At 40.2% G+C, this 576,716-nt stretch overlaps 21 protein-coding genes, 2 long non-coding RNA genes and 2 other non-coding genes across 37 annotated transcripts in view; 14 read left to right on the forward strand and 11 right to left on the reverse strand.

Annotated features, from left to right (window-relative positions):
* Positions 1-1,599: 1,599 nt before the first annotated feature.
* Positions 1,600-10,935, reverse strand: aup1 (AUP1 lipid droplet regulating VLDL assembly factor). The gene is made up of 12 exons (XM_023268837.3): positions 10,646-10,935; positions 8,904-9,041; positions 8,153-8,303; positions 7,398-7,585; positions 6,483-6,555; positions 5,892-5,965; positions 5,425-5,491; positions 5,085-5,187; positions 4,844-4,981; positions 4,608-4,747; positions 4,254-4,342; positions 1,600-1,970 (listed from the first exon to the last, which is right to left on the reverse strand). The coding sequence occupies exons 1-12, from the start codon at positions 10,684-10,686 to the stop codon at positions 1,925-1,927; spliced, it is 1,248 nt and encodes a 415-aa protein (XP_023124605.1). The 5' UTR covers positions 10,687-10,935; the 3' UTR covers positions 1,600-1,924.
* A 4,608-nt stretch (positions 10,936-15,543) lies between these two features.
* On the forward strand, positions 15,544-25,286 carry ctsf (cathepsin F). Its single transcript, XM_023268827.3, has 14 exons — positions 15,544-15,932; positions 17,126-17,236; positions 17,778-17,859; positions 19,895-19,956; positions 20,128-20,200; positions 21,168-21,281; positions 21,427-21,575; positions 21,676-21,772; positions 21,888-21,968; positions 22,164-22,283; positions 22,541-22,605; positions 23,665-23,755; positions 23,921-23,979; positions 24,673-25,286. The coding sequence occupies exons 1-14, from the start codon at positions 15,702-15,704 to the stop codon at positions 24,745-24,747; spliced, it is 1,410 nt and encodes a 469-aa protein (XP_023124595.1). The 5' UTR covers positions 15,544-15,701; the 3' UTR covers positions 24,748-25,286.
* A 2,195-nt stretch (positions 25,287-27,481) lies between these two features.
* Positions 27,482-31,494, forward strand: eif1ad (eukaryotic translation initiation factor 1A domain containing). The gene is made up of 5 exons (XM_023268846.3): positions 27,482-27,653; positions 28,024-28,142; positions 29,305-29,413; positions 30,413-30,521; positions 30,616-31,494. The coding sequence occupies exons 2-5, from the start codon at positions 28,056-28,058 to the stop codon at positions 30,848-30,850; spliced, it is 540 nt and encodes a 179-aa protein (XP_023124614.1). The 5' UTR covers positions 27,482-27,653; positions 28,024-28,055; the 3' UTR covers positions 30,851-31,494.
* A 2,919-nt stretch (positions 31,495-34,413) lies between these two features.
* si:dkey-160o24.3 (N-acetyllactosaminide beta-1,3-N-acetylglucosaminyltransferase 2) lies at positions 34,414-39,263 on the reverse strand. Its single transcript, XM_023268848.3, has 2 exons — positions 39,022-39,263; positions 34,414-38,422 (listed from the first exon to the last, which is right to left on the reverse strand). The coding sequence occupies exon 2, from the start codon at positions 38,416-38,418 to the stop codon at positions 37,033-37,035; it is 1,386 nt and encodes a 461-aa protein (XP_023124616.1). The 5' UTR covers positions 38,419-38,422; positions 39,022-39,263; the 3' UTR covers positions 34,414-37,032.
* Positions 39,264-40,698: 1,435 nt separating this feature from the next.
* Positions 40,699-107,352, reverse strand: nrg2b (neuregulin 2b). Of its 4 annotated transcripts, none has more exons than XM_023268830.3 (12): positions 105,866-107,352; positions 78,333-78,498; positions 76,634-76,752; positions 76,106-76,229; positions 66,686-66,744; positions 62,632-62,655; positions 53,684-53,786; positions 51,275-51,404; positions 50,169-50,296; positions 48,079-48,294; positions 46,138-46,210; positions 40,699-43,969 (listed from the first exon to the last, which is right to left on the reverse strand). In XM_023268830.3, exons 1-12 carry the CDS (start codon positions 106,275-106,277, stop codon positions 43,493-43,495), a joined length of 2,031 nt encoding a protein of 676 aa, XP_023124598.2. In that variant the 5' UTR covers positions 106,278-107,352; the 3' UTR covers positions 40,699-43,492. The 4 variants fall into 4 exon arrangements, with proteins under 4 accessions (XP_023124598.2, XP_035803409.2, XP_023124596.2 ...); XM_035947516.2 differs by lacking the exon at positions 62,632-62,655 and adding an exon at positions 63,026-63,049 and having other exon boundaries at positions 46,027-46,210; positions 105,866-107,349; XM_023268828.3 differs by having other exon boundaries at positions 40,700-43,969; positions 46,027-46,210; positions 105,866-107,348.
* On the forward strand, positions 55,999-57,360 carry LOC129350380 (uncharacterized). Its single transcript, XR_008603763.1, has 2 exons — positions 55,999-57,032; positions 57,147-57,360. It is a non-coding gene; the product is annotated as an uncharacterized LOC129350380 (long non-coding RNA).
* Positions 107,353-112,467: 5,115 nt separating the features above from the next.
* purab (purine-rich element binding protein Ab) lies at positions 112,468-119,019 on the forward strand. The gene has a single exon (XM_023268832.3). The coding sequence runs from the start codon at positions 112,552-112,554 to the stop codon at positions 113,395-113,397; it is 846 nt and encodes a 281-aa protein (XP_023124600.1). The 5' UTR covers positions 112,468-112,551; the 3' UTR covers positions 113,398-119,019.
* Positions 119,020-128,778: 9,759 nt separating this feature from the next.
* psd2 (pleckstrin and Sec7 domain containing 2) lies at positions 128,779-165,718 on the reverse strand. Of its 2 annotated transcripts, none has more exons than XM_023268838.3 (15): positions 165,169-165,718; positions 157,890-158,434; positions 155,303-156,091; positions 140,446-140,643; positions 140,088-140,168; positions 138,321-138,457; positions 137,991-138,049; positions 136,432-136,521; positions 136,264-136,307; positions 135,959-136,149; positions 135,772-135,842; positions 134,681-134,838; positions 132,770-132,914; positions 132,335-132,478; positions 128,779-131,559 (listed from the first exon to the last, which is right to left on the reverse strand). In XM_023268838.3, exons 2-15 carry the CDS (start codon positions 158,345-158,347, stop codon positions 131,329-131,331), a joined length of 2,796 nt encoding a protein of 931 aa, XP_023124606.2. In that variant the 5' UTR covers positions 158,348-158,434; positions 165,169-165,718; the 3' UTR covers positions 128,779-131,328. The 2 variants fall into 2 exon arrangements, with proteins under 2 accessions (XP_023124606.2, XP_023124607.2); XM_023268839.3 differs by having other exon boundaries at positions 138,345-138,457; positions 165,169-165,717.
* A 13,057-nt stretch (positions 165,719-178,775) lies between these two features.
* Positions 178,776-189,097, forward strand: zgc:92242 (uncharacterized protein LOC436899 homolog). Of its 3 annotated transcripts, none has more exons than XM_023268841.3 (6): positions 178,776-178,931; positions 181,345-181,786; positions 184,411-184,528; positions 185,178-185,289; positions 185,382-185,610; positions 186,776-189,097. In XM_023268841.3, exons 2-6 carry the CDS (start codon positions 181,612-181,614, stop codon positions 186,931-186,933), a joined length of 792 nt encoding a protein of 263 aa, XP_023124609.2. In that variant the 5' UTR covers positions 178,776-178,931; positions 181,345-181,611; the 3' UTR covers positions 186,934-189,097. The 3 variants fall into 3 exon arrangements, with proteins under 3 accessions (XP_023124609.2, XP_035803411.2, XP_035803410.2); XM_035947518.2 differs by having other exon boundaries at positions 185,178-185,283; XM_035947517.2 differs by having other exon boundaries at positions 178,791-178,931; positions 181,348-181,786.
* A 7,132-nt stretch (positions 189,098-196,229) lies between these two features.
* Positions 196,230-198,826, reverse strand: cxxc5b (CXXC finger protein 5b). Its single transcript, XM_023268845.3, has 2 exons — positions 198,669-198,826; positions 196,230-197,836 (listed from the first exon to the last, which is right to left on the reverse strand). The coding sequence occupies exon 2, from the start codon at positions 197,647-197,649 to the stop codon at positions 196,756-196,758; it is 894 nt and encodes a 297-aa protein (XP_023124613.1). The 5' UTR covers positions 197,650-197,836; positions 198,669-198,826; the 3' UTR covers positions 196,230-196,755.
* A 3,567-nt stretch (positions 198,827-202,393) lies between these two features.
* Positions 202,394-205,646, reverse strand: zgc:110843 (uncharacterized protein LOC541492 homolog). The gene is made up of 3 exons (XM_023268836.3): positions 205,467-205,646; positions 203,949-204,151; positions 202,394-203,154 (listed from the first exon to the last, which is right to left on the reverse strand). The coding sequence occupies exons 1-3, from the start codon at positions 205,543-205,545 to the stop codon at positions 203,065-203,067; spliced, it is 372 nt and encodes a 123-aa protein (XP_023124604.1). The 5' UTR covers positions 205,546-205,646; the 3' UTR covers positions 202,394-203,064.
* A 945-nt stretch (positions 205,647-206,591) lies between these two features.
* ube2d2 (ubiquitin-conjugating enzyme E2D 2 (UBC4/5 homolog, yeast)) lies at positions 206,592-217,658 on the reverse strand. Its single transcript, XM_023268826.3, has 7 exons — positions 217,402-217,658; positions 215,692-215,755; positions 211,383-211,414; positions 210,966-211,043; positions 210,668-210,773; positions 210,178-210,271; positions 206,592-207,966 (listed from the first exon to the last, which is right to left on the reverse strand). The coding sequence occupies exons 1-7, from the start codon at positions 217,423-217,425 to the stop codon at positions 207,921-207,923; spliced, it is 444 nt and encodes a 147-aa protein (XP_023124594.1). The 5' UTR covers positions 217,426-217,658; the 3' UTR covers positions 206,592-207,920.
* A 13,425-nt stretch (positions 217,659-231,083) lies between these two features.
* On the forward strand, positions 231,084-269,904 carry ppp3cb (protein phosphatase 3, catalytic subunit, beta isozyme). Of its 3 annotated transcripts, none has more exons than XM_023268833.3 (14): positions 231,084-231,503; positions 245,165-245,365; positions 249,029-249,153; positions 252,032-252,143; positions 254,747-254,892; positions 258,057-258,196; positions 259,469-259,546; positions 261,167-261,261; positions 262,146-262,271; positions 263,222-263,299; positions 263,429-263,513; positions 263,797-263,894; positions 264,932-264,979; positions 267,450-269,904. In XM_023268833.3, the coding sequence occupies exons 1-14, from the start codon at positions 231,461-231,463 to the stop codon at positions 267,626-267,628; spliced, it is 1,554 nt and encodes a 517-aa protein (XP_023124601.1). In that variant the 5' UTR covers positions 231,084-231,460; the 3' UTR covers positions 267,629-269,904. The 3 variants fall into 3 exon arrangements, with proteins under 3 accessions (XP_023124601.1, XP_023124603.1, XP_023124602.1); XM_023268834.3 differs by lacking the exon at positions 231,084-231,503 and adding an exon at positions 231,902-232,101; XM_023268835.3 differs by lacking the exon at positions 264,932-264,979 and having other exon boundaries at positions 231,085-231,503.
* A 2,371-nt stretch (positions 269,905-272,275) lies between these two features.
* On the forward strand, positions 272,276-284,607 carry sting1 (stimulator of interferon response cGAMP interactor 1). Of its 2 annotated transcripts, XM_023268844.3 has the most exons (7): positions 272,276-272,402; positions 274,419-274,645; positions 276,064-276,256; positions 278,997-279,105; positions 279,219-279,463; positions 282,662-282,848; positions 283,291-284,607. In XM_023268844.3, the coding sequence occupies exons 2-7, from the start codon at positions 274,419-274,421 to the stop codon at positions 283,557-283,559; spliced, it is 1,230 nt and encodes a 409-aa protein (XP_023124612.2). In that variant the 5' UTR covers positions 272,276-272,402; the 3' UTR covers positions 283,560-284,607. The 2 variants fall into 2 exon arrangements, with proteins under 2 accessions (XP_023124612.2, XP_054872780.1); XM_055016805.1 differs by lacking the exon at positions 272,276-272,402 and having other exon boundaries at positions 274,420-274,478.
* Positions 284,608-289,027: 4,420 nt separating this feature from the next.
* Positions 289,028-297,897, forward strand: LOC129350293 (uncharacterized). The gene is made up of 2 exons (XR_008603641.1): positions 289,028-289,494; positions 297,401-297,897. It is a non-coding gene; the product is annotated as an uncharacterized LOC129350293 (long non-coding RNA).
* Positions 297,898-307,997: 10,100 nt separating this feature from the next.
* On the forward strand, positions 307,998-309,988 carry si:ch211-39i2.2 (DNA damage-inducible transcript 4-like protein-like). Its single transcript, XM_023283407.3, has 2 exons — positions 307,998-308,270; positions 309,215-309,988. The coding sequence occupies exons 1-2, from the start codon at positions 308,093-308,095 to the stop codon at positions 309,652-309,654; spliced, it is 618 nt and encodes a 205-aa protein (XP_023139175.1). The 5' UTR covers positions 307,998-308,092; the 3' UTR covers positions 309,655-309,988.
* Positions 309,989-311,631: 1,643 nt separating this feature from the next.
* On the reverse strand, positions 311,632-332,862 carry brd8b (bromodomain containing 8b). Of its 2 annotated transcripts, XM_023283408.3 has the most exons (19): positions 332,785-332,862; positions 330,623-330,719; positions 329,788-329,857; positions 329,618-329,667; positions 329,375-329,497; positions 329,213-329,293; positions 328,711-328,775; positions 328,064-328,230; positions 326,976-327,167; positions 326,510-326,603; positions 325,676-325,818; positions 323,734-324,172; positions 323,611-323,648; positions 323,297-323,496; positions 322,786-322,878; positions 320,802-320,870; positions 319,388-319,673; positions 315,177-315,221; positions 311,632-313,220 (listed from the first exon to the last, which is right to left on the reverse strand). In XM_023283408.3, the coding sequence occupies exons 1-19, from the start codon at positions 332,801-332,803 to the stop codon at positions 313,161-313,163; spliced, it is 2,331 nt and encodes a 776-aa protein (XP_023139176.1). In that variant the 5' UTR covers positions 332,804-332,862; the 3' UTR covers positions 311,632-313,160. The 2 variants fall into 2 exon arrangements, with proteins under 2 accessions (XP_023139176.1, XP_023139177.1); XM_023283409.3 differs by lacking the exon at positions 315,177-315,221 and having other exon boundaries at positions 332,785-332,860.
* Positions 332,863-336,109: 3,247 nt separating this feature from the next.
* gpc4 (glypican 4) lies at positions 336,110-368,016 on the reverse strand. Its single transcript, XM_023283406.3, has 9 exons — positions 367,313-368,016; positions 347,146-347,304; positions 342,138-342,535; positions 341,590-341,755; positions 340,624-340,754; positions 340,370-340,516; positions 339,524-339,648; positions 339,249-339,421; positions 336,110-339,165 (listed from the first exon to the last, which is right to left on the reverse strand). The coding sequence occupies exons 1-9, from the start codon at positions 367,467-367,469 to the stop codon at positions 338,948-338,950; spliced, it is 1,674 nt and encodes a 557-aa protein (XP_023139174.2). The 5' UTR covers positions 367,470-368,016; the 3' UTR covers positions 336,110-338,947.
* Positions 368,017-375,922: 7,906 nt separating this feature from the next.
* On the reverse strand, positions 375,923-526,273 carry gpc3 (glypican 3). The gene is made up of 8 exons (XM_023283393.3): positions 525,737-526,273; positions 509,617-509,778; positions 436,458-437,143; positions 421,939-422,081; positions 421,341-421,466; positions 414,274-414,385; positions 395,346-395,532; positions 375,923-378,867 (listed from the first exon to the last, which is right to left on the reverse strand). Exons 1-8 carry the CDS (start codon positions 525,891-525,893, stop codon positions 378,692-378,694), a joined length of 1,749 nt encoding a protein of 582 aa, XP_023139161.2. The 5' UTR covers positions 525,894-526,273; the 3' UTR covers positions 375,923-378,691.
* A 7,410-nt stretch (positions 526,274-533,683) lies between these two features.
* Positions 533,684-541,181, reverse strand: cab39l1 (calcium binding protein 39, like 1). 2 transcript variants are annotated; one of them, XM_023283395.3, is made up of 9 exons: positions 540,891-541,181; positions 540,206-540,353; positions 539,943-540,107; positions 539,646-539,764; positions 538,632-538,800; positions 538,485-538,544; positions 538,337-538,402; positions 538,094-538,237; positions 533,684-537,509 (listed from the first exon to the last, which is right to left on the reverse strand). In XM_023283395.3, exons 2-9 carry the CDS (start codon positions 540,320-540,322, stop codon positions 537,249-537,251), a joined length of 1,101 nt encoding a protein of 366 aa, XP_023139163.1. In that variant the 5' UTR covers positions 540,323-540,353; positions 540,891-541,181; the 3' UTR covers positions 533,684-537,248. The 2 variants fall into 2 exon arrangements, with proteins under 2 accessions (XP_023139163.1, XP_023139165.1); XM_023283397.3 differs by having other exon boundaries at positions 533,684-537,440; positions 540,891-541,179.
* Positions 541,182-544,909: 3,728 nt separating this feature from the next.
* phf6 (PHD finger protein 6) lies at positions 544,910-556,224 on the forward strand. Its single transcript, XM_023283403.3, has 11 exons — positions 544,910-545,071; positions 547,064-547,225; positions 547,562-547,663; positions 550,316-550,449; positions 550,570-550,616; positions 551,659-551,819; positions 551,901-552,044; positions 552,146-552,250; positions 552,341-552,474; positions 555,152-555,281; positions 555,369-556,224. Exons 2-10 carry the CDS (start codon positions 547,094-547,096, stop codon positions 555,279-555,281), a joined length of 1,089 nt encoding a protein of 362 aa, XP_023139171.1. The 5' UTR covers positions 544,910-545,071; positions 547,064-547,093; the 3' UTR covers positions 555,369-556,224.
* A 2,083-nt stretch (positions 556,225-558,307) lies between these two features.
* Positions 558,308-567,316, forward strand: hprt1 (hypoxanthine phosphoribosyltransferase 1). Its single transcript, XM_023283388.3, has 9 exons — positions 558,308-558,524; positions 560,814-560,920; positions 562,786-562,969; positions 564,923-564,988; positions 565,527-565,544; positions 565,633-565,715; positions 565,861-565,907; positions 566,096-566,172; positions 566,339-567,316. The coding sequence occupies exons 1-9, from the start codon at positions 558,498-558,500 to the stop codon at positions 566,384-566,386; spliced, it is 657 nt and encodes a 218-aa protein (XP_023139156.1). The 5' UTR covers positions 558,308-558,497; the 3' UTR covers positions 566,387-567,316.
* A 577-nt stretch (positions 567,317-567,893) lies between these two features.
* The window catches only part of pabir2 (PABIR family member 2), a 9,157-nt gene continuing 334 nt past the window's right edge, over positions 567,894-576,716 (forward strand). The window contains exons 1-10 of one of the 2 annotated variants that reach the window (XM_023283389.3): positions 567,894-569,934; positions 570,091-570,169; positions 570,259-570,312; positions 570,633-570,676; positions 570,776-570,830; positions 571,163-571,264; positions 572,605-572,690; positions 572,957-573,021; positions 573,643-573,739; positions 575,240-576,716. The exon at positions 575,240-576,716 is cut by the window's right edge and continues 334 nt beyond it. In XM_023283389.3, coding sequence (XP_023139157.2) covers positions 569,810-569,934; positions 570,091-570,169; positions 570,259-570,312; positions 570,633-570,676; positions 570,776-570,830; positions 571,163-571,264; positions 572,605-572,690; positions 572,957-573,021; positions 573,643-573,739; positions 575,240-575,378 — 846 coding nt within the window. In that variant the 5' untranslated portion in view covers positions 567,894-569,809 and the 3' untranslated portion in view covers positions 575,379-576,716. The remainder of the gene's footprint in view (positions 569,935-570,090; positions 570,170-570,258; positions 570,313-570,632; positions 570,677-570,775; positions 570,831-571,162; positions 571,265-572,604; positions 572,691-572,956; positions 573,022-573,642; positions 573,740-575,239) is intronic. The other variant, XM_055016562.1, reaches the window with a different exon arrangement.
* LOC111577250 (small nucleolar RNA U109) lies at positions 570,357-570,498 on the forward strand. Its single transcript, XR_002746910.1, has one exon. It is a non-coding gene; the product is annotated as a small nucleolar RNA U109 (small nucleolar RNA).
* LOC111577249 (small nucleolar RNA U109) lies at positions 570,925-571,079 on the forward strand. The gene has a single exon (XR_002746908.1). It is a non-coding gene; the product is annotated as a small nucleolar RNA U109 (small nucleolar RNA).

A 576,716-nucleotide genomic window follows, 5' to 3' on the forward strand; every position in this document is an offset into this window, starting at 1 on the left:
TTAAAGTATCGCAACTGAAAACTCCCTACAAACGTCCACTTCTAACACCACAAACATTGTCCAGAGGAAATGATATTAGCTGAACATAAAAACATACACATATGTAACTCATCAAGACACACAAAAATGTAATTGACACCCATGACCAAAATCCAACAGGAAGTCAGCCATTTTGAATTATATGTCATATGTTTTGACGATGTTGGGTCATTTTTAGACATTTTCAAAAGCTATAAACTCAAACAGGGTAACACCGAGAGAGATGAAATTCGGCCAGGATGTACTACACACATGGGTGATCAAAAGTTATCAAAATGCTCCGCAAAAGTCTGAGGGCGTGGCCATGGCGGCCTCCTGAACTTTGATGCTTTGCCATGAAACATCAACTGCTGTGTAACTACCCTAAACATGCTCCAATCTGCTTCAAACTTTACATGTATGATCAGAGTCTTGCCCTGATCACATCCATATGCTTACATACAGTCAGAGTTATAGCGCCACCTGGTGGATAGACAGGAAATGCTCTAAAACTAGCCTGTACATGGTCCGATCTGCCTGAAATTTTATATGTGTGATCAGAGTCCGACCCTGATCATATCTACAGGCCAATATACACTCTCGGTCGCAGCGCCACCTGGTGGATGGACAGTAAAAGCTCTATAAGTAGCCTGAACATGCTCCAATCTGCCTGAAATTTTACGTGTGTGATCAGAGTCCAGCCCTCATCACATCCATAGGCCGACATGCACTCTCGGTCGTAGCGCCACCTGGCGGACGTGCGTGGATTCGCCGACCGGCACGGATGCGAGGACCCGTCCAACGCTGCTTGCAGCTTTAATTTAATTTTGTTTTCTTTCAGCAGTATCTGGCAAGAATTTCCTTTGGGGCTAATAAAGCTTCATACTATCTCTTATGTTAAAACCCTTTGTTTTCCCTTGAGGAGGTTTTTAATATCCTCATAATCACAGCATAGACTTCATTTAGTCTAAACAACATATTAGGCTGGGACTCTGGCGACTGGACGTGGGTCATTTCTGAAGTCATACATTTCAACTCCTGCAATCTGGTGAATTTTTATGCACCAGTTCGTGCCTTTCTGCTTAAATTTTTGGTGGAAATTTTCCTCTTTAGGCTATGTAAAGGAAAAGACTAAATTCTAAAGGGAATATCAGAATATTCCTCTTTTGTTTGGGGCTGTAGCCTTAATAAATGTGCAGTAAAAGTGAATTAATTACACCGAATAAAACCCTGTACTTTAATGTTTCTTATATTTTGTAGTGAATGAGTACAGAAGAGGCTTTGGACTATGTTTCTTATGAGTTGTTGTGGATCACTGAGTTTCAGCTGCACAAGCACAGGCTTGCTTTCCGACTCCCTCCTATGTTAATATTAAGTTGTTTGGAGAAATGCTAGCTGACTCTATCAACTAAAAATAGTAACAAACAACTTGAACTACTAAAATACCAACTGGATTCCAAATTTAGGGCTGCTTGCCCCTGCCTGCCTTTGAGTCTACCAGATTGTTAAACTCAGGACATCTGAGTCACTCAATCTGTAAACAACACGAGTTCACATCCAACTGAAATAATTTCTTGAAAGCGAGGTCAAGCTGAACTTTATTTTCATCGACGACTCTGGACATTATAAAAATAAATACATGATTCACAGTCAGTGGATCGTAATACAAACTGTTATCAAAATTATGTATCAGCCAGAATGAAGAATTAAACACATGCATAATCACCATTCCATGAACTTATACATGTTCTGAATACTTGTCGCAATTATTTGCAAATAACAAAATCTGTTTTTCCAACAGAACTGGTTGAGAAAATATAAAATCACTGTTCGAATTAGACAGCTATGCAGGTTGAAGATGCTTCTTTCTGACAAGTTCTCAATAGTGGCTTGACCCAAAGTGTGTTCAGTGACTGTCCTCCTGATCCAATCCATGCTTTTCAATGTAGCGTCTGGAAGGGAAAGGAACAGATTAAATTTCACTTTAACGTGTCGAGATATTGACACAAACACACACTTGCATACAGTGAATGTGACACAAACACTTCATTACAGACAGGACAAATCATCACTTATCTAACTGCTTCTGGATCTGTTGTAAATGCAGAAATGTAATCTTAACAGTATCTTGGACAATATTTAACTGAATTAAGTGTCTTATTGTCAAACTCTGTCCCTGTTCAACTAATCTGCTACATTTTAAGGGTATCTTCATTTGGAATATAAAATAGAACAGCAAACATCCTAAAGCTATAGTTTAACCAGGAAGGATTTAAGCTGTCATGTTCTGTTTCTGGTCTACTTACTAAATACGCCAAACACTGCAATGTAAAATGTCAAATGAAAGTAATGCTCACTGGGGGGATTTTTTTCCATTCAATATTTTTCTGACATTTAGCTAAAACTACAATGATACATTCTGGGCCACTTCAGGGCAACACAACTTATGAACACAACATTGATCTGGTATCACATCATAAAGTGGATATGACTAATGTCTTTGTTATCAGCTCCTTAATAAACACATCCAGCATTTATCACGTCTGCCCTTTTGTTTTCCAAAAATTTGACATAAAAAAGACTCTTCAGCTGCTAAATGCTACACTATGTTTATTAGCTATTTGCTAGCTGTGTCTTTCTGCTCTTTGGTGCTCAGCAGGAGGCACAGAGTGAGTTCAGCCTTGATTATACTCCCTTGCGGATGCACACATGGACAGCCGCGAACACATAAGGATGCCTAATTGTTGCTATTAAACTACTTTTTATACTACTGTTGCATGAATGCACAGTAGGCTGTATCTACCTATTACACACATGCAAACTACTGCTGAGAACACACACTAATTGGCCTTGTAGCTGAGTCACTGCACAGACACTCGTTTTGGGCTGCATGTGGACTCTTACGGACTCGCAGACACAAAATTCGTAGCATTGGCCTTAGTCTGAGCTTTTATACTGACAACAGCCGCTGCATATGACTGAACACTCTGCTGATGAGGCAGGTGAAAGTGCATCGAAACAGAAAAATGCAGGCCATAAACCAAAACATTGCACCTATAGAACATAAAACACTAGCTTGCCACTAAAATAAACACCTTTCACATTACAGATCAGCAGAATATAAAAGACAAACATAACCACTGGGTCTGAAAGGTGAAGTCGAAGCAAAGTGTTTAAAACTTGCATCTTTCTAACAGCCAGAGGGGGGTGACTGCTCTGGTCACAAAAACAAATCTGTGTAGAAAATGAACCTAAATCTCACTTGATCTCTTACTTCATTAAACATTTTTCTAGTGAGTTTAAGGTCTCAGTCACTAGCTTCAAGTCTCCTTTATTACAGCTTTATGTTCACTTTGTGAACTATGGTTTCATTTATAGTAAAATAGATGATAAAGCAGTGTATGTTTTAGAGCAGGGCTACATTGTAATTGACAAGTTGCTACTGGACAGGAGAGCACTATCTTTGAACTCTCAGTCAGATGTATTCTTCCTGCTTCACATCCGGTTTCAAAAACCCAAGTTGTAGTCCACAATCCAATGGATGACACTCACTGACTTGACTGTGGCTATGTTTGTCTTTTATATACAGACTGTAATTAAACACAGTAATCTGATCCATTGTTGATATAAAATCATGGATTAATGTGCTTCAAAGTCACTCCCAATATCAGGGTGACCTACAATGTAGAGAGATATCTGATAAACTTGGATGGTCGCTACCCAGAATATTTGCAGATACTACTGGTTGACAAAGAGATGTCTGTTATTCAGCTTTTCTCTCAATCATTTGTTCTCTGACTGCGGTTTCAGAGAGTCTGGATTTCAGAACATTTCTGTCAGGTATACATTTGAAAAGATGTATTTTCTTTAAGATTAAGACTTTCACATGGTGCAGCTTTAACACCATGCTGAATCAGTACTGAGCAACAGACACAACCACAGGAATGCATTTAAACTAAGTCTCAAGTGAACTGTAATACGTGATGCATAATGAAGCAGCTGTAGCTGTTCTCTAAGGTGTCTTATTGATATGAACAGAACAGACATACAGTATTATAAATTAGTCCATAAGCACTTGATTAAAACAGGTAGTGGATAAATGAAGATAGTAATTCTACCATGTGTGGCAGATCTGTCTGCCATTTCTGTTGCAATGGTAAAAACAATCCTGCTCCTCTTTCAAATAATACAATAATTACCATCAGGTGACAGTTCTAATAGTGAGAGAATCTCACCTCCGTGCAAAATTATACAGCGCTTCTTTTCTTTCTTGGAGAGACAAATGTCTGTCAGCTGGTGATTTCCCAAAAGTTTTGGCAGCAGGCTGTGAATAAAAAAGAAAAATAATCAATTTAGCAAATAATAAAAAAGATGGATTGCATTTAAACAGGCACTGATGGGCTAAAAGAGAAAGAACCCTCAGAGATAAAGTGAATCAAGTTGATTATCTTGTGACTCTGTAAATCTGTCTTTCTAAGCAACTTCAACTTCTCTAGAAAAACTTTTGGAAACATGAACTTTATAATGGATCTTAAGATACAAGTTCCCCCATTAGAGGGCTCAGACAGCTACATTTAAAACCATCAAACCTTTATGGTAGGAGCTGATCCAGAAGAATAGGAGCTGATCTTAGAAGCCCCAAATGTCGACATCCCAGATGCTTCCATTGGAGCTTCCTCCTTGTTCTCCAGCAGATTGGTTATGGTGGTGTCAACACAATTGGTTTTTGCTGTACACAATCAAGAGAAGGATGTGTTACAAACTGACAAAAAATGATAGAACAGAGTAGATATTAATGTATGACGAGGTTCAAACTGTGTCCTACCTAAATCCTTTGCAATGACATTCAGAGGGACATGAGGCAGCACGTCCTTCACCTGTTGGGCCATCTTAGCAATCCTGTGATCATCTGTGCCCAAACTCTGGACCATGAATCCCAGCCCAATAGAGCCAGGTGTGACATCTACATTACAAAAAAGACAGCTGATGTCCTCCAAAATGCAATAAGCTGAATCTTTCACATGTACAGAATTAGGCTTGTTGTTTAAATCAGGTGATTTACTTACTTGTAGATGTCTGTGGAACAGTATGTCTTTTCCTTTTGATGTGCTCGGTTTTATCAGCTTTAGTGATCTTGGTGGAGACCAAGCCAAGTTCACCAGCCAGTAGCTGAAAGAGAAAACACAGAAAAGATTCACTTTATAAGGAGAAAGCGGAGGCAGTATTTATCTAGAAAATCAGGTGTAATAATGCTGTGCGCTTAGGGAACAGGAGTCCTTGGAGTATATTAAAGAGGACTGTGGATATACTGTGGGTCATCTGGTCAGGGGGTTGCATAAACTGTATTACTCTGTAACTTTTCCACATATTTATTTTTACTACTCAATTGGCAGACATTAGTTTTACCTCCTGGACTTTGTTGGCAAACTCCTGCGTGGACTCGCCATCTTGTCTGGACACTGGTGGCAGCCAACTGGGATGAAAACGAAAAATAAAAAAGCAATAAGTAAGAAGTAATTATGGCAGCAGAAATTCTGAAATCAACAGGAGACCATTTCAAAAGCTGAATTTAGAACTCGGAGCATGAGAAAAATTACTCACAAAAGCGATTTAATTTTAACCATTTGAAGTACAGGCTGATTAATCAGCATTACTGGCTTCAGTAGATGAGCCTGGGGTTACTTGTACCGAGGCCAAGTGTTTTCATCAGCTTTTGTTTTTCTTTTCGTACTCAGTAGATCTAATTTGCATAATTCACATGCCCACGAAACCAGTTCAGTTTACAAAAAAAAACAAAAATGTGGCAGCAGAATATTGTGATTCAACTTTGAAAAGCAACAGTGATAGAGATAATGACACAAATTACTTAGTACCTTACATGATACACTGTACATGGGGCAAAAAATGTCCATAAGAGCTCCATCAGCCAGCTGGACTCTGGTGTGCTCTGCGGACAGATAAAACACAACAAAGTCATTTATATTGTTATATGAAAGCTGTGTGTAGCTCAACTATACCACTGAGTTGAGGATAATACAGTAGATGCAGTGGTGTCCTGGTGACCCGAACTACGTACAAATATACTCATTTATTAGGAAAGTGCAGCATTAGCCACTGCAGCCCACAAGAGCAGAAGACAGAATTATTCTTAGTCCTGAGATGGGTGGATTAGATCAAAGCAACCCACACTAATCGGCTTCCTGCTGCTTGCAGGAAATTTTTCTCATTTTGTAACGATTTTTCACCGCTGGAACATGGAATATAAAATGCATAACACGCTGTTATCAAAGTGCAGTGCCTTTGTTACGTTACCGCCAAACACAAAAATCTCTCACAACTTACTTTCTACATAACAATAAAACACACAAAAACAAACAAACAAGCAGTAGATTCTTTCAGTATATTATTAATACTATGGGAATGGTATCTATCGCATCTCAAAATGCAAGTTCAAGTAACATTACCAGAGAAATCAATGGTCTGGTCACCCGTAAGGCCACAGGTTGAATGGATTCAGTCAGTGAGAAAGGCCAGGAACTGAAAGGGGAAAATATATATATATTTAGTATGTTATTGGTTAGTTTGTGCTATTTTATTTTCATTATTATATCTTGAAGATAACACAAAGACACATGAGGAAAACAGCCAGTGAACTGGTGGAGTGTTTTGCAGATGGCACAAAGGAGGTGCAGCCGAATCCAGTATCTGTTGGTGTCCAATGAAAAACGAATGTGAACTGAATTTCAGATCGCTCCAAACAAAAGCTTGGCAATATTCTCAGTCCTATTACAAGCTGCACATACCAGCATTTTTTTTTTATTTTCCACGTATCTTTAAATGAAGAAAACATAAATTTGGTTCTGAGTTACTCAAATTAACAATAGAAATGAATCAATTTTGCAGCTGTTTTCACTTCCCTACACTAATTTCCCTCCAACTCTAGGGGGAAATTAGCAGGGAGAATCAACCGCCAAAGTAATTCATCTCTATCTCAAAGTGCCATGAAAGACGGATGATAATTTGTGGCTGGCTTCGTTAAATCACTCTTTATTTTTTCACGCAAAGACCTGGGTGTGAGGCCATAAGTGTGTCATTGTGCAAATACTGATAAATCCCAGACAGCTGCTGCTCTGCTGCATGACTATTATTCTTTCTTTGATTACTGTGAGTGAATGTGTACAACAGAACCAGAGAGGGATTTCTGGCAGAGTGACTCTTAGTAGTCACCTCTTGTTTGCAGTGTGGATTTCAGTGGCTCAAACTTTCTGACAGACTATTTCCTCTCACAATAAATAAGTGAGCTGTCCTCAGTGAGATGATGCAAATATTCATTCTAACACTGAGCTGTTATATCCTCCAACATAAATATTTGCTCTAACCTGAACTTGAGCAGGGCAGCACGGCCATTTGTGGTGTCCTCTTCAGGAAATAGGAGCAAAGGTGGGGTGCCTTCAGTGGAGCAGTACCTCTGAAGAGAGTCTCCCATCACTCCCTGGCCAGCCGCTGAATGGATTTCCATGAAGCCTCTGGCCCAACACACAAAGCCTGTGGAGCCTTCTAACTGGGGCTAAGTGGTACAAAGAGGCAGAGGAACTTCACCAAACACTACATTCACTGTAGTTAACAGTCAAATACAAAAATAGCAAAGGTAACAGGCATACATGAAAACATATTTTGTCACTGAGGGGTAGCCATATTGTCTGGACAATGAGCAGGTAAGACTTTAACATGCTTTCATGCACCAGTGAACACAATGTCTCCTGAGCAAACTGTCATCTGCAGCCACTGAAGTTTTTATACAGAACATAATGTACTTTCATCTTTGCAGTTTCAGTAGGGCAGAATTCACAGTAGGTTCAGAAGAAATACTGACATGAAGATGAGTGTTCCACTTACTATCACAAAAACAAAGGGAAAACTAAAAATCTCGGCTTAGGGACAACTTAAAATCAATACTGTAGTTTACACAGGGTAAATGTAAACACTGTGCAGTTTTCTGAGTTTCACATCCACAGTTACGTCACTCTAGACTCGTAGGGTGCAAAGAGCATACTGCGATTTAAGGTGAAGCAATGCCCAATCGTTTAAAGACGCCGGTTTAGAGAGGAGAACTGTAAAAAAAATTAGCACTTACAGTACTGCAGGGGGCCAGGAGGTTGACTATGTTGTGGTCAAATTCTGTCACATGATTGCATATGTACAGCTTGGTGTTTCTGTCTCTGGAGCGAGGATTGTTCTGTCTCACGTGCATTCCCAGCACTGAGCACATAACCCTCACAATAAATCTAAAAGCAAACAAAGAAAAGCATGTGTAAACAGGATATAATAATTAACTACAAGGAAGTCCCCATAGTCACTGAAAAGCACAACATTGTGAGTATGTATGACTTATCCTCATGTGCAATACGTCATTCTCAGTAACAGTTTGCAGGTATGAGCTCCATAGGGGTTAATTCCTGCTGTTCTTATCGCAACATCCAGATCATTCACATGCATTACTCAATTATATGTTAAGGTTCTTCAATCATACGGTCATCAATTTTATTCAACACAGAACAGGGTTTTATTACATTATACTGACCACCCATTTACCTTAATGGTATTTAATGGGGTGGCTGAATTGAATGCAGTGATTTAAACTGTGACACCTACCCTGCAATCATTTTAATGAATACACACCATGCATTAAATAGTGTTTGTTACCATTAACTGCCACGGTTTCCTTATATTTTTACCCCTATTTGCACTTCAATAATTGGTGTTGTGCTCTCTGATTATTAATGAGACACATGTGATTACTATTGCAGTTACTGCTGCCACAACTACAATGTTGTTACTGCTGAGTAAATGGTATTAACAGAATACTGACAATTTAAAGTACCTACCTTCTAACAAAACTTTCTGGAAGTGCACAGCTGACCAGAAACACATGAACACCAATAAAAATCCGCATCAACATCAAACAAATGCCGACTGGAAAGTAAATCAGCAACAGCAGGAGAACAGCTGCATCTTTGGGAAACCTGCACAAAGAACAAATCACACTTGTAAACAACAAAGTAAATCGTGAATCTACAGAATAACTAAAGTGCTAAATTACCCATAACAAGCAGTTTACTACTGATGTATCAGTAGTGTATAAATAAAAAAGAAATTATAGTATATGCAAAACTAGGTTTGAGGTCAGCTGCAAATAGTGTCACCAGTACACTGTCTCCACTGAGAGCACGAGAGCCTGTTTTCCCTAGTATGCATCACTATTTAATATTAAACCAATACATAGGAATCTGCATTGCTCTATCTTGTGTGTTGATGTAAAAAGACACTTAAATTAGCAAAGAAATCATTATCAGTGTATACTGTACTTTTTAAAACCTGTACCAGATGTGGACTGCTTTCATTTTTTTTTAACTTGATACACTTCACGAAGTGAAACTAATTCAGACTGTGGTCAATCTTTTGTTGTGCATTAAGGCCATATTACCCAGAATTAACTGTTAAACCATTAAGTGCTTTGAGTATGAATAAAACTGATAAGATATTTAATTGGTTGGGCAATAATTTAAAATATACAGTCTGTCAGTGTTTCTTGGGACATTTTTTTAAATAATGTGCAATAGTGTCCCTCTAAATAAGAGGTGCAAAGCAATTTGTCAGGCAACGTGATGTTCTCAAAGTACACAATCTGACTGCTTTTACAGCAATTTTGACATCAATAGCATGGTTGTCTTGCTGTTTTATTTGTCTTAAAAAATAGAGTCAAATAAATCAGACTAGCTTTTGTTGATTAGGAAGACATAGCATTGACTATTTTGTTCCTGTTTGAACTTACATTGGTCCTATAACTATTTGTAAAGTGCTGAACACGGGTTTTGACGTTTTGCATGTCTCCGATCATGTAAAATAATATCTGCTGTATGCATCATTATTGGACCAGCCTTGTTGTGAGTTCCAGTCTCCTGTTTCACCACAGCTTTCATTTTCTACATGTTGTTACACGTGTCACTACTTGATTGACTTGGCAGTTGCTGGAGAACATCTTGGGCGTTCATTATTAGTCCTATTTTATCTTAAACCTGACACCATAAACAGTACTGCTGCTGCTAAGGGCCTTATGTCCTACCTGTATAAGATGCAAGGTGGGCTATTTATTCAATACATGATAAAGACCACTTTTTAAAATCTGAAACAAATAGCCAAGTTTTTCACACCACTATGCCCGGATAAAAGAGACTATATATTTAAGAAATCGTAATTCTTAGTAATGAGGGGAGACAACTGCAATTGTACGAGGTCAAACGCAAAAATCATCTCAGATTAGCTAGCTGAAGCATTTAACGTTACAGCTTCTTGAAATACGACGTGTACAACAAAATTAGCACTGCACAATAAATACCAACAGTAAAACGTTTACGTTAACGTCGCCATCACACTGCTAGCTTGCAGTTAGTTTTACACAACATTTGGTTTATCTTCGTTTAAAAGCCCTGCAATACACAGGTTAGCTAGCGAATCATAAATGTTACTAAAATGTCACGATATTTCTTCAACATAAGACCATTACTCCAGTTGTGGCTAATTAGCGTTAGCTTACGGTTAACTGGGTAGCTTACGTTAGCTGACTTACCGACGAAAGTCAAACATGTCCTCAATCCCCCGAGTCTCCATGTCTGCCAGTCGGACCTCGGTTTGGCAGAGGCTAATGCTAAGAATACAACCTGAGCCCTAAATATAAATTAGTCATAACGTTCGCGACGGCACTTATGTCATACGGCGGGGCAAACTGGCGGTTAGCTTTACTGTTCTTCTTTCGGGCTAGGTTGTACTAAAACACGTTCAGACAGCTCGTACCAGCGAATGTTAGCTTAGCAGCTATCAACAGATGTTTGTGCCAGCAGTGCTAACGGTGCTAACGATGCTAACGGCTGAGCTCACCACGAGCAGCGACAATAACACTTCCGGTTGAAACCCTCTACAATAAATGTCATGTCTCAACTACACTGTAAAGTGACTTATAACCGTGGTTAAATGCGGAAAAATGCACAGATTATATGTCTAAACTCTCATTATAGCCTGTGTCATATAATAATACTTTCACATATTTTGTAGCTGAATAAAATAATCTATTTACGTATATAAAGAAGAGGTCTCATATTTTGAAAATACAAGTCCCCTCAGAAGAAAAGCAGTGACAGTGTTTTGTCTCCCTCTAGTGTTTCATTTGATATATTTAAATTTACACGTCAGTTAACTTTCAATAGTGGGATATATTGTTTATAGAAATAATAGAGCTAATAAAAATGCTCACTGAGTCTTGAATAAAGTTTTTGGCAGTTGGTAATGGGGAAATAAGAAAAATAAAGGAAGATAACGTGCGAATTGTACTACTAGAAGGAATAAGCAGCAATGTCGCGCTGGTAGAAGACTAAGTTAAGTTGCAAGAAAAAGCAGATGGTGCTAGTATAATAAAAAATAAATAAAAGTCTAAATACTCTAGCAATAATAATAATTACAATACTAAGCATATAGAAGGGGAGTTATTATATACTATCAAAATGTTTTGACAGGCAAATTAAAAGTAGGTACCCATAAGGTAAAATAACAACAACAACAACAAAAAAAAAAACATACAGTAACCCCGAATAAAGCATGGTAAAATAAAGATGAGATTAGGATTAAGTTAAAACAAGAAGACAAAAGAGGCAAAATAACAAAATGTGCCAATATCAAGAAATAAATAAATAAAAAGATGGCATCACATCAAGTCGATAAAAATGGATTTTAAGAAGTGATTTTAATCGAAGGCAGAGATTCTGTGAGTCATGATAGCAAAAGTACACTCACCTCTGTAGGACTACTAGAGTAACATCAGGTAACTTGTTACCGGTCAAGTGTGGAATCAGTTTGAAAAACAAGAATGACACATACAGTCTTGTGAAAAAATTAGGACACCCTATGAAAGCCTGTATATTTTTTTTAACATATTTGGACATATGGATTTAACATCAATTTTAACAATACTGAAAGATTCAAGTAATATAACTGAACAATTAAAAACGAAGAAAAAACTTTTTAAAATTTTCTTCAAAATGTAATAAAAAAATGCAACTTCTGGTGAGGAATAAATTAGGACACCCCTACATTTATTCCCACTTAAAATGGCTAAAATCACACACAGTTGTATCACATCAGGTGCACATGATTAGAACATCATTAGTCAGCATTTGGAAAGAGGTCTGCCCTGTTTAAGCCTCAGACATTTAGTGTGGAGTGCTCCTGACTGTTGAAGTGAGAATGAACACCATGGTGAGATGGAAGGCGCTGTCTGAGGCCATCAGAAAGAAGATTGTAGCAGCTTATGAGTCTGGTAAGGAATTTAAAAAGATCTCAAAAGAATTTGAAATCAGGCATTCCACTGTCCGGAAAATAGTCTACAAGTAGAAGACTTTCAAAACAACTGCCAACTTGCCCAGGTCTGGCCATCCATGCAAGTTCACCCCGAGAGCAGACCGCAAGAAGCTGCAAGAAGGAAACTGTTGCTCTCTAAGAGAAACATGAAGGCCAAACTGAAGTTTGCCAGAGAGAACACAGACAAAGACCAGAACTTCTGGAGTAATGTTCTTTGCACAGATGAGTCTAAAATTGAATTATTTGCACACCAGAACAGAGGACATGTTCGGCGTAAACCAAATACAGCATTCCAGGAAAAAAACCTCATACCAACTGTGAAGCATGGAGGTGGAAGTGTCATGGTTTGGGGATGCTTTGCTGCAGCAGGACCTGGCCAGCTCACCGTCATAGAATCCACCATGAATTCTGCCATGTATCAGAGGGTGCTTGAGGATAATGTGAGACTGTCTGTGAAAAAATTAAAGCTGAAGCGGGACTGGACCCTGCAACATGACAATCACCCAAAACATACCAGTAAATCCAGCAAGGACTGGCTGAAAACTAAGAAATGGAGAGTCATGGAATGACTGAGTCAAAGCACAGATCTTAATTCCATTGAGATACTTTGGGGTGACTTGAAACCGGCTGTACATGCAAGAAACCCTTCAAACATCTCACAGCTGAAAGAATTTTGTATTGAGGAGTGAGGCAAACTTTCCTCAGGCCGATGTCAGAGACTGGTAGATGGCTGCAAAAAGCGTCTCACTGAAATTATTTCAGCCAAAGGGGGTAATGCCAGCTATTAATGGGTAGGGTGTCCTAATTTTTTTCTCATTTAGAATATGTATTTTTGTTGATATCTTTTGTTTTACGACAAAAACAAGGATATTTTTTGTTGTTTACCTGCAATTAAATCATTTTCTTTTCCAGAGATAAATAGATAATAAATAAATAAAAAAAATAAAGATTAGACATTGATATGTGAACATTTCTTTCTAAGGAACTGAATATTTCCTGGGGTGTCATAATTTTTTCACGACTGTACATGACACTTAATAGCGTACACACTACAACATAACCCTTTCAACTTTTTAGCCACAGAGCAGGCTATTGAAGACTGTTATTCTTCAGAGGTGATTCCTAGGGCGCCCCGGTAGCTCACCTGGTTGAGCGGGCAACCCATAAACAGGAGTTAGTCCCCGAGGCAGAGGCCATGTGATTGCTGCATGTCCTTCTCCCACTCTTCTCCCTATGTTTCCTGCCTCTCTCTACTTTCCTCTATAATAAAGGCTAAAAATGCCCAAAAAAAAGAACTTAAAAAAAGGTGATTACTAGGAGATTTGTCCAACACATCAACAACAGATGCAGTAAAACAATGTCCATAGCTCTAATAAATGGTAAGACAGCTATTCTCGTGAACTGGAAATCAAGGAACACGATATCCAGCTCTGAATAATCCTATTTACATATCATCCATCCATCCATTAGCTATACATCTATATACCTCATAAGGAGCACGGGGGAGCTGCAGTCTATCCCAGCTGACTGAGGGTGAAGACAGGGGACACCCTGGACAGGTCACCAGTCTATCACAGGGCTAGACATTGAGACAATCAAAATCACATTCACACTTACGGACAATTTAGAGTTACCAATTAACCCCAGCATGTTTTTGGAATGTGGGAGGAAGCTGAAGTACATGGAGAAAACCCACACAGGCACAGAGAGAACAAGGAAACTCCATGCAGAAAGATGCCGGTCCTGGGATCTGTGTGAATGTGAGTGTGATTATTTGTCTCTATATGTGTCCCTGTGATAGACTGGCAACCTGTCCAGACTCCAGGGTGTCTCCTGCCTTTGCCCTGAGTCAGCTGGGATAAACTCCAGCTCTCCGTGACCCTAATGAGGATTAAGCGGTGTATAGATAATGGATGGATGGATGGATCTTCATCCATTAAAGCACAAATTGCTGACTCTGAAACAATGTGTAATTCATTTATTTATAGCCTAAATTCTTTACATTCACATCAGTTTCACTCAACGTTTTAAAAAAATAATTTTTGTTTGTTGGCTTTCGGGTTTTTTGCCTGTTTTTCTTCTTCTGTCACTCTATTTTAGTATTTCATTCTATTTCATTTTGTCTTAAAATTAGATTTTACAAGTTTAATTGTGTTTTGTCGCTGTCTGTCTGATAACATGTACAGCACTGTGGTCTATTGGGGTTGTTTAAAAGTGATAAAAATAAATCTCATTTGAGTTTTTCAAACTCAAGTCATTTCAAATTACACTGAAATGAAGGGTACGGTAGGTGTTAATATTATAAAGTCACCTTGTGTGTTTTTTTTGGGGGGGGGGTTTCCCAGTTTTATACTCCTGTTAATTACGTTATGCTTTATTAGCGTGCTGTACCACTAGCTAACCAGCTAATTAGCCGCCATTAGGTTAAGTTAGTAATGTTATGCTATATTAGCTTGCTGTAGCACCAGATAACTGGCTATGTAGTTTGTTCTAGGTTAATGCTGTAGCATTTAACAAATTCTTTGTTACTGTTGGCTAAACATCCCTGTTGATTTTAAATTAATGCCATAATTTAAATATCAATGACCAACTGTTGTCCCACAGGCCCCTAAATAGTTAATGAATTGACAAAAATCATAGTTCTAAAAGAAAAAATTTCTAATTATTTCTGTTATCTAACATTCATGTTGCAGTTAGGAGTCAGAGGAACGTTAAAATTGAGAATATAGTGAATCTTTAACATATTTGTATTGCTCAAAGTGACTTGAGAGCTTCTTCCCCAGGAGGATTTCACATTTAGTTATATAATATCAAAGCTGTAGTCTGGTATGATTCATTACGTTCCAAAAAATAAAAAAGAATTGACATTGTTCTGAGAGAGTGGTCAACTCAGGTTTACCCAACTCGTCTGTGTGCTCTGTTTATAATGACTATAGATGTAATATATAAAGTTGTACATACAGATATAATTACCAGGAGGTTCTGTTGCATCCTATTTATAAACAGTGAGGTAACCTGTCATAAGAGATGTATAATGTGACTTTGTAATAAATGAGTAATGCAGTGTGTTGTGTTTTTGAACACGCCCCCACCGTTAATACCAACTGTCTCCTCCCTCAGCCTCAGATCTGTTTGGCAACAAGGCTGTGTCTATTGTACCACTGCTGCTGCTGACTTATCGATTTTTGTCTCACCAAAACAAACATTTCTCCGTTTTAACGGATCGCAGACCGGACATCGGTCTCTCTTCCGTCTGACAGCACACAGGAACCGACATGGAGCTGGGATTCCTCTGGCTGGCTCTGGCCGCGGTGCTGGGCTCGGTGCTCGGACTCGGCGAGGACCTCGACCGGCCTCTGTTCGGGCCTCCCGGCTCTCCGATCCGGCTGCAGGAATCGGATCCGGGCTTGAAAAAGGCGCTGCTCTTCGCAGAGGAGCGCTACAACCGGGGCTCCAACGCCATGCACCTCCGCAGAGTCAGCCGGTTCATCTCCGCCACTAAGCAGGTAGACAGCACAGAGCTCGGTTACATTAGCTTAGCCCGTCAGGTTTGGTTATTCAATACGTCGTCGACTCATATCGACATATTATGCGAGTATGATGGTAGAATATCAGTTATTTAACGGTTTATTACAGTGACAGAACAGTTGTTTGTGCTCAGTTCTTTGTCAACAACAGAGCTACCGGGAGCTAATTAAAGCTGCGTCAAGGTAGCGATAGTTAGCTTAAAAACACACACAGGAAACAACAAAATAATAGTATTAAGTTGCTGCAGCGCGAGTTTTCACGTTTGTACAATAAAAAGAATGAACGAGTTCAGTTAAGTCTTAATAAATTGTAACTTAGTGATTTGTTTCGATTTTAGATATTTCTGAAAAGCCTCAAAAAATAAAGTCATACGCAGTAGACCTCTGTCAACATGTTTTATTTTTTCATTCTGACCGGAAGTCATGTCATTGAGTTTAAAGTGCTAAACACAAACAGTTGTTTATCAGCGCATCCATCAGTGCAGTCAGGCCTGTAACAGTGTAGTGTCCATGCAGCTAAAGGAGGATCTAGAATCCACCTTAACAAATATACATTTACAGTAGGCTTAGTCTGAATAAAGACCGTTCGGACATTAGTAGGGTAAACCGAAGTTATGCACACCATCATCTCATAACATAACATTACAGTACCACATAACATTATTATCCGTCTAAAAGTCTAAGTAGCTATTTATGCAAAGCTAGCAATGTAATGCAATATTAACTTGCTGTAGCACCAAGTAGTGTGATATTATTTCTACGCCAATTAAATATCAGTTTTATTAAAGTTACTGTAAAGTTGTCATCTAATTATGACTTGTCCTGGGCCCACTGTTTCAAAATTAACTGTCAATAATTTAAGTGTTAGTAAAATACATTAATAAAGAATTTCTGTAAGTGTATCTAACATTTATCTTGGGAAAGTTGCCCCTTTTAAGATTTCATATATGTAACAAAGCCTTAGTCTGTTATAATTTAATTAAAACCGAAAAAATGTTTAATTAAACATACTTCTCGTGTCTTTGTGTGTGTTTATAGTAAAAGAAAATACACTTTGTTCTTAAGGAAAGTGCAGTTCTTTGGTTTATCCAAGTCACATCTGAAGAAATAGGGCAAAATATATTTGTAAATGAAAAGTTTCTGTTCTAAGTGTGTGTTTATCTGTCTTCCAGCTGGTTAAGGGTATTCGCTACACAGTAACAGTGGAACTGAGCAACACTCAGTGTAAGAAATCCGCCATGCTCAGGACATGTGACTTCTATCCTGAGTCACAGAAACTTAAGGTACGACTTGTGTGTGTGTGTGTGTGTGTGTGTGTGTGTGTGTGTGTGTGTGTGTGTGTGTGTGTGTGTGTGTGTGTGTGAGACATAAAGAGATTAAGCCATGGAGAGAAAATAGCTTGTTGGCATGGTTGTAGAATTTCACTAAGAAGTGGAAATCTGCTTGTGTGTGCATCTAGCTGTATTGATTTAATGTCGCAGCAAAGTATTTGTGTTTGCTCAGCCGAGGTGTCAGCAGGCATCTGATCTTGTGATTTGAATTTGACTTGGAGTAACCCCCAGCACACTCATGCCTCATGCCCACATGCATTCATGAGCACATAAGGGTAAACACATAAACCTATTTTTCTGTTTCTTTGTAGAATAAAAGTCAAGGAACCAAACATATGCTCTAAATGCAGCCATTTACAAGAAATAGAAATGTCTAGCTCTGTTTGATAAGCAGTAAACTCATGATTCTACATACTTTAAGAATGTATATATACTATATATGACATTAATTTCTGTTAATGCTGTCCTCTGTTTTAATTTTTGGTTGTTTCAGACTGAAGTATGCGTGTTTGAAGTTTGGGACATTCCCTGGCAGGGCACCTCAACCCTGCTCAAACAGAAGTGCCAGCCTAAAGGTCAGTCAGCAGCTTGGAAGCAGTCAAACAGATTGATCATTCAGCATGTGAGATTCATGACTTTAGGTTACAACAGTTCTGGGGGCAAAATAGAGCTGAACCACACAGATGCAGCTCACAGGGAAAGGTGGTTTTCCTTTGCAATGGTATTTTACCTCAGGAGGTCTCGGTTCAGTGGAATTATGCTGATCTGCTATTTTCAGTGTTATTGCAGCAGAATGACACCAGCCGAATTTAACTGGTTAAACTGAAGCACGTATAAAAATTAATCTTTAAAGTGTAACTTCAGGTCCAGTGCTAAGCTAACTCCACCCACTGCATATTTTTTAAAAAGGCTGATTAGTAGGCAATGTGCTTAGAAGGGAGAAAGAGTAGCTGAGTGACATTCCAAGACTAGGGAAATATAGAGAATGAAAAACTGTCACCCCACAGAGAATGTTTTCCCTTTAGAATCCCCTTAAAGTGATATTAGTGGATGACCACAGTGGTCCAGAGTTGTATTAATCCATAGCTTCAGCCCAAATCCACAGGTCTTGAAGCTGAGGCAATGCAAGTGCAAGAGAGGATGGTGGCAGTCGTTGAGTGGAAATATTACTTTAAAGAAGGGTAGGATGAGAGTGTAAAGGAATAGAACGTAGCCCCGTGGTGTTTCTACAGGCTTTAAAAGCACAGATCCGACCCACAGCAGCAGCAGTAAAAATACTAAGTAGACGGTTAGCAAAAACTCATGTAAACTTCTGTGAATGGTGAGTAGACTTCATTTAAAAGATGGACATATCTCTAGTTTTGAAGCCTCAAATTTGCATTTTGGCCCTTACTATATTGGTCTTTTTTTTTTTTTTCAAGTAATTTTTTGGCCGTTATTATGCATAGGACAATGGAGAGAGAGTCAGGAAATATGGGTAAAAGAGTGGGGGAATGACATGCAGCAAATGGCTATGGGCTGGATTCAAACCTATGACCGCTGCATTGGGGACTATAGCTCTAGTTTACGGGTCACCCGCTTTGCTGGCTGAGCTGTCTGGGCGCTTACTATATCGGTCATTTGAAACCAGACGTGATGAGTGAAGGGCGGAGCTCACTGAGAACGGTTAGAAACCTCACACATGTCCATATGGTAGTGACTTGTCTATCACAAGGTAGCTCTGTCCGAAAGCAAACTCTGCTCTGTCATTTATTTTACTCTAAATTGGGCCAAAATGTACTTAATGCATATCGTGCTGTACAAAAGGAAACTGAAAACTAACTATTGAACCCATAAACTCTGCTTAACAAATCAGCAAATCAAGTGAGAGGTGGGTCATTTTCTCTTAGACATCTATACAATCAGACGTCTTTTTGCAACCAGAGGAGTCGCCTCTTGTTGGACATTAGAAAAAAATACAGGTTTAAGTAAATTAAAATGGCTACATCCTGTCTTAATAAACACTCTAAAGCCCCGGACAGTTGAATCTGTCAGCGCTGGCCTTGCAAGGTTCAGAATAATTTCAAACAGTAGATCATAGTCATTTTAAATCCATAAAATTCAGATTTCTTTTTTAATGGTAGAAATGTTAAAGTTACCACCAGCATTTCATTTATTTAGAGCTCAAAAACCAGGTGTCAGTTGACAGTATCTCTTTAAAGCACCGCTTTACAGTATTTTTTTTGACCAACTAACCAGTTAGTGCATGAAATTTGTTTGAAAAATCTGACCTTCGTATTTTATAACATTAATGTTTACAAATGTGGTTAATAAGTTGTGCTGATCAGACAGATAAATGAGGGTAAAATAGTGACAAGTCCATGTCTAAATGTAAACAGAACAAAGTCTATGCAACAATACGACTTATGTAAGGCTCACTGTTGTCCCAGTTTGTGAGACTTACAAGATGATTAACCATGTCAAAAAGTGTTATTCAGTCTTTACTTATCATTTATTTGACTTAAAAAATAGTCAGCAATGGAGTCAGTGACAATTTAAATGCATGAAGCACACATATAGATGTTAGATGCATTAACACTTACATGTTTTTCTGGATGTTCCTGTCATCAGCTGAACTTGAAGTAGAAGAAACCAACAAGGTGGAGGATCCATCCACCAGTCAGCCCCTGGAGGTAAAAATAATCATATTCAGATCAATAACAGCACTGACCAAAAAATACTCATAAGTTTTGTCTTGTTATTGCTGCTGCAATCAATTGGTTGTGTAATCTGCTTTTTTCAGTTTGAACTTTGACGATAAGATTTGTGTTGTTGATTCTGTGTGATTGTTTTTTATCTGTTAGGAGTCTGTGGAGCTGCTGGGCCAGTTTAAAGAGTTCATGGTTAGATATAATAAAGACTACAGCAGCCAGGAGGGTGAGTGACTGACACATATTCATACCTTGTACATACCAGACAGTGGGGCAATAGTGTGTCACATTCCTGTCGACACACACAGTACTTTCTGTACCCACAGCCCATTGTGTATGAAAACACAAACATATTCTCAATAACCTCCATAGAGTCAGAACCTTTGCAATCACTGGGCATTTCCTGTTTATGAGTTGTTCATAATGATTTGAATAATATTACCACATAAATGTGACTACAGTTTTAGAAATCAAAATAGTAAGATGAACAGGTAAACCAGGATTAATGGCAAACTGTAACACAAATACAAAGAAAGGTTGTAATGCTTTTGTTTTATGTCTTAGGTCTTGAATAGTTTACATGTCAAACAGTCAGTACAGATCAGATTCTCAGTTTTGTAGAAATAGTTATAGCTACAGTGTTTTGATATAAACCACTTGGTTGCTTAAACCTGCAGTGCAGAACATTTGTCTCCCCCTTATGGAAGTGAGAGTAATTACATAAACACTGTCAGCACCATCAGTCTTTTTTATGCTGTAATTATATCCAGTTTCTGGTGGCCAAATTTCTGCCCATAGATTTACTCAGCATTGTATTTGCTAAGGGCTTGAATGTAATTTAATTTCTAACTTTTATATTTAAAAGTTCCTCATTCCGGTTTTAAGATTAGAAAATATTCCGGAGTGATGCTGACATTTTAGCTTGACAAATACTGTAGGTGGATTTGCTGAATACAAGATTAAAATGAATTTATTATGAAGGAGAACTGGAGTATCCAACACATTGTAAAATACATTGAAAAAAAACAACGTTAAGGGAATGAAAGTTTGTTTTACTTTCAGAATCAGCCCAGATGAAAACATCTACTCACTGACTGTAATATGCAAGTGTCACTTAATGTACAAGGCAGTAAAACAGTGTTTCATTGTCAAGTGTCAGATGATTCTTTAATTGTGTGTCTTTGACTTCGCAGAGGCCGACCATCGTCTGCGCATCTTCCACCAGAACCTGAAAACTGCTGAGAAGCTCCAGTCTTTGGATCAAGGTTCAGCTGAATATGGAGTCACCAAGTTCAGTGACCTAACTGGTGCGTGACTGCTTGTGCATTTATTTGCACAGTTTCTGAAGAGGAAATGCACCTTCTGCTTTTCATGTGTTGCTTCAGCTTTGCTTCAGAAACTTCTTCTTAAGTAACATGAAGATCTGTCTGCTCTCATTCTGCTTTTCTACAGAGGAGGAGTTTCGCTCTACTTACCTGAACCCGCTGCTCAGTCAGTGGACTCTCCATCGACCAATGAAACCAGCCGCTCCGGTCCAAGGCCCCGCCCCTGACAGCTGGGATTGGCGTGATCACGGAGGTGTTAGTCCCGTTAAGAACCAGGTGCCAACAACCACAGTTAATTATGAAGCAGTGACCCTAAATAGGGTTTTAATAAAGACTAAAGGATACCGTGGTGCTGACTGGGTTGTGTGTCTCGCAGGGCATGTGTGGGTCCTGCTGGGCTTTTTCTGTCATCGGCAACATTGAAGGCCAGTGGTTCCTGAAGAATGGAACACTGCTGTCACTTTCTGAACAAGGTAACGTACATATGTAGATCTGAACAAACACAGATGATACAGTTGTTCAATAACTTTCTCACGTGCCAAAAGAAAGAAAGTCATGGTTTGATTGGTGCGTTGATTTGTTCCTCAGAGCTGGTGGACTGTGATGGGCTTGACCAGGCGTGCAGAGGTGGCCTGCCATCAAACGCTTATGAAGCCATTGAGAAGCTGGGTAAGAAACCAATGTGCTCAACCAACCATTTTCAAACATCTGGTTTCTGTTTTGGCTATTTTTGACGATAGGTAAAAGAGGATTACACAGGCCTTCATAAAGCTGAGGTTCAAAGAAAAGGATTTCTGAAAATCAAAACGAAAGCTGAGCGCAAACATGAAATCTTTTGCTCTTTGTCTCTGGTGTGTGGTTAAGGTGGTGTGGAGACTGAAAGTGATTACTCCTACACCGGGCACAAGCAGACGTGTGACTTCACCACAGGGAAGGTGGTCGCCTACATCAACAGCTCTGTGGAGCTGTCCAAAGATGAGAAGGGTGAGTGGGCCAAAAAAATAGAGACATGACGAAGAAAGAGGAGAGAAATATGTCAGCAGAAACTCTGAATGAAATGCACAGCAAGAATGAGCACATGTGAGAGTGGTTAGACACTAATCAGTGTTAATGTGCAAAAACAATGACGTCACTAGATGGATGTGTCTTTTTCAGTCTGAAGGTAACTAGAACATGCAGCAGTGTGTTGCAGTGTGAAAAAAGGGCTGATAAATGATTCATTGAGATTTTTTCCTCCCCAGAAATTGCTGCTTGGTTGGCTGAAAATGGACCGATCTCTGTTGCCCTGAATGCTTTTGCTATGCAGGTAAGTTTGTTTGCAATGCGTCTGTATATCTTATGCATCTTATGCTAAGTATATTTACTCAAGCACTGTACTTAAGTACATTTCTGAGGTACTTATACCTTACTTGAGTATTTGCATTTTATGTTACTTTACACTTTAACTCAGCTACATGTCAGAGGGAAATATTGTAGCTTCTACTCCACTACATTTATCTGGCAGCCTTAGTTACTGTTAAGATGAGGATTTCACACAATAGATCATATATCATATATAATAAGCTTTAAAATACAGCAAATTGTTAAATGTTGAACCAGTAGTTTGTACTATATTTGGCTTGTCGTCAAGTTGGATTTCAGATATGTATGAGTTGTAAACAGTTCCACCAAATTGTGAATTTTTTCTCACATGGTTTCATCGCAATGAGCTAATTTCTCACAAGAAACCAAAGATTAAGAACAAGGTCCAAAAAATGAAAACAGATTTGTGTATCAGAATTTTTTTTCTTCTTTCCTCTAATAATAATTATGTGACGAGCTGCTGACACACTGATGCTTCACTATTAGTAATCTAATGTTATAATCAGTCAGAGGGACCAAACCAGGAAATTTACTGTAATACAACCACATTTTTGTGCTGATAGTTGTAGGATTTATACCTGTAATGGAGTATTTTACAGTGCTATATTGGTATGTTTACTTAAGAAAAGAATCTTAAAAATGTTCCCACCACTGATGCTGATAACAGTTTGACTGTTACATTCCTTTCTATATGTTTATTTTTTCTTGTGATTCTATAGATTTGGCATGTTTTACTGTTGACTCTGTTGTTAAGCACTTAGTCATTCTTTAGAAAAGTACTATATTATTATTACAAATATACTATTAATAATGTTACACCTACAACTACTATAATACATATTAATAACTACTACTATGATAATGTTATAATTAACTACCATCACCTCCAAGTAAACTACACATAAAGAGATTGTCAAGATGCATCTGATTTTCACTAGAATTGAATGATCAGCAGCACACAATCACATTTTACTCACTTTAGTTATCTTCTGAATTCCTGTAGTTCTACAGAAAGGGTGTGTCTCACCCTCTGAAGATCTTCTGCAACCCCTGGATGATCGACCACGCTGTGCTGATGGTGGGATACGGAGAACGTAAGTATTTAAATCCTGTTGTCATCCTCGCTTTTTTTCTTTTTACCCAGTGCTTAGTAATGACAATGGAAAGATGCATTTTTATGGCCATGAAGAATCAGAAGTTTGTAAAACAAGCTGCAGGATGAAGTTAGTTGACACGTATGGACGTTTTTGTGTTTTCAGGTAAAGGTATCCCCTTCTGGGCCATCAAAAACAGCTGGGGGGAGGATTATGGAGAGCAGGTAAGGAAGACTCCAGCACCTACTGGCAAAGGTTTTACTTAAAATACATCAAATAAAAACCCCATACTGACATTAAAATTAAAGTTGTTGCTTAAAGTTTGCACAGCATTACAGTGTACACTACTGTTCAAAAGTTTGGGGTCATTTAGAAATGTCTTTATTTTTGAAAGAAAAACTGTTTTTTTTCATCGAAGATAAATTAATCAGAAATACAGTGTAGACATTGTTAATGTGGTAAATGACTATTCTAGCTGGGAACGGCTGATTTTTAATGAAATATCTCCATAGAGGTACAGAGGAACATTTCCAGCAACCATCACTCCTGTGTTCTAATGCTACATTGTGTTAGTTAATGGTGATGAAAGGCTCATTGATGATTAGAAAACCCTTGTGCAGTTATGTTAGCACATGAATAAGTGTGAGTTTTCATGGAAAATATGAAATTCCCTGGATGACCCCAAACTTTTGAACGGCAGTGTACATCATTATTGTGAAAAAAATAATGATAATGATGATGATATGAGTTAGAAAGATGATGCTTCAACTCACTGGTTATGAGACTAAAGCCTAAAGGTGTTGCTCTGTCGAGTTGGAAGATGCTGAACAAAGTTAACAACTGTTTTGTATTGTGTTGTAACGTGAAAAATGAAAATAAAGTTTGTGTTTTTTACACCCTGTTTGCCTCTCATACAGGGTTACTACTACCTGTACAGGGGATCCAATGCATGTGGCATCAACAAGATGTGCTCATCTGCTGTAGTCAACTAAACCACCAGCACCACATTGAGCTCACGCATAAACAACAACTACCAGCCGACATCCTTGCTGCACCTCTCAGAATGCATGAAGATCATCATCAGAAGCACATGCAGCCCGACTGATGTTTCCTTTCCGTTAAACCAGCCGAGTATTTCAGCTTCTAGCCTCACACCTCATGTCAGTTTTACCAAACCACACCAGCTCAGTGAAGCTAGCTCTGATAAGAAATCTTATTGTAATTTTAAACTAGATTTTAAGTGCGCAGTTCATTCCGTTAGTCCTGCTGTGTTTTAGCATCATCTCTACTCCCAGTAACTGATCTGTGCTTGAAGTCTGGCTAGTTCTAGTAAGACTTCTCCTCAGTTTTCTTGGATGTTTTGTTAACAGTGTTCGTGATAATGTTATGTACTTGAAAGGATTTTTTCAAAGATAGGGTTTTGACTTTATTGTGATTTGATCCTTACAATAAAAACTGCAGTGCAATTCTACTAACTGCTGTAAAACAGTGAAGAATGAGTGAAGGTTGAATAAAAAAGTGTGAAATCCCATTGTTTGTCTGTTTCTTATGTACACTGGAACAATAAATCAGTAGATTAATATATAAAAATTATGGTCTAATCGACTATCAGTCTGGCCATTTATCAGATCTGATATTTAGCATTTTTCTGATTATTGGTATTGCTGTTCTTTTATTTTAAAAAAAAATGACTCTGGGTTTACAAAAAAAGAATGCTCTACTTTTCCTATAATGTAATCACCTCTCTCTGTCTGTAATCTCAGGCAATGTCCCACCAACAATATTTATAAATACCAAAGGATAAATGCTTAAAAGTTCTTTTTTAATTAAGATTTTGAAAGATAAAACATAAATAAAAGCATTTCAACCAACTTTAGGCCCATATCGGCCCTAAAAATCATCAACACCTAATACAAATGCAACTTTTATTGCGTATAAAATGAAATCAGTCATCAGCTACAATCAACTTCAAATGTCTAAATACCATATATGAAAGTGAAGGTAACAAGACTTTTTACACGTTTTGAAGTATTGTGAAGAAAAACACGAGTTGTGGCACACTTGACTCACAATAGAGGAACATAATTAAATGTTACTGAAATCCTAAACCACCACTGTTCATGGAAGGGAGTAATGATCAACGAGGGAAGAAAAATGACAATAATAATAATAATGAAAAAAACTGCTATGAAAAATCTTGGTTCATGTATTTCAGGTGGGTTTGAAAAGTAAAAGAGCCAGAAATCACCTTCCTGCTTTCCAGACTGAATGCATAATGCAAAGGGCAATGTTTCATAATTGTAATTACTGTAAGAATGTGGCGAAAAGTGACACTTTCAGAGATGTTTTTAGGACCAAAACACATCTTATCATCAGTCTCAGAAACTGTAATACCACCCATGTTATGTCCTGACTTGAATGTATTTGTGGCTGTTTCTATGTGGGGCTAACTGAAAGGACACTTAGGACAGACTGGCCAAACAGAGATATGATATCTGTCCTGAGAATTAGAACTATAGTCAAACACTACATGGAAGATTCAGCCCTAAGAGTTTCAGGTGCTGAAGCTTTGATTAGATGCTAGGAGTAGTGGTAAAATCAAATCAACAAAGAGAGGAATAAGATAAAATAAGATAAAACTTTACTTATCCTGAAGGAAATAGCATTAGGAAATGCTGTGCCTTGTAGAAAAGCAAGAGGATATAGGGATAATATATTACTGAAAATAAAATACAAAAGATAAAATAAGACTAGAATAGAATAGAAAGTAAGAAGTAATGCTGGCAATGATACTGAAGTAATAAAGTAATATCAGACATGTGAGTACGAGATATTGCACATAAAAGTGAGATATTGTACACGTAATTAAAATATTGCACCAGAAATTTAAATAATACATATGATAGCCGTTTTCTGATTACACATTTTAACTTTTGGGCTTCTTATAGTCATTACCCGGGTCACTTATTAGGGCCAATGTTTGTTTTTTTTTTTCTTTCACATATCACTTAAGTGCACTCAGCCCAGTTTCTTCATTAAGATACTACATATTGATTCTACATCTGCATTTGTGATTTTATCCTAATGAATAATCTAAATGTGTGTTTTATTGTAGGTTTTATTCTCCTTTATCTTCACCATCCTTGACTAGGAGCAGCCTGCGAGGCCTTGGATCAGTAAACAATGTGTTGTACTGGTAGTGTGATGCCTCTAGAGGGCAGAGACACAAAATAAGATGTGTTGCACACCTGTGGTGATTGTAACTATTATTATGCAGTTCAAACCGTTATTTGTTTGTGTGTTTGTTAATGTCTCTGCCCACCTTAAAATAAAGGCCTTTTATTTTTCAAACCCACCTTGAGTGCCTCAAACCTGGATTTTTTATACCTTTTTTTAAAAAAAAAAATGCAATTCTTCTGCCGTCCTTAGTGATCTTGAATGCTGCGCAGATTGAGCAAGAACTGCTTTTCCCACAATGCAAAGGGACCGCCACGGAAGTACTAGACATGTCTGGCAGAAGATTTTAGACTTAATAGTATTTTACACATGCTTTATACCGTCATAAGGCATAAATTCTGAAGTTAAAAATGTAAACTCTAATTCAGTGTTCTGTATATGAAATTTTAAGCAATTACTAGAAGGCCTTTTAGCCAATAAATGAAATCTAAATTTATATTAGCCTTTATGTTGAAAACGAGCCCCTCTGACACCGGCAGTGTTATGCTAACCTTTGATCCTGAGTGTTTTCAGAAAACACGAACGCATGTGGTTCTACTTTCAGTGACAGAAACTATTTCAGCGAGTTTCAGTTGTTTTTTTCCACCGTGACTTCTCGCTGCTGTTCAAACACATATTCTGCTTCAGAAATACGAAAACTTTCTCTCCTCTTTCTTTCAAGGTAGTAATAAAACCTGCTAACGTGGTTCAGCTAGCATAGCTAGTGGTAGCTTATTCGGCTAACTTATTAGTCATGCTAATGTTAATTTCAGAATGCAATTACTTCCTGATGTTTGAAGATAAGTCAGCAGTGAGGGAATGTGAATTGATAATGTCATTAGAATTACTAACACAGCCGTAAGTTTTGGTAAAAGTCACTAACGGCTAACTAACTCAGGTGAGTTTAGCTAGTTGTCAAGTTAAGCTAACTTGTCACTGTTGACTCTTGCTGGGTGATTTAACTCTTAAGTGTATGTTTAACTCACTGCAGCAAACCTTTACATGAAGTGCAGTTTACCGACACTTTGACTCACCTCTGTCCTCTTTCTCAGCTGGCGGAAGAAGCTGCAGTCCACCGTTTATAATGTCTCAGGCCACCAAACGCAAACACGTTGTGAAGGAGGTTCTTGGAGACTTTGTCACACCCACAGAAAACCAGCAGATTGTGAAGGTAAACTTTGTGAACTCTAGGGTCAAACCTCTGACCATTAGGTAGAGTTAGTTTTCATTTCAGGCCTTTTCTTCATAATTATTACTGAAGTAATCTTACAGGTCTGAGGATATAAATAGAAGTGGTTTTGAGGTGAGACTAGGGTGACCAGACGCCCTGTTTTCATGTCCTGTTCTGGTTGTTTTTTATTAAGTGAAGAAAATATCCTGATTTTCATTTCTTTCAATGTCCTACTAAATTAAACTAAAACTAAAGACACAGATATTTTTCGTTATTTTTTGTAAGTTTGTGAGAGCTATTTTTGTTTAAGTTGGATTGCTAATATAACAGTTTTTTTTTCTAATGCAGAAGAGACATTATTTCTATCATTATTTCATTCGTTATTTTTGAAACTTGTCATAATAAAACAGTAACCTCTGAGAAGCCTGACTGTACTTGTGTCTTTGGTTGTAGATAGTATTTGGTAAAAGAACAATTCTATGCATACAGAGGAGACATACTTTAAATGTACTGAAATTATAAGACATCTTTGAGTAAACTTTGAGTATCTCATTGCCGAGTGTCCTGGTTTTTAGTCATCAAAATATGGTCACTCTAGGAAAGATGATGTAATGCCCAGACAAAATAAACCTGTTTTAAAAATTAAAATATTTATATACAAACTTTTCTTTACTGTTAACATGAGAACCATGTGGAGGATTATCCCATAATTTGAAAAATAAAAATAACAAGGACTTTTTCCTGTAATATGTGACAACTTTAGGTTTAATCTCTCTAATAAGTAAATAAGATCACAGAATCACTTACTTAATTTAAATCACTTCTTAAACCCAGTTTTATAGACTTGCTTTTATTAGATGTATTTTTATTGCTTGGTAAGCTTTTCATTGTGTTTATTATTTTAAATGTAATTATTAAGATTGTATTTTTGCATCTTTTGTCTTGTCATTTCAGTTTTATCCTAATTTCCTCTTTATTTGTCCTTAGTGTCTGGCTTTTGTTTATTCTGCGTTTGCTTTGTCAAATCATGTTGTTGACCTTTGTAAATTAAATTATTATTTTTGATACTTTTTTTAACAATCTGAGACAAAACACACATTTCAGTAAACCACAAGACATTTCTCTAACTCCACCGTCATTCTTTATCTTTGCTCTTTAACAGGTAACTGGTAGTCGTGGCAACAACCTCCATGAAACTGTCACAGCTCAGGGCGACACCTTCCTGGTGAGCATGCCCACCAAGTTCCGCAAGAACATCTGGATCAAAAGAGGTACCTGATGGAGTCTGATTTACATTTAAGATTTCATTATATTCCAATGACACACAAACTGAAAGATGGCTGATGAAATTCCACTTTAGTTCTTGTGGCATAATGCCTGGATTTCACCGGCATTTATCAGACTGGAGGGAGGGAGGGAGAGAGAGTGTGCACTGTTGTTTGAGACAGTTTTTTCCATAACTTAAGTTGAAGTAGTTTTCTTATTTTGCACAGACAATGTTGACCTTTGGAAATCCTTGTTGCATTTGAGAATGCATCCAATGGGGCATCATAATAAAATTAGGCGTGATGTGTTAATTCCTCGACAGGAGATATGTGATGTTACCTAAAATTTGTTAAATAGCCCACATATATCGGTATCGGTTGATATCGGAATTGGAAAATTGAGAGTTGCACAATATCGGCATATTGGTTATTGGCAAAAAAGCCAATATCGGACATCCTTACTGAAAATTCAACTATTTGATTTTCTCCAACTCCTACTCAATCTTATTCATAAAGGAGACTAAAAAATATGGGACAGCAGTAATATGATATTCTTATATTTAGCAGATTAAGGGACATCATACGTTGCTGCTTGTCTTTTAGCATTGCAGCTTGAATAAAATGTTTTGCCATGAACGACACCAACTACAACAAAAGATTTCTGCTAATGATTTGTAAACGTAATATCTCAGGTAGTCAGAATGTAATAATCGCTGTTAAAACAATCTTATAAATATTAAACATCCAACTATTTATGTTTAATGTCAAATGTGGTTAAAAAAAATCCACACAGAATTCTGGAAATTTGAATCTGACAACGTTTGGAATTATGACATGAAAAATGTGAAGGAACCCTGGAGAATAGACATTAATATAAAACTAACATAGGAAACCAGAACAAGTCAGTAACGCGATTCATACTGGTCAGTCCTCACTCAAACCTCTCTTTGTTACAATGACCTTTGCATTCTGGTTTACATTTTTATTCCGTCTTGTGATTCTCAGGCGACTATGTGATTGTGGATCCTATAGAGGAAGGAGAGAAGGTGAAGGCAGAGATCAGCGTTATTCTCTACAAAGATCACATTCAATACTTGCAGAAGCAGCAGCTCTGGTAGGTCGAAACACGAGGAAACGCACCATCGAGAAATCCTAATGAGCGTCATTCTGTCCAGTGTAACTGAGTGTGTTACGTTTTTTCTGTCCAGGCCGGAGGGCTTCATGGAGGACCAGTCAGCACAGGACAAGTCAAACAAACAGCAGGAGAAGGAGGAAGAGATGGAGGAGAAAGACGAGGAGGACGAGGTCAGCGACTCTGAAGACGACGAGAGTGACCTCTTTGTAAACACCAACCGCTGTAACTACGAGTACAGCGAGAGCGAGGAGGAGGAGGAGGACAGTGAGGAAGAGGACGAGGAGAACAGGACAGGAAATGGTTCATAGCTGCAGCACTGAGCATGAGAACGGACGATTTAGATTTATGAAGATCAGTGGCTCTGCTCATCACGGACTGACAAGATGGTGATTTGAAAAGATCCTCATGCTGCAGCTTCTTCTGCAGCTCGACGGCTTGTCGGAGGCCTTCAATGGCCGAGCTCGTTCAACCGACTTAGTCATTCCTGCTTGTAAAATTTAATCTGGAATGTGAAAATGGAGCTGAAATTTGTCAACAATCCACACTGGATACATTCCTGCTGGCTTCAGTTTTCATTGTGACAACTTCTCACAAACTTATCCTCATATACAAACAGCAGTACGTTTACCAGAATATTATACAACCAGGATGCACACAACATTTATTTATCCTCCATAATACAAAATAAATCAGTTACAAACTCCCCCAAAAACGCATTTTAGTGACGTTTATCATAAGGCAGCAGCATTCATTCACTGCTTCATTCTGTCACTGAGTCATCCAGATTGTTCTGATTTTCAAATGAAGGCTTTGATGATTCCAAAGATCCTGCCTTAAAGTTCCAGTTTCAGCTGACTTTCTGTTAGTTATATTGTCACCATGGCTGCTGTTTTATTGACATTTCCTGCCAAGTTACAGATTTAGGTTCGATTAAAGTTTTGGAACAAATGAATTGTTTGACTCATCACTTTTAATTTAAAGGTGTATTAGACAGAGAGCAGAAGCAAAGATGGTCAAGTGATTTATAGTCTGGGAGCCCAGATGGCCTACCATGCACCCCCCCCACCCCTACAACAAAATGCCACTTGATTTTTTTACCTCTATGATGTCCTAAATGAGACTTTGAGTGGTAACAATGAAATACCTCATTTCCTGTACTTTTTTATGCTATTTTTACTTTACCCAGAAATGCAACATTTTCCACAATTTTTTCAGTTCCTTTTTACCTGAAAATTGACATAGCTATTGTAGCCATTTCACTCATGGCAATCACAACATGTTATACATCATATAAAAGTCTGGAATCTCTAGTTTACAAATATAATGTTCTTGTATTTTCATTACAATAGAAATGACATGATAAAACGACAGCGTGTCTCAGAGTTCACTTATTCATGGAAATTTTTAATATTAGCAAATCACATTCGATTATATATATATTTATGTCAACTTTTTTATTGATATATAGTATATTCCTGATAGAATATATTCTATATTGCATATCTGCACTATAATGTCATGTATTGCAATGTTTGGTTGCAAGTATTGACTTCCTGCATTATCTTTGGATTGATTTTTGATCACTTTTCATTCGTTTGTTGTTCTTGTTACTTTAAGCCTTTATGTTCTGGCTGAGTTAAGGATGTTTCAGAGCTTTTTAGTAAAGGATGAGGATCCATCCAGCAGATTTCCCTAATTTTCAGCTTTTACCCCAGGAGTGGCAGATACAATGTATATAGCAACGTAAAAAATCTTAGTTTGAGTTTTAACATTTTTTGACCTTATCAAATTTTTTGGTAAGTTATATTTCAACTTTAAATTTCAATTTCTGTTTTGTTTCTGTATTAGATTTTCTAAAGCCTGAAAACAGAGCCAAGGGGAAGCAGAGAAGTGTAGCTTCCTTTCAGACCACTTGAATTACAACATGCTGGAAGGTTCGTGTGGAATTTTTGCCCAAATGACACCAAAATAATGCCGCCAACATTCAGCAGCTTCAGGATCCTCTTTTCCATGTCTCCCACACAGTTTTGCAGACTTAAAACAAGTATTGGTATGAAAACAAACATATTTTCCTTGTTACAACATAGATTCCCAAGAGATAAGCTCACAAGATCTCACAACCATGAAGAATATTCCTCCTGTAGTGGAACCAGTTCTACAAGAACCTTCTACTGGCATTTCTCACCAGCATGTGACAGGAAACTTGGTAGTTAGACGACATAATTTAAAAGACAAGACACTGCTCAAGTTTTGTGTGTTTAGGAGGCTGATAATTCTGTGAAGTAACTTAGTAATTAAAACAGTGTTTCAACTTAAATGATTTTATGGAATCATGGATACTTAATTAAATATATACACTGTCAGTCAGAAATTTGGACACTCCTCATTCAGTGCTTTTTATTTAATTTCTACATTGTAGATTAATACTGAAGACATCAAAACTATAAAAGAAAACATGGAATTATGTTGTAAACAAAAAAGTGTTAATCTTCAGTATTAATCTACAATATAGAAAATAATACAAGTTAATAAAAAGAATTGAATGAGAAGGTGTGTCCAAACTTTTTACTGGTAGTGTAATTAGAAATAAATTACTTATATTTCCCAAATTCTTGTATTTGTAATATTTAACAATAATAAAACTGCCAAATAATACAAGTCTGATGAAGATGGAAATTAATCTTACAAAATAACAGTTGATGTAGTTTAATACTGTGTATAAAACACTCTGAATAAGGGAAATCTGAACTTAAAATGCATGAAGTTGACACAAACTAGAGGCTCGTGTCATCAGTTAAGTTGTCTTGTCGAATTAAATAGACATCAAGGAAATGGTGTTTGTTTTTTTGGGTTTTTTTGGCATCTGCTGACGGGAAAACCCTTCCCTGTTACACGTACAAACAAAACACAAACTCCACCCTTGGTACATGACTGTACACTGCTGGATTAACTTCCTCTGCATTTTTTCTCACATTTAGATAAAGGCTGGTTGTCTTTGTTAATTGTAAATCTGTAAGTTTTGCATAACAGGATACAAAGAAGAAAGCAGATTTGAACTCAGTTTCTAGAAAACAAGGGAACGTTAGCTAGACATTAGTCATCAAAGACACTTTTTAACCCTCATGTCATCCAGCGGGTCAAAATTGACCCGTTTTAAAGTTTGAAAATGTGGAGAAAAAAAATATTTTCACAGTGAAACTTCTGATGTCCACATTTTGAACATTTTTGGGAAATTTTTGAACATTTTTTGGTGGGAAAAAGAAATGTTAAAAATGTTTCTTAAGAGCATTGACCTAAAAAGCAACGAAAATCCAGCGAAATTCACTGGATTTTGGTTGATTTGTATGTCAATGTTCCTAAAGAAAATATTAGAAGTTTTACTGATATATATGTAATCACTTTAGATATTTTTAGGATTTTTTGGAAGATTTTTACTCATTTTTGAAAATATTTACAAGAATTTTCTTGCCACATTTGGGGGATTTTTTTAAAATAACTTGTAAGGAGAATTTTTATGGAATTGTTGAAATTTCTCCCTAAAGGTTTTGAAAATTTTCAGAAATTTTTTGCTGAATTTTTGGATTTTTTTCAGACAAGGAAACTATATTTTTTGGTGCTCATAAATGAGGACAACAGGAGGGTTATACGAGATATGAAAAATGCTTCTTACAAATAAAAAACTTAAATATAATTCATAAAAAATCGAACCAACTTTAAGCAACACACTCTGTTTCATGGCTGCAGCTGCTTTGTGTATTTGTAATACATTAATGGTTACACATTGTTGTTTAATGCAGAGTTAGTTCCTTTGTTGCATTTCTGCCGCTCAAGATTTACTTTTAGCAACATAATAAGATAAGATAAGATAAGATAAGATAAAGATAAAGTTCTTTATTTCTCCCCACTCCAGGGGAAATTTACATTGTTACAGCAGCTTATGTAACAGTGGACGTAGTGATAAGAATAAAATAATAATAGAACAATAGTAATAATATTTACAGTATATACAAGGGTGAGAATACTGTACTTGTACATGTACTTCACATCACAGTTTTCTGTTGCATTATGCAGTGTTAGATTAAAAAAAAAAATCCTCCTTCCAATCTTTAATTTTTTTCAGTCCTAGATGTAGATAAATTAGAGGATACGTTGCAGTGAACTTCATGTATAAAAAAAACCAGGTAATTTCATGATAATACAATTGTATGTATTCATTGACTTTAGGTTCAGGGACAGACATTGTCACTGTAATGGAGGAGAGTCTCAGGCCTCTACAGATGTTTTTAATAAAAAACAAACAATCTCAAAAACTGCTAGAAAGGTAGAAAAAAACGCATTTTAAACGAAAGTCAAAGATCTTACGGTAATACAAAAATTTAAAAATAGTCGTGCGATGTCTGTATGTCTGTAGCAGAAACTCATGTAATCCTGCACATTATTATTAAAGGTCCACTGTGTAGGATTTTGGGGCCTTTTTTGCAGAAATGGACTATAATATTCATAAATGTGTTTTCTTTAGTGTATAATCCCCTGAACAAAAGAATCTTTTTAGGAATGTTACGCTGCCATGTTTCTATGGTTACCCAGATGGACCATTGACTGGATATAAAAGATAAATGAAGCCTCCAGAGGGCGGTACTATGGAGCTACATTAGTGGGTTAGCAGGTATGTTGAGCCAGACGTCACAGATTTCAGTGGTCTCTTTTTATCTGGCTAGATCTCCATGGTAACTGATGCTGTGGAGCTAACCTGGTTTGGAGCAGGCTATGTTCAGAGTTTAGGTTTATTTAAATCAGCTGACAAAGATTCTCTCTTTAACCAAAGCATTTCCTGCTGATTATTTATGAGCGGTGCAGATTATCAGCTGAGATATATTTTATCTGTAAACATCTTGAGCTGTACGTTACTAAAACCACTGAATGAAACCGTGTAGTTACAGTATCACATACTGTATGCATCGCGTTGCCATGGGAACCCCACATGTATCTAGCTGGTGATGCAGAAATCGTATAAACATGTTTACATGTTTGATCCTGATTTGCTGTGAAGTCCATTTACTTTCCTGGTACTGCAGCTCGTAGAACACTGATTAGATATTTGATTAGTTTTTTAGTATTTATTACAAAGAATATTCAATCAGTAGCATTAATTTCACTTTTATTTGGCCAAAAATAACAGTTATATCCTGCACTATGGGACAGTGTCAGACCTAAATGCACTTCAGAACAATATCATGTTTGAATATCTGAAGTTTATAGTTTAACAGCTCTAAATCGCAGCTGTCTGGTAGAAATAAGCAGCTGGATTGATGGTAAAATAATTAAAGTAACGTGTTTTTACCAGCATTCCTGTCTTGCATCATTTGCAATAGCAGCACTTTTTACTTTTTACCGTCTAAATAACATGTGGATGGAAGAAGCTGCACACGATCAGTTCATTTTGTGTGGAAGAAGCGTCACATGACACATTAAACGCCTATTTTTATGTGATCGCACACAGAGTTTGAGGCCGAAAGCCTGAGCTACCAGACAAAGCTGATAACCCCCTTCATGACACCTGTTAACTCTGACTGAGGCTTTAGTTTTTAATGAGCCTTACACAAAGAAAGGCCGGGTATGTCTAACTTGCTTCATAGTACAGCCCTCAGGTCTGAAAAGTGAAGCTAAGTGCCTTAAACCTGCATTCTTCTTAAGAGCCAGCAGGGGGCGACTCCTCTGGTTGTAGAAAGAAGTCAGATTGCATATAAATGAATAGAAAAATAGTCCAACTTCTCACTTGACTTGTTACATCACTAAACATTTTCCCCTTGACTTCATGGCCTCAATTCCGCGTTTCTAGCTTCTTTCAACACAGCATGGTGTTAATTTTGTATTTCATGCAACTGTTTATAGTGAAACAGATGATAAACTAGGGCATGTTTTAGAGCAGGGCTACCTTGTGATTGAAAGTTGCTACCATATGAGTTCTCAGCTAAAACCACACTTCACACTTCAAGTCTGGTTTAAACAAAATCTAAATGAGATGGCAACGGCAAAATTCCAAACTTGAGATTTCAGCACTGTGGTCCATGGATCAATAGGTGGTGTCTCGGTGCATACGCCCATCTTCTATATACAGACTATGGAACAGACAAACCACCTACTACTGCTAGAGATGGCCTTTCATGTTTTTTAAAAAACGTTTTTAGCAGACTGTAGTCTCTTCTACACAAATGAAAAGGGAAGTCTCAGACAAGGGGTATTCGGTTGGCTGCAATCTGCAACCTCACTGCTAAACGCTGCTAAACTCTACACACTGGACCTTCACATATTGTTGCTGATAGATCACAACTTTTCACATTATTTGGTAAATATAAATACAACTACTGCATACAGACGCCAGAAGTCAATAAATACCAGTTGTCACCATCATAACTCTGACAGAAAGTTCAGACTGTAGGTTAGCAACACTTCAATAAACAAAACTTGCCATAAATGACCTGTAAGAGTCTTACGGGTTTGGTAGATTTTTGTCCTTTATCTTAACATCAACCCTCAGAGGTACGTCCTTACATTGTGTCTGTGTCTGTTTCAGGTCAGCCCACAGTCTAACTATCTGCTCGGGGCTTCGTTTGTGGACCAGCAGGATTTTGTGGTAGGAACATGGCTGTTTCTCTTCCTTTCCAGGAAAGTCAAATGTGAGGAAGGCAGGGTGGTGGACAGGGAAGGCATTCAGCCGGGTCATGCACATCCCGACATATACATCATCAATGGGGTAAAGGTGAACTCTTCTGGACATGAGGTTCAGGCGCTGGGCCAGCAGACCTGAGTATACAACTCCTCCTCCGCCTGGATACCTCGGATAGGAACCACTGTAGAAACTCTCTGGGATGAAGTACTTGGATTTGTCAGCTCGGTCGGGTGTGGCTGCTTCTATGACTTCTCCAACCATGAAGTCTTTTAAGGTCTTGTTTGCTTGTAGAGTCTCTAGTTGGTCCCAGAGGTAAGTTATCAGTCTTGGGGTGTTGACAAAGATGTCGTCATCTCCCTTAAAGACGAAAACAGACCGACAGTGCAAGTGTGAGAACCACCTCCAGAAGAGCACATCCTTCAAGGTGAGGTTAAAAAATGTGTCTTCAAAGTCCCACTGCAGAATGTCTCCATAGCGTTTACTCTCCATCTTCAGTAACTCTGATATATTCACACCGAAATCATTTGGGTTTTCTTTGCCGAGCAGGAACACCCTCCGGACGTAACCTCCAACTTCTTCTCCAACGCTGCTGTTTCTCTTCTGTCCTGCCACCCATCCTGCCTTCCCCCAGCTCTGTCGAATGGCCTGGCGGTTCTTAAAGTTTAACTCTGCTGTCTTGATTGCAAACAGAAGCAGTGGAGGTTTTTTCTCATTCTGTCCCTGTGCTCCACATTGTCTGTCCGGTTGGAGGATGATTGGGTAGCTCCTCCTTAGCATGTGGTTCACAAACCTCTGAATGTGATGTGGAAGATTGTGAAAGGTTTGCCTCATGTCTTCCTGTTTTTTAGCTTCAGAGAAGCTCCGTCTTACCATGGATTCAAACCTGCTGTTTCTTAATCCTCTCTTGGTCGCATTGGGGTGCAGGATGGGGTTGAAATGGCGGTCGACAGGCAGCTGGAGCTGGTTCCAAAAGGCTTCTTTGTGAAGGTCGTTCCTCCAGAAAACTCGAGCAAGTGGGGCGAAACCCTTATTTTTTAAAGTTCCCGGGGCCACAAACTGAGGATTTTCTGGGGTCCATGGTGCTTTTACACCAGTCATCCTCATGCACAGCACAATCCCAGCGTAGAAGAACAGCAGCAGCATGAGGAGACATGGTGTGCACACACAGATGAACACGTTACGCCAGCGACAGGTAAACTGCCCCATTCAACTGCAAAATTCACAAACAGTGTGTTAGTTTGGACAAATCTTAAATCTGTTGGAAGTAGCTGTTTTTGAGTATCAAAGTACAGAACAGACATTAAATGTACAAGTCAGGAGGAGTCCTGAGATAAAAGGGAGAAAGACAAGATAGAGGAAGACATGGAGGAAGAATGAGGCAACGCTTAATAGTAGACAAACCAGTCCCTCAAACATGTGCATGAAATACCTGCTGTGGAATTTTAAAACACGATTCTCATTAACAGACAAAGTTTGCTCTTTTATAATGCCATTATTAGTGCTCAATTACCATTGTTTTTCCCTGATAAATTAAATTACATTCACTATCAGGACTAAATCTAGGATTCTGTGACGCCTCGGGCACACTCCGCCTGCTTAGAAAGATTGTGTGATATGATTCAAATCTGTAGGACAGCTACTAACTGGAACTGGTAATAAGATACTTTTGTCAATTACTGTTCATAACATCAGCAATGAGTTCTCATGTTTGTTTAAAATGATGAAAAAAGTTTCAGGAGATGAATGAAGAAATGCCTACAGTTATTTGACAAGATTAGATCATCTCTGTAAGCGGTTTTCTTTGCTCACCTGTTTTAAACGAAGGCTCCCTTGTTCACTGAAAGCTCATCTGTTGGCTGGTGGGTCCTTCTGCTAATCTGACGGCTCCACTGTTTGCTTCAGTAGAATATCAAGAAAAAGTCCCTCTGTAACCAGGACTAAGGATGTAATCCAGAGAGTCAACAAAGGTTCTTTTCTGCAGCCTAAACTCAGCCAAAGTGTGATCTGCTGACGGGTGAGGCTGCTGTGGATCCTGAACACTGACTGAGCAGCGACTGTCAGGTTTGTGCACCAGGATACACCCACCGACAGAGCAAACAGAAATGCAATGTAATGTGATGAGTGACAGCGGGAACTGCTTTGTTTCACTGGCTCCTATAGTATGTTAATAATATACAAATGCTAATACTAAAACAAAATAAAATGTAGGACCAGTAACTATTTAATCTCACTCCAACACAGAAACAACATACAGTAGAGTTATGGTAGCAGAGTGAAAGATGGATTTGACTCATACCATTATTTTATTTTTCCCAAGTTTCTATAGATATTATAATATTGTTATTCATATATAAAGTATTAATAAAAATCTGATATTATGACAGCCATAGACATGAGATCAGTTCCAGAAATCAAAAACAATTACAAATACCAGATTTTATCTATCAGTGTTCTTGTTTGTTAGATAAAAAGCCTGTGTTCTCTGCTCCTACATACTCTATGTTTACTCAGTTCTGCAATTTCTGTAGGGAGATGACATCAGTAGGGTTGTGAAGCTTTGGTGTTGTTGTTCCACGTGTTTAAACAGGCGTGTTTGTAATGTCTGTGACACCGTTATTTTATTTTGATAGTTAAAGAGTTTGGGAACGTCTACCTTTTTAAATCATGTGAAATAACAAACTAAATACCAAAATGGAAAACTGGGTACGCTAACCCAGTGACAGCCGAGAAAAACGTGTGCAAACAGCAGTGGCAGGTGCGACTTAACATCTGCAGCATTCAGACACAGAAACTGAATTACCTGCTGATCGGGACACAAAGTATTGTCTTCACTGAGCCTCATCACCCCGAAGGCATGCACCCATCAGGTCAAACAAGAATTGCAAAGACACATGTGTGTTGGGGGAGTGTCTGGAATCCTGAAACTTTTGTGATGCAACGTTTCTGGTGACAAGGAAACCACGTGTGAGTTTGTTGATGGGAAAACTGGTGCATTTTAATGCTAATTTTTCTCTACAGCAGACACTGGTGGAGCTGCAGTGGCTGTGTGGTACAAAAAATATAAAATATCGATATAATTTAAGCAAATTTTAACAGTGTACCAGCAGATATTTTGATCTTTAGTTGCTAATATGTGAGCTTTGCCTCCTTAGAGAGGCCCAGTGAGGTACAACAGTGAAGCAGCAAACACTGTAGCACCACCTTAAACCTAAATGATATGCAGCCATAACCTTATCAGAACCACAATAAAGAACATGATTTCGCTAATTTGTAGGAGATACACACAAGATTCTGCTGATATTTCAGTATCTAACACAACATAATTCCGTTTGATACAGGTGAAAGTAAATGCTGCACCATAGTGTTCTTATTTGCAGGTGTGACTCACCCATTTTCACAATTCTTGTTTCTCTTTCATCTTTTTAAAAACCCATATAAATGCACCGATACCGAGTAAAAAACTTTTTTATGTTACAAAGATGACAGGACCGTTTCAAAATGGTAGGAATAAAGTTTTATTTTTCATATGAAGGGGTGGTTTTTGGAGTTTTTCTTCTTTTACAAGTAGTATGTTTTTGATAAAACTTGCAAAAAATCTTCTAGCATATTCCAAGAATGATGGACATGAAGAGAAAGGGGGATTTATTGCTGAATGTTAAAATGAAGACACATTTTTATTTTTTATTTCACCGAGTGGAAAAACGATTTGCTTGCTGCTTTTTCCATGCACCCAACTACCAGTACCACTAGGACATGCAGGGGGGAATCTTTTATTTTTTTTGAGCGGAGTGAGAGAGGAGGGGAGGTTTGGGGGAGGACAGAGAGAGAGAGAGGTTTGAAAGAGAGAAGGGGGAAGAAGGAGGAGAGTTGGGAGGTAAAAAAGACAAACTGCTTGACAAACAAACATGGAAAGGGCTGTGTGTCCGTGTAAGTGTGTTCTGTCTGTGTCTGTGTGTGTGTGTGTGTGTGTGTGTGTGTGTGTGTAGGGTGAGGAGGAAGAGGGTGGGTTTGTTAACAATTCAACTAGCTCTAGAAGCACACTATCCTCACTTGCAGTATTTCCACATTGCAAATCCCAGATTGATTACAGTGATAGTAAAGACAAAACTAGCCAGACCTCAGGGCCATGAACCCAAATAATATTTTTATATATTTCTAGTATGATTCCCCAAAATCTGAGGGGGGTTTGTTGACATTTTTAAGATACTTTCTATATCTGTGATCCATGCATCGCCTGTGTGAAAAACCAACAAAAAAACCCAACTAAATTAACTCTTACAGGGACACATATTCGTATCTAACACAGTTGAGCTTGAAGTGGGGTCTCTAAAGGGTCTCTAGTATATATCTGAAGTGGAAGAAGTTTCTGGACATGATCGGCCTACTGGTAAGTGTGCTGTTCGGTACACTCGTCTTGGAGATGTGGGGCTTAAATTCATCCGCTAGTTGCTTCTGAAGGTCAGTAGGAGGGTGGAGGAAGACGTGAAGGTGAGGGGTGATGCGAGGTGGAAAGAGACAGACACGTAACAGATCATTCAGCAAAAAAGAAGTTCAATCAATAAAAGGTATAGGAATGCAAATCAAGGATGCAGTAATCAGGATTATCATATGCCACCGTGTGGCTGTGAGCTTAAATAAAAACTCTCTAGCAGTGTGAACCCGCACGCAGTGACCTGCATTGTTTGTTTCCCCATCAGAGCAGTGCCATCGCTAGTGTGGTGAGACGTGGTGACGGTTTTCTAGCCTGCGGGAGGAGAGTTTCCAGTAGGATTATATTTGTAGAAAAAAAACAAGAAAAGAAAAAGGGGGGAACCCAGAGCGATATCCTCCTCTCGGGGGTGAGGTGGGCGGGAGTAGGGGCAGATTTCCTAGGTACGCCCCTGCATCAGAGCATGTGGTCACCGTTCCTTCGTCGTGAATCACACACATGCTCACTTACACACACACACAACCTTCAGAAGTTAAAAAATAAAAAAAAAAAGCAACCGAATCTCCCTTCTGGTTCCAAAGGTTTTCACCAGCACTCCCCTTTAATCGTGGCGACAAGTCAACGCAAGAAATCCCGACGGATGGAGAACGAAGGAGGGCGACGGGACGTGGATCTGGCCTGCGGACTGAACTGTGACTGAGATGACGAGCTCTCTCTGCTTTGAGTCTTTTGGCTGTGATGTGATGGGGAAGTCCTGAGACACAGTGCGGCTCTAAGCTGCTGGCATAGGAAACGGGCGGGCTGGGCAGTCCACGGGAGGCCAGAGTCAGGCTGGATTACAACTGGATTGGTTAGGTTTCGGTTTGGATCGGCAGCTCCCTGGCCAATGACTGCTCACGGAGGGAGGTTCTTACAGTGCAATGGAGCTTCTGGCAGCGTGAGGATTGGTGAGACGAGCGTGTCAGTCAAACGAGAGACCTCCAAGGTGAACAGAGGCGCCAAACGAATGAGGCTTCATGAGGACTCTATACAGGCGCGCACACACACGCACACACACACGCACACACACACACACTGCAACCACCACCTATATGTCATGGCAGCACCCTGAACACCTACACAGGAATCTGGAGTCACTTTCCCTCAACGGCTCCCTCTAACACTCTTATTTTCACAGAAATAACAACAAAATGACTGACAGGCAGCGAACGAGGACATAAATGGCTGACGTGTGTTCGTCCGAGAAAACTACCCTACACATCCGGTCGACTAAACGTCCCTGTGAAACGAGCGCATCGCGTGGATCATACTCATGTAAACAGACACCTTTTACACAGGAGGAATCAATATTGCATGATGACATAATCAGATCACAGTTCAAAAAGAGGAAGATCCCAAATCAGAGAAAAAAAACAAAGCAAAAGGAAGGAAGAGGGTTGGTCTCTATAAAAACGAGGAGTCTTTATAAGAAAGGCTACAAAAACTCAATGGGACCTCCGACTTCAGCATACAGCAAAAGGCACCACAATATTATTCTATTTATCTAACTTGTGAAAAAATTGGCACGTAATTTCTCTTATTTTTTCATCTCTCATAATGCTGTAAATCAAAAAACTTTACATATAAATATCCCCCCCATTATAAAAAAAGTCTTTGCTGTTAGCTAGTAGACAATTTTTGCTGAAATGAAAATAAATATTTCATTTGTTTAGAATATCTGTCTGTTATACAAAATAAAAATATTTCTCCTAGGTGCGGTCTCTAGTCCACTGGTTGTGTTTAGGAGGAAGGGGAGTGTGTGAGGTGTAGGGTGGGCGTGTCGGGGGTGTATGGGTGGGCGTCGGTTCAGTCTTAAAGGGGCATGTTGTCGGCCTTCGAGCGCTGCGACTGCGAGCCGCGACTCTGCCCGTTGCTGCGCGTCCCCGGCCGACTCAGCCCGCGGTGAGTCCGTGTGTCGGCGCCGGATGACGAACGGAAACCCGGGACGGACAGCGGCGGGTCCATGTTCATGTTCTGCATACTAAGGAAAGGCGTGCTCTCCCCGTGAGCGTCCTCTTCCTCCTCCTCCTCTTCCTCCTCCTCTGACTGGCTGAAGCTCTGAGAGCTGTAGTCCCGGAGGCCCGTCGAGCGCTGGGACACGTGTCCGTTGAGGCGGTTGCGTCGCGGGCGGCGCCGGCTCCGGATGGGTTCTCGGGAAGAGGCGTACTCCTGCGTCGTCTCGTAGGCCTCTTCGTCAGGGAGGTGGTAGGGGCTGGACGGTAGGCTTCCTGTGCTCTCCGTCAGGTAGGGTCGCCGCGGACGTCGAGGCTGCCGGTATAAACTTCCATCCTAAAACAAGAAACAGAGAGAACCCACATCACAACAACACATGTTACATACATACACCTTGTATGCAACTTTGTTTTTGTACTACTTTGATTCATTAGGGTCATTCCAGAAATGGAGGACATTTGGGCTTCAAAATTTTGGAAAAACAGACCTTCTCTTTTACATTTTCTGCTCCATATTCATCGATAATAGGTAATAAACTACCAAAGGCTTGATTGGCTCAGCTTACACATCAGTGGTACCATTTCTATTCAATGTTTATTTATTGTTTGCGAACCCTACTCTAATCACAGTAACAGGGCTGCTAGTCCATGCTAATGTTAGCTTTATCTCAGCAGTAGAAGCTAGATATTTAGCTAGCTGTTACTGCTGACCAAGAGGACAAACTGATTGATGGAAAACAGTCCAAAGAATTAGTCTGATCCTGATAATATGAGGTAGAGTGAGATGTTCAATCAAGGCTGACAATGTTATGAAAATGTGAAAAACATAAGAGAGGACATAGCTTTGCTCCACCCATTCTTTAGGAAAACTGTTTGACGATGTCAGTTCCAGCGTTTCATGCGATTCACTGTTTTCTTCTTCTTCTACCACCTAAAAAGGTTATGCTAACAGGGTTGTTGTGGGACACAGGTATAGTAATTGTTATTTTAAATATTACGTTGATTAAAAAAATTACAAGAGACATCATGGAAAAAAAACAATACCAAAAAAAGAAGATTTAAATTTCATTTGAACTGTTTTTTATGAGATTCAGTTTGGTCATCAGGGGGGCGGAGCAAGAGAAAAATGGCATTTTAGGGGGAACTCCAGACTTATTTGGTATTTTTAAAAATATCCTCAAACATTCTTTTCTCCTAGTTTTTTTTAGATTTGGTCTCAGGACAAGTACATTTACACAACAACTGCATGGATTATTTGAAATTTGATGGTAGAACATAAAATGTCCTTCAATTCTGGAATGACTCGATACTATTTCATAGTATTCATTTCATAGGTTATGCAATGTGTAATATCCACAAGTGTTTAATAGTAATTAATACACTTAAGAATAAGCTACACCTCTGTTTTCATACTTACAGTTGTACATAGGATTTTCTACGAGACTTTCATATTTTATATTTCCACATCTCATTCTGTGTTTTTGCATGCACTGACAGGAGCTAAGATCGTTGTACATTGTAAAATGACAATATAGGAATTCTGTTTGATTCTATTCTATTCTTGATTCTAAAATGTATACAGTGAATATATGCTGGCCAGAAGAGGAACGTCAGCAAGGAGGATGCCAACACAGGAACTTTAGGTTAAAGGATAGTTAAATGATATATTTTTCAAAGAAATCCAAAGAAAAATTCATTTGACCAACAACTACTGTCTGTTTAAACCAGATATACAAACGTGTAGCTGCTAGTCGGCACAAACAGCGACATCAGTGTTTTATAATTAACGCATTGCTTTTACATTTTCTGAAAAATGCTTCAGTTTTTATAAACAAATGGTTTTTCTTCTGTATCACTATATGACATCATGTTTCTTGGCAGCAGTCATTAGTCAGCTGCACTTGTGTTACAGTTTTAGAAATGGCAGCAAAGTCTGAGTCGGTTCAGTGTAAAAGCTTCCAAAGAATCAACGCTTTGAAAATATCACAGTACTTCAATGATTGTTAATGGAAAGCTTCCCTGTACTGCCACTTTTACTATCCACTAAGGCCCACATCTGAAAGCATTAATCTGCGCTGCCTCCTAATTTCGGCTGCTAGCTGTTAGCGTAGCCTTAGCCACCGTGAAAGCAGCTAATTTCTAATTTTTGTGGCGACGGCTTGTGTGTCCTGTTCAGTTTTTGCAGATTGGTTCTCTGATAGAAAGGCAATGCTGAGATTACAGAGTGACTACAGTTGTGCAAAATTATCATTCTTGCTGTTCTACTGTATGTAATGCTATCGATCTAAACAGAGAGAGGCAGCTGCATTTAATTTATCGATGATACTGATAATAGGAAAAGAGCCAAATATGGGGCCAGTGATTGGTCTATCCGTCCTACATCTGTCTACGTACATCAGGGCATCGTAGCAGCGGCTGGTCATCATCTCTGTGGTATGCGGCAGCAGCAGGGGGCAGGGAGAGAGCGTGGCTTGTGTTGGGCGAGGTGATCTGGAAGGTGGGTACCTGGGGTGGCAGCGGGGGGTAGTGGAACTCCACTGGAGACAGGCGGGCCGGCGTGGTCAGCGCAGACACATACCTGGACGAAATAAGAGGACGAAAAAGTGATTCACACGGTGTCTCAACCATAACGAAACACCAAAAAAACACCAAAAAGACGAAAAAAAACATTCAACTCTTACTACATTTTTAAATTTCAAAGGTATTTCAGGTATTTTTGGGACTAAGGCTCAGTAGCCTGCCTTAAAATACACTGAATTCTGGATAAGGTTAAATAAGTCAGTTGGGGACAAAAGATGGTGCTGCACTTCTCTGATGAAAACACACTTTCTCAAGCAGTTGGTAGTTGGTATCATCCCTCCTGTCCTTGTGTTTTCTAAACTACTCAACCACTTTGGGGCTGGAGCCTTCCCAGGATGCACTGGGCAAAAGGAGGGTTAAATCCTGCACAGGTCATCAGTCAATCACAGGGCGAATGCTGCATTCAGATCGAGTTGGAGCTCAGAAATTTAACCTCTTGACACCCAAATTTATTTACAATTGAATAAAAAAATGTTTTTTTGTGTTTTTGCTTTCCAGGTGATGCTAAAATAAGTGAAGATTAGTTTATCTATTACACATAGAACATAGATACATAGATATATAATAATAATAACAGATCTATAATACTTAGGTCCCACTCCGACCAGAAACCAGTGCTTGATTCTGAGGTACGTATTGAATCTGCACAAACCGGCATTGGGGTAATGGATACGCTATCTCACTGCAGTCTGAATGAAAGTGGTATGATGCGAATTCGCGACAATAGGTATCAAGGGGTTAAAAATTGTAAAAACTGGTCTTGTTACAGCACAGATGTACAGACGGCAACAATGCAGAGGAGGACGAATGATGCGTATAAGAGGCATCATTCAAAATAATCCAGTATTATACCAAGTAGAACTGATATGAAATGACACAGAAAAGCTTCTGTCGTTCACTGTTTTACCCTTGTAGCTTAATGTTCACTTTTTAATGAGTTTCCAAGTTGGAGCTCCATAATTGTTTTGAGAAGGAGGTCAGAGACACATATAGAAAAACAATTGTATTCAAACCTGCAGCCAATTTAGGGTTCCCAGCCCATCTGACCAGAAGTCTTTTGAATGCTGGTAGAAATATGCAAACTCCAAACAAAAACACTGCAGCAGGTTGGCTCAGGTTTGCATTCAGGACCTGGTTGTCATGAAAAATGGCAGCGTTAGCCACCGAGCCACCTCGAACACCCACTCAGTCAGTCACAGGAATATAAATAACATCACTGCACATGTGCGTTCGCAGCTACAAGACGTGTTTGACTGCTGCACCTCACAGAGTTCAGCTTAGGTAACGGTAACAGTTATACCACAACAGACAGCACAGATATGGAAACACAAATTCATTTCACATATTGTTGTGTTTGGAATAATAATAGAAGGACGATAGGGAGGTGTTTTTGTTCTTGTACAGACAAATCACTTTATAAATAAAACGTTTGACAATCAGGATTTTACCACATTCTTTTAGAAGATATTTCATGTCAAAAAATGTCAAATTTCTGTATTTCTGTAATGCACCAGGTGATACAGTCCTTGCTAAAGGTAAAGCATGTTTATACTGGAAGTCAGAGGGCATTGTTGGATATGTAGGAAACCACAACAGAGTCAAAACTAAATTATTCATTCACAAACAGAATCCAGGCAAAAAATCAGTGAACGTTCTGCTTTAAAAACGATGATTTCATCACATTCAGCTCCCAGGAAACACTGATTTCACATTTCAGTCAACGGTATCTGGGTAATGTAGTCCTTCTTTACAAAAAGCCCCAACAATTAGCTGCCACTTGGTGTCGCCAGAGAGTAAAAAGGGGTCTAAGTGTGACAAAAACGCAACAAAGCAAAACCAGCATCACGGCCGCTGCCACTTCTCTACCTGTCGCTGTGAGGTGAGTCTCTCAGAGAGTCGTAGGAGTCCCCATACTGCATCCCCGGTCCGGATACGTCCGCACAGCCCCAGTGGGCGGCCCTCCTCGCCATGCATGCCGGGCTGCTGCACTTACTGGTTCCCACAGAGCTGGAGAGCCCACCTGACTGGCAGTCTGAGTTCATACTCTCAGTTCGCTCCATGCTCCACGTCTGCTCCTCGTGTCTGCAGGTGAGGAGTCACAGATAAACGTTATGACAGCACTGAGGAGGCAGCAGGATGCTGACGGTGAAATGAAAGCTGACCTGGAATAAATCAGAGCAAATGTTGGCATGTCTTTGTCAAATAAAGCAGCATAAAGCACCATCAAGTGATAATTTTAACAGGATGTTTGACTCGGTCTGTGGGATCTGTATCGGCTCTCAGTTTTATAGACCTGAAGCAACCCATGACCTCATGTCACCTCACACATAAAAACTATTCCACTGAGTTCCACAAGGTGAGGACACAGATTTTAAAACTGGGACAAAGAAAGCACTGCTTTTTGATCGATACTCCATCAGCAGATACCCAAAGTTGAGGTACTGGAATTGAGAGAAAAGGTGGATGTTGATGAAAACAGTTCATCAAATCACTCTGTTGTGTGGCTGAACTGTTAGAACTGTTGTTCCCATTGATGATCAACTATCGCCTAGGAGGCTAATGTTACTGCTTAATGTAGCTCCTGCTGTAGCGGTCAAAAGCCTGGCTACGTGGGTTATGTGCTAAAACTAAAGCTAGCTGGATTCATAGGGGTTAGCACGTATCAGATTTAGCAGTCACTACCACAGAAATAACTAGTCGTAGTGCTCAGTGTGTCCAAACAGCAACCTCCAGAAAATAGAGCTGATAGCAAAGTGCCAGAACTGCAAATGACCACTAGAGGCTGGCTGCTGAAGTAAGTCAAGCCCCATAGACCTCCATGTTAAAATGTGTAACTTTACAGCAGAAGTAAACACATTTACAGCCTGGTACAGCAAACGGTTTTGGTCTCTATGGAAAATTTCTTCATTAATGACAACTGTATGGGGGTGAATCTTTATGTAAGTCACCAGTTTAAATTGCATTACGGCATAAAATTATGCATAATTTATTGTTTTCACTGATAGGACACCTGTTTGCTACTTTTTGGATTAACTTGGAGTTAGGAGGAGTCAGGCTACCACTCCGAGGGTCAAAACCACACTTCAGGAAACCTGTCACAGTTGGTTCATCCATCTTTCAGTTTTACAGTTATGCACAGTGGCTGTTGCTACAATTGGAGGTCAGCTCTCCAATGATCAAGTTAATGCTGGTGGTGACACTTCATACAACATCTTTAAAATGTTATCTTTTTTTTTTAAGTGACTGATCAATCTGCCATGACTTTACAGTGCAAATCTCCTGCGTGATTCTACACTTTGTCACTCAGTTAACATCATTTTGATAACTGTATTTATATTGCAACTTTTTAAAGCAGAGTTTACAAAGTGCTGTACAGACAGGCCAAAAAAAGGAAGGTCTGTCCGGCAGAACAGAAAGAAAAAAGACCAGACAAGTAAAAGGAAAAGGGTTAAACATTGGAGAAGATTTACAAAATAAATCAATACAACAAATACCAATGGATATAAATAAATAATAAAAGCACAAATTAAATTACAAAACAGGACAAGCAGAATAATAGAAAAAAGCGGGTAAACACATAAACACAAGGGTATCTTATCTTGTTGTCTTAATACTTGTGGAGTTACTGTAACCTTGTATCACATTTTCTAAACCGGTTGAATTCAATGCACTGACAGTAAGTCAGGTTACCTCACTTCAGTGCATGTAACCCTTTATTTTTGTTCACTCTTACTGCAAAAAATGTATTTTATCTACCTTCTAATGTCAAACCACACAGGTAGTTCTGATATCAAACACTCTCTGGGATCCTCAATACAGTGAAGGTGAATTCAGCAGCAACACAAACATTTCTCTCCCTACAAGATCTTGTGCGTAGATAGATAAATAGCGACTGTAGGACTTCTTATGTTCCATTTACGTGCACATTCTGATGTCCGTGTGTGTGTCAGGTTCACCTGGAAGCATGTGAGGCAGTGGTAGAGTGGTGGGAGCGTGTCGACATCCGACTGCCTGCATAGTTGCCTGCACCTTCAGCTCCGTGGCTGATCACGCACTCTGTCGTGGGGACGCTCTTAGAGATGTACTGCCCAAAAAAACCCCACAAAAAATGTTTTACTTCACAAGAAATATGATATACAGACAACAGATACAAAACAGAGATAAATGTGAATCTCCATCTGAACATAAAAGGATGCTTCTTTGCCAGTTCGCTGTTTGTCTCCACTGTTGCTGTTATGCTGACTCATACCTATTATCTCTCCAACAGGATGGTAGGTGTTTTCTGGCCTCTCTTTAACATCTGTCGGCTACGTGGCACCACATTTCCCTGTGATGTCAGCGGATCACAGTTTTATTTACACAGATACTCCTGTGGAGGCAGAACTGCTCTGAAATAACTTTACTGCAGGAGTTTAATCAAAGTCCCAAAGCTGAACAAACTCAGTCACCAACCCTGAAGGACACGAACCAGCCGAGGCTTCATGTGACGCTTCCTCAGGTGAAGCCAACATCCAGTTATTACAGTCTTTTTACTTCTTCTGTTCCTACTTTAGCACTATTGAATATCTGAGAACATTCTGAGCATTTTGACACCAAATTACTATTTATAGAATGGCTATATTTAATTAGAAGCACTGATGTGTGTGTTTTTATTTGGGCAGATGCTGTAGGCTTTGACAGAGAGGAAAAATGTACTTTTATCTGATTGCTAGCTAATAGATGCTTGAAAATGAATTGCTATTGATATATTGTATTGCGCTGTGGAAACTAAAACAATATCACAGATGCAAAAAGTGTCTTTGGCAACTGCACTGTCTTTGGCACCAACTTCATACTTAACCAGAATCTCTGATTAAAAAAAACAAAACTAAATATGGTGAAAAATAATCTTGACTATTGTCTCTGCTTGAAGAGCATCCCCTTAGTCTGTCTGCAGTGACTGTTCTGGGTTTCTTTCTCAGCACGACCTCCAAATGACTTTATTCCAGAGTTACTGAGTTTACATCTAACCTTGAGTTGTGTGTCCCTGCCTCTGCTGTGCGTTTCTGCTGTTTGGACTCACATCAACCATAGGGATCTCCTCTGGACCGGGTCCGGGGTGGTTTGGCCCGTTGGCCAACATGCGGTTTGGCTGCTCCACACACTGATTCTGGTTTTGGTGTAGGTGTGTCTGCATCTTCTTCCTCTGCTTCCTGGAGAGGCGGTGATGAAGAAGCAATGAGTGATCTGGACAAAGTGTTCAACTGGAAACTGATATCTGTCGTCTGTCTCCTGCTGACACTTCACTCATCACATCATCATTTTATGGTCACAGCAATATTATCAAAACTCTGCAGGAATACCTACAAATTAAACATCTGTTCTTTTGTTGTATTTATACAGTAAAATACTCTGGATTAGAGTGGCAAAAGGGCTGTAGTCTGCAGGTCGACTGGTTGGTCATTGTCCTCTCATTTTAGTTACATTCATAAAGAAAAAACGCTGCATCAGTATCGTCCAGAAGTAATCTATTATAATTGCAGCAGGTGGAAAAAAGTAATTGTGAGTATCCTTACATTTTCCCAACCTTGAGCTGGTTCAACCTAATGTCGACTGCTAACTGACTTATTTAATGTTTGCTTAGAGTCGGCTACAAACTAACTGACATCATGTCAAAGAAGTTGTCGTCGTGGCTGCATTTCTTTCAAACTGATGACTAAAAAGTCAAGCCTGAACTTTGCAAACAGCAGTTTGTATATCACAACTCGGCAACAAACAGCAGACTATCTAAAAGCTATGTGTGTTTTATGCTAATAGTTTTCGTACAGTGATGATAAGTTGATATGGTTCCATTCTGAGAAATCACATGAATATGGCAGGTACATGCTGCTCTGCTTGGAAATCATAAGTTTATGCTGGTTATGCTGTGAATACTACCTTTTTATGTTTATTTATACTTTCTTTAAGCTATTATGGTTAGCAGGAAGGGTAAGGTATTTCAGTCGACCCAGGTTTTCTGTGGTTGACTACAGCCCTAATAAACAGATTCACTGTGAGTTGGAATCAGCTTTATGTGACTGGAGAACACAGCAAACCAGCTAACCAAAGCAATCAAACAGAATAATTAGCATTTAGCCAGTAGAGTGTGACAGTGAATCACAGCCTCCACAGCAATGAGAGAAACAAACATTGTTCTTTAAAATGACTGTACTCAAGTTCAGTTTTTGTCCTTGAATATTTCAAATTATGGCTACATTATACTTCAGGAATCTATGGTTTACTAGCAGTTTCGTCAAAGAGTAATTTCTCCTCTAAACATCTCAAATCTTTTTATTTAAATAACACAGAGGTAAAATATTTCATAAAAAAGCAAAGCCCAACTACCTTTTTCTTTCTCCATTAATCATCTGACAACCTTTTAGATTTATACTATGATCCTTTAGGGTGGATCAGAATATTAGTGGGGAAACATTGCAGTTAACTAGCTTACTGTACGTATTATAATTCTGGTTAACGCTGCCTTAACCAGCTGCACCAGTAAAATGCTGCTGACACAATGATGCACCAGTAACAACAACTTAATAATGTCAAATATAATAACACACTCTTAGAAGAAAAAGAGCCTCGAGGAACCTTTTGGAGATTACCACTGTGGAGGAACTGTTGGAGTTCGAAATGGTTCCTCAGAAAACTTCTTCAAGGAACCAAGTTACTGGGGTTTGGGGTTCTAATTTGAATGCATTAATATTATCATTAGTGTAGTTCTTTTTTTTTTAAAAATGTCTTGAACAATATAGTCTATGTTGCTAAATAAATTGGAGAGACTCCTTTTTCCATATATAGACAATCGTGAATTTTGACTTAAAAAGAAAGTATGTTTTTAATTGCTACTGATGAAAAAGCAGCATGATAATACCATCAGACTTGTTATTCTTTTATCATTAAGTGAACTAAACTGATAAGTTTGAAATTTTGCATTTTACACAAATACAACAAAACAGTTTAAGGTTTGATGATAAAATAAATAAAACAAGCTGTAAATGTAGGTGTAAAGCGTGCACCACTCCACAAAATAATTCTCCAAAACACCCTTTTGCGATATTAAAGGTTCCTATAGCAGCCTGTTTTCTGAACTGAGCCAGTAAATGTTCCTTCAGGAATATAAAATATCCCCAGAGTTCCTCGACGCTCTCCCAATTCTAAAAGACTGTATAAGTCACAGGGGACAATTTCTGCAGAACAAGTACTTTTAGTTGGACTCTAAGTGCATTTTGCCATAAAAACTTTCATATGATTCTTATTAGCGTTTGAACGCAGGACTTTGTTGTAATAGTACTTTTACTTAAGACAAAGATCTGAGTACTTCTTCTCCTGCTGCATCACAAGCAGAAGGGGTCGCTAATTACTATTGTTCTCTTTAACAGGAGGTTAATTTGAAGGTTTAGAGTCTCTTATAAATGGGGAATCATTTATCTTTCCTTCAAAGACATACTTGGTTTTGCAGTAGGCCACCACACAAACGATGCCAACCACTAACAATGCCACACAGATGCCTGTGATGGTCAGCACCCGCCTCTGGTAGAGCTCCTCAGCCTCTGTGGACGCAAACACAAACACACAACACACACACATGTTCGCATCATGCACGCACACATTCATGCATTGCAGACAACACACAGACACACACACACACATACAGCATGAGTGCTACTCCATTGAAGGCAACTACAGAAGCAGTTTTCTCACTAATGTGCTGCCATCATGTCCCCTGTGCTGACTGTACAACAACTCCTGCTCTATCTTCACACATGTCTTATACTAGTACTGCAGTAATACTACAACACAGAGGACTAACCCTACAGTGTAATGAAATATCATGATGGAAAGCAGAGCTGTAAACCTACGTCCTGACTTCCTGCTGTCCCTACACCAGTGTATTTACATGGCCATGGGGATGTGGTGCTACAGATGGAGCTGGAGGGGATCTGACTGCATGCCTGAGTGGATGAACCCACGAGAAAGACAAGTCGTCCCGATGGAAAAAATACAGAAATAAATAAGAAACACTGTTTAAAGTGTTAACGCCACAGTGGCCTGGGAGCGGGTTGAAAGTTTGGTATTCACAGAGCTCACCTTAACTGTCGCACGGTTGGTTGATTTTAGACTTCATTATATTTTTGTATGTAGAATATTTTTGTCTGAAGGTTTTTAGCGTATGCACTCTGTGTTAGTAACCTGGCTCCAGCTTTTTAACAAAATTTACCTCCTACTATAGGTGAATTTCATTAATTTGTAGTCTGTATTTGTCCATAAATGAACTTAACACCAAGCTGAAAAAAGTGTTTTGCTGTCCTGTGATGAGCAGAGGTTGATAGGTTACTTTTAAAATTGTATTTTAGCAACTTTGTCCAACGTAAACTACTGTTCAGAAGTTTGGGGTCACTTAGAAATGTTCTTATTTTTGAAATAAAAGCAGTTTTTCCAACAAAGATATCATTAAATTAATCAGAAATACAGTCTAGACATTGTTAATGTGGTAAATGACTATTATTTTTAATGGAATATCTCCATAGAGGTACAGAGGAACATTTCCAGCAACCATCATTCCTGTGTTCTAATGCTACATTGTGTTAGCTAATGGTGTTGAAAGGCTAATTGATGATTAGAAAACTCTTGTGCAGTTATGTTAGCACATGAATAAAAGTGGGAGTTTTCATGGAAAACATGAAATTGCCTGGATGACCCCAAACTTTTGAACAGTAGCGTATGTTTCAATATTAACTAAATGGCATCCTGATTTATGCTTTGAAAAAAATGTAATTTTATTTCAAAGAAGCGTTTTTTTTTAACCGAAATTTAAGACTGTGACATGGTAGGAGAGACTTCTAGTTATAAAGAGCACAAAGCCTGCATGAGGTCATGGTGGATAAAGGTATAAACCTGCAACTGCATCCTTTTATTTCACTCACTGTTTAGTTTAGGCACCAAAACTATGTGGATAGTTTTTAGGATGACAACTTCAAGTGAGAAGCTGGTCTAAATTTAGGCACCAAAATATTATAGTTTGAGTTAAAATACGACTCTTTCAAAAGATATTAGAAGCTTCTCCTTCATTTTCTGGGTTACCATGGCAACGAGTTCCGCTCCATCTAATATATGATCGGTTGGCAGAAAACAAGCGACAGTAACTACAGCATGAAATAGCAAAGATAGGTTGATTTGAAGCAGACAGACAACACATTGCCCTCAAAATGTAACTAAGACTGCTGTTTTGTTGGATAGGAACGCAATATTATAAAACGTCATTTTAGTTAGTTTTGTTTTTCCGTTCCTGACCATCACGTTTTTGTCAAATAATTGCAGCAGCATTACTGATAGAAACACAACATGAATTATCTTTGCAATTTTGCAGTGAAGCTGCCAATAAATGTATTGTAATATTGTGTAATTATGCAGTGAGTTATGAGTTTTGGCTACAGATAGTCTACAGTGTCCAAAAATAGACTGTCATCAAAGACGATTAACTTCCTCCTTTGTTCCTTTATTATTTATTATACTGTTGCTTTCTAATTCTTCAGACAACACTCCTGAATTTGAGACAATGTTTTTCTGACAGATTTGAACCACGTCCTTGACTTCTAACAGTTTTTCTGTGACGCTGTGTGAATCCTGTTTTTCTTTTGGTTAATTCACATTTGGAAGGGCCTCGCTGTGGCGTAACACTGTGTCAGAACGGCAAGCGCAACGACACAATGACAGAGGGAGCAACAGACAGAACAGAACATGAGGGGAAGAGGGTATGGAGGACTAAAAGTGCCAAAATTAAATAAATAAATACATCATTAAATAATTAATTAAATATGTCATTAATTAATTAAAATTGGAATTAAATATTTCATTAATTAATTAAAATTGGAATTAAATATTTCATTAATTAATTAAAATTGGAATGAAATACTTAAATGTGTTATTAAATAAATATATCATTAAATAATTAAATATGTCATTAATTAATTAAAATTGGCATTAAATATGTCATTAATTAATTAAAATTGGCATTAAATATGTCATTAATTAATTAAAATTGGAATTAAATACATAAATGTGTTATTAAATATGTCATTAATTTATTAAAATAACAATTATTTTAAGTAAAAAACATATTTCATTATTTCACTATTTAATTAATTATTTCATGGTCCTTGCGTTGCAGTGGATCATGAATTTATTTTATCTGTCAACCTCGCCCGTCAAAGTCGGTGGGCGGATCCTAACACCTGATTGGTTACCCTGCACATCAAGTCAAGGCAAATCGATTCCAGATAATGGATTGACGCAGAGCTTGTGAACACATTCCGATACACTGGGTGGCGCTATTCACCTCTACGTTGGTTTGGATACTCAATAAAACAAAACTTTATTAGCAACCGCTAAAGACTCGGTCCTCTTTCCCAAATGTTGATACATGCGGTGCAAGACAAATTTTCCTTTAGCATTTCCTTTAGCATCTACTCGGCGCGCCACGGCTCGTCTCGGTTTAGTTGTTTTTCCATTACATTGAGTACCACCTCATCGTGGGTTGAGTCGTCATAGCACGGTGGCCCGAAAGTCCCTTACCGTCATTTTTGTGCGACACAAACGCAATGCAACAATGTACATGGAGGCGATAGTACACCTGCTGCTCGGTCTGTGGCTTTCTGTCAGATTCAGAGTAACAGAAGAGTCGGAGAAAGCTGAGAGCGGCGAGTCGAAACACTCAAGAGACACACAGGAGAGTTTGGGAGGCGATACAGCAGTATCAAGCTGAAGACAAGAGGATATGAACTAGACGACATATGAGGGTAAGCTAATGCTAGTTCGCTAGCTATCGTGTATCAGTCCTGTGAACGACCCTGTAATGGCTGCAGTTTATCGCTATTAGGTATTAAACTATGTATGCTGTGTATGTGTTTCAGATGCTCTCTGATGAGACTTCATTGGATTTACCTGAAGCAGCAGCACATGAGCCTGCAGTAGCACAAGGTGTAGAGGAGGAGGACAGAGATGTACAGGATGCACTGATGCACTACGTGTCATGCAAAGTTATTCTTGTTATACTTCTGTTTTTCTGTCCCCGGACCGCTATTGTTTTCTTTAATGCAATTCTGACAATAAACTTTTGTAGATGTGTCTATGCTATTGTTTGTTTGTGAAGGTTAGCAAGATTAAATAAAAAATTAAACGCCAAAACATTAAAACAGCTGTTTTAAGAAAATTCCAGTTTGATAAATCAGTATTGCTTTGGTGTAATTCAGTCACCAGAATTATGAACCATAAAGGAGTTTGTGTTAAAACATGTTAAATCCCATTAAACACAAATACATTATTAGGGAATATAGAATTGTTTGGTTCAGACTGTTGACTCTTTTCCTACCAGTGTCTTAACAGACAAAATGAAAAGTTATGATGCAATCACATAAGTCACAAAATAGTTTATTAGTCAGCAGCAAAATCAAAACTATTTACAATGTGCAAAGTACAAACTGTGGTGGGCCTCTCCTACAGTGGAGGGCTAAAAGTAAAACTATATACAACTACAGGTGCTGGTCATATAATTAGAATATCATGAAAAAAGTTGTTCATTATTTCAGTAATTCCATTCAAAAAGTGAAACTTGTATATTATACTCATTCATTACACAGAGACTGATATATTTCAAATGTTTATTTCTCTTAACTTTGATGATTATACCTGAATACTAACAAAAATCTCAAATTTGGTATCTCTGAAAATTAGAATATTGTAGAAAGGTTCAATATTGAAGACACCTCTAATCAGCTAATTAACTCAAAACACCTGCAAAGGCCTTTAAATGGTCTCTCAGCCTAGTTCTGTAGGCTACACAATCATGGGGAAGACTACTGACCTGACAGTTGTCCAAAAGACAAGCTTTTTCGTGATATTCTAATTATATGACCAGCACTTGTAAATCTCAAGTCTATGGGAGGTGGACTCGCTCACACTCGCCGGCTGCCCACTGCCTACCCAGCTACCCCAGCACACCCAGGAATGACTGGTTGAAGGCAGTATTCTGGGCCATCTCCTCCCGCTGCAAGGCCGCTTCATTCTCTCTTGCCTCGCTGAGGAGCAACCAGATGTTCTCATCATGCTGGGCATGACTCCACTCCTCCTCAGCCTGCATCTCCACAAGTACGCTAGGAAGGTCCAGTTTTCTGTGGCCCTCTTTCCTCTTGCCTAGACCAAAGACAGAAAAGTGATCAGAGTCAGCTTTAATGGCCAAGTAAGTACACAATATACACGGAATTTGGTTTCGGCTGTTGGTGTCATCCTAGGAATATGGAAGAGAATAATAAAAAATAAACTATAGAAAGAGGAACAGGGAGGAAAAAGAAATAGTAGTAAAATAGAACACAATATAAACAGAAATGTACAGCTAGACTGGAATGTATGAACACATTAGCAAAATGGTAATTGCTATAAACACAGTAGTGGTGATTTTTGTGTACAGGGCTCTGTAGTCCAAATGTCCAGGGTGAGTGGGGCCTCTGATAATGTTTTCTGCAGTCCATACTATAGGTTGTAGTCTGTTTCTGTCCTGCTGTGTGGCTGATCCAGAGGTGCACAGGACAGATTGGATGACTGCAGTGTAGAACTGGATCAACAGCTCATGTGGCAGGCCATGTCTCCTCAGCTGTTGTAGGAAATACATCCTCTGCTGAGCCTTTTTCAGGAGGTCCTGAGAGATTGTAGTCCCCAGGAGCTGGAAGGACTCCACAGCTATGATGTGATGTGTTTAGCCACCCGTCCATCCATTTTCAATCATGATCATGTCTTTGATACTTTAATAAACTTCTGGCACTCTTCGCTTTAACCAAAGCACAAGCAGTAACTCCTCCACCACAAACAAAAACGACGTGGTGTGAACTTCATTTCATCCTGTGCACATTTTGGAGTTGCTAAGAAGAGCTGTGTTTTCTCATTTTTATGTATATTTTCATTCAGTTTCACAGCTACCTAGTGACTATAAGAAGAATGGTTGCAATACTACACTGCACCAGAACGTAAATTAATTAGAGTGACTTACTTGTTAAGTCAATGGAAAATAAATGCAGCTGCATGTGTTCTGTTTATGTGTCACTGCAGCTACATGTAGCTTTCATCAGGCGTTCCTGAGCTGGCTGCTGCACAGTTTGCATTTACACCTGCCTGAATTCTTGGTCGTTGGTCTCACTGTTCTGATCATGCTTGCAGGCATTTACACCTGTAGTAATAATAATAATGCGAAAATCAACCATGCTCTCTGTTTACCGTGTCTTACCGGTGATAAGACGGTGCTGTTGACAGGGTCGGTGTCCGAGCTAGTGCTGGAGAGGAGCTGCTGCTGGTGGTGGAGAGGAGACAGGGCAGCCGGGGGCTCCGCGACGGAGGTGGAGTAGGCTTCGCATGTGGAAAGGGATTCTTGAACAGAAATAAACACTCACTCTAAGTACAAGAAAAACACGGCATGCTGACTGAAGTATTAGCTTCTGAGAGCTAAACGTTAGAAACAGCAGCACGAAATACAAGCAGAGCACGGAGTTAGCGCCGATGGCTAACTAGCTATCTTATTGTCTGCTCCAGGAGACAACGACGTTACTTTCTAAAAATACTTGTTTGCTTAAAAGAAGCTTGCCACCAATGGAATAAATGATGTATAAGTTTCTTGAAGTCACAAAACACTCACCGTTCTCGAACGTCTCCAACAATGCAGCGGCTGAGTCTCCCTCCTGTTGCTCGCCGGTGCGGTGCCAGTAAATAGCTTCCATGAAACCTCTTCCAACACCTCCTGGTTGACCCACGCCGGCCGTTGTGGTCCTGGGTGGACCGATAGTCACTTTTGAGCTTTTTCAGCTTCTCCCTACACTGCTTCTGTCCTCTTTATATACAGTCTACTGTATATGTGAGCGGCCATCCGCTCAGAGACCTCCTGATAAACTTTCTCCGTCCAGCTCTCTCTGTATTCTTTGGTCCACCACCAAAGACAAAGTCTCGACCTCTTCATTCACCCACGGTACAGGTCTGGCTGTCACATTAAAATTATGAAGAACAGAGAGTTTCGTGAAGAGCAATGCACACCGTCGCTGTTTACAGTCATTTTTTAATGCAGGATTTTGTTTTCGTGCTGAAGTTGCTCTGTGTCGTCACTCCCTGTCCAATCAGTGGCCTGCACTATGTAAACGCCACATTATCGGCTCATCTCAGCTCGCTGGGAACCTCAGCCGAGAAGGTGCTGAAAATTAGTCCGTATGGAAACGCTCGCTAACAAAGATGAGACGAGCCGTACCGTGCCGAGTAGATGCTTGTGGAATCGCGGCTAAACAAAGACGAGCGGAGCCGTGCCGCGCCGAGTAGGTCCTAAAGGAAAAGCGCTCGACACTCCGAGCATCGCTGCAATTTGACAGGCTGGTAATCCACAAAGAACGTGATGTTCCAGAACTTCCCTCGGTATGCCAAACGCCCTGGTCCCTGTGTGTGCTCCTGTTGCACCCTGGTACCAGAAAACCGGCGGAGTACTTCCTCTAAATTTGCAGTCACTCTACGGTCAACATCTTGGTCGGAAAGTGCGGAAATAACTTCAACAACTTCAATAAATTCCTCTGCTTTACACGCTACATGCTCGCGGTCAGCAGGTCCTGCTTCCACATACTCTGCAAGGTCTAAAAGATCTCTCACCAACTCTCTAGAAAGTTCACAGCGACTCTCCCTCTACACAGCCACCATGTTTAGAAAGACTTCTACTTCCGGTTTCAAGGCAGACAAAAGCAGTGGATTAGACTAGATTCACGTTAGTCCCGCCCACGGACTTTGACGGGCGAGGTTGACAGATAAAATTAATTCATGATCCACTGCAACACAAGGACCATGAAATAATTAATTAAATCATGAAATAATGAAATATGTTTTTTACTTAAAATAATTGTTATTTTAATAAATTAATGACATATTTAATAACACATTTATGTATTTAATTCCAATTTTAATTAATTAATGACATATTTAATTCCAATTTTAACTAATTAATGACATATTTAATTATTTAATGATATATTTATTTAATAACACATTTAAGTATTTAATTCCAATTTTAATTAATTAATGACATATTTAATTCCAATTTTAATTAATTAATGAAATATTTAATTCCAATTTTAATTAATTAATGACATATTTAATTAATTATTTAATGATGTATTTATTTATTTAATTTTGGCACTTTTAGTCCTCCATAAGAGGGAGGGGATAAAAACAGGAAAAAAAGCAAAGGGGGTGAGGAAAGGGGGAGCACTTAGACAGAGGGAGAGAAAAAGGGGAACAGGGGCGTGTCCAGGAGGAAGCCTCGGGAGGAACCAAAGCCTGATCTGACTTTGTCCCTTTATCAACTAAATGGATTACGGAGGTCATTAGATTGTTAGTCACGGCCAAATTAAAGCCCCTGCAGGCTGGAATTACCTTTTAATTGTCCTGAAACTTTTTATCAGACAAATATTTGCCGCTGCTTACTGCTATCTATGTATCTAAATATGCTGCTTATGGTGAAGAGTTGGTTGAAAAACGGTTACTTAGCAGTCAAACTATCACCTTTCCCCCTCTCTGAAAAGCTCTAGACACGCCACTGAAGGGGAGGGAAGAGGGGGTGAGGAAGGGGAGTCTTTAAATAAAGGGCCTCTGTAGGGATTGACAGGCCTACGAGAGCCTCGGCCCGGCATTGTGTGCGTGTCACAGGGTACTGATACAGAAAGGCAAAGGGAAATGGGAAGGCGAGCTCCGCTGGCACAGTGGGACCAGCAGCAATCGTGATTTAGGACAGGCGAGCTCTCCACTCTGACACCGAGTCAATCAAGGGCATAATAATAAGGACAGACTACGTGGTCAGGCCTTTTGCTCGCTTTTGGCAACGCTTAGCAAAAATACTCGCAGCTTGCATGTTTTTATTCGACAGGCTGCTGAAGCCAATATGCACATTGCCAAAGCCCAGAGGACAAGCCAGGTTCTTGTATTTATCAATGATGTGAAGCCTTCTCTGATTTATTCTGGTGAGAGAAGGCAGCTTTGTGCTCTGATTTGGCGTCCGGATAAACATGATTTGTATCGTTGGGCCGTTACATTGCGCTTTAATTCACCTCTGCACTTTCTTTCATTAACGCATCCCTTCCCTGGTTGATTTGTCTCTTTCTCTGATGTCTACGTTTTCCAAATTTGTCAGAGTAAAAGAAGAATGCATGCAAAGAAGGGAAGGTTAGGAGTCTTAAAACCAGGTTAGTGGACAGGAGAAAAAAGAGGGACAGGTTGAGAGAGACCCAGTTGTTGGTTTTAGGAAGAAGATGGCACAATAATGTGTGACTGTGAGAGGATCTTGGCAAACCCTTTAAGCACAGCAAAATGAATAATAATGTTCCATACCCATAAATTCAATTCTGAGAAGCTCTGCCAGCGCAGAAAGTTGTCGTGGTAAAAAGAAAGAGACAGACAGGGTCAGGTGTAATGTCCACTTTGGAGCAGATATATTATTTCCATGTCCTGTATACGGTGAACCAGGATATAAGTTAATTAGTGCCATCAGTTGTGGTGATTGACACGAGTACCGTCCAGTAACAGACAGACAACTCAGACAGCCTCAGCTCTGTGACCCCCAGAAATGACAGGAAAAGAAAAACAAAACAGAAATCAAAAAGCGAAGGGAGAAAAATGAAGCAAAAAGGCAGAAGGAAAGAGAAAAACCAGCAGGCAGGAGAAGGCATGCAGAGACAGGAGACAGACGGACAAAGACGGCAAGACAAGAAGCCACATCACTTACTGCTATATTTACTAGACCTCATTTCTGGAGTAAAACAACATCGGACAGAAATACAACACAAAATTATAATTAAATAAAAGACGAAAGTAAAACAACAACAACAAGAAAACAAAAGATAAAAAAGCAGTGAGTTACTCTCCAACATAAAAACACAGTACAGTGGATGAGGCTGGCACAGCAAATGGGGGTGGGTGCAGCAACTCGTTTGACTAATGGCAGTTGTGTGCCTTCGTATCGATTACAGCATACCTCTTTCTATAGCACTTTGTCCCGCTACCGCAGCTACTATAACCCCTCATATAATTTACAGAGAAATCATCTCAGCATTCCCAATTTTCCATGGCTTTTGCATGCATTACAGGCCATAAAGAGAGGAGAAGTCAGCCAATCTCCTGCCCACCCTGACCGTAGCGGAGGGTGTCCCTTCACAATGCAAAAAGAAAAGCACAGACAGATTCCAGCGTGTGACGAAGCTTGATGATGGGGTCAAAAATAACATTACACACAGTAAATGGACACAAATCCTGCTCTTAAATTCGACATTATTCAGCATGAATACAACAGACAAACAGCAAAGCAGGACAAATGAAGGGACAGTGTTTAAACTCCTGGAAACAAGAAGAAGAGGGTAATTTCCATCCCTCAGTTGTACCTCGATGTGATTGCTTGGACAACAACATGAGAAAGGCAGTTGATTTCTGTGCAAAAGCATAGAAGAGTCTGCTAATTCTTTACTTTCTGATTGTGTTGGTAGTGACTGTCGCTGCCCATGCAATCACACAGGAGAGCCACAAAACACACCCCATTTGCATCCCTGTGATTTAAAGGAAGCGTTCAACATTTTGGGAAATCCACATATTTGCCTTCTTGTCGGGAGTCTCAAGAGAGCTGGGTTGTGCTAAAACTGAACTAGTTTGGGTTTCAAAGTTGTTCAGAACAACCAACACGCCGGCCGTCAGAGAGATACAGCACCGTTACAGAGAGACTGAACATCGTTTTCGTTTTCCAGACGATCTCTCGGGGAAGACATTCACAGTTACGCACTTAGTTGTTTGCATTAACAGTGACAAAAAAATAAATAAATCAACTGTCTCCCAAAAACTACATTTCTATGCAAAGAAACTGCATTCTCATTTATGTTTTGAAAGAAATGTATTCTCTCCCCAACAGGTATGACGTAGCAAGAAATACTTCAAATACAGTAGCAGCATTGTCCTGTTTCAGTTATTCTTAGACTGTAGTTTCATTTCACTCAGTGTCTGATTAGGTTTACGACCCTTTTCCAAATGACTGGCGCACAGACTAAACTATGAGCAACAGTAAAGCAATAAAATAACTGGAAAAGACACATTGAATGTGGAAGAAAGCACATTTCCCTCAAAAAGTAACTGAGTACACAGTTTAGTTGTATACAGGCAGGGCTACACACAAATAGCTGTCACAAATCATAAATGAGAGCAGGTGAACAGAAGTTTCTGAAATTATTTATGAGTTATACATGAAGCTACGACTAACACCACTCACATCTGTACTTTAATCTGGAGCTACAAGACTGTTAGCTTACTGTAGTATAAAGACTGGAAACAGAGAGAAACAGCAAAATTTACGAAATATTTCCACATCCAGAAGAATTTGTACAATCTGAATATCCACATGTGGAAGAACCAGTACTTGCGTATGCATTTTTTTTGTTGTTTTTTTGTTCATTTTTCTACTGATGTTCTTTATTTATTTATTTATTGTGGGATGGATAATGGCTTATCTTTTCTTTAGACTCACAGAAATTATGTGGGTCAGTAAATAATTGCGGGACTTTTTGTAACATAGTTGACATTTTTGCTGTTTTCAGGCCTAAAATCAACATGGCCACCTATAACCAAACACCACATGATATTTTTACAGAAAGATTCTTCTAAATATTATATATACAATTGAGTAAAACTGAAATTGAAAGTTATTTATAAAGAATATATATAATATAAACACAACCACTGTGGTTGTGTGTAATCTGGCGGAAACTGAGATTTTTGGAAGCTAGACACCATGATTCAGCTTTGATTTGTCATGTTTTTTTTCCCTGATTCTTCTATCTTGTGACAGTTTTTCAGAATAACACAGAGACAGCAGCTTTGACTACTAGTGGTAAACAGAACATGAATTACAGCTGTTGTTAACCGTGCTGTCTTTACTAGAAGCTGCGCAGTTACGAAAAATCTCTGGTCTTACCGCTGCTGTTTTTCCTCCACTTCACATTTACATGCAATGCAATCATGCACAGATATTATTTCTGAAATGGTGCTAAAATGCACATCTAGATCTTTTGTTTTAAAAAATTTAATATGAAAAATAATTAATATGGAAGTAGCCTTAATACGCTCAAGTGTTTAGTGGACCTGGCTAGCTGTTCCCCTCCATTTCCAGTCATTGTGCTAAGCTAAGCTAACTGCCTCCTGCCTTGTATTCAATGCACAGACATGACAGTGGCATCAGGCTTCTCTTCTATTGCTCCAAAACAGCAAATAAAGAAATTTCCCAAAATGTCAGACTCTTCCTTTAATTCAGTACCACTGTGGTTAGCAGCAAAAAATGTGACAAATTCAGAAGATATTAGCAATCAACCCTAAAAGAAGTTCAAGCAGCATGTAGCCATAAAGAGAACTTATCAGATGATCCATGGATGCTCGAAGTGAAAATAAGACCAGTTTCTTTGACCTGACATCAAGAAACTCAACTTATATGTCGATCAGTCTCACATTGGGACGGGCCCTCAGTTGAATAAACATGAGTGAAGCTTTCAAATCTCATTTCGAGTCCAAAAACTTGAAATGTTAAATATATTCTGACCCTAAATCTCATTCTCATACACTTGCCAAATTGTTTGGATTTTGGATACGCTGTGGCTTTTTGTAATGGTTGGCCGCTGTTCAAAACAACGTCAGGAGGACTTGTACAGTCCATGTGAAGGCTCCAATTTTCAGTCCTCTTTCCACTTCCCAAAAAAGTAGAATCGACAAAAGACTTTTTCTTGTTTAAAACAGGGACACAGCATTGAGTAAGGATGTCCAGTCTTGTATTAATAACTTCTATCCACACAATTTTGCCTTGATCATTTCATTGTTTTTATTTTTTACTGCACCGATGGACCATCTACAAAGGAAAGTGATACAATGAAAGCAAATAATTTCAACCTCCTGTATCGTGTTAATTCTCTGTCTCCTCTGTTTCATTTTTTAGTGCAAGTCTCTGGATCAAGTCGCAAACAGAAGCATTTTGAGTGCAGTACATTTGTTGCTTACTGAGTTTTGGGAGCTGTTTTTTTATTTTTTTGTATCAGCTTTGTAGGTCAAGTAAATAATAAATGAGATTTCAAGCAGGTGAACTGGAGTGAAAAATATATGATAAGTAAATTACAACTTCTCTAGACTGTGGCTGTTTTCTGGTTACCAGAGGAGCAGCACAGAGGAAACCAGGGGAGACAGGGAAGAGGAAGGGTGGACAAAGAGGCATGCAATCACACAAACGCCACTGCACACACCTCATTCACTTACATTAAACAAACACACACACTCATACATTCACACAGCGCCCTCCATCCAACCCCTCCGATGTAGCATGCAGCATCTCAGTGGGAAGGAGACAGACAAGAGCAAATGGACATACTGTAGAAAGTGGCCATGACGGAGTTTTGACAGCGGTCCCCCGTATAGTCATTGGGACACCTGATGGAGGGAAAACGAGACACAGAGGGGCAGAAAAGGGGAAGGGATGGGAGGTTAAAAATACAGCGGGAAGAGAGAGGATCAAACAGGAGGAAAGAGAGGAGGAAGATATACAGATAAGGAGGGGAATAAGAGAGAGAGGAGGGGAAAGAGGGAGACATAAGAGAGCAAAGAGAGACGAAGGATTAGAAACAGCACAATCCACCAAATACAGAGAGAGAGAGAGAGAGAGAGAGAGATGACCTGCATACTGTGACATCACCGCCATCAATATGACATCACCACTACAGTTCAGACATCATCACAGTCATGGTGGGGGGAGGTCATGTGATGGTGGTGCAGGAAGTAGGAGGGGTTAAATGTACTGTAGTTAACCTCCAACCCCTTTCAAACACACAAACACACACTAAAAACTGTTTTATTGGCCAGTTGGTATCATTTCAGTAGTGGTGATGCTCGACCATCTACAATTTTGTTAACTTATTTGTTATTTAGGACTGTAGAATGTCTAATGTACCGTATGTAGTTTACCACAACTGTTGTAGTGCTGCCTGTCATAATCACTTTAAATCACGGTGCCTTGAAAGGTGTAAATACTGTATATTGACTTTTAATACAATCAGGATTTCTATAGATTTTAAAATTAGAAGTGTCATTTTATAGTATTGTACAACAAGGTTTTCAGAGTATATACTAACCGTTAATGTTTCTAACTTGCTTGTTTTGCCTTTCTGTTTTTGTCTATCTATCTATCTATCTGTGGTGACTGAATTTTCAGAAAATGTTTGCGCTTTCTTCTACTGGCAAATCAGTTTTAAAAACTGCCTGTTTGGATCTGCTCTGAAGCATTTTGTCTGTTTCCTCATTCCACAGCTGTGGGAGGTGTATTTGCATTGGATTTCTTATGTTCTTATGTTTCTTATGTCATGACTCCACCAAGGAACATGGCGGAGTCATCTGACAATCACATTTGTCCTTCTGTTAATCTGTCTGTCTTTCTGTCTGTTAGCAACATTGCTCAAACACAGACCAATGGATTTGGATGAAATTTTCATGGAAGGTCAGAAATGACACAAGGACCACCTGATTGGATTTTGGGGCTTCATTGCCAGATAACTATGACAACAAGTGAACGCTACATCAGCTGCCTGCTGACAATCACATGATTGCGATTCTACAAATCCATCGTTGTGGACTTATCGGGACTCATCCGTCGGAAATGATTCAGCGACTGAGTAGCCTTTCTGGAGTACTGCGCTCTCTGAGTGCTTTTCTTGTTTGGTTTTTTTCTGTGCAATACCTAACAAAAGAATACTGCTCCACTGTATTTACCAGCTAATTGCTAATTCTAGTTTTGCTGAACAGATAGGTCAGTTTGTCTGTACCTTTTCACTAAAAACATAATAATGTTGAAAATGGGTTGATGACAGAAAATCAAAACAAACCTAAATGTTGCACTAAAACTATGGGAAGCTGCATGGTAATCAGCCGTTACAAGTGTCCTGAAATGGCCTGTGTTGTAAATTGTCTTTATATAAACAAAACTGTACTGAACGGATCAATTCTCTTCAGGTTTGTCACTACAGCAGCTAAAAAAGGCAGCACACTCTGTGTCAGCAATGCAGGCGTTCAGCAGAGCGAAGCCATGCATCTTCCACTCAATGCAATGTCCTCGCTCTGTATAATACCATGTTTGCGTGAACTCCATCAATAAATAAATCCTTAAAGGATGAGCACCTGTAGAAACGGTAAAACTCTTAAAACTGAACCGTTTTTCAAAAATAAAAATAACAACAAACAGACACACATACACAGACAGAGAGAGAAGCAGCCCTCCACAGTGTGTGAGCATGAAAATGGTTGGAATAGGTTTTGGTATTTCTTGGGCATAAATAACAGCAACAGTTTACATGCAGCTGCAGAATGTGGTGTTGTGTTTCTGGATGGGTGGCGAGCTGTCAGTGATACCACGGGCTGAATATGATTCATATTCTGGCATCAGCCATCAAACTCACAACACTGAAACTAACAAGTAGGCTCCTCACCGCATCGCAGCAACTAGAAAATTGATACACACACACACACACACACAGTCCAGAATACTGCTGCTTCTGGTTTCATTAATGCTGGCTTTTTTCCCCCCTATTAATCCTCATTCTTTCATTGGAACACTACAGATCTCATTTCAAATGCATCTTTGAAAAAAATAGAAAAATCTTCTTAAGAGAGTGCTTCAAAATCTGAAATGTCTTGGACTGTGTGTTTTAATGGGTGTCACGGCTTTTACCCAGCCAGGAATAATTGATTTAATCTTTTTATTGCTGTAATTGATAGCAGATCAGCTTTTACTGCAGTCAAATGAAAAATAGGCATGTTATGGAAAATCTGATCCGACTGCGGCCCACATTATGCCGTAGATGAATCACAACAAGTGACCACAGTTTTATGATAATATGGGTGTGGCTCCATTACACTCATTATAGGAGAACAGAAGCTCCCCAGCAGCTTCACGCAGCCCCGGTAATAACGGCTCCGTATTTATTACAGTAATTTAGCACCAGGTCAACAAATTCATCCAGCTTAAAATGCAAGGACCTTCGTGTTGCCCTCGTGCACATACCGTCCATGTAACTGAATGTGTATCCTTTTCTCCTCTTTCTCACCACTAAAGAGACAACTTGCATTTTGAATCAATTACAGCAAAAACCCTCAGTAGAGCCCACTCAGCAATTTCCCAGAGAGATATAAATAGAGCAGAGATAGAGAGAGAGGTGGGAGACACTCGGTGCAGAAGCAGCCCGATGCCGGCGAAGCTTTTACTGTATATCATTTCTTTTCTCTTTCTTGTCTCTCTGTGCTTCTCATTTCACCCTCTCTCCTCACACTTTTCTTTATCCGCCTGTGCTTGCTCTCCCCTTTTTCTTCCCTGAACTGTGCTGTTCTTTCAGCCCCGAGAACGAAGAGAGAAAAAGCTCACACACCTTTTGTTCCAACCGTTTGATTGAAAGTAAAGCCTATGATTCATTTTGTTATATTCATTATACAAAGGCTCATCAAATTTAACATTTAAAAAACCACAGACAGCCATGAACATTATGTTGATGCATCAATACTGATCTAAGCTCATGGCATTTGTAGATTAGATTACATCAAATGAACTTTATTGATTCATGAAGGGGGGTATGGTATTTTCCACCTATAGCTGGGATGATGTTTTCTTCCAACAAAGTTCTGCTATCTGCAGCTCTACACTGACATCCCACTGTAGACTGAAAGGAACACTGAATAAGCAAAACACACTCAGCTTTAACCTGGCCACAACGTGCCAGAGGGAATGTTTGTATGTGCTCATCTCCACTTTAACCTCCACACTCTGCTTTATCCAGGACGCCTTTCTGTATGTGCCGTCCTCCACTTTAACCTACAGACTCCATTTTGCAGTACAGCATTACTTTCCCCTTCAGGGAAGAGGAGGTTACAGGTTTCCATGGTTGGCACAAAGGAGCTTGCAAATACCACCTCAAATTTCTCAGATATCTATGTTTTTTGCTGCCTTGCTAGTGCCATGCGCTGGACTGATTAGCAGAGGGAGAGAGTGGAGGTCTACATATCTCTAGTGAACAAGCATCGCAGACAGTCTACAGACAGCAGTCTTATTTACATCCTGTTATCCACTGGCCCTAACAGACAGGCCAACAAAGGATGACAAAGCTGAGAAACTACAGTAAATTTCTGGAAGCTGCTGGCCAGTCTGCTGCTAGCTTCCTGCATCTTCCTTAAATATGCAGTGTGCTGTAAGTAGCGCAACCATGCACACAATTGATTGTTGTACAATCCAGCACATTTTGCACCCCTAAACTGCTATACAAGCCACTCGTAACCCCCTCAAACAAAGTTTTCTGCTTGTCAGCACAATGGGGAAAAAAAGCCTGATTTATCCTTCAGCAATGACCGGAAGGTATATCAGATGAGAGGCAGAGAGAGAGAGAGAGAGTGGAGGGGAAACAAGGGATAGGAATACTGAAGAGAGAAATGTAAATGAAGAAACAAAGAGTGAAGATGTGAAACAGACACCTAAGGATCTAAAGATGGGTTTCCAGCAGATACATCCTATTGTACAGAAAGCAGAACAACAAAGCTTTTGATCATGCATGACTTTACACGCCATCTGTTATCTGCACTGTCAGGAAACGTGTTTGCTGCGCAGCTACAGAATGACCCAGTGTGTATGGCAAGTTGGAACTGAGAGATTAGAGCCTCCAGTTTAGAAAATGTACATTTCACTAAGTGGAAAACACAGAGCTCCATAGCTCAGCTTGGTACAAAGCTTTGGTTGCAAACACAGACTTTGGTGTACATGTGTACCACACCGAGGAAAGAAAATTGTTGCAGCAACTTAAATTATTTCCTTCAACTGGTAACATGCAACTGAACTGAGTTTATCCAAATTAAGTTAAGAAGAAATATGGATGTATTTCAATTATCTGATCCCTGTCAAATGTCAATAATTTTCAGTTTATTTCAAAGTACGTCTTTGCTTTACCCAAACATAAAATGTAAAACATGATTTTGTCACTACAGGAGGTCCTCAGTTTACAACGTCCTCAACCTGCGGCGTTACGTCAGAACTGGTTACGTATAAGACGGCTTTGTTTACATTCTCCGGTTGTACACCTTGGATTGTGCTACATTCACTAACTTTTTGCCCTTCATTATGGCTCCCAAGTGTAAGTCAGACTCTTCTGATGGCAGTGCTTCAAAGAAAAGGAAAGCCGTCTCCATGGAAGTGAAATTAGATAAAAATGAAACACTCGAAACAGGGTGAAACACCGACAAACATTGGTCAAGTTATAAAAACAGGTCAACATATTGTAGCAACCCTCTGTAATGAATGAGTGAGACTTTATCTGGTTCTCTGGTCGTTTATTGAACCTTCACACAGGTTGCTGTCGGCCGTAGCCAACGCCAACATAACTGCAAAAACAACTTAGCTCCAGAATTAGCCGCCGTTCCAGCTCTCTCTCGCTCAACTTTCAGCCAATCAGAGGTGAGCTACCTAAACATGACACATTCACTGACATCAGGTAAATCTGGAACTGAACAATAAACATTGAAACCTCAACATCAACAACAATATCAGTCCGTTATAATATTCTGTTATCTTCTAGCAAAATGATTCATACATGCATGAAAGTCGTTGGTATTCATGACTTTTCTGAGGAACTGATCGATATCGTGATGCACGTAACGGCTTTGTTTACATTTTAGTCGGAGTTCCGACTTACGGTGAAAATCAACTTGCATCGATCCATAGGAACGAAACTCCAACATAAATCGAGGACCCCCTGTATACGTTTCTTTATCCTGTAATCCTACTAAAAAACAACAAAAACGATGGTTAAATTGCAGAAGAAAAAATTAAAGACAAACAATGCTAAAGAAGTAATAAATCTATTTTTGGACTTCTGTTGAAATTCTAATTGAAAGGGACAGAGTGCAAATTTCAAGTTGATGGAATCCAAAAGTAAACTGCCATCCTCAAAGCAGAAACATAACTGAGACACAGCTCAAACACACTTTTAACAGTGCAGAAAAGGGCATAAAATAATTCCTAATGTGATGCCATTTACTACATCTACTGCATTAGCTCAAGGTGCTACAAGCTGCAAGTCGCCAGAGCTTTTGCTAAATTTGTCAATATGCAAAAAAATATTTTTACAAAAATCCCCAATTAATTATGATGAAACGATGCACTTTGGTTTCTTCTTTTAATTGCTAGACCTGCGACTTGGGACCTGTTCATATAAATAAATGTCTGTCTGTCTCTGTAATAAGTTGATATAACAGCAGTGATTCATCTAATATTCACTTCATGAAATTTTTTTGCACTTGCTGTCCTGAACACCTACCAGTCTGGTAGCTGTTTCGTAGGAAAAATCCTCCCACTCGCAGGAAGTGATGCACTTTTATGTTTACAGTAATAAACACAAAGAAGTCCTGGATCGTTAGCGTGAGCAGTTTGACACCCTTGGTCTGTGTCAGAGCAGAGAAAGTTACGACACGATGGCTACTAAATTTCTGATGCAGCTTGGATTAGCAGCTTGTCCTGTCTCTTACCTACAACACGAGACATGGTGACACAAACAGTCACAGGCAGATATATTTAAATGTTTGTCAGGTCCGAGCCATGTATATATAACTCACATCCTCCCTATAAAGAAGGTAAACACCTGCTAAACATGGCTTCTCTGCGTCTGTGTGAGCAGTTTATATCTTCCTATGAAATCCAAAACTTGAATGTTTGCCGCCAAAAAAAAAAAAAAACTAAACTGAAGCTTAAACATAAAGAAAATGGACATTGTTGGAGTGCTGTGTAGTTGGAAGCTTCATCCACTAAAATGTTCTCAAACCTTCATCTTAGAAGTTGTCACTAGTCATGAATGCAGAGACGGAAAACTACAAAACACATAAACAATGCAGTAAATCCTAAAGTATCATAACCTGTCCTGTTTGAGCATTAGTTTTAAAAGATCTGTTAATCTGACAACAGATTAGGCATTTAAAAGTTTTGACAAACGTCATTTTGGAGAACAAAACACTATATAATATACATTTTTAAAATTATTCTCCAGACATGTGGCATGCGGTTATGTAACGTTGGGACATCTGGCTGCTGTAGTATACTGCTGAAAAGTCTGGCTAAAGACTAAACCATGAATGGCAGGGAATGAAGTCTATTGTCTATTTTATGCAAACACTATTTTAGGCTCTTATTTTGGCCATATCTTGCAGAAAATGCTTGAAATAAACAACAATAAATAATGCAATATAAATATGTCTTATTGGATACCATCCATCGATCCATTAACTGTCTATCCTTTATCCTATAGAGCAGGGATGTCAAACATGTGGGACGACTTTGTAAAGTAAAAATTGCAGAGAAAGACACCAACTACAAATTGTAAATTTGTAAAACTATAAATTTAAAACAATTTTGAGACCATTACAAGTTGTTTTGATCATAAAGTAAAATACTATTGTTCATTGTTCTTTTGTCATGAATTTCGTTGTTTGTCTCATGTTTTTGTCATTTTGTTTCTCGTTTTTGTTGTTTTGCGTTTCCTTTTTGGCTCGCTTGTGTTGTCTGTTTTTTTTGTTGTTCTGTTTCTTGCTTTTGTCATTTTTTGTCTTGTGTAATTTATTGTCTCGTTTTTGTTATTCGTTCATATTTTTTTGGCTTTGTAATTTTTTGTCTAATATTTGGTGTCTTTTTTGTTTTCTTTCGTGTCATTTGTCTCACTTTTTGTTATTTTGTTTCTCACTTGTCGTTTTGTGTCTTGTTTTTGTAATTTTTGTCTTGTTTTTGTATTTTTTTTGTGTGACATGTCATTTTGATCATGAAGTAAAATACTATATAGATACCTGTGACTAAATGTTTCGTTCCTTTGTGGACATTCTGTGATCTGGAAGTTGTAATGTGGAAATGATAAACTGAGGCATAATGCTGTTGAAATTGAATTTATTGTCGTGAAGAAATTTAAAGTTATTCATAATGTTTTTTAAAAAAGATAATTCCTTAAATGTGAACATTTTTGCACTAAAACAAAGGAAAACTTGGGAGTTGTGGTCATTTATAGGTTATTGTGCTGTGATTTTACTGGTCCGGCCCACTTCAGATCAAACTGGGCTGAATGTGGCCCCTGAACTAAAATGAGTTTGACACCCCTGCTATAGAGGGGGCTGGAGTCACCTTTAATTCAGCGGAGCTTCTCTGTTCTACAAAAGCATTCTCTGTCTCTCTGTGTAAACAATGGCCTTTAATGATTAGCTGTCACTACCTTACAGACAGCGAGAGAGAGAGAGAGAGAGACTGAATGAGAGCCAAAGTAGCGCATTTACTTTATTTTGTGATAATCAAACAATAAAAATAATGGTAAAAATGGCAAATATTCTATTTATTTGTGTTGACTGGATGCAGTTATTAAAGTACAGTTAAAGTTTGTGGTTAGCATTGTGATTATAGCTACTCTGTAACTGGCATAGCTGCTAACAGTGGCTAACGATAGAGTCCAACTGCGATACCAAGCAAGTAAATACAACTTAGACTAATACAGAAACAATGGCTCCACTAATATCAGACAAGTTCACATCACTGGACATTTTTTAGGTATTGAAATCAGTCTCATCTCCTCTGTCCTTTTTGCTTCTGAGCACCCTCAGCTTGCAAAGTGTTTCATGGTTACATGCCAGCAGAGTGACCGACAACAGAGACAGCAGCTAATATACTCTGTCAACGGGACATCCTGTTCTACTTTTCATGCCAGTCTTGTTCCTCTTAGTAACCCTAAGCTCAGAAACATTTTTTAATGCAGACAAAACCAAAGAAGAATCAACTGTTGTGTTACCTGCTTGCTATTGGGTCATTTTGTTTCAAATTATTAGGGGTCTTCTGCTCGACAATCTCTGATTTGCTTGAAACTTTATTATCTTAAACTATGGGTATTTTAGATGGTATCTGTGAGATTTTAGCATGCGATCTCAAGTACTATAAAAGATACAATTAAAAAGTTTTTTGCACGTTGGCAGTTTGAATGACAAGATCTCAGGAATCTCTAAAGAAAAAAAAGCCTCAAGTTAGCACTGTTATTTCTCATCATGACATTAATTCAGAATCTGCAATATCAGGCAAGTAGACCGAATAATCTCTGATCATGGGTGAGCTGAAATATAGGGAAAAACATCAAAGCCATCCTGAAACCTCACATGCTATTACTGGCTGTTTAAAAACTACTGCAAAGACATATATGCATAAATTGTTGAACTAACATCTGTAAATGTCCATAACACACACTGTCTTCACTCTGCATATTGACTGGAAAAACAAAAAAGAACAGCAATATGTACTGGTTTTCCTTGTGACAAGATTTCTAAATGCTTGCAGTGGGTTTGGATTCAGTATTTTTATTGTCATTTTAAAAAATATACGCAAAGTTAAAGACATTTAGACTGTAGTTGAGATTCTTTTAAAGACTTTATGCATTTTTCCCCATCTCACAGTCAGACCTCACTCACTCTTAAATGAAGTGATCTTAAAGGAGCAGCAAACAAATTCTGAATGAACATCATGTGCAGGTGAAGATCTGTTAAAACCATCTGCTCTATGCTTCGGTGGAAAGCATGGTGGTCATGGTTGGGTGGGCTGCAGGTGTGGAGAACATACAACCAGGAAACAGAAGAGAACACTGAGATCACAGACTGACGGAGACAAGAGACAGAGAAGGACAGAGCAGTGGAGAAGACAGGGGGAGCGACTACACAGTGATGACTGAAGGGATGGACGCCGACTGAGAGACAAACTTACTTGCAGGACAGCTGGTTAATACCATGTATGAAGTAACAGTCTCCTCCGTTGACGCAGTAGGACTTCTCCGAGTCATTGCAGCGTCTCGCATGACTCACACCCGGAGACGGGGTTGTGGTGGTCACTGTGAGGAGGGCAGATTGACAGAAAGCAGACAAAAACATGCATTATGTTTTTCTTTTATATGACAAAAAGTTGATAGAAGGAGCAGCACTGCATACCGTGAGACAGTGCAGCAAATCTAACCACCTTTTGGGAAGCTTTTGATGAATCTGTTGTGCTCACCACAGGTTTTTTTTTTTTTGCCTCACAACTACTGGTTTACTTTTAAATTTTAATCCCAAAATTATAAACTGTTAAATGCATATTTTATATAATATACATTGCAAGTAATTGAAGTAATTATTCTGTTTCCACTGATTTCCACGGCCTGTAAAATAGTCCTAAACTGTGCAACAGTTTGACCACAGTTAAGTTTGTGATTATTACGTCACATAGAAAGACAGGTAGGAATGTGTTGTTGCTCACAGATCTGCACGCTGATTATACTCGTGACGTTTTCTTGTCCTAGACAGTTTTCAGCCACGCAAGTGTAGTTGCCAGAATCTTCCACACGGACACGACTGATCTGCACCTTTGAGTTTTTTCTTCAGTGAAAGGGATAAAGAGAGAGAGAGCCAGAGACAGAAGAGGGGAAGTGATGCAGAGCAGAAAAAAAAAAACAATGTCAGTTATTGTTTCGCAGAAGTGGCACACACGTCTTTGACTGGAATAGAAATTACATTTTTATTTCAAGCCCAGAAAAAGCAATAAAAGACTGACTGTGATACACGAAGGCTGATAATGATTGGCAGAGCTAATTAGCAGTAATTGCCGTAAGTTCAAATGAGGAACTGACTCTAAAGATACAGGAGACGACACTGTCCTTCTTTAACATGCAATAGCTCAGAAAAACAACAATATAAAAGACAGACTTAATGTTGACATACAAGAGTGAATAAGATAAAACTTTGATGTTCAGTAGAGTCAGTGGATGACTGCAGATTTCTAGTTCAGCTAGCAATGCAAGGTTCCAGCATGCATGAATAGATAAATGTAACTAAACTTACGCTGATGGACCAATTTGCAAATCCACAATCTTTCCATTACTTGATTATACCATACTTTGGAAAAGGTTTTTGTCACTTTAGATGTTTAAATTTGTAATCATTACATGAACCCATCTGATTGGTCCCAAATTCCTGCTGCAACATTACAAAAACCCCAAACACACAGCCAAAGTCACAAAAAACTATCCTCAATGCCAACAAGGAGTCCTGCAACAGCTGGTAGGGGCCCCAGCAGAGCCCCAGTCTCAACATCATGGAGGCAGTCTGGGATTACATGAAGACTGAGACAACAAAAGTCCTTAGATGAACTGTGGAGAGTTCTCCAAGATGTCTGGAACAACCTACCTGCAAAGGACCCTGAAAAACTGTGAGGAAAAAAGCTGCTTAGAGCAAAGACTGATTTCATGTAAAGCTTTTCTGTTTGCATAGCAACAAAAATACTTAGTTACAATGATTAGTGCTCAACGAATAATATGTGGCTTTCACACTAACCAAGTAACCAAATATTTTTTTTGAAGGGTTGGAGGAATATTGTGGATTCATCGACTAATGCGATAGTTCCACTATCGACTCTGTAACGTAAATGTCATGGGACTACATATAAATGGCATGCAAAACCAGAAACATGTCGCATTTCTCTTATCACACACAAAATGGTTACAGCTAAGGTCATATGTCATGACAACATGCTGTGCAACGACAAGATAATATCTGGCTCTTTAGCTGCTGAGTGCTGCACAGTGTTCAACAAATAACCACTAACTTTCTCTGTCTGGTGCTGGGCAGGTAGTTCACTGTGAAGTTTAAGAGCTTTTATATCTGCCTGTTGATGTGGGAATCGTCATGAGACTAAATCTGAACTGTGAGCCGTACACCAAAAACATAACAGCATAATTACCAGCAACACATTCTACGTCAACTTTTGAGGGAAAAGTCTTGCTAAAAACTTGCTTTTTCAAATGAAACCCATTGCTATGTAAAAACATTGAGTGCTGCAATTTTCAACCAACAGTTTGGGTGAAAGCTGAAGTTGCCCAGGAAAACTTCTTGTTCTGTGTGATTGTGGAGTATCATCTGCAAAAAAATAAATGAATAAAAATCCAGCCTGACAGACTCACTTGTTGGTTTTTATTTTTAGGTCTCTTCCTTTCTGCTGAAGCTCATGTCCATCTTTGTACCAGCGGAAGGAAGGGCTGGGATTCCCAGACGCCTCGCACTTCAAGTACAGCTTGTCCCCTTCCATCAGAGACTGGCCTCGCATCAGCCGCAGCTTCGGAGCAGAGGCTGGACATAGAAATACAGAGACAGACAGGAAAAGTAAAGATTGGCAGGGTAGCAGAGAGAGAAAATCAAAGCTTGTATTATTGAAATGAACGACAGACATTTAATTAATCTTCCCATTTAATTGTGTGAGTGTGTGTGTCTGTATATGTGTGTATGTGAGTCAGCAATGAAAATCTATTAGCAGGAGTTCAGATGTTGAGGTCAAATCCTGAGGCAACAGGTCAGAGTTCACATGAGATATGGCTGAAGGACAGAGGAAAATCAATTATATTTCACACAAACACATACACACAGACACACATACAGGCACATTTAAATTCCCTGGTCACACACCTCAACCTTAACCCGGACCTTATCCTAACATGAACCCTTTCATCAAGTCTGAACCCTCACACAACCTTTTTTGAAGATGCATCCCGAAGTGAAAATGTCCTCGCTTCACACAAATGTCCTCACAAAGATACAAAGTGCATGTACAAACACACACACTTACAAGGAAAGCACTTGGTTAAGGTCTGAATCCTGAAAAGCAAAGACAAACTGAAAGCTTATACAGAAAAAAAAAAAACTTGCCTCAGAAACTCTCTGCAGTAGATTTTCACTATGGAGCAAAGTGTGTGTGTGTGTGTGTGTGTGTGTGTGTGTGTGTGTGTGTGCGCGTGTGTGCCTGTGCGCATGTGAGTGTGCATGTGCTTCATCAGTCCCAGGAGACTTTCACTCTCTCTCTTCTCTCCTTAAAAACTACAACAGACTGCATCACTGACACCAGCGCAGGCAACACAAGCACACAGAAGCTAAAGCAAAGAGACAGCTCAGCACCATCTAGTACCATTTATATACATACACACACGCACACAGCCAACGAAGCGCACGACATACGCTTTTAACGTGGGCTGAACCCACACACAGACACACACACGGGGCAGTGATAGGACACGCTTGATCAAATGCAATACAACAGTTGTATAGGCCCACAGCCCCTCGATGCTGCATCTTCCATCACTCCTCACACACTGTAGGTGCAGCAGATATATGCCGGCTTCATACATTTATATAAGAAACTGTGAGTCGATAAGTTTGTGCGCATTTTGACATTACTGCAAACATACTGAATATCCTGTCCTGCTTTGTGTGGGCTTTTCTTTCTTCAGTAATCCTTTTTCTTCCATCATGCTAAACATACAAGATATAGTGGAGGACTTCAAACAGGAGATGGTTACAACAAATAGTGCAAATTCATAGCAGATTGTTTATTTTACAATGATGCATGTCTCATTGAAACAAGAGATGGTACCAAAGTCCACATTTACACTGTTCATCTTGGTCGACTGCACCACCCACCAGTTCAAGACTACATTCAAGTGTGTGTATTTTTTTTTTTTTTTTTTTTTTTTTTAATAGCTTAGAATTTATTGTCAGTGACTGTTTTCCTTCTTGGAATTGCAACTGACCAATCAGACAGGAGCTCAGACATGAAGCCAAGTGCCGAAACCTGCAGTTCCTAAAATAACCACTTGGGGCTGGTTCCAAAAGTGAATTAGTCACCATAGACCCCAATGTTATAATGTCCGACTTTACAGCAGAAATAAACATGTACTATCTGGTGCAATAAATATGATTTTAATGTCTTTAGTTAATTTCATTGTTCGTGACATTTATTTATGGGTGATTTTTTATATAACTCATCTGTCATAACTCATCTGACAGGTGAGTGCTATCCCAGGACAGTCCATGCTCCACCTCTTTACTCAGTTTTGGTTTAGCTGGGAGTAAAGAGGAGTCACCAAAGTGAGCTTGAAAGACATTATTTTGAAAACCAATGGTAGATTTCACGGTGGGGTCGTCCATATTTACATACATTAGATGAAACAGGAAAACAGTCATAGCCATGTGACAACTATAAGTTGACTTCTAAAGCTAGAGTGGAGGTCTTCAAAATATAAATGAACATCCGTTACAGCTGCACAACACCTATAAATACCAGGCAATTGTCTGTATGTTGCAGTAAACCATAGTTTTAAATCTGGTTTCTGAGGCAACATTTCCACATTAGTGCACTGGCAGGTATTCATTTTACATCAAACAGCAATAGCTAGTTTGCCAAAGCTAAAGAGGGGAAAAACTGTCGCAATGGAGTTAGACTAAGGTGAAGGAGGCATCCGAGAAAAGTTTCTGACATTACAGATAAAAAAGAAATGTCAAGTGTTTACATGATTCTCAGTGCCAGAAAGGAGAGACAAAAATCTCCAATTGACAAATGTCTTCAATCAACATAACAAATGTTGAATTAGCTGCACTAAAAACCTGTTACTGCTAGACCATCATCTTACTTCCTGTTGACAGATACAACAGTCACTACTGATCAGAAAGCTGCTGAAATTTTATCTTTTTCCATTTCTTTCCAACTAGTCCCATGAAAATACCAAAGCCACAATTCTGCTAAGAAATATTGTGTGTGCAACCAAAACCTGATATGCTTCATTCCTCTGAGTTCTATTGTTGTCCTAAAACTATTAAAAACATCAGTGAAGCCTGTTGTCGTGCTGCGTTCTTTCATTAGGATTCACACACACCGTACTTTATCCTGACTCAGTCCCATGTACACTGTAGTGGTGTCACAAATTCCAATGTGTTTTAATCCGCAACTAAAAATAACCTGCAACAAATGTACTTTCCTAAAACTACAGGGTCCATCTGTTTTGGGAAATTGTGTAAGTATGAAATAAATATTTCTGACCCATTTTTAAGTAGTAAAAAAGGGTTAGATGCCATAGACAGAGAAGGAAAGTCTGAAAACTACACAAGTAGAAGTCAATGAAGGAAAAAAATACTCAGTGGGGCTCAAATGTAGATCCTCCATGAAGTACCATCCAAACAGCTTGCAGTTATGTAAGTAGGATTCAAGTATGACTTTTAGACTCGCAACAGAACAAGCAGCACATCCTTAAATCCAGTTTTCACATTCAGTGAGATTTAGTCCTGTCACAGACTCCATTCGGCTGATGTATAATTCCACGTCACAGCAAAGTAAATCATCTCAGCATCACCAGATGTCGTCTCTCTCTGGCTCCTGACTTGTAATGAGTTATGCTGAAGAATTGCACTGAATGTCACAGTCATCATATATTTTTTCTTTGGAATAATTTGCCTGCTATTTTGGTATTTTCATGATCAAGACTCCAGACGCCACAGTGAGAATGACTGTTGGATCTTGACTCAGCTCAATGAAACTTGGTCTTGGCTTGTGCCGGTGTTTACTGATGAAACCAAACAAACAAGTCCTGATGCGGATGAATTCACAAGCATCACGTTGGAGTTAATGTTTCACTTCCACTGGTAGACTCATATCCAACATTATATTTGTGACTTTAAAACTGCAGGAATTAGTATTTTCGGATGCTAAATCGCATTTTTTAATCAACACTGCAGTATAAAAAAGCACAATAAATACATTGCAGAGGACTGTCAGAAATGTAACAAATTGGAAAGCTCATTTTAATCAACAGTTGCTATGTATTCCCATGCAAACATCTGACCAATAACATGAAGGTCCAGCTCACTATCAACTACTTTCAGATTAATTTATGACAGTCTGGTGAAGGCTGCCAGGTTAGTAGCAGAAGCATGAGGAAAATGTTATTTCATTTCTTGTAGATCTTATTTAAATCAATGTACTGTTTATCTATTTTGTATTCACGTGCAATTTGTTCCATGAAAGCATGTTTAAAATAATGTATTTCTTTATTCAGTGAAATTTTGGGGGGTGTGCCAGCAGTGCACCTATTAATGTAGAAATAATAGGAACTGCACAGCTGAAACACTATAATATTTGTCTATTTATCGCAAGGCAGAGTGTCATTGCAATATTTAACAAGAAAAGCACTTAGACAGCGCAGCACTCCGCCAAGGCTGCTCAGTCGTAACATTTCTGACAGCTGAAATCTTGAAAAAAATCGTGGCAGAAATCACCGCAACACATAGAACACGTCTATTTAATGTCGATGTACCCACAAACAAAATGACCTTGCACTGAGCACAGTGTTATTCATGTGTACATTATGTACGGACACCAAATCACGTGACCTAAATATGTAGCAGGTGGCAGGAATTGATGGGACTCAGAAACACCCCCACAATTTAATCAGTTGTTCCGTGTATCATTTCTGGTGGATAAGTCCTGATCAGTCCAGAGAGGTGGATTTGTAGTAGGATCACAATCATGTGATCATCAGCAGGCAGCTGATGTAGAGTTCACTTGTTGTCATGGTTACTGTATCTGGCAATCATATAGAAATCTTTAACAAATCCATGGATCCAGACTATAAGCTGCATCACTGCCAAAATCTAATCACCTGGTCCTTGTCTCATTTCTGACCTTCCCTGAAAATTTCATCACAATCCAATATTCCGTTTTTGAGTAATGCTGCTAACAGACAGACAGACAGAAGGACAAACGTACGCAGATCGTCACACAACTCCATGAGTTCCATGGTGGAGTAACAATAAAACAAAAGATTAACAAATACTTGATGAATGTAGTGGAGGAGTTAGCTAAAGAGCAAAACATTTTCCTCAGGAACTGGTGGAGACAAAGATATAACTAAAAGTAAATATTCCCATTAGTTTGTGTCACGTAGCATGACACAAACGCAACTTAAAATGAATGCTAACGTTGCCTCATGTCTGCTCAATTACAAATGATCTAACATGCTTTCTGTAACTTCCTGCCTTCATAATGTTAGTAATGCTTGTAGAGGTGGACAAAAAAATCCATTAATGCTGCTTTTGAAATTGAAAATTGAAAACTCGTTCTGACATCAGGCCATTTCTGTAACACTCCAACATTCGCACTTCATGTCATCATCAGTCAGTTGTGTGTAGATAAGAGAAAGACCAGAGCTTAATCTAGAGTTTTTAATTTCTCTCACAACTATGTCTATCATTTCTGTCTGCAGGATTCCTTTCAGGAGAGAGAGCGTGCACCATCACTCTGTATAGAAACCATACTGCACCCTTAGAACAACTACAAACACATTCACAACAAGTCACATATTTCATGTATCTTTAGCTCCTGAATGATCAACTGTATCCATATTAAATCCAGCATGGCATCGGGATGAGGCTTTTCTAGGCCCTGCTTCAGAAGGACAGCTAGAAGTCATTACAGGAAACATTCTGTGTGTATAAAATAAAGGATTAGTTACCAAGATGCTTTATTATTTTGGTAAAAACGCATGAAGTCAGACCTCCCCATTTTACTCTCTTTACTGTGCTCATGACAAATTGTTTTCTGTAGGACTCTGAGCAGCCTGCTTGCTGTTCTCATCCGGCATTTTGCTTTGGATATTTTGCAGGAGACAATGAGGAAATCATGGGAACTGTAATCTAATAACAATGTACCATATGTGGAAAAGAGATGAGATTTCATTGTGGGAGGGGCGACATTAGGCCAATTCCAGCGGTACGGATTTGACATTTAGTTTCACAAAGACAAAATACCTCTGAGAATAATAATCTTTGTTTGTACTGCACTTTTCAAAAGCAACTTACAAAGTGCTTCACAGTCAGTAAATACATTAGAAATAATCAAGAGTAAATTAACTAGAAACGCCACCAAACAAAAGAAAGAAAACGCAGCAGGAGGATGCAGATAATGCAGCAGAATCAAATACGTAAAGTCAAATGTACTGACTGTACTTTCTTCAGTATGGGTAAGAACACGTATCAAAGGCTGAAGGTGTTGCGCTACAGAGCTACTCTACACACACTACTGTTTTTAATATCCATCATCTCACTGTGGAAAGGCAGCACAGGAAAAACAGACAGAAACGATAGCTGTGACTTCTCAGAAACCAGGGAGTTCATTTAAAATATGTGTGGGAGAAAAGGGAGTGAGGTGTTAAAATGAAATTTAGGTCTCAGCAGATTGGAATATTTTTCTAAAGCTTGGCAACACGCACACACGAGTAGGAGGTTAAGACACACAAGAGGAGAAGGAGAGGACAGCCAGTTTGTCCATACATCCAGTGTTAAATAACAGTCAATCCTTCTGTCAGTCTGTTAATCAATCCCTCCAAACCAACACAAGCAGTTACCATAGTTCAATCACAAATTCTCAGGCCTGTTTCCATTGTGTGGTCAGATCTTCTCATGATGCCCACAGAAGAACATTTGGACATGTTGGGGAAATGTGCTTCTTATTCACCTTCTGATGAGAATTAGATGAAAGATAACTAGACAACCACAACCAAGGCTCAGTTAGTACTTGCAAATGGAAATAGGCTACCATTAGGTGGGCTAAGGGCTAGGCTATGAAAAGGTTCAGCTCTGGGAGCTGTGTGAAAACTAATGAAGGCAAAACACAGAAATTAGGTTACTGGTAATGGATTAAAATAATCAACAGAAAATACTTGAATGTATCAAGGCAAAACAATGATAAAAATAATAATACAAAAATACAAAACAATAACAGAAAATCTGAATCAGAAAATCAAACCTTCACCTGTCCTTCAATCAATCCAAATCAGAAAAAGCAGCTTCACTTTCAACAATATAACGTGACTATGTGCTTAGTTCAATATCAATAGTCCACTGACAATTCATGGTTGAAGTGAAAGATAAGCTGATTCACAAAACAATTCCAACAATTCCAAAATTTCCAACAAATCCTACCACACCATTCTGGAAGGGATGAAGCTGTGGGGCTTTAGACCTGCCAATGAGTGGGGTGGGTGAAGGGGTGAAACTTGTCAGACGGTTGTCCAGTTTGGTCCAGGGTAGCTCACCATCAGTTCAAACCTAACCTGTTCAGCAGACAGGCTTCATAATTATCATCATCATCAGTCATTCATCACATTTTCCATTAGTTGCTCACCAATATTCAATGTTCAGCACAATGTTGGTTCAGGTGGGTGGCATCTAGAAATCCAAAAGCAGTTGAAGGCCTGTTAGCATTAGCATGAGTATTATAATGAGCAGTGGCATGATATCAACCAACTTCCAACATGCGTAACAGGAGTTTGAACTCACATCCTCTTTGATGCTGTGGTTTCCAGGCTTGTGAAAAGTGAATTGTTTCCAGAGATGAGTGGTGTGGGGTGATCCTGTTGTTCAAGTGACTGTGTGTGACTGAATGAAGCTGATGGGCTTCAAACAAAGGAACAGGGGTGGATTCCAGGTGGGAGAGAGACTGCCGGTGATTGGCTCAGGTGTTGAGGGTGACTGATTGTGATTGATTGTGACTGGCAGGTGTCTGTTCATGTTGGGATTCCTGATGGCCAACAATGAACTATTCCAGAGTGAATGCTACACTAGCCTCAGCTAAAACTCAAAAGAGGCCTGAATCTGTTCAAAAGTAAAAATGTAAATAAAGTTATATCAAGAACTCTGCAGCGCATAATCCACCCAAGGGTTCCTTTAGGTGATAAAAATACCCAAAGTCCCTGTACTCACTGGAGGTAGAAGGCACGACAGCCACGTGTGAATTAAAGTCATAAAGTTTATAATTTTGTAATATATTTCATCCAGAATGACATTCAATGTGCTGCTTGTTTTGAGAGAAATATATCACTTAGATTATGCTCTCTTACAACATAACAAGGACACATTATTTATTAACAGAATTTCCAAATTCATGTTGTTTTCCCCTTTACTAAAACCAAACTGTAGCATGATTAACATTTTGATAGTTGAGTTAAAGCACTGAAATTGCAAAGTGATGATTGAGGAGTGAAAGAATCAACACTGACTTCAAGCACAAGACGAGACATTTTTGTACATTCAACCAGGAGCATGATCTTTCAGGAGCCTAAACTTGAAGACCCCTTTTAGGGAAACTAAACTTTTTAACCTTGTTTACGTGTCTACATGATGTGTTCTTAATTACACTTTCAAACTGCAGTGTACCGATGACAGGTCAAAAACATAAATTCATCTGTAACAAAGCTAAGGAATCAAAATCCTGTCAAAATAACAAATAGTTAGCTCAAAAGGGAATAAATAGTTAAAAGTAACAAATAGTGGACTAAAACGAATAAATATCTAGCTAAAGGTAAAAATAGGTAGCTAAAAGGAATAAATATTTAGCTAAAGGTAACAAATAGTTAGATAAAAGGAATAAATAGTTAAAAGTAATATTTAGTTAAAAGCAACAAATACTGGACTAAAAGGACTAAATAATTAGCTAAAGGGAAAAAATAGTGAGCTAAAAGGAATAAATAATTAGCTAAAGGTAACAAAGAGTGAGCTAAAAGGAATAAATAATTAGCTAAAGGGAATAAATAATTAGCTAAAGGTAACAAACAGTGGACTAAAAGGAATAAATAATTAGCTAGTAACAAATCGTTAGCTAAAGGAATAAATAGTTTGCTAAAGGTAACAAATAGTGAGCTAGAAGGAATAAATACTTAGCTAAAAGTAATATATAGTTAAAGGTATAAACAGTTAGCTAAAAGGAATAAACAATTAACTATAGGTAACAAACAGTTACTAGGAATAAATAGCTAAAAGTAACAGTAGTTAGCTGAAAATAACTAACAAATAGTTAGCAAACTATTTGAGCTAATCATTTTTATTTTATCTACATATATTGCTTTCAGCTAATACATTACCTGTACCTTTTTAGTAGATTTAGCTAACCATTTAATCCATCACTTTTTATTTTGTTGCAGTATTTATTAGCTTTCCTAATCATTTACTTTTAACAGTTGCACTTTTTGTTACTGTTAGACAAGTAGCTAAATATTTATGATAGTAGCAATATTAGTAGTAATGATAATAACAGAGATTAAAAATAAATTAACTTCTGCTGCATTGGTTTCTCAAGGAACCACTTTGGGCTTAAAAGGTTCCTCCACAGTAGTGGTGGTGAGGAACCCCAAAAGGTTCCTTAAGGCTCTTCTACTCATGAGGAGGACCTGCACACTGGAGCCACAGCTGCCTTTAATTTGATTAGTGACATGTCATCCTACTACTGGTCTTCTTCAGGAATATACCCTCAGGAAGGACATGAGGTTTATATATAGCAAAATGACCGCTGACATCATAATGATCTAATCACATTAAACTACATTAGACCTGCTGTAGATAACATGACAAGTTAGAACATCATCTACATTTTACCTCGTGGCGAATTAATATTTAATTATGGGTTTTCAAATGGAAGTGTCCATTAACTGGTCATTTAGGAACAACATTTTAAGGATGTAATTCTCAGAACAGCTTCAACATAAATTCAGTTTCTAGAAACCAGCTTGCTAAATAAGAAACACTCCTTCTGGTATTCAAAGAAATCCTTGAAGCAAAATGATTTGCAGTGAAATAAGTGACATTGTTTTCCCCCTCTGGCACCTTGTTTACTTGTGTTAGGAAAAATAAGACGTCTGTAGGTGGATACGACTGTAGCAGCTCCACCTAACAACCATCCAGATGAGCCTCGTCACCTGGTGAGTCTGAGGTGAGGCTTCCAGGCTTTTATGGAGCTCAGCGTGGAAATGAGTGGTGAAAGTTGGCCTGGAGCAGCTGTGGGAGGTGAACCTGGTTACCAATGAGCTCATCCCTCTCTGGGACGCTCTCCTCGGGCAACATGGAGGTTTTTGTCAGCCCGAGAATGTTAGCAGAAACCCAGAATGAAATTACCCTTCATGGATGTGGCATCCACATTGTGAGTGTGACGGTGTCAGATTGACTGAATCACCATAAATTCCCTCTACGATTTTAACTCATTTTAAGCGTTTGACATAATTCTTCAAGTCACTTTGGGTATTCAAACATACTTGAGTTTGTCCTTGATAAGAACTGATAAACTGAAACGGGGTCTAATGAAAACAAGTAAAGCCGTGGGAAATGAAGAAACTCTCATGTGTGTTTATTGTATAGTTCTATTAATGACACTAAATCACAAGGTTCAATATAAACCTTCACTTGCCTTCGTTTTTGGATGTGCTGATGAATTAATACATGACAGGTAGGTTCCTATATGGGATTTAATCTCTAATACCTGAATTACTTTAACTTCTAGGTTTAAAAAGCTGTAAAACATACAGACAACTTTGCTGCACACTCTACTTGCAGCTTCATGTTCCAAAACCAAATCGCAAATGCTGAGGAGGAGGAATTAACTGTGAAGGGTTCTCCATTAAATCTTAAAACCACTCTCTCTATGCCAGAAACACATTAGCACCTATAGAGTATATTTGGATGGCAGACAGATTATGCTTTAAATAAGTAATTCAATAGATATTTCCATCCTGCCTCATTGGGCAGACCTTCATTTCCACTGCATTAATTACCAAAAACACACAGAATACAGGAACATTAGGAGGAACATTAAACATATCTTATAAACACCTACTTATGAAAACTTTCTTACTTTAATACATAAGACGGGCTGGTGTGTTATTACAGATATCAGTTATTTACTAAAAGATGCTACAAACCACTGCATAAAATTGAGGGACAAGGATTGATGTGCAAATAGCTTTATGTGGACACTGGAGCAGATCTAGGTCTTTAACTAGAAACTATTTTCACGTATTAATTAAGTGATTAGTTGTTTAATATATGAAATGTCAGAAAATGGTGAAAAATGTTAATCTGTGTGAAAAATGTTAATCTGTGTCCAAAATGACATACTCAAATGTCTTGTTTTTACCACATTCCTAAGATATTCAGTTTATTGTGATAGAGGAGAAAAGAAAAACAAAAAATATTCACATTTAAGAAGGTATAATCAGAGAATTTTAATCTTTTCCTTTACAAACCAATTAATCAATTATCAAACAGGCTAACTTATCGATTAATCCTGATAGATCTGTGCAGAATGCTACATACTTGACATGAGGCACTGCAGATGTTATTTTACACAGCATCTACTCAAGTCCATATTACACCGAGATTATAATTTATGTGAACCACAAGCATTACTATTTACGATATCGACCTTTGAACAATTGTAAAATCTGAGAGAGAAAGTGCTTATTTTTGTAGTTGTGGGTTTCTACCTGTAAAATAATCAGTAAACAGATTGGAGAACATCCAAGTGAGCTAATAAATCCTGTGGGTCCCATCGAAACTCCTCTAAGATCTTGCAAAAAGGTCTATTTTTGGCAGCAACAGCTTTCCTAACAACCACAGAATAAAATATATATTGTGGATGAAACTGCAATAAATCCCCCATTAATTTAATTTGGTGATGTTAGGTCTGAGGGTTGAGATGCAGTTTGATAAGGAATTATTCTCATGACTGCAAACATCTTTAAAAAAAAAAAAAAAGAAAGCACACAGATTTTCAGCTATGCATAAAAAGAGAGTGAGAGAAATACATGAACACAATTACAGCAGATTCACACATCCCACACAGCACACACCAGGCAAGCCATAACAAGTCTAATTCTGCAGCTGCAATTTACACGCTGACACAAAGAGTGCATACACGGGAACATGTGTAACGCACAGATGCACACGTGTACATTTTATTGTCCGCACTGATGGATACATGTGATTGTCTGTGTGTAAATGTGTGCTGAATTTGTGTGTGTGTGCAGTATAAGTTGCTGATCCAAGCCTTCTGTATCACTGAGTGATGGGAGAATTCCTCAGCGAGAGGGGTGGAGGCGGCTGGTGGGCGGGAGGGGAGCCACAAATGGACAGCAGCGTCTGGCCAATAGCCTGAGACCGGCCCGCTCCACTATCCAATCACACGTGACCAGCGCTCCCATCAGCCGTCCATCAAGAGGTCCTTCTTTCAAGGTCAGCTGATGCTCCCTCCCTTCCTTCCCTCCTTCTCTCCTCCCTCTTTCCTGTCCAGCATCAACAGAAGTGATCTAATTTCTTGCTAAGCATGATCCAATAACAGAGCGATACGGAAGCCAAACCAATTAGGTGTGTTCGCAGACAGGTACAGAAGCCGGCAACATGCCTGCACACATGGGCTGGCTGTGCGAGTGTGTGTGGGTCACCTGATAGACTGAGAAGAGTACATTCATAAAATGTACAAAGAACATGTGCAGAGGATGTGTGTGTTCATGGAGAAAAGAGAGAGAGAGAGAGAGAGAGAGAGAAGCTCCTTCTATCTCATTCTCAGATCACTGTGATTTCTGCAGCGCACAGCTGTCACCATGGAAACCAGGGAGGGAGCAGAAGATAGAGAGAGAGCGAGAGGGGTGAGAGAGAGGATGTAAGGCAGGAAAGAAAGGGGGAAATAAGATTGAGAAAAGGGGAAGAGAGAGATGGTGGTTGAATGATAGCAGCTACAGCAGGCCTTCATGCAGCATCACCCAGCTAACCTCTGCAATAGCGAGCTCAGGGCAAGTCTGCTGCAAAACCCAGCGCGCTTCTGCCCGTCACATCCACACATGACGGAGAAAATATTTCTGTGTGCACGGTTGCAAAGAGTGATCAATAAATCATTCCCTTCCTCCCCTTTCTGCTTTTTTGTAGCCACACACTCACACTGACTTGACCTTGTCTACTATCTTGGTACTGTGCATTGTTCTATCGGCTGCAGTCAGATCTATTTAGGTTTAAATACACCCTTCAGATTCAACAGAAATATGTGTTGTTTTTTGGGGGTTTTTTTTGCACCGACACACAACTACGCACATGCACACAGAAAAAGAGGCTGTCTTCCGCTCTAGATGTACAGTCAAGCCTTTTGTAAGAGATAGAAAGAGAAGGGAGTGGGTGTGAGAAAGCCAGGGAGAAGGAGAGAAAGATTTGTTTAGAGAAATGAAGAAATCGAGGGAGGATAGATAGATAGATAGATAGATAGATAGATAGATAGATAGATAGATAGATAGATAGATAGATAGATAGATAGATAGATAGATAGATAGATAGATAGATAGATAGATAGGATGTGCAGAGTTAGTAATGAATAGTTAATGAAGGGCTTGCGGGCAGAACGGTGAGGAAAAGCTATTCTCTCCATCTCTCCTCTTTTTTTTCTTCTCAGGGCTGGGAGTCATGTGCAAGTCATTCTGTTCCCCACCTGTCCCCCATTTATCTCTTCTTCTCCTTGTTCTTCTTCAACACTTTCCATTCTTCCTCTCACCTCTCCCCTCCTTTCATCCATCCACCCCCTACCCACCTCTACCTCCTTTTCCTGTTTTCATCCATTCTGCTATCTTGCCTCCCTCCTCCATTTCTTATCCTCCACCCTTTACTCCTCCATTTCCCACCTCTCATCTCTCCCATCAACCTCCTTCCTCCCCCCTTCCCCACCTCACACACATCATTAACTGCAGGCTTGTAAAGCAGACTAACAGACACAATTCTCCTGATAAGGGGATTGAAGCATTGATCACATCCATCCTCCATAAGGAGCCTCAGATTCTATAGAAGAAAGATGTCCCACTGCCCCTTCGAGAGACCAGACAAAGACGTCGTAAGAAGAAGATGCCCTACTGCAGCTTTGAAAGACAAATGCAGATGGTGAGATTGAATTCTTGTGGTGTACCCCAAGGCTCTGTCCTTGGTCCCTTTTCTTTTTCTCCTGTTTGTATATGCTATCATTATGGTCATTTGTTGGTCTCCACTCTTAGGCAGATGCAACACAACTCTACATTTCTACTTTATCTGAGGATTAGATCCCTGTTCCATCTCTGATCAGTGAACAAATTGAACAATATATTTCACAATAGGAGCAAAACAGAGCTCATTATTTAGTATCTACTTGAGTCACTAAAATTCCAAGTTATGTAGACCACATAAATCACTATAACATTGACCTTTGAACAACTGTAAAACCTAGAAAAGAAAGCATTTATTTTTCTATTTGTGGGTCTCTACCTGTAAAATTGTCAGTAAACATCCAAGTGAGCTAATAAAACCTGTGGGTCCCCTCAAACCCTCCTCTAAGATCTTGCAAAAAGACCTACATTTGGCATCACAGCTTGCTGACAACCACAGAAAATAAATTTGTAGATGAAACTGAAATAAATCCAGTAACAATTCTCCTGATAAGGGGATTGAAGCATTGGTTACATCTGTCCTCCATAAGGAGCCACAGATTCTCAAGAAGATAGATGTCCCAATGCCCTTTTGAGAGACCACAGAAGAAGATGCCCTACTGCAGCTTTGAAAGACAAAATGCAGATGGTAAGATATAATTCTCATGGTGTGGCCAAAGTTGGTCCCTCTTTGTTCTCCTGCTCGTATATGCTGCCATTGTGTTCATTTGTTGGTCTCCATTGTTATGCAGATGACACACAACTCTACATTTGTACTTTATCTGAGGAGCCCTACTGAGCCTCTGATCTGTGAATAAATTGCATAAAATATTTCACCATTAAATAAGAACAAAGGTTGTTTTTTTTCAAGTGAAGCTCTAATGAGAACCTCAAAAATTTGATCTATAATGTGGCATGGAAATGTAGACTTTTGCAGATAGTGAATACAGGAAAAACATATCAGTTATAAACTGTCAGTAAGAAGCAGCATCTACTGTTCTACTGATCCAGTCTCTAAGATTACAATTAATGTGGATGACATAAATCCTATATCAACCTTTGAACAACTGTAGAGGCTAGAAGAGAAAGTGCTTACTTTTGTATTTGTGAGTTTTTATGCAGATGACAAACAACTCTACATGTCTATTCTATATTTATTTTTATTTTTATTTTTTCTGTTAAAAATTTTTTCACCCTTGTATATATTGTAAATAAAGCTGCTGTAACAATGTAAATTTCCCCTGGAGTGGGGAGAAATAAAGAACTTTATCTTATCTTATCTTATCTTATTTCATCTGAGGATTAGCTGAGACAGACTCTCATATTTCTTATATTTCACAGCTGAATAAGGACAAAACAGAGGTTAGTATTTATTGGCTGAAACTCCAATGAGAAGTTCAACCTAAGAACTTGACCTATAATTGGGTCAAAAGGCTACAGCAGAGATTTTTACATTACTAACTGAACTGAGCTCACATATGAGGCCAAAACTAACCCTCTGGCTGTGAGCTGCAGAACTGATTTCAACCCCTCGGTGAATCAAATTTGCGTGAAAGGAACTTAGTTTTTCCTGTCTGTAAACCTCTTCGGTACCTAATAAAGTCAGACATTTACAGTTTTTTTAGTTCTCTCGTGTTGTGATTGATGTAATCAGATCATTTCATAAAGTGCAACTTCCAGAAACAAATAGAACAGAACAGGTTCATCTCAAAGTAAATGCTTTACATACATTATATGTATACACAAAAGAGACAAACTGTATTTCTATATTTCTTGCTTGTTTACTTGGAAATGCCTCTTAAATGTTTTTACACATGGTGCCAAATGACATTACAACATAGATTTAATTTTTTTTAAATAGTGACTCACTGGTCTTTTGTTTGACTGGCACAACTGTGCATCCAAGTCCCACTGGCATTTTCATTCTCACTAAAATTAATGCACTGCTGTGAAGTGACAAACATTTATTAAGGATTAAATCTTCACTTGGCAACTTTGCGTGCTGGCAGGACCAAACAGCACTGAGAGGAAACCGGTTTGTGTGTTTGAAGCCAAATCCCCAAAAACCTTAAAATGTAACCTCAGTAAACTGATCACAGGCTGCTCTTTCATCAGTCGGTCAGCCTGTGATGATTCTACCAAAGAGAGAAGCGCAATGAGAGATTTATTGTGACTGAGTCCAACTTTGGCTGAACAGAACACACATTTAGTCCCTGCTGAAGAGACTGTTTGTGTCTCACTTTTAAAATGTGTTGTGTCACTTACAGTTGGTTAATTGGAGCCATGCATGTCTTTTGAGGAAATATAATACATCTGTGGAATAAACAACAAAGGGGGCTGAGATTTCAGGAATTTGCTTTTTAATTATCTCCCAGCTTTGGTCAGAAGACAGCGCATGTGTGTATGTGTGTGTGTTACAATAGCAGGATACTGTAAAATTAATTAAAACTATCAGTTTTTAGTAATAATTTATGAAGCCAGCACAGTGAAGGGAACAGATGATGTCCTCTCTGTCTCAGTCTTCCTATTTTAGTCCAACACGGTCTACCTTGGCCACCTCTCCGGTTTTACAACACGGTTATACAAGCATAAATACTGATGAGCCAACCGAAGCAGCAAAGCCGATGCACTCTTCTCCAGGTGACACATGGCAGAAAAATGTAGGACACTAATGAAGACAGGCAGTAGACCTCAGCAAATGAGGTTAATAAAGGTATTAACATGCCAAACTACCGAGAGGCAGGATAAGTTATTATTATTATATGCACCTTGAGCTATTTTTTCCACCCTTCCTTCTGTGATGAGGACAATTACTGGGGTTCAATTACACATCAAATCTGTTTACAAGGATGTTAACTTCATCAGGCAAAAATATTTCCTAACACAGATATGAATTAGGAAAGAAGCCCACTGATATTTTATAGATTAATTAGCAACATTCTATGAAAATCTCCCAACAATGAAGTGAACAAAGCACTACGGTCCAGAAAATGTTTTTCTTTTTTTGGCTTCGAAGCTTCATTGAGAATTATTGTGAATATTAAGAGGTGAGGTACCAAAAGAGACGACAGATACAAATAAAACAACGTGAAAATCAGCCATGGTTGCAACATGGCTGTTACGTAAAGTTTTCATGTCTTCTGAAAAACTTTTAGGGGGTTATCTGTGCAAATTTTACAAGACTTTTGTACTATTCGCGCAGGATTAGTATTACCTGTTGCTCTCTGGTAATTTATGAATTATCCCCCTGACATCTGTGTTTCTTGCAGTCTGTATTTTACTCATTTAAAAAATGAGGAAAGTTAAACTTTACTAATTTACTGACATTACAGCCCGGATATGATGTCAAATCTGTGCACGTCGCAACATCCGCTGTTGTCACGCTGTTAATGTGGAATGTAGTTGTCATGGCAACAGTAAATATGTCATATGACTTGAGAACAGTGGACAGCGTTGTCGGGATAACGGATTGTCAGGACGTTTGTATTAAACTTGTTGAAAGATAGGCCTAGAAAAATGTTTCTTACCGCATGCTGCTACGCATGTCATCCATCTCTATGTCCTCCCAAACTTCCCTCTTCTTGTTGATCTGATTTTGCCGTTTCTGCGAATGGTCCATAGGCCTGTTGTGTATCGGCCTACTCCTGCATTTGTACCTAAAATGCTGTCAGTAATTTCCACCACAGCCTCCAGAATTATACTGGGAAGTATGTAGAAAAAGACAGGCAATAAAAAAAAAAAAACAATAGCTACCCCCCAGTCACTGAGCTGCAGATTAGCACGGGACTAGTATTATCACAGGACGCCGGCCTTTGGCGAAATATGGCAGGTAATTTGTGGTGGAATTTTTACTTTACAAATTACAGACATGGTGCATTCACAAGGGATTAAGCTCACAGACATCCTCCGCAAATATTACAAATCACCATTGGTCCTGAGGTAATGCTAATCCTGTGTGAATAGGGCTTTAGCCGTGACCTGTCGGCCTGTTAGGTGCTAATGTCCCAGAGACTAAATGTTCTTGGCCGAGAGTAAGAGTAAATAATGTTGCTGCACACTGAATTATGTTTGATTACTATTTGCTGTTTTATGAGTTGACTGGGATTTTTCCGTGGCAATATAATAAACACAAATACATAAAAACAAACATGAAGCATCAAACTACTGATTTTTGGCATCAACTGCCACGACACTCTAAGCTTTAAGCTTCAAGTAATTCGGGTCAGTCCTACTTACCGATATATCAGCCAGTATATTTAAAATATATAGTTTTAAATCAGTTAACCACACCGCTGCATTGACGGATGTGCTGCTTCATTAGCAGGAAAGAGGAGTGTTGTTTCAAGTAATTAAAGTTACATATTTAGAAGTTTTTCCATGAAAATAGTCCCCTCCTGCCTTAAAATTACATGGATGTAGCTTTATACTGTTGCGTCCTTCAATGTAAAACCTATGAAGTTTCTTGCCCTTATCTCCAATCACTTCGCTGCAGCTCAAGCACACCGACTCACCTACAACTCTGTTCAATCACAGTAAAGCTACTCTTCCCTAGGCAATGGGAAGGAATAATTTAGCCATACATCTTTGACTAAAAACTGATTTTATAGAAGAATAATGATACAGAAAATGCCACGCTGCCAGTTGACAGATTTAGTTCTTTTGCTTTGCTACATACGAAACTCCGGAAGTCTAAATCCAGCTTATTTAAACTATCATCAGTAGATTACAGTTTGAAGATGTGACTAAAAAGAGAGATTTTCATTGTAGGAGGTCTTCAAGTCAATATATATATATATATATATATATATATATATATATATATATATATATATATATATATATATATATATACACATGCATGCTGCTAAAAATACTCCCTAGAATAACAAAAGTCTATTTATACACAGATAAAATAGCCCCTCAACAAATGCACTATTTATTCCTGCTTGAGTGATGTCTGCTAAAATCTACAGTGCTCAGCTATTTTTAGAAAATGACTGAACTCTTGTCTAAAAATGCTTCTATATATTTGTGTCTAGTGTTAAAAGATTTACGTCTTCGGTATGAACCACTGGGTTTAAGGCTGGGAGCAAAGAATTTATAGAAAAACACAAAGACTTTCTCTATGTTTTAAGGGATCTGTGTTTCTGTGTGTCACATTGCCTTAAAATGAAGCTTGTCTTTTTATTTTACTGCAAAATAAATACACAATATGTACAATGTAAGTATGATTACATTCATGTAGGGTAATGTACCATATTTGATTTTATTTTTCAGGTGCCGTGCTTCATTATCATGTATGGTATTACTTATGTCAGTGGAATTGCCATCATTAGTTTTTACTTTCTATTCTAGTCTCTGTTTTAGTGAACTTCTTTGATTTCAGTCATGTATTCTTCTTATTGCTTTTCTACTTTTTAGGCTCTGCATTTCTTAGATTGTGTCATTTAGTTTTTTTTCTGGGTAATATCTGGCACAAGAATTTCCTTTGGGATTAATAAAGTTTTATCTTATGACAATAAGAATTTGTCCTGGCTTAGACACCTCGCTCTAATTACATTATTTTTTGACTAATTGTGCAGCAAAAAGTCTTCAGTGTTTTATCTCGGTTCAGAAACAAATGAGGCACAATCGGTCTTGGGAGCTGCTGAAATTGTTGCATAATCGACCACATTACAAATAAAAAAAAGCTAAAATCTTGAAGCGAGCTGACAAGAGAAGCTGAAATATCATTTCATAAGTTGGAATTAGGTAACGTGTCGTCACCACCGTCTCAATTAATGTGTGGGAAGAAAATTCACTTCTCAATATGTACAACCTCTGTGTGTTCAAACACATAAAAGACGCCGAAATGAGCACATCATACGTACAGTTCTGTCTACTGCAAACCCATAATAGTTACAAGAGAACGTCTGGAGAGGCAGAGGAGGACATCTGGAAGACAGATGAAGATACTCTACTTGTCACCGTCAAAGATCGCCACAACAAAGAGAGATAAAGATAGCCAACCTTTCTGAGCCTCAGATAGCCTGATATAGAACCAAAGGAGTGTTTTAACTCTTTTCTTTCACTTTTGCGAAGCTTTACGTTGTCTTTACAGTGATTATAATTCTCACGCAGAGCAAAACAGACACAGAGCATCACCTCTGGAACAGATTTCATCAGTTGAATGCTTTGCTCAAAAGCACCTTGGATGTGACAGAGCAGAGTTCCACTCACGACCCAGAATAACAGCTGAAAATGTCATTTTACAACTTCCCCAGTATCAGGCGATGCTGACTGCATGCCAGCCCCGTACAGTCTGGCACAGCAGGGCCACTTATGGACAAGAATGCCAAAGATTAAAATGTCTTTCCAAGAAAAGAGTAAGACGTCTCAGATTTATCAAAACCACAAACTTGTAATTTTTCAGCGTTTTTATCTGCAACACCAACTGACAAGTTCTTGGCACAAACATTTGTAATTATTCAATTTTAAATTTGATGTCTAATCTAATTCTGTGGAAAATAATCTTAGCTGAGAAACACTGAGAGCATCGGCCAAATCCATTCTGTCTGAAACAGGCACTTTGCTGATGCAGTGAAGGAGGGTGTGTGCAGCGGCAGCAGCTGCATGAGTGTGTGTGTGTGGGTGGTGTGTGCAGTGTATCTGCATGTGTGTGCTTCCATGTGTGTTAGTGGGGTTACACAAAGACCTTGTCTCATTCACAAACTGAGCCATGTGGCACCGGGCTGGTCCCTTTAAGAGGCATGTGTCGGGAGTTTTCTACGAAGACTGACTGCTGGAAAAGATGAGTGCCGATACATTCTTCACAAACAAGGACGCACACAAACACATACACACACACACACACATGCACTAAATAACTGAAGGACATGTACAAGAGGTAGACGGCTGTGAGTGATCTGAGCCACAGAGAGGTGCACTAATACACACCTCGACGAGCAGAGTTGATCTCTATAATGTCGTTAGAACGTAAATGAACCTCGACATGGTCTATACATCGTCCCTCGACACACACACACACAGACACACACAGACACACACAGACACACACATGCATGCAGGCAACATAGGGGAGAAATCCTCAGCCTTCTGTTATTCAGTGTGCATAATTTATAGCAGCCCCAGATCTCTCTGCTAATGACAGCACACTGGGGCATCTGCAGCACAGCAGCAACAGCAAACTGGCATTGCTGTGTGTGTGTGTGTGTGTGTGTGTGTGTGTGTGTGTGTGTGTGTGTGTGTGTGTGTGTGTGTGTGTGTGTGTGTGTGTGTGTGTGTGTGCGTGCAGCGGTATAATGCTCTGTTGAGACAAGGACAGTGAGAGAGACAGAAGGAGAGAGAAACAAGAGAAAGCGACACAGAGGGTGTCTGAAATAGACACAGATAACGTAACAAAGAGGGGAAAAGGATGAGACAGACAAGTGAGAGGCCACACACACACACACACACACACACACACACACACACACACACACACACACACACACACACACACACACAAAGTCTCGTCACTCACCGATTCAACCTGTTAATTTCCCTGGATGCACATTCACATACAGCACATGCATGAGTTCCACCTTTACTCTGGCTTAAGGTGGAACGCCTCTTAATGAAGGAAACAGTGTTGAGCCCAGAACAGACAAACCAGCTTCTGCTACATCTATGTTAACAGAGACCTGAATCTGCGAGCATTAGGAAGAAAAAAACGTAATGAAATTCTAAATTCGCTGGGCTTGTTTTAAACCTCATTCGCTGCTGTGGCCTTGGATGTGTTTCCTGTTGCAAGGATTGTTTTGACATGCTGCCCCAGAGCAGAAATCTCCTAATTCTGGGATTTGGAGATCAATGCCACAGTGGTTCTGCCCTCCAGCTGCTGCACACACCGATGTGAACCTGAGCTGAGAGACAGCGGTGCATGTTAACCGAGAAAAATTCAACACATCCTCGTACCTGAACGACAGATTAAGTCGATCTGCGATGACTCGAAAACGGCACATACGAGCGTTTGCAAATGGAGCTTCATAAAGATGCACTAATTCTGCATTTAGGGTCTGACGTTTGTGACACTAATTCTTAGAGGTACTCGTCCTTTAGTCACGTTCAGGCATCAAAACTACTTGGTTACATTTCGATTATGGTTCGGGTTGCCTCAGTTTTCTTAGTTACCAACACTGACAAACACCAGTGTTGTGAAAAGTTCATACATTTTACATGCACTTATTCAAAAGATTTCAGGATGTCACAAATAAACATTGTTCATTTTTTTTCCCTTTAACTGAGCTGTGTTTTTGTTTACAAAAATCATACTGCTCTTTATGATTTGCTGACATTAAATGCACATGCAAACACGGTCTTATACGGACAAGTCATGCAGTCAAAATAGCATCATATGCATGTATGCCTTCCACAGCTATAGACAGTGTCCTTTATAGGTTCACTATAAATTTATTTTGCACACATTCACACATACATGCACTGGTTTGCAAGATCGGTTGTTATGCATCCCAGTAATGTTGCATCTCGTCTCCCCTAAATCATCCCATCTCAGATTTTTAGAACAATTTCTGTTCAACCATCTCTGAATGTCCATGATAATTTTAAAATCCTAAACTATGGATATTTTTAAAGGTACAGTATTTGTGAAATCTCAGCTCGACGTGTCAAATACTTTTCGAGACAAAATAGTTTTAATAATTGCCTGCTACCCACTTATTTACGCATTAAAATTTGAAGTTGCTTGAACAACAATATCTCAGGAACCATTAAAGATAAAATTATTACTGTTTTTCTTGTGACACATTTGATCCCAATCTGCAATATTGTCTAAAAGTAGATCAAACAATATCTGTATATGGGCGAGTTAAACAAGAAAAAAAAAACATTAAAAGTTATATTTAGACTCACATTAACAAAAAAACTGACAATGCAGAAGTTAACGAGATATTTTCTGAGCTATATGTAGCTTCATGTCACAATAATACAGAACAAAGCATATTGAGTACTATTTAATGTGAAATATTTGGTCACATAAACAGGAAACAAAGTCATTTTTGCAGAAAAACTAAAATATTGTGAGATGGTCTAATCCGAATGTTTTTGTTTTTGGACTCCACTTTATAGGCTGGAGAAACGGAGTGAACTGTTACGTCTTATAAGTACTGAATTAATTTACTTAATCATTATATTTATGTCACTTTAAAGACTTTTGAATCAATGGCATGATGAGAAATAAGGAAAATTTCAGGCTTTTATCTTTTTGATTGTGGTTCAAACAGACTCAAATTTCAACGAGCAAAAAAAAAGTGCAGAAAGTGGGTCGGCTGGCAACTATTAATCGCAAAGATACAGAAATTTTTAAGAAATACGTGGATCCAGACTATAAGCTGCATCACTGCCAAAATCTAATCGCTTGGTCCTTGTCTCATTTCTGACCTTCCCTGAAAATTTCATCCAAATCCGTTTTTGAGTAATGTTGCTAACAGACAGACAGATAGATGGACAAACGTACGCTGATTGTTACATAACTATGCCGCGTTTCTTTTCCTTCAAGCAAATCACAGATGGAAAGACCCTCCTTGTAATTTGTTTTTGTACTCTGCAGGTATTTCTGTGCAGGTCTGAAAACCTCCCTGCTTTTTATAGTTTTCTTCGGTATTACCAAGTAGTTTTAGTGGCGAAACCGAACGAAACAGCAACAGAAAGTGAAAATAATAATATCAAAACTGAATAATAAGTCAACAACATCTAAGGATTATCATCCCACAGGACACAAACCTCAGCTGCCTGATTTTAAGACCTGTGATGAACTTTTATTTCCTCAGATTCTCAAAATGTATTCCTTTATATAACCGAGGTAGACATCTGCCTCCCTGAACCTGGTTCTGCTAAAGATTTCCTGCTATTAAAAGTGAGTTTTTTCTGTCCACAATCGCCAAAGAGCTACTGAAAGCATTTCTCTCAATTTGTTGGGCTTCTCTGTATAATATAATATTGTAATATTGTTATGTTATGTGAAGCACCCTAGGATGGCTTTTGTTGTGTAAAATTTGATTGAACTGGTGAGCACAAGTTTTGATTGTGGACTGTATCAAACAGGAGTCCAAGAAACTTTTCATGATCTATCCTGTGGCACAAAACCTCTCCTAAAACCACCAACAGTCATTCTTTCAAATACCTAAACTAATATTTTAAACACAGGAGCTAGAAGACGACACACTAGTGTTTTACAGAATAGTAGTAAATGTATTTTTAGACATTCCTGGTAACATAAAATTGTCCCTGAGCTGAATGTTGTGTCGTCTCCGGGTAGTGTCAAAGCTAAATATGTCCCTGTCTGTTTCTGTGACTGACAGGAGGGCAGGAATAAGCTGAACCAGTCAGTGCAGCTGCAGCAGCAGGAGAGATTCAGAGGGTGGAGGGAGAGTTGTGCTCGAGGTATGCAGCATTAGATACAGCATCAGTGACAGGAGCATGTTTGGGCATCAGATAAAGCTATTTTAGGAAGAAACTGTCAATGCATCTTAAAAGGCACGCCAACAGCAATGATCAGAGAAGACCTACATTACGCTGCAGCCTGCCTGGGATGTCAGATAGGATTGGTTTTGTACTTTTTTTAAACAGGAGAGTGTGAGCAGTCCACATAGATCAGTGAAGCAGAGCTCAATGGAGACACTGGACAGATCAAAGATTTCCTATCCAACATCTGCAGCCTTGAAGGCTTAATGAAGACAGTGTAATGTAAAATACTGAACCTTAAAGTTGCACCTATTTATACTGAGACTGATTTGCAGATTGTGGGAAAGTTCCATGTAAATAATCCCCACGACAGCTGCATCAGAGGTGTGGGCAGAGCTGGAGTGGGGAAACAGCAGAGCTTATTGGAGTAGCAATGGCAGGCTCAATAACATATAAACAGTAAAAGAGAGGCTGGCTGCTCTCTCCATTTCATCAACATTGGCTGTGCTTTTGGAAGATGGCTCTTCTGTCTTTTATGGCGCAAAAAGATTTACTGTCTCATAATTTCTCTCACAGCGAGGGGTCTTCTAACTTCAAAATGTCAACATTCGCTGGTGCAAAGTCTGAATTAAACCTTCAGACTGTAACCCGATAACCACCTTTTACATCATTCTTTTGGTATTACAGCCAGCAATGATGTTATCTTGTAGGTTCAAGATATTCATGTAACCAAGAAATATCCAGAACATGTCTGTAAAATTCAGCGTATCGGTCCGACAGGTGTTGGTGGTCTGGAAAAATGGGGAAGCAAGACAACTAATAGAGCTAGAACTGCAGCTCCTTCTTTGTTTTCAGGTTGGTTTGTAGTTTTTCAGACAAATAAGTGATCTTTAAACAGAAAATGATCATTCTGGCACTCTGGTGATGTCATGCGATGTGGTGAATGCTCGCTTGTGTTCAAGTTTTCACACGTATTCCATAGTTTTCTTACACACAAAGGAAATTTAGAGCTGGATCTCTGTTCTTTCTCCAGAATTTTACAGTCATTCTTGCTATCAGTTTGCTGTGAACACTTTTAACTCAAAACTGTAGAAAAATTGTCTGGAAATGTATTTTTGTAACTGGTTTCAGGCCTGACACAGCTTTTTACACTGTGCTATTGTAACACTTGGTACCTGAGGCTAAAGCCACTGCGTTAATGTGAAGATGTTGATAGAAATTTGGTAGCAGAGTGAGTCCAGAGGTGGGTGTTGCAACAGTTTGGCTGTGATTGGCCGGCTGCCTGTTTGGACTTACTTTTGGATTGGTTCAGCTCAGGGTGTGTGTCTGCTGACACGCCCCTCACCGACCCATCTCAGAGCTGCAATGACTTCTATCTCAAATTAAAGCCTCCTGCAGCATCTTTCCGTGCAAATCTCTGGCCCGGGTTTTGGCACGGAGTCCTGCTGGGTCGTAGCTCATTCACCGGTTTACTCTGACGTTTCTGCATCCACCCGGAGAAAAGTGCCAGTGTGGCCAGAGAGCGAGATACAACTGAGGAGAAGTCCTGACCAATGAGCCCTTATAGACACCATGCAGAGGTGGACTAATTTGTAACACTTATTCACTGAAGGTTCGTGTGTTTGAGATGGACTGAGCATTCATGCTGCAAAGAAAGATTTTAAATGTTGACCTTTGCTTGCAGTTTTTAAACTAGGGCCACATTCAGCTTCACTGTAGCAGAGCTGGTTAAAGATATTTCACTTTTACAAGGGTTTTAACAAACAAGGGTTTGTTACTGTTTTGGAATTATTGCTCAGAAAAGATGCTAATTTAATCTCATGACCATCTCTATCCAACGCAATTCTGAGATTAGTTTTAGATTTGCAGCGATCCTAGAAAACAGATGTGGAGGAAGTGACAAACACTGGTTTCCTAGAGATTACTGGTTGCCACAGTGCATCTGTAGCGTCACCACACACTGAAGTGTCTAATTAGGTTGTGTTTCTCCCTGTATGTTTTGTGCGTTTAAGCATGTGCATGTGGGCGCTTGAATCCATCCACACGCTCACAATGTGGGGACAAAAAGCTAGAAACTAATCATTGTAATTAAGTTTAGGGGCAAGTCGCCAGAACGTGAATGTGAGTCACTAACGTCTCCTGAAGTGATGGAAACATGTCTTTGTGTGTTTGCATGCAGCTCATAAGTGGGCATCTCCTCCCCTGAGCTTATCCCTGCTCAGAAAATGTGTTCAGACTGATTGCAACGGTGCTGTCATAAACAAATGACTTGATAATTTTAGCATGTTGTGCAGGTAAAATAGAACGTCACGTTGTCGACTCAAACGCTGGATGAACCCTTTGTTGAGACATCTGAGCTCCTGTTAGGATTTGATACTGTAGATGAACCTGGTTTGTACAGGAATCGTGCTTATTCTAGATTTGGAAAACAGGTTTTGTGGTGAAGTTTTACACTAAAGCATGCCTCTTTTTTGTGCAGCACGAGAAACTACAGGACAAGAAGATGCCACAAATTGTAGATAAACCTTTTCCAAGGCAGCGGAATGGACAATAAAGATAATTTACCTAGAAGTCAATGTTGTTTTTAAGGGAATATTGTTAAAAGAAAGAGGCTCCAGAGGTCTTACAACTAGTAGATTGAGTAAAGATACAACATGCATTAATCACAGAGATAATTCATGTGTTTAAGAGGAAGTTTGACATTTTCTTTCCTGTCTGAGAGAACAACACGGTGCAAAAAGTGCACAAGCATCATGTTAAAACTTTACCCCAGGCCTTTTATTGTGGAGTTAAACCTATTCTTGTGGTTTTAGCTACTTCTAGTGAAGCAGTGCTACAGCAGTTTGTGTTGCTCGACACGCTGCAAGAACAAAAAGGACAATTTTAGACATACATGGTAGGCACTGGCAACAAGTTTAGAGATTTGAACTGCTACCACCACCCACATACTGTCGCTGCAGTCAACGCCGGCTCTGTCAGGGATTTTTGTGCCGCGATTTCTGATGTAGAACAGCAGCAGATTTGACGGGAGTTTGGAAAAGCAGGTTATATGAAGACCCTGGTTCCCCTCACACACCTCAAACACACACACACCTCAAACACACACACACACACATTCACATACACATATATAGACACAGATATAGAAGGTGATGTTCCTGTTCCACCTTAAAGCTCCACATGTTGGCTGCTTCATGCACTGATGTGATGATGCAGGAATCCAGGCAAGTTTCCTGAATCCACACTTTTCACTCATTCTCCTGACTCATTTGACTACGGGTGACCGGGTTATGGAGGACGGAGGTGGAACATTCACGCATACATGTCTGAAAACACCACTGTATGGACTGCACACGTGCACGCGCAGAGTGGGTCTCCTTACATCACCATGGCAGCTCCAGTTGGCCCTGATGATGGTGCACGGCAGGTATGAACGGGGAAGCCTTTCAGAAACTTACCGCAGTCCTCGCACAGCACTCTCTCCACATCCTTCTTCAGCTCCGGCTCGCTGGCGTCCACAGGGGCGTACGATGCCTTGAATACCAAAGGCTCGGCGGTGGGGTCCATGAAAAAGATATATCTGTGGTCCTTCTCCACGGTGGTGCACGGGGCCTCGGAGCCGAAGTCCCCGACGGTCACGAGCTGCTCCCTCTCGAGGCCGCCGCTGTTGACGGGCCACACATCCAGCACTTTGACATTCACACTGTAGGGCTCCCGGGAGGAGACGTTCTCCGGGGAGGAGCGCACCTCGCCCTCGATGACCACGGCGGATCGGTACGCCTGGTCCTGGAGGGAGTTGAGACTCGGGGCGTAACAGGCGAAGGAGACCCCGATGACCAGCATGGAGAAATGCACTGGATCAAGCCTCATGCCGTCAGCCTGTGCTGTGCTGCAGTGCTGCTGGGCGGCGGAGCGAGCTGGAAGAGAGAGACGGCGGCGAACGGGCTCCGGCGGCAGAGCGGGCAGGGCAGAGCGGCAGACCTTGTGGAAGTGTCCATGCCATCTGTGTCTGCCGCTGCTTTCCCCATACGGCTGCTGGCGTCGGATGGGGGGGACACACAGCAGCCTAGGAACCGGGAACGGCCCGCTTGTGCATGCTTAAAAATGTGATTGCTGCATTCTCCTTCACCAGCCACCCTCCCCCTCTGATCTCCCCCTTTTCCTGAAAGGCAAAACAAGACTCGTAAATTAGCCTCCTCTCGAATCCAGGGCTGAAACCTCTCTCTCTTTCTCTCTCTCTTTCTTTCTCTCTCTCTCTCTCTCTCCAGCTAATAGGCTAGCATCGCATGGGTGGGCGCATTGCCTCTGTGGATGGAAAAAAAGCGGCTTCTTGCGCGTAATGAGGGAATCACAAGAAAAGACGCACGCCAAGAAAATGGAAAAATATCTCAGAATCGGATCCTTTATCCACTTATTTCGATCTTGCAGATTCTGTTAAAAAAAAGAAAGAGAGAGAACCGAGGAGGAACATCGGCGGTTCATCCGGTGAGGCGTTGCAATAGCGCGCACCCTCCAGCCGCGTCCCCTGCGCCCCTCATCAAACGCGAGCGGCTTACGTGAGCAAACATCACCTGCCCGGTCACTGGCGTCGGCTCGCCACGTCCTGCGCAAACACCCCTAATGACCCGGGCACCCACCGGCCCAGCAGCGCCACGGAGCCAGCCGGCGTGTTGACCATGCCGGTGCGTTAAGGAAAGGAGAAGAAGAGAAAAAAAGAAAAGCTCTGCGGGTGGATGAAAATCACGCACGCACTGCACAGTGTGCGTCTGCAGCCAAACCAGCCCTGCGCGGCGCCCACTGTGGATCCTCCGGTGCAAGAGGTGCAAAGAGAGGCTACAGGCGACTACTACACACACTGCGGATAGTTGTTGGGATGACTAACGCTGCGAAATTCTCTCAATGGATTCCTCAGCATGGCGAGGAGACACTTCAGACATCTCCGCCCCCCCCCACAAAAAACCCTGACAGCCTCCACACTGTCACTGCAGTTCACAGATGCTGCCTCGGGTTCAGTTTAAGTGGCAACACGTGGTTTACCACAAACTGCGGGTTTTTATGGAGGAAACACATTCTACACAAATAAAACCACTTTCCCTCCCTCATTGAACGCGTCTCCACCAATGAAATGAGACCTTAGCAGAATATGCTGAGTTTCTCCCATGGTGACCACCAGTATCCCCTCCTCCATCTATCTGCCACCAGCAGCCATTCATAAGATTTGCCTCCCTGTCAGGAGCCCGTGCGCGCCCTTCCTTAGAGGTCACTGTCCGTGCACAGAAAGGGATAAAATATAATGTCATGCAGAGGACATGTAGACGGCTCCTTTTTTATTATAGAAGAATGAGATGATAAAGAAAATGTATGACAAGCCATTTCATCAGGTCACATGAGGGAGCAGACTGGTGCTGAGAGATGACAGCTTTAGTGCTCCGATCACATGGACTGAAGGCCACAACTGGGCTGCTGCTGCTGCTGCAATGAATGACAGCCTCCTCCCTGCACGCATCTTTTACAGAACATGGACTAAATATGTTTTACAATGAGGCAGAAATGCAGTTTGAGTTCATAGAGCTGCTTAAAATGTGCTCAGTAAGAAATGGTGATGGGTTCAGATCAGTGGAGCTGCATTTTCATTCATTTATTCAACTTTTATTTAGACTAAGTGTATGAAGGTGTCTTTTATAATGCAGTAATAGAATAACAGATGCACAAATAAGAAACTTAGATCGCTATAAAAACATTAATTACAATATTTAAGTATTTAAAAAATGAGTCAAGTAGCTGGAAGTAAAATAAAATGAAAAAAACGAGTCCAAGTCTAGATTTTTCTGCAGGTAATTTTAGGTTGCAATAAAACTAGATTTTTCAAGCTCAGCAAAAACAGCGTCATCTAGTAGTTTGAGCGTATATGATAAGAGCCCACAATGAAAATATAATTACTGGTAATAAATAATAACAACTATCTATAGAGCACATTTTTAAAGCAGAGTTTAGAAAATGTTTTGCAGACAGGTCCAAAAAAAGGAGGATACTTTTAAAAAAAACACTGAGAACAAGAGATGGCTGGTCAGGCAAAAACAACCAGAGAAATAATACAAAGAAAATGAAATAATAAAATATTAAAAGCACCAACAACTAGAATAAAAGGAAATGAAAGTTAAATAAATTCAATAAGTAAAAACATTTTTTAAAGGGTTAAAGAGACTAAAATAGAGAAATAAAACTGGTTTTAAGAAGTGATTTATAAGAAAACATTGATCTAAAAGAACAGTAATGAGATAATGTAAAAGTCTTATAAATAAATCCCAGTGTCCATCACGTCTCAAAAAAGGAAGAAATCTCTTTTCAGGTTTTATCTGCTGACATTATTAATATTCAATATTCGCTCCAATCAAGCAGTTAACTTGTCATTATTCAACTTGAGACTGTTGTTCCTAAAAAAAAACAACTTAGAAATTCTTTTTTTGCCACTGCTGTTGTAAATGCATTAAATAAATGAGTAAATCAATTAATTTAAAAAAAATAAATGATGATTTAAAAGAAGGGGGTAAATAAAAACGAAAACAGTAAGAGCCTTACATATTATATTGTATTGTATTGTATTGTATTGTATTGTATTGTATCATATTATATTATATTATATTGGCCTCATTTTTTTTAAACCATTGCTGTTATCAATAAATCAAAGGGGGTAATATTGTAATAAATTGTACTTTAATTTATTACCCTGGTTAAAAGCAAATTTCTGTCTTTTTTAACACAGTAATTTGTTTACACTTATTTTTACACAGTACTTCTTATACTTACAGCATTTTTATTTAGAATTTCTTAGATTTAGATTTGTATATTTATTCTTTTATGTCTGTTGTTGCTGAGCAAGTCTATGCATCATGTTCAATTCACTTGGCATTAAAGGCTTTTCTGATTTCTGTAAAAGAGAATAAAATACCCTAATAAAATGGGTTTTAATTCCCAGTTCACATCCCGGCCTGGGTCTGGGATCATTTTGCATGAAGTTTGCATGTTCTCCCTGTGCATGTGTGGCTTTTCTCTGGATACCCCGGCTTCCTCCCACAGTCCAAAAACATGCTGAGGTTAATTGGTGATTCTAAATTATCTGTAGCTGTGAATGTGAGTGTGATTGTTTGTCTCTATATGTAGCCCTGTGTAGACTGGTTACCTGTCCAGGTGTCCCTGCCTTCACCCAAAGTCAGCTGGGATAGACTCCAGCCTCCTGTGACCCTAATGAGGATTCAGCGATGTATAGATAATGGATAGATAAAAAATGGGTTTTAACCCTTAGATGCATAAATGGGTCAAAAATGACCTGATGAGGTCATTTTCTAGCAATATCTTTGTATTGAAAAGTTTTTAGCATTTCATATTCCAGCTATTTCTCAAAAAACATGTTTTTTGAATCATCCCATTACAAATTTTAAGCTACCTTTTATACTTTTAAATAAACTGTGATATTTGTATTACTACCACAAGCTCTTTTTCACTGATAATATCATATGAGGTGATGAAGTGCACAAATTTGGAGGAAAAGAGTGGAAAACTGTCAACAAAATGGATGTTGACATTCGTCTATTGCTGTTCTGTGCAATATTCTTCTTTTTCAATCATCAAAATGTCCAAAATCTGTTATAAAGTGAAAAATAAACATGTTTCAAACATGAAATCATTCTTGTGTGGACGAAAAAATACAAACTATTATTCTTAACCAAAAAGGCAAAAAAATGGTATAAAAACCCATTGATTCTTTTCCAATCACTTATGCGTTAAGAGTTAAGAAATGACTTAAAACAGGTAATGTAAGGGGTAAAGTAAGAGTCTTATGAATAAATAAATGCAGTCCTTCAGGTCTGATCTGTCCTGTGACCTTTTCACTCAGCGATCCGTCTCCCCTCTAGTTATCAGAACCATTCAGAGGCCTCCTGCACAATTTAGGTATTTCCAAATTAGCCCTGAAAGTAAATAATCTGTTGACAAAGCAGAGGGGAGTGAAAACTGGTTCCTGCCTCCATGTTTCAGAGGGGTACTGCTACTGTTGCTACCCCAACATCCAAGCATTTCACTGAAGCTGCCCTCTAATGATACACTTTCAGCTAAAATACAGACTGCTAATCTGAGCCATGCAGCCATCCTTCTTCTTACTATATGCTTTTGTATTCTTGACCTAGATTTCCTCTCTAATTTTTCTACATCACAAGCAGCTCTCATGGGTAAAGTCGAGTCCCATCTGTTGACTTATAAACTCATATCATAATGGTAAAGGCTGGATTTAGTCAGAAATACACAAACAACTTTTCCATTTTAGATTTTCAGAAACTCATCAAAGCTGTATTAATTATTACTCTTACAAATACAGAATCAGAAGTTTATGTGAATCTTTTTCCTGTACAGTGCACACTTTTTCATATGTTCTGCAACTTGTAAGTCACTTTTCTTTACAGAGCAGGACTTAAAAAAACATATAGATGATTAAAAGTTTACTGGTAGGTGGCCTCCTTTTTTCAGATTTTATCCACTGACATTCATAATATTCTGTTAATTTGTCAATATTCTCCTAAATTGCTAACCTATCTCTGTGCTCAACATTATTTTATGACCAATTAAACTAGTAACTACAGTGATCAACTAATTGTTTTGTCCAATAAAATGTCAGTGAATGATGAAAAATGTGTTGAATTGTCAAATGACTTATTTTTGTGAGAAAATGTATAATTTTAAAACTATTTACAGCAGAAAAAAGCAACAAATCAGAGAAGTTTTACAACTTTAGAAATCCTAAAAAGTAACATTTATTAACTAAATGAATGTATTTTGTGTCAATCAACAAATCTGAGTGTGAAATTAAAATTAAATGATTGAAGATCTAAATCTAGATCACGTGTTGCATATTGTTTGAAATTAAGCCACAAAATATCTATCACCATGTATGCAGGCTAAATTCATGGGTATAATCAAAATATTTCTCTATTTAGCCAGAATGCCAGCGTTTTTAGAAATCAAAAGCCAGTTCTTTCCCTCCCACTGCTTTTAGTTAAACTGTCTTGTGTACACTGTCAATACTTTTATTGAACTTGTCTGCCTTTTATTCAATTAGTTTTATTTTATTTCATTGCAGCTTATGTTATGTTTTTATTTGTTCTTATCTATGCTTTATAGTATATCTATGTCTTTGGCTGTTAACCAATTAGTTTCAATAATATTATTTTGTGTATTTTACTTTATTCATGTAGTTAAACTTTATTTTTTGGTATTTGCCTGTGAAGTAGTTTGAATATATAAACTTTCTTGCGGAGATTCCTGCAGTTTTATGAGGATTAGCTGCTTATACCTGACAAGTTGATCAAGTTTTTATTTGACGACAGTAAACTTTATACCGCTTCGTTGCTGATTAACCCCTTCAGATTCCCCCCATTGACAAACAATGATTACAGCAGCCAAGTCCAATCACAGGGTAATGATTCATGATGCTTCACAGAGGATCAGACTCCCACTCAGCCTCCATCCGCGGCTCATTCACAAATGTCTGCTCCACCTCCTGGCTGCCTCCGCCGGGACTGAGCGGGTTCGCTGTCCGTGGTGCTGAAGCCCCCAAACAGCTGTCCGAGGTGCTGAAACACCCGAACCGACAACCGGCAGGTGGGAGTCGGTGGGTTTTCTTGTGCTTTAGACACAGTGTGCCGTGGGGTCTGCATGTAGTTTAATGTGAAGCCAATCCCTGCATGTTTATCTGTCTATATATTTTTGTATCAATTAATGTGTGTGTGTGTGTGTGTGTGTGTGTGTGTGTGTGTGTGTGTGTGTGTGTGTGTGTGTGTGTGTGTGTGTGTGTGTGTGTGTGTGTGTGTGTGTCTGCTGCAGTGTTTCACGCAGGTGGGGCTCAACTTTCTCTGGCAATATAAAGCCACGTTAAAGGCAGCGAGGAGAATCTTGCAAAAAAAAAAAAACGTTGCAAAAACAGCGCCGGTGTCTTGAACGCAGCCCGCTCCGAGTACTACAGTAGCACCGACTACAGTTACTTTCATTTTTTCATCCTCTCCTCTCGCGATAGAGCGGCGGAGCGGTTTGACGGGCAGTCGAGGTTGCAGCAGGCAGAGGGAGACGGTGGAAGGTAAAGCAGGGAGGCAGCATCATGGCGGACAGAGACAGTGGCAGTGACCACGGAGGGCCCACCGCAGGCCCCGGCTCGCTGCCTCCGGGCGCGATGGGCGCCATGTCCCGGCTGCAGCACGACACCGAGGAGCTCGCCTCCAAGCGCGTCGACATCCAGAACAAGCGCTTCTACCTTGACGTGAAGCAGAATGTTAAAGGCCGCTTCCTAAAGATAGCCGAGGTCGGGGCTGGGGGAAACAAGAGCCGCCTCACTCTCTCCATGTCGGTCGCCGTGGAGTTCCGCGATTATCTCGGGGACTTTATCGAACATTACGCCCAGCTGGGCCCGACCAACCCGGACATTGTGCAGGATGAGCCCCGGCGGGCGCTCAAGAGCGAATTCCTAGTGCGGGAGAATCGGAAATATTACATGGATCTGAAAGAGAACCAGAGGGGGCGGTTCCTGAGGATTCGGCAGACCGTTAATCGGGGGCCCGGATTGGGAAGCGCGCAAGGCCAGACCATCGCTCTGCCGGCGCAGGGGCTCATCGAGTTCCGCGACGCTTTGGCCAAACTCATCGACGACTACGGCGTGGACGAGGAGCCGGCGGAGCTCCCGGAGGGCACCTCGCTCACAGTCGACAACAAGCGCTTCTTCTTCGACGTGGGCTCCAATAAGTACGGGGTCTTCATGCGGGTTAGCGAGGTGAAGCCCACGTACCGGAACTCCATAACAGTCCCCTGCAAAGTATGGTCCAAATTCGGCAACACCTTCTGTAAATACGCGGAGGAGATGAGGAAGATCCAGGAGAGGAGTCGAGAGAAGCGGGCCTCCGAACTGCTACCTGAGGGCCCGCACGGCGGAGATGACGGCGACGATGACTGACGCGGATGTTGGGACGAGCTGAGACGAAACAAGCGAGACGAAGCTGAACTCTGAGAGAAAACCAGACTTTTAACTGTAAAATAGAAAGAGAAATTCCAAGGGAATCACCCCACACACACAACCTCCACAGACATGACAGCTGCTCTGCTGTCTCCTCGCTCATTTGACTGGATGTCACCCCACTTACCACCCATGTAACAGTAAGCCGCTGCTATCAAGGATTGAACTGTAAGATATGAACTGTTTCCTACTTGATTTAAATGACAATGAACAGAGTGTTTATATCTCTATCAACGACAGATTTTGCACACATCAAAGCTATTTCGAGAAAAAAAATGTTTAAATGTTTTCAGACTGGTAATATACTAAGATTTAATCAAAATAAAACCAGAGGTCTATTATATAAAATGACAGTCTTCATGTAGAACGAATATTTGACATCAGCACAAAGAGAATATATTATGGACTTGATGAAACCAAAATCTGACACCAGATGTAGGCCTATAGTTTATTATAAAGGTACGCAGAATAAATATGAAAGCGCTCTAAAAGTGTATGAACGCAGCACTACAGGCCTGTAAACTCCTGTCAGCATGCGTGTAGGCTCATGTTTTGAAAAGAAGTTGGCAAAGTAGGCTTGAGTCTTTAATTTGACCGAAACATAGTCGGCTATCGAAAGCATTTCCGTCATGCCATTATGGAAAGGTTGAGACTCAAAACTAAAAAGCCTATTTTGTGCGCCTCAAACTAGCGGGATAGTCTGAAGCTATCTCTGAGCTACTCTATTGAATATCAACCCTCTTGCACCATGTCCATATAAACTTAAATGAAAAAAGTGCTAACTTAGATGTACTAATTATGATTTTGTGAATCAGCTGTAAAAAAAAATCCTTATTAAGATACCCACGTTTTCTGTGGGTTAAGTTTTTTCTTTGTTACTTTGTTGTTTTTTCCTCTGGGGGGGTGGGGGATGCTAAAGGATGAGGTCCACCTGTGGGGGCGCCAGGCGCGGAAACAAACTAAAAAAGACGCGTCAGCGCAGCGCGCGGCGAGGCAACGCATCCTCTCTGACGTCATTACGACCCGTGCCTTATACACTCCACTCGTTTACGTGTTCTCACGTGGATGGTCTGTGACCTCGACCGCTGTACGTTTTCATTTACGAGTGCTGTTATGTAGGCAGAAATATATACTCACCAGGGCTGTGGGTTCACGCCCTGCAGTGCATGGAGCATGCGTGGCAACACCAAAAGTACGCTGAAAGGCAGCTGGGAGCTTGAGGGGGGCGACAGTGGGGGTGTCTAGAAGGTGCTGGGGAGCCGTGGGGCCTGACAGTGTTACAGCAGCCTGGACCCTGAATCCCCAGCAGCTCCCCTGGCTGCTCGTCCTCCCAGTGTCTCCCTGGAGTCAGACCCAGGACTGACTGTGAGCATGGAGGATGTTACTGGTGGCTTTGCACACCATATGCACCATGATGTTGAAAAAACAAAACAACAACAACAAAAAAAAACAGCAGCAACAAAAAAAAAAAAAACTGAATCAGGAGCGGCTGGTTGAGGTTATTCGTCAGAGCAGAGATGGATGCTGTTCCAGAGCCAGGCAGCCAGCCGGCCGGTCCCATGCAGTCAGTCTGAGTGCAGTCCAGTGGATGTAGAGGCCCGTCGATGCAGGGCCGAGGCAGTGTCTATCTATATTTATGGTGCTACAGCCCCTTGATCGCTCCTTGGGGGCCTCGCCGCTCAGAATATGTCACTTTTGCATTATTGTTATTCTGATGCTCTTTTTTCTTTACTCTCCACTTTATGTTGTCCGAAGCGCGTCAGGTTTCTCCCTCCCAGCCAGAGACGAAGCCACTGACGAGTGGAGGACGTTTCATATTAGTGTGCAATATTGTGTACGTGCCAATCGTGGCATTGTATCACGTGTATAGACTATTAAAAAGACGAAAAAATGTATAGGCTATGTGATCAGTAGATGTTTGAAAGCATGACGACGAGGCTGATGCATCTGCATTATATTTTCCGAAATGTGAAGACTTTCTTCTCAAGCACTTGCTCTCAAAGTGAAAAAAGTCAAACTAGTAGTGAGGTATCTTTTTTTCTGTCATTCTGTAAAACCAGTAGGCTGCCTTGTCCGTCTTTCAGTGCGCGTAGGCTAGTTCGGGTGTTGTACGTCCCCCTGCGGAGTCACCCCAGAGAAAAACCCTTCCCTCCCCTGCAAACACAACACAGTCGACAGTCCGACTGTCTCCATGTCAGTCCTCAGCTGTGGCCTACACTGAAGCTCAATAGTATCTTGGTGCTTGAGTCCAGGGGTGGCTGACAAACACACACACACTCATACGGTCTCCCCCTGTTGAGGCCTCTTGTTGCTATCTGAGTGTTTGGGAGGCCTCTAAAGTATTTTGAATAGTGTCTAGAGCTGCACAAGGCCTCTTGTCATTAGAAGCCAGGAACCTTGTGTGTTTGTAGCCTGAGTGCGACCCCTTCTCTCGCCTGGGACTGTCGATCGTCAGACAGGTGAACCGCGATTTGGCTTTTTTTTGTGGTTTCACTTGAGCCGGGCGATAGCGATCCGCCGCGGCAGAGCCAAAGGACAGAGGAGTTTGTTGTTGTTTTTACAATGAGGATCAAAATCCTTCTCTCTGGTGTGGGCTGATCTCAGTTCTGCTTCTCTTTCCCAGCTCGAGCTTCAAAGCATAGAAAAAGGCCCTGACTCACTGTCTGTGTATGCGTCACTTAGGATACACGGTCCATCCTTTCATTTTGACCCGACTGACCTTTAGGCTTAATGACCTTGAAGTGTTTAGTTCATTAATCAGGCTTATTCAAAGCAGGTTAAGCTAAAGCGAAGCCTAGTCTCAGTGGGATAACATCCAGCTGATATGATGGGGAAACACATGCAGCTTTCGAGGCCTCGGCCAGATAAACGTGGCAGTTCCAGCCTGGTCCGACCAGACCTGAGGTGAGACTGAAGCAGAATTCCCCACCAGGGCTAAAAAGAATAAAGGTGTCAGGAATAAAAAAAATAAAAATAAAAAAAAAAGGAAAAAGTTGATCTGTGTTCGACTGGTCATGCCTGTTGCAACAGAGGCAGGAATAAAAATGTTCCAGAAAAGCCCATCTGTTCCACGCAGGACTTTTTTGGCCCAGGTTTGTGTCTGAGTGACGGTGAGGCCAGATGAAGCCTGGCGCTGCACTGTGGGGGCTTCACCAGCAGCAGCCCACCACCACCTCCTGACCCGGCTGGTACACAGAGCCAGTTTACTCTCTGCTTTGGGGAAGAACAGGAAATCTCTTCCCCTGCTGCAGAGACGACTGTATTTCTTCACACTGCCCTGTGAATTATAGAGGAGCCCATTTCCATTGAACACACGTGCAAACCACCTATGACTATGTGCCCAGCAAAGCACATCTGAGGTCAATCTGAGTTCATCTTTAGTTCAACGTGAGTCTGGACTCTGTGGCGATACAGCACTTATTCCCCAAAGTTGTCGAGCTTTAGCTTGATTGAATTCAGGCCTCCAGGAGGCTCATGCTACATGAAGACTGGAAATATAACACTTCCTTTCTCCTTTTTGTCTTTCTCTTATGGCCAAATATAAGGAGAGGCTGAACCTGCTCATAGAGTTCACTTTGTGGATGCCTCACTCTGTGAAACGCACACTTTTTTTTTTTTTTTTTAAAGATTAAAAGACGTGTTGTCTCGTTTTGTTACAGACTGTAACCGAAAGGTGCTACTGGGTCGGTTGTGTTTTTAGCACAGAGTGACTCTGTTGTGAAACATGACTTGTCTGTTTTTGGGTCGTAGCTCTGCTGGAGCTACGCAGGAAGGGGGATTGTGATTTTGCTGAAAACAGTGATCAAATCTCGTTTTATGACAGCAAAACGTGGAGTGACCTTGCAGCCATGTTGTGCCCACATTACACGGTCATCAGTTTCTGGGACTCAAATGCAAAATGGTAGGCAGATGTTGTTCATCTTGTTTCCTGTGAGCTGTCCTCAGTGGCTAAGTTCAGAGTACACGACTGAAGGCGCACCGAAGCTGTTAGCACTGATGAGAGTCATGTTTTGGTTTTATTATACAGTGGTAGCCATCGTAGCAATCCTTAATCATGACGGCCTTCTGTCTGTTACAACTGCAGTGTTCGTTTGTCAGATTTTCTTTAGAAGAGCTTCTGTTTTTGTTGCTCAGACTCCAGCTAACCCGACCATTCCTCACATACAGTGACTGACAGAAACAGAGAAATTAATCTCAAACGTGCAGCAGCAGCTACCTGTCGCACGTGAAGTCAGATTGCTAGGATGGCTGCAGCTGTAGGTACTTTGTCTGCTTGTTCCTCTTGTCTTCAGCGGGGAGATTATCCATGTTTCTGACCGCATTCAAACACGACTTATTAACAGCAAACTTCCACGCACGAACTGTGGGCGTTGGCTTCCCGCCTCCAAAACCACCAAACTGTAACTGACTGAACACAGACTTCCATGGAGGTGGTCCAGACAACCAAATGTGCTCCGTTTCTGGTTTCAGTGTTGTAGTCTTTCATTGGCCATTCAGAGTTTCCTGGTTAAATCACACAGCTAATCGCAGCCTCTGGTCAAAGCCAAGCACTATATGACTCATCACAAACCACTGACAGAGGAGCTCATTCAGCACGTCTTCTGTTTGCACACTAGTAGGGTCCATCATGTTTGCAGACTGTAAAGGCTACTGTTGTGTATAGTTACAAAGACGTTCTTTCAAATGTTTTGAAGATGTTGGGAAATGGATCCTGGATTTTAAGGGGTGGGGTCAATGCACAATGAACATATCCCATGTCACCGTTTGGTCTAAATCCCTTTACCATCCCCATATGAGATAATATGTTGTATCTTTCAAAAATATTTTATCTGTGGTGTGTGTGTGTGTGTATATATATATATATGGTTTGTTATATATGATGCTCCTCCTTTCAGAAAAATATAACATGTAAACAGGCAAAACATATTGCTGTTTTTTTCCTTTGTATTTTATACTTACAGAAAGCATTGAATAAAAATGGATAAATACTTGCACTTTAGATATATTAAGAAAAATAAAAATCTGCATATTATTTTTGATAGGGATCTCACATTTAAAGAATATAAATTACAGGCTTTGTGACTATTGCTGGACAGAGATGTATTGAGTTCTACTTATTGAAGTATATTTTGTCTGTGTGTCAGAAGGTTTACTAAAGTAAATTGCATGATAAGTAGTGCTACACCGATATTGTTCTTTTTTTTAGTTGGTAAAAATGTCTGAAAACTGTGATAACAAACCCTCTTGTATCATGTTTAACTTCTCCTCACCCATTCTAGAATATTTCTTACTGAAATATGGCCTTTCCTGACTACATGACGATGGTGCTTACTTTGGCTTTGACATCGAGCTCATCCTAGACATCTCAACAACATCATCATAACTCGCGTCTTGACACTCCATTACTTTCTGTTATGTACTCTCACTACCTTATTAAATTTCCGTTGATGGCAAAAAAAGACAAAAAAGGTGTGCTGTTTTGTACATTGCTGTTTGTTTTAATGTTGGGGGAGCCTTGTTGTCTGAAAAATGACTAATCGCGCAATAAAATGTCATTCCACATGTCCCTGTCTCGGCACAACTGTCTCAACACTACAGTCATCCATTCTTAGCAGGGCTGGGCTCAGAGCATCAAAATAAACAGTTTCCACTGACTGAATGTTGCTCAGTATTACCATTACAATAGTTATTCTCACAGTAAACTCCAATACACAGTGCAGGTTCTAATTATATTTTAATCTAATAGACAATAACATTAAAACCATCTGATCAGTCGTCTTCAACTCTGGATGTCTGGGATCAGCCAGTTATCTGTCTGGTTAATTACTGGATCCAGTATTTGTTTAATTTTATTTTTTTTTTTAGATTATGGGCACTATTTCAAAAACAAAAAAAACCAATTCCAGTTAAAACGATTCCCCTGATGCAGCCTCTCTCTGTATTTAGTCATCATTCAGTGGTGGAAAAAAAGTTTTCAGACACCTTTTAAATTTTATACAATCTCAAATATTACCATGAAATATTTTAGGAAAAATATTTTTTTGTGTTTCTAAAGGTGTGGGACTGCATTAGACAGACACAAACAAATACAAATAATTTTTTTTTGGTTTATTGTTTACAAGAACAACTAAATTCTACCAAAATGACCCATTACTCGAAGTTTCTTATTTTTATGGAACCAATCAATTTTAATTTTTTAAAGGCTTTTTTAAAGAATTTGTTTAGTATTATGGTTCTGACTGTACTCAAAGAAACTGCACTTTAAGACCTGAGAGTGATTCTTAATGCAATATCTCACAAATGTATGGGGTGTCTGAAAACTTTTTTCCACCACTGTATGCTGTCACTTAAGTCCCGCCCACAGCCCAATCTGATTGGTTAAACACCACAACTAACAGCCAATCAACAATGAAGGAATTTTAAAAGCTTCTCTTTAAATTAAACATACATAAACCCTAAATAAAGGCATTTTAGTGGAGTTTTGTGTTGGAGTTTGTGTTATTCAAAATTTTTACACCAAGATTCTCATTTTTATTGCTGTTCTTGATTACTACTGAGCAATAGTGGTCGATCCATAGTAGGATCCTGTGGGTTGTGGCCTTTGAAGAGCTTTTTTCGGGCGTATTTTGTGGATGCTTGATGGGATTAGGATGTAGGGAGTTAGGAGGCCGGGTTAACTCTCTCTGGGCTCTTGGTCATGTTCTTTGAGTCGTTCTAAAGCAGCTGCATTGTCCTGTTGGGGGACGGCGGTACTGTGAAGCAGGACTAAAGGGTTAGCGAGGTATGCCGAGATTTCAGTTTCATGACGGTCTCTCTCTATTATCCCGCTAGATCACCACGGTAACTGATGCTGCACAGCTGACCCGGTCTTGAGGAAGTTAAATCAGCTTTAAGAAACGTCGCACTTTAACCAGTTTGTTTCCTGATGAGGAAATATATTTTTATCTGTGAACCTGTTGATTTGTACTTTACTAATCCCACTAAAGAAGTCGTGCGGTCACAGTATCGCAAACTTTATGCATTGCGTTGCCATGGGAACCTACATATATTCAGCTGATATTGCAGAAATCTCATAAATATTTTTTTATGTTTGGTCCTGATTTGCTGCCAAGTCCATTTACTCTGCTGGTGCTGCAGCTCATAGAACACTGATTAGAAGATTTATTAATTAGCATTTATTGCAGAGAATATTCAATCAGTAACATTCATTTGGGCAGAAATTAAAAGCATTTCAACACAGTAGCATGTTTAAATATGTAAAGTAAACTGATTTGATGGGCAGCTGTCAAGTTAAAATGAAGAGCTGCGTTGATCTGTAAACTAAATATATTAACACACTATTTACAGTTCTCTAACAGCATTCAGTGCTTTTTACCGTCATACATTTTTATCTTCCTCATAGCTCTCCTATAAAACATCCTGAGAACAAAAACAGGATTTACTTTGGTCCATACTGTGTGGACGAAGAGTCACATGATGTTAATGTCCCCTTCTGTGTGAACAAGTAGAAAACCTGAGTTAACAAATAAAGTTGATATTCACTGATATGTTATTTCTGACTAAAGTTGTAGGTTTTGTCAAGCTGACTTACACAAAGCAAACGTGTTTATGTCAAATTGGCTTCATCAGCAGTGCCACGCTGGGGATATGTTTAGTTTTCAGCAGTGTTTACGATCATCCACATGAATGCTGAGACCAAAAATTTCCCAGCAGACCTTTGCATCGTAACAAGATAATCAATCATGTCACTTGTCAGTGGTTTTAATGTTGTGGCTGATCTGTTTATGTATGTGACGGATTTCATTCTTCATTACTGTTAACTCGCTAATAATCATTTAAAGCTTTAAAAGATGTGACGCCCCAACAGCTGTCCATGGGCACAATAGGGGGCAACAGCCAACATAAATCAAACGATATTTCATTAGATATTTAGATAGAGGGCAGTAGAAAAAGAAATGTAGGGAATGAGAGTACGGGGATGACGAGTTCGGTCGAGTCAAACCGGAGACTCGGCTGCTGAGGGCATGTCAGTCCACGTGGTGCGAGACCTAAACACTTTGCCATCAGCTCGCCCCCGAAAACCACATTTTATAGCGAGCTGCCGACATCTGCTTTTAACTTTCATGTGGAAAATCAAAGGTAGAGCGCCAGATTGTTGCCACAGTAGGAAAGAGGACAGTGTTGACAGAACAGTGTTATCATCCAGGTGAGGGTTTTTCTCTCTGCGACAAGCAACATGTCAGCAAACTGAAAGCAATTAAACTGATGGCACCTCACATTAAACTCTCAGCAACTGAGCCGAACCTTAAGAACAGGAGGAGGCCAAGATTTTTAAAGATGATTCACAGATTAAGTGTCATTTAACAATGATACAATTTTACTTACTTTAATTACCAACACATGGCCTGATATTAAACACGTGTTTTGATAGAATTAATGTCTGATGTAAACAGAGAAGTTTCAAGGAGCGATCTGTCTGGTTTAATGCTACTCTTAGGTCAGTACAGTAGTGAGACACAACAACTGCTTTTCCTCTGAACTGTGCGGTCCTTATGCAGTCATCTGGGCTGTATCAAACCAATGCAATTACAGTCTAAAGGGAAACAAATGTCAAATTAGATTTTGGGTTTATCTGTTGGCTCTAGCTGGGGTTATTTTACAGTTATATCTGCACAGATGTTCATTAGACACAAGCCATGATGCAGGGAATAAACCATGACAACAAAAAGGATTCAAGAAGGACCCAGTGTTTCCAGCTCTTGGGGTGTTAAACCAGAGTAAAGCCTTGATTATACACCATCCCACCAATGCAACCACCACAGACAGACAGACAGACAGACAGACAGACAGACAGACAGACAGATAGATAGATACTTTATTAATCCCAAGGGAAAGTTGGAGTCCATTTGGAGGACTCAAGTGGGCTTCCATGCAGAACAGTGCATCTTTATATTGCACGTATGTACAGGGACAAGGACGGTTGTGTGTATGGGGGGAAGACATGCAGCAAAGAGCCGTGAGCTGGAATCGAACCCAGGCCGCTGCATCGGGGACTCTAGTCCCTATTCATTGGTCCCCCACTCAACCAGTTGAGCTATCTGGGCACCATTAGGCTGTGATTTTACTGGTCACTTGAAATCATATTGGGCTGAATGTGGCCCCTGAACTAAAATGAATTTGACACCCCTGCTCTAGAGGGACTGATAAAGTGAATCGGCATCGGTTGGGTATGAAAACTACAAGTTGGAAAATGAAAATAAAACCCTCACAGCTTTCTTTGGAGTTAGCTAGCGGCCAAACACTACATTACCTTGCAGTTTAAATTGCATTGTGGGTAATGTCGGGTTTGGCTCGAACTGCTCACCCTTTCAGCACCGTGTAGAGCTGGAGTTGTTAAAGTGCTCCACAGACCACTTGGAAGTCGAGGGGGCAAACAGCTGCTGATATATTTCAGACACGACTCGGATGTAACGCTGCTACATTAGTATGCGCCGGATATTCGTAATTATCTCTGTCTCACAAACAAACGCCAGAACATCTGCATCATATTCGAGGCCACGGACACAACAACGCTGCTATTTTTGGCTGTGCTGTCTCCACCTACACAAGCAGGATGGCAACAGCAGCTGTATATTTTATATACTAATATTCAATAAACTAATGGTGAAGGAACGTTGTGAATTAAAATTACCATTTGTGTCTAAAAACAGCCCAAACAGTTACAGCATGCGTGCGTGAGCTAATGTATGAGTAACGTATTTGAAGTTCAGACTGAAGCTGTTTTCCAACTTCTTTTTAAAGTTGCAAATATGGTTACTGGAAGCATTTTAACAGCGATTTAAAAACCAAATTCTGCTGCCTAAGCACAGGAGGGAACAGGCCTGATACTGTGAGCGGCAGTAGAAGAGGCTGCAGTTTTTGGGCGGGATTTCGAGGAAGCGTGAGGATTAGTTCTGAGATAAGGTACTTCCTGGTTTATCTGTTCTATTCAGTAGATGGCACTGTTGCAAAAAACAAGGTGGTCCTGAAACTGCAGCTTCCTCTACTGCAGAAAACACAATACTTAAACTGTACATTTCTTTACACTCCACATCTAAGATCTTTTTCTTTTCCAAAGTGCATGATGGTTTAAGTATATCTATGCTTCGGTACACTACATCCCAGTCAGATTTTTTCGTGCGCGGTATCGTGGAGATTTAGAATTGAGAATTCAAACAGCACAATGAAATGGTTGATTCATTATATAGTGAACAAGTGCGTAACTTGAACACAGCTTGAAGACTTCTCAGACAACAGAACTTCAGGGAAACACCTTCTCCTGAATTAATACTTTTACCTAAAGCTAAAGCAACCAAAGCAAAGGAAAACAACAACATAAATAACTATATTTCTTCTTTTTTCCAACAAGCATTCTGATTGGAGGTGTTATTTATTAAATAAATTGCAGCCAGATTTCATTTTTCTGCACGCAGTTGTGGTTTACTGGGACACTCCTACTGTATGTACAAAGTTATCATCATTACTGTTAAGAAGAGTTGAGCTTCTCCTGCTTTGGAAAGTCCTAATGTCTGCAGTGAAACCATAGAGGCCTTCATGTTAACCCTGCTCCAGAGTGGCACAACACTCATTTTATGTTCAGGGTTTCAACTTTGTCCTGCTCTTTGTTATAGCTTGGAAGTTCAGGGTTTCTGCAGGGCATTAAAAAGCATTAATAGTCATTAAGTTGATTTTGCGAAAATTAAGGCCTTAAATGGCATTAAAAATCATTTAATTTGATTCTCAGTGGCATTAAAAATTCTTTCTGCAGTTTTCAAGAAAAATATTCGACAATAATAATATAATAATATATAATTATAGACTGCGATTCGTCAGATATGTGCATCTGCGTAAACATGCCGAAGCATTGTGATAATTGTTCTCGCTGGTTGGGTACATTTGCCAAAAACTGGATGTTTTTAAAGTGGCCGGCAGACTGGACCAGGTGGAGGAGAACTGGGAAATATATTGCAAATTCCAGCAAAAATGGCTAGAAGACGTGGAATTAAGAGAATGACTGCAGCCTGTTGGTGGTCAGGGGTGGTTTCCTGATTCAGAAGTAGTGAAATGTAGGTAGGGTTGCCACCTTTCAGAAATGAAAATAAAGGACGCCCACCACGGCTCCTCGGGACCACAGTTCAGTAAAGTTGGAAAGATATTCACAGATTCGGACTTCCAGCATCAATAACTCATTAGATATATGTTGTGAAAACATAAACGATGCCTCTTTTCCATCATTATAAGGTACACAATGTGCTACTTGATAAAACTGGACTTGTAGCACATTGTGTACCTACAGAGTACAAGATTGAAGTTATTGAATATTTGTGTCTCTCTTCGCTGTTGCAGCGGTTTTGCAGACAGTTCCTGTGCATTCATCACACAGCCGGCTGCACATAGACATCAATGTTATTTGTGCAGCTTGAAAGACAGCTACTTTTGATAAAAGTGGGCTTGTAGCACATTGTCTACCTTACAACAATGGGAAAGAGGCATTGTTTATGTTTTGATAACCTATATCTAATGAGTTATTGATGCTGGAAGTCTGAATCTGTGAATATCTTTCCAACTTTACTGAACTTGGGGCCACTACCACCTAAGGAGTGATATATTTAATTTTGAAAAAAACATTTAGTCATACTTAAAGCTTTAAGTGCTTTATTAACACGGAACTAAAAATTTTGTATTGTTTTATTATCACAGGTTCTGCCTGAACAGAAGTGGCATCATTTTAAACTGTGAAACCAAACTAATGGAATAAAATGTAATGAGCAACCAGTGTGCAATACTGGATTCTGCAAAAACATAACTGAATGCAGAATACTGGACAAAGAAATTCTCTACAGACATTTTTTCCCATCTAAATCTCATCTTAACACAGTTAATGTATTAACTTATTTATGTGTGTATGCATGTATTTATTGTTTTATTTAGTGCTGTTAGCATATCAGAGTTCTGAGTGAGTTTTTCTTTAGATAGGCAAAGGCCATTTATTGATTACATATAGGCTATTAAATAAATGTTTATTAAAAACTAAAAGGCATTAAAAAAATTCTAAACAACTTAGGCATTTATTGAGTCATTAAAATACTGTAGAGTCTAGGACCACATCAGCATGATTATAAGCATCCTCTGGTAAATTCACAGCCATATACTGTAGGAAATCTAGCTGATCTCATCATGATGTCTCTTACCATATGGACTTCAGGAGATGATTAGATGATGATAAACTGTAACCTACTGGTTGGGTTCTCTCTGTTCTCATGGTTCTTCCATGTTTGTCTCCTGATGCTGCCTTACTTCAGCCAGTCCATTAGCATTACAGAACACAGTTTGCCTTGTATCCATTGCCAGGGGTTCCACTCTTCCCACTCCAGTCTGTACATTTGCAAACGTTTTTGCTTCTGTGGATGTGGTGGAGTTTCGGGTGTAAACATTTTTAAACACGCGGGTGCAGCGTGATCCACTGGACCTGGCATCGGGTCCTCGTTACGTGGGTCCTACGAAGTTTAAATTGGCTGCCCTTAATATTTCCTGTGTTTTATTTTGTTCCTTATGCAGCTTTGATGAGTGTGTGACAGACATGTATGGGGCATTTATGAAAATACGGAACAATTTGCGTCCCGTATTGATTCAATACGGGACGCAACAATTAATTGTCAAATAAAGGACGACTCCATATTTTAAGGGACGGGTGGCAACCCTAAATGTAGGAACAGTTGTCATATAAAAATCATCTTTTACAAAAAAAACAAACCTGTGTAATTTGTTGAGTTCACTGTCGTGGCATTACAAGTTTTACAGTATAGCATTAAAATGGCATTAAAATGGCATTAAATTTGACTGGCTGATTTCTGCAGAAACCCTGAAGTTTACTCAAGATAAAACTGCTCATTTGTGAAGCCATGTCTTATGTCAAAGTCAAAAAACAGAGTTTAGAGTGACAGAATAAATCTTACCTTTGTGCCGTGTTCCCTTGGTCTGGTTCTGCTGGCAGTTCCAGGAGTTCAGAATATATTCTCAATCTGCTAGCATGTTTTAAAACTCCTGTTTCAGCTAATTATCTTCAAACACGACATTCAGGGGCGCCATATTTATTTGCTGCTTGACATTATAATTCCGTTTCATTCATGTCTTTGGAAGCTGACAGAAATAACTTCATGAGGGGAAACTCACAAGAGCCTTTTAAGGATTTTTGGATGTTAAAATGAGCTAACTGGACACATGAACAAACACACAGCAGGTGGACAACTAGTAGCCTGTTAGCTTAGCAGCATGACAGGTACACACAACCTACAAGGCATCCCTCTTAAAGTGACAGGCTCAATGCACAGAGGGTTTCTCTACCACTGGTTAAGACCTATAGACCTTCGGATGTACGGACTCTCAGTGCAAGCCGTTTTCTAGCGCTATTCTTTTATAGCTCACCTTTAAGTTTTTAAAAACTCGCAGAAAACGTTCGGTGTTGGACACCAATATTTTAACTACTTAAAAAAGACAAATAAGTCTGTTAGCCAGCCAAACTTCATTAACCTTCTAAAACCTGGCTGACACATATCTAGTTTTTCATATTGGTTAATTTCCTGTACAGTAATTTGGTACATTATTGGTTTTTAAAGAAAAACTCAGCCAGAACATAACATGTTAAATGTCAACTAGCTGGCAGGGTTAGTGCTAGCTGCTAACTCCCCTCATCCTGTTTGTAAGCATGTCTGGTCTCTTTTTATGATATTACTACCTGGAAGAACAGCTACACTAATCATTCTGCAGGATTTTTAGGAATTTAGACCATTTTTATCTGTCAGTGGTGCTTTACTGTTACTCTTTAGGGGCATTTTAACCCTTAAAAGGCTAATATGTCAGACGTAACAAGCAGATTTAATGAAAAGAATATCTTATTGTCCAATTCTGCAATACCCGCATAGACAATCTATGGATATAACACATATTTTTTCAAAGTAATTTAGTATTTTTTCCCTCCGAAACCTTTGTCTTTTCTTGTTCCAAGTCCTTATAGACGAGTTTCACCACTTGGTAGAAGATGTTGTCCGGTCAGTAATTTTGGGCTAACGAGACCAGGTACCTATCTACATTAATGAGAAGTGAACTATAAGTGCAGCTTCAATGGTCACCAGGACATAAAAACTGCATCAGTGGAGTCGCCACGACAATTGTTTTTTCCGTTACAGAATTCTTCTATAGATTTCTATTCAGGATTCTTTAATTGGTCACTTTATTAGCTATTAAGTGTCACTCATTGATTGTTAAACCTCCTCCAGCATAAATAAGAATAGACCCTTGACTAGGGTGAATAAGATCAGCAAATGCTAAATTTATATTTGGTTATTTTGAGGGAATAACAAAAAACTATATTGATATTTTTCCCTGAAACATAATGCTGCTGCCTGAGGCTACCAGATTACATATTAAACTGTGCATATTTTTAGTGCCACACCCAAAGTTCTCCGCATTGCCCATAGTGATGTTATGCTAAACATGAAATTCTACATTTTTCTTTTTTAACCCAAAACACCACAGCATGATAGCAAGACGTTTGAATGAGGACAACATAAAAATGCTTATTTTGGTGTTTTCCACTTTAAGACAGTAAATGTGAGTTGTTTCTCAAGTACCCACGTCTTTTTGACACCAGGGCATCTATCAGCAGCCTGTATCATGAAATAAGTTTACAAATGCAATCAGCATTTTTCATGTGCCGTAGCTGAACTTCAACGTAGCTGCTGATGAAGCAGAAATGCAGCTAAACACCTGAGGTCAAGAAGGGAGTGCTTTTAAGTTTAGATTTGACTCATTAACGGTAAATGGAGATGACGCAGCAGTGCAACGGACTGTGTGCTGATCGACACGTTTTGCAAAAGATATGAACACATTTTGGAAGAGCTGTGAAAAGGTGCAACATGTACAATAGCACATACTAAGCTTGTTGTAAAGTTGAATTGCAACCTGATGCAGAAATGCAAATTGTACAGGTGAGATCTGACAACTACTTGTTCCAGGATGGACAGAAACTGACAATCTGAATGAGGATATAAGGTACTTTAAAGCTCCTGGATTTGGTCTACTTAACTGTTATCAAATTTAACTCATAACTGCTAAAGATTTGTAATTCACATTTACTTGTAGTGGAAATTTAGTAACGCCCTGAACAAATTATTACAATTGCCATGTCTATAGAATTTTGAATATGTCAGTGGCACACAGATTTTAAAAACTGCTGTAAAACCTGTTTAGAGTTGACAGTCTGAATAAATTACAACCACAATCCTCTGTATAAAAGCTTACTTTATGAAGCACAGACTAAATATTCAGTAAATATGTCCTTTACATAGTATGAGCATCCTGTCAAAAAGTTCAGATATACAAACAAAACAAAAAGACAGATCCAATGCTGACATCAAAGTGCCGAAGTTGTCATTTTTTAAATAAAACATAACAATCAACTTTTTGTTCACAATCCTATATTACAGCACAGGCCTACCCTAAAACATTGGGAAACAATGGTTAGCACAACAGCCAAAGTGACTATAAGGGGAAGTCTCCCTGGTAAGAAAGCAGTTCTTTATCCTAACAATACAGCTTTAGAAAACTCAGCTCTGTTTCAGCATTTTGGTCTGTACAAGAATCCGCTTCCAGGATTCCAGCTGCGATTCCAGGTTTCCAGCCGAGTCCCAAAAGGATCTCAGATCCCATCGGTCACTAATAATGCAGCAGAAGTGCCGTGTCCAGAGCAAAAGACATCATTGTTCATACAGTCTGTATCCACAACTCTGGTTACGTCAACATGCTTCTGTGCCTCATGGGGCTGAGTGAAGGGACACTGAACGCACTGATCTACAGTTGTGTCATAAGCAAGAGAGAACGTGTGTGTTTAGGGGAAATAGGATCGATTAAGGTGCTCACAAACAGCGGTACCACCACATCTCTGCTTCCCCACAACCTAACACCAGTCCTCCTACCAGGACTATCAGGCTTAATAGATTGTTTGGAAAAATGTGTGCTGGATATCCATTTGTCTGTTCTCAGCTGGTAGAGAGGGTCATTCTAAGAAAACCAAACCAGTCTCCTCTTCTTAGAAAACAAGTCTCTCCTCCGCCTCACCCTCATGTGGAGGGTGTTTTGATGGCTACTTTGCTGGTGGAGTTGTTTTGCTGCCGTTCTCTCCATACTGACAGGTTTCATGACTTTAGCACACTAAGCTGGAGCAGTCCTGCTGCTACGCTCTGCAATCAGCCAGTCTGTTTATAATAGACCAGCGTCTGCTTTCCCCAAAACATCCTCATCTAATGGGAAGGATGGCAGTGGAAGGATTACACCAGTACTGCTAAATGCCCAATAGTGTACCCGGCCAAAAGAGCTGTGATAGGTCCATGTAACCTTGTATAAATCAGAGCGGTTGGATTTTATAAGAGGTAAAGGTACATCTATTCACTCCTGATTGAGATGGTGGGCTTACTCCAGCAGAAGGACATTGGATTGTTTCTCACCAAACATGCTAAATAAATGCTTAATACAATAACATGACCCTGCTATATTTACTTCTTCCGGTCGCCTACAGCTTCAGCATCTCAACTGGAACCACTTTAAAAAGCATGCCAGTGCACGCACACACCAGCTGACCTGCTCATACTGTACGCCTCCTGCCCACACTTTCCTCTTCTGCCCTTCACTTCAATCTCCAGAAACCTCACACCCGACCATATATTGTTACATATCAGCTCAGTCCTGACATAAGAGGAGCAGTAAGAGGTTAACACACAACATGGCACAGTGCTTCCTTTCAGTTACATACCGTCCTCCTCTTTTACTCCCTAAAAACAAACAGAATAATTAAATACACGTTAGTATTTGGGGTTAGCGTAGCTCAGAATATCACAGGAATAGACGTTTGATCTATCTGGCAACTGACGAGAGTAGCATTCTCCAAAATCCCTCAACAGCTAGTGTCGAGGTGCCCTTGAGTAAGGCACTCAACCTCCAGTTCCTCTGGTGGAGCAGCCCAGTAAACAGTTTAAACCACGTGGCAGCTCCGTGTGAACGGACGTAAATGTATGAATGTTAGGAAGTTGAAAAACGGCGAGCACGCTCAGTGTGAACCCTTCCTGGGGTGAATAAATGTTTCAGACAGTTAAATAAATAAATAAATATGCTATACAGGGACTCAATCTATCTGAGCTCTTTTGACAGTCTTTTTTTGTAACTCCGGGACAGATATGTTGCATCTTTACACACCACACTCCACCCAGACTGTAGGTCCACACAGTAACACACCTGTGAGTGGCTGAGTGTGTAAAAAAGGCCAGAATGCTACAGTAGTACCATCTCTACCACGTTCATCTGAAACGCTGCCTGACTCCTGGACAATGAGAAGACAAACCAGTCTGTGTCTTGTTCTCTCTCTGGCCTTTTACTGACACATTATAAACTAATCAAAGTTCTGCTCATAACTAAGAACACATTGCAACTAAAGACGACTGCTTCACTCTGAGTTTTCAAAATAATACTGATGATGTTGCTATAAATAGTGATCAAAGTTACGATCATTTTAATGTGCAATAATAAAAGTTCAAAGAACTGAGGTTTGGCAGGGTTATTGTTGGGTATCAAGGGCACGCTCTTCATTTTCTTCATCTATTGCTCAAGGACAGAAACTTATCATCAGGGCTGATAAATTCTGGGAAGGATAGTGACGTCTTACTGAGGAGTGGAGGAGCCCACAACAACAATACTAAGAACACATCCAGTTGTAGGATTAAGCTAGTTTGGCTTAGAGGGATGTTGCGTCATGGGCTGGTGCGTCTCCGTCCTCCCCGTTCCTCAGCTCCTCTGTCCTGGGACGGTGCATCCAGCCATCCTCCCGTTCAGGCCGCCGTGGGCCTGACTGATGGACGGGGAGGACTGCGTCTTACGGAGGAGGCACTCGCGGCCGGCTAGGCCTCCCTCCATGATCAGGCTGCCCATGACGCTGGCCTCAATCTTCTCAAGGTCGTCCGTCTCTGCTCGGATTTTAGCCTGAAGGAGGCTGATGTACGTCTCATAGCGAGTCTTCTGCTCGGAGGGAGGAGGAGGGAGAAGAGATCAGACAGAAAAGAAGACAAATCAAGAGTCAAAAGGATACAAATGGTCTCGTTGGAAACAGTTTGAACACTTTGGCTTCATTTATATCTGTTATTAGTATGTAATCTGTAACTGGATATGGCATTCGGACACTGACATGCAATCTGTGGCTCTTTAAATTACATCTAATATTAAAATGCATTCTCGTTAGCCTGAATTTGCCCACAATTTGATCTAATCCAATGTGTAAATTAGCTAAGTGTCTCAGTCCTACATAATGCAGACCTGAACACCTCCACATCTGTCTCACCTGACTGAACGCTGATCCAGTGGATTCTACTGTATTACACCTTGTACTAAAATGTTTTCTCGTTAGCTTGAATTTGCTCACAATTTTCTCCCCCATATTGCAATCCTGACCACTTCCAAAATGCGATCCGGCTGATCTGATCTCACCATGTGTTTTCCTTTATCCAGGTAAGTTATCTACATACAAACTGCGTGCTTACGCCAGGTGTAAATATGGTAACTGTTACCTCACAACTGGCTGCAGCGTGATCTAACTGAGGTATTAATATAACAGGTGAAAGTATCAGTGACAAAAATACTCTGCAGCCTAAGAAAAATAGATGGGTCACAGTATTCTATACATTAAAAGCTAAAAAATAGAACATTATATGGACAGGAAACAGCAGACAACAGTCATCTGGTTTTAAAAAAAAAATCAGCACAGACAAATTAATAAAAGCTGCACACGAGCCTGTACCTCGTACGTGAGGTAGTGCTCTTTGAGCCGGTACTCCTCCCACTCGCGGCTTTTTGGGTCAGCTGAGGGCAGGTTTTTTCGGTGCTCTTCTAGCTCCAGGCTCATCTGCTTCAGTTTGCTCTCGTGACTCAGCAGCTGCTCCTCCTGCACCAATCGCAGCCCAAACAAAAGCCGGAAGACACCCCAACACAGCCAATCAGATGCAAGCAGACACAAATAGAATATGGTAAATTGCCCATCCCTGTAGCTGTTTTAAATGGATTGTGTATGCTCCTGTTATATACTGTGTGCTATATACAATCACAACTACGTGCTGATTGTGGTACTAACAATAATGTATAATGTTGCTGGTAAATGAAATATAAAGGCAGGGGGGTGTAATGGCTGCTGTTGTTTTGACTGAATGCTGTCGGCTGTGTGTGTTTGTGTTCGTGCCTGGTTGAGTCGGGTGGACGATGACGGCAGAATTGGCCGACAGAACTTCTTCATTGAGCCGATGGCAGCAGGGAAGGCCGGAGCGGAGAACAACGCCGCGACCAGGTTTATCCGGAAGATCCAGGACATCATTTCCTCCTCACTCCTGGAGAGATAGAGACAATAAGGTTTGGTTAGTTGTGTGCTACAAGTGGTTTAACAGATGTTCTTAACAATAGCCTGATACATTTATGTGGCTGAAGACAACAACAGCAAAACAACATGCAACTGTTGGAATTTGACAAAGTTATAGCAACATCTAAACTGTATCAATTATTATTAGGGGTTAGCGGGATCCAAAATTCAACATTTTTTCTATTTCAGACTCCTTTGTTCTTGTTTTTTTAATGATTCTCAATATAAAAAACAAATTAAAATGGCAATGGTCAGTGCTGCTGCATCTCTCTATCTGTAGTCATTCTGTCGTCTTGTGACTAATGTCCTGTCTGATACGTAAAACATCCTGAGCAAAAGTTTATCATCACTAAAGGATAAACAGAAAGTTCTCTCGTAATTAAAAGGAGGTAAAACGTAAATAAAGACATTTCAACTAAGTTTTGTGCTACTCCAAATTTTGACACCAAAATGTTCATTTTGAAATATCAATTATTGTTGTCCTTGGTAACTACTAATCCATGTTGCAGCCGACCTTTAATTATTATATTGAAACGGTGTGCCCATATTTAAAAATTAAAACTTTGTGTTACATTTTAAAACAAGAAAAGCACTCAGAGAGCGCAGTACTCCGCCAAGGCTGCTCAGTCGTATCATTTCCAAAGGCTGAAATCTGGAAAAAAACTGTGACAGAAATCACAGCAATACAGAATGTGTCGATTTAATAAAGATGTACCCACAAAGAAAATGACCTTGTGCTGAGCACAGGCATGTGTACGTGTGTTATGCATGTGTACGTTATGTACGGATACCGAATCATGTGACCTAAATATGTAGCAGGTGGCAGGAATTGATGGCACTCGGGAACATCCCCAAAATTAAATCAATTGTTCCTTGTATCATTTCCGACGGATAAGTTCTGATAAGTCCACAGTGGTGGATTTGTAGTAGGATCACAATCATGTGATCATCAGCAGGCAGCTGATGTAGTGTTCACTTGTTGTCATAGTTACAGTGACGCCGTGCTGCTATCTCACAAACCAACACTGATCGCTACAAAACTCCGCAGAGGCTCCGCCTCCGTGGTCGAGTGAATATTGGAAATTTAAACATGTATTTAAGCAAAGAACGATACAAAAGATTATTTGAAATAAAGAAGGTTTGCACTTATTTTCAACAACTAAATGTCTGTTTCCAGCAACAGCAATGCTCAGTTTAAATGTCAGCCACAAATCATCTGTAACTTTCAAACTCTTCATACGAACAAGCAATGGCTATTTGATCTTCAGAGGAGTTTGAATCACAGACCTTGCAGAGTAGGTTTTATTATATCAAAATTACAAAACTTATACATGTCACAGAAATATGTTTGATGTCAGTTTGCTGATAGATTTATCCTCTTGAGGCTTTATATGTCCCTCCGTGTAACAATTAGCATCAGTGATCACAACAATACTGTCTTTTTAATTAGTTATTTTCCAGTACTGTCGTGAAACTTTTGAGCTACTTTTTTACATTACACTATTTAATTTATGAACTCATACACAGTTTAAGACTCTAATCAATCATCAGCCCTGTTCTACCCCTGTTATAAGGACATTTTTATAAAACTATCCACCGAAAGCAGCTATTAAAAAAAATGTCTCATAAGTACCAATGGTAAAATTCCATAAGACATGCTTGAAAATGTAAAGTCCTGTTGTATTTGTCTTCATTCTCAGATGTTTAACATGTTTTTAGAGTTGCTTAGAGTCTTACGGGGCTTGCAGCAGAAACACTCTCCAGTCTGAGGTTTTGAGCTTCAGTACGTTGGCTCTCTTGCTGTAGTCGGTGGCACGAGTGGCTAAAGCGTGATGGATCCGGACTGCATTCTTCAGGTCCACTTCTGAAATGTCAGTATCTGGCTTGTATTCATCCTGTTTAAATGAGAGGGAAAAGAAACACAAGCAGAAACTGTAGGCGATATATATTTTGGAAGCTGAACATCAATGTTGTAATTAACTCTCTCACAGCATTGAATGGAAGAATATCCACACTATCATCACAAAGTAAAAATATTAAAGTTTTTGTGACAGATACAGAAGCTAATTCACTTCATGAAGGTCAAAAGTTTATGAGGGTACTTCAAAAAGTCCTCAGTCTCACCAGAAAAACTAAGAAAGATTGTTGCTGCATTATTTTTCAACATCCTTTTACTTCCTTTCACTACGGTGCACTTGGTCCACAGAGCTTCACTATCTAATTTGTAGAATAACGTCACAACTTGAGCCTTCAAATTCTCCTCAACAACGTGTATGTCTTCATCGTCACTCTGAAAATAGCGGGCACTCAAGTGAGATTTCAGTTTGGGGAAGAGATAGAAGTCCAACGGTGCAGATCGGGTGAGTAACGTGCGTTGGACCATTGAACAGCCACATTTGGTTGCTTCTGCCACCTGCGCATGTGGACAGACACATCGTCCTGGAGCAAGAGTAGCCAGCTCTAAGATTTCCTCTCCTTTTTTCTTTGATTGCTTCAAATATTTGACTTTTTGTGGACAGAGATATAAGGCTTTGTAGTATACAATCATGCCCAAAAATGGGAAACAGGCCCCTTGCTGCAGGACCCTCGAAACAACCTGACATGTGGGCCGTGCAGCTTTTCTACCAGCAGGGGGAGACAAAGACACACTGGTGCAACATTGCCTCATTTCCTCCCCTAATGCTGTCTCTATCTCACTCCCTCACACACACACACACACACGCACACACACACACAGAGCACACAGCAGCTCACAGCATCCACCACTGCTGTCACTGCGGTGGTGGATGTGTTTCTATGGCAACGGAGCAGAGGACGAGATGCGGTACCTTCTGGAGATACAAAATCATCCCTTTTAGAACCGCATAGAACTTCTTCCAGCCACGGCGACCCCTCGGAGCTGCGAAAGAATCACAGAAATAAAACTGTTTCTTGGTGTGTTCTTATGAAACTGACGATGAAGGATTTGGTAACTTCGGTCCAACGTTGTGTTTCAGCGTGAAAACGTAAACTCACTGCGTTTGCCGTCCATGTCGGCGTGGCTCTTGCGGGTCAGCACCCCGTGTTTGTAGGTGACGGCGTTTAAGAGGATGGGAATGGCGATGAAGGGGTTACTGCCGTCAGTTACCCTGGCAACACGTTTACTCCCGCCCTCACACTGCTCCTCCACCAGTTCTGATAGACTCTTCCTCAGCTCCTCCTCCTCACTGCACATACAAATATCCATTCAGACAGAGCATCTATTTAAGAGTACTTACTTCTAAAAAACTTGCATACCCCAAATACTTTGTCCTTTCGATAAGCACAAAATGCATACTCACACTGCCCACTCCAGCTTCTCATTCTTGATTGAGTTATACAAGACCTGTGTGGAAAATAAGAGCAAAAATGTGAACATTTTCTTTCTTATTGTGCGCTTTGTAAAAATTAAATATCATGGTAAGGTTCCAGTTTCCAGTAGCTGTACTCTCTTGGGAGGAAATCTGTACCTTTAATAAATCTTTGGGAAAGTCTTTGCCATTGTTGAGGCCGTCTAGATTACTGATAAACTGCTGGCAAGACATCTTCTTCCCAATGTTCTGCAGAGAGGAGAATCGACCAATGAAAGACAGAAACACACAAACAAAACAATTGATTTGAGTTTAAAATGAGATATTTTTTGTGAAATCAGCCTTGTTCAGCTCTGTATCAACAGAGAAACATCCAAATTTCAAAGTAGCTGATGATTTCTGCCCGGTTTAACCTGAGCCAACCTGGGTGCGGTTTTGCAGCCGTCCACTGGGGGGCAATGTTAAGCTGCTGGACTTCCATAAGTAGTGGTGGTTAGTGTGGCTCTGCCTCTATTAGAGCTTATCGGGCATCAGCTAACCACACCTATCACAAGTGTTTTAACCTCTAACCATGTTGCATCATTACAGAAGAAAACAGAAGGAGCGGCTGGTGTAATACTACATTTTCATGCCCAAATTTAGCTGGTAACCTAAATAGATACATATGTGGAAATAAAACTGACTTGACTCACTGCTGGTACAAAAATATATGTAATTGGTTAGCTGGTTTTTATACACATTTTCCTCCAGGGAGGCCACATCACTGGCAAGACAACCCTGTTCCTGTTTTCTCTGAGGAATAGAAATTACTCAGAATAATGTGACACACATTGAAAAATATTTCCACTTCATTGTCATAAAAAGGAACATTGTAATTACAACGATAAATTACTTTGTTTACAAACTAACTCATACTTTGATACAATGAATGCATGACAGTGGGCACTTATTAAGTTAAACTCGCATAACGGTGAAAAATTAAATCTGATGTCCATTTTGTTTTACTTGTAATTGTCATTAAGATGTTGAATTTGAAAGCACTGCGCTGTAGCTTTTCTTACAGCTTAGACCAATGTTCCATAATTCAATTTAAGCAGGATGAATGTTAGCCAAAATAAATGGTTTGGATCTAGTCTGATATAATCTATGACTGCTTCCTTTATTAAAATATAAAAGTATGATTTAATTGTGCGCTGATGTCAGTGATGTCAGTGTTAGTACCAGAAGTAAACTTACCACCTGCAGGGGTAGAGAGAGACCAGGAGACCAGAGGTGGTTAGCAGGGGAAGGATTTGAAAAGGAGGAAAAGGAGTTGAAAAGAGAGACAGGATATTAGTTAGAGGAGGGATACTGACTAAAATCACTATCAGCAGGGACTGACTGAGTTCAGAAGGAAGGTTGTAGGAAAAGCAAAGGATTGAACGTGGTATGTTGCTTAGATCACAGCGCTCCCGTATTTTGAACTGTACAGATGAGACGATTCGGGGAGAGGAGAGACAGAAACAGGTCAGAAAGTAGGCCGGGGAGGGGAAAGAGAGCAACAGAGAGAAAAACGGTAGACAGACGAGGAAAGAACATGAAGCATATCCAGAAGAAGATTTAAAGGGAGGCGTTCCGGTGCTGAAAAACAACAGCCTTTACACTTTGTTTCCCCAAACAGAAGAATACAGGATAGAGGATTCTAAAGAAGTAATAAGACAGAGAACTGCAGCACATACGTGTCCGTGCAGATCAGTGTTGAGCAGCATGAGGGCGCAGGTTAATGTGTGGGCTCCATCTGCAATAAGACGACACACAAGGCCAAGGTCAACTAAATGTCACGTGAATTCATGTGAATGCACTGCTGCGTATGGAAAAAGCTGAGCTAGCGATGTTGTAAAGTGATGTGCTTCAGTATATTTAAAATGTATGCAAATACACCAACAATGAGTGTTTGATTAACTTATATCTGTATGGAAATCAGCGTCAGTTAATGTGGAAAATCACTTCATTCAGAAGCATTAATGTGAGTGTTTTTGTGCATTTTTATACAGTTTTTTCCTCATTACCATTTTCACTTGCACGACTCTGACCTTCAGCGGTGGGTGTCTGTGGGTTGCAGTGGCAGAACCGCCTAGAAAAATGGACGAGGACCCGCTCTCTCTCCTGCGTCTCTCCCATCAGTGGGAAGGCTTTTAAGAAGTTCCTGCCGCACATGAAGAACCTTATGAAAGACTTCACTCCGACAACAGCTGTAACAGTCGAGCCTGCTTTTTAAAATTGGTCAAGTACGCTATTCAACCGGACCAACAGTGTCTCCAGCCTGCCAAAGATCGCCTGTGCAGATGGCTCAGATCTGAAAGAGTTCATCAACTCCTACAAGTACCTGGGTCTCTGGCTGGACTCTTCACTTTCCTTCACTTCTCACATCAACATTCTACAGGCTAAAATCAAAGCCAGGCTGGGGTTCCTTTACCGTCATAAGGCCTCCTTTACATACTCTGCCAAAAACACTCTTGTGAAGATGACCATCCTCCCCATGTTCGACTACAGTGATGTCATCTATAAAATGGCCCCTAAGTGTGCCCTTAACAGGCTTGATGCCCTCTACCACGCAGCCATCCGTCTTGCTACCGGTGCAGCTTTCTCCACCCACCATTGTGACATTTACAAACTGGTGGGTTGGCACTCCCTTTACACCAGGCGACTCCAGCACTTCTACTCATCCACCAGACCCTATCAGGGAAGACACCTCAGTACCTCTCTAACCTCCTACAGCCCTCCCTTAACAACCATAACAACTACCACCTGAGGTCCAGTGATCTCATAAAACTCTCTATCCCCAAGGTTCACACTGTCTTTGGCCAGGATTCTTTTCGCTTTGCTGCAGCAATCGATTGGAATTCCCTCCAAAAATCTCTCAAACTGTCATCTCTTCCATCACTTTACATGTTTAAGCAGAAGCTACAGCAGACCCTAGCTGACCACTGCACATGCTGACTGTTTCTCACTGAACTGGTAGCATTAATCTAGTTTGTTTTTAATGTCTGTTTAAACACTTCGGTGTGCTTTTTTCTATATGTATTGTTTGTTTGATATCTTTCTTCCTGCTGGGGCCTCTTGTCAAGTCATCACTGTAAATGAGAAATTGTTCTCAACTGATCCTATCTGGTAAAATATTTTTTTTTAAATGCTGCATAATACTACAATGAGGGGCAAGTGTGTCTCAACTGCTAATAAATGGAGCTGATTCTGTAACTGGGTGCCAGGAACAAGATCTTTAATACAGACTGAACAGAAGAATAACCTGAAATTTGGTGAATCTCCAAATGTTTGATGGAACCAGCTTGTTTGATGCCTACATTTTTTGTTAAACTGTATTTGTCACAGTTTAAATCAACATTTAGATATATAAGTTTAGATAAAACTTCTAGTAAAATATTTAATTTCTACCAGAAATCACTGTGGCTCAACTGGAATCTGTATTGCTTTTATCCAACCATTATGAAAGCAGAACCTTAAGTATGTCAGATGTTCCTTTCTGACAGCAGTATCCTAACCAGTCCCATTCTTAAGTGGAACTCAGGAGGCCTCTTAACTAAACACTCTGCACTGAAGCCAGCAGTTTGAGACAGCAACATGTCAGGTACAAGGCCATAATGTACTCTGCAGCTGTCAGCTACACTGGCTAACTGCACTCAACACGACAGCTTGATTAGCACAAAGCTAACGCGTTGTGAAGAGGGACTGTGAGGAATATACGCATACACACACACACGTGCACGAATATTCTAGTATCACCATCTCATCACTAGCGAGTGCTGAGTTTGCGTTACCTCAGGGCTCGATCCAGCGACAGGCCGGAGAAATCAAAGAAGCTCAGGTACTCCGATGCCACCAACTGGCTGAACTCATTACTGCAGAGAGATGGAAAGAGCATCAGCACAACAATGTGGCACTGAGGAGCTGTGAGTGTTATATAAATGATTTTGTAAAGTCTTCAGCATGTTCTAATTAGTTTGGTTACACAGTCAAACAGCCATTTCTGCATGAGCATCAATACAAACAATGTGTCTCTGTGTTTCATCTCTACAGTCACATAACTCCATCTGTTTTCCCCTTTTCTGGTGATTTAGGAGCCCATGAGTCAACCAGTGTGTGTGTCCATGTGTTGCTGTGTGCGTTCATGCTCACTTCTTGCCCAGGTGTCTGGCCACGTCGCAGCGTTTGAAGCCCTCGAGGTGATAGAGGCGCTTGGCCAGCCTCTTGGCGGCTTCGCAGTCGGCGCGGCAGCCATTGGCCAAAGTGTCGGTGCTGCCGCGCTCCAAACGCTCCAGACTGCCCAAATCACACTCCTCCGAGTCAGACAGCGCGTCTGTGAGGTTTGCATCGCTGGAGAGGACAACACACACAAATCCAAACACACACACACACACACACACACACACACAACCAGGTGCCCAGGTTAATGAATGGAACACATGTCCACTGTTGCACGCCCACTCGCTTGAAACTAGACAGAGGAAACTAAATTGCCGAGCAAAAAACTGAATTACATAAACATATGTTCACACACACACACAGACACAAATCAAATGAGGTTTAAATGACTTGTTATGATAGTGACCCAGTTTCACTGTCACTTAATGCCCTACTTTGATGCAGGGGATATGAGGGCTGATTATGATGCCGAAGCAGATTTCACCTGCTGCAATCTCCTCTAAAAAGCCCTGCTAATCTCAGACTGCGAACCTCTAACATAATTTGAATTAAAGTGGTATAACAGAAAAACTAATATCAGAATTCTACTCCTCTGTCTCAAGCAAATGTAGCAGAGAAGTTGGAAAACATATACCACCACTTCACTAATTCCAAATGGACTAGTAAGCTGTCATGAGACCGTCTATTCCAGCTGTGAATGGGTGCATCTGTGTCAGTATGAAGTTGGGAGTTTCCGCAAAATGCTGAATGTACTCCCACAGGACTAGCTAAGGTTAAGAAAAGATAAAATGAGATTCGGCCAAACTGTTCAAGACAGGACTGAGCATGCAGTTTTTATTGGGAAGTAATGACTTGCAGAGTCTGTATAAATGACAGATCAGCAGGACGCACCCTGTTAGAAGTAATAACGCCTCATTTTGACACATTTTAACACTATGTGTCAATGTCTCGCACTGAAACGCAGTAATAGTTGTTTGAATTTGCTGAAATACAAACTGTTAGAGCTGAATATGAGAACAGATTCCACTCAAGTTCTGCAAAAATATTCCCAGTCAACTACAATGTTTTTCAGTAGAGCTGAACAATTATTCCAACTACTATCAACATCATAATGAGTGTAATATCCAAATTTCAGGAACTGTGATTTTTTAATGAAGGTAAATGTGTTGCAACATGTCATTATTATGAAGCACTGTGGGATGCCCTGGACAAGAAATCACATTTAGCCTACATGCGGTTGTTGACAGACTGAAGCAAAAATCACATCATCATTTTCATTTTTGATTCAGTACAAAATAAACACAAAAAGTTTAATTTCCACTAAAATCATGACTCATATCTTTTGCAATCAGATTTTTTTCATTCAGTTCTATCATAGAGTGAGAAATCTGTCACCTAAGCTCATTCAACAGCTTACACACTGAAGAGAAACTTAAACTCTCCACTAGTAGTCTTCTTAGTACAATTAATGATAAAAATGGAAAACATTTTTGCCATAAAAGGGCATTAATGTTTTTAGACTTGGGACAGCAATGATTTAGTACCAGACCTTCATTAAGTTGGACAACTAAAACAAACTTATGAAAAGGACTGAAGCAGCTGAGATGTTCTGACTTTTAGTCCCGAGAACGGGTCACACTACACAAAGGCAAAAAAAATCCTCCATTTCCCATAATTCCACTCAAAAGCAGTTTTCATCAGACCCTTCCTGCCACATCTTTCAAATTCTGCACTTCCAGTTTGTAACACAGGATTTCTGGTACAAATTTGAAGTGTAAAGTTCAACCAGAGTTTAAGCCTGATGGCATCTTCAGGTTCCTGAGACTTTTAAAAGCTCCTTCACAGCCAGAGGACATTATACAACCTCTTCATTCAAGTGATACTCTGATACTCATGTTAAAAACAGTCGAGAGGCCCTGAGAGAAGCAAGGCCATTGCTGCAGACTGTGATGCAGTGTGTGGCTGAAGGACACAGTTTAATGAAGCGTTTACTCAGGCAGAGGCCTCACACTCTCTGTAACTGTTAAACTGTTGTCAGGAGATCAGAGAGAATCAATGCAGCATATTAATTAGTGCCCAGTTTATATATTTATGACTTACTGTGGTAGATTGATTGATGCTGAGCTGTGTCCACTGTACATTGCACTGTATACTTTGCAACTTGCTGCCCACCAGAGTCAATCAGTACAGAGTTAATAAGACTTTTACTGGCAATGGAATAAACATTAAAGTCTGTTGTTGATTGCAAGTTAGCAAAATGCTCTGTTATTTCATTTTGACATTTTTGCTCAAAGTGTCTTCCTCACATCTTTTTTAATGCATTCTTTCCACTCTGACCTCACAGACAACACAGCTAACATTTGTGCAACGTCACATAACATTTACCGTCATCGACGCTGAGTGGAACAAATATAAATCGCACATTATTTCTGTATTTACCAGCAAATTCATGACAAGTGCAAAATTCACCTCCATCATTCTCAATGGCATTTCCTCATTTCCTGCCTCTGTATGCGTCTGTGTGCCTGTGCCAGCATTCTCACCAGATGATTCAGATGTTTCTTTGCATAATCTGATCAGCCCAATTTCATTACCCTCACAAATTCAATACATTATGTGCTGCTGCCATAAGGGATTTGCTGGTTGCCATGGACACAGCGGAAGCCAAGTGTCCTATGATGGAGGAAGAATAACAGCGGCACATCTTAAGGTCGCCTGACACGGACTAATACAAAAAATGAAAAGCTACAGACAAAAACACAAATGTTTCTATGGCGAGATGTCGATCCCCTGACTTCACATGCCGTCTAGCTGGCTGTGTGCTACGTCCATGCAGCTGACCTCCACAAAGGGCTCTGATTTCTCTGCTCCAGGCAAGGTTACACTTTCCTGCCTGAGCTGATTCATTAAGCTCATGAATCTTCATCTGGACCTTGACCTGCTGGGCCAAACTCGCCTTGGGAACAAGATTTTAGCCCAAACAGCACATCTCCCAGAGTCACAAACTCCTCCACAGCCAGGTGGGTCGTGCTGATGCCTCCACCTTATCACACTGAAGTCTCACTAGCAAAAATGACAATGAGATTGAAGATACAGTGAGCAGAAAACAGTTACTTGGAGGGTGTCTGGACTCAGCCTTGGGGACAGGGTGGGGAGTGTCCGGAAAGAGTAAAACTACTGGAGAAGGAGCCATCTGATTGAGTTTGGGGGATCTGATTAAATTGTTTCCTGTACAGCTCCCTCGAGAGGTATTCTGGATACAGGGCCGAGCCACAACCTCTTTAATGCAACGTATCAGCCACAGTGACTTGAGACACAAGCAAGTTGTTGAAAAAGTTAAAAAAGAGCAGTTTTATGTTAATATATACGAACAGACACAATTGATACACAGCTTTTAAGACATACACACTCACACACACATCTCTAGATGCACAGCAAATAAACTGAGTCTGCGCCGAAGCATCTAAACAACATCTCGCCTCGTGTTTGCAGTGAAATTGCTTTCGCTTGTCTGACCATTTTAATTCACTAGATTCAGCGAGACCTCATAAATCATTCAAAGCTCATATCAGTCATGGGGCTAAAACGATGCCGGCCTCACCCCCACCTCCCCTCCTCACAGTGCTGTCTGGCAAGAACAGAGCCAACACACACACACACACACACACACACACACACACACACACACACACACACACACACACACACACACACACACACACACACACACACACACACACACACACACACACACACACACACACACACACACACACACACACACACACACACACACAAAATAGTTGTGACACAGAAACAGTATTAAGTGCCTTTTGTGCCAAGACACTTGGAGTTACTGAGGGCCAAGTGGCACACAGTGAAGCTATTAGTCTATCTAAAGGCACAATTCTGTCTCCCCAGGCCACACTTATTCAGTCACTGTGACCGCCACTCAGTCTGTGTGTGACTGTCTCAGAGTCAGAGAGCATGATGAGGCATGCCAGTGACTCAAAGCTAATCTTTTCTGGCCGTACAACGCCCGCACCTACAAGGTGTGTCTGCATGCAAGGTGTGTGGGTGTGAGGGAGGACCTGGATGATCTGATTGGCATCTTCCATGTGCGTAATCAGCAATTATGGGATTACCTGAATGATGAAATTCTGTTATTCCACAGACTTTTCTTTCATTTGCATGTATACTAATCAAACTGAAGTACAGTGTAGAAAGAGATACACAGAAGAGCTGTTTGTGTGTGATTGCATGAGTGTCAGTGGAGTCATCTGCTGTGGCTTCTAGATATAATATCTATACAAAACACTGCTGCACTTGTGAGTTTAAAGCACACAACAAAGACACCTCCCTGCATCATATAACTGACTAATTTTCATTCAGCCGGCAGACTGACGACAGCAACAACTTTTACTGCTCACTGTTGGTCAACAAACCCTGAATCACACAATGTACTATCACGTTGTTTTATAAAATGATTAACAGTGGATGGAGGGACATTGAATAACCCACAGATAATTAAAAAAAACTTGGATTGATTTTGCAAGAAAAATAAACAGCTGGGAGAAATCTGGCATCCTTAAGGTGGTTTACAGCTACAAATCTTTAATTAATACATGCATCAGGGCTACAGATCAATAACTGATTAACAGTTTAGTTGCTTGAGGCATTATTTGAGTCATTTATCAGAGTTTTCAGCTTATTAAACCTAAGTTTCTTATGCTTTTGTCCCCATATATTAATTGTAAGCTTAGATACTTTGGGTTTGGGGCACATGTCAATATAACTTAAATAAATAATTAATCAAAAACAGCTGACTCAGTAACAATAAAAAATGTTAGTGGCAGGTATAACTACAATACCACGTACTGTAAAGCTATCTATGAACTGAATTTATGACATTTAAATGAAATGACACGGCATTGATTAGCAGAGACTTAAACGTATTTTGTGTGTATGTCACATTTGATTTTAAAATGGCGTTTTAGTCACTTTCATCCTAATTTTATTACCATAAATAAGTCGAAGTAAGAATATTGTATCGGTTTCGAGATGATTTTTCGTCAGGGTAAAGTTACACCACAGCTACCTCACTATTTCCATTTTGCCACGCAGCATAAAGTTAACGCTCCCACCCCATTTTGCACGTCAAAGCTAGAAAAAACGGCTCTAAACAGATGTTGAACTTACAGCAGCTGCAGCAAAAAGTCGAAGTGAACATCGTATTCCTTGTTCCACATCTCGGATCTTGGAAATCAGCGGTTAAAGGCGCGCTACGGTCCGACCGCCTCATCATCCAGTAGTCGGTAAAATCCGCATCGGCCCGGTTTGTTGTTTAACTTCCAGCCAAATCAGATTTCTCCAGAGGGGGGTCCAGTCATAGATAATTACAGCCCTGATCAGAGCTGATCAATTACTCCAGCTCAGTGTCAACAGGCAGTGTTTGGAGGGTTTTTCCTTGAAGTTTCTTGGCTGGTCTGAACGCTGCGCTCAGGAGAGGATGTTGGGGGCGGAGACTGCACAGACTTTTCCTGATGAATTACACAGTTCTAGTGGTGGCTTTACAATGGCCCTGTGTGTCCCGGCCAGCTCCACTTCCTCTGCACTCAAGTAAAAGGGGTCGTGAGCCAGCAGATCGCTTCAATATCTGGGGGACGTCCTGTATTTACACTCCTCAAGTTGATTTCTAGTTATTGCATGTGGTTATTTCTGCACATTCATCTGTGACTTGCCTCAACAACCTATTTTTCAAAACTAATTATGCATCTTTAATTCAAAATCAGGCATTTAGTTAAGACGTTACAGGGCAGGTTAGAAATAAAAAAGATGCCTTCACAACACACACATGCACAGAATTTTATAATACACTGACACATCTGTGCATGCTGCCGTCAATATCTGAATGACTCCTTCCTCTTTTTTAATATCATGGAAAGAAGAAGAACAATAGAAAAAGCAGAGGGCAGACAAGCAGCTGCAGGTTCAACAGTATAAAATGTAGAAGATGAGGTGGCAGATCTGCGTTAATACATTCACTCACTGCAGGTTATTAGCTCCACTCAGCAATGAGTAATTTCCAACAACACACACATTCAGAGGGCTTTCTTGTAGACTGCCAAACACTGGTCACAAGTCAGGGTTTTTTTTTTTTTTTTTTTTTTTTTGCAGCTTACTGCCATGACTCAACCTTTGTCATTCACACACAATGGATTTTTCGCAGGCAGCAGAATTTATAAACCTGCAGCAGCACAGACGTGGATGCTCTCGTGGCAGCCGGCGCATGGGGAAAAAGTGATTCGGTTTCAGAGCAGTTGGCCAGAAAAGGTTGCACATGCTTCTCAATAACATGTGCAACCGATTACAAGAAGTCCTTGTTTTGTGCTTTTCAATCAATCAGCCAAAGTCTGACTCAAAAAGGATTTGAGGTTTGGACTTTGAGCTCAATCTTGCAACGCCGTAGACACCAATAAACTCAACATATAAAAAGCCACATATTAATTTATTACAGCAACAGTCCTGTTTCCATCCATGCATCTATAATGGAAAGACACAGCATCACAGAAAGCTGAATTATCCTCTTAAACATCTGTATTAGATCATTTCTGATATTACCTTGGTATTGTTGACTTAAAATCAAATTATATGTATTTCTTAGAGCATTTGTAATATCCATTTGTTGTAAAAGTCATACTTCCTTGAAACTCAACATGTACTACAACACTCAAACTCATGAACATTTGTATTACAGCTGGAGATAAATCAGCTGGACCAAAATATTTGCTGATATTATCTCTTGGCAGATATATTGATATTAGTCTGTATGTTTGTTGAGCTGATCAAGTGGTCTTGCATAGCCAAATTATTCTCCAGCGCTGAATGTTCTAGCTCATTATCATCCTGTTAAAAAAAAAATAACTGGCTGGTTTGTATTTCTGCTTGGAAGTAGTTGTTGCTATTTCCCATAGAAAAGTGGGATTATAAAAACAATAATACAGAAAGGGAAAGAGGAGACGAAAGCTGTACGAAATGCGCAGCTAATGGTCGGTTTATACCCGCAGTCTCTTGATAAATACATTTTTAAAAAAACGGATACTAGTAGAGTAACCAGAATCAATCAAGTATCATTTACCTCAGGTGAGGAGGGAGTAAATTATGCTGCATTTAAATTTTGTCCTTTTTCTGCATTAAGTTTGCTATTGACATATCTGCAACCGACTGATGTTCAAAATGACTAAAAACCTACAAGAGCATCTAAACTTTATAGCAGAGCTCATGATTGTAAGCTAAATTGCTGTACTTTTCCCCCTTAAAAATAATCTCTATTTCCTTAATAAGTAGATATAGTTCAGGTATTTTTAAACTGTTGATTCACAATGCACATGCAAATGAAGGTTATGATATTCAAATGAGAACACTGTACAACCGTACCTTAAAAATAGTGACTAAAAAAATGGAGAAGCCACTTCATTCAGAGATTATATACTAATGTTAAGCACTTTCAATATGCAGCAATGAAAATCGTATCAAATGGTAAAAAATGTTAAAATCTACTTTACCATGTGACTACTACTAACTGAAGTCAAAAATGAGAAAAAATTACTATAAATACAGTTTAAATTTTACTGCATAATTCATGATTGTAACTGCGCTTGTTTCCCTTAAAAAACTAATTTCTTACTCACTAGTAGATATAGAACAGGTATTTTTAAGCTGTGGATCCAGAAGGCACAAAAGACTCAATTCAAATCTACTTAAGTGAAAATGATGACGTTCAAATGAGAACACTTATTTCCAACGCGATGAATAGCTGTTAAAAACCACAGCAAACTAAACTCCTGTGACGTTTAAAATTGCATAAGAAAAATACAGCATGGCTAATTTACACCAGTGTACACTGGCATCAAAAAGAAAGACTTACATTACCACGAACAATAAATTGCAGAAACCAGTTAATTTCCAAAATTGCATACTCATTTTAAGTACTTTTATTTGGCAACAACAGTAATCTTGTTAAATGTAATTGTTACAAACCTGGGTTTTATGTTGTGGCTTGGATTGCTTTCTTGGTCTCCCTCTCTGCTCTCTCAAACACAAAAACAAGACCCAAAAAACACCTACTCAGCTGCAAACAATGGACAATGGTGACCTCTTTTGGCTGGGTGAGACTAATTATGTTCAGGTGTGGGACTGTGTTTGGCGCAACAGCTTCATCTGACAAAAGCTACAAAATAACTGCCAAAAAAACAGGCAAAAAATGTTTCTAGAGCGTGGTTCGACTTTCACTGAGCACCCACAGGAAGTGCTGAGAAGACGCCTCAGAGGAGAGAAATAGAAGAACCTCATTCACCCAAAACACTCAGCGCTACAGTAAGACTGTGGGCTGTGTCATAAAACACAGAGTCGAGCTATAAATAGACAGGGATAAATCTTTCTGCGCTGAAATGATTCAATTTCTATGTGTGTGTCTGTGGTGAGAGGGTGAAAGAGAATTTCATATGTGTTGTTTTGCAAAAAGTGCATACGCGTCTATTTATGTCTGTGTGACTGTGCGTGGATGAGTGTGTCCATATCACTGCCTGAGTGAGAGCCAGGAAAGGATAATCTGTAGGATGTTTCAGCAGTGCTATAGAACCACGCTAAGGGTTTTATTTCCCAAAGTGACATCCTGGAATATGTGAGAGATAGAAACAGAAAGATCCAGGGTGTGAAAGATAGATATAAAGAGCTCCCATATCTGTGTCACAGAGCGAGCTTCAGGATGTACAAGAATTAAATGCATTTTTTGTTTATGCATGCACGCTGCTGGCCCACATGTCTTTAACGTGTATGCGCATTTCTGCACTCAGCACTGTGTATGAAAGAGATTAGTCCACATGGCAGAGCTGCTTCTCTGATATGGAAACAACTGCGCCCGGCTTTTATCTGCTCTGCTTGGGCTTAGATCTAGTAGACTCATGAGCTATAGTGGGAGGAACACACACTTGCAGCAGGTTTCCCACGCAGATACGCATAGGAACACATGAATGCATGCAAATGTGCGGCTAGAGGTACTGGACAAGTGTGTACAGTGTGTAGAGGCGTTCATAATCTCCACATCCTATAGCATGACTTTTGCGTATTGGTTTGTGCTTTAATGCGAGGCATGTTCATGTCAGTTTGTCTCTTTGAGCGTTTCTCTGAGAGTGCAGGGATGCTACACTGCAGTTTGCCCTATCAAATGAGCTGCATTCAACTAGTTGGCTCCAATGTGCAGATATGGCCTTCTCTGTATTAAGCTGCTAGACAGGCAGAGTGACAGACAGACAGGCAGTCAGTATGTTTTCATGGTGGTTTTAGGCTCTTCGATGGATTAAGGTTAAGCTTCAACCTTAGTAACGGTCCCTGCAGAGACCAGAGATCCACAACTACTGTCAAGTAGAAATCGCTGACTAACTAACCCAACAAAGATGTGACTGACTGATGGAAACCTGGCTGGCATGCTGACAAACTACACAACATACTGACTGAAATGCCTGAAAACTAACAAGCAGGTTTGCTGAGTAAGAGACTAGTACTGTCACTTCTTATCTGCATGTGCTGGACAGCATGTTTACACAGTCTGAAATACTTGTCAATTTCTTCCATATCCCTGTGGCCGACTGCCGACTTTATTGCCTTCATCCACTGATGTCAGAATAATCAGTAACAGCAGCAAGAGGATCTACAGGGAGAGTTTGACTGAGGTGAGATTAGGCTTCTTGTCTCCGCCCGGGGCGTCATCAAAGCTCTGTCTGTTATGAAAGTCGAAGCCTGAATTTTGTGTGTATGCACCAGGGCTGTGAGCTTTGAAAGCCGTCTGAATCACTTTGGATTAGGTAAAGATCTATAAGTCTGTGTTGTTTCTTTTCACTCACACTTTAAATAATAACAAAGGTTTATCCTGTTAAAGAATCTGTAAAAATACGATCAAAGTACTAGTAAGAAAAACTGGAGAATCACTATTTCAGCTGCATTCAAAAAGACCATGCTAGACATGTGTAGCACTGATTTATGACTCACTAACAGAGTTTCTGAAGCATTTTGAGACACATATGCTGATCCAACTGCTTCACAGTGCATGCCAATGATTTTCTGCAGACACACTATTCTGTCTCTTCCACCTTCTTGTCATTTGGATTCACTCTCTAACACCAGTAATGGCAAACATCCATGCTGTGTAGACATGTTGTCACATGTGTTCCTTGCAAGCATAATGATCAGTGTTCATTACTTAGCTATATATTCAGTAAAATAAATGTTTTTAGCACAGTTTTTAGTCACACAAGCTGTTTGGCTCCAGGGAAAGTCAGTTGTTTTGGTCTGTTACTTAGATTCAGACTGAAAAATCTCAACTATTATAGGATTAATGTTGTCCAGAGGATAACCTCTATTGCCATTGTGAAGTTCATATTGGTGGTTATGAGAGAAATGTTTAGAACTACAATCAAGATGATTTATAGTTCTTTCACTTTTCAGCTATTTCCATGATCAAGTCGAAATTTGAATTGATTTTCAATACTTTTTAGATTTTAAAATGCTGGCATGCTAACAATTAGTCTCTACCCGGTAGACACTGTCATTCTGAGCATATTAACGTGCCAACATTAAACTTAAAGCATTGCTGTGTCTAAGTACTGCCTCACAGAGCTGCTAGCATGGCTACAGACTTTTTTTTTTCCAATTTATGGTTGAGGTATGCCATCCAAAGTCAACAAGTGACACAAGTGGAAAATGCAGTACAAAAACGCCACAGAAATAATTACGTGGCAGCAGCACCTAAATGGAGACATCATTTAAAAGAAAATAAACCTACAAATTCATTCGAGTCCCAGAAATTCTGGATGGCAGGTGAAGAAATGGGCTGACAGACTGACTGATAGCTAAATGTCTGCCAAGCTGAGTGACTCACTGATTGACTCGCCATTTTTTATCCGTTGTTCTGCAGTGGCTCTGTCCTGCGGTGAAAAAGACTAGCTGTCCACGACGCCTGAGGTGCCAAAATGTATAACTGTGCCAATTCTGTGGCTACCCTCTGGCAGGAATGAAGGTAGGGAGAGGAGAAGTGAAAGATAAGAAGCAGCAGTAGGATTGCACTGCAGGGGAAATGGAAAAGGGGGAAGATGCGAAGAAGAAAGGGGGATAGTGTGTCTGTGTGGAGGATGCGGGATGAGATAAAGTGAGATAAGATGGATGAAGTGGAGAAATGAATAGAGCGTCAGGAGGTGAGATGGAGCGAACGAAGAGAATGAGTGACAGAATAAAGAAGAGGAGATGAAATGAAACAAGGAAAGACATGTTCACATTACACATGGATGAGATAATGTATATGGATAGGAGACATTTAGATGAAAAACAACACAATAAGAAGCCCGTACAGCTCGTATAAATGAATGTTTTGCTTTGACACACTCATTTCGCTGTGAATCACAAAAAGCTTTCAATGTTAATTTTAGGTATTATTTTGTCCCATCTGTCTAATTAGCCATCCCTAAGAAAAGAAAAAACTTCCAACAGCGCTGTGGTGTTTCATTTTAATTACTGCCATTTATATTCATCCTACTTCAACCTACTTTAATTCAACTGGGCTGAAAAGCAGCCGTTTTAAATTATGCACATTCCCGCTAGAGAATATTACAAGACAAACTCGACTTGGATTAGAATTGTTGATGCTTGTAACTTCTTTTTAAATATCCCAAAAAACTGATGTTGAATGAGTATCAAGGACCTAATAAAGTGTCCTTAGAAGTCAAACTTTCCCTTTAAGACGGACTAGCAGATGTATCCACTCTACATTTAAGTGCTCGAATGTCTGGCAAGCTGGCTAACACAGAGCAATAATCACTCACTTACACACATACACACTCGCTGTAAGACCCCGCTGGGCAGAGGAAAGCTGAAGACGATGATGTCATGACATAAACAATAGCTCATTCAGTTTGGCGCTGGTGGTCAGGAAGCAAGGCTGTGCTTAAAGGACAACATCTGCAGACCGGGGTGAGAGAGAAGGGGAGAGAGAGAGGGGAGAGCAGAGCCGACATCCAAAATCCTTCATTCATCTTAAAACTCATACTGAGCTGTAAAGCACCAGGAGAGTCTGACAACAAATCCCAGCAGTTAGTTAAACAGATCAACAAATATTCATTAACAACATGTGACAGCAGGCAGGGACCCTGTCATTCCTAACTAGGCTTCTTCATTAGTAAGGACTACTACAGCAAAAAGAGTGACGAGCATCACACGATGTTCGGACGCTCTCTTTTGTTTACTCTAAGATCGACTAATTGAGATTGAACAGTTTGTCTTGGCATCTTATGCTGTTTTATTGCTTTGATTGCCCACTAAGGCCCATATCTTAAAGCGATATTAGTTTGTAGTGTCTAGTTGTTTCGTCTAGACACTGTTTTCAGGGTAATCTGTGGCTGCCTCCTAACTTAGCTGCTAACCATTAGCATAGCCTTAGACACTGTGAAATTTCCTGTTTTGTGGCAATGGCTTGTTTGTTGTTCAGTTTTTGGAGAGTCTGTCTGCTGTAGAGACAATGACTACAGACAAAGAGAAGCAGCTACATCAGATTCAAAGTAGTGTGCTTAATTTATCAATAATCGATTATTTAAAAGAGATACCAAATATCGACTCCAGTACTTGTCCAAGCCGACAGTCATTCCCTCCCTAGTAGAAACTGTGCAGGGGGACAGTGCTAGAGAACAAGGGGTTATGTACATGCCAGCCAGCCAGACAGACGTATAGCCATAGTTCAAATTACATGTTTTTTCCCCATATGGTTCCAATTACAGCCTCCCCCTTCAGCAGCTCTGTACTGTCTTCCTCAACCCTCTTTAGTGCTATTAAGATAATTAAACATAAAAAGTAGTGTCAGCTGTTGTGGTTTTTTTCGGTCCCTTGGGGTTTATGCAAATGATGGTCAGACTGGGTGAGTTAGTGATCAGAGACAGTGTGAAATCTCAGTACTGCCATAAATATCTACTGACAATCTGCGACAAAGGAAGGATGCACTTGCTGTACAGCGATTCAATATAGTGACAGGCATCCCAGTATCCCATTTCCATCCTGCTGTGTAAATTTTCTCACATACAAAACTGTCACGCTAGTCCTATGAATTCAGTTTCCGTTCAGAGATCTCCTGTCATGCATACACCTTTTGTAATTTGGCAGCACCGTGGTTATCTCTCCCCACTGTGCAAGTATGCTTTTACAAAAATGGTTGAACAGAGCAAATACCTGAGTCACAGTGTGCAGGTCTGTTGCATAAACTTGCTGTCAGGGTTTACTAGGCTCTCAGTCACTGCCAGCTCCTCTCATTTCAAATGCGACAATCCTGCTTCAGCAGTCTCACTCCATAAAAATGTAACAGTGCTCCTGCTGCAACTTTGAATTTTTCAGTCTGACCATTTTGTTTGCTTGATGCTGTTTAAGTCTGCTGTGTAAATGTAGCATTCTCACTGAAGCGCACAACCGTGTACAAGTCTCTCCCTTTTCAAAAGGTACAAAGGGTTTTAGGATGAGTAACATGAATCTTCTTTTTTTCCTCTGCGTCTTGTTTTTTGTTGCTTGGCTGGTTCCTATTTGGCAGTCTGCTAAGGGTTTGTGTGAGTTTTCATGTATGTACAAACCACTCTCTTTTAAAAAGCCAGAACATCTCATTCACCTCCAACTAACCCTGCTACCCCCTCTCTAAAAGATCCCACAGCTGGGTCTCACTTGCTCATGCCACCTGCTGGTTGAGACAAGGTCACAGCAAGTTAATTACACGAGTACGACATCTGCACAAAGCTTCAACAACCCGACACGCACTGGAATCTGTCATCACTGATCTACACTTTCATCCAAATGCTTCCAAAATTCATAGTGTAAAAAAAATTTATGTATGAAACAGCAAACGTCAGATTGTCTAGTTCATCTCGAGTTAACAAGAAACGTACTTTGCACTGCTCATTTTAGGAAGAAAACTTTTCCACAGTATTTTTTAAAAAGTGCCAAGAAACAACATAAGATTAACAGGAAATATGACAACCATATCACTTTTTTATACTGAAAGAGCATTCAATGATATTTATAATTTGATATCTCTTGTGTGTAAAGTTTGAATATTTCTGACCGTGACAACAGCGAGTGGTAATATAAAAAAACAATACTGTGAAGAAAGAAAAGGTGATGTACACTGATAACAACACACAACAAAACTGACCTGCATATAAAATAAAGGGCTGGAATGGACATGTGTATATTGCTCAGGCTTTCTTCAGGAATTTAATTTATGTTTAGACCAAAAGTATACCCATAGAATAAGGTAAATACTAGGTGCTTCCTGGCTAGAAGAGTTTTTGGCAATCCTAACGAAGAGGTTTTTGGCAGCACCAGAGGAAAATCACCATCATTAAAATAATATCAATTGAGAATTAAATCTGAATTTCCTAATCTTGTCAGATCTGTGATTCTCGGTCAGGTCACGGTAATCCTAGTCTTCAAGAACCTGAAAGAGAAGTTCAGTTGCTTTCTACTGAAACTACCATTTTCTAATCAGATTCATTAATTGCGGTTTCATTTACTCAAGCTTATTAGATGTTTTTGTTCATTAAATGGCCAGAGATAGCAGGAAAATGCAAGAATTTCTGTCATATAACAGACTCACTGTACTGTACATGATCTTATAATGCTGACTGTCACAATAGTCACCAACCTAAAGGCCCATTCTGAGCCAGGAAAACCCTGGCCTAGGGTACTGAAAATATACACATATTTAAACACAGGGACTCAAATTTGCTAAAACTGGCCTCCATCTTACCTGACAGAGTTGGTCATGGCTCCACAGCCTTCCATAGCTCCCTGGAAGTCTGTATGGTATCCATTGGGGATGGCCCAGCGTCCAGGCTGGCTCAGCACAAACTCCGACCTGCTCCCTGGTATGGTGGTCCTCAGCGGGCTTCCTCCTACTCCAGCTCCTGCTCCAGCTCCACGGACAGCACACTCCCCAGCCGTGAGATCAGCACCTGGGGCGTCTGGTCCAGCCTCAGCCCCTTCCTGCTCCTGAACCGTTGCCAACTCCAGCTCCAGCGGTTCAGGACCCTGTAACAGCGCCCTCTGTTGGATGAGCGGCGTCAGTGGCGCCTCGAAGCTGACGCAGCTGTCCGTCTCATCTGTGAGCGACAGCACGTCCAGAGAGTCCAGGCTGCTGTAGCAGGTTCCTCCCCTCAGCAGGGCAGACTCTACAATGCGCTCAAATGTGGAGCTGAAACCATCTTTGTTGTCCACCCTACTTTTCTCCCTCTCCTCCTGCAACTGTCTCTCCTCTTCCTCCTCCTCCTCCTCCTCCTCCTCCTCCTCCTCCTGGACTTCAACCTGTTCAACAATCTGCTCAAACACCGAGCTGAAACTGTCCTGATTTTCTCTTCCATCTCCCCCTTTCTGCACCTCTTCCTCCTCTTCCTCCACTTCTGTGTCAGCTTGTTCTACAGTTGTCTCAAAGTTAGAGCTGAAAGTGTCCAAATGTGTTTGTGTCCCACCCTCTTCTCCTCCCTCATCTTCCTCAGCCGCTTCATCCTCGTCATCATTCACACCTATACCATTTGCCAGTCTGTAAAGGAAAATATAGATATAGAATATAAATTAACCGTACGACAGTTTCTTTGTTGAGTTGTACACACATGCAAAACAGATCATTCATATTCACTGCTGAAATAATTCCTCATTCAGGAGAAGTCTGCACATTGGGCAAATATTTGAACTTGAATAGCCACACTGACAATTGAAGCAAGATGAAAGATAAAAAAGCACTGTGCTTTTTGCTTCTGTGTGAACAGCTGGAAACTCATCTCCATTCGTCTGTCAAAGCATCACTATTTCATCCTTTTTATCTAAAACAGTAGAATACTACTGTTCTGCCGTTCGCTTCTAATGGACAGAAATAAGACATTTAATTAGTATCACATAAGGCTGATGTAAAACAGCAGCAACAATATAGTGCGTTCTTATATTTCTGTGCTTTTCTCCCTTCTCACTGCAATCAGTAGCTTTTCTGCCACATTTTAAGCTTTTCTACTGTCATTGTCTTTCTGACAGCAAAAAAACTGGTTACTGGTTCCCTCATCCCTACAAAATTAAGTAGTTTTTGCTGTTTTCTTTTCATCTCATTTAGTTGAGACTTGTTGCCTATTTATTTTGTAAAAAAGTGAGTGAAGCACATTAAGCTAATTATGCACCAGAGAAAACTATTTGCCATTTAAACTATTCAGGACAGAGAAGTGAAATTCTATCGTGATATTAATGGAAAACATAAAGGTGGGTTGTCCAACCACTACAGGCAGTCTTAGGCTATTATAACAAAGAACCTGTGTATGAGTGTGTGTTCATTAAATCTCTAAACCCAAAAAGTTGTGGGTGGGTTTGAGAGGCATTTAATTTTTTTTTAAATTGCCAAAATTACACCATTTACCAGAGTCAGAAACTACAAAAACAGGAAGTATCATCCAATCCAACCAAATCTAAGCTAATTGTGATATTTTATCAAAATGATGTTATTCCAAATGTGTCACATAAAAATTAAAGATTAAAAGATTAAAGAGATTTTATTGTCATTGTTCAGAAGTACAACGAAATTTGTCTGACGAACATGACAATTGGCAACAGTGCAAATAATAAAATTAGATACAAAATACTCTTAAAAAATAAAAAGAAGAATCAAAGTACTATATACAAACGTGCCCAAAATAAACCATTTGTTGCTGCCAGTTACTGTGAAAAATAAAAAATTCTGAGCTCCTCGTTGCAACAGAGAAGCCATTATTGACTCAGCTGTGACCAAAAGTCATGTGACAAAAATTCAGGCATTTTTGACTGAACTGCAGGCTGTGTTTACATAGCAAATACAAGGCAACGATGGAAACAAATTAAAAATATAAGCGTCACTATTGTTTTTCGGGACTGGTAGCATCTGTGGGCATTTGGAAGAATGTTGTACATGTTGATTCTGGGTTGATTCAACTTGTGAATTCTCTTTTTTTATGATTTATAGCTTTATCATAATGCACAAAATGACACATTTGAGTTCTCCCTCCTTACAGCCATGGTTGTGCTGTTGCAGTAGAGGACTTTATTTCGCAGGGAAAAATAATGAGCCCACAGCGAGTAAAAATGTGACAGAAGCAAAAAATATGGCCACAAACTGCTTGGGGTTCAGAGGGTTAAGATGAAAGCTGTAAAAACTGCTGATTGCATGTGGATTCTCACACCACACAAACCAGAAAAGGGATGAACCATTTTCTTGCTCATTTTAATTTTATATCCCCTTTGGACACCTAAAGATCAAAGCATTTAGTCACACTTTAACATCATTACACTGTATATGATGGACAAGAGTAAATGCATGAACTCACTTCCCAGCTGGTTGTTGGTTAGTTGCCTCCTCCTCTGTAGATGGCTGCATTTCTTCATTTCCCTTGCCCTCCTCTTCCTCTTTCATCTCCTCTGCTTCACATGTTGCCTCCTCCCCCGCTGAGCTCACCTCCACATTCATACATCCTTCCTCTCTCGTCCCTTCGCTCTCTCCCTCCGCCTCCCCTTCTGCCTGCTGATGCTCATCTCCAATGCCATCTTCCCTCTCCTGCTTCACCTCACCCTCTACTTCTGCCCTCCCATCTCCTTCTCTCTGTGTCTCCGCTTGTCCCCCATCCTCTCTTTCTCTGATCTCGTCTTCTTGTTTGTCTATCTCCTGCTTCGCCCTGGCCTCCAGCTTGTCCTCATCTGCCTTGTTTTGTGTCTCTGCGGTGGTGTTGGGCTCCACTGGGTTTTCTGGTGGTGTGGCAGAGGGCAGATCCTGCCCCTCCTGGGTCATGGTGCCCTTCACTGAGGGGGGAGACTGTCTACTCTATCCGGATATTAGGATCAGAGCTTCAAATCAGCAATTAGGAAGAACCCTTTGCTGAGAACATAGAAGCAGAAAGACACACAGAATAGAGAAAGATCAGTAAAAAATGAAAGTAACGAACAAATATGAGGAGGTGCAGAAGGCAGCGTTATGAAATGACTGTAATAACTATGGCAGTACAGTCACTTGATTATTTCTAGTCTTAATAGCAAGTCACAGAGGTCACCCTCAACAAAGGAGCAGCTGTGCATGTGTGTTGCAGTGTTTTTCTAAGTGTGCATGTGTGTGCGTTAGAGAGGGAGATGTATATGCCTGGAACACTTTGTCCTCTGCACCACATGATCCCAAAACTGTTACGAAAGGAGGGCAGGAAAAAGGTAGAGAAAGGAGACAGCAGAGGCAGGCAGGCAGGCGAGGAGGCAGATTTAAACCCCACAGATTCCTGTCAGAATGATCCTACAAACTCATAGCTAGCTCTTGATCTATGTGGAGATTTTACAGCTGAGGAGCACCCTGTTTCCATGCCTGCTTCCTCTGTGCTTTGTGTAAATGCATGATAGTAACCTGAGATTTGAACATGTGTCTCAATGGTCTACTGTTACTCTAATTTGCAGTGCTGTTAGAGCAGGCGAGACCTCTGTACAGTAGGTCTTCCTCTATTCTTACTGAGGCTCAAGGGCAAATGCTAATGAGCAGCTCTTAATTACAGCTCTGCAAAGATAGTTAGGGGTGAATTAATGCTGGCTTTGATATATCATTCTTTTTCAAATTTTTTTTTTTTAGTGAGAATAATAATTGAATTGATCTTTTTGATAAAGTGATGAATTGGATGAGGAATTTGATATGTGTGAAATGACTACCCATAACAACTGAGCAAAAAATGTACCAACAATTTCAAGAAATGATTACTTGTAAAGCAAAACTGCAAAGATAAAAACCGCAAGGAGAAATAAAAAGAGAATATAATTGTTTGGGCTTCTGGCTGTTGGTTGCACAAAACGTCAAACATATCACATATTCAAGGTCCACGATAAACTTTCACTCTCAAAACTGAACAAAGGGTCTTTGAAATGTTTAGAAAAATGGAAACATGAGCTTGTGCAATTGAAAACTGGGAAAACTTTATGAGCTGAGGTAGTTCGTATGATAAAAGCTCCAGAACAGCTACTGATGGTTCTTTTCCAAACGCTATTTCCAAGGTCACGAATGGACTTTCCACTTCAATCAGTAAAAATATTTTCTTTTTACTTTTACATAGTCTTGTTCTATTGTGCTATAATTATCATACAGAGTGCAGCCAGGAAGCAGCCCTGTCTGCCTGATCCAACCAGACACTGACACACTAGATCTCTGCTCTGCTGAATCATCCGCAGCGAGGGACTTGTAGCATAACTGCAGTAAAATATTTACTGGATTCATAGCTTTTCTGATGGCATGCAGATGCAGGTAGGAACCTAGTTAGGCTGAAATGAGCCTCCGTAATCCTGCCAAAAATACTTTGTGGTTTCTCAGGGGGAAATTTCTTGCATTTCTGTGTCAAACTGCAGGAAAAAAATAGGACCATAGCGAAGAGGAAAGATTTGTGACAGGCTAGGATGCATGCCAAGTTTGTATCTATGATGTTGCACGTGTTTTGGCTCGGCCCCTGAGCATGAGGACACCAGAGGCCCACTAAATGTTTCATCAGAGCTGCAAAAGGATGATGCAAATTATGCAGAGCCCGAAAAAAAATCCTACAAATTGCTCCCTCATTTCAAGTTCCTAATTAAAGCAGAACTTCTTCCTCTTTCAGGCTTCATGCTGTCACACAACTGCAACACTGCTGTGGAGGTCTCAATCCTCATCGCCATGGGAACACTATTGTTAAAGCACTGACAGGCAAGAACCGGAGAGCAAACACCTTGGTTTTACGCTATCGTCTTCCTCGTTGCATTTCAGTCTAAACGGAAGAAAAGTGAATACACAAGAAGAAATGTTTGAATATACAACAAAACATTACAGTCACTGTGTGTGTGCTACTGTAGCCTCCTCTAATCCTTCTCTCTCTCTGTCTGCTGTTGCAGTGATCTCAGAGGAGAAACTGACTGATGTCTCAACAAATACTTTCTGAATACACCATCAGTGGTTGGCCAACTCATTTCTTTCCTTTGGTAGTTTTTTTCACCAGAAGGATTATGGACATTATTTATTTGTCACCAGGCTGTTTTATTGTAGTCCATCTGCAGAGGCATCAGTCGGGCAGCCATTTCTAATGACACATGAAGAACGATATGTCTTCGAAAAAGACCTAAATCACTCACTTGAATTAACATCTGCTTACAGCCTTTAACAACTCAGGTACTGACTGCATAAAACATGAACTATGCAAAGGCAAACATGCACAATTTGCATCCATTTATGGTATTCCACGAAGAAGAATTTGCACATATTACCATGCAGACACACACAAATAACGGTGACACATCTCCATAAATGGAAACTGTTATGAAACCAGACACGATAAGTGGGAATTCTCTGCGTCTCCAGTGTCTTGGTTTTCTCCCACTCTGTCCTCTTCATCTGTTCTACATTATGTTTTCTGCTATCTCACAGTCTAAACTCAACTCTCTCTCTTTCCTTTCCTTTCTGTCTCGGCCTCTCATTTTGTAGTAATTGAGGTAAATGGGTCTCATCCAGTGGAAAAAAAAGAAGAAAAAGAGGACTGTGGAAGTGAGCAGCACTATGAATCCGGCTGCTGAGGAGAGACAGCAGATGTGCTCAGACACCCCACATGGACGGATGCAGAAAACAGAGCCAACGATAGAGAAAGGGAGTGTGTGTCTTTCAGTCAGCTTTGTGTCTCTGTTTATACAATGGCTGTCAGGAAGGACTGACTGCATTCCACTTTTGTCAGCAGAACACTGGGCCTCTTAAGCCTTATCAATTTCCTTTAATTGCGATCGGACCATCTGCCAATCATGTGAACAACACGTAAACACATCTGAAATCATTCCCTCCCCCAGACATCAAACCCACCAATCCAGTGAGAATGACGTTGATTAAAAGGCCAAGATGCTCTTAAACTGCTCTTTTCTGCCTCTTTTATATCTCTCTCTGTCTGTCTGCACTGCAAAGAATGCACATGTACACTTCAACTTAATTTATTGATCCCTGAGAGCCGCAGTCCACTGAGAGACTCCAGCGATAAGCATGAGTGGTCTCTATAGGCAGCAGGGACGCAACATTCGTGAAGTAATAAGAACAATGAAAACACCAAAGTGAGACAATCTTACTGGAGCATGAAGAGTTAATGACATTGCATCCTCAAGTTCAATACTTATTTAATTCAGCTTGAAATTGTGCATGTGCTTACACTTTTTATGAAAAATGGGGAACCTTGCATTTCAAGACATGGCAAATTTCTACCATGTACAATATCCTCCATGTTTGATGAAAAGAAACCTGCGGGGGGGGGGGGGGGGCCTGCAAAGCTGGTATCATTTTTTGCATCTAAATCCATCCATTAGCTATACACGCTTAATCCTGTAAAGGGTCACAGAGAACTGGAGCCTTTCCCAGTTGACATTGGGACAGGTTGCCAATTCATAGCAGGATGAACACAAAGAGACCGACAAGCATGCTTGGCCAATTTAAAATCACCAATTAGCCTAGCGTGCATGTCTTTGGACTGTGGGAGGAAGCTGGACACAGGGAGAACATGCAAACTGTACTCTTTCTGTGAGGCGGCACTGCTAACCACTGCACCATCATGCTATCACCCAACACCACCCTTAAGATCTTTACTAACTATTAAACACAACAGCTAACTCATAAGGAGACCCGTTTGGGGTAACTGCCTTTCAAAATCCAAAAATCTGCAGTCTTCTCTATCAATTCTGTGTTTTGTACCTCAGACAGTCTCGAACAGAGCTCCTCCAGAATCACAGAAGATACTATACAGCTAATTTCAGAGGCTAAGGAGCATCCTCCATGATTTTGAAACTGACCTTTCAGAATAAAATCACTGGAGTTTAACTTTGCACAGTCAATACATAAAAATAAAACAACTAGATGCTTTTGTGCCTTTAAACGGGGCCCTTGTCGAGTGGACTGGCAGTGACTGAATGTAACACGATGCAGTGCAGAGGATTACCCAGGATTCTCTGAGAGTCTAACAAATGACAGAGCTGCACAATAGGGAGGAAAACCAGGCTGCAGGTTTTCTGACACAACTACTGTGATATGAAGTGATTAAATTACAGCCTCAACATTATATTATAGACACTCCTGCTGCTGTGCTCTATAAAGACTAAATCTGATTAATCCCTTCTATCTATCTATCTATCTATCTAAATTGTTTTGAAAGCTCTACTCTGCCTGCAGATGCTGCTGTTGGGCATCACTGCACCTCCTTTTACCGCGTTTAAGTGGTGGAACGAGCCGCCAATTGACTACTTTTAACTTGTCTGACCTCATTATATTTGTAGTGCTGCCCGCGTTCATTTCAAACAAAAACATTTGTGTGCAGCCCTTCTGTTTGTGCTCTGTGCCATCACGAGGATTCCTTACTAAAAGGCAGCACCACAACACTGATGAGTGGCGTGAAGGACACAGCGCTTCACTGTAGTAGTCGTTGACATCAGGTTGATTACCTCGTTTTTGAAAATGTCAACAACACTACAAAGTGCACAGACAGTTCACACATACATGCATAACCGGCACGGCATTTGCTTTATGTTTGCTTTTGTTGGAAAATCTACAGCAGAGGAGAAACAAGAGAAATTAGAAAGTGGGGGAGCTGAAACACAGAACAGGAGTCAAAGCTAAACAAGGGTATCACAACAGACACCTAGACGCTAACACTGCCAGGACAACCCTCTAAATACTGCTCATAAAGAGCTAATTAGCAATCAAAATTAATTTATGAATCTGCGAGCTGATAGATGGTGTCTCATCTGCATACTGAGGACACAGAAGGAAAACCTCCCCTCCTCCTCCCCCTCCGCTTCTCTATTTCAGTCCATCAGCGAGACATGCCAACAAAAAAAACACTGTAGTCTCATACTATAAATGACCTACTGACCCTGTTCATAACATGCAGCATTATATCTGCAGCCACAGAGTGCTGAGACAGAGTCACCTTTAAAAGAAAATGCTGTTGTGTTGCAAACACAGCTGCAGAGAGGAAGAAAATAATTTCATCATTTCCTGGTTATAAGCTTGGCACAGGAAAGCAGGAAAACGTGGACCTGGAGACAGCCCAGAGTGTTTTCCTACAGCCTCCATGACTGCCACAGAGCCTTCAACTAGCCACGCCGGGCTACTGGAGCGTAACAGTCAGCCAGCTCCCCCAAATCACCCCAATATGTCACTTCTGTGCCGTCAAGGTCAACTGTCCTCTCACATTTTGTCAGTCTAAACGCTTACATCTAACTCTGTGCTCACAATAATGTGCTCATTTATCTTGTTTTGGGCTACATTCCCTCATTATCAGACACAAATACCAACATAACATCCATTTTGTGCCATATTCTTTGAATTTTGGATTTTCAGTGCAAATAAAATTAATCCAAATCATATTTTTGCAGTCCAAACAATAGACTTTAACACCACTGAATGTGCAGAATGTTGCATATGGTTTTGGCCCTGATGTTACAGATCAGCTTCAGAGCTAATAAAGTCATCTGTAGGATTACGCAAGAGAGCGTCAGAAGAAGCGAAAGAGTTGAAAGAACAGTCTGCTGTCTGGATGTCTGACACCTTGAGCTAAAAAATGAATACACTAGAGAGAGATTATCCCGTTTTTGCCTTCACTTGGGGGTGAATGAAGCACCAATGCATGCAAATGTCTATAATTAAGATAACAGGGACTTTTGGGGATGAAACATAAATGGCTATCAGACACCTGTTTAAGAAAAGCCCCCTCACATCTTGGTAGAGGTCAGTTTAACACGGCCAAAAAGTAACAAATCATTTCTATACATAGATTCCTGTAGGCAGTTTGTTTGTCCTGGATAGTTAGCAGAGATTTTATAGCAAAGTGTGAAATGGTATTTTAATCTCTTGTGTAAGATTATCCCTGTGGGGGCTTACAGGAAGCATCAGACCTTATATATATGTGTGTGTGTGTGTGTGTGTGTGTGTGTGTGTGTGTGTGTGTGTGTATAGGATGATGTTAAAATGCAATAAGCAATGGAGTCCCCCAATGGAAAGACATAAACAAACAGCAGACAGACGAGGCGTATTGTCTCTCTCTTCCTGTCTCCCTCTCTTAGCGTTTGTGCGTGCATGTGTGCGTGCGTGTGTGCGTGCGCGTGCGTGCGTGCGTGTGTGTGTGTGTGTGTGTCTCCCAGCCTCCTCGAGCCAGTAACCATGACAACAGGATGGCTGGGAGACACGGTTCAAGCTCAATTGAGGCCGGTGGTTGTGTCTTTTTTTTTCTTTTTCCTTCCAAAATAGACCTTGGTCGCGTTTCAAGATCGACTTGTCTCCCCCTTTTTGAAAAAAAAAAAGGCGAAGAGGAAAGACTTTTTTCACCAGAAATAAGCGAGAGAAAAACACGCACACCTTCTATAAATCCCACGGCCCGCACGCTGCATATCTTCCAGCTTAGCTCCACTACCAAAGCTGCATTTGTGTTCCTAGATTTAACAAAACAGAAATAAGACAGCCTCTCCTGCTCAGTAAATACTAAAATAACTCCACAACGCGGTATGTGACGGTGAAACTGCCGGTTAAGCGGCTAACTAGCGCCGCTGCTAGCTTGGCAGATGATAACAGTGGGTTTAAATTAACGGTTCCACACTCACCGGGAAAACGCAGCCAGACGCTGGAGGAGTTTCTCCGGCTCTCCTCTTTCTCTGTCCTCCCCCGCCTCTCCCACATCCACACCGGGCTCTGAACGCCGACGGAACCGTCTCCTCTCCGGCTCCTCTCCTCCGCCGGTACGCGCGTGTTCACGTCCGAGGTTGTCTCGCGCCTCCGTTGCTACGGTTTTGGTTGGGGGGGGGGAGGAGGGAGAGAGAGGGGCACACGGGAGGTCCGGATGATGAGATGAATGGACGGACAGACGGAGGCGTCCTCCCCGGGTCTCCTCCTCCTCCTCCTCCTCCTTCTCCGCCGTGGATCCGAGCGGAGCCTCCGTCCGGTTGAGTGGCGGCTGGTGAACCGGCACCGTCACTCACACCGTGGACGGGACGTGTCTCCGGGGCCTGTTGATATCACACACCGCCGCCTGCGGAGAAGATTAGCGCTGTTGACACAAGCGCTTCTCACTCATGGTATCTGTCCACACCTGGGATGCGTTCAAAGACCCCGTCATTAGAGTGAGCTGCGAACTGGTTGAACCCCACTATCTGCGGAACCCAGATGTTGTTGATGCAGATGTTTAGAAGCATGCAGATGATTTACAGACGGTCAAATAGTGCCGTCCAAGGTCTAAAGTCCTGCAGCTGTCATATCCTGGATGCTGCATTGGTCATGCTGCGGTTCGGTTTAGGCAGGAATTTGATGTCTGCAAGGGAAAACATGACCTATGAAACAGTCAATAGCAGGATTGAGTCATCGTTAACTATGAAACAGCTCGGTTTGATTATGACCAAAAAAATACTGGACACATTTAACCCTTAGGGGGGGATTTTAAAAAGTTCCACAGAGATCCTTAAAGACAAAAATGTCAAAAAACAATTCCCCCCAAAAAGTTGCATAGTCATACACACCACTTTAATGACTTACTTATTTTATTCTACACCAGTCCTGGTCATAAATACTAAATATATTCATTTAATCATAGAAATAAAGCTGATTTTTATCCATGTACTAGGTGCTGAGTGAAATGTGTCACTGACTAATAACAGCATTGATTCAAATGAACCATTACTTTTATGCAGTGTAAAGTTTTTGTTTTTTTAAACTCAAACTCAGGACCTTAAAGACAAAAATATCCATGTCAAAAACAATACCAAAAAATGTTACAAATCAATATTATTTTTCACTTTCAATGATTTATCTTTTCTAATCTACATCAGCCCTGTATATAATTACTGAATATGTATTAATTTTCAGGATTTTCACCTTTTAAATGGCTGTTGCACCCTGATGCCATACTTGTTTTAATTTTAAATTATTTTTAACTGAAAAAAGTGATTGAGTGGAAAATCTTGTTTGGATTACCACAGTCTGGCATGTGTCAATGATTAACAACAATATTTTGTCTGATGTATGATTGTTATTTTTAATGCAGTGTGAAGTTTTTTTTGTTGTTTTTTTTTTTTTTTTTTTTAAACTCACACTCAGGACCTTAAAGATACAAATGTCCATGTCAGAAACAATGCCAAAAACTACTGACATATTAAAACTACTTTTCACTTTCAATTACTTATTTTAATCCACATTAGTTCTGATCATAATTACCAGATAATGATTAATTTTCAGGATTTTATCCCTTTGAATCATTCAGTCATTAGAAATTAAGTTGACTTTGAGTTGAGGATTCTGGTTTAAACCCACTGAATTGACCGTTGACCTGCTGTTGTCTTTTATTGACCCTTAGATGTTTTCCAGTGCAGGAAAACAGCTTTAGGGTGGTGACAAACCTTTGTTCTAAACTCAACAACCTCAATTGTTCTAACCACCTCCTTAGAACCTCTTTTAGAGTTACTTTAGGGGAAGAATAAAGTACCAGAGCAGCCCTGAGAAAAGGCCTTCTGATCGATTGAACTTGGAGATGACATCACTGATTGGTTAAACTCAAATAGGACGACAACATTTCTATCAACATTTTTTCTGCCCATGTTGAGTACTGGTTTGTGTTGGACTGCATCACCTTCTATCACTAGATGCTTCAACTGAAATCAGTACTGAAGCCATGCAAACAGTGGCCGCACCTGATTGGACGATGCGTCAGCGTCTGCTCCTGGAACACTTTTGCAAAATGTGTTTCGGAAGACATTTGAGTCGAGAAATAAGCTGCTGACTATCCTCATTTGCATAAAGTTGCCTCAACGCTATGCAAAGGAGCAGTAAACTTGACGTTCCGCTACCAGAATGCATTGCAGGGCATCTTACAGATACCAAAACAGTTCTCTAAACATAAAATGTACCATGTAAGGTAACATAAATCCTCCGTTATTCTGTTTCCTTCCTATTTATAGAACTATTACAACCAATAGCAAAAATTTGTTGCTGTTTAGGAAGACTCTTCGCTAGCGTTGATGTTGCTTCAGCTGGCATCACCTTCCCCAAGATCCTGACTTAAAGCCATCTTCATTTGTCAGAAACTGAATATAACACAACAGAAGACACTCATTACTAGTGGTTTTTTCCATGTGTTTTGCTGATCTTAGTTAGTCTCTGTATTCCAAAGGAGACCGTCAAGACTTCTTCCTGTGTGGTGGGACTTTAACTACAGCTCATCCAAATAGAGGAATGCCAATAATTAAACCACTGAAGAAGACAATCAGTGATGTAGGCTGAAGAACAAAGATGCACATTCAGTGTGAGATGACATTTTCAGTAAAAAGGATATTAATAGTGCTTTTGTCTATTTGTATGAATATATGATATGTGGGTGCACACCTAATTTCCAGCATTCTGAAGAATTTGTACGTGGCAAATCTGAGCCTTTTCTGTATTGTTCTGAGTATGAGTAATGCTACATCGCCTCCTGAAATGTACGTTTGTGTTTGTACCCACTCACCTTCAACAGGCTGGATAAAGATTTAGGTCTGATTTTTGCATTAGATCATGACAAAAAAGATGACACGGTTTAAACAGTAAAAAGCAAATGCTGTCTCCTTTGAGTCTGTGATGCCATGTTTGAAGATCAACTCCAGTTTTATAAAAGTATCGGCCTCACAGCAGTTATCTGTCAATACACGCAATAAATTAGCTTCTGTCTCCTCTGCCCTTGGCAAAGCACAGAGGACATTTTTTCTCCACTGCCACCCATTTCCCTCCCTTTCCCCTCTTTTCTCTCTTTCATTCTCACTCATTTCCCACATTTAAAACCAGCACAGTTAAATCAAACCAGTTCAAACCACGTATCATAAGAGAATACCTTCTTACTAAGTCACCTCAAGGTCACGAGTCAATCATGCATATGGCTCTGTGTTGTCTGCTGCCAAAATTTTATGATGTTTTCTACGGAGGCCTTGCAAACATCCCTCTGTAACAAGCAACAGTGCCAAGTTTTAATGTAGCGCTGCATGGATTGGGAACGTCAACCCCGAGTGATCCCCAGCGATCAATAGCACATTAAAAGGAGACAGAAGAAGAAGAAGAAGGAGAGGGGGAGTGACTGAAAAGAGATAAGGGGCAGAGAGAAAGGCAGTTAAGAGGGGTGCATAAAGCAGTAGAGAAGATGTGGACATAACAAAAGAGCCTTGTGTTTGTTTGCAAGGGGAGGAGAAGGTTGGAGAGGCGAGGCCCACAGCAAGACAGGTAGAGAGGGGGGCTATGCTACGAGGAGAAAGATGAGGAGGGGGATTATAGGGCTGAAGATGACAAAGAGAGTTCAGAGGATGCACAGATGACCAGAGAAGGAGTTTGGGGGAAACCCACTGCAGACGCAATGTCAATCCTAATTACTAATTCATTAACCTGCCTGGCTCCCTCCCCCCCCTTTCCAGCCACACATGCACTCAGTGCTCCCTGCCGTGTCCCTCCCCAGCGTCCCAGGAGAGGCAGGGGGGACGGATAGATGGAGAAATCAAGAGGTGTGTCTGCAGCTGAGGGACATCTGCAGGGCCGTGATGGCGGCAACGTTTTGGGAACGCTGGAAATCCCTGATGTGACAATAGGAGGGAGGCAGGGAGGGAAGGGGAGGTAACCGGAGAGGAGGAAAGCTAACAGCTTGCGTATTTTGGTTTTGCTGGGGTGGGTGGTCTCCTGTAATGATAAGTGTGTTAATGGCTGAGGTGTCAGAATATGTATATGCATGTGCTCCATCGCGCCTGCATTCACGTGTGCGTCCAAATGTGCTGGAGTGGAGAGTTAGTTGGCGTATGAAATGAAAGCAGGTATTGGGGGAGATGAATCAATATGCTGATGCTAGTCTGCTCAAGTAATAACACTGTGAGTGTAATCAAAGCAAGGGGGAGGTGCCAGACAGACTGATGGAGTGTACTCTTTGTGTGTTGCCTAGATGTTAGCATCCACGCTCACACCGAGACCTCCTGCAGCATTCCTCTGCACATGCTCACACACACAATTCATTAGGCAGATAGAGGTACAATGTCCACACACACACACACACACGAACACACACACACACATCGACACACATGCACTCATAGGAGGATGCAGTGCTGCTGACTGAGGTTGAATTAAATAGAGAAATTCTCCAAACAAGCACTGATCCGCAGAGTTTACAGCAGCGGCTCCGTCTGCCACGGCAGGCCAAACAACAGGGAGCTCTATGAGACAGCTGGGGAGACACACACACACACACACACACACACACACACACACACACACACACACACACACACACACACACACACACACACACACACACACACACACACACACACACACATACATCACAGGGTGTGTGTGCACATGGTGTGGGTCTTTGATTTGGATCACAGGACTTCATAGCAAAGTGTGCTTGAATGTAAAAGTATGTGTGTATGAGTGGTGTTAAATTAAAGCGCGTGCATATAGATCCACTGCATAAGATGAACACAAATGAAAAGAGCTGTTCCAGAGAGACTTCCATGGCACCATCTGAGAAGCTGTTTCTTGTAAAACTTTCATGTTTTGCAGAAATCATAAGTTATGTTTACCACTGCAGCCTTTAAAGAAAGTAAACAGGAGTAGCAGAAAACTTGTTTAGGAGCCATATTTACTAGAGATGCACCGGAGAAAAATAGTATTTCTGTAAGCTGATTTCAACCTAAATCCACTGTAATCCATACTTTTGTAAAAACATTGAATCATGTGACTGTCTTCCAGGTTATTGTTTTTGGTGTTTTGGTTCAGATAAGATGGTGAACACAGGAAGGAGACAGGTATTTCCTTCAGGAGCTGATGGAGAGCAAAACAGAGCTAAAAAAGAGAGTGAATTTATTGCCTGGTGACCAGAAACATGACTCACTTGCCAAAAAAATCTGCCACTGCAGTAGAAAAAATGTGATCAACATTTATTAATGCAGTCAATTCCCATAATGTCAAAATATTTCTGAGCAGTAGATGCTATAAATGTGTTGTGCCTTCAAAAATATTGAAGATACAGTTGCTGCTAGTGTTAAAAAAGGAAGTGTTTTGTGTTAATTTATTACATTTTAGAAGAGGATGTGCTGCAAAAGGATAACATTTTAGCACTCCTGCACCATCAGCAACACAAAGGCCTTGTGCCACCACATTTATCTGTCAGCAGACTCAGTGGAAAAGGAATAAAGAGGCCTCACGCTTACCTCCATGTTGGACATCATTATTCAGCCGCATGCCTTTGTGTTGGACTCCAGTGATTCCCTTGACTACCTCATCAGCATTCATTACCCCTTTAAGAGGAGGGGGACCCAACATGTCAGCACTTGTGATGTGTGTGTGTGAAAATGTGTCAGCATGTATGTGCGTGTGTGTGTGTGTGTGTGTGTGTGTGTGTGTGTGTGTGTGTGTGTGTGTGTGTGTGTGTGTGTGTGTGTGTGTGTGTGTGTGTGTGTGTGTGTGTGTGTGTGGCTCTCATCTGGGTCATTATATCCACAGGCATGAAAAAGCGGGTTACAATGACACACTTCCCTCCACGTGACAAACAGCATGAGGGGGAGGGTCTTCAATTCTGAGCATCTTCCACCTGTGACCACTTGTCCTGAGCTGAAGGATGGAAGTAATAGAAAAAGTGGTGCAACAGAAAAATCTACATCTGTCTGAAATGAAACTGGCAATGAGCAATTGATTTCCCCAGAGGCATGACAGTAACAGCAAAAAAAAAAACCAAAAAACCCCAAATCTACAGACATATACTTGTATGTTTATTAATGGACAAATCTGTGTTTATTTGTGCTCATATGTGAGAGTGTGAGAGAAAAGACAGCCAGGCAGACAAACGAGGAAAACAGTGGCGACCTTGCCAACATGGTGACAGAATGTGCCATGTGTGTTGCAGACGCTGTGTGTGTGGCAGCGACAACGTCTGCTGGGCAGCCGGGTCAACAGACAGACCGGTCGCCATGGCAACGGTGTCACACTCGAGCCCTAGGTGCCAAGCTGTTGATACGGAAGTCGTACAGACAATATGGAAGTCTGAGTCTCTTTGGAGAAGAAAAGTTTTGATGTGGCCAATGATGAACACGAGGAGTCGACTCACGTTTCACAGGTGCTCCCTCTGACTGTCCTACTGCGAAGAGATAACATGCTTTTTGAAGAAGCACCTTACTACAGAATTACACCCATTCTTTTCTTGCATGCAGGAAATTAAAACCTCAGTCCTGGCAGTGCAACACCACTGTAAAGTGAGTTAAAGCAGCACCACTCCATCATGTTCTATACAACATACACTGCCTGGCCAAAGAAAAAATCGCCACCTGGATTTAACTTAGCAAATAGATAAGAGCCTTCCATTGGATAATTACTGCAGTGATGAATATGTTTCAGCTGCAACAACTTGTTTAACTCTAGCTGATGCAGTGAGGAGCTTCTCATTTCTGAAACAATCATGATGGAAGACGTTGTGGTCATGGAAAGGATGTTAATCTGTCTCAGAAGGTCAAATTATTGGTCTGCATCAATCAAAGAAAACAACTAAGGAGATTTCTGAAACTACTAAAATCAGGTTATGAACCATCCAATGTATTATTAAAACCTGAAGGATAGTGGAGAACCATCATCTTTGAGGAACAAATGTGGTCTGATGAGTCCAGATTTACCCTGTTCCAGAGTGATGGGGGCATCAGGGTAAGAAGAGAGGCAGATGAAGTGATGCCCTCATCATGTCTAGTGTCTACCAGCCTGTGGGGGTTAGAGTTATGATCTGGGGTTGGTCAGGTTCAGCAACATTATGTTCCCAAAGAATGAGGTCAGCTGATACCTGAATATACTGAATGACCAGGTCTTTCCATCAGTGGAGCTTATCTTCACTGATGGATGGACATGTTCCAAGATGATGATAGCAGGATTCATGGGGTCACATTGTGAATGAATGGATCAGGGAGCATGAGATGGATTGTCCTCCACAGAGTCCAGACCTCAGCCCCACTGAGAATCTTTGGGATGTTCTGGAGAAGACTTTGGCAACAGTCTGACTCTCCCAATATCAATATAAGATATCAATAGAAAATTAATGCAACTCTGCACAGGAATAAATGCTGTGACATTGGAGAAGCTTATCGAAACAATACCACAGCAAATGAGTGCCACACTCAAAGCTAAAGGCAGTCCAACAGTATATTAGTGTGGAACTTTTTTTTTTTTTGGTCGGACATTGTATAAAAGATATCAAACACATAGAAAGGCTTTTCAAACAGTTCTCTGCCTCACCTGTACCTCAATTATAAGGCCTTATATCACTGTCCACAGAAACTCAAATGCCTGAAGCAATCAAAAACAAAAGGAGGGGAAATCTGCAAGCTGGCTGCTGTTGCTTCAGGACAATGCAACTGTCTACACAGTACAGGTACCAGAAGCAACCAAATGAGGTTTTGAACTGTTGCTTCATGAACCTTACTCACCTGACCTGCACTGTCTGACTTCTGTCATTTTCCCAAGCTGAAATCCCATGTGCACTATTGTCAGTGATAATGAGGTCATGCATATTGTTGAAGAGAATCTGGAATGAATATGTGACCTTCTTCTGCAAATGGATAGTGAAATTTGAACATCGGTGGATAAAATGCACTGAAGTTAAAGCAGACTTTGTTGAGAAGTAACGTGAGAACAATCCTTGTCTTGTGATGTTTGCTGGTGAGGTTGAAAACTTTTTGAAGTACTCTTGCACACGTTATTTTCACAAGAGGTCAGTTCGTCAGGGTAATGTTTGATTCCACCTAACCCACCTAATCCAAAATTTGACAAAAAGCTGGAACATGAGTTGAACCGTAGACTGTATATAAAAGATAGTCAAAGCCTCTAGATCTGAAAAGTGAAGCAGATGCAGAACCTGCTTTCTGTCCAACAGCCAACAGGGGGCGACTCCTCTGATTACAGAAAGAAATTTGATTACACAGAAGGCAATGAGAAAATGAACCTATTCGCATTTGGTTTGTTACTGTAGTAAACATTTCCCTAATGGGTTTATGGTCTCAATTAACACAGCATGATGTTTATTTTCTAAATTATGTTTCCATTTTCTCTAAATTTTCAATTAGATCCAGTCCTTATTTATGATGTTTTGGTTGAAAAGAGCAAGATGATGACCGCCAAAGTACAAACTAGAGGTTTATGAATTTCAGACTGTCCACTGATGTTACCCAGCCCAAAGTTTAATTAAGCAAAAATTAAAGCCTTAAAACACTGTAAACAATTAAGCTGTTAACAAATTCTCTTAATGTACGATCATCGTGAAAGATGAAATTAGCTGTAGAGACTAAACTTTTCTTTTGTACCAGGCTGTAAACATGTTTATCTTGATTTCCAACCTTGGAAGTTTGTTACAAAAAAAATGGATATAAGCCCACCTACCAACACCAAACAGCAAATTTAGTTAATAGGCAGTGAAAGTAGTTCAGTATTTAACTGACAAAAAACAGATAGTTCCCCTGGGGGTTGGTAGTGACCAAAACAGAGCAAAACGGGTGTGAATAGTGGACTTTCATTTGCCTGATGATCAAAAGCATGACATGGTGGATGCACAAAAAGCACCTGTTTGCTGACACATTAACCACAACAACATTGTAAGATGTTGTTGTTGTATGAAACTTCTGTTTCCAGCTTATTCGGTTTTACTCAAGTTAATTAATGCTGCATTAAGCATTGCTGCTCCTTTATGTCTATTCAGCCATATCAAGTAATCAGGGAAGCAGTTCCCCTGATAATACCCACGCTCAATGCTGGGCTTCATTTTAAATCCATGTAAACTGAGTTACAGTTAAATGTGTTTGTTATTAAATTCAGGAGCGTAGGTAGAATCATACCTACAACAGTGCACTGGATGCACCTGATAATTACAGCCTATGTGGTGAAATGATGTAAAAGTCTGCTGAAAACTTTTTAAAACTCATTATGCAAATTATGCAATATAAAAATACTCAACATACAGTGTTATGGTAGCCTGCTGTGCCAAACACCCAGGGGTGCATGCTCCAGCAGAGTGTGTTCTTCCAGTTAAATTACGTTGGGGACTAAAGCAACACTTCTTCACGGTCTGTTTAACCACATGCATCCCTCATGTGAATCCATGCTAATGCACAGCCTCTTCATAGGGCAAGCTCTATGTCAGTCCATGCATTAAACATGGGGCGGTTGAGGGGAGAACATGCTGGAATACCAATGAATGCTATCATATTGCTGAATAAGGCCCCTAAAAGCATGATGGGAAGCGTAAATTTTGCGGTTAAAAGCAAAAGCCGACCCCTTCAGCATGCACTATTGATGTCACATGAGACATGTGATTCTCATGCTTGTATTGTCGATAAAAAATAATAACTGAATAATTAAACCAGATAGATTATGCAGATATGGTCTCAGCAGACACTTATTGGCAGTCTGCTCTTATCTTACAATGCGTGTTCGATTGTAGAGGTTAAAGGTCACGGAAATGTTGTCAATTGTGCATTCTGGCAGACTTCTCCCAAAACGGATTCAAGAACAGATTAACCTGTTTTGGGTGAAACTTGGTGCAAAAATGAGCTCCAGGCTTTTGTCATTCTGTAACCTCGAGGTCGCCACCTTAGAAAGTGTGTATAATGTAAATTTATTGGAGAATTTACACTATTGCACCATTTCAACACAGCGTTCAAGCTAACAAAAGGTTGATTACAGAGTGAAAACACTGATTAGTGACTGCAAAGATCCTCAATCATACACTTGTGTGTAATAAAAAGAGCATTTTTAGGTATCCAAAGCCGATTTTGACACATTTTTCCACTATAAAGCCTCAAGACAAGGTAAAACGTCTTTACCATTTGAGGTTACATTAATCAGTCAGTCAAATTACCACAAGTTAATAATTGTTATACGCTTAACCTGGGGCTCTGGGGCAGCTGGCTGCTTTGCCTCAGAGACTTTAGCGTCCCAGGAGGTTCTGAAAAAGACTCAGGGCAAAACGATTTGAAGGAATATTTCACCCCAAGAAGAAAATTTAGCTCTACTCTCCCAACTCAGCGTGATATTCACTAAACCAAACACACACTCAGGAAACTACATGTCGTATCTTCATTACTCTAAAAACAATCAGATATCTAATGCAGAAAAAGGCAATAACATGTGCATTTTTACTTTTTCTTTAGTTACACTATAGTTTTATACATAAGAATTGACTATAGCCAGACCTTTAAAGGAGATAAATGTTCATTTTGGATTGTTCCGTATTTATCAGATCTGTGTACAGTCTGAGGTTTAATCAATAAACCTCAGACGTTTTTTCTAGTCTGACTTCAAGCTTCCTCTAATTTCCTAATGCCTCACCAGGCTTTATTCACTGCTCCTTTCTGGACTCAAACACTGGGTTCCTTTCATGTGTTATTGACATGACCTGCTGCTTTTCTCCAGCAGAGGACGCTGTTTGTGCAAAATTACCATTTGAATGAGTTCATTCTCATTCACGTGCAAAAATAATGTGACAACTTTTGGGACTTTCCCAAGGTGTGCTACTTGAACAAATTACAATGGTGAGATAGTGACTGCTAACAGATTAATAATTTATTCCTTGTGGTAAAATGTTTCCTTGTACCGAATAATTCCAAGAAGTTTAAAAGGTGCAACCACATCTTGATAAGAAGGAATTTTGCCATTATATGTATAAACCGTCAAGGAAATAAGTAGCTTTAATAAACAAAATGCCAGATAAGACTTAATCAAAGTTATTTTTGGACCAGAGGTGAGGGTTAGAGGGAAACATTTGGGATTAGAATTAAATCTACTCACATGAACTTGTGGTTACAGGTAAACACTATGCCTAAAGTGGGGCAATAAAGGAATTTGACTTGCCTCCAGACATGACTATTAGATGCTAGTCATCATAAAAACAAAGGATGAGTGTATTCATGTGTCAGTTTGCAGACTTTGAACTCTCTGCTCAGATAATGGATAAATAAACAGGTGCCTGGTATCACTGAGTTTAAATGGAAACCCAACAGTATTGACTGACGACAGCTCTGGTTTCATTTTGCACAACACTCAAAGTACAAAAAGCAGATAAAAGTTTGGGGAAATCTCAGTGATAGGGTGGGGATTTGATGTTTTCACTACAGCAGAAACTAACCAGAAAGGGTGTCTTTATTGAACAGGTTGTGTTTTTTAATCGTGTTATTGTAATTAAGTATGTGTTTGGTTATAATATAGAATTAAATCAGACTTAACTCTAACTCTTACACTTAAATAGAATTTTGACATATTTCTACCTTACTTAAATATTTCCATTTTATACTACTATATACTCACATTTTCTGTGACACTACATTTATCTGACTTTAGTTACTTTTAAGATGAAGATTGTACACAATAGATATTATAACAAGCTTTTCAAACACAACTATTGTTAAAGATTAAACCAATACTTTCCATTTTTTTTGGTTTCGTACATAAACTGTGTGTTGAGTTGTTAACAGCTCCAGCCAATAGTGATTTTACCCAGAAAACTTCTCACATGGTTTTAATCTCAAGTCAATATATGTTCAAAATGATCCGGAATTTCTCCAAAAGTCACAGACTGGAGGAAAAAAATCCAAGAAAAAATAGATTTTTGTCCTTTTCTCTCCCATTGATCATATGACAAGCGTCCAGACTGTTTATAAAGTCAGTCAGTGGGACCAAACTTTTCCTGCTAATACTCGTTTATTTTGAATTAAGTAGGCTTTTTCAGCAGGCCTTTTACTTGTGATGGAGTATTTTTACATTGATATATTGGTATTTTTACTGAAGTTAAAGATCTGAATGCCTTTTCCACATTTCACAGACATTTTTCCACATTTCAAAGCACACATTTATCATGAATAAATGCAAAAAAGTTTCACCTTGTGCTCACAGAAGTATTAAATTAGCCTTTTTACAACATTGTTTTACACTGTAAGAAGTTAATCACATAAAATTCTGATGATTAAAGTATTCCCCTTCGAGCCAGTGTTCCACTTTTAAAACAATAAAATACATTTTCAGACTGCTACACCTATTTCTCACTGAGCTGAATCTGCTCAGGGGTTTTTCCACTGCAGGCTGGTTCCACCAGTATCCTGGTTTATGTTGGCTCATGTTTGCAAACAGATACTGCTCTGTAACTGATTTTACTGAGTCAGTTTGTGGACTTTACAAACTCATATTTGTCGGTCCAGAGACTCCAAATAGGGTACCAGGAAGTTCTCCTTAAAAACATGTAACTTGGTACTAATTATAGGCAAAATGGTGTAAATTAGTGTAAGTTGAGAGTCAGATGAAATGCCAAAACATTTAACAAACATGGAACATAATGTTACCTTAGGAAAGTATTAATGAATAAGCATGTATGTATGTTTCTAATGTTTTATCTAAAAAAAAAAAAAAAACATCATAAATGATCCAAAATGCTCTGTTTGGGTTAAACAGAAGGTAGAGTACATCCCACTTTAGGTTGCTTTCACTTGTTGTGTGTACTATAAATATCAGGCACCTTCTAAAACAAAACAGAGCCATTAGTTTTATTTCATGTAAACACTTGCTGCAGGTCAAACCCCCATAACCCTGACAGCCAGGTCACAAAAAATCAGGACACATCCCGGTTATCTCCACATGGATGCACATTTTCCGATATTCATAGCTGCAGTTGCTCAGAGGCATGTGAGTGACATTTTACAGCCTCCTACTGGACTTATCAGATCTGACGATATGGAGACTGGGAGAAGTCAAAACAATGACTGAATGCTGTTATCAAAACTGTCAACAACCTGTTGACGGAAAAATCCCGTGGAATAAACACCCAGAGCCCTTCCTGCACATGTGGTGCAGTGATTAATGGTTTCATTCAAAGCCAGCAGGACTTCCTTGAGGAAGAGAGAGAAGGAAAAAGGGGGGTAAATACAGCTAAATTGAAATGCAGAATAGAGAGTATTTCCCATAATGCTACATTGGGAGAAGTTACAGATCCTGTCAGGGGAAATTAAAATCCTCACGTCCTTGAGCAAATGTCACAGGGGAGCAGATTAGAAAGATTAAGCTATGAGGTTATATTATAGGAGTGTTAATAGGCATCTTCTCACATGGAGTTTTAGCATATTTCCTTGTAGGGATTGTAAACAGGAGATAAGAAGGAAGGAGGAGAAGGAGGAGGAGGAGGGAAGAGATGGATGCAGTGATGTCAGTCCGGCCCACTCCTGTTCAGTACAAATGCAGCAGCTGAGTCTGCATGCCGCTGCTGCTGATCTGATCCCACACCTACACAAAGACACACACTCATCACACAACACTCAACCAGAGCTGGGAGATGCTACCGGCTGGCAACCACTGAGTAAGTCCTCTTTCCCTCCTCTCCGCTCGTCTCTCTTTCATTCTCTGTGTGTCTTTGTTGTTTGCTTGCCACTGCACAGCCCCGTCTGAGTTCATTTATCTCTCACACTCTTCTCCGTCGCTGTGAAATGGCCACTGTTTCCTCAGACTGAGAGACTTTTCAAACTTTTCTCTCAGTATGCCGTGCACATACCTTTCTCCTCTCCTCTGCTCTGCTTCTCTTTCTTTTCCCTGTGAGGCAAATCCTGGGCTTATTTGCATGTGGGCACAGAGCCAGGGCTGGATGCTTTACCTTTACAGAGCTGAGCGTGTGAATGTGGAGCCGCTATATGTTAATTTTTATGTGTTTTGAAGCATCTGTACGAATCTAAGTTGGGAATCTTTGGGAAGGTGTGAGACTATTCTTGTACAGCAAGCTTTAAGCAATTAACTACAGAGCAGGATGTTGGCAAATCTCGACAGGTTGGGTTTATTTGTCTTGTTCTCAATCACAGAGTCTCAAAGGGAGTTACAGCTTCTACATCATGAGACAATATGAGAACGCCTTCCCTTCCACTGTCAGACAATAGACGCTTACATAGGAGAGAAGATGAAACAGAAAAAAAACTCTCAGGGGAAAACTACTGGGAGAGTTTGTAAGCAGTGCTGCAGAGAGCTGATGACTGAATGGACAGTAGCTCTAAAATGCTTAGAAAAAAAAACTGTTTTCCAAAACTTATTTCTTAAAAAAGAGAGAGAATCTGCACTGAATTTAATTTTTGTTTTGTTTTAGCTAATTAAATCCTGTTCACAACCCTCTGAACCGCAAATTTTGGTGTGTTATGCGTCATGTTGTTGCAAAATATGTAAATTAGATCATTTGTTAAGGCTAGAAACTATAAAAAAAGAAAGAAAACAGGATGAATCACCAGATTAACATCTTTCTGTCAAACTATGAATGAATCACTAGTGTTGTGCCATTCTATCTAGACAACTTATTTAAGTCTAAATAATCAGGAAATTCAATTAAAGTCACTTTATTCTACATGTCTCATTTTAAAATCTGGCCAAAATGAAGTCTTTCCTCTAACCAGATTCTGTAAAAATGGAAAACTGAGAAGCAGTGTGATTGACTTAGATGTGACCAGTAGACAAAAATTTGGGGACTCGATTCAGCTGAACTGCAGGCTGTGTAAATACATTTTAAAAGTAAAACATCTAGAGTAAGTAGAGCTGTTATTTTATTTCCCAGCATTGGTAACATCTGTGGGCACTTGGGACAATGTTGTACATGTTGATTCTAGTTTTCCAGTTTTTGTAAAATACATAGTGTAGTAGATTAATTTTCTGATTTTTTAGTTCAGAACTTTATATAACAAAAATGTGACAGTGAAGCAAAAAACACCTAAAAACTGCTTGAAATTCAGAGGGTTAAAGACACATCCTAATGAAAATCAAGCTTTTAATCTTGTTAACATGTCACATAACACATATAAGTTTTTTTTATATGCTAAAAGACACGTTATGAGGAAAACCAGCACAAAGCATGGAGGGATAATTTAAATGAGAAAAAAACTTCTAAATATGTATCTTTGATGAACAAAGTTGAGTTTTAGGTGTTCAAATAATGACCAGAGAGAGGCTTTAATTATTATCATCATTTTGCTTTCAGTCCTGCATTCGGTGTCAGGTGCAGAAAATGACTGTTTTGCTGCTTCATTCAAGCTGAAACCATAGAATTATTAAAGTCTAGTCCAAGATTTAGTCTCATTCAATGGTTCAACTGTGGCACACATGGGCCCACACCTGAAACGCAAACAGAAAGGGTGATATTTCACTTTTTTATCAGCGTCTGCCACTTCACTGTCATATTAAGTGCTGATTGGTGAGCTGTTATCACCAACACAAGCCCTATTGGCTCTCGCTGTGTTCCACATTTTTTAAAAGTGTGTGCAGGGAGGAGGCTGCTGAGTGTTTACACAGTTTACGGTAAAAGGTTGTGTTCTGGGATTTGCGCTTGGGGCCTTCCTGAATAGTTCCAACTAACTGAGACGCCTATTTAAGGCTATCAGTGCCAAGTGTGATGATAAGGTGCAAAAACGCTTGTAGGTGTGAGTGTGAGAAAAATGAAGTGAACTAGTGCTGCAGTCTGTTTCTCAGTGTGTGTCTGTTAACTACAGATAGCATGGAGTCATTAGCACCCCACCCTGTGTTAGAGTGTGTTGACATACAAAACCTGCTCCTGTTTGCCTTTCAGTGTTTCAAAGCACAGTGGCATTGCACACAGCGCAGCAACACACTCACACGTTAAACTTGGCATTGTGGCTTATTTGCTTAGGGCCTATTGTGTTCTGCCAGCCAGGACAGCATTCAATGGAGGGGGACAAAACAATAGAGCAGATTTAATCTCTCTCTTTCTTTTCAAAAACCCACAGCAGCAACCTTCACTGCCCAGTCGATCCGAACACGCTGCACCTGCACCTCCACCTCCAGAGAGCTCCTGCAGCACTTCACCAAGGACACCACAGTGACCTCCAGCAGCTAAAGACTGTACCTGATCCCACATCCTTCAAAGAAAAGGCAACCTGACTCTGAGCAGAGCAGGGAAAAAGGAGCGATCATCCCACTGCTGAAACCTGACCCACTGGACTGAAGGCAGAGGGGCTGACGGTCATCTCCAGCAGCAGCGGAAGAGAGGCAGGATGCTGGCTAAAATCCTGGAGGACATGTGGGTGGAGCCGGAGGTGCTGGAGGCCCTCAGCGAGGAGCAGAAGAGGATCCTCTTCCTGAAGATGAGGGAGGAGCAGGTCCGCCGCTGGAAGGAGCAGGAGGAGAAGGAGGAGAGGGAAGGACTGGACAACGCCAGGCCCAAGAAAGGTGGAGTACCACACTGATTTTACTGGTTAAACTGGCCCAGACAGCACACATCTTATTTTACTGCATTACACTGTACAGTATAATAACTCAGGGGAACACTGAGTGACTGCAATAAAACCAGTGTTGTTACAGCAATGAACAAGGCTTCTGCTTAATGTGGTTTTTCATTTTGACAGTAACACATCTGAAACATGAAAATATTGCATGATCTCATTTCTTTACAGTCAAGCACCAGGCGCTACAAGCAAATTCACAAAAATCTATTGAAAATTTGCCACTCAAATGATTAATTTATCATTGAAATTAGGCCAGAATTACAGGCTTTAGCATATGTTTCTCATATATTAATGTCTGTTAAATGAAGGGCTACAGCTTGCAGCCAGTTAGCTTAATTTTAAGCAAGAAGACTTACAATGGTGATGGTGGTTGTAGTATTGATGCCACGCTAAGATATTTGGTTGTTAGTAAGAGAATTGTTGAATATCTAATTTAACCCTCGTGTCGTCATGCGGGTCAAAATTGACCCGGTTTAAAGTTTGAAAATGTGGGGAAAAAAATATTTTCACAGTGAAATTTCTGATGTCCACATTTTCAACATTTTTGTGAAATCTTTGAAATTTTTTTGGTGGAAAACAAGAAATGTTAAAAATGTTAAAAATTTTATCTAATTTATCCATTGCAACCATTTTTGGGAGCTACAAACATTTACATTTTGTAGGTACTTTTACAAGTAAATAATGTTATTAATTTACAAATGATGACAGAGAAAGAGCAATAACTGTGTTTTAGCTGCAACTACAATTAACTATTATTATTTCATGTTCACTATATTGTGTAATTTAGCCATAGCAACAATTTTTCTGAGCTACAAATGTACAGATTTTATAAAATGGTACACCTTTTACAGCTAATGATGGTTAAGAGGTGGATATTGATGACATAGATAGAGCAATAACTATGGTTTAACTGTAATTATGATTAATTACTGTTACTTAATTAACAGTATTTCATGTAATTTATTCATAACAAGTGCGTTTGTGAGCCATAAATGTTCAGATTTTGTAAAATGGCATAAGTAAGCTCTTTCATAACTAATTAAGGCTGACCAGAAATTTTAACTCTCAGTGCACATGAGCAACGAAACACAAGCTGTGTAGCAACACCTTCTCTGATTACCAATCTGATTAATGTGTTTAAATTACACCCAAACAAATCCTGTTTTTTTAATTTGCTCTGCCAGTGGCCTCTGTCTTGCTCATCTCACCCAGCCTTCCTGCATTTAATCTGACTCACTGAGACCCTGTCACCTCCACCGGCTCAGCTACACGATGCTGGTGTGTGTCTGTTTGTGTGTCTGTTTGAGTGTGTTTGTGTGAGACAGACGACCTTCTGTGTGCTGAGAGCTGAATAAGATTGAGTAAGCTCCACGGTTTGGGGCGTCGACCACACTTTAAACCACATATTACGTTACCATCTTTGTTTACCCAATCTCTGCCGTGTCACCTGAGAGTGTGTGTCGCCTGTGTGTTTGCGTTACACAACATACAATCCAGTTAGGCGTCTTTCTTTTATTGTTCAGCCTTTACGTGTGCAGACTGGCCTTCAAATGTCACATTCACGATGAACCTGTGAGAGCAGATTTCTGTTATGAGCTGCATTTCTGGTAAATTTGCAGGTGTGGCCGTAATAAAGACGTATAGCTCAGACTGTAATGGAAACGGCCTCTGTTTGCTGTTATCACATTTTACAACTCAGTGAAAATAAAGGTGTGTTGGACAAACACACTGTGATTGTTTGTTGTCAGATAACACATCATCTTCCTCAAAATTAAACTGCATTGATTAGCTGCACGTTTTAATGTACTGCATTACTTTGGGCAGATAAATGCTGCTGCTGCTCTACAATGAGGATTTGAATTTTCAAACCTCGCCCTGATCGGTGACATCACGGCAGGTATTCGGTCTTTATCAGGTGCTGTAGTGTCATGGAAAACACCTGAACTGTCACTCACTGTGGGGAGTGGGGTCTATTTTTGACTTCTGCATCATGATGAGTCAAACAGGTTGTTTTCCAGGATGTGGATGAAGCATGTTACATAATTTAGTCATTTACAACTGACAAATATATATTAGAACATTAAATATCTCGATACAGTTGCAGAAAACCAAACATTTCCAGTTAAAACTTTAGAAGAGGTTTCTGGTAAACTGTCTTGAATCAGTTTCATGTAGTCGTGTCGTCTCATTATAGGTAACGCAGCTTCCTTTTCCAGCTGTTTTCCTTCCTTTCTTTTCTAATGAGCCCACGCAAAAACTGTTTAGCAGCAGGACACAGCAGCTCCAATGGAAAGACAGTAAAAAAAAACTGTGAAAGGACATATAAAAAAGGAAACGCTACCTGAAGACAGACAGCTAATCTGAAAAAGTTCAGCTGTGAGGAAGTGTGTTGCTCATGTTCCTCAACTCTATACTTATAAGACAGCACCACCTTCTGGTTAAAAGCCAGAATAACAGTTTATAAAACGACCAAGTCACTGAACGTTAGATTCTGACACTGTGATGAAATATATCCCCGCCAGACTTACCTATTTTGCTTTTCTTGTCTCATTTTCTTTTTTTTCCCAGCTTCCAGTAAACATGTGAGCTGGCTTCTCGGTCGGGACGGCGATGTGAGCGTCATCGTAATCGGAGAGATGGACGAGTTCAGGTCCTCCAAACTCTTCCAGGGCCTCATGAACAACAGGTAGAAACACAAAGCATCACACCGGTTCAGGCTTTTTGACATTAATATGAATGTGATTAGGACGTACAAATGCAAACTAACAGTATCTGCTGGGTGGCTTAGCTTATGTTTTAAGATATTTATTTTTAATGTTATTAGAAGACGCTGAAGACAAAAATAAAAATTCAGCTGCACACTTTGAATAGTTACTTTACACAAAATTGGTTGTTCAAGGTAAAAAAAATTTAAAAGAATTTGATGGAAACAAAACCTCCCAGAACATGAAAATCTGTTGTGCTTTGAATATTTCAAATAAAGTCATTTATTTCATACAGTAAATAATGAACCTTGGTGTTTTTTTTGGAGTATTTTCTTAGCATGCTATTAAAAGAAAAGAGCCTGAATTCTTTAAAATTGATGGGCTGACATCTGTGAGTTTGTTTATCCATTCTGTACAACATGTTTCCAAACCAACACATCCTCATAGGTATTACGTAACTCTAATTGTCTTTGATAAGATCAACAGTGAACTGAAGACTTTCAGACAGCTAGCAGTCTCCTCATCCCAATTTGATTACAGAAGTTATTTGCCAAATGACTGACTAGAGTATTGGTTTAAAGGTTGGGAAGGCTGTCTGTAGCGCTAAAAATGGACGTCTTTGTCTTCCAGACTCCGCAGTGATAATATGAATGGCATCCAGACAGCCGAGTTGCTGCCAGGCAGAGAGGCCCAGCAGCTCGGCTTTAAAGAAGACGTCCAGCTGCCCCTCGCAGATGTTAGTGTGAGTGTTTCTGTGCGGGGTTTAAAGTTGGGAGGGCAACATGACAAGTGTGCTGGAGTCTCACCATCCAGTTGTGCCCCACTTCCACACAGGATGACCCATCTACGCCGACCGACCAATCGTCCGAGGAGGACCTGGACTCCAGCAGCGTTGACGATGACCTGAAGGACCCCGCCGAGGACAGCGACAGCGAATCAGGCAGCAGCTCGGACAACCTCAGCGACTGGGTTCCTCTCTACAGGCCCCATCTTAGTAGCCATGGCAACGAGCCGCTCAAAGCCCAGCTGTCAGACACAGGGAGGACTGGTGCTCAGGACAGAGGTGAGAAAACAGGAGAGGAGGGAAAAGGTGGAGAGAAACAGGATTTATGTGTGTTTGTGTTGAAACTTAAAAGCTTCTGATTGTCACTAAATACAACTTTTAGTTCTTTATTGTTGGATTAGACCAAAAGGGCGACAAAATCAAGCAATCAGTCAACAGAAATCCACAGAACATGTTTATAAGGCATATCTCCATGTAGATGTGTCATGATAAACTTATAACAACCACAATATTTATATATTGATATCGTGAATAATGCAGCTCCAGTAACTCTGTTTGACATTTAGGAACAACATACAGTACAGTTATGGATTTGAGTATAATTAATTTACCAAAACAGATGAATAATAACGATGAATTTGATTCATTTCATTATTCATTTTTTTCTAGTTTTCTATATATACTACAGTAGTATTAAAATGGTGAATTCTTTCAGTCAGAATAATTGTGTATCAAAAATCTGATATTGGTACCATGTATATCCTGAAGTACAACCATCTGAGAATTTAAATGTGATCTCTCAAATCTTATTGTCCTTATATATAATGAAATCTACAATCTATAATGAAACCTGGTTACAAAAACCACTGTTTTCTTAACTATGAAGCAAATTTCTTCCATCTAGTTGTGAAAAAAGAAAAGCAGATATACTACCACATTTTAAATATGCATCATCGGAAGTGAAAGTGATGTTACATAAAATAAGATGTTAAAATGATAAGATGAACTTTATTTATGCCACATCACAGCCACAGAACTCCACAAACAGTCATTTTTAAAAAGGTAGAATACTATATACTCTATGGACAGCTACTGTGTACTAATAACAACAATAAAAGGGTATTAATGTTATTTACTACAGCTTTAAAAGTAATATGTTCATTCATAGAGTTAAATTATGCATTATATTCATTCAAGAAGATGTAAAACATTTGAACGTTGAGGTGAAAATCATTTTAACTCCTTAATCTTTACCAATGACTCACATTTATTAAGCTGATTATATTTTAAAGCAATAGTTCATTTTCTTTTTTGCAGTTTTAATGTTAAATTTGAGGCTATCCTATAACCAGCAGTATCCTACAATCTGTTGCTGATTGTTCAAAAATCAGCATAACCAGGATCCAGGGAACTCACTCTGACCTGTTCTCTCTTTGTCTCTTAGAAATTGTGTTTTGCAAAAAGAAGCCAGAAGGTCGTGTGGCTCGGCTCAGGAAAGCCTTCACAGATGATCTCCACAACACATCACCGGCCTGCAACAAACCGCCTCTACCTGCCAAACCTGCTCACCTGCAGAACAGACGCACATCACTGATCCATTAGGACTCGCTACAAGACAACACTTGATCCCAGAGAGCCTCCAGCATGAGGCCTGTGCAGGAATAACAGCTCAGTCGTTCAGCGACGGACCTGAAAGAAACGCATCCTCACATGAACCCGAGCTGTGAACTAAAACACACTTTATTAGAGCTCGTTTCAAAGTCCGACCCACAGACAGAGAGACGTCTGGGCGCTGCAGTGAGACAAAGACTTGAAAGCTTTTGAGCTGAAGTCAACCTGAATGATAAAACTAAGCAGCTTTGATGTCCAGTTGAAATTAAAGTTCAAATACGCTCACATAGCGTCTGTGATTGACGGACAGACACCAGAGCGAGGTGTCCAGAGAAACACAGACACACACAGACTATTGACTACAGGTGAGAAACACTGGTTTTCTCACTGAGACGTCAAAAGCAGAAGTTGTTGGGAACTGAAAAAGCAAGAAAAACCACTTTTATTTTCTTCTCTACTGATCCAAACTGTTTTTATTGTAGTGCCTGTCTGTGAACTGTTTGACACCTCTAACCTTCAGTGGACATAATCATCCTCCAGCTGCTGTAGGAATCTGGGGGATAAAATCAAAGGAATTATTTAATGTTACATGATAAACAGAGTAAATATACTGCATGTCGTACCTTTATTTATATTGATTGTAAGACACTGAACATCGCTCACACACTTGCTGACCTGCTCATCAGGGTTTGGTTTCTTGTTCACTTTCACTTACTGCTGATGGTTTATGGTGTGGAGACAGAATGAAGAAGAGTGTGGACAGCAGAGTTTTATTTATTTGTCTAATCCAGCTCATCGGATTCAGCAGCACGAGGCTCGAGGGTCTGTCAGTCGGTTGATCCATCATTTCTGTTAAACACGTCAACTTCTGTTAAATAGACCACCATCACGTTTTGTAAAGGCAGTCATGGTCTCCAGATGATGAATTAAAGATGATTCTGAATCTTTTTTTTTTTACTGACTTTTCCTCCAGTGTCACCAGTTTTGGTGAACTATTAAATAGATAATGATTTACAATAACCTCTTTTCCAAATACCTGTTAATACTCTGCCTCTCAGCTGCAGTTTATTCCAACTTTTATTGTTTTAATCAACAAATATTTGGATGTTAACACGTGGAAGTAGATTTCTGAATGTAATAAATCACAGCTGTCAGTAAATAACCATTAGCATTGTCAGTGTTAGCGTGCTGATAGCATATCTGTTGACTCTTACTCCAAGTAGTTTAATAAATTAAAATATTGAAGTTATCATATTTAATTGACTTTGGAAATGGCATTTCTAATTATAAAACCTACATTTATTTATTTCTTTGCAGAATTTTCAGCTCCATCTCACTATTATCTGTTATCACAAGACCAGAACTCAATAAAAATGTGGAATAAATACAATCAAAGACCTCCATGGCAACTCTGCAAACGTCATTTTTGCAATGGTTTGTGCCCAAAAGCTATGGGACTGAAGTAACTGTCCTTAATAATGAGTCAGTTGAAAATCATTTGCATTCAGTCACTGCCTGGGGGTGTTTTCACAGCTAGCGTCTTCAGCTCTTGCTTGTGTTTGTGTTCACTCGTGATCGGTTGTTCTGGGGTCATTTGACAGGGTGAGTTAGGGTAAATGACTCGACTTGGCAAGAAATTATTCTGCTTGTTTTGGGCCTTAAAACTCCGCTGCGTTTAGGCTCATTGAACTGCTCTGTCACCACATTAGAGGCACCGTGTGTAAAAAGAACTTGTATGACTTCAGCCAGTCTGGATTCGAGCTCCTTCAAACTCTCCTGCAGCTTTGAGCCAGCTTGTTAACCTCATACCGTGCTGGAGTGCAGATCTAAAACAATTCAATACACGCTCCTGGACAAATGTTTATAGACTCTACTGCAGCTTTAAAGGGATATCAGATGCAATAAGCTACAGAAAAACACACAATCACAATATGTTACCGCAACGGTGCCTCATTTTGAAGGTTTAAGGAGTGTTTGAGCTTAGTTACTACCTAACTATTTGGTCACATGTTCCTTTTACTTGGTCACTGATTAATTCCCAGAACTCTGCTCCTGCTTCTGCTGGTGCTGACTTTTGTATTTTGTCTTCTATTTGTATTGTGTATTTGCTTAATGTCTGTTGTTGGTGTTAAAAAGAAAAAAAAATTCCAACTAAGAGAGCAGTTTCATGTTGCGTTCTTGCTTTTGACAAAGTCGTGTCTGTTTGTGGCGTGCGTTGTCAGGGGGAAGGTGGGATTTACTGGGGGAAAACCAGAAGTTATTGATAGTGGTCAGTTGCACAATGATCATCTATTCAGCGGGAGGCATCAGAAACCGGCCTGTCAGAGATCAAACGGGGAGCACAGAAAGCTGATTAGCATGTGGTTTGGACGGAGACAGAGGGCGAGACGCTCTGGGAGACACAGCAAATGAGAGTCTGGTCACGGGGAGCGAAACGTCACAGTCAACTCAATAGACCTCCTCGCATTCCCTCACCACCTCCACACCCTCAGCTGTGTGTGTCTGTGTGGGTCTGTCCACCCATATATCTTGAATCATGTGACTCGACACGAGCAGTCATGCACACAGTGTGAAAAGCCCCGCTATATATAGTAGGACAGTGTTGGGTTTCCCAGTAAAGCATTGTAGGAGCCCGTTCATCTTTGTTCCTTAAGAGAGTGCATGTCATTGACTTGTTGTTGTGTTTCTATCTGCTGTATCAGCCTGCCGGTGCCCTCGATTGCTTTCTGTCCTCCCCGAAAGGTGAAATTAGGACACCAGAAGCACCTGACTGCATGACAGCAAGCCTCATATACAATCTGAGACACAATAAAACTGAGAACTTCTAATTTTCTCAGTGAAGTCATTGTGAGGAGGTGCAATAAATCAGGATTTCAAACATTTAGCAGCTTTTTGCTTACTGTGTAATGATGCCTCAGTAGTTGCAACATTTCTTCTCATTTGTTTATGTGTAATAATTCAGGTTATAATTGAACAGTTTAGTGTGACAATGAAACTCAAGTTAGGAGTTCCTCATTTGGGTACGGAGTGTTGTCTTTCATGTTTTGACCATTAAAGCTTTAATCTGACTTCTAAAAAGTAAAAACAATACCTTATAACTGTGTGCTCTGTAAAATGAATAAAACATGTATAATAAACTCTTATATAATTCTAAAAAATGGCTTGTTTTTCTTCTAAAATGGCCTATATACTAAAACTTAGTACACTTTGCATAACATTTTTAACAGTAAAATCATAATCAAGCCTACTTTCACTTCATAACCCAACCTAACACCTTAATAATTTACACCATTGATGGTAAAAACCTGTCTTTTAAACACTATTCCTCCTATTTATGATGCTTTAAAAAGATATAACAACTAAATCATTATAAACGAGTGTTGTCAGTATTAATCAGGCGCAGACATGTGATTTTTATTCCTGTATCACACTGATTTCTATATTATATACTGATGATTATCTGGGAGAGCATGTATGTTTGACTATACCATCTTATTTTTATCTAGTAACCTGTGTGCATATTTGTATTTTACATTTACTAGTGTGTCTAACTGAACAGGGCATTTTTGCCGTTTACAATACTGCGACTGTGGAAAACGAATAAATGAGCGAACACTGGAGGCATGGCTACAGGGATGGCATTTCTGGACTGTTGGCTGTTTGATTGTTTCATCACTTTGATCCACATTGGAGACGTTTTCCTCCTATATTATTGTGGAAATACCTTGAAATCTTGTTTAGAGTTGTAAATGTTATTTCTTCAGTACTTTGGTCAACGCTAAACTGCAAAAACTAATGACATTTGCATTTATACTGACTGTACTTTGTCTTTCGCGCTAATTAGCTAGCTGTTAGCATGATTTCATGCTAAGCTGGTGAATGAGACAAATGTGGCGCCTTTGAATGGGTTCGAGTGTACAGCTTGTAGCTCTAAATTCTCCCCATTTGTGCTATTCAAGACCTCTTGAGTAGAATTTTCCAAAAACTCTGAGTTCATGAATTGTTTACTGTTGGTTTCAGAAATGGTGGGGGTCACTTAGGTTCATATTTTAGTGTTTTGTATGTTAGCATATTAAAATTTTAGTGATATAAAGTCGTCTTCTTAATTTGTTTAGTGTCTCAGGTCAATATCAAAATGGCCTAATTTTTTCAACTTGCATTTCCTACCAATGTTAGCCACTTGTTAGCTTGCTAAATGGTTAACCTTGATGGCTACTTGATGGAATAGCTGCCGTGTTCTCATTATTTAAACTGCAAGCATTTAGCGAACACCACTTTCTGTTTATTAGGGATAAGTTCAAGAGTGCCATTTCCATTGAAACAACAGTAAGGTAGCATGCTAACATAAACATTTAGCTGTAAGCATTGTGCTAAGGCTAAAAGCTCTTAACCACGTCTTCACTTACAGTACGGCAGGTAAGTTTGGTTCTAAACTATGTACTGAAGCTCTTTTCATGACATCATGAGAAAAATATATATAGTTTGACATCTCTCGGTTGGTAAGTTAACCCTACTGTCGTCCTGCGGGTCAAAATTGACCCGTTGTAAAGTTTGAAAACGTGGGAAAAAATGTATATTTTCACAGTGAAACTTCTGATGTCCACATTTTCAACATTTTTGGGAAATCTTTGAACATTTTTTGGTGGAAAAAAAGAAATGTTAAAATTGTTTCTTAAAAACATTCACACAAAAAAATCAACCAAAATCCAGCGAATTTCGCTGGATTTTGGTTGATTTTTATGTGAATGTTCTTAAGAAAATTATATGATATATATGTCATCACTTAGATATTTTTAGGATTTTTTGGAAGATTTTTACTAATTTCTTGAAAATATTTAGAAGAATTTTCTTGCCAAATTTGGGGGATTTTGTTTTTTAAATAAAACTTTTAAGGGAAACTTTTAAGGAATTATTGGAATTTTCTTCCTGAAGGTTTTGCAAATTTTCTGAAATTCGTGGAATTTTTTTGCAGATTTTTTGGATTTTTTTCAGACAAGGAAACAATATTTTCTGGTGCCTGTAAATGAGGATAACAGGAGGGTTGAGACATTGCTGCAGTCCATTATTGCTAATTATCATTTGGGTCAATATATAATTGAGGGACTTTTGAAGTCCATGGGGTATATCTTGCATACATTTCTATTAAAAGCAAAAAAACTAATGTTTTATTTATGTTCATTATGATCATGTCTTTACAAATTCCATCCATCCATCCATTATCTATACACCGCTTAATCCTCACTAGGGTCATGGGGGGTGCTGGAGTCTATCCCAGCTGACTCAGGTGAAGGCAGGGGACACCCTAGACAGGTCACCAGTCTGTCACAGGGCTACATACAAAGACAAACAATCACTCTCACATTCACACCTACGGGCAATTTAGAGTAATCAATGAACCTCAGCATATTTTTGGACTGTGGGAGGAAGCCGGAGTACCCGGAGAGAACCCACGCATGCACAGGGAGAACATGCAAACTCCATGCAGAAAGATCCCGGGAAAGCCGGGACGCGAACCAGGGATCTTCTCGCTGCAAGGCGAAAGTGCTAACCACTACACCACTGTGCAGCCCGTCTTTACAAATTCCATAATTATTTATTCTGGAAACAATCATTTATTAATAAAAATTGACTGGATATCACTAAAATGTCAACTAAATAACTGTCCAAATTTAATAACAACCACCTTCTAATTAGCTAAACAATAATACAATGAGTTTATTCAAAAATAGTTTTGATTGTGTTCTTTTTATTAAGTTGAGATAATCATGACAGATATTTCTTTTTTGGTAATATATCAGATTTTATATGGAAAATAACAAATTGTATCTGTGTCCCAGAAATCACTTTCAACTAAGTTCCCCGTTACAAAAACACATCTAAAGGAAGTGTGTTAATTCCAGATCACATGACCTGCTCCACATGATGTCATTTCCTCCTGAAGAAAAGACTGGCCAGACTCCAAGGCTTTCTGAGTTATTTAATATAAAATAGTGCGTGAGTCAAGTGTGGACAGTGTTACTACAATATCTTAATAACTTTCAATTTAAATTTTACTCAATTGTATATATAATATTTTAGAAGAATCTTTGTGTAAAAATACCATGTGGTGTTTGGTTTTAGACGACCGTGTTGATTGTAGGCCTGTAAACAGCAAAAATGTCAACTATGATACAAAAAGTCCCGCAATTATATTGACCCATTTATTTATTCATTATATATTCAAGGAATGTCACAAAACTGAAGAGCTAACGGACATCTCAGCTCCGGTCAAGATGTGCTGCTCTCTAGAAAGAAGAGAAGTGAGTCCAGGATCAATAATCATTGGTAACGATCAAGTCCACATCATGAGGTGGTGCGAAAACAAGCCATGATCAAATATCACTGCACCACAGACAGATTTTATCGCCGTGCTTTGACTAACTTTCTGGAAGCTTCTATTAACCCTCGTGTCGTCTTGAGGGTCAAAATTGACCCGTTTTAAAGTGTGAAAATGTGGGAGAAAAAAAATATTTTCACAGTGAAACTTCTGGTGTCCACATTTTCAACATTTTTGGAAAATTTTTGAAACATTTTTTTTTGGAAAAAAAAATGTTAAAAAAATGTTTCTTACGAGTATTCACATAAAAATCAACCAAAATCCAGCGAATTTCACTGGATTTTGGTTGATTTTTATATGAATGTTCTTAAAGAAAATATTAGAAGTTTTACTGATATATATATATGTAATCACTTTAGATATTTATAGGATTTTTTGGAAGATTTTTACTCATTTTTTGAAAATATTTAGAAGAATTTTCTTGTCAAATTTGGGGGATTTTTTTAAAATAAAACTTTTAGGCGAAACTTTCAAGGAATTAGAATTTTCTTCCAGAAGGTTCTGCAAATTTTCAGAAATTTGAGGAATTTTTTTTGCAGATTTTTTGGATTTTTTTCAGACAAGAAAACAATGTTTTTTGGTGCCCATAAATGAGGAGAACAGGAGGGTTAAACAATCAGCAGCATGCTGAAGTTAACAGGTTTTAGAGTACACATTACCTCCAAGGATCCAAATGTGAGAACATTTTTGGAGGTAATTCCTGATTTCATGGTTATTTTTTGTGATTAGACTGAAAGACACCAGTTAAGATTTTTAATTGCAAACAAATGGAATATCATTTTCAGTCGTCATGCTTGTTTTTCATTAGCAGCATGAACACGACGCTGTTTATAGAAGTTGTTCTATTCTGAAACCACCTTTAACAGCTTTAAGGGTCAAAGGTCAAGAGTCCCCTTTGACCTCCGGTGTCACCAAAATACAACCTGAAGGCAGATGAGCCGGAGCTTTTCAGGGATGTGAGAGGGTCATTGTGTTTTCTGCCGCAGGAGTAGCATGTTTTCCATAAAAGTGAACACAAATGGATAACAGAGGCGTAATGAGGAGTGATCTCAGAAAGATGCTGTTGCTGCAAAGCTGTTACACATTTCCTAACGCTGGGTACACGGCCAACGGGAGGAAAAAAGAAAACATTCACAATGAGACACAGTGTCTCCGAGCGCACGCAGTGGCCAAAATTTCAAAGGCCTGGCTCGTGAGCGAGGGGTCCGCCCAGCTCCAGCGCAGGTTGCCTTGGGCTGGCAGGTTGCTCCACTGCAGCGTGTTTGCATGTGAGGGGAGTTTTTCCTCCACAGTGGGCAGAGCCGCCGATGCTAACATATGTAAGCTCCACGGGGGTCTGTGACGGCGCACACCGGCTATCCGGACAACGCATCCATCATTAACCTCCCCGCATCTCGCCGCATTTCACTCCTTCTCCTCCTTTGTCTGGTTATCTTCATCCCCCTGCTGTCCATCTCCCCCGTCCTCCTCCCTGCGTTTCTCTTTCCTCTCCCCCTGTGGCCTGCTTTTCATCTCACCCGCTCTCTCTCTCTCCCTCCCTGCCCTTCACCACGTCTCCCCCACCCCTCTTCACCCTCTCCCTGGATCCGCTTTCCACCACCACCTCCCCCAACTCTCTCCCTCACAACCCTCCCCCCCCCTCCTCCTCCGCCACCTCCTCCTCTTCTCTGTCCTCCGTTCAATCCCCCCTTTTTCCTCCCCCGTCTCTCCTGCCATCTTGCAGGCCAGTGGAGCCAGACTGCAGGCGTTCAGGGAGTCACTGGACCTGCTGGGCAGCGGGTGACACAGATTTCCGGTGTATGTGTGTGTGTGTGTGTGTGCATGTGTGTGTGTGTGTGTGTGTGTGTGTGCATGTGTGACGAGACCGTGGAGGGGAGGGGGTGGAGAAGGAGGTGGTGGTGGTGGAGGAGGAGGAGGAGGAGGGTGGGGAGGGGGGGGATTAAGCTCCAAATCACTAGAAAGGCACTGAAGAGAGAGAGAGAGGAGAGAAAAAAAGCTGCAGATCCAAGAATTTGAAATTCCCCCTTTGTCTGGGAGATGAAGAAACACTAGACTGTGGACTCAAACTAAAAGACTGTGTTTCTCATTCAGTGGGAGCGTTGTAATAGCATGATGTTGGAGCTCGCTGCTTTTCTCCATGAGTTGGCAGTGTCCTGCGTTGGCTGGCGTGCAGTGCTTTCTCTCTCTCTCTCTCTCTCTCTGCCTGCTTGACAAACACACACACACACACACACACACACACACACACACACACACACACGCAACCCCCTCCCCCCCACCCCCACAGATGCACACACACGCACGCACACACACACACGCACGCACACACACACAGTCCCTCTGCGATCCCCCCTGACTGAAGGCTCACAGGAAGTGCAGCCGTGGCCCAATTATAGCGTGACACCTCGGGCCGGCCGTTGCCATGGTTACGTCTTCCCTGCGGTCCCCTGGAGTGTGGCGCCGAGGAAGAAGGTCTTATCACATCAGCCATCGTTACGGCAACAAGCAGGAGGAAAAAAAAAGAAAAAAAAAAGAAAAAACCCACCCTGTAGCCTCAGTCCAGCTGTCTGAGTGTTTAAAAAAAAAAATCTGCATGTGATACACACACTCGTCTAACGCAGAATCGCATCAGGAGTGCTGGGTGAATGTGTGTTGCGTGTCAGGTTAGGTGTGCTCGAGTGCATGCACCGGACTTGCCAAGGCAGCGTGTAGGTGTGTTTGTGTGTGTGCGTCTGTGGGGTTGCGATAAGGCTCTCAGCCACACCATTAGGTGACTCATAATCCACACAAACTCGCACACACATGAACACACGTGTGCGCACGGCTGCAAAGACACACACGTCCAATTAAAAACAAACACACACACACACACACACACATAGAGACGTGGCATAAACCTTGTAGACAAGTGCACATGGCAAATTTCTTTTATTTCAAAAGGGCAAACAGAGCTATACAGTACAAGTTGCACATGAAATAATTTAGCCGAGGCTGAACTCATTCGTTTCTTACTGATGCAGTGACGTCAGAACAACAGAAACCAAAACTCCCCATTAGAAACAAAAACATTTGGCTCCTTCTTATGTTGAAGCACAATACATCCAAACTGGAAAGCAATGTAAAAAAACAAAAAGACATAATGTTTTCCAGATATTTACAGTCTATTTACAGCATTTTTGTCGTCATCTAAATATTGACACACATTGGTATCCTTCTTTCTCTCCTCTCCAATTCTCTGATTGTCAAAAGAAAGGATGGGAACGAGTGTGGACATTCTTAAATGGAGCTGCAGCTCCTCGCTAAACCCCAGATCTGAAGATCTCTGAACCACAGTCTGAGAATGTTAACATGGTGTCCTGTGTGTTTTTATTGAACTGCAGCTCCTCAACAATCATCCAACCAGGATCCTCTGACAAATGCTGCCACCACAAGCATTACTATCCATCCAAGGCTCCGCTGCTTCTCTCCTGTGCCAGACCCAAAGTAAAGTCGGACCCCCTTAGATCAAACCCAGACACTCTGCTCTCAAACCCGGGCCCTCCAGGCTTCCTCTTCAGCTCCTCACACTTCCTGTATTTACAGATCTGGTGTCCCCTCTTGCGATTGCGGCAGCTGCTGCACTGTTCGCAGTTCGTCTGACGTCGGCACGGTATGCACTCCCCGCACCTCTTCCTCTTCCTCCTCCCTCCGCTGCCTCCACCCAGAGAGCTGGGAGAGTAGCCCTCGGCCACCAGCCCCTCGATGCCCTCAGCTCCCATGGCCGTGCTCCTCCAGTGGCCTCCCCCCATCTGGAAGCCTGCCAGGGGGAACAGAGCGGGGCTGAAGGGGAACCAGGCACCCAGGAAGGGTTGGAAGTCAGTGCCACATCCAGAGGAGTCCTCTTCCTCCTCCTCGGGCCCCGATCCGCCTCCCTCACCGTCTCCCTTTCCCCCTTTTGCCTCTGTAGCCTCCCTTTTAGCCGGCTGGCTGCTCTGTGCTCCCAGGCCGGCCTGCTCTGTGGTGGCGGGTGTGAGAGCCAGCAGCCCGGCGCGCATCAGCAGCTCTGCGGCGTGGGCCAGGTGGAGCCCGCTGGGCGACTCCCACATGTCGGGCCAGGAAGGGGCCCGGCGAGGCTTAGTGTGGCCGGGCTGGGCGGCCCGCTGCTGTTCCGGGGAGGGCTGGATCAGGCCTTTCACATCCACGGCCGGGGAAGGGGTGGAGATGTAATGGGAGAGGCTGTAGGGGTGGCTGGAGCGCTTCAGGCTCGGTCTCAGAGGCTCATTGGGGATTTTAGCGCTGCTGTGGGCCTGATCTGGGGAGGAAGGGCCAGCGATGTCTACCGCGGTGGACATAGCAGTGGCTGTGCTCGGGGGGTGTCTGTCCTTGTGAGTGTGAGTGTGTGGGAGGAGAGGTGAGGGAGAAGGGGATTGAAGCCGATGCGGGGTTGACAACCGTCCTGCTGTTACTTCAGCCAAAATGGCAAGCCTTGGCCTGTGTCCCTATTCCCATTCTCTGCAGCAGCCTCAGAGTCCTGGAGAGCTACAAATGAATAGGGGATGAAGAGAGGAAGGTTAAGAATAGAAATGTTGGAGAGACAAATACAGAGAGTAAACACGGAAGATAAGACTGCAAGATATTTCCTTAGCCAAAGCTACCAAGCAGTGTCAGAGAAGCAGAGTGCACAGAATCTGCGTTTAAACACAAAAATAACATATATGTATATAGGTTCAGAAATAAAACCACTCCAGCAGAGGTGAGCACAGCCTTGTATGTGACAGTACATGCTCTGCCAATGATTTCCGCATACAGGAGGCAGTATCCCTTTAAGAATTTCACGGTATATCAATGCAATCAATAACAGAGCGACAACAATATGCAAAGATATGCGCATATGCGCAGGTCAAATGTGGAGCGCGCTTTTCAAATACATTTTGACGACTGCTGTTATGTGTGCCAGCCAAAGCTTAAGCTCAACAGAGAAACACTAAATTAGGGACCGTAAAAAAACAGGCTGTCTTTTGTCTGGTATCGACGACGAGGAGCGAGGTGCGCAACGATGCGGTTGCTGTGGATAAAAAAAGACCAGGCTATATTCATGTCCACATTTGTAGAAAACTATTCCACCGATTAAACACGGGACACATATGCTATTACAGGATAGCTGTATAAAGCTTGTGGCGGGTCGATCCGGCAGCCAGATCGATCGTTTCAGCGTGATTACGGTTACCTAAGAAGACGGTGCTCGACCGACGCCACGGCGAGCTGACCACAGTCCGAGTGGTCGCTGCGACACGGCGCAGCGCGCAGGAAAAGGCGACAAAACAAACCAGCGAAAATCATCAGCAAGTGTCGAGAAAACGTCCCCGCTTACCTTCCAAATACAACCCGAACTCTCCTGTCAAAGATATGATGAAGTCATGAACTAATGGCGAGGTGATCGTAGCGTACACGGACGGCGGAGCTGCCGATTCCTCCTCCACCTCTCCGTCCCGGAGGGTCTGCAAACACTCTGCACGGAATTTGGGGGCGTCGCTCAAAATGCGAACTGGACTCTGCAGACGAGGCTGTGGTCAGAGCGACCCCATAATATCCACAGGATCGGCTCGACATACACAACAGCTGACAGAATAAACACCATATAAACACATGCAGCAGCCCGAAACATCAAATACATCCAGCCAGTCAATTAACATGGGCGTTAGAGGGAAACCAAGAAGCACATATTATTATTATTATTATTATCAGACACACCATGTTTACATTTAACAGCAAAACTAAAAAACCATTCACCAAAAAGAATACTGTAAATAGAAAAAAAACAATGAGAAAATTAAATTGTCATTATTATTTATGACAATTAAATAACACAACAGTGAAATTTGACTTCATGTCAACAAAATATGCCAATTTAGTATTTATTAGTAATCTCTGTTCAATAAATGACATTAAGCTTTGTGTTGAAAAATGAGCTCTTTGCTATATGATAACAGTTATACAACTTTACAATGTAATTTTGAACATCTTGGTGCAATTATTCTGCAAGTACTTAATGTTCTAACACTATTTTATAACAAATGTAGCATGAACAAACACAAATTACTGACATTTTGTTTTAAATAGTTCTTAGTTGAAAAGAGTAGATGGAAATTAATTCATAGAATGGCTGATCTTTGTGCTATTGTTGCTGTATTTTAGCAGTTACTGTGCGTTACTGTATTTAAACAGAGTAGCTCTCATCCTAATGTTTTCTGTAGTTTCAGCGGGTACCAGGTGTTAATTACATATTTACACTGATTAGCCTACATGCTAATCTTGCTATAGCTTTAGCAGTCACCCATATTTCGAATAATTAGCCTTCTTGCTAATATTGCTATAGTTTTGGTAGTCACTGTTAACATATTTAAAATGTTTGTAATTATGCTAATGTTGTTGTAGTTTTAGCAGTTACCCATATTGAATACAACTAGCCTTCATGCTAATGTTGTTGGAGTTTTAGCAGTTACCCATATTGAATACAACTAACCTTCATGCTAATGTTGTTGTAGTTTTAGCAGTTACCCATATTAAATACAACTAGCCTTCATGTTAATGTTGTCGCAGCTTTAGCCGTCCTAGCATGTTAGCTCATTTAAAATAATTAGCCGTCATGCTACTGTTTTTGTAGTTTTAGCTGCCATCATGTGTTAGCATATTGAAAATGTCTGGCCTTCATATTGATGTTGGTGTAGTTTAAGCTGTCACTTTGTTTTAGCATATTTAAAATGAGTAGTCTCAATGAAATGCTGCTATTTTAGCAAGTAGTATAATAGCTTATTTAAAATGATAAGCCATCATGCTAATGTGGCCTTAGTTTTAGCACACACCTATTTTTAAAATGACTAGCCTCCATGCTAATGTCAATGTAATTTTAGTAGTCCGTGTGTGTTAACAGACTCAAAATTACTGGCCTTCATGCTAAAGTTGTGAAAAAGTTGGCATTTTCTTTGTTACTATATTTAAAGTAACCACCCTTCACACTCATGTTGCTTTACGTTTAGCAGTCAGTGGGTTTGTACATTTACAATTACTAGCCTTCCTCCTTTTGTTGTTGTAGTTTTAGTAGTCTGTTTAATAACATATTTAAAATGATTAGCCTTCATGCTAATGTTGTTGTAGTTTTAGTGGTGTGTTTAATAACATATTTAAAATAATTAGCCTTCATGCTAATGTTGTAGTTTTTTCAGTCCCCCATGTTTACACTGTCTAACCTTCATGCTAATGTTGTTGTAGTCTTTAGCAGTCCCCCATGTTTAAACTACCTAGCCTTCATGCTAATGTTATTGTAGTTTTTTCAGTCCCCCATGTTTAAACTGCCTAGCCTTCATGCTAATGTTGTTGTAGTCTTTAGCAGTCCCCCATGTTTAAACTACGTAGACTTCATGCTAATTTTGTTGTAGTCTTTAGCAGTCCCCCGTGTTTACACTGCCTAGCTTTCATGCTAATGTTATTGTAGTTTTTTTATTCCCCCGTATTTAAACTACCCAGCCTTCATGCTAATATTATTGTATTTTTTTGGCCCTCCATTTTTAAACTACATAGCCTTCATACTAGTGTTATTGTAGTTTTTTTAGCCCTCTGTGTTTAAATTAACTAGCCTTCATGCTAATATTATTGTATTTTTTTTAGCCCTCCATGTTTAAACTACCGAGCCTACATGCTAATATAATTGTAGTTTTTTCAGTCCTCCATATTTAAACTATCTAGCCTTCATGCTAATATTATTGTAGTTTTTCAGTCCTCCATATTTAAACTGCCTAGTCTTCATGCTAATATTATTGTATTTTTTTAGCCCTACATGTTCAAACTACCTAGCCTTCATGCTAATATTATTGTAGTTTTTTGTTTTTTTAGCCCTCCATGTTTAAACTACCTAGCCGTCATGCTAATGTTATTGTAGGTATTTTTAGCCCTCCATATTTAAACTACCTAACCATCATGCTAATGTTATTGTAGTTATTTTTAGCCCTCCATATTTAAACTACCTCTCCTTCATGCTAATATATTGTAATTATTTTTAAGCCCTCTATATTTAAATTAACTAGCCTTCATGCTAATATTATTGTCATTTTTTTAGCCCCGTGTTTAAACTACCTAGCCTTCATGCTAATATTATTGTAGTTTTTTTAGCCCTCCATATTTAAACTAAGTAGCGTTCATGCTAATATTATTGTCATTTTTTTTAGCCCTGTGTTTAAACTAACTAGCCTTCGTGCTAATATTATTGTAGTTTTTTTAGCCCTCTGTGTTTAAACTACCTAGTCTTCAGGCTAATATTATTGTAGTTTTAGCCCTGTGTTTAAACTGCCTAGCCTTCATGCTAATATTATCATAGTTTTTTTTTAGCCCTCCATATTTAAACTAACTAGCCTTCGTGCTAATATTATTGTAGTTTTTCCAGTCCTCCATATTTAAACTACCTAGCCTTCATGCTAATATTATCATAGTTTTTTTTTTAGCCCTCCATATTTAAACTAACTAACCTTCGTGCTAATATTATTGTAGTTTTTCAGTCCTCCATATTTAAACTACCTAGCCTTCATGCTAATGCTGCTACAGTTTTCCAGTCTCACAGCAGATCCTCCTCTCCGTGGAGCAGCTGTCTACTAAAGGTGACTCCTCACTCAGGGATGGCTGAGTCCACTCCACCTCTTCTCGGAGCCCTCCCTTGCATCTGGCACGCGGCCAAATACCTCGTGCGTGCGTGTGTGTGCGCGTATCCATCCGTCCGTGTGTGTGTGCGTGTCACTATGGGAGCAGGGGCCCAGCACACTACACACTACACCGTCTGGCTGTCCGGGGCTATCCGTGCAAACACAGCGTCTTCTAGCGACCGCCGCAGGTACTGCAGCGTCTTAAAATGGCCACTGCAGCAGTGAACTGGCCTGATGTGATCCCGCTGCAGTCACCACCAGGCCTGTTCACTCATTACCCCACTGTTAATCCATAAACACACTGCTCTGTTTCACATACACAGTTGAAGTAATCCGGTGGTAAAAAAACACAAACATATAGTTTGACCCCAGCGAGAAACTCCAAAAAAAACCAAAAAAAAACAAATCTGATCACTCAAGTTTTATTCACAATATACAGAACAATGAATCGACAAACCAGACGCACCGCAGCCAGTACAAAATAAATCTGATGAAAAAGCTTCAAGCACTTTACAGATAATACAGCAGTTTCCTCAGAAAGCAGGTTACAAACAGCTCATTAATTAATTTAAGACAAACTTCTATCAGCAAAACAAATCCTAGTGTGTAAAATTCACATGGGTTTGGTGTTTGTTCAGAGTCTGGGCTGTAGATTTGAAGATAAGGCCTACGCTGAATTCAAACACTGGACTGAGGGCCGGTGTCATGTTTCCACCACCTGCTCCACACCTACAGGAGCCAATAAGACAAGGGGGGGGGCCTCACAGGTGACACCAGACATGAAGGCACGATGCCCGCATTGGAGAAATATTTTATTTACACCAGGTCCAGTGAGAATTTTAAACAAACTCTGCATGAGTAAAGTCACAATGCCTCCATGTCTGGCCGTGCTGATTGTCAAAGTCCCCTCCTTATCTGTCCTGAAATGACCTTTGATGTTAGTTTGAATACAGAGTTATGATCGTATGAAATCAGAATACTTTAAGGACTTGTTCTGAGCTATGAAGTGCAACCGTCGACGTGACACTGCAATGATGATTAACGATCGGGGGAAACTGAGGAGTCCAGGAGGTCGGGTTAGGCATCCTTCTTCTTGATGATGAGCGGCCCGACGTTGTCCCCGGTTTCCTCGTTGTGCTTGGCGTGAGCGCCGTCGCAGTATGGGAACTGTAGGGAGAACACACAGCGTCAGAAAAACAAAATGTGCCCTTATCAAGTTTCAGCACGTTGTACTGTATGATATGAGGGAGTTGCTGTTGGCCAATCAGGATTTAAAACAAACAGTAAGCACATGGGAGGTGAATACGACTGATCTTGAAGAGCTTGACTGAATAAAATCAAGGTTTATAAATCAAAACTAGATATGGGCATCTGCTCTTTTAGAGGAATCGTGCATATTTTGTCTTTAAAGTTGCGCCATTAGTGGTTAAGTACGCATATAGAAGTCCAAACTTTCCTACTCCACATCAACAAAAAGGCTGTCAGAACGTCTAAATTGTACTTTCAGCCTTGAATTGGAGTCTCATGCTTTGTATCCAGGCAGCCCGACAAGCCACCTGATCACCACAGTTCTTCTGAATTTTGCTCAGATCATGATTTTATTCCACATTTTCTCCTTTCTGTGTCCGTGAGGTAATTTTTCCCACTTTGTTTATGCATCTTGTGGACCTCTAGAGCCACTCGGGTGCATTTCGGGTCGCTCATTCTCAAATATAACCTCTAAACAAAACAACTGCTGCCCACTGGGTTAAATTGAGATTGTAACCGAAGCCAGAGCTCAGGGTCAGCGAGTGTTTCCTCTGATATGTTTAGCAGAGCTCCGCGGTGGGAAACTTTCAATGCATGTTGCACGTCGGACTGCGTGTCAATCAGGGATACCAAGAACATCACTTGCCTTGACTCTACTGAGGAGTCAAAGTCTGTCCTGTACATGTAGAAAGCTTTGGGGAGTTTTGTCTGACCTTCTTTGACTTCCAGCAGCGGCAATACACAGCCTTGGTGCCGATATCCTCCATGTCGAAGCTGTGGACCACTTTGGGACTGTCTTTGCTGATGGATGCGTTCACCTGGCCCTTTTTACAGCCCCTCCTGCTCAGGTAGTGGCTGACTAGGAAACCCCCAATGGCTGCGACCACAGCCACAGGCACGGCGACCACGAAATGCTCTGGAGAGACATGGTGAGCAAACAGATGCAGGAAAGTTAGTCTGCAAAAAACTGGTCACTCTGGGTGAACTGGAAACATTTTATGTCAGCCAGCTGCACATTTAAATACCATCTGAATGCTACATTTGCCAGACCGGAGTTAAACTATTATTGTGTCTTTGCTACATAGTTACATGTTGGCATACTTCCCACTAAAGCCCACCCGTCGTTACATGACATCAATCCGTGATATTAACCATTTCACAGTTTCACGAGGTGAAAAATGTAAATTTAATCACATTTCTACATTCTAAGGTTTCTGATACTTCAGTTTTGTTCACTAAACCAACATCCTGCACCAAAAATAAATCACACATCCTTTATCTTCCAAGGCGGCTGCAGCTAACTACTGTTTCCATTAACTATTACATATTGCCCAACTAGTTTTTTGGTCAATAAAACACCAGAAAATGCAAGATGACATCCTCAAGTGCCCTGTTTTTAAGAGTGTTCTTTTACTGATGTCTTGTTGCAGCATTTTGCAAATATTGCATGAGCATGTGTAACAAAAAGATACTCAGTTTACTATCATAGGAAAGAAACCAGCGAATATTCACATTTTAGGAGCTGCAATCTCAGCGTTTAGACTTTTTCCTTTGAAAAAAAAAAAAACAACTACCCTAACTGATTAACCAATTATCTAACAGTTGTAAACTAATTGGTGAGTTGTTGCAGCTCTGTCTCAAAGAGGAGGGTTTTGTAATGAACAAAGCATGACTATTACGTACAGAGGGAACTGTTAAACTGAGAGGTATGTGCAGGGGCTTTTCAGTTTGAGCACGACTCGTGAAATTGCCCTCTTTTTTTTGCAAACACCAGAGAGGGAGGATTATCCGCTGAGAATCACATGATGCGGAGTTTGGGACTTGAGGAACACGGAGGCCCTGCTGTCAGTCTGGATCAGCTGATTAGTTGCTTCGCTGGAGCAGCCAGAGGCATGAAGACACCGCTTCGGTAGATGCTGGGATCCCCTCCAAGTGTGGAGGGTCCAGACTAAAGTTGGAAACACAACCTGCGTCCAACTCGGCTGGCCGGACGTTTAGCTAGCAGCTACATGGCGGTTAGCCAGGCACAAGGAGCAGCGGCTGATAATGTAGTGATTAAGTAGCTGTATCTTATTTTTTATAACTTTAAACTTAATTTACATGAAACAGCCTCCATGCAACTGCAATTTTAGGTGTAGTTAGTTAGCTGACGTTAAGTTTACATTAGCCACAAACAAAAACAAGTCATTTCATGCTAGCATGCTACTAACCAGCTAGCTTCGGTACTTTACCTTTCGTTAGCCTGAAACCCGAGCTGCTTAACGCGGGCATCGGAGGCATCGGTAAGGGAGGTAAACCTGGGGTTGTCATGTTTTTCCCTGGACGGTGCGCTGTTTGCGGCTCAGCGGCAACAAGGTCAACCGAGGAGCTTTTACGTGAACTCTGTCCGCTCCGGCAGCGCTGTGCTCCGTACGCACGTCACCGCGCAGCAGCCAATCAGAGCTCAGGGCGGAAACAAAGAGTGTCAGTTGAGGCAAGAAGTAACCCCCCACGTACTGACGGTTTCGTTTTAGCGCCGTTTGAAGACGAAACTGCTGCGATAATTTCGAGTTTTATCCGCTAATTCCTTTCCTGTGTAATACATATAAAACGCTATCCTTTACGAGTATCTCCAGCCAACGGGAACGCAATTCTAATTTCTTTACACAGTAAACAGAGGTAATTCAGTTTTAAACAAGTGCTCTTTTCAAAAGTAGATAATTATCTTGACCACTTCTGAGCTTGGGTGAATACCATTTCCTCTTTCCAAGAAGTTGATTCTCTAGAAAGTGAACGAGCCTCTAAAAAAAAACAAACAAATTCTGGTTTAATTGAATAAAGTAATCGAGCAATGACATTTTATAGATAAACTTAGTGTTTATTTGTAGCAGCTAATTGTTTATATATAAGCAGAAATGATCCCTATGTTTAAAAATGTATGTAAATTACTTGACATAAAACTACCACCAGAGGGCGACAAAACGCCCCAACAGGAAGACTATTGGAATTTAAAGCGCTACTTCTTAAAGGATTCTAGAAATAAATATTAATGCACTGGGTTTAATAATTCCGTGATTGCACTATCTTTAAGCTGAGATGATGTAAGTTTAGTTTTACTTTCACAGGTTAAAAATACAGCAGACAGTAAGTATCTCACACATCTGAGCAATTTCAAAACCATGTCGGTTTCATTCACACTTTAATTATTCTGATAATTCCAAATAAAAAAGCAGTGATCTATTAAGTAACAGTGAAAGCATGTGTTATCTGTTTCCATTATTCATCCCGTCACATTTCTGCAGAATTGGGTCATGGATGCGACCTGGCTTCAACCGTCTCTGTATGTCTTTTGAAAAAGGCCTGAGAATGAGTCAACACAGGAGTCCAGGGTTTTTATTACACAGTTTAATCAACACACAAAGCTCAACGAGCCTCTCAGGTAATTCAATATACAGAGGTTTTGTGCAAGAAGAGTGGGTTCTCCTCGCACCCAGAGCCCAAGCCAGTCCCATAGCCATTTAAGATGTTAGCCTCTAATTTAACAATAGCAAAAAAAAAAAAAAAAAAAAAAAAAAAGAAGGAAACGAAACAAAGAAAAACTGAAGAAAAAAAAGCAACCTAAAGAATTATGGGGGTGGGAAATAAAAACACAGGTTAAACTAAGAAAAATAAATTGCTTAAATACCTGGTCCAGAACCTCCACTTTGTGAATAAAGAAAAGGTGGTGGTCGTGGTTGGGGGTGACATGGGGTTACAGTTGTGCGTGCATGTGTGTCTATGTGTGTACAAAGGGGTGAGGATGGGGGAGATGGGGGGGAGTGAGGCGCAGGAAGTGCGGGGATAAATTCAAGTCCTTTCATAGAATCCAACAGAAGACCAAAAAAGGCCATGTGCATTTATTTATTTTTTCCATGTTCCATAGCCTGTGATGATTTCTTCTATGTATAAAATACAGAGTGCCCTTTGACTGCTTTCTTGAATTGTCACCTCTACGGATGGAAGCCATTAGGACAACAAAACAAGAAAGGGTGCAGAGTGTAAAAATCCCTCAATCGTATTGTCCCCCTCCCCCCTTAAAAATGGGAAATAAAGAAACAAAAACAAAAAAGGTCCCCTCGAAGCTTTACAGGTGCTTAAAGGAATGCTTTTAGTGATGGTGGTGGTGGGTGAGGATGCAGGCGTGTGGGAGAGAAAAAAGGGGGGAGTTTTGGAGGATCGGCGGTGGCCCAACCTGCTCGGTGACAAAATGTAACGGAATACAGAAGAAGTCGGGAGGTCAGAGGTGAGCGGAGGGAGGAGGTGAAGGGAGCAGGGAGAGACAGTTTTACCATTGCAATCTGACAATATGTACACTGGAGGATGGGCAGGTGAGCTGAGAGGCAGGAGGGGAGGAGAGGGGGGAGTCAAACAGAGAGAGGAAGGAGAGAGGGGGAGGAGGGGTGGGAGGGGGAGAGAGAGGGAGAGAGAGAGAGAGAGAGAGAGAGAGAGAGAGAGAGAGAGAGAGAGAGGAGGTGGGGCAGAGGGAGTTTTACAGGTACTCTGGTGAAGGGGAGGCGTGGCTCAAAGAAAGCACTCCAATGGAAACCAACAAGATCTTGTTTTAAACTTTTCATTTGTTTGTATGGTTTTTTGTTTGTTTTCTCTTTACGTCTGAAGCTCCCCTAACCTTACGTCATAGAGGTGGTTGGCCATGTTTCTACCCAACACTACATTGCATACTTTTGTGTCCATTCCCGAGCTATTTTGTTGTACCTGTGAACAAGCAGAGAGACAGAGAGAATGAGCAGTTAGTTGCAGAAGACCAACAGATTAGGACTTTGTGACATCTTTTAGAAAGAATAAAAATCTCCAGGGAAGTTAAACCACTCTCTTCAGACTTACTACTGTACTACGAAGCAAGATGGATGAGTTGGTGAGGTAGTTGGAATGTAAAGCCAGAGTTTTTGTGAGGGTCTGATCAGAGTTTGGGATTTAAATCAGCTGCTAAAGCTTCACCCCATTACCATTTCTTTTCCTGACCAGCAATACATATTTTTAGCTGAAGGGAAAACAACTGTTGAGCTGTACATGCCACTTAGTGATGCCACTGCATGAAGCGGTGCAGCTACAATATACAGGCTATTTGTTTATTGTTGCCACGGGAACCTATGCACATTCAGTTAATGATGGTAAAAACGCAAAAACATGTTTGTATACTTGGTCCTGACTTGTTTGTGTGTCCGTTTTACACTGCAAGTATTTCAGAAAACTAGAAAACTGATTAGTCTGTTGGTATTTATTACAGAAAACATTCAATCAAAAAGCATCAATGCACTTTGATTTGGTCAAAAACACAAGTGATCTCCACGTCCTCTGTTACGGGACAGTGTCAAACCTAAATGCAATCAGTTGTTGAAGATCACGTTAAAATGTTTGAAGTTTAAAACACAAATGTGCAGCTGTCACGTAAGTAACAAGAAAAGCACTCCGAGAGCGCAGAACTCCGCCAAGGCTGTTCAGTTGTATCATTTCCGCCAGATGAAATCTTGAAAAAATTCATGGCAGAAATCATGGCAACATAGAATGTGTTCATTTAATATAGATGTACCCACAAACAAAATGACCTCGCACTGAGCACAGGCATGTATTATGCATGTGCACATTTTGTACGGATACCGAATCGTGTGACCAAATTTTTTAGCGGGAATTGATGGGACTCGGAAGCACCCCCACAATTTAATCAGTTGTTTCAGACAGATAAGTCCCGATAAGTCCACAAGAGACAATTTGTAGTAGGATCGCAATCATGTGATCGTCAGCAGGCAGCTGATGTTGTCATAGTTACAGTGATGCTGTGCCGCCATTTCGCTATGATACAGAAATCTTTAACTTATCTGTGGATCCAGACTATAAGCTGCATCACTGCCAAAATCTAATCACTTGGTCCTTGTGTCATTTCTGACCTTCTTTGAAAATTTCATCCAAATCCATTGGTCCGTTTTTGAGTAATGTTGCTAACAGCAGACAAATGTATGCCAATCGTCACATAACTCCACCGCATTCCTTGGCGGACTAATAAACTTCTGCATTACAAGGTAAAATAAATATATCAACCGACGCGATGAACAATACTGCATCAGCATTCCTCTCTTGTCTTATTTGAAGTACCAATGTCTGTAAGGTTTATTCTGTTATACATGTCATAGCTGTCTATTGTAAAAATCTGTTCCTTTTAAATGAACTAGACAGAATACAATCTGTCCATTTTGTACAAATAGTCAGTTGTCAAGTCTAACAGTCCTGTTTATGTAATCAGAAGCTGCTGAAGAAAACCTGGTTAACAAAGAAAGTTGATAATCACTGTCGTCTATCCAGCCAACGCAAAGAAATCCTGGGTATCTGGAAGTTGCTTCGTCGTACTTCCCTCTGATTGAGGGTGATGTGCAGGCTAACATGCTGCATGCCAACATTTTTAAATATTTTTAAAAAGAGAAAAATAACATGCTGAGGTCAGCAACAAGTTTGCAAAAGCATCACTCTCTTTAGTGCACTGATAGGCGAGATGCACCATAATATCCAGCTTTTATTTTGAAACATGTGCTTTGATATCTTAATCTGCTGTGTGCTGCAGAACTATGAAGGTCAAACTGACAAATTACTAAATGTGGGGATGAGCAAAACTAACTGTCAGAGACCTGTAGGAATTTTGCACTTTTTAACAGTAAATGATCTGTAAATATACTTTTCAAAGACTTTCAGCTTTATTAGAGAGTTTATAGTGAAGCTGAGACAAGGAGGGATGTGACATGCAGCAAGAACTCAACCTTTGAGCAGAACTGGCCTTAGCACAGCTCCACTCAGGCCAGCAGAGACTTTACTTATTTGATGATGAAACTGAATTATAGATTGTCTCAGGAAAGCGCAGCTGGTAACAGAGAGAATTAAATTTAATGCTGACGTTAGGAAACAAATGGTTAAGCTTACTTTTCCCTGTCCGTCTTGTAGATGCGGGCGATCTCGGGTACTAAGGGGTCGTCCGGGTTTGGGTCACACAGCAGAGAGCAGATGGACAGGAGAACTGGGGAAAAAAACAACACAAAAAGGTTAAGAGTTCACACAAATAAAAGAGTTTCATAGTCTGCACTGTTTTCCACTGGATGACCTTCACATGCAAGCTGGATTGGATATTTGTCACAGTTTTTGTGCTGCTGATAATACATGTAAATGGGACTTAAAAACACTCGTGCATTTGTGTGTCCAGTAGTAAACCCATTGCTGTGTTAAAAGAGCTACAGCTGACATTTACAGAGGTAGCACTTCAGCTGAAATCCAGGAGCTCTACAGGAGAAAGTACATTATTTGTAGGAAACATTTTCTCCTTTTCACATGCAGTTTATAAAGGCGGTAACATCTGCTGTTGGTCTGCAGCTGTAAGTGCACTTCAGAGTGTGAAGGTCGGTGAGAAGCAGCCTACCTTTGGAGATGGTGAGAGCCGGAGACCACTGTGATCGCAGGATGTCAAGACAAATGCTGCCGTTGCTGTTGATATTTGGGTGGTAGATTCTTGTGGTAAATGCAACCTGAAAAAAAAACAGCAAGAAAAAAAAAAGTAAGAGAAGAAGGAGGGGTGGCGAGAAAGAGGGGCAGATGACGGGAACAGGAAACTGAATGATGTAAAGCTGCGACATGTTAGCAGCACAGAGGTGATACATGTGGTTCACTGTTTGTTAGTCTGCTTTAAATGCTGCTTCTTTGCATGTTTGAGTGCTCACCTTTGGCGGTTTGAAGGGGTAGTCTGTTGGGAAGTGTATGGTCAAGAAGAAAACCCCGCTCTGGTAAGGACTGTCATTCTAAAGCAGAGAGAAATCAGTTCTGCCGTTAGTGACGAATACACTAGTCAAAAGTTCGGACAAAACCGTCTCACATTATTTTCTACACTGAAGATTAATACTGAAGATTAACACTTTTTTGTTTACAACATAATTCCATATGTGTTCTTTCATAGTTTTGATGTCGTCAGTATGAATCTACAAGGTATAAAATAAGGAGGAGTGTCCAAACGTTTGACTGATGCTGTGCTCAGTGTCATTTAAGAAGCAAAAGCTAAAATTACCAACAGAACATTTTGCCATGAAGTGTATGAATGAATTCCCAGCAAACACTAAAGCAGTGACAAAGTGAACACTTACAGGTCCCATTATTGTGGCTTGCCAGTGAAACACTGAAACAAAAAAAGAGAAATTGGTTATGAAACACTAAGACCACAATGTGTGCCTGAGTTACAGTAAATAATGCCACACGAAGTGTTCGTTTTTATTTATACAGTTCAGTAACAGATCCTTACATGAAGTGCAACTCAGGACAAACGTTCTTGGAAATAAGGTTTTAATTGTAAATTACCATCCAGAATATGAATAAAACCACTTTGGAGGACCCTGTTGCCTGAGGCGTAATTTTAAACAAGTACAAATTACGACAACCACCTGTCATAATTTGATTGGGAGCATTTAAACCTGTCCAACTCAAGCCTCCACTGGCGGTCTGAGAACAAAATGTCACACTGAAAAAGACAGAAAACCACAGCAATTATGCGTCGCGAGAAGCCCTCCTGGAGTTGACAGCAGAGCGGTTTATTTGATGTTGGATGGCAGGAAGCTACGTGCGCAGAGCAACGTTCCTGCTACTGATGTTTCCCATGGTGCTGTTCTACTGTCACAATGTGCCACGGACATGAAAAGATGCACAAATATTGAGTGCAACATGATTCAAGTACATCAAAATAAATCAAGGTTCAACATGGTAATTAAGGACTACTTCCTTTATCTTTTTTTTTTTTTAAATTCTGAATAATCGCAGAATTCTTCAGCTCTGACATTACGACTTCCTCTTAGCAGAACACGTATGACCTAATCCCAGGGCACACGCTCCACCGGAGATACGCCTCAATTGTTTTCACGCAAAAACACTTAAGGCACACCTGCATGTTTTATCAAACTTTAGTTTAAGCAGGAGTTCTCATACAGTAAAACACAAAAAACAGAGTCCTGTCCAGGTAATGTTTGTTGCCCTCATATAAAATCATCATGATCTAACATGAAAACAAATATCTTTTCCCCCTGGAACATGATCACCTCAATTTAATGTATTTATAGATTTCCATTTGCTACATTTGGTTTACAACAAAACTAAATGATTTACTGTTACATTAGCTTGTTTAAACCTTCTTGAATGTAATAAAATGTACAGTCTGCTCTTTTCAGAAAACATTTAACTTTGAATAACAAATTAGAAGTCAAACAACTCGTTAAAAACAATTTCTGCTTAGTGAGCCGGGCAAGAGATATAAAGAAAGAATTAGATGGAGATGATTTATGCAACAAACCTTCTCAATGAGCACACATTACATAAACAAACATCTATACTTAGGAGGAAATGTTTCTGCAAGACACACAAACACCGAATCAATTTTCCCCATTTAAATTCAACATGCGATGCTCTGATGATCTATGAATATGCATGTGCTCCCACCTGCATATGTGACAAACCTCTACATGAGATAATGCTGTGGGTGTTGCTCCCTTGTGGAACCCTGGTGTTTTAGTCGCGATAAGCATCAGCGGTACTGTTCCTCGGTGAGTTTATATCGAACCTTTAAGGCTCATCGCTATGCCATAATCAGTGTCCAAGTATGTTTGAAATAGATTTATATTTTACGCTTGCACTATGCTTCTGAATGACATTTTTAGACAACTAAGCCTTGTTGAAGCTACTGCTACCTGCATGGACTGACAAGTTACAACACTAGTCACTGCGGAAAAACAATAAACAAACCAAATACAAAAGCAGTTTTTTACTTTTTGAATTTAAATGTATCATTTTTAAGAGTTGCTTTTTATCTGGAAGAAATCTTGCCATTGTATGAGCAAAACAGAATAAAATCAACTGCTTAATGAGGTAAGATGGGGTTTAAAACACCAAACAACTCTCACTTCTCCTGCTTTATGGTTTATGTTTCAAAACTAATTTCAATGTCAGCAGTGTGACCACAAACAGGGAAGTGATCCCATCATATCTAATACAGTACAACATGCTTATGCTATCAAAATACTCTCATATTTCAGAAGAAATCAGTTAAACAGAGCTACACTGTTTTGATGAAAGGTATAGTTTTGATTCTGCTGTGGTAATACATCTTTGTTAGGCTTAATTCCATTTAGTTAATAACAGCAAGATGTCTTTTGTCAGATCTGTCTCTCTGTATGGACAGATTACACCACGGTTGTAAAATTCACAAATGTTGCAGCGTGTTTATTCCTGTATTTAAGTCCTGCTATGGTAAATTGTGCTGGCAGATGGGTGAGTAAGTGAAGTTGGGGGATATTAAAATGCAGATTCACCTTTCAATGTCATGCAATCAACCGCAGCATCCGAAGACAAGTTTGGTTTTAAGGGTGTGAGTTTACCGTTCAGCCACCAGATCATGAAAATTGATCTTTAAAAGCTGTTTAACAATGAGTGCACCAATAGAAAAATAAGCAGAAACAAAGCCGACTTCACCGAGTCTAAATGTATAACACACTTTAAAATATTCATTTTTATCATTCACTACAAAAAATGCATGCTTTCTATAGTCCAACTGAATGACTGATATTATCAAAAGATTATCTGTCAAAATACATTAAATATTCTTACTGAACTTGTCATTTTCCTTTGCCCTCCTGTTTGGATGCTAGTCATTACTTAAATGATACTAGATTGCTCTGAAACTGATATTTCTATTTTAAATCTGTTTCTGTATCATTACATAGAAATGTATGTTCAGTCACTGCCTTGTTTGTAACTAACAACATTTAAAACATTTGTTTACAAGGAAACATTTTCTTTAAATGAGAAAACTGGAGAGTGTGTGTTGATTATCAGAGTATCACACTTTCCCCATTGAAAGTCTTTGTGAAGGCGCAGCACGGGAGACTCCTGCTGGTAGTAAAACCTCAGATTGAGGAGGAACATTGTGGATTCAGTCTTGGCCCTGGATCAGATTTTTACTTCTCACAGAGAGTTCTACATGTGTTTGAGATGTTCTATGGGAGTATGGGATGTTGTGACCACTTAATTTCTCCACACCTGCAATGAGAGCTGTGTCTGGCTGTAAGTTGTTCAATGAGAGTGCTGGACTCCGCCATGGTTGTGTCTTGTCTCAACTCCGGTTTGTGATTTTCATGGACAAGGTATCAAGGCCAACTGAGATCAGCAGGATGTTGTGTGTGAGGGCTGGAAGGTGATGTCTTTGGCTTTTTCACCGACACTTGGATGCCTCCATCACTAACTGGAGCAGTTTGCAACCGTGTGTGAAGCAGCTGGTCTGCAAATCAGCTCCTCCAATTCTGAGGCCGTGGTTCTGTGATGTCCAAGAATGACATGCTCATTCTTGGAGGAGTTTAAGTATTTAGGAGTCTTGTTCACGAGCAGTAATGTAGTCTGTAGTGAACTGTAGTGGTGAATGAGGAGCTGAGTCAGAATGCAAAGTTTTCTGTTAACTAGTTGGTCTACATCCATACCTTCATCGATGATCATGAACTCTGAGTAATGACCATGAGAGGTAGTTCAGACACCTGATTAGGAAGCCCCCTGGGACCTCCAGTTGGAGGTCCCAGGGGGCTAGGTCTACCAAGCACAACTGACTGAGAAGAGACTCTGCAGTTGACTGGGGAGAGATTATATTTCCCAGGATTAGGTGGAGAAAGTTATGGTGAACTGGGATTTCTGGGTTGTCACAGCCAAAATGAATCTGGCTGGACTCAGCGGTTAAAGAAGAAGGATGGAGTAAACACAGAATTTACAGCAGTTATCTAATCCAGTGTACTAAATGAATAGAAAACTGGGTCACTATTTTTATAGTTTTTGTTCAATCTCTGTGAGGTGACTAATATCTGTTGTGGAAAATTTAAAAACAATTCATGGGACTTCACTTGGCTTGAAAGTAAAGTTAAAGTGAAAGTGACATAGCAACAAAGTTGGGAATATTATGCTTTTACAATGCACCAGTATTTTTCAGTAAAAGAAATCTGTGTATCTCCTGGATCTGTCATCTAAAAAACTGCTTCCTCAATTCCAATAAATGTTTTACCTTCTTTGTATTTTCCTTTCCAAGTTACACGACCTGGGCATGAAAACATTTTGTGTGACTGACTTGCAGCCTGTGGTAAACAAAAGCTTGTGGACAAATTTCTACATGTAAACGTGTCACAATAATGGTAGTTTAAGAGTTCAAACTGAGCGGCGATATCTACGCTGTTGCCTTCTAGTTTACAACTGAGGGGATATTCAGAGGTCTGTTATTGATTTTAGATTTATTTGCAAATACTTTGATCATTTAATTAGTTATGTGTGACATTTTTATGAACTGATTTGGTCAAATTACATAATACGCTTTGGAAATTGTTCAATTTTGAATTGCACACATCTAAGGTCACAATGTAGGTTTGGATGTTTACTTACTGTCATCTCCTACTGGCCCCGCAGAACACTGGGCTGGTGGGTCCCGTGCCAAGTCATTTAATTCCTGTACAAGGCATATGACAAGTCAGTTGACAGGGTCCTGCAGTATGAAGCAGTATTACAGGTATTCCTTTAAACACTGATATACAAAAATTACCCTACATAAGAAATTCCTGGTATAAGAGTTTACATAACCTGATGATATGTTTTTAAATATCCCTTCACATGTCCACCATGAGCCCTCGTTCTGTCCTGATTGAATCACTGTTTACAGACAGCTTTCAAGGCAGGTGTCACTTCAACTGCAACAACAACTCGACAAACATTTCCTTTTGACACAACACCACCACAGCACCGTGAGCTTTGATTACTGTAGTGACCACTATTGCATAACTGCATTTCGCCAGGTACAGCGGATAGTACATGTAGCAGGCAAACTGAGATCACGATAACATGACAACAGACGTTTTACTACAGTCCAGACAGTCCGGTGAAACGTTGGCTTTAGCCTCAACGCTAGCAACTCTGGTTCGACAACAGCACAGGATGTCATGCAAGGCGGACCTGAAGCTGGATGTTTAGCCACATCACAAACTGGACGAAATAACACCAAGACAGAAATACAACAACCAGCTAAGTCAGTCGAACAAACAAACGGCATATTGACGATGAGCTGCTCGTCTGCTACCAGCAACATGCCATCAAAGGCGAACAACGCGTGGGGCCTGTTTTTACCACAGCGGCACACTGCTAACATCACCACTCAAAAATATTTCCTTACTTACTGCTTATTTACCAAAATACAGCCAAATAATCACGCTAAGTGCAAACAATAACGCTGCTACTTAATCAAGACTGCTTTAAATACCTCCAAGCTGTGCGTTACGAAGACAATATGCCGTTAGTGAAAAAACAAGGAACAGATACAAGCTAGCTTAGCCTACATCAATCCTCAAGCCCGAACTCTTACAATTTACTTAAACCCACAATGTGAGAAAATTCAAACAGTTAGCCACACATAAATGGTAAATTCATTATTTAAATGACGGCAGGAGTCCTCTTAAATGAAGCTAACGTTAGCGCCGTGGCTAACTTAGTTATCTGTCAAATCTAACAGCGAGCTAAGAAAGCTTCAGTAACGGTCATAAATAATGTTAGCTACCCCGACTACCGTGTATTGGGACTAACGAGGACATATCCGATAGCTTATCGTGAAAACTACCGTTAGCCACTTTACACTACAGATATAAATACAGGGAGCTAGCTTGACAGAACCTTTAGCTTATCCGAGTTAGCCAGCCACCGGGACAGATAAGGTTAGCCAGCAGCGGCTAACACACCACTAATATTAACTGGCGACAGACGTAGCGAGTTAAAACATACACTTGTGCACAGTATTAGATATATAAATAGCAAGCAGATACAGATTGCGGACCTGTGTGGCACAACCAGAGCAGCTAGCCCAGTCAACGGCTGACTTGGCCCATTTGAAGCACCTCTGGTGGACACAGAAAAGCGGCGCATTGCTGCTCTCACTGTCGTCACTCGCCTTTCACAGACCGTTAGCTGCCACTTGAAACCCGGGCCGGTCCATATTTTAGAGTTATTCTCAATGTAATACACCCGCCAGACAAGCATCCGATGGGCAACCTTGGAATTAAACCCACAGCCAAACTGCGAAATCCCGGGCCTCGTCGCTCACTTCCTTACCTTGTGAATTCTTTTCAGAGCCATTGTTGTGCTAGCGCTTCTGTCAGGGAAAACGTGCGATTAAAATGGCGATTGATATCACTGTCCGTCGGTAATACTACGACTTAGCTATCATAGAACGCCGCTGATGTACACACGATTTACTGATCGCTACTGGAAAGAGCCACCGAGAGAAATTTTGAGACGAAACTGAAATATAGAAGGGGTAGAACCGCGGTCCTTCCTCCTACTGCAGCGGCTACCAAATCACTGCGGCCTGCGAGCTGCCAGCAGCAACAAACACAACACATCCCGAGCCGAGCATTCACAGTAAAACACCTCAGCTGGAAACTGCACACGTTTCAGACAAAAACAATCCTGTTGGTTTGTACTTTATCCCCAAAACATCACTTGAATTTCCCTTGTGATTAATGAAGCATCTATCTATCTATCTATCTATCTATCTATCTATCTATCTATCTATCTATCTATCTATCTATCTATCTATCTATCTATCTATCAAGAAAAACTTAATATTGCAGAGTTAAATATTTAGTCAATACCCCATAGTATTTTACATTATACACATTTACCTAACTAGATTAAATATTAGGGTTAGGACTAAAAAAATTTTTTACATTATACAAATTTACCTGACGAATTTAAATATTAAAGTTAAGATCCAATAATGTTTAATATTGTACAGATGTATCTGTTCTATTAAATTAAGGTTAAGACGATATTATAGATCCAAAATTACCTGAATAATGTTAATATTAAGACTAAGACCGCACAGTACAATTTATTATGCAAATATGTTTAGCTAATTTACATATTAACACCATAATATGTTATTTATTTGCTGTTTTTTCCTGGCTAATTATTAGTGGTTAAGACCTGACCTGACTAATTTATATATCAAGGTTACAACTCTTCAGTATTATTTATTATACAAATGTGTCTGACTAATTTACATATTAAATGTTAAATAACTAAGATCGACTCAACAGTATTTTATATTGTATACATTTACCTCATTAATTTAAAAATTAAGGTTACAACCCTTCAGTGTTATTTATTATAGAAATGTGTCTAATTTAAATATCAAGGATAAGACCTTACAATGTTATTTATATTATACCATTTTTCCTAATTTAAAAAAATGTTTAAGACCTCACAGTTATTTAATATACAAACTGACCTGACTAATTCAAACATTAAATGTTAAATAACTAAGATTATGACTCAACAATGTTTTCTTTATATACATTTACTTGATTAATTTAAAAATAAGGCTACAACTCTACAGTGTCTTTGATTATACAACTGTACCTAACAAAATTAAATATTAAGGTTGAGATCCTACAATATTATTTATTATATTATACAAGTATAAGAAGAAGAAAAGAATCTTTTGCACTCTATGATGCCTTTTTGACTGCCATATGTGACTAAAAACCCCAAAAGACTGCACAGCCTTGACATGCTAATTTAATTCACTTGCTGACATGGTATTTGGTACAGTCTCCCAAAAAGAAAGAGCCTTCTTTCTGGGCTGCATTATCTTTTTTACTGATTCATCTGTTGATTACCACCTCAGTGGATTGCTTATAATATTAATACTTAATGAACCTGAGGTGACATCTTTGCAAGTTCTGTCCAAAGATATAAACAGAAGGAAGCAGGTGCTCTTCATATCTGAAAAGACAGACCAGAGCATATATGGAACTTTACTGAAAAAATACCGTCAGTGATTAGCAAGTCCATTGATTGTCTAATTGACAATTAATTTAACTTCGACATATTGTGGCAACATGATCAGACTTCCTGAGGTCAATAAATGGCATTGTTAACTTAATGTTTGTGGTAAAATACTTTGTACAAAAGCAAAATTAGTTTATTGCGCCTCAAACCCTTTAACCTCTTTTATTTTGAAGGCCGGACGCCTGAACCGGACTCGCGCTGTTGGAACTCATCTGTCACTGCGCTGCTGCTGCTGAAAGCCCTCCGCGGACATGCGCACTGAGGAGCTCCCAGGGCACGCTGGAGACGTAGTGCTGCAACTGGTATCATTGTGGCTCCGGGCACGCGACGGCGAGGATGTGTTTGCAATGTTCGGACGGAGCCAAAATGGCGACCCAGCTCGTATTTTGCATGTGGTAAAGTCCTGGGAAAGCGGTGCTAAAAATGGTTAACTAGTGGGGCAGTGCCGTTTGCATCGTTATAAACAACGTAGTGGTTACGGTGACAAACACACCCTGTGTGCTGGCTGTAGCTATCCGTGTAACCGCAGTTTTTAGCGGGATACAGGTGAACTACACTCCCGGGTTAGCTCACTGCGGAGTGATACGAGTCGTCTCTGGAATCGCGAGATTACAGGCGCAGACTACCGTAGCTTTATTGAGGAAGTGTTAATTTTTCTTTAATTCAAAGACTACAGTGACCACAGATTGTCTGTAGATTGTGAGTGTGGGTCTCTGGAGGTTGTGTATGTGTTTTTAATTTTTTAAAATTCAGTTACAGGTGTTATGTGGAACCAAACAGTTTCAGGTGAAAGTGTCGGCTAATGAACTAAGAGTGGGAGGATGTTTGTAACTGAAAGCTGATATTTCAGCCTCCACCTCAAATGACCTCAATACATTTCCTTGTGGTTGACACACAACACACAGTTTGAAGCAACAGTCTTTGTTTATTACAGTGATAGAAAAGCAAACAAGTGGCCACATGTCCTCACCACAACCATAATCTGCTCACCTGCAGGCCTCATTAGCACCTCTGCTACCTGTAGAGGTGCACAGAGAAGTACAAAATCATGGATTCTTCGTCTTAAACACAAATATAGCTCATTCTTTAAATAGAAACCAATAGCTACTGATAAATTATCAATGCTGCTAACAAATCAAAATGTTGATTCAGTAAGAAAAACATGAATTGTTTTTTCCATTACACCATCAGAGCACATCTGTTGAGTAAGCAAATCCCTTTTGCATTTGCAGTTACAGGCCAAATGCATTGATACTGCCAAATTTTGATTGACAGTGAAATTTTATTTGACAAACAAGTTTCTTCTGACCTGAAGCGACATAAATAAGTGATGGAAGGTGGTGGGACGTGTGTTAGAGATGTTGTTGATTATACATTTTAATCCTCTACGTTTTGTCTGGTAATTTCAACCATTATGTAGCGCATTGTAATACATTATAAATTGAGAACAGCTGACACAGTAGTTCTCTAGTCAGTTACTAGTCAACTGCAAGTCATAGCAACAATCCAAGAGTGTGTAATTTGGGTCCATCACTGACAGAGTTGCACATTGTGGTAGCTTATAGCTATATCCAAGTGTTTTCAAGTGCCAGTGGCCACAGTGCAAAACATTATCAAAAAGGTACAAGGAGTGCCACACTGTGAAAAATCTTACAGTGCTGGTAAGGAGCTAAAAGTGGCACCTGTGCTGGCAAGAACTGGAGAGGTTAAACTGTAGAGAGCAATCCAAGGGTCACAACCAAGACCATCCAACACGTCAGCCAGACACTGAACAAGGCTGGCTTCCATTGATGTCAACCAAGGAGGACTCATCAATACAGGCCCACTGAAGCTCGCCTGGACAAAGAACAAAGTTTTGTTCATCAGTTTTGTGGTCAAATATGATGAAAATAGAGTTGTTTGGACAGGGGACATATTCAACTCCAAGAACACCACCCCAATAGTTAAACATGGTGGTAGGATTGTATTACCTTGTGGGTTTTTTTCACCCGACCGACCAGACGACCTTGTTAAAGTAAACGACATCATAGGAAAAGAGGACTATATTAAGATTGCATAGGACAGTCTGCAGAAAAACTTGACCTTGTATTGGAGCTTCCAACAAGACAATGATTTTAAAGCAAACGGCCAAAGTGGAGAAGAAACGGTTAACAGAAAACAATATGGAGATGTTGAAGCAGCCCAGCCAGAGTTCAGACTTGAATCAGACTTGAATCTGTGGAAGAACTGAACACCAGAGTGATGATATGGAGCCTTCAACCTCAAAGACCTGGAGATCATCACAAAGAGGATAAAAAAAACCCAGTGGAGACATTCAGACAGACTGTTAGAAATTACAGGAACTGATTGATTGTTGTGGTAGCAATACAAGCTTTGCAGTTGATAACTGAGAAAAGATATGAATATTTTTGTGCATGGCAATTTTGTGAAATAAAAAAATCATCATTAGTATCTGTAACACGTCTTCCCTTACTTGTTCATGTAATATTAAGCCAAAAGAAACCCTCAGGTGAAATAAAGAATCCCATAAATCACCACTTCAGCCTGAAACAGAGCATGCTACAGCAGGAATGTGGATTCCATCATGACTGTTTTCAAGTCCATACTAAAAGAAGCCTCCATGTATTCAAACATATGACATTACAGCTCTTTACACAGTCATGAATTACCAACAGTTGTCTTTGTAGACTGGCAGTGTGGTTTTTGTTAAGCAGTAGGCCTGCGGTGTACTAACTGGCTTAACGTGTTGGGCCCCCCTTCACTCACACAGAAGTCAGCATAAGATTTGTTTGGCTATGAGAATGATGCATCTTTTTCATATGTTGTCAGATATTAAAATATGAAAGCTGCATTTAGAAAAAAAATGCCATTGTGATAAAAATCAAGCAGAAGTAGTTACAATTTAATGAAGAACTTATAATAAATGTTACTCTCTTTAAAGCAAAGTCTTCCTTTTCCTGAGATCTCAACATTTCAGTTGCTCTGCATCTTGGGTCAATTTTCAAAAGTATCCAAACAAACAAAAAACAAAGTTTGTAGATGCCAGACAAAAACATACGTCCACTAACTACTATTAATGCTCCAGAAAACATCACTAAATTACCACTTTAAGCTGACATTTTGAATGTAAATGAGATAAACCTGATGCCTGTCAGATACCTTTTGAGGTTGACATATTTAGAATTTTTGGGTACCTGGTATAGTACACTGACTGTTATGGTATTATTTAATGCTAATTATTACTACTTTTTTTTCATGAAATTTCATTTAAATTTCTTAAGATATAAAAGAATTCCCAGTGGTCCATCTTGTTATCACGTGTATTTATAATGGTTTACACCTGATGCTACAATCTTGGCACTATCTTCAGACTAGGTAATTAATATTGAAAGTGTACAATCAAGTTTTGTATTTATTTTGTAAATCTTCTAAGCACTTTATTTGATATTTTATTATATTTTACTATGTATGTATGTAGATTCTATGCTCATCAGTATGCTGAGGCCATTATGCTATGCGCCTGTGGAGAGCAGCTGACCTGTCAGGTGACCCGTCCTCGTTTCGCCAGAGTCTTTTCATGTGTCTTTGTCTGAAGAAAAACATTTACACTCTAAAACATTCGTATGAGACGGTGATTTAATGAACACTTTTGGGAGCATAAATAGCGTGTGCTCTTAATTTAACATGTCAGTCACTGTTGGCCTCGTGTGTTTTTACATGGTTTAATATCTTTCACTAGTATATATTACTAGTAGTACTTGAGGACATTTTCCTATACAGACTGTAAGGGGCCATATTGGGTATATTTAAAGAACAATTCCACAGCATTTAACTGCTATTTAAAGGGTGGTCTGTGTACCAAGACTTGATTATTTTAACATATAGGAGCAGCAACCAGTGCTGTTTCCATAGCCTCATGTTTTTGCATTTTTGTTCAGAGTATAATGTTTAAAAAACTGCATTTGAATGAGATAACTATGCAATTCTTAGATATGAAGAGACAATGATTTTAAATTGGAGCAGCCTTCATTTACCATCTACACAACAAAGACATTTTTATTTCTGATTAGAATTGTCACAGCAGGAAAACCACATGTACAGCTAATGCTGACTCTGTCCCATGTACTGGTGTACCATGAATAAGATCATTAATTATACCTGTAGCTTCCTGCTGTGACATATCAAAATGTCTGCCGTTGAAAAGGCCAACAACGGACTTCCGGTGGTGCCATGTTGTAGATAGTAGCAGGAAAAGTAGCTCCGAAGAAAACCCATTAAATCTAGCTCTTAACTACAGCAACAACGACAGAAAGTACGAAAATCCGGAAAATAAGTCGACGGACAAAGTATATGAAAAATATGTTTAAGATAGGGGAGTCGTGAGAGGAGGACGGTGCAAAGGAAAGTTGTACCGAGTCAGCGGAGGGAACGACCCCAGAGACGCAGCGGCTAGAGTCGGCTAGCAGAGAACATGATTCCGTCATATTAATGGAGCTGCGCAAATTAAGACAGGAACATGCCGAAGCAGCAAGTCACAACAAGAAAGCAATGGCTAGGCTCGAAACGAACATGAAACAGCTTATGGAAAGAACGACATTCCTTGAGCAAAGAACGGGGCACATGGAAGAAAGAATTGGAAATACGGAGGACAGGGCGACGCGACTGGAGAGCTCAGCCGCCTTCCTTCTTCAGCAAACGGCCAAACTCTCAGTCAAGTGCGATGACTTGGAGTCAAGAATGAGGCGCAACAACATACGGATTCACGGCATCCCAGAGGGTGCAGAGAAGAATGATACCATCGACTTCATAACGGGACTTATTAAGGCCAAAATCCAAATCGCAGGCGACATGGAGATACGTATCGAGAGGGCGCACCGGTCACTGGTGGCTGAACCCAAGGACAGCGCGGCCCCGCCAAGAGCAATCATTGTGCGCTTTCTGGATTACAAAGTTAAGGAATATGTGATACGGCAAGCCTGGAAACAGAAGACTACATACGAGGGACAAACCCTCTACTTTAATCAAGACTACACAACGGAGGTTCAAAAGAAGAGGAAACAGGTGAGGGATGTCATTAAAAAGCTGAAGGAGAAAAACGTGAAGGCACAGTCCCCGTACCCAGCCCAGATTAAAGTGTTTTTGGACTCTGGAACAAAGACATTCGCCACACTGACGGAAGCGGCACCTGTATTAAAGGACATGGGGATTAATGTGGACGAAGACAGGACGGAGAGGCCCAGAGAATGATGATGCAGAGTGGCTGGACCACGGCGACGGGTCAGAGAGGGAGGAGGAGATGATGGCCCCACATCACAGAAGAAGATCAACACTCACCACCTCTACTGAAACCGTAAGAACAAAAAAACTAATAAATACATAAATAAGAATAATACAAACAAAGGTGAAATGTAAAAATTAGCAGTTAAGAATAGGGAATTATTTTCATATTTGCCCTCACTACAAGACCCAGTAAACATGAGAGAAGCTAGGTTAAGTACTACTTGTTAAAGTGACAGAAATACTGGTTTTATGAAGAGTGAATTTAAAACTTAGTTTTTAACAACCTTAGGTTGTGGTTGCACATAGTGCTCTTTCCCTGGAGAGAAAACGTCACCACTCTCTGATGATGGTACTTTTGGAAGAGACCTGTTCATGTTCCTGTTTTACATTGGTTCTGATGGAGATATACCTTTTTTGTTTTCTTCATTGTGTAAGTTTTTGCTTAATTTCTTTCTTTTGTTTGAGGTGTCTAGCTTATGGGTCGTATTTGGAAATAATATGAATAAGTTTAATCTTGTGACATACAATGTGCATGGTCTGAATCATCCCATTAAGAGGAAGAAGATACTGAGCCAACTGAAAAAATTACAATGTTCAATAGCTTTACTATAAGAGACACATCTGACTGACACTGAACATAAAAAACTAAAAAGGGAATGGGTGAACCAGGTATCTTATGCCTCATATGGCAAAAGGAGAGGGGTAGCTATTTTAATTGGTAAGGGTACACCAATTAAGGTTGAAAAAGAGATTAAAGATAACACTGGACGATATGTAATGATTGTAGGATCTATAGGAGACATGACCATTTCAGTACTGAATGTGTTTGCCCCAAGTGAGGAGAAAGACATTTCTTAAACAGATAGCTAACGTAATAACCAGTGAAGCAAAGGGGATGTTGCTTATGGGGGGTGATTTTAATACAATACAAAATGGCAGATTAGACAGATTTCCTCCAGATCACGGACCAAGCACAAAAAAATCGACAGTATTGAATAACATGACTAAAGAGCTAGGTCTCACTGATCCATGGAGGGATAACAATCCAAAAAGGAAAGGTTATACATTTTATTCAAATCCACATGGTAGGTATTCGAGAATAGATTTCTTTTATGTTTCACAACAACATATACACAAAGTATTGAAATGTGGAATTGAAAACATTACTATAAGTGACCATGCACCTGTTACCCTAACCATAAATCTAGGTAATGAACACCCTTTCAGATACTGGAGGATGAATGTATCTATTCTGTCGAGTGAAAGTATAGTAAAAGAAATAAAGCAAAACTCTGTAACTCTGATGAACACTCCAGCCCAGTAGATGGCGGTAATGAACCCAAAGTCTGTTTGTAGCCATGAAGAAGAAGCACAGGAAGTACTGAGTGAAGTCAGGCACTGGTGAACAGTGAAGGAAGACGAGATTGAGCTTGTTGGGCAGAAAGTTTTCTTTTAAAAATCTTCCTGATGGCAGCTTGGATAAAAGCCTGGTTGTGTACAAATTGTACAACAAAGAGTTTTCTGATCACTGCGTCACTTCAAGCCGACGGTATCACCTCAATGTAAAACATGTTGCTGTTAGCACCAGAGCTAACGTTAGCTACGAGTCATGCTAACGGCTAACAGTGTAGCCATCCCATAATAGACAACTTTTCTAGACAGTGCTTGAGTTTACAGAAAATCTTAAAATGTTGAATAAAATCGCTATAATTGCACTTAGATTTGCAGTAATCTGTGAATGTAGCAGATCAAAAATGCAGATAAATAGAAATGAAACATTTTTGTGGTTTAAGTTTTTACTCCGTCGAGGCTCTGCCTCCTTGGAGGAGGAATAACCTAAACAACAAAAATATCTCTTTTAATAACTTAATTATAAACTTTTTGTTTATAAAAAAATTACATAAATAAAAATTGATATTCCTATAAAAAGAACCATCAAAATTCCACCATTTATCAGACCCAGAAAAGATGAAAACAGAATGAATCTCTGGATTTTCAACTTTATGAAGCTCCTTGAACTACTTATGCTGATTTTATGTGTCATACAATGGAAAAGACTAAATTCAGGCTTTAAGTCATCAAAATCACTTTTTTCTATATGTCCCATTTTCCTTTTTAAAAATAAATTTTAAATTATAAACACGTTTATGTCTATTCATTGATTCAACTGTCAACCACAATTTTATTTGAATTGAAAAACTTCACTTATTGTGTCAAATATTGCTATTTGACAAAACTGCAAATAATTGCAATTAATTACAAAGTAATGTAATTAATTAGATTAATTTTTTTATCACGTCCCACCACTACTACTAATACTTCTAAATAACCCATCCCAATCCATACCTGCCCTGTTGGAGAATCTTAGAGAATACGGAAAAATTTCAGGATATTTGACTAATGAAAACAAATCAATTGCTATGATGATCTCAGGTAATTGTCCAGTAGAGTTAAAAGAAAAGATTGGGTTTAAATGGACCGACAAAGGGTTTAGATATCTGGGTGTTGTTATTACTCCGAATGTCCCACAGTTATATGATGCAAATTATGGAAAACTGATAAAGGAAATTAAAAAAGACTTGGATAGATGGGCAATTTTACCCCTGACTCTTAGTGGGGTGGGTAGAAACAGTTAGAATGAATATTTTGCCAAGACTATTGTTCCTGTTTCAGTCACTTCCAGTAATGATTTCTTGCTCCACCTTTAAAGTGCTACACAAAAGTTTGTCAAAATTTCTGTGGCAAAACAAAAAAGCAAGAATTAAATATAAGACACTTTTAGCCCCCAAAAATAAGGGCGGGTTAAATTTACCATATCTAAGGAACTACTACTGGGCTGCTCAACTAAGAGCTCTTATATTATGGATAACTAAAGATAAAGATGCAATATGGGTGGAGATGGCGCAAAGGACATGCCCTAATGTGTCTTTGGAATCACTGCCATTTGTAACCAGGTCAGAGCAAAAGAAGCTTAAAATCAAAAACGATTTAATAATAGAAACAATGAAAATATGGTCGACAATACAAAAGAAATTAAATATATTAAGCTCTGTAAGTAAAGCAACAAAAATAGCCAAAAACCCAGACTTTGTGCCAGGGACTATGGATGCAGGATTTAAGAAATGGGCTAACAAGGGGTTAATATATATAGCACTAATTTTTACAAGGCCAATATTGAAATCATTTGAACAACTCAAACAGGAATTTAATCTACCAAATAATGATTTTCATAAATATTTGCAATTGAGACACTATCTCCAGAAACATAGTGAATGGGAAAGAATAAGCAAAGACCCAAAAAAGGTTGAAGAACTGTTTATGTCATCTTCAGAAGAAGAATCCAAAAAAGGACTGATTTCAAAAATATATAAAGCACTACAATATGAATCTAATGACAATAATAGGGATGTTAAAGAAAGATGGGAATTGGAAGCAAACGTAATAATAACAGATGATGATTGGGAGGAACCGTTCAGTTCTGGACATAAATTAACAAACAGTCCAACATGGAGGGAGTTTGATTGGAAAATGAAGATGCGTTACTTTAACACCCCATCTGTTATAGCAAATCATAGTAAAACATCAGATCTGTGTTGGAGAACTGTGGCATAGTGGGTGACTTCACTCATATATTTTGGGATTGCCCGAAGATCATAGACTTTCGGAGGTGTGTGAAAACAGTAATAAAAAGAATTCTGGGTGTTGATATCCATCTTGACCCAACCCTGTACATACTTGGGATATTACCTGAGGATCTGATAGACAGAGATTGTAGATACCTATTGAGAGTTCTGCTCTTGATAGCAAAGAAAATGATCACAATCAATTGGTTGAAACCACATCCCCCTAACATAATACAATGGACAGACAGAGTAAAAAAGGTTTTTATGATGGAAAAAAATAAAGCAAGACTACAACTGAAACTAGGAAAATTTGAGAGAAGATGGAAACTGATTATACAAGTGATGTCAGAGCTCTAAATACCTCCCTTTTTTTCATTTTTTTTTCTCTTTTTGGTTGCGTTCTTACCTGTGCGAGTGAATATTAGAAGTCAGAATTCAAGACTTGTTGGTATCTATGTAAAATATGTAATCTTGACTAGTGTATGACTTGTACGGAAAGGAGATATATCTATTTATGACTGAAGGTAACAACATATGGACTGAGTAGTTTGTAAATTGTGGTGGTTTGATTTTTGTACATCTTCTTCTGTTTTACCTACGTGGAATAAATAAAAAGTTCAAAAAAAAAGAAAAGGCCAACAACAACATGTGGTTTACAGCAAATTCAATTAAGAAATTACCACTTTGATTCAATATTAACAACAAAATGGAGATTCAAGGAAAAGATATTTCTGACATTAGCATCTCATGAAGTTTTTAAGAACATGAAAAACAAATACAGAAAATTAATTACATGACAACCACAAATATATCTTGCTCTCTGCTACTTGAAAGTGCAACTAAATTAAAAATCATTAAAGAAAATAAATTCTGTATTTGATGGTGAGGGATGAGAACCACGAGACAAAGAAACACACACAAAAATAATCTTTTCGAGCCTTTTAAACAAATCTTGACATCGGTGTGCTTTCTTCAAGCGGGACAGTGGGTCAGGTCAGTGGTTATCACTGACACCTTAAAGCTAAATGTTTTCCATCCTCTTATAACTTTTAAATTCTCCTGATATTTATGTGAATTTTTTCCATAAATTGTATTTCGCTCACTCAGCTAAAAGACTGTGAATGACTGACGCCTGACTGGTTCATGTCAGAGCTATTTATGATTTTTCTGACAGACGTTATTTGATTTATGATATAATTTTTGGTTGGCAAGCTCAAGTTTACACCGATCAGACAAAACATTATGACCACCTGCCTAATGCTGTGTTGGTCCTTTATGCTGCTGAAACTCCTCTGACCCAGTGGGGCATGGAACCAGGACCATTGGGGATGTCTGTGGCACCAGGATGGTGGCAGTGAATTCTGTGGGCTGCAGGGTGGGACCTACATAGATCAGACTTATCCTGGTACATTCCACAGATGCTCAGTAAGATCTGGAGAGTGTGGAACCCGGTTGAACACCTTAGCTCTGTCGTTTTACCCGGGCCAATCCTGAGCAGTTTTTGTGATGTGTCGGGGTGCATTGTTCTGCTGAGGGTGGAAACTGGCATCAAGGACTGCTGTTGCCATGGGAGGTCGGGGGGTTGCTTGACCTGCAATGTTTAGGTGAGTGGTACATGTAGACATCCACATGAATGTCAGAACTCAAAGTTTCCCAGCAGAACGTTGCATCATAACAAGATGACTGCTGTTTTTCACTTCACCTGTCCAGCTCAAAGACTGTGTTCCATACTTCTTTTAACTTTAAGTTCGTAGTACAGCTGCCCTTACAGATTACGTACTGTTTCTTGCCATGTGCATGCAACTGGGGGTACTCCAAAATAACATTGCGCCTTAAACTGTTGTCATCTGTAGTGTGAAATGAGCAGTCATCCACTTGTTTATACCTGTGTGTGACACTGAGACATATGTGATGTGACCTTGCAGAGGATTGTGGGTCAGAATGGCCAGAAAAGGATACTGACTTGCATATTTCAAAATCAAACCAGATGTAATTGGACATCCAGGTATTTTTGGCTTATTGCATTAAACATGGTGTATTGGGACATACTAAATCTTTTCTCAGGTGTACTATAGATATGGAAATATGGATATTAGAACACAGCCAAACTGACAGCTGGTTCTTCCTGAAGGAGGCGGGAACAGCAGCAGCTCATTGGTTTTCATACCAAAAACAGGACTGAAACCAGTTATACAGTCACGGTGAAATGAACCACCGTTTCAGTATTTTGAGTTGAAAAACTGAAAGACTTGCTGTGGGGACAAGTGAGATTTATTTGCTGAAAAGGGACCGGATATACTCCAAAACAGCTGAGACTGACAAATAGAAGCCAAAATTGGCTGTATTTATGTTCAGGGACCCTCACAGGTAACATAAACCCCACACTGGGCAACATTCTAGCCATGTTTTATGTCCAACACTCATCAGCCAGAAAGTTTATCATCTTTGCTGAGATTCACAGCCTCTCAGTGTGTTTTTTCCCTGCATCATTGTGGAAACAGCATCTACTTCTATGAAGAGACTGTCCAGTTATGTTATGTGTAAAAGACATTCTGTTACTTTTCAGGCTCACAGGTCAATTTAAAGTCTAATACGCACGTTTGATCAACTCCTAGGTCTCCTTTAGTTATTGCTTTACCACAGATTCTGTCACTACGCTATAGGGTCACGTGGTGTTCTGTCAGAAAGTGTACTGTACAGTTACACGCGCACGCACCCACGCACAAACTGCCCACTCCAGAGTTGCTGTTCAGTGGTGGGAAAGCCCTGTAATCAATGTCTCCACAGGATGGCAGTATGAGTCTGAGTGTGTGCATGCATGCGTGCGTGTGTGTGTGTGTACAAGCCCTGCGTGTGTGTATGCGTGCGTCCCTTGCGTGTGCGTGAATCTGCGTGGGAGTTCCTTCTTTCGCCATTCCGGGGTGTTGCCAGCTGCACGGCACCGCTTGCAGAGGCGTCCTGGAGAGGTAGAGCACTGCGCGTCTCTTCTCTCTCCAAGGCGTCTCTTCGGCCTCTAACCTCCAGAGTCTACTCCCCCCACCCACCACCACCACCACCACCTCCTCCACCAGCAGCAGCAGCACTGCTACAGCAGCACCCCCACGCCCCCCGCCCCCCTCTCAAAAAAAAGAAAAAAAAAAACAAATTCGGGATCCAAGCATGCCACAACAGCAGCTGGGTATCCGCCTATCCTCCCCCAAAGTCACCGCAGGCGCAGCAGCAGGCTTCCCCCGTCCGAGAGAGCACGGAGACTCCACCGAGTGATGCCACTACTGCATCAAGACAAGCACCCAGCGACCGCGTATATTGTCGACGCCTGCCGGAGGACCCACCGACATCACAATCTCGGCCCTTGACAGAAGAGAGAGCCCCCCCCAACCCCCCCTCGGCTCCGTTCCCGTCCCGACTCCAGGATGTCCGACAGCAACGCAAGTCCCGCCGACCGGGTGATCAAATGTAGGCATGCCAAACCCTGCACGGCCAGTGAGAGCTCCTCTGTGCCAATAATTCTGCCGTAACTTATCGTATTTTTGTTCTGTTTGCATCCCTGTCGTTGCACCAGTGTCTCATATTCGCACGTTTTCTTTTCTTTTTGTACTGAGTCCGTCCTTTTGTTGTTATCATGGCAGCTTATAATAAAAGCAGCATATTTGGCAGGAGAGTCAGCATGTATGTGCCTCTGAACCTTTTAGGGGAGGGAGGTGGTGATGGAACGGGGAAGGGGGTGGGGGTATCCAGCACGATACGCCATAATCAGGGTCTTCCCTCGTTATTCTATTAGAATTCACCCCCTCACTGAGGCATCACCCCATTTTCTAACGGGGGATGTCTCTTCCTCTATGTATAGCCAAAGCAATTGTGCGACACCCTGTGCTGCATGAGCTCCATACGCGCTCAGGCTCCTAGCGGTGGTTTCGTGTTACTGAATAATACCCTACAGAGACGAGAGAGCGGCAGAGAGAAGAAAAAGCAGGGAGGGAGAGAGGGAGAGGAGCATCTTGTTCCAATGAAACATCAAGCAGTGTGACGATGACAGCGAAAGGCAGACATAAAGGTAAATAAATGCTGCGCGTAACGAGCGATCGTTGGTGTTGTGGTTCCGCTGTGGATGTGAATGATGTTGCGTGTATGCAACGATTTACGGAGGGAGAGAGACGGGGGAGGCAGTGAGAGGGAGAGGATGCTATAGGGGAGACTTGTCGCTCGGAGAGTCAAGGATTTTTGATCTTTGTCTCCCAGTATTTATAAACCGTGTCTGGCTGCGCGTCATGGTGATGCCAGTGCGCGTTGAATGTGCCAGAAAACATCCATACGTTGGCCTAGATTCGCGATCCGCTTTTTATTTTTAGTCAAATCTGAGCCAAAGTCGGATAATCGATCGGTTTGAATAGCCGGTAGGCTGGTAACTTTGCCAGGCCGAGTGCGCACCTGCATCCTCCAGCGACTTTAATTGCACAGGCCTGTATGATGAACTCACCCTGATGTTTGCTGATGTGACGTTTAAAAACCCCCACGAGTGAACGTGACAGACCTACGAGTCGATGTTTTTTTCCACTGAGGCCTGAATGTCAGTGGGTGATTCTGCCTCTCCCGTGCGTATCGTCTCCGTAAAAGGTCTCCCTGGCTTCCCCCTCGTTTCCCTGAGTGTCAAATGAGAGACAAAATGGAGTTTAGGGATGCTGGGCTGCGTATCCGAGCCGCGGATGATGCATCCCGCTCTGATGGTGTTGTTGCCTCATTGGATTATGGAATATTTAATGTATTCAGAGTGTCTGTTTCTGCTTTTACGCGTGGGCGGCTATACTGGGGAGGCTTTCAGGAGGGGCTCCGCTCGGGGTTGTGATCCGCGGAGCCTGCACAGATTGTCGTGTTTATCGGGTCACAACAAGGCTGGCATGCACGCAGCCTGTCACATGCGACGGCGTCTCTCCCCCCACTGGCTCCCCCTTATTAAAGCCGCAAAAAGGGCTCTCTGTCGGAAGAAGCGGAGCTGACAGTTGGATGCGTCGCTCGGGCATGCCCCGGTATTCCGTGCGTGCGTCGTGCTTCGGAAAGGGGTGGGGTGGGCTGGGGACGTGGGAGGTGGGTGATGATGATGGTGGCGGTGAGGGGTGGAGGGGGTCTTGCAGCTTTTTTGCACGTAGGATTCAGGACTGCACGTGCATATGCCTATGGCTGCGAGCTTGTGTGTGCAGCTACGTGGATGCAGTCGTGCAGGGGCGGTGCTATCTGCAAACTCAGAGTCCATCCATCACATCGGGCCTCCACACCTTCACCACTTAGATCCACAGCTCTCCTCCTCGTGTGTATTTTTACATCTTTGCTTCTGTTTGCATGTGTGTTTTAATGCAGCTGGGCCACCCGAGCTCAGTTGCCAACACTGGAACAAACTGAGCGGCCTATATCCTCATCCTCGTGCATCATCCATCATGCACACACACACACACACATGCATCCTCTCACAAACAGCAATTCATCAGTCAGATGAGAATGATTTAGTATGAATGAAGCTGCACGGGGAGTGAGGCATCAGTCACAGGGAAGTCATTTGTGGCAGATGGACTGTGGCCCGGTAGTTCCCCACATTATGGATTTTAGCACGTAGAAGTGCACAGAGATGGAGCCAAAGGACAAAGCTTATACCGAGAGGAAGGGACAGAAAGTGTGGGGGCGAAGTGAGGGAGAGAGGGAAGGAGAGAATGTGACAAGGCCATGGAGGAGGTGAAGTAGCTGCAGCGAGAGGGAGGAAAGGAGACACAGCGGGCCAGAGAGAAAACAGAAAGACAAGAGAAGTAGTATTTCACACTGCTGAGTTGCAGGACGGCATCCTCTGACTTAACCAGTGGAGTCCTCACACCTATTTCCATTACTTATCATGCAAACGTGTGTGTGTGTGTGTGTGTGTGTGTGTGTGTGTGTGTGTGTGTGTGTGTGTGTGTGTGTGAGAGTGAAAAACAGGCAGCAGGCTTCAGAGCAAACATTTGAGAATAGAGGGAATAGGTCCAGCTGCTCTGTACCGAAGCTCTTAAGATAAGAATCAAAACATACCAAATGTCTAAAACCTTTGTACAGTAGTGTATACACACTCATACGATGTATACATGAAGGCTGCTACTGTGCTGGGTTCAGTAAAAACAGACCCACTAACCATCATCAAAGTGCACAACTGGTGCTTAATTGACAAGAAAAAAAAATCAGTGGAAGTATTAAAGATAAATTACATGTGTAAAATTTGCAGAAGACCCTTATGAAAACAGTGGAGCTGTGTAACACGTGATACCACTGGGCTAATGCTTGACTCCTATTGAGAACATGAAGGTAAATAATGCACATTATGCATCATGTTTAATGCACAGTGCACCGCCTTTTCATGATAAAACACGTGTAATTAATATCGTCAGCCAAATGACACATTTTTTCCCCATATGTCAGCATAGTTTCAGGATTATAGTATTGTGAACGTTGGCTGACTTTCTTGGCCTACTGGGTAACTTGCAGAGCTTGCTGAACCAAGCATTTGTAGGTTACATCTTCCTAAATTTGAAGTATAACATGTTTTTTTTCTCCATTTCTCTATTTCATGTGATTGTTAATCAAATATCTCTTGGTTTTACATAACTAATGATGGTTGTCTGTTGTTAATTTTGACACATTAAATGGTTCATCTATTAAAATGTGTAGAGGAAAAGGGAGTGAAATAATAGCTGCAGTTGTTTTACTATCCTGTGAATACAACAGCCCATCAGATGGTGGAAACACATGAGAATAGTGTAACGTGGGTGGGTCAAATATTAAAAATATCTTCCAGCATGTTGCAATCCAATAGCTTTTTCTTATGGTAGCTTGTCAGACACAGGTGTGACGAATAACATCAATCATGGCTGTGTTCCATTTAGATGCTCTGGTGTCAGGGTCCTGGTAAATGTGCATGCATGCTCAGTGTCAGTGCTACCGGTTCACCTAAATGGGAATAGGCCATTAGTTATCGTCACTTATTGCCATTAGTTACACCTTTTCTTTCATCCATCCATTAGCTACACTCGCTGAATCCTGCAGGGGGGCTGGAGTCTATCCCAGCTGACAGTAAGCTGGAGGCGGGGTTCACCCTGGACAGGTCACCAGTCCATCACAGGACTAACACAGAGAGACAGACAACCATGCACACTTATGGCCAATCTAGAATCACTGATTAACCTACCATGCATGTCGCTGGACCGTGGGAGGAAGCTGGAGAGAACGCACACAGGCACAAGGAGGACATGCAAGGCTTCAGCCAACACGTGTTCTTCCATGACCAGTCAAACTGTAGGATGTGAAAAAGGCCGAAAACAACCTAAATAAAGACAGTAGAATTAAATCAGACCTAGTGTAAATGAAAAATAAACGTGAGCTTCATAACAATAGCATTTAAGGCATAATTTCTACATTTCTACAGTTTCATTTAACAGATGCTTTTATCTGAAGGGACGTACATCTGAGAGTAGATACAACACAGTTTAACAAAAATTAATCTGCAAACTCAGTGGATGATAAGAGTATTGCCGTATTTAACTTTTTCTCTGAGACAAAGAGAAAATCTTTTTAGTGTTTGTCTTCATTCCATAGACAAAGTTCAAAACTCAGTCCAAATCCAGACCAATTAGCAAGTCAGTCCAGGCCCATAGTTCATGATATGAATACAACATGTTACGGGGGGAAATGTTTTCCATAATTAATTTTCTACTGATCAATTAATTGTTAACGATGTTGAATATACAATGTAGCTGGAGATTATCCATTCATGCATGGTCCCCTGATGAATGTGATTTAAATATGGCTCTATTTCTGAAGTCATAGCACAGTGACATTAACTGCTGGAGAAAGTGTTGTGTTTTTGCTAGCAGCTCCAAAATTGCACATGCATCTCTGTAGCAGCTGGATAGCTCAGTTACTGGCAACCCTAAATTTGGAGGTCAATGGTTCAAATCCCAGTCAGGGCGAAGTTGTCCAGTGAGGACCCTAGGGCAAGGTCCTTAGTGCTGCCTCATCTACCTGCCTTGTATCTACTCTCAGATGTACGCTGCTTTGGATAAAAGCGTCTGCTAAATGAACTTCATCCATCTGTCCATTTTCTATACACCTCTATACACATTAGGGTTGTGGGGTGCTGCAGTCTATCCCAGCTGACTTAGGGTGAAGGCAGGGGACACCCTGGACAGGTCACCAGTCTATCACAGAGCTACATATAGAGACAATGACACTCACATTCACACCTATGGGCATTTAGAGTCACCAATTAACCTCAGCATGTTCTTGGACTGTGGGAGGAAGCCGGAGTACCCGGAGAAAACCCACACATGCACAGCAATGCATGCAAACTCCATGCAGAAAGATCCTGGGAAGGCTGGGATGCGAACCAGGGATCTTCTAGCTGCAAGGCAAAAGTGCTAACCTCTTAGCCACTGTGCAGCCCCTAAGTGAAATTGTAATAGTTTCTGTAGAAAAAAGTTTCTACAATTATTGTAAGCAGATTGCAGTTCTATTCTTAAACTTGAATCTTTGTTGCCTAAAAGTTACAAGCAAGCTGATTAAATTATATATTTTCTTTATTTCCAATTGTTGTGAACCTCTTCCCTTGAATAAAAATCAGACACGAGTCTTTGTGTAATAAGTTGGCAAACCCCCCGATGTAGATATTACAACTGAAATACGGCTCATCCAGTCTCAGCTGCTGCACGTTATTTTTAGGAGATCGGCTGTCATACTTTACTTAGCATACTGTACCTAACGCATGCTAGCCAATACAGGACAAAGCTACACATGAGATTATTTTGCTGCCAAATGTGTGCTCATATATTAGATAATGTGCTAGACTCCAGAACAGTTTGATGAATTCACATGTATCCCTATGTGCAATTATGTCTTCAAATAGGAAGCTAGAATTTTAGGCTTATTTATTTAAAATTTAACGTTCAAAGTGCAGGGGTGATGCATATCTTTGGTAAGTTCTGAGTGTGTCAATAAATGTGTGTGACTATTAGCTGAAGCTGTGTGGAGTCACATCCAATATGCACACATGCATGTATGCATTCATGCATGCGCAAACACACAGACACACACATCACCTCTGGCGAAGCTTGGGGCTCACTGGGCATATTTCCTTTTAGTGTAGCATGCTGTCCCATTCCCTCTGAGCCCTGTGTGAACTGTGTGTGAGCGTGTGTCTAAGTGTGTGTGTGTGTGTTGGATTTTGGTGTAATTCCTGTGAGCCAGGGGTCCCACCTTGACAGGTCTCTGTGTGCCCTGTGGGGAGGGTGGCAGGGCAGGGGCTATTTATAGAGGAGGTACTCCAGAGAGGGAGAGAGAGAAAGGGATTGTCTAATGAGGACAGGCTGTTAGGGGATGGGCCGTTGTTTCTGTTCGTGTGTCTGTACACAGATGGTCCTTCATGTGTGTGCTGTGCATTAATTGAACAACTTCAAACGTATCTTTAGCTGTCCCCCACCTCCTCCCCAACACCACCACCACCACCACCTTCAAAGACCCGTGGATCTATGTTAGCTGATCTGGGTCAAAGATGCAGGATAAACACACACAATATGCATGTGAACAGTTGCATCTTCTCTCTCATACATTCTTGCTCTTTCACTCTGTCATCCCTCAGTTTCTTCCTCCTTCATTTATTCATGGACAGACAGGCAGTTGGATGAACTGATCTCGGGAGGTGTGCGTGCGTGCGTGCGTGCGTGCGTGCGTGCGTGCGTGCGTGCGTGCGTGCGTGTGTGTGATTGCGTTAGATGAGGTCCTGAGGAGGGCATCACATCTAACATACACACCCACACACACACACAGGCACACATACAAATAGATATATGTATGCAGGCATGCTTTCAGTTCTGGTCAATGTCACTGGATGAACATCAGACAGATACAATCTGGGTAGGCAACACTTTTACACTGTAATGAGTTGATTCATAGCCTGCATGTTGCACATATAGACACATACAATTTGTCTTTCTGCGCAGTTAAATTTTACATCCATTTTCCCATGATTGACGGGCTAAAGTTTGTGTTGTTTCATACCTATTTAGTCATATTTTGCAACATTTGGAGGAGACACACAAATGAGGACAGATGGATCATGGGTGACTTCTACCGTCATTCCTACAATCTGTCTGTTCTCGCTCGCTGTCACTTCCTGCACCAGCCCCTCCGATTGTGAACCATGTCCCTGTGTTATTTAAAAACTGATGAAATACCCCCATAATTAACTTTAGCCATTAGGGATGATGCACACAATAATAATACGATTCCAATCATATTCTGCTCCAGTTAGGCTATTAGGCCAGCCCAAACAAATTTAGGAGATTTGGTTGAAAGCTAAGTCATAGATTTTCTCTCAGGCTCCCCCTCGCTGTGCTGTGATGTGGAGATTTTTGGCTGAGCTGGCAGCTCTGGGTGCTTAATAAATTCCACACTGGGGAGTTCAGCTGTGGAGAGTAGGCCAGAAGACAAAAACAGTACAAGGTACATTAGGAGCTAAAAATGTTTTCACTCCTTTGCTCATCTTACGCCTCTCGACCCATCTCGCCTGCCGCGCATCATGTGATTGGTCGCCTCAGTAAAAAGGACAGTTTTGGATGAATACAATTTTTTTTCACACTACTTGCCTCCACTTCAGAAAGTGGAGCTCACGGTGTTTGTCATAACACAAAGCCCAGCTCAGACTGTACTGTCAGGGAGGAAAGATCTGCCTTCCAAGGTTGAAACACTTGGCAGCAAGTGTTAAGATGCCTTACAGCGGCATTTGAAACAAATACTACCCACCGCCACTGTACTCAAACAAGTGTGATGTCTACGGTCTGAGCTCACTGCATGTCAAGCTAACACCATCTTTACACTGCTGGTATGAGTGTGGGATAAATAATGGAATACTCACTCTAGCAGTATTTTAGCACTTTTCATTGATGGATTTATAAATACACCACATGTTGCATTTATACTAATGTGCCAGTGTTAGCCAGATGTCTAATTTTCAACTGCAGTCAATGAAGTCAAACCTCAGAATGGACGAGGGGTTTCTCAAAAATAAATAAATAAATAAATAAACAAACCTAATTCATAGTCACAGTTTGCCCACAGGTAGAATATCAACCAATAGCGAGACATTTCTGATTTTTACTCTTAAACGTAACCCTTGATCTTTGTTTACAGATGCTGAAATATGTTGATTTAAGTCAATGTTTCTTGGAGTCCAGATGCTGCCACTTGTACAACTTTCTAAAAGTTAACATGCTCTCTATATAAATATCAAGAATATTTAAATAGAAAACTGTGATGATTCACATCTTTTTAAATCAACCAGTAAAAATTAGGTTTAGCAGACTGTGCTCTCTGTGGCTAACTGCAACAAGTACTACTGCTACTGGCTCAAAAACTTCTTTAATGATGTGGTGTTAGCACAGCTACAGTAACATCCTGACAAGTGGGTCTGTATCTGAGTGATTCATCTTTACACAGAATACTAGTCTAAACAGTCTCTGTTTTATGCAAATTATTCTTCAATAGATTGAGAGGCTACATGTACTGGAATTCAGCTTAAAGCTAAGACAGCATTTGCACTGTAGCTGTATAACGCTCTGCAAAGATTTCAGGCACATCACATGCACATGATAAGTGAATGTTAGATCTGTCTTGAGGACACTACACAAACTGATACAGTAGCACAGTGACATACTGTGCTTTATCATATATTTTTCTTTAAATGGGGCTATAACTTACAAAATGAACATCACACTGTCTTGAAGGAGACTTGAAACTAGTGGATGAGACCATGAACTCATTTGGAAAATGTTTATTGAAGTAACAAATCAAGTGAGAAGTAGGGTCCTTTTCTCATAGACTTCTCTACAGTCAGACTTATTTTGCAACCAGAGGAGTCGCCCCCTGCTGGCTATTAGAAAGAAAGCACTTTTAAGGCCCTTTCACATTGGCTTCAGTTTTCAGATTCAGAGGCTACATCCATATTTTATGTACAATTTATAGGTAAAACAGCGCTTGTGTGGCAGTACTTGGCTGAGTGAAGTTATCAACCCTGCAGGATATTATTTGCAAAGCACGGGAGGCAGTAATGGTGTGTATATTTAAGCTGAAAGACAAAAACTAGACAAGAAAATCAGAATCACCTTCATGCCCCTCCATCGAGCTAAGTCTCACTGGAGAAGCATGAAGGTTGCGTGCTACGGGGGAAATACCACCTGATGGGGCTTTAACTGGCTATGAAAGATATCTTAGTGATGGAAACATGACTGAGTAAGACTGCAGGATGATGCGACTTTACAACATAATAAACTTAACCAAACTAAAGCTACACCTCTTTATAAAGACCCAGATAAGGCATCAGAAAGGTAATTTAAATATTAATATGAATGAAAATACTGCACCGCTCTCTAACATAATGATAAAAATGATTACCTGTTTAGGAAATAGCAAATGATCAAAATTCAGCAGTTTTTTAGGTTTGGTGAATGAGGCTTCAAACTACTCAGCGTATTGAATTGTCAGTGAGTACGATTTGGTCTGCACAAGCTGTGATGCAAAATTTGTCTTCTCATCACCATCAAACGGCACATAATGTTCCTTTGTTAGAAACCAAAGCATAATTTTCTCATAGAGACTCGGGGAAAATGATTTCCATCTTCGATGTCCTTCTTGGTGGGTGGCAGAGCCATCATGTTGTATATGAGTGTCAAGCAGGATCACTGCAATTCAATTTATTCATTGAAAACTAACTAGATTCTGTATGAAAATGTTGATAATGAAAAGCTCTGCTGAGAGAAGTGAACTGTGGTTGCTATTTTTACTTTGATTTGACTGATTGTGATTCACCACAATCCTGACTGAGCTGGACAACTTTTTGTTCCGCCTCCTACACAATAGAGACCCGAACTTTGTTTAACTAGATTCCAGAGTTTTATTTGTCACATGTTCATACAGTTTTGGCAATGAAATGCAAAGTGACTGTTCCACAAGGCTGTGCAATAACAAGAAGACATGATAAAAAAAAAAATCCCCAAAAAATAGAATTAGTCATAAATAATGATCAGTAAGGAGATTGCAAAACCTGTAAATAAGAATTTCTACTTTCTCATGTTGTGCTTGCCCTGAGTGGACATTACTAGTCCAGACTGAATATCTCAAGAGCTATTGGATGGGCTGGCTGGAGATCTTGCATGGATCAGATGATGAGTTCTATTGGTAATCTTTCGGTTCTGCTAATGTGACTGTTTGGTTGATATTTTTAGTTCTGGGGAAACATTTCAACCAAAACTGGATAACTTATCATGGAACTGGGTAGAGATATTAAATCCAATTAAATGTTATTTATAGCACAAATTCAGTACATGGTCAGTCATCTCAAGGCACTTAGTGAGGCAAAGACCTTACAAAACAATACAGAGAAACCCAACAAATCGTTAGTATTTTTTGGAGTCCCTTTGAGCAAGCACAGAGCTACAATGAAGAGAAACGATAATTCCCTTTACCAAGAAGGAAAAGAAAAACACATCCAGACAATGAACCCTTGAAGTTGAAAAGACCTACTGCCAGTTCTACCTTAATTATTTTAGACATGCAATTGAGCCTTGTTACTGCTATAGTGTTTCTCTGCGAAAGCGTTTTGGGACTGGGCTGTTTTTTTAATGGCTAAATTTACAGTAACACACTATTAAAGAGCATAAAACAAAGAACTTGCATACATTTTTTGTCATCACCGCAGGGATTTGTGCTGATATGTGGACAAGGTTTAACATTATACTGTAAACTGCGCATCCCAGATGATATTGCAGAGTACCACAATAGTAAATTAACAGGTAGTGCAGCAAATGACTTTCCACCGGGAGTAAATCAGTAAAGTAATGCATTACTTTTGTTTTTTTAAAAGTAGTGTGCGATACAATATTTTTTTGAGTACCAACCCCAACACTGCATGCAATAAATATATTTGGAGCTGAACTAAGAGGGAGAACATTGCTGGTGTTGAACATGAGTTACTGGGAGGATATAAACATGCTAATGTTAGCATGTAGCTTAAAGCGCAGCCTCATAGGTTTGCCAGAATGGGAATGAATGCTTGTCTTATTGTGAAAATTTAAAAAAAAAAAAAAAAAAAAAAAAAGTTTTTGCTTTATTGTCTAATCGAGTATAGACCCTCATAAAATAAATGCAAAACACATGAACCTGACCTATCACATGGCCAACAAGTTAGTTGAAGATAAGATAAGACAGAATAAGACAAGATAGGATAAGATATGATAGAGTGGAACTTCTTCTGCCAGATATTGCTCAGAAACAAAATTACATAACATCTGTAAGTGCTGTGCCTAGTATAAAAGCAGTAACTTATCAGTGCGATAGATTACTGAAATTAAAAATAGTAAGTAAGCTAACACAAGACAATAGAATAGAAAGTATAATACTGGCAATGGCACTGAGGTAGTAAAGTAATACTACCCATGATAATGAGATTTTGCATCTGAAATTGGAATACTGCAAATTGGTGCAGATTGCTTTGAAGAAAAGAAAAGCTGCACCAACACGTTTCTCAAATTCATATCAGAATTACTACATTAAATTCAAATGTCCTCTCTTCATAATTTAGAACTTTCTGTCTTGAGCCTCTGAAAAAATCTGACTGAGAATCCAGTCGTGTTTCCCCTTGAACTGTGCTCTCATCAAACGGCCGGTCGTCAAGTGGTTTGACAGTGTCGGTGCTGAACCTCTCCTCTCTCTATTCCCCAACTGCCAAGTATAGTTTTCCCAAGTATAGTTCCTTTCCCCGAGCTCTGTCTCCGCTGTTCTCCACTCTCTCATACCTGCCCTACTTTCACACTGCTCTCACAATTTACGAGTTTCACACTGTGTCCCTCTCGCTTCTACACACACACACACACACACACACACACACACACACACACACACACACACACACACACACACACACACACACACACACACACATACACACACACACACACACACACACTTGAGGCCTCAGTTTTACCTCAAACCAGAAATATACATGCACAGATTGAGTTCATGTGTATGTCGAAGCTTCAAAAGAATACTGCAGCCCCTTTTCCACTGTGCTTGCAGCTTTTTCCAATGACAAGTACCAACATCATTACATTTCATAGTACAGTGCAGTAGTACAGGACAGTGTATTACAGTACAGTGAAGTAGGAGGTTTAGCCACATACTGACCAGGCCCTGTTGTTTCCTTTTATAAATAAATATGAAGTCACACAAATACCAGCATGCATGAGTAATTCCTTCTCTGGCTTATGTTCTCTGACAACCTGGGGTGCACAAACCTTTTCAAATATTAATCAGTCCTAACTTGTAATGCAAAACTGGTTTTAACATGTAGAACCGCTGTTCTCAAATCGATGGAAAACAGACCCTTCAGCTTGGCAGCCCTGAGGTGTCCTGGGATGTATCAGCATGCTCTTGTGTGTTGTGTGCAATCCTAAAGCGTGTAAAAGTGTCATGGGGTGTGTTAGCAGCTATCTTATAGAGCCCCAAGGTGCCATTAGATGCTTTTGGGTATCCAAATACGCATTCAGATGTGTCTCTGTGCTTCCCAGAAGGCTTAGTGCACGCTGAAATATGCTCTGGTTGAAGTGTTTTGGGATGTTGTGAGGTTTCAGGGTGCCTGAAGTACTCATGGGCATCTTTAGTGTGATCTAGGACAATGTGAGATCCAGATGGCTATGTGGTGTTTGAACTGAGAACAGCATATAACAGAAATCAGCAAGTGTTCATACTTGAGCAGTCATAAATGAAAATATGAGTAAAATCCTCATAGTTAAACATAATGTAGTAATTTGTGTTGAATGTAACTGATTTATCCAACCTGACATCATGGTTCTATTAGCATTGGCTAAATGTTTCTGAATGGATAGTGGCGACTACATTAAAAAATCTGGTTTACAATGAGCTACTTGTACTGTCAAAATGAAATAAAACGTGTGTTTCACATTAAAATGTAACGAGGAACAATCGTGTGAACGCTCACTGGAGACTGAGGCCTGTTACAGCAGCAGGAAGAGAGACAGACGAGTGAAAAACTGAAAAAAAACTGAGAAGGGACAAAAAGAGAGAGTGCAAACAGAGACAAAGTGACAGAGAGTGAAAGTGTGTGTGTTGAGAGAGATAGCCAGGCCTAGTTTTTAGTGTGTGATCTAGGCCATTATCTGTGTTAGCACTGGTGGGGCTCCAACAGGCTCTGTGGATCCTGCATAACAATACCTTTTATGAGCTTGTATGTGTGTGTGCGTGTGTAGCACTGCTCACACACGCATGTGCGATCATGCGTGTTAACGCCATTGTGCCATACATGATGTACGCATGCGTGACTGCACCTCTGCCTTTTGTTTGTTGCCGCTGAGTTGGAGCCTGTTTGTTGAGAACACTTGAGTGTCGAGTGTGTCTTTGCATGTGTGTATGTGCCTCCTCACGTGCAGCTGTGCGCTCTTGCTGTATCACCCTCGTCGTCAGTCAACCCCCCTCCCCAGCAGCGCCCTGGGGGCCTTCATTATGTAAGAAAGACATTACTGCAGAACAGAGTCAGAGAGGCAGAGAGACGTTACTGCAGAACAGAGGCGGGCAGCCCTGATAACTCTGGCAGCCCCTGCTTCAATACATGCCGCCTCGGCCTCCGTAACACACGCACACACACATACACACACGCACACACATGCACACACACACACGCACGCACACACACACTATAACCAGTAAAAGAGGTGTGATCAGGATAATAGTGAAGACTGAGGGCTTCTGACAATTGTGGGCAAGCTTGTTGAAGAATACAGCACGTCAATAAATCATGTTCTGCATTATAATAAACACTCTTTTCTTTTTTCCTGCATCGACTTCTCACATTCCCTGCATAATTTAACTTACCTCCATCTTCACACTCCCTTTCAAACTCTTCTCCTCATTCTTAAACTCCAATTTCTGCTATATTTCACCCTCCTTCCACCCTCCATCATCGATTTTCCACTGCCTCCATCTCTCTCCTCACACCTTCCTCTCACTTCCATCTTCTCTCTGTCACTCCTGACCTCCCCCCTCAGCGGTCCCCTTCCCCCTGGCCCACCGGCTGACCATGAAGGAGGTGTTTGATGCAGAGGGCCGGCCGCGGGTGGACCTGCTCAAAGCTCACCTCACAAAGGAGGGCCGGCTGGAGGAGGCCGTGGCCCTACGCATCATCGATGAGGGCGCCGCCATCCTGCGCCAGGAGCGCACTATGTTGGACATTGAGGCGCCAGTCACGGGTAAGGTGTAGTGATTGAAGAGCAATGATGAAGAAGCACCGATTGTAAATGAGTAATTTAGTAAACAGCAAAAAAGTCGAAAAGCTACGCTTGATATTAGTTTAAAAATTAGTTTACAGTGTTGGGAAAAATGTGTATGCAATTGTCTAGAGTTAGATGAGAAGATCAATACCACTCTCATGTCTGTACAGAAAATGCAATGCTACCGCCAGCTTAGCTTAAAGTCCTTTACTGATCATTTAACTACTAAAATTCATCTAATTGTATCCAAGTTACATATTCTGAAGTTTCTGCCATGAAAATAATCCCTTCCTGTCCTAAAATGGCTTAGCTTAACTGTACATCGTTGCTTCCTTTAGAATATGGAGATATCTCTCCACCACTTCCCACTCGAGCACACCAGCTCACCTACAGCTCTCCTCAGACTTTCTAAAACTACTCTGCAAAGGCAGCTACTCTACAGTAGAATGGCAATTTGTAATATTAGACTAATTTAGCCATTCATGTTTAAACTGCATACTGATTGGAAAGAAGAATAATGATACAGAAAGTCGCATCATGCAAGTTGACATGGTTGGTTCTTTAGCTTTGAATGATTTTCGTCTGGAGAGGTCTTTAAAGATTGTAAACTAGGCTAAGCAGCTTATCTTGTTTGTTCCATTTCTATAAAAACTGAAGAGTAATTTCTCTATTTATTAGCAGTAGTTTTATAGCTGGACTCCTCACAAGTTGTTTCTTAACTACCCCTGTCCAAGAACTAGACCGGTACACAACCCCCATGACACTGTTTTTAGTATGCTTTTATATGGGTTAAAGGAAGCAGATTCAGTGTGTTACTTTGTAAAATTGTTACTTTTGAACCAAGCCAGGATTCCTCTTGTGTCCAGTGTTTAAGCAACTCCTCTTGAACTTCCCCCATAGGTTTTCTAAAGTGCTGTTTTGAGGCCTAGTGAGGTAGCTCCCGACTGTTGCCATCCTGGCAGTGCATGACTCCTTCTAACTTTTGGCTAATCCAAAAATGAGCAAAGAGGTGGAGCATGAATAAAACTGAAGCTGGCAACTGGCTGTCCTATGATGGCACCCAACTTTCAAAGCAGCTTCATTATGCATAACTTTAAGCCTTCATACAATATAAACAGGTGGGTTATATAAAAATGTAACACCTCTACAGATGTCATGAACAGGAAAATTACATATAGAGACCAAATCTGTGGTTTGTACCAGTCTGTAACATGTGTATTTCCTCTGTAAAGTTGGATATTTTAACATGGGAGTCTATACAGGTTGACTCACTTGTGGAGGCAGCCTCAAGTGGACATTCGAGGAACTGCAGTTTCCACTTGATTCTACAGTCCCAGAGGTTACTGCTTTATTTAAGCTAGCTTCATATTTACTTCACAGACATGACAGTTCTATCAGTCTTCTCATCAAACTCTCACCGAGAAAGTAAATAATCTGCAATCTCAAAATGTAGAGTTATTTATTGGAAAACTGTTTACAAAGCTCCCACTGAGGCAATCCACACCAAAAAAAAAAAAGCCAGTGTTTGTTTCAGTGCTTCTATGAGTGACAAGCGAATAGATCAGACGTTTCACAGTGAGGACACACATAGCAACAGTCAAAACAGAGAGACAGAGAAATGAAGCTGTGGAGCAAAAGGCAGAAAGATCAGTAATTATGTGTTAATCAGAATCCATTCGTCGATTCATTAATCTGCCATATGTATCTGCCACCCTTTTAATATGAACTGTTGTTCGGTCGCACTTCACTGAGAGAACCAATTGGCACTTATGCACCTCACAATAGCAGGCGCTGACTTTGTAATATCTGCATGTATTCCCCTGCCAGGGAAATGGTACGAAGAGAGGAGAATATCGAAAGGGAGAGATTGAGATCGATGGAGAACAAAATGAAAAACAAGTTTTCGAGACAATGACGGAGAAGACAGACAAGCAGGAAGGCAGACACTTGGAACCTATTGACACTGCTCGGTTAATGCACCTATGTGTCTGAGTGAGTGTGTACGTGCCTTTATGCAAATGTGAGCGGTGAGATAATTGTGCGTGGGTTGCCGTGCCCACGCAGTGTGGGAACATCGCTCGGCTTTCACAGGTACAGATCCCCGGGGACGAGGACAGATAGACAGGCAGATGGAGAGACAGTCGTTCATAAGCAGCTTAGTGCAGAGGTTCTCAAACCTGTTCGCTCACAATGAGCAACATATTGATCCTTGTTCCAGGTATCTCCGCTTCTACAGGTACTGACCCAGAAACACACACCGTCTGAGTTAGCAGTGTTTGGAAATAGCTTATGAATTGACATCGCAGAGCAGTTCCGATTGAGTAGTGAGTACTTTAAGCATTTATACATATTCAGAATAGTTTAGCACTTTCATGAGGTCTTTGTAAATGGCTCTAAAATGGACAGTGGCAGGTGGATGGCTAAAATGTGAACTGACAGGCTTTTAGGATGTCACATGAAGGCTTCTGGGAAAGTACTGAGACAGGTCTGAGGAGGAAGACAGGTACAGCTCAGTTTCACTCATGTCATTCTGCACTCCCAATTCCCAGCTCAAATTGAAGTGAATGCTTATGAGTCGATACAAAAACAGACATTAACATGGCAAGCAGATGGAGAGACAGACATACAGACGTTGCCAACCAGACAGATGCAAAATGGCCATCGTAAAATGGCTGCAGAGGGGAACTATGACATCAACTAAAAGTGAAAGGAGAGGCCAGACAGATGGTGAGGGAGGCGGATGGTAAGATGTATGCTGGCAGATCATACAGGCAGACAGTCCTGAAGTCTTTCAGAATATAAAGTGTTCAGCATGTGCAGCATGATACTCCTGGAAGTGACTTGGAACAAATCTGTGGAAAAAATGTTGAGAAATACAGCCAAGAAATTAAGAGAAGCGTCTGTATAATCAGATGTATGAGGCTCCATCAAGAAAGCCAGATTTCAAAAGCCTGATTGCAGTGGGTGTGAACTTAGTCATACATGTAAGCTACATTTCCTCTGGATATGGAATAAAGTCCACGAAACGTAACACAGAAATTGGTATTTTAAAATGTAAACTACATGATTGTGACTGTAACTAATGTTTATTTCAATATCAGTCAGCAAATAGGTATTTTCATCCTTATTCAATCAGTGTTTTGCCCTCAAAATCTCGGAAAACAGAAAAAAAAAATTCAAATCATACTTTCCGAGGCTACATGAATGTGACATACTGCTAATTGATCCCAGCTAATAGTAAAACTAAACAAGTCAGAAAACAGCAAATCTGCATATGTGAGAAGACTGAACATGCTCTTGTTTGAAAAGAGTTTGTAGCTATCTAAGAAAGCCTTGTCTTACAAAGCAGTGTCTGTACATTCCTGTGAAGACAGGTGGTATTTACACAGACTTCGGAATGTCTGCAACAGATTCTTTCAGGATCTTTCGAAACTTATTTGCAGTTTTTTCTTTGCCTTCAGAAAGATGAGTGATGTTTCTAGATCAGCATAAAGAACAGTTATATCTCGACAGATGCAAATCTGACCATATGGAGTCACTGAAGCAAAGACGGTGCCATATTTGTTAACTGAATTGTTAACATGTGGGAGCTGAAAGCGATGGTCTTTATAGTACTGACACTGCTGTGTGCTGTTTCCACAGTGTGTGGCGATATCCACGGCCAGTTCTTCGACCTGATGAAGTTATTTGAAGTGGGAGGATCTCCTGCCAACACGCGCTACCTCTTCCTAGGGGACTATGTGGACAGGGGCTACTTCAGTATTGAGGTGAGGATGGATCTAGGTCCGTGCACAGTGAGGCATAAACCTGGAAGTATCCCATTTTTATGGACTTGCACTCAATATGCTCGCTGTATTGTCTACACAGTGAACTCACAACCAAAACAGTGTCTGCGGTGTACATTGCCCTGAAGTCTATTATGCACCTTCCTGGGGCAAGGTTTATATCGCCACTGAGGTATACAGTTACAGCACTGTGCTGTATTTAATGTATTATAAATGTACAAAAGGTACTTGAGATTAGCACTGACACAACACAATGTGTGTCTGACAATGTACCAAGGTGATGCAATTTAAAATTCATGGACAGGGAGCCTTGTTGTTAAGATCAGCTTCCATTCACTATTCAGATTCAGTAGCCTGTGCTTTCCTATAGGACAGGGAGTGATTCAAGGTCAGTAATCACTAACAAGTGTATAATATGCTGCTTGCTGAAATATGCATGTAAGCTGAGTGGAGACAATACACTATCCAGAGGGCTGTTTGGACATTTGACTCTTCAAAATGTACGTGAGTGCCATAATGTATATTTGTGATTACCTTGTGTGGCAGAAATGCAGCGCAGAGCAGCAATGTGACTTGAATCCATACAAGCACATGAAAGATCTTGGCTTGTCGAGTCACCACGGCATATGGGATATGCCAGTGACACGGAGTGAGTTTGGAGCAGAGGGAGCAATATTTAGGTCACCTTCCTAACACATTTGAAGGGCACATAAGCAGGGGACTTCATGTAGAGCAGGGATGATGGTGTGCAAAGGTGAGAACACATCCTCTGAGCCATTTGTAGGGTTAAATAAGTGATAGCAGTGAAAAACATGCTGGGTGAGAAGTCATATGCCACCACAGCTGTTGGCAATTCATTTTTTTATTTCCTGCTAACTTAATCAGCACAGTTGGATTTGTGATGATTTTTGTCAGAATCCTGTTTATCTCTATCTTTAGACCTGAGCAAGGATCAGTTCGCTTCCAGCTCAATTAATTGCAGCAGTGGATGGCTCATTCAGAAGGAATCCCTAGTAACGGCTCCATCATGAGCTTTGAATTTCTAGTTTGAGTTTAATGAGGGGAACTGAAAGCGAAACAACTCCAACTCTGCTTCATACAATTATCTGCTAGCAATGATGTGCTAAAGCAAAAGTTGTTCCCATTAAAGTGTGTGGTGTCCCTGAAACATGAAGGTAGCTTAGCACAAAGACTGTAAGCAAGCAGTAACAGCCTTAAGATAAAACAATAAACACCCCATTTAATTTGGCATAGTAGCTTGCTTGCCAAGCAGGTTTAGCTAACAAATCCACTGAGTGGAAATCATCCAGCGTAGAAAGTTTAAAATATATATCATACTTTTTGCCAGATACTTCTATCCATTAATCTCCCTAAATATCTGGAACCATTCAAACCACAGTTTGACAACTAAAAAGTATCTGTATGGGCGCTAGCCTGTGAAAAATTACAGGACATTTTTAACCAGACCAAATATCACCATCAGAATGTAAAGGTTCAATCTACTTGAGGGAGCAGTATTGTGTAAATGTAACATTTATTCAGTGTTGCAAGCAACAATAATTTCAATTAAAATATGAGACTCACTTTGAATAGTCAAACAAAATGGTTCTAAATTACATTTAAGAGTATGAATTCTGTAATCTGTAGAAAAAATATTTAATAAGTAACCCTCCCAACATTACCAGTAAGTGGGGTGTTTTATCTTGATGCTGTTACTGCTTGTTTACATCCTACTGTCTGAGCTTGCTGGCTACTAGCCATGCAACATATTAGCCTCTTAGCATTGTTGGCATAGTAGCTAGTTTGCTAAGCAGGTTTAGCTAAGGAACAAACCACTGAGTGAGACGATTCAGTGTACAGCATTCATATGTACCATATTTTCTGGCCACTTATTTCCAACTATTAACCTACCTAAATACAGTTTAAGAGCTACAAACTTTTGGTAGCCTTTCTGCTCCGTGTAGCATTGGAGATTTACACTACTGTTATGAATACCCTTTTCAATTATTTTTTGCTCTGGAAAAGTTAGAAACTGCCTTTTCTGGTTCCATTTGTATTTTAAGAAGATTAGTAATAAGGCAGCAAAGTGAAAGCAAATTTTTAGAATTCTAAATTCACATAAAGGGGTTTTTGCAGGCTCAGAGTGAGCCTTAGGGCAGTGACTGCACACTACAGTAAGATCAGTCTACATATAAGTCAATGAATCTCTGTATTTGACAGAAATCTGTGCCTGTTTCTCTTATTTTGGACCAATTATCAAACAAAAAGATGCCTATTATGCTTTAGCAAACAAAGCCTCAATCAAAAATGAAGGTAAAAATGTATAAATGATTTGTTTACTCTCAGTTCTTACAATTTTGCTCATCATGTGCATTTACTTTGGTGCTAGCTAAAACCTCTGTGCTGGGCTCAAATATTCCTCTATGCATAAAAGAAGCCCAGGTATAGTTTTATTTTTATCTTGTTTACTGTTTTTTTACACTAACTTGGTAATTTGATCAGCAAGCCTTCAACTAAACTACAAATACTTTTAAATTATTTATTTTAAGTAAGATTTAATACAGTTTCTCATATTTTGTTTTTCAAATAGATAACTCTGTACATGTATTCCATTATTCCCCCAATGCTACCATCCATGTATTTACTTTACATCACAACATTTTTAACTAAACTTTAATCCAGGTAGCAAGATTTATTAGTGTAATTTGTTTTCAAAAGACAATATGTAAGTTAACATGAGGCTCTATAAATGTACCATAAATCCTAAATTAGCCCTGTTTTTCATTAAATTAAATGTTGCTGTAAATATTGGAGGTGCTAACCTGTTTCTTGTGCTTTCTCTTCTCTGCTGAACATTTAGTGTGTGTTATACCTGTGGTCACTGAAAATCCTCTACCCAAAGACGCTCTTTCTTCTACGGGGAAACCATGAATGTAGACATCTGACAGAATATTTCACCTTCAAACAAGAATGTGAGTTGCTCCTTCTCCTAAAATTCCATGTTGTTTCTACCTTTGTGTCAATGCCTCTGACACCCCTTTATAAGCTAGTGTCCACTGCAGGATCTTGAGGGCATCTCAAACCTTTGTGCATGTTCTGACCTCAATAACTGTATTACCTCTACCCTGTAGAACCTCTTTCAGGGCTGTTTTTTGCAGGAAAAGCAGTATTGAGTCCAGTGTAGGTGCTTCTGAGAGGCCATGAGAAATTGCTGTGTGGGTTTCAACACTGATTAGTGAAACTCAAAAGAAGACAAATGCTGGTTGGTTAAACTCGCAGAGGATAACAACTGACATTTTTCTGCCCTCCAAACGTCTTCTTCCTAACATCGCCATCAACAACATAAAGTTTGCCATACAGGCTAACATAACAAACACTGATCTATTCTTATATGCCCATAGAACTGGAGTTATTTGCTGTTGGATTTTAAACCACTTTGGAAACAGAAAGGCTGAGAGGGTTGATTTGAGGCTGTTCCTGTAAATTCTCGCAGATGCCACGAGTTTCTGCAGCGAAATGCTCGCTATTCTTCAGCAGATTTAATTATATAAATGTAATCTTATGTAAAAAAGGAATGCATTTCGCACTGGGCAAAATGTCATCATCGGTTTATAGACGCACGTAGAGGAATTACAGTGTTTGTATTGCAGTCTAGAGGTAGTCAAGTCTGTACAGATGATAAGGAAAAATATAAGATCAGACTGTTTCATTCAGCGTAATCCTGTTTGCCTGCTCAGTTTGCACACTCTGATTCTTGATCGGGGATTTTTAATGTAATCTGAAGCTAATGAAATGCTCCTTGGCCTTGGATGGGTTAGTTAGCTTCATAGCAGAGTTTGAAAAGCTAAAACAATTAAACCGTCCTCCAAACTCCTTAGTGTCACTCTTACTGCACAGCATCGTGCAACATGTGGGGAGAATGAAGGCTTGACAGACCTGCTGTGCCTTCGAACCTCTGGCTCTGATTGGACAGATCTCTGGTCGGGTTTGGTGAACACTCAGTTGTCGCGGATTAATTTTCTGTCACTCAGCGGCTCAATATATCGACTGGTTGTTAAGTGTTTCTTGCAGGATCACTTCTCTTTCTCGCTCCTTTCCCACACTGCCATCTTTTTTCAATCTTTCCTCCCTCCCCCAGTCCCTCTCTCTCTCTCTCTGTCTCTATCCAACTCCTCCGCCAGTTAGTTTCGGCGTCCTGTCCGAGAGTGGGTGATTAGCAGCAAATTAATTTGGCCCTTAATGATTGGCTCAGGGACTTACTCCTCTGTGTCTGATTGGCCAAGGGACGAGGAAGCTAATTTCCCCTGGTGCTCATGGCGAATAGTAGTCGCCCTCAATTACCATCTGCTGTGTGTGTGTGTGCGTGTGTGAGTGTGTATCCCACAAGTGTGTTACTGCATGTGTGTCTTCATAAATGTTTGAGTGCGTGTGTGCGTGTGTGTGTGTGTGTGTGTGTGTGTGTGTGTGTGGAAGGAGCTGACAACTGGTGGACTGGCAATAATGAGCTCTTGCTCTACACAAGGCAGATGGAGAGGTTGACAAACACTCCTCGCTGTCATACACATAGAAATGCTGGCTACTGTACGCTGCTACTCCACAACACTGGCTTTGATTCGTGTTCGTGTCCTCACACTCTGCCTTCTCCTTCCTCGTGTCTCACCCCTCCTCCCTCCTCCCTCCTCTCTTAACCTCTCCTCCATCTCCTGTCTCCTCCCATCAATCTCTTTTATGAAATTATCATTCTTCTCTTCTCGCCTCCATCCTTCCCTGCACGCTCTCTGTCTAAAAAGCACCTTCTCTCTTCTATCTCTCTCCTCCGATCTCCTTTCAGCTATTTTAGTCCTGTGATATTGTTTTGTGTCAGATGTATTGTTATGCCCGTGTGTGAAATGTACTTTAAAAGATGCTGCGTGTTGGATGTCGTTATTGATATTGCTGCCAAATCAAAGCAGTTTTTCAGAAAGCGAAAATTCAGCGCCTATACGCTTATATTTGGGTCAAATTTTTTTTTGCTGGAACACAGTGTATGCATTCATATGCTGCCTATAATAATAATAATAATAATAATAATAATAATAATAATAATAATAATAATAATAATAATAATAACACTAAAAATAATATGAAACATACTGTAATATTCACCTCCTTTTTTCAGTGGCATTTTAAAATCAAAATCCAACATTATCAGAGAGGAGAGAAACAGGTCATATGGGAGTGCTAGAGAAGAGATGGCCGCATAAATTAATAACGCGTTACGTGGAAAGCCTACATGTTAGCGCCTTTACACCCAAGTGAACGAAATGATGTTTTTAGCTGAACCATACGAGTCTGTTTGAAGCCTTCAGATGACTGAGTTTGTCAGATCTGTCCGTGTAAAGGCTGCATGTTTGTTTGTTCTCTGCACTCCTTGTTGCAGTGTGTTTGTGCACGATATGTAGACATTGGACTGCCAGTGACAGGGACTGACTGTACTTTGCAGCGGTGGTGGCTGTTCAAAGCATGTCAAAACACACTCAGGCACTGCTTTTGTCTCAAGCCTTGAAATGTCTCTTCCCTCTCCTCCAACCTCCAGGTAAGATCAAGTACTCAGAACAGGTGTACGACTCCTGCATGGAAGCGTTTGATTGCCTGCCCCTGGCAGCCCTGATGAACCAGCAGTTCCTGTGTGTGCATGGGGGGCTTTCACCAGAGATCCACACACTGGACGACATCAAGAAGGTACAATCAAAGCCACAGACACATGCATACAATTGTGCATTAACAGTAGTGGCCTAGAATCTCAGAATCACATTTTCTGACATGTTAATCTCTTAAAAATATCAATCAATGTATTATTTCTAGTAATTATAGACCTCACCAAACAGAGCTCTGCACTTTGGTATGACAGTGAAGAAGACATCATCTGGACACAAGAAGGCAGCTGAAACAAGAGCCATTACTAGCCCTAAAGCTAAAACTAAATAAAATTTGATTTTTCTGTACATAGAGAAAAAGAAAATATATGGAAATATCAGCTTGAGGAATTTATAGTGTGGCTTTGTATTCTACATGACTGAATTACTCTGTAGTTAAATCTGAGACCAGTTAGAACATGAGGAAATGTTTATTCACTCCAGCAAATATTAAACAACCTCACATACCTTTAACAGACATTAAACATTGCTAACATGCACACATTGATACACTGACTTCAGCTTTAATGTTGGCTTGATTGCCAGCATCACTGCTACTGAATGCTAAAGGCTGTTTTATATTGTACAATGAAAACTTTTGCCGTTTTGTTTGATTAAGAAATATTCTGCTGTGTTAGTTTGTCTTCCTTTGTCAAGTCTCAGTCACTATGTGTGGTTACTGTATTTATCCATATGGTTAGCAACCTGCGTAAATGTGCTCTTGCACTGGCACTTCGACATTATTTTGACTTATTGGATGTAGACTGTAGCAATAAGCCTGGAACTTTTGCCATCATATTACATAGGTTTTTTTCTATTATCCCATTCAAGAAAGGCAACTAGCAACCCTCAAAGGCCTGCAATATCCAAAGATATGGATAGTGCAATAAAGCAGCCCTGCTTGGTTCTTTCAGTAAACTAGTCGTTGTAATAACAGTGCCTGCCTCTCTGTGTGCAAATCTCCAAAACAGTCCGTCGTTACTGTTTTGCAGGGGCACCATCACTGCATCCTGGGCTTAGCTTCTCCCAGGACAATTTGTGACTGGTTTACAGAAATACGAAGGATTTTTTTCCTCCTAAAGCAGAAGGTGCAGCCAGCCAGGTAGATCAGCCTATGCAGGACTACTACAGCATTAACACTCTCCATTTCAATGTCTGCTACTTTCTCTGCATCACAAACCCTTCTTTTTGCTGTCCATGTCTAGAATGATTTATCCAGCTACTCTAATGAACCTGGAAAGGACAGCCCATGGTTTTAGATATTTCTGACTCTGGGTGAGCATAGACTGGCGCACATAAAAGTGCAGTCTTTGCTAATGAATGTTGCTCACTCGTCTCTTCATATGGCCACAGACCAACCCTTTTTTTTAGGTTTTAATCATGACAAATGACAAGTACAACTGTGTCCTTTTTGAATTACAACAACAAAGGATGGTGCATGATGGGCTGCTGTTAGACTGTGATGTTGTTCCAACTGCAAGTTAAGCTAGCACCATGACCCGAAAAGGAGATTTCACTACTTCTGATCGACACATGAGAAAAAAATCTAGTTAAACTTTTGCTAAGAATAACTACCCTAGCGTCATCCATCTGTACACTATCATTAAAAATTTTGGGGTCACTTAGAAATGTCTGTATTTTTGAAAAACAAAAGCAGGTTTTTCAATGAAGATAATCCAAAAAATACAGTCTAGATATTGCTAATGTGGTAAATGACGATTCTAGCTGGAAACGGCTGATTTTTAATGGAATATCTCCATAGAGGTACAGAGGAACATTTCCAGCAACCATCACTCCTGTGTTCTAATGCTACATTGTGTTAGCTAATGATGTTGAAAGGCTAATTGATGATTAGAAAACCCTTGTGTAGTTATGTTAGCACATGGATAAAAGTGTGAATTTTCATGGAACATGAAATTGCCTGGGTGACCCCAAACTTTTGAATGGTGGTGTATATAGTGCAGTGCTCAACAGTGCTGATGGCACTTGATTGCTCTTCTTCAGTGACCTAGATCTGTTTCTCAATAATCTGAATTGGAATTAAAAGAACTTAATTTGAATTTTGAAATATGGAAATACTCAGAGTTGATTTTTCAGGTAGGATCAAATTCAATCTAATAAATCCATTTTCTAATAACACAATCATTCAAGTAGAGCAATTTGAATGCAGATATAAACAATTCAAAATCAGCTTCTAGTGGCATACATGCTAATAGGTAACTGTCATGTCAGTGTACAGTATATAACATGCTAAGTTGTAAAAAATTACTTTTATTTTTCTTAGACAGACTGACACATGTAGCCAAAATTGTGATGCAGGTTCTTGATATAATGATATAATTCCCTGCACCAGGCACTGTAAATCATCACAGTAAAGATTATTGTTTTAAATAAGCTACTTGATTTGGAGAAAAAACCTGAAGCAAACACATCTTGTTTTAGGTATTGCAATTAGCCTCTGCAGTCACATATGATTACCTAAAGACAGAGTATTGGTTTTATTATGTAGGTAGAAAGGCTTTTGTTGGGTAAAATAATCAGCTTATAAAAACACCAAATAAAGGTACTACATGTCATACAGTTTGTCTCAACTTCACTGCTTCTATAGTCGCTGCTTCTGCCTTCATGGGGAAGAACATACCGTACATAATATAATTCCTAGGAAAAAGAATAACATAAACATAAGATGTGATAGACTTATGCGTAGCTCTCAAACAAACATATACAAATGTGTATTTGTGCCTTATTTAAACATGCCCTCGAAATAATTCCATTTTAATCCAGTAGATACACCACTGACAAAACCCTGTATGTATGTACACAGTTCACAGTACTACAGAATACAAAAGCACACATATGAACACAGAGACAGGAGAACACACACTTCCTCATCTAATGGCAGCGTTTCCATGGTGAATCTGCTGGTGTGACATCTTCTCCCTCCTGTGTGGTGGGGGTTGCCATGGAGATGCTCTGCTCTGACAGTATGTGTTTGTGTGTGCATTTGTGTGCTGTGTGTTTGCATTTCTTTCTCCTCTGATTTATACTATATGTGTACTTGTGTGCGGTTTATAAGGCTGAAAAATGTCTGTATCATAGACATAAATTGTATGTTTCTGGATGCTTACGTGTGTGTTTTTGCCTTTATGTGAGCATTTCTGTTTCTGTGAGCTCATGCTTCCATGTTTGTGTGTTTGTTGTGTGTCCTAGTTGGACCGGTTCAAGGAGCCTCCAGCGTTTGGGCCCATGTGCGACCTGTTGTGGGCCGACCCCCTGGAAGACTTTGGCAATGAGAAGACCCAGGAATACTTTGGCCACAACACAGTCAGAGGGTGCTCCTATTTCTACAGGTACAGCAGGACAAAATGACCCCTTACAGTGTTGTTACCAATAAAAAAGATACATTACATAAGAGTCCTGACAGTTTATTTTATAAGGAAATCAACTTGAACGGGATTGAATATAGTCCTGTAGTCTTGGAGCAACAGATCACTGCACGTATGAATCTCAGAGATATGAAGTACCCTGATATTCAAACAAGTGTGTGAATGAATGCAATATTCAGAGATAACAAAATACACAGTAGGAACAATATTCCTTAAAATTACCAGCTGAAACCAAAACAGGTTTTCAAATGTGCTCCTGTGCGTGTCTTTTTTCTAGGCTCAGTCAATGTGTTTTAATGATTCGGGTGTCCTGTGAGCTCCTGACGTTAGCAAGATGTGACGTTCATCCACAAATCAGGAATGTAATAAGTTTTCGATGGACTTGAGGCTATTGGTTGGGAATGTGGGTACAGGGGAAGAGAGAAAGAGAGATGCTTCCTGCACGGTTACAACACATCCAAGATCCACTAACAATCGCTGGGATTTGTACCAGAGACAGAAGATCTCGGCCAGTTCACACACACACAATCAGAGTACGAGCAAACACATAAACACAGCACGTTCACGCACACACACACACACAGTTCAGTTTCAGCATGAAACGATATCCCACAATCCCCAGGGAGATTGCACGGTTCTGTTGCTATGACGACTGGCTACTCCTGCCAGATATGTAGTGATATTAAGATACAGTGAGAGAAAGAGGGAGAGCAACATAGGAGGAGGGTGGTATGGTGATGGTGGTGATGGTAGGGGAGAAGATGAAAGATGGAAATTAAAAAATGAAAACGGAAGAATGCAAAAGGCGAGGAGCTGCAGCTGACAGGCAGATGGAGTGTCGCTGTGGTCATATTTGTGCTTGTTTAGAAGTCAGTGTTATGACATGTTTTCTGTGGCGAGCACACTGATTTTCTATGTTTAGGAGACACAGCATTAATCTACCAACTAGTGTATATTCAGGCCCCACAGCACAAAGCAGCCATAAGACCTGCTCAGGCCTGATGTCCTCACTGATGCCCCCTGCTGGTACTAGTCAGACAATACAGCAGAAAACAAGAGGAAGACTCATCGCCCACTGCTACACTTTAATCACTTCCGTCTGTTTTGTGATTTACAGCAGCCTTGATTTTCCAACATGCACCATGTTTTGAAATGCAAAATGTCTTCTACTGTGTCTCGTTTCTCATGCATTCACTTGCTCTCTCTACTGTTGTCTTTGTCTCTTTCTGCTTCCAGTTATCCAGCAGTGTGCGAGTTCTTACAGACCAACAACCTGCTGTCAATCATCAGAGCGCATGAAGCACAGGATGCTGGGTAAGCTGACTGACTAGTTGCGGCTCAGGCCTCATCTCGGCTTAAACCAGGAGCGTCATTTAATTTAATGGCTTACCTTGACATTTCATGTTCTGAGTTTCTTTATCAGTTAACTGGCACATTACAGGGAAAGAGCTTCCACAGTTTTTCCTCCTATCATCATTAAACTGTGTTATTAGCATTGTTAGAGTTTGTCTAACTGAGTCAGAAAAAAAATTCAGCTTAAGTAACTCACCTTTTACAAAATAACAGGAATAGCCATGGGAGGTTTGAACTACCAGTCTAAATAAAACAGTGAGGACAATTTTCTGACCCACAAATCCATTCCTGGCATCTGTTATCCCAGTGAAAATCCTCTAGATGTAATACAGCAATTAAGGCAGCGCTACTCTGAGTGTCTGTGCTGTACTGTTTGAACCCATTAACAATATTTTGTCTCATGCAAAGTGGTAGTCTGGGTAATCGTCCAAGGGTGCACTTGTCAAAAGGTGATCAAAAGAAACAGTTGGAGTAGGCCATAACTGTGTACCTGTAACAAGTAGCTAATGTATACATGAAGTGTTATGTTTTCATTTAGAACTGCAGATGCATAATCAAGAATGGCGACTTTGTATAATGCAGTGCAGAGACAAAACTGAGCAGGTTTCAACTTGAAATGTGGCTAAATGACTTTTGACTCAGTTAGACTCACTGCTATCACTGCTAAAAACAACCTTGAATCATGAATGTGCTGTTGCCACACGCAATTCTCTGACAAAACAATTCACAAAGTAGGGGAAATGCTCACAGGTTATTATTATGTTTTGGGATTCTCTTTATAAAGTTTAATGGCATGAATGACTGCGCTCTAAAGCTGTAGTTATTGTTCCATTTCCAGTCCATATAAAATAGTTAAATATATTTGATTTATTGCATACTAACTACAAACTATAACATTCACTCAATGTCATTGTGGCAGAGCTGTAGAAAAGACCAATCAGGAGCTGTTTGACGCTGAGCCATTAGTTTGCCTTTTGATTCAAATGGCTCATGGTCAGACACAGTGTACAGTGGCCAGATATGGACAAACAAGTAAAGACAAAAACAAGAGCCAGCCTTGTGCTGATACCATTTGACAACTGTAACAAAAGACAATGTGAAAATTACTGTCATAATTAAAAAGCCAACAATTACGACTGGACACAAAGATTAGATTTACAAATAATACATTTTTGATCTTTCTGCAAAAACACAGCTAGTAGAGGCTGTTGGTGCAGATGAATAACGCGTGCTTGTGTTCATTTTCATGTCCAGTCTTGTTAAGTTGTTTGTATGTGTTAAACTTATTGCACCCAAACTCAGAGGGTTCAAATCAAAATTTGCTGGCTTTACTCAAACACTGGAAGCTTTCAGTGTCCTATTCATGGGGTCTTTTACTGTATCTTTCCATTTTCCCCATCATGCCACAGATTCTGTTCTATTTCCGTTGTATTTGTTTTTCAGTGTGTGGCTGTCTCGCCTTCAACTAGTCCCTGTCTGGTTTTAAAGACCTCTGAAGCGAATCTTTAGTTTTCATATACAACGTCCTGTCTCATTTGAGTAACTGCAACGTGGGTGGCTTGTTTGTCTCTCTTTCCTCAGATACCGTATGTACAGGAAGAGCCAAACTACAGGTTTCCCCTCCCTCATCACCATCTTCTCTGCTCCAAACTACCTGGACGTCTACAACAACAAAGGTCTGGCACCTGCATGCATAAACATGCACAGATATTCTATAAAACCTGAAGTGTGAGAACTGAGATGCAGTTATTTTGCCCTGAAGAGTATATTAGTCCTAATCTGAACTGAAAAGAGACACTTCAAACATCCATTGAGGACTTTGATACATATAGTTGATTATGGTGTATGCGTATAGCACATCTTTAACATAAAAACACTTCTTCTATTACACGGTGCCTATATCAAGTATTCATCTCCCTTGGAAGTTTTCTCTTTTTGTTGCTTTCCACCACTGAATCGTGGTCAATATAATTTGGCTTTTTTTTTTTTTTTTTTATAATAGATTTCTGCAAAGTAATCTTAATTACAAGTGATGGCATAAGTATTCACCCCCTTTAAAGTGACTCACCAGTTCAACACAAGTGCTGCTAATTTTATGCTAGAAGTCACACAATTAGTTAAAAGGAGATCATGTGAGTGCAGTGAATGTGTCTGAAGTGACTGTAGTATAATGACACCTGTATCTGGAAGGTCCAGTCATTGGTGAATCAGTGCTCCTAGTTATAACTGCACCATGAAGACAAAACACTTTAAGCAACTCTGTAAAAAGGTTTTTGAAAAACAAAGACCCGCGGATGAATACAACAAAATTTCCAAGTCACCGAATATCCCAAAGAGTACAGTTAAGTCCATCATTAGGAAAAGGAAAGAATATGGCACATGTGTAAATCTGTCTACAGCAGGCTGTCCTCAAAAACTGAGGTACTGAGCAAGAAATAGAATAGTGAGTGAAGCCATCAAGACACTTATGACTCCTCCAAAGGAGCAACTTTGGGAAATATTGTTGTCTTTTGTTTGAGCAAAGATGAAAATGCTAATATCTCCATGTATGTGTGTCTAGCGGCGGTGCTGAAATATGAGAACAATGTGATGAACATCCGTCAGTTCAACTGCTCTCCTCACCCCTACTGGCTGCCCAACTTCATGGACGTCTTCACATGGTCGCTGCCATTTGTGGGAGAAAAGGGTACCAGGCACATACAGCTACATTAGAATGAAAACGTTGTGATAATTACAGATAAAAGCCTTGTGGCTTGGAGGGACTGTCAGGGATCCAGCTCAGAAAGATTGTGGCGCTGTAAAGGGGCTCTGGAATGATCAAATCAATGTTTGGGGCTGACAGGATTTTGTGAAATATGATAGATTTTACCAGTAACACCCTCATCAGAGTTTTAAAGTACAACATTTGAATGTTATAAAGCTTATTTAACTTAAATTAAGAGAACATGACACATACACTTACATTGAAGTTTTGAGAAACTCAAAGAGGTTATAAAATACAACCCCTGTCCAGTGAGTCATGATGTCTGGCCCATCAAAAAAAAATCCTGAAAACAAAAATGGTAATAAATGTGTTTTAACTAATAATTTTCTGGCATGTATAACATGCTTAGATAAAAATGTCCAAGCTTACATGTATAGTAATTTCTATTTCAGCTTACTGGGTCACAGCACAAGATAGAATATTGTAACTCTGTCCAACAAAGGCAACTAACTCTGTCAAAAATATACTGTGTTATATTTTTTCTCCTTAAGCCTTTATTTGAACTTTATGTGACTTTTTTCCACAACTGACAGTGTAAAATCTTGTAGCACAGTAATAACACTAATGATGGCTCATGTCCTATTCCAGAAAGGCAGTCTAAATGCTGTCAAATACATAAATAATTTACAGTTACTCTAGCTAGGGACACAGTAATTAGTTAGTTGTCAATATTTCAAATAAGTGCACCGATGCACAAAACAATCTATATACATGTATTAGTGAATGATTTACCTTTAAAGAATTTTCATGCACTCTGAATTGTTCTGGTGTACTTCATAAGTCCTAGCGTACAGGATTAGACACTGGTGTGTAAACAGAATTTAGTCAGATTGGTCCCTGGTTAAACATGTGTTTGTCTTGTTTCTCTGCAGTAACTGAGATGCTTGTCAATGTTCTGAGTATCTGCTCTGATGATGAACTCATGAACGATGGAGATGAGATCTATGACGGTAAGAAACTCTGATGTTCAAGCCAGTGCATTCAAACCTGTCCAGGGGCTGATTAATATGCGTCAGTAATTACAGATGAATGATGTTTTGGACATTTTATTTCTGAATTTGTGCCTGATTATCTTGCAGCCAGTGCAGCAGCAGCAAGGAAAGAGGTGATCAAAAACAAGATCCGAGCCATCGGGAAAATGGCCAAAATGTTCTCTGTTCTACGGTGGGTTGAATTCCTGTTATATGCATGTGTATTCACAGTAAAGTCTCTATTTCCCTTAAATGCAGCAGAAATCAGCTGTCAACAGATCCTCATCTTTTTTTAACTCACATTCTGAGTTCTGTGTTTTAACCCACAGGCATGTTTTTTTGTGTATTTGCAGGTGCTCAAACTGCGGAAGTGTGTAATTCTCTGTAATTCTCTCTTTATCACCTGCTTTCTTTCTTTTTTTTTTAACCCACAACATCTGTCCCGCACACACATGCTGTCTCTGGCTGTTTCTCAGGGAGGAGAGTGAGAACGTGTTGACCCTGAAGGGACTGACCCCGACAGGCATGCTGCCCAGTGGAGTGCTGTCTGGTGGCAAACAGACCCTGCAGAGCGGTGAGTGTTTCGCACAATCACACACTCTTCAACTTAACCCTGAACACACCGTCAGACACAGATATTATAGAAGAAAAAAAAGCACAAGAACACACAGACAGTTGAAATATGTGCTTTGGATCATCCTCCGGTTCCTTCCTGCCCTCTCTCCTCCTCTCTCCTCCTCTACTGCTGTTTTTTCTCCTCTCATCCTTCTGCCTCACTGACTCACTACTTCTCTTCACTTCACCTCAACAGCACTGAGGATACTAACAGCCTGCTGGATGTGTGTGAGTGTGAGCGAGAGACTGAGAGCCAGAGAATGACAGAAAGTATGGGGCAGTAGTACAAATACTTCCAGAGTGGACACAGAGCTAAACTGTATGTATGTGTGTGTGTGTGTGTGTGAATGAAAGCTAACACCAGCTGAAGCTAACACCAGGTGCCTTGGTCTCAGTGCTGCTCTGACGGCCTCACATGTTTAAAGCCTGAAACATGCCCCTGAGTCTGACAATTTGCAAGCATCATGTGTATTCGCTCTTATCGGTGTCTGACAACAGAAATTACTTCATGTGTACAACAGTCTATATTACATTGACAAAAATTAAATGTTTAGAAAAAGAAAGAAACCAATCAGTATCTTTGGGGCAAAGTTAAAGACCCCTAGCTGTTGAGGTTTACATGTGTGCCCTACAAAAGTGACGCCTCATATCATGTTCTGAGGGGTCAGTATATCACATTTGAAGTCACTCTTCAACCAACTTCATTTTTCATGAGCGTTCTTTTCTTTGGTTTTGGATCAACTGGAGTACTGGCTAAACTTTTTTCCGACTAGTGTTTGTCACTGAGATTTTGGAGGCTCCTCTGTGAGCTATGGTCACCCATAGACTCCTTCTTTGCATCCTGAAGCAAAGATGTTTATCTACACAGAAGCATGTTTCAGCCTTCACCCCGTTTTCCTTCTCCTCCTTCTTTCTTTGTATTTCATCTTCTTTCTTGGACTCTGTCATCTTCTCTTCCTGTCCTTCTTTCTTTCTCTTCTTTTGCCCATCCTTCAGCTACCATTGAGGCCATAGAAGCTATCGAGACAGTTAAGGACGCTGAAGGTAAAATACCACTCATTCCACTGTATGTGTGTGTGCACATACGTGCACATATGCGTGTGCGTGTGTGTGTGCGTGTGTGTGTATGTGTGTGTGCAGCATGGCTGCACTCCCAGCAACCCATGCTCATAAGGTCATAGATTTTTCCTACCCACGATGCACTGAGCTCTTCTAACTGCATCAGCGCTCACAACATAGCCGTAAACCGCCGCACGCTGAAGCCACCACAATAAAGCACACTAACATACACAAACTTTTCTCTTTCCTTCTCTCGGGAAACAGGAAACCCCACTGCAACTTCTCCCCCATAAGCACACAAACATCTACTTACAGATGCAACACACAAAACATTTTCTTTACGCAAACACAGAAGAAGAGCAGGGCTGTGGGTGGGAGTGGGTGTTGTAAAGGTGGGCAGGGTCACTCAAACCTATTATAGACTGCAGTGTGTTAGTCTTTTCTCTATGTTTCATAGGCGCTGTAGTTCTGTAAAAGAAGAACATGCAATCAATCTGTTTCTCTATGAGCCATGACTGAACACGAGGCACCTGAGATGATGATGAGATAAATATCTGAATTAATTTTACAAACAAACTTTTAAACTTTATCTGTGGTAAAAATAAGCTTTTCGCTGAGCCTCCTCCAGTGAATATGACCTAAGTACAGAAGTCTGGTGATAGCAGGTGATGTGACATCGGATCTGTGCTTCTGTCATGTCCGACACGTGAATTTCCTGGAGAAAGCTGGTTAAAATTAACATTGGGTTTGGAGTGTTTTACCACAGATGTGTCCCCAAGACTAAAAAATAAATTTCCAGCTTTTAAACCTGTATAAAGATAAAGAACGTGGATTTGGCATGTGTATAGATTTCATTGGCTGGCTGATGTCAGGACGGGTCTGCCTGGTTCTTCAGTGCTACTGAACAGATTGTGGTCATGATGTGTGTGTTTAGTGTAGTGTAGTATACTGTGCGCACAGGCTTACCATAGATATTAGTCTGCACGCCTTAGTTAATCGTATCCTTCTGTGTTCGTACCTCTAGTGCTGTCTTTGGCTTACCTGAAGTACAGTCCATAATTTGTTTGTGCAGATAAATTATGGGTATCACTTGTGCTATGTTTTTCTGTTACATAATATGTTTCGTAGCTAAGTGTTAGACGTCCGCTGTGTAACACAGTGGCATACTGTATTTGTGAGTAACTGTATGTGTGCAAAGGTAAGACAGTTGCCGTTGTTCAAGCATGATGTTGGTTTTTCCAGACAGAACTCCTTATTGGTACAGGAGCATCTGCTGACACAGAGACCACATTCAGCTGATTTGAAAGTTGTATGATTATTACTTGTTTAACTTAAATTGGTTGTGTTGTTTGAAAGGTAAAGAAATAGCCTTACTTCTCATGTGTTGCTTCACTTTACATTCAGTCAGACTCATAGGATGTAGTTTGCAGGTACCAGCCTGCCGTTGGCCACACATTTCACACAGCTCTCTCCCTCCCTTGTGCTTTCTGCTGGAATAAGCAGCATTTTTGATGACACCACTGGGTAAATCTCTCAAAAATCTCTGGTGGCATTTTCTTGGATTTTTTTCTTGTCGGAGTTTGGAAATTTCAAGTTTCTAGTTGCCGTTGAATACACCATAATCATCACTGCCATGACAAGTAAATTAAACTGCATGGTCTGAAATGGTGGAGTGTCCCTTTAAATAAGAAATAACTTCTAGTGCAGCAGCATGTTATTCACAGAGTAAACTCAGAAAGGACAAAGCTGTCTATGATCACAAATCTAACAAGACTTACAATGGACTCAAAAGGAAGCAACATGAGAGAAATTTAAAAAAACAATCCTAATACTTGACCTTCATTGTTACCCTTAATTTCTTGGTGCAGATCATTAAATTTTACGGTAACATCCAGCTAAAACTGTTTTGAACAAACGGCTGACTGTCAAGAACTCCTCACAGAGGTGAAAGATGTTTTAAGGATGACCGCTTCTGTGCAGCTGCGCTTCTGTATCCTGTGTTTCATGATGGCTTATCTACCAGGTGTCTTGTTGCATTGACTGTGTGAGCCATACAGTTAAGTTAATCCTAGCTCAGCATTCAGACAATAGATGAACACCAGCTTGTTTGTGTGGATATTAATGTAGATATGAAGATGAGAGAACTTTGTTTATCCAAACCTAGCATGATATTCTGTTGAGTGAAGCAGAATCTGGATCAAAATGATCTATATGTCCTTTCTGGTGCTTTCAAATGAAAGCATTTAGAAAGTAAATTAAACCAGAATTAATGCTTTTCTAGAACTCACTGAGTTAATAAAAGGCGGTTTGGATTTTCAATTTTGGTGCTCTGAATATTTCAATCAAAGTGCCAAGGGGTTTGGATACTCAAGATTCTACCAAATGTTTTGATAAATATTAACTCTGTGTGCGCGCATGTGTGTTTGTGTGTGTGTGTGCCTGCCTGTCTCTGCAGCCATCCGAGGCTTCTCCCCACAGCATCGGATCAGCAGTTTCGAGGAGGCCAAAGGTCTGGACCGCATCAACGAGAGGATGCCGCCAAGACGCGATGCTGTCAACAGCGTGGGCCTGTCGATGGGCCGCATGAACATGGGGGAGCCCAATGGGACCGACAGCAACAGCAATATACAGTGATGGACGTCTACTCCCACATGCCCACACACATACCTGCAGTTACAACACTGATGTGGTACCATATTTATAGATACGTGTACATAGGCATATATACACAAGAAAAGCGCAGCACACAGACACAGTATTTCGTACACTAAATAGGCTACAGATGACATAACACACACACACACACACACATACAAACGCAATCACACACACACGCAATAACACACACACACACGATTACCCTCCCCTTTCCTGTTGCCCTCAGCTGTTATGTAAAGGCATGAGCGTACCCGGACTTTACCTCCAAAGGCTGAATCTCTTCACTGAACTGATCGGCCCTATTTAGAGAACTACAACTCCCATGTACCCGCACAACAACAACAACAACAACAACAACAGGAGAAAGCCTCCAAAAACACTCCCCATGCAAAACAGGAGGAGCTACTGTTCACCTTGTATGCCGGGGCTCACCAGTGGGTTGACCGTGTCAGCATGACGTGCCTGTGTTGCTGGTGTGTAGTGTGGGGCGGGGTCACGTGTTTGCACGGGGAGGGGGTGTCAATCAGGCGGCTGGGGCATTATACATTCATATGCTTCTTTTTCCTGTTTGCGTCCCAGAGCAGAAAGTGGAACCAGTTGGTTTTCTGAGGTTGTGGATATGCCTGCCTGAGTGCGTGCACATGCTTCAACATGTAAAGTGTCCGTGCGGTTATATTTGGAGGAAAAAAAAGGTGTGTTTTCTTTGCGAGCAGCTGTGCAAAAGCGAGAAAAAAATGTTGACGTGTGGTATGGTGGCGTTTCTGTCAGCGAGAGATGTACAGAGATAATCTCAGCTGCAGTCTAATCTGAGCCCTCGCTGTCCTTTTCTTCTGCGGAGGAGATTCCCGTTTGCTTTTGTAGCACTACACTCTGCACGCATTCTCCACTCGAAGTCAAGTGGAGGAGTCCCCCCTCTTTAAACTCTGGCCCTGTCCAGCTCGAAACTGGGCTCGGATCCTATTTGAAGTGTTTTTCCCAACCTGATGAGTGTAAATAGGATACATAGAGAGGTTTTATTGCACATCTGATGCATACAGTAACAGGATGCAAGATGCAGTATAGCAGAAGTAGGATGCTTTATGTATGTGAGGGAGCCGGGGGGAGTTAAAATGTGAAGTCATGCTCTATTCATCCTCTTTCTACATCTTCCTTTCTTCCCGTGTTTGCTGTCTGCTACCGAACAGCAGCGATGGCTGGGAATCTCTGGCCTACAGAGCAGGAAACGATATTTCACAGAGACTCTTCTGGTGAAGGCAACAGCCAAGACAACAAGAAGAAGTCAGAAGAAGGTCTTTGTAAAGCATTTATATTAACGCATCAGTGCATGCAGAGTTAAGTTCTTTGATAATAATGTGAAGATTATATTTGTGCTCTGTGTTTCACTATGGTAGGAATTTTTTTCTTCTTGTTTTTCTGGCTAATATAAATGAACTGAGGTATAATGACTCATTTATTTTGTACATAATGTTAATTTTATTTATTTTTTGTATTCATTTTGTGTTATATTTTGTTTTTTTCACTTTTTTTTCTTTTCTTTTTCACGACCTGTGTTTCCGGTTTCTTTCGACGCTGTACAGAATGACAGTACGCTTCTATTCAAAGTGTCAAGTCCACGTTCTCTCCTCTCTTCTTTGTCGATGTACAGGAGTTGTTTTTAATGATAAATATGAATAACGATAAACAAATATTAAACTAGCATTGATGAATGACCATACTATATACAAAGGCACAGGCATTCAGGCAGCCAAAAGCATGATTGCATGGTTAAAATTTGCGCTGTTCAAAGCAAAAAGCAGCAGACACATTTTAACAGAAGAGCCGGTGTGTTGCCGTCACAATTTAAAGGAAAAAAGTGTACTCTCTCTGATCATTATTCTTGATGATTCCTCTTGTTATTTGATGATATTTATGATTCTATGATTATTATGATTCTATTTATTATGGACATTATTCTTAATATTTAAGCTCTCTCTCTCTGCTGGTTGCTCTTCATGTTGCGTTGCTCCTTGGTTGATCTTGTGCTTCTTTGGGAGAGGTGAACCCCCCTGGGAGACCCTGTGCCATAGAAATTGTGCCACGGTTCTGACTTTCTCTTTCTCTCTCTCTCTCTTCTTTCTCTCTGTTTCTCAATCTCTCTCTATCTCTCTACTTCTGCTCTCTTTCTGTTTTGACTCCCCAGTCACTAACACTGTAAGCATGCCCCATGGGACGATCCACTTTTTTACTCTTGAATAAAATATGCATGAACCTTTGGTATGGATACTGCACCTTTATTTCCTTCTCCTGAGCAACCTGTGTCCTCGTGCATCATCACACACACACACACACAACCAAAGTTAGCATAACAGGCCGGACCAATGTTACAGCTGCCAAATATAAAAACACTGTGGTAAAGGATGATTCAGACTGTATTCTGCTACCTTGCTTTTTTTTCCATGTTAAAGATGTTGCTCAACAAACATGGTATGTTGTGCACGTCTGAGCAGCTCAAACACAGACGGTCTTTTTCTTCAAGCACAGCTGCTAGTTCTGTTTTAGGATTGAAAACGTGCTACATAAAAGACTTCTCGAGAAGCTGTACGTCACTTTGACAGAATGAAGATGTAATTTGATATGCTTATTTCCAGGAAAAGCTACTAACAGTTACTGACTTTATGTAACCTTCCAAAGAAAAGGCTGAACCATGTGAAAGTGGTGAAACTAAAGCTTGAATGAATTATAGGGGTTTAATGGAATCCACTAATCTTTCTTGATAGTTTCTTGATAGCTTCATGTAATTAACTTTTATCAAGTTAAAATAAATTCAGCTTTAAATTTCTAACTTTTATTTTCAGACCACTAGAGAATTTATAAACATGAGCTGAATGAGTTAACTCTGAGTTCACTCAAATAATTCAATAAGGCAAGTGATTTATCTGCTTCTTGTTTTTACATACTGTTTTTCTGTATGAACCAGGCTGCATGTTTGGACTCGTCAGGCTGCAGATCATCAAAACTGCATTCTGCATCTAATTGTACTCGGTTGGCCATGCATAAAATCAGTCACATGAAGCCAAAAAACCCCCCAACCCCTTTAAAAACAGCTTGTGTAATCTTAATCTTAACTCATCTTTATGTCTTTTTAATAAGTCCACAAATGTCAAAAATACTGCCAGGAGTTGCAGTAACAGTCTGCTTGGTAGTCAAGACAGTGATTCCCAACTACTGTACTTCCACTAAGGCCTACCCTATTCTTAATTTACAAGATAAAGATAAGATTAGCTTTTATTATTTCCACAGCAGAGAAATCTGCAGTGCTACAGCGAAGGGGACAGTGCAAACAGGTGGGGAACATCTGTAGACAATAAAAAACAAACAAAAAAACATAATATCTTGTTGGTACACACAGACAGCTGCTGTTGCCACGGATGTACTTCTTATTATACAAGATTCTAGTTGGCTGTGGCTAGATATGGGCAGCTGTGGTTCATGTGGCCTATACAATAATAGGAAAGTTATTTTAATGTTATGACAAATCAGTGTACACTACCCAATGACAAAATATGTCTCCAGCAGATCTATTACTCACAGATGTGTCAAGTATAACATAATCCTAAGTACAAAGATTGTGGAGTGGCTTAAATATATTTTAAAAAATACAAATTATACCAGAATCACTGTAATTGGCATGCATAAAACAAAAACAATACACTAGTGATGAAATAGATGGTAGGAATGTAGCTTTTCCTGTGTTAGAATTACAAATGCAAAACTGACAAAACCGATGGTAAACAGATGTTGCCTGATTGTAAAAGAAAAGTCTGGTACTGATAAGCATGTATTTATTAACTGATTAACAGTCACCAGCATTAACACAGGCAGTGTAAAAATGATTTTCCTGTATATATTTCAAATTATACACAGTTTGAAAGCACAAAGCATCACAATTTCAACAGTGTTAACCACTTTAATTCCAATGCCACAGCAGGAAAAGCTCCTCAGTATGTAATATTTGCACATACACCACAAAAATGATTGTATGTAAGAGGAACATGTTTGTAGATGGTGTAGATGAAGGTATACTAATGTTAGTCTGTAAGGGGCTGCTGCCAGACAGATAAGGTTGTGAGATGGTGGTTGGAAACTATTTAATCCCAAATCATTCCCTTTGCTCTCCCTGTTTTATACAATATTCCATCACCATCATGCAAACACCAAAATGAGGGAATAACTTCTAGATTCAACAGAGTTCTAGAGACTCTACAGGAAGCAGCTGTTATCAACACGTTTTCTCTAAGATACTTAAAGTTGGTTTTTACTTCAATATATGGCCTATCTGTGTGTGGAAGTTTTCACTTGTCCAAAAAACTCAACAAATGAGACACAAAATGACCACTGCAGCATATCGGCATGTGTTCTGCTATGAAACACTTCTGCTGACAGCAGCTGAGTGCCCAGCCAGTGACACCTAAAAGTATGTAATGCTAAATCTGTCATAAAAATACCATTGCTGTACAGTCAGAACTTCCTCTTTCACAAACATTTGCTCTCCATTTTCAGTCCTACCTTCCTCCCTCCCCCCAGCTCTCTCTGTCACACCCTCCATTTACCGTGACTCGCATCAGTTTACAGAGAGCAAAGTTTAAGTGAAATGGAAACTGAAAGTGTTAGATAAAAAGAAGGGTGGAGAGAGGAAAAGAGGAGGAGAGACAAAGGGAGAGCAGCAGACAAAGGAAATCTCTCCAAATTAGATCGCAGCAAACACACCAAGGTGAGTCCCTGCATGCATGTCTTTGTCTTGTGTAGTTGTAAAATGTACTTTCAGTGGAGTTAAACTGTCTACTGCGGTTTATATTGTAAATGAATACTGGGGGTTTTCCCTCCTGTGCAGACTGAATGAGGCATCATGAGAGACAAAGATCTGACTTTGATAGAAGAAGAGGCCTTTTACTTTTATTAAGTTATATATAACCTTATTGTGTCTCACTGTATTGTGGTTAAACTCTAAAGCTATTTGAATGGATTTGACAAACATTTTTCACAAAGGTCATAATATGGGTTTTACAGTTATTTTCATGCAGCTTCATCAAAGACACTGATGATGTGAAAGCAAACAGTTTTTAACATAAAGCTCATCAGTAGCTGAGACTGGTTTCACTTTGTGAGTCAGTGTGTGTGTAACAGTGAAAGAATGTGATTCTGGTGTGACAAGCCCTTTTTAATTTGTAGCGGTAGCAGCAATTATAGTCATCAATGGTTGCTTTATGACTAGCGCTACCATCAAGTGATTTTCACCACTATAGGCACAAACACCATTATGTCTATAATTCAATTTTGCATGTTATAATTCTAACTCCATAATGTAATTTTGACTAGCAGCAGCTCATCAAAATTAAACATATCTACAATTTGCCTCTCAGAAGTCAATTCTTATTGTGGACATCTACAGTTGTTCTTACATTACGGATATCATATATGGAATCTAAAGTAAAACTCTGACTAATCAAAATTATTGATATGTCTGCTCGGAAATGTAGCATTTTAGATATCTGATAAGTGAAAATTATATGCATACTAGTAACAGTTATATGTGAGATATTACTTACTTTTATTACGAGTCAGAGTTGAATTTTAGATATAAAAATGGGAATTTGCATTATTCAAATGTTATTGATATCTTCAATAATACATATTGAAATGACTGCAAATTAGGGCAGCAAATGTCAAACATGCATTTCAAATGAGTTACAGTCCTTTTTAATATTTGGAAGTTCAATTGTAGATCTGTAATCACTGTACTCACGAGTGAATAAGGAATTAGTGATATCTACACTAAAATTCTTGAGATCTCTAAATCAAGTCCGGCTGGAAGAAATGTCATTTCTACATGTGAAAATGTGTATTTAGCAGGAGTTTATATGTTTGTCTGGACAGATTTTGTCATTGCATCACAGCTGTGCATGATACTGTCAGAAAGCTTTGATCATGTTTTAACATAAAGTCTTTACATAGAGTATGTAAAGAGAAAGCATACACATTATACACATTACACACATTACACTAATGCGTACAAATACATAGGCCTAGATGAGCAAGTTATGATTTGGAACTTGTAGTTTTTTAAATCAGAGACACCTTACAGCATGTCTTTGCTTGGGAATGTGTATAAATACTATTTTAGTCCTTTAAGTACTGTATTTAGAGCAGCAGCAGAAACTCAAGATCTTGGATGTGGCTTTGACCTTTGGCTCTTGTCTTTTATAACATAAAACTTTACAATATGTTGCATGCCTCGCCACGCTATCAATGATTTTTACAGCACCTGTGTTAATATTAACAGGTAAAAGAAAGAACTATGATTTGTGGTAACGGCGCCAAACTTTCATTCCACAGAGGGCAGAGACATTCTGTGCAATTTGTAATGAATTGACACATAAGAGTTAAATTTGTCTCGACTTAATAAAATATATTTTATAATTGCTCTCTAATGTGACAGTCTATGATGATGTATTTAGAACCTGTAAAAGCCAAACTGTGCTATTTTGGTATGGCTGGGGTTAGAACTTTGAATGTCCAAATGAAGTTTACTGAAAACAGTGAATGAATTTTACTGACAACAGTAAACAGCATTATTTCTCACTGCACTACAGCATTTCAGACAGCAGTTCAGACTTCACTAACGTGGCTTTGAACAGTTTTCTGGGTGAACTGGCCCTACACATTAAATGATTGATGTATCCGGTTTCTTATAAATGCTCCATAACACTCACTCACTCTTTCCTGGCAGATGCGAAACCTCAGAGATCAGGAAGCTCTAATTCCTCAGCCTCGTGGGAATTTGCCTAAGGTGTGTGCTGCAGCGCTTGCTGCCATAACGACAGGTAGCATTGTGGTTTTGTCTCCTGAGAGGATGTTTGGCTGGGTTGCCATGGCAGCACTCATCCTCACCCTTGGCCCTTTGCTGCACGGACTCTGTCTGTTGGCAGAGGAAATGCTGCACCATTACAACACAAGGTGAGAGAGAAAGTGTGGCGGTGTTTGTGTGCATTATCAGTTCAGACAAACAGGAGACTTTATAAGTTGTTTAGAGACATTTAACTCAGTTTCTGGGCGCTTATTGCTCATGTCACATTTTTCATTGCAATATAAAGTCCTGCACATCTATAGAAACAGCATAACCATGGCTAGAGGTAGAGAGAACTCAAAAATATCTTTTGTGCCGTATGACACAGTTTTTAAATAATATTCTACTCTATCTGGTCTGTGTAAACACAGTCTACAGTTCCCAGAATTTTTGTCATGTCACCGTTGGTCACAGCTGAGTCACTAATCACTTAACCATTGCACGACAGGAATGCACAATTTTTTGTTTTCATCGTACATTTTTAGTGCAAACACTTAATTTGTGACAATTGTTTTTAATTGTAGAATAAAGTAAGTTCAATAAAATATCAAGACTGTAAGCTTAGATTTGGATATTTTTGCTTATTGAACAACTCATCACAGATTAGTAAAAGCTAGAAGACTGTTTTTACTGTATAAAATCCAATATTTCCCTGCTTTTATATTTTTTTTCCTTTGATAAATATTGTAATTTTGGGTTTAAAAAAAAAAAAAAAAGATAACATCCCTTTCAAGCCCACAGGTATTTTTTTGGGTTCAGAGGGTTAAAGGTAATCAGTATGTTAATTATCGGTGTATGAACGAGTATCTGTAATGTAAAAAGATCTGCTCATAATGACAATTACCAACATGGAACTTTTCTAGATAAGAGTAGACAGTTATTTTCAATTAAAGTACTTTTAAAATCCGCCATGTAAATACATATTAAACACCCAACAGCAGACAGCCAAAGTTAGTGACTGGCTGGTGAACGTAGTATTATATTTATCAATTAAAGGTATTTCTGTCATCAGTAAGTCAAGTCCAGTAGAGACAATGAGATGTCTGCTGACTTTCTATGGAAATATACTGTATACATCGTACTAATTAATGTTAATCTCAGTAAAAGTATGTTTCCTGTATTAACGTCATTCTGTCTAAATGACAGTGTTTTATAAAAGGTACCTACTGAGTAAATTTCCATTGATTAGGTGTCTAAAAGACCTCTAAATGGTACCCTTATCTTGGTTAAATCAGTTTAAATTTGGTTTAAAAGATCACACCGAGCTGCTTTTTCAACGTCATTTCAACTGCTATACATTTAAATACATGTATTAAAATGACAGCAACAATTTGCAAGGGGGAACAACCAAGTGGCCTGTATTTAGCTGGATATATTGAAGGTGATGTGAGAGCTATGATATAACCACAATGTTGAAATCAGACCTCATGTTCTGTGGGTAAAATGCCAAACCAAGCATCCACCAGTACAACACAGTTGACGTTATAGCCGGGTCAACAGCAGCTCCTTCCCTTTCTGTTTTGTTCAGGTATCGAGGCCGAGCGTTTCTGAGCCACATGCTGCCAGCCTGTGGTTTTGGGTGTAAGACGCTGCTTCCTGCAGGGCTGGCAGGCCTCGTGCTGTACCTGGTCGGACACCCTCTGCCAGACAATAACCAATTCTGCAAACTCCTTATCCTGGTCTCTGTTCTTTACCCGCCTTTGAAAAGCCTAGGAATCCTGGTGAGGAGCTGACACACAAAACACTAATATCTTTCCTGAACTGGGGTTTCTGCCTTTCTCTTCAAGTCTTATTGTCACTTCATGCTACCTTTAGTTTCTATTCATACAGAAATAGTGTTGAACTTTGAGTCTCATGGAAAACACACCAAAAGATCGAAATTCTTGGAAATGGTCATTTATGGTAGTTTCTTGGAAACGCGACCTTAAAAGTAGCATGTAGGCATCTCCTGTAAGTCTGTCATCATCCCTGGTAAATACAGGACTACACTGTTACGTCAAAGGCAATCTATCCTTCCTAGGAAAACCCAGTATTTGTGTTAAAATACATCTTCAGGCTATGCTTTGTTAAATCTACTGAGTCCTCTCACAGCCAACGCTGCTCAGTAAACTGCCATCTTTCCTTATCGAGCTCCACTAGTCTTAAAAAGAGTCACTAATTAACAGCACCTCTGGTTTGACCCTCGACCTGTCTCACAAAAGATTGGTTTCAATACGATGCTGAGTCTAAGTGTACAAGTGGAGAGAAGTCTACAGGGCTGTCCAGTGGTCGGCCTCTCCATAACCAGAGTTTTGTGTGTGCTAGTTTCCCAGAACCACCTCGTCCATTGTGCAATGCTGCAATGCTGTGGAGATCAGTCTCGTTATGAGAGACTATTCTACGCTATGGACTTGTATGACTAATTGCATGCATTTTAGCACATAAATCTCCAAACTCAGTGTTTATGTCTCAATATTTGTACATGTACTGAAACTTCTATGTATTTAGAGTTAAAATTTAAGCAGGTGGTAATCACAAAAACTTCCATTTTTAAAAAAATAGATAACATAAAATTAATACTTTTTAAAACCAGCATTATTTGCTATGAAAAACTTTCAAGCTACATACTTAGCCGAATTGCTAGCCTTATAGCACATTAGCCTGTCAGCTTTGTTGAAATAGTTTGCTAAGTAGGTCTAGCTAATTAAGACCAACCCATTGACAACATTTGTGATATATATGGTCTTTTTGACCTGTTATTTCTATTCAATAACCTGCTTAAATGTCTGAAAACTTTATAACAACCGTTTGAGAAAGACAACCTTCATGTAGCTTTGACAGCTAGCTTTCCCACTCTGCAGCTTAATGGTGTTGTTATTAATACTTTTTTCACCTATTTCTTGTTGTGTGAAAACAGTGAACGCAGAAACAGCTTTTTTCTGTGTCTGTTTTTCTTGTAAGAGAATTAGCTTTAAGGCAACAGTGAAAACCAAAAGTCTATGGAACTGTAAATTCACATGAGGAGGCTTCGCACTGCAGTAACTTGGTTCATGAAGGAGTAATTGACCCACTGTTTCAGCCTTCCTGTTTCCACTGTGGTGTAGAATCCGATACTTTGACCACGATGTTGACTCTGTATGCACCAAAACAGAAACAAGTTTGTTGATAACTACTATTTGACGTTGGTTACAGGACGTAATCACAGTTCTATAAGCATGCAGCAAATAGAACAGTGGAGGTTTTCATATTTTGGCCTCCATGCAAAATTTTATGTGGTTGGTAGAAATGGTTAAGAGAAAATTACTGCTATTTGATGAGAGGAAAAGAAGACAAATGAGGGCAGAGAAAGTGACAAATTGCCTCTCCAAGTTTAACCAAACAGCATCAGCAGTTTTTGAGGGCCACCCAAAAGTATTTTCTAGAGGAGGTACCTGTATCTCCCCTGAAAACAGCATTGAAAAAGCTTATGCAGCCTACAGTTTCATTAAAATTTTATTTACTAGTTTTCACTCCAACTTGCTGCTGGGGTTAATAAAAGGTCTATGAAAAATGTGATCTTCATCCTTTGTGCCACACAAAACATCCTGGGTTTGGGATCTACCTTAAGTTGCAGTAATGTGTGAATGCCACATTAACTCACAGTGTTACCTGCAGTATTGGTGAAGGACAACGTTGAAGTAAATTAAAATGTGTTGCTAACTTATGGTAAGATACTGTCTCCAGTTACGTTTAAAGGCATGTATTCTGAACCTGTAGTGAAATATACATTTAAAATAACCATTCCAGCACTGCTTTACATACACTCAACAGTGGCCTCCAAAGTAAGCTCACATTCTGTAGTAGAAAACTTACTAAGGTAACATTTCAGCCTACTGTAAGTCTACGTTTGAAGAGAATTCTAGAACTACATCCAATGAACCTGGAAAATCTGTGCTGAGTGAATCCGAATTTCTTCACACACCTGATGAATTTACATACTGGGTTTTCTGGTACAACAAGCTTACTGTATGTTTGCATCTCAGAGCAACATGGCAGGAGTGGAAATAGTAGACGATGACTCTACTTCAGAAGGACCAGTGCCTATGTAAGAACATTTCCTGAAGCATCAGTTGATTATAATTGATATGGCATTTCTGGAGTAAAAATAGACTTAAAATAGGCTATGTCTTCATCAGCAGGAATGACCGTGGCGCTCATGCTGTTCTCAACGAACTGCTATATCATTTTTTTAAAAAGCCCACTTTTCCCTCAGACTTCCTATAGAAACTGGCAGCATCATAGATTCAGATCCAGCTCGAGTTTGTGTCGCATTTGGGATGAATTCAATCTAAAAATATGTTCGTCCTACATAAGGAAAGGGCAGCTTGGGTGCAGGGATGTCCTTTTCCTTTGTCTGACACCTTTTGTAAGGTGTCAGGTGGACCCTGAGTGGAGGTGAGGCGTTGTGACATCCTTCTCGCTGTTTCTGTGATGGGCGTACAGGGTCCATCGGAGGTGGAGGTGTCAGACATCTGTGAGGGAAGGAAGATGAATGTAGCCCATGGTCTGGCCTGGTCCTTCTACCTGGGATACCTGCGACTGGTGCTGCCATGTCAGTAACAGCAACACACACACACACACACACACACACCAGGGATGTCTGCTTTATCCTAGAGATACTAGACCTGAATGACTTAAAATGTGTGTTTCTGTGTTTATATCCAGATTTGGAAAATTCAATCTCAGTCTTTCGCGCCACACATCAGCACAGCAGTTCCTGTTGGGGTCGTGGCTCCAGGAAGCTCCTAATCCTCATCCCTCTCAACGCCAACATCTCACACAAACTGGAGGACGAGGACGACAACATCCGTTTCTATGACAACCTCCCAAACAATGAGATAGACAGGGCAGGAGTCCGTGGGCGGGTCTATAAGCACAGCGTCTACAGAGTACTGGATGAGAATGGGAAGGTAGGCAAGGATGTAAACTGAGATCGTAACGCATGTATATTTCTGCTCCAAGGTTATTTTTCAGCAGGTAATCCATATCAGATGACATTTAGGTGCTTGAACTCCTTTCAAGTTGAGCTGAAAAATATGCAGACAGCATTAAATAAAGTAATCAGAGAAGCTGCAGTTTGAAAGCTGGAAGCTACTCGTACTGTAATTCAACTCTGCATCGGTCTTCTTGTCACCAGTGTGGGCTGTGAAAGACTCAGTGTGCTGATATTTTCTCCTTTGATCAGATTTGTAAGTACTGCACAGCCTGAATGCAACAGAAAGAGAGTCACGTAAAGTGACAGACTCAAGGGGCTGTGTCTGTATATATTTTTTTTCTCTCAATATTTTAAGATAGCTTGTCAATGTGCTCCATATTCAGTGTATTTGATGTAGCAAATCTAACACTGGCTGTACTGAAAACCAGCTCTGTCGTTTAGTCAAGGGAAAGGCAGTTTGGGGCTGCATGAAAGAGTGCCGAGTTGCATGTAAGACCAAAAATAGCCACCAATTATTTCAAAGTGATTACAAGGATGATGTTATGGCCTTATTTTACTGTTGTAGATATTACACAGAATAAGAGGATGATTATTAATATTTAGTGCAGTACTGTGCTTAAGTGTAAGTTTGAAGTACTTCTGCTTTATATCTACTCCGCCAAGGCTGTTCATTCCTCAAATTGCGTATTCAGGAATCATGGCAACATAGAATCTGGCCATCTAATATAGACCTACCCACAAACTAAATAAAAAATTACTTTGCAGTGAGCACAGGCGTGTGTTATGCATACGTATGTTATGTACAAATAACAAATTGTGTGACCGAAATGTAGCAGGCGATGTGAAATGATATAGGGGAGCTGACATAGTGTTCACTAGGTCACTGTGCTCCTTGGTGGAGTAATGATTTGAACTTATTGTGGCTGTTTTCATTATAGATTATTCTGATAACCACATTTTCAGCCATCCAAATAGTTGTCTATAAAATGTCAGAAAGTAGAAATAAATATCCATACCAGTGTCCCAGAGTTCAAAGTGACACACATGTCTTAATACTGGTCCAAAACCCAGTTATATAAAATTTAAGATCTTATAAATCAGAGAAAATCAGCAAATTGCCACATTTAAAAGCATGCAAACAGATTTTGACTGAAAACTAGTTGTTTAAATAGCCGTCATTTAAGTTTCTGCCCTGTTTTGTAATATATGATGTATTTATACTGTGCATCTCTATAAAAAAGTAGATATAGTTAGCTGAATTTGGACCAGCAGAAATTTCAAATGCCTTACATCAATACAACGGGTCTACTATTCTAGTGTTTTATAAATAAATTTGCGCAATAATATCAGTATCATTGTTGGTAGCAGCTGATGAAGTGTTGGAGCAAAATCTCATTCTACCAGGAAAACAGACTATGTGTGAGATAATTCCTGCTCATTCGTTGAATGAAGCGATAGGAGAAGGTATTTAGGTCTCATTAAACATGTTTATTTATCAGCAGATTGAATATAGTACAGAGCTCTGGGTCCAAACTTCCATCCCTGACAAAAACAGAGTTCTTGTCAGTTCATGAAGTCTGACTCACTGTTCTTCCCCTGACCCAGCCTTATATCTAGTTCCACAGGTACATAAACATTCAGGGTGTGTCTTTCTTCTGGTTGGTTGTCTTCTGCGCATCTAACCCCCTCCTTTGCGTATGAGCAGCCATCTTGTTGTCCCAATCTGGATGCTCTGAACCTCAGAGCCATGAAGATGGTTCCTCTTTGTGGGGGAGGATGAAACCTCAGCAGTTGTTCTTATCTGTGAAACAGAGTCTCCATCATAACTTTTCACTTAGTTCTTTTCCACTCTTGCATACCTCCGTTATCCAGTATTTTTCCATCTTCATAGACAGTGTAAAATATCATCATAAACAGTGCAAAACATTAGGAATATGATTCTATAAAAGCAAGCAGTTAATATAAAAACATATGATTCTGTAAAAGCAAGCCGTTAGTGTAAAAACAGTATAAGAACTCCATTTAGAAATATCATAGAAATCCCACAGAAGGCTTTGAAATGAAATATTGACGCTGACACACATAATGTCTGTTGGGCTAAAAGTTCACAGTTTTGCTTGAAAATGTCACATAAAACCAAATATAGCATTTTACATGCAAGTTGAATTAGTTTTTGTGTGTGTAAAGCATTGCATATTATGCTTCTCACCTGCTAAGAGTAGGCACAATAATATATTAATTCCACTAAGGGAAACAAGAACTGATCTTCTCTGCAATTAGGTGGAAGAAAATATGTACATGTGAATTGCAAAATATCTGCATATTGGACATCAGCAAAAATCCATTCATGCTTACCTAAAATAAACAAAGAATGACAATAACGGGAGACTATGTAACTTTTCAGACAAGCAGATGTTAGAAAACTTGGTCATAGTAGCTTCTGTTTAAACAAAGTTAAATAGTATCACTTTAAGTCAACATTTTGCTGATAATATTTATTTCAGCAGCTGTCTGAGTACAGACAGACAAAAAGCCCTCTGAAGAGTCGGTATTTGGTTTGTCTTCTCTGGGCTACTGTAGAAACATGGTGAAGCAAGATTTATCCTATTTTCAGGTGATGATACACTAATGAAAACACAACTATGAAAACTGTATTCCATTCCTTCTAACAGACACCCATAAATCCTACACACTGGTCCTTTACGTAACTGGTCTGAGCTTGAACAGTGTGACTGACTGAGATCTGACTGCTTTACTGTCAAGACTGATAACTCTGTTTGCAAATTCCTTAGTTAAAATGTATTTTTACACAGTACAGGACACAGTCTTTGGGATATTTGTCTTTAACACATTCTGAGGCTGTAAAGAAACACTGAGACTTGTGGTGCCTTTTCATCACTGATGATATGTACAAAAATGAGATATGCTAGAGAATAGCACATCACCTCCAGTCTCCCATAGCACAGAATTAATACCACCTGCTGGTTAAACCTCAGAATTCACCAGTAGAAAGCTGATTCATTAAAGCACAGTAACAGCACCATCTACCTGTCAAACACAGCAATCAAACATGTCTGAAACTAGGGTGCTACAAGCTTTTAAAGGATTATCTTTCAGGAAATGTACCTTCCCCCGAGTGTCTGTTTTTGTTAATGCATGTGTGTGTAAACAGGGCCATGAGTGTGTGGTGGAATATGCAACGCCTATGCTGACGCTCTACAGCATGTCCCAGGAGAGCAGCGCTGGCTTTGGGGAGCCTGAGCGCAGACAACAGGTCCTGCTCTTCTACAGAACCCTGCAGGACATCCTGGAGCACTCACTGGACTGTCGCAACCGCTACAAGCTCATCCTGCTCGATGGTAGGAAGACAGTCAAATATCTGTGTGTGTGTGTGAACTTTCTACACACCTAACAGCATGACACAGGCTGCTTTTAGTGGGATTTTAGCTTCAGCTTATCCCTTTCCCCACAAGGATTGACAATCAGGATTTGTGTATTTATAGATGCTTTTACAATTTCTGTGTTTTTAAAGATGATACGCGGCAGTCTCACACTGCGCAGTGTAAAGCTGCTATGAAGAGTCAGATCAGGTCAGAGTTTCTGGGTTTGGTCCAATTAACAGTAGCCTCATGTGAACTTTTAGTCTTTTTGTTTCATCGCTTATACGCTCTGCTAACTTCATGGATTGCCACTATTTTAATGACTATGACCTTTTGAAAAGAAGTGTAAAAACAATGAGGATAAGTAAGGCAGGGTGGTAAGAAAATGACCACAGATCATGTGCTCTTCTTCTTCTTCTAGATGAACATCATGACGACCCTCACTTTTTGTCCAAGACTATCCTCAGACACATAGAGCAGCAGGAGAAAGAGGAGTTCTGTGTCACTCCACCTCCTGGCCAGGAGATGGTACACCCATTATCGAACAGTTCCAGTGCCCTGCCAAGTGCACCGCCCCTAGACGGTAACTGGCACCACCACCCAGAGCCGATGAGCAGGGAGCCCACGCTCATGTTCAGCCTGGAGAAACCTCAGCCCCTGAGGGGACCTGTTGAGAACAGCGACTACTAGCAGAGGAAAACAGAGGCACAGAGAGAGTAGTGTAGAAACACACACACCTCCCACAACTGCCACTGTATTCCTATTCTGTAATACTATACTCTTGTATCTTCTTATAGCAACCAAACAGATTAGGGATTTTAGTTTTTTTAGATTTTTTATTTTAGAGTCGAGGCCTGATTTCAGATGAAGAGACAATAAATTTATGCGGAAGAAGAGTTGTGTTTGATTTTTCTTTCTGAGTACATCAACACCCTCTTAAAATAATGGCCTAAGTCATTTTTTCAGGATTTTCAGAAAACACAAAAAACTGAACCACACCATACTGAACCTTGACCCAGGACTATATACTACAGGGGTACAACGGATCTGTTCAGCTGAGGATGTAGGCAGTTTTACCAGAGATGGCCAGCATCATGAGGAGATGATTTAGGCAAAAAAAATAATTTTAGTCAAAAAATTACTTAAGTCATCATTTTAGGAAGGTGACGATCATGGTTTGGTGAATGAGCAAGTTTAGACATTAAGATACATGCAATATATTACTGTCAACATTAAGTGAAATTCCACGGCCTGCCTGCTGTTTATAAAATGTCCTGGTGTAAAGTGCAGAATAGACATTCAAACAATATGAGGAAAAACCCTGCATAGATGGTTGAGTGCACTTACAGTGCACCTTGCTTTAGTGCTGAGGAAATGTTGCAACTTCAAGGTTATAGTTCATCTTTCTCCTTTAGAGAACAGGACGTGATCTTCCCACCCAATTAAAATCGTTAAATTAACAGCCTGGAGCCGAGCAAAGACTGAATGACGTCTTGTGCTGCCTCTGTTTCTATCTTGGTTTAGCTGGTATGTTCTTTGCAGGTTTTGTTTTTTTTAAGTTTATTTTTTAACCCCAGTGATCTTTTAAAGACAGTATAAAAACAAACATTTTCCAGCAATAAATGATTGAATTCATGCAAATTTGACCGCAATTTGTGCTAAAGTGTCGTTTTTTGTTGTTTAAAATGCCATTTGTTTCAATAATTGTAAATAAAGAGCAGAAAGTGGAAGAGCATGATCACTGTGGAAGGGAAATGTGTGTTCATTGTGGGTCATAGAGGGTCGCATAGATCAGCACCCTAAAATGATGTTTGAGCTCAACAACATAACAGAGTTGACATCAGTCTTTAAGAGTTACGTTAACTTCTGATGACATCATGTTCAACCAACAAACTGCACTGAGTTAAGTGAATTAGTATTTCTTTTGGAATCAAAAATATTTTTAATTCCCAGTCAAAGTTGTTTCAAATTGTCCAGGTATGTTAAAATAAGAGACGTAAAATCTGAACTCAAGACGAAAAAAAATAAGTTACCGAGCAAATTTCATTACAATAACACAACTGGGATTTAGCTGTAAATCAACTAAAGCAGAAATTTGAGTTTAAAATACACATAATAACAATAATTAATAATAGCAGTAATACGCTGATGCAGTTACCAAAATTATTTCAACCAAACCCAACATGACATTTGCACCTTAAAAGGGTTAAAAGTTTGTTTTTTTTTTATCTTGCAACGACTCTTTTTAATGAAACTGTTAATAACAGGTCCCTTGAATGACTTTTTAAAATGAGGATAAAGAGGAAAAAAGACTTGATAAAGAAGAAGGGAGGAAGAGAGAAATGTGTTGCGCCTGTGTAAATAAAAGAAGTTGTCACAAGCTACTGGACTGTAAGCCTGTTTGTCTGCATCACACACACCTCATGACTGAGCGCTGCCACTGAAACTGCTCTGTGAGGTTGCATCAGATATGTTTACAGCCTGCATGTGTTCTTGACAAGGGAGAGGTGAGGATAAGGACAGAGGGATCTGATCCAAACCACATTGTATTATCAGCACAGTTACTGAATACAGCATATCAAAATAGTTTATAGCTTCACAGCAGCCTTGGCAGGTCAGCATGAAGCTCTCTAAGCTGCTGTAAACCCAAGCAGGGACACAGGAAAATAAACTCTCTTGCATTTATTGTTATGAAAAAGCATTCAGATGAAACAATCTGAAAAGGAAAAACAGTCTTCTTTGGTAGCACTGAACAAGTAAACTCTGTAATATATTGTTACAAAAACTTTTCTCAGGTTTTGAGGGAAACATGTATCTTTGCACAGAGTCAGCTGATTGTTGGTTCTTGCTTCACATGAAGCAAACAGACACAAGAGACATACCATTTCTGTCCTCCACCTTTTAAGCCAAAGCGTTTTGAAATCTGTGTTTGAGATTATTGGAATTCAATAGCTTTAAAGTTCACCTGCTTTACCCCAGGCTGTATAAACTGTGATAATCCAGACGCTAACTGTGTGCAACACAACATTTGAGGTCAAAAGTTTACACTTCTCAGTACTGGCCATATAACTATGAGGATCTGTTGTAACAATCATAACATCACAAAGTATGTTGCACTAAAGTCTATTAATTAAAGAGTTATTAGTTCATTACAGAGACTATAGACAGGAAAATAGTTGACATTATAGATGAGTAGACTTTGAGAGTTAAATATCACTTCAAAAATACGACAAATCTTCATTTTCTCGGTTGCATATTGTCTAACATCAAATCTGGGTTGTCTCTGACTTTGAACAGAAACAGCAGAAAACAATACCATAGAACACAAACCCAAAGACTGTCGGCTTAGCTACAATAATATGTGACAACACTGTAAACACTAAATACTGCGCTAAAGAACTGTTGAGTAACAGCTGATTGATTAATCTAGAATGAAAATAAAGTCTCAACGCTGTACAGAGTGTACCTTAATATTTTGTCCTCATCAGGTTACTGATATGAACTTGTGTGTTTTGATCACATTCCCTCAGTGTTAGATAAGGATTTAAAAAGAACAACACACCCTCATAGCTGCAGACATGTGAGTCGTAGTTATGGCTACAGCGACAGGTGACTGCTGGAGACATGTCAGACCTGTTTTCCACTGGACAACACAAAGCCCAAGCTGCTGACATCAGCTGACATGTTGATGCTGATGGATAGATAGTAAAGAGGAAAAGCAACTGAGTTTACACTCAGCAGGACACGGACTAAATGTAGAACAGAGAATATCTGTGGCCTGGCCGCATCTGTACCAGTAAAAAGTGTATGAGTTCATGGGAAAACATCATTACATCATCACATGTAATTCAAAAGTGTAACATTTGTGTAAACTAGGGTTAAAAAAGGCATTTTATTTGACATAAAATTTACAACTAAAAGTCTTAATTGAAATGGTTAAATAATAATGAATACAAAAATGATGGTGCGCATCTTAGAAGAACAAAAAAAAGCACAAACCACTGAATATTGGTTGCGCAGTGACCATATACTGTCACCACATACTGTACTTCCCCTGCAATTCCAGGCAAACACACTGCCTTATTGTGACTAGTGTTTCAAACGACAGCAGCAAATCTGAATGTGATTGGTTAGCAGCTGTGATGTCACATCAGGGAAATTTCCTCAGAAGGTGACTCAGGTGAGTGAGGTTAGCGTGTAAAAGAACTACTCAGTGTCTGCTCTCATGTCACGTCAGCAGGGCGGTAACACTGTCAGGAGGTCCTTTATTTGTGTGTGGTGAACAATACACTGCTATATGTTCATTTCTTCTGTTTCCTTGTGAACCAATATGCTTTCAGATCTCAAACAATTAGGTTTAAATATAAAGCACAGAATATGTCATCTTTATATGGCACTCGGTTTGTGCTACAAAAGTACTGTTCAATGAAATCAAGTGAAAAAAGTTATAAAAAATATTAATAAATGGCTCATTTTGGTACAAATATTCAGTGAGGCAACCAGGATCCAGACCACAAGCATCCTTAAAGTTAATAATAAAACCTTAATACTCCTTGTGAGTCAGTGAACGGCTTGTCATAACATTGAAAGGGGCAGAAAGTGGAAAAAAGAGTTGTGTGTTTTGTGGACCTCGTGCACTGCACCAGGTGTGTATGTGTCAGGCCATGTTACTCACCTCTGAGTAAGCTGTGTTCATGCCGTGTCTAGACTTGATGTGCACACTCTGGGAGTCTCACAAGAATCACACGTGCATACACTGGAAGCAGATATAAAAGTTTAGATGGCTAGGAAGACACATAAAGACCAACAAATGTGGTTTTTGGGATCTGCACAGTCACTCAAAGATAATTTGATATTTTGTATGTCATGTAAGAACACATTGAGTAAATTTCTTTTCATGAAACATTTATATATATATATATGTGTGTGTGTGTGTGTGTGTGTGTGTGTGTGTATATATATATAAATACTTTATGAAAAGAAATTTACTCAATTTCTTTTCATAAAGCATATATATATATATATATATATATGTGTGTGTGTGTGTGTGTGTGTGTGTGTGTGTGTATATATATACACACAGATATGTGTATATATATATACATATACATATATATATATATAGATATAGATAGATAGATAGATAGATAGATAGATAGATAGATAGATAGATAGATAGATAGATAGATAGATAGATAGATAGATAGATAGATAGATAGATAGATAGATAGATAGATAGATAGATAGATAGATAGATACACAGACCTGATCAAAATCGTAAGACCAGTTGAAAAATAGCTAGAATTTACCTTTTGCACATTTGGATCTTAATGAGGTTTTAAGTAGAACTACAATATGCAAAAGCAAGAAGGGGGAGTGAGACAAAAAGCACTTTGAAAAAGTAATTTATTGAAAACAAGAAGTAAACTGAAATAGGCTGTTTATCAGCTGATCAAAAGTTTAAGACCACAGGCTATAAAAGCCCAAATCTGCTCAAAATTCTCATTTTCTGTCAGGCATTCACACGGTCATGGCCTCCTGTGCTCTGTGACTCCCCTCGCAAACTATGCTCTATCTGCCAGGGCACTTAATGCAATTTTACAACTTGCTATTATGCAGTTTTCTAGTGTTTGAATGGAGTTGTCGGTGAGCTGGTGTGCTGGAGTGGCAGCATAGATCTGCACATTATAATGGCAGCAACAGTGTAGAGTTACATTTCAACAATTATAGTGCAGGAAGGGATTGCTTTGAAGGAAACACTTCTGAATATATAACTTTGACACTCAAAGCTGAGTTTTAAGGGTTTATATCAATAATTGGAGAGGGATTTTAAAAAGTAAAGTATTGGTTACATTCTCAAAATATGATAAAACTGTATTAATCCTGAAGGAAATTCTTGTGCCAGATATTGCTCAGAAAAAAACGAAGGAAAAAAGGATAATGCAATGCCTATTAGAAAAACAATAATGTAAAGTATGATACATTACTGAAACAAAATAAGCAAGCTAACATAAGGGTAGAATGGAAAAGCAACAAGTAATGCTAGCAATAGGTTGCCACCTGTCACTTAAAATACGGAAACGTCCTTTATTCGACAATTAATTGTTGCGTCCCGTGTTAAATCAATACGGGACGCAAGTTGTTCCGTATTTTCATAAATGCCCCGTACACGTCTGTCACACACTCATCAAAACTGCATAATGAATATAATAAAACACAGGAAATATTAAGGGCAGCCATTTTCCTCTTCGTAGGACCCACGTAGCGAGGACCCGATGCCAGGTCCAGTGGACAGACTTCAGACGTCTCTGTGTGTCCGGTCCTGTCCGGTCCTGTCTCTGGTTGCCAGGTTACAGACGCTGCTGCACCCGCACGTTTAAAAATGTCTACACCTGAAACTCCACCACGTCTAAAGAAGCAAAAACGTTTGCGAATGTACAGACTGGAGTGGGAAGAGTGGAACCCCTGGCAATGGATACAAGGCAAACTGTGTTTTCTGTTGCTCATGGACTGGCTGAAGTAAGGCAGCATCAGGAGACAAACATGGAGGAAATATGAGAACAGAGAGAACCCAACCAGCAGGTCACAGTTTATCATCATCTAATCATCTCCTGAAGTCCATATGGTAAGAGACATCATGATGAGATCAGCTAGATTTCCTACAGTATATGGCTGTGAATTTACCAGAGGATGCTTATAATAATGCTGATGTGGCCGTAGACTCTACACTGTTTTAGTGACTCGGTAAATGCCTAAGTTGGTTATTATTTTTTAATGCTTTTTAGTTTTTAATAAACATTTATTTAATAGCCTATATGTAATCAGAAATGGCCTTTGCCTAAAAAGAATAATATTTAATTGCACAAGTAAATGTATAGTAATTTTTAAAACTGTTCAAATTATTAGATGTTGCTAAAAAAAAAACAAAAAAAAAACATCATAGTAATATGTCAATTAAAAAATCCTATTGTATAGCATGTCGTCCAAAAAACGTCATGGTATAGCATGTCGTTCTAGAAACGTCATACTATAGCATGTCGTCCAAAGAATGTCGTAGTATAGCATGTCGTTCTAGAAATGTCATACGATAGCATGTCGTTCAAAAGACGTCATAGTGTACAGCAGTCCTTACTCCTTTTGTCGCACCTGTTCAAGTCACAAAGTGTTGAGGTCACATTCACTTGTAAATTCTGATTGTTCTTATCATGACTTATTACTGTTATTGATATTAATTATAGTTAAGGCCAAAATTCATGATGATTTTTTTTTTCAAAGAAAACCTTTCTGGAGTGTTTTTCACGGCCTCCTTTACATTATTTCATCATATGGCACGTTTTTACAACATGTTTGAAAAATGCATTTTTTTTTCGACATAGTATAGTAAGGCATTTTTTTTGCGCCAAAATTCATGATGATTTTTTTTTTCAAAGAAAACCTTTCTGGAGTGTTTTTCACGCCTTCCTTTACATTATTTCATCATATGGCACGTTTTTACAACATGTTTGAAAAATCGCATTTTTTTTCGACATAGTATAGTAAGGCGTTTTTTTTGCGCCAAAATTCATGATGATTTTTTTTTCAAAGAAAACCTTTCTGGAGTGTTTTTCACGCCCTCCTTTACATTATTTCATCATATGGCACGTTTTTACAACATGTTTGAAAAATCGGCATTTTTTTTCGACATAGTATAGTAAGGCATTTTTTTTGCGCCAAAATTCATGATGATTTTTTTTTCAAAGAAAACCTTTCTGGAGTTTTTTTCACGCCCTCCTTTACATTATTTCATCATATGGCACGTTTTTACAACATGTTTGAAAAATCGCATTTTTTTTCGACATAGTATAGTAAGGCATTTTTTTGCGCCAAAATTCATGATGATTTTTTTTTAAAGAAAACCTTTCTGGAGTGTTTTTTCACGCCTCCTTTACATTATTTCATCATATGGCACGTTTTTACAACATGTTTGAAAATTGCATTTTTTTTCGACATAGTATAGTAAGGCATTTTTTTTGCGCCAAAATTCATGATGATTTTTTTTTCAAAGAAAACCTTTCTGGAGTGTTTTTCACGCCCTCCTTTACATTATTTCACCATATGGCACGTTTTTACAACATGTTTGAAAAATCGCATTTTTTTTCGACATAGTATAGTAAGGCATTTTTTTTGCGCCAAAATTCATGATGATTTTTTTTTCAAAGAAAACCTTTCTGGAGTGTTTTTCACGCCTCCTTTACATTATTTCATCATATGGCACGTTTTTACAACATGTTTGGAAAATTGCATTTTTTTTTCGACATAGTATAGTAAGGCGTTTTTTTTGCGCCAAAATTCATGATGATTTTTTTTTCAAAGAAAACCTTTCTGGAGTGTTTTTCACGCCTCCTTTACATTATTTCATCATATGGCACGTTTTTACAACATGTTTGAAAAATCGGCATTTTTTTTCGACATAGTATAGTAAGGCGTTTTTTTTGCGCCAAAATTCATGATGATTTTTTTTTCAAAGAAAACCTTTCTGGAGTGTTTTTCACGCCCTCCTTTACATTATTTCATCATATGGCACGTTTTTACAACATGTTTGAAAAATCGCATTTTTTTTCGACATAGTATAGTAAGGCGTTTTTTTTGCGCCAAAATTCATGATGATTTTTTTTTTCAAAGAAAACCTTTCTGGAGTGTTTTTTCACGCCTCCTTTACATTATTTCATCATATGGCACGTTTTTACAACATGTTTGAAAAATGGCATTTTTTTTCGACATAGTATAGTAAGGCGTTTTTTTTGCGCCAAAATTCATGATGATTTTTTTTTCAAAGAAAACCTTTCTGGAGTGTTTTTCACAGCCTCCTTTACATTATTTCATCATATGGCACGTTTTTACAACATGTTTGAAAAATCGCATTTTTTTTTCGACATAGTATAGTAAGGCGTTTTTTTTGCGCCAAAATTCATGATGATTTTTTTTTTCAAAGAAAACCTTTCTGGAGTGTTTTTCACGGCCTCCTTTACATTATTTCATCATATGGCACGTTTTTACAACATGTTTGAAAAATGGCATTTTTTTTCGACATAGTATAGTAAGGCGTTTTTTTTGCGCCAAAATTCATGATGATTTTTTTTTCAAAGAAAACCTTTCTGGAGTGTTTTTCACGGCCTCCTTTACATTATTTCATCATATAGCACGTTTTTACAACATGTTTGAAAAATGGCATTTTTTTTCGACATAGTATAGTAAGGCGTTTTTTTTGCGCCAAAATTCATGATGATTTTTTTTTCAAAGAAAACCTTTCTGGAGTGTTTTTTCACAGCCTCCTTTCCATTATTTCATCATATAGCACGTTTTTAGAACATGTTTGAAAAATGGCATTTTTTTTCGACATAGTATAGTAAGGCGTTTTTTTTGCGCCAAAATTCATGATGATTTTTTTTTCAAAGAAAACCTTTCTGGAGTGTTTTTCACGGCCTCCTTTACATTATTTCGTCATATGGCATGTTTTTGCAACATGTTTGAAATATCACATTTTTTTTCAACATAGTATAGTAAGCCGTTTTTTTTGCGCCAAAATTCATGATGATTTTTTTTTTCAAAGATAGCCTTTCGGAGTGTTTTTCAAGGCCTCCTTTACATTATTTCATCATATGGCACGTTTTTACAACATGTTTGAAATATCGCATTTTTTTTCGACATAGTATAGTAAGGCGTTGTTTTTGCGCCAAAATTCATGATGATTTTTTTTTCAAAGAAAACCTTTCTGGAGTGTTTTTCACGGCCTCCTTTACATTATTTCATCATATGGCAAGTTTTTACAACATGTTTGAAAAATGGCATTTTTTTTCGACATAGTATAGTAAGGCATTTTTTTTGCGCCAAAATTCATGATGATTTTTTTTTCAAAGAAAACCTTTCTGGAGTGTTTTTCACAGCCTCCTTTACATTATTTCATCATATAGCACGTTTTTACAACATGTTTGAAAAATGGCATTTTTTTTCGACATAGTATAGTAAGGCATTTTTTTTGCGCCAAAATTCATGATGATTTTTTTTTCAAAGAAAACCTTTCGGAGTGTTTTTCACGCCCTCCTTTACATTATTTCATCATATGGCACGTTTTTACAACATGTTTGAAAAATGGCATTTTTTTTCGACATAGTATAGTAAGGCGTTTTTTTTGCGCCAAAATTCATGATTTTTTTTTTCAAAGAAAACCTTTCTGGAGTGTTTTTCACAGCCTCCTTTACATTATTTCATCATATAGCACGTTTTTACAACATGTTTGAAAAATGGCATTTTTTTTCGACATAGTATAGTAAGGCGTTTTTTTTGCGCCAAAATTCATGATGATTTTTTTTTCAAAGAAAACCTTTCTGGAGTGTTTTTTCACAGCCTCCTTTACATTATTTCATCATATAGCACGTTTTTACAACATGTTTGAAAAATGGCATTTTTTTTCGACATAGTATAGTAAGGCGTTTTTTTTGCGCCAAAATTCATGATGATTTTTTTTTCAAAGAAAACCTTTCTGGAGTGTTTTTCACGGCCTCCTCTACATTATTTCATCATATGGCACGTTTTTGCAACATGTTTGAAAAATGGCATTTTTTTTCGACATAGTATAGTAAGGCGTTTTTTTTGCGCCAAAATTCATGATGATTTTTTTTTCAAAGATAGCCTTTCGGAGTGTTTTTCATGGCCTCCTTTACATTATTTCATCATATGGTACGTTTTTACAACATGTTTGAAATATCGCATTTTTTTTCGACATAGTATAGTAAGGCATTTTTTTTGCGCCAAAATTCATGATGTTTTTTTTTCAAAGAAAACCTTTCTGGAGTGGTTTTCGCAGCCTCCTTTACATTATATCATCATATAGCACGTTTTTACAACATGTTTGAAAAATGGCATTTTTTTTCGACAGTATAGTAAGGCGTTTTTTTTGCGCCAAAATTCATGATGATTTTTTTTTCAAAGAAAACCTTTCTGGAGTGGTTTTCGCAGCCTCCTTTACATTATTTCATCATATGGCACGTTTTTACAACATGTTTGAAAAATGGCATTTTTTTTCGACATAGTATAGTAAGGCGTTTTTTTTGCGCCAAAATTCATGATGATTTTTTTTTCAAAGAAAACCTTTCTGGAGTGTTTTTCACGGCCTCCTTTACATTATTTCATCATATGGCACGTTTTTACGACATGTTTGAAAAATCGGATTTTTTTTTCGACATAGTATAGTAAGGCGTTTTTTTTGCGCCAAAATTCATGATGATTTTTTTTTCAAAGAAAACCTTTCTGGAGTGTTTTTCACGGCCTCCTTTACATTATTTCATCATATGGCACGTTTTACAACATGTTTGAAAAATGGCATTTTTTTTCGACATAGTATAGTAAGGCGTTTTTTTTGCGCCAAAATTCATGATGATTTTTTTTTTCAAAGAAAACCTTTCTGGAGTGTTTTTCACGGCCTCCTTTTACATTATTTCATCATATGGCACGTTTTTACAACATGTTTGAAAAATGCATTTTTTTTCGACATAGTATAGTAAGGCGTTTTTTTTGCGCCAAAATTCATGATGATTTTTTTTTCAAAGAAAACCTTTCTGGAGTGTTTTTCACGGCCTCCTTTACATTATTTCATCATATGGCATGTTTTTACAACATGTTTGAAAAATGGCATTTTTTTTCGACATAGTATAGTAAGGCGTTTTTTTTTGCGCCAAAATTCATGATGATTTTTTTTTCAAAGAAAACCTTTCTGGAGTGTTTTTCACGGCCTCCTTTACATTATTTCATCATATGGCACGTTTTTACAACATGTTTGAAAAATGCATTTTTTTTCGACATAGTATAGTAAGGCGTTTTTTTTGCGCCAAAATTCATGATGATTTTTTTTTCAAAGAAAACCTTTCTGGAGTGTTTTTCACGGCCTCCTTTACATTATTTCATCATATGGCACGTTTTTACAACATGTTTGAAAAATCGCATTTTTTTTCGACATAGTATAGTAAGGCGTTTTTTTTGCGCCAAAATTCATGATGATTTTTTTTTCAAAGAAAACCTTTCTGGAGTGTTTTTCACGGCCTCCTTTACATTATTTCATCATATGGCACGTTTTTACAACATGTTTGAAAAATCGCATTTTTTTTCGACATAGTATAGTAAGGCGTTTTTTTTGCGCCAAAATTCATGATGATTTTTTTTTTCAAAGAAAACCTTTCTGGAGTGTTTTTCACGGCCTCCTTTACATTATTTCATCATATGGCACGTTTTTACAACATGTTTGAAAAATGGCATTTTTTTTCGACATAGTATAGTAAGGCGTTTTTTTTGCGCCAAAATTCATGATTTTTTTTTTTTCAAAGAAAACCTTTCTGGAGTGTTTTTCACGCCCTCCTTTACATTATTTCATCATATGGCACGTTTTTACAACATGTTTGAAAAATGGCATTTTTTTTCGACATAGTATAGTAAGGCGTTTTTTTTTGCGCCAAAATTCATGATGATTTTTTTTTCAAAGAAAACCTTTCTGGAGTGTTTTTCACGGCCTCCTTTACATTATTTCATCATATGGCACTTTTTTACAACATGTTTGAAAAATGGCATTTTTTTTCGACATAGTATAGTAAGGCGTTTTTTTTGCGCCAAAATTCATGATGATTTTTTTTTCAAAGAAAACCTTTCTGGAGTGTTTTTCACGGCCTCCTTTACATTATTTCATCATATGGCACGTTTTTACAACATGTTTGAAAAATGGCATTTTTTTTTCGACATAGTATAGTAAGGCGTTTTTTTTTGCGCCAAAATTCATGATGATTTTTTTTTCAAAGAAAACCTTTCTGGAGTGTTTTTCACGCCCTCCTTTACATTATTTCATCATATGGCACGTTTTTACAACATGTTTGAAAAATGGCATTTTTTTTCGACATAGTATAGTAAGGCGTTTTTTTTTGCGCCAAAATTCATGATGATTTTTTTTTCAAAGAAAACCTTTCTGGAGTGTTTTTCACGGCCTCCTTTACATTATTTCATCATATGGCATGTTTTTACAACATGTTTGAAAAATGGCATTTTTTTTCGACATAGTATAGTAAGGCGTTTTTTTTGCGCCAAAATTCATGATGATTTTTTTTTCAAAGAAAACCTTTCTGGAGTGTTTTTCACGGCCTCCTTTACATTATTTCATCATATGGCACGTTTTTACAACATGTTTGAAAAATGGCATTTTTTTTCGACATAGTATAGTAAGGCGTTTTTTTTTGCGCCAAAATTCATGATGATTTTTTTTTTCAAAGAAAACCTTTCTGGAGTTGTTTTCGCAGCCTCCTTTACATTATTTCATCATATGGCACGTTTTTACAACATGTTTGAAAAATGGCATTTTTTTTCGACATAGTATAGTAAGGCGTTTTTTTTGCGCCAAAATTCATGATGATTTTTTTTTCAAAGAAAACCTTTCTGGAGTGGTTTTCATGGCCTGCTTTACATTATTTCATCATTTGGCATGTTTTCACAACATGTTGAAAAATGACATTTTTTGACATAGCCATGTCGCTCAAAAAACCTCATAGTATAACATGTCGCTCTAAAAACATCATAGTATAGCATGTCGTTCAAAAAACGTCATGGTATAGCATGTCGTTCTAGAAACGTCATACTATAGCATTTCGTTCAAAAGACGTCTTAGTGTACAGCAGTCCTTACTCCTTTTGTCGCACCTGTTCAAGTCACAAAGTGTTGAGGTCACATTCACTTGTAAATTCTGATTGTTCTCATCACTCCTTATTATTGTTATTGATATTAATTACAGTTAAGGCCAAAATTCATGATGATTTTTTTTTCAAAGGAAACCTTACCATAGTGTTTTTCACGGCGTCTTTTACATTATTTCATCATATGGCACGTCTTTACAACATGTTGAAAAATTGCATTTTTTTTTCGACAGTCGTCCAAAAAATGTCATAGTATAGCCTTTGGTCTAAAAACTTCATAGTATAGCCTTTCGTCCAACAAACGTCATAGTATAGCATGTCACCCAAAAAACGTCATCGTATAGCTTTGGTCTAAAAACGTCATAGTATAGCATGTCGCTCAGAAATCGTCATCCTATAGCATGTCACTCTAAAGATGTCATAGTATAGCATGTTGCAATAAAAACGTCATAGAAAAGCCTTTAGTCCACAAAACGTTGTTATGTCCCGGCTGTCTGAAGTAGGTGAGGAGCAACACAAAAACAGTCCAAACGCTGGTTTCCAGAGGGTTAGACGAGTATTTATTTGAAAGAGGAAATTTACAACAACACAACATGTGAAGGGGTTAAAAGCAAATGGGTGTTAGTAAAGTAAAAATAAATCAACAGAACTAAAAGTGAACTTCACGTTGACATTGATGGGCATTCCAACCAGGAACAAAGTAAAAGATAATCAATACGAAAAAAAACTCTTCCTGTTCACCTCTTAAAACCCAAAAACACACCGCAGTAGCACCCTCAACTAAAACTACCAATGGGTTCCCTGTTTTCCTTTCTGAACAATTCAAAGGTCCCTCTCTATCTCCCCACACATCCACCAACCACTGGAACACATCTCCAAAGTTCTGCTGGACCAGCTCAGCTTCCCCTCAGAAGAAGTGGCGCCACCTGCCAGATGAAGGAGCCTTTTGAGAGGCAGCTGGCATCGTGATTGGACTGTACTTTGGTCTGTTCCAATCCAGCTTCAGCTCCAGAGACGGCAGGCGGGACGAGTCAACGGAGGCCGGGTGGACGAAGGCATGAAGCTGAGTACAATCCAGAAAACAACAGAAGAGGAGTGCAGGGCCAGAACAACCAGAGTAGCACATTATGTCTCTTAGAAAACATCATAGTATAGCCTTTGGTATGAAAAAACACCATCATATACATCGTATATTGTACAAATAACAAGTCAAAGGAAAGAGACATACATTGTAGAATTGTAGTAATTGTGGGCTGACTGATTTACTGATTATCAGTATTTTATTTTTTACTGATTTATGGTAATAAATCAATTTAAAAATGGTGCTACTTTGGCTCTGAACCTTTATCTACCTGTGGTCGCTCTGTCTTCTGGAGTGATTTGATTGGTTATACGTCAGGAATAAACTCCTTTAACTTAACATCTGTAAACAAAACAAAAACGTATCAACAAAGTTTCCTGTTAGAGTTTGTGTTCTTCTAAGTTTAACTCCAAGATTTTAAATACTTTCATTTACTGCAAATGAATATCTACTCCAAATGTCTTACTAATAATCATTATCAGCCTTAAAAACTCACAAAACACCCCTCTATACTCGACCACACTTAGTACAGTCCAGTTCCCCCTTCTATAAATCTGCTTGGAATCTTCCACTTCCTGTTTGTCAAAGTGGCCTTCTACCTGGACAGGTTTTGTTGGAGCTCATGCAACAAACATTTTGGGTAACTGCACTTTAATATGGATGGATGACACTGAATTAGAGTCTGTTTTAATGAGACTGAGTTAAGATGTGTAGCTCTGTCATTAAATACAAAATTATTTCTCAGAATTAACAGAGAAAAGTCTAAAATGTTTGCTAGGTTAGCGTCCCACATGTTCTTTGGCTCAGCTAAAGCTAACTCTCTCCAACTTCTGGATCTCTTGAGTTGCTTGTTGTTAAAATATCTTGCTGGAGGTGCTGAAGCTCAGAAAGTCTGAGATGTTTGTTCAAAATAAGCTCACTCTCAAGTCTTATCTGAACTGTCCTCTTTTGTTTGAACTTTCCCTAAACTTAAGAGTTAATGACAGAGCAGCACATCCAGACTCAGTCTCATTTATGTAGAGGTTAAATTTCAGTGTAATTCATTGATGTTAAAGTGCAGTTTTTCAAATGTTTGTTGCACATGGTTCCGACCAAACCAGTCCAGGTGGAAGACGATGTGAAGAGAAAGCACCAGAGGATGAATATCACACATTTACGTTGGAAATAAATGTCCTTTAATTAGACATTGTCATGCAAAAGTTGGATTTCCCTTTAATGATGTACAAATCTTTGTTGAGTGCTTTGTTGATGTTGGTTTCTAAATGTTTTCTGACACTCGGCCCCAAAGATTAAAACCTTTTACGGCTCACAAGCTGCAACAATTCACACATTATCAACTACCTTTCTGACAAAACTAAGATAAAAAGTGAAAAACTGCCTGATTCCTGCATCATGAATGTAAATCTTTTTGGTTTTTATGACAGTAAACTGAATATATTTGGGTTTGACATTTTATAAACCAAAACAAGAAATGAATTAGTGGAGAAAACAATCAACAGATTAATGGACAAAGAAAATGTGTTTTACAACATATATGGCCGAATTACTCCATTACAAGATACATACAATTTTAATTCAATTTTATTTATATAATGCCAATTACAGGTCAAATTGTCTCAAGACGCTTTATTTTTATATTTTTTGTCATATTTAAAATATTACAAAGTAAGAAATTTAAACCTCTTGACTAATCCAATTTATTATTTGGTTTTTAAGAGACGATTGGACAACTAAAATAACTTTCTCCACTAAAACTAATAAACATGAGATCAAATAGAAGGAACAGTTTTCAATACTGCAGTCCCACGACGACAAGAATAAAGTTTCTCAACAAAAACTAAATCTGCTGGTGGATTCCATTAAAGTCCTAATAAGTGATAATAAAGTGTGATACTAAAGGCTTGTGGTGCTAAAAATGTCCAAGTAAAGATATCAAGTTGAACATCTGGATGGAGGTTGATAAAAGTTGACCTTCCTTCATTTCTCTGGAGTGACTCCATGGATTTTATGGATGGTGGTTAAGACCTGCTCTTCTAGTGGTCTTCCTTCTAGTTGCTGTAAAAAGTCAGTCCATCCTGGCCGACTTCAACACCTCTTCATGACAACTTGTTCTGCCTTGGACGTGGTGGAAACTCAAGAAACTCGGGAAAACCTGTTGAGACTCGAAGAACTCGTGGAGACTCGAAGAACTCGTCGGGCGGGGGAAGGTGTGGTGGGTGGTGGTGGGGAGGTGGGGGAGTAGACGGGGGGAGGCCGCCACCCACCTCCCCGCCTACTCTCCGCCCTGACTCCACCCAGACCCCGCCTTGACTCCACCCATGTGGTGACTTCAGTAACTACGATGCCAAAGGGACGACGAAATTATTTCTTTTCATCTGATCTGTAGCTCAGTGAGTTAAGGATTTGCCTATGGAGCTGCAGGTCGCTGGTTCAAGACCAGACACTTCTTAAATTTTCTCAAAATCCTGACAAAGACAAAGAAAGAAAACTGCCAGTGGCGGGTCTCGAACCTGCGACCCTCCACTTGGGAGTCTGTCTTCTTATCCCCTGAGCTATTCGCTCAGACACTAATTCTTCTTTTTTTTGCGCATTTATCATCTATTTTTTGTCGTTTTCGAGTTTTTTTTAAACTCGAGTCTTGACTCGACCGTTTTTCTCGGGAGGTTGGGCTTCAGCCTTTGTTCTGGAGGGTGGAACCCTCAGTTCCAAGACTTTCCAAGCCTCCACACCTCCCGAGTCCTCAGGACCTGAGCTTTCACACAGTCTGAGGGCTGAAATTTTCTAAGTCCCACAGTAGTTCTCTGTTAGATTTAACTTTCAGACAGTCCAAGGACTGATATCTTCTAAGTTCCTGAGTAGTTCTCTGTTAGTCTGAACCTTCAGACAGTCTGAGGACTGAAGTTTTAAAAGTTTCTTAGTACTTCTCTGTTAGTTTGAACCTTCAGACAGTCTGAGGACTGAAGTTTTAAAAGTTTCTCAGTACTTCTCTGTTAGTTTGAACCTTCAGACAGTCTGAGGACTGAAGTTTTAAAAGTTTCTCAGTACTTCTCTGTTAGTTTGAACCTCCAGACAGTCTGAGGACTGAAGTTTTAAAAGTTTCTCAGTACTTCTCTGTTAGTTTGAACTTTCTGGTTAACAGAAAACTTGTGACCATGAGTCTTGATTTCACATTTAGACCATCCATCTGAGTTCTTCTCAGAGCTTCACCTGTGGGTTTTTTAGAAATCCTCAACAAACTTTGATTCTCTTCACTGAACAATAAAGTTTGTGGAGATCAGAAGGTAACATTAGTTTGATAAATGCCTTCAACTATTAGTAGACTTTATCTGGAAAGCAGTTTTCTGAAATGAGTTCTTAGTAAATCTGTCCACAATCAAACCAAGAACATAGAAAGAGGAAATGTTTGAAGAAACAACTTGATGTTTTCATTTCAGACTAGAAAACGCTTTAAGACTTTTATCAGTTTTTGCTCTTTTTGCTCGTTTTATTGTCTCTTCTGTTTAATTTGATCTTCTAAAGTTTAACTGGTGTCTTTTCAAATGTTTGGTGTTTAGTTTGATTCTTCTTAAATGTTTAGATTTGCTCTTGTCTCACCTTTTATTCTTTTCTAATGTCTGATTTGATTTCCAAATGTTTTGTCTTTTAATGTTGTTTTTTCAAATGTTTTATCAGCTTGTTTGAAAAATTTCCTTTTCTTTCCCAATGTTTAATTTTTTGATTAAATCTTTAAGGTTTTTCTTTTTAAATGTTTTACCACCTTTTAATGTTTAATTTTCTTTTTAAATGCTTCATTGTATTTTCTGTTTAATTCCTATTTAAAATTTTATTGTCTTTAAGAGTTAATTTTCTAATTAAACATTTAATTTTTGAATTAAATGTTTTGTCTTTTTAAAGGTTTAATAATCTAATTAAATGTTTTGTATTTTTTTAAATGTTTAATATTCTTGTTTAATTGTATTTTATAAATGTTTAATTATCTAAAATATTTCATCTTTAATGTTTAATATTTGTTTAAAAAAATTGTTTAATTTCATAATGACATGTTTTGTATCTTCTGTGTCATTATCTAATTGAATATTTTGTCGGTTTAATATAATTTAACTTTATTTAATGTTTTTCTTTTTAAAAGTTTTATTGTTTTAAATATTTTTTTCCTTTGATTTAATTGTTTTTTTTAAAATGCAACCCCAACCTTTAAAATGAAGCAAACCCTTAAATCACAATGAAAATACTTCTGTTGTCACAATCATGAGTTATTCAATTATTCAGTTTATCAATTCAACTTTATTTGTTTAGCACCTTTGACACAGATGACAAAACAAGCAAAGAGAAAAAAAACGATGCTAAAACTATGATTAAAACTCAAAAACATTTTTAAAAAAAAGATTTAACATGGTAATAAAATATGTTGTGTCCAGGGGATGGAGGAAGTTTATTGAAGTCTTCTTGGGCTCACATGGGAAATCATTTAAAATATAAACTTGATATTCAGTCTAAGGAAACTGGAAACTGCAGAGTGACAGAAGAACCATCAATATCTCCTGTTTTCTCCTTTAATGAGTCGACTCTTGTGCTTTCAGACCAAAGAACTACAGACTCTTCACAACCTGCTCAAACTCTTGGTACAGGACCTCACCACACGGGTCAAGAAGGTTTCCGTCTCATTTCTACTCTGAAGCTCACCTTCTCCTGCTCAAACTGCTGACAAATGTTTCTGCTGCTCTAAAGTCTGGTCTCCAGAACTTCCTAAAAACTCTCAAAGTCTCTTCTGCTGCAGGTTGCTTTGTAGAACTGTTCCAGAAAACCTCACTAAACCACATGGAGGGGCCTCAAGATAGTCGTCCAAATGAAACCATACAAAAACCAAACTAGCACAACCCAAACGCTAAAGTCTCCTGCAGCCTACCAGAGAACCTCTGAGAACAGAGAATCAGGACAGGAACTCTTACCTTCTGGACAACCAACGTTGGTTCACAAACAAGAATACAGAATGTGTCTGACCAAAAACCTCTAAAGACTCACTACAGCCAAGATAAAGACACAACTCAGCTGTACCAAATCCACTAATCACTGCACACATTAGCACCATGTGCTAACTGTGGCTAAAGAACCACATTTACCAAGACAACTATCCAATACAAAGCCCTGAAACACACCAAGAAACACATTAAAGACGATTTTACTGCTGGAAGCTGCAAGCCAACGCCTAAAAAACAAACTAAAGCAATGGAGCCAAACCCGGTTCAGTGGTGGAGAAGCAGAGGAAATGTTTGATGCAGCTAAATAAAGCAGGAAGACACTGAGCTGCTCAGGTGTTCCTGATAACACCAAGCAGCCACCTGGACAGCCAATGGGAACACATCTTCCTGGACAGCCAATAGGAACACAGCTTACTGGAAGTCCAGAGGGCTGGGTTAGTGAAGGAAATTTAGTTTAAAGTTGAAGCAGAAAGTTAACAAAGAAAGTTGAAAACCACCTTCTGATACCTGAAATCTCTGAGTTTTCACACAAAGAACACCTGAACATGTCAAACTGGTTCCATAGTAGAACCCTCATTGTAAAAACGTCATATTATGGTGTGTTGCTCAAAAAACATTACAACCCGGCTGTCTGGGGTCGCCGAGGAGCAACACAAAAACAGGACAAACGCTGGTTTCCAGGAGGTTAGGAGGCTATTTATTTGAAAGAGTAAGTTTACAACAACACAACATGTGAGCAGAAAAATCACAAAGTCTGTCTTTAGTTCAGCTGGAAATATTAGTTTTTGTCTTTTTTATTGACCAAACTTTTCAGGAAGTAGATGAAGAATAATTAAAGCTCTCATGTAGAAGTCCAACTTATTTTGAATCCTTGTGGAGAGTTTAATCTTAGAGTTTGTAAAGCTGTTGAGTTTTTAGAGTCACATGGATTGTTTTGACATTTAATAACCGAGTCCTGAAATAAAATTACAGTTGTGGATTTCTGTCATTCAGTCTGGACTAAACAAATAACAGCAGCATAAATCTCAAACGTCATTAAGAGGAGTCTGGATTGAGGTTTCTAACTTGATAATGATCAAAACATGAAATTTAGGTTGGTTTAAAGGAATATTCCACCTTAAATCTTTGAATGTTGACCTAAAAGGTTGGTTTCAGGAAGTATTCCACCTACAAGGTCCTCACACATCCACCTTAAAGGAACATTTCACCAAAAATCCTTGGACAGGCACCTAAAATGTTGGTTTAACCGAGTATTCCATCCAAAATCCTCAAAGAGACCTGAGGGGCTGGTTAAAAGGAATATTCCACCTAAAACCTCAAATATAGACCTGAAAGGGTGATTTAGAAAAGATCCTCCAATGTAGACCAAAAAAGTTAGTATGGAGGAATATTCCACCTGAAATGTAGACCTGAGAAGTTGGTTTGGAAGAATATACCATCCTAAACATCCTTACATGTAGACTAAAAGACGGTTTGGAAGAAAATTCCACCTAAAATCCTCCAATGTAGACCTAAAAGGTGAGTTTAATGGTATATTCCACCTAAAATTCACTACTGTAGACCTTGGAGGTTGTTCTGATGGTATATTCCACCCAACATCCTTGAACATAAACTTAAAAAGTTCGTTCAAAGGAATATTCTACCCAAAATCCTTCAATGTAGACCAAAAAAATCTTGGTGTAAAGGAGTATTCCACCTTAAATGTAGACCTAAAGGATGGTTTGGAGTAATATTCTACTCTAAAATTTTCCAATGTAGACCTGAAAGGTTGATCTGATGGTATATTCTACCCAACATCCTGGAACATTTACCTAAAAGGTTGGTTGAATGGTATATTCCCAGAAGAACCCTTGAACATTGGGCTTAATGGTATATTCCACCCAAAATACTTGTACATATACCAAGAAGTCAGTGTAAAGGAAATGTAGACCTAAAAGGATCGTTTAAAGGAATATTTAAATGATTATTTTCATTATTTAATAATCTGTTATCAGTCAGAACCCTGACAAACTTATTTTCATCAGTTTTTTTAGTGGAAGTCACAAATAAAGGAGCTCTTGGTTTTTCCCGGCGTTACTGAGTCCAAAGCTGCTGTTTCAACACAGAACGTTCACATGCATCCACAAACCTCTCAGCACTCAAACACCCACAGACAGGAGGCCGGCTGGACCGAGGCTCGGCGGCGTCCTCAGACCCACGAGTCGGGGAGTCGCTGAACTTGTTGGTCCGGTTTGAAGTCCTCCGTGTGGTCCAGTAGAAGTCCATGTAGTCGGTGTTGGCTTTGAACCGCAGCGACTGGCCTCCATCAGGTGGACCGGCTCGTCCTCGTAGGGCTCCTCCTGTAGCCTTGAGGGGACCACAGGAACATTCAGTAGCTGCTGGAGTTCTTCCTGTCAGGCTCGAGGTAGAACGGCTCTGAAGAATCTTGTACTTGTCTTATCTGGAACAATCTAACAGCCAAAACTGTTAACAGCAGTGTTAAGAAGCAAACACACAGGCATAGATTAGGACTCAAACTAGATTTATTTTAGAAAACAAATCAGCTTAGAGGCATTTGTTCACACGTGCCTGAATAGGAGGCCGTCCAATCAGATTTGAGGTCTTCACTCTGTAGGTTGTTTGTTTGGTGAGACTCTTGGACCTCCATCAGCTGACGTGGATGTTTGATGGTCTTCTTCTCTAGTGCCAGATGATTCATCCATGAATTTAGCAGCTACAGACTGAAATGAAGCTCATGCTGCCGTTATTGAATTCCTGTTCCAGATCAAATGTTCAGATCTCACCTTGAATGCAGCCGTCTGCTGTCTGATAGTTTTTCTCATTGTAGTCTTCAATAAAGTCTTTTTCCTCATGTCAGGATGTGGTGAGACTCTTTCTCAGTCTCTGTAGACGTCCCTCATTGTGCTTCTCCAGAGAAGAAAAAGAAAAACTGGTCACTGCTTCAGCATCAAAAACGCTCTCCAGCATTGAGAGTGTTTTAAGAATTCATTCATTGTGTTGTGAACTTTGAAGGAGCAGAAACTTTACAGCTGCCAAAGATATGAGCTCCAATTCTGGATGTTTTAGGAAAAGAAGTTCATCAAATGAACACTTGATTATTGCTGATAAATCTCATTAAATTACTGAAGAAATCCAACGTAAAAACCTGTAAACTCTCAGGCAGCTTTTGTTAAAGTTTGTCTATAATTCTATCATCATGTTCTGGAACCAGAACTCTGCAGAAGTTCCTTCAATCAGATACTTGTGTGTTTCTATTTAAGGCCTCAGGTTTGAATGTACAGCAGAGGATTACAAAGGAGTGATTTTAATATTTAAATCAGTCCAGTAAATGTTTGGAGTAAAAATGATTAAAATTTTGATTTAGATAGATTTGTGTCAAATAATATTGTAGAGTCTCACTTAAATATATCCAAATGAGTTCAGTGTATTTACATTTATAGAATATTTGATTTCTTAATTTCAATACTGTAGAGTCTGACCCTAAATATTATAATAATGATGTAAATTTAAATAATAAATAATATTGTAGTGCAGAGTCATAAACTTTAATCAGCTAAACTTACATAATAAATATCACTGTACAATCTTAACCTGAACATTCATATTATTGAGGTAAATTTACATAAATCATGATATTCTAGAGTCTTAACTGGAATATGTCTAACATGAATCTTTTTGTATTGTGCTGATAAACAACAATAACCCGACTTTCAGATAATATTTATTCACTGTGTATTGGGTAGTACAGAAGTATTAGTACAGAATATTATTTCTTGTTTTATGTGTGATAATTGGCAGTAAACATTCTAAGAAGTGGAAATTGACAGGGTTGTAATAGTGCTGTTCTTGCACAATATTTGTCACTTAATTGCCCTCAGGATGCTGTCGTTGAGCTACCAGTTTTACAGAACAGGCAGATGTTGCAGCTAATGATGCTGTAATTCACATAAACAAGGAAACAAGTCCATCATAATTTGAATGTTAACAGTCCAAAATGAAAAGGTCATATACAGCTTTCCTATTGGGTTAAAGAGCCAAAAAAACCAAACATGAAAAATATGGTAGCAGCTTTCATTTTTTCTTACAGCCCCCCCAAAATATCTGTTGTACCCCCCCTGTGCCCCCCCCACTAAAATTAATCTAGATCCGCCCCTGTCTGACATGAAAGCTCGGATCGTTCTGCAGTTACTGTCCTCAACGAGCAGCAGGCGGCGCTGTGAGCTCCTCCCCTTCCAAAGCACAGGGGGTCAGTCTAGTGACCTGCAGCATCCCACTGTCTGATTAGAGGAAGGAGACCCACATCACTCCATGTCCAGACGGCAGATAAATCAAAGTCTCTGCAGATCCCGTCCTGCTTACAGAGCGGGATGGAAATGAAAATGTTTCTTCACTGTCACACTAAAATAAATCACTGCATTTAGCCTCTAGTTCAGAAACATATTTTGGGTATTTTAAACTCACTTTTTGTCTCTCCTACAACGTTGATTACAATTACATGCAAACGGGAAATTATGCAAATTAGGCGATGAGGTCATTTAGCGACTTCTAGCGACTTTTAGGACAGCCAATAGCTACTTTCCTTACTGAGGAGTTGGCAACACTGGTCAAAACATAAATGATGCCTCTTTCTCATCGTTGTAAGGTAGACAATGTGCTACAAGCCCAGTTTTATCAACAGTAGCTGTCTTTCAAGCTGCATGAATAACATTGATGTCTATGGAGTGAACAGGGACCGTGTGCAAATTGCAAAACTGCTGCAACAGCAAAGAGAGACACAAATATTCAATAGCTTCTCTCTGATACACTGTAGTGTCACCAGAATCACTGCAGCCTTCAACTGGCTCCTGTTGACACCAATGTTATTTCTGCAGCTTGAAAGACAGCTACTGTTGATAAAACTAGGCTTGTAGCACATTGTCTACCTTACAATGATGGAAAAGAGGCATTGTTTATAATGAGGTATTGATGCTGGAATTCTGAATCTGTGAATATCTTTCCGATTTTACTGAACTGTGGCCCCAAGGAGCCGTGGTGGGCATCCTTGATTTTCATTTCTGAAAGGTGGCAACCCTAGCTAGCAATGATACTTAAGTAATATCACACATAAAATTTTGATATTTTACTATTAACCTGTGATATTGTACATTACACTGGCATAAGTTGTTATAAGTTAGAGTAAGTGAAATAAAAGTAAAAACTACACGTATAAAAGCACTTAGAGCAGAATTATATCCCACTTCTGCTGTTGTACATTAGCTTACATCAGCTTACGTCAGCGAACTTTCTGGATTGATCCGGTCAGCTCCGCCCCTCCGCCTGATGCAACCGCCGGCTCCCCCGGTATATAAACCTCCGCTCTGACCGGAGTCCGCCGCTCAGCTCAGCTGCTTTCAAGTACATGGAGAAAACACACAGCAAACGTTCGGAGGAGACACCGGAGCTTCACAAACAGGAATCAGGATGGTGTATAGCGCGGCTCTGCTCTTCGGACACGGAGTTACCGTCCCGGCGGAGGAAAACAGCGTCGTAGAGATGATAGGAAAGTACTTCTGCCAACTCACATCCCCGGGCACCAAGACGAACGGTGCCCGGCGGGGAAGCGTCGAGAGCTGCGATGAGAGAGACACTAACTCACCTCGTAAGTTGTTTTTGAAAAAAGCTAAACATTTCTGTTTTGTTTTTTTGGTTAGTTTTACACACAATTATAGACGGCAAATTCTTAAAAAAGAAAAAAGTTGTTCGTTTGTGAGAACTTCTGATTAACCCCTACAGAGCCGTTAAACACATTTACATATCAATGCGCGACAGTTAAATTAGCTACAAAGTGATTAATTAGAACTAAGTTGGCGGAGGAGCAGTTTATGAGCTCTCAGTGTGATGGGGATGAGTCTGATGTAACTGAGGCAGGTCTTGGATCAGCTGATTACACTCTGAGCTTCCTCTGTCAGCTGCTGAGGCCAAACCTTTATTCTGATGACTATCAAAGTGAAAGGACATTTATCGCATGATGAAAGACACACTCGGTGTTGCAGGGGTCAGTTTGAAGCTTTTACTGCTGTTTTTTTTGTCACTGCAATCTCAACTATTTCTCTCTAGCTGAGACACAACCCTCTGAAACTGAATGAGAAACTGTTGCCACAAACAAGGAAGTTAGCTGCTTTTACAATGGCTCAGGCTACGTCAACAGCTGGAGATCACAGAATCCTCAGAAACAGTTTCTAGACAAATTGCTTTCTGATTCAGAAAACAGAAGAACTGTAGACCGCAGTTAACAAACTGTTCAATCTCAATTGATCGCACTGTAATCAGCATCCCAGCATCCTTTGTTGTGCTCTGACTTCACCGCTCCTATTGCTAGCAAATCTATTCAGTACTAGTAATCATAATTAATGAATTAGTCTAGTGTTGAATGAAATGTTCCCTGCTATCACATGCTGTTACAATATAACAGTTAATGTGTATCAGTTAGAAACTCGTATCAGTCAGTCACTAGTGTCAGCATGGACATTCAGCTTTTCATAAAATATACACATTGTAAACTAGTGCCACTTGTACCTGACATTGCTTTCTTTCTTTACACAGTAACTGATGTCAACGTTGGTTTGGAGAATGATCAGCGGCTCCTCCAGCAGGGTGTGACCCGGCAGATCGAGCGCTGCCTGACAGAGGCCAAAGCTTCTGTCCTCTTCTGCCAGGTGCTGCTGCTGCCTCGCCACATGACCGCCAGGGTGGGCCAGGACGTGGTGCGAACCTCTGCTGATGAGCCCTGTGGGCTCCGCGGGGCCTCCATCACGCTTTACGTCGAGAGCAAAGACGGCCTGAAGTCTGCTGGCAGCGTCATTCCTGACCCGACTGTCACCCCAACCTTTGAGCTGTCTGTGGTCTTCAAAGTGGATGACGGCTGGCCACCACTCAAGCACATCTTCGATTCCAACAAGGTGCTGAAGCTAAGACCAGAGTACCGTCTGGTGAAGAGGAAGCTCTACTCCTCTGCCACTCCTGTTGTTCACGACTTCAACTAGCAGTGAAGCTGAGAATAACATGTTGCACCTCTTATTTTTGCGTTTCAAATGTCCAGCTTCATGCTTACAAGCCTTTCCTGGCGTGCACAGAAAAATGCTGGAGTTCCTGTGTTATAATTTAACTCTAAAGATTGTTCTTCATGTCTTGTATGAATGTGTACTTTGACTGCTACGCTGTTGTAAATGTTACCACAGTACTTTGCAGAGAACGGTTGAATGTTGAAGGTCGTACACTGTAAACATGCAAAATTCATTCCAGGATTGGGCAGGTCTCAGTCCTGATGTGCGTTATACCTTGTTATTTATACAACTGTAAAATAAATTTTTTGCACTATTTCTTTGTCCTGTGCTTGCATTTGGGTAAACCTCTGTGAGTTTCACACATACAGACATCTGTCCTCAGTGATCAAGTTTGATAAAACTGAATGCAGATGATATAAAGTAGGAAAGATTTGGAGTCACTCAATCCTAAACATCAGTGACCTTCTGCTCGACGGTCTCTAATATGCTTGAAACTTTAGGATAAACTACATGTATCGAATACTTTCCAAGACTTATTTTTTTGTGCAAATTAAACCATAAAGCTGTTTAAACAATATCTTAGAAACTTTCAGTCACCCTTCATGTCACTGATTTAAAATCTGCAAATACGAGTTAAAATATCTTGAAAAATATTTTGAATATGGACATGTTAATTTTCTGACCCCTCTTTGTCGGCTGGAGAAACAGTGAACGTTACATATTATACTTAATGAATTCATGTATCTATTGAAAAAGATGCTTGAAGATAAACCCTTCAGCAGTTCCTATAAATACATGTACTTACACTTCAGCTTCTGACACTAGTCTTGAAAGTTTATTACCTCTGTAACAATTTCCACAGTGATCATGAGAATTAATTCACCACTGAAGTCTTGCTCACATAAGCACAAAATACTACCATTAAATATATGAATGTACACTACCAGTCAAAAGTTTGGACACACCTTCTCATTCAATGGTTTTTCTTTATTTTCTACATTGTAGATTAACACCGAAGACATCAAAATTATAAAATAATACATATGGAATTATGTTGTAAACACACAAATGTTAATCTTCAATATTAATCTACAATGTAGAAAATAATACAAATAAATAAAAAGCATTGAATGAGAAGCTGTGTCCAAACTTTTGACTGGTAGTGTACATCAAAGTATGAACATTTTTCCAGTTGAGAAATCCCACAATTACAACAGATCTGAGTATTTGGTTATTTTATGCTAATGTCATCAGATGACCTAATGCAGCGACAAATTCTAAAGAAATGACAAAGAATTATGTGACAAGTCTCCTCCAAGCCAGGTTTAAGCATATAGAGTGAGGTCCAAAACTAAAAAAATACACACATTTTAAAATACATATATGTTTTCTTTAGTTGTATTCTGTTTTTGTGGTACGACTTGTCATACTTGCTCAATGAGCCATTCAAATTCAACAAAACTCTTTTATTTTTGTGACTGCATATTTCTACTTTAAAAGTATTCTATAGGTTTTGTATTATTGTGAGATCCAGCCACATTTGGTTCAGAAAATAATCACTAGCTGGCTTCTGTGTTGTCATTGTTTTTGTTAACGTGCTCAAAGACTGTTAATGACGGCTTCAATTTTTTTCAGATTTCATCTCACCCATAATTAGACATTATTTGATCTATTTGTCCAATATTGCAGATTCTGAATCAGTGGGATGATGAGAAATAACAGTGAATAATCCAGGTTTTATCTTTAATATTTCCAGAGATACTGTGGTTCAAATATAGCCTTTAATTATAATGTGCAAAAAAAAAAAAAAGAAATTGAAAGTGGGTCTGCCGTCAATTTCTTTAAAAAAAAATAAAAAAAAAATCTCTACAAGTATTTGGTATACTCAACTAAAATTTCAAATATCTTTGTAAATATCCATATTTCATGCAATAGAAATTCCTCTATCTGAAACAATTCTTCTGTGTTTAGATCAAATCTTTATTTAACAAATGTACAACAGAACACATGATACATGTATCAGCTACCCAAACACAACGCTACACAATCCACCTCCGGTACAAAACTCCATTTTTGTACTCCCATCTAACACGCATTACAAACACGTTTCTTACTCCTTTTACAAAGCACACACTGCCTACGTCCTAAGTGACGAGTCGGGATGAATCGGTACTATTTCAGCAACAACAAACTGCATGTTGAAGCCCATGACCTGGACTTTACATCACTGCTGTTTTACAAAGCACAAAGCAAAAGCAAAGTTTCCTGCTCAGTTTGTTTCACAAGAACATAAGAAGAGCTGGAACTTTCACTTGAGGTGCAGATAATTCATCAAAGCCACATTATCATTACATGATGCAGCTGCTCTGGGCAAGAACTGGTCAGCTGTTTTTATAGTTCAACCCTTTGGTGCTTTCAGGGACACGCTGACATCTGACATACAAGTCTGTTGCTGTCCCACACACTGTTTACTGTAACTACAGGAAATAAATTATTTACCGTGATGGACTTTTGTAGCAAGTTTCGTGTTTGTATGATTTGACGTTGGACTCAATTATTTAATCACAGCTTTGTGCTTTGGAAAAATACTGGTAGAAATGTAAAGTATTTGCAGTTTAATGGGCTAAAACATACACTGGTATGTACTGGCCAACAGATATGAAAATTCAATCCATTACTAAACAGAGAGGACAAACCACCAGTTCAGTGACACCATCCGCTTTTCTTAATTTAGACACTTCTTTTACTGTATTAATGAAAAAGGCAGAAAATCAAGTTCTAAACATTGATGAGGCATTGTACGTGAATCTTGCTATAACGTTTCAGAAGTGATCAAACTGATAGATTTCTCTGTTCTGTGTAGTGTCAGCCCGACATGCAGTACTAGTAAGACTTTGTGGAACTGTACATTATGATTTCTAACGTGGCCGTCTTTGTTGTTGATGTCTATAGTGTCTTTTCAGGCCATAATGGCGGGGCACAATACGGTGCAGGACACACTCAATAGACAGATCAGTCATTTAATGGACTTGTATCCATGATTCAACATGATCAAACCTGCCAAGTGAGACTCAAACTGTCCTTGATCATTTGATACCAAACAATCTTTTGCTGGTGAAAATGTTCTCCTCTTTCCAGAGTTCTTGTTCCATCTCCACAGGGGGGAAATGATAACCTACTGCCCTCGCTTGTGAAATGATACTTGGGGAAAGTGTTGCGTTGGCTTATGAGTCCTGCAGTGAAACCCCACGATGCTGCACATAATGAACAGGAGAAGAAGAAACTGTGCAGCTCTATCAGACACACACATCCACACACACACCCTCATCTATGCCAAAGGACAGATGAATGTAAACACACACAAACCAGACATACAGAGGCTGCACAGTCCTCTCCAGAAAACAGCCACAGGGGCCAGTAAGTAATCAGCTCCAACTGCTGACATCCCAAAAGTGGCTCCAAGAGTCTGAAACCTCTCAGAAAGTCTATTTCTTCATTTTGAGGTCAGCCTCCATGGCACTACGGCGGCCTCTGGTGCCTCCGTCCTGCGGCAGAGAGACAGGTGAGGAGAAACGGGGGAGGAAGAGAAAGAGAGAGCAGGAAAAAGACTTAAGGTAAGGGTGTAAAAGTCAAAGGTCAGCTGGACAGAGTGCAGGAAGGCCCTGTGGCAGGCCTCCTCGTGTGATCGAGCTCCGTACAATAACACAGCACAGTCCACCTCGGAAGGCTTCCTCCGCAAATGAAGGACAGAAAAAAATAATGATGAACGAATAAAAACAAGGGAGCTTAAAAAAGAAAAAAGAAGGAGAAAAGGAAATTAGAACATGCAGAGACATGGACAAAGGCACGTGAACAGAAAAACACAGGAAACCGGCATGGGGTCATAAACCGAAGGTCGACGGAAGCTGATGGGAGGTGACTGGAACCTGTATGTGTGTGTGTGTGTGTGTGTGTGTTTGTGTGTGTGTGGTGAGGCTATTGTGTGCAAACAGAACTTAAAGTTTATGAGGATGATGCAGATGGAGTGTAGAGATGTTTGAGAACGTGTGTGTGCGTGAGAAATTGTAAAGGAGAGCAGAGCGAGAGAGAAAGAGGATCTGTCGTTGTGATAAATACCACACATCTGCACAGCCCAGTTGAACTGCAGCTGTCTGGTTTTGCACTGACCGAATCTTTTCAACACTACACAGTATTTCACATGAATTTCATACATCAGCGTTTTGAGCAACAGCGTCTCTCATCTTACCATCACAGCTGTTGCAAAATCTGACTGACCAGATAACTGCGTTGGACAAAGGAAAACAAAAACTGGGCAGAAACTATCCAAAGTCTGATGTGTTCTGTCAAACAAGTCGCATCATGTTTTACTGAAGGACAGGCAAAACAAAATATCAATAAAAAGGTCATCTTTTTTTCTTTAAATGACCATAAAAATATAACTTAATCTTGATACGAGTGATTGAATCTGGCAAAGAGCATCTGTTGTTTCACATGAAAGACGTTGGGTTTTGTGTCTACTTTTGTCTGACTCTTCTTGCTGGTTTGAGGTGACTGTGACTCAAACTAATATCTGATATAAAACCACAGAAAATCTTGGTAAAATCATTCCTTCTCCAACCAATCGATTGGTAGCGGGTTAGAAAAGTCTGTACATTATCTCTAAACAGAGATCACAGAACACCGAGTGCACGCTATCTGCTAAATTAATTCTAAATAAATACAAAAACTAGCAGTTGCAGCACATTAAATCAACAATTAAAAATTAAAACAAGTAAACGCTCAGCAAATGTTACAGAAGTTAAACCCAGAAGTCTCCATTAGGTAGGGTGAGCTCAAAGTTGTGAGAACTTTGTGTGTGAAGGTGTTCAGAGGTCGACTGTTTCCCCCATTGCCGAAATTAACTGACTGATCCTGAAGGGTTATTGATGTAGCAGCGAGCCCAACAACTGTCTGACCAATCAGAACCTGGTCAGAAGAACCAACCAAATAACCAGTCGACCAGTTTGACACTAAAGCCCAACAAAAACATTCAGCGGTTCAGCTCCACTCAAAGGCATTTGCTGCATGTTCTGGCAAAGGAAAGAATTTTGGAATTTCATTGTCGCTTGCAAGTTGGCTATTGTTCATATCTAGGTTACAATTTTTATTACAGGTTGTGAAAACAATAGCTTTAATGGTGGCATTACATTAAATGTTCCACTGATACTCATCCTTCACAAGAACCACAGTCACCAAAAGCGAACTGTGAAGTGTTCTTAGATTATTACTTACTGTTCAATAACATTGGTCAGTTTTTAACTGTTCTTAAAATGAGTTAAAGCCTTACTATATTTAATTAGAACTGGCTTCCTTTACTGCCGCAAAATAGAAATGAAGAGACAGAGAAAGGAAAGAGATCAGAGGTGTAGACAGATGTGTGCTGAGTGTGTTTGCGTTGACATAAGCATGTGCAGAGCGTGGCCTGGTTCTGGTGAGATCTGAGCGAGAACCTGAATACTTACAAAGAGAGAGAGAAGGAAAGCAGGAGAGGCCATTGGGACACTGTCCTGTAGGAGGACAAACATTGGAGTGAGAAAGAGAAAACACACACAGACGTGCGTGAGAAAGCAAGTTTCATAGAAGTCTGCGTCAAACACGCTGAGGGACAGGTGTCCACTTAGCCTCAGCACGGCACATTCACAGACGCACACGCATTCAGAGAACACAAACACACAAATGCAGATAGGAAATTGAGAGACTGATGTATACAGATACAAAAACATGGAGAAATATACCAGAGACAATCAGGCACATACAGTGGTGGAAAACAGTTTTCGGACACCCCATGCATTTGTGAAATACTGCATTAAGAATCACTTTTAGGTTTTCAGGTGCAATTTCTTTCAGTACAGTCACAGCCAAAATACTAATCAAATCTTTAAAAAGCCATTAAAAACTTAAAATTGATTGGTTCCATAAAAATACATGACATTTTGAGTATTGGCTAATTTTGGTACCAGTGATCCACTAATGGAGGTCGTGCTTTTTATTAAAAGACACTATTTTTATTGCCGTGCTTCATGTCCATATAAAACCAACACATTTGAAAGTTCTTCAGAGACAAAAATGGCTAAAACAAGGAACCCAAAGCAGGAAACACACCTGAAGATACAGATTCTCAGACAGGAAGGGTCCAGCTGCCACCAGATAGCCAGGAAGTGCAGATGCAGTCCTTCAGCAGTTGGATTCACTGCAGAAACAGACGGACCAAGATCTGGACGTCCAAGGGTTTCTTCAGCAAGAAACAGCTGCATTTTAATCCACATGTGCAGGGAAAACCGCTGAATGACATCACAGGAGCTTCAGCAGCAGTTATCAAACCAAACTGGTGTCCAGTGTTCCATCCTTTTAGATCATAGCTTAAGGTCCTACAAGGCTGTCAAGAAGCCCTTGATCAATGAGAGACAGAGGTTAGCCTGGCATCATTGGACCCAAGAACACAAGAACTGGACAGCCAGGAAGTGGAAGAAGATTCTGTGGTCAGATGAGTCCAGTTTCCAGCTTTATCTTCCTCCTGCTAATGTGAGGGTATGCAGAAGGCCAGGAGAAGCATTCTGTCCAGCATGTACAGTACCTACTGTCAAGCATGGTGGAGGCATTATCATGGTTTGGGGATGCATGAGTGCTGCTGGTGTTGGTCATCTCACATTGAACTCTGCCAAGTATTGTGCCATTCTTGAAACCATCACGCTCCCTTCTGCATGTGCTCTGTTCTGTCCAGGTCAAACTGGATGTTTCTACCAGATAATGTCCCTTGAACACATCTAGGGCCAGCAGAACTTGGCTGTAGGAGCTCAGTATCCAGGTCTAAGAGTGGCCAGCTCAATCCTCAGTCATGAGCCCCATTGAAAATCTGTGGTGGATTATCAAAAGGTCTGTTTCAAAGTATAAACCAAAGAATTGAGAAGAACTAAAAACGGTAATTCAAGAAGAATGGGACAAGATTACCCCTCAACAGTGTGAAAGGCTCGTAGGGGACATGGCAGCTAGAATTAGAGCTCTAATGCGGGTAGAATATAAAAAAAGAATAAAACATCATTTGCATTTATTTGTTTCTGTCTAATGTAGCCACATCTTTTGAAACACAAAAAAGATTTTTCCACAAATATTTCATGATCATATTTGAGATTGTGTAAAATTTTAAGGGTGTCCGAAAACATTTTTCCACCACTGTACACAAGCAGTCAGTCACACTCACATTCACACACAGCACTACACAACAGTTCCTATAATGGCTCCCATAAAAAATATCATGACTTTTATCCAATCATAGCTCTACCATGAACTACAAGTTGTAATATTTCTAAAAACTGTTTGAGGTCTGATTGCCTCATTTAAACCCACAATGAGTCAAACAAAGATTAGAACATTTTATACTAAGGTGTAAATATTTGCCAAATATTTTCTGCAAAGAAAATCATTTGCAAAATTCAACTACATTTTTAGACTTCCCAAGAAAATGTTACATTTTCCCAAATACTTCTTGGCTCTTCAAAACTCCATGATACTTAAAAAATGCCATGAGTAGCAGGGACCCTGTCAGACACAGGTCAAGGCTCCCATGTTCATACAATTCAGAGAAAGTAATACGCAGCAGTAAATTTTGAAAAATCTATCACTGTGGGCGTATGCAGACAGACAGACAGACAGACAGACAGACAGACGAGCATGAGTAAGTGACAGGCAGGTGCAGACAGACAGAAGTTAGAGAGGAGAGGTGCAGCCGGCATGCAGGACATGAATCAGCTGGAAAGTCAACATCAAGTCAGTTCTTCCACTGAAGCACTTTATAGCAAGTCGAACATAAATGTGTGAAGTGTATAACAATGTATGCAGGTCTGAATGGCTCACTTTAACCTACTATATATAATTAATACTGTCCTCATTGTCTCCCAAGTGCATCTCTGGCTTCTGGTACCGAACACTAGCATACACTCCCTTCCAAAAGTATTGAACAGTGAGGGTGTAGACTGAAAACATTTGGGTTTGACATCAAACAATGAAAATGAGACATCAACATTTCAGCTTTTTTTTCCAGGTATTTACATCTACATCTGATACACAATTTAGAAGATAGCATTATTTGTAATGGAGCACCACATTTTTAGGTGAGCAAAAATATTGGCAAAGACAGATTTAAAATAGACTGAAGTGAACAAGACGTAATATTTAGTTGCAAATCCTTTGCTTGCACCAAACTTTGGCGATGCTTTTCCAGGCTTTCACCACAGCCTCTTTCAGTTGTTGTTTGTTTTAGAGGTTACTGCCTTCAGTCTCCTCTTCAGCAGGTAAAATACAGCTCTGTAGGGTTTAAGTCTGGAGGTTAAGTTGAACAGTCTAAAACCTTCCACTTCTTGCCCCTGATGAACTCCTTTGTTGTTTTGGCAGTGTGTTTTGGGTCATTATCTTGATCTTTTAATCAGTTTGGTTGCATCTTTCTTTAAACTGGTAGACAAAATGTTTCTGTAGACTTCAGTGTTCATTTTGCTGCTCATCAGTGAAGATTAATGAGCCCGTCTCAGAAGAAGCCATGACATTACCTCCACTGTTTCACAGATGAGCTTGTATGTTTGGGATCAGGAGCAGATCCTTTCTTTCTCCAAACTTTAGCCTTTCTATCACTTTGGTAAAGATTCATCTTTGTCTCATCAGTCCAGAAAACTTTGTCCCAGAACTTTTGAGCCTCATCTCTGTACATTTAGGCCAGTTCTAGCCTGGCCTTCCTATTGTTCTTGCTAATGAGTGGTTTGAGCAATATTTACTGTTTGAATAATCAGTGTAATAGGACACACCAGGGCAACAAAACACACCTGTCAGTCACATGTTCCAATACTTTTGCACATGAAAAATTGATGGGTTCATATAAAAGGTGTGATCTTCTAAGTTATGTATCAGATCCAGATGTAAATACGTGGAAATAAAAGCTGAAATGTTCATATTCATGGATACTCATATTCATCGTTTGATGTCAAACCCAAATGTTTTCAGTCTACGGCAAAAATAAAGGAATTGGCCTCACTGTTCAATACTTTTGGAGGGGAGTGTATATTGCACTGGTTGGCAACACATTACTGAGGCATCATTCATGTGTAAGGCCTCAGATTTAACCAAACATGAGAAGACTGTGTGATTCACAAAGGTTCAATCTAACATCATGTCAAGTAAAATGTGAAAAAAAATCTTATTACAATCCGAGTCCCATAGTGATGGAGAGAAACATCACACACATCAGTGGTGATCAATGCTGTCTCAGGATCAAGTATATAATCTGCAACTGATACAGCAAGAAACTGTTTAAACAGAGCCAAGCTGATTCAGAGACCACAGCTTTGTAGGATGCAAGAGCTCTTAATTTACCAAAATATCAAAACAGCAGCAGGTGGGTACTTTCAAGTGCAGGAAATGTGTTTGGTTCTAAATTTGAACGAGTTTCACATTAATACTGGATATTTTGAGAATTGCATTGACTGTACGGTTAACTAAACAAAAACATGGCTTAAGTGCACAGGAAATATAAATGTGCAAGTTGTCCCAGCTCAACAGAGGTTGCAAAACTAAGCACAGAGTTTGAGAGATACAAAGTTCAGTTTGAAAACAATGACATTTCAGGACTTGGAAGCTTTGTTTCAATTTTGATAAATGACTCTTGTTTATTAAACGCTGCCCAACCCACCTTCTCAGCTGGCTCTCCAGGCTTACGGTTTCCCTCCCTGCCACGGAGGCTCTTGGCGGAGATGGCGCTCTCTGAGGTCTGCATGATGAGCTGGGTGGCCAGGAACTGCTGCACATGCTCCAGGACGTCGCGCTGCATCTCCAGAGCCATGTGGTACACGTCGTGGTCTGAAGAGTTGTACATGACGGCGTTCTGAAACATCAGCATGATGTCGCGCTGGAACTCAGCTGTGGTGCGGATCACGCCGGACTCGATGTTCTTCTTTATGGCTGACAAGTCCATGGGTCTGAAGCAAGATTAGAGGTGGAGGTAGCATAGCAGAGGCAGACGTGTTTTATAAACAATCAACTGCATCCAACACTAAATGCTATTATTGTCTGCCTTAAAGAAGAATTTTGGTGTAATGGATGTACTAAATACACTTAACACAATGTGTAATCTCTAAAACAGTGTGCTTTGGTGTGATAATTCAACTCCTTCTGCCAGACTCGAGGCCTCATACAATCTGTTCATGAGCATATCACTGAAATTTAACGAAAATAAATGAGTGCAATCGTACAAAAGTCTCCACAATTTTAACAAGCATTTAACAAGATACATAAAGGATAAATGGGAAAAAGAAGGAAGCCTAACAACGGATGAAGAGTGGCAAAACATTTGTCAACTTCAATGGAAGAGTAGAAAATCTCACTTATGGAAAGAATTCTTCTGGAAAAATGTGACTCGTTTTATTAATACCCCTAGCCATAAGGCACACTATACAAATGGGAATTCACAATGCCGGAGGAATTGCAGCTAATTAACCATTATTGGAAAGAAATACATAAAGCCATAGAAACGATTCTTAATACTTATTTACCTTTTGATTTTAAAACTGTATATTTGGGATACATTTCTCCAGAGGGCAAAAACATAAATAGATAATTATTCAGTATATTACTAGCTGCAGGGAAAAAAGCCAGAACAAAACGATGGTTGACACAAGAAGAACCGACAACAAATAACTGGACAGACATAACCATGGGAATTTACAGTATGGAAAGAATAACCTTTACTGTAAACCTGAAGATGGATTTTTTTTGTGCAACACTGGGAGGGATGGGTGAGATATGTGAGGCCTATGAGACCCGATTTTAATGGGATGACTGCATGAATATGGACTCAAAATCTTTTAACTGAAGGAAATGTTTTTTATTTATCGATTTATTTAATTCTTTACGATGAAATCCTGTATGCCAAGGCAATAATAAGCTGCTGTAAATGTTGCTGTTGCTTTTTACATCTAGTCTCTGGATGTATATAGTTTGTGTATATTTAATTTTTCAGACGTTGCAGAAATCTAACTTCTTTCAATAAAAAGAGAATTGAAAAAAAAGAATAAAATAAATGAGTGCATGTTTGTGTGTGGTCTGACCTGTGTACGATGCTGTGGTAACCGGGGGCGATGTCATCTGACACAGGCTGCAGGAAGACGCTGGCATACCTGAGAGACACAGGAAAAAAAGTAAAACACCTGTTTCCTCACCACAGCTGCAGAATAACCTGTTTCTGGAAGCAACTGCAGTGCTTCTGTCCCAGGTTAGAACTGGTTTTGTCATAATTATGTCAGCATACATTTTGACCTATTAAGAGCAGAGGCCTGAACTAAGAAGCATGATGTGAGGTCAGCGAGGTAACAAGGGTTTCGATGGTCGTTCACTTCTTACTGACTCATGATGGTCATTTATGCTACACACCTATTTGTTCCAGATAACGGATCAATGCGTGGAAAAATAACAGCTACTACCTAATCAGTTCTCTTGTAAAATAGCATTACTATTCACGGAAAATCACATGGAGCAATAAAATTCCACATCAGAAATTGATCCCAAGATGAAAAGCTTATAACCTACTTGTTGACAATACAAGATTTTCAATAAGTCTACCTATCAGTTTGAATTACGTTTTCATATTTTGCTCTTGACTTGCTCTCACCGCTATTCAACCATCACCTCCAGGACTGCAGCTGAAAGAAAAACTGTCATACACACCATAAGGGAAAACAACCACCTAATTTTTCAAACTATGTCAACTTTATACAAAATCCCAGCAGGTTAATTTAGTTTAATTAATCTAATATCTAAAACTTGTTGAAATGCTTCATTCACTCAGTTTTTGCCCGCTATCAAATATCAGATGAATCACACAGAAAGTAGCTCTTATCTCCTCTGCTATTTGCACGTCTGAGGAATGAAATATCAAATGGAAAGCGGCAGGTCTGTAGCTACTAGTCCAAAGACAAAGGTCATCTCGTCAGAACTGTTTTATTCACCAGAATATACTGATGGAGAATGACTGACTCTAATATGATTTATATAATAATTATTAATCATTCTTTGTTAGACAAGCAGCCACCAGTTATTTGGAGAAAAAACCTCAATACAGAGGGCCCTCGTCTATCGCGGGGGATATATTCCAGACTGATAGATGAAAATCTGCGAAGTAGCGACTATATTTATTATTTTTATATATTTTCAGGCTTTATAAACCCTCCCCACACACCGTAGAGCAACAGTATGCGTAGTGACCAGATGTCTATGTGAAATGGACAAGGTGAGACGCCGAACACTGCTACACACAAGAGACAGAGGAGACTGATGCTACGCTCGCTGAGCCAATCAGAGCCCAGCGCTGTACGCTACGCATTTTATTTCCATTTAATATTCTTTTAATATGTTTTAACTGTTATTTTTTATATATTGTTTTCAGTTTTTTAGGATAGAAAATGCTTATTTTACTGCAAAAATAATTAAAATAGTGTAGCGATCACAGAGCTGGTCGCTATGAATGAACTGTGGTGCTGCAATGCACCATGGGAGTTCGGGGTGTTGGGGGTTTAAATGTCATTACTGTGGTTTCTATTAGTGTTCCAGTGTTATTAGTGTTTGTCTTTTATTGTGTTTTGTGGTTTAGTCAGCCTAGTTAGTCTGGTTAAGTGCTATGTTGTCAGGACCATGAGTGTGTTTGATGACTTCCTGCCACATTTTCTACAGTGCTGCTCTGTGTGTGTCAAAATAAAAGCATCTGTCAGATGCAGAATGCATAAAAGGCAGAACTCCTTTCTCCTGAGTTGTTCTTCAACACAGCTCGCCACAATAATAAATAGATAAAAAATACTTAAATGTCACAAAATCCTGCAGTATCAAATGCAATATAGAAATCTGCGATACAGTGAAACTGCGAAAAGTGAACTCCGATATGGTGAGGGACCACTGTACTATCCAGATGTCTGTGAGGATGCTAAAAATGAAAAAGTTAAAAAAAAAAAAAAAAAAAAAAGGTGGCATGGCATTTTGTGTTTTGGCCAAAAACAAAACCACTTCAATGATTGATGGTTTGGGTCATCCATGAAGCTCTACCTGTGGTTGGCTGCTGCTCTCCACACCAGCATTATGGCTTTCTTCCAAATCTTCTGCGCCTGGACGGCCTCCTGATCCTCGCCACATGTAGAGCTGAAGCAGAAACAGCAGAACAGGAAGAGGAGGAGAGAGGAGGTCAAGGCAGAGGGGAGGGTGAAGAGATGATTTTCAGCAGGGAGTAGAAATCAGAGAAGTGAGAAGCAGAGACAAAAGCACATGGCTTGTTAGACTTTTTATGTCTGTGGACCGAAACTGCTTAGCTCAGAGAAATGGAGTCCTAATCTGATTCAGAGGTCATGACATGAATATTCATGACAAATGCGAGTTAAGCTGTATCTATTTATAAAGCACCATTTGTGCTAAAATGATTGGTTGGAGCAAGGACAGGGGTTATGTCAGGATAGGAATTCACACAGGCTCCTTGTTTCATACATAAATATATCTCTGTAGTGCATGACTCCTGTGTTATGACACCGTTGTTACAGTGCTTTCTGTGAGCATGAACACCTACAGCTGGGAGGAAGAGGCTGGGCTGCTGGCCAGTGAATCTGCGGTGTAGCGTTGGGAGGGCGGGCCGTAGCCATCTTCGCTCTCACTGGCCGCCCGCTCCACCTCCGACAGATAGGGACCCTCCCCTTCTCCACACTCCTCCTTCAGCTCCATCCCTTCTTCTGGGTCACCCTCACTGCCAGCCTCCTCCTCCTTCACCTCCTATTCAACGACACACACACACACACACACACACACACACACACACACACAGAGTAAAATCACTGCTGCTGTTTTATTACAAATGCTGTGAATGTGTGTAGATTAGTGCATTACCTTGGACTCTTTCCCGGACACAGAGCTGTCCTCCGAGTCTGCAGCATGAAATGAGAAAAGAATTAGAAAATATAAAGATGTGAGCATTATTTCTGTGTGTGTCTACATGTGTTTGCCACCCACCCAGGCAAGGTGGGTTTGGTTCAGGCTGACTCCACTCCTCTCCTTCACTCTTCACTGTAGCTTCAGTGGCCTCCTTCACTGCAGCTCCCTCTTCTGTAACTTCGCTCCCTGTTGCACCATCGTCAGAGGCGACAGAAGAAGTGACATCACTCCCCGTCACCTCGGCTCTCTCACAGTTTCCCTTAAGCTGCTCTTCTCTTTTAGCGTCTGGCTGATTTTGCGTCTCCAGGCTGGCAGCGGCCGGCGCTGACATTGTGGCCACATCCTGAGATTCCTGTGTAGGATTGGAGTCCTGCACTGTGGGTGTGGGGTCTGAGGCCTTCAGTTCTTGGGTCTCCCAGGGGCCGGGGAGGGTGTGACCTTCAGAAACAGCCTCTTCACACAGCGAGAGAGCTGCTTCCACTGCAGCTGCATCCAACGCCTCCACAGAGTCATCGACCTGGGATGGTGGACAGAGACGAGCACACAGGAAGAAAGAAGATAAATCATTATGTGCTGGAAACTGACTGCGCACGCACGCACGCACGCACGCACGCACGCACGCACGCACGCACGCACGCACGCACGCACGCACGCACGCACGCACCCCATGTGACCTTAATGATTCAGCAGATATTCTTGATGTAATATAATGCTTTATCTATTTGTCTTTTCCACACTGTGCACAGGTCCAACAGTTCATATGTGTGTATGTGTATCTAACACGGGCCAAGATAAAGCACCTGTAAGATTGACTGAGTGAAGTTCACGCAAACAAAGATAAACAAACACCCCAAAGTTCAACAAAAAGGTAGTAATAATTATGCTGGTAAGTGCTGCAGTTAACAAAAGCAAATTTATCTCTTTCAGACTTACTGTCACAATACAATGAGGGGCTTAAAAATCTTTTCCCTTTGTAATGTTTGTCAGTAAATACTCCTCCACATACTAGTGTAGTAATATATTTTCTCCTGTTTACTTTGTGGGTGTTCACCACTACCTTCACAGACCCAGTTTAGTATAAAATACTCCAATGTTACTGTACATAAAACACGTTCCCCTATCCATTCTTGCCTTTTTTGATGGTGAAGGAGGCAAACTGATGTCAGGGCTCCAGACTTTTAGTTTCACTGGGACACCATGTTTTTTTTTTATGTAGGTGACCCTAAAATTGTTCACGTAAACTTTTGGTGCTGAATAATGTATTTTAAGCACTACTTTTTCTGCTAGTTTCCATACAAATTGATAATTTCGTAACACATAATGTAAAGGACTGCAAAAAAAAATAAAGTGCCACATTTATGTTTTGTAAATTGAATCTGCCCGGGTATTAAATTCAGTAAACGGTAGCTCTTTTTTTGGTTATATTATAAGGAATGTTCCATTTCACTACCATTTCTGACTCCTTACTGTTTCAGTTTGCCACTGAATGGAGGAAGGCTGTCCTGCCGGTCGCAGCAAAGAACAAGCTTCGTGAAGATATTTACATTTTTAGTGTTTCAGTTCTGAACATGGATGGTCCGACAGCCAAGCATCTGTTTCCAGCTATGGTTTAGCCACGCCCTTTGCAATAAATGCAATGCATTCTATCCTATCTCCATATTTCCCACAGGTTTAGAGTTTTGTGGTGATGTGGAGCTTGGCGTGACCTATGTGCATGCAGAGATTCAGCCGGTTTAGAGCTTTATGGTTGTTGTTTGAAGCTACAATTCCCAGAACACCTAAACAGCATTAGTTGTCACGACAAGGCAACTTGGCACATAGAACCCTCTACTCATCTAGTTACTGCAACCTAATGAACTCAGGCAGCTGTGTGACCAAATATTAGTTAGTTTGAATCGATAATTTCAGATTTACCTCAGTTGAAATTGAGTGATTTTATCTAATGGTCACATGTACGGCCAAAATGGTTGCTCGTCAACCCTGGATATGAACTTTTTTTTTGTAATTTCACAGTATGTACCTTCTCTTCTATGATGGCAATGATGTCCCCCACTGTCTCCAGGTCCAGCTCGTCTCCCATGTAAGACACAGCTACGAGGTCTTCTTCTACTAATCCCGTCTCCTCACTGAGCTCTGCCTTCACTGCAGCTTCAGCTTCACTCTCTGTAAACCCACACAGATGGTTAAAAAAGAAAAAAAACATAGAACAAAGAACTCACAGCAAAACTGGATCCAAAATAATCATCTTCTGTAAAACACAAAACCGTGACCCTAAACAAGACCTGGTTACAGAGATGGACACAAAATTCGCAAAACTACACAGAATTCATAGCATGCCATGTGGACCAGCAACATGACTCTACAATTTGTTTGTTTGGCTTTTCTTGGCAGTGTGTAGCCTGGAGCACAATTTTTCTCTTTATTCAGGAACAGACAGTAGAAAAATGTCAGTAAATGAAGGGGAAAGAAAGACATGAAACGATGTTGGCCCAGACAGAGAGAGCTCTGGAAGAACTGTGATCACAGCATATGGTATGCATCTAGATTTCTTGGTCACCACAGCAGCCAGTTTGTTTTGTTATTTTGCTTTTTTAAAAAAAAAAACTTTCTACTGTATTTTCTATGTTTAGTGACAAAATACATTTGGCAACAAAGTGTAGATTCTTCTCACTGGATGGAGTTATTTCCCAAGATAGCAGCCAAATCATAACCAAAGCAAGCGTTCAACACGATCAGCAAGAGAAGTCTAAGTGTTCTCCCAAGAATCATCCTAGGCACTATTCAATAACCTCCTAACAGCCGGCAGTGAGCCTTTATATGTGTGTGTACTGACAGGTATCCAAAGTGAATTTACCTGCAATGACGTCATGACCAGGTGGTAAAGCAGTAGCTGCTGTTGCAGTCTGTACTCCGTTAGTCAGGCTAGTGGTAGTGTCTCCCTCCGCCACCTGACACCAAAAACACACAACAAAAACACAACAAGTGAGCTTTTAAACCAGACCTACTCTGAAATCTAATAATATTATTTATCATTAAATTAAAATATTGTAGCAAAGCTCTTTTAAGTAATTACTGCTTTAAAAAAAGTCACTAAAGTCTGAAGAGAGTTTTTATTTCATTTGCTCTTTGTACTTCACACCGACATGCTAAATGTTTTGGTCAAGCCTAAATTTACAGCACTATTAAATCTACTCGTGTATAAAAGATATAACAGGAAGAATATCTGAGTGCAGTTAGTCTTTCTTTTTGCTTCACTGTTATACATAATTCTATATTTCTGCTCTTGTAGTTTTGCATGTTCACTCTAAGCTGCCTCTCACCAGGCGGGGGCTGGCTGAGATGAGGTTGCCTTTTTTCAGCAGTTCTGAGAGAAGAGGTGAAGGCGGCGGCGTGGCTTTCTGAGCTAGGAGCCTTTTCTGCGGTGAATCATCTACTAGGGCAGCCAGTCCTCCATCTTTGGGCACCGGTCCTGGAGGGTCCGCTGCCGGTAGAAACACTCCGACCCCCTGGGCCTGGAGGAGACAGCAAAGAATCCATGAGAAGAATTATGATATTTTTATTGATTACAAACTAGAATGTTAGATGATCTTTTCCTACTGATGTGTAACAAGACAAAAACAAGCGACAAACAAGAGAACGGCTCTTAGCGGAGTTCACGGTGAAGTCACAGCTGCTTCCTAACTCAAAAAATGATTATAAACAGAAACTGAGGACTTTAGTATGGCTAAAGACCCTGATGTTAAAATACAGCTCATTGAAAAATCCTCAAAATCACTGCAATAAAGCCTTAATTACCTGAAGTGACTGGTAATATAAATACATTCAGGGAAATGAATTCACTGCCCTACTAAAAGATAAGATAACCCTTTGTTAATCTTACAAGTGGGAAATTTCAAATCAATGGTACTGCACAGATACTATCATGCGTCCAAAAACTCATACAAGAAATACTGGTATTGTATTGATATATTCCATAGTAGAGCATACTGACATTGCACAGACTCTTGCATATGTAGAATAATTGACTTTGCACAAAATATCTATAATACACAGGTAGAATGTGGTGATATTACACCAAAATAAAGTATGACAGTTTCTCAGTGTGCAATCTACTGGGAGCAGTGCTGCTTGTCACGTCTATCTCACCACTTAAGTGAGTTTTTTTTTTTTTTTAAGTTATTTTTTTGGCCTTTTTGTCGGCTTTTATTGGATAGGCACAGTGAGAGAGAGACAGGAAACAGGGGAGAAGAGTCAGGGGAAGACATGCAGCAAAGGGCCGCGAGCGGGAATCGAACCCGGGCCAGCTGCGTCGGGGACCAGCCCTGTACATGGGTCGCCCACTCAACGCGTTGAGCTATACGGGCACCCACCACTTAAGTGAGTTAATAAGGTAAAGGTGCATTCTTACGACTGAGTGGGTGGTGGTGTCATCGGAGGAGACGCCTACTGTGTCCATGGGTGGCGTTGAGACTGAAGAGTCAGCCTGAGAATCCACGGTTGGTGGGCTGGCACCCAGGGGAGAACGTACAGTGACACTGGGAAGACGCTTTGGTGTGTTTTTCATGGCCTGACGAGCTGCCATGGAAAAGGGAGGGTCGGGTGGGTGAGAGTGAGAGTTAATCAATTTTCTAACTCAGCTCAAGAAATTAAGAGAAAATTGCAGCACAGAAATCATGAGAGAGGCATCATGTGATAGTATCATTTCAACCCTAATACCAACAAAGATCCTATTTTCTAAAGAAAACACTTATTGAAATCATCTAGGAACACAAAGAAGTTCTAGTAGTTACAGAACATCTTTATGTAACATCTCACATCAAAGCATCTTTGTTCTCAACAGTGTCATAAACTATAGAACACTGCAATGATCATGGAATATTTATGTCAGCAAAACAGCAAATTTGCTGTATTTTGATGCAACTTTAGAATCTTCCTCATCAGAATTACAGCAGCTATCACAGAAGCAAGTGTTTGTTTGTTGTTGTTTTTTTTTGTTTGTTTTTTTTTACAATAAACCCACATGATCATCATAGAGTGAGACTGAACTTAAGTTACCCTGGTATGCAGTTTCTGTGGCTTTCCTCTTCTGTTCTGCTTCTTCCTCCTCTTGCTTCTTCTTTCTGGATATGAGAAAAAAAACACTTGAATGACTGGCAACGTGGGGGTTCAGTAGCAGAAGTAGAGGAAAGAGAGTGTTGTAAAGGTTGCTAGTTGGAATGAAACAACCAAATGGGAAAACTCTCTGTTCTCCATGAATAACCGTCAGCTGCTGTCGCTGAGTGGCAAACAGGAACTACAGATTTATTAGTCAGTTTAAATGGTGAAACATGACCAAAAAAAAAAACATCTTAAGCTCATTGTATAGCTAAAGAATTTTGGGCAAGTTTAGATTTTGACCGCATGGTGCAGTTAAGTGAATTATTATCATTCATTCTCTGGAAACTGTGGAAGAGTGGACCACATTTCATGGTTAACCATCCAATAGTTGATGAGACATTTCACTTTCTGGTCTAAAGTGTTGAACTGGCAATTATTATCAAACACATAAGAGTCTTACAGTGTGATTTCTGCCCACAGCTCCTTCAGCTGGGAGTCCATGTGACCTGCCTGTATCAGATCCACCTCCTTCTTCAACTTCCTGTCAGGACAAAAAACATGTGTTTGGTTAAATCTCACATCTCACAGTCCTCAAAGGTGTTCCTTTAAAATTTTTATGTACCTGTACTGCTCTTGTGTGTCTCGCAGCAGTTTTTTCAGCTCCTCTATTCTCTCAGTGGTCAACCTACGAACGATGACATCCTCAATGGTCTCCACCACCTCACCCTTCTCACCACGCTTACGCCTGGAGCACAGAGAGCACACACACTTTGGGTTAAATTTCTAATTATTTTGCTCATGATTACAAAAGAAAAATATCATTGCATTTATGCAAATAGATGTGTGTCTGTGTTGAAATACTGACTTTGGTGCTTCTGTGGCTTCAAGCAGCTCAGAGTATTGTGAGGCACAGTGCTGAGAAACAGACAGAACAACAATTTTACCCTCAGATGGACTGAGAGGAGCTCAGTCTAATCACAGCTATACCCAACTGACAAACTCAGAAAATGGTTTGTAGGTTTGTAGCTCTCTCACCTTCTGTGAGAACCAGTCAGGTGGACGACCAGGCTCTGAAAAAGGCTTGATGGCTCTACTTACAGATACCCTGAAAGACAAAAAGATACTCCTCAGAATAAACAGGTGCTGAAACAATAATCTGAAAAGAAAAGTATGTGGTGACTGAAGAGATGTATTTGTATATTCCTAAAGGGTTTAGTATTTTTCAAAAAATACTCTGATTGATTTTTGTGCTCTCTTACAAACTGCCAGTTTTCAAATTCACATGAACTTCTGGTTGATATGTGTTCTTTTCTGCACTCACTGTGCTGTTGTAATACTCATTCAGATTCAGAAAAGTTCATTTGTCCCCAGGGGGCAATTAAAACTATACACACTACCAGTCAAATGTTTGGACGCACCTTCTCATTCAATGCTTCGTATTTATTTGTATTATTTTCTACATTGTAGATTAATGCTGAAGATTCACACTTTTTTGCTTACAACATAATTCCATATATATTCTTTTATAGTTTTGATGTCTTCGGTATTATTCTACAATGTATAAAATAATTCAATAAAAACCAGTGAATGAGAAGGTGTGTCCAAACTTTTCACTGGTAGTGTTCATGATGGAGCCAATATCCCAGATGTAGTTGCATTAAGTGCTTCCAGAGATTTAGAGAATCAAAGCTAATGGGCACTGAAACTGAGCTGGCTCAAAACCTTATTTAGACATTTTTAGCTTTTTCATTAAATTCGTCACTTGTCCGTATTACACATATTTCATTGAATGATTCTGAATGATTCAGCTCTTTTTTCTGTGAATTGCAAAAACAGATGAGTACATTTTGGAGGATGTTATTTGTTTTACCAGTTTTGGTCGCCACTCCTCATAACTGAGGAGGCCAGGCACAGTTTCTCCCTGACTGACCAGGGCTCCGTTGGCCCGACATTCAGTATCTTGTGTTCTGTCAAGAAAAAAAAAGAAGTACAAACATAGAGATAAAATATCACATGTCTACACATTCTTGGTAGCCACTAGCTTGCTACGAGCTAATGGAAATCCTTTTTAGGACACAAAGACCAATTAAAATCCACAAATGACAAAAGCAAACCTAGAACAGAGAAGTCAGCCCATTCAGCGGAAACACAATAAAAGTCGCTGTTACAGTTCTTTAAATGTAAACTGATTTACTTCGAGGCCTAGGATTGGTACCAGCAACAGAGACTTCATCAAGAGCAATAAGGAAAGTGTTCAATATGTATAATTTCACTTAAATCCATCAAATGCAAACCATCAACTAAGCACATAATAAAAAGGCTAAGTTAGGTGGCATCAACAAACCCTAAACATGATCCCTAAGTAGCTCATAACAGTCAATCAGATCTCCTTCATCTTTTGCCGCACTTTCCATAGAAGGTCTGCAGTGGAGTTCATTTATTCATTTACTTTATATCAGTGTGAAACCATTTGTTCATCTTTTTTAAATAATGTGGGTGCAGATGTACACATTTGTGTAAGTTTTTCCAATGTTGTTTGACATTAAAACGTTTACTTAATAAGTAGTAGTAATTAAATCTTCTTTTATCTTGACCCTCAATGAAAGTAAATCATTAAAATTGTCAGCAATTATAGATATCAACTTAAACATTTTTTCATGCAGATTTTTTCAGCTCTACTACCAAAAAACAATATTCTCATAACATAAGTCTATGTCCAAATGTACACAATGCACCAAACATGTATAGTCAATCCAAAAAATATGAGTCAAAGGTCACTCTGTCTGAGTTTGATAATCCAGTCTTTCAATATTTCATATTCTCTGTTAGCATATAATCTTAGGCTGATTGTTCAGTGTTTTGTTAGTTTTCTCCAGGAGCAGTTGTTTTGGTCAGGGTTTCTGCAGAAATCAGCCAGTCAAATTTAATGATTTTTAATGCCATTTTAATGCTATACTGTAAAAATTTTAAAGCCACGACTGTGAACTCAAGAAATTAAACGGGATTATTTTTTTTGTAAAAGATGATTTTTATATGACAACTGTCCCTACATTTCACTACTTCTGAATCAGGAAACCATCCCTGACCACCAACAGGCTGCAGTCATTCTCTGAATTCCACGTCTTCTAGCCATTTTTGCTGGAATTTGCAATATATTTCCCAGTTCTCCTCCACCTGGTCCAGCCTGCTGGCCACTTTAAAAACATCCAGTTTTTGGCAATTGTACCCAACCAGCGAGAACAATTATCACAATGCTTCGGCATGTTTACGCAGATGCACATATCTGACGAATCAGTCTATTCTTATATATTATTGTCAAATATTTTCTTGAAAACTGCAGAAATAATTTTTAATGCCACTGAGACTGAAATTTAATGATTTTCAATCCCATTTAAGACCTTAATTTTCGCAAAATCAAATTAATGACTATTAATGCTTTTTAATGCCCTGCAGAAACCCTGTTGGTTTATGGTATATGACGGTCCAGTCTCTATACAGTCAATGTAAACCTTACATTTTGTTATGTAGTAAGGATGTAACGAAACATAACAAATATAAGAAAATATATTTTTCAAAAACCGCCGTAGTTCCAGCTATCTAGCTAAGAGGTTTTATTATTTATTCAAGCTAGCTCGCTACAGTTAGCTACGTTGTTGATGTTAGCTTGTACCGTGTTCAGAGGATGTCTCTAGATTTATTACAGCCTTGGGACTCCTGTTTTTTGACAGTTACTGGGGGGTCATTTCAAATTCAAAACCAATAAGATTACTAAAATAGGTAAAATTCATAATTCAGCTAGCAACAAAATACAGTTGTCTGATATGTAAATATTAGCGTTAGCTTAACGATGTTGATTGAGGGGGACACATTCATGAGACACACACGGCTACAAAACGGTGTAACGTTTTATGAAGAAGCGCAGCTCCAGAGACCAAATTAATTATATTAACTTCAACGTTTAGAGCTTGTTTGATGTGACTGTTTTCTTTAAATCACGCAGAATGTCGAAAAAGATTTGAAAATGCTACTCACTGCCGATACCGCTCGCCATTGCTTTTGTGACAAGGCCGTAGGAACAACTTCCGCCGGACAGTTTTCAGTGTTGCACACTAACAGTACAGTGAACGGGGCGGGCGAAACCGAGTGACACCGAGGAATAAATAATCACAGATGATTAAAAAACTGCCTGCCAGAGCTGTCTGAGCCATAGGGGCCTAATATCTAAAGACTCCTGAGTGATCCGGGGTTTGTACAGTCATTTTTATTTCCAGTTATGTGATACTAAATGCGAAAAATGAGAAAACACAACCCACTTCTCAATCAATCAAGTGTCAGAATTTAAATGAATATTACTTGTTTTACCAGAATGACACCCAGCGTGTAAAACGTGTCAACTGCAAATACAAAACACCTTGCACGTGCACAAGAAAAAAAATAAACTCACAAAAATCGATTGAAAACACAGGTGTGCAAATACAACAAGTTCCAAATATTAAAAAGAATGCATGTGTGTACAATCAGTTAATTTACAAATAAATGAAAGGTATTTGCAAATGGCTTCTTTTAAAAGGGGGTTTTGGAATCAATTTTTAAAAACTGTAAATCAAGAAGAGATTTGTGGAACTTAATTTTGCAATTGTGGATTTGTGTTGTATACACACTGAGTTTTAAGACAACTTTGTACACGTGTATTACTAAGTCATTGCTTATTGTGTCCATGTTGACAGCATTAATCATAGAGTGAAGTGAATCATGAAATTGTGAACAATGTTGTAGCTGGTCAAACACAACCTTACCCCATACAATTTCTAGACTCGTCCAAAAATGCCTTTGTTTTCCTAAATTTCTCTATGCAAAGTGTGCAGATAATATATTTTTTGTAAATTATACGGAAAAAATTCACAGAGCCCACATTAGAATTTTTTGAGAAATACTTTTGCATTACCTCACAAAAAATTTTGCATTATCTTGTACAACTTGTGCCACATCACAACCAGAGATGCTGTTGTGCTCACAACCAGCAGCTGAAAAGTGAGACTAGTTTTTAAAATGATTATTGAGGAACAAATGCATTGAGCGTGACAATATCTTAACTTTCTGTAGTATCTACACAGTGTTTTCCTAAACTTACAGCGTGTGATAAATGGACTGGACAAACACACCAACTATTTATATAGATCAGAGTGAATGAAAAGCATATAGTGACAAAATGCAAAATCATTGCATGTTAACACAAACCCAAAAAATCTTGACATGACCCTTGTGGGGCTCTACATAAATGAGTTATTCCAAACCTGTACAGCAATGCTGTCATTTTTAATGCAATTTGTTGTATGAAAACATATTTAGAGGTATTTAAAATATCAGAACAAATTTAATTAGTTTGTACAAGTATGTGTATTTGTAGAATATAAAATTCTGAAGTGGACACAACCTCTGCCCTGTTTGTCATTTTAACAGTGGGAACTGGGCTGTAAGTATAACCAAATGATTTGTTTATTTCTTTATTTATAAACAAATAAATCAGTAGGATAAAACAGAAATTTATGCACTCTATGGCTTGTGTGTCTGCTTTTATCACAGCTCCTTTTCCCTATGTCATGCCAAAAAGTAACCAAAATGTAGCAAACAAGGCCTTGAAAATGAATTTTTTTTTTTTTTTTTAATTTTCAAGAGCAGCCAAACCCGGAGGTCTGTGAAACCTAAATGCTCATAAAACAGACTGAGTTTAACTGAATGCAAGATTCATTGTCCTATAGTGCTGTTAAACTAATGTAGCTCATTTAATAACACACATAATGCACTGAATATGGGAAAGTCAAAATGCTGAGCAGAAACTTTGCAGACTAAATGTGCAGAGTCGTGTACGTTGGAGAGGAAGAGTGTGGTGCAATGAGCTAGCTGAATACTGAACACAAAGGTCTCAACAAGCTTTAAATTCCTGTGGCATCAACTCCCAGTTTGGGTTTGGGAGGCGGACACCCTCTCTATTTTTAAGACCAGGCTTAAAACCTTCCTTTTTGGCAAATCTTATAGTTAGGCCTGACTCTGGTGAACCTGAGGGGGTCAGCTGGATTCCGCATGTATGGGACATAACTGACTTCTTCTTTGACGTCCCTTAGTTGTGCTCCTAGTCCCAGCTCCTTCTGCTGTAGGTGTAGGCTGCTGGGGGACCTCTCTGAATGCACTGAGCCCTTTTCTCATTACCTATGTATGCTTTGCATCCTCTCTGTGTCTCCCTGTGTCCTTTCTCTGAATGTCCCTGGTCCCAGAGCTGGATGATTCAGATCTGTGGTTGTTCTCCCACCAACTTGCCTAGTCTCCATCATGTCCACTGTGGGATGCTGCTGCTGTCTTTCCTCCAGCCCACTGCTTCCAGCTGCTCATTTCCACCAGTGTACTCTGCATCAACCTCACTATACTTCATATGCTCATCTACATACTGTTTGAATTTTACTACCAGCTATATATGTAGTATATTTATGCCAGAACCGTACACCATAGCAGTAAACTATGAATCAGTTTCATTGTTGGCTTCTACTTTGTATCATCTATGTTACTCTGATCATGCATCTATCCAGTTGTGTATCACGTTTCCTTGTCTCCCACCACCTCCACCTCTTCTGTCCCTCTCAACCCACCGGCCAGCAGACAGATGGGTCCCTCCATTTGGGTTCTGCTCCACGTTTCTTCCCGTTAAAAGGGAGTTTTTTCTTGCCGCTGTCGCCTTATAGCTGCTCTGGGGGTTCAAGCATATGGGTTCTGTAAAGCGTCTTCATACAATTAGAATTGTAATTGGTACTACATAAATAATAATGGAATTGAATTGAAATTATACTGCTTTGCGATTTAAGTGGAATTGAGACAGCACATCAGCTTGAGCCACTCAACTCAATGAGTGATGTGTTTTTTAATGTTTTTGCGGCAACATTTCTTCTCACACTGTATGGATGTTATGCACAGAGAGCACGATATGTAGAATAAAGTATTAGGATTCTTATTTTGAATTTATCACTTCCAAATTTAAATCGTGACATTATTTTCAGGAGAATTTTGTGCAACACTAACAAGTTAAACCCTACCAATTGCTGTTAAAACCTTTGGAAAAGCAAGGACAAGTGTCACACAAACATAGTTTAGAGGGCAATTCCTCCTCGTTAATACAGATTTCTAAATTCAGACAATATTTATGTATAAGTTACCGTGACATAGTGCAAATGTCTTTTCTGCCCTCTAGCTGTGTGCATCCTGAATTGTAAACATGAATAGTTTCCCACTTTTCACACTGTAAAGACAGACTACAAAATAAAACTAAAACAAAGAAAGTTCAGTCTGTCTGGAAAAAAACTTCACACAGTTAAATATTGGCAGTCTTTATTTCAACAAGACTAAGAAATGTTGTTTAATATACATTTTCTCTTACAATTTAACATCTATCTCATCTTGTTTTTTCCATAACATTTAGGAGATACTCTGACATGTAAAAATCTGGTGTACTGTTAAGGCCTCTTTTAGAGACATCTAAAAACGGCTGCTCTTTATTTACACATTTTTTTCATTCTTTTCAGTCACTCACTCGCTCCCTCCTCAGAGAGCGAGTCCTTTCTGTTCTTGTGGGCCGCAGGCAGGCGGACAGGTTTCAGCACCCGTCCAACTCGACTTAAAAGTCACGAGACTGAAGTTTGCTCTGCGGATCGAAAGAGCAAACATCCAGCAGCTGGACCAGCTCCCCGCCAGCCGGAAAACGCTGCTGCCCTGGCCTGCAAGCACAGACTTTTACCACCGTCACTCAAAACATTTCCTCCGACTCTCAGAAACTTTGGGTTTCTTCGCACTCGACACAACTCTTCCACATGACACAAACACATGCACAAGCCCTTGTAGAAATGTTGGAACACAAAAACAGGAGAATTAAACTGGTCACCTGCAGAAGTAATGTCAAATCCAGCTGCTGAAGTGCAGCTATATGATTTTAGATTAAGGCTTCAGTATTTTATATGGGTTGCATAGATGTTTCATCAAATCCTTCAAAGTCAGATTCATAATATTGATGTTCGCTCTTGACGTCTGATCATTGGAAACTACTTATTTTTGTTTTTTTTGAAAGAAAATGCCATATAAGCATACAATCAACCTGTCAATTTCAAAGCCCAACAAGAACTAAAAGGGTTCTTTCTATTGCTTACCATTTGTCTCAACTACATCTAATTGTTTGACAAATGTGACATCCTTTCAAATGTTTTACAAAATGGCCCCAAATCTGATCAATTTAATAAATTACTTGATGAAGTAATGAATATTTTTCACCTAAACTGTGCATATCAAGGCATCCTGGGTGCTGTACTTCAGATAATCTGTCAGTTCTAAAAGCATGTTTGCCATGACATTAAAATACATGCATAAGTTACTGTACAAAAGCTACACAAGGCAGCATGATTTTAGAGATGAAACGGCCAGGTAATGCAACTCACAGACCCGATTATCAACTTAGACGACATAGAAAACCTTACATTGTGCTTGTCAGCTGGTAACAATGTACTCAAAACACCCTCTAGGGAATCTGAGCAGACAGATCATAAATCATCAACATCTACATTCTTTTTTTTATCTTGAGAAGATGATAATGTACCAAAGTAAAAAAAAAAAAAAAAGAAAAAAAATCAGGCACCATACATTGCATTACTTTTGTAGTAACTGTGACAATATTTCAACATTCCACCTTGAGTTGAAATGATGAGAACGTGAGGATGAGGATAGGTAGATCAAATGGTTCAGGATGAGTCCATTTATACTGACACAGGCCATGTAAGAGGTACAAGTTGGTATTGTGGGACGGGGGGTTGTGGGCAAAATTTTTTTTAAAAAAGCCCCCAAAACTGTGCACACTGACCGAAAGTGTCCTCATCATCTGAGGACACTGTCCTCTTCCACCACCTAAAACTAGCAGTAAAATCCACTGTAGTACCTAATATATATCTTCATACCAAAATAGCTAAAAATTACAACACCTCCTCAACATAAAACCCTGTATTAAAATAATCTTTTATTGATTTCACTTGATCAAACACTGTCTTTTCTTCCTCTTGTCTAGTTTAATGTGAAACGCTCTGAACATCCACCTTTTTCTTTTTCAAACAAGTAAGACTGTATAGAGTCAGATCTTCTGTGCCGAACTGAGCTTACAGTACCAAAAAGGGAATTCAGGACATGTCAGCTTTGCCTTCTTTAGGGGTAACGGCAGGGGATGCCGGCCACATATCTAACTCTATCAGACACTTTCAACTCAACACCACTAGATTGCATTGACAATGAGAGTATGCATGAGGTATGACCTTACTACTGGACTGCTGTAGATGAAGAAATTAAATTAATGAGGAAATTAAAAGTTAGGTTGTGATAATGCTCATAGCAGACATACAATATGCATGTTTCAGGGCCCCAGAACACCCTGTCGGCTCTTCTAGAAACCATGATTCCATCTCCAGGTCAAACATAAATACCTGTGCTGTAACTTCTCCCACTGTATTTCTGAGAGATGAACTGTGTTCTGCTCCTTAGCTGAGATCAATAGCAAGCTTCAGAATTTCTGACTGGCTGATGTTTCTAAACGTAGAAATGCACAGACACAAATATTCACAGTGTGCACATTCATAATGTGCAAAATAGCTGTTATGAACTGTTTCATAACAACATTATATGAGCTCCATGTCTAGTATTCAACTGATTTCTGAATATTGGAAGGAATGAGCATCTTCAGAAATATGAAGATATGTCCCAATACAGGCACTCACTGTTCAATCAAACATCTTTCTTAATGTTTAGCTATCAGATGGCAATCACTGCAGAAGGCACCAAATGAATCATGAGATTAAATTGCCAAAAAGACAATTCTGTAGTGTTTGTAATGCTGCAAGCAGAACCATAACATAGCTTCAACAGAGCCACTGGTGTACAGGTTAACCGGGGGGAAAAGGCGGATTTCTTGGCAAGAAAATCATATTGCTGTACACTGATGTCCTTATAAACATACAAACAAATCGTTAATAGTGAAGTTATTGTAATATTAAGAAGAGTCTTCCCCCCCAATGGCGGACAGTCCGAGGTCCTGAAGGCAGTCTTTTTGAAGTCTCTCTGACAGTTTTCCCCTTCGCTCCGTGATTCCTGGTCATTCTCTTCCTCTCCCCGCCAGCCAGTTTTATCTCAAGTGTGGGGCGAGCAGGGCCAGGATGAGCCCGCAGAGCGCCAGCGCCATGCTTCCCTGTGAGGCGACCCCGGCTGACGTGTTACTGTGTACCAGATTCACCCGCGGTTTGCCGGGGTTCGGTGGGGTGGAGAAGTAGATGTCTTCGTTTGAGTCGCAGGATGGGGAGTCGCAACCGCTGCCGCTCTCCTCTCCTCCACTGGCCTCCTCATCTGAGAAAACAAAAAAGACATGAATTAGACGAGTGCAACACGGAGTCAAACAGTAAATCGTGAAGCTTGTTGAGAACTCTCACCGTTCTCAACAGAGATGTCGTTGCCACTGTGTGCAGCTTTGAGCCAGCTCGTCATCTCCTTCAAAACTGCAATCTGACTGCGAATCATAATATCTGGTTTTGTGATGTCCACGTCCACATCTGGGTTTGACACCTGATTGGCCAGGCCGTTGCCAATGACAACTGACTCATACCTATGTAGAGTTAAAATGAGTAGAAGTTAAAATGTCAGACTTCTGTTGTGAAACGTTAAGTACAGTAAAATTGAAATTCTGCTTGTGCGGTGTTCATCTTACCTGCTTTTTGCTGTTCCGTTCCAGCACTCATCGCCAGGTGCAATCCTCTCACCTGCACACACGGTTTCTGGCAACGTGGACCAGAACTTCTTTGCATGTTTCAGCTTCTTCTTCACATCATTTGTCTAATGTAAAACACACAACAGCAACAAGTCAGACACAAGAACTTTAAAATAAATCGTAGTCCTTTTTAAACATGGGATATGTAACATTGCTGCTTAATTTATCTGTTCAAGTGACTGCTTTCAGCTTCATTTATGGCACGCAGAGATTAGACAGCATATCAAGTGACACAATGTGTAATAATGTACAAATAAACAAACGATTGAATCCAATTCTGCTGTCACAAATTATTTAGTTGCTGATAATAAACTGATTCTGTGTGTGACAGCTAACCTGTCTGAGGTGAAAAAAGCACATTGTGTAACCTGCTTTTGTCGGATATAATTGCTAATTATATGAATAACTGATGAAGTTACTGCTGTTGCTCCGTGTGCGTAAATCTCTTGCTTCCCTCATTTGTATCCTGCTGCTGTCTGATGCTGCTTGTGTTTAATAAACTTCAGCTCCTGTTATCATCTGGTCAAAACCTGGATTACATTAGTTACTGGTGTGTCTCAATAATCTGGCCTGTTATTTATGGATATTCCAGCTTGTAATACGTGTACAATTTTTGGACCGATATTGGTGCTGAAATGTGGAAAATGTCTTTGCCAAATCACTTATGTAACTTCAACTACATCATTTATGTGTTCAGCTGACATGCTGAGTTTAACGAGAAAAGGTCCAGGTATAGAAGGGCTAACGAGTATCTTGTCAGTGTTCTTGAGGCTTTGTTATCCTTACCAGTCGATCTAAACTGGTCCCAGCAGCAGTGGTGGGTCTTGCATCGGGACTGTAAGGTCGGAATCGACCTGTGAAACTTGTTTCTTTGACAGAACGTGTAGAACGGAAGGCCATGCTAGGTTTAGGCATCCCACATCCTTGGAAAACCTGTTAGACGAGAACAAGATTATTAAACTGAGTAGACAGGAGTGTATTTGTTTGTCGTGTTTTTTAAAAATTAAAATCTGTCAAAAAAACACTGAAATGGTACTGACTTTCTGTGACACTTGCATGCTGTTCTCTTGCATGTTCATGATTGCCTCTGAAATCTTCACATCGATGGGATCCATGACGGACTCAAAATTAAAGGGACCTTCGAGCCTCTCAGCCAGACTGAGCATAGCGTCTGAAAACCAGAACAAAAGAAGTTTAAACTTAAAATCAACACATGGGAGAATAATCCCTTGCAAAATACTTTTCTCTGCAGTCAACTGGGATGTTACAAAAAGCTGCCACTAGGGGGAAGCACAGGCTCAAGAGTGGGAGGTTGTTAACCAGCGAAACAAGACATTAGACTCTGGTTGAGTTAAGCTGCAGCAACAGAAACCGGACGCCAGCAGTGTCAGCAGCCAGAGATAGAAGCATGTAACAGTCATATAGAAGCCAGAAAGCATGCTTTTGTCATAGGAGTCTGTCATGCAGGATAAATCTAACACACAGAGTAAAGAACAGTGAATATGTGCACCACCCTCAATGAAACGAAACTGATCTAGGTCTGTGTTTGCACAACACAAGAGCTGCATTCATTCCGAGGGCCACAACATGTACAGCTTGTACAGCCCCTCCCTCTCCCTTTACAAGACACTAAAGAACGAGGGACATGTTTGTACATTATTGTTATTAAAAAAAAAAAAAACACTGCTCATTTGTTAAGCTTTCTCTTGCCAAAGTGAAGCGCAATATGTCTCCGTCATGCCAGCAGTCTGATCGTGTTGCACTGGTTTCAAACTCACAAGGTTAAAGAGTGCTGCATGTTCAGAAAAGAGTGGATTAGATTAGATAAAACTTTAATGACCGTTGGTGAAATACGAGCGCTGCAGTGGCAATGAACACAGACGCAGGAGGTTGTATAAATACACTATGTTGCCAAATCAAACACTTTAAGCTATTATAAAAGAGTGGTCAGGTTAAGTTAATAACGGCTGCAGAAAGTGTCCTTGTTCATGTGTTGTCCTGCTTACCGAGGAAGTTGTTCCACTCTGTGTCCAGGTCAGCCTGGTTGGCCAAACACCCCCGCATCACATTCAGACAGTAATTCTGGCATGGCTTCAGGGCCACTTGGCCTGAGCAGTAGGGACAGTACAACATCTTCATGGCTGCTCGCACACAGCTGGGAGACGCACTGACCTGGAGGAGGCAGGGGGCAGTTAGCAGGCTGTTTTCATTGCACCACAGCAAGAAACACTCATCCAGCTCCATCACGGACACAGACTGAAAAAGCATGATCATTAATTTTACAAGCCAACTCCACAAAGCAGTATAATCTAATCCTCGACGAATCACTCACTGCAGTGGAAAAACATGTCATACCAGAGGAGTCAGAGTGGTTTATGTTATCAGAGACAGTGTAATGGAAGCACAGCCAGATTTCCCAAGAAAGATATGAAGTCAGAGACACAGATAAGAGGGATGGACAGGACTTTAGAGGAAAAAACTATCTAGTGTTTGATAGCAGACTGACTGACTGTTATGACCTTTTTTAGCAAAGACAAAAGCAGCTCTCACTTACTGTAGAGACTCTGTTGACCACCTCTGGCATGAGTGCCAGGCCACGTACGAAGGTGCGTGCAGCCACAAAAGCACGTGTCAGCTGGATGCGGAGTTTGCGCGGCACATCGCCGAAGGGCTGCAGTTGCTCCGTGTGCCGACTGACACACTCCATGTAGGCATCGCTGAACTCGTATTGCACGTTGACCAGCCGGAACATTCTCTCCAGAAGGTCAGCCCAGAAGTCCGACAGCATGGAGTCCAGGTTGACGGCGGCGCTGCCGGACACGTAGTACCGCGTCAGGGCTTCAAAGAAGTTCTTGAAAAGCTCCGCATTCTGCACGTACATCATCCCGTATGTTCGCACAAACATGTTGTGCAGCGAAACCTCTGCATTTTTCAAAAGCTCGCGGAAAAAATCTGCGGAGAAAAGAAAGAAAGTGTGGTTTAGTGTGATGACTAAATCCTGCGTTTGCCAAAGAAACACAACAAACAATCTTACATTGTTAACATTTCACAGTGTGTCCGCAGGGAGGGACTCATTTTAAAGACGTCATGAAGGAAACTGAATGAAAACATATTGCTTGTAGCATCTACAGAGGCTGAGAGCTGATTTTGATCCAACTTTAGCTTGACTTGTTCAAAATTGAATTATTCTGGTTTGAAAAAATAGATTTAGACTTTGACAGTATCCTATTGCAGAACTTTAGAGATACAAACACATTGTGAAGTTCATGTTATACCAACATGAGAAAAAGCACTTTTTTGCCATTAATATCACACTTCTGATGAAGTTAACAATTTAAAGTACAATATTACAGCCTGTATTACAGCCCATCGTGGAGCCCTTCACCCACACCTTTGGCCCAAGTTGCTGCCACCCTGCCTGACGTTTCTCCACTTCACCTGCACCCATGTCCTGACAATCTGAGCGTCCAAACAGAAGCAGCTTAAACACAAAACCTTGAATGAAAGGCAAAGGAATGCGTTGCAGGACGGCTGGAAACGAGGAGATGAGAGGAGCGAGGCAGGAGGGGTGAAAGGTGGAGCATCTCCGTCATGCTGAACGAGCAGCGCTGCTCCTCATCTCTGTGGCCATTCAGCGGCGACGTCTCTCCACATCAATCTGCTTCAAACTGACCACCATCAATGGCATTTTTCCGTTGTCACATTCCATTCGCTTTCCTTTCTGCCGGCTTCTCTTGGACTGTCCTTCAGAGGCATTTTCAATAGGATTACTGAATAATGCGACCCCCCTCCCCTCCCCTCCCGTATACGGACCTGTACCCCCCATCCAGCCCCGCATCTCCCTCCCTCCGCTGCTTTCACTTCATCAGTTCCTTCAGAGAGCTCTCTTCACTAGAGACAGGGAACAATGACCTACTTCATCCTGAGGAATGTCCATCACCCCTCCACCCTCACCACTCGCCCCCACCCCCAATAATCCAGGCCCCCCTCTCCCACGGACACCCCCTCCTCGCCCCACCCCAAACTTTCTTAATCTGGACAAAATGAGAATTCCACAGAGTCTCTGAAAAATGTTTCACCTTCAGTCTCACATGCAGCCCCTTTCACTCATCTCTCTTTTTTTATCCTCCATCCATTCTCCCCCTCGTTGCCCCCTTGTGCACAAAACTTGTGCCCCACTCCAGTTTCTCTAGGTGCCCACTGTGTGGCTTTGAAATGTAAAGTTCCCATGCTCTCAGAGGGGGAGTCACTAAACGCTCTCTGCCACCAGCACACAGTCACCGAGCAGTGCTGTCACTTCCACTTCAGACTGACACACTAAAAAAGAAAAAATGAGAGAGGGGAGGGGGGTGAGGGCGGCTTGGGGTGGGTTAAGTTGAGGGCTTTTTTAACTCCAAATCCCCACTGTGTCGCCAAGGATACCGGAAACACTGCAGCCCCTCCATTTACCTCCCCGCCATCGATGCCCTCCCTCGCCTCTAACACGAATGCAGGCGCACACGCACACGCACACGCACGCACACACACACACACACACACACACCAATGCACGCTCCAATGACAGAGATTAAAACAAAATCATCCACCCCCACCCCTGGAATGTCATAGTAGCCACAAGTTGGAAGTCAGTGAAAGGAGACTGAGGAGGTGAAGAGGAGGCGGAGGAGGAGGAAGCAGCACGAAGCACGAGGACAGGCCTAAACTTCTCTATTTCCTTTCCACAGTTTATTAGAGCAGTAATGCCTATATGCTAAACAGATAAGCCACTTAATGAGTTTGGACAAACCCACGGGTTATAAAAGAGCGGCTTGTGCGGGAGGCAGGATGGAGGCTCTGAGGGGTCTGAAGCATGAGCAGCATTACACAGGCATCTTGCATTGTCATTAAAAACAGTTTATGACACGCAGCCGTCTGCCAACAGGCCGAGGAGCTGAACACTCCCTCCGGATTTTTCCATTAAAAATGTGCCTGTCACTCAGCCAATGGTCTGGGAATGTGGGTGAAAGGTTATGCGGGAGAGAGCGTAAGCTGTGGTGAAATGTAAGGAAGGAGGACGACTCCGGACTCCGAGTATCTGTCTTTGCCTTCTTTCCCACCCCCCGCCCCATCGCTGTTTCCACATGTTGCAGAGAAAGCCCTAAATTATGTACAATGATCTTAGGTTCAATCCATCACAGGAACAGAGGAGCTGATGATCTCCTCCCACTCCTCCCTCCCACTTCCTCCTCCGTGGAGCTACCCCCCCTCCACACACACCTCCCACCAGTGTCCCTGTAAACTCTGCTCCTCCCAATCCCAGCCCAGGCAGTAATTGCATCCTATTTGTGCCAATTAGTCCCTGAGCTTCTCCCTTTTCTTATGGGATGGGATTCTGTCCCTCCTGCTGCTGGACCTCAGTGCTTCAGATGGATGTCTCTTGTTGTGTGAGTGTCCAGAGGCAAAAGGGGCCTTAATCCAAGTGCTTAATTCCCAGACATAGACTTGCTCTGCTGGACAGGGTCACTGCAACAGAACAGACAGGCTGAGGCCAGGACAAACACACAGTGACGAGACACAGAGAGTCGAGAAACTATTTCTGGCTCTGGTCTTAATTGGCCATGACTCCTCGCTCCAGGCGCATGATGAGAGCCTGCCTAATCACATACACCACTTCCTGAGTTTGTTAGTGCATGTTGTTGTCTTCATGTACAGCTGCAGCTGCGTTTGCGCGCATATGTGGTTGGCTGATGTCACCGTTGCTCCTGTCATTTTTTAACAACAGTAAACACAATGGTAAACACCTCCTGTGCCAGTTTCGCCGACTGGAAGTGCCTCCTTCAGGGTGTCTCCATGTGACAACGGCAAATAATGGGACAGCAACCTGAGCTTGTCACCGTACCCAGTGAGAGAGATGGTCTAATGGCCCAGGTGGAAGAGAGCACAGCAGGCCTTTGTAAAGAGATCCCACATCTAACAGGTTGGAGACAGCGGCAACCTGCCTGCAGTGATGAGGAGGGGGCACAAAGGGGTAGGAAGGTAAATTAAGTTTCACTGTCAACCTCAGAGCTGCCCCCTTTTGGCCAACTAGAACAGCTTATAGTTGTTTGGCTAATTTCCCTCTAATGTTCTGCATGATCAGTCAGTTGTGTCGTCTGTTTTTACATGTTTTATTTGTTTGATGCGCTACAAAAACAAACTCCCAGCTGAAGCCACATTTATTTTGAAAGCACTTTTTGTTTGTTTTTTTTTACAACTATGCAAAACAATGGAGGAAATTGTCGGGACAATTGTGGTTCTGGTATCAGTTCCTCATAATCAAACACAGAGAAGACCATTTTATTCTTGCCATTTCTCTTTAATGCTGAACAGTTTTACAGCAAAACCTGCATCACTTCTTTTTTCTCTTCTTCTTCCTGAGTTTCTGAATAAGTCTTTCTGGTGTTCTGAGTTCGTAGACTAAAAATCCTTCGGTTTAACCTTTGAAAACTTTCCTTTGAAACTTGCTATGAGACTTTTTCACAACTGGCTGATATTGGACAGACTAGATGAATAAATACAAAATAATTAGTCGGTTACTCAATAATGAAAAGTCAGAGGAGTCGTGGAGGACAGAATCAATGCTAAAAATAAGAACATGCATTAGATAAAATGCTTGCAGTAAAACATACACAACAGTGAGACACAGAAAGAGAGATGGAGAAGGGTCTGAGGGGCAAAGAGAGGGGTTTTTGGAGAGGGTGAGGCATGAGATGGGGACAAAGGGCAGTAAGAGAAGAGAAAAAGAGGGGCGGGACGGCTTGAGCAGCCACTGCATTCCGACACGTCACATTCCTCTTCACATCTGGCTGCAATACATACGCTCCCCGTTACTGACTATCCCTTGCTGCCTTTCACAGACACATAAGATCTGAAGGTCTCTGACCTGCATATGCACAGCCACGCACATGCACACAAACCAGTGCATCAAGCTACGCACAAAAGCACCCTCAAAATTCCGATGCATTTATAAATTTTGAAGCCACCACTTCCATATTTCTCCAGTCAGTCAGTCTGCATGGGTCCTCATCCTCTCCTCTCTATCTTATCGTGCTTCTTCACAGAGCTGCAGCGGTGGCATGGTTGGCTTGCTCAGAGTATTCAAAGCTGCCCTGCTTCCTCTGTGAGTCAGCAATGTTGCATGTTCCCATGCGCTCCGGTCCTCAGCAGGAGAAACCTGATCCCAATATTTACAGGCATACACACATGTGCACACACACAGTGGAACAGGAAGTACAGAGAAGACTAAATCTGAAGATGTGTGTGGTCCGTCTGGAAGCATGCATGTCTCTCTGGAGACAAGGGAAGCTGGTATGGTTGGGGGGACGATGAGGCAGGGAGCTAAGACGTTGAGAGACAGGTGGACAGACCAACAGACGCAGACTGACTGTCTCCGCTTCGAGCAGTGCACTGGCAGGTGGGAGCGTCCGTCAAAAATTGTGCAACACAAGCGCTGCAATGGGGACACTGTGGCCACCAGCACAATTTAGTCTGAACAGTGGCTGCTGTGCACGTTGGTGTGTGTTTGTGTAAGTGTGTTTGCTTACTGTCAAAGTGGTCGTGCTTCTGTTTGAAGGTGGATTGTAGGTTGGTGCTAAGCCTGGAGACAGGAGCTTTGATCTCCGTGTGGCTCTGCTGGCTCAGCTTCTCCTCCATCTCCACCGTGCAGCAGGAGAAACCCTGCGGACAAACCTTCAGAGGGGCTCCTGGAAGAGGAAGAGGAGGTTAAACACTGCATCATACAGGATACGGTCCTCATGAGTCACATTGACACAAAATATGTCAAGACTGTTATTTTAGAATGAAAAAACAAGGCCAGTTTAGAGCACAACAGCAAGTCTCCAGAGGTAATTACATTTAAAGGTGCAGATTTTAGGCTCCATTCATTAACCCACAGAATGACACTGAAAATGAGCAAACTGTACGGGACACTTTACTTTTTAGAAACATAAATGTACATCAACCATTAGGAACTTCTTGTCTGGGATGTAACCTTTATACTGTTAAATAACAGGTTCACCCTTCACAGAACTAAATGCACCTTGGCTGTTAAACCCCCTCCTTTACTGCACTTAATTGCAACACTCAGCTCAGAGCAGTCTTTAGCATGCCACTTTATAGAGCTGTGCTCTTATCCTGGCACTTCCGTCTTGATTGATAGTTCAGTGCTGAAGCTTTCTCTGAGTGCTTTGTCCTTCCCAAACACAGTCTTTCAGAGGAGAGGATTAACTTTTCACCCACTTTGCAGGTGAGAGGGCTGACTTCAGCCACAAACACATTAAAGCAGATAAACTTTTTCATCACTTGAGGTTGCAAACACACAGGGTGAGATTACGATAACGTGATTTTGAAAATTAAGCTCTCTTGGTCTGGTATGAATGGAAAATGCTAATCTATGATTTTTCATATACGGCCCTTAGCATTTGAGTGTCAAGGCTTTATCTGTGAACAGAATAAATGTGAACTTTGTCTCGCTTTTGCAACTTCAATTTATTTTTCAAAAGCTGGGGAACATATAAAACTGTTACCATTTTCAAAACTGATCCACAGTAGGATGGATACGGCTGTGAACTGAGCCAAGAATCTCAAAAGAAACTACTTTGTGCTTTTACTCTGACAAACCTAAACACTTTTTTGATAAAACAGAAACTGTCAACTTTGTCAAAAGTGAGTTTAACATCCAATTAAAAGGCGGGTCATGGGAGGACGAATGCAAAGTTGCAGCTGCAATAATGTTTTGTTTTAAACGTGGCTGTCGGAATTTGGGAGAACACAGGGATCCTTTCATTGCATCTCAGCACCAACAGCCTGTTTAGTTTTCCCCACCAGCTTGTGCTCACTGACTGTGTTATGCACACATTTCTGCTACTTGCATGTCATACATCACTGGAGCTTTAACACCGCCTCTGATGTTCTACTGACTTGTTTTTACAGACTCATTACAGAATCATTCATAATCCCAGATTAATTTAGTTTAATGTTAGATCTTCTTTTAACATGAGAGACTTTACAGAGAAACTTTGAAATGCATTGCAATTCTATTCAACGCTGCAAACTCAACATTTTTTATTCCTCCTACATCACTGCATTATTACCAATACCTGTGAATAGATGGCTGGCTCTTTCCTGACTTTTAACATTCGTCACCTTTTTCTTCCTGGTATACATATTTCTTTCACCAGTTCAGTCTTGACTGAGCATCAAAGACATGAAAATGTTCTGCCTAAAAAAGCTGCAATGTATTTTAAGTAATTCCAAAAAAAAGAAAAATCAGATCTAAACCCCAGGTCTTGTTATGCCAGAAACTGAATTGTCTTGATGAACATGGCGACGTTAACTTAAACAGGTGCTTTTTCTCACTTTAAATCCTGCTTTGACAAAGTGCTGATTCACAGGAAACGTTTTACTCTGCGACTTGTGAGGGTGAAGCTGCTCTGCTGCAGTTTAGGCTTGGGCTGATAAGGCTAACGATCAAATTCAAATGGAAGTATATGACTCTGGGATGTTTCTGTGTGCCATGCTGAATGTGTTGCCAGCCTGACAACGTGGATTGTTTGTTCTGCGATGTCTTCTGGTTGTTTTCATATTGCCGCATATGTTTTCAGTGCCATTTGTCTGTTAGTTTGTCTCTAAACAAATATTATGCAAAAACTGCCAAGCTGAAATACACGAACCTTGGAGGAGAAGCGGAGCATGACAAACTGAGGAATGCAATAAATTTTGGTGCGGCTGTGGATCATTTTCTTTAAAAGTGAGATAGGACATTGGCCTTGAGTGCCCTTTCAGTAATGACTGTAATAGAAAACGCTCATCAAATACTATTAGCGAACAGGGCTTGATTTTGGTGACACATTTATACGTTTCTAGGTCAAGTTTACCATGTCTGCTCGTAGATCTATTAAAAAACTAAAGCGGAGAACACAGACATAACACTGTATGCAGAACAGAGCGACAGAAGACAACATGTTTGCGGACATGTCCTCAACATTTCTGAAATAGCAACGAAAATGTTTAAAAATATGAAACTGCAGGGTCAAAAGTGACTCATCGCAATACAATCATCTAAACAGGGCACCAGAGGGAGGGATGCACCCTGGCGCCATAAACTGGACCCCTCTGTCTGGGATCGAGTCCAAATAAGCCTCAAGTCACTCCTTCTCTCACAATCCTCTCCTCAAACTCATCTCTCTCCGTCCAACCATCACCCCACTCCACCCAGCCCCCTCCTGCACACACTCACACATACCCAGGCACAGTTGGCAGCCCCTACCTAAACATATTCACACATCACATCACTGCTCAACACATGGCTCTTTGTACGAGCATGATTGGAGGTACAGGGAGCAGCGCACACACACAGGCTGAACTTTTAGGTGAAACAGCCAACCAGTCTCTCCTTGAGCAGGGCCCCCTGCTTGCCCACAGCGTAGGCGTACAATCAAAAGGGCTATATCCATGTGGAAAATAGCCCTAGTTACCAAAGTACACAAATAAAAGTGAGATGGTCAATATTTCACAGGAATGTCTGTACAAATGTCACATTGTTAGCTCAAAGGATTAGGTCTCTGAAAACTGAAGATTCTTAGCTAATGCATACTTTGTGAAAACATTTTGGCAGCCAATTTCTCAAACCGCTGGGAGAAAAATGGCACCGCTGGAACAAAAAGAGAGGCGAACAGTTAACAAGAGCAGTTAGATCTTGTAAAAATCAGCGCCACACTGACATGTTTCTGCCTCAAAAAGCTTTGTCAGTTGATGCATCAGTCATCTCTGCATGAATAGTCTTTGTGTGATGGGTGAACTGGCTCTCAGTTGTCGTACGGAGTTCCTTTTAGGGGCCTCTCACTCCTTCGGTTTCCCAAGTTAAGATGTAGTAAGACAGAGTGACAGAGCATTGTTCGAGTGTCACTTAGAAGAGGGAAACTGCCATTTACGGTGGTCAAAACAAGAGAGCAGCATCTTGTAAACAAACATGTGACTGTGTGTCATGGCATTCATTGGCTGTGCGCTGCTTCTCTAACTTTTCTTTGTGGGGAGACCACCATCCCCTTTAAATGGCTCATAAAATAAGTCACTTCCCTTTGACATTGTCCTGCCTCTCAAACTCTGTTCTCAGAGGAAGGATGGTGGGGGAGGTGAAAACGCCTCACAGACAAAAACCAGATTAGACACCTCACCACCCCCTCTGCCTGCCATCATGTGCCCCTGAACCAGACGGACCTCAAAATGCCCCCCCTCCCACCTCCGCCTCGCCAGCCACCACCCTGCAGGCTTAACCAGCAAGGTCAGGGGTTAACAGCAGCTCCTCTGAGAGAGGTCCTGTCCTCTGACCCCCCCCTGTCCGCCAGCCAGCACATCCACCACACACAGTAACTCACGCTCCAAACCCCAATCACTCCAATAATAACACACATACCAAAAACACACCCCCCCCACACACACACACACACATACAGGCAATTAAGAGCTGTAAAAAGTCGCAGACACATGCGCAAAATAAAAATAGAAAAACTTAACAGTCACACACTCCAATCTGAAGTCGTAAAAGTCCCTCAAGGATTATGTCTGCACCCTTCTTCATTCAAGACATCCCTAAAACTGCTAAGAGAGTTGTGAAGGAGGCCATAGGGTGCAGCATGTCACGAACTATTCACCAACGTCTGTCACTAATTGGAGCCTGGTCGTCTGAACCAAACCTCAGAGCGTTCGCACAACCGTCAACATTTGTAAATAATTAAATGATAAATTGTATGCAGCTCATAGTTTATGCATAGACTGACTCCATCCCAGTGGAGCGCAGGTAATTTGAGATACTGGGGCAATTTAATATCCAAACATGAAAAATGTGTGAACATATTCCAAGTCGCTCTGATTTATCTGTGCACGTCTAACATATAAAACAAAGCAGCAATCATTCTCAGTGGAGGCAAGTATGTGAAACAACAGCCGAGAACACAAAGGCTGACTATTAATTGGCATATTATGGTCCCTGCCGTAACATGTAAAGGAGAGTGCTGCCAGTCTAGTAAGCATTACTCACATAGACTGTGGTAAATTTGCACGCCCTGCAGCCATAACATTCTCCTCTTGCTCCTCACCTCTGTCTAGGGTGTAATTATCCTGGGGGGTTAAGGGATTGTTGCCATTTGTTGGGTAACTTTCTTTTCTGCTCCACATCCTGTCATGCTCGATCACATGAGCTGACCCTGTGGTGAAGGAGTCGACGTCGTTTGCGTTTTAAGGTGTGATGTTTTTCTCATAAGCATGACGTCTGTTATAAAAGTAATAAATTGTGAATGGTTTTGAACGAGGCAAAGGGCCACGAGGTGAAGCCACAACTGAAAGGAGAGATGAAAAGGTAGCAAACAGCTGCATATTTCATTTCCAAAATCATACCAATTGCTTTTTCTAACTCATTCCCTTCTTAAATTCTTTCCTGTTACTGCATGTTGTCAAATCACCCCTTTCTTTTTGCCTCTTTCATCTGTAAGAACCCTACAGTTGTGGTCTGTATCAAGGTTATAATAATAAATTCCTTCCACATATTACTCATTTAAAAAAAATAAAATAAAAACAGCATCAATTAGTTTCTCAGTCAGAAATTCAATGTTTCAAACAATTCTGATGATTCGGTCCTCAGTAGAGAAATAAATACATTTGTAATAAACTTTTAGTAATCGCTTTGAAACGCCATCATTTTGTACAAATGCTGGATGTGTCATGTTGAAATTAAACCCACACGTCTATTAAAAATGCTGGAATGAGTGCTTTCAAGGCTCCATAATTGTGCAGGATTTAGCAGTGGAATCTCCCACATGAGATCAGTCGGGTGTTATGAAAACAAAATGTGCAAAAGTCAATCTACGAAGCAAGTAATACACAATCTCTGAGCCATTAGTGCTGAATTTTATGCCACAAATTTTCACAGCACAGTTAAATAGCACTCCTTGACAATACATCCCTCTTCCCCATTACAAGAAATCCTTTAACTAGGAAAGCTGAGTAAGAGCTCAGTCTGATTTTCAACATGGAGGAGTATCATTCAGGGCCTGCTGCTCAGTCCAACCACAGACTCTTGCTCAAGGGCATCATGCCAGCAGTAGTTTAAGGAGGGGGAAAAGAGTGCGTCTTGTTCACTTTCCCCATCCAGATTCTTTGCTCTTTGTCTGAGGAGTTAAACCAGTGACGTCCTTTACAACGTGTCCATTAAAAAAGGGGATTAGAGCGTAGATAAATTGAGGAACAACTGTTAAGCTCTCAGCTCTTTAAAAGCGTGTTAAGCAGCGCCACAAAAAACAGGAAATCTAAATTGAATTTTAAAAGCCAAGATAAATGCAACACCCATCCATGTATTACATTTACATTTCTTGCACTAATATCCTGTGTACGTGGGTTTACTCTGAGCTGACCGAATCGCCGCAAAAGGGAGAAAATGTTCAACAACATTATGCTGTAAGCGGAAACCATTATTAGAGACTCGGCTGTTCATATGGAGATAATCAGGGCAGGGCATTATTTCCACCTACTCTTTCCCTACACTTCAGCCCCTTACAAAAATAGAGTAATGACAAGTTTATAGCAGTTTTAGCCAAACCAATAATGCTTTTTAGATCCCCGTCCATGAGGAAAGTCCAAAAGAGGCCGAATGTACTGGGAGGGGACTTTCTTAATATGACTAAAGTGCTTCAACAAAATGGTGGGTGGAAATGCCGACCCTTGTTCATTATTTCTAACGTTAAGTGTTTCACTTTACTGTTGCTCAATGCCAGACTGTGCCGCTGATGTTCTTACAGTTAATGTTTAAAGTGGTTTCATTTAAAGTGTCATTGCTTAGATTCAAAACTTGAGTGCCTGCATAGAAAATCCAAGGTAATGAACTTTACTTCTCAGCATAATTGTGGTATAAATGATAGCTACCATGGGGCTGTAGCTTCTCCTAGGGAGTGGAAAATATGTTTTTGGCATGAGGCTCCAGCTAACCCATGACTCAGACACGACACTGTTCTCAGAACTAGCCTATAGCTTGTAAAGGATGTAACTGAAGTGGGCAATGGCTTTAAAATTTAAAGTTAAGCAGTAAACTCTTTTACAGGAGTTGTTTGAAACTATAACCTAAACATCTGCATGTTTGCCTCAATAAAAAAATATATGTCTGCAACAGAAGATTTTCCCCTCATTAGGACCACTGTATATATCTTATTGACATTTAGAAAACTAAAAGAGTGTACATATAGGCATTGAAGTTGAGTAGACAAACAATATGAATGACAGCACAGTGCTTTATTGAAACTTTAGAACCACCGCACAGCAGATCAGAAAAATGGGTATTAGATTAAATGTGTACTTGGGCAGGACAATGAATCAAACAATTAGACTATCTCTAACAGACTATCAGTCACTGTCAATTAGTGTGCTCACAACCTTTGTTTATGTTAAACATGCACACACACAGACGTATTTGCTCCTAACAGCAGAAATTAGTATTAACTGAGGGACAGGCGTAGTCATGACTGCAGAGACGGTGAGGTAAACAAATATTGTTAATCAATGTTGGAGTCTAAAGTAAAAGTTTGCTGTTTATTGCGCAGCATAAATTAATCAGAGAGCTACCTTGGAGACAGAGTTTGCACAAAGGTTTAATAAAATTATCACTATCAAGGCAAACGTGCAAATCATGATACTGATTATAGCTACAGCCTTAATGCAAACTATTTTCCTGACTGTATTTGTTATTTTTTGTTGAAGACAGGACACTTTCTTCTTTGTTTCAATATATGCAAAACATAAATAAACAAAAGCACTTCAATAAACTTTTGTGTTAGAGTTTGCATTATTCTAAAGTCTAACACCAAGATTTTCACTTTAACCACAATCTGTCCCCTTGATTACTAATAATCAGCATCCGCCCTGAAAAAGCATACTTGCATTGTGGTTCTGCTCATACTGTATATAACACAACTGATTTGTCACAGCTGCATCCAGTTTATTTCCTGTATATGTGCATATTTACTTTACCTCATTTTGTACTTATGAGTCACACCACTTACCACATCTGTTTATTGTTCATTTCATAGTCATTCTTTTATCTTTGTCTGTATGCCCTACAGTACTTTACACTAAGCGATTAGACACAAAACTGCATTCTGTTGTTCTTGTACTTACAATATGAAATAATAAAGTTGACACTAACATAAATCAAATCCAATAAAGAGTTGACACTTGTGTGTATCTCAATTGCCTCTAACCACATGTAGTGCTGGTATTTATCATGCAGCTTTGATACGGTGGTTTGCTACTCAGCATGTTGTTCCTCACCTGATGAGTCATGGCACTAATCTTGATTACACCCATGATTTAGTATCAAGCAGGAAAGTGTTAGAGGTTAACACAGGCATCACATAAACCATCAGCAGTATCCATAAGGAAAAGGACGCACCACTGGGAGGAAACTCCTCAGCAGTGGTGATCTTGGGAAACACCAGCCCTGCTTGTGAGATGAGAGATTTACTCCACTTAGAACAATGCTCACCATCCATTTATGAGGCAGGAAGCTCTGGTTTAGAGGACTACTCTCTGGAGTGAATATGTTGAGCTACGCAACCAGCCACAGAGCTTTGAATAATGTCTGTGTAAAAAGACTTTTACTTAAATAAATCAGGAATTAAAATCCCTTTCCCAATACAGCTGTCAAAACACCAAACTGCCAAAATTTGCTTTTCACATGGCACGAGTCTGAAGAAAAAGAGAGGACTGTCTGCTGCAGAGCTCATTACAGTCTTCACTGCATCTGCATCATCTAATGCATGTTACTGTCACAGAAAAACCCCTACCACTGCACATTTCCCCTTCAGAGTGAAAAATTGTCGCATTAAAAATGTTAATCTGTGCTAAACCTTCCACATTTTCTCTAGAAGGTGAATTATTTTCTAAAAGGCACTCGTTCTGACAAACAAAGCACACACAGGGATCCATAAATCTGAGCCTTCCACCACCACAGTCCATTTCTGATTACTAAACCAGTCGGGGCCTCTGGCCAATTAAAACTCTCCATTTGTGAACATTCCAAAACGCTGTCATCCATGAACATTTACCCAGAAGCCCCTGGGGAGATTCCACAACATTGCCCCAGCCTCTCGCTCTGTCTGTTTCCCTCTGCCGTCCCAGGCCTGCATCTCTGGCTTTGTCTCCCCACACAAAAGCTCCCTGCCTACACCACTTCCCAGGTCACTGCTTTGTCAGGGATTCAGCTCGCGTCGCACTTCCCCAAGTACATTTAACAAGTCACAAACCAAATTCGCTGCTGTGGGGCTGCTCTCCAAGTTCACCTGCTGGATGATTTATAGAAACTTTGCTGTGGTCAAAAACAATCTGGAGGACTGTGTTTGAATCCCTGACCTTTGCGTGTAAAACGGCATGCTGTAAACATAGCTTCTGATTGCAACTTGTGTTTGTGGGATTAAACTATTTTCACAGTCTCTTGATAACAACATGGAAATTTGGGAGAGAGGTGGTGGGTGTTGATTCAACTGTGCTGCAACAGGTTCAGGTGTTAGCAATTAAAAGCCCAATAAAGACATCTCAACAAAGGCTACATATTAACATCGGGCATTTTCAGAAAATGGCAACATGGTTTTCCTGGTCAATAGTAAATATTTGGCCCAAAAGGAGCACTGAAGTCTGACGGGTCAAGAGACACACAAACATATCTACAAGGAAATGAGATCATAAAAAGGAGAGGTTAAACTGCCAGCACTTGTAACTGTAAATTCTCTCTGAAACCATGAGGGCGCTTGAACTCATGATTCATGTTAGCATAGTTATGGGGAATTCATACTTCAAACAGAAGTGGTTTGTTTCAGAATTTGATGGAGTTTTGGGAAGTTGCATAGCGTGGTCCACACAAACCTTTCTGCAACTTGTTTAACTTCCATCTGGTAAATAAATCAACCGCTGCTGATTGGCCTGACTGCCATTCAGACATTCAGTCCTGAGCGAGCCCCACCACTAAGCCAGCTGGTTTCTGACGTGGCAATCTGTGTCAAGCTATGTACACATAACAGACAGACATAAAAGGAAACGCAGCACAAAACACTTGCAAGTAAATCAAGAAACTTCTTACAGTCACACTGCTAAGAAACTTTTCTCAACAACTGCATTATCTATCAGTGGGAGTTGGAGGCAATGATTCACGTTAACAACTAGCTTAATCTTTCACCCTTTCCACATCTTTCTTTCAGGCTATGTGCCTTTTGATGAGCCGCAGATTTGCAGTGTTTGACCTACTGCTTTTACAACAGATTCCACCTTGATGCTTTTGTCAGCTCATGTACGTTGTGTGTGTGCGTTTGTGTGTGTGTGCGTGTGTTAAGCGAGCAAAGGAAATGCGAGTGAGTGAAAGAGGGAGCGAGTGTTATGTTTAAGATTTGCAGAGACAGGCAGAGGTTTTGCAGACAAACGGAGAGAACAAGTTACAGCACAGCGTGATTATCACAAGGGAAGAGGGAGAAAAAAAGCGGCACAAAAGACCTTCCTGGCTTGTCCCTCTACACCAGCCCTCCATCTTTCCACTGCCTCATGGCACACAAATGAAAACAGACTTTAAAGGAGAAGATAAAAAACATTCTTTACTTTAGGCCAAGTGCTTTACCATGGGACTCTGCACAAACACTGCTGTGCTGTCAGAGAAATGGACTACTGTTGAGCTTACAAATAGGTCCTCTTTAAGATGTGCTTCACACACTGCATGAGAGCCATGCACTTGAATATATAAGGAGGATTACAACAATTTGTGGCCTTGTCACATGCATTGTTAAAGCTGGACACAGAACCAATCACACAAAACACCCCTCCCTCCAACTCTACATTAAAAGAATTTTTAAAAATCCAATTCTCTTGAAAAATATGAGGGCTTTTAGAAGATTTGACAGACAATATGTTTCATCGTTGCCAGTAAAAGCCAGAGAACTCCACCTAAGGACAGGGTGCTCTTTGACAATGTTTATAACAGACATCCAAAAGCAGCTGAAGTCCACCAGATGTTGAGGCAGGACGGGGCCTGGCGAAGCCCCCCAGGCAGAATGAGGTCAGGTACAAGATCAGGTTTCTGGAAGCTCAAAGCTACAAAAGGGCAACAAAGATTCTGATATACCTGTTGGGCCTTACGAAACTGGACACCAGTGGAGGCGGTGGGAAGAGAACCACTCATCGCCAACTGTCAAAGGGACCAGAAAGTCTAAACCTTACGGTACAATAGTTTAATGGGCCTCAGTCATGGATGGCTAAGCTTGTTCCTGATGAGATGCACTGAACATGTTGATAAATCAAAACTTCTTGCCATTCCAAAGATGCACAATATTTCAGCCCCTGGTGCAGCGTCTTGCATTCCCACACAACTACTAATTTTTCTGCCCACAAAAAACACACACTGACCAAACGATTTGCAGCTTTGGAGCCATCACTTAAAGCAGTTGATGCTTTTATGTGTGTGACTTTTTTTTCCTCCCTCACTTATCGGCCCTCAGCCAGCAGGACGTCGGCTGTTGTTCCCTTCATGTTTCAAATTCGAGTTTTGATGACCTGCTTTTAGCACATGGCAGCAAATCATCAAATTCACAAAGATGTGTGAAGCAGCCAAAGACCCACCTGTTGCCTTTTTTCTGTTTGACAGAATAAAAGACTGGAGTTTTGATCTCAAACAATGTCATTTATATGAAAATAAATCCAAGAGCAAGCAGCACACAGAGGGATTGGGTAAATATTAGGAAACTTATTAGGCTAACGCCAGTTTGGAAAAGTGAGCTAAGTGAGTGACTGCCTTGTCAGTGGGAGTCTAGATGCAGGCCTTGGGAGTAATTAGCAGGGATTACAGCTCCTCTGGCCTGCACCCAGCACTGGGGTTTCAGCCCAAACACCCAGGCAAGTCCCTGGCTTCGCTCCCTCGCCGCTTTCCCAAACCGCACAGGCCTCTGGCGTGTCACACAAATCCTAATGATGATCACGACTATCAACGCGGACATCAAGCCCACTGCGGCTTCATAGGAAATCAATTAACCTTGGTCGAGTTACACCTACATCATAACCACATTCCCCCACTGGCAGCTACTTGGTGAGATGACTTCAGTGAGTGAGTGGAGTCTCGTTGTGTCAGGCGAGGGGGTTCACACTCCACCCCTGCAGCTTGGGATCACAGCCAGTGGCCCTTTGCCACACTCCTCACAGCTAGCTGAGTGACATTAGCACTGAGGTGATCAACACAAAGGAGACCAACAGGAGTTCACATATCAGAGGGACAAAAAACTTACAGTACGAAGCATCAACTGCACAGAAGAACTTCAGCGGCCTGAGGAGTCGAGTGTTGGAGAGGGGCTTATGTGTTGAAAGCCACCGCGCAGGAAGCGTAGGAGTAGCTGTCAACTCACCGATATACCGAGCAGGGATTTAATATTGAGCCCATATTGGCTTTAAGTACTTAACTTGACACTGAAACAGGCATCTATGTGTTTCAAGACAGAGATTTCCTAAGCTAGTGTCTTCACAGTAATGATATACTGTCACCTCATGGCAAACTATTAGCCAAATTCTTGTTTTTGATGTTGCATGTCTCTTTTCATGTTGTATGGCGACATAATGAACTCCTATACTCTTCTGTTCATGGCATCAAAGAGGAAAGAGTGTTACTGGTGCCTCCCTTTTCGTCAGAACAGCTATCAAAGCTGTAGGGAGACGAGGTTTAGTTTTGGCACGCAGCTCATCTAAAAGTCTTTCCGCACAGAGAAAACAACAAAGGTAAAAAGTAGACTAGACAAGAGCACGGTGGGCCGAATGCAGCAGGGCAGGAAAGTGCCAGTAAACCACTACTGCCTGTTTAAAAGGAAGGAAATCACCCAGGGATGAGGAAGAAAGGAAAGACTAGGAATGAAACAAAACCTCCCAGAGGAGCTGCTAGCGAGCAAGCAGCGGGAGAAGAAAATGAACTGATATGTCAGTCGGGACAGAGGGGAGGAAAAAGAGACGGCCGACTTTTAACAGCGTGCAAACAGGATGTGTTAACAAGGAATTTCAGGGGGTCGCTCCCCTCAACTCAAAATAGGGAAAACCACAAAGTCAGATCAGGATTTCTCACAGTTTGCATCAGGCAGAGGGCCTCCAAATGATACAGTCAAGTTTAACTGTGGCTGCTCATACCAAAAATGTATTGTGAGGCCTTCAGGTTTAAAGAAAAAAAAAATCCTGTTTAAAACCTTGTATTGTGTTAGACAGACACATGTGCTCAGAGGATTACTAAGACGAGCTGGCTGTATGTGCAAGTTTGTATGGCTGGCCAAAGATGATTCACAGCGCATGCATGCATCCAGTTACCTCCCCAGATTCCCTAAGCTTGTGTCACACATACACGGTCAGTCTTTGGCTGCTGCTTAGCACACAGCTTCTCCTGGATATTCAACTCCACCAAGGTACAAAACTTTCCCTGTCAGTCAAATCCCCTCTCTTTCTCTGCATGCCTCAGTCAGTCTCTCCGGCGTTCTCTTTGTTGCCGTGTGTTCCCAGCTCCGGGACTCCCGTGTGCAGGTCTTGGTGGTCCGATGAGGAATGTGGTGAGGAGGGGGGAGGCAGGGCCGCCTAAAAGGGGGTGCTCAATTGTTCCCACACAGAGCATCCACCCCCCACTGATCTGTCGCTCACTTGGCCATTTGAAGGGGGGTAACGGGCCACAGCAAAGGATGCAAAGAGATGGAATTACGGACGCTCAGTCGACACACACGCGCTCACACACTGCTATTGAATTGATGCAACACTCCGAGCATACTAAATCAGCCTAAGAGAGAAACTTAACATTCCAAAGTTGTTGAAGAAGAAAGCCGCCCAGGGACTAATTCAGGTCTAGAACGACAAAATCACTTCACCCATCGGACAGGATCCAAATACCACCCTTTGTTTTTCTTCCGTGCCCAGTCTGTATTTTTTTTAGTACGCCGTGATGAGCTGATTTGTGTGGAAGCAACGATAAGGAGCTGTTACTAGCAGAGCAGAACAGGATGCCACGAGAGCCCCGATCTCAGAGCTGCCACGCTGTGAGAGCAGGAACCTGATAAGAGCTAGCAGGCACGTGTAGCCACCCTCCCTTCCACCTCCGGCCACGTCTGGTCGATCCAAGTCACAACCTGGTTCACAAGACTACATCCTCATGACAAATAAATCTAATCATACTGATGGCTCACCAAACAGTTAGGGAGGAGATATACGGAGCAGAAAGCAACAGGAACCATCACATTATCACTGCATTTGATCGATCTTTGAGGAACCCCAGCAGAGGAGCAACTCCAGTCAAGCGTACACAATCTACTCAATCAAAAACTTTGGTCTGCGTGATTTCTAAGTCTTGAATTCAGGGTCTATAAAGAATATTCTGTGCATCAGTGGCAATAAGTCCTGCCTTCACATCCTCATGTAACCTAATGTGGGCAAAACAAAAGCTGAGGTCACCTATGAAGGCTGAAGTGATCTTGTTATTTCAGATTACACTAATAATACTGGAATGTCAAAACATAAATACTTATCTTTAACACTGGTTTTCAGAAGAGGTCAAAAAAGGCATAAAAGGCAAGTGAAAAGAAGGGCATGAACAGACTCCATTCCTCAGGAATGTTATCAAAGATTACTGTGCATGTGTTGACTTTAATACAAGGTGTTGATTTAAACTCAACCTGCACACATTTTCTCTTCACACCAATTACTGATAATAATGTTTGAGCAACTTATTCCTCTGAGGACAAAATCATGTTAACATTAGGTTTAAATTAGACTCACTCACACATACACAATGACTTTTCCTGCTCAGTAAGTCTAAATCTAACCCTAAATATGGCTTTGATGCACTATGAGTAATTCTCTGTAACTATGATGAGTCAGACTTGCATGTGTGAATTTTCCTTCGTTTGTAACCACACCTACAGGTGGGTCCAAAGACAGTTTGTTAAATGACACGCCTGAATCTGCTGATCCCTCTTTACCTCGTTGTTCTCCTCTCATGTACTAATTAAGAAAGAACAAAAGTGAGACTTACGAGTGCTGTGTCTTTTGAAAGATATGGCCCACAGTTACAAATGTGGGACCTGGAAGTCACATAGATGTGGGTTTTACGTGATCTGAGTGAACTTCATTGGCCATGGTAGAAAACCTGTAATTAACTAGCCTACATTCCAATCAGCTGCAGATCTACAATATTCTTAAAAACTTCATACGCTACCTATTGAATAAAGAAAACTTCAGGAAAACAATTCTCTTTTTAAATAACTACATATTCAACACTATCTTTCTTTCTTTGAAGTTTTCCATACATTATATGCCTTGAAGAAAGATTCTGTTACATAACATGGGCTGTTTATAAAGATCACCATATTAATTCATGTGACTACACAAGCAATACCTTTAGAGCTATTGCTGTTTTTCTAGGAACACAAATCGCCATAAACTGACTGGTAATGTGTATTTCAGTATGAGCTACAACATAAACTATTTCTATTTCTGTCGGCATGTTAGTAGCGGCTTTCATGCACAACTTTACAATAATAAACAATCAGGTTTTGGACTCCTGACATCACAGACTGCTGCAACAAGAGGGAGCTGGGAATTTTAAATATGGGAGATAAGAGTAAATAATCAGTAAATATGACAATTATACAATCTAACAGCTGAGTTTCTGCAAGCTGCTACACATCTGTTATGAGGGTTTCCTTTTTGGCAATGCATAAAACTATCGCACAGACAGTAATTCTCTGATTTTCAAACAGCAATCAGAGTTCATTACAATGTGCAGCACTCAAGTGTTTGTTAATGATAAGACTTTCAAATGGTTAAAACAAAAACGGTTTGTTTTATAACTGACCTTGAGAGGAGAGCAAGACACTCGACTAGTAGTTCAATTGTTAATTATTACAAGTGTCAAAATACTGCGCTGCTGTTGCGCTGAGCAGAGCCACTCAAATATTGGTCTTTGAACTATAAAAACTCTCACAGGCTGAGTATGCCCTAGTTCCCTGTTCTTATCTTATCTGCAGACTCCCACTGCAATAGCACAACCTGTTATTTCCCAAACCGTAATGATGCAGGGCATGCTGCCACTGGCTAAGGGGAAAGAGCCCTCACAATGTGAGACTGCAGAACGTCTCCAGCTTACCGAGAGGCCAATGTGCTGAGGTCATGTGCGCTTTAAGTTTCAGTTATATTGCTCTGAACTGATTATGAACAGGGCATGTTCCATGTGCTGAAAGGAGAGAAAAAGGCCCTCTTCTCTTTGATCTCTCCCCCTGTCCCATACCTGAAGCATGGTATCAAATTTGACAGCCAGAGTAAACCAAAACAGACTGTATTTTTTTACAAAGCCTAGTGTCCATAGTAGCCTCTGACATGACAGAAACCAGTCTGGTCAGAGTTAAGCGCTTTGCTTTCAGGCAGCGATTGAAAAGCTGCTGCTTATCACAGCTGTGCAGCAGATATCTACTATCATTTTTCACCGTATCAAATATAACTATTAAGAAAGATAAACAGCACCTACTATTAGCAGATAGATTCAGACAGTAAAACCACCATTTACATTCTGTATGATTACCAGCATGATTTATCTGTCATCATTAAGGATGTCAGCGTGATTTATTTCCCATTTAAGTGAAGTATTCAACCACAGACCCTAAACAAATCATCATCCAGCAGATGAGAAACTTGGAAACGAGGTCTTGAACTGCTTCCATTTGAGTGGTAAACGATTGATACCATGGGATCAGCAAGGAATTTACCAACTGAGCCTGCTGTTCCTCTCTATCACTTAATTCAGTCTATGCCGAAGCAATCAGGGTTTCCATTTCACTTTTGCTGCATTAAAACATCTTTATTGAATCTTAAGTCTGGCTTCAGCTAAGCCTGTCAGTAGTTTCACTGGTAACAAACATTCTTATCTCCTCACTGCCAACAATAACACACAATGTTCGTGGTTATAAAAGGCAAGTTTTGAACCCCGTGTCTCCAGTAAGACTCATATTCTGCAAATGTGATTTATGGAGAATGTATTAACGGAGGTAAACATTTCAAAAACTAAGTATGTAAAATCTGGCGAAGCAAGAGTGTAATTTTTAAGTATGTCTTTTTTGCCACATAAATCTTCACAGCTATAGCAAAAATATATATATTTTGGTGGGAATACTTGGATTAAAATCTCTAGCCTTTTCTGGAAAACCATAATTTTATTATTTATCTTAACTTCTACAAATATTCTAATTGAAACAGACGCTTCCAGTGAACCATTTTCTTGACTAATAACTGTTGAAACAAATGATGTGTTATACATCTGCATGTAATTAATGGTGTAACCCTTCTGCAACCTCACAACCAGTTCATTCAAACACAGACTGTGTTCGATTTAGGATAGAATTAAAGCGTGGAGTTTGATCCACTACAAAGTGTAGAAGTGAAGATCTGACAAACATGACTGAAGTTTCTCCAGGCTGCACATCTGGAGTTTTCTCCCCAGCAACATGAAACATCTCAAGAGTGTGGGGCTTTTGTATTTGGGGACCCCCAGCACTCTCTTCAATGACAGTAGACCTTGTTGCTTTCTATGGATCAATTATCTCAGTCTCTATCAATGACAAAGAGCTGCTCATGGAGGCCGGCCCTGTTTAAAGCCACAACATACACTGGGAATCTATTGTAAGGAAAAGGCACGTGTGTTTATAGCACACAAACCTGTACAATAACACTGCCCTCATTCACATCCGTCTTTCAAAACCCATAGATGCAAGACAATTAAATCTGACCAATGTGGACATGTTGGGCTACTCTAAATGACATTTAGCATCACAAAGACATACAGGCAGAAAACAAAAGGACCCGTAGAACTTGTGTAAAATGCAGGAATAAAATGAGCTCTCTGTCTCAGTTACACCCAACTCAAATTCTAATGAGCCCTTGAGGACTCAATAACAACAAAAAAGACAGTGTGAACATCATCTTACTATGCAAAGGAAAACTCAAGAATGCTTTCAGTACAAAAAAAGAGAACGAATACAAATTGGTCGCCCTTTTCAGATGAAATAATGCTGGAAGAACTGAAATGTGAGAAAGTGTTTTTTTTAGCTGTGGCAATATACTGATTAACTAAATTATAAAGTCAAAAAATATTTTTAGAAAAAGGTATACACAAGAGAGTAGCTATGCCTGGATGACTTACTTCTGTAAGAACTTCATGCTGAAGCCTCGGCAAAACAGGCAAACAAAAAAGGGCTGAATTTAGGGGTTTGAATACATATTGCCCATTTTTTTAACCACCATAAAAATTAAAAGGAAATGAGAGTGGGTGGGGGTGGTTAAAGTATGCAGGGCACAGTGGAATTTCAAGCCCCAACCCCCTTCCCCTGCTCTCCTCAAGCCTTTACTGTAAAAGCACCCGCCCCCCCCACCCTGCATAACTTTCCATTACTTGGGTTTATCTCATGATTACCTGCAATGATTTGCCTTCTCACTTCTGTGGTTATTAACATATCAGTTATTTCTAAGTGAGGTTCACTGGTGCATTGCATCCTGTTGTGCAAAAAGATAGATATAGAATTCAACACAATACACGCTGAAACCACAAAATCAAAGGAACACCGTGAGAGAAAGAGAAAAAATCTCCATAGGTCTTGTTCACAAAGCATAGGCCTGTTTACTAAATCACTGCCGGCTGCCTGCACTTCACAGCCATAGGAGTCTCTCCTGAGGAAGCCTGGAAATAAACATGGGCCTGGCTTCTTTCAGTGGGGAGCACAGTCTGTGTGTTGATTATACCTCTTTATTGTTATGAATTACCTACAAGTATTTCCTAAATGAAGCCTGTGTTTGCCCAGTGGAGCAGTGAAGTGTTGCCAGCAGCAAATACTGTATGTCTGAAGAATGCATCCCTAAATGTTTCACTGCTACTTGCTCCAAACCTAATGTGCTATAACTTTAAAGGTATGTCTGTATGAATAAAGCATGTCTCCATATTGACTTTGACATAAGCACAAAACATCAAAAGTGACAGTTTGATGATTCCATGTGAGGAACTGTTAAACTCTACTACATCTGAGAACATTTTCTCTTCCAGAAAACTGCATGGAAAACTGTTTAAAGAATTTATCAGGAACAGTCAGCAGACTGGCTCTTTTGGTAGCTAAGAGAAAAAAACATATGAGAAAATTTAAAATGCCACTAGCATGAATCTTGGCTAACTTTCTAGCCTAAAAAGTTCTCGTTAATCTGCCTTAAGACCACCAGGAGACCACTCCAAGACCCAACGGGGGTCCACAGTCGCTACGTTAGGACTTGCTGCTATTAAGAGGGTAAAATCAGACCAAAGGCTGCCTACTTTGGAAACCAAGAGCAAAAACCTGATACAATACCTATCATTTATTTAAGCTACCTTTCCTAACTTATAAAGTGACCCTTTTTCGCAGCAACTGGGAAATTTCTTCAAGACAAGGGGGTCAACAATCTCTACTTTAGGTATTAATTTAGCTATTAAGAGGGTAAAAACAAACCCAAGGCTGCCTACTTTATACACTAACAGTACAAATCTGAGAGAAAATGTCACTGTCAAGAAATTAAGCTAACTTTTGAAGCCTGAAAAGTCCTAGTTAGCTTGGGTTAGGACCATTGGGAGACTTCTTCAAGACCCATGTGAGGTTCATGGTCCCTCCTTGAGGACTTACTGCTGTTAAGAGGACAAAACCAGACCAAAGACTGCCAACTTCACAAACTAACACAACAAATCAGGGAGAAATGCCACTACCATGAATTTCAGCTAACGTTTTTAGCACAGAAAGTTCTCCTTACCCTACCTTAAGATCACCAGGAGACCTCTCCAAGACCCAACAGGGGTCCAGAGTCGCTACTTTAGGACTTACTGCTATTTAGAGGGTAAAATCAGACCAAAGGCTGCCTACTTCGTAAACCAACAGCCAACATCTGATTCAAAACCTGACTATCATTTATATAAGCTACCTTTGCTAGCTAGGGTTAGGACCACTGGGAGAGTTCTCCAAGACCCATGGGAGGTTCACAGTCCCTACTTGAGGACTAATTACTGTTAGGAGGACAAAAACAGACAAAAGGCTGCCTACTTTACAAACTAACAGTACAAATGAGGGAGGAATTGTCACTCAGATGAAGTTAAGCTTACTTTGCAAGCTTAAAAACTTCTAGTCAGCTTGGGATAGGACCACTGGGAGACTTCTATAAGACCCATGAAGGTTCATGGTCCCCATGGACCCTACTTTTTAAACAAACAAACCAATTCTGAGCGAAAATGTCAGTAGCATGAATTTTCGCTAACTTTGCTTAAATTGCCTAAACTATTACTCGCGTGAAGTTAAGCTAACTTTGTACGACCGTTGAGTTTCTCCAAGACCCACAGAGGGTCCACAGTCCCTACTTTAGGCTCCATTGCTTTGTAAGATGGTAAAACCCGACCAAACGCTGTAACCTTTTTAAACAAACCGAATCTGAGCTAAAATGTCACTAGCATGAAACTAAACTAGCGTGATTTTTAGCTAACTTTGCTAACTCAAAAAGTTATCGTTAACCTGTTTTTGGACCAGTGGGATACCTCTCCAAGACCCACGGGAGGTCCACGGTCCCTACTTTTGGAGTCGCTGTTCTGAAAGGGTAAAAACGAGTCTAAAAGCAGATTGTAAAGCCACTCACCGTTGACTCCTTTGTTGGGGACATCGTTCACGTTGAAACCTTTGGAGCTGTAAGCGGCACGGACTTCGTTACAGTTTTTCAACTTTTGCTCCGCAGTCACCGACGCGGACAACACAACCAGCGTGCAAACCACACACAGCACCAACAGCGTCTTCATTTTCTGTCCTTACAAAAAACAAAACACAAAAACTACCTGCGCAAAAAAAAGAGTAGAAAAATGTATAGGTTCGTTGAGGTGTGTGTGTAAAAGCTAAGACAAAGTTAGAGCGACTCCCACGCTGAGTTTCCTCATGGAGACGCGCTGGTTTCTTCAGCTCAGCAGATACTTCATTCACAGCAGCTGTGAGGACAGAAAACACCGAAAAAACACCGGGAAGCTGCTCGAAACGCGTCCGTTTAACAGCGAAGCCAACTGCTGAGTTCCAGACTCAGCCGAAAAAACACGAAGGTGCCTTAAAAACTTCAGTTTTCAAACGCGTAAAACTTTTTTTTCTCTCAGACTGGAGGCAACAATCTCAGAGTCGCACTGCTGCTTCGACGAAAAGCTTCAAACCACGGGAGGACAAGCAGGCTGCGGAAAAGTTGCCGGGAGAAAGTTGTTCTTTTTTTTCTTCTGTCTTCTTTTTCTTTGCTTTCTTTCCAAACTGAACGAGGCCGTGGTTTGTGTCGGACAGGACGCTGGAGTCTTGCTAGTTGTACTGGAATCCAGATGCGAGCGAAAAAGCCCTGGTGGACACCCAGGAGAGAGTGCGAGTTCCGGGGACAAAGACCTGGAGATCAGGAACACCAGGGGTGGAGCATGGAGCGGGGACTTCACACCCTGGATCTCTCTCCTTCCATAATGTCTAGACCGGTGCTAACCAGGCTTGAAAATCAGGACTGGAGCTCAGGGTGGAGCTAACATGAAGGTATGACTTATCATTACTGGAACACATGGCTTAAAGAAATAAACAACAGTCCTGAAAATCACAAATCTCCTCCACTGCAGACCTCTGGCTGACCTGGGGTCTCTCTTATCTGTCTCTATTGTTGATGTGGAGATAACAACAGATAAAAAAAAATCCTTTGAACCAAACAGGCTTCGCTCATGCTTATCACTCAGTCCTAACCTAAAATAAATGAAATAATTAGTGATGAACTGAATTTAAAAGATGGACATTAAAGGGGTTGAATAGGGAAAGTAGAAGTCCCTTAAACCTTACCTTACCCCAGTAAACATTTTCCTAATTAGTTTACGGTCCTAATCGCCAGTTTCAAGTCTCCTTCTATACAGCATGATGTTTATTTTGTAAATTATGGTTCACAGTAAAACAAAGGATAAAATCAGTCAGATCCACCCTTCGCTCATCACGTCCAGTTTCAAAAGACCAAACTCAAGACTTTCAAATGGTTGTTCACTAACCAACGAATGACATCACAGTGAATAAATCCATCAGTCCATAGCTGTTACACAGTGGTAAACTCTCTAAAATAAAACATACTTTTCTAGACGATAGAGCAGGGTTTGTCTAAGGGTGGAGCTACGTTGTGCTTCACATGTTACTATTGTGTGTTGTGTTCTCGAGTTCAGAAAAAAACAGGATGGTGACAGTTAACTATCAAACTCGAGGCCTAACAAACCAACGGATGGCGTCACAGTCTGCCTTTAATATATAGACTATAGTGACAGTAAACCATTATCATTTAGGTTGCTGAGGAGCCTTTGGAACCAAATCAAGAACTCTTCATTCCAACACAGGGTTTCTTCATTATGTCATATTGAACACAGAAAAACACACTGAGCTCCTGTGGATATTTTTAAAACTGTGGCTCTGACTTTGCACTTTTTTACAGGATACAGCAGCTGGTTGCAGATCAGGTTGTGGCACCATTTTAATGTGATTATTCCTGAGGTGTAGTGAACACAGGATATGTGGAGAATATAGACCTTCCCACTGTGTTTGGGCTCTGTCAATGGAAAACGTACAAATCAAAGCACCTCCTGAGTCTTCAATTCCAACTCTTTAAATGATGAATTGTAAAGGGCTGGACAGCTACAAATCTCCTCATGCAGTCTGTCCTCCTAACAAACATTTGTTTTAAGCATAATTTGTTTTCCACTCTTGCAGTACTGATTGTCCAGGTGGCCACAGATTTTAAACAGACCTTTGCAGATGACAACGTTTATGCCGTCAGCACTCTTGGGGACACGCTGTCCTTTGAATCGGCTTTTATTGATCCATGTTGAGAGCCACTACATTTTATAATTGGATTTAGTCCATGGTGGGAAAATAAAAACTAGATTAAATGTAAGCAATTATGTTACATGATTATATATTTCAAAAACAGTTTACAGTTTAAGCCTTTATGGTAAAGAACGCACAGGAAACAGAAGATGTTTTAGTCCAGATGTGTTATTTCTGTTCAGCCTCTATCGTCCAGTACATCTTAGTTTGTTTAAAGCTCTTGGATCAAAACCTGGCCAGTGTTTCAGTAACCATGGAGTCAGAAATTACAGGCCTGCTCCTTACACAAACACAGGTCAGCCTGTGTCCTTTCTAGCATGGAGCAGTTGTGTTTCTAAGATGCAGCTGCCTGCCATATAGCACGTCCAGAGTTGTAAACGACAGTAAACAGTCTGAGAGAGCAGGGTTGAGCTGTACAAGTGGACAGAGATAAGCATCACAAATTACAGCAGATGAACAAATCAGATTATCATACATTTGGAAGTGACTTGAGTTGCATAAAACAGGATAATCACTGAGAAACAAAGAAAAATACATATTTTTTTTAAAAAGAATAACCTCTTTGATCATCCTGTTGTCATAGCTTGGATTTAAAATTTCTGTACACATCACACAGGGCATTAATTTATTGTTTGTTTATCTTTCCCTGAAGTTAAACAAAATGAATGAGCTAGTTCTGGCTTCTTCAGCTATAATCACACATACTATTCTTAATCAGAAAGTGGCAGACATTTTTCCCACTTGGCCTATCATATGGGGTATCACATTTGATGAAGTCAGATTAGATGCTTTATTGTCATTATAAACACAAAATAAAGTTCTGTTTCCTATCTCTCAGCATGTAAAAACAACACAGACAAATACATATATGTATATTTAGAATGGCAATGACTTAATGTACATATAAAACAAGAAAAAAGAATGTAATCAGAAGAATACTGTAAAGAAAATCACAAGTTGGTTCTTAACTTGGTTGCACACAGTCTGCAAATCTTGTAATTTTAAAAGAAATCTATTGTCATTGTATGTAACAACAAAGTTCTGTTTGGCATCTGTCAATTTTGCAGAGGTATGTAAAAACAACACAGATAAATAAATATACAAATAAATAAAACAGCATAAAATAGCAATGACATGACAAGAAGAAAGAATGCATTCAGAAGAAAACTGTAAAGAAGTTGTTTCTCAACTTCTTACCAGGTGCACAAATAGTTCCACGCAGTCTGCAGATCCCATAATTTAGAAAGAAGTCATAATAAGAATTTTACCCCCTGCGTTTAAACATGCCTGGACTTGTGGGGCGCTTCTGTGTTGTGTTGTGTTGAGGTGTGTGTGTGTGTGTGTGTGTGTGTGTGTGTGTGTGTGTGTGTGTGTGTGTAGGTGTGTGTGTGTGTGTGTGTAGGTGTGTGTGTGTGTGTAGGTGTGTGTGTGTGTGTGTGTGTGTCTGTGCGTGCGTGCGTGCATGCGTGTGTGCGTGCGTGTGTGTGTGTGTGCGTGTGTGTGTGTAGGTGTGCGTAGGTGTGTGTGCGTGTGTGCGTGCGCGTGTGTGTGTGTGTGTGTGTGTGTGTGTGTGTAGGTGTGTGTGTGTGTGTAGGTGTGTGTGTGTGTGTGTCTGTGTGTCTGTGCGTGCGTGCGTGCATGCGTGTGTGTGTGTGTGTGTGTGCGTGCGCGTGTGTGTGTGTGTGTGTGTGTGTGTGTGTGTGTGTGTGTGTGTGTGTGTGTGTGTGTAGGTGTGTGTGTGTGTGTAGGTGTGTGTGTGTGTGTGTGTCTGTGTGTCTGTGCGTGCGTGCGTGCATGCGTGTGTGTGTGTGTGCGTGTGTGTGCGTGCGTGCGTGTGTGTGTGTGTGTGTGTGTGTGTGTGTGTGTGTGTGTGTGTGTGTGTGTGTGTGTGTGTGTGTGTGGGTGTGTGTGTGTGTGTGGGTGTGTGTGTGTGTGTGTCTGTGTGTCTGTGCGTGCGTGCGTGCATGCGTGTGTGTGTGTGTGTGTGTGTGTGTGTGTGTGTGTGTGTGTGTGTGTGTAGGTGTGTGCGTGTGTGCGTGTGTGCGTGCGTGTGTGTGTGTGTGTGTGTGTGTGTGTGTGTGTGTGTGCGTGTGTGTGTGTGCGTGTCCCTTTGGTTTGGGGGTAGCACTCGGCAGAATGACATTCCTCCCTTTGTGTCCACATTCCTCAGGCGGCTCCATTCATTCTGTGTGACTGCGGCTGCTGCAGGGGAAGCCAGGGGTGGCTGAGGAGCAGCAGGAGGAGGAGGAGGAGGAGGAGGATGCTGGAGCTGTGAGCATGGGAGAGCGTGGGCCCGGTGCTCCTCTCAATGGGCCAACAAAAGCTAAGAAAATGGTCCAGTGCCATGGTAATTAGACATGAATGAGCTTTGAACGACATGACATGTCTCAGGCTTTTCTCTGCGCCGGAGGAATTTCAGCATCCAGTTTGGTAAAAATTGGACTGGACTGTGGAGACCAAGCACCTGAATTACATTGCTATTTTAATTTATATGCACTGTTTGATGACCCCTATGACTTGTATAGGTACCCAAGCCCAAACATCTTTGTGTCGCCATGGAATACATATTCATAAGGACTCACTCACTCAGGCAGAAAATGCAACAATTCCTTATAGTCAGCTATTCTCACTCTTCCTGCTGACTAACGTCAAATTGACCTTTCACTCTCATAATGCGGGCTGTTTCAACATTGCCCCAATATTACCCTAAGAAAACACGTGAACTCTGCATTTCAATAGGCCTGTTTGCCCATTCTCCAGCCTCGCATTAGCATTCAGAGTATAACCCCCCATCCTGGGTTCTCTCTCTGCAGCCAGCGTTTGCTTATCACCTAATAATCAGCCTCTCTTTTCCATCTTAAAAGCTGCAATCCAGTTCAGGAGAGAATAGCACAGCTGGATAATAATGGTGTTTTTATGTGGATCTGCTGAGCGGAGGGTGCGTGGGTGTGAAAAGTTACAGCAGAGAATCGGGATGCCAAAACAGGATTTTTGAGGTGTGTTTGCAGTGACAGGTGGGTTTTGCTGCCAGTGATTGACCTTGTTAAGAAAGCAGACAGGCTTTAAAAGTGGAGACGAAACGCAAACAATTAGGAATAATGAACCTCATTTCACTGTTGGGCCGTCGGAAAAGAGTCTGTTACCTGGTTAAGGTGGATCTGGGGGGAAAAACTAATTGGGTTCAATGTGGAGAAACCCCACAGAGAGGGGCAGAGAGGAGATCTTATGCCCAGAGTACTTTATCATCTGCTAGGAGTGAGAAATACAGTTCTAAAGAAAAACACAGATGATTCACATGCTGCTTTGAGGATTCGGAGAACTACGAGCCCAGTCCAGAGACACATAAATTATATGATTCATGAAGGGCTTTGAAGTGGATCAGAGGGTGAAAAGCACATAAAGTAACATATATACTTGCAACATTGTGTGTCCTATTCGTAACCTCTGCGCCGTGCCATCCATTATCTCTTCATTTTTCCTCGCAGCTGAAGGGAATTCTGTGCCAAGTAAACAAATCCGTGATGTTGAAGGTGTTTCAGAAGTTACTCTGTGATCTGTCATTTTACATTTTCAAATTACATACATATCTTACACATGCCTCAGTCACTGTTACCTCAGTTAACACCTTGCTGACGTTTCACAGCTGCACTTGAAGCTTGAAGAGAGCTACAGCTGGCCTTTATCCCAGTGGCATCGGTTTAACATTGTATTATATCTTTCTGTCCATATTTCACTAACAAATGATGTAATCTGTGTATGTATGTGTGCGTCATTCATGGTTTTATCTCAACAAATGTACATTCAATTTACTTCAAATTTGGTCAGTTTGTTGCTGGGGAGCTGAAAAGGTGTAGAATCCAGTTTGAAGTAGATCAGATGAACAGTGGCTGGTTTTGAGGTGATTTGGTTGCATGTGGACAGAGCATAAGTCTCCTCTGTTGCTATAGGCAACATTATCACATGAAGATTTCACACTTACTATTATATGTGAACATTAGGCCTACATTATATTATTATTCCACTGCACTAGTTGTATTGTAAGACAACAACCTGACAATCAAATTAAATTGCAACTTCATTCCTCTTTATTCATTTGTCCTCACACTACAGGCTACAGGCTCTTCCACTAGCACCTACTCGGCTCGACTCTACTCGGTTTAGGTCGTTTTCCGTTACAACTGAGCACCACCTCATTGTGGGTGGAGTCTTCATAGCACGGTGGAACGGCCACGGAGTTAGCCTTGATGGCTAACTAGCGAGCTTATTGTCTGCATACAGGAGACAACAACGTTACTTTCAAAATATACTTGTTTGTTTAAAGTGAGCTTGCCAATATGGGATAAGTAATGTAAAAGTTTCTGGAAGTCACAAAACATCCACCGGTTTTCGTGAAGGAGTCGCTCTCGTGTGTCGTCACTCCCTGTCCAATCAGCATCCTACACTCTGTAGACGTCACATTATCAGCTCAACTTGGCTCGCTTGGAACCCCAGCCACGTAGGTACTAAGAATAGTACCTGGTACTAGGTACTAGTTTTAATGGAAAACCTCACAGAGTAGAGTCGAGCCGAGTAGGTGCTGGTGGAAAAGTATTATATGTTCAAGTTGAAGACCCCCTCCAGTAAAAATCAAGCTTTAACTTTGTTAACATGACCATATGGTGCTTTTTTGAAATGCAAAATAAGCAGTAAGCATCATGGCTGAGTACTTCAGCCTTGAAACTGCAGTGTACTGGTGACAGTCACCAAAACACAAATACAGACTTCTACGGTTTCATTCGCAACAAACCTAAAAAACAAAAAAAACCAATGCTGTCAACTTGCAGGATGGGACTTGGGTCTTATTCTTCTTCAGAATCTGTCCTTAGCTCAAACATATATGACAGAATTATTCTGTTGTCCGACTTGCCACTGTATATTGTAGATCAGTTTTATGATGTTTAAGCAGAGGTATAGGTGAGCTGGTGTGCTCGAGCTGCAGCATGTGCACTTCATAGATCTACATGTTCTAAAGAAAACAATGGTGTAGAGTTATATTTAAGCCGTTTTAAGGCAGGAAAAGATTCTTAGAGCAAATTTAATAATTATGTGACTTTGATACACAGAGATGAGATTTTATGGGTTTACTCAATGATCATAGAGAGACTGTAGCCAATTTATTGCTTATTTTATTGAGTTTGATCCGTTGCTAATTGGAAGTGAGTGACTTCTGTCATGCCAACATAATTTTCTATGGACTGAGAAGCTGTGGTAAACTCACTATTTAACAATTTTCACACTAATAAAAAAATATCTCTTGACCAACAACTTGATGTCTGTATTTTTCATTAGCCCACTGTGACTTAGTATCTAGCCTGCTATGTGGGAAATTGGCATTATCATTTAAATTGGCTCTGATTGGCCAATGTAGAGTTGTGGGTGGTGACTCAGAGGTCTCTGCATGATGTACCAAGGAGGTAGTACCAAGTAAGAAACTGTTTTAGAGGAAAACATGGAGACCGACCCTTACTGTGACTAAATAATCTCACAAATGTTATATAAAGTTGTACTTTAGTAGCTTTAATTGATATCTAATTGATTATTATGGACTGGCTTTCCTATTTTAAACCAATTCAGTTTTACTGCATAATAATTTTTACATCATTTTAACATTGAAAATATTTACTTTAGCAATGACATCTCCCAGGTTTCAATAGCACTTCCTGTGACTGAGGTGGATGGTAGCTGTAGTTTTCAGGTTTTCCACTTTTTTTTCACATTTGACTCTCCCGTAAAGCAGTAGCTCTCAGTCAAAAACACAAGTCTTTTGGCTGCATTTCAATCTGGTCTTCTGTGGCTGCTGCTGGTGTACAAACTGGCAGCTGTTGTTTGTAGAATGGATCACTGATTGTTGAAAGCTGTGCAAAGTCTAGAAAGAAGCATCTGGTATTTGAAACTGAAGAACTGACACCAAAACACTTGTGATGTTTTACACGACCGAGTTTTTTGTGATACTGATAGCTTTGTTTCTGCAACGGGACCTCCCATCATCTGAAGGGTCTCCAGAATATAAAGCAGCATGTTTTTAAGGCTCAGGCCAAAAGTACAGCTACATCACAGCTGGGTTTGGTCACAATGGACCCTACCTTATGGTAATGATGGGTGTGGTCAGGTGTGAAGTCCAACAGACTTGAACCTCTAAAAGCACAGATATCAATGTCTTTCCTTCAAAACACACAGTCCTTTAATATTCAGTCTGAGCAACAATTTTTTCCCAAACTTTAGCCACAATCGCCACTTATTTAATCATGAATATTCAGTGTTTTCAGTATTTTTTATGACTTGGCTCAGAACACTCATAAGTGTTTATAATGTTACTAATATCCATACATTCAGACACATCGCCAGAAACACAAAACAGTAAAACATGTTTATTTTACATTGTAACAAACAAACACTGTGCATTCTTATCCTCCAATCTCAGATCTGACACTAGCCCAAACACAGCAGCAGAGCAGATTTCCATCCTGTCAAACACAGGCGTAACTGGTCACCTTTATTAGGCCTTTATCTTGTTTAGGGGTTGCACGTGATTCGTCAATCAGGGAGCAGTGCACCAACTCATCTTATGGGGAAACAGATGGAAACAAAATGGAGAGTTTGGTGCAACAACTTGCTGTAACGCTAATAGTAAAACTAAAGAAGACTCCTGGATCTGAGGTGAAATGTTTTAAAGGACCAAAAAGAAAAGTCCAATTGCTTTTCACTGATACTCTTAGGGACATTACTAATGCTTTGCAATGAGAAGAAAAAGCCAAACAAACTGATGAGAAACTACTTGGGAAGATGTGGTCAGCATGATTTGTTAGTTCTTCAGACAGAACTAAGGTCAGTTTTAAAATCCGCAGCTAATATTAGCCTCAAGGGCGAGAATGTCTAGCTTTGCTTGGCAACGACGTCTCTGCTCCAGGTGCTACTGTGACAATCACAACCATCCCCATTTTACCACATAAATGAAATAAAATGTTATCGGGGAGGCTCAGGTAAGTCTGTGAGAAGTTCAACAGTTTAAACACCGGATCTATAAACATCCCATATTAACAGATAATCTGGGCCAAACATCGGTTCAGATGAAGACTACAGACCAGATTTCTCTTCTAAATGTCAGGACGAGTGAAAAGGAGGTAAATAAACCTGAAACTCCTCTGGTGTGAGTCCAGCCTTAACTGATATCACAGCTGTAGTGTTTGAATGTGTGAGTTGTGAGACTAAAATTGTAAAAAAAAAAAAAAAGGAGGAATAAGATGTTTAAATGTGACAGCACAGGCTGTTTGGAAACAACACCTGACCATTAACATTTGGACTTGTGTTCCATTTACAATTTGCTAAACTACCCAGCTCATTTCTCCTTGTTAGTGACAGTAGAGTCTTTATACATTTTACAAACTACCAAAAGCCAGGAAAGCCATCTGTAAATCCTATGAAGAGATTCGACTGAAAATACAAACACCAAACGTGTAATAAATAAGCACAACAGATGCTGTTACCTACAGATAAACCTCTAAGCAGATTTCTTCCCTCCACCATCCATACTTTGTGTACATTTTGTGTGAGGAAGAACAACTATGTTTAGATGTGACCAATTTCACTTTGAACTATTGGCAGGTTCCTCAGGAAAAATCTGCAGAAATGGTGCAAAATAGTATCAAAATGTCCACTTGCAGTTGACAGTTTGAAAGTCTGAGAGTGTAGAGATTGTGACTTGGTAAGAGGATTCGACTAGCGCTTATCGAGGCTGCCACTTAGATACTTCTGGGTCATTTCACTCGATTAGAAACCTTCCTGAGCAAAAAATACTATTCAGCAGCAACCCGGCGCTCTGCATGCTGCACCTCGGACATGACTCAGGTGCACCTTTATGGAACAGAGGCCTCACTGCTGTTCTTCGTCACACCTGTGCCTCTCCTGAAACGACAAGTCAAAGAGTCGGCTGTGAGCACGGTCAACACTCCCAGCTGTGGAGTCTGCTGGGTGGCTGCAGCACTTTCAGCTTTTAATTAGTGTCTTTCCACACATCCATCACACGGCCTCCAGTATAAACAACAAGTGGAGCTGGACTCCATTTTTCACCGTACTTCATTTTGAAAACCAAACAAATTTAAATAAACAATAAAAAAAAACATGTGACTTCTTGTTTTAAACCAAAAACACAGAAAAACCAGTGACATTGCATATGTGTGATCTCACCGCAACACAACAAAATGAATTTTCACGTAGTTTTATACATATTTATATCTCATATTACTGCTCGCTTTATGCACAGTGCTAAGGAATAAGCTCAAAATCTGCAGCAATGCTTCACAGTCCAGCCAAAAATTCAGTCCACAAACCAATGCTGCAAACAATCATATTTTTGTAAACATGGCACCAACACAGAGGAACATACATTTGTACAGTTTCGGGCTCATTTGGAGATTTTATGACGGTAGCCCTTGAATGTTTTCTTTTATTATTATTGGAGGGCTGTTAGTGTTTTTTTTAAAAAAAATGCACCAGCTTTACAAAATAAAGCAAACAGTGATGGTGGGAGTGTAGTCTGAAATAATTTAGCTATCACTAGGATATTACTAACCAGAGAGTGAGACAGACGGGAGATTAAGGTAGTAGCAGAGCGTTTTGAGGAACAGCCTTCAGCCTTCAGGGATGAGTTCAGTAAACCTGCTGAAAGTCCAGACCTGGCAGGAGATCATTCACTGCCATGAAGGAAAATGGCAGCAGCTGACTTCTCCTTCCTTCTGCTTGTTGCTGAAGGGCAATAACTCAGCACAGACAGAGTTTTTAAAAAACAGTCTGTTGTGTGTTACTGGTCCATAAAGAACAGCGTCTCCATCGGTTTGTTACTAAACACAAGAAGTCAGCACGAGAGGAGCTGAGGCAAGAGGGCTCAAAAGTTGAATTAGTGGGCAAGTTTGTATTTACATAATTCCAGGGGTCTATCTAGTGTGCTTTATTATGTTTGTTTCAGAACATCCACTCATTTTGAATAAAACAAGACAGGCTCTTACAGAGAAATGTAGCATTTTCCTGTTGTTCATGCTTCCTTTGCTGAGCCAGAAAGGTTTATCACATTCCACACAGTCTGAATTTGCAGAGGAAAGAGGTGACGGAGATTCACGGGTCAGTGGTGGCAAAGCAGGAGCAGAGCGAGCGCCAAAGGGAGGGTTGGATCCAGGGAGCTCCTCCACAACGGAGCCGCAGGTGAGGACACACCGCCGACTCCGGCTGTGGCCAACCGAGGGGTTAACAGCTGCTCCTGGAAGGTGAAGTCGTCCATCGCCAGATTATCAGAAAGGTCTGAGAGGGAGACACACGGAGACGGATAGAAGATAATGAGGGAAGGAGAAAGAATGAAAAATATGAGAGAAGCAGGAAAAAGGATGGAGACAATTAGAAAAAACGTTGTCACAAGAACTGAAAAACACATGTCTGTCCTCCTTTCACATGATGTCTTACACAGCTGTAAAAACAATGTTACATCGGGAGAAACCCAAGCGCCTCATATAACCAGATGTTGCGTGTTATTGTTGCAGACACATGCTGAATCATGCAGACATAAATTTCACTCAGAGTGAGTGCTGAAATGTGGATTTAAGTGGTGAGATGCAGAAAACAAAAAATAAAAATAAAAACCACACAGGCTGCATGAGATCACATCTCAGAATCTGGAACAACCAGAACATTTGACTGACGTGTGTCATCTGTCTTTGGTTGAATATGATGAACTTCACCTCTAAACTAGAGATCTGCATTTCTATTAAATAAAACACACAATCCACTGAACTTATCTATAAAAGAAGTGTATTGACATTGAATTATTTGTGAAGATCCAAAATGGTGACAACTAAATTCTACTTTTACATTTTCATACTTCAGATAAATGTGTTGTAGGAACCAGGGAGGAAGGGATTTGTAGTTCTTTGCAGAGAGACACTATTTATTATGTTTACCCTGAGGAAGACTGTGTGAGTATCTAAACTGTTGTACATTTTAAGAGAACATTTGAACATTTTGGGAACTGCTTTTTTAACTGTCGTGAAGAATAGGTTAATGTTAACTGTGGAAATAGTGGTGGAAAGCATTTAGTTTAGCTTAGCTTAGTTTAGCAAGCAGACTGAAGGCAGAGGGAAAAAGCCCATCTAGCTTTCTCCAAAGCTCAGAACAAATATTAAACTAGAAAAACTGTACTGCATTAGATTGAACAAGCCTATTAAAGTGCTTGTTATTCAATGAAAAATCAATCAGAAGTACATGAGTAATTGATTTTATGATATTTAATTAATCCTAACAGAGAATTTCCCCTTTATTTCTGTTTAATTTTTACCTTTAACCATCTCAACAAAGCAGATTGTGATTTTTTTCCTCATTTTATGCTAAAATATGACAATAATAAGGTCTTGGTTTCAGTGAAATTCCCCTTTCATGGGCAAACACACATGAGGTGTTTGTTTTATAAATGTAAATGATGTGTTTCTCTTATTGTCTGTTGCCTCATAATTACAGAAATTGTTCATTCCAGCTGAAAACCGGGACTCTTTTTAAAAAGAAGGTTAATTTTAGTAGACAGTTAACACACTGTCCATTAAAAACTCCATCTGTGGTAAGCATAAAAATTCAACTGAAAGCACTGCATGTTCCACATACGCCTCACAGATGTTTATGAGCTAAATAAATCAACATATGAATTAATTATTTTTTATCTACATTGCACTTTTTACTGCAGAAATCTAGCTGATTTAAGAAATTCACATGATCTGATCATGCATTTCACATGTTGCCTTATCTTAGTCATTTAGTCACTGGTTTAGTTTACAAATAATTTATTTAAAACCAATCTACAGGATAGATAAGACATGAGATTACATGCTTCCCTTGATAATATTCAGTTTAGATTAGATAATTTTCCTAATAGAATCAAAAGTCACACATTATACCTTCAAGGACCTTTGAGAAAGTTAAAATGCAATTATTTGTTGTTGTTTTTACAGTTTCTGGCTCTGATAAATGACATAATTTAGGAGATTTTTGAAAACATAACATGCCTTTCAAGCCTGATGGCGAATTTTGTTTTTCCGTTTCTAAACTGCAGCTGATGTGGACCAGGTAATACTAAATAACAGGAGTCACATAGGGTTTAGTATGCCGGTGAAGTGTTGCAGGAATACTAAATTAAGCTGTAAACTTGGAACTCTTAACCAAACATAATAAACTGGTATATATATCCACTTTTGTCATTGTTTTAGATCATACGAAGCAACAACAGGCATTTTCCATCTCCACATGGATGCACATAAACTAGAGTTTTTAAAAATGTTCACTTTAGAAAGTGTTTCTTGGATCTGATACTACATTTGCACATGAAAGAGAGACCAACAAATGTTTGTTTTGCAATATATTCATATTAATATGGACAAAGCCTTTTCCTGGGTGTGGCCACCTGCTCATCTCCGTTGGAAATCACCTGACATACCTGAGATTCATCCACTAATCATTCAGCTGCAGTAGCTAAACCTCAGCTTGACACTCCAGTCATTACCAGATAGTTTTGCCTGCTCCAGTGGTTGTGTCCTCAGCCGACCTCTGTTTATAGTTTTGCTTCCTGGTGTTTTTGTTCACAGTCCCACGCCGACCTTTTTGTGTGTCAAGTTCTGTCCATCTCCAGTCGTCTCTTTGCCAACACGTTGCCACAACCGAGCTCAGGCCTGCAATTCACACTGTCAGACTCCACATATAACCTCCTCAGATTCCAAACAGTCAGACACCCCTAAAGCCACCCAACGCCAACCACTCACCTGCAACATTCTCACCTGTCCTGGATTGCCCCAATCTGGTTTCACTCTAAGAATTTTCACAATAAAATCCTAAATTGTGGTTCCAAGTAAAGAAAAGTCATTACACAGAACAGCAATAAACAATAAAGTTTAATGACTCTTAATTGCCGTATTTCTGATCAGTCAGGAATAGGCACAGCTTTATATATAAATAGTTATTTATAATCTGTTTGGGCTAAAACACACAAAATGCTTAATATTCTCCTTTACAATACTTCACACGGTGCGCAAACTTAATATAATATGCAAACAATTAATACCAGTGTATATGTTGGAATAGAAATATTAGAATGTGCCAGAGACCAGGAAATTAAAGTTTTTTTGGCCAGAGTTTTTCTTTGGGGGTCATGAACCTACAGTACTATAGCTGGCTATTTCCAATGGCTGGCTGCCTCTTGTCTTTGTGGAAAACTCTGCCTCTAAAGCTAAATTTATGCCGTCTGCCAAGACATACTTTCAGCACGCAACTCCCTCTAAACCCACAACCTGACATTTCTTCTTTCTTTGTATTATTTATGTTAATTATCGGCTGTAGAGATGCTGGGCAGATTTTTAAACTCGAGCGTTTCTAAAACAAAAAGCACATTCTCCTACAGTAACATTCTTTTCCTCCATTTTCTTCCAGATATGTTTTTTTTTTTTTTTTTAATTTTCAAGAGAACTGTGTGCTTCTACTTGCTGCATGTGTAAGTGATTGAGCGGTTTGGAAAAGACGCATGTAGTAAATAACTGGAAAAAGCTAAATTAATTCTCAAACAGAATCTATATCATCTCATATGACAGCTATTGTGAGTACAAAATGTGTCATCTTGATCTAATATAAAACCTCAACCTCTAATTCTATAATAAACTGAATGTATCCCTTTACAAATGACTAAAAGAACAAACAATTGCCACATTCAGAAAAGCTAATTTACTCCAAAGTCCTGCCGCAGCACTGTCAGGAGACATTAATTCAGTTCCACCCACGTGCAGCTATTACTTATTTTTGTGGATAACACTTTTTGTTTTCATTATATCATTAATCATACATGGTCTGTGGTGAGGTTTAAATGACATCAGGGGCGGTGTGGAGAAAATTACACCTTATGCACCGGTGATACTATGCACTGAGAGCAGACTATTATTTTTTAACTTTCACCTCTCGCTCCACAGCTACTGTAAAGATGCCCTCAAGCAAAGCAATTCACTCATTTGTTCCACTGGGGCAGTTCAGGGGTTACTGACACTGTACTTCTGTTGAATAATGACCTGGAAGGGCTTTAGTTGGATAAATAGAAGTTTCAAAAAGTGAGCAAGTCTTGACTTTTCCATAATGATAATCCCTTTTTTCCAGTTTCGCTCCCTTGTCCTCCATCTGTTGTGCAGTGACTTCATGCTCACCTGCTGCTCTGCTCTCACTGACTGCCGTCTTACTGCTCTGCATCCACAGCTGTTCGCCTGCTGATGCTGAGCAGATCTTCCTCCCTGTATGTGTGCGACATACTCTGTCTGGCTAAGAGATGCTGAAATAAAGAGGCTGAGTTATGAGAGAGGCCAGGAGGATATCAGTAATAAAGGAGCACTATAGTTAGGAACGCCAGCTATGAGCTGAGCCGTCCCCTGTCAAGCCAGATGCAGAGAAGCGCTACAAACACACATACCCTGGTGGATTTCTGACATACCTCCCTCATCCCACACACTCTTGGTGGCTGTGCACATATACATTCACACACTCTGCACGCTGTCACATCTGAGCTCCTAAAAATAACAGATTGCTCCTAATTGAATTAGCTGTCTCATCTGACCTGTGTGCTGTTCTCCCTTATGGGAGGGATCCAGTGGGAGGAAGTGCCTGATCTGAGCCACTGTGTGATCAGAGCGACCAGCAGAGGCACTGCCCTGCTCTGCTTGAGTAGAAACACAGAGAAAGGGGCCCTCTCTCCCAAAAGTCTAGTGCCCTCGGGCCCCTGCGCTGCCAGGCACCATCTTAAACAGAGGAGCGAGGCAAATAAATAAACCCTCAAAGCTCCAAACTGCATCTCCTACAAATTTCTTTGCAGTTACGACATCGTTTGAACGGCGGCCAGGGGACAATTAACTTTTTTTCTCCTCCTGTGTCCTCTGACATGGCAGTGGGCAGACATTCTCCGGGGCTCTGAAAGAACGATTTGTCACTGTCGACAGCGGCGCACTGTACTACCGAGCCAATTAAGCTCAAGGTGCAATTCGATACAGCTTTTATATACACTGCGGATAAGAGGGAGGGTGGGGGGGTCATGAGCGTCCGCATTTGTGTGTTTGTGTGCGGATGATTGAGTGGGGTGTGTGCGCCCGTCCCTGTGCGTGTTTGTGAAAGAGCGGGAGACAAAGTGGGAGCGCATTGTGTTGGTGTGCTTTACAGCGACAATAATGTGAGTGAAAAAAATCCCTACAACCAGGGGGAAGAGGGTCTTTTCTTGCTAGTTTAAACACTTTGACATGAGCAGCACCACAGAGGGGCCTTGTTCTGCAGGATTTAAAAACAACCCAACGGGGACTGAACACTATGCAAACTTAGATCCCCTACACTCCTACACAGGGCTGGGACTAATAATATCCTGGTATAATTAGTGATGAACACCTGTGCCTGTGTGTGCAGCAAAGCACAGACAGAGTGAGAGTGAATGAGAAGGGAAACAGACAGAAGTAAGCCAGATTTCTTTCCCTTTCAGGGAGGAGCCAGGAGAGTGGACAGGCAGTGACAATTAGGCAAATAGATGGATAACTCCTGGCTATAAATAGAGCCACAGTCCCCACTGTGATTAATGTGACCAATGTGGATCCTTGTGGCTTTCAGCAGAGCAGAGCCCTCCTCCTGCTCATCCATTCAAACCTTCCATTTTGAGGCTATCACTCTGCAAAGGACGCCACCTTACTAGCTGGCTTTATCGTGGCCTTACGAGCTCGAGTTACGACCCAGGGGAGAGGTCAACAGTCCAGCCATTGATCGGTGAAGGCTCTGGGCTATGAATGAGCAGGCATGGTAGTCACATGCAAGTCAACAACCGACGCAGCATTCACTCTTTAAATCTATGTTTTCTTTAGTGGCCGTTCCATGGGAGAACAGACCAATATATCCAAGGCATTGCTGGTTTTAGAGGGGGGTGAGCGGATGTTTGTTTGGATCCCCCTAACAGGTCAAACAGTGGCTGGAGTGTGTATATATATATATATATATATATATATATATATATATATATATATATATATATATATATATATATATATATATATATATATATATATATATATATATATATATATATATATGCGTGTGTGTGTGTGTGTGTGTGTGTGTGTGTGTGTGTGTGTGTGTGTGTGTGTGTGTGTGTGTGTGTGTGGTGTCTCTGTCTGTCTGTGCAAAGCAGGACAGGGGAAAGGAGGGGCAGCGAGTCTGGGGTTTTGTTTTCAGCACTGCCTGGTGCCCGAGGCTTGTCGTTTACAGTTGTCACAACAAGCAAACTATGTCGAAAAATTGCAACAGCGAGTAGAAATGTGTATTTCCCAGCACACCGCAAGTACAGGTGAAGATTATATGTTAGAGAAAATCACAGGAAATGGTTCACTTGTGCTGTCTCACAATGCCAGTAAACATGTTTCCTAAATTTAACTTCTCAGACTCTGAATGCACATCAGCAGCCGTTGACACATTATTATAACCCCTCAGGCGAGTGTGTACCTTCATGGTGCAGTACAGTTTATTCAGTACATGTGTGCTATGCACAAAGGCCTTTTTTTGGTCAGATAAGTATGTGGAATGTTAAGTCTCCAAACACAGGTGCTTCTTATGAAACGGGAGAGATGGTTTAGATTGCTGCTACACTGGCAGACCATGTGTGCACATAACACACCTAAGCTGGTCAAATTTGATCTAGGTTTTCAAGATTCAACAGCTTAAAAGATATTATGGTTTCTGAGGTAAAGCAAATATTTTATCGCTCGTCTCATCTCCGCAGAGCAAACTATTCACTCTTATATTAAACTCAGCAAATTTATAAATGGAAGGCCTGGTGTGAGTGCAAGAGCCGCCCTTACAGCTGCAGAGGAGACAGCAGTTCTGAAAAACATAATGGGAGCTGCTGAATTCATGGCGCTTATCTGGCAGAGGTGAACTGATAAGACGCTAGACTGTGATCATTGGCTTCTTGGTCACATTCTACAAATCGGAGACTCGGCCAGAGCTGTTTGTCCCGGGACACTGCTGATTGAGAGCTGAGGGAGCGGTGCAGGATGCCTCTGTTCATGGGCTAGCGGGAATGTGACCGTCTGCCTCCACACCCACAGGCCGACCACAGGGGCGCTCAGAGAGGCTGGGAATGTCGGGCCAAGACAAACGGGACGCCCAGAGGAGGCCCTGCCCCTGGCCTTTGCAACAGCTCTGCTCTCTGAGCTGCTCTGGCCTCCCAACTTCCACAACACTCACTGTTATTCTAGGCTGAGGGACCCTCCCACACAAAGGGCAAGAGACTAAGGCAGGCAGACGTGATGTCAAAGACGGACTAGGAGATAGTAGAGTTCAGTGATTTTTAAAAAGAGGCAGAAGAGATTAAAAGGAGACAAAGCAAAGTATGGAAAAACAGAAAACAGAACGCTGTAGGAGAAAAAAAAACAGACTTCAAACTGAAAGCTAGGATTTGCTCTGATAAGAAAATGAATACAGCCTGTCAAAAGGGGCTAAACCAACCCATCACACACACTTCCTAAATTGTGGCTTGTGGAACAAATGCGAGTCAACACCTATTAATTAACACGGCCAGTGAAGGGAGGTGGTGTCATAGAGGGGATGACCAGCATGTTGCACCCGTTGGCCTCTCCCAGCACCGTCCAAATTAGATTTACTCCACTGTATTTGTAGTCTCCACTTCCAGTAACGGCTAATATGATCATAGAGGAGAGAGAAAGAGCGCTGGGCTCGAAGAGAAATAAAAGCTCAGAACAGAGGCATAAATTTTCACTGAGAATTCCTCGCCGTCAAAGCTGTGAGGGTGGAAAGTGTGTGCAGGAGCGAGAGAGGTAAAAACCATAACAAATCAAACATACAAAGAGGTGATTCTGTGCTGAGGGCAAGGGGCTCGTTCTGGGTGGGGAGCTGAGCAGCGTACAGAGAGGGAGTGTGAAGCAGCTCAGAGGTCAGTGCTGATGGAGGGTCAGGGGTTAGCAGCCGTTTAAGGCTGTTTCTGAAGAGATTGGACAACGGTGGTTCTTATCAGAGCTGGTATAGTGAGGGAGCGGCTGCGTGAGGGGCTGGTGGGTCAACGTTTGGCCTTAGGGATGTCCTTGTGCTGGTCATTGAGCCTCCAAAGGAACACATTCTTCAGATACTGTCTTTATCTTTTAGTAATGAGGCAAGCTGTGTGCACATCCAGCAGTCAGTCAGTCAGTCCAGTGAAGAAAATGTTGCTGGCAGATAGAGACGCGTGTTTGTTGTGCAAATGTCCCTGCCAGCAAACAAGCAGAACTGTCCCTACATTGCTGTCATAGAAAGGCAGAGCAGAGATGCAGCCAAGAGTGACAATTTGGCCGGTCTGACTGTACACAGAGAGCTCCTGTTGAGCAGCTTCACTATCTGTCTGAGCTCTTTTTAGTGGTTTAGCCTGCGGTTTCCTCCAGCAGCTACGAGTCTATTGACAGCACGACTCCTGCGATGTTCGCTGCACCGTCGATTTGCTTTTAAAGAATGTTCTGGAACAACAGAGCAGGCCAGAGCGAGACGGACAGAGGGGGAAGTTTAGGAGATGCAGGTGAGAGTAGAGGGTTAACGTGTGAAATGCAAAACTCTCAACCGAGCTTTTAAGACGTTCCCACAAAATGGCTTGTGTGTGTCACTGTGGCGGTGAGCAGCAGAGCAGTAGGGCCTCCAGAATGGTCCCGCTGTGTGCACAGTGTTTGTGGACTGTGGCTGAGCTGATGGACACGACCCAGGAACGGGCCTGGAATCAATTTACTGCGTCCAAAAAGTGCCTGTGAATGTAAATAAAGCTCTTGAGCAAACAAACGCTTTTCCGAGAGGCACACACAAACACAGAAAAATGCAAAGGCCTACAAAATGAATCAAATGCTGGTGGGCCCCTCTCGTGTAGATGATGAGAACCCAGGCAACTCTGTGAGCTTGTATCCACATAAATTAAAACCAGGGCTCTTCTTCCTGTCTTCTGGCTAATCTTAGGGGTTTTATCCCTGGATTGATTTGAGAAAGCTCCACGATGGAACACCAACAAGAGTCCAAAAAGAGGGTAACTTCATCCCCCTGTTCCTCTCCTCCCTCTTTTTTCTTTCCCATCTTTTCCCTCCACTGCCACCACACTCGGGGACACATAGGGCCTTGTGGTCGGCCCAGAAAGAACGAGATCGAGCTCTCGCTAGCCAAGCCTGTTTACACAGATGGTGGCAAGCTTCATTATTTTTGTGAGGGGCGTGGAGGAGGTGGGGAAGGAGGAGGATTGGCTGAATTTACAGAGGTTGTTTATAAGCTCAAGGAGGGATGGTCGTGGAGAACATTGGGTCAGAACATTTCCAGTGCGTTACGTATTATCAGCCCCTTCCACAGCCGCCACCAGCCACCCTTTCATCACCTCATCTACCCCCACAGATTCCACATTTTCATCAGTTTAAGACTTCTCCAGTAAATATTATGTATCCATTTTGGAAAACAGTTATTACTTTTCTATTCATCATTAATCATGTAAAACATAAACAGATTGTAGTTGGCGAGAAAATGATCCTTGTGCAGGCCAAGGATGAAAGCAGCAGGCATTTTGTCCAAATGTCTTTTTTGGAATGATGATTTAGATTTTCTCTGAGGCTGCAGATCACACAAACTGAGCAACAACATCTGTTCTATTATTTACATCTCTTATATTTCTCTAATTATAATTGTGCTTGTTCATAGCCACACTTAAGATACCAAGATTACATCTAAATCAAAGCTTCAGTGTTGGAGATGGTTGAAAGAGTTTTGTTTCTGGTTTGTATTTCAGTGGGCACAAAGACCACAAGTCTACAACTATGCTGTTGTAAGACTAAAACTTTGATTTAAATGCCAAAATTAGCATGCTAACCTGTTCACAATGACAGTGCAGGTATATGGTTGTAAATAAAAGCATGGTGTTCCTACATGTGGGACAAGGAATTGCCAATGTCATCATGTGTCATGTTTGGTGAATGAAAGTGGTGGAAAAGTTTTGAAGGTGGCACCAATGCACCCCTAAAACCACACTGCTAACAATAGCTAACAGTGGAATCTCTTAAAATGGGCAAGTCATGTTAGAAAAGTCCCAAGTTAAAGACCTCCACCAGTAAAAACCTGTTGTTTTTTTTTACCCTGTTAACATGAACACCTGTTGTCTTCTATTTGTTGGAGGCCCCATCATGAGCGAAATGAACAGTCAACACCATGGCTGAGTATTTCCATCTTGAAACTGCACTGATGACAGTCTCAAAAACAAGCTTCCAGGGTTTCATACAAATATTTCAACAAACCTAATGAATCAATCCTGTCAAGTTGCATGGTGGGACTTTCTGTATCATTCTTCTTCTTCAGAATCGGTTTCCAGTTTAAATTTGTATGGCTGAATACCTTTAATATTACAACTTGTCATTAGCTGCGTTTCTATATTGTATTTTCATGCACACATTTGGAAGATTTGAAAAAAAATAATGGAAACAACAAAGCTTGAGTGAAAGTTCCCAATTTCACATGAATGTGGTGGTTTTTGACTTCAAAAAAGAATTATTGGGTGATAGAAAAACTTCTTCAAATGATCTTTGATGTAGTGAATATTTAACTCACATGACTGATCAGCAGTCAGACTTTTTTGTTGTGTTCCTCTCTAGACAACAAGAAATATGCACAGTTCAGCTGACATGAAAGAATAATCCCCACTGGCCCGACTGAAAACAATTTCTGAAGACTCCTTTTCATTTTTTCTCTTATAGATAGTGAAACTTTGCTTTGTTTCATCATCTTCTTTGAGTTTTTTTTGGCAGTTAGCATAACTGGATCAAGAGCATTTTATTTTATTTTCTGTACATCTGCCCATAAAAGTACATACTGTTGCATGCAGTATGCATACAATTAAGAAATTCCACTTCATCATAATATGGTGCCTTAGGCTTTAACTGTACTGCTCATATGTTGGTTGCAGTCTGCAGAGTGAAATCACCTGTTTGAGCGTTTTCTAGAAGATTGCAAAAGTTCACTTCAAATTGCATGATGATTATATAGAAACACAAAGCTGTAGCAGAGCTTAAAGTCATTTGAGTAGAGTTGTTGGTGAGCTGATGTGCTCAAGCTGCAGCCAGTGGTGGAGAGGGAAGTATAGATAAATGATAGATCTCCACATTCTAGAGAAAGAAAAGGTGCAGAATTACACATAAGCCATTTTAAGGCAGGAAGGGATTAATTTTCAAGGAAAAAACGTCTAAATATGCAACTGTGATGCATAAAGAAGAGCTTTTTGGGGTTAAATCAACAGTAAGAGGGACCTTAACAATATTTTCCTGCTCTTCACTTGAGTCCAGATCAAGCGACTCAGCTCTGACTCTCTGGTATCCTGGTATAATTGACAGCATTTTAAATAAAAAATGGCCTCATCAGTCTCACATGTTTCCTCTTATTCCATAGGTTTGGTAGATGATTTAATCTGACTGGGGGCAGGCCTCAGACTGTGCTACTTTAGTTAAGTCTGCATGTTTTTGTGCTTCGGTATCATCCATCATTGCATGCTGTTGAAAGTAGATTCAGGCCATGTGGGCGCCCAGATTCCTCTTCCACCTGGACACCTGCACTCTTCCTCTCACATGTGCACTGTCTGATCCCGCCTTGGCCTAAACTGTGGCACGCAGACTTCTCTACCTGGCAACCACATGTCGATGCCGATGCACATTCATGAGCGCAGTAGCTCCGATAATCAGCTCTATGAAACTATATGGGGCTTAAACGAGGAGGAAACGGCGTACATGGCGGATGCATCCAGTGCTGCTAATGTCAACAGTGTCTGGATTATTGGTGCTTTGATGAAGACATGTGGCAAACATGACTGTGAAGGACTGGCGCCGTGTGACTCACCTATCAGGTGCAGAGGGTCAGGGGTCACAGCTGCACTTAATTAACATACCAGGTTCTCGTATTGGCAGCACGTACGGCTGTTAATTCGACCCACATACGGAGTAAAGAATGTTTAAGTTTCCCAGTGTATCAACCTTTAGAGTTATCAAAGGTGTTTTTGTCTCTTTCTGTTCTTTCCCCGCATTCTTTCATCGCCTCCTTCTTTCTTTTACCCACTCCTTTGTTCTAGCCACAAAATTTGTAGCAGACCTGAAAGGTGAGCCCAGCCCAGCCTTTCATCGTAAGCCGCATGTTTCACATTACAGGAATATTTTCACTTTGTCTTTTGCTAACCCTTGCCGCTGATAAAAATGTTCGAGAGCTCCCAAGTGAACAGCTTTCCTTCAGGGTGCTTACAGTGACCGAATGTCTGAGTGCAGGAATATAACAAGAGGTCTATTCACGCGGCTCCTGCTGAGCATGGCGAGGTGTAGCAGCGGCCCGTCCAGCTCAGCAAGAAAACACATGAGGCAGAGCCCACCAACTGTTCACCTGCAGACTAATGAATGCAGCAGAAAACCATGTTAACAAGTTATTTAGTCTTGCAGTTATAATCCTAAATGGCCAGCTTTATATGTGGAGAGAAACTGACTGGCCAATTGTTATAGAAAGAGACATTTAAGTGGATTAATTCCACCTTTTGAAAACAATGTGAATTGACTAGTTGAAAAGACATCACCCTGAAACTGCTGGAAGTGATTTGCTATATTTCACCGTGCTGCCAACTATTTCGCAAGAGTTGAAACTCAGCTGGAAACATATGATTCAATTTCAATTTTAATGCTTTAAAAAGCTTAATATTTGCTGCATTGTCACAATATTGCAGTACAAATGTGAAGTGACGGCAGGAAATAAAAAATGAAGTGAGGACGAGGAGATGAAGAGAGGCTTTGAGGGAAATCAGCCAGCAGGTTTCTGTGGAGATGGAGGCTCATTCTTTGTTCCCCACAGAGGCCGTGCAGGCAGAGACCAGGTGTGCATGAAAGGCATAGAAACACAGGTGAGCCCTCATTGTGAGTGAAAGGGAAGTCATATGGAATCCCAGATTAATGGATTAACATAAAGCCGTAGACACACAAACCCACACAATCCTAAACACACTAATTACATGCATTCACATAGATTTTGGAATCTATGTGAATGCGAATGAGTGCCATACTCAAAGCTAAAGGCAGTCCAACAAAATATTAGAGTGTGCGACTTTTTTTTTTGCCAGGCAGTGTATATGATCTATGGTTTTGATTGTATGAACCAGTCAAAATTAGACTATTGCCCTGTTCCACTCTGTATAGTCTAATATATGGTTCATTAAACATGTTGTAGTGATACTTGAATTCTAAACTGTAAATTTCATCTTCTACATAGTCAGCTACAAAATTGTCATGTTGTCAATAAACAGAGGGTAGGTGTTAATGTTACTTGCTAACTAATGTGAGTTTCTTAAACACTGAGAGTGCAGGTGAGCATAATCGCAAACATCATAAGAGGGAATCTTGCCAATTAACGTAACTTGAATGGAAATCTATGGGAGAATTCCCTAACACCAAAGACGGCGACTGTTGACACGTGTACCATCTCTCAAATTAAAAAGCAATCGTTTGTTGTATAAAAACCGAACCAGGAAGCACTGACATTTATGTTATCACACTGACACAAGAGCAGGGTTGTGAGACTGTGCTCACGTGTAGTCAGTATATAACCTGTGGGAAAACAATCACTTTGAAACCTTGTTTGGGGGGCATATTATCAAAGCTTTTAAGGTTTTTTGATTAAATTTCACTGGTAATTCTGTACATTTTTGATGTCTATGACTCACAATTCCTTTAGGTAGCTGCCTGGTCTTTTTAACCCAAAACAGCTAATAGTTGGTGAGATTTGCTTATAAAGGCCAATTCATAGTTAGAGTATGGGGATATAGACTTTGAAAGTGGACAACGGACATTATTGTGTCTTTATTCATGCTACAATAGGTCACTTCTCAATACGTACATATCGGTCTGCTATGAAAAACACACGGTTCTGTTTCTGAAAGGTTGTGACTTTGCACATTTTACATGATATAGCAGTCAGCTGCAGACAGTCAGTGATGTTTGCCAAGCACAGTGGGAGAACATAACACAGGATTTCTGGAGAATTCAGAACTTCCCACTGTGTTTGCAATGGAATGTATGTAGGTATAAATCAGAACACCTTCAAAGTGTGGCGGCAACTACTTCAGTTACCCTTTTAATGATGAATTATAAAGATTTGAACCGCAGACAATCCCCTCACATGGGCTTTCCTCTAAAGAAGCATTTGTCTTGAGGTCCATTTGTTTCCTGGCACATGTACAATCTGCAACAGTTGTGGACCCTTGTGGACAACCAGATGTGGAAAGCATGAATTGGCCATAAATACTTAACTGTGTAGTGTCTTGTTCCCTCCTCTGCCCAAGCAGCAGAATTTAAAAAATGATTAATCAAATGCATACAGGAACCACGTTTGAGACTTTAGTTGCTCAGTCTGTGAATATGTAAGCGGTATGTTGCTAATTAGCTTCCTTTTGAAATATCTGCACCAAAGCTATAACTACTACTGTTACTGTTGCTTTTAAAACTGCATTTTAAAATGGCTAACATCAATTCAGAATTAACATATTGAAGTGCATAATAGTTTAGCTGCAGTCCCTATCCTGCTTGTGTAGGTGGATACAGTACAGCATTTGTAAATAAAGTTACGTGTCCGCAGACTTGTGTTGAACATGCCATGGCCTCAATGTAGAGACAATCATGAATATCCGGCGCATAATTATGTAGCAGTGTTACATCCATGTAATGTCACACTTTTGCAAGCACGTACTGTTAGTTTTGGACAGCAAATTTTGAATTTACTTGGAATAAAATGCACCCTTGTATAATTCAATACACTCATATGTTTCGCTTTTGGTGTCTACTGCAAGTTAATGTTAGCTAATGAGCTGCCTCTTTAACTGATGACAGGGGTTTGGTTTAAACAATGTGCACATAGAGCTGCAGGAGACAAGTCATTTAATCATCTGATCATCACCAGTGTCCTACCATGTGTTCTCCACTTCATCACGTGTGTGAGGTTGTAATTGATTAAAGCTGGTCAGGTGACATAAAGCCAAACTCTGGAATTCACCAGATCTCCCACTGCTCAAATAAAACATCTACATCCTCTAATGATTTGCAAATTAAAGCTATGTAAGCCATAATCAGTCCTGGCTGTTGGTGTGGCTGTGGAGGGTTGGGGGTGGGTGGTGTGTATATGTTTGGGGTGGAGGGGCAGGTCCCTGTCCTGGAATAGCTCCCCTGGCCTGGAATGCTCTGGGGAATGTGTAGCATGAGGCTTGATTGGTCGGGAGGGGAAGTGTGTGTGTGTGTGTGTGTGTGTGTGTGTGTGTGTGTGTGTGTGTGTGTAGTGGGTGAGTGGTAATAGTTATGTGAAGGTTATGGAACCTGTGTAGAGAATGAGCGAGCAGAGATCAATCATCGGGAACATCCTCTGTACGGTCAGCAGGCTGACAGGTGGGCTACGTCGGGGTCTCAGCCCTGCTTCTGTCCTGTCTGCACCTTGTTGTTGTGGCTTCTGTCACCTTTTCCCCACCTCTTGTGCGCGCATATATGTGTGTGTGTGTGTGTGCACCACGCCATCGATCCGGTCCAGGCTTTGTGAAACCGGATCCGTCTCGTCCATCTCAGAGCAGCGGGGCACAGACAGGCGGCCCATTAGGCCTCGTGCTCTGCAGGTCAACCTTTGAACTCCTGCTCCCCTGTTTGACCAAAATGGTCCATGCTGGCTCAGCGTTTTGCTGGGTCATTGCAGGCTATCAGCAGCTATCTGTGCATCTGCCAATGAGGAGGGACTTACCAAGGTCTGCAAACATCACTGGCTTGTGTACAAACAGGCGCAAACAGGCGTAGATGTGCCTGCAGACACAAACACTAAAAGCATCTAATCTCGTATTTCGCAGGGCAGATAAGAGAAAATTGTGGAGACAGAAGTGGAGCCTTGAGCAGCTTGGAAGTCAGAAGTATAATGAGTGAATTGAGGCAGAAAGGTGGAGTCAGGCTAACAGGAGTGTGTAGGAGAGGGCATCAGACTCTCACGGCCCAGCCTGCTGGAAGTGATGGCCCTGCAGGATTCCTGTGTGAACCCCGGGTTCCTGCTCCCACTCCCTGCCCGGCAAACCCAAATCTCTGCCACAACATCCCCGACAAGAGGACTACTCCCACTGCCGTGTTTGCTCAGCTGCGCCGGCTTTGTGTCTGAGTATCGAAGCCGCTTGTTCCTGCTCCCTCGCTGTTTTTCTCCCTCCTCTTCTGTTTGGTTTCTTTTCTTCCAGCAGTTTGTAGCTTTTTTATGTTCTTTGTTTGGCTTTGAGCGAGAACGTCAGACGTTTTTTTTCACCGGACTGACAGCGGAGAGGTCAGGAGGTTGAGGTTGAGCGGCTACCTGCGGAAGTTTCGCGTCTCCTGCTGCATAGTGTCACGGTGGTGTCAACATGTACAGTAGTCATGTAAACACCTCGCTGCTTGTGTGCCTACCGCCTGTGTTTGGACTGCGATCACTCTGACTCACTGCAAAACAGGCCAGATCTATTCATGCGCACTTTTAAAGTAAATAGCTCCAATTTGGTTTGCAGGCACAAACAACTTAATAGCTTGTGCCCAACAATTTTTTCACAGCCCGACTCATAAATCCAATTTAGGGTAATTTGAATTTATCAATGTGCAGAGCAGGCAGCTCATTTGAAACCACACAAGATGTAGTTAAAGTTAATTTGGAGATGCATCTTAAACACACGTGAGTCTGACCTGCGAAAATGCGTAATCGTTTGCGTCTCGGCGGCGGCCCCAGCCCCGACACGCCGGTGCACTCGTCCTCGTCGTCGCAGTCTCCGCTCTCGAACCCCTCTTCGCCCTCGTCGTTCCAGCCGTCCACTCCGGCTCCACGCGACCGGGCTCTCCAGCGCTTCTCAGACACCGTCACAATCCGCAGCAACTGTGGGACAAACAGGAAGCGGTAAGAAAAAAAAGTAATGACGTTAAAAATGCTCTCAGCCTCTTCATGAGTCACTCTGCGGTCGGAATGTGCCGGTGCGTATTAATGGTTTAACAAAGCTGTGAAAATAAATAAGGGTTGTCTTTTGATCCTGGCTCGTACCGTGTGATTATAACAGTATGAGGGGAATTCCAGACAAAAACTCAGTGAGATCTAAAAGCGTTTGTATTTACCAAACTCTTATTTTAATCACCAGGCAGGAAAAACAGTTTTGTTATCCTTGCCAGTTTTGGTATTTCTGTCCAAACGTGATTCATTCAAAGGGCTGTGGCTTTGGGTCCATGTAATTTACTGGTAGAAAAAGAAACTGTGGGGTAAGCAGACTGGTGTGATTGTGTTGTTACTGGCAAACATCATTGTCTTGAGTGGTTGTCTCAGGGCAATAACACCACACAACACACTCTGCCCAAGTGGAAATCAAAGCCTCAGGATCTAAAATTAAAAAGCAGGATGAAGGATGAGGAAAGATGACTGTTAATGCTATATGTAATATTTCGTTTTTATTTTGCTGAACTGGTTAAGAACCCATTTTAACTTGAAAACCTCTTTTGCAAGGAAGAACTGGCCAAGATGGCAGCAATACAAAACCAGACAGCAGATAAAACACAGAAAATAGTGCCAAGAAAGCCAAAAAAAACATGCAACCAAAGCTCTACGACAAGCAGAAATTGTGCACATATATGCAGACATTTGACAAATTAAAGGAAAAACCAACATAATGTGTCTTGGTAAGGTGATGGGCCACAATATGCCACCCAAACAGCTTCAGTGCTCCTTGGCATTGATTCTCCAAGTCTCTGAAACTATACTGGAGTCATAAACACAATTTTCCCGAAAGACATTCCTTTATTTGGTGTTTTGAGGATGGTACTAGAGAGCACTGTTGAACATGGCTCTTGAAAATCTCCCATAAAGTCAATTAAGATCTGGTGACTGTAAAGGTCACGGCATATGAATCACATTGTTTTCATCCCCTTCAAACCATCCAGTGATGCTTCATGCCCCAGGAATGGAGTCATCCTCAAAGACTCCGTCAGGATATAAATATTTCATACCATGATGAATAAAAATGATCACTCAGAACATCTACAGTCATAGAAAAACATAATTAGACCACTCTTGTTTTCTTCAATTTCTTGTTCATTTTAATGCCTGGTACCACTAAAGGTACATTTGTTTGGACAAATATAATGATAACAACAAAAATAGCTCGTAAGAGTTTAATTTAAGAGCTGATACCTAGACATTTTCCATGATTTTCTTGATAATAACCGAAATCACTTCAGTTCTTCCATCAATAGCTATGGCATTGTTCTGCCAAAAACAGCTTTTAGGATTCCATGTTTTCTTTTCTGTCTGTTCTAGTCACATGATCCACACAGGAGTTAGTACTTGCTGCATAACCATCGTTTCTGATGACTGCAGCCATGCGTCTTGGCTGCTCTCCACCAGCTTCTGACATTGTTTTGCTGTCACAGCAGCCCATTCCTGTTGCACAATTTCAAACAAATTTGCTTTGTTTTTGGGCTTGTGGTTCTCCATTTTGTGTTTGATGATTTCCCACAGGTTTTCAATTGGATTTAGATCTTGTTAGAAAATCCAGTCATTGGAGGCAGGAAAGAGCTTTCCAGCTGATGGAAGAAGACTGTTGTCAAGAGTAGCTCTGTACATGACCTGGTTCATTTGCCCTGTTCCACCCAGACTGAAACTACCCCAGATCTTCACTGATCCTCCCCCATGTTTTACTGTAGGGGCAGACAGTCTGGTTTGTAGCTTCTCCAGGCTTCCTCCTAACAAGTAAGTTGGCTGGAGTGGACATCAACTGAAAACTGGATTCATCCCTGAAGAGAACCTTCAGCCCAATCATCAACAGTCCAATCCTTGTGATCCCAGCAAAGAGTAACCAGGTTCTCCTCTGCCTTTCCTTGATGAAGGGCTTCTTCCTGCCCTATATGACTTCAGACCAGCTTCAACAAGTCGCTTTCCAACTGTCCTTTCTGAACAAGTCACATTTATCCACAGTGCCCACTAATTTTTAAGGTCCTTGGAGGTCTGATGATGATTCCTGACACAAGAATGGATGAGTGACAGTCATCTGGTGGGTAGAAAAACGTTTCCTGCCGCGACCAGCTAGCAATTTGGTAGTACCACGCTTGTTTTTTCTTGGTGTAGTTAACGGCTGTCTTGTCTCACTCATGCCAATTTCCAGCAATGCCAAGATGGCTGCCTTTGTGACTTCACATAACTCTTTTGTTTTAGGCATTATATGAGAGCTGACAACTTCTGAGTTGTGCTACGGCTTGAATGCCAGCAGGAAACCACTCTAGACCTTTGCATGTGCAGTGCTGCTTACGACATGAAATGACATGAAAAGGCCTCTTATACACCCTGGGAAAACAATTAAGCTTAAGCATGTCAAATAGGACATTAAGTGTTATGGAATCAGCTGCATTTTTTGTCGTATTCATTGTATTCTTCAAATAATACACCTTTAGTGGTACCAGGCATTAAAATGAACAAGGAATTGAAGAAAACAAGGGTGGTCTAATCATTTTTTCAAATTACTCATCTGACTCCATCACTTTGTTCAACATACTGTTGACTTCCTCAATGTACATTCATCTTTGTAATGACAGTTAATACACTGCAGTCCTACTATAACATCCCTCTTTATAATCGTTATTACTGACAGTCCGATCTGCACTGAAAATCTCCTGTGAAAAATTTGCTCTTTTATTTTTCCTCTTTTGCAGTAATGCACCATCAACAATTTCCAAACACATGTACTGATATTTTCCCCATAGATCCATATGCAGATGTCATTATATTTTAATGACTGCTCCCATTGAAACACTCACCAGTTGTGCTGTCTTTGTAACTGAAGCTCCTGCCATTTGTGCCCCACCAACAAACTGTCTTCCAGAGTTTTTTTTTTTTTTTTTAAACCTTTTCCTGTTATTATTTTCATACAAAATCAGAATTACACAGACTTGCTCGGCAATTTATATGTACCAAACACCAATACCAGAATTTAAGTGTTTTCAGTACATTTACAATTATATATTTGGACTATTGGTTCTGCACATGATCACTTTACATTATCTTCATTTTTGCACTACAGTATTATTCAGTCTACTCAGTCCTTGTGTTTGCTAATTGAACCATTACCTCTCTGTTGTATTGTCCTTTACTCTGTATGTATCACCATAATTGTATCACACTGCTCCCTGTTCATTATTTAGCTCTATTTTCTTCTATATGCCACTGTATTTTTCTTTTTGTACTTTACTTTGCACATTGTGTCACGTAAGCTACTGTATGCCTGAATTTCCCTCTGGATTAATAAAAAAATAAATTAATAATTAATAAATTAATAAAAATATACGTTATTTACAAAAAAACACGTTACAAAGTGCTTCACACCGTCAAAAAATTAATCATCAAGTTTAAAGGCAGGAAAACACTGATTTATATAAAAACATATGCAGAGTAGGATCGATAAAAAATAAAAGACAGTTTAAGAAAATTAAAACTGATATAAAATTTGGAAAGGCTCTCTGGTTAAAGTATCTATGTTAAAGTATGTCTATCAGCCATCTATCTAACTATCTACCTTACTGTACTATGATGTGCTTCTCCTCCCATTTATTCAGGATTTCCCACATATGTATGCAATACAAATTATTTTTTTAGCAGGATCTAAATCCACTTTGGTTTTCTGGGCTGTAAAGTTCCTTTTAGACTCAAATGTTTTCCCATGCAATTTACAGAAGCTCATAATATGTTGTGAAACACATACCAGAAGTGTTTATTGAGAGCTGCGGTAAGCTAATCAACTCATAAATAATAAAAAAATGTCCAAGAGCCGTAAAGTAATTTCACTAACAATTTTTAAATTCCTCTTAAACCAAGTATGAAGGAACAGCAAACTTTATACATTTAATGAGTGAAACGTGGCGCCTTTAAAGAAAAACCTCATTCACAGGGACTTTGCATAGCTTTAGAACAACATAGACATTTTTTTCTTGTATCTATGGGTGAAAAACGTGTGTGCTTGGATACAACCTCCATAGCCAGGCTCTGACCATCTTTCAGGCTTCACAACATCACACATGATTGAGAGCCCTGCCAAACTAACAGATGTGCTAAATTCCAGCCGCCTGCCCTCCAAGCATCCTTTCATCTCACCGCTCTGCCTCCGTCTTGCTTTTTTAAATTTTTTTTATTTATTTCCTTCCTATCTGCATACGTCAGCATGCATTTTTTGTTGTTGTTTTTGGTTTGTTGTCTCTGGGAGAAAATTGAGTTCATATGGGCCTTGTCTCAGGTCAGCTGCTACGTCTGCCTGGCCCTCAGACTGTGTGTTTGTGAGCGGAGGTATAAAAAAACCCAGAGCTAATCGCAGAATTACGTCAGTCAGAAGATAAACAACCCTGTTCCCTTCGCCTGCATATACAGGCCAGTCAATCTGGCTTTTACAAGTGACATAAACTCTGAAGTTTAGAGAGGGAACACACATCACCTTGTTCCCGGCATGGCTGCCCAACAAACCTCCATTCATACCCCAACATTGAGGCCATACACGGACGATGACCACAACATTTCTAAAAGCCTGGTCACTTAGGCCAAGGATGGACAAACAGTAACTCACAGACAGGATCCATAGGAACATTTTCACTTCCTTTCGAGGCTGTACAGCAGAGCGCCACCTGCTGACAGAGCTCGGCGCTCCAGGGTGTCACATGAAAACGTCCAGAAGTGAACTCCCCCCGTGATGAATGGGACTTTAATGTACTGAACTGTTTTGTTAAAGACTGAAATGTGTTTGTCTGCATTTGCCAGAGTCCTCCATAGATTTACTGAGGTCCTGAAATTCCTTTTCATGGTTTGTATCCTGGCAACGCGCTTGGACTCTGCAAGGGGAGGGACACCTCACAAACCTTGTTAAAAGGCAAACAAACACTAGTAAAGCCGGGGGAGAAAGACATGGCTCTGGGTATTTCGGAACAAAACCTAAAAAAAGGAACTGAGGATTGAGGGGCAAACCATCATCACCAGCTGCTGTACCTCTGTTTAGAGTTCAGTCTATGTGATCACTGCCATGTGAAACTCTCCACCTTCCAGCATAAACTCTCCTCAACACATAAATAGACATGCTGTCCTCTGATTCACTGTCTGCTGACGTTAGAAGACTCACCAAGAGTCTACAGCCATGCTAGCTGCTCTGTTAGACTCTATTAGTGGTGCTTTGAGCTAAATGCTAATCCCAATATCCTGCTCTGAGCTAAATGCTCATGCTAACATCCAACTTTGAGGTACATGCTAATGCTAAAATCTTCAAAATGGCAATGCTAACATGCAGATCCTTTTTAGCATGAACAGTGTTTGCCATCTCAGTTTAGCACATTAGCATGCTAACACCTGCTACCTAACACCAATTACATCCTGTTTAGCTCCTGACAATGTCCTTTAAATGTTGATGTTACACCATTATAATAACACATTATAGGAACATTATTGGAAATGAAAATATTCTTAAAACATTTTTGAACATCTGATTGAAACATTTTCTTTCAAAATTACAAGACCTTGCAGGTGATGTTAGCCAATTTTGTGGGAATGTTCCACGCTAGTTGGGTACTTTGACAAATTAAAGACCTCTATAAGGGTTGGTTTTTTTTTTTTTTTTACATCACTAATGTGTCCATACGGTGTTTGTATATGCTGGAAGACACATCAAGAATGAAATAAGTAGTAAACACTATGATTAAGTATTTCTACCTTGGAACTACAGTGTACTGATGACAGCCTCAAAAACATGGATTCAGACTTTCAGGGTTTCATACGTAGCAAACCTAAAGAATCAATCCTGTTAACTTGCAGGATGGAGCTTATTCTTCTTCTGCAGAAACAGCATGCGGTTTCAACATGGACACCTAAATTACTCCAATATGACAACATGGCATTGTGTAGTGTAGAGTAGTTTTACATCGTTTGAACAGAGTTGTGGGTGAGCTGGTGTGCTTGAGCTGCAGCAAACAGGGAGGTGTGCATGGATAAAGAGGGAGGGACTTCATGTGTGCATATTCTGGAATAAACAACAGTGCAGAGTTACATTTAAGCCATTTTAGTACAGGTTGGGATTATTCTCATGGGAACAAGTTCAAAATATTTAACTTTAATACGCAGAGATAAGTTCTTCGGTGTTAAATCAGCATTTGCAGAAGGATGATGACGAAAGTGATTCATCTTAATGGGGACATGAAGGCCGTTGCCAAATGTCAAGTTCATAGTTCATACTTAAAGTCATCATTTGGGGATTTTAAATATGCAACTTATTAAATAGGTAGAAATATTTCACTGGATAACTCTGACCCACTAGTGGCACTAGTAGAAACATCTCAGGAATATCCCTAGAGTTACGACTAAACATGGTGAAGCAGCGTTTGCTTATTATGCTCCACATATCTGGAACAAAGTCCCTGAAAGCTGTAGTTCTGCTCCAAATCTCACTTCTTTTAAATCACAGCTCAAGACTTTTCTGTTTGCCACTGCTTTCCTATTACAGCTCGTTTAAATAGTTTTAAATGCAAACTGTAATTTTATTTTTTTATATATTTCTAATGTTCGTTCTTTTCTGTGTTTTATTGTATTTATCATTAGAACTGTGCTTTTTATGCTTGTCTGAATGATTCCGATGTTTTTATTGTTTTCATGTAAAGCACATTGAGTTGCCCTGACATTTGAAATGTGCTATACAAATAGAGCTGAGAAGACGCCGTAACTGTGTGAATACAACTGTAAGGTAAAATCAAGACAGAGAAAGCAGACGACAGCGAGACACCACCCACAATAAATTTCCTCTAGATATGAAGACAATATTGTTAGAATTAATTCTACTGACCATAATAATTGTGTAGTGACAGTCTGATACAGGGACAGCTAATCCTCTGGGGACAGCGGAAATTTGTACCATATTTGTGCTCCGTGACAATAATTAGGATAAAGTAATAAATCAGATAAAGCAGTGGACTGACTGGCCGACAAACAGACACTGCCATTTTTCTGAGAATTTTACATTTTTAAACTTAAAGTTCCTAACACACACATGAGGGAAGCAGGACCAAGAACATACCAGCTATAAATATCAGCACATGAGCAACAGATGAAAAAAATACTGAAGAAATGTTTTTTTGAGAATTAAAAAAAGAAATTGGCTATGTAATCACAGCGAGGGCCTAAATGAGCCATAGCAGCGAGCTGTGCCCTGCTCCACGGGGGGGAGGCAGGCTGCTGTGGCTTCGGCCTGCTGGCTGCCTGCCTGTGCCACGGCTGCGGTAGCGTGGAGGGGTGGGATGTATGTTTGTGTCGAAAGTGACGCTGCGCTTTTGGCATGGCTGAACCGCTGCATGATCCGCCAAGAGCCTCCAGAGATTTACCACAAGAGGGAGAAAACCTCAAGCAGCTCTGAACTGGAATCTTCTGCAATTAAAATAAAACCCAAAGCAAAAAGGAAGCGGGGAGGAAACAAATAAAAGAGACATGTTTTTGGAGAAATGCTCAGTATGTTTTCCATTAAGAGAGGAAATCTGGCGCTCTCACTCTTCTTCTTCTTCTCTCTCCTCTGAGTTCAGGAGCTGCATGGAGGAGCTGGCCCGGACAGACAGCTGGACACACAGAACATGTAATCAGTGTGACTATAGGCATCCCGCAGGCCACAGGGCTCACCTCCCTTTAACACAAAAGCGCAAGTCACACCAAGGAAACATGGGCTCAAAGGCTGCACACAAAGCCCAAACATGTGGCAGATTGCTCAATGCAGACCAGCCCAGACAGAGACACAGAAACCACAAGTCTGTCACTGCCTCCCACACATGACATGAACTCCACACAGGGTCACTGTTCAACACGACAGCTGCGACGGAGCCTCAGAGCCGCTGCTTGACCTGCACTGATACAATTCAACCTGCTCACTGATCATCAGCTGTGGTCTTCTACATGTGAGCTGGCACAGAGACCCTGCCCCACAGTTGTCCTCAAGTCACAGGGATCTAAATGTATAAATGTAGGAGCTGCAGAGGTGAATGAGTGATAGAGACATAGTAAGAGGATGAGTAATGAAGGCGGAAGGAGCGTAGAAAAAGTGTCTGTGATTGGGATCAGGGCCCATGTTATGTCCTCCTCTACCATGCATAGGACATGTCTGGACAAGCTGCTCATGACTCGGCCCAGACGGAATCTGCTGCTCTGAATGTTTCTATCAATGCCTCAACACATCTTGTCTGCAAATCTAATCTGCAGAACTTAAGGATTAAGTTCCCGAGCAGACCTACTTACCATATACTCAGAACAAAAATCATGGTTTCGCTGTTGCGCTGAGTTTAAGGCTTAAAATGCACACAGTCATCACGTGCTGTTTTTAGACAACACAGTGATAAAAACAACTGACCTGATTTTGGGGGTTTGAGTCACACGCTGCCTTGAAACTGCTTTAATCAAAGTGGTTGCATTATCGATGGATCATGATTATGTGTAAAGGTGTTATGTGTGTATTTTGCATTTAATTAGTTACAAAAATGGTGCATATGAAAATCAGGAACACGTATGAGTGCAGAAAACTGAATCCGTGGGTGTAAACCATCCTCACGAGGGAGCGCTTGATCCTCCGCTTGTAACTGCTCAACATTTGCTCACTCATCAAGTCGACTTTTAAGACTCTGGAGGCAGGACAGTGGATGATAACTCTGCATCCATGGCCAGAAACACAACTCTAAAGAAATGCCAAAAAAACATATTGACACTATCTAGTTAATTAGTGGGCCTTTCAAGTTAGCCGCAACCATATGATGTGGGAGAATACTGTGGTTTCAATGCGCATTTTACCCACTGATGATGAAATCTGACAACTTTAAGTTTAGATCTGGTATCAATTTTTCAGTGAAGTCAGATATGATATGTTCCAGGACTGTCATGTCTCAAAATTTTAGAAAATTTGTCTCATCCATGGCCAGAAACACAACTCTAAAGAAATGTCCAAACAACATATTTACACTGTCTAGTTAATTGGTGGGATTTTCAAGTTAGCTGTGGGAGAACACTGCAGTTTCAATGTGCATTTTACCTGTTGATGATGAAATCTCACAATTTTATGTTTAGACTTGGTTTCAGTTTTTCAGATATGATATGTTCAAGGACTGTCATGTCTCCAAATTTTAGAAAATTTGTCTCATGGAGAAAGTATTTAGACAGTTTCAAGCAGTTCAGCCAAAATATCTGAAGAATAATCCCTTGTGGCACAGAAAGTCTGGTCAAAGCTGAACCAGAAACTCAACCTGAAGAATGTTTGCGACACAATGTTTAAGTGCTAAGTTTACTGTTCGCCTGTGCTTCTCCTACAAGTAAGTTTCATGTAAAACTTCTTCTTGGCAATGTTTTCCATGTCTCACTTACTAACTACTAACCGTATTATTACCATTAGAAACTGTGTTCAGATCTAAGAAAGTGAGACCCACGTTGCAAAACAACTATTATTATGAGTTCAATGGTGAGCTGTAGTCAGTGTTTTTATATGATAGTGTAACATGCATAATTCTAATGTGCTTTCCAGGCGCTGGTTAAAAAACAATAAGCTGCTGCATTTTACACTGTAGTCTCTAATTGTCTGCTATTTATACCAGAGCTCCTGTAAAACTGAAAGGCACATTTCTTAAAGCTGATGTCCGGGTCACCATGTTAGACAAACACATCACAGACTATTTTTCCTGATAAATGAAGGAAATGGACTTTCCTTACACCTAATCCCCACATGTCCTCTGAGCTGCTGTGTTTGTATCACACTGGCAGACGTCCTTGTTTGGAGCCCAGACAGAGACAGGGAGCGAGTGGAAATGAATGAAGTTCATCATGGGAGAACAGAGACAGATAGGGAGACAGACAGAGGAATGACAGAAGGCACTTTCCACAGAGTGAGTCATGGAAAGCCTCCTCAGCAGGCGGAGCGGCGTTTCGGACGACGCTGCATTCCCACCCGCTCTCCTCGACTCATTACTCAACTTTTATTGAATCTGAAATGTAAAGAGGAGGGGAAGCGGTGCTGTCTCATTCTTCTCCCTGTTTTCCTTTTTTCCCCCCTCCTTACCCTCTTCCTTGTCTTCCTCTATCTGTCCGCGGTCGAGAATGTCACGCAACGGGAGCCCAGCCTCAGACAGTTAATGCAGACAAGATTAATTTCCTGATGTTCCTTCCAGTCGGAAACAGAACACACAGAGAAAAAGTAGCTCTCTGGTCCTGTGTTAAACTGGGCGTGTGTCCACTCCACCTTTCTGACTAAACCCATAAGTCTATTTCCAGATAGTTTGGACTGAATCCTGAATGGATGTTTACACTTTCTTGGCAGGAACTTTGTTCCTCTCATATATAATCTATGAAAGATAATGAAAACTCTTTTACGTACTAAATAAATTGTTCGTCTTCTGGAAGAATAAAACGTTGCATTTCAACATACACAGTAGAGATCAAGGCTTGGAGTTCTCTCCCTCTGGCATTAAATATATCTGGTATGACTGTAATTGAATTCTGAGGTTAACCAAATGAAAATCTTGACTTATGTCTGTGAATGTGCCCGATTGTTTGTGTGGGGTTTAATAGTTTAAAAAGTCTCATTCCTGCACAGGCCGCTGGTTGCTAAATCAGATTACTCCCCTCAGACAATCTCTTTTTGTCTGCTACTCGTCTGCTTTACACGTTATCGCTGTGGTTTCCAGAGTCATGTGTTGCTAAGAAACCCTCCACTTCAACATCAGCAGACTGTCACTGTGTGTCCCATGATCACACCTAGCGGGAGTCGGAGGACGCTCAGCTGGGTGGAGAGGTCTGAACATGCTGGAGCTTCAGTGCTGCTCTGCTGTAGATTAGCTTGTAGCAGAAACCAAAGAAAACTGAGGGTGGGAGGAAACAGCAAAGGGAGGAGGGGGGGAGTTAACGAGAAAAAGAGAGACAGAGAGCCCACCACATACTGCAAAAATATGGGAGTCTGGCAAGATGAAAAGGCAGCGAACATGTGAGGGGAATGATAAAGTTAGGAAGTGTTAACACTTTGACAGGTCCAGAGCGGAGCCTCAACTGTGCAGTGCCCCCCAGAGCACCGCCGTCCCAAACAAAAGGCAGAGGAGGAACAGAGGAGGTCCCTGACCCTCGCAGGGAGACCCTCTGATGACCCAGCAGAGACAGGAAACGGGAAGTGTGACCTCTGACCTCTGCTGGGGGGGGGTTCTGTTACACAGCAACACGTGACGGTGCCCAGTGACAACAAGCCCAGGATGTGTGGATCAGATACGACGCTCAGCTGCTCAACAAAAAGCACAGAATCAGAGAGAAAATAATAAGAAAATGAAAAGCTCATAGGTAGAGAAAAAACCCCATGCTGCGACTGCTGGTTAGCAAGGCGAGTGCCTGGCTTGTGCTGCAGGGTTTTTATAAGCCGGCTGCGTGATAATTACACCCAGTGGGGAGGTGGTGGTGTGGGAGCAGAGGGGCGGAGTGGGCAGAGAGAGGCAGCTCGGGCCTCAGGATTGATGGTGGAAAGGCAGCAAGGAGGGAGGTGGAGGTGTGGAGGTAAGGAGGGATGGATGGCAGTGGTAGAGGGATGGTTGGGCCTCATTAGCAGGCAGACTAATTGGGAGGAAAAGGGCCCTCACATGCTCCGTCTGACCTCCCAGTCAGCAGGGGAGAGAGCTGTGGGTGGAGGGGAGAGGGGTGGTATCTGCTGGTTGGATTTCTGAAAGTTCAGGGAACATAACTCCTCAAATCCTAAACTTGCCGTGAAGTCATAAGTCTCCGGAAGACGAGAGGATAACATGCGTGCATGTTGCTCTAACTGGGGAAGCAGTCTGATGCCCTGCAGCCCCTCAGAGGTTTACATCAGGTGTCATACTTCATTTAAAGCACCCTCATGGCTTATCGGCGCCCACAAATATAGCAGCCCTTCTTCCTCTTCTGCTTCCAGAGCAGTCGTACTTCACACACATAAAAAACGAGGAGGGCGAGAGGACAAAGGCCCTGAGGGGGTATATTAAATAACGCTTCAAAACCCCTCAGTAAATAACATCAAACAGAAGTCAGTCTCTTTGACTGGAGCGAGCATAATGACTAGGTTAGCCAGTGTAAGTTTACAAAACAGCAGGCCCAGTCTGACACCCATGGTGTCTATTAGTCTGATTGTAAGCACACCCTGTAGGAAAAGGCCACCGCATGCTGGCCTTGTCGTGAAGCAGCTTCCACTTTATCTTTATTGTAATAATAAGACACACAGCACTGCATTTATTCCTACGTTCTAAAGTGTTTTTCAAGTGTTGCTATTTTACATTCATTTGTATGCTCATATATCACAGAGCTGTGAACGCATCTGCTGTATTTAAATTCCTGTAAGATTAATTACAGCAAGTGTGCGCAGTAAAAACTGTTGCAGCCTAAGTGCGTGAGTTATATATTAAAGAGCGCATTCTGCTCGAGCATGCACGAGGTGTTGAGCGCATGCTGCCCAGGCTCCGGTGGCTCGGAGGAAGTGAGACTGCGTGATGGAATTTGTGGCGCTCGGGATCTGGTTTATTTTCCACCCTGGATTCCTGTCCTACCTGCAGGATTTTCCCAGGTTCTGGCTTCAATTAGTCTGGGAAGCTGCGAGGAGAGGAGGGGGATGGAGGGGTTTAGGAGAGGAGGGGGATGGAGGAGGGAAGGGCGACAGAGCTGGAGTCTGTCACACACAACTCAGCACAGCTGGGGAGACGGAAAGAAAGGCAACGAACAGGCGCAGATACAGAGTGATGGGAGTAGAAGACATTGGAGCATGTGAAAATTAAAGCCTTGGCTCCCAGCTTGAAGATGTTTGTTAAATTTCAATTTTAACAGTGCAACATCATTCATAAAACAAAGAGGTCTTTCATATCCATGGGATTCCAAATGCTACTTCATAAAGCCAAGAAGGGGCTGTCACAATAATCCCAGGAGGTCTGACCCTCCAAATGGCAAACTCATCTGACAAATGAAACGCTCTGTAATCAAAGACCAATCACATAATTGCTCTATTTTGCCACTAGCTCAACCATCTCCTGCCAGATTAGTTGTTCAGAGGAGAAACCCGATACTCTGGGAAATTAAACAGATGTTCAGAAAAACAAACTCATCTCCACAGAACAAGAACACATCACCAAAATAATATGTACTAATTTAGGAGTCCACACAGGAATTCACCTCACACAAAATGACAGAGTTAATGCAGAGACATGTTCACAGTCAACATCTCAGCAAGGAAACAGCAAGACTTGTCAGTCAGGGAGTATCAGCGGCCTGACGTCAGAGCCGAGGAGAGCAGGTTGGAGTGCACTCGTCTTTATCAGCTTTACACGTATACAAGTCACAACAGAAAGACAGGACCTCACACAGGAATTTGTTACACAGTGTACACAGGCACAAAAAATGTCCACGGCTCCGCACAGTCCTGCTCTGTTTAAAGATTCCAAGTCGAGAAGCAATAACCGAAGACGAAAGCCATTTCTCTTCATCCATTTATAGTGTGCAGCTCTCTTTAAACTTGGCTACGGCTCAGTCATGACATCAACTGCTTCAGGCGTGAGAAAACGTTGTTTTATAAGCTGAGGCGACCGGCTCTGAAATTTTTTCCCCCCTATGATGTTTAGATTAGCCTCGCAAAGGCACAAAGGCAAGGGTCTCCCTGCCAAACTGCCTTTGTATCTGCTGATACTCTGATCAACACTGACAACGTGAGAAATGACACATTTCCGCTGCATAGTTGCATTTCACAGGGCCATCGTCACGCAGCACTTAGGAGTGGAGGAATGAAACATCAGGGGGATTAAAGTTGGAAGGAAGTCCACTCTTTGGAGGGGTCCCACGTTCCCCTCACTGTTGGAGAGTGTAGACCCTATATTTTATGACACCGTCTCACATACTCCAGTCTGGGACTGATTCGTGGTTTGAAAGTGGGTCAGTACAAGCTGGAAGAACCATTGATTGTGATCACGGTTTCAGCCAAAAGTCGACGTTCGTTCAAATGGAAAACTTGTGCAGGATAAAAGAGCCTTATAGGACTTATAAAGACGTGCGTGAGAGTGACCCGTGTCCGAATGTGCAGCTGAATGCATATAAAGCACAATAATGTACACATTCTTCAGCTTGCAGCTCTGAACCCACTGTGCAAGACGATTGATCACACAGGCGGCATCATGGGACTGAAACGCTGCGTGGCACTCTGCTGGTTAACTTCCAGCAGCGTTAGACACACCGTCTCACCGCTGGCTTGTCAGCATACACTCTGCATATAAACAGGGCAGATGAAAGTAATTATCTGTGAGCTGTGGCCTACTCTCTCAGATCAGATGGTTAATTAGTCCATTTGCTTTTAGCCTCACATCATCCAGAGCCGGTGGTCTTTCAACTGGCGGGTAGGCGGGGACCTTGTAAAACTGCTTTTAACTAAACAACATCACTTTCTCCGTTGCCCTCAGAGGTTGTTTACAATATGCAGACTGGGAGCAGCCGCGACCATGAAATATTGTGGACAGTCAATAAACATTTAGCAGGATTATAAAGCATGTTTAAGGTTTTAGCCTCGCTGTTGAAATGTGACATCATCGTTAACTTTGGGTAGATATGATTTTAGTCAAGCAGCGTGGCTTCAGGGATGATGAAGTCAGCTGGTTCACCGCTGTGGGTCTGACTGATATATTTAAAAAACTGACGCACGGATTTCCATGAAATTTGGCACAAATATTCATGATTCCCAGAGGAAGGATCTTACTGAGCTTGAAAACATTTTCTTTCACTTGTGTATCAGATGTGTCCAAAGGAATCTGGTTATCCTCTTAATGGTTTTCACATCCCCGTGCGCTGATCCAAGCAGACTTTAAAAGCGGCTCGAGTTATTCTACAATACGTATGTGTTGGTTTGCTACACAGATCCTCATATCAAACACAAAAAAGCACACAGGGCTTCTGTGGATGTGTCTGAAAGGTTATAACTTTGCACTTTTTACAGGATACAGCAGCTACTAACGGAGTAACACAGTGGTAGGACATAACACAGGATATCTGGAGATTTTAGAACTTCCCACTGTGTTTTGGGCTCTTTCAATGGAAAGCAGGTAGCTACAAATCAAAGCACCCCCAACGTCATGCAGCGACTACTTCAATTACAACTCTTGTACTGATGAATTGTAAAGATGTGGAGAGTGGAGAACCTCTTCTCATGTGCAGTCGGCATGCTTGCAGCGCGTTCAGTCTGCACGGTCACAAATTTCAGGCTACACATGGACGTCTACAGAGAGTCCTGGTGGACCCTCACACTCTTTTGCAGATGACAAAATTTATCTCACGTGGACTCTTGCAGACAGCATGAACTGGCCTTTACTTTTCCGCTAACACAACCAGGGGGTTGACATTTATGGTTTTCAGTAAAATGTCTCAGCAACCACTGGATGGATTGCCACTAAACCTCAGGATGAATTGTAACAACTTTGGTCATACAGTGTTTTGTTTTTTTTATCCAGCACCAACGTCTCCACAAAATTTGTCCAATATTTTGGTTTATGATCAAATACCCTCAAGTCTTTCCCATCAGCCTCAGCTGGACTGAGTGTTTAGTACTAACACCAATGTAACACAGTGACTATCGTTAAAATTAAACCTGCTCAACATTAGCATGTTAGCATTGTTCCAAGCACTGCTGAGCTGAGTGCAGCCAGATGATTGATACTCAACCTGCTTTGCCTGGGGGCACTTTTGCAAAATGACAGACTAGTTAATAAAATAAACGATAATTTTCAGTAAAGATGAAAAAACAATGACTGTCCCACTTCTTATTAATGGAAGTCCTTAGTCCAAAGAGTAACCAGGCACTTTAATATTAAATTTAACAAGTCTTTATTATTTTATTTACCCGTGTATTAATAAAGAATTCTATTTAGTTCTATATTTAAAATCAGAGCGCCTCAGATACTCTTTGGATAGTCAACCAGTATCAAAGACTTCCATTAATAAGAAGTGAGACAGTCATAATTTTTTCATCTTTATGGACTCTTGGCACTGAAATATTTTTTAAAAATCTTTTTCTTCAAATAATCAGATGCATAAGCAACAATGAATAACTTAATATTTGAAAGCCCATAACTCATCTTTCTCAAAAATGATTTATTATGATTTCAGATTAACTGAGTCACAGCCAAGAAACTGTACCGATCCTTTACTACTAAAACAAACAAAATTTGCAGCACGAATTAATTTATTTTCATTGTGAATTAGAAAATAGTCGCCTGGCCAGCCAACGCATTGTTGAAGGCCTGATTTGAAACACAAACTATGAGTTGAGTGTCAATGCTGTGGGACACTTGCCAGTGAAAACTGTCTTTCTGATATTTTGCAAATGTCAAAAATATGTACACAAATGGAAAGACAAATGAGCAGGAGCACCTCCGTTAAAATGAAAAATGTTAAATTATCACCATAAATTACATCCTCAAAAGTTTAAATAAACTTTCCTGAGCACTCTGGCAATGAAAACACGATTTTCTAAACTTCACAATGTGTTAATTTATTGCAGGACTGCTACACTGGATTGCATGATATTGCAAGGTGCTCCTGTCATTTTATGCAGCCTACTTCAGTGATGATTGGTTTTCAAAAACACTAGCGTAATCTCATTTCTGCATGAATAAAAAAGCACAGCTACGCGTCATAAACAGTTTTACTGCACATGAAATATGCAGTCAAATGCAGTCATTCCTTTGTCAGATGTTAATCCAGCCCATTGAAGTCGAGATCTGAAGGGAAGTTGGAGTTGGATCAGAAATGTGCTTGACTCCTCTGAATGGTCATCAGATATCAGGACTAACAGCTCCCATGTGAATAGTCAATCTGCATAAATATCAGGCGTTTATGGAGAGGAACAGAATCAAAACCCCATAAATGTCCACATGTGCACCGCATCATCAGGGCAACACGTGGGCCAATTAGAAAATGGCATTAGGTTACTGGGAACATCTGATTTGAGTGCTTCTAAGGGATTGTCTGAATGTCTGTAACACAATGAGCTCAGTCATTTTCACCAAACTGCATTTTCTTGCAAAATCTCATCAAAAGCCTATCAGGAACCTGATCCACGCGGTAAACAGTCGGCACTGGAGCAGCTCTGTATGCAATCATACGGACACAATACTTTGTCCTTGTCAGAGCAGGAAGTTTCAAAAGCCTTATTACATTAGAGGGAGCGTGTCCTGTTTTTTAACGTGTTTAAATAGGATTCTTTGACTAAAGCTTGGGTTTATTTTTGTCATTTTGGCCAAAACATTGCCCTATATCACTAAAAAGAAGCAAAAAGGGCATAAAAGTCCAACAATCACATAGATTTTACTCAAATTTTCATGTCACACAAACTTGTCTGGAAGAGAAGCAAAATTATTAACCAAACTATCCCTAATAAACGTCCATCAGAGTCTATAGACGGACATTCCTGTGTGACAAAGTTTGCATGCATGAAGGACTATTATTGACACTTAACACTCTTAGTTTTAGCACCAAATAAAATGGTTCTGATAATGTGGTTAAACAGCTGACGTGTTTTTGTCCCCACCGGACTCGAAGAAATGACTCTGGTAAGTGCAGCATCTTCATAATTGACAGAAACAAGGCCAAAGCTGTAAAAAATAAGATTCATGAGTTCAGATAGGAATTATGCCTTAAACTCGTACGAAGCATTTAGAGCTGGAAATGAGGATGAATCATGTTTGGGACCTTTTGAAGACAGCAGGGGGCATCTGACACGCACACAAGAGGCAATACGGCAAAAGTAAATGAGGAAATTAGAGCGTCTCAGCCTGCAAGCCTCTGTATTTTTTCTGGAGGGTCTCTGGCTGTCGGAGGAGAGCGGAGGAGGGTCCACGGTTGTTCCTCAGATCTTTCAGGTTGTTTAAACAGCGGAGAAGGATTGTAATCCATTCAGACAGCTCTGCAGCACTCAAACACACACACATGCAGGCAAAAATGCACAAAGTGTGTGTCTGTGTGTGTGAAGGTGGTCAGCTGGAGTGTTGACAGCTACAAGTGCAACAACCAGCAGACCAGGAAGTCTTGGTCGATCTGTGGGCTGATATATTTATCTGCGGGGTTTGATCCTACAAGCATCTTTGCACTCAATCCAAAAGGTGGTTTCCATGGCAATGAAAGCTGCAAATAAAAAACGGGGGCTTCGGCCTTGATGACAGCTGCGACTTACTGTGGACAGAGAACATAATTCCTTTCTGCCACAACAAACCTTCAGAAAATGGGTCATCATGTGGTCCCTACGCAGGTGGATTTGTGTCTCAGACGTTCTTTTGTGTAGCACAGATGAGACATTTTTGCTTTTAAAAAGAGCAAGGCTTCGACTTGTAAAGCATCCTCATTTCACATCTTCACCTGTCCTGTCCTGTGCCGACCCCCACAGGAGCTGCAGAGTGATACCTGCAGCAGCCGACCAATCACTGGCCGCTGTGAGCCGAGAGGGAGGACTAACGGGAAGGTAAACCTGAACGCCTCCTCAGAGGACAGGCCACAGACAAACTGCTTACTGCAGGGGTTCAGATTTAAAACATGAACAAACAAGTGGTTCAAACACAGAGCAACTCAGCTCACCTGGTTGATGTGTTTGAGTTTGTCTATGATCTGGCTGATGATCGGCTCAGGAGGCTTGTTGCTCCTCGACTCTGAGCCGGTGTGCAGCCGCTTCAGGCCAGGACCCGGAAACCTGCAGGTAAGGGGAAGAAAAATGTTAAAGTTCTTGTGTTACCGAGTGTTTAAGCTCCATGTGTGGAAGACATTATAAGCTGACCATTGGCTCCATCATTTCAAACACGGCATTTATCACCATCTAGTGTTGATAAGATGAATGACAGGTCTTTTAGGGTTGTAGTTGCAGGGGCAGAACTGGAAAGTTCATTTGTAACTGAGCTTTAATCAGAGGACTAACTCTTTCCTCACTTGAGACTTTATATCTAGAAAGGTTTTTCTAACATTTGACATTTAAAGATAGTCTTAATGTTATTAACAAAAAGCTTGGAGACCACAAACATTTTTAAAGGACTATGCTAAAAATACTTCAGCAGCAGCCTTCAGAAGGAAACTGTTCTGAGTGTATGATTAGTTTAACTTATAGACATCTGCTTTCAATTAGTGTACACTTGTAAAGACCATGTATATAATAACAGTCTTGAGTTTCCAATGGCCCCTATGACTTTTAATTTTCTATGATAGAAACTTTGAAACATGTCTTTGTCATAAAAAACATTCAGGCATTTCAGTTCTTTCATAGGTTTATTTTAGGTTTTTGATTCTTTCTGAGCTTTATTTGAGTTCTTCTAGAAATTTGAGAAATGTAATTTGGAAAATTTTTAAAACATTCTTCACAATACTGAGTTTTTCCTTCTTACTGAACTTTTCCTCAATCTTGAGATACAAATCAATATATAATATAATCAATATAATCAATATATCCAGTATGCAGTATATATATATATATATATATATATATATATATATATATATATATACATACATACATACATACATACATACATACATACATACATACATACATACATATATATATATATGATATATATATATATGGAGACCAGTTCAGTTTGCTAGCAGTCTGTGTGGTGTAGAATAAACATACAAGCATCAAAAATCACTGACTATTGTCATTTTACACACATTGATAATACATTTGGAAAATTTTAACTTGTTCTGAGTGGCAACGACATCCTCAAAAAAGTTAAATCATTAAGTAAAGTTTGTCCGGTTATTAATTTCATGCATATTATCAGACTGCTTGGCTACTTTTTAATCATCTGCAGAAAATGATAGAACATTATCAGAGATGTATTTCTGTCCTGCTTTAGCTGGGAGGGTATATTTAGGTACAAGCAGCCTGCAGGCAGGTGCTTACATGTCTGCATGTGCAACTGAGGAAACGCTGCTCTGTTGACACTCGTGTATGCTATCAGGAGGAGGAGGAGCTGGAGTGTCTGAAAGGTAGATTTCTCTCTAGTTCTCTTTCATGTTGAGGCTTTTCCTGCAGGTGTTCCTTCAACTTCTGGCACTGTCAGGAATTAACCCCTTCCCACCACAACAGTACACTAAGAGCTTCTGCACATACTAGGCAGGTGTGTTTAGAAGAACCAGAGTCAGGACTGACAACATATCTTTCTCAGGCACGGCGGTGATACGAACGGTGTGGAGGTCAGAGGTCAAGCTGCAGCGAAAATGTCAACTGCTATATTGCAGTAAATGTTTGGAAAGATGAAGGACGGATGGGCTGGAGGAGGAAAAATTATTTTCAGAGAAAAGGTTAGTAAGAAGGAGAGGGGCCTTGAAAAAAATATGAGCATAAATGTGTGTGTGTGTGTGTGTGTGTAAAGCATGAGGTCATACTCTGTTCTCATCTCGGTGACACACACCTTCCAGCTGCCATCTCCATTCATCAGCCGCTCCCATAAGTCAGACTTTTCATTAAACTCAAATTACATTTCCCCAGTTATTTATTCTTCTTATTAGCCGTGATCTCATCCCCTCTCTGCTGCTAATTATCACATTAATAATAGAGAGATGTGTGATCAATTAGGCAGAGGAAAAGAGGAAATATGGGTCGAGGAGGCAGAATGAGGTGAGAGACTTTGAGTGAAGCTTCACATAATTTAACCGCAATATAATTTAGCTCGTATAACAGTTTCTCATTGCTGATAGTCTCAGTCATCGGGTTTGTTATCCAGTCGTCTCTGCAGAGCTGATCATATCAGTTCACACTTGTGATAGTCTAATCTAATCTATAACCAATTATCAGGCTATTAGGTCCCGTCTGAATAAGACCGCCGCCTCTCACATTGGAATAAACAAAAGATAGACTCCAGGTGGTGAAAAAAGGAGTCTGACTCTTTCACTGATGGATCAAACATACAGTCCCAAACATACTAATGAGGCGAGAGCTCAGAAACTCTTTCTGGCAAGATGTTGAACAAAAAAAAAGATCAAATTTGGATGTAAAAAAGTGAATCATCCTTTGGCTTATTAAGGATTTCTTTGAACTTTTATCTTGACCATCGTTGGAGGATGTATTCAGTTCCTTTGTTTACACACTAAGTCTGCAGACTTCAGTGAATGGTGATGTAAGCAGGTTTGAGATCCACCACTTGTTGACTCAGATAAAGATATCTGTTCAAGAGACAGATTTGCTTAGTCTGTATGTGTTCTGATTTGGTGAATAATTGTAAATATGCGCATTTGGAGTAAGTGTGCATCTGTTTTCTCATGTTTTTACTGGTTTCAGGAGACCATCGTTAAAGGCCTGTCCTTTTTTAAAACTTTTGTGTTTGTTATTATGGAAATTTTATGGTTAAAACAGACGTTTTTGTACATTTTTGTTGGGCATTTCTGAAATACAGTAAGGCTATCTTACTAAACAGTGGTTTACATTGTTCAGATGGTCTTTTGGGGAAAATTGGAAAAGTAGGGAAACACAGCACATTATGTCCAAAACTTATACTTGGGTTTTAACCCTCGTGTCGTCCTGCAGGTCAAAATTGACCCGTTTTAAAGTTTGAAAATGTGGAAAAAATATATATTTTCACAGTGAAACTTCTGGTGTCCACATTCTCAACATTTTTGGGAAATCTTTGAACATTTTTTGGTGGAAAAAAAGGAATGTTAAAAATGTTTCTTAAGAACATTCACACAAAAAATTACCAAAATCCAGCAAATTTCGCTGGATTTTGGTTGATTTTTATGTGAATGTTCTTAAAGAAAATATTAGAAGTCTTACTGATATATATGTAATCACTTTAGATATTTTTAGGATTTTGTTTGGAAAATTTTTACAATTTTTTTGAAAATATTTACAAGAATTTTCTTGCCAAATTTGGGGGATTTTTAAAAAAAAAATAAAATAAAACTTTTCAGGGAAACATTTAAGGAATTATTGGAATTTTCTTCCTGAAGGTTTTGCAAATTTTCAGAAATTTGAGGAATTTTTTTGCTGAATTTTTGCATTTTTTTTCAGACAAGGAAACAATTTTTTTGGTGCCTGTAAACAGGAGGGTTGATGAAGTAAAAGTACTATTACTACACTGTAAAGTACTTAATGGAAAATGTTTTATAAGTAAATGCAAATAGAAGTATCATATAAATCTGCTTAAAATATGAAAAGTGAAATTGCTCAGTGCAGAAAAACATCCCCTGTGACTTTTACTGTTATATATCATTATATTATTAATATTTATGCATTAGTGTGAAAGCAGTTGGTTGACATGGAGTGTATTTTGAACTATTCTCTACCAGACTGACTGTTTTAACTATAGTTTATAAACTGTTTGGTAGATTAATTACTGACAACACATATTTTATAAGCTTTTATGCATAAAAATCTTTTTTCATGTGAATACAAACTACAGTATCTGTATAATCTGTTCAAAATGGCTTTCAATACCTAGCAGCATGTTGACATTTTATTTATTTACCTACTTTTAGATGTATATTTTAGTGTTGTTTCATTGTTGTTTGTTTTTATTGTTTTACTTTATATTTTACTGCTGTCTCTGTTTTAAGTTACTGTATTGTTTTTAAGTTATTCTCTTGTTTTTAATGTAAAGCACTCTGGTCACCCTTTGGGCTGTTGTAAAGGGCTATATAAATACACTTTGATTAATTGATTGATTGATAATCCAGGTTACATTAACCCTAAGTGCTCTGGTAGGAGACCACTGAACTCATTTTTCTGGTTCTTGAAGACATTTATTGTCACTTGAAAAGTCTTTGAGAAGCAAAAACAGAAGTCAAGTTGTTTCCTACTGAAAGATTTAGAAGAAAAAGTAGAATATTTCTCTCTGGCATTAACAGAAAAGACTCACCTCCAAAAGTACCTGAAATTTGTATTTACATGCAGTTCCTGAGTAAATGTACTTGTTAGATTCCATCAAGTGACTTTCTCAGTCCGTTGATCCATCCACCTCTTTGGTGCGGCCTGGAACAACTGTGAAATTTGGATTTTACACTTAATGCTGGAATCAGGTTGATGTTCGTATTTATGAGTGAAATGTTAAAACAACCACTGGATGAAATCTGCTAAAGACATTCATGTTTCCTTTAGGATGAACGTAGTAACTTTGGTGATCGCTCAGCTTTCCACACAGCCAAGTAAAGTCAAAGTGAGAATGTTTCCAATTCTCTGGATAATGACTGCAAAACTAACAGCACTCTCTCAGCTTCAGCTGACGGACAGTTTCCCAGACATGGATGAAGCCTAAACTAAAAGAAAAAATCATGAAGATCTCCATTTAGAAAAGTTTTTAGCCTCAGTTTGATCCACGTTTGGGAAACTGAGCCATTCCAGCTAGACATTATTTTTGGGAGTTTTCTTTTAATTCTTTTTTAATGCAGGATAAAGTTTGCAAAAGATGCTCTAAAAATGTTCTTAAAACATTTTCCAAATGATGCATTGAAAACATCCTTCTTGTGTTATCATGTAACATTGTGGGAATGTTTTCTAACAATATGTTCTTCACAGCATCAACTCCAGAACATCCTCAGAATATTGTAGGCACGGATCAACATTAAATCTGGAAAATGTTCTTTTTATGAAAAAAAATATCATGGTACATAATCTGATACCATCCTCTGAATGCTAAAATGCTAAATGCTAAAATTCTGTTTTAACCTCAGAGGAACATTTGTTGAAATGTTAAATATCTTTAAAATATTGTTGGAACATTACACCAAATTTGTTTTTGTTAAACATTATAAGAACTTTTAGGTAATGTTAGCTAATGTTCCCTGCTTCCTGGAATTGCATTGTGTTAAATAGCTAAAGCACTTTAAACTTGCTGAACTAAGATTACTTACATGTTAAACTTCACATCTAAACTTTAGGTCTTGTTGATGGAACTATTTGTGTTTTAATAGCTACTTTAACATCCGGCACCAAGTTGGCATTTTATATTATTTGTGTTAAAATAAGTAACTAAATGTACACTAGAAAACTGGAAAATGCACTTTCATGAATTGTAGCCCAAGAGACTTGTTCTACTTTATGTATATATATCAGTATCTGAATATCCACATATGCAGTGCTTCTGTATATGTCTGTTTGTTTTTCTTTTCTACTGATGTTCCCTACACCAGCACTGTCCTTTTGCTGCTGCGACACTGCAAATGTTCCCACTGTGGGACTAATAAAGCCTTATCTTATCTTTACTCTGAACTACTTTGCAAAGGAAAGCTGAAAAAAATGAAATTAGAGCAAAAAATACCACTGTTCTCTTATAAAGTCAGACTAACCAACCTTCACGCTGAAGACAAATTGCCGTCCTCTCCTTATTTCCTGACCTTCTCTCCACATCTTAATTTTCAAAGTCCTGAAATAAATGTTCTCAGTCAACTCCGGATCTTATCTTTTATCTTGCATCACACGCACTAGTTTACGCTGTCATTAGATCCAAAAGGGGAATGGAATTATTTTGCAGTTGATACGGCATCTTTATCAACGTCATCAGTGTTAACACTCTTTGATGTGCTGAAAAGTGTTGCTCCTCTGATCTTGGCTCCAGGTGGGATGTAAACAAGCCTCATTTAGCTCCAAATATCACTCCTCAAGTATCGGAGACATTCACACCCGACCCCTCCGGTGCTTATCCTCCACACCCGCCCAGGCTAAATTTATCTGCATGAGACAATGCACTGAGTGAATGCCACGTTTGGCTCTGGAGAAGGTCCTATCGGGAAGATAATGGAAGATGATCCAGAGCAAATCTCCAAGTGCAAATGCACCCTGAGTGAATTTTACAGGCATATGCCCTCGTAGATGACATGGAGAATTGCTTGCCGCAAGACATTGTAATCTCTCGATCATTTTGTCTCCTTTCCTGCCTCCCTGCACCCTCTTATCGCACTGTTTGGTCCAGCTTGTAATCATCCCCTCAGGACAGCTCTGCCCCCTTTGCCAACCTGATGTCTCTTCCTCAGATTGGAGCTTCTTTTTTTTTTCTTTTAATCTTTGTGACAAATTCGTTTTCGGCAGTTTGAGGAAAAAGCACTGAATTTATTCTCCGTCCTCCTCTGGGAACAACATTAACCTACAGTGCTTCTTGTCTGAAATTTGTGCCTCTGCATTGATTAAATTACACACATAACTTATAAGACAAAAAAAAGGAAGAAAAAAAACAATATCTGTACCTATCTAAGCCAAATTGAAATTGGGGCTGGCTGACAGTGCGAAAGACAGAAGTTATGATGTCCCGAGCCAGAGGACAGAGGTGAAGTGAAATATTGTGGAAACCAAATGCGGTTTTGCAGGGTGCACCGGAGATGCTGGATGAAGGAGGAGAGAGCGATCGAAACGGCAATTAACTAAGCGGGAAGAAGGTGACAGCATGCCTGACATTAATAACATCCCATAGAGCCAAAGTCAAGATTTACACTCACACTCAGTGGGAGAGTGGGGCCTCTTGTGCGAAGCTCATCAGCTCTGGGCAAACTTACTTACCCTTCAAATCACCTACACACCCAGATGAGATGCCAGAGTGTTGGGAATCTGACAATCAGAGCCAATTGTTTGTATAAAAGATCATGCAGAAAGCCAATAAACCAGAGCAGGATTGGTCTGTGGTTGCTTATCGAGGTGTTGGCTGTAAACACATGAAGGCCTGGTTTACCTGTCTGTCATCTCCTGCCCGTTCCAGCAGAGGGAGTGGTTTGCTGGAGTGGGCTCTCGACTGCACAACGCGTCCCCAAGACCGCTGTAGAAGGAGCTGAAGCCTCTCAGGTTGGTTATGAACTCCCTGAAATGGGCGAAGAGTGGAAAAGTTTCAGTGAATATGAACTGCAGTGAGAAGGGCACAGACTGTCCTACAGAACGAGGAGACAAAAGGCAGAAATAGCATAAAGGAGGGAATTCAGCTTGATAACGGTGAAAGCAAGTCGATTATATCCCCCACGAGAAGCAGCGAGTAAAGAGGCCAGAATAAGCAGTGTCTCTGTTCCTAATTGACATTAATCTGGCCATTGTGCTGCTGAGGCCAGCAGCCCCGCTGGGCATTATTACACTGTTCATTTAAGCCTGTTACTGCATCAGAGGTGCTAAAAACACTCAAGTGGAGAAAGACTGAGTGTCAGGGAAGCAGGAGGGAACCTGTCCACACTGTCAGGGCCAATATTGGTCTGTCAGACATATATTTCCCCTGTAGCGCTCTGGAGAGGGAGTGCAGCTCCATCATCTGAAGGCGTCTGGATTACAGCCTCTGATTGGCTCACCTGCGGAGACCGGCCAGAGTCTCATCAGAGTCCGAGGATGAGGGCTGAGCTCCGCGGACCGCAGAGGAGGCTGGAGGCTGAGGAGGAGGCGACCCGACTGAGCGAGAGGCCCGCTGAGGAGACTGTCCACACATCCCGCTCACCTGCAGAGGAGAAAATGAGAAACCGGCATTGAGTGACTGAACTGACTTCCCCCCAAAACCCCTCTTCACCCCACTTATGTTCCATTGCACCCAGTTTCCAGGTCCTGAGCCTGTTTATTCAAACCCTTAATAGCAATGACACTGCAGACAGCACAGTCAACAGCCGAGCTGCCGGCCTTACTCAGCTGAGCCCCTCTGCAAATTGTCATCTGTTTGGATTTGTTTATTTTTGGGAGGGATGAAAGCAGGGGGATTTGCATAACAAACAAGTCATTGTATCCTCTGCCAGCCGTGTTCGAAATTGTAATCATAACACTCCAAAAAACGCGAGCGTGAAAATAAGGCCTCTGGTTTGCCGCTTCCTTCCCCATATAAATGCCATTGTGTTTCCACGCGGGACGACATAACAATAATAAATAAGGAGTCCCTCTCTGTCTCTCAGAGATAATGGACCTGGCACATTCTCTTCAGGTGCAATAAAAATGCAAATGGCTGTTAATGTTTAGCTTGTGGTTTAATGATCTGCCGGTGGTTTAATTTCCCTTGGGGATGCTGGCTGAGGCTGAATTCTGCCATGTAATGTTAACAGCTAATTGTGCCCAGCTCCCCTTTAAGTGAATAGGCTGGCACCACTGCTGCTGAATACTGATGGGAGCTGATAGAGCTGCACTGGACATCTTCATCTGGTGCTAACCGAGGCTGCGTAACAGTCGCAGGCTTTCCAGCACAAACAAAACTGAATCATTTTGTGTAATTACTCATTTGTACATAATGCACCTAAGCCTATTATCCTGATAAACACGCACTCCTACATTATATACTCGCTGCACATTTGTGTTAGGTAAGCAGTGCTGATGCACAGAAATGCTGATCAGCTCCAGCACACAGAATCGTCGGGGTTAATCGATATAACTTGTCACCCAAGGATAGGACAGACACCTCGACACACACAGTCACAGACGGCTGAGTTCTCCTGCACCAGGCCTTCAACATCCCACTAATAACAGTGTATTTGGAGGGAAAATCACACACACACTTCAGCCCATTGTCTCAGCCAGCCCATCCTCTCCTTCCACATCTTCCCCTCATGTGATGCTTTCACTCTCGTGTGCCTGGAGCGAGTGCCGGAGCTCCCACAGGCCATGATTAATGTGATCGGAGCTGCGTTCCTCTTTTTTTTTTTTTGTTTGTGCATTCCCGGGAAGCCATAGGGGGAGTTGTGGCACAAGGGAAAGAGACTGATTCAGCACGCACACCACACCCCGCCGATTGTTTCCGGATTCTTCAAGGAAGGGGCTCATTAGTGTGGTATTAATATCACCCAGGGCTGGACTAACACAACCAACAGGAGAGTCTTGCAGATAAAGCCTGCCTCAGCGTGAGAGCTTGGAAATATCTGCACACTTTTATCTGCACTGAGCAGCCTGCTTCACTGGGGGAGAGAGGTGCTGACGGCCAGTAATACAACTCACACACACACACACACATATATAAATATATATATATATAAACCCCATAGTCCACACCTCCACACACCTGCATCTCCGGTTCCATGCAGTTCTCTGCTTGTGCAAACATGGTGTAAAGATAAACTCCAAACAAATCAATGGCAGTGCACGAGTGCGGCACAAACGTATAATCACGGCTTTACATTAATCTCAAGGAGTTTTTAATAAGCACTTCCTGGAGGACAGATGATAGTATCTGCACTATGAGGTGGCGCGGTGCCATGCACAGCTGTAACAACATATTGGAGAATATTTGGTGAGTAATGTTTGTGTTCCAGCGTAGTCAAAGCTCAGGGGAACGGCTGAGTCAGCATTCAACCCTCTTTCCTCCTCCTCCTCCTGTTTGGACTGTTGTCACAAGCAGAGACACTGACTCGTGGTGAAATGCACACCTTATATACAGTATGTCCTATTTCAGCTGAAGCCCTTCTTAAAATTCAGCCAGCAAAGTGAAAACGGTGGGAAAGCCTCGCTCTGTGTCAAACATAAACTAATACCAGACTATCAGGGTTATAAACAGATGGATGTTGTTGTCTAGAATAAGACATTTTACTGATAAATTCCAAATTACAGACGCAGAAGCAGTTGATTTCAGCCTTTTTCAGTCTGACGTACCACCTCAGCTGTGCTTCGGATTTTTCATTGTCACAATACTTTGTATTTGTAAGCCTAATGCTTCAACTATTTATCATATTATGCTATTAAATTGGTGGCCGGGGCTCAGGTGGTAAAGTGCATCCACTAATTGCAAGGTTGGCAATCAAATCTCCAGCCCCTCCATGTGCCAAACCGTCCTTGGCAAGATGTTATACCCCAAGTTGCTCTCAACGGAAAGGAAGCACCTTGCATGGTAGTTCTGCCACCATTGGTGTGGGAGTGAATGAGTGAATGGGAAACGATCAGAAGTGCTTTGGAATCCAAGCATAAAAAAGCACTATTTAAATGTTGACCATTCATTCATATTCAGCTTATAATCCACACACTTTTAGCTAACATTGACTCTTTCAACTAGTAGGGTTTAGTTTTACAACTATGGATGCAATAAGGACAACTAGATAAAGGACTCAAAGATATGTGGATTCAACTCAGCTGTGCAATAAAACCAATAAACCTGACCAATATGCTTATTATTAGTTTCACAATGTACCTTTTCTATCTATCTATCTATCTATCTATCTATCTATCTATCTATCTATCTATCTATCTATCTATCTATCTATCTATCTATCTATCTATCTATCTATCTATCTATCTATCTATCTATCTATCTATCCATCCATCCATCCATCCATCCATCCATCCATCCATCCATCCATCCATCCATCCATCCATCCATCCATCCATCCATCCATCCATCCATCCATCCATCCATCCATCCATCATTTCCTCATATTCAATGTGTAGACTGTATATAATAGACCAATGTGGCACCGGTCTGAAAAGTGAAGCCTACATTGTATTAAACCTTTTTTTTTTTTTTTTTAACAGCCAGCAGAGGACGAATCTTCTGGTTGCAATAAGAAGTCTGACTATATAGACGTCTATGAGAAAATGACTTTATTTCTCACTTGATTTGTTACCTCAGTAAACATTTTCCCAATCAATTTATGGTCTCAATCACTAGTTTCAAGTCCCCTTCAGTCCAGAATGATGTTCATTAAGTAAATTCTGATCCCTTTTAGAGGAAAACAGAAGACAAAAGCAGAGTTTGTTTTAGGGCGGGGCTACGTTGACTGATACATGCATAGTGTCCTCATCACATCCAGTTTTAAAAGACTAAGATGGCCAAATTCCAAACTCGAGACTTCAAAACGATGGTCCACAAACCAGCTGCTGACCTTACAATGACCATGTTTGTCTTTTATACGCAGTCAGTGCTCAATCCATTGACTTTACACTGTGATGACCTTGCAAAAATGAAACTTACTTTTCTAGGTGCTAGAGAGATTTTACAAATATGAAACTTTCATAGATTAAAAATTCATAAATGAAGGGGTAAAACCCAGCTTGGTTACAGTTGGAGGCATCCTGTCAACAATTTTACAGACAGAATCTACGGGGAAATGTTTTATTGGGCCACCGGGGAATTTTTCATTGCAAAAATTGGCAGCCAAGCTGAGTAGCTGTGCCATATCTAGCTCTCTTAATGCATCTGTGGTTCCAACTGACTTGGTTGGAGGGAGGAATGTCTTTTCAGCTTAGTGAAACCTGTTTCCAAATCATATCATCAGCAAAATGTACATGCAGGCAGGTGGCAGCAAACAAGCCAAAATGACTTGTTCGGAGACCAACATAAAACTGGGCCTAAAACTGGAGGAATCACAAAAATAATAAGTAGAAAATCATTCATTTATTATCTAAAGATGCCAGGCAGGTGTGGATGCCTGCCTGCTACCTCAGAGTGCAGACGCTAACTGACTGTTAGCTTCAGATATCTGGTCAGAGTTTAATGAAATCTGTGAATGGTCGAGCACTGAAACTCTGCTGTTTATTAGGCTCTTTGCTTGAAATGCTTTTAGAGTTTCAGTTTAGGAGACTGCTGGAGAAGAAGACTGATGGCTTTAGGCTGAGAAAGTGTTGTACTACAAGTTGTTAAATTACATCCATCCGCTGTCAGGTGTATTGTGAAGACCGAGAAGAATTTCCATAAATGCTAATGCTACAAATATAATAACCATCATTACCACCAGCTGCCGTTTCCCTCCGTAATATGTGTCATATTAGCCAGACAGAGCTGACAGATGTCTGTCAAAGGAAAACCATAATTTTACAGGTTTTCCAGCAAGCTGCTTTATGAGTGAAAATGTCCATCTACAAGATACTATATGTAGCGCATGTTTTAAAGATATATTTCAAATTAGCTGAGTTTTTCCACAATCTTAGCCTCTGGCAACTCCAGAAGTGCCCCTTCAGGCACCTGGCTGGGACTTGCTGAGTTGGAGGTAAAATGTGAGTCAGACTTTAATGTAAAGATATGAGCAGTTGTGTGTTTGGAGTGAAACATCAGTGAAACACACTCATCCAAGAGGCTCAGTTAATATTTTAGAACACTGATGGACTATAGAAGTTAGCCTTCAAGGTAAGATTGTCAGTGTTAAACATAGATGACTAAACACTAAACGGAAATGAGGATGTTAATCTCACCAAAAAAGATGCAGATGAGAGTCTACTCTCAAAAAAACATTAGTTGTTTGTGCATCAGCACTAGGAAGCCAATTGTGAGACGAACGGATTTCACACTTCTCACGTCTTTCTGCAAATCCTGAAGCATTCAGAGCTGTGAAAAGTCATTAAAGCGTAACGTGTTTTGATTTTATCATCAGTGTTCTGATGCAGCTGAAACAGGAGTCTGAAGCAGAGACATGATGTTTTCTTCAAACATGGAAATCAGGTCCAAGGGATTAGAAAGATACCTGAGAAGCTGCTCTGAGGAGCTGATCTGCGGCCTTCAGGAGAACACTGAACATTTGATAAATGGCTCTTAAGAGCAAAGAATGATGTGCAAAAGGAAATTTGTAACCAAATTACAAATGATTAGAAGTGATGATTAGTAAATTTGGCTTAAAAGCTGCTTGAAATTATTATTTTTAAACTCTCTGAACAACAAAATCTGCCGTGGGTGTTGAAAAGCATGTTTATTTATATATTTTTCAACCACCAAAATGACACAATTTATCAGACCAAACTTTCTAAAAACAGACAGAATTCAGTCAGAAAATGTTTTACATATTGATTCAAATGTTTTTTTTTGTTTTTGACAAAATAAATGATAAAATAAATTTTATTTTTGCCATTTTTGACATTCTAACTGTCATACTGCACACTTGACATTTTGAGTTCTCTCCACTTCCAGCCATGTTTCTGCTGTTTCCTTCGAGGTGTGAGACTTTATATTCCAGTGAAAAATGAACACACAGTGAGAAAAATAGTAAGTAACTGTTCAGAGCTCAGAGGGTTGTCATTTCTTGAAAGCAAAATCCATGAAACCAATTGGTTTTGGATTTGTCTTTCATTTTTGCTTGGCCTGTTATTCAATTATGATCAGCTATACAAACAAAATGCATATTTTCTGAGATATTAAGTCAAATTTCGATTATACTTGCAAATGTGTCTTAATTTACATTGTCAAACAAACAACAAATTGAGTGTTTGGGGACTTTCAAATACCACAGAGTGTCTTCTATAATTCAAGCAAAACAAGACTTATATTAATTAAATATCAGTGATAATAAATAAGCGTGACTTGATAAATAATAAATTGGCTGATATGTTATAGAATAGTTTTTACAGTCTGGTTCCTGTGTCTGTAGTTGCTCACGTTTGACTGGATTAATAAGTAATAAAAATGCAGCAGAGATTTAATTAGTGCTCTGTGTGCAGCAACAGTTTGGATGGGATTTGATCTGCCTGAGATATTTTTGTGCACAAAGAAGACGACAACAATTATGAAAAGTGTGTTATTGACAAGAGGTATTTGATTTTACACTTAGAACTGAGCACCCGACTGTGTCGAGAGCTTAACAACACACAACCCGTGTACTCGGCAGTATAGCTCCTCTAATCTTGGTCTGATCCATCATATTTCTGTCTCAACTTACTTCCCGTCTTCATTTTCAGCCAAGGGGTCGTGGGGTGATGGATGTCTCCTCCACACTCTCCTGTCCTCCTTCCCCTTGGGCTCGCTCTTCACACATCTATTCTTCCCCCTCTTTTTTGTCATTCTTTGCCTTCTCCTTGGTAAAAATAGAGCTTCATAAATCATGCATCTTCTCTCACAGCAGCGCGTAAGAACAAGAGGGAAAGAAATAAATGTAGTGGGGGGGTGGGGATGAAAGAGAGGAAAAGGAGAGAGAGGGATGCTGAGGATGAGAGGTAGAGATGGAGGTGGATGACATCAAACTCCAGGAGAGGGCTGGGAAGTTGACAGGGGAATAGATTGGAGCTGCAGGGCTTCTTGGCTGCCCTCACCGTCTCTGTGAACATTGGCTGATTCACGCTGGAGCTGCAGCCAGGTGGAGGAAATGAATGTTAACATGCCAGATAGTGGGCCGGCGGATGGACGATGAGTGGTCACCTCCTCAGCACAGTTACATACTTCAAGTCCAGGGAGGAAAAAGGAGAGAGAGAGAGAGCAGAGGAGACGTCTCCCTCACACCTCGAGGACCCTTTTACTCAGGTAGTCGATCCGTCTGTCACCCTTGGTAACGGAGGTCTGTGCTCTGACTCGAGGGGAGGTTAAGTGGGAGATACTGACCACAGCTGCGACACACTCGGCATCACGTGAAACCACAGAACAAGACACGTTACACCGTTGATCCATTATGCTGCTGTACAAAATATCGAACTAGAAGGTTACTTAATGCTCAGAACCACAGCTGCAAATTTGCACATTTTTAGCTCACATTACTGGTAACCATTTGTCAAAACATATCTACATTTGTACCTTTAGAATAGAACAGAATAGAAATACTTTATTGGGGGAAATTCTATTGTTGGCACCACCAAAAATACAAACTAGAAAAGCACTCAGAGAGTGCAGTACTCCACCAAGGCTGCTCATTCCTCCATACTGCATTGTCAGAAATGCAGCGTTTTTTTTTATAGAAAGGCAGCATTTGTTTATTGGTTATTAAAGATTAGAAATCACGGCACCATAGAAAGTGGCCATTTAACATAGATGTAACCACAAACAAAATGACCTTGCGCTGAGCACAGCCGTGTTTTATGTAACGTCATGTATGGATACCGAATCACATGACCTAAATATGTAGCGGGTGTTGGGAATTGATGTGACTCAGAAACACCCTCACAGTTTAATCAGTTGTTCCTTGTATCGTTTTTGACGTAAAAGTCCCGATAAGTCTGCAGCGATGGATTTGTAGTAGGATCGCAATCATGTGATCGTCAGCAAGCAGCTGAGGTAGCATTCACTTGTTGCCATAGTTACAGTGACGCCGTGCCACTATCTCGCAATGATACAGAAATCTTTAACAAATCCGTGGATCCAGACTATAAGCCGCATCACTGCCAGAGTCTAATGAGGTGGTCCTTGTGTCATTTCAGAACTTTCCTGAAAATTTCATCCAAATCCATTAGTCCATTTTGAGCAATGACGCATACAGACGGATAGCCAAACATACGCCGATCATCACATAACTCATTGTTGGAGTAATACATAAGCAGGAATATCTGGTAAGTAAGGTCAAAAACAAGAAATAAGAAAATATATACTGAAGTACAAAGTGCACAACATAGTGTAAAATGCACAATTATACTATAGTAGAAACTAGGGATAGACCGATTATCTGCCGATCTCATTACCATGGCTTATATTTTTCTGATTATCGGTATTAGTATTGTTAATAACCAATTGTTGAAGAATTAAATGCACTACTTCAGATCTGAAACAACCTCTTCTCTCTGTCTGTTGTCACTCTGTGGTCTCAGAAGTGTCTCTCAACCAGCAAAAACTAAACAAGAAACACAAACCAGGAAGTTAGCTTCTTTCACAGTGGCTAAAGCTACACTAACGGCTAGCAGCTAAGTTAGATGGCAGCCGTATACTAACCTGAAACCAAGTCTGGAAAATAATAATTAATAATGCTTTAAGATATGTACCTTAGTGGACAATAAAAGTGATAGAACAATGAAAGATTTAAAAAAAAAAAAAACAGATGAGCAGGAGACGTAACTGCACAAACTGATCAATCTCAGTTGATCCCACATAAACAGAGGAGACAGTTTGTCACTCCTGTTCCTATTTTATATATTTAGTTATAGTCAGCCTTATTAATGAAGAAGTCTAGTTATGACTGACAGATTCTTTGCTAACACATGCTCTGAATATCTGGTCCAAATACTGGTTATCAACCTTTCTTAATGGTAAATGGTAAATGGTCTGTATTTATATAGCGCTTTACTATACCTGTAACGATACCCAAAGCGCTTTACATTATACATCACATTCACCCATTCACACACACATTCACACACTGATGGCGGAAGCTGCCATGCAAGCCGCTAACAACGACCCATCAGGAGCAGTTAGGGGTTCAGAGACAGGGACACCTCGACATGAGCTCTCCAGGCGAGGATCGAACCGGTAACCCTCCGGTTACCAGATGGCCACTCTACCCACTGAGCCATGCCACCCCCAATCACCAATAACCAGCATCAGCAGCAGCCCTATGAAACCAGTATCGGTGGATCTCCAGTAAACACATACAGTGAAATGTGGAAATTAAAATGTTCTGTAAATGGCAGTGCAACGTGTGCAAGTATTGCAAAGAGTGCAACGACAGCACAAAATCAGATAACACAGATGCTTCAGATTTAGATGAAATAATTTCATACTAGATACAGATAATATGCATTTGGTGCATACAATGTTTCATTATTGTAGAACATTGGTTAACTGTTGTGTCTAAGACGCTATGCAGTGTTCCTATTCCTGTAAATGTTGGAAATCAACAAGGTGACAGGAGGACAGATGAGATCTTGTAAAATCAGCACAATTTGGCAATATTTTTATCAAGAAAACTGATTGTAGGAGGTTAAATGTAGGCTGTCAGAATAAACTTCCAAACAACCAGTTGACTCGAGCAACGTGGAATCTCATTCAGCACAGATACGTGGATGTTAACCTGTAAGGAAAAAAGCTGCTGATGCTAGCAATGCTAAAATTAGCTACACTTTCCAAACCAGTGTGACATTGTTTACCTACAGACGGTGTGAACCCACTCAATCTAAAACGATAATGCAGCTCATCACAGTAATGTGTGTAAAATATGCTTCCACCCAAGAAAATAACCAGTTTTTAAGCTACTTGACTAGTGTGTATTTAAATTTCTGTTTAATCATGAAGGAATTTAGTTGTTAATGCAAGCATTTCCAATGTGTCCGCTGTCAACTGAAGGCAAAAATGTAAAAAAAAAAAAAAAAAAAAAAAGCACTGACAAGAAATCCAAACCTATTAGAAATGTCTGGTCATTACAGCCGGGTGGCGACCGACTGACCGACTCCCTTTCAGGCCAAGACGAAGGTCATGAAGGAGGAAATAAAACTGACAAAGATGGATCTTCTGCTAGCAACACATTGATTGCACTATTTTTTCACTGAAACTGTCTCCTCGTCTACAAACAAGTCAATTTGTCAGGTGCTGCTGTCACTTGAAAGTTCTCCTCCTAAAAAAACTGTACAGCATATTATTCGATAGTAAGACAGCGCAAATAGAGAGTTTTTGATATATTTTCAATATTTTCAACAATTCTGGCGCAACTTTTTACACGAAACAAAATGTTAAATACTGTTTCGACACAACTATATGACATTTTCTCTTACAAGCTATACAAGATCCTTGTATTGACCTGCCTTATTACTATTTTATCTAGTCAAATATAGTTATTATGTTATTATATAAGAGGAAACAGCACATCTGTATGCAGCTGGCATGGTGGTGGTATCATCAAACCCATTAGCAAAAACGGTTTTCATACTGTTTTGCTCTAAGTCACAATACAATGTACCAAATATGTAAATGACAAACAATAACTTTAAAGAAAGCTGACTATATATTTCAAACCAGACTCTGAGAGGTCATTTTTTATTGGTATTAAAATCCTGGAAACCACAGCAATGGCCCTTTAATCCCCAAGTTCATTCAGCCAAATGCTAAAGTTTTAATCTGAGGCGAACTAATCAGGTGTTGTCTAATTCTGGTTGGTCTCTGATGACTCCTCAGTGAGACAAAATTAGCCTTCAGGGAGACGATGCCTCTGTCCCTTCAATGACACCGCTGAGAGAGGAGTGTCTCTGCAAGATTACATTCACACACACCACCTTCCACTGAGCTAAACAATGCACTGTCATAGCAGCTTTAATCCCATATACTGGAACCAGACCACAGCCTTAAACACAATGCAAAGTCATCTGTAATGACTGCAGTCTTAAGTAAACCCACACAAGACTTAATTAATTTTGGATAAGGATCTAAAACACACAGACACACAAGAGAGATAGAGCGAGAGCTGTTTCCCCCTAAGTCAGGGATTCACGGATGCAGCCACGCCCTCATACTGCAGAGTAAGTGAGGTCAACCTGTGTGTTAATAAATGATGGCTTCTGAGTGAAAACCTGGTCACCGCGGGAATTCGGGGTGTGAGAGTGAAAAGTTCAGCAGTCAAACCGAAGCAAAAGCACATCCAGCCCTGTAACTCTGGCAGAAAGAGGCCTCCATATTTCATGATCACTTCTCCCCCACTTCACATTTGGGCTACGAGCAAACCTGACGGTTTTATTGCAGCTGAACAATCACACATAACGGGTCACTGCAGCCGAGGAGCGAGAGACGAGTTGAAACGAGACGTGTTGGCTGCATCTGTCTGACTGAACAGAAGAATACATGCTAGTTCATCCTCCTCACACGTCTGCCTAATGCTTCTCTTTTTCGGTCCAACTCGGCGCAAGGCACATTCTTGGTTTGGATGTGGAGAAACTATATGTTTGTCCAAGGAAGAGGAAACTCTCTCAGCCTGCATCTCCTGCACTGAACACAGGAAAAGGACGCATTATAGTGAGTCTATTTAAAGATACATACTGGCAGCGTCAAACAGACTTTTGCATAGAAAGGAACGTATGTTACCTTGCAGCCTTTGCTAAGTGAGCTCACACAATGTTGATGGGTGAATCTCTCCATATTTCACAGTATTTAGAGTTTTAATTCAAAGTTTTGTGATGACGCACCTACACTTTGCACCAGTAGAAATGGGTTTTATGTAGGGCCTGACCGATTTATCAGCCGGACAGTTAAATCGGTCGATTATAACCCTGTCATTGGCCGGCGTTTTGCCAGTTAAACGCCGATATATTCTTAATTTCTCATAAAACAGTAAATTCTGTTCAGTATCGGAGTCGCGCAGAATGACGTCCTTGTTTGTCCAATACATGAAGCTCAGTAACTTACAGGAGTTAGCTACAGCCAGGCAACATTACAGGAGTGAGCTGAGCCGACAGGTACATTTAGAATGACACTGTGAAATTAACAATGACTCAACATGACTCCCATTTCAGTTAAACTCTCGTTGTCATGACAAGTGACCCGTGCTTCGTTGCGTCGGTCATGTTTTTCATTTACATTGCCTTGCAAAAGCTGTGCTAACCTAGCCTAAGTTACTGCCTGTCTGTTTATGTGAGTATTAACATCACTGTAGCTATGCCAACCTAGCATAGTGTTAGCTAACAGCTTTAAAGCCAGTAAGTAACTGTAGAAATAACATAAGTGTAGAAAATATTTTAGTATCACTCCGTCAGCTGCGTGTTGAGACGCATTTCAGGAGGAGCGATGTGAACGCAGAGGGGAGGAAGTTTATTCAGTAAAATCATTAGCATTACTGTCTGTCTTCAGCAACCGTCATGATGTCACTCTTAGTTTTACTTTGTCAGAAAATACTAGAACGTGACCCAGACTGGAACAGCAACTCACTGTGTTGTTATGGAGGAACATTAGTGTCGGACTATTTGTGACCATTATAGATTTAAAATGCTGTCAAAGATGACATGCTTTCCATCTGAGAAAAGAAGATGTTCCAGATAAAATAAAACTCCACATTTTGAGGAAGAAAAAAGAAAGTGACTAATGGTGAGGTATATGTCACAAGCATGTGTCAACAGTTCTTGTGTAATGACAGGGTCTTCACTAGGCCTGAGCAATCGCTTTTTAAATCTAAATGTGAAACAATGCAATAAGCAAATCGCAAAGGCTGCAATTTATACATGACGTGTGGCTGTTAAATAAGGAAAGCTGTAAATTGTAGTAGGCTGTAAATGTAAATGCTGTAATCTGAGGGCTTAAACTGTCCTGTCAATGGTTTTATAAATTCATATCATCCTCTTTGTGTTGCTGTTGCACTCTTAATGGTGTCTCCTGTGGTAATGTTTAATCACGTTTTACATTTATCACACCATGAATCTTGAACTGACTTTAAAAAAACTGTATCAAATCAAATTGCGATGTCTGTCAAAAAAATCATAATTACATATTTTCCCCAAATCCTTAAGTCCCAGTCTGCACCATTACTGCAGACTGTCCATACATCAGATGCCTTGCTCAGTTTAAGTGGCAAAAGTGGCATACTTAATACCCTCAACCACATTTCCTACACAAGCACAACATGGGTAGTGTTGATGAAAAGCAGCGATTGAATCTCAAATTAATGAACAGGTTGGTGAATAACATGAAAATCCTTAATATACAGCAGAGCAACCTGCGGGTGTCATTTGCTGGTATCATTTTCTTCTCTGTGGCATCATTATCTCGTCAACAATTAATACGACAATAAACCTTGATTGCTCTGACAGATCAGTGCTGTTTAAAGTGATGCCTCCTGTTTCCAGCTCACTCTGTATAATATAATGGACTGGCAGCACCACGCTATCATTCTGGTATAGAAGGGGAAAAAAATGTTCTGGCTTGTTTGTATTTCCTGAAACCAATTACAGTCATCTTGGGCGAGCTACGTGAAGGATGCTACTTCAGGGTTCACTCTGCAAATCCTCTGCAAAACTTGAAATTTTCAGTGCAGTCGGTTGCTGCTCAGAAATTGTTGTTTCCTGTTGTGAATTTTAAAAACAGTAACACAGGGACAGCAGATGGGAGGAGAAACTCGCCTGAAATGAGCTGCCAATGGCTGATTTATACCCATAGTCTATATCCGGTGAGTCAGACTGAGTGGCTATAGGACAAGAAACACCAACTTTCACTTCCAGAAGGAGGAGACAAAAGTTCTGCACTGTAGGTTTAACGTATCGCAGTGTAGTAGTGCACCAAGCAGGGAGAAGCTAGAATCTCAAACAAAATGCATCATTATTCCATTGGAATGACTCTGCAAATTTGCAAACGTAGTTGAACTTCGAATTGTTTGTCCCTGTATGTAGCCCTGTGATAGACTGGTGACCTGTTCAGGGTGTCCCCTGCCTGGAAAGATGGATGGATGGATGGATGGATGTATCGATGGACGGATGGATGGACAGATTGATGGATAGATGGATGGATGGAAGGATAGATAGATGGATGATAGATAGATGGATGGATGGATGGATGGATAAAAGATGGATGATGGATGGATGGATAAAAGATGATGGATGGATGGATGGATGGATGGATGGACGGATGGATGGATAGATGGATGGATGGATGGATGGATGGAAGGATAGATGGATGATAGATGGATAGATGGATGGATGGATGGATGGAAGGATAGATAGATGGATGATAGATGGATGATAGATGGATGGATGGATGAATGGAAGGATAGATAGATAGATGGATGATAGATAGATAGATGAATGGATGGATGATAGAAAGATGGATGATGGATGGATGGACGGATGGATGGATGGATGAATGGAAGGATAGATGGCTGGATGGATGGATAAATAGATATGTTTACTTCTCAGGCACGGGCACAACGTAAACAGCTGTAATTGTAATGGGTTCTGCAGCATTTTGAAACACAATATCCTCTTGTCTTCTCTCATGGACGAGTTTGTACCAAAACAGGAAGTAATGAGTCTAATGGCTACAACTGAAGTGAATGAGGCGGATTCTCGTTTGTCTTTGACTCTAAAGGTTGCTGTGCAAACTGAGATGATTGTTTCCTTGATTTAAAAAATCCTGTCTCGTGGTGTGATGCTATGTTCTGGCATCTATTTGGCCTTTAAACTCAAACTGAACCTCCTGTAGGTGATAATTTCTTTGTCTCACCAGAGCCTCCAGGAACACAGTCACACAGTGTTGTCATGTTTTAGTAAAGTGCCGCAGACAGTCTGACACCTGACTAAGTGTGAGTGTGTGTTATTGGACTGCACTCACCAGGGTGTTAAGGCGGCTGCGGGCGTTCACTGCGTGCTTCAGAGCCAGTCTAATCATTGAGGGCATGCTGAGAACCACGGCCTCCATGTCCTGCTCTCCCCTCATGGCTCCTGCCAGCTTCCCCAGTCCGTCGATGTAGCTCCTCCAGTGAGGCTGCACCTCTGCCGCCCCCCCCAGGCAGCCGTGCATCACCGCCTGGCAGAAGCCCCTGCAGGCGGGCGGTCCCAGCATGCCCTGGCAGTGAGGGCAGTACCAGAGCCTGAGCAGGGCCCGGCTGCAGTCCCGACCGGGCCGCAGGTGGTCCGTGGTGTTGACGACCTCGATGCCCAGGTTCAGCGCCTGAAGGAAGACTCTCGTAGCTAGCAGGGAGCGGGACAGACGTGTCATCATGAGTTTAGGATAAGGTCCAAACGCTCCTGAGTCCTTCCAGGCTCCTCTGACACATTCCTCAGACACAGATGAGCCACTACCCCCCAGCAGGCGGCGGTACGTGAGGGGGAAGAGGCGACCAAAGAGCACCGTCACCATGTGGTCCACCGTGGAGTCCGAGCCGAGGATGTAGAGCGACATATCCAGGAAGAGCTGCCCCACGGAGCTCTGAGCACCGCCTCCGAGGCCTGGAAACTCAGACTTCAGCGTGGCCAGGGTGGAGTTACGGCCGTGACGCAGCACCAGGTCGAAGGCCTCTGCAGGGAAACAGAAGAGCAACACACCAAAGAGTCAGATGAGGTGAAAGTCGGGCCACGTCTTTTGGAAAGCTTCGATAATCACAGCAACTTTGCCAGAAAATAGGCGTCAGTGTAGCTCGAAAACATGAAACACTCAACTAGATGCGACTCCCTCTGAACAACGATCTCATCCTTAATGATCTCAGCTACAGAAAGCTTTCCCTGCACAGCTTCTCTTCCCCTCTCCCCAGTTTTTCTGTTGTTTTCTCTAATGGGACTTCTCACACAAGCACAGGAATAAACACACACACAATACTGCAATAATAGCTGATGATATGAAATACAAAGAAAGCTGCTGCAACACATGAAAAGTAAGATCCGGGATTTGCCCTTTTAATGCTACAAAAACAGCAGCCTGTGAAGAGCTCACAGAGTGTTTAAAAAGACAGAATTAATGCCATTTTACAAGTGGGAGAGGTTTGGCTGCATTCAGAACATGCAGGGTGGAGGAGGGCTGCACGGTTAGTGTGAGCAGAGAAAATAATCAGGGGTGTTTCAAGGCACAAAGTGAAGTCTTATCAACAAGGTGGCACAAGAAGCGAGAGCTCTATCATCGACCCAGTAGCAAAATGAGTGAGGACCCAACAACAGAGGGGATTTAAAGCTCCATTACTGAACTTAGCAGGGGAGCCGAGACTGAGTGAAATGAAGCTTTGGACAGGAGAATAGCTCGGGATGCTGAAATCCATTTATACCGCTGCTAGTCCACTACATCACTTTGTTGAGAGTGATAGCCACAACTGCTTGCTGAGGATGGGAGTGCAGGGGGGGAGAGACACTGGTTTAGGGGACATTAGAGGAAGTTATTGGTTTCTGTGCTGCAACGGCTCGACATTTCATCTTTGTTATTTGATTTTTCCTTGCTTGGGTGGTTTAATTTCTTTCTCTTCATGCTTCTCTGAGGTCAAATGACGCTCGTCCGCCGACACATTGCTTTGGGTCCTTGGATATCACTGAGAAACAATATGACAGCTGTTTTTTTGTGTGTGAGGGACGTATAATGTGTATTTCTGTGTGCTGTTTCTGAGCATATAAAGAGGTTCATGTGATAATATAAACAGAAATATGTCAGGGTATCTGAAATGAACATCACTCTTTCACTATGACCAACTGAATGCTGGTGTGCAACAGCCCTGGTTGGATGTAATACCCCTCACTAATATGCCATGTTTCCTGTCCATCACTTCACTTTAACTGTCCAATAAAGGCAAAAAAAACAAAAAAAAACAAAGCAAAAGCTAGCCTCTCAAGATAAATTTAATTCATAAGTCACAAAGCTTAAGTTCAAGGCTTTTGCCTCCGTTTAAATCTGCATTCAGACAAAAAAAAAAACAGCAAATTTTAGGGCTAGTTAAGTCCATACATACACACTTCATTCTGGGTGATGTGAACGGAGGTGAAGACACTTTCAAGTGAACATTTTTCCATCAGAAAAACACTTCTATTGTTAACTACAGTCACCAGTAAAAAGACAGAGTAGGTTTGAAAAGTGGAAGTTTTTCAAGGACATTGATTTAAACTTTACATTTTGACCACATTTTACTGGGATATGCAGCAGTAAAAAATGAAGTCCTCCAACTCAGAGTGTAGGTTGTTATTCAGACCTAGTTAATGGTAAATTGTCGTTGCAGAGAAAAACACAGAACACAACCGTATATTAGAATGACCAAAGTAAAGTAAGTTCTGATTTATAGTGAAAGCCGGCACTCATAACCATTGAAAACTTCCTACTACTACTACGACTACTCTGCCAAGGAGTTATGTGACAATTGATGTATGTTTATGTCTGTCTGTCTGTTAGCAACATTACTCAAAAACGGACAAACAGATTTGGATGAAATTTTCAGGGAAGGTCAGACATGACACAACGACCAAGTGATTAGATTTTGGAAGTGATGCGGCTTATAGACTGGATCCACGGATTCGTTAAAGATTTCTGTATCATTGTGAGATAGCGGCACGGCGTTACTGTAACTATGACAACAAGTGAACACTGCGTCAGCTGCCCGCCGACGATCACATGATTGTGATCCTACTACAAATCCACCACTGAGGACTTATCAGGACTTATCCATCAGAAATAATCCAAGGAACAACTGATTAAATTGTGGGGGTGTTTCAGAGTCCCATCAATTCTCGCCGCCTGCTACATATTTAGGTCACGGTATCCATACATAACATACACATGCATAACACACGCCTGTGCTCAGCGCAAGGTCATTTTGTTTGTATATGTCTATATTAAATGACCATATTATGGGGCTGTGATTTACGCCATAAATTTTTCCAACATTTCAGCCATCAGAAATGATACGACTGAGCAGCCTTGGCCGAGTATTGTTCTTGTTTGGTGTATTTTTTCGCAACCTTGACACAAGATTTTTAAAGTTTTGTTGATACAGAATTGCTTGGCAGCTGCAGGTAATATCTGCATCATCTTTACTCAATGTTTGTAGTGAATAAGCACAAACTGCACACAAGTTATTTGAGCATATTACAAATTCATTCAGTGTGAACCATCATGAAAGAATAAAGTTGACACTAAATCAAACTTTTTGTGTTAATTTGTGTGAATCACTGTAGACTCATTGTATTAAATTTGGTCCAGGTGTGTTGCAACAGAACATATTTGACCTTGTACAGAGAAAATCAAATTATTCAGCCATGCAGATAAAAGAAAATATATTAGAGAAATCTCTGACACTGCCTACAATGGCATCAAAAATATGCTTGAATGTGTGGTGAGGTTGTAAGCTTGGGTTTGAAGCTATTTTTTTGAATTTTTTTAAGAGATGTGATGTGTTATGGTTGTTGAAATTGTTGAATATCAGTGTCTGATTAAAGTGAATAATGTGAAATAATCTGTATTTACCACATGTGGACAGTTATTCAGCCCTAGTTTAAGTAAACCTTTAAATTACCTCCTCTGTAGCACACTGTGGTTGGATTTTTGAATACGAATCAGGTTTTAAAACATCATGCAGGCTCAGCGTAGCAGTTGCAGCATGAAGAAAGGTTAGGAGAAGCATTTGAGGATGTTACGGGCGAGCATGAGAGGATGCTCAAGAGCGCCGCACATCTGCTCGGTTTTTCAGGCTATGAACGTCCTGCTGCGAAGCTCTTCCCTCTGTGATCAGAGAGCAGACAGATGTGCAGATTGCCAGCTGAGACAAGTAAAACAGACTGAAAGGAGGGAAGTCATGCGCACATGCACAAAAAACACAAACTAAGTTTTCTATTCCTGGTAAGACGCGAGCAGAAGCCTCTTATATTCGGTTACTGGGAATGGGTGAATGTGTACATGCACATAATAGCTATTTGATTCTCATTTTCTTGGTTTCTCTGAAATCCTCCTACATCAGACCCGGTAATTCGGCTGCTATCTGTAGTATCTCTTACACCATGAAGAAGAGAGCCACTCTGTGATGGTAAAGAGAAAGACTAGAGGGCTCTTCATAAATGCCATTCAGCGGCTCTGAGAGTTAAGAACCACTGTGAGCCCATTTTCCTACGCATGCCGCTCGCTCTCTTTCATCGGTGAAAGCCTGCGCCGGATCAGGTATCCTTTAATGGAGGGGGAAAGGAGCTGTGTGTCAGGGACCTGTGACATTCTGGATGCAACTGCAGGAGGTCAAGAGCACACATTAGCAAAGCTGCAGCCCACAGGACACATATTGGGTCATGCTTTAAAATTAGCAAGTAGCATTTATTTTGTCAGTGTCACAGATGGAGGCAGAAGTCTGGCTGCTGGAAAACTGTTTCTCCAGAGACTGAAGGCCTTTTTACAGGCGGATCAGCACTACAAGGCAATGAGTGAAACGTCGCCGCCTGTCCTCTTTTACCTCCGTCCACCTACTGCACCAGCCAGATAATGTTTACTCAGTGGATTTGGGGCCTCTCAGCTTCCACAGGCATTAAAATATGTATATCAGACCCACAAACATGGTCCAGTTCAGCTGCGGAGGATATATGACTCTGATATGAGTGTGCTTTATCATAATATCTGCTTCTTCCTCTGCATAGACACCAATTAAACAATGATCAAGTGCTGCAGATTTCAGCTTATCTATTACCCCCTGGTGAGGTCACTTATTCCTGACATCTGAAGGCTTTAAGTTACTGCAGCTCTGACATAAAACAGGCTTTCACATAATCTATTAATGGCCTGTCAAATGAACATATTTGATGTTCGGGAGGCCATCAGTCTGGGAGTTACATAAGTCAAATCCGGCGACTCGTAACGCAGCAGACTTGACTGAGGGTTGACTGTGGTTGACACGCTGTGAAGGCAGACACGCACCACAACGCCTCATCAATCAGCCGCCCCCAACACCCATTATCCCCAGGAGAGGGAAACATCAATAAATTACCCAGCCAATGAGACTAATTCATTTGGCTGATGGAGTTTCACCTCTAGCTGCCACGGAGACGGATGGAGGAGCCGCCGCCACCTGGTCCCGGTAACAAAGCAGTACCTGTCCAGGAGGCAGAGAGAGCAGCCAGTGTCAGCTCTGGTGATCAGACATGAAGGGACTTTGTTAAAGTCTGTAAGGTAAAGTTTTTACAGGAATAAATCAGGTTTAGCACTGAATTATAGAAAAACGCTTAATGAGGCAACTTTTTGGGTGGATTGTGGTGACATTTTATACATGCATGCATCGACTCTTCATCATTCTGCTGTAAGATTTATTACTAGTGGTAATTATAACACTCATCATTGTGAGCTTCCTTAACCCTACACTTTATTTATCTTTAAAGGTCTTACTGGTTTTACCACCTCATATTTCCTCACTACTGTCTTTTAATGATTGGATTATGCTGCAGGTGTTTTTACTGGGCTTGGAACAGCTAAACATATCCGTAAAATGACAAAACAAATTTGTGTTTTGTGATATGTTGACATTATAACCGCATTTTAGACAAAAGGAAAAAATGAGGTGCTTCATATTAAATATCAAGCAATTTTCAACTAAACTATCAAAAAAATCAATGTACTGAACAATTTTAACAGTAATTTATGAACAATTTACAGTTACTCTGTCAAATTACAGATGATAACTTGTAAAATCACAGTTTTAAAAGTGTTATTTTAAAACAAAACTGTAAACAATTTTTGCAAATCTGCATTTTTTATAAATGGTTATGTGATCTTTTACCATATTTGATCACCTTTTCATTGCATTTAAATCAGAAAAAAACGCTATTTTACAGATCTCTGCCATCAATAAAACAGGTAAATCAAGAACTAGAAAATTGCACAAAAAATAATAAAAATAATGAAATTAACAGCTATTTTATATATATAATATATATATATATATAAAAACAAAAACACTGACTGTAAAAAGAAGAACAAAAGAAGTGAATAATGTCCACATCAAAAGTATGTATTTTTATAAACAGAAATATTTTTTATCATTACAGTTGCTATACTTCATCTGCAACCTGTAGAATAATCTAAATCTTTTTTTTTTTTTTTTAAATCTTGTGGGCAACTCAGGTATTTAATCTTATTTTACTTCCAGCTGCTCTTGTTTTAGCCTATTAATTAAAAAAAAAAAACTTAAATGCTGTCATGTTTTTAAAAAAATATATATTTTACAAAATTATCCAAATGTCTTATATTATGTAAATAAAACCAATGTGGACTTATAAGGTGTCTGTTTGAGTGTTCTGCCTCCCAGCAGCTTCAGCATTCAGTCATGACTTCAGGCTTCCGTCCACAACAAAAGCAGCATCCGTTCAATGACTGTAAACAATATGCTGTTTTTTCCAGACACATTTCACTCACAGGAACCTGCACCCAGGTAACCCGAGACCTGGCCCACCTGACGTCACTCCTCTTGGGGGACCAGAGTGCGTCTGAGTCCGGGGACGGCGGCGGCGAGGCAGGCAGGGCGGGGTCGGGCTGCTTCCAGGAACAAAGCAGACGGGATGCTGGTAAGGTCCAGATAGCATCAGCAGCAGACCATGAGGGCCAACGGACAGCGGGGTGGAAATGAGACGCGTATTAGGTTACTCCATCTGTTAGAGAGCAGCGCCTCGTCGCACACACAAACACACACATGTACACGATGCAATCACAGCACACAGAGGTAGCCAGGTGGTGACAGTGTGGGCGAACATTTGGCAGACCGTAGCGGGAGGGAAAGGTGTAAGTCAGGTGTAAAAACCTGAGCTCCACACTCATATATACATACAAAGGCACATTTTTCCTTTCATTCATTCATCCGCCGCCCTGTGAGGTCGTGGAAAATGTTTCCTCACACCCAGACAAAATAAGAAAAAAAGTCCATCCACATACTGCAAATGAACTGAAAAGGAGGTTTTCTAAAACTTATACTGCCCTCTTTGATCCATTTAGAAACATGTTTACAATCAATGAAGGACTTTTTATTAAAGTGTGATTTATTACTACAGGATATTTTTATGTTTCTCTGCTATGTTATGATAGCACTGAAACCCTGATAGAAATCTTCCAACTGGGCTTTAAAGCAGTTTATTTATATCATCTCTAAACCATTTTACTTACAGGCTGAACTGAAAATGGGCTCCTTTGAATGGTTGGTAACAATCTTTAAATGCACTATACAACTATACTAATTAGCTCTAGATTAAAGTTCAGACTTGACACAATCAAAACAATGAGCAGTTTGATGCAAACATTTTTCACTTTCTCCGCTAAACATGCTTTGCTTACTTTGTACTGTGTCCGAAAATCGTTTAAAATGCAGAAAACAAACCTTATCTTTTATTATGATGAATCTGGGCACTGTAGCTTATTTTCAGTCACTCCCACATATGCCGATCACCAAATCTGTATTCATACACAGCTGAAAACAGTCCCAACAAATGCCTAAGTAAGATTTGACTCTTTTTAAAAAACTGCACTACCAGTCAAAAGTTTGGACACATCTTCTCATTTAATCTTTATTTTCATGACTATTTACATTGTAGATTCTCACTGAAGGCATCAAAACTTTGAATGAACACATATGGAATTATGTAGTAAACAAAAAATTAGAAATATAAATCAAAACATGTTTCATATTTTAGATTCTTCAAAATAGCCACCCTTTGCTTTGTTACTGCTTTGCACACCTTCTCTCCATTAACTTCATAAGGTAGTCATCTGAAATGGTTTTCACTTCACAGGTGTGACTTGTCAAGGTTCATTTGTGGAATTTCTTGCCTTCTTAATGGGGCTGGGACCATCAGTTGTGTTGTGCAGAAGTCAGGTTGGTCCACATTTGACAGCCTTATTTGACAACTATTAGAATCCATATTATGGCAAGAACCTATCAGCTAAGAGAAACGACAGTCCATCACTACTTTAAGAACTGGAGGTCAGTCAGTCTGGAAAATTGCAAAAATTGCATGGAGTGCTGCTTAGGTCACATGACCTGGCCTCCACAGTCACCTGATCTAAAGCCAATCCAGATGGTTCGTGATGAGATGGACCACAGAGTGAAGGCAAAAAGGACCAACAAGTGCTCAGCATCTCTGGGAACTCCTTCAAGACTGTTGGAGAACCATTTCAGGTGCCTACCTCATGAAGCTCATCCACAGAATTCCATTGAAAACCCATTAAATGAGAAGGTGTGTCCAAACTTTTGACTGGTAGCGTATATATTTGTGACCCTATTTCATATAATTTATATTTGGCCCAAAGCTACATCTCTAAAACACATGAACGCACACTGCTTAATTGCAGTTGGAAAACTAATCCATGAGAGTGGTGGTGGAAACAGCAGCGCAGTGATTTAGTCTACATCATGTCTAAAAACACACAAACAGGCTGCATCATTGCATTTTCAAAACGTCCCATTCAAAGTCAACATAGCCTAACTTTAGTTAAAAACTATCAAATGAAACTGGCTCAAATTCAGCTACAATGCAGAAACGTGGCAAACATATAAAATAAAATCATTTATTAATATGCCACATTTAAAAATAACCTGAGTTGATAAAACTGCTGTAGAAGTTATTAGATAGGCAACAACAAAGTTATGTACAAACAAGAAAATATAAAATGTGTAAAATCAATTATGAAAACTAAAATAGTACAAAATATTAAAAGAAGCAAAAGAAGATAGCAACTTGTAGGATCAGTTTTTAAAATAAAACAAATATGAAATATTAGGACCATTATGAGCAGCCAAAAGCCATTGGAAGCATGTACGACTTGAGATTTTTCTTTAAAATGTCAGTGGAGGAACATTTGATTTAAAGAGGAAACTGCTCCTGTAAAGACTAAATCTCCCCTTACCCACCAGCCTCAATCATGGAACAGTTAAAAGCAGCTTTTCTGAGGATCTAAGAGGGCTTAAGGGGCAAGGAAGTTCTGAAATGTACCCAGGTAACACCACATACATGGTTCTGTGCAAAGACAAAAGAACCCTTAAATTAGATTCTGTATATAACCGGTAACTGGTGTAGGTAAGTACAGATGTAATGCATATACAGATATACATAAACACACCATAATGAAACTGGAGGAGGATGGAGACCACAAAAAACACTGAAAGCCTCAAAAATACACAAATAAATGATCATCCAGCATGTTTAGCTGTGCAAGATGTTGCAGGTTCAGGTAGAAATGTAACATGTGGCTGCACTTTCACTGCTGTTCTGTCGGCTTTGCTGGCTGAAGCAACGTGTCCGCCTCTGACAGAGATTGCAATTCTGATTTAACTAGCAATATCATATTTCAAACTCAAGCTTAAGCTCAGTATGTATTATGCAAAAGATGAAAAACATGGGATGGAGCTTTACCACATGAAATACCATCAAAAACCTGACTGTCACAGCAGGAGGACAGCATAGGTCAGATGCACTGCAAAACATATATCCTTAATCGCAGCCTTTAAAGTGCAGCTTCGCTTGACAGTTGATTTATCATTTAGCCCTAGCAGGAAAGTACGTAGTTACACAGCCAAGAGGCCATCCAGCCATCTCACACAAAACCAAATGCAATCATTGGAGAGGCTTTTTGCAGGCCTGTGACTTCTACATGGGTTATTATTTTTACTATCAGAGCATTTAATTTTAGTAATTGCTCTCTAGATATGAACAAACTTTTACCAAATGTAAAGACAATACCTTTAGAAAACATGGTCAACTTTAGTTTTAAAGATTTATTTCCTCATTAGAAGTACTTGGGGCTGAAAGCTACACCAGTTAGGTAAGTTGTAAGTCTTCAGAGACAGATGAATGTAATGTCAGTTTTTGGATCATCTGCAAATTTTTGAGTCAAATTGCTGAAATCAGTGAACATAATGGACAAAATATGGTGATAAAACAGTTGCCACCTACTAAATATAACTGTTAAATTCCTTAGATTGCTAGTTTAAACGTGAAAACACAGACATCAATTTTTGGTATGAGAAACAAAGAAATATATGTGTGGCAATAAAGAACAAGACTGGACATATTTAAGTTTATCGACAACATAGATGCACAAACCACTGAACATTTGACAAGAACCCCTGAAAGTTTCAAACCACCGGAACTCCATATGCACTAATGTTCAAAAGTTTGGGGTCACCCAGACAATTTCATATTTTCCATGAAAACTCACACTTTTATTCATGTGCTAACATAACTGCACAAGGGTTTTCTAATCATCAATTAGCCTTTCAACACCATTAGCTAACACAATGTAGCATTAGAACACAGGAGTGATGGTTGCTGGAAATGTTCCTCTGTACCCCTATGGAGATATTCCATTAAAAATCTGCCGTTTCCAGCTACAACAGTCATTTAACACATTAACGATGTCTAGACTGGATTTCTGATTTAACATTATTTTCAGAAACAAAAGCTGCTTTTCTTTCAAAATATTTCTAAGTGACCCAAAACTTTTGAATGGTAGTGTAATTTGCCCACTGTTTATTATAGAACATCTTCAGTGAATCAAAGTGTTAAATGTGTGCAAATTCTCTGTACTTGGCTTGATTTGATGACTCTGCCAAATAATATTATGGATCTCCAAATACAATAAACACATGATCCCATTTTACGTTACTGGAAAATCCACCAACACAATTACTCCATGTTATCATATCCAAATAAAAACCAGGAAGCACCGGACACACAAAGACAAAAACTGCTGCTCCTGGGTGATACAGAATCCGCCAGCAGCCTCCATATTTCTGGATATATCCACTGACTCCATTGATCTCTGGCGCTGCGGTGCGTTTGCCGAGGTCAAAGTTGAGTCAAGCTCTATCTCAGCCCGGCAAACAGGCGCTACCAGAGGACACAGTGAGGTGGGAAGGACGCCGGGGCAAAAGTAAACTGGAAAAACACAGCAGAGAGCTGGAGGGGAGGAGGAGGACGAAGAGGAGGACGAAGAGCACGGGGAGGAGGGGGTTGGTGAATAGTGCCAGAACGTGTGGAGAGAAACATTCAGCGAGGCAGAGCTTTGAAGCTGCATTCAAAGGCAGCTGGAGTCAAGCGGCGCCAGAGCCGTGAGACACATCGCACACCTCTCGCCAAAAATTCAGCCACGGGTGAGAGAGACCTGACACCCCAATAAAAAGGCTCCAATCACAGACAAAACACACAGAAACATCCTCGGACTCGGAGGAATCCTGCCGCTTGGAAAAGTGATACTTGAGTGAAAGGCTATTCCAATAATGGATTCATTTCCAGCACACAGGACACACAAACTCTCACAGAAACACACCCACGGCTCTTGTTGCTCTGATTTGAGGATAAAAAGCCTTCAGCCCATCCAGAGTGGAAGTGATTTGAGCAGAAATATGAGAGAGGTCACGACTGACGCAGCTTGAGCACTCCACTCCAAATTAAACATCCCAGCTCTATTAATCCAATATGCATCTCTAAGTGGATCCTGTGGTTTAAGATGAATACACTCCCACTCATTCACCCTCCGTCTCGCTTTCATGCTCGCAGCGCATCACGCCCATGCATCGGCTTAATTCTGCAGAATCTCAGAAAAAAGGAACAAATGTTATAGAAGAAATATTTGCATTGCCATTTCATGAAGCGCTTAAATAGTAATAAAAGATGAGATTCTTTCCTTTTTGAAGTCGGGCTTATGAGACATGAAAGAGTGATGGGCTGAAGCAAAGTGAACTTGTGAAAAAAAAAGAAAAAAGAAGCTGAGTGTTTTTGAAGTTGTTGAAACAGATGGGTGCACAGTGTGAGATAGAGGGAGAATGCAAGGAGTGCGAGAGATGGAGGGAAAGAGATGGAGTGAAACAGTGAGGGTGCAGGAGGACGGCTGCCTTAATTGTAAAACACAGACTATTAACTTTCAGCAAATGATGCTAAAACTATCACGTCACATTTCTGTCTCTTCAACTTGACCTCTGCTAGACGTTCTGCTTTTAACCTTTAAGTGTTCATATTAAAACACAGCTTACAACACATTCACTTTAACTTCTTGTGCTAAAACATGAAAATGAACAAATGAGATGAGAACAAATTTTAATTATTACAAGCTGAATTTAATAAAAGATTAGAAAGTCCAGTGATTTTCTGCTTTAATAATTGTGACCTTCGTTGATTGGCTCCTTTGGCCTATTTTCCTTCATAATGATCACAGAGATGTATTGTAATATACTGCTGCCATAAGATGACTTATTCTATGTCATGGGATCAAATGGACTTTGACTGAGCGTGTTAGTGTGTGATTGTGTTTGTAATTGACTGCCTGAAGCCCTGAGGGTTGAAGGACATCAATGACAGTTTCATTACAGAGTGCAGAGTCAGGCCTGCTCTATTTGCTGTATCTTTTCCTTGTGACAACGCAGGTTCAAATGTTGCCTCAAAACACTGATGGACCAGTGAACATTAACTCGGAAGAAAAGATTCAACATTAAGAATCCATTTTCAGTAGCAGCATTTCAACTCCAGTCTTAACTTTGTGAAAGGATGGGTGGCCTCAGGGAGAAATAACATGCCAACAGACTTTGATGTAGAACATGAAAATATGGAGCTTTTTACCAGCAGCAGTTTTTAAAAGTGGTGGAGGAAGAAAGGCTCTAGCTGGGCTTTTTGTTGCTGGCAGAAAGCAGCCTTCACAGGTTTTAAAATACAAGAAGGGAAGAAAATGTTGGACCCTACAGTTCAGCAACAGCAGCTTACAGCTTATCGGCGTAGCTGTGACTGAGGAGGGAGTATCAGGGCTGAACTGCCTGATCAGGAGGGCAGCGAGGTCAGGCAGGTGAGCAGGAAAGAGATCAGCTGGAAATAACTGAAATAGCCAGAGGCTACTTACAAGCAGGGGAAGGATTTATGCTGATTTAGCAGCAGTGTTTGACAGATCGACTGCGAGACATTCAGTATAACTGGGAACGTTATCAGATACAGATCATTGAGCTTTGGAGTTTGTTGAAGAAAAAGGAAGCAGCTGTCTGAGAAAGGAAAAACATGTTGGGGAATGGCAACAAGTCAAACAGAAAGTGCAAAGCAGAAGACAGCTCACAAAGCCCGACTTCAGAAGATGACAGAGAATGCATCAGTGGTGGGTGTTTTAAGTGCAAACTGGAGGAATCTCTGATGACGCTGACGACCACAAAGGATGCCAGCGAGAACCAAAGAACCTGAACGAACCACGACAGCATTTTGCACGGCTCTTTTAAAATTCATGAGTTAATTTGTCACTTTTACCTCCTCACCGAGACAAACTGAGGTTGCACACAGTCTGCACACAGTTTGCGACATTCATCTCTTTGCAACATGTTTTTAACGATATATGTGCACATGCAGCCGACAGCTTGTCAGTCTGCTACTAGCATCTTTCATCTCCAAGTAAATACAGTCGTACATTCTTTGTACTTTTCACCTGCTGGAAAAGATGCACTTTTAACCCTTGACAGCAAGATTTCTTATTACATTTAGAAGCGATGATGCAACAACTGAGTTAGCTGCGTAATCCAACAGAAGCTGCTATAGTGAACTGTCCTAAAAACATTTTTTTAAAAAGACATACTGAGAGAACATAGCTGGGTAGAAACTAAATTCAGAATTGTTTTGACTTGCAAAGCCTAAACTGCAAGTGAATGTGTTGGACAACAAAATTCAACAGAACTAAACAGTGTTTCTTAGAATCGTTGCAGTTCTGGTCATCAGTGGAGCAAAAGCAAAGAAATCAGGTTTAAAGAGCCACATTTACAAGCTTCTAATTGTATATTTGGGGTCTATTAGGATAGGTTTTGATGCTTTAATATTCAAAAAACGCATTGTTTTACTATTAACTGTACATTCATGCAGCATCTCTTCTGACCTTCTGTCTGAAACTTTCGTTTTAGCTCCTGCCTCTTTAAGGGCTGTTTGATTGTTCAGTTGGCCTGTTTGTCATCAACTTTAACCCCAGATTTATGAGTTTAGGCATGCAACCATAGACTGAATAAAAATATATATTTATACACTTTATTATATACTTTATTATACAGTCTATGTGTGCAATTCTGGTAGAAGTTAATGGTGGCAAGATGGGAACACTGAAAATCTTGGGGTGGTCAAGACAGAACTTCAGTCATTTTATCATGTTGTTGTATCAAGGCTAGTTAAAAAATAAGTGAACATGACAGTTAATAAATCTCCTACTGATATACTTTGGTTTCTCATGTTACAGTTGATATTACTGATTATCTGATGTGTAAAATATTGGTACTGTGAACATATCGCTGTTTGGGTGACTGCTGTTCAAAATAGCTCAAGAGAAGAGATGCTGTGGAGGCATCATAAACTTGAAACATGTTTGTATTGTTTATAACGGTACTTATTGTTCTGTGGTGTTTTATTTTGTGCCTGCACAGGGACAAAAGATGTAAATCAGCTGCTAGCTAACATTAAAATACATTTAATTGTGCAACGTCCCTGCAAATGTCAACAGCAATATCCAAAATATAGATGAAACAAATCAACTTGAGACATGGTTAGAACATACATATGACCTGAAATTCAAACAAAGTGTTTCAGGCAGATGAGGAGCACTGATTTGGTGTGAAATTTGGGCTTTAACATGCATTAAATAGCTACAACACAGAGCAGAGAAGGGAAAATCCCAACCAGCATAATATGGGCTCTTTAAGTAAATGATCAGTGCAATGAAGTGATAATGTATTCATGTTTCGTGCCAACACCTCTGGGGGTAATCATATCAGACACACAATGGTGAGATACTGTTCAGTTTTGTCTGCTGAAACTCCATCAGTGACCAAACAGAGTGGAAACAGTACACAAGGTTCTGAAAACAACATGCAACAAGTGTTCTTCAGCCTTGTTCAAACAGCCCACACAGGCAGCTTAGAAGCAGGAAGCCAGGCTTGTGCTGCTGCTGCTGGAAACAATATGCCAACAGAAGCTATAACAACAACTCTCTCTCATGTTCTGACTCTGACTCCGACCTTCTTATCTTCCCGGAAGAGAACATTAGAATCTGATCTTACAAAACCTGTAAAACCCACTGTATTGTGTTCATTGTGAGCAAGTGAGTTTTTTTTTTTTTACACACAAGTAGATGGTGAAGAATGCCTTGTCTGTTAAGGTAGCCTTGGACGCAAAGATATGACAGCTGAAGTACACATTTTACTTTGAAACAATCACAGTGGAGTTAAAGTATCTCATTTAAAGTGCACATGCTGCATACAGGTGCACTAAAACACACGACACACTAATAAGGTTTCTCTGCTACATCTGTAATTATGCAACTGTTGAAAAAGGTGAAAGTATTTTAGGGCTGCAGTGTATATATATGTGTGTGTGTTTAGTTATTCTCTTTCGTAGAGGTTAAAAATGACTGAATAAACTTTTAGTAAAAGCAAAACTCCATCGTTCAATTTCCAGTTCAGTTCCTAGAACTTTGCACATCTGTAAATCAATTACACAGTGAGGAAATTGATGGGATTGGGATTGAGGGGATCATGCTCGTCAATCGATTAAAAAAATAAATAAACAAAATGTAATAAATAACATGCGGTTCAATTTCCAGTGGAGTTCCTGTAAGTTTCTGTGAACTGCAACACAGAAAACAATTTAGTGGGTTAGGGTTAGCAGATGAGGGATTCTGCACTTCAATCGACAAATAAGACAATAAAAAAATGTTCAAGATTATATCTATATCTATATACATATATACACACACACACACACATATATATATATGTATATATGTATGTATGTAATGTATGTATATATAGACTGATCATGCTACTACTAATGGTACTACAACTACTGTAATAACAAAATAATCGTACTGGCAAGTACTACTACTACTATTACTACTACTACTGGAATATTTTTTTTTCTACAAAGTCATTTAATAATGATGTAGATGAATCATACAAATGTTGCACTAAGCCTAATAATTACAACAATAACTCTTAAATCCTGGTTTAAACATTTCATTCAATCATCTCCCTCCAAGAGCGTGGACAAATAATTAATCTTATGTGTGACCATTTACAAGTCCTACATGGAACATTTATATTTATTTAAACTGCAGCTATGTTCTTTATAATATGGACTAAAGAGAGTCAAGAGACATTTGATATAAAAATGCGGTCACTACTGTGACCACTGGGACTAATTAATCTGACTCAACTGAAACTAAAATAATCACTGATAAGCATCTGAGTGAAGGAGCTCCAAACACCAACGGAGACCCTGTTGTTACTCGTATCACCACAGACTTGGCTCCAGTTGCTGGTGGCTTGCTGTTGGCCACGATGCACCAACATATTCATTTTCAATTACGGTTTCACCACACCAACATATTGATATGGCACCGTCCCTAATAAATGAGCCTAATAGTGCCCTGGGTCTCCTCCAACAAGCGCACCAGATGTCCTGAGATTTTGGGATTATGTCAGTTTCTGAAACAAGACAGAAAAACAATTAATCTCTTGGCCAAAGAGGAGGAGGACGAATTCTGATCTCCAGCAGAAAGATCTCTGAGAAAGAAGCCACTACTTGCCTATAAGCCCCTTTAATCTGTAAACAATTATTTTCTTAAGCGTGACGGCACAGTGGTTGGCAAATTATAATGAACCATCAAATCTAAATTGAGGAAAGAGGTAAAAAACATCATGGTTTTTTAAAACACACAAGCATGATTGGCAGCAAATTCAATCAGCAACACAACAGAGCAGATATCCTCGTGTTTTATTTTGACATCTGAAAAATGCATTTGGCTTAGTACCACTGCACAGCCCAAACAGCATTTAAAAGCAACAAACATCACAATATGGTGAAAGCCTTTTTTACAGGACATTCAAATGTGTCTAGTGCTGTAATTTACCGTAACATTGCATCTCCTGGAAATTGTCATTATGGTGTGTGGCATAATCTCCCTTTTAAATTCACCAAGGTGATGGAGGAATTTATTTGGAAAGACATCAGGGGAACAGAGTTTTTGTGTTTGGGCAGCAGAGAGGATAAAGATTAGAAGACAAAGGCCTCAGACGGAACCAACACCTAAAGCCAGGAACATGTAATAAGTATAACAGTGATGGAAGAAACTCTACTACTGCCACTACTACTATTTCTACTACTACTACTACTACTACTATTTTACTACTGCTTGTAATAGTAATAATAATAACAATAATGATGATAATTATAATACTGCTGCTGCTACTACTACTGCTACTATTTCTACTACTATGACTACTACTTGTACTACTACTACTACTACTACTACTACTAATAATAATAATAATAATAATGATGATGATAATAATAATAATAATACTTCTGCTACTACCACTACTACTAAAACTACTGCTGCTGCTACTGGTACTACTACTGAAACTACTGATAACAACAACAACAATGATAATGATAATAATACTATACGTATTACTACTGGTACTAGTACTATAACTTTTACTACTTCTACTGCTGCTTGTACTACTGTTGCTGCTGCTACTACTTCTATACTACTACTACCATCACTGCTACAACTACTGCTACTATTACTTTTACTACTACTACTACTGCTGCTGTTATTAATTCTATAACACTACTACCACTGCTACAAAAACTACTACTAATACTTGGTAAAATACTGTTATTCTGTATAAATGGTGGTGCACTAAAGGCTAATATGCTAGCTAACTGACAACATGCTAACAATCACAACTGCTTTGGATTTTCTCTTCACTGTGCCATTTATTCCTCGTCAACATTTTGTTTTGCAACTGTATATTGTTTCACATAATTAGGAGCGTAAGCTATCTTGCTAACTACATGACTAAATGCCAACCAGCTTATTCTGGTTGCTAACTGGACAATAAAACACATTTTGTCACAAAAAAACATTTTTTTCTCCCCATGGACACAGAACAAAAAGAAGCAGTAAGTGCCCTTTACAATTTTAAATCAATTTAGTTACATTTATGTGCACAGGGACACAGGGAAAGTCAGCTAACTCAGCTACAGAGATCTATTGTGTCTAAATATATTTTAGTATAAATAATAATAGAGGTTGGACCAGCATAAATTTTTTTTACAGTCATTGGAAAGACATTGAATCGGATGTTCAAAACCTTCATGTAGCTATACCAACAATAAGAAAACAAGACATGTAATGCAACCAGTGTCTATGTTTTTAAGATTAGATTTGAAAAAAAATCATTATGCTGGATTTGTGATTACTAGTTCCTTTTTGCGATGCACTGGGGCTGCACAATTAATCCAACATTAATCACAATCATGATTTTGGCTTCCCACAGATAATGAACATGATTGACTGCAGTAATTAGTTTAACATGCATGCACTGCTCATAGAAGACTCAACACTTAACACACAAACAGCACACAGCAGCCCGTGAAGATAAAATTACTTTGCCTCATCTTGGGAAAATCTGACACTATAATGGTTTATTTACCTCTTTTCAAAGTAACTTTTAGTCACACACTTGTCTGAGTTGCTGCACTGCAGTAGATGAGTGGAGACTAGAGGCATATCTGTGCACAGCTGCTTCAGACTGTTATACTTTATGCATCTAAGTACACCAGCTCCATCAAATAAACAAGTTGTTAATGAGGCATTTGACTGTTTTTGAGCACAGGACGGCTGTTTCTGAGGACTTTCTGCAAAGCCAGGCTAACAGCTTGCCACCTCCATGTCTGCACTAAGCACTAATATTCTCACTCTCAGAGAAAAATAATATAGTGCTTCACAGTTTTGATCAGGGGTTACATCATTACTGCCGCTCTGCTGCTCTTGCCGCTGTGTGCTCTGTTGACATGATTGTTAGCAGAGCATTATGCAAATGAGCATCCACCAGTTCTTCCCAACGATTGTGTGACTTTGCAGCACTCGATTTTCTGTCCGTCTTCTTTTTCTTTTCCAAAGTGCAATAATGATCTCTCTCTGCATCGCCACCACTGGAAAAACAAACTTCGCTGCCCCACCGTATGCCACTTCTCCCTCTTCTTCTCCTGTCAGATCGCTACAGTTGTTGTTTGCTCACGAGTTTGTTGGTAAACAGACGCCTAATTAAGTGATGCTCCGTACTTCTCAACCTGTGCTGCTATAAATAGGTGAGAGTTAAGAAAGGGTATTGTACATGATGGAGGAGTAAGAAAAAAAACTCTTTAGAGGCTCTTTGTTGTTTGTGCGAGAGAGGAGATGAAAGATGTACGCCTACGCTGCCTGAATGGCTGAGACACACCTCGCCAACCCTCCCTCCTCCTCCGCCGCCATCCTCCTTCTCCTCTTCGCTGCCTCCTCTCGCGCATCCCTCTCATCCCACGAGCAGAACAGGACTCCCTTGTTTGTGCCCTCACACGCACACTTGTTAAGGTTGTTGCCAGCTTTTGCTCGGTGTATGCCCCAGTCACCAGAACACAAATGAGACGCACAGAGGCACAAATAGGGCTCACAAACACTCCCGAGCAGCCTGACAAGTGGTTTGATCAAAGCCTGACACACACAAACAAACATGCATCCAGGCCGCACAGATCATCTCTATCTTTCTTTACTTTCCTTTTCGTCTCCATTAATTAGAGCTGCTCTAACCTCTCGTCGTCCCTCCCACCCCGGCCTTTATCCATCCACGGTGAAAAAAAGACATGTCCAGCAAGATAAAAAATGAATGTGACAATGTTTTTTTTGGGAAGAAACAATAGGGGGACAATCCCTGTGCTGTGCAGCGTTGGGTTATTTCTCTCCAGGTAAAGATGTGTCTCCTCTCCTACTTTTCCTCCCCCTTTTCCTAATCCTATATTCCCCACAGCCCCAGCGCTCTTCTCCAGGCTCACTTCACCAATCCATACATTAAAGCCAGACCCCTGGAACCAGCGAAACGGTAACACTTTTAATTTTTAATCAGGGCCTCAGTCAGAGGGGACCTGGCTTTTTCCGCTCCCATTCTCCCGCCACCTTTCTCTCACCTTCACTTCCACCCGCTCTCTTTACTCGCCCACACACCCCATCCCTCGTGTTCGCTCTTCCCAAAGTCATGGTGATGAATGGGTGAGCACTGCCATCTCTGTGCCCACCAGCGAGAGGCAGAGGCCGGCTAACGCGACTCAGACGCTCTCGGGGATCACAGGCAGGGAGGAGAGTAATTAATCCAGTAGGATGGGAGGCAGGGTTGCAGGACAGACTGCGAGCTTCAGGACACAGCGTGCACGTATGTGTGTGTTGGAGAACATTATTGGAAACGGAGGATAGAAAACTCTAGACAGAGTTTTTTTATCTGCGTAGAACTGGGGGTGATGTGTTTCAGAGCACAAGGTTAGGCCAGTGTGTGTGTGTGTGTGTGTGTGTGTGTGTGTGTGTGGGTAGATGAGCTCCTTAAATAAACACCACTTGGGTACAGACAGGAGCAGCCAGAGGCAGCACATACAAGACTGTCCTTGAACTCCAGGGTCAAACACACTAAAACAGCCACTGACACACACACATCTGCAATGAACAGCAGTGAGAATGGAGAACGAGGCTGTGAAAGGGGTATGAGCCATTATTTCAGCTCCTTTGTCTGAGTAAATTCATTGTCTGCGCTGTTACTCAGAATAATTACTAAACTCTAATTGTCTGCGGACAGCAAAGAGGACTAAATTAAATTGCATTCACCTTGATAAGAGAGTCTCCCAGACATGTGCAAGTAAATGAAAGATGTGTAGGAGTTGGATGTATAAACAGGTGTGTTCTCCATCAAAGCTCTATGTTAATTGGGCCAATCCATTACCCACTCTGACGTGCTTAATGTTTCAGGGGATGACCGATTATTGCAGCGTGCAGCGCTGTACACAGGCGCCTGGCTGATTTCCTCTGGTCCATGACGTCTAACCAGAGGCTACAGCTCCATGCATCATTAGTCCTGGCCTAGCCGGCATACCAATCACATGTCCCTATAGCCTAATAGGATAACTGAGGGGAAATGGAGGAAATGGCTTCGATGCTGTAGAGCTGCTCGGAGTGTGTGGTCTCCCAGGTTTTTGTGCGCGGGTATTAATGGACAAGGCCGGCGCAATTACGGCACAAATGAAGCTGGAAAGGAAATATGCCAACCTTCCGGGATGAACTGAGCACAGCCGAGAAATATTGGATTTTGCAGAAAACATGAAAAGCTTGTGGAGGATGTGTGAGTGCACATAGAGGGGGAGGGGTCACTGACAGCACAGGTCTTAGAGTGGAAATTGTGGTGGGATGCCTTCATGTCTGGCTTTCATGTGTTGCATGGAGCGCAGCAGTCAGCGCATCAGTAGGTGAATGATGCAACACTTTCATTTAAAGTTGAGAAAATGAAGAACTAATTTCAGAGTCAGCAGCTGGCTGCTTTGTCAGGCTGTACTTTGTCACAGCTAAATGCTAAGCTGAGTATGCTCACAGTTCGGCTGAATATACTGATATTGTGACCTGATCGTGGGACCTTGTGTTACAGAGTCACAAGGATGTATCCTCTGGGTGCCAGGAACAACAAATTCATCATCCACCAAAGAGTAGAGTTTGGGGAAAAGTAATCTGACTCACTGCAAGTAGGATGATAAGCTAAGCTAAGTTAACCTAAACAAAGCTAAGATAAGCTGATCAGAGAAGATAAGACTTAATCAGAAACAAACTGAAGACAACTTTATCCTGAAGAAAATTCTTTTGCAAGATGTTGGTCAGAAAAAAGCTGATATAAAAAACGCACAAAAAGTCAATATATAAGAAATGTATCACCTAGTAGAAAAGCAATAATATATAACTACAGTATTTATTTATTACTCCGCCAAAGAATGTGGTGAAGTAATGTGACAATCAGCGTATGCTTGTCTGTCTGCCCGTCTGTCTGTTAGCAACATTACTCAAAAACAGACAAATGGATTTGGATGAAATTTTCAGGGAAGGTCAGAAATGACACAAGGAGCAAGTGATTAGATTTTGGCAGTGATGCAGCTTATAGTCTTTGTTCTATTTGTTAAAAATTTCCATATCATTGCGAGATAGCGGCACAACGTCACTCGGGACTTATCTGTTGGAAATTATCCAACTACTGAATAGCCTTGGCAAAGTACTGCACTCTCTGAGGGCTTTTCTTGATTATTTATTTGATAGGAACAGTACACATTAATGAACGTCTATTTAGACAGCAATAGATGTAAATATGATGGATTATAGCAACAGTGCTAATTTACATCCCTAGGCAGGTAAAAAAAAAAAAAAAAACATTACAGTGAAACATATGTCAGAATAAAAGCACAATACACAAAGAAGTTAAGGACCAATGGTCACAGGACTGGTTCACTTTCAGCCACCATTTAAGGTGAATTTTGAAGGCTGATAACATGGGACACTCCCTTATGGAGAGTGGAAGCTTACCTATTTTACTTTTAGTAAAATAGGTAAGCTAAAACACTACTGAAATAGAAATAGAGAAAGTAATAGTGGCAATTCTACTGAGCTAAGAAGTAATATCGCACATGAAATTGAAATATTACACCTGAAAAATTAAATATCGCACACTGACATGTTATGCACTAAAGTTAAACATTGCACATGTAAGTATAAACCTGTCATCGGTCACTCATTTCAGGTAGCTTTGTCCTCTTTTCTACCTGTTTTTTACCGTTTTCTTCACTACAGGAATCAACAACAACAAACACCAAGCAGCAATGCTAACACACTGAAAATGTCACATTTTGCAGAGGATTTGGATCGTGCAATAAGGCAGCAATTCTAGTTTATTTTTATTTATTATTTGGTGGTTTACCCATATTAATGAAAGTGCTCGTATCACTGCATGTAACAGTTCAACCCATCGCTATTTTGAGGGAACCCCAAAGCTACATCCTTCGCTTAGCATCGGCCAAGATGACTGTGATAGCTTCAAAGAAGTACAAACAGCCAGAGCATTTATCCCTCTTAGAGCAGAATGGTAGTGAGATGCAGCCAGTAGAGAGCCGACCGACTGACCAACAGAACCACACTGCCAGCATGGCTAAGAACCATCCTCGTGTTTTCACAACATGGGGCGTCCTCCTGCTCTTACTCAGCAGCGGGTTTCGTCAAGCGATACGAGATGGCTGCCCCGAATTCAGGTAGAAGCAGGTGTCGTGCTGCAGCCCACATAACGTGACCCATTTCTTCAGAAAGGAGGAGCAATCAGCAGCAGAGCAGAGGGGTGCCAAAGACTCACCGTCCCAAAGGACAGACAGCTATTACAGCACAGGAAACACAATCATCTACGAGCCCAGAGGCTAAATGTAAGACTCAGCAACAGTGCAGCAGAGGAGGTAAGTCCTTTTAAAGTCCAACCACCACAAACCCCCTCCATTTTCTCTCAAATGTGTTCCTTGAAATTTTGATCAAAGACGCTTGTTGCACCTAGTGAGAGCGCCACAAAGTGTTATGCTTCTAAACTAAGAGATGAAACTTTTTTTTTTTGTATGTCATCAGAGATTACTGGACTTTTCATGAAGCAAGTGCTGGTTTCCAGTAAGGCGTGATGAGGGAGTGACTGGATGAAAGAGGAGAAGCGAGCGGGGATGAATGGAGATGAGAGGTCACAGCAGAGGGGAGAGCAGACTGACAGATATGGAAATGAAGTCAAGAGGGAGACAGAGATACGAACTTTTCCTCCACTTCCTCTTTGTATTTACCCTTCAAAAAAAAAAGAGAGTGAGTGAGGCCTAATAAAACATTTATCATTCCAGGAAAGCTCTTTAATGTCTTTGACATTAAAAGGCTGAAAAGAGGGAGAGAGAGATGAAAAGAGAAGAGAGAGGAAGAGGCAGCATGGAGGACGTATGTCTCAGAGTGGATGGCGGTGAAAGGTGGAGGAGTGACGGAGCTCGACGACGAATCACAGGTACAGGTGTGAAAGCAAGCGAATGACAGGTGAGAGTGGAAGCTAAAAGGGATGAATTACATAGAGTCTGAAGATGAGAAGAAGCTCTGACAAAGAGCTGATTAGAGGAGAAAGGACTGTCAGGGAGAATTAAAGGAAAAATCCAGCCTAAAACATGATTATAACTCATTCCTTTTGTATGCTCTTGGAAAGTTCCAGCTTAATTTGTGAGGCTGATGATGGTATTTCTGTAGAGACGACATAAAAAAGAACAAGGCTTAGTCTATTCCTTTCATTAGCTACGCTGGCTGTACTCTGGTAGAGGGTCACAGGGGGCTGGAGTCCATCACAGCTGATGTTGGCACAGAGTAGGGATCGACCGATATAGAAACCAAACAGAACAAGAAAAGCACTCCGAGAGTGCAGTACTCCACCAAGGCTGCTCAGTCGTATAATTTCTGACAGATGAGTCCTGATAAGTCTGCAGTGGTCGATTTGTAGTAGCATCACAATCGTGTGATCGTAAGCAGGCAGCTGATGTAGTGTTCACTTGTTGTCATAGTTACAGTGCCGCTAACTTGCAATGATACAGAAATCTTTAATAAATCTGTGGATCCAGACTATAAGCCGCATCACTGCCAAAATCTAATCAGGTGGTCCTTGTGTCATTTCTGACCTTTCCTGAAAATTTCATTCCAATCCGTTAGTCTGTTTTTGAGTAATGTTGCTAACAGACAGACTAACAGACAGACAAACGTAGACCGATCGTCACATAACTCCACGTTCCATGGTGTAGTAATAAACTTAAACCAGTGTTTCGGAAACACACTAAATTTAATTTTTTTTAAAGATAGTTTGATGATATAAACACTTGTGCAAGAAGTTTATAACATCCGACCCTACAAACATTTGAGTCAAAAAGCCTTTAAAGTTTTGCACAGGATGCACAGACAAAAGAGGCTTCATTGTTTTTTGTTACAGCACTAATTTGTCGGACGCTTTAATTAAGATTAGTCCAATTTACAAAATTCCGGTTTCATTTTAGCAGAGCTAATTATACACATTATCACAGTTGCATTAGTAGTTGGGTATATGATAAGTTCTGTTATTGAAACTTTATTTAACACAATATACATACTCCAGCATACTCACTTTGACTTCCATTCCTCTTTTGTTCTTCTGTTTTTTTAAAATTGCCAGATTTCCTTCTTTTTGCATGTTAGAGGTTTATATTGTAACTGTGAATGTGTTTTACCTTTGTTTACTTTGTACAGTGTCCTTGGGTGTTTTCAAAGGTGCTTACAAATAAAATGTATTTTTTTTTTTTTATTACATAATGAAAAAAAGATGTTTGGCTAATTTAGAAATGGTTCTATTCCATAGCTTGTCCAGCAGATCTGCTCCAACTCCACTGTTTACAATAATTTCAACTATGTCTGCAGCACATGTAGCAGAGTAGCAGGTCTGAGCAGATGATGGTGCGGAGTCAAGCATGTCCCCATATTAGGTGGCAGACTAGAAATATATTGTGATTACTCTTTTAACTCCTTAAAATGAGTATTGCTCAGGTACAGATATTACATTGTTACTCCACCAAGGAACGCGGCGGAATTATGTCTGTGCACATTACTCAAAAATGGACAAACAGATTTGGAGGAAATTTTCAGGGAAGGTCAGAAATGACACAAGAACTTAGAATTTGGCAGTGATGCGGCTTATAGTCTGGATCCACACATTTGTTAAACATTTAGGTGTCACTGCGTGATAGCAGCACAGCGTCACTGTAACTATGACAAGTGAACATTACATTTTTCCTGTTCATTTTTGAATACGCTATTCTATAATTAATGGCACTGCTGTCACCATTATTAGCTTCTTGTAGAGTGAGCCGATAAGTGGGACAATTTTTATATTTATTGCAAGTAAAAATGGACCTAACATCAATTTTAACTATGCAGTAAAATGTGTCTGAGTATGTGCACTACATTTAAATCCAGTTGTAACATTTAACATTCATTCAGTAAGGATAAAATATTTGCCATCTCAGAGTGAGAAAAGTTTTTGCTCGATTTGTTTACATCGCAGTAGCTTCTCTGCAGCTTATTCAACAATACAAATAACTAACAGCCGTGGATTCATCGCTGCAAAGATGTTCGGCGCAGAAAAGAACAGCGTCAACTCTATAACCACATCTCTGCTCTGTTCAGCCACATGTGCGTCTAAATCATAACATAGTTGAGTCAGGACATTGCTGTTGACTGTTACGGAGACGAAAAACTATTTATACCCCTAATACCAAATATTACTGTAATGTAAGGAGGGGAGGTTGAAGGCACTTCCTGTAAGATGATTTGACAATAGTATGTGTTAATGTAATATAGTTGAAGATGTTAGATACCAGCATCAACACTACCTCAAGCATTTTTTTCCATTTCCTTTCATCAAACTGCTATAATGATTTTGAAAAATAATCTTTTAAGATTTTGTTCTGTGTGAGTTCTTGCCTCCTTCATGTCACATCTCATGTCATTTCTCAAGGATAAAGGAAAAGAAAAGGAGGCACAACAAAAGAAGTGTAATTACTAAATGGAGAGGCTTGAAGGTGAAGCCACGATAGAATAAAAGAATGAATACATTGTGTTCAAACAGTGTGATTATGTGTCTTTGAACATCTCCACTAGGACACAAGTATTGACATAAGTCACTAAATATTCATCCAATGTTGCATTCAGTGACAGAAACTGGTATTAACAGATAGATTATTATCATATTATTAGAGTTTTTCAGCATGCTTTCAATCTGCTTTATAGATTCTTCTAAATCAATGACATTAACTCTGTTTCTCTACTTTAAAGGTGTGAAAATGAGCTGTTCTAGTTCACAAAGAACGACTGTAAGAATCTGAGATTATGAGAGAAATGTTTGTGCATTCTGTTGAAACATTTGCTATTCTTTGAAATGTACGTCTGAAGTGATGTGAGGAGGGAAGATAGCGAGTGGCAGACAAAGAAACAAAATGAGTCGGAAAAATGAAAGTGAGGCAGACAAAAAAGGCAAAAGGCAGGCGGAGGGATTAATGAAAATGAAATGTGATGGTGCAAAAGACACATCATGATTGTACTCAATCAACTGAACAAATAGACAAACCGGGAGCCTAATAAGAATTAGACAACTGAGATTTGTCTTCAGCCTTGAGATTAAATGAGATATTGGGAATTTACAGGCGTAACACAGATGATTAAGACATAAACACCACAACACCAGAGAAGAAAGAACATCATCGTGGTGAGATGCTGTGTTTAGTGTAAGTTTATATGAAAACTGTCACTTACAAATTAACAGTTTACACGCACAAGAGAAAGACTGCTGTGTTAATCATATATGTCAAACACGTCCAAACATCACTCCTACAGCACATTTGTTATTCACTGCTGAAGAACTAAAGGTGCAGCTGATATGTGTGTCATGATTAGCAGCGTTAAGACAAGTAGGCGTGAATGTTTAAAACTGTGATAATTGTTTGAAATATGTCAATTTGATGTGCACCCATCAGCCACAACATTAACACCACCTGCCTAAAACTAAATCTGTAAACAAATGGTGAAAATCTGGCAGAAAAAAAAACTGCTAAGAGTCAGTAGAATACTGGAACATTCAATAACTGTGAAGACTGCGAAAATAATTGTAAATATCTCTAAAATAGCATTCTTTTAACAGATTCAAATACAGTAACTATTTGTTTACACTTTTGACCTGTTTTGTTGTTGTTTGTTCTTACAGTGAACGTGTAAATTAATACTTTTTTCTATGATTTTTCTAGATCTTAACTGTGATTTAACAAAATGGGAAAACATTTGTAAAATAATGGTTAAAAAAATACATTTTCTTTCCAAGTCTGTAAAATATAGCGACTTTTAGCTGATTAAAATGCAGTAGAACTGTGTAATTTAACCATCGCACATTGTAAACTAACGCATTTCTTACATTTGATGTGGAAGTGATTTACAGTTTTGGCCTGTTTGCATTGTTTTGGGAGGTGGAGCCTCCATGGATCTGACTTTTATTGCCAGCACATCTCAAAGAGGTTCTTTTTTTTGTTCCTCAAACCATTCCTGAACAGTATTTGCAGTGTATCAGGGAGTGTTAACCTGCTGAAACTGGTGCCATGAAGGAGTCTATGTCAGTGGCAGTTCTACTCAGTGAAAGCAGAGAGGTCATGTCAAGGTGTTGAGAGAGATGATGCAATAAATAAATAAATAAATAAATACAGTTGGTCATGGTTTTTGACGTCATCCACCTACGGCGTTTCATAGTTAAGTCAGAACTGGTTACGTGGAACTAGTTGGTGAGCGGAGCGGACGGATACGTCATCATGCGGTGCTATAAGACAGCTTTGTTTACATTCACCAGTTGTACGCCACCTTGGATTGTGCTACATTCACTAACTTTTGCTCTTCATTATGGCTCCCAAGCGCAGTCATACTTCTGATGGCTTCAAAGAAAAGGAAAGCCGTCTCCATGGAAGTGAAATTAAATAGAATAAAACGCTGGGAACAGGGCGAAACACTGACAAACATCGGTCACGTTGTAAAAACAGGTCAACATATTGTAGTGACCCTCTGTGATGAATGAGTGAGACTTTATCTGGTTCTCTGCTGGTTTATTGAACCTTCACACAGGCTACTGTGGGCCGTAGCCAACGCCAGAAGAACTAGAAAAACCCCATAACTTAGCTCCAGAATTAGCTGCCATTCTCAGCTCTCTCTACTGCTGACTCTCAGCCAATCAGAGGTGAGCTAACTAAACATGGTACGTTCACTGACATTAGGTGAATCTGGAACTGAACAATAAACATTGAAACCTCAACATCAACAACAATATCAGTCCGTTACAATATTCTGTCATCTTCTTGTAAAATGACTCATACATGCATGAAAGTTGTTGGTACTCATGACTTTTCTGAAGAACTGATCATATTATGCTGCACGTAACGGCTTTGTTTACATTTTCACCGGAGTTCCGACTTACGGTGAAAATCGATTTACATCAATCCCTAGGAACGGAACTCTGACGTAAGTTGAGGACCCCCTGTATAATTGTAGTTGTAAACTGTGTTTACTGTGCATCTTTCCACAGATATTAGCAAGTCCAGGAATGATGTACGACTCCTGAGTATAGAATCCAGACAGGCCTTGGATCTTAACGCACCTGAGGACCAGTTTGCCTGACAGAACAACCGCCGTATCCTGTTGCTGTATTGCTTTGATTTTGAATGGCAGAAACCAAACCACTTTTGTTACGTTTCTGATGTTCCACATTTCAACACTGGCCTGGATAACCTCATTGTTTCAGTTGATGTATTTTTTTTTTTTGTAAAAAAAATAAACATTTGTTTCATTTTAATATCAAGTAAAATAAAAGTTTTTAGTGCTTAAATATCATTGTTGTCATTTTTTAATGCGCCCCTGTGATTAAACACTGGCCAAACCTTGGCGCTCCCAGGAAAATGAGTCTAGAACCGCCACAGTCTGCAACAGTAGGTGTCAAAGGATGAGTCACGTGAACGCCAGGGCTTGGTTTTCCTCACAGAACGTTCCTTAAAGCAGCACACTGCCTCCACTGGCTCACCTTCTTCCCATAATGCCTCCTGCTGCCATCTGCCATCTGTTCTCCAGGTGAGTGACGCACAAGCAAATGGCTGCTCACATGATGCAAAAGAAAACGTGATTCATCAGACCGAGCCTCGTTCATCCATCGCTCCACGGTGTAGTTCTGATGCTCCTGTGCCCATTGAAGGTGCCCTCAGTGTGGGCATTCTGTCCAGTCTGCAGCCACGTGGCTCCAAACACAGCAAGATGTGATGCATTTTTTGTTCTGACATCTTTCTATCACAGGCAGTATTAAGGTTTTTCAGCAGTTTGAGCTACACTGGCTTCCTGGATCTGCCTTCATTCTCTAAACACATCCGTGAGACTCAGACACCCCTGATCTTGTCTCTGGTTCACCGCTTGTCCTTCCTTGGACCACTTTTGTCAGCTACTAACCACTGAGTACTGGAAACACCCAACAACATTCACCAGATCTACCGGGTTTTATGTTGTGCTGCTGCTTAATGCACCCTGTATATTAAAGGTGACAATATGTATTAAGTTTTAGAAAAATGTCCACTTTCAACAAGCATTTCAGTGTTTTCTTCAATGGTTTATTAACTTAAAACTCTGAAATTGACCTGAAAATTAAAAAAAAGCAATCAAATGTGTACATGATTACATTTTATATTCATTTAATTATAGCTTTGTGTCTTTTGTTCAACTCTGCGTTTGATCTTTGTGTTGCTCAGCTGCACATTTCCCTTCAGGGGCGATAAAGTTCGAGTTAATGAAGTTCTAAAGGATAGCTGACAGTTAAGCTCAGCATGTTTAATTAACGCTGGGATAATGTTTCGTTGAATAAGAACTAATGATCCAAAAATAAAAACTTCACAGTATCACAGCCGGAGAGATCAGGCGGCTGAATATGTAAATCAGTGTTTGTCCACCTGGTCATTATGAGCGCTGCCATCTGTTCCTCGTGTCAAACAGGAAATCTGGTCACTAATAAACTACAGCCGCATCACGGTGGAGATAAACACACAAACAACAAAGGAATGGTGTGGTGTTTGCTGGCTAATGTTCTGTGGCTGAGCAGAGGTGTAAAAACACTGCACTCTTACACAGTAAATACTATGAAACTCATACAAAAGGAGCAAAATGAGCAGTGATCATTAATATCACCTTAACTTTAAGAGCAGATTCGCTCTAGTAAGTGCAGAGTGGAAAGTGCATTTTTACTGCTCCTCGCGTTCACACAGCTTCATCTCACTCACCAGACGATCGACTGTTTAAAGAATCATCAAAGGAAACGACACCACCGGGGCACACAAAGAGACAAGAAATGTGGCGCTGTTAACACGAGCTCCGTACATCATCTACACCTGAGCGGGCTGATGGAGTTCTAGCGTCATTTTCACTGATAGGTTTTGGAAAGTTTGCCTTAATGAGGACATTTGGTGGGAGCTTTGGTATAATCTGTTATTCAGTGAGTAGTCTGCTCTTAAATATGCATCTTCTGGGTCTGGTGCCATGTTTTGGTGGTTTGGTAGCTTGAAAATTGGAGGTATACATCTGAAACACACGCAGTGACTCATACATGTTCCAAAATATTCAAAAGTTCCTTTCAAACGAATGTCTCTGGTGTCACAGTCGCCCTGCTCTGTGTTTTGGGAGGCAGGATGTGATGCTGTGGGAAGATGAGGAGTTCCTCTCATCCGCTCTGTGTTGTCATTCTCAGTGGCAACAAATAGACACACCAAAGACGCCAAAGCCATAAATACATCTCCGGACAATGTTGTGGAAGAGACAGACGGTTTGTGTTGTGCTTTTCTCGTCTCTGCTGTCAGCTGTGGAAATTTCAAGCGACAAGATAATCCAAATACGCATTAAAAGACACAATTCTCACATTAAATTATTGTGTGGTTTCAGCAAAAATACCCTGAATTTAAGCTTTAATTGTGTTTTTATCAAACGGAAACAAGACTGGAGTGAATCAATGTCGCTGCTTGTTTACTGCTGAGCTGTAAACATCACATTGTTGTGTCTTGTGGAGAATCTTTCTGAAGCTCTGATGAATCCTGCACACAATCATTCTTTGTTACTCCGCCAAGGAACGCAGTGGAGTTATGTGACGATCAGCGTACGTGAATCTGTCTGTCTGTTTGTTAGCAACATAACTCAAAAATGGATTTGGATGAAATTTTCAGGAAAGGTCAGAAATGACACAAGGACCAAGTGATTAGATTTTGGCAGCGGTGCGGCTTATAGACTGGATCCATGGATTTGTTAAAGATTTCTGTATGATTGTGAGATAGCAGCACGGCATCACTGTAACTATGACAACAAGTGAACGCTACATCAGCTGCTTGCTGACGATCACATTGACAATTGTGGTCCTACTAATCCACCGCTGTGAACTTATCGGGACTTATCAGTCAGAAATGGTAAGAGATTATGGTAAGATTAAACTGTGGGGGTGTTTCTGAGTCCCATCAATTCCTGCCACCCGCTACATATTTAGGTCACCTGATTCTGTATCCATAGATAACATAGACATGCATAACACACGCCTGTGCTCAGTGCAACGTCATTTTGTTTGTGGGTACATGTATATTATATGGCCACATTCTATGTTGCTGTGATTTCTGATCATCAATAACTAATAAAAAATGCTGCATTTGTGATAATGCCATATGGAGGAATGACAGCCTTGGTGGGGTACTGCGCTCTCTGAGTGCTTTTCTTGTATTTTTTATGTCATTTTTTTCAACATTTCATCAACAAATACGTAGGGGTGTAGGTTTCAGCTAATGCTTTCAGTTTACTGCCGTAAAATAATTTTAGACTGAAAGTAGAGTTTCAAAAGTTTTTTATTTCATATTTAAGAATTGGTCGAGTTAATTTATTTGTAAATGCGGTCTCATACTAAAATGTGAAATAGCTAAGTTGGCTCCCACCACAAAACTTTTGCTGTCATTTTCAGTCACTGTTTACTTCTTTTTAAGTTCTTTTTAGTGGTTGTTTTCTTTCATGTTCCGTCACTATTTTCTTTCATTTCAGTTTCATTTTTAGTCATAATTCACCTTCATTTTCAGTTGCCGTTTACATTCATTTTCAGTCACTGTTTACTTTCGCTTTTTTAGTTGTTTTCTTTTATTTTAAGTCACTGTATATCATAATTTTTAGTTACTATTTTTTCATTTTAAGTTGATGTTTACTTTTGTTTTCAGTTGCTGTTTACTGTCCTTTCAGTCAGTACGAAAATACTGAAGCCATTTTCAGCCAGTTTTATGCAACACAACTCCATAGCAAAATTTACCTGGTAAGGTTTCAGAGAAGATCATGGCTTGTATTAAAATACACCTGCACAGATGTTTTCTAGGTGGCTAGATTTGTAATTGTGGCAACAGGAATAGCCCCAAAAAACACAGATTGTCAAACAATTTTAGAGCCTTTGTTGTGAAACTAATACATTGCACTGAGGACCAGTGTTGCTATCACATATTCTGGAGTGAGACTGGGTTTAAATATCTCAGTATTACAAATCACAAATGTGCTTCAAGGGCTTTTACAATCTGTCCAGCATATGTCACCCTAAATCCTTGGACCCTCAAAAACTCCCCTAAAAATCCTTTAACTGGAAGAAAGAGGGAAAATGAAGGAGAGATGTCTACTCCAGGACTTTCAGGTTAGTGATTTGTATTTTAAAATCATGTTTTACGTTAAAGTCCAACCTGGCCTGTGGCTGCGCTTGGATCGCAAAATATTTAATCCCCTATGAGTCAGATTACAGCATGAGAACTGCAGGCCAGTTTCTTTGAGTCAAACCCAACCCAGTTTCACTGAAGTGCATAGTTTATAACTTGCTGAAAATACCTTTACAGATGATTATTTTCACTTCATTCAGCACAGTAATGAAGCTACGACTTGTTCATGTTTAAACTGGCCAGCATACTGTATGTGAATCAAACTCCTGTTCTCGGTGTAAAACATGCTTTGTTTCAGTTTTGAGACTTGCTACCACGTAAGAAAAGATTATTGTGGAAACTATGTTTAGCTGTATTACAATTTGTTAGTATCTAACTTGCTGTCATCTCATTTTTTGAGTAAACTTGCTTCTTACCTTGAAATTCTTATCTTGAAATCTTTTCTTTTCCTCAAGAACAATGAATGAAATCTAATTCAAAATCAAATCATAACCCCAGTTTGTTATTTATACTGTTTGTGCCATTCTCATATGTATTGTAATTATAATATTTATGTTTTTTGAGCTGTGCCAATGCTTAAATATGTAGCGGGTGGCGGGAATTAATGGGGCTCAGAAACACTCCCATAATTTAATCAATTGTTCCTTGTATCATTTCCGACACACAAGTCCCGATAAGTCCATAGTGGTGGATTTGTAGTAGGATCGCAATCATGTGATCGTCAGCAGGTAGCTGATGTAGCATTCACTTGTTGTCATAGACCCCAGTCTGTGAGACTTGGTTCCCACCTTTCCTCCACCCGGACACTGAGCACCGGTACACCACAGGGCTGTGTGTTGAGCCCCCTCCTGTACTGTCTCTACACCTATGACTGCAGACCGGCCCACAGAAACAACATCATCGTCAGATTTGCTGACGACACTACAGTGGTCGGTCTGATCTCAAGGGGAGCCTACAGAGAGGAGGTGCAGAAACTCTCAACCTGGTGTTCAGTAAACAATCTGACACTAAACACCTCAATGACAAAGGAGATCATCATGGACTTCAGGAGGAACAGAACCGACCCGCCCCGCCTCTACATCAACTGCGAGTGTGTGGAGAGAGTCCACACATTCAGGTTCCTGGGAGTCCAGATCTCCGATGACCTCTCCTGGACAGACAACATCACGGCTGTCATAAAAAAGGCTCAGCAGCGACTACACTTCCTGAGAGTCCTCAGGAAGAACAGCCTGGACAGGAAGCTGCTGCTGGCCTTCTACAGCTCATCCATAGAGAGCCTGCTGATGTACTGTGTTTCCACCTGGTACGGGAGCTGCACTGAGGCAGACAGAGCGAGGCTTCAGAGGATTGTTGGCTGTCCTCTCCCCTCCCTCATGGACATCTACTCCACCCGCTGCCTCAGCAGAGCTCAGAACATCAGCAAGGACAGCTCACATCCCGGTTCTCAGCTTTTTGATCTGTTGCCCTGTGGAAGGCGCTACAGATGCATTAAAGCGAGGACAAACAGACTTAAAAACAGCTTCTTTCCAAGAGCCATCACCACCCTGAACTGTCACGTCTCACACCCAGCCAACAATGTAATGTGAAATGTGCAATATACACCACTGTCTCATTCACTTTGCTATTTATATTCACATTGTTATTTATATGTATATTTGTAAATAGACTGTTTAGCACCATTTTTTTAAGATTTCTTGCACTGAAAAGGAGAAGCTTTCCAATTTCGTTACACACTGTATAATGACAATAAAGCATATTCTATTCTATTCTGTTCTATTCTATTCTAGTTACAGTGATGCCGTGCTGCTATCTCGCAATGACACAGAAATCTTTAACAAATCTGTGGATCCAGACTATAATCCGCTTCACTGCCAAAATATAATCAGTTGGTCATTGTGTCATTTCTGATCTTCCCTGAAAATTTCATCCAAATTTGTCCGTCCATTTTTGAGTAATATTGCCAACAGACAGACAGACAGACAAACGTATGCTGATCGTCAAATACCTCTGCCGAGGCTCCGCCTCCTTGGTGGAGTAATAAGAATGTGCAGGTCATGGTTCGCCTACTGATCTAGTCACATTGATACCAAAATCAAAGTAAAGAGCCTTTACTTGGACCTGAAGTATGCTATGAATTCCAGATGATTTCTTTTGTTACATTTGTTTAAGGTCTCAAATACTGACAGTAATCAATGAATCAAGTCTCTGATAACAAAAAAGAAAAAAACTTGGTCACTGTAGACGTCATAAACCTGGAAAAAAGTCTGTTCAATCATTGATATGTTCACCGCCTGCCTGCATCATAGTTTACTTGTGAATCAGCGTCATTTGATGGTAATTATTGTATATTAGTTTGAATTATATTGACTTTAAATGGAATGTTGGGCTGCACAGTGGTGCAGTGGTTAGCACTTTCGCCTTGCAGTGAGAAGGTCCCTGGTTCGCGTCCCGGCTTTCCCGGGATCTTTCTGCATGGAGTTTGCATGTTCTCCCTGTGCATGCGTGGGTTTTCTCCGGGTACTCCGGCTTCCTCCCACAGTCCAAAAATATGCTGAGGTTGATTGATTATTCTAAAATTGCCCGTAGGTGTGAATGTGTGAGTGCTTGTTTGTCTTTGTATGTGGCCCTGCGACAGACTGGCGACCTGTCTAGGGTGTCCCCTGCCTTCGCCCGAGTCAGCTGGGATAGACTCCAGCCCCCCCCGCGACCCTAGTGAGGATTAAGCGGTGTATAGATAATGGATGGATGGATGGATGGAATGTTTTGCAAATGTAGTGACGTGGCCTATTTATGTATCTGAAACATGAGTGAGAATTCACCACCTTCATGTGTTTCAGAGGAGTATCTTTGGAGTGAGACCTTAAGGGAGGTTTTTTATTGAATTTCTATGATACTCTGGCTTTAAAAAATAGCACATTTTAGTTTCTTTTAAATTGAGCTCTCATTTAAGCAGGAAAAGTCATAGTGAGGTTAAGAATCTCTTTTACAAAAGTGTCCATGCCAAGAGAAGCAGCAGCACAAGTTAACAGGTTACAGAGGTATAAACAACATAAAGAAAAGGTTTATATATAAACTAAGAGTGACTACAGCTAAGATATGCAACAACGTATCAGTGAAGAACATCCTACAGGGTCACTCATAACCTGTACATCTGAATGTTTCTGCCTTCAAATCACCTTAAGTTGCTGGGAATGTATTTAGTGAGAGCAGCACTTAAAGATTCAGGCAATTCTTGGAACTGATTGCAAGCAAAGGGGAATATCTGACACCTGGTATCTTTTAGGAGTCCTGAGAGTGAACAAAACAGCTTCAGGTACCAGCAGATATTGATCCATAGATATGAAGAAGACCGACCAAAAATAGCTTTATAAGTAAGAAAAAGTTAGTCTACGACTGGGCAAATCAGGCTCACCAACTTGAGAATAAGTCTTAAAAAGTACATTTGAAATCAGTATTTTTACATCCACCTTTAAAACTTCTTTAAAGGAGCCATATATTTCCACCTGAGAACAACCGTATAGAAGTCCTTCCAGCTCTGATCACATACAGAGCAGGGAGACTTAAGAGCAGCCCTGACAGCCTCTCAGCCTGAGCCATGAGTTCAGGTCTCACTGGGGGGTCCCGTCACATTTCTGCCTGTATTAAGTAGCTCAGGCAGATCCTGGACTGCATGCATGCAGACAGACAGACGAACGGACACACTCCTTCGTGCTCGGCCTTGTCCTTGTATCGCTCAGGTCCACTGTGGGCTGCCACAGACGGCAGTTTGTCCGTCACACTGAGCCTGGCAGTCACACTCCAGGGAAGGATTCTGGCTCACGGGCGGATCGGGCGGCCGAGTTCAAGCCTCCAGTGATTCCTGATCTCACTGTGACACGGCCCTGCCACTCTGTGAAATCAGAGCTGAGAGGTGAGAGCGCCGCTGTTCCAGTTTCAGACAGGATAGACAGACAAGGGACGTCCTCCGACACATTCTCTCCTGTGCTTTTACTGCGTTTTATTTAGACTGATTATTGGCTCATCTGCTAAAATTCCAGTGTGGATTCAAACAAATGAATTGCAACCTTTACATTCAGTTAATTGGGGGTGAATCGTCTCACTGCTCTCACAGTATCCGGCGCCAGCGTATGCTCCAATTTGTTCCAGGTATGTGGAGCATAAAATGTAAAATCTGTCTTTCTCAGGTCAGTGCTAACTCAAGGAAACAACATTCAACAGCGCAGGCAATAAGCCACTTGCAATGTGAAAGGAAACAGTTCATAAATACACAGAAACAAATGTTGATCTCTTCTGAATAAAACCCAGTCTATGGTGTAATATAAAAGACATAAACAATGAGATCATTATATTAAATAGATCACAATATGCCACAACATGCCATAACTTTGTAGGGAAGCTAAACATAAAGCTTTCCTGAACATGGACAAAATAATGTATTGTATATATTAGGGCTGCTTCCTGAATATGATGTTTTTAAGCCAAATTTCCAAGTTTGGATCCAATTCTTTGACTCAAGTATTCGCAGAGAGAGGTGACAAAGGTACTTTAGTCAGCCATAAAGTGCCTAAAAAGGCCAGAGTTTCAGTAGAGCAGCTAAATGAAATGTAATGTGCCATGTTTGCTTCCCTGAAAGTGTTTCTCCCCCTCGTCACTGCAGCGTTAATCTGGACAGGAAAGGTTACCAGCTACAAACTACTTAGCTTAAAACCAGAGATCTCCCTGCTATGGCCAGGAGCCGCAGATGTGGAAAGGAAACACACTGTAAAAGACATCTGAAGTACACATATGTATGCATTTTGAACTTTTGAAGAAGCTTGAAGCATGTAACTTTTTTGAGCAAGAATAAGAATATCATTTAACAACAATGAATCAGGAAGAGTGCTTGAAAATAAGTTCAGTTGCCTAGAAAAGATAGCAGGGATTGTTGTGAATGTATTTTAAACAGTTTCTTGTCTTTGTTTTTTGATTTACATGATTTAAGTCATTTTCTTATTAAAAGTTTGAACTAAATTGAATTTTACAAGAAATACACAAGTATTCGAACTGTACAGCTGAACACAATTTAAATTCTGATTTGAGGGCATACCTAGTAGGTATAGAAACATGGTGCAACCTAAACAGCAACATTTGGGCCTGAATAAGGGAGTGTTAAAAACTGCACTTCCTCAAATGGCCACTTGAGGCTGGTTCCAAAAATGAGTTAATCACCATAGACATTCCATGTTAAAATGTTCAACTTTACAGCAGAAATAAATGTGTTTACAGCCTGGTACAAAAAAGTTTTTGGTCTCTCCTGTCAGAAATTATAATCAGGTACACTTAACGGCCACTTTATTAGGTACACCTGTTCAATTGGTTGTTGACTCAAACATCTAATCAGCCAATCACACGGCCGCAACTCAGTGCATTTAGACATGTAGACGTGATCAAGACAACTTGCTGAAGTTAAAAACGAGCATCAAAATGGGGAAGAAAGGGGATTTAAGTGACTTTAAATGTGGCATCGTTGTTGGTGCCAGACGGGCTGGTGTGAAAATTTCAAAAACTGCTGATCTACTGGATTTTCACACACAACCATCTCTAGGGTTTACAGGGAATGGTCTGGAAAAGAAAAAATATTCAGTTGTGTGGACAAAAATGCCTTGTTGATGTGAGGGGTCAGAGAACAATAGACAGACTGGTTGGAGATGATAGAAAGGCAACACTAACTTAAATAATCACTCGTTACAACCAAGGAATGCAGAATACCATCTCTGAAGGACAACACGTCCAACCTTGAAGAAGATGGGCTACAGTAGCAGAAGACCACACATGCTCCTGTGAGCTAAGAACAGGAAACTGAAGCTACAATTTACACAGGCTGGTCTGATGACTCTCCATTTCAGCTGCAACATTCAGATAGTCAGAATTTGTTGTAAACAACATGAAAGCATGGATCCATCCTGCCTTGCATCAACGGTTCAGGCCGGTGGTGTTGTAATGGTGAGGGGGATATTTTCTGGGCACATTTTGGGCCCCTTTGTACCGACTGAGCATTGTTTAAATGCCACAGCCTACCTGAGTATTGTTGCTAACCATGTCAATCCCTTTATGATCAGTGTACCATCTTCTGATGTTACTTCCAGAAAAGCATAATGCACCATGTCATTGTCTTGTCTCAAATCATCTCAAACTGGTTTCCTGAACATGACAAGTTCATTGTTTTCCAACGGCCTCCACAGTCACCAGATCTCAATCCAATAGAACCTTTAGGATGTGGTGGAACGAGAGATTCACGTTATGGATGCGCAGCAGACAAATTAGCAGCAACTGCGTGATGCTTCCATGTCAAAATATACTGAAATCTGAGGAATGTTTCCAACACCTTGTTGAAAGAATGCCACCAAGAATTAAGACAGTTATGAAGGCAAAAGTCATCCAACCTTTTCCTAGCAAGGTGTACCTAATATAGTGGCCAGTGAGTGTATATGTCCAACCAGGCAATTTTCATTAAGTGTTTCCACACATTTAATAGATATGCGGAACTCTACAATCGTAGAAGCTAAAATATAATGACGATGATTATTTAGAAAAGTTGAAAACCGAGCTAATAAACTGCTTTATGAGCCAGTTAGATTCTTGTGACTCAAGAAATAGATGAAGTGTGTGTGAAGGCTAAAAACAGACTTTGCTGAGGATGTTCTGTGAGCCCTCCATGTGTCACTGCATATGGTAGGAGCAAGCCTCAACATTTAGATCACAAGATGTACTGAAAATAAAGATTGTACAGGGTTTGAATGTAAATAAAAGTTCACAAATGCTGATCACACATGATGTGTTGACGCAGCTCATGACAAGAGGTGAGAATCAGGCGACAATAACACTTTGGGAAGAACAATGACGCACGTTTGGCAAAGAGTCTTATTTCAGTTAACGTTTTCTGTGACAACTTTAGTTGACTACGAGACTGACTGGGTTTGTTGCAGGCTGTGTGGTGTAAAAGAAATCTACAAGTGGACCGAAGATCTCTGCTGCATTTTTCCCTTTCTGAAATGCAGGCATGGTAGTCGGATTAGATATTTACCACACTATTGCTAATTCCCCTGTTCACGACAACTTAATGTGAATTTTTACATAACTCCCCTGTTTAAATTGCACTTAGGCTTACAGTTCTGCATAATTAATGGCACAATCCATGGTCCACCTCATCTTCACTCACACTTCTTTGCTCATTTTTGGATTCATTAGTAGGAGTCAAGCACTTCCTGCTCCTCAGGGGAACTTATGGGCAACGCTATTGAGGGTTTCTTCCATCTTGATTTACAGTCAGTGGTGCAGCCCTATAATTGTTCCTACTGGCTTACTCATCCCTGTGGGTTCTTGCCTGACCAAAGAAACTAGTATATATAACTGACCCTCACATTCAAAAATCGGTGACTCAAACAGCCGCATGAAGAAAAAACCTCAGACAGCTGCATCTGCACTCACAGAACTATAGGGTTACAAAGCCTCTCCATTGTCCTGTTTTATGTGGGTATCACTTTCTAATGGCTCTATAGGCTCAACACAACGCATGAACGATGAGTCAGTAAAAGCAGCGACTCTGTTTCAGGAACCCTCTGCATGCTCTGATCAGGTTTGATTAAGTACAAGCCGGCGAACAATACACCCCCAACATCTAACTGCCTCTGCAAGTCGAGAGTGGGAGGAGGATGAACCAGGTATCTACATTTATCCCAAAGATGAAGGCTTCCACGGTCCAGAATAGGAACCAAACATAATGCAGCTATTCCTTGTATATACATATTTAACCTTTAATTACCATCGGAAACTATTTACCGTACAAGATTTTCTTTTTCTTATAAGCCGTCAACATGTGTTTTCTCCGCATTCAAACACTGAAGTGCAAACATCTACATTGCCTACTTAACATTCAAGGACATGTTTATCTTTCTCCTTTCCTATACATTTTCAACACACTCTCAGAGTTCTTGGCTTCCGTCTGTAAATAATATGCCGAAGACATCTGGAAGGCTCACAACACGATAACTTGTCTTTGATCAGGTGTGGATGTGTGTGATGTTGGACAACAACAACAGGAACGCTGGGCTCATACTGCCAGACAATGGCAGATATTATCACTGGTTGTATTCTCAGATACATACCACAACACACAGATTTGACCTTTAGGAGGAACATAAGAGTCAAACGCGGGATGTGATTCTGTTAACAACTGATAAAGGTTCAATGTGTACAGTTTGTAAAGATACACTGGGTTAATTGAATACACTTTATAGTTTTAATGAATCTGGGGTAAATGTTTTAACATCAAGCTGAAGGGAGATAAAGACACAGTGTGGGAATTTTAATTTTGCAAGGACAGCAGTCAAAGTCAGGATCTCAGTACTATAATGTGAAGTCAGGCTTCATTTACATACTCATCACATTCAGTGTGCATTTTGCCCGAGGCGTGATATCCCTGTGTGAAACTACAGGGCTTGAAGTAATAATACTGTGGGGAAAGCATGTAAAATATCACTTTATTAGCATCGTTTTGCAGAGCTGAAGAGATAATCTATGACATTTTCATACATTTACATGTAAATACCTGCTTATTGTCCACTGAAGCTCTGTTCTTTGCATTTTCTGTTCTTTCAGTGTAACTCTACCATTTCATGTTGCATTCTTCTACTTCTGCTATCTGCACATTGACGTTTTCAAAGCCCCCTTTGCTCTGGGAAACGCCAACCTTCAAGCAGCAACCTTCACGCTGAAAATGGAAAATTTGGGTGACTGTGCATTGAGCAAAAACTCCGTCTGCCATTTTAATGTCAGTGTTCGTCTCCCTGCGCGTAAATGTTCCCCCAAAACAATTCCCACCAACACTGTTTCGCAGGCGCACCAATCATGACTGCAACTGGTTTAAAGAAATGCAAAAAAAACAGAGTGCTTTTCCTTCTAATGCAGAATGTTAATGGGTGCAACCATGAACTACACCATTCTCCAGTGCTGACTATACTCTGCATATAAAAGAAGGACATAGTTTTGCACAATGGAAATGCTTTAAACCTAACAGCCAGCAGGGAGAGACTCTGTTTGCTAAAAGAAATTTGACTGTACTGAAGTCTATGACAACATTATCCTACTTCTCACTTGATTTGCTGCTTGAATTGCAGAATTCTTTTTGGGGTTTTTTTAGGTTTACAGTCTCAATTGCTAGTTTCAAGTCTTGTTCAATATGGCATGTTGCTAATTTTGTAAATTTTAGTCCCATTTTGAATAAAATAAACAGTAAAACAGGGTGTGTTTTAGGGTGGAACTTGGTTGTGATTTTACTGTCATATCGCCATGCATTGTGTCCTCAAGCTGCCAATCCATCCCTCACTCTTTACATCCAGTTTCAAAGATTATGCCAGGGTTTAAAAAGTGAGAATTGTTTTGATCAGTTTTCAGGTTTGGGCTAGCCTAGAGAAGCCTGTTTAAGCTAAAATCCGCTTATGGTCAAGAGACACTCGATATAGATGCTACTCCTTGTATATTTCTGGTTTGGACAGCATAGGTACATTAAGTTTCATTTTATTTATGCTGTTTAGGTTAGAATGTATAAAACTTATAGTAGAAATCCTCCTTTTGTTACATTAATTCAATTTAATTGGGTGGAATCCTCCACTCTTAGTTCCACCTTGTTTATGTGATTTGCGTCCACTTGGCTGTTTTATGTGACTTCCCTTTCCCCCTATACAGTTGAGACGTAACATCAGGTAAGACACATTGGAGCATATAGACTGCCGAAAAAGTTGGATAAAATAACAGATTTAGCTCAGATTTTAACACCTAATGTTGTTTTGTTGTGTCATGTATGACAGTAAGGATGCAGGGACGTCTATTTCCAGGCCAATGTGGCTGTTTCTAACATTAAAAAGAAGTAATTTTAAGTCTCGTCCTTCTCAATATAACAGCATCCGTTTTGATTATTGTGTATTCCAAAAGTTTCCCATGCTATTTTCTGTTTACAGTTGGAACTCTTTAAACGTGCATATCTTTCTTTTGGTTTTAAAATCTAACCAGACTGAGTCAAGGTTAGTGCCGTCACCATGGGGCGACTCCGGTGGCGTCGAACCCCTTCTAATCAGGCTCCTTTTTGATGAACTGATCAGTTTTATCGTCTTACGGTAGTTTTAGATAAATGTGGCTGGAATGTTGTTAGTTAAGAGACTTCAAAGAGGTGCTTTGAAATGAGGCCATGAAAATGCCAGAGCACTGGTGGAGTGCGTCTGTCCTTTAAAGTCTGCTCTTGGCTTCCTGGCTGCGTGTTAATGATGAACAGATAAAATATTCAACTGAGTGACATTAGCCTGCATCTGTCCGCCTGTGCTTGGCGCTACCCTGACATATGTGCACACAAACACAAAGAGCAGTGAGGGCGTCCACCCGTCTGTCGGCCCGCCGTTGTTAAGAAATGTAACCGATGGCGCTGCTTTGCCTGCGAGTGAAAGGACTGCGGGTATGTGGTCTGTGGTTAGAGCATGTCCGAGTGCGAGGCAGCAGGCGGTTAGTCTTATCTAAGAGAGGGAGAGTTGGGTTGTGTAATTATTTTCACTGGCTTTGATCCAGAGCAGCCTCTTCTAGACACCTGTTGGCCTCTGGCTCCTGTCTGAGGCTTGATAATTAGACCCACAACCACAGGAGCAAGGACACACATATACAGCAGCAAGCACTGACTCACGCACATACTTGCATATAAAAAGCATTAATTTCCAATAACACTCCAGCAAAATAAAGCTCATTTTAATTGCATATCCATAAGTAATCCGGCTGAACTTTCTGTGGGTGGCTCTGCAGTGCAAGTGCAGCGTCAAACTGGTTAACGGAGAGTCGAAGTGACAGCTGTCGTCAGTCAGACTGCAGCTCGGTGTCGTACATTTAATTTCTGTGTTCCACACTTCAGTGTCTCGCAGTGGGCCTCAAAGCCGCCGAGTCCCCGCTGCCATTCAAACCGCACAGACTTTCAAATGACATTGACAGTCAAAGTCTTTCCTGCTGCGCAAATGACAGCAACAGCCATTGATTGTGCTACCTTTACCAGGTAAATGTATTTCATTCAATTTGTGGTTTTTATTATTCTATGTCAAACAAAAAAGAGACTTAAAAAACACAGATGCCTAAAGGGAAGCGGTCAATAGGAGACTGCTTGAGAGAAGTGAATTCTTTCTAAAAAAAAAATAATTTAGAGAGAAAGTAATTTCCTGACATGCCTTGTCTTGTCCTTTCATTTCAGTACATTCCCTAGGCTGCCTATTATTTTTCAAAGAACATTGGAGCTTTCTGCCAGATGAACTAAAGAAACACAAAGAACTGCTGGTCAGAGCCAATATCTACAATCAGATGCACAAAAGCCTGGTTTTCAGCAGCCAAGAACACAAGGTTCTTTGGGTATGGACATTTTTGAAATTCAGCGTTGAATCTATTGATACATTTGATCTACAGAATTTTCAACAAAGCACCTTTAACTCTCGTCTGAATAGCCAACCTTAACCTGCTGTGCACTTTAATTCATTGTGAGCTTTCTTAATTACCTATTTTCTTTGTGATCTTTCCAGTTTTTGTGAGTCTTCACATATTTACCTCCACAGCAGGACCAAACCTTGTTAGCCAGCCGTGGCTTTGTGTGGTGAAATAGTGGCTGTCCATAGGGGTTTTTAAAATGGACACAAACACCACATTTTTTGGCCTAATTGTCGGCAAGAAGTTTCTCCAATTAATTCAAATTGCACCTTTAGCGGGAAATATAACAAAAAAAAATCTTCAAAATAACATTTTCGCTCCAACTAATTAATCAGTGAATATACACCGTGAACGAGTCGTCTCCACATGCAGCTACTTCTGTAATGTCACAACACCATTAACGTAGCCGGTATTTCACAACAGCACCATAAACACATTTCTAAACTTCACTTCTATTGTGTTCACCTGAAGTATAAATGCCAAAGAAATGTCTCTCTGGGGTTTGCATGTCCGTCTTAAATGTTAAAGCGGCATTAATATTTTCACTTTTCTCTAAATCTGACATGTTGTCACCTTGAATCAATACGGTGAACTTTTTCCCACATCAAGCAGATGACACTGAAGTTCATGTAAAGGGAATTTGCAAAATGTATTATACATGAAAGAAAATAATTGCTGAAAACATGTGGAAAGACCTGGAACTACATAACACTGGACTGTAGACTGAGATCATTAAAATGTTTCTCATCTCGTAGAGACATTTCAGGAATCATGTCTCACTAGACAGGCGGACTTCCTGCCTCCTTTTAGATACTTTTCAGTTTTTCTGTCTGACTGTTTTGATTTCTGAGTCCGACTAGAGATAAATATGCATAAATATGAAAACACCTATTTGTGCGTCTCTGTGGTTTATATACATCTGCATAAATCTGAGGTTGTGGAACACCAATGGGGAATCTGTATTGTAACTTTGGACTATGTCTTGTAATATTTAAATATGCTGCTGACTCGAGGAGGATGTCTTTAAGTGGACTCGACATATCTCATGCTATGAGGGACTCTTGAGGATGTGGAACAGACCTCCAACTTCTATTATGCAGTTATGAGCTGTATTACGTGCTGTGTGACCAAATGTCAATGTTTTAATAAATGCTGAGGTGATACATGTGTGTGTGGATATTGAGTTTTGTAATAAGTTCAATGATGCAATGGAGTCATATTTTGCAAAACGTCTCCCAAAACACTACAAAACCTGGAGTCCTTTAGCATCAGTGGTTCTTGATCATGAGTTACACCTACTACAGGCTACAGTTTACTAACTAGTTATGTCTTTGTCCAGGAAATACATCTTTCGTTGGATGTCAAAATTCATAGAACAGCTTGGCCTCCTTATTTAAACTTGGCAAGAATGACGGGATGAATAAGAAGTGGACTGGCAGTTGATTTACACCAGATCCAGTTGTCATCAACCCATTAAATGGCTGCTGTCATCACAGATCATTCCTTACATATCACTCAGTAGAGACCTCCCCATCTAGCAGGCTTATTTATATGGCACCAATTCACAACGTATGTCTTCTAACAGCACTTCACATTGTAAGGTGAAGACCTCAGAGAACCCAACAATTCAAAGTTCCCTTTAGATTCTCTATGAGCAAGCAGTCACTGATGGTGGATAGGAACAAAAAAAAAAAACACCCTTTAACAGGGAGGAAACAAAACAACCTCAGGCAGAACCAGGCTCAGAGACGGCAGCCATCTGCCTCCACTGGTTGGGGTGAGGGTTTGGATGAGGATGGTGGGGGATAGCAGCAGGAGAACAGGCAAACAATACAAACAGGAATAATAAACATCACCCTGGAAATGTGGTAAACACAATGACTGGGTGCATTTTAACCTAAACTATGATCTAAACAGGTAGTTTTGCTGTTTAAACTCAAACACTGATTGAAAATGCAAATAAACACAGTGTGCAAAAGAGCGAGTGAAAACGAAAGTGAAAACTAAACTCAAGTCAAAAAATCTTACTATAGAATGTTCAGACTGCTCTCCTGCCTCTCACACAGACTTCTGTTCCTCTTTGTAGGAGCTAAATCCCACTTCTTCTGCCATTAAATGAGATGAAAACAGTTTATTGAGCCCACTAGAAGGTGGAGTAGGTCCCTACCAGCCCCTATGTATGGGAATAATGTGTGACGATATAATAACACCTATTGAATGGAATGATGTCTGATTTGGGTGTTGTACAAACATTCAGTGGAGTCAGCTGGGATTCTCAGATAATCTTCTATGGGGGAAAGCAGTGGAGTGAATTATGTGTTCCCTTGTTTGTTTAGTCTATTATAGCAGGTAACTTAGTTCACAACTGCAAAATAACAAAAATACCTAGAGTGTGTTGTTTGGTTCAGTTAAAACAATCTCAGGTCCATTTGCACAATTAGTACAGTTCATTTCTGTTGGTGTGAAAACTGTCATTCACCTCCTTCTGCACACAACATTTCACAGCAGAATTGTTTAGTTTTTCACAATTTCCAAGCCAAATTTTATATACTTGCCAATTTTTAAAAAAATCCTTCATACGTGTCTTGGAGTGTGATAACAAGTAATAACAGCGAGCCACTTGATGCAATGGATCAAACTTTTTAAAAGACTTTACAGTGTTAGTTTCATTGAAAATGTTTTTAAACGGTTCCAGAGCGCCTCATGCACAGACAGCAGTGTGTGACTATCAGAATGTAAAGTCAGAATATGTCAGGGTTGAAAAAGATCTCCTGTGGCCATGTAAAGGTCACGAGAACAATTGCAAACTTGACTCATTTTCATCCGTTACACAATTCAGGTTTTTAATTTCAGCTTATTTTACCTCCTTCTGAATTCTTTCAGTTGAATTCTATGTTTTTGGAACTTGAATGTGTTCATTGTCTGACCGACTTTACCGTTTACTATTTTATTGCTATGTAAGTTTGCTTGCCAACATCTTTCATCCTCTTACTCAGCTGCATTGTTAATGTACTGTGATTTAAAATAAACATTAAATGATTCTAGGAGTTCACTTTAGAATATCTACTCCTGAAAAGCTTACGTTTCTAGGTCACAACACATAGCTGCTAACTTCATCTAGCATTTGGTGTTGGGAGACTCGTCTACAGTGAATTTATCAGACCTTTTTCTCTGAAAACAGCTGCCTGCTGCTGCTTGAATAAAATAAATCCAGAACAATGAGTTGAAAGGATTCTGAAACGCTCTGTGGCACTGAGGGGACCTGCAGAGGTGGATAGTGAGTTCCTCGAGGCTCCATGCAGCACCGACACCTTTCACAGTAAACATTGTCACTTAATCGATTAATAGAAGCACACTCATCAGTGCAGCTTAGACTCAGGACTCAAAACATATTTTCATGTGTGACATTCTCTCCTGCTTCGTTCCTCTTTGCTGTGAGCACAATTTCCCCTGAGCTTGCCATTAGCCGGCACTGTAGTCTTCTAATTTTTACCCTCTTAACCCTTATGAGGACAGCTGGAACCGTATTGCAGTGTTGTAAGCAGATCCAGTCACCAGCGCTCCCCTGGGTGTTGTCCACAGTTTGCTCTGAAATGTCGTGGTTAAACCCAACACCCCTCCTGGGGCTTCATCAGGGTCCGGACAGTTTTTAGTCCGAGTGTGTGTCGTCTTAACAAACTGCCCTTCTGAAAAATGCATGAGAGTGTCGCCATTACAGAGCAGGTTTGCATCTTACCTGAGTTTTAACCTGCGAGTAGAAAGAGTCTAACCCTTTAAAGCAGGGGTGTCAAACATGCGGCCCGCAGCCCAAAACCGGCCCACCAGAGGGTCCAATCCGTCAACTTTGTAAAGTGTAAAAATTACAGAGAAGACATAAACTGCAAATTGTACATTTGTTAAACTATAAATTTTAAATTATTTCTATATCAAGACAAGTTGTTTGGATCATAAAGTAAAATACTACATTCTTCATTGTTCTTTTGTCTTTTTGTGTCTCACTTTTGTAAAATTTTGTCATGTTTTTGTTGTTTTCTTGTCTTTTTTTGTCTGACTTTTGTCATTTGTCTCATGTTTTTGTCATTTTGTTTCTCATTTTTGTGTTTCCTTTTTGTCTCGCTTATGTTTTTCGTCTTATTTTTGTCACTCTGTTTTGCTTTATTGTTTTTGTTTCTCACTTTTGTCATTTTTTGTTTAATGTTAATGGTTTGTCCAGTTTTTTGTCGCTATGTAACTTTTTTGTCAAATTTTTTGTCTATTTGTTTGTTGCTTTGTTTACTGTAGTCTGTCTCATTTTTGTCATTTTTTTCCTCGTTTTTGTTTTGTCTCATTTTTGTAATATTTTGTCTTGTTTTTGTCTTTTGTCTCATGTTTTTGTCGTTTTCTTTCGCGTTTTTGTCTTTTTGTGCTTCCTTTTTGTCTCGCTTATAATTTTTTGTCTTATTTTTGTCATTTTGTGTTTTCTTTATTCATTGTTTTTGTGTATCATTTTTGTCATCTTGTGTTTTTTTTGTCTCGCTTGTTTTGCTTGTCTATTTCTCTGGTGTTTTGTTTATGGCTTTTGTCATTGTTTGTCAAATTTTAATGGTTAGTCCATTTTATTGTCGCTATGTAACCTTTTTGTCAAATTTTTTGTCTATTTTTTGTTGTTTTACTTACTGTAGTTTGTCTCATTGTCATTTTTTCCCTCGGTTTTGTCTTTTTGTGTCTCATTTTTGTAATATTTTGTCTTGTTTTTTTGTCTTTTTTTGTCTGACTTTTGACGTTTGTGTTTTTGTCATTTTGTTTCTCATTTTTGTCGCTTTGCGTTTTGTTTTTGTCTCGCTTGTGTTTTTCGTCTTATTTTTGTCATTTTGTCTTTTGTTTTAGTCATTGTTTTTGTGTATCACTTTTGTCGTTTTGTATTTTTTTTTCTCGCTTGTGTTACTAATCAGTTTTTTGTCGTTTCATTTCTTGCTTTTGTCATTTTTGTCCAATTTTTATAGTTTGTCCATTTTTTTGTCGCTTTGTAACTTTTTGGCAAATTTTTTGTCCATTTTTTGTTTTGTTTACTGTAGTTTGTCTCATTTTTTTGTCATTTTGTTTCTCATTGTTGTCATTTTGTGTCTCGTTTTTCTAATATTTTGTCTTGTCTTTTTTTATGTCTGGCTTTTGTCGTTTTGATCATAAAGTACTATATCGTTTAGTTCCAGATACCTGTGACTAAATGTTTCGTTCCTTTGTAGACACTCTGTGATCTGGAAGTTTTAATGTGTAAACGATAAACTGAGGCATAATGTTCTTGAAAATGGATTTATTTTTCTTAAGAAATTTCAGGTTGTTCACAATGTTTTGTAAAAAGATACTTCCTTAAATGAGAACATATTTGCACTAAAACAAAGGAAAAATGTGGAGTTGTGGTTATTTATAGGTTATAACGCTCTGATGTTACTGGTGCAGCCCACTGGAGATCAAATTGGGCTGAATGTGGAACCTGAACTAAAATGAGTTTGACATCCCTGCTTTAAAATATCTATGATAGGACTGTGCGTCGAGCTCAAAACTACTAAAACGATATTCTGCTGGAGGAAGCAGGAGAAAATAAGCTGAAGATGAAAAAGATCATCTTCAAAACATCAATTTAAAGAGTTCATTCATCAAGAAAATGAACTCCCATTCCACCTTTATTGTTTAAACGTTTAAACCACATATTAAAAGAAATTACTATGTCCTTCATGTCGTTTTAAAGCTGTCATTTAGTGCACCAATTTTGCAAGGGCTTTAAAAACGTGTAACATTTTAAAAGCAAACATTTCTCTGCTTCCAAAAATGCTTTCTCTTCTGTCCTCTTTCAGCTCTGCATGTTTTATACAAAATATTCAACCTCGTAAACAGAATTTTTCATTTAGTCGCTTATAGGAACATGTGCCAAAAGATGACTGGAACAAGAAAAGTGGTAGAGAAGTCTGTGAAACAAACTAAGCTGGACTCACAGTATCTGCACACGTGACCAGCCTCTAAACTCTCCCAGGTGCAGTTTTGCTGAACAAATAAGCTCATTTTGAAAAAAAAAAAACTCAGGCCGGCATCAAACACAAGCACAACATAAGAGCTAACAGCGTGGTATAAGGTGTGCAAATTAAGGCGCGCGAAACAAAGCTCCACGAGAGGAAATCTGCACCGGCTCACTGAGACCGAAGCTCCTGTTTCTTCAATTAATGGGGCGGTTCTCTCACTCACTCACTCACTCACACTCACACTCACACTCACACTCACACTCACACTCACACTCACACTCACACTCACACACACACACACACACACACACACACACACACACACACACACACACACACACAAACAAACAAACAAACAAACCTTCCCTGCAGCCTGACGGGGCCTCGGCCGTTAACATTATAAGATCTCTTGGCGAGTACGGAGCCCACTTTTGTCATAGAAATTACGAGAATGAAGCGAGGTTCAAAGCAGGACAGGAAAATATTCTGTAGTATAATGGGAACGAGAGCTTCCCGCTAACACCTGTGACAAATCCAGCTAGACTGAGGAGAACAGAAAGCCTCCAGACAGCAGGGAAGAAGGAATAAGAGAAGAGACATAAAAAAGACCTCAAAGTAAAAAGAGGCAATTTTATATCCCGTTTGTTCCTGTTCTGTTTATTCATGTAGTGGTAGAACTCCACTCAAAGCACAGTTTGACAAGAGGCAGATATGACGGCTGACACCACGTTTACATCACGTATTTCTTATATGTACAGTAAGTAAAATTCATCATAAAGGCTGAGAGCCGAAGGAAGCAGCCAGTCAGGCCAAAGACATAATTAAGCGTAAAAAGTTTTTCATTTTTACAACATTGTATGAATTTACCCTCTGAACCGAAAGTGGTATTTGGTCATTTTATTTGATTCATTTTTATTCACTGCAATATAAAGTTCTGCTCCTCTATGGAACCAGAACAACTATAGCTAGGAGTAGAGAAACTTTGAAAAGGTCTTCTCTGCAAGTTATAATGCCATAAATCGCTTTTTACCCTCCTGTTGTCCTCATTTACGGGCACCAAAAAATATTGTTTCCTTGCCTGAAAAAAATCCAAAAGTTCAAGCAAAAAAATTCCCCAAATTTCTGAAAATTTGCAAAACCTTCAGGAAGAAAATTCCAATAATTCCTTAAAAGTTTCCCTTAAAACTTTTACTTTTTAAAAAAAAAAAAAATCCCCCAAATTTGGCAAGAAAATTCTTGTAAATATTTTCAAGAAATTAGTAAAAATCTTCCAAAAAATCCTAAAAATATCTAAAGCGATTCCATATATATCAGTAAAGCTTCTAATATTTTCTTTAGGAACATTCACATAAAAATCAACCAAAATCCAGTGAAATTCACTGTTTTTTGGTTGATTTTTTTTGTGAATGTTCTTAAGAAACCTTTTTTAACATTTCTTTTTTCCCACCAAAAAAGGTTCAAAGTTTTCCCAAAAATGTTGAAAATGTGGACATCAGAAGTTTCACTGTGAAAATATATTTTTTTCCACATTTTCAAACTTTAAAACAGGTCAATTTTGACCCGCAGGAGGACACGAGTGTTAATAATTATTTGTTTGGTTAATTTTTTTTTAAACCAATAAAAGGGGACTTAACATGTACAGCATTTTCTCTAAGTGCACACAGGTGTTACCAGTGTGAGAAAAACAAATGGAGACTGATTTTGTTTTGTTTTATTAACATTCAGGTCATACCAGAGTTGGAGGACATTTGGGCTTCAAAAATGTTGAAAAATAAACCTTCTCTTTTCATTTAGTTTTGGTGAATTTTTTTATCAGAGACTTTGCGCATCACACATGATTAGTTCAAAAACCTTCACAAAGTTGTACTAAGTACTTTCAGTACTTAGTGTTTCTGGCCAAGACAAATGGTCTAATTTTGGAGATTTTTAAAATAACAACAGGTCTTTTAAAACATGTTTTGGGGGTTGGACAGTGAACCATTAGCAAGCTGGGGTGAGAGTAGAATTTCCTATTTTTTCAGCAGTAAGACTTCATCTTTCAACATTATATACCATGATTTTAAGCTCAGACTTGATAAATTTGTCCAACAAAACTGCATACTGCACAGGATTACTTCAATGACCATCTGATAGTTAAAACTGTGAGAATATTTCAGTTTTTACAGTTTCTGTCTCTGCTAAACAGTCTAATTTGGCAGTTTTTTTTTTTTTTAAATGACAGCCTTCCAAATCTACCAGCAGGTTTTAGAGTTCAGAGGGTTAAACAAACAAAATGTGTTAATTAGTGAGCTTTAGAGGCGCTGGTGTGATTTTGTTATCTTCCATCCAGACTCGTCGTTTTGCCATTTCCAGTCTTTTCACTAAGCTAAGCTAATTGGCTCCTGGCTGTAAATTTTTTCAGACACGAGAGTTGTATTGATCTTCTCATATAACTCTCAGCATGAAAGCAAAGAAGCATATTTCCCGATATGTTGAACTCTTCCTTTAAGCAGTATGAACTGTCATATCTACTGAGGCGAGAGACAGTGAGAAATTAAGGGGAAAAATCTCGGTTATTAAAGCTGCATGAACTTCTGAACTCTGTCTGACTCCAGAGCAGTGATATGTACATCAGGCAAATGAGGCTGGGGCTGGAGAGGCCTGCACGGGAAAACGCTTGTCATTATCCTTAGAGTGGTGGAGAAACAGGGCAGAATTTGACCATAACAGCCATTAATCTACTCGGACAGACAAACAGCAGATCACAGATATAGATATGTTTACAAATTGAAAATGGGAGACGGCGAAACACGAATCCCTTGTCACGACATGTTTGCACAAATGAAAAATAATGACAGTCGCTGCAGAGTTTGACAGGGCAGGAAGCGGCACGATGGGACCGTGATGGATGGGGGTGGGGTTCGGAGCTCAAGGGAGAAGAGACAGGTAGAAGTACAGCACCCAGGAGAGACTGGGGGGAAGGTGGGTGGAGAGCAGTGAGTGACAGGGTGACACTGTCAGCTCCTCAGCGACTCGCTCTTCAGGGGAGCCCCGGAGCGTGTTCTGTTAAGTAAACAGCTGCAGCGACGAGAGCTCCTCAAATATTAATAGGGAGCGATCCCCGCCACTCGCCTTGTTCTAGCTCACAATCCCTGAAGTGGACCAGAGTGCTGCACTCGATCCCGCCCTCCTGTACCGCACAGGAAGCCAACAGGGTCGCCTCGGGCGCCCGTCAGACTTGACAGGGCCTGGATGAACCCAACGGACACCGAGGCCTCCCTGAAGGCTGCAGCACACCTCCCCAGTGGCTCATTATCATCTGTGCCATCACAAGCAAACATTTCAGGCTGCTAATGAAAACTTACTAAAACGGAGCTCGCACCCACTCACCCTCTCCAACCTCCATCAGACAGAGATGAATTATAAATGAAAAGGGTGCTCAATATGTGAGGATCAATACTAACAAGTTCCAAGCTCCCCAGGACATCCTCCTCTGTTTTAACCCCCCACACTCACCACCAAAAACTGAAGTTAACAAGGCAGAATTAACCACTTTCAGGGTCTTCAGTACAAACTTCCTAAAAAGCATATAAAGCTCACAGGGAGCCGGTAAATGAACGAGACTCTGCTCTGTTCTACCTCCTTTGATCGACCCACCACTCCCCAACACCCACCCCATCACCTCTTCCCTGACAGGCAGGACCGAGGGAATTGGCTGAGGAGGAGTAATGGAGCTTGTCGGAGAGCTCCCTGCTTCACACCACTTAGCCTCTCGTCCAGGCTGGGTTTGGGGGGAGGATGGATGGAGGATGGTGGTGATGCAGGGCAAGGGTGGGTTCTCCCCTGATGAGGGTCCGCCGGGACTCGCAGCAGACTCCTCACCACCCAAACATTTCTCCTCACATCAGTCACGCCACACGGGCAGAGGAGCAGCTCCCTCCACCACCACCACCACCACCTTTTCTCTTTCCTGCTTGCCTTCGTTAAGCTGCTAGGTGGAGGCTCGCCCTCCGGCTACAGCGCCCTCTTCACACACTCCTGCTGCGTGAACATGGTGTCCTGCTTCATCAATAATTCCTCGGGTCAACTGCTTCAATAAGAACGACTCCAGCCTGAGCAGCGGCACTGGTATTGTTTGAAGAAGAGGCTGCGAGAGTTTGTTCCTGCAGTGGCTAAAAACGTCTTCAGCTTATGTGCTCAGTGCTAATTTGTGGCTGTCGGTATGATAACACACTGAGCTGAGATGACAGCTGCAGTGATAAACCTGCAGGACATCGTGTTTCCACTGTTGAAGCTTGATGGCATTAACTTTTGACTCCAAGCTTTGCTGTGTCTAAATACAGCCCCTCTGAGCTGCAGACTCACAGCCTCGCATGTGATTTGCATTATTACAGCTGTAAATGTAACTTCTAAAGATGCTTTCTTACTTCGTAACAAAACCTTGAAATCTTAGTCTCACCTCAACCCTAATATTTACCCTTTGAACTCCATAAACTAAAAAGATCTTAAAAGATAAACTTCCATTTTTCCTTTTTTAATGATTTGGGTCAATGTATAATTGAGGGACTTTTGAAGTCCATGGGCTATATCTTGTATACATTTTTTAAAGTAAAAAAATAATGTTTTTATGTTCATTATGATCATGTCTTTATAAATGTATTAATTATTCATGATGGAAACAATCACTTTTTAATAAAAAATGAAAATGTCAACTGAATAACCATCTGAATTCAATAACAACCACCTTCTAATGAGCTAAACAATAATAAAATGAGCTTATTCAAAAATTATTTTGATTGTGTTCTTTTTATTAAGTTGAGATAATCATGACAGGTATTTCTTTTTTGGCAATATATCAGATTTTATATGGAAAATAACAAATTGTATCTGTGTCTGAGAAATCGCTTTCAACTAAGTTCTCCATTACAAAAACACCTCTCAAGAAGTGTGTTAATTCCAGATCACATGACCTGCTCCACATGATGTCATTTCCTCCTGAAGAAAAGACTCCAAGGCTTTCAGAGTTATTTAATATAAAGTAATGTTTGAATCAATTGTCAACAGGTTTACTACAATATCTTTATAGATAACTTTCAATTTCAATTTTACTCAATTGTATATATAATATTTAGAAGAATCTTTCTCTAAAAATGCCATGTGGTGTTTGGTTATTGGCCATGTTGATTTTAGGCCTGAAAACAGCAAAAATGTCAACTATGTTACAAAAAGTCCCGCAATTATATATTGACCCATTTACGGATTTTTATAGCTTTCTCCCTGTCCACAGAACTGTTGAGTTTTCTTCTGTCGTTCTGGTGTTTCCACTGAGGTGCACAACATTATATTAAAGGAAAATTCAACCTACAGTGAGTCAAAAATGTGCCTTCAACAAAAACACCCATAAACTGCTTAGGGTTCAAAAGGTCAAGACTGTATCAGGACAAAAATGATGAAAAGAAAGTGTTAGTACAAGCTGCAAACATTCTAATGATTTAACAGACCTACTTTCATCTCTGCAACTTAGAGAACAACTCAGAACAGCACAAGGTCACCTGTGAGAACAGGGTCATCTTAGCTGTTTCCATGACACTTCCAAGACGGTATGTCTGTTATAGAAGGACTTAAATTCATCGTTGTAAAATATCTCTATTGCTAGAAATAAGCCACAAGGTCCCAGAGATGTAGGATCAGCCCCTCTGCCCTGCTCCACCCTGACCTGACATGGTTGTTATGTCCGCACGGCTGAGCACATGTTGCATAAGCGCTTCAATATTTCATAGGCCGGAATGAAAAATGCATCCCTTTGAACTGTAAGTGCATGATTTGTGCAGGAGGAAGAGGGCAAGTTGGTGGGGTCGGAAGGTGAAGAAAGAACTGTGGAAATGTAGAGGATGAACAGAAGTAAATGGGTCGCTTTTCACCACTGCGACAGTCTAATAATCTTCCCATTCAGGGACACACTGTGCTGATATTAAGAAACCACAACCTGAATTAGATTCAAAAATCTTAAACCTGCGAGTGAACTGAGTGCCAAGTGCATTTTGCGAAAGCAGAGGAGGCTTTTTCATAAGCAACGAGATCTTGAAGATTAATTCGTGGAGCGGGCGTCCCAGGCCACAACCTGCCAAATGTTGTGAACAAAGAAAATGACTGACAAGCAAACACCTTCAGGTCTTGCTGGGGCTGCCCCCACAGAGCTGCACTCAAACACTTCACAGGGAACTTTTGCAGCCACAACACATCAGATATAAAGAATAACTCAGCCTCCAGATTTGCACTGAACGTGTGCTGCCCCGGAGTGAGGATGTAAACAAAGTGACATCTAAGAACAGACTCCATTTGGGTTAATATGAAGACAAATGTGTACTTTCTAAAAAACGCTTCTTGTTAATAGATGCAGCTGTTCGAATGGGAGCCTACATTTGCATTGATTTAGCTCAGAGAGGCGGCTTTGATTAAAAAGAACTGTGGGCATTTCTGAAAAGCAGTTTCATGTCATCCATGAGGAGGGGGGAAAAAAAACCCATGATGCATGGAGACACGTGCTGATTCATTTAAAGGAGCATATTAGCTCAGATGTGTTCATGTCAATAGGCTGCTGTCACGCTTCACCCTTTGCTTTCCTTTCATTTCCTTCCCTCCCTTCTCATTTTTTAAATCTCATTTCCTTTCCTTCTGCTTTCCTTTTCTTGCTTCCTTTCCTTCTCCCTCGTTCCAGCTGAAGCTCCAGTCAGCACACTTGGAAAGAAACAAAGGCTTCTTCTCTCAGCTGGAGCTGGGAGGAGCTGTCAGTCCCTTCAGTTCTGTTTGATGATAGCATTTCAAATGACACTTTGATCCTCACTCCACACTGTTTGTTTTTCCTCTATGATGAAATTCAGCTCGAGAGGCGTGCAATAGGGCACATCATTAAAACGTGGCTCAAACACGAAGAGCCAGCCTTGTCCCTAGAAACCACTCATGACATTTTTTTGTCACAACGGCTTAAAGAACACGATAGGGTAGGCAGCGTCGGAACTGCAGAGTTGCACAGAAATCAGGCATTCTCTCCAAAGATAACGCTCCACTGAGGTGACGCCGAAACTCTGGAGAAAATGAATCTAATGAGGCAGATCTGCCACAGCTAAGTGTTTGTGTCTGATCTACGGAGAGTGAAGCAGAAATTCTTGCCTTACAGCTAAAGAAAATAGGAGTCTCAGTCTAGCTGGAGATGGAACTGCTAGAAAGAACTCCAATCCATGAAAGGTTTTCTACATCAAGTAAGACATTGTTGTTCACAAGAAAACATTCAAGGACACGAGATAGAATGAGCTCTGAACAAACAAACAAAAAACATTCACAACTTCACAAGTCCATCTGCTTTGTTATACAGTCCTCCATTTATTTCTAAAAAAAAAACTTAATTTCTGAAAGCTCAGAAGCAAAGCAAACCAATCTTCCACAGGTCTTTCCAAAATTAATATAAGCACAACACGCCGACTCTTAATCTCAACAGAAAAAATGAGTCTTTGTTTAAAAAATAATGGTGGAAATGAAAAAGATGAACAGCCCAAAGAGTTAGTGTGAAAACGAGTTGGCTTATTTCTTTCTGGGGTGATAATTCTCCCATTGAAGATTTCCAGGTCACAGCTGAAATAATATGCAAATATCCGCCCCATGGGGTTCTGACTGGCTGACACATTATCAGCAGAGAGACAGGCGTCGCAGTTTTGGGTTTGAGTATGGTCAAATCAAAAGACGGAGGTGCGCTTGAAAAGGTGTACTGTGAAGCACACGCGACAACGGGAGCACTTTACACAGGATGCCAGCCCCGTCGGGAATCGGATGCCGAGGCCTCCTGTGGAGACACGAGCGCCTGGCAACCTGCACAAAGCCTGCAGAGATAAGACGGACAGTTTGGAAAGCCAAACAATGAAAAATGAAAGCGCGTAAGAATGAAAACAAGGGTTTATCTGGGTGACTAAAAAGCAAAACGATTCACAGGATGAGGTGAAGCCATTTCAACAGCCTCTCCGCTCGGTCTGCAGGGACTGACAACTGCAGCAGCTGCTCTGCTCTACTGCACCCAGGTGACGTAAACCTGGACCCAAGCTCCTGTCGTATTGTAGGTTGAGTTTGTAAACCTTGGGACTGGAACAGAAGTCTGTGTTATGCAGAAAGTGCCTTGTACTGCACGTTCCATGTTGGTCAGTGCAGTATTACCATACAAAATTTACTTGGCTTGCAGAACATTGCCAACTGGGGTTCATGTTACAAACCTTTTAGCTCCATCTGCATGCTGATGCTTTACCAAAACAAACCTAATTTGATATTGTACAGAGCTAGAAATTTAGAAGCACAAGAAGTAAAATTCAAGCTGAAATTTGTTGCATGTTTGGTACAACCCTGCTAAATACAGAGCAGCCTGCAGCAATCTCTAGTCTTGCACAAACAGATCTCCACAATGCTGAGAATAGTCTGACTACAGCCATTACCATTCCGCTACATGGGAATAGAATGCTCCTATTGGCTTGTTAGTATTTCTTTAAACCAATCACAATCGTCATTACTGAGGCTGAGCCCAGAGTGCAGCAATGGTGCCCCAGAAAAATAGTTTGGAAAGGAAATAGTTTTGGTAGAATATTTGCACTGTGAGAAATGAGCCCTGGGTTAATTCCCCACAAAACAAACCCACAGGCAGCCCATAATCCCAGCACAAAAATAGTAAAGGACACATGTTGACTGTACGTTCCAATAAAAATTGGATTTTGGGTGCATTAGAGGTGAAGCCCACCTATAGTTTAGCTTTGCAGGAGCATATAGGGCTCATTAAAACCACAGACAATGTGACCGCTTTGTGGCTTTTGTGAAAGTGAACAGTGCTGTACGTTGGTCAAGTCAATGTCACTGAGACTGACTGTCAGAAACAGGATCAACACTGACAATCCACGCCCTGTGATCTGGAGCCTGGGCTGTTCCAAGGTGCACTCACAAGTTGTACTGGTAATGCAACGGCAGTAAAATCAGATCTGATGAGCTCACTGTAAGACTGAAGGGGAGGGAAAGCCATGTGAAATGTGTGGTGTAGATAACAGACATATACCCACAGTCTGCATTCAATGAGTCAGACCAGGCTGCAGCTATTGATTATTTTAGAAACCGAGGACAAGAAACACTTCAGTAAAAAGAGAAAATAAGACATTTTAAAAATTGGTTTCCTATTGAGAAACATTCAAATTTTCGTTGCAGAAGTTGCTACAGAGGTTATACAAGCTATTTGCTCTCTGGATAAAGTGAGAGGAGATTAAAAAAAAACATACTGTGACAGACAGAATGACAAGCTATCAAAATATCTTTCACTGTTACTTTGAAAACATTCATCATAATCCTGTGAGGATCAAAAAAATGGCATAACGCCTATGACTAAATACTTAATGGTACCAGTTAGCTAGTGAGACAGTGAGCTGGACCTGAGTGAAGGAGGTTTGAGGCAAACTAGTTAATCGGTGTGTCAGAATTTGTGGGCCACTGTAAGGCATCCTGAACTTCTGAATCTGTTTCAGGGTCATTCTCAGGAGAGAAAAGTACTGACTGCAGGGAATGTACTTCTGAGTGGCCCCATAAAACTGCTGTATTGGGTTCAAAGCTAATGAGCTAAACTTTGCAAACGCTCATTGGTTAAACACAGAGAGGAGAACAAGCAGCATTTTCTGCACCAAACACATTGAAACTTATAGTCTCAATGGATATTTTTAGCAATCATTATTTTTGAGGACTTGTCAACGTACCACAAATGTGTTTCTATGTTAACCGAAAACTTTATTAATCCTGAAGGAAATTCTATTGCAAGATTTTGCTCAATAAAAATAAAATGACATAACATCAGAAATGCAGTACCTAGTAGAAAAGTATAAGATTTAAGTACGATATTTTACTGAAATACAGTAAGTTAAAACTAGAACAGTAAAAAGTAAAGCAGGATACTGAGGTAGCAAGTGATATCACACATGATAAAGAAATACTGCATATAAAAATTACATTGCACCAGAAAAATGTAATGAAATACTGATAATGTTGTACCTGAAAGTGAAATATTAGACATATAATCAAATGTTGCACATGAAAATGAAATTTGCCACGATACTGAAACACAAATTATATTGAGAAAAACTCTACACAAATAAACCTTGAGGTGTTTTAAATTTGCACGGCCATTCGAATGTCTAAAGAAATTGAATATTCAGTCTGTAATAATTAGTTAACCAACGCAATTCTAAGTGTTAAAGTGCAACAAATCACACCCTGTTACATTCTGAGTGCATAATAATGACAGCAAAACCATTTGAGAAGAAATGAATAGAAGCATTTTGCATTTAAAACCGTTTGCATATATACTGTATATATCCAGTCCATGGATGCTGCCTTTGTCAAACGCTCTTTCCATACAGTGATGTTAGTTTGCCACTCAGCACGGCAAATAAAGTGATAGTCCTTGTTGACCTCCACCTGACAAGCATCATCCAGGTCCATGGAACATTACAGGTGTGATGTGAGCCTGAACACCCACCTGGAGGCGGTTAAAAAAAAACACCCTGATAAACAGGCAGCTCACTCCACCAGAGTCATTGACTATCCATAGCAACACTGTTCGCTGCTCCATCCGCCCTGACAGCCTTTCACTGGACACCTTCCTTCTTGACACTGAGCCGGAGATCAAGTTCAAGAGGTGGAGGCAGTGATTGAGTGAGGATGAGGCAGGAGACAAGGATGGAACTGGCCACGTAATGATCACCATGCAGTGGAGAGTCGCTGCTGCTCCACTGTTTGCAAAGAAATGATTTTTTCCCTTCCTCAGAGGGATCGTTGTGGAGTCTGTTTTCTTATTTTGTGCAATGAAAAAAATCATTTTCTGAGGAGGGTATAAAAAAGCTGATATTGACTGAAAATCCTAAAGAGCTCTTTGAAAGAATAGTAAGAGCCAGCTAACAATAAATCATTGTTATTAACAAGAGATGTGCAATTGGAGCCTCTATTCAGGTGAGATTTTGAATAACTGCTGCACAAACAAGTAACACCAATTTCACAAGCAATCCTGGTCGAATTTTCTGCAGATTGGTGGCTTTTGTAAGCCGACAAATTATTAGATTTACATTATTACTTAGCGACAACATTTCACAATGAAATTCTTTTTCAAACACATTCACGTTCTCAATCTACAAAAGCGCGTGAAGCAGTGGGATTCGTGAAGTTCTGTCTACAGTGAGGTTTCTGCCTGACACACATGGGGAAAATATAGCACACTAAATGAAAACACACATCAGATGCTAATTCAGAGCCAAACTGCACACAGACATCTATTTTGTATTTGCCTCTGGTGATTCGGTGTTTCATATTAGAGTTTCTCCACAAACAGACAGACTGGATAATGAGAGGAAATAATAAGAAGGGCAGCATCACTGGTGCATTCACTGTACCTGAATGTTTTGCTGCTTCTGTGTGGATCTGGAGCTGCAACTGATGTTTCTTCCTCAGGCTCACAAACACTAAAATGTTCTCTCAGTCTCACTGCGAGGAGACAACACAGATGTTTTTTTTTTCCCCTTTTGTGTCTTGAGAGCTCCAAGAGAAACCTCAGACAGGCTCTTCAGAATTGTGCTGCTTTATTAAGTATCAATCTGTACAACAGTTTGCCAGCCCAGCAGAGTGCGCAAAAAGTCCAGAAAATCTCATTACAGGAAAACTAATAAGTGACGCATAATGATAAAATGCAGCAATTAAGTTAAAACCAAATTACCAGTTGATAGAAGAAGATGTGGTAATGGCTGGTGAACCCCATCGTGTCTGGTAAACGACGCTCGGAGGAGCCCATTGGACATCGCAAAACTGCCTCTCCCCATCATTAAGTTATTAGATTAGCCCGGGGCAGCAAGTAAACAACTTCAGACATCTCACAGCAGGCATACATCCCACCAGTCCTCGCTGTTATTGGATTACTCGGGGAAACTTCTCCAGAAGACAAAATGACTCCGTGGAGAGATTGAGGCAGGGGATGATTATTGGAAAGCAGATGATGGGAAGAACAGAGGAGAGGCCTGCTCGGGACAGACGCCTGGAGCACTTAGGATCGAGCGGATGGCTAACGAGCGGGAGACGAGGACTGGATGCAGAGGGCAGCGAGGTCCGGTTTTGATTATTGGCTGCTGGATGGAGAGGCAGCTCGGGCCTGCCAGGTTCTGCATCATCCGCCTCCTGCCACATCTCGTTTGGGTTACTGCCACAGCAAATGTCCATTCAGCACTATTGGAGACAAATGAGGGCAAACTCCCTTCAAGGTCAACCACCACCTCCACCAGGGCCACAGGGGGTCTGCCATTGTAATTCCTTATACACTTAGAGTAATTAAAACCCATCCAGAAGAAGCGGGGAAAGTCGATGGAATTTTTTGAGACTGCTAATGAGATGCTAATTTGTTGGCCCGCTAGGAATGAGGTATGAGGAACTCAAGGACACAAAAGAAGATTTATTCACACTTCTGCTGGGTGAACTTTTTAAAATGATGGCATGCGTATGTGTGTGTCCTTGCAAATTTTCACCAAGTTTGTCGAGCAGTGCACACTGGAGGTTGGCCGGTGTCTTTATGTTTGATAAAAAGATATAAGCATCCTTTCAAGCTCCTTCCAAACCCGTGATCATTTACAGAGCATCGCCCCTGTGAGTTCAGAGTGAAGTGGAGAAAGCTCCCCTGCCTCGCGGCAGCGAGTGAAGCCACATACAGATCGCCCTCATGCTGCCTGAAAGTAGTCCAAGTCAGACCTGTTTTCGAACACCCCACTGAGCCAGCCTTCTATGGACTCATTGAGTTATTCCAGGAGCACCAGGCTGGCTGTCCCACTTCTTTTTTTTTTTTCACCAGACATCACACAAACTCTCTGAAATCTGCACACTTACACTCTCACACTGCACAACTTTCCTCCCCACATATTTCAATTTATAAGCCAATTCTGTCCCCTCATGTTTATTAATTGGGTTTGCTCTTTGGACTCGACTCCCTTCTGGGTGAAGACTATTCCTCGGGAAGCTGTGATGAAACTGAGGAGACAGCGGTGGGGTCTTGTTCTCTCAAACCAGGCTCATTTTCTGATGTGTCATTTTACACAGTAAATACTCGCCCACCCGCGCTGCCAATCAGCCGCCATGGCTTTCAACTCTAACACAATAATAACGCCAATAAATCATTTTCAGAAAGTTAAATAAAAGCTTGTCTCGTTAACAAAGGAGGATAATCTAATTTTTAATCTGCCGGCTCGGGCTGAGCATCACAACAGCAGCAGAGCAGCTCTGAAGGACACATCGCATGGGAAATAACAACAATTAGAGCTGCCAATCACGCAAAATGCCAGAAGACGTTTTTGGATGAGTTTCTGCTTCATCGGGCAGCTGTACAGGGGATACAGACAGGCAGGATGACGTGAAGTATAATCACACCATACTCATAAATCTGGGACTTAGTTAGCTGAGCCCAGTTGTAAAGACATTGTTTAGAAATTTGAAGTAAGCTGGGGTCGGTTTACCCAATTTATCCCCACACAAATTTACATTCATTCGCAGTGTTACTTTTTGACATCTTTCTAATTAGGGTGCCAAGTCGAGATTCACTAATGCTGAAAAAGCCAATTAGTCCATTAGCTGACCAGCAGAAACTTCATCAACAAGAGTTTCGATAGTGAATAATTCTCCAGAAAATTTACAGAAAACATATTTTTAATCAGCTTCTTACCATGTTTGATAGCATCCAACAATGTTTAATTTTCGCTATTTCACTTTTTTTTTTTTGCTTTTCTCACTGGATCAAAATGGAGCTCAGCTGGAGAAAAACATCAACACGATTCAGGACTTTGGAACATGTGAATCATCAGCGTTTGGTTAGTGTCACTTTCATAGTGCAGGCTTCAATCTAAGGGTGCTTTGGCCATTAGGGCCCCTAACTTTGAAATGAACAACCAGAGGAGAAAAGATTGAAGAATCTTCTTTTAAATCGCTCCTTAAACACTATTTTAGACTTGCTTTTATGTGCCGTCTTCTCTGTAACTCTGATATACCATTTATTGGTGCTTATATTGTTACTCCGCCAAGGAACGTGGTGGAGTTATGTGGCGATCAGCATACGTTTGTCTGTGAATCTGTCTATCTGTCTGTGTGCAACATTACTCAAAAACGGACAAACAGATTTGGATGAAATTTTCAGGGGAAGTCAGAAATGACACAAGGACCAACTGATTAGATTTTGGCAGCGATGCGGCTTATAGTCTGGATCCACGGCTTTGTTAAGGATTTCCAATTGCCAGATATAGCTGCCGGCACAGCGTCACTGTAACCATGATGTGAACACTGTGTCAGTTACCTGCTGACGATCAAATGATTGCGATCCTACAACAAAATGACTGTGATTTATCAGTTGGAAATAATACAAGGAACAAATGATTAAACTGTGGGGTGTTTCTGAGTCCCATAAATTCCTGCCGCCGGCTACATATTCAGGTCACGTATGTAGCAAACCCCAGCCAGACAATGGTGATGCTCCTGATGATTCACAAAGCCTTTATTTACGTTCAGCCGTCAGCCATATTTTAAACACAAATTCACCTTTCTGTCCTTCCCTCCTTTCTTCAGGAAACACCATCAGAGCTTGTCCCCATTCCAGCTGCTTCTAAGTTTAGACACATCCTTTGCTAGACAGCAACAGTGTGGAACCGTTTTCTTCCATCTCTACGTGAATTTTTGGACTCTTCGGCAGCGTCTTCATCATGTCAAGAAACCACTTCTTAGATAAACACTTCCTGTGCCGCTGGAATGGTGACAAAATAAAAGCCCGTAACATTAAAAAAAATGCCTTCAAAATAAAAGCATGGAGGGAACAGTTACTTTAACAGTAACAAAACAAAGGCTTGCCAAAAGTGATGAACGGATCAACAGACCTTTATAAGAGTAATTTACACACAATTCGGTATCCATACATAACATGCACATGCATAACATATGCCTGAATTCAGCACGAGGTCATTTTTTTATTAAAGATTTCATCCGTCGGAAATGATGCGTCAACTGAGCACCCTTGGAGGAGCACTGCGTTCTCTGAGTGCTTTTCTTGTTTTATTTGTATCAGCTGTTTTTTAAAATTTATTTCATTTATTTAATCTCCACTTGTTTTTTCTCTGTGTTTGGCCTCACTGAAAAAATGTTGGAAACTGTTATTAAAATTATTACTATAGCTGCGGGTGTCCCAGTAGCTCAACTGGTTGAGCGGGCAACCCATAAACAGGGGCTATAGTCCTCAACCCAGTGGTCGTGGGTTTGAGTCCAGCCCATGGCCCTTTGCTGCAGGTCCTCCCCACATTCTTCTCCCCACTTTCCTGTCTCTCTCCACTGGCCTACGTAATAAAGGCTAAAAGGCCTAAATAGTAATTTAAAAAAAAAAAAGTATTATAGTTGACTCCCATTAAACCACAGCCATGCAAACACCCAACAAAGCACATTAAGTAGGAGTTTTTGGTGTTCAAATCTTTAAGACAACCTCTAGTGAAAATCCAGTTGTTGTTTTACCTTGATATCGTATTTTTAAGGTATTTTTTATATGCTGGAATCAAATCATGAGTGAAATAAGTGGTCAACACCATGGCTGCCTGTTTCAAGTTACAACTGCAGTGTAGTGATGACCGTCTCTAAAACATAGATTGAGTCTTTTGGGGTTTCATATATAACACATCTAAAGAACCAGTCCTGTCAGCTTGCAGGGTGCAGCTTTCTGCATCATTATTCTGCTTCAAAATCATATGTGGCAGGACATCATAAATCTGCACATTCTAGAGAAAGCAACAGTGTAAAGTTACATTTAAGCCGTTTTAAGGCCATAAAAGGATTATTTTGATGGGCAAAAATTGTAAATATGTGACTTGGATACATAGAGATGAGTTGAATTAATGACTGTAGAGGTACTTTTATCTTCAACTAATCAGGATTTTTGATAAGATGATTATTTGTACATTAAAAGATCTTAATCTTCAAAGTAGCTGTCAAATAAATGCAGTAAAGCATAATATTTGTCTTTAGATTAAGGTCAAAGTTGGGGTGCACAACATATTGGCACATTCTCCCTGAATAATGGATCTCTGGTTCGATTTCCGGCCGGCTGTGACACAAACTGTGCTACACAATGAACATGACGACTTTATAATATTTTCTTCTTTTAACACTCATCGTAACATCTGTGCAGAACACTTCCAGTGTGTTTGTTACACCAACTCAGCAGGAGATGTGCTTCAAAATCAATAACTAAAAGGTTTTTTCTTGTGTATGTTTTGACTGATTCTTGCTAATGTCATGTGCTGATTCCAGCTTCTCTTAGTTTTTCATCTTTTGTGTCTTTTGAAAAATTATGAATTCAACACTAGGGCAATTTTCTTTGTGCGTTATGCAGGAGAATAAAGCAATTTAAGGTCTTCAGCTTGACCCTTGAGAAACTATGATTGGCGTTCTAGTTTCTCCCAAGTAATCGGCAAGGCTGGAATGTAACCAAGTACATTTACTCAAGTACTGTATTGTACTTGTGACACTTTCTGCTTCTACACTGCTCTTCCTCTTTACACTGTACACTTCAGACGTCTAGTATAATTCACAGTCCTGTCTTCTGCAGAAATTCTCTAAGGACTCTGCAGTTGTGGGGTTTGTCAGCAGTGGAGAGGAGACTGAATACAGAGCACTAGTGAAGTACTTTGTGGCATGATGTGGGAATAAAAATCTCCTCCTAAATGTGACCAAGACAGAGGAGATGGATGTAGGCTTTAGCAGGAGTCATTTTAATACCATTTCCATCCTGGAAGAAGAGGTGGAGAGCTGCAAAGACCTGGGAGTTTGCTTTGCAACACTCTGGACTGGACATATGACACTGAAGCTAGAGGAATGGACAGGGGAGAGCATTTCTAATGTGTTGCAGATATTTTATAGGTCTGTTGTTGCAACTGAGATTTTCTTTGCAGCCATTTGTTGAGCAGCAGCATCAGAGCCTGTGACACTAAGAAGCTGAATAAACTGATAAAGCGGTCTGGCTCTGTGCTGCCTTGGAGCTCCCAGAGTTGCTTATGAGAAAAAGATGTTGCACAAACTGCTCAACATAACAGACAACACTTCACATCCACTGCATGGCATAACAATGAGCCAGCAGAGAGTTTTCAGTCAGAGGCTCCTGCAGAAAGTCATTCCTGTCCACTGAAATAAGGCTATATAATGACCTCGCTCTGTTCAAGGAGAGGAGATTTATCTGCTTGAACTGTATTTCACAGTCAAATCCAATTACACTGTTGTTTATCTTATCTTATTCTTATCATTTTTTGTTATAATTCAATTAATTATTATACAGCCTACATAAATTTTGCAATACACAGAAGTTATGTGATAACAGTGAATGCTAGCATGTCTTCAGTAGTGTCAGTAGCACATCAAAAAGTTTGCCAACATTTATGAAAATGCTAACAACAAAACCAGAGTGAGTGTACTGAGGTAAATGTAAACCCTAAATTGATAGAAAGTGTGTTTTGTTGTGTAAAAATTCAACAATAACAGGTTCTGTTTGTATTATTTCCTATCTTAAAAGTTATGTAGCATAACTGCTACGGTCAACAGGAGAGCGAATTTCCCAAAAAATGACTGTACCTAAACGTGTCAGGCTACCTTGAATTATAAGGGAATTTATTTGTTTTATCACAGACATCATGTTCAATATATATATAATGTCACTTTGAGAAGTTTAATCACCCTTGAATATTATATATAATATAATAATACCCTGCCCGTCCAAAATAAGTCGCACACTCTAATAGTTTATTGGACTGCCTTCAGCTATGAGTATGGCACACATTCCCAGTGGCATTATTTCGATAAGCTTCTGCAATGTCACAGCGTTAATTTTTGTCCAGAGTTGTATTTATTATCAGCCAAGAATCCTGGTATCATCATCTTGGAACATGTTCATGCCATCAGGGAAGAAAAACTCCACTGATGGAAAGACCTGGTCATTCAGTATCTTCAGGTATCAGCTGACCTCATTCTTTGGGAATATAATGTTGCTGAACCTGACCAACCCCAGATCATAACCCAAACCCCCACAGGCTGGTAGACACTAGACATGATGAGTGCATCACTTCATGGGCCTCTCTTCTTACCCTGATGCCCCCATCACTCTGGAACAGGGTAAATCTGGACTCATCAGACCACATGGCCTTCTTCCATTGCTCTTGTTCTTGTAAATTGTTTAGAACACGAATGAAAGCATTTCTCAATATTTTCAAGATTTCAGTCCAAAATAAGCTCTATTTCAACCAACCTACAACAGTAATATCCTGCTATAACATTAATGCATTAACAATAATGTATATAGATATAATATGAAAAGTCACAGAGGGCAATTTTCTACATTGAGTGTATTAAATTTAATACTTAAAGGGCATTCATTTTCTTGATTATAATTACATTCTTTTATTTGTAACTGAGTGCTTTTACAGGGTAGTATTAGTGCTTTTACTTAATTATAGCATCCGAGTATTCCTCCACCCCTGGTAATCAGAAAAAGAGGGATTCAAACGAGGTAAAAGTGCCCAGGAAGTTGTGAGAGACAGGACCTCCATACCTGTAAACACAGATGTCTTTCAAACTACAGTCTCTGGTTACCGCTCAGCATGTCTGTTTAAAATGTATAATCTCCGAGTCTGATGACATCACTCTGAAAGAATACTAGAAAGGTGCTGCAGAGCCTTTACTCGACTGTGTTATTATCTCTGAGAAGTACATCTCAAGCTTTATGTGTAAAATCTCTACAAGGACTCCTAAGCTACCCTCATTTCTGTCCTTTCACCTCATCGGCTCAAAACTCTGCAATAAAACTCCTGTTCAACAACGACACACACTTCAGAAATATTGGCCTGCATCATTTATTTACTAAATTAAATTCTCAGCATGCACGACATCAGCTTCTCATTTTAAAAGATTAGATTTAAACATCCTGCGCAGGTTTACAGATTCTCATTTTGAACTAAATTGCCAACATCAGGCCATCGAGTGCGAGGCAATCTCAGTACATGAGGGAAAGACGCTCTTATTATCTCTCTAATGTGAATCAAAATGAAATCCAATCATCTGTCATATCACAGAGGATGCTGCAGTTTATCCATTACGTACTATTTCCCTGGTACACCATAAAGAGATCAAGCTCATTAGATTGTCAAATGGCATATGAGCCACGCATCATTAGAAATTCCTAATGCCTTACCTATTTCCTGCTATTGATCTCCAAGAAGCCTAATGTTAAGGCAGCCTGTCATCTCACTGCTTAACAGACAGAGATAGACGGAGCCATTACTTTTCTATTGTTTGGAGAACTTCAAAAGGGAGAAAACCTCTGGTGAGGCTTGGGAAAGCAGGTGGAGCTGGAAGGAGAAGGGATGGAGAGAGCAGTCGGAGATGGAGATGGAGGAGTGAAGAGGGGAGGCCCTTTGATCTCTGGCAAGAAGTGAGCTCTGAAGAAAAAAGACAGAGAGCAGCACAGAAAGATTGCAAACAAGGCATGCACTCAATTCCCAACAGGAGCAGGAAGAGACAGATGGAGGGAGGAAAGACAGAAGGAGAAAGAAAAGTCAAGCAGATTGAGCGAGACAGAAATGAGAGAGGTATAGAATGACAGGGTCACAAAGAGAAAGAGAGATGGAGAGGAAAAGAGGGGGCGACAGAGAGGATGAAAATGAAGTAGAGGGAAACAGATAAGACCAGGATGTTAAAAGGATTCCAGTCCGGGGGCTGTTTGGGGAGTTCTCTCAAGCCCTATGCTAAAGCAATTAGTATTGAACCCCTTCTAGGAGAGTGCAGCCAAACCACAGCGGCAGGCTCTAACGTAGTTAGTGTGTAGCAACCAAGTCGAGCAAACCCCACGGTCCCCATTAAACCTCAGGTTTTAATTGGCGTGTCAGGATGGTGCTCCGTTTCACAACCCATGAGTGTGCTCTCACAAAAAAAGTTGGTCCAGTGAGGTCGAGCATCCCACTTCAAGTGGAAACCCCGAGTCGACAAACAAGGCTGAACTGAAGAGGCCTGTGGAGCCTGATAACCAGAGCTCTCCATTAAATGTGAAAACGATACTTCAACATAACTGTTGCTAATATGGCTGCAGGGAAGGAAAGTTGTTTACCTCTTTGTTTACTTGAAACCAGTTCATAAGTTCACACAGTTTTGAGTTAAAGTATTTTTTCCCAAAAATTTTTTTTTCTGTAGACAAAACATTCTCAATTAAGTTTGGAAAACACCTATCTGCTGGATTGCCTTTGTAACTTATCACAAATACATTTCTAATCAATGCATCTTAGCCATTTATATGACTGCTTCACTGTCACCAATCATATATGGGGAGAAAATATATTTGACCTGTTGAAGGGAGAAACTAGACAAGCACTCAGAGAGTGCAGTACTCCACCAAGGTTGTTTATTTCCCCATTTGGCATTGTCACAAATGCAGCATTTGTTTATTTATTAGTTCTTGATGATCAGAAATCACAGCAACATAGAATGTGGCCATTTAATATAGATGTATCCACAAACAAAATAACCTTGCACTGAGCACAGTCATGTGTTCTGCATGTGTACGTTATGTACGGACACCAAATCGCCTGACCTAAATATGTAGCGGGTGGCAGGAATTGATGGGACTCAGAAACACCCCCACAATTTAATCCATTGTTCCTTGTGTCAGTTCTGATGGATAAGTCCCGATAAATCCACAGTGGTGGATTTTTAGTGGGATCACAATCATGTGATCATCAGGAGGCAGCTAACGTAGCGTTCACTTGTTGTCATAGTTACAGTGACGCCATGCCACTATCTCACAATGATACAGAAATCTTTAACAAATCCGTGGATCCAGACTATAAGCTGCATCACTGCCAAAATCGAATCACTTGGTCCTTGTGTCATTTCTGACCTTCCTTGAAAATTTCATTCAAACCCGTTAGTCCGTTTTTGAGTAATGTTGCTAACAGACAAACAGACGGACAAAGGTGTTATATCTACAAATGGCCACATTCAATGTTGCCGTGATTTCTGCCAGAACTTTTTTCAACATTTTATCAGTTGGAAATGACCACACTGAGCAGCCTTGGAGGAGTACTGCTCTGTTTTTAATGCTTTGTTAAAAGAGTAGTAGCTGAAGTTGTCGCTGTGCTTTGTCCACTATGCTCTGCACACCTTGGGAAGAATCACATTGACTTAGTCTCTAACTAGGTGTTGTATCCTGCAAAAAAATGCAAAATCACAGCCTTTCAGAAACATCCACAGGATCTCTTTTTTGATATGGGTCTGAGTAGCAGACCAACATGTATCTATTGTACTATAAATAGAACGCGTCCGATGTCTAGTTTTAAAGTCTGCAAGAAAGCATTTAGTGGTGCAACTCCCAGCAAGAAAGAATATAAGTCTCAAAATGTCAAACTGTTCCTTTACTAGAGTTAAAAGGCATTATTAGTTTTTTTTTTAAGTTAGAAGAACTTTAAGAAGCAATATGGCAAAGAAGGGAAAGGAAGCAGCATATGTAAAAAAAAAAAAACATTTCTGTTACAGGCAGTGATGTTTAAATTTAGCCATTTAACCAACTGAAGATACGCTGAACATATACTCTTTTATGTACACCAGTGTTGCACCAGTGGGAGATTTTATTTTGCGTATAAAGGAGTTTCTGTTCTCTGAGGAAATAGCTCAGCAAACACATCCTGATTTGATAGTGACACGTTGTTTCTTCTCACTCTTCAGTCTGTCATTGTTGCACAAGGTGTCATCTCACCGTTTCAATCATTTCCCTTCAGCCGTCACCTGCCTCCTCTACCTTCATCTTCTCGCTCAGCTCTCACAGAACCTGAACGTCTCCAGGTTTGACAGTCTTTACGTTATTTTTTTTCACGTCGCTGCTGCACTGAGCTGTTATTCTGCATATCTTGAATTAGTCCTACCAGCAGGTTTTCCTCTGACCGCTCTCATCCAGGTTTCCAGTGTTTTCCCCCTCCTTCTCTGTGAATAACAGTCATCACCGACTGCAGTGTGCCAAATCTCAGGAGGCTGTCACTCTGTGGAACAGCATGTCTGGCACTGACAACCACACTACATCTAAAGTCACTTAAACCACACCTCTCTGCCATTCTAACATTTAGCTGAACAGCAGCTGAACATCTCATCCATGTCTGTGTGCATTATGCTTCTACTTTATTTATACGTGACTCACTGTCTGGAGGAGTGAGCTGTGAAGATGTATAGCCAAGAAAGTGGATACCGACAGTGTTGATTTGAGAACTTAAATTTATGCAATTATGTCTGCTTGAGACAGGTTTGGACAAACTGTACTGACTTGCTTACCTTGGAATATGGCAGCATTCTGGATGATGAGGCGTTTGAGCTGTGCGCTGACAACCTGCAGGCCAGACTCCATGTTGCTGCGTGCGGCTACCTGATACCGTTCCTCCATCTTCTTGGAACAGCAGGTCGGGCCTTTGGTTTGGCAAACCTGCAGATCCGCACCTGGCAGGAAATCAGCAGAGACAACACGCTAGTCTGGATGTGCAGAGGGAAGGAGCTGCGAAGCCACCGTTGTTTAATTTTCAAAAACAGAAGTCTGAGCAGCATCCTCTGCATGCTAAGCACAGGAAACACTATGTGCAGCAGATTCTGTAGCCTTAATGAGTGTTTGATTACCGCGTAGAGGCTGTGTTATCCAGCGGGGTTGAAGTCAAAAATAAATTGCTGCTTAAAACATGAGTCATTTTGATGCACATTCAAGCAATACACCAAGGCTGTGTAGCTCTCCTCAGAGATCAATTTGGTCAACAGAAACTTTTCCGAGGCTACACTTTTCAGTCCGAGGATCAAAAAAAAAAAAAAAAAGAGGATTTTTTTTTAGCCACAAACATGAGAGCTGGGAGCAGTGCAGCAGGCAGACAAACAAACCTAGCTTTCAGCACGCTTTCATTATGTATGGCATGAGAAAAAATACACAGCCACGCGTTGGATTGAAAGCGATGAAGCAAGTGTTTGTGCTACCTGGCCGCGGACACGAAAGGTTGCTGATGAGATGAGAAATAATTGGATTCCCGGAGCTCTTCTGAAAGGTGCAGATGTGAGCCGAGGAAAGTAAAACCAGGGTTACGAAGGATGTTTTATTGGGGCGTCGTCGGCGTTCACAACCTGATCAAAGAGCAAATGCCCCAAAGACATTAGTTCAATAAATCACAGAGATAAATACCAAGGAGTTAGAATTTGTTCCCGTCAAGGACAGAGATGAGGCCTCAGCGGCGACATTTTCTGTGATGATGCACCGAAGGACACATTCTACAAAAACGGCTTTCTTTCTTTATTTTATCACACGCCTCTGCTTTCACAATGTTGTGCTGCAAGACGTATAAAAATCCATTCAAAATGTTCAAATTGATGGATTTTACACCTTTGTGTTGGCTTCAAAAAAAGAAGAAACAATGCGAATTTCTGTGTCACAACACTTGTGTAACGAAAACTCTGGCGACAGATGCATTTTCTATACACGACAAGCTATGAATTTACACCTTATTCCCAAAGCTTTCCCTTTAAAATGACGTAAATAGGGCACAAACATCCAGTGTTTAAATACAAAGTGGGGTTTCTGTGAAAAATCCTTCTCCCCGGTGCTTTTCCTCTCTCAGCCTCTTCGTCCCACACGGCTGCTGCGAGCTCAGCGGAGGCTGTAGAGTCGAAACATCGAGGAGTTGAGGCGTCGGTGACAAGAGCCTGATTGATGGCATGGTAAACAAATGTCAGGGGAGTCTGTCAGCTTCAGCAGCTCGGGGTGCGCTGGATAAAAAGATGGAAGATTAATTTGGAAGCGGGGGTCTCGTATTGTGAGTGTCTTGATAACTAGTGTGTCAGAAGGCTTTTGTGGAGACGGAGGGTTTATCTTAATGACAAAAGTGAGTATCTCTGTCGCTTTGAGGCTTTGTTTCTTTCACAATGGATGCTCAGGAACAGAGCTCAGGCTGTGACAATGGAAGTTAAACTACCAGGAGATGCAACAGAGTGACAGTCTTGATAATTAAGTGCTGAGGAACCCCTGCTCGCTCCTCACTCCCATCAGAGTTTAAGGTGTTCAGTCTAATGAGCGAAAGAGGCAATAAAGCTGTCATGCTGCACCTTTTGTATGCATACTGACAGGCTTAATATCTTAAATCAATACCGACAAAAGACTCCTGACAGATAAGATCAAGTTAATTTCAGGCTGCAGGGGCAAAATTATTAAGCTGTCAATAGCCCCGCAGGTGAGGCGAGCGAGGCCGGAGCAGAAAAAGAGGCGAGAATTTGGCAATTATCTCCGGCAAAACAGACAGATTCATCTGCACGTTTGTCCTTTTGCAGATGATAAATGTGTTTCATTACAGAAGTTCCACAGCACTGAGGAATAAGTGAGGGATTCGGAATGGAAATTATTCCCCGTAGAGTTTCACGAATAATAAAATCACGTCGTCTAAATAAAGCCTTCTTTCTGGCTGACAGATCACTTGGGAATAAGCTTCCTCCTTCTCCCGTTTGCTTTAGGCTCAGCTGTATTTCTCCTCCCCTTTTCTGTCTCATTCCTCTTTCATCCGTTTTGTTCCGAGCCTGTTTCTCTTCACCTACCTTGAGCTTAATAGCTATCGGGCACCGAGAGCAACTTTCTATCGTCCTGTTATTGGTTAATTAGTCGATTTTTGTGTCCTGATGGCCAGTTCTCTCAAACTGAATGAAGAAAGACAAGGTGCAAGGCTAGGGGCAATTTAGATGTAAATTTCCTCACTACACAACCTCAGTTCAAGGTGACACCTTTAAATCATTACATACTTTCAATCAATACTCTGAAAGGGGAAACATGCAGAACAGATGCTGTTTTTATACGTGTCTTTGAATGCCTTTTACAAACGCACTGATCGCCCTTCGACTCATCACAACCTTGATATTGAAGCATCTATTTGAAACTGTCTGCTAGTAGCTACTCCAGACTGAATGCAGACAAAAATTCCACTTTCCAACACGATTTACTATCGGTGCAACATTTTTGGCGGGAGAATATTAACTCTATAAAAACATAGCACAAACTCTTTCTTTTGGACCAATTTCAACAGTTTTCCAATTAAGTATTTGATCTGAAGGATATTATACTTTATTCTAAAGATGTTAAGCGATAGAATATAATGTTTATTCAGAACATCTGTTGAATCTATGGGTTATTCTGTACCATCTCTACTAGCCTTTCCATTTCATGTGTTGGATTTTATTGAATAAAACGAATGTGAAAACTTTTGTTAAAATCACTGGGGTCTTGCAAAATCCTTCAGCTTTACTCCAAATACTCTTGCTTTGAATTTTTTAATGTTGGCCCTTGAGGCTGCATTTAATTATTTTGTCGTCTTCTCTAAACCTCACAGATTGCTTATTTTTTCCTGAATTGGAGAAAAATATGTGCTCAACATTCATGAAACCCTGAGGATAATTTTCAACCAATTTGCTTAATGTTTTACAGTAATGAAATAATAACAATTAATACTTTTCTATGAGAACAAGCAATCAGTTTTCAAAAATTAACATCTCCACTAGTTTTTACTATATTGCAACCCAGTGGTGGGCCATGCATTTCACACCTAGGCCTTCAATAGTGCCCCGTCCGAATCAATCCACCCCACAATAACTATTTTATGGCTATAAAAAACATCTTATTATGCAGAAATACAGTATAAAGAGCCGTTGAATCACAGATAACTGGTGTAGCCACAATAAATGCCTTTACTGAAGAAACAAACCCGGGGTGCACAAGTCTCCTTCTAATGCAGCTACAGCTGCAACACACATAAAAAACATCAATAATAACTTCATAAAATTGCGATATTATTTAGGAAAATAGCAACATTTTACTCACCAAAAATTCTGATTACTTGTACACAAATCAATCCTCCCTTCTTTCCTCAAAAAGAGTTCAATTCCTCTGTCGTACAGATTATCTGTGCGCTTCAGTTCCACCAAGAAGTCCTTTTCTATCGCCATCGAAGCTAATGCTGAAAGTCGAGCCTGTCCTGTCGTATTTCTGGCATAAGTTTTAATTCACTTTACGGCTGAAAATGTCCGCTGGACAGAAGCAGTGGACTCGGGGACGGTCTCCGCCAAACACACAAATGTGTACAGCTGCCCCATGCTCTCACTCAAACGTTTCTGCTGAAGGAAGTCAAGGAGATCAGTGGGAGATTTTCCTGCAAAATCATCCATGGCATACATTACAGTCAGTTCTGTTTTCAGCCGAGACAGGTTGAAAAGTGTTCCGTGGCTCTGTGTTAAACTGGAGAAGGCTACATGCGGGACATTTTTCATGTATTCCCGAAACTTCTGGGGGTCGAGGAGGGTGACAAACATCAGTTTTTCGTGGTCTTGAAATCTGGTCCGTGTCTGGCAAATAATACTGTCCAGAATCTTGCCGTGGAGTTGGTGGTAGTGCGCGTGAGCATCTGCGCTTGACCTCCGCGTGGCTCGGAGCGTCTGCGGTGCGTTCAGGGACCTCGTAGAGTTCCTCGTGTCGGCTTCTCTCTCGCTCAACGGTGTCACAAAACTCCTTTACCTATGGAGTAAGATAGCTATCAAAAAGACGTGTGCGTTACCTTTACATCCAGTTTTGTGTCCTGTAGTACTGAAGAGAGCACGTCTGAACACTCAAAAATGCCGTTAAATATGTGAAGCCTTTTCCTGGTTGTGACAGGCCTGCTAGCTTCGGAATTCCCCGATCTTTCTTAACGATGTCTAGCTTTTCTTGAAAAGTCCGTCTTGAAAATGGCTTTGACAATAAATCTGCAACCAAATCCATTTCTTCTCCTCCTTCAGCCATTGTGGGTTGACAAAACAGCAATTAAATCAACACAGCTATATCGCTGTTAGTGCAGCTCGCTACAGATGCAGTTTGCTAGCTCTGGCTAGTAACTCTGACTATCCAACCAAAGGGTGTGAATACGCTGACGTCACCGTACGCCTGCTAGAGGGCCTTGATGTCGCCAACTCAAAATCTGATTGGTTGAAGCAACAGTTTAATCGACACTTATTTTTGCAGGAGGGCCCACAGAACTCATTGTGAAGGCCTCCAGACAAATCTTTGACTTTGACCCTGCCTGGCAACAAATTCATGGCTGAAATGTGATTGGTTCAATGCTTTAACATGGAAATACATGTCTGGAAGCAGCACAACCAGGGGAAAAGCTATGAAAGGAAGCGGACAGACGATTTGGAATTATTTAACAAGTATTCATGGACGAAATATAATTAACATCAGCCTGTGGTTCAGATATTTTTTAGGCCAGCAGAGAAGGCCTTGCAGGCCCTGACGGCCCACCACTGTTGCAACCAAATTTTGCAATGTATTGACTACCATAGATCTGCGTAATAAATCTGAAAACCCTCTTTAAAAGACATCTGGGCTGTATGTTTTAACAGTAAAGATTGTTTTAAACTCCTTGAAACTTTTTTATGACAGTGTTAGTACTGAAAGATATTATATTACCCTTTTATCAGTGAATAATTGTTTGAAAATAGCTAATTTATCATACCACTGATTGTAATCCTACACTGAATAGTTTTATTTCATATGTAAGTATTTATATGTTGACATCAAGGTTTTCTGTCTCTTTATGCTTTCACTTACCTGCCAATTTATTAGTTACATGTGAAATCTAATGCAATCTAATACAACAGCTCTGCCGTAAAATCTACTTTTATAATGTTTCTACACTATTTAATGTTTATTATTGAGGCAACAGTGGATGGTAGTGGGGTACTGGCCTGACTACATTTAAAAGTGTTTTGAATAAGTTTGTCCACTCTTTTAATGTCTATGAGGTGGGGAATATATTGTATGGAAATGCAGTTTTAACCAGTCAAACTCAATAGCTTTGTATAGTACCATACTAAACTGTTTCATTTCCAGAAAATGTATTCTTAAGATAAATATTTTGATAGTACTGCATCATAAATAATTATTTACTTTGTTAAACACACAGTATGTAATTTCTGCCACTGGGGGTCTCTTGGTCAAAACATTAACAAAAGGCATAATTTTGATGGCATTGTGAAGCTGTGTGGGATTATGGGAGTAGTTGTCTTTACCACCATTGCTGATGAACATTATTCTCACACGTCTCAGACAAACATTATGTTCACAAGTGACGTAATGAATTAAAGTTCTATTCAAATTTTGGTTACTCACATACATTCATGTTATGGTATTTCAAGCCGCTGGTGATGTTAGCTAACATTATGCTAACAGCTAATTTGCAATTACATGAGTCATACAGTCATACAGCTGCTGTAGCTAACACTATGTGGTGAATTCAGTCGTGGGGTGATGTCTGTGGAAAAATCAATTAGAACCAAATTTTAGAGTGAGCAAAACAAATAATAGCATAGGAAAACAACAAAGTCGCTAGCTAGCTAGTTTACATACTTCTTTGTTCTTCACTTTCTGATGTTTAATCAGTGTTAACAGTGTTTCTCAGCTACAAGGGCTAATAGAAATATAAAACCAATGACAAGCAACCAAAATGAAATGCATCTTTACCATTGACGGTATATAAAAATGGACACCCATAGGTATACCTATAGCTCCAGCCATCACCATATTAAAAGTACCAGCCTCCTCCTAACTTCCATCTCTTCTAAAAATGACCAAAGAGGTGTAGCATGAGTTTAGCTGACGGCACCCACCTGTGACCAATAGAACACATGCCCTAATTATGCATAAATTTAAGCCTTAACAAATTAAATTGAGCCCTGTGACAGACTGGCGACCTGTCTAGGGTGTCCCCTGCCTTCGCCCGAGTCAGCTGGGATAGGCTCCAGCCCCCCCGCGACCCTAGTGAGGATTAAGCGGTGTATAGATAATGGATGGATGGACAAATTAAATTGATTTGATATGTAAAAATTCACCCCTGGTAAAGTTGTCATAAATAGCAAGAAAGCTATAGAGAACAAAACTAGATTTTGTATCAGGTTACAGATATGTTTATTTCTGCTGTAAAGTTGGACATTTTAACATGGAGGTCAATGAGGTTTGACTTACTTTTGGATCCAGCCTCAAGTGGCTATTCCAGGAACTGCAGTTTTGTGACTTCTCAGCTAGCTTCATTTGTCAGCCTTCGACTGAATAAAATTACTACTTTGTCTTAGTTCAAACACTTCTTCAAGCATTCGGGACAATGTACATAGGTCAACAAAATGTACAGGAGGTCCTCAGTTTATGACATCCTCAGCCTACAGCGTTTCATCGTTACGCTGGAACTGATTACGTGGAACTAGTTGGCGAGCGGAGCGGACAAATAAATCGTCACTATAAAACGGCTTTGTTTACATTTGTCAGTTCTACGCTGCCTTGGATTGTGCTACATTCACTAATTTTTGCCCTTCATTGTGGCTCCCAAGTGTAAATCACACTCGTCTGATGGCAGCGCTTCGAAGAAAAGGGAAGCCATCTCCATGGAAGTGAAATTAGATATAATAAAATGCTCAAGTTGTAAAAACAGTGCAACATATTCTATTATCTTCTTGTAAAATGACTCATACATGCATGAAAGTCATTGGTGTTCATGACTTTTCTGAAGAACTGATCATATCATGCTGCACGTAACGGCTTTATTTACATTTTCACCGGAATTCCGACTTACGGTGAAAATCAACTTACGTCGATCCGTAGGAACGGAACTATGACGTAAATTGAGGACCCTTGTATAACACTGATTTATTTCTTTTTACACATCTTATTGTGGAAATGTTGCATATTATAGCTTTAAAATCGAAGTGGTGATATTTGTATGAGTTAACATCTACTGTTACAGTTTTTACAAAACCAAAACATCAAAAGTCTTCACTTTTTTTCCCCGAGTTTTGCAAAGGACAGTTTAAAAAGGAGAAAACATCACATCAATAAAATCAAAGCTTGGGGTCCAGAGGGTTAAATCACTACATACCTTCAATCAATACTCTGAAAAGGGCCCACAATCTAACATGTCGAACAGCTGCTGATGTTTTTTTTTTTTTTTTTATGAGCATCAAGGTCTTTGAATGCCTTCTAAAAACACACTGATGAACCTTCTAGCTTGTCACAGCCTTATCTGACCATCCCTCGTTGCTTTTCCCATGACAGAAAGTTTCTTTTGAGAGGCCACTGGTGGAAACTCCAGCAGGGCTTCATGTCTCCGTCTTGTGTACATACAGACGAGATCAGTCCCTCTCCTCACATCTTTAACAAGCTCAGGGACTCCAAGTCAAGGCAGCCACAAATACACTATGTGTTTAAGTTTCCCTGCACCAATTAGAAAGCTATCACTATGCAAGTTTAATGACGGAGACCATGGGGGAAAAACAAGTTGTATTAAGATATAGAATATGCTAAAAGCTGTTCATTATGAGCATAAATTATACAACAACTACCAGTGTTGAGTAGAAGCATGTGGGAATCCATGGCTACCTCTCCAGGGCAAAATAAGCTGGTGTCACTTTGTAGAGACAATACGTGAAATAAAGAAAGAGCAATTTACAGCCAACCCAAGGAATAAAAATATCATTAGCTACTGGGGATTACAGTTGTTTTAAGTATTTTTAGCGCTTTGCTCACTGCTCTACTTTAAGCCATTTGATGAAGCAATAATTTGAAAGCTGGAAGCATGACTGTGAAATTTTTGAGATTTTTTTTTTAAATGTACACAGAACAATGAGGCAGTAAACGAAAGTCCCCTTCATTAAAATGGGATTCTGCAAAAGGAAAAAAGACACTTCAGTGTATAATTAGCTACAACGACCTCTCGCTTCAGGTCAGATTGATCCACCTATTAGTCCAGTGTCATTTAAGCAGCAGGGGCATTTGCTCTTTGTGGTTCGTTTTTTTATAACAACTGTGGGTGACCTGACCCTGCAGCTAATTACTGAAAAGTCCACATCCCTTGGCCCATTTTTTTTTTTTTTTTTATGCGTGCTCCTAGGAAATATCAAACAATGTGTAGCAGTAATTGTTCCAGCTCACAGCAAAAACAGAAAACTCTGAACTACTGTGCCGGATTTTGTGCTGAAATAAGTGGCAGCTGTCAGCTCAGCCTCCAGCAAACTAGCACTGCTCTTCCATTTCATGAGAATCTGATGCTCCGCTCATGGATCAGGTCAGCCGCCGCTGTCAGAGATCTGCCACGACCAAACCAGGGCTGATGGAGCTGCTTCCACACTCATGTCCTCGGGTAAATGTTCATCTCTGCTCGCACATATATGATGACACGAGTGAGTGAACTGACACCCAGCCTCCATTTCACCTTCAGCCACTCCAGCCACCCACAGCCGCAGCCGCAACAAAGACATGAGCGGTGCTACTCCCACAGCTGTTCGGAGTTTGATTTTTCATAAAACGTTGCTGCTCTGAGATCGCCTCTTTCAAACCGTGCTGGTGGAGAGCAGAACTTCTGTTTTTTGGTGTTCTTCCCCCCCGGCACAACACGCAGCGTTAATAGAATTCAGCTCTGCCTTCCTGCGGACATCTCTGTGAATCAGCCAGCTTCCCACCACACACACAATACTCCATATCAATACTCCACATTTCCCTCATAGAAAGTGATACTTCCCTCAGTCAGATCACATCTATCCACCCTCAACATGGAAGTTCATCAATCTTTCATCTGCTGCACGCCTCGATGAAAAACTCATGTTACATTAGACTTGCACGACAAGCCCTCTGTTCCACATTTACTTGCCGATTTTTTAACGAAGTTCAGAAAAAATTACAGAACGTGTATCTCTGTATAAATTAATGACAAGTATATATTATGGATGAGGCGTAAAAAATAGGCCCAAAATGTACTAAATGTAGGGACTGCATATTTCATGCTCATTAGGACAGAAGTGGGAGCTTAGATTTATGGAAATCATAACTGAAGTACAAGCTTTGCTCCATAGCTCTGTTTCGTTACGGACCTTCATTTTGAAATGTTTCTACAAGGCTTAAATATTGCAAGTAGAAATTATCGGCTGAGTCATCACAGGATATTGAAGAAAAGTATTTGTACTGGAATGATTGTGCAACAGTTTAATGTGTCAGATCTTTTCAAGGGAGCAGGTTTTAGTAGTAAAAATGAAATCTGTCCTTTTCTTTTAAAGTGCCAACAGTCGCTTTGTCATGGATGTGAGTCTGTTTATTACTGTGGGAGCAGAAAGGTGCAACAGGACTGGAGAAATTTCAGGAAATCCTGATTGGGTTAAAAGGGTTCGCTCCCTAAAGTCTGCAGGATCACAGAAACAGCATAAAGAAGACAGATTTTAAAAGCATGTAAGTGAAAATAAACTTCTCTCAGGTTTCATCTAAAACACACGAAGGAGGTCTGAACATCGACACAATCACATCCCTCCACATACCAGCGTATTCATGAGGGCTCTGATGCAAACTTGTCAACACGATTATGCACCGTTTCTGTGAGTTTGAGAATCTGCAGACTCTTCTGATGGACTTGCACCAAACATGGATGTTGCAGAGAAATTTATCTGTTAGTGACAGATTCAGGCTGCTCGCTGTTATGGTCATTTCTTGCATTTTTTTGTCCGTTCAGTCAAACAGCTGTTTAACAGATGCTTATTTGATTTTAGGCAGCTTGTTCAAGTGTATAAACACTGTAATGTGACAGACAGGGATCAACTGAGCAGCTTAAACTGCAAATAAAACACGAGTCCAAACTCACTTTTCTACAGGCAGTGCTCGTTTCCATGCATCGTGTTCTGTCTTGATGTGCCACATTTCTTGTTTTTCTAGCACTTTCAGCCTTCACACACTCAAATGCTACAGTCGTGATATCTGTAAAGTCTGTGAGGTTTCATTGTTTGGGCCTCAGCATCATGGTCTTTGTATTTTTTTAGTTTGTTTGGGGTTTTTTTGTTTACTTTTTGTTTTATTTTTCGAAGGTTCCAGTCTTTGGCCATACTTGTGCTCTAGCATACTTGTGAAACGTCATCAGTCGGAGACCAAATACTGATCCATTTCAAGGCACACATCTGGTCAAGAACAGATGAAATACCCGGATGTGTTCTTGCTCCGCCCACATTATGAAGGATGCATCAGACCAGACTTGTGTGGACTTGGGGCAGCCAAATAACCCATAGTGCATTTAGACCAGCGGCAAAGACCCAGGAGAAAACTTTCAGAGGTAACACAAGTTTTTTTGAGAATACTACTATTATTGTGACACAAAATGTAGATTTAAGATTATTTCAGAAAGTCGTTGAATAGACGTCAAATCTGTGGTCAATTTATCAAGATAAAGCCTGATTAAAAATTTGCTCCTACTGTTTCGGAGCTGTGAGGGTCCAGGTTAGACGGCTATGATCGGACGGTCAGCCTCACTGTAGCCACCGAGAGCAGCCTGATGTCGGGAAGACTTTTTGAAATCTGCCGCTGGCTCTGACAGTTCTATAGCGTTTAAACAGGGACATAAGTAGCTTTATGGGTATCTAATGGTCACACTTTGGCCTGATGGTGTATTTTTTTTTATTGTTTAGAGAAAAATCGGTTTGAAAGAAGTTAATGTCCATAACTTTATATTGTTAATGTTTTGCTCCATCGCTGACTTTGTACTTTTGAATTATTGTCTTGTCTTCATTGTCTGTTGTACAACTTTGCTCTATTCTTACTGTGCATTAAAAATAACATTTAAGCAATATTGTATTCAAGGGACATCTGAAGAAACCCAGATCCTCAATGACTGCTGGAAGATTCCACAGCATTAAATTAATTCAACCCATTTTAAGTGACGTCATCAACCACACTGCTGTTCCGATGCACATTAACCACGATGCGTACTTCGGAGTCCGTTCTCGCCAACTACCCGAGTACGGACTTGCATACTTGGTATTGAGAAACGGCCCTTGTGTATCTCTGGTTCTGTACTTGCTTCCTTTGTCCATTTCCATCCTAATTTACACTTGTGTCATTTCTCTCCAATCACTTCTTAGTGTATAAATAGTCTCATGCTTCTCTCTGTCTTTGTCAGTTTGTTCTCTTTGCTGCCTTCTTGTTCTGTCTTCAGTTTAGTCTCCTTGTTTACCTACTTCATGTTTTCCTGATTGTATTCTCTGTTGTGTTCCTCATTCTGCTTTGTGTATGTATGTACTCTTGGATATTTATTTCCCTGAGTTTTGTTTGCGAACCATTAGTTATTTTTAGATTTCTCTTGGACTTCTAGTTTGAATGTATCCCTAGATGCTGCTTGTGTCAGCTCATTTTGTTTGACTACATTATTATACACATCTTTTGCCACAACCTGTCTATCATATGCGTCTACACTTGAACTTTCCCTGACACAGATTGGGATTAAACCACCAATTCACTGTAAGTGCTCACCGCACAGAACAGAGCAAACCAGATTATTACCTGTCCAGCAGAAACAGAGAAACTGTGGGAAGCAGTATGGGATGCTGTCTGCTTCTCTTGTTTTATTCAAACTGTTTTGGATTCTAGCTTTTTCTGCTACTGTCTTTTCTTTACTTTTCCAGCAGTGAAAGCTCACATGGCTGATCTTTGTCTGCCATTCTCACGCTACAAACAAAATACCCAGGCTGGTATTCAGACATACATTCAGACAGGTAGATCATACAGTCATCTCATGCAGATGGGATGTTTACAGGCCTCTGACTGCCACAGTAAACAACACAATTCACCTTCTTTTCAAACTAAATTCCTTTTCTGTCACGCCTCGTCATGCCCAGCTGTTTTCACCAATCTTTTAGCGAGAGTCTCCTGAGTTTTTCTTTTATGTGTTGGTTTCACAGCCTCGTGGCAAAACACAAAAATAGTCTGAACAGCATTGTTAAAATCTGTTCCAAGACCACTGGAGTAAAGCACCTGAATTCCTTTTGCAACCAACAAACCTTTAAAAGAGCAACAAGTATTCTAGCTTCTCGTTTTAATGGTTGTTTTGCTTCACCTGCATGTAAAACTAACAAAATCATTCACTCCTCCTGCTATCCGTCATTAAAATACTTCATAGGCAACATTGAATTTTGTTTACTAAGATGTGTCGGGTAAATGTATGTACATGTATGCATAATCTGTGTGGGTGTGTATACTTTGTTGTCTAACCCACAAAAAGCTGCTTCAAATGAACTGCCTCAGGTGGGATTTATAAACTTGTTTGAGTTAAATTGAATATAACAAAAAATGCTCCTTTAATACACTGCATACTCCAGCTATAATAGGACATGAAAGGAATGTAATAGAGATGATTTTATCATAAGGGTTTACATTATTATACATATTAATTAGTTATGCTCCATTCCACGAGACTCTAATGCTGGTTTAAAAAGGCTGTGAAATAATGGTAGTCTAACTGTGTATATTAACTCCTGTGTTTTGTGACACTGGTTTTGTTGTCTCTGACCTTATTAAAGCCCAATATAACATGGAATTGTATTGGTCTGCACACATGACGAAGGTGATAAAAGACTGAAATTACCATTACGGGGAAATAATACTCCAAAGCAGTTTATATTAGGTGTTTTCGGCATTTTATAGACTGTGCATGAACAAATACATTGATCGGCCACAGCATTAAAACCACAGATCATCTCATAACAGTGCAATGTTCTGCTTGGAACCCTTGCGTAACTTTGCCACCAACCTAAACGTTGTCGCAGACCAAACACACCCGAGACAATCCCCAATATCAGCAGGATATTTCAGCAGGACAACAACCCCTGTAACAACACAAAAACTCGGCAAATCTAAATCAGATCGAGCACCAGAGCAAACCTGAATCACAAAAGCCCACCTCATAACTGACAGGAACCAAAGGATCTGTTGCCAGCGTCCTGAAGATCGGCTGGATCCAGGCTGGTTTGGTGGCACAATATGAGGCTAAATGTTATAATTAGGGTCAATTTAAATTTAAAGTGAACCAACACCTATTTGGAACAAAATGCTCCAAACATAGAAGAATACGTAAAGAGTCAATATATAATTGAGGGACTTTAGAAGTCCATGGGATATATCTTGCATACATTTTTTATAAAAAATGAAAAAAAAACTGTTTTTTATGTTCACTGTGATCATGTCTTTATAAATTCCATAATCATTTATTATGGAAACAATCACTTATTAATAAAAAATGACTGGATATCACTAAAATGTCAACTAAATAACCGTCCAAATTTAATAACAACCACCTTCTAATGAGCTAAACAATAATAAAATGAGTTTATTCAAAACGTTTATTGATTGTGTTCTTTTTATTAAGTTGAGATAATCATAACAGGTATTTCTTTTTTGGCAATATATCAAATTTTATATGGAAAATAACAAATTGTATCTGTGTCCCAGAAATCACTTTCCACTAAGTTACCTATTACAAAAACACCTCTCAAGGAAGTGTGTTAATTCCAGATCACATGACCTGCTCCACATGATGTCATTTCCTCCTGAAGAAAAGACTCCAAGGCTTTCTGAGTTATTTAATACAAAGCAGTGTGTGAGTCAAGTGTAGACAGTGTTACTACAATATCTTGGGTGTGAGTGCGAGTGTGATTGTTTGTCCTGCTTTAAGTTACTGTATTGTTTTGAAGTTATTTTCTTGTTTTTTACCATGAAGCACTTGGTCACCCTTTGGGGTGTTGTAAAGGGCTATACAAATAAACTTTGATTGATTGATAGATTGACCTGTGTACATAACTTTCAATTTAAATTTTACTCAATTGTATATATAATATTTAGAAGAATCGTTCTCTAAAAATGCCATGTGGTGCTTGGTTATAGGCAGCCATGTTGATTTTAGGCCTGAAAACAGCAAAAACGTCAACTATGTTACAAAAACTCCTGCAATGTTATATTTACCCTAAAACTGTGTAGAAATTCCTTCTGAAAGTCGACTGTATTGAAATCAAAGCTTTCTGAGACTCCAAACAGAAGTTATAGTTGGATTTTCTTTTGCAATCTACACATTTCATGAATTCAGGAGCCGAAGCAGAACAGAAACGATTTTAACTTTTTGTTCTACAGAAATCCAGATGTCTAGTTTTTCCTCTATAAGACTCAAGTGCTTCATCATGAGTCACCTACTGAACAAGCAGCTCACGTCATGAAACCAGCAATTAATCTGCAACAGAGTAGCAATGAGAGTGTGTAAACCAAGCCTGCCTTTACTTACTGAGATAGATTGTGCTTTGGCTGATTGGAGAATTGATTTTTCATTGAAAGTAATAGTTGTGAACGGCGTCCGGCTCAGACAGCCGGCCTGCTCTGCCTCAGATTCTGGGAGGCTAAATATTTCTCTGCGATGTTTCCCCTCCTGTGGCTGCCAGATAAAACACCGGACGGCCTATAGGTGGAAGGTGTGTGATTAAAGATGGATGCGTGGAGAAACGTGGGGCTGGAAGCTGCATGCATCTTACAAGATGGGAGATTAATATGTGGTGGAGGCAGCGTGACAAAATCTGCTTCAAAGTGCATCACACTTTTCTTTCCTGCTGCTTAAATTTGAAGCTGTTTTCAGATTCGCTACACTCTTTCATGCTCGGGGAACATTTAATAGTATTATTTAGTAAACCTCTTTGAGTCAGAGGGTGAGGATTGCATGCTGATAATGGAGAGAAAACAGTTAACCTGAAGCACTTCCCTGTGCTGACATGACACTAAAAAAAAAAAAAAACCCAATTAACATTTGCAGCTGGCTGTGATTCAGCAGCATGAGAGGGATCTGCATAGTGAATCAGAATGAATGCAACAGGCTCCCAACATGCTGCAAAACAGAACAGGGGGTTGGAGCTGTTATTTCTACCCCACAAAGAGCTGAATTGTTGACTACAGACAAGTTCCCTCCTTATTAGACAAGACAGAAATCAGTGACATTTGGGCTCAAGAATCATTTGAATCTTTCACTAAACTGCTGATCACACTATTAATTTAGATTATGTGACAAAGCGGCTGCCAAGAGACTAGCCTGAGCATCATTAATCTTTTCTTCTTGATTTTCTCCCCATCATCATGCACAGAAGAGCATCAAACTTCTTTAAAAAGCGGAATATTCCAACCCACATAGCAGGTATTTACAAAAAGATGTTCATGCCTCCTTCCAGTTTTCAATATGCTGAACAAATCAAAGTTAGTTTTCAGGAAAGGCTTGGATCAATACTGGAACGAATCGATTTAGTGAGCTCGTTAAGCGGTTTATATAATCCAACTTGCATTCTTTTAACTACTTAACGTGGATGTTTGAAAGCAGGTCGGTAAATGTGCATGGAGAGAGTGTGTGTAGGTTTGCTCTGATACTGGAGGTCAAGCTTTTAAAAACTGTTGTAAAGGTAATCTCCTCTCAAACTGCACAGTAAAATGGAACACAAGTGTTTTCAGTTTGCTGAATCAGTAAAACCCACTTCAGTCTACGGTTCATAAAGTGCGTAAAAGGCGTGGAGCAGCTGTTAGGGCGATGACAGTTACCTGACACCGGGGTTTCGGGGACCCACTTGGATCCGGGGTGCAGGGACTGGAACACGGTGCGCACCTCCTGGCAGTTCGGCACCTGTCCGCCGGGGAGGGAGAACAGCTGGAGGAATGCGCACAGGAAGAGCGCATCGTGGAGCGACCAACCGGCCATGGCGGGCGGGAAGCGCGTTGCCAAAACCGGACAGGAGCGGGAGCAACAGACAGGTGAGATGAACTTCAGCACATTAAAAGTTACGACAGGATCCCGCCTTTGCGCTGGTGAGGTGAAGCTGCAGCTCCCTGCTCTGCTCGGAACCGCATCCTTTCTCTTTACGCTTCCCTTTAACGCGTCCGTCCGACCGAGCAGCTGCTCGGTGGAGCCTCTTGGTTGAAGCTACTCTGATAACTTATGAGTCCCTCTTCCTTCTCGGCACTGAGACTCCGCACTGATGCCCGAGCCCCGGATACATGTGCGCGCTCCCCCCAAAAGCGCGTACCACGGCGTGAAACCGGCAGCGCGTATAGAGAGGTTCTCCTCTCTGTGTGATAGTAGAGATGTGAGCTGATCCATTGGCCCCGTGTGGGAGCAGGAGTGGAGATAGGAGGGGATTAATGCGCTACGAGGGCTGGTGTCGTTTTAGATGAATGGCACTCTACGTTATAGGATGCAATTAGGGCACAGTACCTGCTCGGGCCTGGTTTACTTAAATCCACACAATAAAGGCGCTCAGGAGCTGCACATATATTAAAATAAAGAAAACACACAGTTGTATGAAACAGAAAGTGCTTTTATTGTTCAACCACATGTAGAAAGTGAACAGTAACCAAGTGGAACATTTAGAGAGCTGTACAAAGCAAGCACAAGTGAGCATGAGCAGTTTCATCTTATCTTCAGTAATTACACAAATCTAATTCTAAAACAATGTCTAATTAGTTTTGGGGGTTTTGTTCCCATTAATCTCATCTTGAGTGCACAGCTCAGCTCCACACAGCCATTAAAAGTAGAGATGGTGCCATCTAGTGTTCAGCTAACAGAAGTGAGGTCAACATTTGTACCTGCAGACTAAACAGAGCTCATCAAGCCCGTGAAAAACAATTTTATTATTGCAGACTCTTCTATTGTTTTTATACACAACAATGTGCAGCTGTTTCACAACATCTGGCGGATTGCAGATGGATACTGTGCAATTTCTGTCATCCTGTCAAGTATTGAAATTGCAGAGTCATCCATCCGAAAACAGCGAGACAAACAGCAAAGTCAAAGCAAATGTTAACAGGCCTCCAACATCACTGCAACAGAATCAGCAGCAGCTCCTCTCTTGTTCACCTGCCGGTGGCGGTGAAACACTCAAGTGTTACTCAAAGCTTGGAAGCAGAGAAAACATTTATCTGTGTGTCTGAGCAACAGAGAGCTTTGCATGGATTTGCACAGCAGAGACTGGCAGAAGCTGAGAGCAAACCAACAAAACTCTCTGTAAACTCAACAGAGTTCCACCTGGAAGTGCTGCAGACGGACGATGGAAGGTGACCAGCAGCACCTGAAGTGCACAAACTGCAGTAGATGGGCGAGTACTACCTGCACTGTGAGCACTTTGGAACCGCAGAGTCCACAGCATGTTCAGCTGAGGGGAGAATGTATAAATATGAAGCACACTGACTGCTATTGGGATACAGAATATTTGACTTGTACCAGTATCTGATAGACTGATTTATACCAACTTACTTTGGCCGATTGCAGAAACTAATACATGCACATTTTCCTACTAAATGCCAACGACATCAGGTGTTTCTTGGAGTGGAATTAATAAAATATTATACCTTTTCTTACCATGATGGCCTACTGGGAAGAACAGGTATAAAACACAAGGCTTTTAAAATGCATACATTCACTGGGAAAAATAGGAAAATGACTTTTTTTTTTAATCTATTTGTGTGTAACACTTTTATCTTATCTGCCTGTCAGTGCTCATTTTGGGACAATGCTGGTGTTTACATTAAATGTCTTTATCTTCCAAATTCAGTATCATCATGCTTCCCTTGAAGATAATCTGACCTTAACTGCAGCATTTTTTGACTTAATATCTCTGTAGCAAATTCCTACTGAAGAATAATAATTTCTGTATCACATAAATAATGTCTGTATTAGTGTGTACTGAATGCATGCATTCTGTTGCAATATATAATTTAAGATCATATTTTAGCACCTTCTACATGTCTTATTTTTCACTTGTACAAATTACTGCTTAAACATACACTTAGAAACATCTTATTTTTGAAAGAAAAGCATTTGTTTCAGTGAAGATAACCTTAAATTAATCAAAAATCCGGTCTAAAAATTGTTAATGTGGTAAATGACTAGTCTAGCTGGAAATTTTTAATGGAATATCTCCATAGGGTTACAGAGGAACATTTCCAGCAACCATCACTCCTGTGTTCTAATGCTACATTGTGTTAGCTAATGGTGTTGAAAGACTAACTGATGATTAGAAAACCCTTGTGCAGTTATGTTAGCACATGAATAAAAGTGTGAGTTTTCATGGAAAACATGAAATTGTCTGGGTGACCCCAAACTTTTCAACAGTCGTGTATAATCAGTCATTTAACAGAAAACAGGACTTAGAGAAAAAACATATTTGTGTCCTAAAAACAAGGACTTGTGGCTTTTCATCGCTGCTTGGTTTTCAGGTCAAATGTGGTGAAAAATCTTCCTGACACTGAAAAAGAACGAGTCCTCCAGCCAGAAGGAGCAACTAGGGCAGTAGATGCTGAGCTACTTCACTAACTACACTAGATGCACCTTAGCTGGAGAACCGTGACGAGGAGGGAACTGATGGACCGGCACTTCCTGCTCCTCCCGACAAAACACTTCCAGTCTGGAGTGTCTGAAACAAAATCAATTGAGAGTGACAAATGAATATAAATATTTAACCTGAAGCTGTAAATCATTACTGGAGAATGAGCACTTTGCAGAATGAAGCTGTTTGTCTTTCAAGTGGTATAACTCACTGAAATCAATGCACATTAGGGATGTAAGGGAAAGGAAAGCAAGACAAACTTCCACAAACTTGAGATTTAAAGCGGTGAAAGAAGAGCTCAGATGAGGGAAAACCAGCAACACAGACATGCAGAAATACTCATTGGTAAGTAAAAGCCTTGGAAGTATCATAAAGTATCGTAAGTAAATCATATTGATGCTGTAGGCAGATGAGGTGGGACTCATTTTAATTACTGTACATCAGGGGTGTCAAACATGCGGCCCGCGGGCCAAAACCGGCCCACCAGAGGGTCCAATCCAGTCCGCAGGACGACTTTGTAAAGTGTAAAAATTACAGAAAATACATGAACTGCAAATTGTAAATTTGTAAAACCGTAAATTTCAAATAATTTCTAGACCATGACAAGCTGCTTTGATCATAAAGTAAAATACTAGATTGCTCATTGTTCTTTTGTCATTTTGTGTCTCATTTTAGTAATATTTCATCTTTATTTTTGTAGTTTTTTGTCCAACTTTTGTCTGACTTGTTTGTCTCATGTTTTTGTCATTTTGTTTCTCGTTTTTGTCACTTTGTGTTCCCTTTTTGTCTTGCTTGTGTTTTTTGTCTAATTTTTTTCATTTTATATTTTGCTTTATTCATTGTTTTTTGTCTCATTTTTGTTGTTTTGTGTCTCATTTTTGGAATATTTTGTCTTGTTTCTGTTGTTTTTTGTCTTTTGTTTGTCTGACTTATGTTGTTTTGATCATAAAGTAAAATACTATATCATTCAGTTCCAGATACCTGTAACTAAATGTTTTGTGTCTTTAAAGACACTCTGTAATCTGCAAGTTTTAATGTGTAAATGATAAACTGAGGCATAATATTGTTGAAATTATTTTATTTTGCTAAAGAAATTTCAAGTTATTTATAATGTTTTGTTAAAAGGTAATTCATTAAATGTGAATATTGTCAGAATGTAGTTTTTTTGCACTAATACAAGGGAAAAATTTGGAATTATTTCTAGGTTATTATGCTCTGATTTTACTGGTCGGGCCCACTTAAAATCAGATTAGGCTGAAGGTGGCACCAGAACTAAAATGAGTTGGACACTCCTGCTTTGCATGCAATTTTTTCACTGGCTCATGTTTGAAACAAATGGTTTATCTGCAAATTCAGCTACAAATTAAAGGGTAAAAATGTTTTCTGTTGAAATGAATTAATAGAAAGTAACATAACATGTGAAATACCCAGTAAAGCAATTCAAAAATGTATTAAATAGGCCAGTTTTGAGGTAAATGTGGGTCTGAAAGCCTAAATCACCGTTTCATTCCATCTTTTATAGTTAATGCCGCAGGTTTTCTTATTCAAGTGCTGATTTTCTTCATCAGTCCATTTTAATTTGTATTTATTTGGAGTGCATTTTCAATTTCTGCGCAACAATCGATCAATTATATACATTAAACCTGTTAATAATTGATGTTTTCCGTTTTTGGAATCTCCACAGGTTTCACTGGCTGTCCAAGGGCGCAGAGGAGGGGGAGGGGAGTTTAAAGTTAACTTAAAGCTCTAGTTTTTCCATAAATACGATCACAAAACAACATCGGGAAGCAAATGTTCTCTATAAGTTGTTGCCTTCGGCTGGAGGCTACATGCCTGAGTCATACTGACTTGTATGAATGAGGTCGCAGAGTTGTGATTTCACAAAGTGGCGCCAACAGCGTCCCCTGATGTGATGACGAGCGCGTCAACTCCCTTCAAAAAAAAAAAAAAAAAAAAAGCAGCTCAATGGCGATCACATCCAATTACGCAATTAATACAAACACTAGCAGCTGCTGAGGAGCGGAGGGGATGAAATGTGGGAGTCTGTGGGGATTAACAGCCACCAGCTCAGCCTGAAAACACAACAAAGACTCCAGCAGCGCAACTTTAACAAACCATTGTGACTCCTGATGATTCCAGTCATGGAAAATGAAGAGAGCGTGTTGGAACACCGAACCAGCAGCCAAGATAACAAACTGAACACATTTTCCTGATGATTTCATATTTCTAAAATGGAAACAAAGTGACCATATGGACCAGTGAAGAAGAGAAGCTGCATCAGCCTACCTTCAGTTGGTGAATGAATCCACTATTACGCACAAAACATCGCCACGTACCTTTACTCCACACATGTCGTGCAGCCTCCTTTGCCATCCCTTTTTTTGCGCACACAAAAAGTTTCACCATCCATGAAATTGTGAGCGCATCTTTTCCGTTGTTTTCCTCTTTGTGGGGGTTGGGGGACAGGAGAACACGGAGGCGACCGCTCCTCTCTGGATCTTTGAAATCCTCCAGGACATCTGTGGAGGTTTTTGCCATCAGATTCAGACACTTCACTCTGACGCTGCGTCCTGCGATAAATTCTGGATGTGCAAAACTGCAGTGAGGAGAGTTTTATTGGCGCACCTCGCCGCTTCATTCTGCGCCGCGCTGGTCAAAAGAACCCAGGAGGCTTGTGACCTGTAACCCCAGTAAAACCCTGCCCCCACTGAGCCTTCTGCTCCGACTGCAGGCGTCCATCCCTCACCAGGCCCACGCTCACATGCACACATATCACCGTCATCATTGCGTGTTATTTTTTGCACCTGAGCTCCACACCGGCCGGGCTGAGGGATGCAGGTCTGCAGAGCCTGCTGCTGGGTCTCACTGTGGGAACTCAGGCTGCAGCGTTGCCTCACTTGCCTTCTTCCTCGGTTGAACTTTAACCCATTTTCCCATGCTGCGCCTGTGTGGGCTCTGATTGGTGGAATTTAAGAGAAGGAGCAATGTGGCTGCACATATGACTCCACTCATCTCTGATCTCACGGAGCCTGATAGAGGAACACAGTCATTTAGATTCTATGCATTCCGTAGCTCCATCAAATAAATCCAGATCTGCTGCGGTCCCTCTACAGTGTATTTGTTCACCAAGTCTGCAGCTCCTCACAGACAATAGACTGACACCTCCTGGTAGGATGGAATGTGTCCCAGTGTTTTGAACTGGGCTGACACCAGTAACCCCACGCTCTGAGCTGCAACTGGGAGGAGGGGATCTGAAACTGCATTAATGTGCACTACTGGGTAAACAACGGGACGGGCTTTGTTGAGATGTTACATTTTAAAGTTAAAAGTTGGACAAATATACTTCCCTTCAACACACATGCAACCTGTAAAGTGCATTATCCTCCTCTTCACTGTGCCATAAGAGCATTTCTCGAAGTGCAATATACACTGCCTGTCCAAAAAAAGTCTCCACCTGGATTTAACTAAGCAAATAGTTAAGAGCTTCCATTGGATAATTACTGCAGTGATGAATACGTTTCAGCTGCAACAACTTATTTAACTCTAGCTGATGCAGGGAGGAGCTTCTCATTTCTTAAAAAAAACATGTTGGAAGACAGATCCTGTAGTCATGGAAAGGATGTTAATCTGTCTCAAAAGGGTCAAATTATTGACCTGCATCAAGCAAAGAAAACAACTAAGGAGATGAAACTACTAAAATCAGGTTAAGAACCATCCAATGTATTATTAAAACCCGAAGAATAGTGGAGAACCATCATCTTTGAGGAATAAATGTGTTCGGAACAAACTCTTAGATGATTGTAGGAAACAGTAGACAGTCACGGCTATGTTTAATAGTGAAAGTAAGAGTATTTCTACACACACGATGTGAAGGGAACTCAGAGGATTGGGACTAAACAGCTGCAGCTCTAAGAAAACCACTGATCAATGAGGCTAATCAGAAAAAGGCTTCAATTTGCTAGGTAGCATAAAGACTGGAGCAATGGAAGAAGGTCATGTGGTCTGATGAGTCCAGATTTACCCTGTTCCAGAGTGATGGGGGCATCAGGGTAAGAAGAGAGGCAGATGAAGTGATGCCCTCATCATGGCTAGTGTCTACCAGCCTGTGGGGGTTTGGGTTATGATCTGGGGTTGGTCAGGTTCAGCAACATTATGTTCCTAAAGAATGAGGTCAGCTGATACCTGAAGATACTGAATGACCAGGTCTTTCCATCAGTGGAGTTTTTCTTCCCTGATGACATGGACATGTTCCATGATTATGATGCCAGGATTCATGGGGTCACATTGTGAATGAGTGGATCAGGGAACATGAGATGGATTGTCCTCCACAGAGTCCAGACCTCAGCCCCACTGAGAATCTTTGGGATGTTCTGGAGAAGACTTTGGCAACGGTCTGACTCTCCCATCATCAATATGAGATCTTGGTAGAAAAATAATGCGTCCCTGGAGAGAAATATGCTGTGACATTGCAGAAGCATTTATACCCCTGGTGTCCAAATAAAGCACTAATTTGCATAAATGTCCAATAAGCGAAGTCTAGTGAAATAAACTGAATTTTAGTATTTTCTGTCCATCAGTCTGGCAGTAGATGTTATAGAAGCAAAACAGACCCAAATCTCAAAATTAACAAGTACACACACACACACACACACACAAAGCCTGCAGTGTCTCTCCTTAAACTTTCAATTATCATCCTAACACAAGTACAGTAGACCTTCTTCTGAATAGATTGAGTGAACTGGAATAATTTTTTTCTGAAATGAATCTTCTACTATAATCTGGGTTCTTCAGATCGCAGCAAACACTGCATCAAAAATGATTATCTGCATGACCTGCTAAAAATCTGCAATCATAATTTTTGAAGCAGTATTTTTATTTATTTACAAGTGTTTAACATTATATGTTCGTGTTTAATCTGCAGCTGATCTCTACTTTATGGAGCTTCGTAATGAGCTGGAGCTCATCATTTAGCTGTTTAACTATTGATTTTAGGTGGAACAGGCAGCTACTTTTAGTTATAAAAACCCAGAGTTTACTACCTCCTAACTCACAAGTATTTTGAACATAAACAGACACACGTTTCCTAGTTGTGGGGACTAAAAACAGAGTCAATCAGGCAGCGTCTTTACCTACAAACACAACAATAATAAGTCTAATCACAAAGCAGTTGTCATAACGTTTTATTTTCATGAATGCTTTCACACATCACTTATCATTTATAAAGTTATGTACAAATATTTCGCTCCCATGGTAAATAAAATATCCAGTGTGGGAAAGGCGGAAAAAGAAGGCAACAGAGTAAAAAAAGGGGAAAAAAGTCAAGCACAAAAACCCCAGAAAACTCTAAATCATGAATTATATAGAACTGATCTGAAGGAATTAACGCCTATATAGTATTGCCAGTGACTTATATGACTGGAGGTAGGGTTATGGAAACATGAAATGCTTTGTTTGTACAACTAATACAAGGTGCCAACTGTTGCCAGCAGCTCCCTCTGGTGGCGGGGCTGAGTACAACATGTCCTTCCCAAAGTGCATGTCATGACTGGACTCAAATTTCAAGAAACACACACCCAATCCGAAAGAACTTTTTTAAAAAAATTTAAATTAATTTCTCACACCACAGTCAAATAATCTCAGATAATATTACCAATAATATTACTGTTTTGTGAGTTTGTTTGAGCTTTACGGAGGCGTTAGTAATGGCTGTGTGTTAAATGAAATGATTTACAATAGTTCACATTATAAGATTGAACAGGATCCGAATGTTGTGGATATTTTCAGAGACTTGAACATGGTTTTATCTTTCTTTCATAACCTCATGACATGACGGTGTACTGTTTGCAGGACTTCAGTCTATTTATGTGTAATGTACCACATTCACAGCAGAGTTCTCGGATTATTTTATGACCCCTAAAAGGCCTGACGCCGACCGTATGGCTGTCTGGTGCAGTTTAACAAAACAGTGACCAGTGATTTAAAAATAACACAACAAAAAAAGGAAGTTAACCAGAAATGAGAAAGTACTCTGAGTGATGCTTACTGATCTCGATTAAAATATATTTACACTCGCAGGATCATTTTGAGCGTAACGCAGTCAGAAAAATAAAACTTTCAATACACCTGAGAAATGAACTAGTAATGCATTTGGGACTTGAAATGTACATTTTTACCCTTTTCATATTGACTTTGGTTTAAAACAAATTATGAGGTCTGGAATTTTACATGATCATTACGATCCATTAAATGTCTTTAAATAAGGCAACATTCATTACAAGGCACCACACTGCAATTCACTATGAATTAACATTGGTGTGGCGACGACCCAATGACATAGCTAAGATTAAAAATCTAGTTTTCCACTGAGAAAACCAGGCTGCAGTCCCTGTTCAAGTTTGAACATACACTGTATATCATAATCAGGCATGCATACAAACCACTGTTTTGTATTTTAAAATGTCAAATAAAATGTCTTATGTAGGAAAGAAAGAAAAGAAAGAGAACACAGCATTTGCAAACTCAAATCCCATGAGGTATATACTAAAAGACTGCACAGACAGCATTTTTAGTGACCGTGGCAGAAGTAAGGCAGCTGTCCTTTTATAGACACAGAGCTGATCAGTAACGTATGCGAGGAATAAATTCAGTGCTCCAAACAAACGGATTCATGTCTAAACAGTGCATGTGGTTACTCTGACAAGTCTGGTGACGTCTTATTGAAGCTACTTTGGGATGCATCAAAGGAATGGTACAGTGCATTTTATTGAAATGTATTGTTACTGTCATATCAGAAAAGAGACAAAAAACACAACATATTGTATCCGGTGTAGAAGTTTTTGGATTTTCCTCCTGCTGTTGGTTTAATGTAACTAACTCAATAAATGTGAGTTATTGTTTACATGAGATTAAGAGATTTTTAGGGCTGTAGTGTCAATCTCAGCTGTTATTTTCACAAGAAGAGAGGCGACATATCAACAGTCTTCCAGGATTAATCCATTATTTAGACAGACACCATTTTCCGAGCTTAAAACTAATCCAACCTAATGGACACAGCTGAATCTAGCTTATTTTTAGTTTTCTTTTTAACAGTTACTTCTGTTCTTCTTCTACAAACTAACTGACACCATGTCGAGCAAGTAATTTATATGGCTACATTTTGTTCAAACAGATTGATTTAAATTTTGCAGTTTGTTTATCACAGCTCAATAACCAAAACAGCAGCTAACTTCTTTGTTATATTCATCAATAGTTCCTGTGTTCAAATCACTTGTGGATATAGTTCTATTTTTAGAAATCATAGAATTATGGTGCATGCTGGTGTGCTGAGTCATTTCAGCGTAAAACCACCAGGTTCAAATGATCCAATATGCTGTAAATACTAGCGTTCTATGTTTATTTATAATTCATTACGGCAAATAAGGCTGGAGGTAGAGTGAACTCAGTGCACTCTGGCCCATTCAGTTAATGTATTGATCATGTGCAAGTAGACTTCAGTTCATTGAGATTTTTTTTGGATGACTACAGTCCTGGTGATTTGTCACCAGAGCGATCAAAGAATTACTTCCACTGTTTTACTACCCAAGTCCGGTGTAGTAGTCGTTCAATATGAAGAAGAAGAGATCGGTAAAAAAAACGCGATCCCCGGTGAAAGTTCTGATGTGAATATTACAAAAAAATACAGTGTAACATTCTTAACATGCATCCTTGTGAGCAACACCATTGAGTGAACAGCAGTGTTGCTTCTCATCTTATATTGTGCTCATGTTTGGCTAAATGGCTGCTCTCTGTGCTCAGTGTGTGAAGATGAAATGGAGTGCTCCCAGTGAGATCAATTGGTACATCCTGGCTGTCCATGTTTGCCACGAATGGACTGCTGGTACCCTGCAGCATTATCTGATGCTCTGTTACTATTTCAGTCTTGTAAGCAGCGCAGAGCACAGCCTAAAAAAAATAAATCACAGCGCAATTAATTGATTCCTCTATGGTTTTGATTTTCTCTTCCGTTGACAGCTAATGCATTGGCGGGTACAGCACTGCAGGGTTGTTCCTGACCTCTGTAACCTCACACATGCAGCCACAGGCCTCATAACTGCACATTAATCGCCAAATATTACTACTGTGTGCTGACCTTACCAATATAATCTAAATGTCACTCTGACAAAGCCATGTTTGTAAAGCTTTAAGTCCCTGTAGAAAAAACAGCTTACAATAAACCAAACATAAGCATGTAGCTAAAGTAAGTGTTCAGAGAGAAGAGTTACGCTTTAAACGGTTTACCAGAAGATACATTAGAAAAATAATATATTTACTTCTCAGCATTTCAATCGCTAAAGTATCAACAAGTTCTGGAAAAGGACTTTCAAAAACACCTCAGAGCTCATGTTAGCTGTGAATGGTGTAAAATTTCTGTCAGTCTAAGGTCTCTGCCAGCAACAATGGAAGGGTAACAGTTTAAGGTCCAACTTTACAAAAACGGACTAAAGGCATTTCATTATCGCTTAAGAGGAAGCACTGTGGTTTGAATAACAGTTCTTGGCCCACTCAGGTTGCTGGATGGAAATCACCTCCACATCCACACTAAACCAGAAAGTGAAGGAAGTAGTTTTTTTTCCTATATCTTGTACTTATTAGATTTTAATGAAGCATGTTTGTCAGGCTTTCACTAAGCTCTCTGCAGATCCAACCACCACCTCTAAAATCTACCACCTGACAGAGCAGTCATCCCTGCAGTGTTAAGCTTCCTCGGGCGCCGTGGGTCTCTTCAGGTCCCGGATCTGCTTTACCAGATAGTTTTTCTCGTCACAGAACTGCTCATCTTCGGATCTGTCCGTCTGGAAGTGGCTCAGGAACTCCACGAGCTTGGTCTGGTTCTTCAGCAGTATGTCCAGCACAGGCTGAGTCTTGTTGGGGTTTGCAACGAAAACCTTCCAAACAAGAGAGATGATGTAAATGAATGATTTGACAGGTTTCCTCCTAATATCAGGTGGCCGCATCTGCCAAAACAACGACATTTTACTAGCTTCAGACAGCAGAGTTTAGCCATTTTCTTCAAAAGCAAACATTACATGGCTTTTCAAAATACAATCTGGATGTTTAAACTGTGAATTCGTGCAATTATGATACGAAAAGCTGTGAACAAAAGTTTACACACACTCATAAAGACCAAGTATACTGTGGCAGTCTTGAGTTTCAAATGACTCCTATACCACTTCATTTTCTATAATGGAATCACTGAAACACGTGTCTTTGCCTGTATTTAAATTGGTTCAGAGAAGTCAGCAGATGCAGCCAACTGTAATCACTCACTACAAGTTAGGAGGTCATGCCAGCAAGAAAATTTGATTAGCACAACTTTCTACATCACCAACACTGATTATCCAAGCTGCTGTATGTATATTTTTGACCCAGCAGATCAATAATAAATCTATGAAAGAACCAAAATGCATGAAGGTTTTTGTGACAAAGATGCATGTGGTTCAAAGATTCCATCACAAAAGATTTAAGAGTTATGGGAGTCATTCAAAACTGATGTAAAGTACATGGTATTTAAAAGTGTATGTAAACTTTATGTGCATACCTTGAAGACATGGAATGCTTCAAACTGGATGTTTCGGCTGTTATCTCTCAGCAAGTTCATCATCAGTTTCAAATTCTCTGCCCGACTGATGTACTTCGTCATTACGGTGAAGTTGTGTCGATCCAGGAGAAGTTCCCCAAGGAGCTGAAACGTGGTAAATAATAACCAAATCAATACACTGAACAAATCAGTTAAACTCGAGTCTGCAGCTCATCCAGAGTGAGAGAAAGCAGTGGTGACTACCTTTAAAGACTGCCGTTTGGTGACGTAGTTGTCAGAATGCAGCAGTTTTTCGTACTCTGTAAACACCTGACAGGCATTTTAAAAGTATGTTAGGCACAGACTGAGCAGCATTTCAAATAAAAACCAAAATCCACATCAGAAAGCTCACCCTGTCATAATTGTTCTCCAGGAAATCTGCACACATGATCTTGTGTCTTGTGAGAAGATCCTAAGCGGCAATAGAAGAAACGAGATTATAAGACAGGAATTGTTAGTAAGTCAGTGCCGCCACTGCAAAGAAAATACATTAGTTTACCTTGAATGAGGCGAAAGCGTCTGAGGCGATGTCAAAAGTCGAGAGCTCCACGTAACGGAAGAAGCAGTAGAACTCTTCAGAGAAGAGCACTGTCCTTGCCAAAGGCTCATGACGCAGGCACTCTCTCAGCATCATGCCACAGTTAAGAGCCACTTCTGCACTCTCATATCTGTACAGGTTAATGCATGTCAGGTCCAAGTGAAGCTACACACATCATCAGTACTCATCACAGAGAGGTTATAAAACCTACACTACAGATGCAACACTGAAAATAATCAATAACTTGAAGGAAAATCCACCGTAAGCACTTTTAACACAATTAAAAGGACAATCAATTTGTATTTCCAGTAATGAACATTACATATTTAGGCCTTTTTTCCATACCTTCAGATGGCTGGCCCAAAGTACAAGGTAGTTTATTAGCAATATAATAATCACCATAAAATCAGCACATCACAGTTAAATGTCAGGTTTCTATGTCCACCTCTGACAATCAGACTGAATAGTTCTCTCATAGATGTGACATTATTTAAAATAATTTAAAAAAAAAAAAACAGAAATTAACATGATCACAGTACTAACAAGTGGCTAAAATAGCACTGATCCACTGACAGGAGCCTGAAGTCGTCTATGCAGCGGTGCAATGGTAACACATGGCTGCTTTCTGAGTGAGCTGGATGACTCAGTTTTAAGAGCTGTAAAACCAGCACTCGACTATCTTCCTATCCATCTAGATGTGTAACCCACAGGTGAATGCAACAAGTTTCCGCATGTTGCTCTGGGGAGTTGTTGAAACGCATACTGTGTAACGTAGAAAATCACAAGGTATGTTTGGGGAAAGTAATTTTAGCACTAGCTTTAAAATGTAACAACAACAAAACCAGTTTTGCTTCTTATGGGTGATTTTTTTTACCAGATCATTAGTCTTTAAAGGGGGTTTTGCTGTTGACACATGCAACTGAACATCAAATTACCAAATACTGGAGTTCCTCTAGAGTGAAAAGCTGAACTTACCCTTTCAGAAGCATGAAGAGAATCTGTGGGTGTGTAGAGATGTATTCTACCGTGGGTGTGCGAGTTCCAATCTGACGTCTCACAATATTGCTGAACAAATGGACCACATCCTTCTTCCCCTGTCAAACAACAACCACTCAGACAGATAAATGGCTGGCTGAGTGTTGAAAGACAGTTTTGCTTTGGGCATACATGTTCAGATCAGGCGTACGCACTCCTATTTGATGTCTATACTAAATAATCAATGGGTTTTACACTCATAAAATCAGCATTAGAAAGCGGTACATTTTCCCCTACCTCAAAATCAATCTTCTGCAGGTTTGCTATGAGAGCAATGAGCAGGTTGGTGTTGTACAGCTCCTGTGCGAGCTGAGCCACTGCTTCAGTCTGAGGCTCCTTGTCACCTGTGCCACAAAGTACCTCTTTCAGTGAGGCTAGATGTTTGGACACCTCCTCTGCAACCTTTGGAACAGGAAACACCGAGAAGGACAATCAGTTCATGTTGAAATAAATTCAAAATGTAACGTTTATGACACCAAGAGGGAAAAACCATCGCTGACCTTTTCACACTTTTTGCTGTCTCCTGCATCCAGCTTCTCCATGTACGCCACATTCTCCTTCAAACTCCTCACAATTTCAGCCGGACTCTTCTGAGACTTCCCAAAAGGAAAAGGCATGACTGACGACAGGTAATCCAAACGTAGAGCTCTGGTGAAACGAAACACTGTTTTAAAAACCATTTACAGTCAAAGCAGTTTAACTTCCTGCACTTCTCTGCTTCAGGAAATAACTGAAACAGCTCACCTGAGGGAAGCAAGGCTACAGCTAAGTTAGTTCTGCTGTCTGACTAAAAGCAATCAAGCCTGGTACAGTATTAAAGCCCATAAAGCTAGCTAACGTTGCTGATTACATTAGGTTAGCTCGTTTTTAGAGAATAGGGATACATGAGCGCTGAAGTTGCACTAATAAAGTGAGTTTGAGGCGGATACGTTTAATAAATGTGTCCACGTTAACGTTAAGTTAGCCCAGTTGAATTGCACAACTTTCTAACCGAAAAAAACGACGGCAAGGGAGAATTAGAAGACTTTAAAACTGTTCATCCACAAAGTTGAGCTAGCTTGTGACCTAGTTAGCTGTAGCGAGAAGCAAGCAAACCAACAACAGGACGCAGTTAGACATCGAGGGCGGTGAAAACATAGACACAACACACTGCTGAAATATTTAGTTCAGGCTGTCAGGACTCACCGAATGAAATCTAGTTTTGAAGCCGAAAGACGCTCGGTGGCTAAAGGTTAGCTAGCGAGCTAGCAAATTGTCTCCACTTTCTTCACTTAGCCACAGGCGACGTATTGACCTTTTTTTTTTTTGATAAAGTCGCACCAACCGTGGTTACAAGTTGTTCAAACGGACGACATTCATAGCTGTGATGTTTTGTGTGAGTCTCTGTAAAGTTGCTAGCTGCCTACTTGTAGAGACAGAGTTGCTGGGCTGGCCTGTCTGACAACTTCATTTCCCTGTTCTCTTCTGTCGAAAGTAACACCCGTCCTCTCATCCCGGGGACACTGGGCGGGTATGTTTTGCTTTACAAAATGACTGACAGCTTTTTTAGCCAATCACGTTCCCTAGAGTGCCGTTGCGGAAACGCCCGCTCCATTCTAGGTGCGCTTGCTTTATTCACCACGTTTTCCATGCAGGTGGAGCAGCTAAAAGATTTCTACGTAAGTCGTGCTACCGGGCTGCCCTGTGAATTAAATCAAATACATCTAATTCTCCGGAATTTTTTTTAGACATTTAAGTTTATAGGGGCAAATTTCTTAAACTGTTATATGTATAGAATTCAAATAAAATAGAAACAGATGAATATTTATCATCCCAGGATTAGAGCTGGGAATTGGTTCTAATTTTTCTTCTTCTTCTCATATATCGATACCAGTTACAGCATCTTGTGTAACATTTACAATAACAATAGATTAGAATCGAATACAATAGAATACAATAGTAGCACTTCATTGAACCCCGAGGGGAAATCTGTAATTTCATTTTCATGTACAACAAAGTCAACTTAATGCGCAATATTTCATTTTTCAGGCGCAATATTTCAGTTTTATGTGTAATATTTAAACATTGTGTGGGATATTACTTATTACCTCATTTACTGTTCTGTTCTAGTCTGATTTTAGCTTATTTATTAATGCATCATACGTACATCTTATTGCTTTTTCTATCAGGGACTGCATTTATTCTCATGTTATGTCATTTGTTTTTTTCTCAGTAATATCTGGCACAAGCCTTTCCTGCGAGATCAATTAAGTTTTTTCTTATCTTTTTATATGGTCCTTGTATCATACTAAACCTACACATTAACGTCCGTTTACATACAACTACATCTTGTTTGCAGTTTTGCACTACTCTAAGTCATTGGATTTTTCATATATGTTCATCAATTCGTAGTGCAACATCAGTAACACTACTGTTTTAAAGCTCTTAATACACTGAATAAGCTATCCTTACAACAATATCACTGTTGTCATAGACACACTTGTACATAATATTTTTCTACTGTGTTTTGATGTTTTATATTTGCACATTTCTTGCTCTACTCTTAAAAAAATGTTGTCTGATTTTGTGAAAGCACTGACAGGACTGCCTTATTCTTGCCTAATTTTGCTGTACACTGTGCAATGACAACAAAGGAATGCTACTCTTCTACTCTACTCTCTTTTGCTATTAAGTTTTCATCATCTATTTCACATATTTTTTTTTTTGCAGTGAAAAAACACCTTTTGTTAATTTGCAGAAGTCACAAGAAAACCCAATAAAAACAACTGTAACACAAGATTAACTGGAAATATCCAATGTTAAAACAAAAATCAATATTCAATGCATAATGTCCTGCTCCTAAATAATTCAGACTCCTTTAACAGTGGAACCGTGTTGAACATCTTGGTTCCTCATGACTCCCAGATGATGCCCATATCACAGATGCACCATCCTGCTCTCACTAATAGCGGATGACAGGCACTGTGGGTGGAAATCACCCTTTAGCATTTTCCAAGTGCAGAGAAAACCAGATGCTGAGAAAAAAATAGTGAAAAGCATCAGAAGATTTATGCTCACCACAGGACATTATCATCACATTATCACACACTGGATATCTCTGTGTTTGCTTTGATACAGAAAGTTTCTGAGCAGTGTGCCTGCCTGGAAACATGACTTTTTTTTTTAGGTCATTTGACGAGTCTGATATAAGCTGTGCTGCTTGTGGTAGTCTGTGGTGTTTACATGAAACATTTCAGGCAGTTCCTCCACACATGGATGATAACTTTACACAACAATGGGACTGTATATGTTAGCTGTCCTAACACAGTCCACTCTGCAGGCTTTAAACACCATGTACCTGTGTCATGGAAATGTTTAGTCTAGTCTATTTATTTACTTATTCCACTTATATTCTGCACTGTCCATACATTACATTAAATAATTGATTTTGTAAATGTGTTTATGTTTTTTAATCCTGTTTTTAGTTTGTTGTTGCTGTAGGAGTTCTTAACAGTCTGACACCTGCCCAGGGCAAATGCACCTGTATGTGGTGATTAAAATGATGCATCCATGTGTTTTTCTGTATAATTGTACTGTTCTTTACCGCTACAAAAAGGATTTAACATCAGATTATAGTACAATAACTGCTATTATTGCTTTTGTAAAAGACAGCATTGACTCACTTGAGTTTTTGTAGATGTTCAAGGTTTTTGCCTGTATTGTTTACAGTGTTTTGTAAGATAAACTTTGGAGTTTGAATATTCTGCTTGCAGCTGTTTCAGTCAAACTGTTGTGTTCTACAATCTTAGGTCCCTTGGTAAGCATCTATCCATCCATTATCTATACATCGCTTAATCCTCTGTAGGGTCATGGGGGGCTGGAGTCTATCCCAGCTGACACCTGGACAGGTCACCAGTCAATCACAGGGCTACATATAATGACAAACAATCACACTCACATTCACATTTAGAGTTACCAATGAACTCAGCATGTTTTTGGATTTGGCTGCACAGTGGCTTGGTTTTTAGCACTTTCGCCTTGCAGCCCGACGATCCCCGGTTTCTGTCCCCACTTTGCCGGGATCTTTTAGTATGGAGTTTGCATGTTCTCCTTGTGCATGTGTGGGTTCTCACCGAGTTCTCCAGCTTCCCTCCACAGTCCAAAAATATGCTCAGGTTAACTGATAACTCTACATTGTCCATAGGTGTGAATGTGAGTGTGATTGTTTGTCTCTATATGTAGCCCTGTGATAGACTGGTGACCTGTCCAGGGTGTCCTCTGCCTTCGCCTTAAGTCAGCTGGGATAGACTCCAGCCCCTCATGACCCTAATGAGGATTAAGCAGTGTATAGATAATGGATGGATGGATGTTTTTGGATGGCAGGAGGAAGCCGGAGAACCCGGTGGGAACCCACACTACACAGGAAGAACATGCAAACTCCACACAGAAAGATTCAAGGCCCAGGCCGGGATCTGAACCTGGTGATCTTGTAGCTGTAAGGCGACAGTGCTAACCACCAACCCACCGTACTTGGTGGTTAGCACCATTAAGTTCAGGGCAGGAATAATCTGTTAAAGGCCTAAACTTTGCTGCTTGGCCCCAACTGACCACCACACCCAATGTGAATTCTTCCAATTAAGACAGGCAGACTGATTATTAGCCTGGCCAATTATTTAACCCAATATTTAGCAGTTTCCCAATATCAGCATTGTTGTTATATTTAAGACAGATACTTTATAAAATACATACATTTAAAAATCACCTACTTTGACTCTGATGCGGCCACCTCTCTGTGTCTGTAGTCGCCCCTCTGTGGTCTTCAGCGTGCCCCACCCACAGCACTATCTGATGGTTACACAACATGGTAGTAAGTCTATGACCGCTGAAGGATAACGTCAAAAAGCTCCTTTTTCACTAAACATATAGAAGTATAAATAAACAAAGCCATGTCACTGAGGGCTTGTGTCGGAGATTCTATTGTTCTTAATTTTGATACCAGAATTTTCATTTTTACTCCAACTCCACTCAAACAGATATGAAATATCCAAATATCAGGTATCATTTTCTATTATTACTAGTAGCCAGTATTGGCCCTTTCAAACAAATCAGAGATGGCCGAGCAGAAATTGTCTAAAAATGTAATAATGTGAGCTGGAATCGCCTATTACAACAATAAAGTGATTCTCGTGTATTTTTTCTGCCTTGGTCCCGACTCTTATTGTGAAAGCCCAGCCGGAAGTGCCGCTGCGGTGCGCGCGCCGCTAGCTTGTCGCTGCTGCTGCTAACAGCACACGATCACTTCTGAAGGACGGAGAGAAACGGAGCTGTTGGTCGGAGCACTTTTGCTTCTTTTGTACGCTCTCGGCGGGATACGGCGATATTAGCAGGTAAGAAGCGAGCTGTGTGTCCTCCCCCGGACGGTGCTGGCTGTGCCCCGTGGCCTGTGGTCGGTTCGGGGCCGTGTTGCTGTCGTACGAGCCGAGCTGCTCTTCTTTTCACACGGATACATCACGTATGGCGCTCTTTACTTCGAAAGGGTTTGCAAAGACCCGCGCCTGTCATGATAATTTCCCACATTTAAAGGGAAATATTCGCAGTTTTCCCAGCTAGAAGAGAAAACACAATGTTGAAGAGTCACATTTTCCCCACCGTCGACCTTTATTTTCCTGCATGAAAAGGCCTTGGGAGGGATTTTTTCGGGGCGTTGAGAGTGAAAATTGTTTTCAGTTTTAGCTAGTTTGCTGGAGAACCAGACACACACCCCCTTTAATTCAAAACTTTGCAGGAGAAATTCGAGACACTTTTTAGGCTTGACTTGTTTTTGTGGCAAATCCGCCTCAACTCAGATGTGTAGTAAGACACCAGGCTGTTGGATGGTTTCTTCTTGGAGTAGAGGTAGAAATAAGGGCTATTTGGTGTTATTTCCACGGTGTTATTGTGTTTGCACGCTGGGCTCCGCCGCAGTGGAAGCCTGGCCCTGCTATCATGGCTGTAATGGCTCTATCAAGGCGTCGCAGCTCACCGCTATTGTGATTTTTTTTTCTTTTAAAACAACACCCACTTTCGTTTGTGGACTAGGATTGAGAAGATCTTTTTTTTTATAATCCTCATATTTAATGTATCTGCGGCGCCTGCAGCCTTTATGGGCAACATAAAACAAGAGGATCCCTGCAAATGACAACACACATCTGGAGGTTTGGTTTACCCATCTGCTCTGAGGAACACAGCAATTGGTTTCTGCAAATGATTTTACAGGAATTTCAGAAACATGTTAATCATAAAATGAGCACATATAAACATATGAATAAATAAAATACAACTGAAAGTGTGTATTCATCTCACTTCGTGCAAATGTGTATCCTCCCACTGATTCTCCAGGCAGCGTAAAATTGCACATTTTCCATTTAATAACATTATTTTTCAAAGAAGTGAATAACTGCAACTTGCAGCAGATGAGATGAGGAAGAACACTGGTGCAGACTGTATATGCAGAATAGAAAACATGTTGCATCATTTGCAGAAAAAAGAAAAAAGACCTACTCATGAGGGGATTTGTCTGTGGTGGAGAACACAGTAATTAAAAGTAACCACCAGATTCAGTCCTGCTTCTGCTGATTTCCTTTCCTGTTTAATCTGATTCAGCCCTGAGATGACCAGAGAGCGTTGTTAATTAGTGCATTATTGTAATTTTGCTCTTACACGACAATGTTTTTGTACATTGATCAACAATTGTAGATACTCATTTAAATCCGTTACTTATGCACATTTGTGGATTCATACAGCAAACCATTAAGAACTTTAATATAATTCAACTAAAATAATAGCTGTAGTCCTGCTACAAATGCGTGGATCCGCTGGAGGCTTTGCTGAGCAACACATAAAGAGTGTTTTTAGGACACAGTGCTGCTCTTTTGTGACTTCCTGTGCTCTATTTCGAAGTTTCTCCAAGTAGTACTTCAGTCAAAGTTTTGTTTCCAGCTGTTTCTGGGAAAGGGTTTCTCGTGGCTCCCTTCCAAATGGTTTTATTCATTATTTCACAACACTTGCGTTTTTCACGACTGAGAGGGAAAAAAAATAACACATTTCCAAAACATAGGTTACGCTTAAATGACTGAATGTGTCGGGGAGGGTTGGAAACTCAGATTGTGGACAGTTATGCAGATTTACCTGCTTATTTTTTATTTTTTGTATCTATTTTGCTATGGACTCAGAGTATCGCACACATAAAAAGCACATCAAAAAGTCTGATTGCACCCGGTTTGAATCAGACATTACTGTTCATTAAAGCGGTTTTGATCATTTACTAAAGTTGACAGTTGTTTTTAAACCGCTTTGATCATATCTTTTATGTCTGTGGGGCCATTTATTTTTTAATATAGAGTCGTGGGCACCAAGAAAAGCCTTTTGACATGTCAGGACAGAGGAAAGGAGCTGCAGCCCGCCTGCCGAAATGTGCCTTCTGCAGAACCAACCGGGACAAGGAGTGTGGGCAGCTGCTGGTGTCTGACAGCCAGAAGGTGGCAGCCCACCATAAGTGCATGGTGAGGGGAGCACTTTGTTCTCTATGCCTCAGCCTGAGCTCTTCAGACACATTTGTTACTTGGAACCAGTGTCACATTTGCAAAATAGTGAATTAAAAAAAATACAATGTTTTTAACAGAAATTTTATATTTCCAAAAGAAAAAATAATAAATTCTACATCTGTATATCAGAAAAAAGTGACATCTCTCCCACAGTTAGCTAAAGCACAAACTGATCATTAGCAGTAATTAAGGGGAAATAAAAATGCAGTTATTGTGCATCATCATATAAAAGCCTGCACTAATTTCTGTTTTTTTTTTGTTGTTGTTTTTTTTCCCCAAAAATGTCTTCTGCAGCTTTTTTCGTCAGCCTTGGTCACATCACACTCAGAAAGTGAAAACATCGGAGGATTTTGCGTCGAGGATGTGAAAAAGGAGATCAAGAGGGGAAATAAATTGGTGAGTGCCCACTTTTCTTCTCAGGTTAACATTAATGTGTGTTTTAAGGAGACAAAGCTGAGCCCAGGGACTGTGTTCTTTTAAAATGTTGTCATGTTGAATGCGCTCATGTTGGAACTTGCAATTATAAATGACACATTTATGAGATAATTAACATAATTAAATAATTTTTTCTCGTTTAAGAAACACCATGTCTCCGCGGAAATGCATTAGCTCCTTTTAGTTACTAATGATGGAGATGCACATGTTTGCACACTGTTTTTTTTTTTTTTTTTTTTTTTAGTATAATGGTGTCTCTCTTGTGGCGTCATCTGTAAGTATAAAGGCACAGCTCAAAAAAACTTTATTACTGTTAAAAAAAATCTTTTTACATTTTTTTTGAATTTAGAAAGGTAAACGTGTATATTCCATAGTCTTTACACATAAAGTGAATTATTTTAACTTTTTTCAGGTTTAATGATTATAGCTTAGATCTCGTGAAAGAAATCTACAATCTCAAATTATTAGAATATCTCCTGATATCAATCAGTTTACATTAGAGATATGTCCAACTACTAAACCGTTACTTCCGTTATATACACAATACTTGTTTTAGGCTCCTTTGCTTTCTACAAAGAAGCTCTCTAACCCACAGATGTAAGGATCCTTCAGATGTAAGGATACATGATTGTTTGGTACAGAAAGCAGCAAAAAAAATCACATTTGTTTCAATGGAAAATATATGCGAACATCACCAGTCCCACTAAAATCATGATTCATAGTGCCAGGTCAAAATAATCACAGTCTGATTGTTTTTTTTTGGTTTGTTTTTTTTGTGGATATCGTTCAGGAATAATTAATACTTGACTTGTTTTGTCTCATGTTTAACTGGAAAGCATCAGCTTTTCTCATCCAGTAAAAGATATGCTACCTACAGGTTCATTCCTCAATCCCACTAACTGTTTAATCAGAACATGGCTTCTACATGAGACCCTCACACTTTTGTATGACACTAAATGTTAATAGGAAGTTCTGCAGCTGCATGTAAGCCCAAGCAGCACTTGAATGTATTTTGTTTTTCAAAGCTGCAAAATTGAAATGAGATTTAATTCAACTGACAGCATTTCTAATTTAATTTGCACAATCAGAGTTGTTCTCGGCTCAGATTGAGCCTTTGGTGAGTGACTGTGCACTACAGTAAGCATGATTATTTCATTTTCCTGTTATTTCTGACCAGTTCACAAACAAATGCTTGAGTAAATGAAACTTTGAATTAAGAAAGCTACGTACAATATATACATGATATTTAAAAAAGTCTCAATTCTCATCATTTTGGTGCTGATTTCCCTCAAAATGCCTATAGGGTCTTTTTGGGGTGCCAGAAAGTCCTCTATGCAGAAAAAATGATAATAAATGAATTACATATATATATATATATATATATATATATATATATATATATATATATATATATATATATATATATATATATATATATATATATATATATATATATATAAATAAAAATAAAATTTTATTTTTTATTTTTTTGCTTATTCGTAGTGGTTCAGAGAAAATATGTTTTTTTAAATATGAAAACTGCTCTATAAAATGATATGTTTATATTTACAAGTACAATATCCATTCATACACATCGTATATTTGTAAGTTATATGTTTATGTAGAATTACTGCATATACCTGTGTATTTTTTTTTTTTTAAACTTTCATCCACTAACACCTACACAACATGTTTTAAACTTTGAAATCTATAAGGAAGTGCCCTTTTTGGATTCTAACTAATTCAAAGACTTAATTTTATTAATTTTGTTATTTGTTCAACCTTCATTTATACTCTAGTAATGGCCCTCTTTTTCAGTGATCTCTAATTAATTTACAGAAGTAAAGAAGAAAGAAAGGTAAACAACCATAAATACATACGATAACAGAGAAAAGGGAGAAGATATTGAAATAATTTGCATAAATTCTACAACATCTTTATTTAATTTTCCAACCTGTTTTGGTTGGTAGCTTCAAGTATTCTCATTATTTATTAATATTGTATTTATTTTATAGATTAGTCTATTAGTCTTAATTCAATAAAAATAGGAAAACATGTTTGCTGAAGTTTCCTGCAGCTCCATGTAATCCATTTAGATGACGTGTTTTATTTTTCCACAGTCCAAAACCAGAAAATGTTCCGCTTATGATAATGCTTGATAAATAAGAGCATCAAATCTGTACATTTTCTAAGCGTGAGAAATTGCTAAAACATATAATGGGTTATCAAAATGTTTGCAGATGAATTTACTGCTAACCGACTAATTGATTATTTGTAGCAGTTCTCAGCCTTCACTATTAGTTATTAGCTTTCGGTATTGCTCCTTTATTTGTCTTTTATTTATTATCCGTCTCTGCTGAATTTAATTTGTTTTTCTGCTGCAACCGATCAAATTCCCCCCTTAGAGATGTCCTGTCATGATATTTGCATACGGCCTGTCAGATCTGTGATCTCTGGAGGGAATTAATTGTTCAGATCCACACTGGAAAATCACATTACTAACTGACAAATTGCATTAGAAGTTTACAGATATTCTGAATAAACATGGAAGGAGGTGGAGCTGCATGTGTTTGTTAGTTTTTGAAAGTTACAGCTCTTCATCTTCCTTGTCAGATGTGTTCTTCGTGTCATCGGCCGGGCGCCACCATCGGCTGTGATGTCAAGACGTGTCGGAGGACGTATCACTATTACTGTGCTGTGAAGGACAAGGCACAGATCAAAGAGAATCCCTCACAAGGGATTTACCTGTAAGTCTCTTCTCATTCGTCTAGTAGCTGTAGAGATATCAGTGAAACTAGTTTGTATTTTTTTGACTGGAAGAAGGCCCTCAGTCTGATTTAAATACATTTCTTTGTTTCTGATTGTAGCGTTTACTGTCGCAAACACCGGGATGCGTCTCAGGATGGCATTCAAGGTAAAGTATGCTTGAACATCTGTCGTACCACCAGGATGCATGGATGGTTGGATCTGCACCTGTTTTCCCTTTCTGCCAAAACACAAATTCAAATGACGCTAACATGGACAGAATTTGAATAGTTTAGTAATGTATTTGACCACAAGGTCACCTTAAGGTTTATATTTTAAAGTTCTTGATCTGTTTATTGATATTAAAAAACAGGGATGACCACCATGGGTTTCTTCAGGATTGATGCCATTTATTATTTTTTATTGTTGTTATTAGTCTACAGTTTACATTTAGTTTTTTGTTTCTTACATGTTTATCAGATTTTTTGTTTGCAAATTACAGCAAATCAAGCAGCAAAATGCTATTGCATGCAACAAAGCAAACGTTTCCTCCCTATTCTCCCTCCCATCCCCTCTTCCCCTCCAGTTTACATTTTGTACTTGTGACATTAAATTTTTTTTTATTTTTATTTTTTTCAGACGCTATTCCTTTTCATCCACTTAGACACTTCACACAAACACTTAGACACTTTGCATTTTGTACCTTGTATTGTTTTTGATTTCTTTTTTACTACTAACTTCTGTGTAATTGTATATATTCCACTAACATTTGTTTATCGTATTGTACTCTGACAAAACAGTTTCCTCCAGGATTAATAAAGTTTATCTTATCGGTACCAGTAACCGATATGTGGGACCATTACATTACATGTTATATTCTAACAGACAACCTGCCTTTCATACCAGGGATTCTTAATTAATAAGGATTAATAAAGCTGAACATGTACACTAGCAGTAGGAGTGATGACATCAGAGGATCACAGGGTTCTTTTATTTGTTTTGTTAATCTGTAACAGATAATACTTCTGTTTTATCACTTCCATTGCCCACTAGGGCCCATATTTATTGATAATTGATTAATAAATGTAACTCTAGCAATAATTGGACAAATGTAAAATATCAGCCCTCATAATTGATCTATCCCTAACACAAAGTGCTTCCACTTGCATGTCCGTTGTTTTGATTATTGTTTATTGATGGTTTGTTGCTAGATGAAGAGGGAGGAGTGGCCAATGATTCAGACTCGTCGCCTCCACAAAGTAGAGGCAGGGGAAGGTTTGAGAAGGGCCGAGCCAAGGTGGGATCTCGTGGCCAGTCGGAAGAAACGCGCTCCACCTCCTCGCAGGCTGCAGACGAAGAGAGCTCCTCCCACGTAAGGCAGCACCCAGCTCACACCTGATTGGGCATTTTCTTGTACATGGATTTCACTGAAATTTTTCTGAATGTGTTTCAGCGGGACAGGTCACCTCTTCGTACCAGCCCAGGAGACGGCGGTCAGCGCTGTGGTTTCTGCCACGCTGGGGAGGAAGAGAACGAAACAAGAGGCATGCTTCATACGGACAACTCCAAAAAAGTGGCTGCTCACTACAAGTGCATGGTAAGAGAGTGTGTGTGCGAGTATCTGTTCGCATTTTACTCTGCAAATATGCATTTGACATACCACCAACTGCATTTTCTGTACTTCCTTATCCCCTCCAGCTTTTTTCGTCGGGCACAGTACAGCTGACCACTACATCACGGGCTGAATTTGGAAACTTTGACGTGAAAACAGTCATCCAGGAAATCAAAAGAGGCAAAAGAATGGTGGGAAGAATAATACAGCAGAAGTTTTATAAGCTGATTGTTAAGGTTAAAGTCTACTTTTTTGACTTATTGTCGGTTTTGTTTTTACAGAAATGCACGCTCTGCACTCAGTTGGGTGCTACCATCGGGTGTGAAATCAAGGCATGTGTGAAGACCTACCACTATCACTGCGGGCTGCAGGACAAAGCCAAGTACATCGAAAACATGGCACGCGGCATCTACAAGTGAGTCCAACTTCTGCAGATTTTCATTTTAAAAAGCTTCATAAGCTGATTTAAACAAATCCTTTGGCTGTATTATTAGTATAAGGAGATTTTCACTTCATATTTCCAGTAATTGTCAGCACACAGACATCTAGTGTCAAGTTTTACACCTTGAACTTCACTATTGAAACAGGATCACAAAGCTTTTTAAGGCTTTTGTCAGAAGTATATAGTTTATTTAGTCGTTTATTTTTTGTGACAGTACTTTCTATAGATGCTGTATCTTGCAAATCTCAGATCACAAACATGTTTTTAGAAAAGCTTGCTAGTCTGAAATATGTAGCTGTTTTCTGTCACATAGCTGTGATAAAACTGACAATTTTAATCTCTGTTTTCACAACTAAACATGAAAGTGAGACTAAGGAGTTTCCTTGTTAAGTCTTTCTAGTGTTGCTTGACAAGATGCATTGAGTGTATTTTTAAGATCTGACCAACATATTGAATGCACTTTCTTCTTTATAATAAAATATAAATCTATTGTAAACTCCTCACAGCCATGAAAGCTTTCCTGCATCTTCTACCTCTTGACATTAAGTCTTCATGCTTTACTGCCGTCAGTTGTTGGTCAGTGAAATGGTGTGAAATCACTGGAAGAGCCCATTCTTCAAAGCACTGTGTGAAATCTCCTTATGTTACTTTAAATTCTTACACTCTGCCCCTTAACTGAACCATATTAGGAGCTGGTTCCACAAAACATCTCAAGTTTTCTCATTATTACTTCACATAGGGTGCAAGTTCTCCTGAGGTGAATGACTGACTTGATGGACAGAATACCCTATAAAGTTTCTTCAGTTGTGGAAAAATGTTTCTGCATTTAGTCTGAGGAGCTTCAGTAAAAAACAACTGGACTTTTCTTTTTCGGTTCTTTTTTAACCTTCAGTACAAGTCTGAATATTTTTTACTGAAGCTCGCAGGATTACAATAACCTGGATGACTGAGAATCTAAACACACATACACTAGTGTTCAAAAGTTTGGAGTCCTTATTTTTGAAAGAAAAACAATTTTTAAAAAATGAAGATAACATTAAATTAATCAGAAATCCAGTCTAGACATTGTTAATGTGGTAAATGACTATTGTAGCTGGAAACGGCTGATTTTTAATGGAATATCTCCATAGGGGTACAGAGGAACATTTCCAGCAACCATCACTCCTGTGTTCTAATGCTACATTGTGTAGGAGCCATGAATGAATTGTTTTATTAGAAAAGATAAGTCCTTTATTTCTCCCCACGCCAGGGGAAATTCACATTGTTACAGCAGCTTATGTAGCAATAGACGTAGTAATAGAAATTAAATGAGAATAGTAGTAATAATATTTACAATATGTACAGGGATGAGAAATGAGGATGAAATAGTACAGTATTGACACACTGTAAGACAATGCAATATAAAGTGGCTTGAAAAAATAAGTTTCAAAAGTGCCAAGCTGTAGCAGTGCGAGAATGTCTGTGCAAATTTTATGGTTTGGGGTGATAATGATATGAGTCAGTTTATGTTAACATCAGCCAGTGATGCTGATGTTGTAAAGTCTTATAGCAGATTATAAGGTTAAGTTGTATATTAGTTGTTGTTGGAGTTTGTTTGGTTATGGTACTATTTTGTTATCGTGTTGAATACAGGGATTGCGTCACATGGATATGGGTGGAGATAATTAATAGAATATATTCACCTGTTCACCTTTCTTGACTTTCTTTTTCATTGTTTCACGGGTGAGCTGGGTCACCGTATTTTTTGTTGACCGCTATTTTTCTTCGATCGCTGTGATTACTTTGATTAGGACTTTGTGCATGTTATCATGGGTTGATTATCTTTTGTCTTTAATAAAAGGTTAAATTTATTCTTTGGAAATCTCAGTGAATTCTTTTGTTTAGTGCATCAGGACAAACAGGCCTCAGTCTCTCAGCGACTCTTGTTCGTTGAAGTTGCTACACATTGTGTTAGCTAAATGGTGTTGAAAGGCTCATTGATGATTAGAAAACCCTTGTGCAGTTATGTTAGAACATGGATAAAAGTGGGAATTTTCATGGAAAACATGAAATTGTCTGGGTGACCCCAAACCTTTGAACAGTAGTGTACATTTAGACATTTACTGTATTGAAAGATATTTTCCAGTAGTGAAATGCCATAGTTATCATGTAAATAGTTTATCTTGCCCTTAGCATCTATATGCCCTTGAGTTAGCATATAGATGAAAAAGTCCATATAATCTGTAAATGACAGGAAACGGGAAACAATGAATATGGTAGGAATATCAGTTCAAGAAGTCTGTAGCTGTACATTGTCTTCATTTATAGCCATAACCTTCGCCAGGTTTCAGTTAAGATAGAGTTAGAGGTACTTGAATTGTTTTTTCTTTAATTTGGCCACTCAGGTCTTTTGTACAATGGTTTAACTAACTTTAAATGATTCATTAAGCATAGGACCAAGATAAAACTGTTAATGAAACCTTAAAGAGAAGAATTAAGCGTGTTTTATGCGACTAATGTTATTTTTACTCCTTAAGTCAGACTTTGTTTTGTGCAGCTGTCTCCAGACTTTAAAAGAGATCAGAGCTTTACAGAAAAACGAACATTGGCTAATATTCTCTATTTTCTTGCTCACATGCCTGACTGTGTGTGTTTTTTTATCATTTTTTAGACTATATTGTAAGAACCACAGCGGCAACGAGGAGAGGGATGAGGAAGATGAGGAACGAGAGAATCGCAGTAGAGAGCGGGCAGCCATCGACCATGGAGGAACACCATCAACGCAAGTGAATGGCAACTAGGTATGTCATTAGCTTTGTTGCACACAAAAACTATCGTTGAAGCTGTTATAGTAGACTGCAATAAATGTGTTTGTTCCATTCCTACAGGCTCGAACCAGTAGGTGTGACATGGGGGAAAAAATCAGAAGAACTCAAAAATGTGGGAGACATATTTTTTTATACTAAATCTTAGCCTGCTCACAAAGTTGTGGTCTACAAGCTCCCAAAAGTCTTTCACCTGGTTTCTTCCAGTAAATGGACGCGATGTCTCCAATGTGCACCAGATGTCTCCTACATGAAACCCTGTTCTGAGCGGACCGGATGAGCCTTTTCACAGACTGGTGGTTCTCTGCAGAGCACTGGACTGCTGCAGCATCATGAAAAGCCATGGCTAATCCATCCCAAGATTCACTTATGGGCTCAATTTCAAACCCCCACGTTGTTAATGCCGCGAATACGAGTGGACAGACTGATGTTCTGATTGTCACTCACTGCCCATGTCCCTACTGATTAGCTGACCCACACTTGCTGAAAGTCGAAAACATTCTTCCCCTTCCTTAGCTTCTAAAGGACTCACTTTTAAGAGGGGTCTGTTTGTTACTAGTCTCTATGAAGTTGTGCAGTTTGATTACCTTGTTTCTGTAATCATGTCTTAAGAATACTCTTTTCATGTTAGCCTTTCTTTCTTGATATGTAATATTTTGCTACTGTATTATCACCATGAGTACTTTTGAATATCTGGATTCAGACAGTCATGATTACAAGTTTTGCCAGCATGCACTTGGATTTTCCCACTGTTAAAGGTGGCGTTTGTTTTTTTTTTATTATTTTTAATTTAGCTGCTAAAGGGGAAAATGTAGAGTCCTTTAGAGGAGTTGGCTTGACTTTGTTTGATGTACTGTTACTTGTATCTCTACAAATGTATCCATGAATGATTGGAATAGAAAATATTTTATTTTACACATTTACTGAGTGAGTGGAGTCTTTCTTTTAAAAGTGTGTCCATAAGCAGGACTTGTGAGTGGTTAAAGAGGTGAAGTATTCTGGTGAGGTTTAGAGAGTGAGGAATGTCGCACCAGCTGCAGTGGCATGAAGTCAGACCATGCAGTGATGCAAAACTGCCTTCGCTTTTAGTCTAGATATTTTATGCTCTTTAGTAACATATTAGAACAAAGCCAACAACAAAGTCAGTGAAAACAACACTATTATTTGTCTAAGAGAATTCAATTCGGTTCTATTTATGTGGCACTAATTGACAACATAAGCCACGTTAGAGCACTTCACTTAAAAAGATGTTGAAATATCACATGAGGAACCCAACAAATCCAAAGATTCCCTCTGAGCCGCCCATGGTGACATTGGGAAGGATAAACTTTTTTAACAGGACAAAACGTCCAGCAGGACCAGGCTCAGGGAGAGTCGACGTCTGCCTTGACTGGTCAGACTGAGGGTAAAGGGGACAGAGAAAACGGACACAGAGCAAGTGTTGGGTGCAGCTCTATGTAAAGACATATCTGCAGAGAGGAAAAAACAAACTATGACACAGAAAAGGCACAAAGTTAGTGACATACAATGGTAATATAACATGTATAAAGAGACACAGAGATCCCAACAGTCTGGGTCTACAGCAGCACATCTAAGCGACACCTGAACAAAAATTCTAAAATAGAGAGGGGTGTCTGCTTCTCGAACTCAGATTAAGAGCTGCTTCCAACACAGAGGAGCTCTAGGAGCCACAGATATTTATAAAGATGTCACTAGTAGCCATATTACTTCAAAATAAAAGCTGTAAATGTGACTGTGTAGCAACTGTAATGTGATTACTGAATTTAGGACATTACACTACTGTGCGATTACAGTAGTGTGTTATTTTGTAATGTGTCGCTTCCGACAGTAATAGAATTGAATATTGTGTAGAGACACACTGGTGCTTCTCCGTTGACAGTGAATAACAGAAAAAATCCTCTTGGTCATACTGGTAATAGGCAACAGTGACTCAGGCAGTAGAGCAGGTTCATTACTAAATGCATCGTTGGTGGTTCAATCCCTGGCCCCCTTCGTCCACCGAATTGTCCTTGGGCAAGACCCTGATACCGTAGCACCCAAACGCAATTCTCTGTACAATGTCCCAGTATGAGTTATTTTTGTTTGCTTGTTCTGTAAGAATGTTAAAATCTATTTGGTCAAGTCCAAGTTCAAGGTAAGGAGGAGTTGGGTCAGTGGGTGCTGCTAACTACACTATGTGTTTCTAAACTCACCTGTGCCAAGATATGAACTGATGACAACAGTTTTCATTGGTATTGCTGAGGTTTCTCTTTACAAGTCTTTGTCTAACACTGATCTGTTCCCTCAATCATTTTTTGTGCTTTTGCAGAAAAGTAGCACTGCTAATCTGTATAAACGTAAGTGCATTTCTACATATTATATGTCTCCTACAGTAAGAACATTATTATCATTATGTCATATATGTACATATCCATCCACATGTAGATAGTGTACAACTGCATATATCAGCTATCTCATCCCATATCCACTGTTTATAATGTTCATAATGTTGACAGGGTGTATATACTGTATCTATCTATCTATCTATCTATCTATCTATCTATCTATCTATCTATCTATCTATCTATCTATCTATCTATCTATCTATCTATCTATTTACAATATCTGTCCATTTTACTGCTGCTCTTGCACTTCTGGTTAGATGCTAAACTGTATTTCATTGTCTTGGTACTCTGTGCAATGACAACAGATTTTAATGTAATCTAATCATGCCATATCTGTAAATGTGTAAGGTGTACATACAGTAGTCTTTATCTTTATTTCTATATTTATTCTATGTTTGCATTTCTTGTCTAGTTTTTTCATATGTTCCACTGGTATGTAATTGCTGTGTAACATATCAGTCCCTCGCCGGTTTTGTCATCATTTTGCTGCAGTTGTCGTTTCTTCTCCACATCTGTCAGAGCAGGCAGCTCTCCACGCGGCGGGGCTGACCTCCTGCTGCCCCTGTGATTGGCTGCTCTCGCACATGCGCAGAGCAGAGCGGAGGTACAGTAGAGCCGCAGTCCGGAAAAGACAGAAGGAGCGTCTGGCAGCCCGCCCGCGTCCATGTGTGTTCAGACACAAGGGTGAAGAGTCCGCGAAGAACAGCCCCGAAGACACGTCTGAGTCTCCTCCAGCTAAAGGCCGCGGTAGAACACAGAAGCTTAACCGGCAGGGAGCGACGCGGACATGGCGACATCCAGCCCCTGTGTTGTGGTGAGTTTACCCGGAGTGAAATCACAGACGGAGGGGGTCGGAGGTTACCTCTGCCTGCCCAACGGAATAACACGCTGTACGTGGGTTCACCATGTTAGCTAAAGACAGTGAAGGACGCTAGTTACCTGCCATGTGTGTTCCTCACCTTTGTTAGACGTTAGGGTGGAGATAAACGTGTTCCATTCCAGCAGCGTGGCCTGCGGCTATGGAGACAGACACGCGCTCTGCACGCTCGCCGTGAGTGACGCAAGAGGTGTTGCTCTTTTTTTTTTAATTATTGATGGATTGACTCCTAAAAATCTTACGAGTTTCTACGTGCGACACAGCTTGTATTAAAGTAGTTACACAATTATACAGCACACAATCACAGCCAGACAGCCACAAATGAGGGGGCGTGTTTACAGCGCGCCATTCTTCATTATGGGCTACAAATAACAGTGCAAGCTATTGTGTTTATGTGTGTAACTGTGGTAAAATACCGCTGACAGCCTGGTCTAGGCCCGTGTCACAACACTACTTTAAATGGAAGGTGTGAGTGTAATTTGATTGTCAATACAACAGCATGATTAACTTACACACTTGACAAATATAGCAATATCATTTGCATTATTATTATTACTTTATCAATAGTATATTAATTATCAATTATTGTATTATCTTCTGAGCAATAGCAAACCCAAGGATGCCCTTCGAAATTGTTGTTCTGTTATTTTTGTTCTTGTGATCACTTAAAAGAAGGTTCCAACTTGCATCCAGAGGTCAAAAATCTAAACAAAACTCTTAGTTTTGTGTCCTGAAGCTCTATTGGGAGCAAGAATGTGTGTTAAATCTATATTATTCAACTCTAAATGAGTTGTTTGGTTGTGCTCAGTGATTGTGTTCTCGATGGAAAATCAAATAAATTGCACCATCTGGCAAATGAATGAGATGTAGCAGAGTTAACAATCTGAAGAGAAACTGCATGAAAAGATCACCAGTGGTTTTGTTGGTGTCATGAACATTTTGTATCAAAAATGGATTCCTAAAAATGACGTGTTGTGAATGTGACACCACAGGCAGAAGAAGGGTTCTGGTTGTGTCAGTTTAACCTTCTGTGAATTGAAATACCAGCATTTTAGACTGAGAAATGTGCCACACAGAAATGTTTCAGTGACATATTTTCTTTGTAAGTATTGATCTTATTGCCGTTTGAGCACCAGGCCTTATCTCAGAGGATCTGTGTGTGTTTTGTAGTATGTAACATACTCGGCCAGGCTTCAAGGACCCCTACACTGGAATAAGTAAATAAATAACTCTTGCCCCATTTACCAAAATGTGGCCAGCACTTGTGTTTAACCGTGATCGATTGCTGGCACAGATAATGAAGCTGAGTGCACATTTTGCTAAAACATTATCTAAAGACAGCGCAGGGTCTTATCTCTTGTATTATATTTCAAGTGAAACTGCACTGAGGCATTGCCAAACATGGACTTTGCCAGCTCAAAGTATAAGGTCATCATTCATTTGACCTCAGGTTAGTTCACTGGGTTGCTTTCAGTGTTTTCTTCTGCGTCTGTATATCTGCAGTCATTATCATCTGTAACTGAAAGACTTTAGACCAAACAGATGCCTTTGTTGTTTTGTTTTCATTTTGGCAGACATAAAGGAAAAAGCTTCATTCCAGCTCTACCACATGTGACATGCGGATGTTATTATCCCTTCTCTCTTTCATAAAGATTCTGTTGACTTGAAAAAAATTCTGCACTGTTAAAAAGCACTGTGTCTCTGCTGTGGTCTGTCCCATCGTTTCCACAACACCCCGAGCCCTTCACCAGCTGTCACATGATACCAGTTATGTTGTTTGGCTTCTTGGGGCATGCCGGTTGAACTACAGCACATAATTGGGTTTAACTAAATATAATAAAAGCTGACCGTTTGCTGGGTGGTGATGCTATTTGTACCAAATGTTTACCTGGAAGAACCTCTTGGAGTCACTAAGGAAGGATTCACTGACACTTTAATGTGTTCTTAAGTGGAAAAATCTATCTTTCGAAGAATTCTAGTGGAGTGTTTCCTACAGATTTCTGGTTGCTTGCTGATCTGTACAGAATAGAGCTGGCTGTTTGATGTGTGACCTGCAGCAGATGAACTCCTGAGGCAATAAAGCACATGGGAAAGTAGACCACCATTAACCCTGTCCTCTTTACCTCTTACTGCCCTGTGTCAGATGAATGCCCCATGTCCCTTGTTACATAATACCCCCCCGAGACTTTTTTTTTTTTAACCCCTTTGTGCTGTGTTTTATTCCAGATCAGCGATGAGGAGCAGGGTTATGACTTGGATCTTTTCTGCATACCAAAGCACTACGCTGCTGACCTGGAGAAGGTCTACATCCCACATGGACTCATCTTGGACAGGTGAGTTGTCACATTCAATCAGTCAAACTTTATCTATATCACACTTTTCATACAAATCAAATGCTACACAAAGTACTTTACAGATGAAGGTAATAAAAATGCAATAAAACAATACAAATAATCCCCCACCCCCAACATCATGTTATTAATGAATGAGTCAAAGACACATGAATTGATGAAATGCTGTCCTAAATACCACATGCATTGAGGAAATACCTTAACAAAAAACAAAAACTGGACACTATTTCAAATTTAACAGCATGTTGTTTACTAAATGGTCATGTTTTTTTCTGGTGGCTTAAAAAGGTGACATATTACAATGGTCATTCTGTTAAGCTGCACTTCAGTAAATGCCAGTGGCCGGTATACTGGCAGTTAGTTCAGATAGGGGTACTACATCACTGTACTTTGGTTAAGTAATTTCTATAGTTACCTTTTATTTTTCTTACTTGTTAAACATCAACTTCTAGACAAGTTTGCTTTTGGTTATGTTGGGTTCTTTTATTTCTGTAGCACACATTTTCTTTTGCATTTAACTCCTTTACCTTTTGTTATCCCTACTATGTACACCTTTCTTTCAAAATAAATTGCAGCCTGTCACTCTATGATTCAGCTTTGTGTTACGTTCTTTGTTGCCACCCGACTACCCTAGAAGCCAGGTTGTAACAGAGTACCTCATCTCTGCTTCTCTATTTTCATTTGTGGCTTTTATGTAGATAACTCGTGGTCCTTGTGTTTTTTATTGGGCTAGGCACTGGGCATTAATGTGTCAATAATAAACACTGACCATTATTTTATTGCGCATTAACGCAGTTTTTTCAAAATTGTTATTATTGTGAAAGTTCGTTTCTCACTGGCTCTGAATACACAGAGAGACAAACAAACCATGGATCATAGCAGGCTGGATGTTGATCAGGACTTGGGATGGGTGTCATCACATCAAACTAACAGTGGAGGGAGGCTTCAGCAGACTGGTTGGATGCAGCGTGTGGGAGAAGTAGACATAAACTAAAACAAGACAAGCTAACCAAATGCTGAAGTGAAGTATTTAGCTATAGACTGCATTCGGAATAGGATTGTGGAAGATGTTGGTCTGAGAAACATTCTTAGGATCGCAACGAATGACGGCAGTATGAGCCTCAACTTGCATCACTAGCAGGCGACCCATAAACAGGACTTTAGTCCACGATGCATAAACTGTTTCTGCTGCTGCCTGATAAAAGAAAAATGTTTCTGCTGGTATCTGTGCAGAAAACATAAGAATGCAGATTTATAAATGTTAACTTGCTGTTGCTGGGAAGGTTCCTGTTACAATGTTATGATCGTGGCTCTGGACTCTGCGGGTCACTTGTTCTTCTATAACAAACAAACCAGATAAAGCATTAATACCCTGCAGTGCCAAATAGCTTTAGTTTTATTTGATGTGATTACATTAATGTTTAGGTTGAGATTTATAGGGAATGTTTTAACTGCTACTGTGTAAAGGGAAGACTGCTGTTAAAACACTTTGTTTAAAGTGTTTGCAAACCAAATATTACTGTATTTTTGTTCATATAGCAGTACTTTAAAAATAAAAGTGCAGAATACACTACTTTTAAATTCATTATTTGAGTTTATGTATAACAATGTGATTAACCACGATTTTTAAATTTTAATTGTTGCCCAGCACTAGTCTTTTGTGTCATTTCTGTAACTATATCATAGGTGTTAATACTGTACACTTGGGTATGCTTTAGAAATGACAGCGTTGCTTGCTGACTCGAACAAAAAGGAAATGGGAACTCGTGCTGACTGTAGCAGAAAACTGAGCTGACTCTCCCCTCTCTTTCTTTCTCTCTTTCTCTCTCTCTCCCACGTGACCCCAGGACGGAGAGACTGGCAAGAGAGATCATGAAGGAGATGGGTGGACATCACATCGTCGCCCTCTGTGTGCTCAAAGGGGGTTACAAGTTTTTCGCAGACCTGCTGGACTACATCAAGGCCCTGAACAGGAACAGTGACCGATCCATCCCCATGACGGTGGACTTTATCCGCCTCAAGAGCTACTGCGTAATCCATCTGTTTTAATATACTTTAAAAAAAAAATTTACAGATTTGATTACTAATAGATGCCACTTTTTGTTTGTATGTTTGAAGCGCACATTCACATATTCACACTTTTCCACTGATCAACAGTTGGTGGTGCTAAGAAGCAAAGTGCCAGCAAAAGCAGAAAAATTGAGGGTCAACCTGCCCACCATTTCTTGTGTACTCACAATGTCCGCAACAACAGTTAATATATGCATGCAATGAGCCGGGATTTCCATTTGAGCAGGAGCTGTTTGAGTGCTCCCACACTGATTACAGATTACAGTGCTATGATCTGCAGTAATGTATAGGAAGGCCACAGTAGGAGGCAAATTAGTGGGCAAAGTCTGTTTATTTTGTTGTTTTAAAGTTTAAAAACATCTGCTTTTTTGTATCCATTTACAATTTGCCCTTTTTTAAGTTTGAAGTGTAGTAAAAGTTTGGAAAACTTGCAACATTACAAAAACCTTTTTACACATGGAATAGTTGGTTTATTGATTATAAAGATAATACAATGAGGGAAATAAGCCACAAATCCATGACATCCATCCATTTTCTTCTGCATATCTGAGGTTTCTCCAGTGCTCAGAGACATCCTGATCAGCTGTGTGACCTACTGCACATACATGAAGCTGTTCATCTAAATGTAGTGTTAAACAGAAAAGCACTCAGAGAGCGCAATACTCCGCCAAGGCTGCTCAGTCGTATCATTTCCGACGGGTGAAATCTTGAAAAAAATTTGTGGCAGAAATCACGGCGCTATAGAATGTGACCATTTAATATAGATGTACCCACGAAAAAGATTAACTTGCGCTGAGCACAGACGCGTGTTATGCATGTGTACGTTATGTACGGATACCGAATCGCATGACCTAAATATGTAGTGGACGGCAGGAATATATGGGACTCAGAAACACAATTTAATCATTGTTCCTTGTATCATTTTCAATGGATAAGTCCTGATAAGTCCACAGCGGTCGATTTGTAGTAGGATCACAATCATGTGATCATCAGCAGGCAGCTGATGTAGTATTCGCTTGTTGTCATAGTTACAGTGACACCATGCCTCTATCTGGCAATGATACAGAAATCTTTAACAAATCCATGGATCCAGACTAAAAGCCACATCACTGCCAAAATCTAATCACTTGGTCCTTGTGTCATTTCTGACCTTCCCTGAAAATTTCATCCAAATCTGTTTGTCCATTTTTGAGTAATGTTGCTAACAGACAGACAGACAGACAAACATGTGCGCCGATCATCACATAACTCCGCCGTTCCTTGGCAGAGTAAAAATAAATACAAATCTCCATTTAGGCTTCCACTTCACTCAAGAGATCAAAAACGGCAGCAGACAAAACTCAAGGATTCGAGGATATTTATTGTCATTGCATTTCTGCAACGAAACTTTGTTCGCACTGCCAAAAAAAAACAAAAACAACATAGTATAACAAACAATGAACAGCTGGATAAAAAAAGTATATACAAGTAAATAGAACAAGTATTTTAAAAAATGTAAAAATGTAGTAGTGCAATGAGGAAACTGCAGCCTTTATTGAATTAACACACAAATCAATCATACAGTCCATATTTTATTGTGTTTCCTAATTTGTTTTTCATCGTTTGAGGTTTGCCTGAAGCTGAATTATATTTGGTTGCGTCCTCCTTTTTTATAAAAGTTAATTGTGGGACACATGAGAGACACCAGCCACTTCTGCATGGAGGCCACAGTTATCACATTGCAGAGGCTTATCAGTGTTTGGACAGAGCCGTGATGCTAGAAACCACAGTGCCTCATTTAAAAAAAAACAACTTTGCAAATGCAGAATGCAGTGTGTACAGAAGTGACCAACATGTTTTGTCTGCATTTGTTTTTTGACATGTAATGTGAAATGTGCAGGCTCACTTGACTCTTCTGTCTTTCTGTCTTCACAGAACGACCAGTCGACAGGTGAAATCAAAGTAATCGGTGGAGATGACCTGTCTACTCTGACGGGCAAGGTGAGAATTGTGGAGGATGGAATGATTCTAACATAAACCTGTTCAGCTGAAATGGCCATCAGTAATAATATAAATACTATCAACCCAGAGTTGAATGAACTGGAGTTAGTTTTACTGCTTTTGATTTATACGCTGTTCATTGTTGCCACTATTTTCATCATGAACACATATTTTAAATGAACTGATAAACAAATGTGTTTTGTGATTATTTTCTTGATTATAAAATACATGTTGGTTATGCTGTTTGCTTTCACCAAGTGATAAAGAGAAAATTTCTAGATTATTTAATGACTTGTGTGGCCATGTGATTGCCTGTAGGACTGAGAAACAAAACAGTTCCTCTGTCAACCACCGTATGTGCATTTTTTAAGAAATATCTCCCTTGTTTTGCTCGCTACCTCTGTCACTTACGGATCTCTCTCTTACAGACGTCATTCCCTGTTTAATGAAGAGGCAACCACAATGTCATGTCTCATTCACATTTAGTTCAATATTTGCTCTAATTAATTGTCCTCGCTTTCTTTTTTTTCCTATATAGAATGTCTTGATCGTGGAGGTATGTACAGATTTTTTTTCCATATTAAAGTAGGCGGCGTTTAATTCCCAGACCTCTAACATGAACTTCCCTCGTCCTGTGTTTTAAGGATATTATTGACACAGGGAAGACAATGAAGACATTATTGGAACTCCTCAAACAGTACAATCCCAAAATGGTTAAAGTAGCAAGGTAATGTAATCCCTTCACACCTGCCTTCCATATACAATACTGTTACAGCTGTTGGTCCGTGTGATTGAATGTACCTTAACTGAAAAACTGTGATAAATAATAATATTAATAAAATGTTGATAATCATATTGGTTTTTATCCTCAGTTTGCTGGTGAAGAGAACACCGAGGAGTGTTGGCTACCGACCAGACTGTGAGTCTAAGACCATAAAATCCTAAACAGACTTTAGTTTGAGTTTAATTAGTTCAATATAGTGTTTGTGACAACCATAGTTGCAAAATGTTGTCATTTTGAACTAGGATGTGCATACTTTAATGTCAAAGCCAAAGATAAGAAACTCATTTATTCACATTTATTGTTTGTTTTTGTTTGTTTCACAGTTGTAGGATTTGAGGTTCCTGACAAATTTGTGGTTGGATACGCACTAGACTACAATGAGTACTTTAGGGATCTAAATGTAAGTATTTCAGATCAATGAAGAAAAATTAGTTAGGCAGCTTTTGTAGTTTTCTTCAAAACAGTATGTAACTTTGTGTTAATATTCGGTCAGATTAATGCAAAATCTATTCAAACAAATGATGTAAATCAATAATAAGGTGCTCATTGATGTGTTTCTGTTTCAGCATATCTGCGTCATTAGTGAAACAGGGAAGGAGAAGTACAAGGCATGAAGAGCACTTCGTAACAGTTTTAAATGTATGGTTTTATCGTTTCCTTTTGCTGTTCATTTTATATTTTATTACTTCACTTTGTGTGATTAAAAAAAAATTCTCAGCCTGCTCAGGGTCGCTGAGGATACATTGATAAAGTGATAATCCTGCTTCTCCGTTTTAGTGGCCACACGTACTGGATTCACCTTTTCTCTATCGATTGCCTTAGAGACAAATGCGTCTGGGTTAAACTGCATGGAGCCCAGCTTCACCTGAACTTAGTTTAGTGCTTTTATTCTCCCACGCTGATTAGTTGTTTGTTTGTTTTAGCTGTGGAGGAATTTATTCAGAGCAATGCTGCTAGCTGAAAGTACAAGATCACAATTTTTGTGCTACTATAAAACTTCCAAAATTCTATTTTATGAATATTCCTTTGAGTGTCATTCTCATTTCACCTGGGACCATCAGTGGCTGTTTAATGGGCGCTTATAAAAAGGATGTTACATTTTCCTGAAGTCTCTATGTATATTTTGGGACAAAACTTAACTTTTCTATGGGCCTGTGTTGTGTGATATGGTTTTCCTCAGATACACTGTGTAGAAACGTAACATGAGTATCAGCTGCTGTCCCTAATTAAACACATTGGTGTCCTGAAGATGAAATATCCTCTTATTTATGAGTGTTATTGATATATGTGTCCAACCAAAAGCATTAGATGCATCCACTTTCTTTGTAAAAGAATCCTTCTAATGCTGGAAAACATGATCTGAGTTTAAAGTTATTCAATCATATGTTTGAAATGCTGAACTGTATCTAACTATCAATGAATTAGACATATAATTTAACTCCTCCCTCCCTCTTCTTTCAATTTTCACCAAAAGAAATGCGCACATTTACAAATTCTGTAATCCTGAACTTTGCAACACCAGCCATTAAATGCTCTAATCCCTCCTCCTGTGACGAGTGAATGTTACTACTAAGTTTTGTCTTCCGTTTAACTCCAAATACTTGGAGGATTTAAATAAGTTATGTCCAAATTGTGGTAGAACTAGTGGGAAGTGTGGCTGTGATGCAGATAAGATAAATAACTTGTCCTCAGAAAAGAATTCAGTGATTTGATTTGTGTTTGCATCATGTCTAGGACTGAAAAGAAGTCATTTTTTCCAAGAATCGAATCAGCTGTGAACAAGTCATGAAAGTCATGCACGTTTTACCTAATGTCATCTGATTTGATTAGAAAAATGTTTTTACTGAAAACGCAGAAGCATTTGCTGGTCAAACGCGGATGAATGCTCGCGTGTTTGTTTTATTTGTACTGGCTGCTTATTACACTAAGCACTTAGATAGATTCCAGTCTCAGTATTAAATTATAGAGGAAGCAGAGTCTGTTTACTTGTTGATGTGTTTCTCTGAACCTGAACTTAACCCTCACCAGTAGTGTCTTCTGGTGCTTGACCTGACCAAGTCTTACCCTGACCAGTTGATCTCTGCTTACTCCTGACAATAATGTTCAGATGCTGAAGTCTTGCCTAAAAAGAAAGATTAGCCATTTGAGATGATTAAAACTGGCAGTAAGGTTATCTGCAGCCATCATGATAAGGAACAGTTGTTGTAAATAACTCGTATAAACTAAATCTGCAAGTTACGTGCTTAAGGCCTCTTGTGAGCAAAGGTGTTCAGGATCCAAAAGGGTGTTTTTTTTGCAGAAAAACTGCAAAGTGCTGTTGAAGTGTTTTTTCACTAACAATGCAAGAGTTGAATTTATCCAGAAACCAAAGATTTAGTTACAAAATTTCTCAACATTGACGCTGTGTTTTCTGATTTTCCAAATAACTTGTAATTTGATTAATAAATGTAAATGTAGCCTGCTGGAAGCAAGAACGTTATTAGCTTTTTGTGCAACTTTCTGCAAAATGTTACTTTTTCTCTTAATTATCCTGAGCCATACTGGTGTTTATGTATATAAGTTAATCTTTGCATCAGATGTATTTCTTTAATGCTGCACGTTTTGGAAGCAACCTACTATACTTTGACATCTGGTATCAGTTTGATACAGAAACTGAAAAATACAACTGGATAAAATTAATTTATTTGCTGCAACATCTGTGAGGTGCTGCTCAAAAGTGTGATGACACATTTGTTTTCATTATTCATAAAGTAAAAGCTTATCAAGTGACCAAATATTTTTCATTCATTGTGGAAGTTTACATGAGTAAATACAGAATTGGGGCAGAATTACTGTAAAGTTAGGGAAGAATGTGGCTTTGTTGTTTCAGATCAGTCACTTTATTTATTGATCCCTCTGAAAGTTTATATATAAACGACAAATCCAAATAAAGACAGAGTTTCATTACAGTCTTTGCAGAGAACATGTAAAGTATCGATGTTGTTAGTTTTGTAGGTAGAGGACTTAAGCCAGGAACCGGAGGATGCAGTCCGCCTCTTTCCGCCTGAGCACGCCGGTGAACGGAGCCGTTTCATTGGACGGGTCCGCAAACGTTAAAAGGGGCGTGAAGTTTGCTGCTAGCAGCTAGCTCCTGTGTGATCATCTGGGATCTGTTTCATTCTTGGCGGCGCCCAGAAGCAGCGCAAAAATGAAACTGTAGAGCCTCGGGGGACTATTTGCAGCAGGCCCGGGTTGCTTACTTCTGTGAGCCGCAGTTGCTTTCAGACACACGGACATAAAGTGGAATGGTGACCCGTCCTCTCTCTCTGGAAATGGCATTGTGGCTATTGGCGTTGATGCTAACTTAGCCAGTTAGCTTCCCGTGCTAGGTAGCAGGACCATTGGTTGTGACTGAACCGACTAGCTAGCTTTGAGCACAATACTAGCTTACATTAGCTAGGAGGTAAACTCGCGTTATGAGACTCACTTAGCAGCAACGTCGCTGTTCTAACATCGTCTACGTTGGACTCGAGGCGGACATCGGTTTTGTACAGAAGGAACCAGCGGGATAGTTTGGCTAACGCTAGTTCATTTAAGGCGCTAACATGCTGCGGTAGTTTTGTTGCGCTCCGGTCGTCACTCTCGGCTGCTTTGCTCCTGCAGACTAACGGGTCAGCGGCAAGCAGTTACTGGGCATTGTGCGGTATGTAGCCATGGCATGCTAACCATCCTCCAAGAAAGTTGGTAAATGCTAATAACGGTATAGTCAACGTTAACCGCAGGGCAGAATTGACTCATTTATGCATGGGGAGTTGTAAATTTAGCATTGTTATGGTTAACAAGCAGCGTTAATTTGCTTTAAGTGACGACAGGGCCTCGCAGGTTACTGTTATCTCACGTTGTGCTAGCTAGTTTGTCTCAGATCTGTTGCCTGATTGCTAATGTTTACTCACAACATGTAAGGCTAACAAAGTTTTTGGATCAATAATGTAACCTTACTGAGCCGGGTGGCCATTTTAAGTTAGTGATTTAGTGACAGGCTGCATTATCTAGCAAAGATGAACAACTCAGGAGTCATGCCACAAGAAAAGATGGAGCTGGATCTGGAAATCCCATCCTCCTTAGTTCAGACTGATGGACACCTGAGAAGATCCAACAGTGCACCCATGATAAATGGCTTAAGGTTGAACAACATGATATAGTTACAATAATTTACTGCAATATCAGAAATCATTGAATGCATTTGTGTTTTTTATGTACAGACATTGAAGTAACTACATTGTATTGCTATCATATATCAAATATGTGTAATAAACAGTTTGTGATTTCCTGTTTGCAGTGATAACTCCCAGGTGTTCCAGAGAGAGGTCCTACGTATTCGGAGAAACAGCACTACAGTTGTCAACAGGCCTAACATGGTACAGTGCTCTATCAGTTCTGTTAACTTTTGTCTGAATTACTCAGTATTCATCGTTTTGATTGTCTCCACGCTCGTCCTGCTTTCCAGGTCCCTTCATCACCTATTCGCATCCCCAGCACCAGACTTCATCAGATAAAACAGGTAAGGAACAGAGCTGTTGTTTGAGAATGTCCAGTGTTTAAAATGAGCATGTCAGACCACTGTCTCCCTCTCGAGCCATAGGGAGTGATGGTGTCTAAAAAACATGCTAAAGTGACACGTTTTGGAGTTCACAGGGCCATCGATCTTACAGAGTTGATCAATTGGTAGTATCAGACTCCTACAGAGGAAATTGTTACCGTGCTGGTTAAAGTTCAATTCTATCAGTGGAGTGAGAAACTGTGTAATTCAGTAAAGCTAGACTAACCTGGTAGTCATTAATATTAGTTTCTAACCATTATCTCTATTGTGTGGTCTTGCAGGAAGAGGGTGTAGATGTGATGAACCGAGAAACTGCTCATGAGCGGTAAGTGTATATATATACAGGTGGTGCATGAAGAGATTTACTTGAATTATTACTTGAAGGCCTAAACTCACTACCTTTTTTGTGTTTTTCCACTCACAGGGAGGTTCAAGCTGCCATGCAAATGAGCCAGTCCTGGGAAGAAAGCCTCAGTCTGGTAAGAATGACTACTCACTACTGTCCTGTTCTGCCTCCATCACTGCTGTTGATATGTCCTATTGTGCTAGATACTTGAAAGTCGCTACCTTTCCATGCATGTTTTGACCCTGGGCCTTTCTTGGCTTCTCCTTTTCTATGGAGTGGACAAGTACAAACATGCTAGATTAACATTTAAACATTTGGGAGTTAACAGGGCCACCAGTCTATCAAGGTCAGGCTGAGTTGGTAGTATAATACTCCCACATTCACACTATTCTACTGTTATTTCTGTAGACATGTGCTGCGCCATGAAAATGCTTTCAGTATGTTCTTGTAATGTTGTGTTCTTAGAGTGATAATGATTTGGAGAAGTCTGCATCTTCATCTCCAAAGCGGATCGACTTTGTGCCTGTGTCACCTGCCCCGTCCCCTACCAGAGGAATCGGAAAGAAGGTACACCTGACCTCACTATATACCTGATTATACTCTAAAAAGATAAATGTAATAGTTAAAATGCTTCAATAGCTTTCTCAAAACATTTTTTCCAAGAACTTGCCATAAGAATAATTAATGGAAGTGTGCTTTATAGCCTACAGAAGGAAGCACACTTTATAGCTTTTTTACCAGCTTAGTTTGATATAAAATATGATAAAATAGAACTTTTTCTCAGTTATTTTGAAATATCAGTGTTTGTAAATGAGGATATTTCTTTGAAAGTATTCAAATGGTTGCTAAACATGTTGCTTCTTAGGTTTGCCCACTCAATTTTGCCATTAATTGTAGGGATGCACAGATATTAATATCTAGTCTCAGTCTGATACTGTGCTCATGTACTCATATTTATAAAAGTACTCCAATACAACCGCACCTGATACCACTTAATGGTAACTAAATAATGTTACCTTATTGTGTGTTGAGAAGGTAGATGGGATGGGGCAATGCAGCAAAAATGTGGAAATATTATAGGGGAAGCAGTGATATCAAAGATAGTCTGCAAACTTGGCTCTGCTAAAGCAAGGGAGTGAAAATGGTTCAATTAATACAAGCAAACTGATAAAACATCTGAAGAACCAACACAGCACAGGGTTCAAGAAGTTTTCTATTAGTAGCAGAGGGAAACTGCAATAACCCTGGTTTATTCTTGGCTCAGAATGGGATTTAGGACACGACAGTAAGATTGGCCCACAAACAGTAAAGCCGGTGAGCATGTGTATCCATATTTGACAGAATAACGGTGGCAAAAATTCTCTGTGCAGGAGTAACCTTGCAACCATTTTGCAACAAAGATCTTACACAGTACATTACTCTTTCAAAGCAGCTGTTATCAGTTGTTGATAATACAGGCTTTCGTTGTCTTCTCAGCATACTGAAGCCCCAGTATGAGATTCCCAGCCATCACCATGTCACAGATACTGTACTACCCAAGCTGCATGACTTCGAAAGGGACAATTGGACCAGCAGTGCCAGTCCCCTGTCTTTGATCAGTTTGAGTGTGTCATGGAGTGATTAGGGTTTTAGTCCACAGAGAGTGGCTTGATATGCAAAGCAGTCTTTAGGGTTCCCACACTAACCAGGCTGTGGGTGTGTTTGATGGTGCAACACTTCATTGTCATTGTTATGTTAAATTTAAGTACTTCTACTTGAATTGACAAAAAATGGTGTCAGTGCATCCTGAATTGATCTGTAATCTGGTCCCAGTTAAATGACTACTGCACATTGTCTTGCTGCTGATGATTTATTTCTGACTTCATCACCTTTTTGTCTGTGTTGTCTCCTCTCCCTCTGTCAAGCAGCAGTGTTTCTCTCCTTCACTACAAATCCTTGTGAGCAGTAATGGTCTAACACCCAGTCCAATCCCCAGCCCAACACGGCGATTCAGGTCAGTACCAGGTCTTAGACTATTAACAACAATATTACTATTTACTTTCTTTTCGTACTCTTTATCAATATAAACCTTTCCTGAGTTTTTGTAAAGCTTAATAGTCCATTGCATTAGCTACTTCAGACGTCCATAAATGTAGCATCTAAATGTATCTAAAGATGACAGACTTTGTACAGGTATATTCGCAGCAGTAGCTCATGGCCACTGGTTGTTTCTGTATTTCAAAATATGCTAATCTGACGAGTGTTTTCTCTGATCTTCAGCCGACGTAGTCAAAGTCCAATCAACTGCATCAGAGCCAGCATACTCGGTCCAATTAAACGCAAAGGTGAGATGTCTAACACCCCCTAGAGTCTTAAACGTTCACTTAAAGACTTTGGAAATGTTTTTTATATGTAATTTATGGTTTGAACTAATATGTTGCAAAGTTAAAGCAGCATGCTCAGACATATTGCAAGTTGTTTTCTTTTTAATGTCTAAAAAAAAAAAAAAAAAAAAAAAAAAGATTTAAAATAAACAGGCCTGTTGTTCATGTGGTCTGGCTTTATACTTTTATTTTGTGGCTTTTTTTTGAAAGGGTAATTTTAGTCAGCATCATTTTTTACTTTACTTACTTGCTTAATCTTGTCGTCAAATCGTTTGAGACCGGAATATGTAATTCTGCAGTTTAAAATTTAAAAGTAACAGCCAGAAAAAAAGAGTTGAACATGCTTTTGTTTTTGCATGTAGTATCTGTGGTTACACTTTGTTTTTATAAATACCAATTAACGATCCATGATGACTCTTTCTTGGTAGATGCTGGTATTTGCTCATTGCTCTGATGATCTGCATTCTGTCTCATACTATGATATCAATAAAACACCTTTTTCATTCTATTGTCCCTTTTGGGGTAAGTTACAGAAGTTCGGTCTAGAAAGATTTCTAAATATTGGTTCCTTTTACTCGACAGGTGAGATGGAGATGGAGAGTCAACCTAAGAGGCTCTTCCAGGGAACCACCACCATGCTGTCCTCGGATGTCTCTAACCTGTCAGATCTCAGTTCCTGGTAAGAAACTTTCACAACAGCATGTCCTATATCACACTCTTTGGATAATAATTCTCCTGTGAATGCTCAGCTGGCAAGCAGTCATACTGTAGATTATAAAGGTAAGCTTAATTAGCTTAATGAATTAGCTTAATTTTAAGCCAAGTCCAAGGTGATTCACTTACTCAGTTTGGAATGGCAATAAAGGCAATCAGTAGCTTTACAAGGTTTGTGAGGAACTGGAGATGTTGAGTGAAAACGAGACTGAATTTGACACATTTATCAACACAAGATAAATTCAGGTCTCAGGACAAGTTACAGTATACATTTTAAAGACAATGGAAAAAAGACTTAATTGACATGGTGTTTGGGAGAATTTATATTTGATCTTATTGTTACTTATTAAAGCTTCTTTCGGTTATGAGATACGCAACATTGTTGGTTTCATCAGCCTGATAAAGTTACCTTAATCTTCTTTGATTCAGACTGTCTCACCTGTATGGTAATGTTCCTCGGCCTTATTCAGACATATCCGCCACAGTGATGGAGAGAGCCACATTATGCACGCAGTATTTGCCATCTGAACAAAACTAGACAGTGCATTAAGGCTGAAGGAGCTACTAATAAACAGAAGAGTAAACCTAAACGTATAGCAAGCTTAGATAGGCTGAAAAAGTACTATTTGCTGGAGAGTACAGGGAAACCAGACCATGTACGGGAGGAACTTGGAGAAATGAATTAGCTAACAGGATATTTAGCTGTTAAATATGTGGACACAGAAGACACACATACTGTAGTGTTTTATACATCCTACATAAAATATTCCTTTAATCGGGCTCCACATGGGGCAAGATACCTCATTTTTATCTCGCCATGTATTATTGCTTCTGTTTTAGTGACAGTAATACTTCATGCATATATTCCAAAAAACTGGACGGTATGAACTGATAGCCTCTGGTTATCCTCTCTCTCACTACAGTGACAATAAGACTCCACCTTACCGACTCTCTTTTATCTGCAGGACCGTGTTGCTTGCCAAATGCTATTTGTTCAGACAACTGTGTTGAGTTCAGACTTGTACTGTGTTGAAAGGGATGCATAACTGTTGCGACTTTTGCCAAAAAACATGCATTCAGACTTGAAGCCGACACGTTCATAGATACATAGATACTTTATCCGTGAAGAGTAACATACCTGTCAGAATGCTGTCAAATTCACGGCAAGTGTTTGTCTAAAAGAGGGTTAAGTCAGCAGTGTGTTAAAGTGAGACTCACATAGTGTTTAAACGTTATTGATTTCATGTGTAAATGACGTGATGTTGCCGGCAAGAGTTTTACAAAAAAAGCAATCAGGCTAATCATCAGCTAATAAAAACAAAAGCGTGTTTGAGAGAAGTTTTAGTCAGCAGTGCTTTAAAATTGAGTCAGGTGAAGTGTTGCTACTTCAGTGAGGAGAAAATGTGAAATGGTACCATTATGACAGGCTGCACACTTACTTAACTAACGTTCCTCCCCCTTTCAGTCACTCTCCAGATCTACTGGACGGCAGCCTCAGCAGCGTCGGCTCCTCCACCGACTCGCCAGGCAAAATGGAAGGAGTGTCGCCTTCCTCGTCCAGCAACTCGCCCTTTGCTTCCCTCCAAGATTTGTCCCCAAAATGAGCGTGGGGACTGCTAGAGACACTAAAAAATGTAGGGGGAATTAAAAAAAAGCCTCTTTCTTGGGAACCTTCTCAGAACCTTTCCTTCACCAAAATGTAGTTTTAAGTGGAGTTTGCTTCTGAATGGCTGTTTTCATGGCTACAGAGGGTCTAGATGGGTTTGAAATACGGAAACGAAAGCCATGGACGAGTTTGTGTGTAAGAAGTAAGCCTAGTCAAACTGGGAATGACTGAAGACACTGTGAGCACCAGCTGCTAGTTGAGGATCTTGGATGGTGCTTGGCTTCGTAGTGATATTGTGTTTATAAGTGGCTATCCTGCACAGCTGTCCTACCAGTTCCCCCTCGGCAGAGAGGGACATCGAGCACTGGACACAAAAGAAAAAGACTATATGGATGTGTACATCTCCCTGTTTTTGTGCTGGAAATCTTCTGTCCACAGGCCTTTGTATGTGCACAGTCTGCAGATTTTGTAAGAAAAGATTTAACTTATTGTTTTCCTGCTTTGTTTGTAATTATGTACATATTAACCTTGTCAGATGTCATACATAGTTTTAAGTTTGGCTGTGAGGTGAATGTAGGCACAGGTCTTCAGCAGCTTTCTTTGTAAAGGAAGAGAAATGACTTCTGGGGTACAGCTATGGAGATGTCCCGTTATACTGTAAGAGAAGTTATGTTTTAAGCAGATATTCTGAATATTTTTATGATATAGGCTGTGAACTGTGGTGATTTTTTTTTCTCTCCAGTTTGGCTGTTGAATCATAAATGAAATAAGATGGTCATTCCTGGCAGTCTTTCAACACTAAAGGTTCCTCTGTAATCCTGTGTTCTTGTCAGGATGATTTTTGTAGATATAAAAAAAAGTATAGAAAAAGCTTACCTTTTTTCTTCCTCTGGCAAAGTGTTCTTATTTATGGAGAAAAGAGAAAAAAAGTTTATTATAAAATTGGATGGTGATAGGTTTCTATCCCCAGTAAACCATTTGTGTTGTAATTTACACCAAATCAACTGACAGCTGGAATATTCAGCAAAAAAAAACTAAGACACATCACATTGTGAGTAAAAAGACTGCTGTTTCTGCCGTGGTTTATTACTGCTCAGGATGATCAGTCCTGTCGGTTCAGCCTGTGTAAGTCTTAAGCAGGAAAGAAGTAAAACTTGACAAAACAAACCAAGGAGTGCAGTATGTCGAGGTTACGCCTGCACTGTGATATTTGCACCTAAAATTGCTGTGTTGTCATGGCCCCATCGTCCATACCTGCCTGTGTACCTTCTGAACCCCTTCACAGCTCTGTAGCCTTCAGTGTTTATGTACAAGAAGGAAGTGATTGTAAATCATT

Source organism: Amphiprion ocellaris, chromosome 13 (assembly GCF_022539595.1).
Source record: "Amphiprion ocellaris isolate individual 3 ecotype Okinawa chromosome 13, ASM2253959v1, whole genome shotgun sequence".
Taxonomy (NCBI): domain Eukaryota; kingdom Metazoa; phylum Chordata; class Actinopteri; family Pomacentridae; genus Amphiprion; species Amphiprion ocellaris.

Excerpts from the sequence above, each read along its gene's own strand:
- aup1 (XM_023268837.3), bottom strand. The coding sequence starts at position 10,686 with ATGGAGACTCGGGGGATTGAGGACATGTTTGACTTTCGTCG. Across the intron at positions 7,586-8,152 it reads TCCTGGCCCCCTGCAGTACT|CCCCAGTTAGAAGGCTCCAC; the intron begins GTAAGTGCTAAT and ends TGTACCACTTAG. Across the intron at positions 4,748-4,843 it reads TGTCATTGCAAAGGATTTAG|CAAAAACCAATTGTGTTGAC; the intron begins GTAGGACACAGT and ends GATTGTGTACAG.
- ctsf (XM_023268827.3), top strand. The coding sequence starts at position 15,702 with ATGGAGCTGGGATTCCTCTGGCTGGCTCTGGCCGCGGTGCTGGGCTCG. Across the intron at positions 20,201-21,167 it reads AGACTACAGCAGCCAGGAGG|AGGCCGACCATCGTCTGCGC; the intron begins GTGAGTGACTGA and ends TTGACTTCGCAG. Across the intron at positions 21,969-22,163 it reads TGAAGCCATTGAGAAGCTGG|GTGGTGTGGAGACTGAAAGT; the intron begins GTAAGAAACCAA and ends TGTGTGGTTAAG.
- eif1ad (XM_023268846.3), top strand. The coding sequence starts at position 28,056 with ATGTCTCAGGCCACCAAACGCAAACACGTTGTGAAGGAGGTTCTTGGA. Across the intron at positions 28,143-29,304 it reads AAAACCAGCAGATTGTGAAG|GTAACTGGTAGTCGTGGCAA; the intron begins GTAAACTTTGTG and ends GCTCTTTAACAG. Across the intron at positions 30,522-30,615 it reads TTGCAGAAGCAGCAGCTCTG|GCCGGAGGGCTTCATGGAGG; the intron begins GTAGGTCGAAAC and ends TTTTCTGTCCAG.
- si:dkey-160o24.3 (XM_023268848.3), bottom strand. The coding sequence starts at position 38,418 with ATGGGGCAGTTTACCTGTCGCTGGCGTAACGTGTTCATCTGTGTGTGC.
- nrg2b (XM_035947516.2), bottom strand. The coding sequence starts at position 106,277 with ATGAGGCTTGATCCAGTGCATTTCTCCATGCTGGTCATCGGGGTCTCC. Across the intron at positions 76,753-78,332 it reads CTAAAAATAAAAACCAACAA|AAAAAACTCAAAGGTGCAGA; the intron begins GTGAGTCTGTCA and ends CTTTCACTGAAG. Across the intron at positions 48,295-50,168 it reads ACTGCCTCACATGCTTCCAG|ACACGAGGAGCAGACGTGGA; the intron begins GTGAACCTGACA and ends CCTCACCTGCAG.
- purab (XM_023268832.3), top strand. The coding sequence starts at position 112,552 with ATGGCGGACAGAGACAGTGGCAGTGACCACGGAGGGCCCACCGCAGGC.
- psd2 (XM_023268838.3), bottom strand. The coding sequence starts at position 158,347 with ATGACCCAGGAGGGGCAGGATCTGCCCTCTGCCACACCACCAGAAAAC. Across the intron at positions 140,644-155,302 it reads GCCATGACCAACTCTGTCAG|CGATGCAAACCTCACAGACG; the intron begins GTAAGATGGAGG and ends TGTCCTCTCCAG. Across the intron at positions 136,522-137,990 it reads ACACTGATCTGCACGGACAC|AACATTGGGAAGAAGATGTC; the intron begins GTATGTGCTGCA and ends TCCTCTCTGCAG.
- zgc:92242 (XM_023268841.3), top strand. The coding sequence starts at position 181,612 with ATGCTGGCTAAAATCCTGGAGGACATGTGGGTGGAGCCGGAGGTGCTG. Across the intron at positions 181,787-184,410 it reads CAACGCCAGGCCCAAGAAAG|CTTCCAGTAAACATGTGAGC; the intron begins GTGGAGTACCAC and ends TTTTTTTCCCAG. Across the intron at positions 184,529-185,177 it reads CAGGGCCTCATGAACAACAG|ACTCCGCAGTGATAATATGA; the intron begins GTAGAAACACAA and ends TTTGTCTTCCAG.
- cxxc5b (XM_023268845.3), bottom strand. The coding sequence starts at position 197,649 with ATGTCCACCGCGGTAGACATCGCTGGCCCTTCCTCCCCAGATCAGGCC.
- zgc:110843 (XM_023268836.3), bottom strand. The coding sequence starts at position 205,545 with ATGACAACCCCAGGTTTACCTCCCTTACCGATGCCTCCGATGCCCGCG. Across the intron at positions 204,152-205,466 it reads GGGTTTCAGGCTAACGAAAG|AGCATTTCGTGGTCGCCGTG; the intron begins GTAAAGTACCGA and ends ATGTCTCTCCAG. Across the intron at positions 203,155-203,948 it reads GCTGCTGGAAGTCAAAGAAG|TTCCCATACTGCGACGGCGC; the intron begins GTCAGACAAAAC and ends TTCTCCCTACAG.
- ube2d2 (XM_023268826.3), bottom strand. The coding sequence starts at position 217,425 with ATGGCTCTGAAAAGAATTCACAAG. Across the intron at positions 215,756-217,401 it reads CTCTGAAAAGAATTCACAAG|GAATTAAATGACTTGGCACG; the intron begins GTAAGGAAGTGA and ends TGCCTTGTACAG. Across the intron at positions 211,415-215,691 it reads GGGGCCAGTAGGAGATGACA|TGTTTCACTGGCAAGCCACA; the intron begins GTAAGTAAACAT and ends TTTTTGTTTCAG.
- ppp3cb (XM_023268833.3), top strand. The coding sequence starts at position 231,461 with ATGTCCGACAGCAACGCAAGTCCCGCCGACCGGGTGATCAAAT. Across the intron at positions 263,300-263,428 it reads TGGAGATGAGATCTATGACG|CCAGTGCAGCAGCAGCAAGG; the intron begins GTAAGAAACTCT and ends ATTATCTTGCAG. Across the intron at positions 263,514-263,796 it reads AAAATGTTCTCTGTTCTACG|GGAGGAGAGTGAGAACGTGT; the intron begins GTGGGTTGAATT and ends GCTGTTTCTCAG.
- sting1 (XM_023268844.3), top strand. The coding sequence starts at position 274,419 with ATGCGAAACCTCAGAGATCAGGAAGCTCTAATTCCTCAGCCTCGTGGG. Across the intron at positions 274,646-276,063 it reads CTGCACCATTACAACACAAG|GTATCGAGGCCGAGCGTTTC; the intron begins GTGAGAGAGAAA and ends TGTTTTGTTCAG. Across the intron at positions 282,849-283,290 it reads CAAGCTCATCCTGCTCGATG|ATGAACATCATGACGACCCT; the intron begins GTAGGAAGACAG and ends TTCTTCTTCTAG.
- si:ch211-39i2.2 (XM_023283407.3), top strand. The coding sequence starts at position 308,093 with ATGGTGTATAGCGCGGCTCTGCTCTTCGGACACGGAGTTACCGTCCCG. Across the intron at positions 308,271-309,214 it reads GAGAGACACTAACTCACCTC|TAACTGATGTCAACGTTGGT; the intron begins GTAAGTTGTTTT and ends TTCTTTACACAG.
- brd8b (XM_023283408.3), bottom strand. Across the intron at positions 323,497-323,610 it reads TGTCCGGGAAAGAGTCCAAG|GAGGTGAAGGAGGAGGAGGC; the intron begins GTAATGCACTAA and ends GTCGTTGAATAG. Across the intron at positions 313,221-315,176 it reads CTTTCCTTCTCTCTCTCTTT|GACGGAGGCACCAGAGGCCG; the intron begins GTAAGTATTCAG and ends TCTCTGCCGCAG.
- gpc4 (XM_023283406.3), bottom strand. The coding sequence starts at position 367,469 with ATGAAGACGCTGTTGGTGCTGTGTGTGGTTTGCACGCTGGTTGTGTTG. Across the intron at positions 341,756-342,137 it reads TGGTCAACAGAGTCTCTACA|GTCAGTGCGTCTCCCAGCTG; the intron begins GTAAGTGAGAGC and ends TGCCTCCTCCAG. Across the intron at positions 340,755-341,589 it reads AGAGTGGAACAACTTCCTCG|ACGCTATGCTCAGTCTGGCT; the intron begins GTAAGCAGGACA and ends TCTGGTTTTCAG.
- gpc3 (XM_023283393.3), bottom strand. The coding sequence starts at position 525,893 with ATGGCCGGTTGGTCGCTCCACGATGCGCTCTTCCTGTGCGCATTCCTC. Across the intron at positions 421,467-421,938 it reads ACTCTGGCCGGTCTCCGCAG|GGAGTTCATAACCAACCTGA; the intron begins GTGAGCCAATCA and ends CGCCCATTTCAG. Across the intron at positions 378,868-395,345 it reads ACGATTACGCATTTTCGCAG|ACCTTTCTGATAATCTGGCG; the intron begins GTCAGACTCACG and ends TCTCCCTCTCAG.
- cab39l1 (XM_023283395.3), bottom strand. The coding sequence starts at position 540,322 with ATGCCTTTTCCTTTTGGGAAGTCTCAGAAGAGTCCGGCTGAAATTGTG. Across the intron at positions 538,403-538,484 it reads TGGAGAACAATTATGACAGG|GTGTTTACAGAGTACGAAAA; the intron begins GTGAGCTTTCTG and ends AATGCCTGTCAG. Across the intron at positions 537,510-538,093 it reads AAGCATTCCATGTCTTCAAG|ATGCGGCCACCTGATATTAG; the intron begins GTATGCACATAA and ends TTGTTTTGGCAG.
- phf6 (XM_023283403.3), top strand. The coding sequence starts at position 547,094 with ATGTCAGGACAGAGGAAAGGAGCTGCAGCCCGCCTGCCGAAATGTGCC. Across the intron at positions 547,226-547,561 it reads CAGCCCACCATAAGTGCATG|CTTTTTTCGTCAGCCTTGGT; the intron begins GTGAGGGGAGCA and ends TGTCTTCTGCAG. Across the intron at positions 547,664-550,315 it reads TCAAGAGGGGAAATAAATTG|ATGTGTTCTTCGTGTCATCG; the intron begins GTGAGTGCCCAC and ends CTTCCTTGTCAG.
- hprt1 (XM_023283388.3), top strand. The coding sequence starts at position 558,498 with ATGGCGACATCCAGCCCCTGTGTTGTG. Across the intron at positions 558,525-560,813 it reads CATCCAGCCCCTGTGTTGTG|ATCAGCGATGAGGAGCAGGG; the intron begins GTGAGTTTACCC and ends GTTTTATTCCAG. Across the intron at positions 565,908-566,095 it reads TGTTGGCTACCGACCAGACT|TTGTAGGATTTGAGGTTCCT; the intron begins GTGAGTCTAAGA and ends TTTGTTTCACAG.